This window comes from Zalophus californianus, chromosome 9 (assembly GCF_009762305.2).
Source record: "Zalophus californianus isolate mZalCal1 chromosome 9, mZalCal1.pri.v2, whole genome shotgun sequence".
Lineage (NCBI taxonomy): Eukaryota > Metazoa > Chordata > Mammalia > Carnivora > Otariidae > Zalophus > Zalophus californianus.
Window position 1 is genome coordinate 91453529 of NC_045603.1, and position 576716 is coordinate 92030244.

The following is a 576716-nucleotide window of genomic DNA, read 5'->3' on the forward strand; positions in this document are numbered from 1 at the left end:
TTTTTTAATTTTATTTATTTATTTGACAGGGAGAGAGAGAGAGAGAGAGAGAGAGCACGAGCAGGGGTGGGGGGAACAGCAGAGGGAGAGGGAGAAGCAGACTCCCCGCCGAGCAGGGAGCCCGATGCGGGACTCGATCCCAGGACCCTGAGATCACGACCTGAGCAGAAGGCAGACCCTTAACCATCTGAGCCACCCAGGCGCCCCAGCTTCTTTTTTTTTTTTTTAAGATTTTATTTATTTGAGAGAGAGAGTGTGTGCACATGAGTAGGGCGAGGGGCAGAGGGAGAAGCCGCCCCCAGGCTGAGCAAAAGCCGAGGCGGGGCTCAATCCCAGGAGCCTGAGATCATGACCTAAGGCAAAATCAGGAGTCAGATGCATAACTGACTGAGCCACCCAGGTGCCCCCTTACTTTAGCTTCTTTTTGATTTCGAGTTTTAATCATTAACCACAGATTTAGGGGTAACTATGTGCCCATTATCTGTTCTATTTTGTTTGATCCTCACAGCAGCCCTACAAAATAGATTATTTGCAAGATGTTAATAATCTTGTCAAGGGACATAAAACTAGGAAGTAGAAGAACCTCAGTTTGAATCCAAATTATTTTTATTTCTCAATTCAATTAGCTCTATTTTGTAACAGGAGAAAATGTGGCTTTCAAAATAACCAGTTGCTACATTCATTTAACTCATTGTCTTCAAAACAGTTTCTGTGTGTGCGGAGCCAGCCATAAGCAGAGCTACTCAATAGAATATAATGCTATCATGTGAACCACATATGTAACTTAAAACTTTCTAGTAGCCATGTTAAGAAGTAAAAAGAAACAGGTGAGTTATTTTAAGAATATATCTTGTTTAACCAGTATGTCAAAATTTTATCATTTCAACACTTACCCAAATAGAAAAATTACCACGATGTTTCACATTCTTTTTTTGCCCTTAGTGTTTGAAATTTCATGCATATTTTATACATTCAACACATCTCAGCCAGGAAGCTAACTTTACAATTTACTTGGATCTGTATGTAGATTCCATAAAATTTATAGTTCAAAAATAATTCCACATATCCAAGTTCCAAATACACTTAAAAGCTTTTCAATAACTGAATCAAGTACCAAAAATTCTGCCTTTATTATGCACATATATATTGACAAAACTTGTTCATCTTTTTAAAAAATTGATATAACTTTAAAGTAAAAGCATATCAGTTTCAAAACTTCTTCCATCCAAGTTAAATCAATTCAGTAACTCTTCTGTTAACCCACTATTACTAACACTGAAAGAGGATAAACAAAAAAAAATTTCTACCAAGGCACATTAAAGTCAAACTTCTGAACACTCAAGACAAAAAAATCTTTAAAGCAGTGGGGCGAAATGACACCTTATATTTAGGAGAAAATTCCAAAGACAGCACATTTCACATCAGCAACTATGAAAGCCAGGTGAAAGTGGCACAATTTTCAAGTGCTGAAAGAAAAGAACTGACAACCCAGAATTCTAGATATAGCACAAATACACTTAGGAATGAAGGGGAATGCAAGACATTCTCAAATTAAGGAACACTAGTAGAATTTGTCACCAGCAGACCCACTCTAAAATAATGACTCAAGAAGTTCTCTAAACTTAAAACAATAGAAGGAATCATGAAATATCACATGGGAAGAAAGAACATGTAAGCAAAAATATGAATAATTACAATAGACTTTTTTCTCTTGGGTTTCCTAAAATATGTTTGATGGTTGAAACAAAAATTATAACAGTATGTAATGTGGTTCCAAATATATATGTAGAGTAAATATTTAAGACAATTGTATTATGAGTGGGGGAGGATAAAAGAATGTAAATGGGAGTAAGTTTTTGTTACTCACTCGAACTGGTCAAACAGTGACATTAGTATGATAAGTTATGTATATGTAATACCTAGAGCAACCTTAAAAAAAGTTATACATAGAGAAACTCTCAAAAACACTATAGATAAAACAAAAGAGAATTCTACAAAACTTACAAGAAACCCACAGGAAGACAAGAAAAACAAAACACAAAAAATAAAAACAGAGAGAACAAATAGAAAACAAACACAAAAAATGGCAGACGTAAGCCCTAACATATCAATAATTACATCAAATGTAAATGGTCCAAATAAACAAATTAAAAGTAATATTGGCAGAGTAGACTTGAAAATAGGACTATGATATTTTAAAAGAAACTCATTTCAAATATAAAGGTATAAACAGGTTGAAAGTAAAAGGATGCAAACACTTCTGTCACACAAACATTAATTATAAAGGACTGTATTCACATCAGATAAAGTGAACTTCAGAGCCAAAAAAAAAAAAAGAAACCCCACCAGAGCCAGAGGAACATAATATAATGATAAAAGTGCTAATCCACCAAAAGACATATTAATCCTAAATGTATATGCATCACATAACAGAGCTGAAAAATAGGTGCAGCAAAAACAAATGGAAAGGAGAGGAAAAACAGACAAATCTCCAACCATAACTAGAAACTTCAGCATTGCTCCTTCAATAATTGATAGAGGAACTAGACAGAAAATCAGCAAAGATATGGAAGTCAATAGCACCATCAAACAACAAGGTCTTATCAACATTTGTTGAACACTCCACCTAACAACAACAAAAAAACCCACATTATTTTCAAGTGCTCATGGAATATGTACCAAGATAAGTCATATCCTAGGCCCTTAAACAAATTTCAAAATATGTTTTAAAATTTAAATCATACAGAGTATGTTTTCTGACCATTATGGAATCAAACTAAAAATCAGCAGCAGAAAGAAAACAAGAAAATTTCCAAACACTTGAAAACTAAACAATACACTTCTACATGGTTCTCTTTCAAAATGGAAACCTCAAGGGAATTAAAAAATGCATTGAATTGAAAGAAAATGGAAATATATCAATTTATGGGATATAGCGAAAGCATTGCTAAAAGGGAAACTTGTAACATTAAATGAATGCATTAGAAAAGAGGGAAAGTCTCAAACCAAAAAGCTTTCACCTAGAAAAAGAAGAGCAAAGTAAATTCAAAGCAGGAGGATGGGAAAAAAAATTAAGAATAAGAGCAAGAAATGAGTGAAATTAAAAACAGAATGGTACAGAAATCAAGGTAACAATGATTATTGAAAATATCAATAAAATTGATCAACCTATAGCAAGACTTATAAAGAAAAAAAAGAAAAGACAAAATACTAGTATCAATAATGAAATAAGGGATATCACTCCAGATTCTGCACACACACTACAAGAATAATAAGTTTTATTTTTATAATAAAAGAGGGGTTTACAAACATGATAAAGATAAAATAAACTAACGGGTCACATGGGTGGCTCAGTCGTTAAGCATCTGCCTTGGGCTGCCTTCGGCTGGGGTCATGATCCCAGGGTCCTGGGATCGAGCTCCATGTCGGGCTTCCTGCTCTGCGGCAAGCTTGCTTCTCCCTCTCCCACTCTCCCTGCTTATGTTCCCTCTCTCGCTATGTCTCTCTCTGTCAAATAAATAAATAAAATCTTTTTTTTTTAAAAGATAAAATAAACTACCAAAACCTATTTAGTAAATTAGGGGGAAAAAAGCTAAAACTTAGAGAAAGTAAAATAACAGCTTCTAAATTTAGACTCTTAATGTACAGGTTAAGCATGTCTTTGGCATAACTGAAACAAGATTTGGAGGGCTAGAACATGAATTTGAAGAAATTACCCAGAATGCAGCACAGATACGGAAAAATAAAACAATATGACAGAGGTATTAAGAACTATAGAAACTAAGATAAGAAGGTATACCTCTAATAGAACTTTAAAAAGGAAAAAATAGAGAGAATGAGAATATTTGAAGAGCTACTAGTTAGCACTATCCAGGAATGATCAAAGAAACCAATGCTCATAAACAGGATTATCAGTGAATCCCAACTAGAAAAATAAAAAATAACCTGGAACTTTGTGGTAGAACTGTAGAACCCAAAAGACAAAAAGATGATTTTTAAAAACCTTTAGACAGAAAATAAAAAAGAATCATGATTAGGGATGCTTGGGTGGCTAGTTGGTTGGGCATCTGACTCTTGGTTTCCACTCAGGTCATGATCTCAGGGTGGTGGGATCTGGGATTGAGCCCCACACGGGGCTCAGCATAGAGTCTGCTGGAGATTCTTTCCCTCTCCATCTCCCCCTACCACTGCTTCTCTCTCTGCTTGTGCTCACTCTCTCTCTCTTAAATAAGTAAATAAATAAAATCTAAAAGAAAAAAATCATGATTAGACAGATGACTTCTTGACAAGATCAATGGAAGTCAGATAGGAGACTATGTCTTCAGAGTCCTGTCACCCTAAAATTGTACCTAGTGAAAATTGCTTTTAAACTTCTAAAAAGATTCTTTTTTTAATTTTTTAAATTTTTCACAGGTATATATTTTAATACTTTCTCTATTATTGTTCTATATTTCTCTATTTGGTTCAGAGGGTGATTTGATGAGTCAAATATAGCAAGCACTGTCTTGGCTGGATATACAATTTTATGCCTTTTTGAAAATTCTCTCACAGTTTTTTTTGATTATGTTATGTTAATCACCATACATTACATCGTTAGTTTTTGACGTAGTGTTCCATGATTCATTGTTTGCGTATAACACCCAGTGCTCCACGCAGAACGTGCCCTCCTTAATACCCATCACCAGGCTAACCCATCCCCCCACACCCTCCCCTCTAGAACCCTCAGTTTGTTTCTCAGAGTCCATAGTCTCTCATAGTTTGTCTCCCCCTCCGATTCCCCCCTTTCATTTTTCCCTTCCTGCTATCTTCTTTTTTTTTTTTAACATATAATGTATTATTTGTTTCAGAGGTACAGGTCTGTGATTCAACAGTCTTGCACAATTCACAGCACTCACCATAGCACATACCCTCCCCAATGTCTATCACCCAGCCACCCCATCCCTCCCACCCCCCACCACTCCAGCAATCCTCAGTTTGTTTCCCGAGATTAAGAATTCCTCATATCAGTGAGATCATATGATACATGTCTCTCTGATTGACTTATTTTGCTCAGCATAATACCTTCTAAAAAGATTCTTAACACAACTCTATTTTTTAAAGATTTTATTTATTTATTTATTTATTTATTTGAGAGAGAGAAAGAGAGAGAGAGAGAGCACAAGCAGGGGGAGGGGCAGAAGGAGAGGGAGAAGCAGGCCCCCTGCTGAGCAGAGAGCCAGCCTTGGGGCTCTATCCCAGGACCCTGGGATCATGGACCTGAGCCGAAGGCAGATGCTTAACCGACTGAGCCACCCAGACGCCCCTTAACATAACTCTTAATAAGAGCAATGTGATTAGAACTCTACCAAAATATAATTTCTCACCTATTAAATAACCCAAAGTCTAAACGTTGAACAACAGATTCTGTATGAGGGGCTGTGAAGAACCAGGTACTCTCACACTTTCCACGTGGGGATTGCTTCACATGACACAAGGCCAAGGTAGGTTAATCTAGCAATGTCCATTAAAACTATATAGCTTGCATTTACTCTTTGACCCAGCTATCTCCCTTCTGGGAATCTGTTTCTCATAAGCACTTATATAACTGTACAATAACTCGTGCACAAGGTTATTCCTTGTAGCAGTATTTCTAATAGCCAAAGATAGGGGAAAATCCATGTTCATAACATAAGAGACTGCCTCTTACAATAAAAACAAAAAATCTACAGGATGAAATACTGTGCAGCTATTTTAAAAATAAGAATGAAGAAAATCTCTATGTACAGATGTGGAATACTTCTAGGATTTTGCCATTAAGTGATGTCAGTGGGTAAGAAAATAGCTTAAATAGGAACACACACACACACACACACACATATATTCATCTATGCATTTAAAAACCTGGAATAATTAAAGTAAAACTAATAAAAATTGTTACCTATGTAAGGTAGATGGAACAGAATAGAGGGGGACAATGATTACAATGAAGTTATATAGATCACTTTTTATATTTCATTGCTTGTTTCTTACTGATTTGTAGATGTTTGGTTTTTTTAAAGATTTCATTTATTTATTTGAGAGAGAGAGCACGCACAAGCAGGCAGAACAGCAGAAGGAGAGGGAGAAGCAGGCTCCCCACTGAGCAGCGAGCCTGACATGGGGCTCGACATGGGGCTCAATCCCAGAACCCTGGGATCATGACCTGAGCCAAAGGCAGATGCTTAACTTAAAACATCTACCCTATTTGTAGATGTTTTAAGGTAACCTGCACATATTAATCTTTTGGCAATTACACATAGTACAGTTATTTCTCTGAGTTGTATTTTCACTTTCTTTAAAGTGCACTTGATGAGTAGAAGTTCTTAATTCTAATGCAGGAGGAAAAAACTAGCTTTCCCTTTTTGATTTTTACATTTTTGTGTTTGTTTTACCAAACATACCCTCCATAAACATTTAAAAACAGATCATTCCCATCTTATATAAACTCTTTCAAAGAATAAAAAGAGAAATAATATATCTGAACTCATGAGATTCGTACAACCTTGACACTCCAAGCCAAACAAAAATAGTCCTTTCTCATATTATGAATGTAAATTACAGACCAATATCACTCCAGACATAGCTGCAAAAATACAAGTAAAATATTAGCAAACCAAATCTCGCAATGTATAAATAAGAAAAGAAATATATTATGACCAAGTGGGATATATTGCAGGAATCATTCAACATGATAAAATATGCTGATACAACTTTCTCATTAAAAAATAAAAGTAGAAAAAGCATTTGATCATCTCAATAGATGCAGACACACAAAGCATTGCTTTATGATTAAAAACTTGGAAAACTTGAAATAGAAGAAAATATCACTAACATGATAAAAGAATCTAAACAAAATAACGTAAAAACTAAATCCTTAGAGTGAACATCACGCTTAATGGTGAAATGTTAAAAAGCATTTTCTTTAAAATAAACATAACAAGACCTATACTGTTAGGTGAAAACAAGAAATAAGAAAGGAGGGGAAATCATATAAAAACTTACCTTCCCACATAGACAAACTAAAATGCACGATCTCCCTATTCCTGTTTAAAACAACATAATAAAAAAAGAAAAAAGAGAAAAATATCATTTAGTAAACAATACTAAATATCATTTAGTAAACAATGTTTTCATATACAGAAAACTTATTTTATCTACTACATTGATTAGTCTGTAGTAAGAGTTTAGCAAGGTTGTCAGATATAAGATCAATATAAAAACTTTTAATTTCTATCCACAAACAATTACAGATTTAAATATGACTTGCAATTCACTTACAATAACAAATATACAGGATTTATGAATAATTCTTATAAATAATGTACAATATTCTTATGTATGTAATTGTAAAACTTTAACCTTTACACTACCCCCTAAAGACACTATGGAAGAAATTTTTTTTTTTTTAGAAGTAAGGAGGTTTATATTGTCTTTCTGGCTTCTTCATTTATATCCTAAAATATTTTGCACTTCACCCAAGTGTAATAATGAAAATGGGAAAATAGAAGAATACAAGTTCTACATTTGTTTGGAGACAATATTAAAGTCTGATTGTAATCATGTTTAAAAATGGGAAATAATGGCCAGGAGATTATGGTCATCAGGAAATTAATATTGAAAGCTATAATAAACCACCTTTATAAGGCTTTGTACTTTTCAAATTACTGCCAAATCCACCTTTTTTTAATTCCTCAAGGTCCTTTAAAAAAATCTATCTATTCGATGAATATTTATTGAATTTTGACTACATTGTTTGAGGAGATGGAGATACAAAAATGAGTAAGACAGCTTAATTCCTTGAATTAGTAGAATTAAATGGGGGAGGCAAATTAATTCATTAATTAAAAGGTAGTATTAAATGATTCCTCTTATAAAGAAAATAAGGCAAGTAATATAATAGAGAATGGCTAGGGGAAAGAGGTATTTTTTTCTTTAAATTTTTTTATTATTATGTTAATCACCATACATTACATCATTAGTTTTTGATGTAGTGTTCCATGATTCATTGTTTGTGCATAACAGCCAGTGCTCTACGCAGAATGTGCCCTCTTTAATACCCATCACCAGGCTAACCCATCCCCCCACCCCCTCCCCTCTAGAACCCTCAGTTTGTTTTTCAGAGTCCATCGTCTCTCATGATTCGTCTCCCCCTCCTATTTACCCGCCTTCATTCTTCCCCTTCTGCTATCTTCTTCTTTTTTTTTTCTTAACATATATTGCATTATTTGTTTCAGAGGTACAGATCTGTGATTCAACAGTCTTGCACAATTCACAGCGCTCACCATAGCACATACCCTCCCCAGTGTCTGTCATCCAGCCACCCCATCCCTCCCACCCCCCACCACTCCAGCAACCCTCAGTTTGTTTCCTGAGATTAAGAATTCCTCATATCAGTGAGGTCATAGGATACATGTCTTTCTCTGATTGACTTATTTCACTCAGCAAGGCACCCTCCAGTTCCATCCATGTCGTTGCAAATGGCAAGATCTCATTCATACTTTTTAAACTGAGTAATCAGAAGAAGTGCCTCTAGGAGTTGCCATTTGAACTGAAATCTGGTAACAGGAAGGACACCGTCTTGGGGCCAGCCGCCTGTGGAAGGAACAGCTAATGCAAACACCCATAAGTCGTGGAACTTTCTAACCAAGGCAGAGAGTGATAGGAGATGAGACCAGCAATGTAGCAAGAGGATTATCATGTAGAGTAGTGGTTCGCAAAGTCTGGTGCATCTTGGTAAGGGTCCACAAGACATTTTAAGAGGTCAGCAAAGGCAAAACTATTTTCATTTCATAAGAATACTAAGATTACATTTGCGTTTTCTTCTTTTCTCTTTTGTTGACATTAGTGTTAATAGCTCAAAAGCAATGGTAGGTAAGACTACTGTAACCTCAGCACAAATCCCTGAACAATACTAGTAGTTGTTATATTCTTCACTCACCACATATTGTTTGTATGATTGAGTTGCAAGCTAGTCACCTCAAGAACACACTGACAGTATTTGTTACCAATGTTGAAATTTGAGCACACAAGTGAAAATTAAAATTTCAGAAAACTTGGATCAGCTACTATGAGCTTGACATCTTCCTGATACGGAAAGACTTTTCTAATGAGATCAAGGATGATATAACAAATGTGATATTTTGATATTGTATAATGAAATGTGTTAACATTTGAAAGATCTGCATAACTGTAAACAATATTTTCCAAAATAAACCAATGCATGATGCGTGAAAGATAGCCCAATAGATTTTAATGTATCAGAGTATGAGAGTTCCTTGATATAGTTCCAGATTTCAAATTGCAACAATCATTTAAGAAACTACCACTTGTCAGGGGTGCCTGGGTGGCTCAGTTGGTTGAGTGTCCATCTCTTGGTTTCGGCTTAGGTCATGACCTCAGGGTCATGAGATGGAGCCCTGTGTTGGGCTCCATGCTCAGTGGAGAGTCTGCTTGAGACTCTCCCTCCCCACCTCCTACTTACGCTCTCTCTCTCTCAAATGAATAAATAAATCTTAAAAAAAAAATAGAAAAGAAACTACCACTTGTTAAGTTTGAATATAGAAACAGACTATCTGCAAATATCTGAAAAGGCTATTAAAATACTCCTCCCATTTTTAGGTATGTATCTATGTGAGGCCAGGTTTTCTTCATATGCGTCAATCAAAAACAACAAAAGGATTGAGTGCAGAAGTAGATACAAGAATCCAACTGTCTAAAACAAAATCAGAGAGAGAGAGACCAACCATAATAAACTTTCAACTATAGAAAACAAACAGAGGGCTGCTGGAGGGGAGGTAGGTGGGGGTATGGGGTAACTGGGTGATGGGCATTAAGGAGGGTACTTGATGTAATGAGCAGTGGGTGTTATATGCAACTGACGAATCACTAAACTCTACCTCTGAAACTAGCAATACATTATATGTTAATTAATTGAATTTAAATAAATAAATAGAGTCGAATGCTGAACTGACTGAGCCACCCAGGCACCCCAAGAAATAAATTTCTGTTGTTTATTAAAAAAAAAAATTCCAACTGTCTTCTATTAAAAGGAGGTTTGCAAAAAATGTAAAATAATGCCATAATTCCCATCAACTTTTTTTTTGAATTATTTTTATTATTTATTTGTCAGAGAGAGAGAACATAAGCAGGGGGAGCAGCAGGAAGAGGGAGAAGCAGGCTCCCTGCTAAGCAGGGAGCCTGATGCAGGACTGGATCCCAGGACCCCAGGATCATGACCTGAGCCGAAGGCAGATGCTTAACCGACTGAGCCACCTAGGCATCCCAACTTTTTTTTTTTGGTTTTAGAAAATACAGTTTTTTCCATAAAAATATATATTGATGTTAACATGTAATGGGCTTAATGTTATTATTTATAATTAAATAACAAACTTGTTAATGTTTTCTTTCTTTTTTCTATTTTAAATTTTATTTTAATTCTAGTATAATTAACATATAGTGTTATCTTAGTTTCAGGTATACACTGTAATGATTCAGCAATTCTATACACTACTTAGCGCTCATCAAGATAAGTGTACTCTTAATCCCCTTTACCTATTTCACCCATCCCCCCATCCACCTCCCCTCTGGCAACCACCAGTTTGTTCTGGTGAATTTTGAATTTTGAATTTTGACTACATTGTTTGAGGAGATGGAGATACAGAAATGAGTAAGACAGCTTAATTCCTTGAATTAGTAGAATTAAATGGGGGAGGCAAATTTGTTTGCCTCTTTTGTTTGTTCTTTATATTTAGGAGTCTGTTTTTTGGTGTGTCTCATTTTTCTTTGCTTGTTTTGTTTCTTAAATTCCACATAGGTGGGGCTCCTGGGTGGCTCAGTCGGTTAAGTGTCCAACTCTTGGTTTCAGTTCAGGTCGTGATCTCAGGGTCATGAGATTGAGCCAGGCTGAGTCAGGCTCCATGCACAGCGCAGGGTCTGCTTGAGCTTCTCTCTCTCCCTCTCCCGCTGCCCCTTCCCCCCACTTCTAAAATAAATAAATAAATATTTTTAATTCCATATATGAGTGAAATCATATGGTATTTGTCCTTCTCTGACTTATTTCACTTAACATTTTACTCTCTAGATCCATCCATGTTGCTGCAAATGCCAAGATATCATTCTTTTTTATGGCTGAATAATATTCTATTATATATATTATTTACCACATCTTATTTATCCATTTATCTATCAATGGATGCTTTGGCTGCTTCCATAATTTGGCTAAATTCTTAATTCTTTCTAGGTTATTTGAGTTGGTCTAATTTCTTGTCCTGCAGCCAACTCCCAACCCCCAGTCTCTGTTAATAGGCACAGAGAAGAAAGAACTTTGCCTCTGGACTGTGGCAAAATCCATCTAAATTCTGGCTCTATCACTTAGCACACATGTGATCTTGGGCCCAGAGAGCTTCCTTCCTCCATAAAATAGAGATTAAAAAACTCTCCAAAATACGGTTGGGAAGTTAATTAAATAATGACTGTAAAAAGGACCATTGGAGTAGCAAGCTCCCAGTAGGTGCTCAGTGAAAGGCAGATGTTAATCCTTATGCCATTTAAACTTCCTCCCTCTTATACTTTACTGACCCTTCCATGATTTTTCAGGCTCTTTTCTTCAAGCCCAGTAATTTCTATGTTAAATATAGATGCTATTTGTTTTCTGCCTCACATACAGAAATCTTTTAAGTGAACAGATATCCGCAAAGGAGGTAAAGCCGGTTTGATGAAGTCCAACTCTGTCCCCTGTTTAGACCTCCATATTTTCATCCTTATCTTCTATTCATCTTTCCTGAGCTTCTAACCTAGGTCCTCAACCCTCTCCATCTTTCACCGTGCTTTTCACATGTTCCATTTGGGGAATTTCTTGTTCTTCATCTGCGTATACCATTTCAGGAATCCTTCAACTTGAACAGGGAGAATTTGAAACTTGTATCTCAACTGCTGTCATCGGTGACTCCCTTTTTAAAGTTAAACTCAAGTTTCCATCAGCAGCACCACACACATTATATAGCAATAAATAACACCAAGAAGATTGATACCAGAAACTTGATCAACTTCCATTTTCTCATAATAAAATCCAAACCTCTTACATCATTGTTACCATTCCTGCTAATTTCATGTTTATGTTGCAGTCGACCCTTAAAGCTTTCTCTCTAAAATTTTGCCAAGAATTCTCACTAGCTCCCACATTCCCATCATCAATGTGATTGTATTTTCTTTCCAGACAAATCTACAGCTTTGTACTTTGTTATGTTGACTCAGCTTCTGCTTCTCTGGCAAACACCTTAAACACTCTTGCTTTATAGTTCACTGGGATGTTGTGGGCGCTAGCTGTAAATGGGCTTGGCTTCTTTCTCATGTCTATTTTACACCCTTACTTATCAGGGTCATTTAATCACTGTCTAGATCTCTGAGAATTTAAAAGCCTATAAAGATGTTTGAGACCTGAGAGAAAAGAATCTTGGCTCTGAAATACAAAAATAAAATAAAGTAACTGTAAAGTCAAAACTGATACTTTATATTTTATTCCAATAGCAAAACTATAAAAGGTCTTTCAAGTTTTAAAAGGAAAATGATACATGTGCAATGTGGTTCCGTTTAATACACTTGATATGTTGTGTCTTTGGGCAACCAATTTTTGCAATCTTGAAGGATTAAGAAGACTTTTTTATCCCCTTGATCTTCTTATCACTTTAAATCCAATCTTATTTCATCAGGCATTTGTTCATCCTTCAAATAATTTTGCCAAATTTTAAACATTTGACAAATTAATTTTTCCTCATATATAACATGAAAAGGAATATCTACCACTCTACATTTCGGAACTTCTGTTTCTTTCTTTCAAATAGATCCTGGCTCACTGTAAATATACTTCAGGCAATAAAGAAGTATATCTAAATAAATGTAGTGGATTTCCAAAAATTTGTTTTAGGGATAATTTCTAAACCACATCTAGCCATATCATCATTTCTTGGATACAATTGAAATTTCTTCCCACTAACATTTTTTTCTAATATAGTAAAGCTGGCATATGCTTAAGTTTTTCAATTAACTTCAGTTAAATACAATTTTAATTGAAGTGAGAAAAGAAATACCTACTGTGCACAGAAGTGGCACAGAGGAAGGATTAATCAATTCTGCTATTTAGAGAACAGCATTTGGAATAACAATAACTAATAGATGTTGAGGACCGAGTGTGTGATAAGCACTTTCTAATGCCATTTTCTAATTTAATTAACCACAATTTTTACTTGTTGTTGCTCCCATGTTTCTAAAAATTGCTGGGCACGTCTTGCATATTGTCCAGTAAGCCTACCTGTGCTGTGTATTGCTACAGGCCCACAGTGCATGAGGGCCACCGGCGGGTCCTGCCCTCTGGCAGGTGCAATTTGCTAATACACAGAAGTCCCTGTCTGGGTGCTGCCACAGCTCCAACAGGCCCTGACACAACCATGCAGGATCCTCAGAGTGCCAGAGCAGTGTGCCCACCTTTGACCAAGTGGGGAATAGCATCCCTCTCCGTTACGTGATGGAGTTTATTACGGGGCCGCTAGGAAATGACATCCGTGACTGAATATTCTAAGTGTCACATTGCTCTTTCTCTTTTTCATCCCAGGCCTTTGTTCTCCCCTGAACTAAAACATGCATTTATGGGCTGGTCTGGAAACAGATTTGAGTAATATGGCCACTAAGCTCTACGGTTCGATGATTGGCAGTGTCCCTGAGAATAAGTTACCTCCAATGTGGCTCTTCAACACCAGGTAAGTGGATATTGTTTCGGCAAACCCCATCAATCATCTGGCACATCGATCCATGGCCAAATTCCAACAAAGGTTGCCACTCAGGCTTATTGTGTAGAAGAGAAATTAAATTTATTTTAGAAATGAGAAAAACAAAGATCAGCAAATTTAGGTAATCTGCCCAATTTCATATGCTTAGGAAATAGCCAAAACAAGATTCAAAATCCAGCTCCAAGTTTTGTGGATTTTGGGGGGTTTTGTTTAAGAATATCAAACTACTGGGCACCTGGGTGGCTCAGTTGGTTAGGCAACTGCCTTCGGCTCAGGTCATGATCCTGGAGTCCCAGGATCGAGTCCCGCATCGGGCTCCCTGCTCAGCAGAGAGTCTGCTTCTCCCTCTGACCTCCCCCGTCTCATGTACTCTCTCTCTCTCTCATTCTCTCTCTCAAATAAATAAATAAATAAATAAATCGTAAAAAAAAATATCAAACTACTTCCTGGAACTCAGAGAAGCTCTTCTTTGCCTCAGATATACCATACTGTTCTTTAAATGCCTTTCCTGCCTTTCCAACCACCTGCTAAGGAGGCATCCATAAATAAAACCAGCAATCTCTGTTCATGAGTTTACACTTCAGGGAACTGATCACTGTCTTCTTTCCTTCTTTCCCAAGCTATTATTTTAACCCATATGACAATGAGGAAGTAATCCTTCAGCCACCCCAGGTAGGAAAAGCAAGAGTAATACTTGACTTCTCTATAGGGAAATACAGAGCTCCTTTTTCAGGACTGAAATATCGGCCCAACTAACCCCTCTTTGGCAGCTTAGGAAATGGACTGTGCCTTTTTTTGTCTGTTGTGTTTGAGGTAAGAGAAGACAAATCAAGCTATTTCTGGAACGTAGACAACATTGTTACAGCTGAGCCACACCACTGTGGACTCCAACACTGACTTCCTGTAGTATACAAACACAGCCACCTGGACGGAGGGGCTAACCCGAGAGTCACTAGGGAACTTAACAGATTTCTAACCACCCCTGGCAAGTGTATAACCATCACCTACTCCAGTCCTTCCTGAGCACAGAGGAATACTGTACAAAATGGGCTTGGGAAGGTGGGAGAGGAACGCACTGCTCAAGGCTTAAACGGAGTTTCTCTTAGAATGGGGAAGGGGGAAGACTCCAGGAAAGGACTATGATAAGGAAAAGAAACGAATTTGCAGCCTGACACATCTCAGGCACTGGTGCTAGCTTGGGATACATAGCCCTCGTCTGCGGTAGTGATTCAGGGATCAGGAGGGTCACCCTTCCTTGTGATCTAGATAAGATTACTTTGAATCTCATTCCATACTAGTAGAAAGTCTAAAAATCCTCCCCAATATTTCGTTAAATCCTGACGTCTTGAGTTATCACGATCATCTCTGACTTCAGACTCCTGCATCTGCAAATCACATAGCCATCCTGTTTCCGTTCTTACCCTATCAGTCTGGATGCGTCCGAGCACCTTTCCGTAATTCCCACCAATATGGCACAGATTTGACTGAAGGTTTGGGAAGAGTTAACCAGTTGTTTTTTTTTTTTTTTTTTTTGAAGATTTTATTTATTTATTTGAGAGAGAGAGACACAGCGAGAGAGGGAACACAAGCAGGGGGAGTGGGAGAGGGAGAAGCAGGCTTCCCGCGGAGCAGGGAGCCCGATGCGGGGCTCGATCCCAGGACCCTGGGATCATGACCTGAGCCGACAGCAGACGCTTAACGACTGAGCCACCCAGGTGCCCCCAAGAATTAACCAGTTTTATCAGTTTTAAAGTCCCACTAGAATACAGTTCTCACAAAGGCAGACATTTGATCATGCGTGCAGTAGCTCCAATGCTGAAAACAATGAGAGAATGCTCAGTGAGTATCAGCTGTAGGGATAAAGTGAGGCATCTTTTCCTCAAGGAAAATACAAGCAACCCCTGTTTTTTTTATACATCTTTGTTCTTAAAAGTCTTCAGCCCCATTCCACTAGGCCTTTTTCACTGGCCATTTTTTTTTCTCTATCACTTCCAGCCTCTCCGCCACCTTGCTAGCTCCTCTTTCCATCTCTCCTCCTTACTCCCTTCTTCCTGGATTGGCCCTGGGAACTTCAGATTTTTCTCATTTTATTATATAAAACAATTTGTATTTCCTTATGCCGAATTCCCAAGGTTTACATATCCAAAACCACTTGAGTACTCAGCAAAACCTCATACTCTTTTTGCTACCTGAATCCTTCTGGCGTTATGTTATCCTATGTAAGACTGGAAAGTATTTGCTTTGCAGGGGAAAAAAAAAATCAGTGAAGGCAGGATTCATTTAAAAGTATATCTTTATACCTTAAATTTTTAATTTTATGTCAAAGCATATACATGTTCTCTTATTTGCCAATTGGTTGACATTAGGCCAAGGGGTTTTCTTTGTGCAGGAGTCCCCCTGATCGGAGCTCTGAATCAGCTTTCTGAAGTAAACCAAACCCCTAGAGTATTTTCTATGATTTTCAGTGTTTGCTGTTTGCACACAATTGACAAATTCTCTAAAGGCAGATTATTTTTAGGTTTTTTATGTTATTCCAGTCTTTTATAGCAGTGTTTTATAGCAGTCTTCCCACAGCACTTTTCTTAGTAATTTGCCTTTAAGATTTCCAACATTTTTCATATGTATTCTTATCAGATTATATAACATTTAATTGAGGACATAGCGTCATAAGTAAATTTGGCAAATTTGGACACAAACACAAGGGACCCTTGGTAAGCAAAGAACTTCATTACAGGGAGCAGAAGTGCACATGACTGCTGGCTCCCAGCATCCGGTGTTTGTTTCAGTTTGAGTCTATTCAGTCATCAGTTAAGAAACATGTCACTGGGGCGCGTGGGTGGCTCAGTCGGTTAAGCATCTGCCTTCGGCTCAGGTCATGATCCCAGATCACGAGCCCCATAGCGGGCTGTCTGCTCGGCGGGGAGCCTGCTTCTCCCTCTGCCTGCCGCTTGCCCTGCTTGTGTGCTCTCTCTCTCTCTCTCTATCAAATCAATAAATAAAATCTTAAAAAAAAAAGGTATTACTGTTGCCATTTCTTCTCAATAAATTCAGATCAGAATTTCTAACTTTGTACTTACTAAAAAAAATGTCATGTTTTAGTTCCCTTAACTGGTAAAATTCCTTTTGAAAAACTCGTTGTTGCATCGCCACTGAGATCACAAGACAGAGGAAGCCTTGGGCTGCTGCGGAGACAGAGATGCAGGGCCCCTTCAGTCCCGAAGGTGAGAAGGAGAACTTAGCAGGAAGCCTGCAAGAGAGACCCGAAGTGTTGCTAGAAGCAAAAGGGTGGCACTTGCAAACAGCTTACTCAGTTACCCCTTCCCATATGGAGTAATTTCTCTTCTTTCCTCCTGTCTTTGAGAGGATTTGTGTCCTACTGAGGAGTGTCTTTAACTCTGCCAACTCCAGTGTTTTATTATTTGCTTTTGACCCTTGAAACTCTCCCAGCAAACCTGCCTCCCTTTAATTATGATCTACGTGCTAGTAGTTTTAGGATCCGGGAAGGGCTGTTATCTTGGGTCTTCCCATTTGGAAATCTTTTCCTGGCTACGTGCCCTAAGCAGAGGATTCCCAGAACTGCACGTAGCTTCCGTTTTCCTATCTGAATTGAAAGCACCCAGCAGTTTTCTACCTCATTTTCCCCCCCACCACCACCACCCCCCCGACATGGCTTTCGTTCACATTTGCAATTTCCAGACCAAACGAACAAAAGCAAAAAGTCGACTCTCTCTCCTACAATAGGAAGTGGCAAGAGCAACAAAATAAGTTAGAAAACCTCTGCTTGAGTCCCAGCTTGGCTGCCAGATGTGCAACATATAAAACCATTACCTGTAGCAGAGGTTAATCAGCCTTGGGATGGCCATGTGCCTCTCTTGCAACCTGGTGTTCCAGTCTTCCTAACATCATTCCCCAGGGAACACCCACTCCTGACCCTCTGACCTCTCTCAGTCACCCATCACCACCCACCCCACCCCATAAAATAATCCCAGCATCTTCCTTCCAAATCAAAGCTAAATTCTGTGAAGTCAGAGTATCCACCATCCTCCCTGCAGGAGACACCACGATTGAACCCGCCCTATTCCACATCACCCATCCCACCGGCATGGGCCTTTAGTGTCCCATCTTCTCCAGCGTGTTTCATCCCCAGACTGATATGCCACAATCAACAAATGCCTCAGTATCTTTGATCTCTTCATGGGTTCTTCCGTATACCTCCTGGCTATGCTGGGATTAGGAGGAGCGATATCTTAGGGATGGGGTACACACAGGTGCAAAGTCCCTGGTGATATTTTGTATCTTAAACTATAACGTAGGTACATGAGGGTTCATTTGATTATTCTTTTAATTTGTATATATTCATTTCAAACTATGCCTTTATATGAATTATCTACTTCATAATTTAACAATTTTTTAAAAAAACCAGCCTGTGTTTCTTTGAGGTAGACACCATCCAGCCATGATACTCTCCATCCCTTTTGGTCAACCCCTGTTGAGTGCTAAAGGAGCGGTTGTTCTCACTAATTTATTGTTACCTGAATAGATCTTCCCATAATTCTACTCTTTCTGGTTACCACTCTATTTCTCTCCTCTGCTTCTGGTAAGAGAAGCATAACTTCCACTTGTTTTCAATAACTGAGTATAGGCTAAATCAGGGGAACCAGAGAGTTACACCAGGCAATCACTGTCCTATCCCAGGAGGTCTGAAGACAGACTTCTCATAATCACTCACAGGATCTCTCTCAAGTCATGTCCTGAGCAAGTCCTGCAATGGGGGATGTAACTCCCAGTGGCAAGGTGTCATCAGCTGTGATGACTAGAGAACCAGTCAAATGACCTAAAGAATGGCTACACTTCAGATTTTATAAAAGAAGATTTCTTTATAAAAAGAAATATTTGGAAGGCATCACTTTGATTGATTGAATTTATCAGCAAACACATATTATATTTGGTGACTTTTACAATGTAAATAGTGTTACCTCTGGGGAAAAGTTATACTGCTAGTTAACACTTACTTTTCAAAACTTTAAGTTTTTTCCCTGACTTGATTGAGGTATAATTAACAAATAAAAATTGTATGTATTTAAGATTTCCAACTTGATGTTTTGATATAGGTATACATTTTGAAGTAAGCACCACAATCAAGCTAGTTAACATATCCATCACCACACATAATTACCATTTTCTTTCGTGTGTGTGTGTGTGTGTGTGTGTGTGTGTGTGTGTGTGGTGAAAACACTTAAAAATTTATCCTCTTAGCACATTTCAAGTATACAATACAATATTGTTAACTATAGTTACATTGCTATACATTAGATCTTCAAGACTTGTTCATGTCCCATTACTGGCACTTTGTATTCCCTGACCAAGAGCTCTCCTCATTTCCCTCTTCCCTCAGTCCCTGGCAGATACCATTCTACTCTCTACTTCTATGAGTTTGACTCTTTTAGATTCCACATATAAGTGAGTTCATGTATTTGTCTTTCTGTGTCTCTCTTATTTCATTCAACATAATGTCCTCTAAGTTCCTCCACACTGTTGCAAATGGCAGGATTTCCTTCTTTCTCATGGCTGAATAATATTCCATCGTGTGTAATATCTATCCATATCTGTACATATATAGACACACACATTTTATACATTTATTTATATATAAATATATAATGCAATTATATGTTATAATTATTATAATATAATATATATTTAACTCATTTTACTTATCCATTCATGCATTTGATGGATGGTTTTTGGAGATGATGTGAGGTAAGGGTCCAATTTCATTCTTTGCATGTAGAAATCCAGTTTTCCCAACACCACTTATTTGAAGACATATCCTTTCCCCATTGTATGCTCTTGGCACCCTTGCCAATGACCAATTGATCATAGTGTGTGAATTTATTTCTGGGTTGTCTGTTCTGTCCCATTGGTCTATAAATATGGTTTTATGCCAGTACCACACTGTTTTGATTACTATGACTTTGTAATATATTTTTAATTCAGGATGTATGCCTCCAGTTTTGTTCTTTCTCAAGATTTCTTTAGCTATTCAGAGTCTTCTGTGGTTTCATACAAATTTTAGGATTGTTTTTCTATTTCTTTAAAGAATGCCAATGGGATTTTGGTAGGGATTGCATTTGCATTGAATCTGTAGATCACGTTGGGTAGTATGGACTTTTTAACAATATTAATTCTTTTAATTCATGAACATGGGTTGTCTTTCCATTTATCTGTGTCTCTGTAATTTCCTTCATCAATATTTTATAATTTCAGTGTACAAATCTTTTACCTCTTGATGTTTATTCCTAAGTATTTCATTCTTTTGGTTGTTATTATGAGTGGTGTTCTTTCTTAATTTTCTTTTCAGATAATTTCTTGTTTGTATATAAAAATGCAACGGATTTTTGTATGTTGATTTTGAATTCTGCAACTTTACTGAATTTATCTCTTGGTTCTAATGTTTGGTTTGTTTTTTGAGTCTTTAGAGTTTTCTAGAAATATGGTCATGTCATCTACAAACAGATCATTTTACTTCTTCTTTTCTGATTTGGATGCTGTGTAATAATAAATAATAATACACACACACACACACACACACACACATACACACACACACAGATAGATTGATAGATCTTTACCCCCTGGTTCCTGACACAGAGCTCCTAAATCCTTTGGAATTTCCTGGGTGGTAAGAGTGGCTTTTGTTCTAATGAGGCAATTCTTTGTGGGCTTCTGAATAGCTTCAGGATGGGGGCTGATCACCAGACAGACCAAGCAAAGCCATGATTAGAAGCTTGGAACTTTTTTCCCCAATCCCCATCCTCTGGGAAGGGGAGAGGGACTAGAGATTGAGGAAATGCACTCGCACTGAACCTTCTATAAAAATCCCCAAAGTAGTGTTAGGAGAGTGCTTGTGTTGGTAAATAGATCTACATGCCAACAGGGTGGTGCAACCCAACTCCATGGGTACAGGAGCTTTTGCACTCAGGACACTTCCAGACCTCTCCTATGTATCTCTTCATCTGGCTGTTCATCTACATCCTTTATCACATTCTCTGTTATATAATAAATCAGTAAATATGTTTCCTTGAGTACTATGAGTCATTCTAGCAAGTTACCAAACCCAAGGGAAGGGTTGTGAGAACCCCAACTTATAGATAGTTGGTCAGGATTACAAATGACATCTTGGGGCTTATGATTGGTATCTAAAGATGGGGTAGCAGTCTTGCTGGGCTGAGCTCTTAAGCTGTGGAATCTAGTGCTATCTCCAGGTAGATAGTACCAGAATTGAGTTAAATTTTAGGTCACCCATCTGATATCAGAGGATTGCTTGATGTGTGGAAAACCTACACATCTGGTGTCAGAATATGGGTGTAGTGTGAGAGTAAAGGAGAAACAGAAGGGAGTTTTTCTTTAATAGATGCCTTTTCTTTCTTTTTCTTGCCTAATTGCTCTGGCTAGGACTTCCAGTGCTATTTTGAAAAGAAGTGGCAAGAGTGGGCATCCTTGCCTTGTACCAGATCTGCAAGGGAAAAGTTTCAGGTTTTCCCTATTAATTATTTTAGCTGTGAGATTTTCATAGATGGCCTTTATTGTGCTGAGGTAAGTTTCCTTTATACCTATTTTATTGAGAATTTTAATCATGTACTTTTTTTTAAGTAAACTCTACACCCAGTGTGAGACTATGGAGCTGTGGGGCTTGAATTCAGGACCCCGAGATCAAGAGTCACATGTTCTACTGACTGAGCCACCCAGGAGCCCTAAGAATTGTAATCATGAATCAATGGACATTGTCATATGCTTTTTCTAAATCTAGTGAGATGATCATGTTTTTTTTTTCCTTTCGTTTGGTAATATGGTATATCACATTGATTTGAATATATTGAACTATCCCTGCATCTCAGAGATAAATTTCACTTGATCATGGTGTATGATCCTTTCACTGTGCTATTGAATTCAGTTTGCTAGTATTTTATTGAGGATTTTTCATCTGTGTTCATCAGGAATGTTGGCCTGTAATTTTCTTTTCTGATCTCTTTATCTGGTTTTGGTATTAGGATGATGCTGACTTCGTAAAATGAGTTTGGAAGTGTTCCCTCTTTTTCTGTACTTGAAAGAGTTTAAGAAGGATTGGTATTCTCCTTTGAATACTTGGTGGAATTTATGCATGAAAACACCTGGTCCTGGACTTCTTTGTTGAGGTTTTCAATTACTGATTCAATCTCCTTATTTGTTATTTGTTTCAGGCTTTTCATTTTTTCTTCATTCAGTTTTGGTAGGTTGTATGTTTCTAGAAATTTATGCAACTCTTCTAGGTTACCCAGTTTATTAGTGTTTACAATTGCTTATAATTGTCCCTTCTGATCCTCTTTATTTCTGAGACATCCATTGTAATGTCCACTCTTTCACTTCTTATTTTATTTGAGTTTTCTTTTTCCCTTAGTTAAGGGTTTGTCTTTTCAAAAAACCAATTTTTGATAAAACAAAAAGTTTTATCTTTTCAAAAAACCAATTATTAGTTTTGTTGATTTTTTTTCTATTCCCTATTTAACTTATTTCTCCTCTAATCTTTATTACTTCTTTCTGTCTGCTAAATTTGGGTTTAGTTTTTTCTTCTAGTTTCTTGATGTATAAAATTAGATTGTTTATTTGAGATCTTGCTTAATGTAAATGTTTATTGTTATAAATTCCCCCCTTAACACTCCTTCTACTCCATCCCATAAGTTTTGGTATGGGTTTGCTTTTCTTTTTTATTTGTCTCAAGATACTCTTTAAATTCTCTTTTGATTTCCACTTTTACCCAAGAGTTGTTTAAGAGTGTGTTGCTCCATTTCCACAGATTCATGAATTTTCCTTTATTTATTTATTTATTTATTTTTAATTTTTTTGCCATTATTGACATCTAGTTTTATTCCACTATAGTCAGAAAAAATTCTTGGAATAGATTTAATCTTCTTGAAATTGTTAAGACTTGTTTTCTGATGTAACATTGATATATCCTAGAAAATGGACCTTGTGCACTTGAGAAACATATATATTCTTTGCTATTGGTTGGAAAGTTCTGTATATGTCTGTTAGATCTATGTGATCTGTAGTATTGTTCAAATCAGCTGTTTTTTCACTGATTTTTTTTGTCTTGGTATTCTACCCATTATTGTAAGTGGAATATTGAAGTCTTTTACTGTTATTATATTGTTGTCAATTTGTCAATTGTCAAATTTTTCCTTCAGATGTGTTGGTATTTGCTGTATATAGGTAAGTGCTCATGTGTTGAGTGCATATATGTTTATAATTGTCATATTTCCCTGTTGAATTGACCCTTTTATCATTATATAATGTCCTTCTTTGTGTAATTTGTTTGATGTAAGTATAGCCCCCTTCTTTTTCTTGGTTACCATTTGCATGGAATATCTTTTCCTATTTCTTCACTTTCAGCCTATCTGTGTCTTTAAATCTAAAGTGAATCTCTTGTACATAGCGTATTGATGAGTATTGGTGGGGTTTTTTGATCTGTTCAGCCAGCCACTCCATGCCTTTTGATTGGTGAGTTTAATGTATTTACATTTAAAGTAATTATTAAGAGAGGGAGACAAACCTTAAGAGACTCTTAACTATTAAGAATAAACTGAGGGTGGCTGGAGGGGAGGTGGCTGGGGGATGGGCCAAATGGGTGATGGTCATTAAGGAGGACACCTGTTGTGATGAGTACTGGGTGTTATATGTAAGCTAATCACTAAATTCTACTTCTTCAACCAATATTATACTATATATTAACTAACTAGAATTTAAATGAAAACCTGAAACAAACAAAATAAAGAAAGAAGGTAATTACTGATATGAGAGGATTTTTTATTGCCATTTTGTTCATTGTTTTCTGTTGTTTTGCTCCTGTTTTCTACCTCTCTTCCACTCTCTTTTCTTCTTTGCTATTTGATGATTTTTTGTAGTGATTTGCTTTGTTTATTTTTCTTTTTTTGTATTTATTAATTTTAATTGCATACAAAATCTTATACTTTTACTCTCTTATCCCTACATTTTGTGTTCTTGTCATCAGAGTGCTTCTTTTTATATCATGAACTCATTAAAAACAGGCAGCTCTGTCAGCCGAGGTCAGCATTGGTGAAGACTGCAAGCATCCTTGACACCAAAACTACAGCAGCAAGTTCTGCTAGCCTTCTCCTGCTCTCTTTCTATCCCCACAGAGGAAGTCCTGGCCAATGAGATCCCTCTTGGTGCTGGGGTGTGGGGTGTAGGCACCGAGGCACTGGGGAGGTTGGTGCAGTGGCTCCAGTCCAAGGAGGGTGTACCAGCAGCTCCTTCTCGAGGGAGACCCAACAGCATGTACCCCAGGCAGCTCTGTCAGCTGGAGTTAGTGTCAGCAAAGACTGTAGAGGTCCTCGGTGGCAAAAACTGCAGGTTTTCACACCAGTGGTAAGGGCTGCTGGGGTCCTCTTGCTCTCCTTTCCCTGCAGTGAGAGGTCATGGCCAAGGGGATCCCTCTTGGTATGGAGCAGTGCCAGACTGGAGGATGGAATGACACACATATAATGTTTATAGTTTTCTTATGCGACCATCTTGGTTTTTGTGTTCCACTGGGTTGCCACAGCTTCTTCATTCTACTCTGAAGATCTCCCAGAGCTATTTTCATCAGTGGGCAGTTGTTAATTTGTTTTCGTGGAGGGATGAAAGCTGGGGCTTCCTAGCCCTCCATCTGTTGACATCACTTGCTTTAAGTTTAAAACATAAATTTTGCCTTACATCAAGTCAGTGATGTAAACAATGACATTATTTGGTCAATCATACTACATCTCTGACTATATTTCCAAACCTCCATTTAGATCCAGGTCCCCTTCCCCAAACTCCAGGCTACTCCCACATTGGCACGGGTTCCTTAAAACCAGCATGTCCAAAAACAGAAGTCATGATCTTCTTCCTTAAACCTGCTCCTCTTCCAGAATCCTAGAGCTTAGTAAACAGCTTTCCCATCTACCCAACTGGACTTATCAGGGCCACTCTTGACTCCTTCCTCTTTCTAATGCCCCAAATCCAAAAAATATCAAGTCCCATCTATTTTACCTCTTAGATATCTCTTGAACCCATCCCCACTGCCACTGCCCTCATCCAGGCTTCCTTTACCTCTCATTTGGACCACAGAAACACTGTCCTAATTTGTTCCATGTCCCCACTCTCTCTAGGTCATTTTTTCCATGGCGGACTAAGAGGTCTTTACAAAATTCATCTGATCATGTTACTTTCTTGACCTTTAGTGTGAAGTTCCAAACACTTAATGGCTTATAGGAAACCCTGTGGCCTACCCCTGTCTACTCCACTGAGAGCCTTTATTGCCACTAGACTCCTAGCTCTCTCTACTCCAACCATGCTGTGTTTCTTTCAGTTCCTCAAACATCCATATCACTTCCCACTTCTGGGCCTTTATACACACTGTCCCGCTGCCTCCCATATGCTCCCTCTCTTTCCATTCAGTTAACTCCTGTTCATCCTTCAGGGTTTAGCTTAAAGGACACTTTCTCAGGGAAAGTTCCTTGACTTTCTAGAATAGATTGTTAATCTGCCATGTGCCCCACAGCACTCTGCACTTTTTTTCACAGCTGAGTTTATTCATAATTATTTATTTAATGTGTGTCTTCGCCACCAGAATGCATGTTCCATAAAGACATTAATATATCCACACCACCTATAGTTGTGTACCTTGCTAATGCCCAGAATCTAGTCAAGTCTCAATAAATAGTTGCTGACCAGGTGATTGAGACACAGTTCTTCCTAGTTAAGGATTCAGTTCCTGTGTGCAGTTATAACCTAAACGCCAATAGTCCATGATATTTGTGCTTTCCTTAAGTCCTTTGACCTTTATTTTTCATTTTACAAATCTTTTTATGTATGTACTCTACTTTTCTCTTCCCCTTTTTCCTCTTCCCAGTGATGTGTCACAGACTGATGTATTTTTATTGGGTGAGGCCCAGGTAATCTCGCTGTTTATAACTCTGGCCTTTCTGTGAGCAAACACACAAAATGAACTTTGGTTTATCTCCTATCATAATGTAGCTGCTAATTGCTGGTAGGCAGGCTGTATTCCATGGTCCACGTGACCAGTGGGGCATGACCAGAAAGGAGCGTGGGGAAGAGTGGACCAAAGGACCCAGCTAGCGGCTGCCCAGCTGGAGTTCCTGCCTCCGTAAAGGCACAGAGTAAAACAAGTGAGCACAGGGAGTATGGTTCTGAGGTAAGCAAGGTCACGAAGATGACACTATTGGGCTTAGCTTTGTGGTCGCTGCTCCTCTGTCCAGGGCTTACGTTCTGGACCTCCCAGATCAGTCAGAACTGCAACAATGGCAGCTACGAGATCAGCGTCCTGATGATGAACAATTCAGCCTTCCCAGAGTCCTTGGATAACTTGAAAGAAGCTGTGAATGAGGGAGTGGAAATAGTGAGACAGCGTCTGCTTAATGCTGGTAAGAATATAGTCACAGGGTCCACCGCCTCCCTGTTATCGCCTCTGGGGTTAAAGGATTGCTTAGCCAAGACCTTCCATTTGCCCGATCACCCACTCTCCTCTAAGGGCTTGTCTGACAACCCCTTTCTATTTCAAGGCAGTAGGTCCTCAAAGAGAAGGATTTAAGTCCTACCACAATGTGCTCCATCATAATTCACCCTGGCCCCAACCCAGGGAATGCCAGATGTTCACAGCAGTGAACTGCCCCAGACAAAACTAGATTGATGGCTCAGTTTCAAGGAGGCAGCATGTTCCTTTCTGCAGCTGCTCAGAGGCAGTATTTGGTCTGCGCCTGAGATTTTTCAGGGTTACCAATCAAGAAGATGAATTAGGAGAGTTAAATTCATACAGATGCTGACTTTTTTCTGGGATTTTTCATCTATCTGTTCACTTTTTACATCTCTGTTGGCTAATTTTTTCAAGATTTTATTTATTTATTTGTCAGAGAGAGAGAGAGAGAGAGGGAGAGCACAAGGCAGAGGGGGAGCGGCAGGCAGAGGGGGAAGCAGACTCGCCGCTGAGCAGGGAGCCCGATGCGGGGTTCGATCCCAGGACCCTGAGATCACGACCTGAGCTGAAGGCAGACGCTTAACTGACTGAGCCACCCAGGTGTCCCTCTGTTGGCTATTATTATAAGATATAATCAAATAAGTTTGCAACCAAATTCAGTGTTGCAGTTTTTTATTGAATCTATTAATTATTACAATAAACTTTATAACTTTAGATAAAATATATAAAGAGAAAAAAAATCACACCTGATCATTTTCAGCCACCTGGATATTTCCAGTGTCTGTTTACATGCCTCTCAGTTTCTTGTTTTTAAGAACATGGTTGGGATCACTATGGTGTAGAAACAATTTTCTATCCTTCTGATTTTACTTCACATTATTCTGCAATTGACTTTCCTATAGCTGCATAATCTTCATGTGAATCTTCACCTCACGTGAGTGGATATATACTATTCCTCGGAGTAGATGTCTTCCCAAGCCATCTAATTATTCCCTGCTGTATGATTTCCTATTGTTTTTAAATTTTCATGATTATTTTAAAATACTACAATAAGCATTTTCATATATACATATACATCTATTTATATGTATATATACACATACATATGTATAATGTTTTTTTTTCCATTCTTGAGACTAGATAGCCAAAAGTATAATTACTGAGTCAATGACTATATCATACATCTTAATGTTTGTTTATGGTTCTAAAGAGGGTATGTCTTAATTTTCTGTATTTAAAATTCTGTGGTAATCAGCTCTTTTCTAGTGCCTAAGCTGCATGGTTTCATCAGGCTCAAGCTCTCCTTGCCATGTGGCTAGCACAAGGTGTATGCTCTATGTTATTCGGGTACCTCTGCCAATGACTGTACATAGTGAATGGAAGGTATTTAGCCTCATGCTATACATTTCTGTTTCTAGATTAGATGTGTGTGTTCTAAGAAGTTGTCATAAATAAAATTTGAATAACCACTAAAAATACAATAAAATTCTATGGTAATAATAGCAAGAGCTATCATACATCACATTTGTGTAATAACTTTCTGCTGTGCAATATACATTTCTCTCAACCTTGCCTGAGACCAATTCAGATGTAAATAGATGGATCTGATCTAGAACTATAATGGAACTATAAGGTCATTTCATAAAATCCCTTTATTTACCAAGACTGTGGCATCATGGAAAGAACATTTGATTTTGAAATCTAAGGATGTGGATTGGAGTCACTGTCCCACGGCTTTCTCTCTTTGTGACCCTGGGTGAGCAATTTCCCTTAGTTTCTCTGAGTCTTGGTTTCCTTGTTTATTGAGTACCTGTCATGTCTTAGGTAAGATATATATTCTCTTGAGTCATCACAGCTCTGTAAGATTGGCATTATTGACACAGTTTCACAGTGGAGGTTTAATAACTTTGCTGAAGTCATACAGGTTGCCTATTTGGAAATGAGATTCCAACTCATAACTGTTTGGTTCCAAAGAGCGCATCGTATTGCCACTGTAAGATCTTTACCCACCATGAACTAACTTTCTCATTAAAATAAGGCAGTGGAACACTGTGTTTAGAAGCAGAGATTTGGAATCAGATCTTGGTTCATATTCCAGCTTTTTATCCAACCATTTATCACCAGTGACCTGGAACAAATTAAGTTTTCTGAGCCTCAATCCCCTTACCTTATAAAATCACAATAAAGAGTAGTTACCTCGTGTGGATATGGTATGAATCAAATGAGGAAATTCATATGAAGTACCTCATACACAGACTGAAACATAGTGAGAACTCGAAGACTGGTTGTTTCATTGTTGTCACTGTTGTGTTTTTGTTGAGGATGTTGTGTTATTGCTGTGGTGCTGTTACTTGAACAAGTTACCAGGTTATAAAATAAACAGGGGAGCATAGTGGTAAGATCTGATCTCTGGACTCATATAACCTGAATTTGAATTCCTGATCCATCTGTCACTAGTAATTATAAACGCTTTATTGGGTTGTTTCTTCTAAGTTCCACTTATCTCATTTACAAAATAGAATTAGGCATGGTGAGGTGGTTGAGCAGATTAAATGAGTGGAGAATTTTGTGGGGGGTGAAAGAATAAAGAATGATGCCCAGATTTTTGCATGTGGTGATGCATTTTGTTAGATGGGTGTTCGTGCATAGGAAACTCAAGAAGTGCAGGTTGTGATGGAAAGAAAGGTTCATGTTCTAAACATAGCGAGCATTATTATTTGGGGGAAATTCTAAGACAATATACTTGAGGACTAAATTGAAGAATATTAAGAGTCCAAATGTGGCTGATGTCCAAATGGAAGAAAATGATATTTTTTCCTAGTACTTAGGAAACCTCTGTCGGTTTTGAAGACTAGGTAGGATTTGGTGGAAAGCATGAAAAAAGAGATTCCTTCAACCTAAGGACATCAGTTTCTCAAGGATGTATGTTCCATGGCTCAGCATGGAACATACATACCCTCCAATGATCTCCAAATGATCTCATGTGCTGGGGGGGGGGTCCCTTTCCTAGATTCCAGCACCTATGTTCCAATCCACTTTGGTCCAACCCCATCCTCAAAGCCCTAGGTAGGAGAGAAAGGACTCTGAGATTACTCTATATTCTATAGCATTCCACGCATCTTCCCAGGACTGAGGTATCCTGGTGAGGTAGAGGTGCAGGCAGAATAAAGATGAGAAACTGCACTTGGGGGAACTGTTTATTTTAAAAGTTAAGCTTTGATTTGAAGTCATTACATGGTCTGAAAATTTTTCAGTATTTTCTTGAGAAATCACTTGGGATTTGGGAAGATAAAAGGGAACAGATCATCATCTTTCTCTTCCCAATTAAAAAACAAAAGCAAAAACAGTTCACATAACCATAAAATGTTGAGAGGCAGCAGCATACTACGTATGTTCTACAAAAGTGGCTCTCAAACTTTTTTGTCTCAAGACCTCTTTACTCTTAAAAATATTTGCAGGCTCTGTAGAGTTCTGCTTATATAGTTATATTTACCGACGTTTACATTTATATTTATAGTAAATTTATAATAAATATATTTTACATTTTACATTTACATTTATAGTAAATATATTTACTATATTGGAAATTAAGACTGAGAAATTTTTTAAATATTTGCTTATTGATTCATTTAAAATAATTACAAACACTTTGTTCACATAAATAAAATTTCTTATTAAAGAAAACCTATATTTCTCAAGCCAAAAAATAAAAATAGGTGGGGAAAATGGTATCCATTTATATTTTTGTACATCTTCAATGTCAGGCTTCATAGAAAATGGCTGGATTCTCATATCTCCTTCTGCATTTAATCTGTTGCGATAATACAATTAATATTATGTAGCCTCTCAAAACTCTACTATATGCTCATGAGAGGAGAGTGGAAAAAACAATGTCTTAATATACTTAGGATAGCTTTGACCTCCTAGCCCTCCTGAAAGAGTCTCGATGTACCTCTGGAGTCCATGGCCCACACTTTGCGAACTGCTGTTCTACAGCGTATCAGATTCTAGAATCAGACGGTCCTAGGTTCAAAACCCCAGCTGTGTAACCCTAAGCAAGTTAATCTACCTCTCTAGACCTCCATTTTCCCACTTTTAAATTAGGAAGATGAACTATTAATTAACCTCATAGGATTCAGGGGAGACTTAAGGTTTGAAATAATGCATGCGAAAATCCAGAGCCCAATGCTAGGCATATAGTAACAGAGACCATCCAATTCTGTTCTAGCTATAAATGGATGAGGACCTGGGGCCCCAAAGATGAAGTCACTTGCCTGAGGTCACACTCAATAGACGTTGGCTCCCCTTCTTCTAGCTCCTGTGCAGGATTTATACTTGGGTTTTGCTGTGCCCATCTGCCACGGGCTGCCTGGACCATTGGATTTTTAAGTGGGTCATCTTCAGTGCCCCTCATGGTGGCAGGAGGGAGCAGAGCCCTCATATGAGGCGAGGAGGAAGAGCTATCCTAGACATTAACGGCTGGGGGTGTGGCCATCTTCCCAAAGCCCTGTTTTCATAATGTGACTGTGTCCTGGTCTCCACTCCACTCCCTGACTCCTCTTGCTGCCTTCTAAGACCCATCTCCAGCACTATTTTCCACTGGTTCCCATCTGCACTCTCTTTTTCTTCTGAGCCCCCCCATAGCCTCACTCATACTATCCTCCTGGCTTTATATACCCTACATTCACCCTATTGCTATGAGAATTAAATAACAAAAGGGGAGTATAGAGCGTTTGGTATTAGGGCTGGCACATGACTACATTCAGTGTTAATTGCTGTTAAATCCATCACCGGCCCCACCTCTTCTACTAATTTTCTCTGACTGGTCTTATTGCATTGACCTCTCCCATTTGACTAGACCTACTGCCAACTCTTATTTAGATCTCTTACTGAACAAAGTATCAGAATAAGTGTTCTTGAATCAACCCTCCCTCCCCCAAAAAAGGCAAGGGGTAAAATGCTCCCTAGTCAATAGACACATCTCTGAGGTGACTATAGAAATACAGAGACTGTTTTATTCTCTGTCTTGAAAAACATTCTTATTTGGACGTTCAGAAGAACAACAACTTCTGTTGTTGATGTGCTTTACTTTTTTAAAGGTATTAAAATTATTACATTTGACAATTACGGTTTTAATCCCATTTTATCTATGAAGGCACCAAGTTAGAGAAATTCAAATGGCTTGTGCAAGAACCCACAGAAAGTCACTCATCCTGCAACCAGCAGTGTGACTAGCAGTTGAGTTTCCAGACTTCCTGTGTAAGGGCTTGGCCAAATGAAGGATGCCTCTGCTTAGGAATCAAACATCTGTCCTGAATATTTTTTATTGGAAGGAAACAAAATGGAAGAGAAAGAGCTTGGTCAAATGGTTGTGCTGTCTTTTTATTCCCTTCCAAGAAATAGTATCTAGCAATACCCAGGGATGTCATCCTCAATGCTCTTGCCCTTATCTGATCCATTATCCAAAGACCCTAGACCCTGATGGACACAGTTCACTTTGGCTCTGGGGGCCAACCACAGAGGTACCAGTGTGCACATTGGCAGCAAACAGAATCAGCACCTCGGGAATGTGAAAGAACAGATATCATACTGTCTCTATGTTTGCTTTCCTAAAACTCTCCAGACAGTAGAAGAAACTTGCTGGGACTACAAGCGTGAAAGAGGAAGGCCATGGACAGAATGCAAATGTCGTAAACCTGGATTGTGGGATGGTTGCCCAAATATATATACTTACTAAAAAGCATTGAATTGTACACTTAAAATGGGTGATATTTATGGAGGGTAAATTATACCTCAATAAAGCTGTTGAGAGAGACAAGTAGACAGAAACAAGAGACAGAGACAGAGAGAAGAAAGAAGTGATGGGGAGTAATATAAGAACTCAGAACTCAAATATTCGTAGGCCTGAAGATGAATATCCATTTTTTTCCCAGGATCAACTGGCAAAAAGTAAACCTCATGGCTACACACTACTGAAAAATAACACATTTTCTCTTTCCCCTCATTTCTGGAAACAGGCATAAATGTGACTGTGAATGCTTCCTTTATCTATTCGGATAGTGTGATTTATAAGTCAAATGACTGCCGGAGTAGCACCTGTGAAGGCCTCGACCTACTCAGGACAATTTCAGTAAGTAAAGGCTTTTGTATGTAGAGCTCACACTTCTTAGCACAGCAAGATCACAGTGTGAAACTTGAGGACCTGTCCATGACCATCTCGTATGTCACCTGTAGTCACATAGCTGAGTGTTTTGCAGAGAGGGTAATCTGACTTCAGCCCCATATATTTCCCAAGTGATGAGGGCCTTCTGGGAATCCAGGAAAGTGAGCAGAACCCTCTATGTTCTATTTGTACACTTTCAATGTTATGGAGGGGAATTCTTTTGTGTTAAATTGTCTTCAAAACTTTTTTTAAAAATATTTTTATTTTTTATTATTTTTAAAAGATTTATTTATTTTATTATTTTTTTTATTATGTTATGTTAGTCACCATACAGCACGTCATTAGTTTTTGATGTAGCGTCCCATGACTTCAAAACTTTTTCTTCAAAACTTTTAAAAATTTAAATGTTGGCATTAACTGGTTTTCTTTTGTGTCCCTCAGGAAGTACCTGAGGTATTCTAAAGCCCTACACCAGAGGTCTCTGTTTCAAGTCGTCACCCTATATGGGGCCACAGGTTAATGGCTTCAGGGCTGAATCTGAAACCTAACTTTTAAAGTAGTAACTGTAATGTTAAAGGATAGAAATGGGAAGGGAGAGCTTCTTGCCTACTCCCTCCTCCCAACTCCCAACCCCAGTCAGGGCTTCCTGGAGTGAAAGAATGTTCCAAGCTCTCTAGAGGCAGGTGGATGTGCAAGAAGCCTTTTTACCACAGAAATCCAAGAAAAGGCTCTCCCAGAAGCAGAATTCTAGGTGTAGAACCACAACTTGAAAGCCTTAATCAATAACATCACCCGGACCAGACAGGTTGGCTCATGTCAGGAAGAGTGACTGATTACTGCAGTCATTCTCAGTCTTGGGAGGGCCAAGAGTGAGTAAGGGGAGTTTAACAGACTCTACTTTATGATGCCAGGAGTGTGTACTTCGTCCCTCCACCTCTACAGACAGAGGTATACCCTGGTTTTCTAAAGCCAGAGATGGGATGTTCCTAATCACGTTCTTTTTGAGAAACAGTATGAGACACCATCTATAATCACCTGGCTGGTCACATTGCACTTTGTTCTCTTTAGCCCTGTTTTGTAGCTCTCCTTAAAACTGCAACTCGCCCTCTTCCCCCAAAGCACCTCCAAGTCTAGTCTCCCCACAGTTTGGCCCACAGGTATTGCTCACATTACAGTCTGTCAGTCCTTCTTCCCCCACTCTTCATCCTCTTTTTGACAAAGAATCCAAGTTCACCTTCAGCAGAATCTCCTTCTCTCCGCCCGCAGCATCGTCACTTTCTCGGACTTCTTTACCCCTTAGTGCCCCTTGCCCAGCCCAAGGAACATGTTTTGCTCCTTTCTTGAGAGGCCCACCTTCAAACTTTCTGGGGCCCTTTTCCCTTGCCACTTCTTTCCTGTCCATTTATTCATTGTTTTCATTTTTTTTTTTAATTTTTTAAAGCTTCTATTTATTTGAGAGAGAGAGTGAGTGAGAGAGAGAAGGAGTAGGGGGAGAGGGAGAAGCAGGCCCCCCACTGAGCAGGGAGCTCGATATGGGACTTGATCCCAGGACCCTGGGATCATGACCTGAGCCGAAGGCAGACACTTAACCGACTGAGCCACCCAGGCGCCCCCATTGTTTTCATTTTAGGGATTCATATTTCTTTCTTTCTTTCTTTCTTTTTCCTACAGAACAAGAAACAAATGGGCTGTGTCCTCATGGGGCCCTCGTGTACATACTCCACCTTCCAGATGTAGTAAGTAATTTGGTTTGTTGTTGCTTTAATGCCACCGTAAGTTGAAGTCAGGGCATGATACCACTATTTAAATGATTTATCAAATAGCAGTCTAGTCAAGGTAACCCAGCCAGAGGTGTTGGGGCCCTCGTATTTTGCTACTTCTCCATAAGTGTCATTCTCTTATCCAGGTAGCTCGACCTTTGCTTACTGTGGGGTGAATGACCATAGCTGTTCAGGGGTTACTAACATCTGAGCCTGAGAGGCAACACGGAATAGGTAAAAAGTTAGAGTCCTGGCAGGAGACAGAGAAGACAATGAACTTGGGTAATCTGAGGAGTTTAATAAAGGAAATCTTCACTAAAGTATGAGCCGAGTATATGGAAACACACAGGAAAGGTACAGCACTCAGGGGATAAGCAGGGCTCTGTTCTATTCCTTAGGTCCGAGGAATAAGCAAAGTAGCAAGGTACTTACTTCACAGCATTGAGGATTATATAATTAACACATGAAAGTACCTTGCCCAGTGCCCTTACCAGCTTAGGAAAAAAAAAACGCTTCCAATATATTCCACAATAAAAATATTTCTCTGCCTTAGGGAAAATCACCCTCATCCCTTCCATCATTTCACTCAGTGTAATTCTCATCACCGCAAAACATTTTGTTCTGCCAGATCACACCTTCCCCAAATCAAAATCCCTCTTCCATGCCTTTCATTCATCTGCTCAGTCTTCCCCTGAATCAAGGATCACCTTTGACTACACAGAGAAAACTACACTGCTCTTGCAATAGATTTTGGAAAAGGTAAAATTAAATTTCTGAAATTTCTGTTGCAAAGGCTGCTTCTGACACCTCCTCCCAGCTATACAAACACACTCAGGTGTGCAGACCCACTAGGTGCCACAGACACACCACAGAAGCACTTTCTCAGCTCACCTTCTAAACCAAAATACGGGCAAATTCAGACTCTTACTCTTCCTTGCACTCATTCCCAATTGTTGTCTTATTTGTCCACTTATTGATTTGCTGTAGAATCGGAAGGTGCTCGGAAGGAAAGGAGGAGCGGGAAAATTGATTCACTATTTGTGAGGACCTTCCATGTGCAGAGAAGCATTTTGGTTTTGTCGGAGTAGAGAGCATTAAGGAAAACACAGCCCTTACCCAGTGAAATAGAGAAGGTAACAAGAGCCCTGGGGACCAGTACAAGACAGAGTACGACACACTCCGTTGAAGAAACATAAGCTGCTGTGGGGTGCACAGAAGGAAAGGGCCCCCGCTGGTTGGGAGAGTAAAGCTCAAGAGGGGAAAAAGGACTTCATGCAGGAGATAGTATATGAGTTGAGTGTTGAAGAACAGGTGAAATGTTGATGGGTAGAGATGAGGGCTTAAGCATCCCAGCAGGCAGAGGGAGAGGCATGTATAAAAGCAAAGAAGCAGGGGTGCCTGGGTGGTTCAGTCGTTAAACATCTGCCTTCGGCTCAGGTCATGATCCCAGGGTCCTGGGATCGAGCCCCACATCCGGCTCCCTGCTCCACGGGAGGCCTGCTTCTCCCTCTCCCACTCCCCCTGCTTGTGTTCCGTCTCTCGCTGTGTCTCTCTCTGTCGAATAAATAAATAAAATCTTTATAAAAAAAAAAAAACAAAGAAGCAGAGAAGCGTAGGAATTTTGTGAAAGTCTGTATTAGCTGGAGTGCAGGAGATGAGCAGGGGAATAAGAGAGAGAAAACTGGAAACATGAAGTAGGGCTGTATTTGGGAGGTCATGAGTTCAGGTGAGGGAAGTGTATTTAATTAGATTTGTATCAGAAGCAATTAAGATGATGCAGAGAAGTGGCTCAACTTTGGGAAGAACAAGTGTCAACACTGTACAGGAAGGACTGGAGCCCACAGGAGACACAGATGGGGAACGTCATCAGGAGAGGAGGAGAGCTGAACTAGCATGCAAGCGGTCAACGTGGAAAAGAAGGATAGCCTTTAAAGATATCTAAGGGTAGAATCAATAGCATTTGATAACTGGATGTTGGAGTGAGGGATGGAAAGCAGACAGAAAACACTAAAAGAAATAGGGAAATAAGGATAAGGAACAGTTTTGAGAAATACATTGGATACATTTGACCATGCACATGGGGAGTCAGAGATGCAAGCAGGACACTTAGTGAAACCCTTCAGTGCAGGGCTCAAGATGGAAAAGGGGGTACTGCTTTGCTTCTTTTATCAAGTGCACATTGAGGGCCTACCTATGACCCCAAAGGACTGGAGATATGGAGGTGAACAAGCCAGCCATGATCCCTGCCTTCATGGAGCTGGCAGTCTAGTGGAGGAGACAGATATTAAACACATACCCACTTCAGGTATCAGTGAAAAGTTCTCACGGATAAAGAGATATTTAATCCAGAACCCGATGGATGAGTAAGAGCTGGCCCGGCAAAAAGGCAAGGGGAACAGCATTTCTGGCATATGTCAAGGCCCCGATGGAGAATAAAATTGATATGTTTAAGGAACCGCAAGAAGATCCGTGTGCTAAACGGGGGAGGAAAATTGTAAAATCGTCAGGTGATGTGTATCTGAAAGTAGTCCATAGAAGAGCCAGAAGTAAGGCAGTGCACTGAGGGAAAAGTATGGAGGACATCTTTGGGGCTTTACAACATCTGTGGTAGTTGTGGTGGCCATCCTCTGTTTCCTTAGCCCTACGCCCCAGAAGCATATGTCCCAGCCTAGATGCTATGACAACTCATTTTAGAATAAATCGAAGTAACCAAGCCACCACGTATGCATAAAAATACACAGAGTATCTTAAAACATAACATATGCTCGATAAATATTGTTTTAAGATTTACCTGTGTGGAAGGGACACCTATTTAAGGTAGAAACCTGCTTGAACGACCCTATTTCATTCTTACCATTTATTACCAACCACAGGCTGAAACAGGTTAAAGAGGAATCATATTTGTGCTACTTAAATTAATCCTGACATTGGTTTCTTTCTCACCTCTTGGCATAGCCTTGACATAGACTTGAACTATCCCATGATTTCAGCTGGGAGTTTTGGATTGTCATGTGACTACAAAGAGACTTTAACCAGGCTAATGTCTCCAGCTAGGAAGCTGATGTACTTCTTGGTTAACTTTTGGAAGGTCAATAACTTGCCATTCAAAGACTTTTCCTGGAACACTGCATATGTTTTCAAGAATGGCACCGAGACTGAAGACTGTTTCTGGTAAGCAGGAGGCACTTGCCATAGAGAGAAGCCACAGAATCCTGGCAGGTTATAATCAGACGCACCTTCCATCTATAAAAGCACTGGGAGTGGACACCAGCCCGCTTTCTCACACACATGAAAGCGAAGGGGCCAAAGAAAACATAGTATAAATGTAATCAGCATGTGTGATATTTGCCACACTCTGGTTTTCAAAATACTTTCACATTACTTTTATTGATTCCTTACAGTAAATCCTCTAAAGAAAAGAGAACAAGTACTATGATCTCCATTTTGCAGATAAGGACAATGAAAACCAGTGGTTACTGCTTTCACATGATTGTGCAAGATACAATACCAGAGAATATGCATTCTGCCAACACCTACCACTAGTTAGAAATAATTTTTCTCTCTCAGTTTTTCAGAGGACTAAGCGGGGTGGGAGGAGAACGGGACATTGGGCACCATGGCTAAAATAAAATTACAAGGTTCACACAACTCCAGAAGAGGTAGCAGAGAGAATCTTCTGGTTGGGTTACCACCTGCACCACCAGGATGCTGCTTAGTTCTGCAGTGTCTCTCCACCCAAGTATGCAAAAGACTCAGGGTACCACTGGAACACACATCTAGGGAATGGCAAGAATCAACCCTACGGTGTTGTCCTAGAAACTTTGGGGTGAACTTAGAACCCACAGAAGTCCATTTCACTGGGAGGAGGAAAGATTCCTATCAGCTCCGAATTTTTGTACTATAGACTAAAAGGTTTCAACTTATCTGTGATAATTGGGTTTATAGAGCAGAGCGGCCTTCCTCCTGCATATAGCAGGAAGCCATTATAAGGGACCTGCCAAATGTCTACGATTTGTATAGATACATGAAGATTTCCTAAAACTTCTCCTATACCTTTACTAAACGAGATGTCCACAATCCAGACCACTGATATTATCGTGTGTATCATCTGTTGTGTTGATAGTGGAAATGCATTTTAGATGAACAAGTTCCAGGAGGGATCTGTAAACAAGGAGCAAACAACATGGAAGGCCATGAGGAAACTAGGCTGGTTTCTTAGAGTTTCTCTTTTATCTGCTCTAGGTACCTCAATGCTCTGGAGGCTGGAGTGTCCTATTTTTCTCAGGAACTTAGCTTCAAGGAAATGTTGAGGGGAAATGACCAGTTTCAGGATATCTTAATGAACCAGAAAAGGAAAAGCAATGGTAAGGAGACATGGAGATAATTTTTTGCCAACTTCTTCCTCACAACTACCACTTTTTTATGAGTTGTTTTGACAGATCTACCACCACAGAGCTGTCATCATTGCCTCCATATATTTTGTTCACTTGAGGAGATCTAGAGTTGCATGCAACTCCATCAGATTGTTCTTCCTGTTGATTAAAACCTTATCCTATGACAGCAAGGAGAAAGGTAATTAAACATAATGTGAAAGTAATGATGAAAGCCTAGCCTTTATAAATCAGAATGATATCATGACCCACCATCCATAAACTGCTTTTTAAGTTGACCTCAACGCAAGCTGTTATTGGATTTGTGACTAATCCTCACACATTCTGAATCCTGGTCCCATGATGACCAAGAGGATATGTTTATTGATATCTGGCCTCAATTAAAAATTACAAGGTTAGCAGATCATCTCACTTTTCTCTGTCCCTGTATCTCACAGGCCCAGCGATCTCCCAGTTACAGGTCAAGTATGGGATAAAATCATCCTTACTATGTTATGAGGTGATTTGTTTCACTTTCCAAGGATTCTCTTTACAAATAAGAATATATCAGGAGCAAAGGAATCAACAGTGGACCTTTCCTACAAGGGAAGGTGCTTGCTTGGCAGGAATTCCTAGTATGACTCAAATCATCATCTGCTGTCATTATTCAGCATTTGCCATATTAAGAACCTTCCATGTACAAAACATTGCCGAGATGTGGGGAGAAAAAGAAGTATAAATGTCCCTTAAAAGAAGTATTCATGTCCCTAAGCTGCTTTTTACAATTCAGTTGAACAACATAGTATATAAAAAGATCCAATGAAGTGTCCCCCAACTCCTCTTTCTCATAGCCATGCATTTGGAAAATCTGGTGGTGAAGAGTAGTAAAGCTCACAGGATCAGATTGGACTCTGCCACTGAAATCCCTAAGACTGAGTTCTGAGTTAAGAGGCTACAAACAAAGCCCAAGGAAAGTTGCTTAGGAACACTACATAAATTCTCGCATTCACTTGACTGTATCTTTGTCAACCACTTCACAGTTGGTGAGGTGCACTTCACTTAGCAATGAAAATAGTTTTTGTAACTACTCCAACCTGGTAAAATGGAATAAACACCAAACCGGATTCATAAACTTGAAAATTAGAGCTCCGTCATCAACTCATTTTTAACCTTTGACATCTTGGCTTCCAGTCTCCTTAACTCAATAAAATTAAGGGAATGGACCGGAGGATTCTCTTTAAGATCCCACACAGCTCTACTCTGACTCTATGCCTGTAAACAAAACAAAACTAAACTAAAAGCAGAAGACAGAGTAATTGAAAAATTGATGTTAATCTTAAAACATAAATGTAGCATGGACACACTAGGTTCAAATTCAGGTTCCTGGTTCCCACCTGTTTGTATGTAGACCGTTGTGTATTTCCCTCCTTGTCTTGTTCTCTCTCCTCCAGTGATTGTTATGTGTGGGACACCAAGTGTCATCGGCAACCTCAAAGGGGACAGGGCAGTGGCTGAAGACATTGTGATTATTCTAGTGGATCTATTCAAGTACGTACAATATTTGAAAGAACTCTCCTCTTTTCAGAGAAGAAAGACTCCCAGGATTTCCAGAACATGCATTCTCTTTTCTCTTGCTTCGCACAGATTTACATAGTGTTCAGTATGATAATATTTTAATCAATGTTTTATTCTTTCATCACACCCTCATTTTTATTTAATTAATTGTAACCTTAGCAGACATGCCTACCTTTGACATCATGATCATGTCTAAAACAGAATTGTTATGACCCGTTAAACCCACACGTCCATCCATTTACAGGGACCCTGGTCTCCAGCCTGATTTTAAGGTATTTTTCCAGGCAGTGATAAATCAACTAACAATCCAATAGCGTTATTTTTGAGACTGTGGGCCGTGTCTGTGCCTTCTATCGCTAATGGCCTTTGATCCTAGATGATTTTTCCTTTGCCAAATTTGGTAAGAAGAAAGTTCTAGTTAAATGAGTTTGTTTTTTTGCTGTCTGTGGTACAGTCACAGTGGTGATTTTATCCTCTGTAATTCTCTGGAACTAAGGGGAGAAAATTCTGGAGAATACAAACTCCTTTCCTTCCTTCCTTCCTTCCTTCTTCCTTCCTTCCTTCCTCTCTCTCTCTCTCTTTTTGTTTCCTTATAATTCAATTTTCATTTTTTTAAATTAGAGTATAATTAACAGTGTTATATTTTACCAGTCATTTTCTAATAGGGTTGGAGACCCCACAAACCATACTGATAAAGTATCTGAGTCAGAGTAAGCATATAGAAGGCGTTGCTGGTGCACCTGTGCCCCTTGCCCCTTCAGCTAGATCATATGACCTCAATTATCTGACTGCATTATTAATCATTACCTGTCTGCACTCAGACTGGATACTGTTACAGCACTGATATCTCCCATATTTGCCTAGGCATTTCACCCACACTCTATGTACTTGTCACAGTGTTAAGAGGAATAAAGCATAGGAACTGCAGGCCTATTTGACTAGGCCTTCATGAAGATAATCTAATCAATCAACTTAGCCTTTTAGCTGCAAAATACAGGAAAGAGGACAAAGTTATCAGTATTTCATTCCTACAACCACATTGACAGCTGCTTTCAATAGTTACTTTGCTCTTTGGAAGGAGTCTTCAGTGTAGCCAGGTTGGTGTAACCCTACTTTTAGCAAATCCTCAACCAACTGCCAAAGTGTTAGCATTCCTTTGTCACTGTTCTCAAAGGACACCTGGCTATGTTTGGGGAAGATCATGAGATTCATTTGAAAGTTGACATTAACTGGGTTTCAAATTCTAATTCTGACACTTTGGTTCATTTGACTCTTTTTTTTTTTTTTGACAGTTGATTAATTTCTTTTATTTCTTGGGTTTTCCAAATAACACCTCAGTTAAACAGTTTTTTAAAAAGCTATTCATCTGGGGTTCATTTGACTCTTGGGTGTTTCTTAGAATCTTGAGATTAAAACTTCTCTTTTGTAAAATGAGAATAAAGAGGCCCACTTCATAGGAGTGTTTTTAGGATTAGATGTGATAATATGAGCAAATTATTCAACCTAGTCCTCAGGGCATAGATGTGTTCACCTACTGTTTGAATAGTAAATGATAGTTATCCTAGTGATAGCAGTTCAAACATGTTAGATTCGTTGCATATTAAAACACTCAAATGATTTGGAATTTTATTTTATTTTATTTTATTTTTAAAGATTTTTTATTTATTTGACAGAGAGATAGAGAGCACAAGTACACAGAGTGGCAGGCAGAGGGAGAGGGAGAAGCAGGCTCTCCACTGAGCAGGGAGCCGGACATGGGGCTCAATCCCAGGACCCCAGGATCGGATCATGACCTGAGCCGAAGGCAGCTGCTTAACCGACTGAGCCACCCAGGCGCCCCTCAAATGATTTGGAATTTTAGAAACTCTATGACTTGCAGCACAATCTTAGACAGTATTGAGGGTTCACAATGGGCCAACTATCGCGTAGGATTGAGGATACACAATCAATACACTAATGTCAAGGAGCTTACAGTGTTAGAGAAAATGTTTAGTCTTTTCATACTTAGTTTCACCATAAATTTAATTCATAAAATTTCTCTATATCCTATCCCAATATATCTAAACTATTATGAGCACATAAAGAAAAGAAAGTTTCCACATGTAAACCAAAAGTCAGTAAGCCTTGAAAGCAAGCATTAGCTCACATGTCCAGAGCCCAAAAAACCTCCCTCAAAGAAGTCTCTGTGATCTGATCTTCCTTTCCGCTCATGGATGTGAACCACAGCCCTCTTACTCAACTTAGCATCTTATATGACAATAAACCTATCTGGGGAAGCAGAAAGTTTTCCAGGTTACTGGAAAAAAAAAAAAAAAGATGTTTTCAACTATTTCAAGGCTGATGCTATAGTTTGTGGGAATTGCAGAAGCTCCATATGATTTTTGAAGGAATAAATTTTCATGAGGAATTTGTGCTTTTATTACAGTAACCACTACTTCATGGAAAATGTCACAGCCCCTGACTATATGAAAAATGTCCTTGTGCTGACATTGCCTCCTGGGAATTCCACCTCCATTAGCTCTTTCTCCAAGGGTTTATCACAGGTAAGTTTCATGGTTATGTACTACTCTTTTCTTTGTCAAGGGTAAGATGTTATTCTCCTATGTAGGACCCAAATTCTAAGGTAACAATTGTTTGTTTTACTCCCATTCACTAAACAAATGTTAACTGAGACCAACTATGTGCAAGATTACTGATATTAAAATTCTTACTATAGGTCACTGTGCTGGGCTCTGGACCAACACAGCAATGCACACTCTGTTACATTGGAATGGAAGTGACAATATGGCAAGACAGGAAGAAGCCCCGCTAATTTAGGGAGGGTAGAAACTAAACAATGTAAAAAAATGAAGTTCCTTACACCCTAAAGCAACTTTCTGCTATCACAGATATCAAAATTCTACCTTTAGAGATATATATTCCTAGGTTAAGACATTGTCCCCTATTATAATTAAGTTGACCATTGTTTAAATTTGTCCACGAGAGTCTTAGCATCATATCTGGTTTAGCATTTATCCCAGAAAAAAAGAACCTCTAACTGGACATTAAATCCTGGCCACCTTATTATAATGCAGGGGCCCCTGACCCTAACACCACCTTGGGCTTTGTCAGTCACTGCACCTTAGTGTGACTAAATTCATCAGATGTATTCTGCCCTCAGAGTCAGTTGAGAGCAGGTTTGGACTGGGAAGAGGAGGGAAGGAGCAGTCCTGAAGACCATGAACAACCTTGGGATGGCAAGCCAGGCCCAAAGAGCTCTAAGGGAAGTTGGGTACTTTGGGGAGTATCACAGTTTTTTCCCGGACTAGCAGTTCTAAACCCTCTGTTTTACAACCCTGCCCAAATTAGGAGCTGTAACCACTTTTGGGGTTGGGACTTAACTGGATTCTTTTGGTTCCGTGAAATGATGATTTCAGCAAAAGACACTGAAACCAATGAGAGGTGTTTTCTTTTTTCTTTTTTATATTTCTAGCAAATATACTTCTGGGTGTAATATTCAGATATCACTCACCCAGCTGCTAGGCTCTGGCAAAAGTGTGATTCTTCACAGGTGGACGGTCTAAAATGCCCAAGCTGACAGAATTTACTTGGTCTCAGGGGGCATAAGACTTTTAATCCACAGCCCAACTCTGTGAAGACCACCATGCAACTATCAAGAACCGTCTTCAAAGCAAGTTCAATGGTATCATCCAATCAACTCTCTTCCTGCCCTATTCAGGGTGCTGAAGGACAGAGAGTTGTTTTTACTGTTGTTCTCTTTTACTCTTTGTGAAAACACTACACTACAAACAAACATTTTTCCTATATAAAATCTCACAAGAATTATGACAATGCTGCATGCTGTTCTTCCTGGTTGAAATGATAGATTTCGCCATCATGGGAAGAAAGTATAATTGCTTTTCATTACTTCCCTAAAAATAGTGTTCCAGGTTTATTGATTGCCAAGGAAAGGCAGAATTTTGACACAAGGCTAATAAAAGAGCCCTGGCTCAAGGACATATTTTCCAAAAGACTTCTTTCATACCATCCCTACAATTCTCCTAACATCCCTTTACCTTTCCAGTTACTCTGCAGACACCAAGAATGTTTTGCTCCAGGCTCAAGACCAGAATCTCTTTTTGGGGAACTCATTTTAAGATTTTTCTTTCTCATTCAGGCAAAAAATAACTTTGCTCTTGCCTACTTGAATGGAATCTTGCTCTTTGGACACATGCTGAAGACATTTCTTGAAAATGGAGAAGATATTACCACCCCCAAATTTGCTCAGGCCTTCAGGAACCTCACTTTTGAAGGTACTGGTTTCCTAAGAGCAAACAACAACAGCAACAACACTTAACTAACACTTTCTACAGAAAGCTAAAGACATTCGGGCTTTGTGGATGGACTTTGGGAAGCAAAGAGGGGGGTTGGCCATAGACAGACCAACAGCTAAATATCTTCAAACTTACTTGGAGGCAAATACCATTGCATACATTTGAGGGTTTCTATTAGCGATATCTGGACCCCAGTTTATGCTTTAAGATTTCAGAATCTTTCGATATCAAAGAAAGAGCACATGGCTTGGACTTTGTACTTTGAACAAACTCATCACAGGGCGTTTGGGGCGGTGATGTCCTGACTGTGCTTGGAGACTAGCAAGAAGAGAAATCTCTACAGTTTGGTTTTGGTCCTTCCATATCTCCTTTCTATCCTTTAGGGATCTGGGACCCTGTGTTACCCCTCAAACTACCAGAACCTCTCATAACAATATCATCCCAAGGTTCCCAACACATGTTCCTGAATGTGAAGTATGGTATCTTACTGTAATTTTGATTTGCCTTTCCCTAATGAATAGCAATATCAAGCACCTTTTCATGTGCTTATAGGCTATTTGTATATGTTCTTTAGAAAATGTCTCTTCAAGCCTTTGCCCCTTTTTGAATTGTTTGGGTTTTTGTCTGGATATTATTGGTTAATCAGATATATGATTTGCAAATATTTTCTCCTATTTTGTGAGTTGCCTTTTTACTCTGTTGATAATGTCTTCATGCACAAAGTTTTTAAATCTTCATGAAGTCCAATTTGCCTATTTTGGTTGCCTCTACCTTTAGTATCATATGCAAGAAATCACTGCCAAATCCAATGTCATAAAGCTTTTGCTCTGTGTTTTTTTCTAAAAGTTTTATACTTGTAGGTTTACATTTAGGTCATTTTGAGCTATGTGGATATCCAATTTTTCCAGCACCATTTGTTAAAGACTCTCTTTTCCCCCAGTGAATGGTCTTGTCACTCTTAGAGAAAATCGTCTGACCATGTATGTAAGGGTTGATTTCGGGACATCCTATTTTATTCCATTTGTATATACATCTGACTTTATGCCAGTACCATACTGTTTTGATTACTGTAGCTTTGTAGCAAGTTTTGAAATTAAGAAGTGAGTCCTTCAGCTTCTTCTTTTTCAGGACTGTCTTGGTTATTTTGGGTTTTTTGAGATTCCATATGAATTTTAGGATGGCTTTTCCTATTTCTGCAAAAAAAATAATTTTTTTTACAGAGATTGTGTTAAATCTGTGGACTGCTTTGGGTAATATAGATTTATTGATGATGTTAAGTGTCCCAATACATAAACATGGGAGGTTTCCATTTATTTATATCTTCTCCAATTTCCTGCAGAAAAGCTTTGTAGTTTTTTTTTTTTGTACAAGTCTTTCATCTTGGCTAAGTCAGTTCTCAAATCTTTTATTCTTTTTGATGCTATCATAAATGGAATTGTATTCTTTTTATTGAAATATAGTTGACACACAATGTCACCTTAGTTTCAGCTATATAACATAGTGACTCCACAGTCTATAATTTATGCTATGCTCACCACAAGTGTACCTAGCATCTGTCACCATAAAACCCTATTACAGTACCGTTGACTATGTTCCCTATACCTTTGACTATACATTGATTCTATTTCCTCTACCTTTTATCCCCGTGACTTATTCACTCCATAAATGGAGACCTGTAACTACCACTGGAATTGTACTCTTAACATCCTTTTCTGAATGTTCACTGTTAGTATATAGAAATGCAACTGATATTTGCGTGTTTATTTTGTATCCTGCCACTTTGCTGAACTCTTTTTTGGTGGAATCTTGAGAATTTTCAACATGTAAGATCATATCAGTTGTGAATTTTACTTCTTCCTTTCCAATTTGGATACCTTTTATTTTTTTCTTGCCTAAGTGCTCTGGCTAGGTATTCCAGTATTATGTTTAATAAAAGTGGCAAGAATGGGCATCCTTGCCTTGTTCCTGATCTTAGAGGAAAAGCTTTAATTCTTTCACCATTAAGTATGATGTTTGCTATGGGTTATCCATAGACGGATTTTATTATGTTGAGGTAGTTTCCTTCTGTCCCTAGTTTGTTGTGTTTTATCACGAAAGCATATTGAATTTTGTAAAAGCTTTCTCTTCATCAAATTTAAAAGATCATGCATTTTTTCCTTCATTCTTTTAATGTGGTATATTATATTTATCAACTTTTATATGTTGAACTATTCTTGCATTCCAGGAATAAATCTCTCTTGGTCATGATGAATACTTCTTTTAATATGCTGCTAAATTCTATTTGCCAGTATTTTGTTGAAGACTTTCATATCAGTGTTTATTAGGGATATTGATGTGTAGTTTTCTTAGGGTCATTTTCTGGCTTTGGTATCAGAGTAATTCTGGCCGTATAGAATGAGTTCGGGAATGTTTCCTCCTCTTCAGGTTTTTTTGAAAAGTTTGAGAAAGGTTGGTGTTAATTATTCTTTAAATATTTGTAGAGGGGCGCCTCTCATGTCCAACTCTTGGTTTCAGCTCAGGTTGTGATCTATTCCTCTATTTCCTCACTTCTGTCTTATTATTCTATCCATTATTGAAAGTGGAGTATTGAAATTTTCTTTTTTTTTAAGTTTTTATTTTTTATTTGACAGAGACACAGTGAGAGAGAGAACACAAGCAGGGGGAGTGGGAGAGGGAGAAGCAGGCTTCCCGCGGAGCAGGGAACCCAATGCAGGGCTCAATCCCAGGACCCTGGGACCATGACCTGAGCCAAAGGCAGATGCTTAACTATTGAGCCACCCCGGCACCAGGAGTATTGAAATTTTCAACTATTATTGTAGAACTGTCCATTTCTCTGTTCAATTCTATCAATTTTTGCTTCATATATTTCGGTAGTCTGTTATTAGGTGCATAAATGTTTATAATTGTTATATCTTCTTGCTGTATTGAAACTTTTATTAATATATAGTGTCCTTTTTTGTCTCTTGTAAACTTTTTTGATTTAATCTATTTTGGGGCACCTGGGTGGCTCAGTTGGTTGAACGACTGCCTTCAGCTCAGGTCATGATCCTGGAGTCCTGGGATGGAGCCCCGCATCAGGCTCCCTGTTCAGCGGGGAGTCTGCTTCTCCCTCTGGCCCTCCCCCCTCTCATGTTCTCTTTCTCTATCTCATTCTCTCTCTCAAATAAATAAATAAATAAATCTTTAAAAAAATAATAAAAAAATAAAATCTATTTTGGGGGTGCCTGGGTGGCTCAGTCGGTTAAGCATCCAACTCTTGATTTCAGCTAAGGTCCTGATCTCATGAGTTGTGAGATCAAGCCCCACGTCAGGCTCCACGCTCAGCAGGGGGTTGGCTTGAAGATTCTTTCCCTCTGCCCCTCCCCCAACTTGCACACGCACTCTCTCTCTAAAACAAATAAATAAATCTTAAAAAAATAAAGTCTGTTTTGTCTGATATTAGCGTATGCAATATACTACTCTCAGTCATTCTCTTTTAGTTGCTATTTGCATAGAATATCCTTTTCCATCCTTTCTCGTTCAACCTATTTGTGTTTTTAAACCTACAGTGGATCTCTTATAGATATCATATAGAGTCATTTTTAAAATACAATCTCTTAATCTCTATCCTTGACTGGAGAATTTAATCTATTTTATATTTAAAATAATTACTGATAGGGGAGATTTATTTTTATCATTTTGCTCTTTGTTTTCTATTGTCTTATAGCTTTTTTGTCTCTGATTTTCTGCATTATTGCCTTCTTTTGTGTGTAGTTAATTTATTTTGTAGTGAAATGTTTGAATTCCTGTCTTATTGTTTTGTTTATATTCTTTAACTATTTTGTTTGTAGTTACTATGGATATTACAGCTAACACCCTAGGTTATTATATTCTAATTTGACTTTATACCAGTTTAACTTCAATAATATCTGAAAACTGGACTCCTTTAATACTTCCATACCCACCTCTTTCAGACATTGACGCAAATTGATGCAAAATTACATCTTTATATGTGTGTGTCCAAAAACATAAACTAATGATGTTTTAAACATTTTAGTCTCTTAAATTATGCCAAAAACAAAATGTAGGGTTACAAACCAAAGTTACAATAATACTAGTTTTTAAAAACACATTCATCTCTTAAATCATGTAGAAAACAAAAAGTGGAATTACACACCATTGTTATATTAATGTTAGATGGTATAACTGCCCATGTATTTGCCTTTACTGAGATCTTTATTTCTTCATATGGCTTCAAGTTATTGTCCCGTGTCCTTTCACTTCAACCTATAGGACTACCTTTAGCATTTCTTGCAGGGCAAGTTCTGGTGGTTACAAACTCAGCTTTTGTTTATCTTGGAATGTCTTACTTTCCCCTTCACTTTTGACAGACAGATTCATTGGATAAAGAATTCTTGGATGAAAGTGTTTCTTTTGGCATTTTGAGTATATCAGGCCAGTGCCTTCTGGATTCTAAAACTTCTAATGAGAAGCCTGCTAAAAATCTTATTGAGTATCTCTTGCATCTGACAAATCACTTCTCTCTTGCTGCTTTCAAAATTCTGTCTTTTTTTTTTCAGTTTTTTACTTAAATTCAATTTAATTAACATATAGTGTATTATTAGTTTCAGAGGTGGAGTTCAGTGATTCGTCAGTTGCATACAACACCCAGTGCTAGTTATTTTAAGTGCCCTCCTTAATGCCCATCACCCAGTTACCCATCGCTCCACCCACCTCCCCTCCAGCAACCCCCAGTGTATTTCCTATAGTTAAGAGTCTCTTACGGTTTGACCCCCTCTCTGTTTTCATCTTACTTTATTTTTCCTTCCCTTCCCCAATGTTCATCTGTTTTGTTTTTTAAATTCCATATATGAGTGAAATCATATGGTATTTTTCTTTCTCTGACTGACTTATTTCACTTAACGTAATACCCTCTAGTTCCACCCACATTGTTGCAAATGGCAAGGTTTCATTCTTTTTGAGGTCTGGCTTTTGGCACTTTGTTTAGAATGTGTCTCAGTGTGGATCTCTTTGAATTCATCCTATTGGAGTTTATTGAACTTCTTGGATATTTATATTCATGTACTTCATCAAATTTGAGAATTTTTGGCTATTATTTCTTCAGATATTCTCTCTACCCCTTTCTCTCTTCTTCTTCTTCTTCCTGGACTTCCACAGTGCATATGGTGGTCTGCTTGATAGTGTTACACAGGCTCTGTTCACTTCACCTTTTTTTCTGTTCCTCAGACTTGATAATTTCCATTGTCCTATCTTCAAGTTCAATGATTCTTCTGCCTGCTCAGATCTGCCTCTGAGTCTCCCTAGTGAATTTTGCATTTCAGCTATTGTATTTTTCAGCTCTAGAATTTCCTCTTGGTTTCCTTTTTAGGTTTTTCCTCTCTTTATTGATATTTCCCTTTTGTTCATACATCATTTTCCTTACTTTATCTATCTCTTCTTTTAGTTCTTTGACCATCTTTAGGACAGCTGTTTTAAAGCCTTTGTCTGTTAGATCCACCATCAGGTCTTTTTCAGGGATAGTTTCTGTTAGTTTATTCCTTTTTTTTTTTTTTTTGATTGAGTGACGCTTTCTTGTTTCTTTGTCTGCCTTGTCATATTTTTTTGAAAGCTAGATATTTGAATTCTAATAATTTGAATCTAATAATCCTATATATCACATGGTAAATGGGGAATTTTTACTAGTTTAGTGCATATTCTTAGCAAAAACTTTTCACTAACAATTAGATTCAATGGGCTGATTATATTTTCATCCTAACTGCAGTGGCAAAAATTTTCGCTTCTAGCTAAATACTAAATAGCATCTCTCTTTAAAATATCCATCAGAGATCTCAGGGCGAAGAGCCAATGGATATTCCCTCTGATTAGCTCATTAAGATAATTTTTCAGTAAAATAGAGCAATTGGAAACTATTTTATACCCTCTGTAAGGATCTAACTGGTTTTTCAGTCAAAAAGTCAAAAATAACCTCCAACTCTTTCTGATTTTGCCCTAGGGCATGCAGGTCCTGTGACTTTGGATGACTGTGGGGATATTGACAACACTATGGTGCTTCTGTATACTTCTGTGGAAACCAACAAAGTATGTCTGACTTCTTATCAGGAACTTGGGGTGAAGTGACTAGGTGAGGAAGGATAACTACAAGGCGAGTGATAGCAAAAGAATTAGAGAAGTTGTGTTTAAAATATGCAAGTTATTTATTTCAGATTCACGATTGTGACCTACTTAGGACTGTATTCTTTAAGCATTTTGACCCATACCTTATTTAGAACATCCACACTCTATTGGCTATATATAAAATACCCACCCAGAATACATTGATATAAAGACCAGACTATTGATGGGATACTAACAAGAGGATGACAGTGCTCTCCTAAGAATTGTTTATTCATTTCCACAGCTAAAAATTTCAAAGAAACATTCTCTATTCTCTCCATCTGAACTCATGAAAATCATTAATTGTGCTATCTTTCTGACATATATAAACAGTCCTATAATGTCATGCTCTTATTCATGTTATGTATCTTTCTCCTCACCTACATATAGGTTCTTTAAAGAAAGGGAGTGGGTCTTACTTCTCTATGCCTCCAGTGCTTAGCTTCTTATATGGCATATAGTTGATGGCTGATCATCATTTAATTTAAAAACAAATCACCTGTCTTTATGTCACCCAAAGTAGTGCCCATCACAAACAATGAAAGCCACTGTTCTGCCAACCAAATGGTCAGTAGAAAGTTTCTCTCTTTAAGACGTCATGTCCTGACATAACTAGGAATCTAAGAGAAAAACTTTTCTTTTTCTTTTCTTTCTCATTTTTTCATGTAATTTTCCAATTGGATCATTATGACATCTTTAAGTCATATATTTAGTGTATATATTAACCCACTTTCTAAAAAGATATCTGTAATGAAAATGTGGAAAGCTAGGAGAAAGATGTCCAGATTGAGAAAGTTAAGCCAGAAGTTTGGGGGCAGCATTTCAGAAAAGTACTCCATAGTTTTCAGTTACTATAAAAACCTTGAATATAATGCTATATTTCACATACACTTCATGGGAATACCTTAAAATAAAGTGTCATCAATGCTCCAGTTATTATAGTAACTTTAAAGAGAACTATACTCCTCTCTAAGTTATTTGTACCGGGGATGATGCTCTTGGAGAGAAGCAAATACATGTGGGAAGATCCTACATCAGCCTCGTAACTGCTCTTCAATATGAAAAATGTTCTGTGCACTTATTCTCTCTGAAAGAAAATCTAGCTGAATTTTTCCATAAAGGCAAATCTGATTGTATTTTTCAATAATCTAATGCCATCAGTTGTGCTATATAATATGTACATATAGGGAAACCAGGGATTAATTCTCAAAACGCAGGGATGTAAATAAGTTATTCTGTATCCAGAGGAAGTTTCAATAGAGATTCGATGTACTGTCTCCTAATATTAGGATATTTACTACCCTCAATATATGCAATTATAGATCATGCTCTCAAGTTAAAAGTATGTTTCTAAAGATGTAAAACTTTTGTCCGGAAAGTTTTGAGGGAATGGTGTTGAATTTAGAAAGATGATCATTATATGCAGCAGTAATAAAGGATATATTAATATATCCTATCAGCAGATTGCTTGAAAAAGAAAACTTTTATCTTAGAAACCTAATTAGTATCGTGTACAAGACAGCACATTGGAGCAAAAGGATAGAAGAGATTTGAAAATTATGTAATTGACAGAATTTAAATGTGAATTATTTCAGAGCCCCTCGACATGTATCAAAATGGATAATGAATGGATTTTAGCTGTAGTGCATTTTCTCAAGATATTATCTTCAATAGCAACTTAATATTGTGGAGAACATTGGTACTTCACTTGTCGTGTGACTTGGACCTAACCATTTAATTTCTTTTGGTCTCTATTTTAACATTTTTGTAATATGAGAGACTTGAACTAGTTCTCTAAAGACCCAAAGAATCTATGTTGGGTAGGAGATACTGGTATGAGCATAAAGTAGCATATGGTCATAAAGAAACAAAAATAATTGACCCAGCTGGAGCTTAAATCTACTGTCATGCTGTGAACCAATAAATGGATGCTAACTAGCTAGCTCCTGCCTGCTAAACATTACCTGTTTCACTGAGAATTGTTTCTATGAAATTCAGATGTCATTGGGCAGGACAATCTCATCAGAAGTCATTCTAAAATGTCTTTTTCTGTTCATCCTTCTTCTTTTTCATGCCCTGACACAGTACACGGTTCTCTTGAGGTATGACACCCATGTAAATAAGACTACCCCAGAGATTAAGAACCCCATGTTCATCTGGATGAACCACAAACTTCCTAATGATATCCCAGGCCAGGGTAAGAGATCCTTTAATGAATTTTGTTTCTGTGAAGTTTCTTTTCTGGTAAGGTAAGTACATTCAACGGTTTATGCAATTAGCCTGCGTTTTTATGTTTTCATTTGTTTTGTTTATTGTCTGAATTAGATTTGCCAGGTTTGCAAAATGTGGGCTTTAATTCCCTGCCTAATGAATGATATTACAGTTCTGATTAAATGCTGAAAATATCCCTATTCTAATGTAGCTATACCTCTCTTTAATATGTGTCCTACCTACCCACTGACAAAAATTATCCTATAGAAAATTAGGTTTGACAACTGGCAAAATGAACACAGACACATGTATTCTTAATGCCACTTATTCCATTTTATTACAATGAACTCAAAGTATACATATTTCAGCAAGGAACACAAGATGCCATCAGCCATCAGTCATCAGTGAGCATGGCTTCAAAAGTCTCCCGTTTCCTCACCGGACACATAGTTGGGTTATAATGATGGCTACCCACCTACTTAAGATAAGGTCCTATCATGTCATGGAAAGCCCTACCATGACCAGGACTTCACCCATGCAACTTCCCATACAACCATATAACATTGGCCATCCCTGGACAGGACCAGCCAGGTATCTCCTGGGCAACAAGGTCTCAGGACAGTCTGGCTTAGCCAAGGCTTACGACAATGAATAGTAAGTAATTTCACGTTACTAATCTATTTCTAGAGAAAGAAGTCTAAATTTGGACAAACATTTATGCCCAAAGATGCAAAAAAAAAAATGTAAAGGCGATACTAATAAAATGATTTAGCAAATGATGATACATCTGTAAATGGAGCATCATAAGCCAATTAAAATAATTATTTACAAAGAATTTTAAATGACATAGGAAAACTTATAAGGTAAATTAACAGGAAAATAAACAACTTTTTTATTTAATGAGATTCTAACTTTGTAAAACAATGTTAGAAATAGATTGTAAAGAAATATGCTAAAATGTTAACAGTGGTAGCTTCTGAGTAATAGGATCCTAGGAGTGGTTTTTTTTTGTTTGGTTGGTTGGGCTTTTATTTTATTTTTTTGTTATTTTATGCTTTTCCTAATTTTCCAAATTTTTCCATAATGACTCTGTATTAATTTACCACTTTTAAATATTAAAAAATAAACTAGAAATATTTCTCTCCCAGCCCTGGTCTATAGCCAGAAACTGAGGTTGATATGACTTAAAGAGAAAAGTTCTGGTTTGATGCACTTCCTTCTGTTAATGTGTTGGATGCACTTGCTAGGTTTTCAGTCCTCTTGTGTTCAATGAGTCACATATGGTTAAAAATGACTCCTGTATTTTTATTCAGGAGCCATGAGCAGTTGACTAAAGCAAAGAAGCAAAGAGGGAAGTGGGAAGTGAGGTTCCCATTCTTCTAAACAATAAGCTATCCTGAGCTGATTTCAGATTTACTGCTATCATTTTTTAAGTTTTTATTTTAATTCCAGTTAGTTAACATACAATGTTATATTAGTTTGAGGTGTGCAATATAGTGATTCAACACTTCCATACATGCCCCTGTGCTTATCACAGCAAGTGCCCTCCTTACTCCCCGTCACCTATTTCACCCATCCCCCTACCTTCCTCCCCTCTGGCAACCATCAGATTGTTCTCTATAATTAAGAGTTTGTTTCTTGCTTTCTCTCTCTCTCTCTCTCTCTTTTTCTCTCTTATTTTTCCCCTTGGCTTGTTCATTTTGTTTCTTAAATTCCACATATGAGCGAAATCATATGGTATTTGTTTTTCTCTAACTTATTTCCCTTAGCATTATATTCTCTAGCTCCATCCATGTCATTGCAAATGGCAACATTTCATTCTTTTCTATGGCTGAATAATATTCCATTAAATATATAAAGATGTGACATATATAAATATATATAAATATAAATATTATATATATATATATATATCACATCTTCTTTATCCAGTCTTCAATCGATGGACACTTGGGCTGCTTCCATATCTTGGCTATTGTAAATAATGCTGCTATAAACATCGGGGTGCATGTATCCCTTTGAATTAGTGTTCTTGTATTCTTTGGGTAAATACCCAGTAGTGCGATTGCTGGATCATAGGGTATTTCTATTTTTAACTTTTTGAGGCACCTCCATACTGTTTTCCAGAATGGCTGCACCGATTTGCATTCCCACCAACAGTGTGTCAGTGTTCCCCTTTCTCCGCATCCTCGCCAACGCTTGTTTCTTGTGTTGTGGATTTTAGTCATTCTGACAGGTGTGAGGTGGTATCTCCTGTAGTTTTGGCTTGCATTTCCCTGATGATAAGTGATTATTATAGCATCTTTTCATGTGTCTCTTGGTCATCTATATGTTTTCTACGGAGAAATATCTATTCGTGTCTTCTGCCCATGTTTAACTGGATTAATTGTTTTTTCAGTGTTTTATAAGTTCTCAATATATTTTGGATACTAACCTTTTATTAGATATGTCATTGACAAATATCTTCTCCCATTCTGGAGATTGCCTCTTAGTTGTATTGATTGTTTCCTTCGCTGTGCAGAAGGTTTTTAATTTTGATGTAGTCCCAATAGTTTATTTTTGCTTTTGTTTCCCTTGCCGGAGGAGACATATCTAGAAAGAAGTTACTATGACTGATGTCAAAGAAGTTACTGCCTGTGCTCTCTTCAAGGATTTTTGTGGTTCCAGATCTCATCTTTAGGTCTTTAATCCTACCCCAAATAATAAAATACCTAGGAATAAACCTAACCAAAGAGGTGAAAGACCTGTACTCTGTAAACTATAAAATACTGATGAAAGAAAGTGAAGATGACACAAAGAAATGGAAAGACATTCCATGCTCATGTATTGGAAGAACAAATATTGTTAAAATTTCTATATTAGCCAAAGCAATCTACACATTTAATGCAATCCCTATCAAAATACGAGTAGCATTTTCCACAGAGCTAGACCAAACAATCTTAAAATTTGTATGGAACCACAAAAGACCCCCAATATCCAAAGCAGTCTTGAAAAAGAAAAGCAATTCTATCATTGCTTTTTTAAAGTTGATTCCTTTTCATTAGCAAGCTTTTTTTTAATTAAGCAATTTTTAAATGATTTTATGTATTTATTTGAGCTAGAGAGAGAGAGCACAAGTGGGGGAAGGGAGAGGGAGAAGCAGACTCCTCACTGAGCAGGGAGCCCAAAATGGGGCTCAATCTGAGGACCCTGGGATCATGACTTGAGCTGAAGGCAGACACTTTTTTAATTATCTCTAGAACCATCTGCAAGCTTTGTAGGTTTAAACCAAACTTACCTTTGAAATATATCTCTTTTCTTGTGGATTTCTGCAACTTTCTACTTCTTTCTTTTGTAACTTTTTGAATTACAATTATTTTTTCTTTTCCCTTAATTATAGTGACAATGTTAGTTTGTATTTTTAATATATTTCTTTAAGAGTTTGTAGGTTTTTTTATTCAATAGAAAGATCTGTTCTTTGTAAAATGCTCAACTTCTAAAAAAGCAATTTTTAAATGATTTTATGTATTTATTTGAGCGAGAGAGAGCACAAGTGGGGTAGGGGAGAGGGAGAAGCAGACTCCTCACTGAGCAAGGAACCCGAAGTGGGGCTCAATCTCAGGACCCTGGGATCACCTGAGCCGAAGGCAGACACCCAGGCATGCTTCAAAAAGTAATTTTTGAGAGAGCTCTCATTATTTACCTAAAAGAGATCACATTAAATATTCATGTTGTATTATTCTTATTACAGGGACATTGTATCATTCTGAGCAACTTCACTTCATCCTCATTTAACCGGAAAATTCAGTTAGCCAGAGCTTTTCATTACTCAACTGTTCCTACGTTTAATTTTAATCTTTATAAATAAAGTAACTCAATCTTTCAAATAGTATACAAATCAGATATTCATCTGGTCTTTTATCTGGGTACACCGCTGCCCCCTAAGTAACAGAATGTCTCATCTGGAGATAACACCATCACTGTCATTTCATTCATTCTACAAAGATTTGCTAGCACCAGGCACTGTTCTCAGCACCTGGAACACAGCAATGGACAATGCACATGTGTTCCTGTTCCTCATCCATGCCATCATCATCTGCCTCCTGGGTTACAATGACATCCACCTGACTTCCTGCTTCAGTCCTGCTTCCTGCCCACCTCCAGTCCAACCAACTTTGCCACCAGAATGAAAGCATGGATCTAGTCATATTGTCACACTATTGCTAACACTCAATTGGCAGCTCCCCTTTATCCATGAAGTCCAAATGACTTATTATAGCACAAAATGTCCATGATCTTCCTACTTCTCCAGCCTTATCTTTCTTCTTACTTAAAAACCCTTCCCCATTTCCTCAATTTCCACCTACTTCCTTAAAAAAAAAAAAAAGGAGGGGGGTCTTGCAACTTCATGCCCCTGTGTCCTTAGTAATGCTACTACCTCTGATTAAAATGTGTCACTCCCCCATATGACTGGTAAACAGCGACTCATCTTCAACATTTAACTTGAATTTCATTTTTCTAAGCTTTTCTTAGCCTCCCAGGAGGCTATTGATCTTGCCTACATCCCACCCAATTCTAGCTTAGAATTTATTTGATACTTATATGTTTACGCATTTTTTTAAAACCATACACTGTTTAAGTGTAGGGTCTATTCTTTTTTTTTTATTATTTAAATTCACTTAGCCAACATATACTACATCATTAGTTTCAGATGTAGAGTTCAATGATTCACCAGTTGCATATAACACCCAGGGCTCATCACATCACATGCCCTCTTTAATGCCATCGTCCAGTTACCCCATCCCCCACCACCTCCCCCCCAACAACCCTGTTTGTTTCCTATAGTTAAGAGTCTCTCATGGTTTGTCTCCCTCTCTGATTTCTTTCTGTTCAGTTTTCCCTCCCTTCCCCAATGATCCTCTCCACTGTTCATTACATTCCACGTATGAGGGAAACCATATAACAATTGTCTTTCTCTGACTGACTTATTTCACTCAGCATAATACCCTCCAGTTCCGTCCACATCGATGTAAATGGTAAGATTTCACCCTTTTTGATTGCTGAGTAATATTCCATTTTATATATATATATATATATACCACATCTTCTTCATCCATTCATCTGTCGATGGACACCTTGGTTCTTTCCATAGTTTGGCTATTGTGGACATTGCTGCTATGTAGGGGTGCAGGTGCCCCTTCAGATCACTAAATTTGTATCTTTAGGGTAAATATCTAGTAGTACAATTGCTGGGTTATAGGGTAGCTCTATTTTTAACTTCTTGAACCTTCGTACTGTTTTCCAGAGTGGCTGTACCAGCTTGCATTCCCACCAACAGTGTAGGAGGGCTCCTCTTTCTCCGCATCCTCACCAACATCTGTTGTTTCCTGCCTTGTGAATTTTAGCCATTCTGACGGGTGTGAGGTGGTATCTCATTGTGGTTTTGGGTCTATTCTTTATTCACCTCTGCCCAACAAAGTACCTTGGAAGGGATGAAGGAAGAAAGGAGGGAAAATGAGATAACTATAAATCCGTTTCTACTCAGCACTTATCCACACTGTGTTAATTTTAGTCAATTTACTTTTCTAAGTGTGACTTTCTTCCTTCTTCAGATGAGGAGATTTGTTAACTGATTCCAAGATTCTTTTCCAACTATCATACCATATGACCTAGGGTTATAAACTCATTCCACCATCGCTGTGAATCTAATTAGACTGTGATAACCACAGCAGCCACCAGAAGTTAGCAGAAGCTTCACCTTTGAACTAATATAATACTGTGACTTGATAACTCAAGCAAAACTGAAAACTATGTTGAATTAACCACCTCTATATTTAAATAGTATACAGCATATTTAAATATCATAAGTATGGGGCGACTGTGTGGCTCAGTTGGTTAAGCGACTGCCTTCGGCTCAGGTCATGATCCTGGGTCCTGGGATCGAGGCCCGCGTCGGGCTCCCTGCTCAGCGGGGAGCTTACTTCTCCCTCTGCCTCCGCCTGCCGCTCCCCCTGCTTGTGCTCGCTCTCTCTCTGTCAAATAAATAAATAAAATCTTTAAAATAAATATCATAAGTATATTTAGCGCAGTGAGATGTTCGTGCTGTGGGGGGTAGACAGGAATTGAGATGGGGAGGACCCAGCAGACAGAAGTCCCCCTAGTCCCTCCAGTTCGTGCTCTAGTCTAGGGGATGTGTCATTTCAGTAGACTGATGAGTAGAATCGTTGATGAGTGAATTATATTTCTCATACCGATTCTGAGAGTGGTGGTAATGGCAATGGCGGGGTGATAGGAGTGATGATCACAGTAATAAACAGAATTCACACCGTCAGATATGCCCATCCAAATCCAAGATACTAATCTGTTTCTGCCCTGATGAGAACAGAAATCCAGAGCTCACATTTTCATTGTTAAAAATTTCCCTTAGCAGGAAACAAGATAAGCAGAGGTAAAGTCCTATGTTAGCAAAGCATAAACCCTTCAAATCACCCCTTATAGAAAGCATGGAGACATTTTTAGTGAAGAAAATTCGTGCATGTGATGTTAAAATCCAATAGTAAAAATATTCATAATGGAACGTGAGTATGCCTGGCCCCTCCTCTGTCAGCTCTGGTCTCTCAGTCACTTCTCCCTTTAGTTTGTTGCATATTTCTAAATAATATGCATATATTTCTTGATTCATAAGCTTTGGATGTTATCTGTTTATTTCTTGTATTGATAAAAGATTTAGTTCATCTTCACTAGCCCTACTTTTTTCTAACCTTTTCTCAAATTAGTTATATCTTTTTGTCAATACATTTATTGGGTGCCTTTGTAATTTTAATTGATATGCATAAGCTTCTAGTACTGTTCTCTACCAACTATATAAAAAACTTCATGGAACGCCTGGGTGGCTCATTCAGTCAAGCATCTTTCTTCGGCTCAGGTTATGATCCCGGAATTCTGGCATGGAGCCCCATGTTGGGCTCCCTGCTCAGTGGGGAGTCTGATTCTCCCTCTCCCTCCACTCGTTCTCTCTCTCTCAAATAAATAAATAAAATCTTAAAAAAACAAAAGAAAACAAAAAATAAAAACTTCTTGCTTCCCAACTTGGTAAGATGAAGATGTTTCCTACTACCTCCTTCCTACCTCCCAGATTCTCTGTATTTTTCTTTAATTTGTCATAGCTGATAATATTTATTTGGCAGTCATATAAACCCTCTGTCATTTACCTATAAGTTGATTCTATAAGTTGAAAATTAGTAACATTTTCATCATTATTATTTATATAAAGCAAAATAGTACTCTATTGCTTAGAATCCATTCCATTTTTCCTTCTTGAACTCACCAACTTCCTATTCTAATCAGAATCCATTGTGGCATATACAAAACATGACTTTCTTGTACAGTTTTACTATTGTTGTTGTCCTTCTCAGTCGAGGCCTGTTCCTCTGCATATTCAGTTTCTGTTTCAAAGCTTCCTTGGGTTGGATCTACATTTTCCTGAATTCCACTTACCCTTCTGTCAGTCTTTTAAATTGCTTCATCTTTACAACTCCACCTACACACTTGTGCTCTAATAAATAAAATCACTTACATCCTTCACTGACTTCCATCAATGACTTTGTAGCACTTGGGAAGAACCAGCAGGCAACACTGTCATTTAATATTCCAAAACGACTGGCTTTTCCTCTGATTGTGCCTGGTATTAAAAAATAGTTGACTCTGGGGCCCTGGGTGGCTCAGTTGGTTAAGCGTCTGACTCTTGATTTCGGCTCAGGTCATGGTTCAGTGTTTTGAGATCAAGCCCCAGGTCAGGCTCTACTCTCAGCAAGTGGAGACTGCTTGTCTTTCTCCCTACCCCCGTTTGCACGGTCTCTCTCTTTCTCTTTCTCTCTCTTAAATAAATAAATAAATAAATAAATAAATAAATAAATAAATAAATAAAATCTTTTAAAAAAATAGTTGACTTTCTTCCTTTGTGAATCCTCCTTAGGTATATTGGTTTCAAGGACATCAGGTGGGTTTCCCACCAAAATTATTTGCATACTGGACACTATTTTATGTTTTTCTGACATTTGGTGATTCCCAGTGAAATGCAGTATGCAGTCTATAAGGACCACTGAAATTAAACCACTTCCCCTGGCACATTCCAGGTAGTTTTCCTCAGAGACCACAAATACAGGACCTATATTACCAATGAAGAGATGAATAAAAGATAAAAGTTTTTTTTTAAACGTCTCTCCTTTTCCCTCCTTCAGATGAGATTATACAACTAGAATCTTTGAAATGATTTTATTCTCTTTTCAAAGATCCTTACTAATGCATTTTTCACTGTCTTTTCTGCCACAGGCCCTCAAGTCCTGTTGATTGCAGTCTTCACCCTCACAGGAGCTGTGGTTCTGCTCCTGCTCATTGCTTTTCTGGTGCTGAGGTACCTACCACCCCCTTTGTCTCGCTGTGCTCATCATGCAAAGAGCGGGGGAGGGGAGAGGGAGAAGTCTGATGTCATCAATGATAATATATATCGACAAGAAGGTGTCTAGACAGATCTAAGATCATGAAGGCATTTTGCATCAAAGACTACATCGAGGGCAGAATAGTATTGAATGGATCAGTTAGAGACACCTGAACTCATATCTATCTCAGTTCTGTGACTTAATAGTTGTGCGGGCTTTAGTGTGTTATTACAGGTTACTTAACTTCAGTATCCTCATCTGAACTGTTGTGAGAACTTGATATAAAGTGTGGATAGTGACTGCCATATAATAGGCATCCTATAGACAGAAACAGCTCTTCTGCTGTTTTATTGGTATTTTGTGGGACATTTCAATCTCTATATTATATAGTGTTCAGGCTGGAAGAGTCTTCAGAAATCATCTACTTCACACCTCCCATTTTAGCATGGGGAAAGAGACCCAGAAAACCAAATGGCTTGTCTGGAGTCACAACACCAGATAGTTGTAGGGCCAAAACTAGCACTCAAGCCTTCTGACCATCAGTTCCATGGTTGTTCTACTCAATTTGCACAGATGAAGTGCCCCGCACAGTGTTAGAGGCATACTGTATGCTCAGAAATATTTGTTGAATATATAAATGAATGAGTGAATACCACACTATGCTAATCTGTGTATGTTAAACACATAAAACTTTCCATCCTATTATATTGTCAGGATCACCCTTATTTCCCAGCTGAACCAGAGAACAACTTTTCTCTTCGTATCACGTGCTTTTATCAGTGTGGCACTGTACTTTCTCATGAGAGAATCCAGTCTGTTGTATGTCAGTTAAAGGTTTCTCCAGGAAAGGAAGTAGAATGTTCTGTTCAGTCTGAAGGCAGAACTTGACTCCTGTAACTCTGCATTAACCCAAATTTGAGCTGTATATACACATATACAGTGTATGATGGCCATTTAGTTGAAGATAGCCAGAAACCAAAATTTGAGGAGAATAAAGCCAGTCAATAGCAAGGTCACAGATGTGGCTAATGCCCTTCAGGAACCGAGTCCAAATGAGTGTCAGCTTAAGATCAGGGGGAATCACAAGGTAAAAGACAGTAACAGATGGAAACAGGCGGAAACAGGTGTGTCCTGTCTGGCTGGAGCAATGGTGTGTCCACAAGGAGATCTGGTAGACAGATGTTATTCTTATAGTTTTCTATTACAACTGCCTATATAAGGAAAATAGTGAATGATTTATGGCATCTTCTGATTCAATATGAATGGCACGTGGCTCTGTAGGGTCCCAAGAGTCTCTTCGAATGCAGAGGTGAGAGCCTTTAAGGCTACAAAGCCTTCTTTGCCCCAGGTCCTAGGATAATCATTGGTCAATAATATGCTATTTTATATGTATTTAATAGAGGAATACTCAGAGTTAGATGGAAGCATAGGAAGAAAATAGTCATTTCTGCTTAGAATCCAGTAAGAAAGGCATCATGAATGACCTAAGAAGGTGAGTAGAAGTTTGTCAAATAACCACAAGCAAAGATAAACTCAAGGACAAATAGGTCAATGGAAAAATTCAGATTCTAGAACCAGACACAGCAAGCACGAGAATTTGGAATATGCTAGAGGTGACATTACAAGTCAGTTGCAAAATGATGGCATGGTAGGCTTGCAACATGGAAAAAATGAAATTAAAATCCTACCTGAAACCATACACAAATATAGAGTTCATTCCATATGGATTATAAATGGAATAAAGACTTAAATGTGAAATTCAAACTTCAAAACTTAGAGGAAATTAATAGAAAAGGACTTTATGATCTCAAGTAGGAAAATATTTCTAAGAATACCAAATGTTAAGAATCCGGAAGAAATGGGAATTCTCATGTTGGGAAGGTGTAAGTAGTATAACCACTCTGGGAAATAATTTGACAATATCTGTAAAGTTGTAAGTGTTTCCTATAACCCAAGGATTCTGCTTTATCTGTACTATCTGGGGGAAACACTTAAAAAATTGACATTTTGAATGTTGAAATACATGTTACATTTTCTCTATGCTTTTCTATTTTCTTTATACACATATTCTTAAAGGCACAAATGCATAAGAAGAACTGGCTTTTGGGGCACCTGGGTGGCTCAGTCGTTAAGCATCTGCCTTCGGCTCAGGTCATGATCCCGGGGTCCTGGGATCGAGCCCCACATTGGGCTCTCTGCTCCGCGGGAAGCCTGCTTCTCCCTCTCCCACTCCCCCTACTTGTGTTCACTCTCTCGACGTGTCTCTCTCTGTCAAATAAATAAATAAAATCTTTTAAAAAGAAAGAAGAAGAAGAACTGGCTTGTTTAGGAATCTGGTGTATTCTCTGGTGGCTTAAAAATTAACATATTTGCTTTCCAAGCTTACCAGTTTTGAATTGTTTCTGTTTTTTCCTTACTCTTCCCATGTCATCAGTTCAGATTCTTTATAATAGCGAAGGGCTGCCTTAGTGAAGGACCTGAGAAAATGATATGGAAAGAAAGAAGGGAAGAAAAGAAAGAAAGAAAAAGTTAAACCACCATCAGAAATCGTTACAGCTGACCTAATGGCCAGCATTCACCAGTTTGGGGAACATGGAATCACACCACTGGGCTAACATCTCTCGCCACATATCTACCTAAGAATGTCAGCGTTCTAAATTTCTCTTAGTGTTCAGAAGCTAAATGACATGAATGTTAATAAAAACCTACTGACTGGTTCTATTCCTTTCACAGAAAATATAAAAAAGAATATGAACTTCGTCAGAAAAAATGGTCCCACATTCCTCCTGAAAATATTTTTCCTCTGGACACCAATGAGACCAACCATATTAGCCTGAAGGTAAGATGAACCTCACCTGTTGAAGAATGCTAGGGCTGGTGCAACTTGCCAGGTATTTGACAAGGCTGGTAGCACGGTAAGAAATGGGCCAAGTAGGGATCCTCTGCTTGAGAATCTAAGACTTGGACATTTTCTGATTCTCAGCTTCCCATCTTTCCATTGATCCTCCAGTGTCCTAAATGTCAGCTGGTTGATCCAATGAACACTTCAGTGGAAGCTGAGATTTGGTGTGTTACTCATTCTTTGCCTCTGACCCAGAAGGGAAATGCATATGGTGTGCATTTGTCATGGAAGCAATGTAGAAATAAGTAGAGCATTTGAGCCCCCCTAAGCCTTGGCTACTACTCGGCCCATGCTAAGAATGTATGCTTATCTTGCTCATTGCTGAAGAAAGAGGCCTCTGTTGACATTTGCCTGCATTCTCCCTCTGCTAGGACACATCACGGCGGCCAGGAATAATCACTCCCCTTGGGCACAGCCAGTGGGCTCCAGCCCAATCATCTCATCTGCAGTGCTTGCCACAAGTTAAACTTGCCACGAGTTAAACTTTATCATAACTTTGCTGATGAGGAAACCAAAGGATGTGGGGTTAGGAAACAGTGCAGGGTCACGCACAGCTAATGAGTAGGATTACCGCAAATAATAAGAGTTGACAGACACTTACTGAGCACTTCTCCCGTGCCAGGGGCATTGACCCATTTCATCTTCCCCCGACGAGCCCTGGGAGGTAACAAGGCTAGAACCTGAGGAACATGGTCACAGTTTGAACCTAGTCTGTCTGACTGTGAAGTCTAAGATCCTAAAACCTACCATTCACCATATTCTTACAGAGTTTTTAGACCAAAGCACACTAAGAGAAGAAGGAGACCCAGAACCTCCACATGAAGGGCATGGTGGGGTTCCTCAGCCTAGGGCCAAGTCGATAGGATAGTGTGACTTGAGATGCCTCCCTGCCTAAAACCAGCAAAAGTAAAATTGCAGCTGGGTCAGGTGTGTCCAATTCCTGCATGTCGTGCTCTAAGAGCTAGGATCCCCTCACGCTCTACAAGGACTAGATCTCCCTTGCCTCCAGTAATGCTCCTGCTCTGACTGACCCTCCTGTTGCACTGGGAACCTTACACATAAGACTTCTATTTGCAAAGACCACTCTATCTCAGGCAAGCATCAGGATAAAATCCATCTTGCGGTAATTCATGGAAAGGTGCAAATGACCGTAAGACTATCGGACTTCCCAAGAGAGAATTTTTGGACCTAAATGACTAATTGACAGTACCCCAGGAAGAGGGGAGGAGACCTCTAGAAGGAGTGAGTGCTCCTCCACCTCTGGTATGACACCAGGATGGGCTCCCACGTGGCCCACCTCTGCGCACATCCAGCCATGCCTCCACTCCTCACAAGCCTCCCCCACTGCCTCAAACCCCACATTTCATATTTGTTCTTTTTGATGAATCCTAAAATACTGTGTCTCTGTTTTCTTCAAATGTAGATATTTCTAGAAATATAACCCTTCCATCCCTCATCAGACATTACACAATTTTTATGCATGAATCCATCAGATTAGCCAGTCACCTGGCTAGACTAAGTCTTTGGGACAGTAAGTTTAAGAGAGGGACCAGAGAGGTGATTCGAGGCATGGAGGGTCACAGTCACACAGAGTTTCAGGCAGGCTGGGAAGCAGGTGGCCAAGGACTAACTGTCAAGAGAGGTCTTCCAGCACTGTGAGTCAGGTGGAGCAGGGAGAAAGCCCAAGGAGGTCAGCCAAAGTCAGCCAGAGGTGGAAATGCCGCAACACCAGACAGGAAATGGTTCAAGTCCCGGATGTGCATATGCGCTGAAGGCAGAGATAAGGAAATAAGACCACGGGATGGGATGAGAAAGAGTACATCCCTGTGTGAGGACAGAAAGTGGCAGAAAACCAAAGCAGACAAGGAGAGAAGTCAGGAAGTTCAAAGGGATGAGTAACAGATGAAAATGATGAAAAAGATGAAGATAACTCGTTTGAGGATAAAGGACTCAAATTTGCAAGAAAATTTCACAAACTTTATTGCATTTGATGCCCAGGACCCCTGTCAATTAGAATTTCCCAGATGAAATACTGAGGTTCAAATAGTTTAAATGAACTAATCGAGGGCTCAGAAAAAAGAAAGAGACAAGGCAGCAAGCTCAGATTTTGGCATGCCCATGTGTGACACTTAGTGTCATTTAACCCGTATGTGGCCCATTAGTAAAATGAGAAGAGGAAGAGAAGACATCTGACATTTGTTAATCTGCATTGTGCCAGGCATCATGCTTGGAATTTGATAGAGTTTATTTTGCTCACATTTCAAAAGGTCCTACGAGGTAAGTTTTAACCAATATCATAATACATCACAGGTTTCTGTGAGAACCAAATTAAAAGATGCACTATTTCTCAATCTCAAGGCGACCAGAAGTCTGACAGACCAAGAGCCATATCTAGCCTGCAGGTGTGTGTGTGTGTGTGTGTGTGTGTGTGTGTGTGTGTGTGTGTGTGGTTTCATTTAATATTTAACATCTTCTAAAATTAATTGCCAAATACAAAAATTTTGGAATGGCATAGGAAAATCCATATTACCAGCTTCTTTTGACAGATCTGATGATCTGGTAACTCTCCGCTGAACCCAGAGCTGATGGGGCTGCCCCCCTTAGGCACCCTGCCCAGTGTCCTCACTTGAACCCTGAGGTGTGAGTTTGCAACTCAAGTCACAACAGGCTCCCCTAGGAGCACCTGTCTCTAGCTACAGACAATGATTCCCAGCAGAATGGACCAGGAGAGAAGGAAGCAAAGGAAATCCCTGGCTGACAGGCCTTCTTAAGAAGGGAGGAAGAGGGAGGAAGACCCAGAGGTAAGGATGAGAGGTAGATATCTGGAAAGAAGACCCTGGTGGGGAGGGAAGATGAGTAGTGACAGGGAAACACAAGGCAATTGTCAGTTTTGCCAGAAGCCTTCCCAGCGTGCTGTGAACCAACAGATACACCCACCTGGCAGACCCTCTCTGCCTTCACAGTAGATGTGACAAGATATGAAGTGTCTATAATAATTAGCCTTTTTTTGTGCCAGATCGATGATGACAAGAGACGAGATACAATTCAGAGACTCCGACAGTGCAAATACGACAAAAAGGTGACTAGTCTCCTCTGCTTCTCTGAACTCTCAGTCGGGCCGTGTTCCAGGCCTTCTGCTCATCCTTGCCCTGGCTCCTGATGTGGACCATGCAATGGTGCAGGCTGCCTCCAAGGGCTGTTCCTGGAGCTTTTCACAGGGATGGGCAGGGCTCTGCTTCAAGGGTTACAAAACTCACAAGCCTGGACAAATTGAAGGACAAACAGAATTTTTAAGGGGGGTAGAGAATAAGAAGGAAAGGGAGAAATAAAAGAGTTCAGAGCTGTCCAAAGTACCCTAGTATGATATTGTGGCTCACTGCCGGGCGAATACAACAATCCCATATGGGGGTTTTGTATCTTCTTTCCTCCCTGGGCCCTCCCTTTTCATTTAGTCATTCTTAAAGAAACATTCAAACCTGAGCTTATGCCAGGTACTAGGCACCCGGGATATAAATATCAATAAAATCGTGTCACTGCTCTCAAGAGCTTACAGTGTATGGGGAAGATAGACACACAACAAATTATCATAATATGCACAGAACTGGTCATGCTACAACATTATCTCCTTAATTCAAATGATCTTCGCAGCAAGTGATTCTAAAGGATCTCAAGCACAACGACGGCAATTTCACTGAGAAACAGAAGATAGAATTGAACAAGGTATGTGTCTCTTACTTGAAATCCTTAAAGGAGAAATAGCTTCACTCCATCTTCCCTGAGCACTGAAGTCCCTGGTGGATCCAGATGTTATGGGGGATGGAGACAAAAAAAAAGCCCTCAGACCAAGAAATGGGAGACTCTACTTCTTTGTTGAAAATTCTACCAACAGAAGTTGAAGAGTGGTGTTTGATGGTGTAAAAAATTTTAGACATCTACTAGCATGTCCTAGAAAATGGCCCTGATATTATTTGAATGTAGTCAAAGGTTCGTCTTCCAGGCTCCTTGCTGATAAAAGAAAAACTGTTGAGGAACATGTAGTGTCAGTGAGGAATGTACTGACGTTCCAATGTATCAGGAATAATACATCTTCCCAAAGACCTAAAGCACGGCATGTTTTATTAGCATATTAATTTTTACTGTGGCCCTGCTCTCTGGCTGACTTGCTTTATAACTAAACATGTTATCTTAGTTGCTTCAGATTGACTATTACAACCTCACCAAGTTCTACGGCACAGTGAAGCTTGATACCATGATCTTCGGGGTGATCGAATACTGCGAGAGAGGATCCCTCCGGGTAAGGAACTATGATCATTTCCAATTTCCTAACTGGCCAGCCATATGGGAAGAAAGAATAGTTAGTAGAAATGTTAAATGTTTACCCAGTGAAATAACATCAGAGAATTATCAGGAAAAAGTGGTAGGTCCATATGCTTCCTAACTAGATCACTTAGATTTTGTCAACCAGTCTTACTACATCTTTACAAAAACAAAACAAAAACAAAAAACAAGCCAAAAATAGGAGTGTAGACTTGAAAAGCCAGAGAACAGATGTGGGAAAGTGAGTGATTACCTCTCAATTCATTTTATTTTACTTACCTACTTGCTTTTGCATTAAGAGAAAATTGGATAGTCAACCCTAACCAAATAAGCACTGGAGACTTGTCCATAAGTCCTGGTTCTGCTATAGTCTGAATTCCTACCCTTCTCTCCTTTGGGAGAGATTGAGGATGGCCCAGGAGTTGCCAGGTGTGATCAGGCATTCTGGTTGAGCAAGTCCAAAGCAGAAAGAGAAAGTAAGACAGGGCTGAACCAAGTTCTTGGGAAGAACAAAGCTTCAAGCTAGGAATATCAAATCACTGGGTAGTTCAGCAGGCAGGCATACACGAGAACCGTTTACATACAAGAAACAAAGTCAGGTTTCAAGCAGAAACAGGACTAGAATGGGGAAATGGGCAGGAGCAGAAAGGAATCCAGGATAATTGCATCAAAGAGCATTGAAATATTTGCACCTCACCTTGAGCACTTTCTGGGCATCTGTTACAAGAGCTTTCAGCCTTTTAAATACCTTTGGGTAAGGTGACCATATAATTTATCAGGATACTTTGAGAAGGAAAGGGGTACTATAGCAATTATGTTGGAACAACAGATATAAACTGCAACTGGGTCCAAGCAAACAAGGACGTGTGATCACTGCCTTTGGGCTACATTCAGACCCAGTTTCTTAATTTTCTTAAAAATAACCCCATTGTCCTCCCTACAACAAAGTCAAAATATGAAGAATCGGGGCAGCAGCAACATCAAAGAGGTCCAGATATTCACAATACAATAAAATTTTTAAATAATAAAATTTTTAAATTAATCTCTTAGACTTTTTTTTTAAATAAGCTTCAATTATAGAAAGAAGAGTAGCTTTCAAAATGTGTGGCATAAACTTAAATCTAGCTTCAAGGAAAAAAAAATAATAGCCCTAAATGCTATTTTCTCTTAAAAGAATAATCTGTTCAATGCAAAATTTAGAAGAATAACTATGGCCTAAGGAAAGGAAACTTACAAAGTTTAATTATTACTAAAAAGATAGAATTTTAAAGTGCTTCTATGAGTTTTTTTTAATATAAAACATAAAAGCTTTGACATTGGCCCCAACAACTTCTTAATAGACATGTCTCCTGAAGCAAGGGAAACAAAAGCAAAAATAAAGCATTGGGACTTCATCAAAATAAAAAGCTTCTGCACAGCAAAGGAAACAAGCAGCAAAACTAAAAGGCAACCTACAGAATGGGAGAAGATATTTGCAAATGATATCTCTGATAAAGGGGTAGTATCAAAACCTATAAGGAGCTTATAAAACTCAACACCCAAAAACCAAATAATCCAGTTTAAAAATAGGCAGAAGACATGAATAGACATTTTTCCAAAGAAGACATCCAGATGGTCAACAGACAACATCACTCATCATCAGGGAAATACAAAGCAAAACTACAATGAGATATCACTTCACACCTGTCAGAATGGCTAAAATTAACAACACAAGAAACAACAGTGTGTTGGGGAGGATGTGGAGAAAGGGGAACCCTCTTGCACTCTTGGTGGGAATGCAAGCTGGTATGGCTACTCTGGAAAACAGTATGGAGTTTCCTCAAAAAGCTAAAAATAGAACTACCCTATGATTCAGCAATTGCACTACTAGATATTTACCCAAAGGATACAAAAAAAATACTAATTTGAAGAGATGCATGTACCCTGATGTTTGGCAGCATTATCAACAATAGCCAAATTGTGGAAAGAGCTCAAATGTCCATCGACAGATGAATGGATAAATAAGAGGTGGTATATATATATATATATATATATATATATATATATATATATATATATATACACACACCATGGAATATTATTGAGCCATAAAAAAGAATGAAATCTTGCCATCTGCAACAACATGGATGGAGTTAGAGAGTATTACACTAAGTGAAGTAAGTTAGAGAAAGACAAATACCATATGATTTCACTCATATGTGGAATTTAAGAAACAAAAATGAACATGGAGGGGGGCAAAAAAAAGACGAAAACCAAGAAACTTTGAGGTGAGAGAACCAACTGATGGTGACCAGATGGGAGGTGGGTGGGGGATGGGGTTAAATGGGTGATGGGGATTGAGGAGGGCACTTTTTTTGATGAACACTGGGTGTTGTAAATGTTGAATGTTCAATGCAAAATTTAGAAGAATAACTATGGTCTAAGGAAAGGAAATTTACAAAGTTTAATTATTACTAAAAAGATAGAATTTTAAAATGCTTTAAATTTAAAGTAAATTCTACACCTGAAACTAATATTACACTGTATGTTAACTAACTGGAATTTAAATAAAAACTTGGAAGGAAAAAAAAACCCATAAAAGCCTCTCATTCTTCTAATTAAAATTTTTAAAACAAAAATGGGAATAAAAATAAGGCTATGGAAAAGATATTTTCAGTTGTGAAAGAATACTTCGTGACTATTAAATTATGAAATCTTAAAAAAGGAAAAATAAATTTCAGAAGCAATATAACCATGAAAGTTTGACTCAAAAACTAAAAACTTAAGTAGGACAATAATGATAGAAGAAATTATAAATTCCATTATAGAGAATACCAGATTCAGCTTAATTCTTTAAAACTTCAAAAAGTAATTCTCATTGTCCACATAAATACTATCCTAATGTTAAATGAAAAATGAACATCTTCTAAATTCATTTAACATTCAACAAGGCTAGCATAAAGTTGATAGTAAAATATGATTAAAGACTAACCACATTTATGAAATTAGAAGGAAAAATTATAAATAAAATACTAGTAACTCTAAGCCAGCTACATGTAAAAAGCATAATATAATCAGATATGGTTAATTCTATGAAAGGAAAAAATATTACTATAACACATCATAACAAAAGGTCATAGAAAACGCATATGATCATTTTAATTAATGCTGATATAAAATAAACACACATTCCTAACAATAACAATTTCAGGTCTTTCAAAATTACAGCCCTTCCTCGATTTACAATGGGTTACATCCCTATAAAGCCATCATAAGTTGAAAATATCCTAAGTCAAAAATGCATTTAATACATCTAATCTACCAAACAGCGTAGCTTAGCCTGGCCAACCTTAAATGTGCTCAGAACACTTATGTTAGCCTACAGTTGGGCATAATCTTCTAACACAAAGCCTATTTATGATAACAGGTTGAATATCTCATGTAATGTACTGAACACTATACTGAAAATGAAAAACAGGATGGCTGTATGAGCAGAGAATAGTTATAAGTGTATTGGTTATTTACTCTGTAATCGAGTGGCTGGCTGGGGAGTCTGAGGCTCATTGCCCAGCATCATGAATCGCCAGCCCGGAAGAAGATCCAGGTTCAAAATTCAAAGTATGGTCTCTACTGAATACATATCACTTTCACACCATTGTAAAGTAAAAAAAATTGTAAGTCGAACCATCGTAAGTCAGGGACCATATATAGAAATGTTTTTCATAAGAGGGCTAGACCAAAGCTGATTCATTTGATTTCCGTGAGATGAAACTTTAGAATACCAATTAACAGGGCCTAGTCAGAGGGTTTCACATGGCCTTTTAATCCCTAAAATGCCCAGTCAACATTTAGGTAGTGTTTTTTGGCTCTCTGCCCCAAGGTAGGAAACCTCTGTTATCTGAGTGGTCCTGGGCCCGCTTCTGGTATTGCTTACTCCTGTTGGGAGCAGACAGCAGACCCTTCTACAGGAAACCACTCCTTTGTGTGTTGAATCTCAAAGCAAAGCCTGTGCCAATGCAAACTTTATAGGCCTCTCCCTGACATAACCCCTTTAGGCTTCAATCCATGGCAAATCCCATTGGGACCTACTTTTGTAAGGAAACAAATGAACCAGTCTCTCCCTAAATAAAAACAATATGCTTCCCATCTTATAAATATACAACAACATTGGCTAACCTTATTAGGAACAATTGACTCATTTATGCATCAAATATTTATGAGCCATCTATACGTGCCAGACTTTGGTTTAGATATTGCAGATAGAGAACAAAAATTACCACAGAGTTTACATTTTCATAGGGAGAAGAGATCATAAATAAAAATATAAAATATGTCAGGTGCTAAGGGAAAGAATTACTGTAGAATCTGTCTGCTCATAATTTCCCTCTCTTAACCTGGCCTGGTACCCACAGATAACTCAGCCTTATCTGAAATGATTAATGACTTTGGACCCTTCTTTGGAAATTATTGGTGCAGTGCCTGAGTTAAAACTAAAGGTCAGTGAAGCTGTTGTTAGGTTGTTCGAGTTTTACTGTGAAGAATAGTTACCAACTTTGCTAAAACCCTATATCTTGGGGTGCCTGGGTGGCTCAGTCTTTAAGCATCTGCCTTTGGCTCAGGTGATGATCCCAGGGTCCTGGGGTCAAGCCCCGCATTGGGCTCCCTGCTCAGTGGGAAGCCTGCTTCTCCCTCTCCCACTCCCCCTGCTTGTGTTCCCTCTCTCCCTGTGTCTCTCTCCGTCAAATAAACAAATAAAATCTTAAAAAAAAACCTGTATCTTGATAGAACCATCATTGTATTAAAATGTTGAGTTCAAAATTCTAGGTGATACAATTCACACAAAATACAAGAACTTGCTCTTATTGACAGAAGACTTGGTAAATGTAAAGAAAACTTAGGGGGCTGTAAGCTAATGGATGCAAGTGATCATAAAACATAAGCCTAAGGAAGGGATTCCTGAACAGCAATTCCTGGTTGAAACACACTAGTGGAATTTCAGTGAGCTAGTACCTACAACCCACCTGTGAATCAGGCTGACAGCCCATGCTTCCGGCAGGTGTCTGCTCATTCCTTTGTCCCTGGCTGGTGGAAGAACCAGGATTTGGGATACTAGGGGTATCTCCTGCTCATTTCATTGCAGTGAGAGCCACCCGATGTTTCATAAGAAAGAAAAGAAATACATATTCAGGAAAATCAGGACGATGGATTTTCAGTTTGTTTCTGAGCCCCAGGCCCTGTGATTAGAAGATCATTACTAGCCTGTAGTTGTCTCTCCACAGTACCCCTCCTTGCAACTTCTTCCTTTCTTTTTCTGCCGTTCAGGAAGTTTTAAATGACACCATCTCCTACCCTGATGCTACATTCATGGATTGGGAGTTTAAGATCTCGGTCTTATATGATATTGCTAAGGTAAGAGACCTGCAAACACAAAGGCATTTATGAAAATGAAATATAGGAAAACAGATCTAGCAGGCTTTCAACCTCTCTGACCATTGGTTTCTTCATCTGTAAAATGATAGTAAAAATAGTACCTATGTCAGAGGGTTGTTGTGAGGATTTTGTAAATAATACGTGTCCTTCATAGGATGCTTGGTACAAGTAAAGGTTCGATATACAAGCTATTCTTTTTATTATTATATTTTTTCTACTCTGAGTTTGGGGCACACATTTTCGTAGACTTGCTGGAAAGCAAAATCATATAAAGCTGCAGGCAAGACAACAATCTTCAACTTTTTATGAGAAACTATGAAGGGCAGGCAACCCTCTTGCGCGAGGCAATAATGAATTTGAACATGAATATTCCCAGATAGGATATGAAAAAGGAAGTGGATACCGCTGACCAGGACCTCATTCAAGAACGAAGAAAAGTCAGTCCCCAGATGGAGCTGTTTGATACAGTCTTAAATCACCTGAAAGTCATCTAGGATCAGAATCACCCCACTCTCTTTGCCACTATTCACTCCTGCGATCCGGGATGAAAACCAGTTTCTGCAAGGACACCTCTGGCCACCAGAGGGAAACACAGCAGCCCAAAGACCTAGGGTTGGGGGTGGGGGGCTTCCCCTTTCATAACGGAAGGAAACATCCTCTTTCAACATAGAATGAGACCAATTATATTTTAGGAAATAATAAGTCTAGCTCCTTCTTTCAGAAAGGCAAGTCTACTATTATTCGTATTTTTTTAATTGAGGTAGAAGACCAGGGATATACCCAAGATCACAGATTGAATAAGTGGTCAGCAGAAACACTTAAAAAAAAAAAATTAGGATCAACACTTTGTTTCATATTAGATGTAACTATTTAACTACAGTCCTTAGACGACTGCCTCTTAAGATGCAGTGCTGAGGCAAATATTAGGGCGTTAACAGTATTTTTCAAGTAAAATTAATGGAACTAAATTTAAAACCTGATAGTGTGATTCTATCTGCGTGCTGAAATGGTTTCAGATTGTCATTTCTTCCTTTAAAATAATCAAGCAGCTGAAGAGTGTCCTATCTCTGTTTCCCTGTCATCTGAAAAATTACAGGGCATGTCATACCTGCACTCCAGTAAGACCGAAGTCCATGGCCGCCTGAAATCCACCAACTGTGTGGTAGACAGTAGAATGGTGGTGAAGATCACTGATTTTGGCTGCAATTCCATTTTGCCTCCCAGAAAAGGTCTGTAATGAATGACATTTTTACTGGATTTCCACTTAAAAAAAAAAAATTCTCCCAAGTCCATGTAAGGTGGTCAGGGAGTAGGTGATGCTGATCAGAAAATAAAGACTTGGAGCCACAAGAGGAAACAGTTGGTTCATTCTCCAGCACTTCACCCTTGTCGGTTTTTAACAAGTGCTTCTTGAGTCGAACAAACCTCCTCTGTGGGTTTCCTTCGTCCGTGTGTTTCTTGATATCAGTGAGGAAATCATGAAGAACTTACTGGCTGAGGAAGCAGAACTGGGTGAAAAAATAGACAGGTTAGAGTCGTAAGAGACATAGAAGTCATCTGCCCTAACCCTCTTCCTTCATAGAAGACAGAATTGAGGTTCCAAGAGCCCAAGAGATTTGCCCAAGAAGATAGAATTCAAGGCTGAAGACCTATTTCCAAACTCTCATTCATTTATCTGTGATAATGATAAAAAAAACCCTCTTCTTAGTAAAATATATTCTTACCTATCCCTTTCTGGATTGTGCTAAGGGTCAAAAAAAGTAACAGAAAGAAAAGTGATTTGCAGTGTTTAAAGGGTTTTTCATGTTGAACATTTATCCATTTTTTTACTATAACTCAGGGTCAAACAGCCTCAGAAATCTAGCGCTCATATATAATGCCTCAATATAAAGTCCCACCTAGATCCAAAAACTGAAATTCTATTTCTAATTCTACCTGGCAGTCCTTTAGCTTTCCCTTAATAAAAGAAAAATTGTGGGGCGCCTGGGTGGCTCGGTTGGTTAAGTGTCCAACTCTTGATCTCAGCTCAGGTCTTGATCTCAGGGTCGGGAGTTCAAGCCCTATGTTGGGCTCCACACCGGGCGAGGAACTTACTTAAAATAAATAAGTAAATAAAAATACATTTAAAAAATAAATAAATGAAAGAAAAATGACAATTCTGCTCCTACTTCTTCAGTCACATCAAGCATAAGATGACATTGGACTCAATCCAGTAAGTGCTTGATGAATATCTAGCACGTGTCAAGCATGGTTCATCGTGTGGTGGAACAAACCCCCTTCATTAGATGACTCACCACAACACAAAATCAGATGAATTGCTCTTCAAATGCTTTCTTCTTGGACATCACTCAGTTATACCTACCTCTCTGTGCTGTTGGTTACCTGAATTGTTAGCATATGTGGATCTACTTACCTTTCCTACTACCCCAAACCATTAGGATCAGTCATATGTATATGAATCACAAGTCACATAAATTAATAAGACATAAATTCAAAAAGGTAATGAACATTTGGATGGCAAACCAAACGTGAGGAAAACGTGCCTCAGCATAAGCATGCCACTGGACCTCACAACGTGAATCTACAGATTTTTTTTCATTGAAACTGCTGAAGACAGAAATCACAGAAGGTTTAGAAGGAGCTAGGTGATCCTAGAAAACTTACATGGGATGGAGGAAAATTAATGGAATGCCCTTATTGTTACTAAATAAGCTATGTGATAAGATTCAAAACCCAAGTGTCTGTAGGAACCAAACATGGAACACAGGAGCACTTCACTTGTGTGAAGTGGACTACATGGAAAGCATTAGGAAGTAGGCACAGAGTAAAATTACTGTATGCAGTAATTTTAAAAAATATTTTACGTATTTATTTTTGCGAGAGAGGAGTGAGAGTGAGCACGAGCCGGGGGGCGGGGGAGAGGCGGCAGAGCAAGAAGCAGACTACCCGCTAAGCAGGGAACACGATGCGCCGGGCTCGATGCGGGGCTCAATCTCAGGACCCCAGGATCGTGACCTGAGCTGAAGGCAGATGCTTAACCGACTGAGACGTCCAGGTGCCCAAATTGTATGCATTATTTTTTAAAGGCTACTGTGGGAACCCAAGAAAACACATCTGTGAGAATAGCGGATTTAGAGGCTGCCAATACATCCCACCTGCAAAATATCAGTGATAGGCTCTTTATTTAAATGCTTTTAAACATGTATGCATATATATTAAACATAATACTTTATGTGACAAAGTATATAAATGTATTTTATAATAAAAATACATAAATTTATATTTTTTATTTATGAATGTTTTCATAGAAGTATGCCATATGTCCCAAAAGCTGTTAAATCCTCAGCCTCTCATATTCTACTGCACTCATTCTACAAATATTTCCCGAGTACTTCCTATACACCAGGTGCTATTCTAGGTAGGCTTAAGGGTTTTTTTTTTAATTTTTTTAAATTTTTTGATTGTTATGTTAATCCCCATACAGTACATCATTAGTTTTTGATGTAGTGTTCCATGATTCATTGTTTGTGCATAACACCCAGTGCTCCATGCAGTACGTGCCCTCTTTAATACCCATCACCAGGCTAACCCATCCCCCCACCCCCCTCCCCTCCAGAACCCTCAGTTTGTTTTTCAGAGTCCATCGTCTCTCATGGTTTGTCTCCCCCTCTGACTTACTCCCCTTCATTCTTCCCCTCCTGCTAACTTCGTCTTCTTTTTTTTTTTCTTAACATATGTTGCATTATTTGTTTCAGAGGTACAGATCTGTGATTCAACAGTCTTGCACAATTCACAGCGCTCACCGTAGCACATACCCTCCCCAATGTCTATCACCCAGCCACCCCATCCCTCCCACCCCCCCACCACTCCAGCAACCCTCAGTTTGTTTCCTGAGATTAAGAATTCCTCCTATCAGTGAGGTCATATGAGGCTTAAGGGTTTTCAGCGCTATGATCCTAGAAGTTTTAGGGAAGACGTTGCCACGTGACCTCCCCCAAATCCTGGCATTACACAGTCAGCTTAAAAGGCAAGGGTGTGTTCTCCCCCCATCACCAGCATTAGCATAAATTCCTCTAAAGTTTGGGACATATGAATTCAGGACCACTCGGATTCAGGATGCATGGCATTGAGACTTAAAGAACAAAAGCGGGTTGGAGACCTATGGGCCACTCATCTCCCTCGATTTTCCAATCTCCATGCTGAACGCACAGACCTGTGGACAGCCCCAGAGCACCTCCGCCAAGCCAACATCTCCCAAAAAGGCGATGTGTACAGCTACGGGATCATTGCCCAGGAGATCATCCTGCGGAGAGAAACCTTCTACACGTTGAGCTGCCGGGACCAGAGCGGTAAGAGTCAGACTCATTCATCTGCCCTCTCTGGGAGCCTGTGTTCTAGGCTGACCTCATCTCTTTGTGACCACAGCTCAGTCCCCTCATCTGCAAAAATTAATGGCATAGCCACCCTGCATGTCCCATAGGGGTATTAGAGGGGTTGACAATATGAATGTTAGAATGCTCTGAAGAGCATAACATACGAGATGTTGTCATTGTCATCGTTGTCAGTTAAAGACTCTTTCCTTACAATCCCCCCCCCCCCACCTTCTGATTCTAATAAAAGACGAGGGTCTGTTTAACCCCTGAACTAGATCACTCCAGTGGGACAACATACATTTTGTAGTTCCTACTGAGAGAAGATCTATAGATTTTGTCACACGTCCTCTCTGGGTCGGGGGGTGGGGGGGTGGGGGGGCGGCAAATGCTTCCTTCCATTCATCCAATCCATGCTCACTGAGCAATTATGTCCCAGGTCTCAACGCTCTGGAGGGTGAGTGTCTAAGGGATGTAGGGAGGGTGTGCTAGGGTCTTAGAAGGAGCCTACTAAAGGTAGTGGTATCCGAGTTACGTTTTAAAGGCTTAGGAACCTTAACTTAAGCTAACCTCCTGGGTATAAGTGGGTATCAGTCCCCTTCACCTGGTGGCTCATTCATCCTATTGAGTGCTGGCCTCGGCTCTGCAACATGCTCACTGGGCACCCATCTGGGAGGAGGGGAGAGGGTGAACCAATTCAGAGTCTGCTGCTGCTAAAATGTTTTCATGCTGCATTCTTTCTTGTAATTTCAATTATTCTCATCCCATCAGAGAAGATTTTCAGAGTGGAGAATGACAACGGAGTAAAACCCTTCCGCCCAGATCTATTCCTAGAAACAGCAGAGGAAAAAGAACTGGAAGTGAGTGCATCTCCCTCCATGAGTTTCTGGGCTGCTCTAACAAATTACCAGCAACTTCGTGGATTAAAACAACAGAAATTTATTGCCTAATAGTTCTGGAGGCCAGAGGTCTGAAATAAGTTGTCAGCAAGGTCATACTTCCTCCAGAAGCTCTAGGGGAGAATCCATTCCTTGCTTCTTCCAGGAGCTCCTGGGGGCTACTGACATTCCTTGGTATGTTGCCACAACACTCTGATCTCTGCCTCCGTGGTTACAATCTTGTCTCCTCTTTGGTCTAATCTCCCTCCACCTCCCCCCAGGATAAGGATTCATGTGACTGAATGCGCCTACCAAGATATTCCACAATAAGTTTCCCATCTCAACGTCCTTTACTTCATCACATCTGCAAAAACCCTTGTTCCAAATAAGGTAACATTCACAGGCTCCAGAGGCCAGACCTCAGCCATTCCCTTTGGGTGCCATTATCAGCCTGCCACACTCCCCACATCCTTTCTCACCTCTCCCAGCTCAAGAAAAAGCTGGCTCCTGAAGCCCATATCCCATTCTCAATTTTTAGGACCTAAAAGATCAAGGTGTTCATGTGATACACTTATTAGGCTTATAAATCCTACCCATTGATTTACAATCGAATATGTCAGCATCTAGAAACAATCGAGAAATGTACAGGATACATTCCAAGACCCCCAGTGGATCACAGATAAGCCCTGAATGTACTAGGTTTTTTCCTATAAATACATACCTGTGGTAAAGTTTAATTTCTAAATCAGGCACAGTAAGAGATTGACAACAATAATAATAGAACAATTGTAACAATATACTGTAAGAGAAGGTATGTGACTGTGGTCTGTCTCTCAAAATTATCCTTTCCAACTGCACTCACCCTTCTTGTATTGACATGAGATGATAAAATGCCCACGTGATGAGACAAAGCTAAGTGAATAACATGGGCGTTGTGAAGTATTGTTAGGTTACTACTGAACCTGCCGATAGGTCAGAAAGAGGAACATCGGATTCCGGACCGTGGTTGACTCAGACAAGGAGGGACTGCTGAAGTCAGAATCTCCTGAGGAGGGGCCTGGGCATAAAAAACTGGAAACCTCCCCACATGATTCCGCTAGTAGCCCTGGTTGGAAACCCTTGTGGAAGAGCCTCCCATTATAGTCACTGCCTCATATCCACTGACCCCAATGATTTATTGTCCTCGGCAACAGAAACCCTGCAAACTTCTGTAGAGCATTTTGTCTCTCCCAACAATCCAGCCTTGTCCAAATCGGTATCACATTTTTGATTAACTTAGCATGTGTGTCAGTTTAACACCTGAACTAGACCACTCTAGTGGGACAACCAACATTTTGTAGTTCCTCCTGAGAGAAGATCTGTAGTTTTTGTCACATGTCCTCTCAGGGGGGAAATGCTTCCTTGCCTACCTTCCATTACAAGAATGAGGCCCGATGGTGCGGGGGTGGAGCAGAGACAGACTGAAGGGAACCCAGCAATCGCACCCTCTTTGTCAGAGTTGAGTTGTTTTATAAAATATTCCCTGCTTCAACGACTCCCGTGGAGGGAAGACAGTAGGATTGGAAACCGCCCCCTGAGCCAATCGACCCCTGCTTTCTTTCAGGTCTATCTACTCGTAAAAAACTGCTGGGAGGAGGATCCGGAGAAGAGACCGGATTTCAAGAAAATTGAGTCTACGCTGGCCAAGATATTTGGGTATTGTTGAAATGTTTACATTTCCTCACTAATTTCAGATTTTTCTAATGACAGTTGACATTCAGTAGCACCTCAGAATGGAATGCCTGTTCTAATGAAAAGCCCCAGACCACAACATCTATCTCAAAAAAAATTACAAGGAGATGGAGACCAACAGACCGTTTTCTCAGGGAATAATCACTTGAAAAGTTAAATACTCAAGGGCAACACTTGCCTGATTAAAAAATAAATTCTCACTGATCATAAATATGTCTGTTAAAAATATAGTTCCCTGGGGTGCCCGGGGTGGCTCAGTCAGTAAGGCATCTGCCTTTGGCTCAGGTCATGATCCCAGGGTCCTGGGATAGAGCACCCCCTCCCCCCCAGGCCGGTCTGGCTCTGTGCTCAGAAAGGAGTCTGCTTCTTCCTCTGCCTCTCCTCCCTACTCATGCACTCACGCTCTCTCTCATAAATAAATAAAATCTTTAAATATATATATAGTTCCCTGACCCTTCTGCAGGTAATTAGGATTTAGAAGTCTAGCATGAGTCCTATGAATCTGCAAAGCCACCGGATAATTCTTAAGATCAAGAAGTTTCTTAAGATCTTAAAACCAGCAACGTTAGCCTTCGGTACTTAAGACTTGTGCCCTGAATCAGATTATAATTCAGGGTCCAAAACAAAAACAAAAACAGAAAAGCACACAATTACCCAGTAAGGTTGAATTCTCTATTTTCTCTGTTTCAGTTACATACAATGCAGAGTGAGAAAAATAACCATGAAGTAAGAGTTAGGAGATCCGATTTCTAGACTAGGATCTAGTAATAGCTTGCTGCGGGACATGGGGCAAAGTGCTTACCCTAACTGGATGTCAGTTTTCTTTTTAGTAAAACTGGATTTGAATAGGACGATTTTGGCAACTCCTTCCAGCTCTTAATCTTCCATAGTTGTCATTAAGTCAAAGATTCAGATACTTAATGAGCCGAAAAGCCCAGGGCTGAGATGGGGTTGAGTGAAATCATGAGAGGGTGGTCATTGATTGGTACATCTAATTCATCATTTGTGTGAAAGGAGCAGAAAATAATGAACAATGTAATTCTTGCCCATTTTTCATTCCTTCACAGACCTTTGACTAAGATCAGCTGAGACTGTATGTGTGACAGATGAAATGTAAACTCATGAAGATAAACTGGGCCCCCAGTACTTAGCCTCGAATAGGGTGGTTCTCAAACTTGGCTGAACATTGAGATCGCCTGGGCGTGCGGGTGGGGTGGGGTGGGGTTGTTAAAAAGACTTTCTGGGCCACAGTCCTGCCCCAGAGAGTCTGATGCCATTGCTCTGGGGAGCAGGCTGGCATGAGGAGTTTTAACAACTCCTCCGGTGATTAAAATAGGCAGTCAAGGTTGAGGAAACTGTTTTAATTGAATCAATTCATCACGAAGGAGGATAATCTATCTTTATCCCTTACACCTGCTCCCTCACCCAACTCGATTCTATACTAGTGGCTTTAAGGAAGAACCCCCTGGGGAACTGGTTAGAAAATACTGTTTCATGATCCCAAGCTTAGTGGTTTCCAGGGATTTAGGTCTGTGGTAGGACTCAGAAACGTATTGAATTTTTAACAAACCTCCCTCCCCACCCCAGGGGACTATGACGGAGGCCATCTTCTCCTTGAGCTCCGAAGTGGTAACTTACAGTTGTTGTTGTAGTAAATGATAGGGTTTATTCAGCCCCTTCAGTGGCGCCATTTATGTTATAAACATTATCTCGATCCTGAACCACCCTGCAGGCACTCAGTGTACCTCCTGACGGAGTTCTGCACCAAGGCTTGCCAAAAGCTGTCATCTTGTCTAAGTCTCCTTGGCCTAACAAATCATCCGGAGTTAGGTTTTTTGCTTTAGAAGCTCGGCTCTCTGTTCTAAGGAGATAATAGAAGGCTCACCTTTGCTTTTTTTTTTCCTAAATATTGTATTTATTTGACAGAGAGAAAGAGGGAGAGAGAGCACGAGCAAGGCGAGCAGCAGAAGGAGAGGGAGAAGCAGACTCCCCACCCAGCAGGGAGCCCAATGCGGGGGCTCGATCCCAGGACCCCAGGATCATAACCCGAGCTGAAGGCAGACGCTTAACTGACTGAGCCACCCAGGCGCCCTTCAGCTTTGCTTTTCTTGATTCCTCTCTTATCGTTGCATTTATCACACTCTAGAGCCGTTAAAAAAGTCTCCCTTTATTGTAAATTATTATTAAAATTTCAGAAAACAGGTATAAGCAAACAAGAAAGAAAAAACATCACCTATTTGTCAGTAGATGACCACCTGGTTTTCAAAAATTAAAAATAATAATTTTTGCCATTTTATCAACTTTTTTGTTTAATATAGAGGTAGTGTCTTTCTGTACGTTTAACTATTCTAACTGTGTTTAATGATACATTAATATTCCATTGTATCATAATATTTTAATTATGTTTTGTTACACATTTGGGTTATTCTTGAATGTTTGCTATTATAAAGAATGCTGTGGCTTTTTTTGTAGTTACTTTTCAGCACATTCATGTTGCTTCCTTTGGATAGTTCCTAGAAGTAGTGCTGGTGGACTGATCAGTGAGTGTACTTTTCAAGTTTATGACACATTTTGCCAGGATGCCCCTCCAGGAAGGTCATAGTGTATGTTTTTCCTCTTTACCTCCATTGATTACCATTGTTCTAACATTCGGTTTTCTTTAAAAAAAAAAAAAAATCTTACATCTATTTATTTCTATTTAATTTTTCCTGAGGTTAATTTTTTTAAATGTGTTGGCCATTTTTATTTTTTTCTTTAATTAACTGTCATATCATATTTGCCCACTGTGTTACTAGATGTTTATGCTCTTTATCTTTTACCACGTACAGCCTATTTCATGACCAAAAAAATGAAAGTTATATGGACACCTTGATCCGACGTCTACAGCTGTATTCTCGGAATCTGGAACACCTGGTGGAGGAGAGGACTCAACTGTACAAGGCAGAGAGGGACAGAGCCGACAGACTTAATTTCATGTTGCTCCCAAGGTAAGGCAAGTCCTCCTGCAGGATTCCGCAGCTGTGCTTTGTTCCTTCCAGCTGAAACTGTCAGCACTTTTGTCTAGTATTTTTTTTTTCCTTTGTATCTATATGGGATCACTCCCTTTTGCACATTCTTCAGCAAATTATTGAGTTTAAAAAAAAATACCTTGCTAAGACTTGGTCTGGTTCGTACTCTAAATAACTAGAAGAGGGACACCTGGGTGGCTCAGTTGGTGAAGCGTCTGATTTCAGCTCAGGTCATGATCTCAGGGTCCTGGGATCGAGCCCCGTGTTGGGCTCCCTGCTCAGTGGGGAGTCTGCTTCTCCCTCTGCTTGTGCTCTCTCATGCTGTCCTCTCTCTCTCTCCCTCTCTCAGTCAAATAAATAAAATCTTAAAAAAAAGAAAGAAAGAAAAGAAAATCTTATTTAAAAAATAATAAATATATATATATATCTCTAGAAGAAAAAGGCTATTTTCTTTTTTTTTAAGATTTTACTTATTTATTTGACAGAGAGACACAGCCAGAGAGAGAACACAAGCAGGGGGAGTGGGAGAGGGAGAAGCAGGCTCCTCTCTGAGCAGGGAGCCCGAAGCGGGGCTCGATCCCAGGACCCTGGGATCATGACCTGAGCCGAAGGCAGATGCTTAACCGACTGAGGCACCCAGGTGCCCAGAAAAAGGCTATTTTCAAGTGGCTATGTGGTGCCCCAGAAGGAGCATGGGCGGTGGAGTTAGAGTGACTAGGGTTCTAACACCTCTTTGCCACTTTTACGAAGTCTGGGACCTTTAGCAAGTCACTGGCTGTCTCTCCTTAATCTCAAAGTGGAAATCAAAGTTTCCCTATTGAATCTAGGAGCTATGAGGCTCTTGCAGGCACTAAATGCCCATTTCCACCTCAAAGTAGAAGCCAAATTACAAGAAGTAGGGGCAGTCGTGAGTGGAGGAGGTGGGGGTCACATATCAGATGCTTCATCACAGAGGCATCTATGAGCTGACCTTTGTTTTGTGAAACAAAATCACAGCCATGGACATAAGAGAAAGGAAGTAAGGTTGAAATCCCCAAACAGTTTAAAGTTTTCTGAGTGCTGGTACTCAGAAAATAACTAAGCAAAGTTAAGAGAAGCAAGAAATTAAAATGTGAAGAGCTAGAAAATAGGCTTGGGCCAAAGGGAGCAGGAATGTTCTCCTGGCATTAAAGTAGGCTAAACTGTTCTATGAGCTGAAGACTAAGCTAGGAGTCTAGCATTGGGTGAAATCGTGGAAGCTGAGGTCAGCAAGGCCTGACTTCAAACCATGGTTCCACCACCAACCTGGACAAGTTACCTACATGAGCCAAGCCTCAGTTTCTCATCTACCTCATAGGCTGGCCCTAAGAATTTCCTGAAATAATGCCCAGGATATAAGGTAGTCAGCCCAGAGCCTGCAATGCCTATGGTTTTGAACCCATGCTTCATTTGGAATATCAGTTCTACATTACTAAAGGAATGATTTTGAGACCATGGGAGCTGTCTTCTAAATAAAGAGACAGTTTCTCTTTGACAAACCTGGGTGTAGAGGTGGGAGTGACACACATGCTCTGTTCAGTCATCCGTGCCCGAAGGGAGCCTACTGCAGAATCTGTGTGTCCTCAGAGTGCCAAGGAACAGCCTGGGAATGGTACCCTGGAAATAGGCTTGAACCCTTAATATTCCCATCAGAGATTTTTTTTAAATATATTTTTTTAAAGATTTAATATAATTTTTAAAGATTTATTTATTTGATAGAGAGAGAGAGACAGTGAGAGAGGGAACACAAGCAGGGAGAGTGGGAGAGGGAGAAGCAGGCTTCCCGCCGAGCAGGGAGCCTGATGTGGGGCTTGATCCCAGGACCTGGGATCATGACCCGAGATGAAGGCAGTCGCTTAACGACTGAGCCACCCAAGCGCCCCAGAGTGGGCAATTTCTATCAGAGCTTCAGAAATGTTAGTTATACGATGCATAGTTCCTTCTCTGGCCTTTACTGCTGAGTGGTGACAAAAACAACATCCAGATAATCTGGCTGCCTTCCTGGGGTGTCATCATCATGGCTTTAACCAATAATGTTACTCAAACGATTAGTTTGAGAAACAGCTAGCTCTCCACCTCAGATTTTTAATCTTACCCTTGGTGTAATGTGCCCCTTCGACCACTAGATGGTAGATGTTTTGTTTGTTTTGAGTATAGTTGACAGTGTTATATTAGTTTCAGGCGTACAGCGTGGTAATTTGATGATTCTATACATTACTCAGTGCTCACCACAATAAGTTTAGTTACCGTCTGTCTCCATACAACGTTATTACAACAGTATGGACTATATTCCCTGTGCTCTACTTTTCATCTCCATGGGTAGATGTTTTTACTGGATTGCCAAAGGTTATATGACACCAATCACTTCAATAGCTGCAATTCACCAGGCCTCCAGTGCAACTCACTTCGATAATTTATGTAAAAAGTATGTATATTTGTAAAAGAAAACTAAAACATACACCAACAATAACTACAAGGATCAAAAAGAAATATTAATGGCAAAACTGCAAATAAACTCAGACTGCATGTAGGAACCAGATACTACTTAAACTTATTTAAACAGTGCCCCTTGGGTTTTGAGACAGTAAAATAGAAACTTTTCTTCTTGTGGGAAGCCTTTCCAAGACATCTACTGTGTTCGCTGATCTGTCTGTGTCAGCAACAGCCTGTTACCAAAGCTCGCCAGGCTGTCACAGCTCTTCATTTATCTACCAACATTAGTTTCTCTCTCTGGATAATACACTAGTTTCCAAGCTCATATGACTTTTCAGATATAAGTAGTAATAGGAACAGTAATGATGGTGAAATATCCAATTTTATCATTACATTTATGTAGCCTTCAAAAAATTTGCACCCTTATACTGGGCAGGTCAAGAATAACCAGCCCAGAAGTGCCCTGAGAATCCAACCAGCCACATCACAGGGGTGTTTCTCAAAGGTCCCAGGCTTTGTCATTGCACCAATTGAAAAGGCTTTCCTCGATGCTTTGGAGGTTCTCACAACGAGTGTTGTGTGTCCTTGTAGTTAATGAACTGTTTTCTGGGAGAATGGCAGACATTCCTCCTTCGATACGATCAGCATACCTCCAGATCTTCCTCACCTCCATGAATACCCAAGGTCTGGGTTGTGGAGGAGATGCCCGGAAAGAAAAAGACCAAAAGGTGGGATGTTGCTGAGTACTGGCTCTGCCCTTGGTGGCTGTGTGACCTTGTGAAAGTCGTACTTTCTTTTTAAGCCTCAGTGTTCTCAGTGATCTCCACGGCACCTCCCAGCGGCCATGTTCTGATTCTAGTGGTTCCATACTTGGATCCTTTACAGAGGGATCCCAAGGGCAGACACGGAGAGTCTGTTGGCCTCATGTTGGCCCCACCCATTTTCTCAATGAAAAGGCAACTTGGCCCATCAAGGAAGTATGGTGTGGAATTCCTTCTTTGTGGTTCTCTCTTAATTCTGAGTCTGATATACTACTCCTTCCATGTCTGCAACAAAGATATTCTAAGTTGCTTCTATTTGACTTCTGCAGTTCTACCATAATTTTAACTTGACTGACTGACTTTGCTTTTTAAAAGACCCAAATCTGGTTCAAAAATATATCAAATAAGTTCTTGTTCAGAAAATATCGAAGTTAATTTTTAAATGTATTGTTCCTTTATAGTGATATTAAACAATACCAAGTAAAACATGCTTCAGAGGCAAAACTGTCGGCTCTGATGAAAAAAGTCAGGTGTGACAGCTGTAGTGATTCAAGCTCTTACATTAATGACACACCCTCCTCAGCTTCCTGACGTAGAGCCATAGCTAGAAGAAGTGGCAAAAAGTGGGCAAGTGTGTATCTATATGAGGGTTATATAGGTACTAGAGTTATATGCACATGTTGATTAGGGTTAATAATCAAGTACCAAGTTAATGCTAAACCTGCGTGTATTCCTCCGAGTTCAAATGCAAGTATCATATGTGTATGTAGGTAATATATTCCTACAGTCAGTATGTGCGACCGGTCTTCGCTTCCTGGTCACCCCACCCAAATTCTAGAATTCCCTGTGGATCGTTACTACTGTCTCTAAGATTTATGCAAGACAAAAAAAATAATTACTGAAGTCAAAGTCATTTTTTCCCCTTCCTCATCCAGGCTAGTGGTAAAGTCTCTGAAGGAGAAAGGCATTGTGGAGCCTGAATTGTATGAGGAAGTTACAATCTACTTCAGTGACATTGTAGGTTTCACCACCATCTGCAAATACAGCACCCCTATGGAAGTGGTGGACATGCTCAATGACATCTACAAGAGTTTTGACCACATTCTTGATCACCATGATGTGTACAAGGTAACCACTTCACCTAACAGGCTGAAATGATGGTACCACCCTTGGTCAGCAGAGCCAAAGTTGGTTGGTTCCTATTATTACTCAGATCTTGTCCTAATTTAAGGTTTAAGGAATTCATGATTGAATCTGAGCTGAAAATGAAGGGAAGTAAAAGAGTAACAAGGGTCAGAAGTCAAAATGCCCAGGTGACTTTAAGAAGCAGTTTGAAAGAAACAACATAAAGCTCATCAGGAATGAATTTTGGGTACTAAATTGAGAGAAAATGGCATTCTCTCGAATCATCTTTTAAAAAAATGGACAGTGTGTGGACTGATTGCAAAGGAAGCAGAGAAGACACTGGAGTTATAATAAGTAGAATAGGAATCTGTTGTTGAAATAGCAAGCATCGTTCAAAGAAGAGTAAAGAAGAACAGGGAGAATATTCTGTAAGTTCAGCACTCTATCTGAGTAGAGTGCGGACCCATTTTGGGCTCATAATGTCTGAGTCAGAAGAGTAAAGGAGAATTGAATTCCCACATTTTCATGTTGGAAAAGCAGCAGAGCTTATGGAGCAAGTAACTTAGAATTAGAGCTCTTTGTTCATATCCCAACTGGCCCTCCCTGTGTGACCTCATAAAATTCATTTAACTTTGTCAAGTTTCAGTTTGCCTATCTGTAAAATGGAATGATAATAACACCTAACTCGGTGGATTATTGTGAAGGTTATTGAGATAAAATACTGTATGCTCAAGTAAAGTTTAGAGGTCACTCATGTAACAGTCTGTCATAATGGTTATTACCCACAGAGAAGATGTCTCTTTTAGGGTTTGTCTTAGCCCTGTCTTCACTCTATGTAGGTCAGTAAAGCCATATGAACAATAGTTCTTGTTGGATAGGAAATGATTATGCGTTTTAGAGATGGTTGGCAAAGAGAAGTTAACTACTCAACAAACGTGAACTATAGGATTATGAAAATAAAATTAAAAGAGAGAATAATGTTTATAGGATACTGTTGATACAAATATACTTATTACAAAAAAAGTGTTTGGAATCACCATACTATAAGAATGTGCATTACATCTTGGAGGAGGCTACAATTATTTTTTGTCAAATAGGACAGGAGAAAAAAATGTTAAGTGCTAAAGGTGACTTTTCTGGTAATTACAGGTGTTCCTGAAATTATATACAACCATTCAGACTATGTAAACATTAGAGAAGGGTCACCACATCTGGATGGTTTATATTATTATGAGGTACTTTCATATGGTTAAAGTCTTTTATAGCTGTTTTATCATTCATTTAACTAGACTCTAAAACCATGAAGAAATTAGCAGAGACCTGGTCTTGAGTTAGTCCCAGAAAAAGAAGGATGGGGCTGTGCTCAGAACTGAGTTCTCAAAAGCTTTTGTTTTGATATGCCATCAACTGCTTGTTTTTTATTTCTTCTGCCTTTTGAAGGGGTAGGACCACTAATGAACAACTATTCCCACAGGTGGAAACCATTGGCGATGCCTACATGGTGGCCAGTGGTTTACCCAAGAGGAATGGCAACAGGCATGCAATCGACATTGCCAAGATGGCCTTGGACATCCTCAGCTTCATGGGGACCTTCAAGCTGGAGCATCTTCCCGGCCTCCCCATATGGATTCGCATTGGAGTTCACTCTGGTACGGAGTTAAGCAATGTAGCAAATGGGAACCATATGAACCTCTGTGCACCAACTAAATCAGAAAGGATAAAGGGTCTCCAGATGTGATCGATTTTCCCATGAAGTTTACTCTTGAATCTGCCGACCACATATGACATCCCATTACATATCCTGACATAATTAGACCCAGTCCCAAACCCTAATGAGGTCCCATTACGTGTCCTGACATAGTCGACCCTCCTTCAAGAGTTCTAGGGAACAATACCTTTTACAGCACCTTTGACTCCTAGTATGATAAACACCAACTACAGACTAAGATGACAGCCTCCAGACTTCCTCCTATTTAAGTCCCCATATTCCCCTGTTTCATTTATTTCCTCCCCATTCCCTCCCTCTCCCCCCACCCCCAACATCTGTTTTTTGTTTTGTTTTGTTTTCCCACTACACTGTTATAGTACCTTTCACGGATTGGATTATCTACAGGGGAAAAAAATGGCTGGTAAAATTCCTATAATGAAAGGGCATTTATGTCCACCCCACCCCCCTCTATGGTACAGAAAGTACATAGACTTCAAAGACCATGAAAGATACTCAGCCTAGAATGTAGAGATTTGAGAAGATGAGCTACAAATGTTATAGAAAAATGAAGTTGGAGAGGAACTCAGAAGTCATCTAAATTAATCCCTCATAGGGCACAACTTATTTTTGTAGGTTCCAAGACAAGTAATACTATAGCTACCTTTGGAATAATCCCAGGATTCCCTGAAAACTCACTGTTTCCAAAGCCAACTCATTCCATTACTAGTTAAAATTATTAGACAGTCTTTCCTTGTGTTAACTCACATCTCCCTATACTTTCTTGTCATTGCTCTTTTTTCTGCCCTCCATGGCTCACAGAAGACTCAAAATACAGAAAACCCAAGATCACTCCAGGGTTTGTGATGAGGACCAGACAACTGCATTTGCAAAAGTCATCCTCTAGCCACAATGCCTAGCAGAGAGGCTGGCAGTAAACATTTATTGATTTAGTAATGAGCCAGTGAGATTCTCAAAGTAAAAGTAAAAAGAAGTTAAAAATTTCTGCCACAGTCATGTCCACAGCCATATATCAGAGATGTTTCCATATACACATGAGGAAACTTCTCAGGTGTTCTCCCAGCCAGCAACAGCATGCTGTCCCTTTTCTGACCCATCACAGATTGCCAGACCTGGAGGGAGGGACAGTGGCATGGCTGACTGAGCCGAGTCGGGGAGGACGGAGCTCTGGGTCCCGGTCCCATCTCTTTCCCCCATGACCAACTCAAGACTGAGCCGACCGCCAGGGCCCCAGGTGTCACCACATTGGGCTGGAGTGAGCATAGATATTAGGCACACATACCTGGAGGGGTTTAGCCCTCAGAAATTAAGAGGTTGCAGTTAAATATTGATAGTTGAAAACAAGACTTCATATCTGCAGGAATTTTCACTACCTGGCCCTTCCCAGCTTCACTCCAGTGTTGAAGTGAAGAGTCACCTATAATTTGACCTAGAGGACCTCAGGCCCAGATCAGAGAGATCCTCTGACACAGTAGAGGCCTCTCTAGCTCCTTCCCTTGGGTAGGCTGCTTCTGCTTCTGTTTGTTTCTTGTTGCTGTTGTTTGGTTATTTTGTGTTGTTTTGCCTTGAACCTAACAAAGAAGGGCTCAGCACTCAAAGGAAGAGCCGGTATTTTGATTTTCTTTTCAATGTTCATAATCATAGAGAATCTATAGGATAAACCTACAAAGAAACTCATGGAGGTCAAAACCCAATAAGCCAACTAGAAAATCAAGTTCCCTTTATCCAAAACCGGTTTTGCAATTTCTGAGTTAGTCTTTAACGTCTAAAATCTGTAACTCCTTGCGTTCAGTCACTCCACACAGATACCTGATTAACAGCCCTTCTTCTCTACCCAGTATGCTGCTGTGCCCAGTCTTGCCTTGGTTTCTGTGTTCTTGCGAGAATGTCCTTGCACCGCAGGCTCTTTCATCCCTCTGTGTTCACACGGCGCATGAGGTGTGCCAAGCCCTCATCTTCTGGGTCTTCCATCATTGTGTTGCCAGTCCGAGCAATGCTACTCTGAGTAAATAGAAATAAAACACAATTTGGCCACTGAGCCTTTGAGCTAAGAGCTCGGGGCTGTGCGGCCTGGCACAGTAAGTGAGCCGTGGGGGAGTCTTCATCCTTCCAGAGAACCTTCTATTGAACATATTAAGAAGGACTTTCCACCTCTGCAGCCTGGATCTCTGGAAACCTTCTTGTTTTGTGCAAATGTACTTTTCTGTGCTATAGCAAAATATATTCTGGAAGCTTGTCTTGCGAGAACAGTGCTTTCCTCATTGAATACATCCATTTAAGAAAAGTCACGGCTCCTTTTCACACCTACATCAAATGAAGGATGCAGCACTGTGCCCCTGAGAAAAGCCTTACCCACCCTAACTCCGCAGCGTGATTGCTGCTGCTTCCACTTCTTGCTTTCTGTGCATTCCAGGCCCCTGTGCTGCCGGAGTCGTGGGGATCAAGATGCCTCGTTACTGCCTATTTGGAGACACCGTCAACACAGCTTCTAGGATGGAATCCACGGGCCTCCGTAAGAAAGATCACTTTCTTAGAGGAAGAGTGTGTCTTCCAGCAGAGGGGAACTAGAGAACAAAACGCACAATAAGGAACTACAAAGTGCTAGTGAGATGAAAGAATGACCTTTCACATTGACTGGACATGAGCCCGAGTCCATCCAGTCCTTGCGACATTTGCTTTTGTCGCCGCCATTTCCTGGGAATTACTGTGTTCTTCCTTTTTAGCTCAGTAGTAGACTATTTCTATTCGTTTGGGTTCATTTGCAATGCATTCAGGCATGCTTTCCCTGGAATGGTCATGAAATTTAGCATAGACCCATGGAAGTTAAAAAAAAAAAATTTCAGGGGCGCCTGGGTGGTTCAGTCCATCAAGCAACCGCCTTTGGCTCAGGTCATGGTCCCCAGGGTCCTGGGATCGAGCCCTGCATCAGGCTCCCTGCTCAGTGGGGAGTCTGCTTCTCCCTCTCATTCTGCCCCCCTCCCATACTCATGCTCTCTATCACACGCTCTCTAATAAATAAATAAAATCTTTTAAAAAAAATTCAGTGGGCTAGATATGGAGCATACGCTGGCTCGCTTTCCTATTCCTCTTTTGTTTTCCTGAGAATTGGTTTTAGTAAAGAAAAACATAAGTATTTATTATATGCAGAAGCCTCTATTGCATTTGCCTGACAGGGTAGAGGCACTGGGAGCTACGTGTAGTAGATGCTCAATAAATAGTGGTGACAGTGATAGTAACAGAAATCTATATAAGAGAGAAAGCAAGCTTTGGTGGGTGTGGGTGGGGCTTACAAGAACACAGGTGGTAGAGTGGTATCTTGGCAGTCTGCTGACCACCTGATACTGGTTTGTACTAGAAAATCATGGTATAAAGGAAAGGGCAGATTTGGGTTACAGTTATAACTATACAAATCACTGTCTGTATAAGCTGAGGGAAAGAAAGTTGCCTCATCTTCCTAGGCATCAGAAAGTTGAAGGAATAAATTGAGGATGGGAACCGCAGGGGCCACCACTCTGAGCAGGAGGGAGAATCTATGGAGCACAACCTGGGGAGCCCCTTCACTCAGGACCCCAAAAAGCAATGTCAGACCCTCTTTCATCCCATGTGTGATAGTATTTATCTCACAGAGTGTATTTTCAAGTGTCCTTTCACTAAAATATCTCAGCTGTCAAGAACTCTTATAACAAATGTCCTGAATCAAGTGGAAACAAATGTGTTCGTATAATAGACTTCAAAATGGATGAAATTTTCATTGATCGTTTTGCATTTCCAGCCTTGAGAATTCATGTGAGCGGCTCCACAATAGCCATCCTGAAGAGAACTGAATGCCAGTTCCTGTACGAAGTGAGAGGGGAAACGTACTTAAAGGTAAGGGATCCACAGAGAGAGGACCCAGAAAAAGCACTCACTCAGGGGTCACCTCCTTGGAGACAGGACATCCGGTGGTCAATAATGTTGAAGAGCACAAAGATGAAGAATCCTTTTCTGCACTCCCTGCGGTGATCACCCATGACCCCCTGTAGGAGAAGCTACCTACCCCTGAAGAATGTGAACTCAGAGCCTTTTCCATATTTTGAACTAACACCAATATGTTATAAAATGCTACCACCATTTCTTCCACATACCTCCAAGTTTTGTGTCCATGTCCTCCTGCAAAGCTGAGAGCTAAGGTCTGGGACAGAACTTATTTATTTATTTATTTATGGTGTATTTATTTATTTGAGAGAGATCGAGAGAGCAGGGGTGGGGGGAGGAGCAGACGGAGAGGGAGAGAAAAACTCAAGCAGACTCTGCATTGAGCACAGAGTGCAACATGGGGCTCGATCCCATGACCCTGAGATCATGACCTGAGGTGAAACCAAGACGCTCAACCCACTGCGCCACCCAGGTGCCCTGGGACTTATTTAGCTTAAGTCAAAGCTCCCATCTCCTACCTTACTTCTTGCCCTCACTGCAAGATGCTGCTTCTCTCTAAAACCACCTCTCCAGGGTTTGCTTTACCATTCTGAAGCTCTGGACCCGTGAATTGCCACCTGTGGCCCCAGACTTCTGATTCAGCATCATCTTGGTGCTTTCGAAAATGTAGATGCCTGGACTCTCCACCAGGCTTGCTGAGAAAGACCCTCTGTGGATGTAGATCAGGAATCTATATTTTTAAGGAGTAGTCTAAGTGATCAGGATGCACGCCAGGGATGGAGAATCACCAGTCTCTCCTTTCCAGGCTGTTTCTCACATTCATAACAGTTGCCCTCCAGAGCCACCAAGGGTCTCCAGTTGGCCCTCAGGCTGCTTTTCAAAGGTCATTCCAGTCCTTTCAACAACTGGTCTGAAGCCAACTACCGACCGTAAGATGATCTGTCTCCAGGAGCCACGGTGCTTCTAATCTTAACACTGTGACTGCAACTTGGAAAAGCCTCCTTTCCTGTAGACGTGCCCTGTCACACTATCAATACACTTTCTGCACAGAGCATTCCCCCCGGCATAGAAGTGGTGTATGGATGACTGCAGTCCAAACACAGCCAGCAAACTACTCACTAAAGATGAGTGATTTGTAGGGCGCCCAGGTGGCTCAGTCCGTTAAGCATCTGACTCTTGGTTTCGGCTCAGGTCATGATCTCAGGGTCATGAGATCTAGCCCCAGACTGGACTCCACACTCAGCATGGAGTCTGCTTGGGATTCTCTCTCTCCCTCTGCCTCTCCCTATCATGTGTGCTCGCTCTCTCTCAAATAAATAAATAAACCTTTAAAGATGATTTTTAAGTATGTAGCCATTCCATCTCCTTTTCAAATACAAGCTTTAGCGAAAATAGGATTTCCAGTACATTTCCATTCATTTTATAGCCTCCAGATGTGCCCAGCAAATGTCACTTAATAAGCATCTCTTAGGGTGTACATGTGTTTGTAATTTACATGCTTAAGGTGGGGAAACTGTGGCAAAAGGTTTGTGATGAAATCTTGTGGCAAAAGGGGCTAGAAGAAAAAGTGGGTGATGAAAACCAGTTGGATATCTTGGTGTAGCAGGATTGGACACGAGTTTTCTTCTTTTTTCATTTAGAGTTCTTATGATGTTGCTATAGCGACACTTTGAGATGTCTTTTGGGGAAAAAAGAGAACTCTACTTCGAAAAAAAAAAAACACATCTGGGGAATGAGAGACTTATTTTTTAAAAGGCACTTGGAAAGAAAGATGTGTCTAGAGGGAATGCAAATCCCATCAGAACATAGGCTCTACTGAGGTGTGGACACTGATGAGAAGCATGGAAGTGAGGTGTCTCTTGGAGATGGATGTTTGTCAGCACCGTGGGCTAGAGCTAACCTCTCTCACCGGCCTCTGTGGCGCCCACCTTTCTTGTCTCCCCAGGGAAGAGGAACTGAGACCACCTACTGGCTGACGGGGGTGAAGGGCGAGGAGTACAACCTGCCGACCCCTCCTACTGTGTAAGCCGCTGGGTGTGGCAGGGCGGGACAGGGGAGTGGCAGGCCTGGCTTTATCAGTTGTGCTACCTACAGCCAATGTTAACTGTTGGCAAGTGCTCCGCCACTGGCCATGATATATTGACTACACGGCCAGGGACTACATACATGAGAAGTCTAGAAACCTCCCTTCTTGGCTGCCAGAAGCTGGTTGTTCCAGGCACGCTCAGAACCGAGGAGAGTTGACAGCTGCCCTCCTGGCAGATCTGGTTCAGACCAGAGGAGGGCCTGCTAGTGGCCAAGAGGCACTCTGCGACTCGGACCCCTGCCCACAGCTCTCTGTGGGGCTGCTGATGGAAACAGGGCCTCCCCCCCACCCCTGCCCCCCCCAGGACTGTGGTTCTGGGTTTTCACATGGAGGCTGTGTTCTCCCAGAGATGAGGAAGGCCAGGTTTCAGGTCTAACGAACAGGTTTCAGTTCCCTTCATGGTGACGGACAGGGTCACCCCATTGCACATTTGGTTGCTGCAATCAACCAATCGCATGGCTGTTGGGGTGGCTTTTGCTATGGTAGACAGACCTGTCTTGCAGACTCCCAGATGCTGGACCCAGATAGATGGCAAGCCTGTAGAGAAGCCAGCACAAGCCAGATCTTCCCTGGGCCACAGGGGAGCTGGCCCATTATTGGAGCGCCCAGGTCCATTCCAGACTCTTGAAACCCTCCATCCCTTTGGAGACCTCCCCAGACAAGATCCACACCCCAGAATGTGTGGGACCCAAGTCCTCAGAGTTGGGTCGCCAGGGGCCTCATGTTGTCCTAGCTTCATTTGCCCTCCCTGAAGTGGCATGTGGAAACCTAACCACACTTCCAAATCCAAGCAGCATGTCATTCCACTTTGAAGTTGAAATAGAATTTTCTCCTTGAAATGTATCCTGCTTTCTCCACAAATGCACAGAGCAGGGATGACAACTCTTGTAAGCCCATCAAAAGCAAGGCTCAGGGATGCCTGGGTGGCTCAGTTGGTTAAGCGACTGCCTTCGGCTCAGGTCATGATACTGGAGTCCCGGGATCGAGTCCCACATCGGGCTCCCTGCTCAGCAGGGAGTCTGCTTCTCCCTCTGACCCTCTTCCCTCTCATGCTCTTTATCTCTCATTCTCTCTCTCTCAAATAAATAAATAAAATCTTAAAAAAAAAAAAAAGCAAGGCTCATTCTGTATTCTCTGGACTTCCCGTGTTTAGCACGGACTAAGCACTCAATAAGTATTTGGTAAACAGAACTGATTGTTCTGGAGCGACGGCATATTCTGTATGAATTGCTGAGAAGTTCCATTTTCCCTCCTCACTCTCTTTCCAGGGAGAATCAGCAGCGCTTACAAGCTGAATTTTCCGACATGCTCGCCAACTCTTTACAGAAAAGGCAGGCAGCGGGCATAAGCCGAAAACCCACACGGGTGGCCAGTTACAAAAGGGGCACTCTGGAGTACCTGCAGCTGAACACCCCTGACAAGGAGAACACGCAAGCAAATTAAGTAGAGCTGCACTCTGGTGGTGGCCTCGAGTGTCCCGGGGACCTCAAAGTGACAGAAGACTTAGCTGCGCTCTGCTTAGCCTTGGCTGCCTTGGCTGGAACATAGACTTGCTTCTGTGAATCAGATGTGCACTCTCAGTGCAAAAATTACCTTCTACTCTGAAGTCTGATCTCAGGAGTGGCTCCAGGGAACTTCCCCCTGGGAAAGAAGAGGAATGGTTGGACTGTCTCTATGTTGAAGAGATTGTGTTCTTATTTCATTTATTTTGTTTTTGTTTTGTTTTGGTTTGTTTGCTCGCTCTTTTTCCTTCTGTATTCATGAGAGTTTTTGAATGGTCACGATTATATTTTAAATACCCTGTCTCCATTAAATTATATTTAACTCATAATTTTTGCAGGAAATATGCTATATGGGAGGCAGGAATAAAAGTTAAAAATGTCCTGAGTCTGCGTTTGTGTTTCCAGCGACTCCAGCCATTTTCCTGAAATGCGCTGGCCACCGTCTTGTGCTTGCTGGACAACGGATTACAGTCGCCAGCACAGAAGCAAGGCAAAGCCGGCATTGTTGTTCAGGGCTACGGACTTGGATGTTCAGGATCGCCAGCTATGCACAAGGGGATTTTATGCCTAGCCTTCTACCACGGGAGACAGGGCCTACATCTGTCTCCAGTCTGAGATAAAGGTCAGGTCTTATTTACTGGTAAAGACAAAGTACTTGAAACTCTGCAAATATCCCCTTCCTGCCATCCAGCAATCATCTTCTGCCCCCCTTCTTATGGCACCCCGGAATAAATCATTTGCTTGAAATCTCGGGGGAAATGACAAAGGGCAGTGTGGAGTAGATTAGAATCAGAAAGGCAAGAATGTAACACTCTTGGCACTAATCTGAACTAAACTGCTTCGACCACTTTACTCTCCCCACCCTCCAACCCACCCCACCACAAAAACCACTCCAGAGATCAGAAAACACGTTATGTTTTTTCCATCACCTGGAAAGGGGTAAAATCAAAAATATAAAGTCTCTCCTGATTTATAGGTTTAGCCCTTCATATGCAGCAAGAGTCCTTACCTGGCATCTGGAGGTTTGTAATTTGTGCCTCAGCATCTCTGCTGCAATGGCTTCACGATTCCAAAGAAATATGCTTATAAAGCAAGAATTATTTGCATACATGCAAGATAGCTTAGAAAGTTTGTAACCCATGAGTTCTATGTGAAAAAAGTACAAGAGGAAGTACTGTGTGGAAACAAGAAATAAATTCAAGAGGAATACAGGAAATCCTAGAATCAATTATTTTACCTTTGCTATATACTCCTCTTGAAACATGCATGATCTGACTTAAAAATATTTTAGTAATGGGGCACCTGGGTGGCTCAGTCGTTAAGCATCTGCCTTCGGCTCGGGCCATGATCCCAGGGTCCTGGGATCGAGCCCCGCATCGGGCTCCCTGCTCAGCGGGAAGCCTTCTCCCTCTCCCACTCCCCCTGCTTGTGTTCCCTCTCTCACTGTCTCTCTCTCTCTGTCAAATAAATAAATAAAATCTTTAAAAAAATATTTTAGTAATAATACAACTAAATCAAAGCTATGTGTTTTGTCTGTTTAGTCCCAGATATCCAGTATCAAAAAAGGAATTACAATTTAAATGAGAAAGGCAATTTTACCTTATTCTTTTTTTATAATTCCCCTAGAAAACAATGAAAATAACAAATTATAGAGGAGACAACTAAAGAAACAAATACTCAAGATTTTAAACTTCAATTTCAATTAAAGATGAGTGATTTTTAAATATACAACACGTAGAACAGCATGCCTGTTCTAAAACTGAAATCTGGGATAAAATAAAGGAGAAACCTTGAGCAGCTCTTACTTCCTCAGACCTCAAGCAGGAAAGAGATTTCCCTCCAAGTTAATATCATATCCTAAAAGTCTAGTCTGCTGATTAGGTGACCAGATTGAGGCCATGATCAAGCAGGAAATGACCTTGTAAATATTTTGAAACCCTCAGAATGGCAGAGAAAATAGAAACTATGTTGATATAAGGTCTTCAACATAATATCCCATTGGAAAGAGATGCCAGAAGTAAAGCAGAGGAAGGAGTAGAGAGGAAACCAATAATTTCCATTGCGATTTTAAGGGGCTCAGCTATGAGTTACATTAACCATTCAGTGGAACCACTCAATGCAGCCCAATAGAAATATGTCAGCCTCATATGGACATCTCTTAGCTTTTTATTTTGAAAAAATAACACATTCATAGCAAGCTGCAAAAAAAGAACAAGAGGGCATCTGGTCCAGATAAGATGGCATAGACTCATTTCTCCCTGATCTTCCTCTCTCAGTACAACTGTAAATCCATGATACAATGCAAGACACAAGTAAAGTAGAACCAAGGAGGATGAGAAGAGGAAAACAGACTTGTTAGGGACCCCAAGACTACTGGAACAACATTGCAACAGACTGTCTTACTCTCCTCCACTCAACAAAAGAAGGCAAGTCAGAGCCAGCATTTTTCAACTTTGAACCAGTCAACAAAACTGCTTTGCAACTTTGTCAAAATCAACTGTCCATCCTTGGGTGATTCTGTTTCTGGGTTTTCTATTTTATGCCTTTGATCTGTGCATTTATCCCTCATCCCATGCCACATAGTCTTGATTATTGTAGCTATATAATAAATCTCAGGTGGAGTACTTCATTCCACTTTATCCTTTTGCAAAATTGTTTCAGCTATTACAGTTTTTTGCCTTTCCATATAACTTTTAGAATAAGCTTATATACAGCTCTAGTAAAACTTGTGAGGGTTTTGATATCATTTGCATCAAACCATATGTCAGTTTTGGGAGAACTGACATCTAGGCTATGTTGAGTCTTCCAATCTATGAACATGGTATGTCTTGCCATTTATTTAGATCTCCTTTTACATATGCAATTTAAATATTCTAATAATCACATTTTTTAAAAAGAAACAGGTAACTTACTTTTTTTATACTTTTTTTAAAGATTTTTATTTATTTATTGAGAGAGAGAGAATGGTAGAGAGAGAGCATGAGAGGGAGGAAGGTCAGAGGGAGAAGCAGACTCCCTGCTGAGCAGGGAGCCGATGCGGGACTCGATCCTGGGACTCCAGGATCATGACCTGAGCCAAAGGCGGTTGCTTAACCACCTGAGCCACCCAGGTACCTGGTAACTTACTTTAATAATATCTTTAATTAAATCAATATATTCAAGTGTTATTTCTGCATGAAATCAATATAAAATTATTTAGATATTTTTCTTTTTTTGTGGTAAGCCTTTGAAAACAGTGTATATTTTAGTTACAGAACATCTCAATTCAACCTAATCATATTTAGAGTGCTTAATAATCACATATCACTAGTCATTACTAATTTGACAGCATCACTTAGCATGCCAAAAACTGGGGAACATAATTTTTCAGGGAAAGGAGAGGAAATTATAGATTAAGTGAGAGAGCAAGAGGATTTATTCACTCTCTCAAGAGACACCCAGATACACACATGACATAGGTGTTGAAACTATGCAATGGGGAATTTTAGACAACTATAATTAGTATGTAAAAAGCTCTGAAGGAAAACATGAGCAACATGTAAGTTCAGATGGGCAATTCAGCACACAGTTGGAAGCAATAGGAAAGAATCAAATGGAAATACTACAAATAAGAAGCATAGTGACAGAAAGGATGTCTTTAATGGCTCATTACTAGACTAGCTGAGGAAAGAATCTATGTACTTGAATGTAGCATTAAAGAAATTCTGCAAACTAGCCAAAGAGAAAAAGTAAATAAATCAAAACAGAACTACTAAGAACTGTGGGACAATATCAAATGGCCTCAGGTGTGTAAGTAGAGTCCTAAATATACAACAATGCAGAAGAAACATTTGAAAAAATAATGACTGAAAATCAACCAAATGTAATGACAGACACCAAATCACAAATCCAAGATAACAAAGAACACCCAACAGCATAAATGCCCCAAACTACACTTACATTCAAACTGCTAATAACAAAGAAAAAATTGTAAAGGTAGTCTGGGGCTGGTGGGGGTGAGGGGATGAGGAGAGAGACACACATTACACACAGAAGAACAAAGTTAAAAATTACAGCCAACTTCTCTTCTGAAACTATGCAAACTAAAAGACAATAAAAGGACATCTTTAAAGGGCTGAAGAAAAATAGAATTCTATACCCAGCCAAAAAAAAAAAAAAATTCAAAAGTGAATAAAAAAATACTTTCTCAAAAAAAGAATACGAGAATTTATTGCCAGTAGACCTACTCTACAATGCATGTTAAATGAATATGATACCAGATAGAAACTTGGCTCTTTAAAAAGAAAACGAGGAGTACTGGAAATGCAATATAAAAAAGTCAAATTTTTTTTCCTATTTTTAATTGTTTTAAAACCACTCTTGTGTTTACCTTCTTGTTTTCAGTTTCCTGTTGGATGGCACAGATTCAGAAAAATTGCAGCTTTATTTTGATTTGCTTTTTGACTTTGCACCAAAGGAGATATAAAAATGAAAAAAGTATATGAAAAGATGTAAACATAATTAGTGATTAGTAAAAGTTTATTAAAGTCACAATGAGATAACACCACATATATTAAAATGGCTAAAGTTAAAAATCTGACAATATCAAGTGCTAACAAGGATGCAGAACAAATGAAACTCACACATTGTTGGCAAAAATGTAAAATGGCACAGAAACTTTGGAAAATAGTTTGGCAGGTTTTATAAAGTTAAACATTTACCATAGGGTCCAACAATCCCACTCCTAATCTGTAATTATATAAATGAAATGAGAACTACATTCACACAAATACATGTTTCTGAATGTTTATATTAGCTTTATTCATAAGCACCAAAACTGGAAACAACTGAGATTTTTTTCAATAGGTAGACTGATCAAGGAACAATAGGAAAGCCATTCAATGAAATACTACCCAGTAATAAAAAATAATGAACTACTGTTTCACGTGACAACATGGATGAATCATAAATGCAACATCTTAAGTGAAAGAAGCCAGACCCAAAAGACTCTATATCGTATGATTTCGTTCATATGATATTCTGGCAAAGGGAAAATGGTTGCAAATTGTGTGGAGGGGGGGTTGACTACAAAAAGATAGAACAAATGAACTGGGGTGAGGTGGGGGGTTGTAACTGTCCTATTTGATACTGTGATGGTAAATACATGATTCTGTGCATTTGTCAAAACGCCAAGACTGTGTTGCACAAAGGAAAGACTTTTCTGTGAGCAGTTTTTTTAAAATGCAACCAGATGTAGATTGAACCCAAGATGGAATGCAGACTGTGACAAACAAATGTGTTCTACAGAATGGCATAATCTCACTAAAGAAGGTGGTAAAGAAAGGAGCTGACAGAAGTAACTTTGGAAAACTGTTTTGAGTGGATGTTGTAAGGCTAAAAATGAAACAACTGTACAAAACACTGTGGTCTAGTTGACTGGTTTGTTCTTTAGAAAAGCATGGATGGGTTAGAAATTTTGAAACTCCTTTGAACAGATACTAAATTGGGGTATATAAGGAAATATGTTTTAGATATGAACAACTGGTTTCACATTCAGAGAAAGAAGTCATAAATAAAGAGGTAATGTTAGAATTAACCTTGAAGAGCTAGATTGGATCAGAGGTATCACTATGAATAATCATGTTGATTTTTAAGATAGAGAGACCATGATAGATAGATAGATAGATAGGTAGGTAGATAGATAGATAGATGATAGATATGTGTCTATATACTAACCCACTGCTAGGACCTAGAAGTGGTGATACCCAACAGCAATGAACATAACTAGTGTCCAGATTATGGGTTGTAAACCCCATTCACAAAAGCAATCAGGGCTCCTTGGAGAAGTGATTGATTTCAAGGTGAGGGCAAGAAAAATACAAAGTAAGCCTAGAGGATTTTGTGTTGTAATGAAGGGCTCAGAGGACAAAAAAAAAAAAGAAGAAGTTGTGGTCATGTCAAAATGACACAGCAACCAACCTGAAGAAACTCCCAATAGTCAAACCTGGAAGAAATTTAGCAACTGAAAAATAGTGAAGTTTTCGATTATAACTTAAAGAATAAAGTAAATATCCATGATTCCATACTGCTATAAATAGCTGATTAAATATATAAACTATGGAGAAGAGACAATTCTTCCTTAGAGGAGAATCCAATTAATAAATGTAGAAGAAATGAAGAAAAATGAGAATGACTAGGAGAACACCAGAGTAATAATTGTTTCAGGCAACATCTGAAATTACTGCTAAAATTGATGGGTGAAAATTTAAAGAAAAACTGTACTTGCATAGTTGCAAAGTATCTCCCCTCAGATATTTGGTACAAAGGAAAAACTAGTGATCGATCTAAGGCAGAAAAGCCTCAGACACCACCTCAATCAGACAATTAAGACTAACTTCACCAGTATTAAGACACATTAACATTATATACCCCATGATATGATGCACTGAGAGGGTCCCATCACACATGTGATATTCTTCCCTAAAATATAACCTCAATCTAATCATAAGAAAATATCAGACAAATTCAAATCGAGGGACATTCTACAAAATATTTAATCAGTTCTTGAAAGAAAGTCAGAGGAAAGAGTGAAACCCTAAGAAAATTAGCTTGTAAGTTGAAGGACTCAGAAGTGACATTTGTTTGAAGTCACAGTGGTGACCAATACAGGCACTGATCCCCTTGGTAATAGAAGGAGGCAAGAGAACAAGACAGTGTTACAGGTGAGCTGACTTTCCATCTTAGTAGGAAGTCAGATAACGTCTGAGTTGATAAAACAACAAGAGTACAGGTATCCCCCGCTTTCCGAAAGTTTGAGATAATGCCACTTGCTTTTACAAAAGCCCTCCTATATTCATACCTGTTTTCACCAACCAAAGGAAATTCAAAGAGGATTTTCGCTTTTATGAAAAAAGCTGTTATAATACTAATACATTCCTGTCTGAGAGCATCTGCTTAATGACCATATAGCTTTATTTTGGTAACTGAAAAAAAAAAGAACAATAACAAAAGTAATGTGGGAAATTGTGCCCTTTGTGCCTGACTCCCACACATTTTTATCCAGCCAGCAGATGATAAGCCAGATGTTAGACGATGTGTTCTGAAAATGACCTTGTTCCATCAAGTGCTGATAAGTTAACCATTCCAGAAAGAGAAGAATTTCCGGTCTAAAACCCACGGAGAAAGACTTTGTATCTGCAGTCACAGCACATTGTTTTCACGTTTGCTAAAGATGCCATTATCTTTCTTCTGTACTTTTACAGAATATAAGGCTTTATGCGTGTGCTTACACATACACATATACCATACAATGCAATCCCAGTGAAAATACATTTTATCCTATACTTATAAATAATTGCAACTTAACCTTGTGGAGATTATTCCAATATCAAATTATTTGATGTATTAAGATAGAGCTCCTGGCTTACTGTTGGGCAGACGCATGACTTCACAATTCGCATTTGTTACCAAAAAACATGATTTATCACTGAGTTCTATACTTCTTTGAAAACGAATAAATCAGATCTTGTGGCTTGTGGAAAAAGGGATGTTTTGCAAAAGTAGGATTGCACAAAGCCTTCCACAGCTTCTAGAGGGACCCTAGACTCCCCAGTCACCTGTTCAGCTTGGGAACAAAAGGGGTAGAGAGTAGGGTTCCTCATGTGATGGACATCCCCCATTTCTGGAAAAGCCCAAGAAATGGCTTACAGGCCACAAAACCAGGAGACTGAGGGATGATACCTGGATTGTCACAACAGAGACCTGTTTCAGCAAAACACCGCAACAAAACCGTGCCCTGTTTGCCAGAAGCCCCACCAGAGGCCTCTGTCGCGTGCACCTCACAAACATGGCGGCCTCCTCACACTGCTCCAAGTTCTCCAGGATTATCTGCTTCATTTTCCTGTGTACGTGCCCTACGCCACCACCCACTGGGCTGTGAGCGTCCCAGTGAGAAGGAAGCTATGGTGTTCTGAGAAAAACGAACAAAAACAAAAAACTAAACCCAAGCAGAAAACCCATCCCATGAATGATAGGTAGGAGGCAATCAATAACATAGGTTGATGATTTCACTGCTGATATGGATAATGACTTCGTGCTGATTCCACTGCCTAGGACTCGGTCAACAAAGATTCCTGAAATGCAGAGTTGGTCAGAAGCAAGCGCAAGTTTTATTGCCATGGAGTCTGCCAATGTGGGGAGACACAGCCTTTGGCTACAAACTGAAACGTACTCTCCAAACCGGAAGCGTTAGGGTCGGGGTTAAATAGGAAAAATCCACAAAGTCTGTGCCCTTTATCGGGGATGGTCAGACTCAAGTGCCAACCTGCAGGAGCGCAGTGACAAGCAAGCTACAGCCCACTATTTCTGGTGGCGGTCTCAGGATGTGGCAGCCACTGAGGAGCATGATAAGATGTGCTGTAGGGGTCTTTCCAGGAATTTTGCTGAATTTTGTGAAACTTGTCATCTCAGGCTGTGGTGACTGGTTTTGTTGCCCACGGTCTTTCAGCCTGATTAAAATTTTAGTTTTTCTCTCTTGACACGAGGGCACCCCTCTGGTCTGTTAGCTGTTGCTGTCTAATCAGTGGGGTCTTCTGTTCTCACATCTCTCCCACATTCTTCACTTACACTTTGAGATTCACCTCAGATAGGACCTCCTCTTGTAGGACTCCTTGAAGCGAGCCTTTCCTTTCTGTGTTTTGGGGTTCAGGGCAGGCCACCCCAGAATATGCCACTTTGGCATATTGCTTCTTTTGAATGAAAGTTATTTGAGAAACAGCCAGTGCAAGAAGGACGCCCTGACTCCCCCTTTCTGTACCCCTAAAAGCAGGAAATAAATCTCTCCTGAGAAATGTAGCCTCCCTGCCCGGGAATGTAGAGAGACCTTTTTATCACCAGAGATAGGAAGTTCAGGGCGGAGAGGTTGTGTAAACAAAATCTGCTTGGTTTCTTCATTAATTATTACCCAAGCTGAAGTTTCTGTCTTACAGTTCTTCACAAATTTATTCTTTTTTCTTTTTTTTTTAAATTTAAATTCAAGTTAGCTAACATATAGTGTATTATTAGTTTCAGAGGTAGAGTTCAGTGAGTCATCAGTTGCATATAACACCCATGTGCCCTCCTTAATAACCGTCACCCAGTTACCCCATCCCACCACCCCTTCCCCTCCAGCAACCCCTAGTTTGTTTCCTATGCTTGAGTCTCTTATGGTTTGTCTCCCTCTCTGATTTTGTCTTATTTTTCATTCCCTTCTCATATGTTCACCTGTTTTGTTTCTTAAATTCCATATATGAGTGAGATCATATGATAATCGTCTTTCTCTGACTGACTTAACAAATTTAGTATTTCTTTGTCTAAAAGGTATATAAACACCTTGGGTGTCCTATCTTTGAGGCCCCCATACATACAGAATTAAATTAAATTTGTTTTTTCTCCTGTTCACCTGATTTGTGTCTATTTAATTACGAGGGGTAGAAGGAAATTTCCCCCCCTCCCCCTGACATCTGACTTGGTGCCCATCCTCTGTGCCCCCTAAAGCACTTACCACACTGTTGAAATGAACTGTTTACCTTCTAGGCCCCTTTGGACCATGAACTCCTCAAAGGCAGAGACTATGATCCAGTCATCTCTGCATCACAGAGCCTAGCACAGTGCCTGGAAAACAGTAGGCACTTCACATATGTTGATGAAAGGAAACCATGGTTTAGTAGATTTGAATTTTAACTATCGTTTGGTTTACAGTGACTTGAAATTTGTCAGGAACTGGGCTGGACTGAAAAAAACAGCTGAGCTGCCTGTTGCCAGGGTGGCTGATTAAAGCAATAAGCCAAAAGTGAAAGAATTAAGGCTCTGACCACTTACAGCAATGGTATGAGCAAGAGTCCCAAACCAGAGAAAACTCTGGCTCCCCCTGTCCATTTTCCCCCATGGAACAGCACACCAGTTGAGAGTCAGGTGGATCAGCACAGATGTGGAGTTTCTCATTGTGGAAGGAGCCCCAGACAAAAGGCTCTGGCCGTCCTATGGACTCTGGGGTCAAGTGGAAGTGAGGGAGAAGGGCCAGGAGTGGAAAAGTACTGGGTACTAAACCAGAGTGGAGGAAAGTATCTTGAGATTTTCTTTCTCCTCCTCCTGCAGGTAAGGAGGCCTCCTCCAGAGGCACCGGAAGAAGACTTCTGGCCAAGGCCTCACATAGAGAGACCTGGGAATGAAGGCACCAGGGCTAGGAATGATAGTAGGCAAAGAGCAGGACTTCCTGGGTCCTTGCTTACACCTCCCTCCAGAGACGCAGTGCACGGGCCGGGCACCCAGGCTGGCGTGGAGAGGGCAGCTTTCCCCATGAGCCTTTTTAATGGCCTCTGGTCAGGCCTGAAAAAAAGCACATATAGGTGATTCACCAGGAGCCGACCTCCGCAATATTAAATATTAAGGTGAAAACACAGAAACAATGAACTAGAAGGGGCAGCAAAGCTGGGTTTTCCAAGGGAGGCGCAGAGAGCTGACATACATGGACGTATGTCCATGACAAATTCCTAAGAGAAGGGTCCAAACCTGGGGATCAGCTAAAGTGAAGCAGGAATGCCCACTCTTCTAGTAAATTAGGAAAGGCCAACAATACTATGACCTAGCAGTTATCTATACCCTTGAAAAATTGGTGCAGTGCTTTTGTTAAAAGCAAAAAAGAAAAATAAAACAAAAGTCAATGTGGGACTTTTGTCTTCCCCACACCAAATACCTAATGTCCTTTCCAACACCAACAACCAATCCTCTGACACTGACTAGGTGACCAACAATTCAATTCCCTTCTTGCCCTAGTTACCCAGGGTTAGCATGGACCTGACAGGGTAAGTGCTCAGTCCCACAGGACTGTCCCCACTCCGGGCACCAGTCACATGTCCCCGAGGACCACCCATCCTTCTGACAGACACACCATAAATCGGGGCTCCCACAAACCCTTCCTCAGTTTCCATGATTTGCTAGAATAACTCACAGAACTCAGGAAGACACTTTATTGAATGACTACCAGTTTATTGCACAGGCTACAACTCAGGAACAGCCCATGAAGAGAAGCATAGAGCAAGGTGTGTGTGTGTGGGGGGGGGCAGTGCACATGCAGAGTCTCCCTGGATCTCCAGATGTGTTATCCCCACAGCACTTTGATGAGTTCATCAACTCAGAAACTCCCCAACTCCCGCCCCCTTGTTTAGGGATTTTTGTGGAAGTTCCATTATACAGACATAGTTGATTAAATCCTTAGTCATTGGACTAATCTCTCAGCAGTGGGTGGGTGGCAGGTCTGAAAGTTCTAACTCCCTAATCCCATGGCCAGTTTTTCTGGCATCTGGCCCTCATCCCAACACTATCTAGGGGCAAACTCATTAGCACAAAAAAACACTCTTACCACTCGGGAGATTCTCAGGGTTTCCTCAGGAAATTCTCAGGCCAGGAACAGGGCCAAAGACCAAATATGTGTTTTATCATACCACAGTCAGGCAGACATGTTGGGAATAGCACGAGAAGCCAGCTCCTCACTTGCAGCTTCCAGAAACTTCCATTCATGCTCAACACAAAGCAACTATTGTTCTTAGTAGTACGTATACTCAATGATTGCTGTCGATTGGATACTGTATTGATTCCTAGAGCTGCTTGTAACAAATATCCACAAACCCGATGGCTTAAAATAATAGAAATCTGTTCTCTCACAGTTCTGGAGTCCAGAAGTATGAAATCAAGGTGGTGTCAGGTCATGCCCCTCCAAATCCTTCCTTATCTCTTCCAGCTGCGGGTGGACACCATGGCTCTAATCCCTGCCTCCATATGTCCTGGCCTTCTCTTCTCTCCATGTCTATCCCCTCTGTGTCTCTTATAAAAACACTTGCTATTGGATTTAGGGTTCACCCAGAGTATCTAGAAGGAGCTCATCTGGAGATCTTTAATTTAATTATCTCTGCAAAGATTCATCTGCCTTGGGGATATCTTGGGTGGGGGATGGGCATTATTCAACCTACTAGACACATTCTGCCCACCTCATACGCTCTCTGAAGGGAGACACAAAGCTTCCTCTTTTGCTTTCTTCATTCCCAAGGTGGAGAAGGTCTGAACACAGGTCTGAGTGAAAGCCAATGAGGAACTAGAGCTTTCCTGCAGAAGTGAATGCAGATTCTTGTTCTTCCTCTGTCCACTCTCCTGCTGAGACTTCTGTGATGAGGAAGGCCCAGGGAATAAGGGTGAAACCCACAGAAACAAACCATAGAGCTGGCTGCTGGAGATGGGGACTGCTTTAAGCTTTAGGGAAGAAGGGAAAAAGAAATTGATTCCTAAGTCTAGCTCAACTAAAAAAGAGTGGCAGATCAGATAGAAATTTGAGCATTTCTTTGGCACACTATCAACATTATCTCATAAATTCTTACAATGATACTGCATTTTGTAACAGAAAACTCTGGCTCAGAGGACTTAACACAACTTGCCACTACTCATTGGTGGAGATGGAATTTGAAACCACATCTGCCTGCCTACAAAGTCTCTATCCTTTCTGTCAAGCCAGCAGGGAAATAAAATGGCATTCTCTGAGAAATGGCTATACTCTGCAGAAGTAGCCATTTTTGATGCCTTTAGAGAAAACCTCCTAACCATCAGAGTTCTCAAACTCTTCCCTTTTCCCAGAAATCCACACAACCAGAAAGACCTTTTCCCTACTCATCCATTTCTGTCTGTGACCCCAATATTCTTCTATTCTCTGACGTTTATTAAATACCTACTCGGTGCTAGGGACATCCTTTAATTTAGCCTACAACAAATTCTGAAGTAACTGTTATCTCTGCTTTACAGACTCTAGAGCAATAAAAACGAGCGATTTTCCTATCATTACACAGCTACGAAAAGTAAAGCCCAGTATTGGGACAGAGGTTGGCCAGAACCCAAAGCCAATGATGCAATTGAAACCTTGTGGTTATTATTTACTTTTCCTTCTCAATACTACTTATTTAGTATTTGTATTTACTCTTTAGTCATATTGGAAATGTGCCTATACTTAATCAACATTGACTAATCCCAAAGTGTCTTATACCTTCTTCACCCTCTGTCACGCAGACATAGAAGGTTATAGAGATACATATTTTCTACACTTATCTGGGCTTGATATCTTTTTCCTGCCCCCCAGATCCAAACTTCACCTTCTTTACTCAGCTCTGTGTCCCCAGGAATTAGGCATTCAGCAAATTGGTTTCTTTGAGTTCTGGATTTGGAATTGGATTTGGCCAATGGAAGATTGGAAGGAGGGAGGAGAGTAGAGGCAACTTCATTGCCACGTGACCTGTGTTACCACACAGGATCCCCTGTTAGCAAGGCCTCATGCTTGGCTTAATGTTCCACTGTCACTATCTTGAAATCTTTAATAATTTTTGAGCAAGGAGCCCTGCATTTTCTTTCTTTCCTTTCTTTCTTTCTTTCTTTCTTTCTTTCTTCTTCTTTCTTTCTTTCTTCTTTTTCTTTCTTTCTTTTCTTTCTTTTTCTTCTTTCTTTCTTTTTTCTTTCTTTCTTTCTTTCTTTCTTTCTTTCTTTCTTTCTTTCTTTCTTTCTTTCTTTTTCTTTCTTTCTTTCTTTCTTTCTTTCTTCTTTTTTCTTTCTTTCTTTCTTTCTTTCTTTTTCTTTCTTTCTTTCTTCTTTCTTTCTTTCTTTCTTCTTTCTTATCTTTCTTTCTTTCTTCTTTTTTTTCTTTCCTTCCAAATTTTTACTTAAATTCCAGCTAGTTAACATACAGTATAATATTAGTTTCAGGTGTGGAATTTAGTGATTCAACACCTACATACAACACCCATTTGCATCACAGCAAGTGCTCTCCTTAATCCCCATCACCTATTTAACCCACCCCCCCACCCACCTTCCCTCTGGTAACCATCAGTTTGTTCTCTATAGTTTAAGAGCTTATGACCTCATTTAACCTTAATTTCCCTCTTTAAAATCTCTATTTGTTTTTTTTAAAGATTTTATTTATTTATTTGACAGAGAGAGAGACAGTGAGAGAGGGAACACAAGCAGGGAGAGTGGGAGAGGGAGAAGCAGGCTTCCTGAATAGCAGGGAGCCCGACGCGGGGCTCCATCCCAGGACCCTGGGACCATGACCCAAGCCGAAGGCAGATGCCTAATGACTAAGCCACCCAGGCACCCCATAAAAGCTCTGTTTCTAAATACAATCCCATTGTGGGTTGAGGAGCCCTGCATTTTCACTTCATATTGGGTCCCAAAATTATGTAGCCAGTCCTAGAGGGGAGGAGTTTGGAGTGCCAAGACTGCAGCTTCTGTCTCTTCTCCACACAGCTTTCTCCTCACTCCTTCAAGTCTGGGGTGATCATGGAGCCTCTGCTATGACTAATCCTGGGTCCTTTACCTTGCACTTGCCCTACACCATGCCCAAACCTTTAGTAATCTCTTTGATTGATTTGCACGTACTAGCACTTTCCCGCCAGACTCCCCTGATAATAAAGAGAAAAATACATTCTTTTGTATATTCATTAAGTATTTGCTGAACTTATTCCAAGTCAAGCACTGTTACAGACTCTGGAGATACAGCAGAGGAAATAAAGCACAAAACAAACAAATGAACAAGACAGCTTTTCTGCTCTGTAGGAGTTTATATGCTGGAGGGAAAGGTGAAAGAGACAAAAAATACATACATGCCTGCATAAATGATCTATCGGATGGTGCTAAGTACTGTCAAGAAAAAAGCAGGAGGAAAGCCTGAGTGGTGCAGTCGGTTAAGTATCCAGCTCTTGGTTTCAGCTCAGGTCATGATCTCAAGGTCCTGGGATCGGACCCCATGTCAGGCTCTGCACTTAGCAGGGAGTCAGATTGAGATTCTCTCCCTCTGCCCTTCCTCTGTGCACTCGCTATCTCTTTCAAATAAGTAAATCTTGAAAGAAAGAAAGAAAGAAAGAAAGAAAGAAAGAAAGAAAGAAAGAAAGAAAGAAAGAAAGAGAGAAAGAAAGAAAGAAAGAGAGAAAGAAAGAAAAGAAGAAAGAAAGAAAAAGATAAGAAAGCAGGGAAAAGGGCTGACATGTCCTGGAAAAGTGCTGTTTTGGAGAAGACAGCCAGGCAGAATCTCCTTGATGAGATCTGAGTAAACTGAGGTTGTCTGCCTGTAGGAGGAAGAAAGCAAAAGAAAGATCAATGAAAATTAGTGAAAGAACACAAAAGGTAGCATCATAAATACCAAAAAAAGGAGGATATTTGAAAATGGGGAACCGCCCAATTGAGCCAAATACTACAGAGGACAAAAAGAATCCAGATTTAAATTAAAAATTCAATGGCATGGCAATTAGGAGTAGGCTTAGGAACTTTAAGAAATTTCTAGAGAGTGGGAGATGGAAAGAATCAGATCAGAAGGAGATTCCTGCCTGCCCTGAGATGTCTGTGAATCCTTAAAATCACGAAATTTAATTTTAGCAAATAATTCCTCCTGCAAAATGCATACCCACACAGAGAGTTACAAAGTCATGCTGAGCTGCTAGGACTGTTGGCCATTAGCTGACCTCACCCAACTCAGCACAACAGAGAAGCCCCTAAGGGCTACATGATGGGTAATTTGGAACCTCGCTTTGACAATTTAAATTATGATTACTGAGTCCACAAATGGCAGAGGTCTTCTGTATATTAAAGGAGACCGTTGTGGATCCTCATAATTAAGATGAAATAGGGGTTGGGTAAAGCCTTTCACTACATGCCCACACATCTACAAAAGCTAGTGGTTCATCTGGTGGTTGTTAGAACAATTATTTGCAATACAGTCAGAACTTGTTGCTAGTGTTTATTATTTTAAAAATGATACCCTAAGAATCATGTCTACATTTTCTGTTTTCTTAATCCAGTTTCAACCTTAGTCCAGTGGCCACTCTTTACCATGTCCTGTACACTTGTCCTCTTCTATACTAAAGAACTGAATGGTTTTTCACTTGGCTCCAAAGTCCAGGAAAGGATTTGCGAGAGAACAAAGGGTAGCCCTGAGGCCAAGGGGAAATCTTCAGCATGAGCTCAAGGATATCTCAAGCATGCACTCCATCAGTCCAGGGTCTGGGCCTGTCACACGGCTCTACTTGATCATTGGTCACCTACTTCTTCCCCAAGACTAGGATCCTCTAGCTGAGCCCAGTGTGAGGGCCCAGGACCCAGAGGGCCAGTGCAGGATTTACTGCATTGTCAGGGCTGTGTCTCATAGCCTTTTCCAACTGAGGTTCCACATCTGAACCATGAAATGCAGAAAATTATTTAAGTGACTATTTTCTTAATTCCCCCAAATGGTACATAACTAACATCCATTCCAGATGCATAAGAGAAGTTAACTCGTTCGTTACATACAAAGAATGTCTCTGGCCATTGGGGCTCAGTTTTCTCAAGGAATTCTGTTAAGAAAGGCTGGAAAATGTCCAGGATACAACTTCATTCACTGACACTTCTAAACTCCTTCAAAGTGAGTCCTAAGACAGCATTCCTCCAAACCCCATGCCCAGTGACTAACAATAGTCATATATTGTCACACAACTTCTAGCTGAAATCAGAATCTGATGTGGATAACTGACCCTTAAAAATTCAGTTTGAATTTGACAAAGTGATAGGTACTAGGTTCTATTTCATAAATGAACATACATTCGATAGAAAATAAAAATGCTGTGGCCTAAGTAAAATGCCTAAGGCACAGGGGAAGCCCCACCCTCCAGCTTCCCTAGGGAAACAGATCAACAATCTAAGGCTGAATCCCACAAGCGGTGAGAAGTAGTATTTTCAGTATCGTTGAGTTCTAAGTATCTTCAAAGTTCTCTTCTTATTTCTTCTGTTATCCATGAGTTATTTAAATGTGTGTTTTTAAATTTTTTTTAATGTTTGGAGGAGGTTGTCATCACCTTTTTGTCACTGATTCTCATTTAATTCCATTGTATCTATATACTAGTCATTCTCTGAAAGATGTTGTTGGCGGAGGTCATCAAGAGGTCGGGAGGGGGAAGGAGCAAGATGGCGGAGGAGTAGGAGACCTGGATTTCGTCTGGTCTCAGGAATTCAGCTGGATAGGGATCAAACCATTCTGAACACCTATGAACTCAACAGGAGATCAAAGAAAAGAACAGCAACAACTCTCTGAACAGAAAAGCGACCACTTTCTGGAAGGTAGGACGTGCAGAGAAGTGAATCCGAGGTGATATTTGGGAGGATGGATGGCGGGGGAGGGGGCCTCCATCGGCCGCTTCTGGCAAGTGATAGAACCGTGGAGCAGAAAATCGAACTTTAGAAGTCGGTTCCGCTGAGGGATGTCACTCCAGTGGCTAAGCGGGGGGTGGAACCCTCACAGGACAGTGTGGTCTCAGGACCCTTGGGTTCACAGAAAGAACAGGGGTGCCTGAGGGCAGCAGAGCTCCCAGGTGTCTGAGCGGGGAAGCCGGCTGCAGAGATGGAGCCAAGGCGCCGGCTCTCAGCTCGGGTTGCCATAAACTGTGATCCGCGCCCGGTCGGGCCACTGCTCCTCCAGCAGGGACCCAACAAGCGGCAGATCCGGGGAGACTCCCCTTCCTACCCCAGGAGGAGTGGCGTGGGAGCACACTGCAGGGATCTGCTGGGTTTGGAGACTCCACACGGTGTCGGGTGCCAGAGATAGAAACTCTCGGTCACAGGCTGGGTGAGCACGGAATGCAGCCAGAGACTGGGGAGATGGAGTTATTGACTGCTTTTCTCTGGGGTGCACTGAGGAGTGTGGCCCTGAGTTCTTGGCTCCTCTGAGGCAGAGACTGTGAGGCCGCCATTTTCACTCTCGTCCTCCAAAACTGTAGGGAAAGTTTGCAGGGAACGAAAGCTCCCGAGAGCAATCCCAAGCAGATTACTTAGCCCGGACCCCGGCAAGGGCGGGGCAATTCTGCCTCCGGCAAAGACATTTGGGAACCACGGCAACAGGCCCCTCCCCCAGAAGATCAGCAAGAACAGCCAACCAAGACCAAGTTTACTGATCAATGAGAATGGCAGAACTCCAGCGCTAGGGGAATACTGCACATAGAATTCATGGCTTTTTTACCATGATTCTTTAGTCTTTCAAAGTTAATTTTTTAAATTTTTTTTGAATTTTTCTTTTTCCCTTTTTCAACCAACATCTTACCAATCCCTTTTATAAAAAATTGTATTTATTTTTCATTTTTAGAGTCATATTCTATCCCTTCATAGTACTTAACCTTATTTTTGGTATATGCATATAAGTTCTTCTCTCTTTAAAATTTTGGGATACAGTTTCTTCTAACAGACCAAAATATAACCTAAATCTCTAGTGTATGGCTTTGTTCCAGTCTCCTGCCTGATCACATTGTGTCCCTTTTTTTAAATCCTCTTCTTTCTTTTTTCAACCAACTTCTTATCAATTCCTTTTATAAAATCTTTTATACTTTTCATCCTTACAGTCATATTCCATCCCTTCATCGTATTAGCCCTTATTTTTGTACATATGTAAGTTTTTCTTTCTTTAAAATTTTGGGAGGCACTTTCTTCTAACATACCAAAATACGCCCAAAATCTAGTGTGTGGCACTGATCTTTGCACCAGCCTGACAATACTTGATCATATTCTGTTTTTTTTTTTTGTTTTTATCTTTTTCTTTTTTCTTTTTTTTTCTTTTTTCTTTCTTTCCCTTTCTTTTCCCCCGGTTTCAGGTCTTTTCTGATTTGTTTAGTGTATATTTCCTGGGGACATTGTTACCCTATTAGCATTTTGTTCTCTCATTTATCTATTCTCCTCTGAACAAAATGACAAGATAGGAAAAAAATCACCTCAAAAAAAAGAACAAGAGGCAGTACCGACTGCCAGGGACCTAATTAATAAGGACATTAGTAAGATGTCCAAACTAGAGTTCAGAATGACGTTTTAAAGATACTAGCTGGGCTTGAAAAAGCATGGAAGATATTAGAGAAACCCTTTCTGGAGAAATAAAAGAACTAAAATCTAACCAAGTCGAAATCAAAAAGGCTATTAATGGAGTGCAATAAAAAATGGAGGCTCTAACTGCTAGGATAAATAAGGCAGAAGAGAGAATTAGTGATCTAGAAGACCAACTGATGGAAAATAAAGAGGCTGAGAAAAAGAGAGATAAACAACTACTGGATCATGAGGGCAGAATTTGAGAGATAAGTGATACCATAAGATGAAACAATATTAGAATAATTGGGATCCCAGAAGAAGAAGAAAGAGAGAGGGGGGCAGAAGGTATATTGGAGCAAATTATAGCAGAGAACTTCCCTAATTTGGGGAAGGAAACAGCCATCAAAATCCAGGAGGCACAGAGAATCCCCCTCAAAATCAATAAAAGTAGGTCAACACCCTGATATCTAATAGTAAAACTTACGAGTCTCAGAGACAAAGAGAAAATCCTGAGAGCAGCTCGGGAGAAGAGATAAGTAACGTACAATGGGAGAAACATTAGATTGACAACAGACCTCTCCACAGAGACCTGGCAGCCAGAAAGGACTGGCATGATATCTTCAGAGCACAAACCAGAAAAAATATGCAGCCAAGAATACTATATACAGCTAGGCTGTCATTGAAAATAGAAGGAGAGATCAAAAGCTTCCAGAACAAACAAAAACTAAAGGAATTTGCAAACACGAAACCAGCCCTCCAAGAAATATTGAAAGGGGTCCTTTAAGCGAAGAGAGAGCCTAAAAGTAACATAGACCAGAAAGGAACACAGACAATATACAGTAACAGTCACTTTACAATACAATGGCACTAAATTCATAACTTTCAATAGTTACCCTGAATGTAAGTGGGCTAAATGCCCCAATCAAAAGACACAGGGTATCAGATTGGATTAAAAAAAAAGACCCATTGATATGCTGTCTGCAAAAGACTCATTTTAGACCCAAAGACACCCCCAGATTGAAAGTGAGGGGGTGGAAAACCATTTACCACGCTAATGGATACCAAAAGAAAGTTGGGGTGGCAATCCTTATATCAGACAAATTAGATTTTAATCCAAAGACTAAAATAAGAGATGAGGAAAGACATTCTATCCTACTTAAAGCGTCTATCCAACAAGAAGATCTAACAATTGTAAATATCTATGCCCCTAACATGGGAGCAGCCAATTATATAAGCCAATTAATAACAAAAGCAAAGAAACACATCGACAACAATACAATAATAGTGGGGGACTTTAACAAACCCCTCACTGAAATGGACAGATCATCTAAGCAAAAGATCAACAAGGAAGTAAAGACTGTAAATGACACACTGGACCAAATGGACTTCACATTAGTGAAGTCCGAACTTCAGAACATTCCATCCCAAAGCAACAGAATACACATTCTTCTCTAGTGCCCATGGAACATTCTCCAGAATAGATCACATCCTAGGTCACAAATCAGGTCTCAACTGGTACCAAAAGACTGGGATCATTTCCTGCATATTTTCAGACCACAGTGCTTTGAAACTAGAACTCAATCACAAGAGGAAAATTGGAAAGAACTCAAATACATGGAGGCTAAAGAGCATCCTACTAAAGAATGAATGGGTCAACCAGGAAATTAAAGAAGAATTAAAAAAATTCATGGAAACCAATGAAAATGAAAACACAACTGTTCAAAATCTTTGGGATGCAGCAAAGGCAGTCCTAACAGGAAAGTATATAGCAATACAAGCCTTTCTCAAGAAACAAGAAAGGTCTCAAATACTAACCCTACACCTAAAGGAGCTGGAGAAAGAACAGCAAATAAAGCCTATACCCAGCAGGACAAGAGAAATAATAAAGATCAGACAGAAATCAATGAAATAGAAACCAAAAGAACAGTAGAACAGAGCAACAAAACTAGGCGCTGGTTCTTTGAAAGAATTAACAAGGTTGATAAACCCCTGACCAGACTTATCAAAAAGAAAAGAGAAAGGACCCAAATCAACAAAATCATGAATGAAAGAGGAGAGATCACAACCAACACCAAAGAAATACAAACAATTATAAGAACATATTATGAGCAACTATATGCCAGCAAATTAGATAATCTGGAAGAAATGGATGTATTCCTAGAGATGTATCAACTACCAAAACTGAACCAGGAAGAAATAGAAAACCTGAACAAACCTATAACCACTAAGGAAATTGAAAAAGTCATCAAAAATCTCCCAAGAAACAAGAGCCCAGGGCCAGATGGCTTCCCAGGGGAATTCTACTAAACATTTAAAGAAGAATTAATACCTGTTCTTCTGAAACTGTTCCAAAAAATAGAAATGGAAGGGAAACTTCCAAACTCATTTTATGAGGTCACCATTACCTTGATCCCCAAACCAAAGACCCCATCAAAAAGGAGAATTACAGACCAATATCTTTGATGAACATGGATGCCAAAATTCTGACCAAAATACTAGCCAATAAGATCTAACAGTACAGTAAAAGGATTATTCACCACAACCGAGTGGGATTTATCCCTGGGCTGCAAGGTTGGTTCAACATGCACAAATCAATCAATGTACTACAATACATTAATCAAAGAAAGAACAAGAACATATGATCCTCTCAATAGATGCAGAAAAAGCATTTGACAAAGTACAGCATCCTTTCTTGATCAAAACTCTACAAAGTATAGGGATAGAGGGTACATACCTCAATATCATAAAAGCCATCTATGAAAAAACCACAGCAAATATCATTCTCAATGGGGAAAAACTGAGAGCTTTCCCCCTAAGGTCAGGAACGTGGCAGGGATGTCCACTATCACCGCTGCTATTCAACATAGTATTAGAAGTCCTAGCCACAGCAATCAGACAACAAAAAGAAATAAAAGGCATACAAATCGGCAAAGAAGAAGTTAAACTCTCACTCTTTGCAGATGATATGATACTTTATGGGGAAAACCCAAAAGACTCCACTCCAAAACTGCTAGAACTCATACAGGAATTCAGTAAAGTGGCAGGCTATAAAATCAATGCACAGAAATCAGTGGCATTCTTATACACCAACAAGACAGAAGAAAGAGAAATTAAGGAGTCGATCCCATTTATAATTGCACCCAAAACCAGAAGATACCTAGGAATAAATCTAACCAAAGAGGCAAAGAATCTGTACTTGGAAAACTATAAAATACTCATAAAAAAAATTGAGGAAGACACAAAGAAATGGAAAAACGTTTCATGCTCATGGATTGGAAGAACAAATATTGTGACGATGTCAATGCTACCTAGAGCAATCTACATATTCAATGCAATCCCTATCAAAATACCATCCACTTTTTTCAAAGAAATGGAACAAATAATCCTAAAATTTGTATGGAACCAGAAAAGACCCCAAATAGCCAGAGGAATGTTGAAAAAGAAAAGCAAAGCTGGCGGCATCACAATTCCGGAGTTCAAGCTCTATTATAAAGCTGTCATCATCAAGACAGTATGGTACTGGCACAAAAACAGACACATAGATCAATGGAACAGAATAGAAAGCCCAGAAATGGACCCTTAACTCTATGGTCAACTCATCTTTGACAAAGCAGGAAAGAATGTCCAATGGCAAAAAGAGAGTCTCTTCAACAAACGGTGTTGGGAAAATTGGACAGCCACATGCAGAAGAATGAAACTGGACCATTTCCTTACAGCACACACAAAAATAGTCTCAAAATGGTTGAAAGACCTAATGTGAGACAGGAGTCCATCAAAATCCTAAAGGAGAACATAGGCAGCAACCTCTTCGACTTCAGCTGCAGCAACTTCTTCCTAGAAACATTGCCAAAGGCAAGGGAAACAAGGGCAAAAATGAACTATTGGGTCTTCATCAGGCTAAAGAGCTTTTGCACAGCAAAGGAAACAGTCAACAAAACCAAAAGACAACCGACAGAATGGGAGAAGATATTTGCAAATGACATATCAGATAAAGGGCTAGTATCCAAAATCTATAAAGAACTTACCAACTCAACACCCAAAGAACAAATGATCCAATCAAGAAATGAGCAGAAGACATGAACACACATTTTTCCAAAGAAGACATCCAAATGGCCAACAGACACATGAACAAGTGCTCAACATCGCTCGGCATCAGGGAAATCCAAATCAAAACCTCAATGAGATACCACCTCACACTAATCAGAATGGCTAAAATTAACAAATCAGGAAACGACAGATGTTGGCGAGGATGTGGAGAAAGGGGAATCCTCCTACACTGTTGGTGGGAATGCAAGCTGGTGCAGCCCCTTTGGAAAACAGTATGGAGGTTCCTCAAAAAGTTGAAAATAGAGCTACCATATCGCCCAGCAATTGCACTACTGAGTATTTACCCCACAGATACAAATGTAGGGATCCAAAGGGGTACGTGCACCCTGATGTTTATAGCAGCAATATCCACAATAGCCAAACTGTGGAAAGAGCCAAGATGTCCATCGATAGATGACTGGATAAAGATGTGGTATATATATATACAATGGAATATTATGCAGCCATCAAAAGGAATGAAATCTTGCCATTTGCAATGACATGGATGGAACTGGAGGAGGGTATTATGCTGAGTGAAATAAGTCAATCAGAGAAAGACATGTATCATATGACCTCACTGATATGAGGAATTCTTAATCTCAGGAAACAAACTGAGGGTTGCTGGAGCGGTAGGAGGTGGGAGGGGTGGGTGGCTGGGGGATAGACATTGGGGAGGGTATGTGCTATGGTGAGCGCTGTGAATTGTGTAAGACTGTTGAATCACAGACCTGTACCTCTGAAACAAATAATACATTATATGTTTTAAAAAAAAAAGAAGAGAGCAGGAAGGCAAAAATGAAGCGGGGGGGGAGAACGGAGGAGGAGACGAACCATGAGAGACCATGGACTCTGAGAAACAAACTGAGGGTTCTAGAGGGGAGGGGGGTGGGGGGCTGGGTTAGCCTGGTGGTGGGTATTAAAGAGGGCACGTTCTGCATGGAGCACTGGGTGTTATATGCAAACAATGAATCATGGAACTAATGATGTAATGTATGGTGATTAACATAACGTAATAAAATAAAAACAAAAACAGGTGGGTGGCAGGGATCCCTGCTTTGTGGGGAGGGGGTCCGGTAGGGTAGAGGCCTGGGGACCACGTGTGAGTATGGGGAAACCCCAAAAACTGCTTTATCGCACTTGTTTGAGAACGTGCACTTAGCATGCTGGAGCAAAGAGCACCCCGGGAAGGTAAGCAGAGTGACGAGGAGGCGTGATGATTGACAGTGCAGCCGATGGAACACCCCCGCCATCCCACCCCAAACACAAAGAAAAGCCCAAGCCCAGCAACAGCAATCCCAGCCAGTGGGGAGCCCCCAATTCAGGGAACGTTCATGAACAGAGAATCTACTCCCGCCGAGCTTATTGCTATAGCTGCCAAGTTCCTGCGAAAAGGCCCAGAAAAGTCTCCAGGTGTAGTTAGCGCAGCTAGGAGAGGCAGGGAAAATGAACAACATCGACCGCATCCACTGCCCTTGGGCAGCGCCACGGCACTTGGCACTCGGAGGTTTGAGGGCCTCACTCTTTAGAGATCAGATTAGTCTAGGCTGCAGGGAGGCTCAGCCCAATGAGGAGGAACTCCTTGGGCCCCTGGGCCCCTGGACATCTTTAGAGGAGGTACAAGAAATTCTCAGAGCTTCCTCTTTCTCTTCCCATCCCAGGTGCTTCGGGAGCTGGGAGCTTCAGTACGGACAGTGTGCAATCCAAGAACCACACCACCCACAACCAGTGCCGAAAATGGCACCGAAGTGACATCAAGAAATCCTATCACAAAGATATGAATCTCTTAAGAGGGTGGACCCAACTTCCTGAGGAACCTACACTTAGCAAAGAAACACAAGAAGGGCCTAAAGTAGATGGAGACCAACAATGCCAAGGCCATGAGGGTATGTGCCGAGGCTGTCAAGGCCCTGATAAAGCCCACGATCCCAAAAGGGAGCAGCCGAGAGCTCAGCCAACTTGCTTACATCACTTACCCCATGCTCTGGAAATGGGCTTGTCAGCCAAATTCCAAGGCCAAGGCTCAAACCAAGGCTCAGGCTGCTCTTGAGGCTCTGGCTCTCAAAGAGGCCCAGGCCCCAAAGAAGACTCCAGTGTAGAGGCTTCTATCTGCTGCTGTGAGGAGAGAAGGACTGGTATGACCCCTGGGCTTCTATCTGCAGGGGCTTGTGTCCTCCTGTGCTATTTGTATAAATGAACCTGAAACAGGCTCTGTTGGAAAAGAAAAAGAAAAGGAAAAGGAAATTCTTGGGAAGTTGGAAATGAGACAGACCATCCATGCCCCTGTCTTGGAAGGGCCTCATCAGGCCACATTCACTGCAGGAATGAAAACTAAGATTCTCCACCCCAGCATCTGGTATGGGATGCTGATATCTCTGCTGAGCCCAGCTGTGAGACGGACATTGATGATGGCTGATCCATTGCTGATCTGGGGGAGACTGACAAATCCCAGGAATGAGTATAGGGCTATGGAAAAACCCAAGAAAGAGAGGAAGTTGGAAAAGCCAAAAGGCTGTAAAGGGTCCAATGAAAGTAACCTGGAAACAAGTGTGGTTTGACCTTACTGTGGCAGGGATCCCATCTGAATAGATGGACCAACAACCCAATGTCGTGTTGGCTGTCCTGTGGAAAGCCTGAAAGCCAAAACAACAGTTCAGACCCGCGCCATTTGCCTCTACCATCCCTGATGCTCCACCTGCTCCAGCAGAGGCCTCAGGGATATAATCTTATTTAGCATGGGTGCCTCCCATGCCCCAGGGATAGGATGCAAGCCAAGATTGCCTCCAGGTGAGGGTCATTAGAGGTGACCAGAAGCCTCATGCAGAGCTCACTATTCACTGGTTCTCCAGAAATAAGCAAAGGGTGATGGCTCTGGTGGATGCTGGTACATGGTAACCCTCAGAAGTTTCCTGGCCCCCCTCAGCTCCATTGATGATTATGGAGGGCAAACAGTTATGGTCAGGGAGGTCCTTTTGACCCTGCAAATGTGGTGTTCCCCACCCCTGCCCCAAAACATGAGACTTTTCTCTCTCCAATACCAGAGAACATACTGGGCATTGATACCCTCCAAAACCAAATTCTGCGAACCTGTATTGGTGAATTGCACCTCTAGGTTAGAGTAATCAAGCCAGTGCTGAGAGCAAATGCCAACCAGTAAGCCTGCCACCCCCATGAGGGGTGGTAACTGTCAAACAATATAAATTCCCTGGGGGCATAGGAGATAGGAGAAACTATCCAAGAACTCCCGCAACTGGGTATTGTACTCCCTGCCCAGAGTGCTTTCCATAGCCAGGGTATGGCCTGTAAATAAGCTTCATGGCAGATGACAGTGGACAGCTGAGAATTGAACAAGGTAGTGCCCCCCAACCATGTGGCTGTGCCCAACATGGTCGCCATCTTGGATACCTTGACTGGGGTCCTAGGAGTGTACTAAGCTGTGTGGACTCAGCAAAGGCCTTTTTCAAAAAACCCTTGGCACCCGAGTCACAAGATCAATTTACCTTCACATGGGAGGGGTAACAATGGGCCTTTCAAGGGCTTACCCAAGGTGACCTGTACCACCATAGGTCATGGGATGGCAGCCCATGAACTGTCCCTATTGTCCTTCCCCACATCAGTACAATGGTCCCATTACATTGATGATATGCTGCTAACAGGTGAAGATTTGCCTCTGTTGCAGGACACCTTGCAGGCTTTGCTGGGACGTTTGTGAGGGAGAGGATGGGCAGTGAACCTAAAGAAAATTCAAGGTCCAGGTACCGCCATAAGGTGTTGGGAGTCATGGGGTCAGGTAAGACACAACTTGTCTCAGAAGCTGTGATGGATACGTTGCAAGCTTATTCAACCCCTAGGAATGTGAACGAGATGCAGACCTTTGTAGGGATTTGGGGGTGTGGAGGACTTTTATTCCCCACCTGGCACAGTGCCTCCATCCCTTATCCTGCCAAGTAAAGAAAGGGCACATGAAGGACAGGGAATCAAAGCAGCAAGCACCTTTGAGGAGGCAGAAGTTCTAGTGAAGCAGATGAAATCTCTGGGTATCTCCCAAGCAGAGCTAGCATTTGAATTACATGTGTCTGTGACTCCAGAAGGGATGGGTAGGCACTGTGACAGAGACAACAGAAGGAGAGAGTGCTCCTAGAGTTTTGGTCCTAGCACTGGAAGGGCAAAGAAACCTAATTTACCCCCAGAGAGCCCTAGCAACTGAGCCTTCAGTAGATACAGCCGATTGGGTGCACAGAAAGAAAGGCCACCACTGCACCTGGGTGGGATGGCATATTGCCAAGGATGCTGGATTGCCCTTGAAATACAGTGAACTGATTAATGCAGTAACAGCATGTCCCATGTGTTCTGAACAATGCCCAAGGTAACTGCCAAAGGAGTCTAAAACCATCCACTAGAGTTCCCGACTGGTGAGAGTTTGGCAAATTGATTATATTGGTACTTGCTGCTCTGATCAAGCGTGCCCACATTATTATTATCCTATGCAAGAGGAAATATTTTTGGTGCTGGCTGTGTCAATGGGAGGAATCTTTCAAATTCCTCTACTAAAAATAGTCCTTTCCAGTTTTTCATCCAGACTGAAAAGAAATCCCTTTCTCTGTAGCATCATTGCCCCCCATACTCCTTTGAATGATTCCCCTTTCCATTCTCCTCCACAGTGTTACTCATGGTCTTCACTTGTTGGTGTCTAATGTCATCCATGCTACATTAATAATAGTTGTTCCAGAGAGTGTGGGAGACATTCAGTCTTTTATCTCTTATGTGAATTTTTTCTAACTTATGATTCTTTTATTGCATAAATAGTACATTTTTATTTCAGAAAATCTTGAAATCACAGATAAGGCAAAAAGAAAATAAAAACACTCATGTTTCCATATATGTTTTTTTATATAGGAAAACCACTCATAACATTTTATATATACTTCCATACCTTTTTTCTATGCATCAACATCTAATTATTTTATGTAAATGGATAATATGAGTAATACTCTGAATTTACATGAATATAATTTACCTAGCTCTCACAGATTCAGAGATACTTCACTCTCATAGCCAATATTGCACTAATCATTTGGCAGGCATATTCTCCCACGCAAATTTCTTTCCCCTGAAGTCTTACCATGACTTCAGTTCACGACACTGGCTGAACGTGTGCTATTTGTACCTATTTCAAAATGCAGTCTCATTAGGTGTTTCTCAGCCTAAGACCTGCCCCTGTCTCCAGATCTCATCTTTCAAATAATCTCAACAAGGAGAATGTGTGAATCTATGAAATCAAATAGATTAAGTTTTTGAAGAATCAGAACAGGAAATTGAGCCCATGTTGCTCAGACCCTTGTGTGAACCAGAGGGAGCTGCCCACTCTAGCTAACTCCTTTTGTTCTGATTTCAGTATCCCAAGAGACAAGTGCTTAGCATGCCCGTCTGGAGAAATGTACCAATCATGACAGGGTGAGTATTTGAGTCTGTACAAATTTCATATTTCTGATTATTAGTGAATGCCTTGTAGCCTATAAATTTATCTCTAATTTTTAAGTTGAACCAGTCCTCAAGGGATTGGTCATCTTCAAGGGGTTAGCTGATGGTCAACTTCCAGCACCATTAAAGCTGAAAACCATGGTGACATCACCCAGGTAGTTTCATCAGTGGTGGTAGCTTCTCTGGGCTCCGAGCCACCAGGTTCTTTCAAATACATTGTGTCACTCTGCCTACAGCAATTCCTATGTTCCACTCCCAATGCAGAAAAGTTTTGACTCATCCTCCTATTATCATGTAATACCTTGTTCTTTACGTATCATTCAAATAGGCCAATGAGTTTCAAATAACTTTTTAGGAGTACAATTTTTTTAAAATCAAACAAAGCACAAGATTCCAGAGTCTTTGAGTTGAACTGCATGGACAGAGGGCCTTTCAAATCTTCTCCCTTCCTGCCCCTCCTCTCTTTCTTCTGCTAAATCTGTTGACTCACTTTAAGAACCAGCTCCAGGATGTACTTGAGCCCAAGCTGTATGCTTCCTTCTTTGAACTCCCAAAATACCCTGGGTTGATCAATCACTGCACTGAGCACACTATATTATAATTACATGCTTATGCTTTGACTGCCCTAAAACTGAGAGGTCATTGAAAGCAGATTTTTGTCTTACTCTTCTTTGTAATCCCTAATGCCTGGCAAAGTTTCTGATACATGTTTCTTGATGAATGAATGAATGATGAATGAATGAATGTCTAAAGCACTAGCCAACATGTAGTTCCGAGACAGCTGTATCACTTTATATTTATTTCTGTGTTGAATATGTATGCTTTCATATTTGGTTGGGCAGATCTGCCCATCTGACAACATAATTATAATTGCAAAAATAACAATAGGTAAAATTTATTGGGCATGTACCGTGACAAGTAGCTTTACACCCATTAGGTCATTTAATCCCCAGAACAATGCTGCAAAGTAAATGTTGTCATTTAAAATTTTCAAATAAAGAAACTGATTCCAGACCCACACATATGCCATATTGCTCATATTGCCCAGTTCATCACAGGCCGGCAGATCTCATGTGTCACCTATGGCCCCTGCCCCTTGGATTAAATCTAGCCACAAAGACCACGTACACTGTGGTGGTCTACAGCTGTCTCCATATTTTCTTCAGGCTCTTCCACTTCGCAGTGACTCTACACTTCCGCATCCATGAGGAGCATCTCTAGTTAGCCTTACAAAATCGAATGACTTAAGAAATTAGGCTATGAAGGAGAGGTGAGACATATGGCCATTTCTAGAAGGGAAAATAAGATGAGGAATTTTGTTGGGTTTGTTTTTAATGACAGGTTTCAGCAGGTTTACATGTTTTGCAAAAATGAAAGAAAAAAGAGAGAGGCCAAAGAGAGAGAAGAGAGAATAAAGAGTTGATAGCATTAGTTGAATTGAGAGTGAAAATGGGAAGGACGACAGGAGGATGAGACACATTGGAGAGATCGACCTTAGATAATGAGAGGAAGTGCTCCTCCTTTACCGGAACAGGCTAGAATGGAGATGGGTGGAAATCCAGATACTTATGAAAGTTGCTGAAGGGAAGATGAGTTCCCACTTTATGACTTTTGCTTTCTCTCTGTAGTAGGAGAGGGGGTCATCGGCTCAGAACAAGGACAATTACAGGAGAAATTTGAAGAGTGTGAAGAGAGTTTGAAGTAGTCTTTGCAGAAGGGAGAAAGCAAAGTGACCAAAGAAACAATAGCATGCCTAGGCCGAGTTGAGGGGCCATTCCAGATTGAGAGTTACGAATGCCTCATGGCACCAAACTTTTCTGCTGATTGGTTTTCTCCATCAGAGCTCAGCTGGTAGAGTGGAGGCATGGGCAAATCAGACAGCTGGACTCATGCAGGCATTTAGTCAACTGGGTTGAACTGGTAACTGCGATGCTGTTTAAGAATGCCTAAGTAGGGGCACCTGGGTGGCTCAATTGGCTAGGTGTCTGCCTTCAGCTCAGGTCATGATCCCAGGGTCCAGGGATAGAGCCCTGCATCCAGCTCCCTGCTCACCGGGGAGTCTGCATCTCCCTCTCCCTCACCCTGCCTCTTGCTCATGCTCTCTCTCGCTATCTCTGTCACTATCGCTGTCTCTCTCTCAAAAAAAAAAAAAATGCGTAAGTAGGTCCACTGTGATGCAAGGCTGTCTCGTTGAAACTTCAGTCACCCCATGATGCCAGTTCAGTCCTTTTCAAAGCAAACCATTACATAGCAAAGAGGTTAGTTTAGAAAAGTGTGAAATAAAATAGAACCATAGCAAACCCTCACCAGATTTAATACCATAGACCTAAAGACTTAGCTACTTTGACACGTATTGTTTAACTCTAATGGAGACACACATGCGCTTTCATTTATGTATTTATGTGAAATTTAAAACTATTTTCCTCACCAGATCTCCAATGCCTGACACAGAACCTGACATGTGTTAAATGTACAGTAAGTATTGAGCGAATGATAGTTTCAATATGACTTGCTACTGAGATGGTAAAAAGTATTCCTGGAAGCCATGGTCTTGGATAAGACGACCCAACGTCATAAGTATATTAGTTCTCCCCAAACTAACATAAGATTAACACAATTTCAATAAAATAGCAACAAAAGTTTTATGGAGTTAGACAAGTTTTTACTAAAGTTCATATAAAAAAATAAAAATTGCAAGGATAGGAAAACACAAAAAGAAACAAAGACAAAGGGGACTAGCTCAACCAAATATTAAAATATATTGTAAAGTCTCTCTAAATAAAACAGTGTGGTGATTGGAACATAAATAGGCCGGTGGAATAGAATAAACCCAAGTAAACATGGAAATTAGTATATGACAAAGATGGCATCTCAAATAAGTTGGGATGGACTTTGGTTATAAATGATGCTGAGACAACTGATTGGCCATTTGGGAAAAAATAAAATTATATCCATGACTAATGCTGAACATAAGAGTAAACTTCAAATGCATTAGGAAAATAAAAGTAAAAAAGGAAGCTATACAAGGATTAGAATAGAACAAAAGTGAAATCTTCTTTAACATTAACACAGGAAAATCTTTGAAATTATAAAAATTATTAAATTATCAAAATCCAGAGGCAATACATTAAATATTTATACATGTGACTGTGCAAAGATACAAAATTTTGTATGGCAAAAATAAAAATACTATCTGATTGGCACTTATTCTGTTGATAAGACTTTGTGGAAGCAGGCATTCTCTTATTTGGTGGTGGAAATACAAACTGGTACACCCTTTTGGTGGAGGATTCAGCAAACAAGTAAGCATAACAAAAAGACACATGTAAATACTTCTTGACCCAGCAATCCCACTTCTGGAATTTACCTTGAAGATACACCTATAACAATGTGAAAATATATATGCACATTGCAGGGTTATTTGTAATTGCAAAATATTGGAAAAAACCTAAATGCTCCTACATTGGAAACTGTTCCATAAAGTGTGGTAATCCAGAAAATGCTGTAAGAAATAATGGTCTCTATATGAACTGCTGTGGATATATTTTTAAATGAAAAGAGCAACGTGTAAAAGAGTATTTAGTATGATACCTTTCAGCTAAAAAGGGAAATAAAATATACATATATCATTTGTGAAAAAGAAACGGGATGGTAGAGCATCAAGTGGACCAACAGTAGGGGAACCCCAGAAGAAGAGAGAGAGAGAAAGGAGCAGAAAGCTATTTTAAAAACTAATGGTTGGGTGCCTGGGTGGCTCAGTTGGATAAGCATCTGCCTTCAGCTCAGGTCATGATCCCAGAGTCTTGGGATCGAGCCCCGAGTCAGGCTCCCTGCTCAGGAGGGAGCTTGCTTTTCCCTCTGCCCCCTCCTCTGACTTGTGCACGAGCTCTCTGTCTGTCAAATAAATAAAATCTTTAAACAAACAAACAAACAAACAAAAAAACCTAACGGTCAAAAACTTTCAAATTTAGGGAAGGAAATGGACATCCAACTCCAAGAAGCCCAAAAGTCTTCAAAAAAAGGATGAATCTAAAGAAGTCCACACTGACACACATTATAATCAAACGTTAAAAGCTAAAGATAAAGAGAAAATTTCTAAAGCAGACTTACAAGAAATACTAAAGGGAGTTCTTCAACTTGAAACAAAAGGATTCTAAACAGCAACACAAAAGCATATGAACCATAAAACTTGCTGGTAAAGGTAAATATAGAGAGAAATGCAGAATACTGTAATACTGTAATGGTGGTGTATAAATCACTTTTAGTTCAAGTGTAGAAGTTAAAATACAAAGGTATAAACAACTATAACTATAGGGCACCTGGGTGACTCAGTCGTTAAGCATCTGCCTTCGGCTCAGGTCATGATCCCAGGGTCCTGGGATCAAGTCCCACATCGGGCTCCCTGCTCAGCGGGAAGCCTGCTTCTCCCTCTCCCACTCCCCCTGCTTGTGTTCCTGCTCTCACTGTCTCTCTCTGTCAAGTAAATAAATAAAACCTTAAAAAAAAAAACAACTATAACTATAAAAACTATAAAAAAACTATAAAAATACGTGAAGTGAATACACAATAAAAAATGTAAAATTTGACATCAATAACATAAAGTGTTTGGGGAAGAGACACAAAAGTAAAGAGTCTTGTGACTGAAGTTAAGTTTTTATCAACTTAAAATAGAGTGTTAAAAGTGTAAAAAGTCTTATGTAAACCCCATGGTAATTACAAAGAAAATGCCTACAGAAATACACAAAACACACAAAAGAGAGGCACCTGGGTGGCTCACTCGATTGAGCATCTGACTCTTGATTTTAGCTTGGGTCATGATCTCAGGGTCATGGGATCGAGCTCCTTGTCAGGCTCCATGTTGGATGTGGAGCCTGCTTAGGGTTCTCTCTCTCCCTCTGCCTCTACCCCTCCCCCTCCTCACTCACACTCTCTCTCTCTGAAAAGAAAGAAAGAAAGAAGAAAGAAAGAAAGAAAGAAAGAAAGAAAGAAAGAAAGAAAGAAAGAAAGAAAGAAAGAAAAAGAAAGAAAAAGAGAAAGAGAAAGAAAGAAAGAAAGAAAGGAAGGAAAGAAAGAAAACACAAAAGAAAGTGAGAAAATGAGAAAGCAATCAAAGCATGTTACTGCAAATAATAATAATAAAAAAAATCAATGAAGCCCAAAGGAAGACAGCAAGAGAGAAAGGACACGACAAAAGAGCTACAAGACAGATATTCAACAATTAATAAAATGGCAATAGGAAGAACTTCTCTCTTTACTTTAGAGGAAATACATTAAAAACCCCGATCAAAACACATAGAGTGGTTGAAAGGACAAAAAAAAAAAAATGTTTTTTTCTTCAAGACCTGACTTTATGCTGCCAATAAGGAACTCACTTTAGATTTAAGGACACACAGAGGCTGAAAGGAAGGGCTGAAAAGATACTGAACAAAATATGAGCAAACTAAATCAACAGCGTATTAAAAGGATCATACCCTTGACCAAGTAGGAATTTTCCCTAGGATGCAAGTTCAGTTGAATATAAGCAAATTAATCAATGTGATACATCACATTAACAGGGTAAATGAAAAAAATACCTGATCATCTCAATAGGTGCAGAAAATGCATTTGACAAAATTCAACATACTCTCATGATTAAAAACTTGCAACAAAGTAGAAATAGAAGGAAATTACATAACAAAGGCTCTATATGAAAAGCTCACAGCTAATGTCATATTCAACAATGAAAAACTGAAACTCTTCCTCTAAGGTCAGGAACAAGACAAGGATGCCCACCCTTGCCACTTTTTTTTCTTAAGATTTTATTTATTTGAGAGAGAGAGAGAGAGAGAGAGAGCATGAGCAGAGGGAGGGGCAGAGGGAAAGGGTGAGGAAGAGAATCTCAAGCAGACTCCGTGCTGGGTGTGAAGCCTGACACCAGGCTTAATCTCACAACCCAGAGATCATGACCTGAGCAGAAACCAAGAGTCGGTTGCTGAGCTGACTGAGCCACCCAGGCTCCCCTACGCTGCATTTTAGATGTATAAATTGTATTTTCCATGGTTATATTGTAGAGGAGGAAAAACTTTTCCTTGACCACCCGAGTCTGAAAATTAAACTGAGAAAGACAGATTAATAGGAGAAAAGCACACAAATTTTGTTGAATATGTACATGGAAGCCTTCACAAGAGAATGAAGAACCCAAAGAAGTGACCAGAACAGGAAGCTTTTATAACTATTGGACAAAGAAACAGTGAATTTGTGAACAGTTGATAAGACAAAGGGGTTTAGAACTAGGACTAGGTGGTCCTTATCTTTCTTACCTAAGAGTTAGTTTAACAAGGTTTGTTTGCAGATTCTTCTGGTGCTCTCTCTGTACCAATAAAAGTCTGTTGCCAGTAAAAGGATTTATTTCCTGCCTTCACGCAGAAAAGGAGGCCCTTTTTCTATCTTTATGGCTTCTTAATTGCCTTCAGCTCAAAATAATTTTTATTTCAAAGAGGCCTGTTTTGGGGTAACATTCTGGTTTCCTTAAGTATATTTCAGTTTGTATATTGGAATACAATAAAGTAAAAAAACCAAATTAAAACTAAAAAGATATTTTTCTACTGAGATTAGCTCCCATCTAAAGGTTAGTTTGAATTCTAAAAGGAATACAATTGGCAACATTTGTATACACAGAATTTTACAGGAATTGGGAATAGAAAACCCCTTTATAAAAAGAAAAAAAAAGGTAACACTTATAAGTACTTCACCTGTACCAGTTTATTTCATAATTGTATGACATTAGGAATGATGATAGGTTCTTTGGATGGCTAGGGGGAACTTGAATCTTCTGGGAAGTTTTGAAAATCCCAGTCCAGGTAAGATCAGATTGATAGGGGGGCGTGAAGCAAACATGAGCATTTTGAAAATGCTTCCTAGATGCTTTATACACCCAACTGTTGCTTTTGGCACTGGAGAGGCTTTGAAAAAGAGTGTAACAGTGGGTCCAAAAATAACATGAATGGAACTGTTAATCAATACGTTCATTTAAAGTGAGAAAGCTTGATCTAAAATATATTTTATGTTTCAAAGTATACAATAGCCAATTTAAAACTCTGGATTCTAGTTACAGTCTATTTAGAGGATTTGTTCAGTGAGGACACCTTCAAATATTTTAACTTTTTTATATAAAATGAGATTTCCTATGGATATTTTAAAATAAAATATAATTTTTAGCTGAGAAAACTTCTGGTCATGACAATTTTCAAAAAATACCAACATGGGGGAAAAATCACCCCAAATCCTACAATACAGAAACATCCATTATAATACACTCACATAATTCTTTCCTTTGCTTAGCTGGCTTCCCCTACCCCACCCCCATTTAAAAATTGTATCCATTTGGACATATAACAACTTACATACAAATATGCATGCAGTGAAACAAATTCAGTTTCTGATAGGACTGGCAGTTGAGGCCCATCCTTCTCACCACTGGCAATTGAGGCCCATCCTTCTCCCAGACACACTTCCATTTCATTAAACTTGCAAAAGCAGGTCCCTTGTATTAAACTGTTTCATTTTTGGACTCTGCTCATAGCATGACGGTGGGGTTTTACCATATGATGCATTTTATCTTCACAGTGTCAATGCAATTTGCCCCTCCGGGCAGTTTGTACTTAGTGAAGGCCATGCTGACACGGAAATCATTCTCTTCACCCCATCCCCTTCTCCATGGCTCCTGCTGTCATCTGGGCATCAAAACAATGATCTAATGGCCCCAAATCTCACAAACTCCTTGAAATTCTCTTTTTTTGCCTGTCTAAAGCCCCTTCTCTTCCAAGAGCTCAAATCAAGTTAACAAGGCAGGCAAGTTATGGTGGAGATGCCATGCTTTTCTCCCTCTCCCTTCTTCCTTCTCCCCACCCACTCTGCTTTCCCCCAAGTGCCCACAACACAAACCTACCTCTCCAGTTTTCTTCCTCAATACGAACCAACTTACGCAGATGGCTACCTATAGGCTCATGCATGCATCAGACACATCCAAACATGAATTCTGGTTTCGCTCAGCCAAAGATCCCACACTACCTAAGCATAGTTAGGAAGATCATTCTCTAGAAGATAAACAGTAAGAGGATGGGCTCCGGGACTGTTAATAGATTGCCCCTGAGTCACTTGTTTTTCATAGCCGATTTTTAAAAGCATGACTCATTATTCAAGAGGAGTTAACAGGATGTAGAAAATCATTGCTCAATTTATTTGGCAATGAAGATGGCCATTATGGTTTTTATGCAACTTTGCTTCTGTTATGTAATTCTTGTTCACATAGTCTTCCAACCAAGTTGCTGGGTAGCAAGCGCTGAGCAGAAAATCACCTACAAGGGCTTTAAATGGTTATCAATCACAGCGAGGAATCAATCTACCCTGTGCAATGAAGCATGCAGCCTGAGAAATGCACCTGTGTCACAGTGCAAGAAGAGGAAGCAGAAAGAAAATGATGTGGAATGTTGGGGTTTGGGAGGAAACAGTCAAGAAAGAATTCTTAGACATCTTCAGTGCAAAAAGGGTGGTTTTGTTAAAACATGGGGACAAGACCCATGGGCAGAAAGAACTACCCTGGGGTTGTGAGGAGTGACGGATTATAGACTTTCAATTTGGGAGGGGGTTAGGGATAGTGTTAGTCTCTCAGGAATTTGGAAGCAAGGTTTCCAGGACCTTGAGGGGCTAGCAGCTGTTAGGATAAGGTTGCTAACTGCTGTCTAGTAAACCATGAGTCATGAGACCCTTTAGATGAATATCAGTGGGCCATATGCTTGGAGGATGAATGCTAACATATATCTTGGTGAGGGGAAGGTAGAGATAAAGGAAGTTTCCAAAGGGATTTTTTTTTTCTGGACAGCTTATAATTTTTATTTTAGGCAATATGTTTAATAGAGATACTGAGGATGACAGCAAAAGATGGGGCAGGGAGAATAAGCGAGAGGTGGTGTCTGAAGGATTCACCTTTGCAGAGTTGGAAGCGGTCCTTCCCAGTAGAAAGCTTGGAGCTGGGGAGGCCTAGGTTTGATTCTGGCTTTACTCCCCCTCCAGGCACTTGGGAAACAAAAATGAACAAAATCAACATTGCTGCTATAAACACTGGGGTGCACATACTCCTTCGGATCACTACATTTGTATCTTCGGGGTAAATACCCAGTAATGCAATTGCTGGGTCGTACGGTAGCTCTATTTTCAACTTTTTGAGGAACCTCCATACTGTTTTCCAGAGGGGCTGCACCAGCTTGCATTCCCACCAACAGTGTAGGAGGGTTCCCCTTTATCCGCATCCCCGCCAACATCTGTCGTTTCCTGACTTGTTAATTTTAGCCATTCTGACTGGTGTGAGGTGGTATCTCATTGAGGTTTTGATTTGGATTTCCCTGATGCCGAGCCATGTTGAGCACTTTTTCATGTGTCTGTTGGCCATTTGGATGTCTTCTTTGGAAAAATGTCTGTTCATGTCTTCTGCTCATTTCTTGATTGGATTATTTGTTCTTTGGGTGTTGAGTTTGATAAATTCTTTATAGATTTTGGATACTAGCCCTCCAAAGGGATTTTTATATGTTAGAGAAGATGTACAGGATCCTGGAGGTCGGACCAAAGTTTGCCTTTGCCCTTAGCGAAGTATTAACAATCGAGGCAGTTGAGTTCCTGGAGGAAGGTTACCCTACCTGTCTTAAGTACTTGTCAGTGGGCTGCGAAGGAAATTTAATATTTTTTCTATATTTCTTTTGCCTTTGTTCTCCACTTGAGAAAATATAGTCCTGCCAGTGGAAGCACTGAGCCCAAGCTGCCCCTAAGTTGCAGAATCCAGCTGAGAACACAGGCAGTTTGATTCTGAATTTGGGATCTTGAATCACCAAACTGGGTGAAAGATGTCCCTCTTGATGGTTATTTTATGTCTTCCCCATAATTTTGACTTGTCAGTCAGTTGAAGTACATCAAAGTAATTTTTTCAAAAATGATTGATAAAAGTTCTATTTTCTGAGTCCTCGAAAATGTGTTACCTTAATACATGAACCAAAATTAACACAGTGTAAAATTTCGTGGTCACAAACTTTTCTCTTTTCAAAAACATGTAGATGATTCTCCAGTGGCAAAGTTAATCTGATTTTTAATGTTCTGTAGGTAACATCCCCTCCCACCATAGAATGTCCACTGTTTCTGTGTTTGTTTTTGCTTCTATACCAATTCAGAACCTACTATTTTCTTAGTAGGTGGTATGCAGTTACCCCCAAGGAGAGAACATTCTTTTTAAGAGAAAACTCTGATAAGCCTGAAATGTGGTCTGGCCTCAGCGGCAGTAGACTGATGGATTGAGGCTTGAGAGAATCTGTTTTAAGACAAGGAATCTGCTGGCTGCTGAGAGAGGACAGGGAAGTAGTACCCAGAGTTTGGGTATTGGAGGTAGCATGGGAAAGGAGATTCTGAAGATGTAAACCAGCTAGGAAGTGTTTTAAAAAGAGAGAGAGAGAGAGAGAGAGAGAGAGAGAGAGAAAACAACCTCAAAATGGAGTCACTTGTGCTGAGCCCCACATCAGTAAACCATAACTTAATATCCACTCTAAGCTTCTCCAGAGATGGTGATTTTTAACCAGTCAACCTGGAATTACCAGGTCAGTACTAGTGAGGCAATCCCCACTTCTCCTCCCCTCAGGAGGGCAACCTTTCCTGAAACAATGCACTCTATGCAGGAATAATTTCCTTTTCCCATTTCTGCCTTTTTCCCTTTCTGCCTTTATTTTTTTTTTAAAGATTTTATTTATTTGTCTGAGATAGAGAGAGAAAGCATGAGTGCACAAGCAGGGGGAGCAGCAGAGGGAGAAGGAGAAGCAGACTCCGCAATGAGTAGGGAGCCCGATGCAGGGCTCGATCCCAGGACCCTGGGATCATGACCTGAGCTGAAGGCAGACGCCTAACCAACTGAGCCACCCAGGTGTCCCCCCTTTCTGCCTTTAAAAGCCTTTCCTTTTCTACAGCTCAGTGGAGCTCTTTTCTATCTGCTAGATGGGATGCTGCTCAATTCATGAATTGTTGAATAAAGCCAGTTTGATCTTTAAATTTACTCAGTTGAATTTTTATTATTTAACAGAAGCCAATGAACAGCAAACAGGATGTGTTTCCCAACAGAGAGAGTATTCAAATTTCTCTTGGCACCACTCTCAGCCTACAGTTGTCAGAAAATTAATATGTACAATTTATAACTCAATTTCCTGTATCCAGGAGATGCTCATCTAGCATTTACTCAACTAGACTGAAATAGGATCTTTCCCTAGTAACATTTTCTGGAGTTTTGACCTGGCTTAATAATGTTAATTCCCAGCCATTTTAACTGACTAAAATTTTCTTCTTGTTGTCTTTGTTTAAAAATGTCAGTAGCAGCCAGATTTATCAAACATTTATCAAGCATTTTTCATTTATTCATTGTTACATCCATCAGGTTTAAATTCTTTCTTATAACCTGAAAGAAAAGCAGGGACATTTATCGCAGGACTATTTCCCATCTACAGTCAAGGTTAGGCACCACAGAAATGGTTCTGTTTGCAACTGTTTTTATTTGGCATTTATACTTCTGTCTGTAGAACGAAGATGATGCTAAAACATTAACAGTAGAGAAAAAAATAAGTAGAGGAAGCCAGTGGTAACCACTCCAGGATGTAGCCACTTAATTTAGGAAAGAGGCAGAAAAAGAGGTTTAGAAACATTTTGAAGAAAGAGCTGTCAGGCACCAAATTACATCCTTAAACAATGCAGAAAATGCTCGGCGCCCTGAAAGTATTTAGGAGTGACTTTTTCGGCCTCTTTGGAAGGAAAAGTGGGGATAAAATGCCTATCAGCAGGGTAAAAAGTTCATGTTTGTCATCTGTAGAAAAAATAATAATAACAAGCCACTGAATCAGTATTCAACTTGTACAGAAACTTCTCTCTTATCTCTCGTCTCTTGCTGTCCACCTCACCCGCATGCCATGACCCTAAAGCTAAGACATGTCAGTGACCTTACTTACTAAAATCACTGACCGGGACAGCCCCTCTTTTGTGTACCCAATTTACAAGACACTTGCAGTCTGGAAATTATAATGGGTGGCAGCTTATATAAAGGGCAGGCAAGTGAGTAGAAGAAAGGATGGGCAAACAGTACAGAACTGTGTTCTAAGCAATCAAAATGAGCTCTACAGGCATCAAGCCCAAGCCCAGGATTTCTGGGGAATATCTGCCCTTTCTTTGGTTCTGTAGCAATTTAAACTCTCTATTCTGACACGTATAGACCAATTGGTAAGTTTAACAACCAACACAACCTACACACAACGATGGAGGGAAAGAATACCAAAGAAAAATTAGTTATAGACGTAAATATACAGAATAGTTGGATCATAAGCTAAAACATTACCCTACACATTTTTCTTCTGAGAAACTGTTTAATCTAGTAAACCTTCCATCACTCTATTTATTCCAAGAATCTAAGGCTTAATGCTCAAGGGAGGAAAAATGAAAATATTGAAAGATCAAAGAGTAAAACGTGTGGCTGTTGAGGTCTCAAGTAGACATAGACCATAGTCTTCAAAGGCAAAAAATTGTAAGATCTCTGCGTCTGGGAGAGGAAAATATTTTAAAATATTCAAAAACTTGGTTTGGAAAATTGAAAGACACATTGCAATAAAAGGGCAACCGGCTTATTCAAGAATAACACATTGCAATAAGAATTGTAATAATGTTGAATTAGTTCCTACCCAAAGAAGTAAAAAGTCTGAAGAGCTGATAAGAGAATTGCATAGTGGCTTGTTGCAAGGGCCAACACCACCCTTCCCCCCAGGGGGTGAGTCGCCTATTTGATGGGTGGGGTGGTATGTGGAAATATTTGGTAATAGAAACTCAAGACAGGTCTAGAATTACCAGAGCAGAGGAGATGATGTTTAAGGTTTCCAGAATGTAGCTCCTGATCTTGGAAACCTTGTAAGGGAGTTATATGTCCCCATTTGGACCTGAGTTGTACAGTAGCGGCTGGGGGAAGGGTCTGGGGAGGTGAACACGTGGATAGGCTCACTGATTGACACACTAGACTAGAGTATCTATGAGTCCCTACTGCCACACTGCAGGGATCAGAGAGACCTGAGAATGAACCAAAGGACCCAGTGGAAAATCCAGGTTGGGCTGGTGAAGTTGCCAATGGTATCGGAAACAGCTAGCTGCCTACTAAAAATCTTGTTTCCCTATGGAGAGGTGATGTTCCAGCCACTGGCCACATTTCCCAGCATCTCTGGAATATAAATATGGCAAAATGTCTAGATATTGCCAATGGAATACGAGCAAAAATGGTTAAAAAGAAGGAGTGTGTTCCCCATACACTTTCCCCTTCTTCTGGCTGAAAGAAAAGACTCCAAGGTCCTGCGGTCCTGGTTTCTGCATCCAGTTTGCCAACCATAATGAATTCACAAGGCATACCTAGAATATCTTAAATATTCACAGGAAATAGTAATATCAGTAGAACACACCATAATGAACTTTGAAGGGTATATTTGGGATATCATAGATTTTTGAAGAAAACATAGTGCCGTCCCAGGACATGGAACAAACTACTATTATTAAATTGTTTTTGGCCCTAACTACTAAATAAAAGGAACCATCAGATATTTCTTTTGGTCTGCAGCCCCAAGAATATATGACTGAGACTCTAGGGACACTGTTTACCAAGAAAGTTTGGGAACATCTGCCTTAGGGCATGGTGGAACCACAAGATGAAAGGAAGTGGGGCTTCTACATTTCTAAATGAAGGAAAGCCACATACATATTACGAACTCATGCATCGAACAGAGATATGAGCTGGACATAAACTTCGGTTGTATTAACCCACTGAATTTTTGGAGTTTGTCATAGTAGCTAGTATGACCCTAACTAAAAAAAAAAAAAAAAAAGAATCTAGACCCAAGGCCAAGAACCACCGATAAAAGACCGGAAGAGATAAACCACATGTCAGTGGAGACCACCAAGCGAGAGGATGACTCACAGAGTAGATAGACGCCTCTTATCCAGCCCCAGGCCAATGCATAGGCCCCCCGAAACCAAGGTCAATGTCAAGGAAATGGGAAGATATGGAGGAGGCAAAGGATATTAAGGACTTGGCCCAAATGAGACTGAGGTATCTAAAATTTGACACCCTAAAATCTCTACCATCCGTGGACAAGTGTTTGAATGCTAAGTATACCTTTTGAAAAAGAAATAGATTGACATTATGTACATTTCGTTCTGGACCTGTAACATTTGAATCCATCATAGATAGGTCACAGCAAGAAAAGAAATACAGAGGTCACTGTCTCTGTTTCTATAACTGGTCGCCCAGCTATAGCCTGGGGCCAACATCTCAGCTGGTTGGGGTTGTGTATCTATTGGGCCGAAGAGCCCTAGTCCCTGGTGGTGCTGCTGAGGTGAGGAGCCAACACATTCACTAATCATTTTGGTAGGCCATGGTGAGACCAGAAACTTCCCTGAGCTCCTTCAACCACTCCCTCCTACTACTGTGTAGCTGTATTTCCATTCCGTTGTCAAGCTCAATCACTCTAACCAGCACTATAATCCTATTCATGCCCATTTTTTTTTTTTTCCCGAAGAAGTCCAGTGAAGACCAGGCAGCAATTTCAAATTCCAATTCAATGAAACTACTATTGTGGCTCTTGGTGGAAACATGCTTCTTCCCTGGCTCACTGAAACTTCTAAACCAGGAGAGTCCAGATCCAGGAAAAAGTAGTATCAGGAATAAGGTAATGAATGGATGGTAAGCAGCCCCAAACCACACACGTCTAACTAGAAAAGTGATAAAACCATTTCTTAGTCCACATCTTCTGTGGCCCTCCTCCCCTCAGCTTTGGTGTGAGTTTTGCTGCTCATTTCCCTCCCAGACTTGTAAACCCCACCAATTTAAAGAAGGCAAGATTTATCATCATCCAATCCAGTGATTCTCAGCTGAGGACAATTTTGCCCCTTATGGGAACATTGGGTAGTGTTGAAGTCATTTGAAATAGTCACAACTTGGAGAGAGGGGTGATAACTGGCATTTAGTGGATACTGGCCAGTGGATGCACAGGACAACCCCCCACAACAAAGAATTGTATGGGCCAAAATGTTGCAATGCTGAGTGAGAAACCCTGATCGAATGAATTTGTCTATTTGCATAATTTGCTTCTCCCACTGGAATACAAGCTTTGTGAGAACAGGGGCTTTGTCCATCTTGTTTATTACTCTATGTCTGGAACATGAAGTCAACAAATATTTGATGACTACATAAGAGATGAATGAGTGCCTCATAGCTCACATCAGGTATTTTTATATACATGCTCACATCCAAACACTTGGCTCCTTGGATTGGAAGGGTTAGTAATGGTAGAAGGTAGCATGACTTAAATATCTGGGGTGGCACAACTTCTTTGAATGTCCTAATATAGCTCTCTTCCCAACATGATTTTCCTTCACTTTAATTTTCTTTTTTTTTTTTATTTTTTAAAGATTTTATTTATTTATTTGAGAGAGAGAGAATGAGAGATAGAGAGCACGAGAGGGAAGAGGGTCAGAGGGAGAAGCAGACTCCCCGCCGAGCAGGGAGCCCGATGTGGGACTCGATCCTGGGACTCCAGGATCATGACCTGAGCTGAAGGCAGTCGCTTAACCAACTGAGCCACCCAGGCACCCCTTCACTTTAATTTTCTAACTTGAAGAAAAATGTGCAGTTTTTACAATGTCCTCAGTTCCTTCATTCATTAAGTGATATTATCATCCAGACACTGTAATAGGTGCTGTCTCCACACAAAATGACTTAGGACTTGTGTTCAACAATTTGCCCAGAAATTCCATGTAATTGTTCTAGATCTTTTCCAACAATTATAAATCTCTTTCGCCCTCTGGGAAAAGTGCTTCTCCTCCCTTTCCATCTCCCCTTGACACTTCAGTTAAGCTTGGAAGAAAGACCAGGAGAGAAGAGTGGGGTGCCTAGCCCCCCTGCTCTGTAGTAGTGGCTGGTCCCGTCCTGGGTCCTGGGTTCCCACGCTGTACCTTCGCCATAGCCCTATGACAGCACTAATGGGGCACCTGTTTATTTATACCGCTCTGTCCCCTCCCACCTGCGGGAGGTCATGCTTTCGATGGTCTTCATATCCCTGGCACCTGGCACACAAGATGGGCTCAATAAATGCTTATTGGAAAAAAAAAAAATGCCTTTGGCCTACTTCACAATGTCACCTAGGGCACGCTCTGCCAACTTCACAATGTCACCCAAGGCATAGTTTTGCCTACTTCACAATGTCAACCTACCCAGCACAGAAATGGGGACTTCCCAGGGGCTCAGAAATAGATCTAGTTTCAGCTCCGTCTGAATCAGTCTTGTGGTGGCTCCGGCCAATGAAGAGAAAAGCAAAGGCTGGGAAGTCTTGGGCTACAGCAAATGGATTTAGGTTACACAGCCTGAGATGGAGGAGCAGTAATCACTGAGGGATAAGGGACCCGTGAAGCCCACTGCAGAGTGGCCAAGAACCAGAGCTGCGCGTAGGCAGGGGCATGCATGTCACCGCTGCTCAGGGTGCCTCATCCCCGCCGATACAGACGAGTGGCCCAGTGGCCGACCCTGGCGACAGAGGCTAGCGGTGTTGACGCGAACGGGTTTGCTCAAACCTGGGGCCGCAAAACTGCCCGACGAGCGCGGACAAAGTGGCACGTGTCCTCGCCGGATCGCAGAAGCGCAGCTGGGGAACTTTTCTCAGCCCAGCCCCCAGGGTGCTAGAGGGTCAGAAAGGACCCGCCTTGCCCAGCGGGGCGAAGGTTGTTCCCAAGGCCACGTGAGGCTTCCTCGCCCCTAAAAGCCCTAAACCGACAGGGCTAATGGCAGAGTAAGGACGCCCAGACATCGGACACGCGGCGCCCCGCTGCCGGCTCGAGAGCCGCTCCAGCAACAGCTACCTCGTCCAACCCAGGGGAGGTCGCGGCCGCCGAGCCATGCCCCCCCGCAGCCGGGACGGACACCCCGCGCGGCCCGCGCCGCCCACCCCGTCGCCCCCGCCGCTGCTGCTGCCGCTGCTGCTTTTGGTGGCCGCCGCGGTGCCGCCGAGCCTGGCAGGTGAGCCGTGCGCGCCCGCACGACCCGGGGAGGGCGAGTCTGGAGAGAGACAGGGCCCTCGGCGCCCGCCTGGCCCGCGCTGCGCCCGCCGCCGCTGCTCCGTGCGCTCCCGCCTGCGCCCCGGCTCGGCCAGGTGGACCGCCGGCGGGTGGCGGGGCCGGCGTTCCGGGTGGACGCGGCGGGCCGCGCGTCTGCGGGGGAGGCGGCACGGACCCGGCTCGCTCCCGCGCCGCCGTAGCTCGGGGACGGTCCCCGGGAGGGGCAGTGGCGGCCCCCGGGAGGGGCAGGGGCCGTGCGGCTGCGAACTTAAGAAGTGTGGGCCAGAATTCTTGGCGAACGAATCAGTGCGCTACGGCGCGACTCTTGGCTTGCGGAGCCTCGACTGGTCCGAAAAGCCAGCCAAAGGACATCTAAATATATTTATTCACATCACAGAGGGATGATTCCGGGCTGTCAGTTTGTTTGTTTGTTTGTTTCCCTTAACTGCCAATGAGTTTGGTTTAAAATAAGTGCAGCCTGGTATTGTCAGCTTGATACGGGCCAGGCAGCGTGCTAAAGGGCTTTTCATACAGTGCTTACTGTAACTCTAAATAGGACTTTTATCCCCATTCTACAGAACATTCGAAATTGAAATTGTGAAGGCAGAGCTGAATTGCCAAACTGTATTTACTTAACTACTTCCCTCTTCGTAAAACAGGTTCTATCCCTAAAAAAAAAAAAAAAAAAAAAAAAAAAAAGTCCTGGATTTGTCAGTTTTCTTCCCAGTGGATAAGAGCAAGATTAACCAAACAAACTTGTGGAAAGACTTCAACAGTAATCTTAAGAGAGGATTAAGTTTGTTTTACTTCCTCAGCCCTTTTCTGTGCTGACTTTGTGCAAGAATAGGGTGGGGTTCAGGAGAGGGAACCCCTTCCCAAAGAGTGTCCAGATTCTTACTACACCACCTGCCATCAACAAGTAACCGCAATTAGCAGATTTGAAGGCCTTCGCTTTCGCAACTTGCCTGCTTACCACTCTTAAATCTTTCCGGTCTTTGAAACTGCCTGGGCCTCTGGGATCCATCTGAAGGCATGCACTCCTAGACTCTTGACTCTGGATTTACCTGCACATTCTGTTCCTTGCCTGCCCTGTGGAGGGGGTTTTCCGGCCACCCTTTTAGCCCAGGGAGCCTGCTCCTTCAGACATACCCGGGACAGGCTAGGAAGTGCTCCTGAAACGGAAATGGCTGTGTCCGGAATGTTGAATGAAACCCTCTAACTTTTCTGTTCTTTCTGATTGTGTGGATTGTTTTAAATGTTCCTTAGATGAAGGGGACAGACTTAGGAGTGAGGTGGAGATACTGTTTTTCTGAAGATGAGTCACTGTTCATTCAAGAAGAGAACACCTGGCAAGAAACAACTGCTTAAATTGAGTTCCCCCAGATACTCAGCTGACTCCAGGCCAGTGTGGTCAGGAGTCAAGGTAAAGACTGAGGGCATTTCTGTGGCCAGTGATCCTGACAGCACAGGGCTGGGCAATCCAGAAAAGACTTCTTATGGCCTTGGGGAACAGCTGGTGAAGCCCACGCCACTCTTTCAAACAGTCGTGAGCTCTGTCTCCTTTGTTGCACCCATAATAACCTGTTTTCCAGGGCAACTTTTGGCTCTTTGTTTTACCCTTCTACTAGACTGCCAACAACATGCGGGCAGAGAACAGGGCCTTTGCCACTTCTTGCTTGTCATGTTTTCTCTGAAGTGCCCAGCTCCGTACTCTGAATTTAACCGGTACCCAACACACACCAAAGGGACTGCATTTTCATCTCCCTGGAATGATCTTTGTATCTACCAGTGTGCACCTATGAATCAAAAAACAACTTCTTTAATTTTTAAAGGTTACTTTGAAGTTTCAATTTTCCAGAAATATCGGCCAACAATTGTACATTCCTCCCAACCTGTCTTTCAAACTAGTATGGACTTCAGACATATAATAGCACTGCCTTTATCCTTCCAGACTGGAAAGCCCCATATTTGTTCTTAGGATGTCTTCTTTAATTTTTCTTGGTGGTGTGTATCGTGAAGTCACATCACTAGGGAAAGAGATGGGTTGGTTACCCAGAGACTTACAAGGTGCCATGTGCCTTGGAGAAAACTGGTTCCAAATCTGGCCCCTGGACTTGCAGGGCTAGATTCTAGAAATGCATACCTTCCCGTGCTCCAGAGCCAATCAGATACAAAGAAGCTGATTCACCCTGATATACATGGAAGTCTATTCACCAAAACACCAATAATGAATTTTAGTAGACAGGACATTTGCATAGCCTGCCCCAGCCACTTTCTTGTAACCAAATTACACAAGATAGATCACATCAGGGATTCTCAGGCTGGAGGCTTGCTTGATTTGCTTCCTAGGAGGACTGATGCTCTTTCAGTTAGCCTCTGGGTGCTCATACTGGATGGTGCTCCCTAGCACAGCTGGTCCTTGACTCTGGGACACTGCTTTTTCCTTGCTCCCATGGCTCACCAGTGCCCACTGGAGACTAACACTTTGCCTCTCTGGATAGGCCAGTACCCTTATGTGGTTGTGGAGGAGTTTGCCGACCTGGGAGTTGTTCAGTCTCCTTAAGGTGACTTGGTAGACCTTTGGTGGAGGCTGTTCTCAGTTGATCCTTTGACTTGGAGGGCATTCTCATTTCCAAATTCACTTTGAGGTGGTGGTTCATTCTTTCTGCGGCAGTTCATTTTTGGAAGTCTATACTAGAGAGTTAGGATGGAATTCCAGAAACAGAAAGCATGGAGCCTGACTGCCTGTGTTTGAATCCTGGCTCCAGTACTTACTGGGTGACCTTCAGCCAGTTACCTACTATCCCTACACCTCAGTTCCTCATCTGTAATGTGGGGATTGTAGTATCTGCCTCCCAAGGTGGTTGTGTGGAACAGGGCCTCGTATACAGTAGGGGCTGTATAATTGAGTGACCGTTATTATTGACCATTGGAGTTGCTTTTTCTCTGGAAAGGCAGCACGGATCTTTGGATAAGGCAACCAGGACTGCAGATGATAATCTTTGTGCTGTGAAGTAATAACTTGTTATAAAAGCAGGATTTTTCCTTAATTGTGGCCCAGCATTGCAGGGATTTGGAGTACACAACAGCACGTTAAGCCAGTGCTTGGGGAAACAGTGAGCAGAGCCCTAGGTCGCTTTCCTGGGTCACGACTGATTGATTGAAATCACCTTGATTTTTCAAAGTGCGGATTTTATCAATTATGCTCGCATTAGCATTTCCCAACTCTTCTCAGTCTTTCTGAGCCCCACTAAATCTTCCTACAGCGCATCCTCATTGTCTTAGCGTTTCAGACCCAAAAGAAGTCAGTGCTGTCTATAAACCTGAATATTTTCTCGTGCTCTCCCTCTATCGGTTTGTTTATAAAAATGTATACAAGATAAGTTCCAGAACAATTTCTGGGGGAAGTGCCCATTCATCTTTATCCGTTAAAATTTGTTTCCTAGTCCTTCTAGAAATGTGAATCTGATGGCAAAAATCAAAATCTTTCTCCAGAAGAAAATTTAAAGGATCCTCCTTCAGTCTTTAAATTGAGGTAGAGCATTTAAAAAAAAAAAACTTTTCATAATAGATAAACTGCAAATCACGTGAGCTTCAGCTTGGAACTTCTGACATGCAGAACAGAAATTATTGTTTTCACACTTTTTCAGGCATTATTTTAATTTTTGTCACCTGTTATCTTTTGTTTTTGTTTTTTATCCTAAATTATCAAGCATTAACTATTGAGATAGCAAGATAGGTAGGAGCACCAAAAATGGAATGACTCGCAAAGGATTTATTTTGTTCAACATTTTAAGTTTTGTAAAATGCATTTATGCTTTGTCTTTTTTTTTAATGGAGTAAGTTCCAGTTGCTCCTAAAACTTGTATTTCACAATCACATGAAAATTGCACTTTAAGATGTAGCTAGAAAATTTGTAAATGTTTTTATGTTGTTTCTTTGCAGTACTGCAAAACAGGAACTTACTCAATGGGGTAGCAGATGAAACTAAGAGAGGTAGTGAAAATATGAGGAACCTTTAATCTAAAACTTGAAACTCTGTCTGCACCAACAACAGATACCATGTTACAATCTTCCAGTGGGAAATTGTGAAAGTCTCTTGATTTAGAGCTCGCTCTGAAATGTGCCAGTTAGCCTTGCAAATGAGTTACCATCCCAGCACCTGAGGTAGTGGTGAGTTATTCAAACCAGCATTTGCAAACACAAGATCGCACAATTCAAACCCACAATCGGAAATCAAGAACGAATACACAGAGACTCAATACCGATCTGTGTCCTTCCTAGCTGGTGTGAAAGTTTGGGATTTAGGCAAGAAAACCCAATTCGGCCCAAAGGAGTCGATACAATGAAAGAACAGATGCCTCCCCCTGATTCTCAAGGAGCTTGTAATTAAATTTTTGAACCACACACATACAAATACATATAACTAAAGAGTGACGGGGATGAGTGAGCAAGGAGCACCGACTGAGAACGGGGCAAAGTTGACTTTCTGTGGATAGGACCTTTAGCAAGAACTCTGATTGAAGCTAGCAGTGCAGACAGAATAGTTCGTTCCGAGGGGGGTGAAGGAAAGGGATCATTCCAGATCCAAGCAAATCTCCAGCATTTTTCTGTATTGGCGTTTTGTTTCTTTGACGCTATTTTTTTTTAAAGCATCATCCCTTTCTACTTACCTAATACACTGGCCACAGTATGCCGCCCACCTCACATCCTCTCACTGCTGTCTATGTGAGCCTCAGCGTCTGTAATGTGAGGGCCCTCACCCTAGCCACCCTGCAGGGATGCCTTGCCTTCTGCCTCAGGCTTCTCCCGCATCATAACCATTTCACACGGGAGCACCTGCCAACCTGGGAAGAGGGATTTTAACCCCTCATAGGGCAACTTCTGACCAACGCAGGATGGGTGCAGGTAGTTAAATGCTCCTCCTTGCGTCCCTGGGATGGAGTCCTCAAGGGCTTATCTACACCCTTGTTTGGGCTATCTCAGATGGCACCTTTGAATTAGCTTTCCCTCCTTCCCTGTTTCACTTTCCCCACCCCCCATCCCTGTTCCCAGAATAATACCCCTTTCAGCAAGAGTCCTAGGCTCTGATTTCTGCTGGGAATGAGAGCTGAAACCCTTAGAATGTTGCTGCCTGGAGGTTGTTTGTCATGGATCAGTTATTTTCTTAGTGACTTTGCTGAAGAGTCACAGCAAATCTAAAAACCAGCTATCAATTTACCAAGCCCTTTCCAAGAAGAAAGTGGAATGCCAAGGTACACTGAGAGATACGGAGACATTTTGTTCGATGGACATAAAAGAGAAATGCAATTCAAGGATCAGGATCAGAGAAGTGAGGGGCACCTGGGTGGCTCAGTTGGTTAAGCGCCTGCCTTCGGCTCAGGTCATAATCCCAGGGTCCTGGGATTGAGCCCCGCATCGAGCTCCTTGCTCAGCGGGGAGCCTGCTCCTCCCTCTCCCTCTGCCTGCCGCTCCCCCTGCTTGTGCTCTCTCTCTTTCTCTCTCTGTCAAATAAGTAAATAAAATCTTTAAAAAAAAAAAAAGAAAAGGATCAGAGAAGTGTCAGCTAAACTCAATCTGAATAGATTAAGTTGTAGTCTTAATTTTTAAAATTTTCTCTCACATATTCTGTGTCTGCCCTCTCAGGTTTCTTCCTCTTTTTCTCTAACTTACTGAATATATTAGATAAAATTACATTGCTCCAGGGTAAAAACCATTTACTCTATCATGAATAAAGTGCCCGGAAAAATAGGCTCCAGATATGGGAGACAGTGATTTAGACCACTTACGACTATTTTACAAATTCTAAGACAGGGTTAGGAATTTTTTTTTCCAACTAAAAACAACTCAGAGAAAATATTAGAATACACAAGTAAATAAATTTAATTTGGGCGTTTGGGTTTTTATGTTGAGAGAAATATAACAATGAGGAGGCTTCTTCCATCTTTATCTACGCGAGAAAAATACTCTGTTTTTATAAAGTAACATTCCCATTCATTCAACAGATATCTATCAAGTGTGTTGATTTTGAAGACGTTGCTGTTAAAGATTTTTAAATCTTATTTCCCTTTTCGCAAGTCTAGCGGGACATGGCATTTTGCCCCTTGGGCATCTGACCCATTCCCTCAGCCCCTTCCCTGAGCTTGAAGATATAATGACTTGAGTTATTTTAGATCAACTTCTGTGAATGTTCTGATAAACTTCACTTTCATTAGAACACACTCAATTACACTAGACTCATCCCAGAAACAGTACTGTGCCGGGTACGGCACTCCCGGGATATACGGCAGTAAGCAGGACCCGGATCTGCCTTCACAGAGTGTATATAAAGCTAGAGTGTGATTTGAAGTATGTGATCTTGTTCTACCTTTTTGCAGTTAAGCTTTCCACAACATCTGCTTCCTGATATGGAGATTAAAAAAAAAATAGAAAAGTGAAGTGGCTTAAACTGTTAAAGGATTTAAGAAAATCAGAAAGTAGTATGGTACCAAGAAATCCAGAAAGAGTTGATGCATGGAGAAAACATTGAGGGAGGGAGGACATAAGTTAGTTGTGGAGTAAGAAACTCAGATTTTGGCTTAATTCACAAAGCACTTGCTAAATTGGTCAGTTTGTTAGCAGTAAATTTTTATCATTGAATTCTCTTAAGGAAAAAGGACTTTTTTTTTTTTAATGCCTGGAGGCGCACTAATGTCAAAAAAGCACTGATTTGCAGAAGAGTATTATTTGTGGTCAGGAAATTATGTAGTGCCAACAACAGTGAAAACACAGCCTCTGATTGCTTGGATGGAGAGCAAGCCAAGGTTTATGGCAAATGGGGCCGTTGGAAGGGAAGGTGAAGTTAGGGAAGGCCATGGTGTTCAATGAGAAATACCAAGATTTTGGAGAGGGGAACAAAGCTAAAATTGTGCCATGTGGGTAGAACTGAAAGGAAAGAGCCCGACTAGGCTGTTCACCATGCTTCTTCCCTTCACAGTTTCTGTTCATGACCCTGCCCGCCCCCACCTTGTTGTAGCAATTTGTAGCTACTATGGTTTCTAGTCAGCCATGCTTTCTTCACTTCCCTACAAGACTCACTGCGGGTGAGGTGGAAGAGAATGTGTGCAGAAAGCTGGGGAAAGGCTGAGGCTATGCCACTGTGATCCAAAATCAATTTGGAAGAAGGGACGTTTCTGTGGATGCTACCCACAGTTGTCAAATTGTGGCCAGTTGGCTTTATTAACAATTAGACTATTATTTGTCACCAGAAGTCTGTTAAAATATTGTGAACCTACCTCTGTTTATGAACATCATTATTTCCACTTAGCCATTTTTAAAGAAAGCCCACTATTATGGTCATGACTTTGCTCAGAAGTAAATGGACTTTCCTGCTCAGGATCATTCTTTAAGGGTCATAATCAGCTTTAGCTTCTAAGCCTGACCAAATCCCAGCTAATCACCCAGCCCCTTTGGGACAAGGTGCTATGATACTCTAGTATTAAGATTATACCTTTAACACTTATTTGATAGACAATCTTTGCATCTAAAATGAAATAAAATAGGGGCACTGGGTGGCTCAGTCGTTAAGCGTCTGCCTTCGGCTCGGGTCATGATCCCAGGGTCCTGGGATCGAGCCCCACATCGGGCTCCCTGCTCAGCAGGAAGCCTGCTTCTCCCTCTCCCACTCCCCCTGCTTGTGTTCCCTCTCTCGCTGTGTCTCTCTCTGTCAAATAAAAAAATACAATCTTAAAAAATAATAAAATAAAATAAAATGTTGAGTCTATTTTTAATGTTGACAACAGATAACCATATATAAACATTTTATCTGAACTTTTTGGTATCTTAACCACTGAAAATAGAGTATGTCCAAAATTAAACTCCTATTCCCTCCCAGACCTATACCCCATCTGCTCCCTCTCTCAGTAAATGATACAACAACATCCATCCACTGAGTCTCAGTCTCGAACCTGAGAGTCATTCTGGCCTCTTCCCAGCTCTTTGATGACCTGAATGTAAAGTTGGTCTTTAACCTGAGCAGCTGTGCAGTAGTTTCTTAGGCCAAGAAACAAATGCATCACATAACACTTCTTTTCTCCATTTCTTTTTTCCCTTTTTCTCTCTCTTTCTTCCTAAGTCTTCCTAAGATACTTACTGAGTATCTGTGACAGGCTAGGCACTATACTAGTGCTGATTCTTTGGCCTCCAGGAGCTCATAGGCTAGCAGCAGCTGAAGACATGTGAGTTACAGTACAATGTGATAGGCCCAAAAGAAGATGTACCTAGAAGCAAGTTACATTGAGCTTGTAGAGCAAATCAGCCCTCGCAAAGGGGGTGCTGCTTCCTGAGTTTTAAGTAGCACTTTTGAGAGAGCTACATGGTTAACAGGAGAGAAACTCGGGCAGAGGAAATAGCATATGCAAAGTCAGAGGTGTCGAACCAGCTCATGGCAGGTTGGACAGTGGTATAGAATGGCTTCCAGATCACCAAGTGCATGGGGTGGCAGATGAAGCTGCATGGGGTAGGCAGAAAGCAGATTATGAAGGCCAAGAGTGTAAGCTGAAGAATTTTATTTCTAGGAAATGGAAGTCATTGAAGATTTTGGTAGGCAAGTAAACAAATCAGTTTTGTGTTTTAGAAAGGTCACTCTGGCGGAGTATGAAGAATGAATTACAGGTCAAAGGAACCTTGAAAAAGGCCTGTATTACAGTTAAGGTTAGTTGTGATACCGGAAGTGGCAGAGAAAGGTAGAGCTACAGAGGTAGAGACTGGAGGAGAGATGCTTAAGAGGCTTTGATTCAACATGAGTTTACAGGAGAGAGAGGGAGCCTGGATGGGCTTGGGTCTCAGGTGGAAAGATCACAGAGATAGAAAGCAGATGGAGGATGGGTGGGAGAGAAGAGGAGTTCTCTTTTGGGTATTTGGAATTTCTTTGGCTTATGGAATCATCCAAGTGGTGTTATCAAGTGTGCTGTTGGGTGTACAAGATAAAGAGGAACCCATGGGGACAAAGAAGAAGACAGCAGGCAGAGGAGGAGGTACAGGAGATTCATGTTGAGCCAGATGCATGGAAGGGAAGACCTTTAAGAACAAGTGCTCATCAGGGTCAAATGCTCTCAGCAGTTCATGTGACAATAGGATTCAAGGACATTATTAGTGACCCAAGAAGAACAGTGTCAGTAGCAGGGTGGGCATGGAGGCCAGCTGCAGCAGGCTGACAGGAGGAAGATGAGGAAGTGGTGTGTGTGTTCCTCTTTCAAAACGATGAGGCCTGGAAATGGGCCAGTCATATTCACAGCTCTCTCACCAGTACCTAGCTGAGCCCTTGACACAGTGTGCCCTATAATATTTGTAATAATTTCATGAGAGGAGTGAGAGATTCTGGCAATGGCCAAATCTGGTCCCAGGATCCAGAGAGAGCTTCTGTGATTGGTTTGCCCTTGGCCACAAGACAATGGAGCATGTCAGTACACTAAAGCAGGGGGGCCACTGCAGGAAGAGATATTAGGGTACAGGAACAAGATACAGGATGGAACAAAGTTCCCAAGGAAAGTGCGAGGAGTCGATCCATAGCATGGGTAGAGGATTGAGGTGAACCAGAAGAGAGAGATGGCTATAGGATTTGTAAGGATGAATTCACAAAATTATCAAGAACTTGAGAGGCTCATAGGTGAGGTTTTTCTCTGCAAGATAAGAATGTAATGTCACGTGTGAAGAATGAGGCAAGAGATGGGCACCTGGGTGGCTCAGATGGTTAAGTGTCTGCCTTCGGCTCAGGTCATGATCCCAGGATCCTGGGATCGAGTCCCGCATCAGGCTCCCTGCTCAGTGGGGAGCCTGCTTCTCCCTCTGCTTCTCTCTCTCTCTCTCTCTCTCTGTCTCTCATGAATAAAAAAAAAAAAAAAAAGAATGAGGCAAGAGAGATAGGATAAGATGCCTGAGAATATGGATGCTTTGGTCCAACTGACTTGGGGATCAAAAATGTTACGGACCAGGTACATGAACCCTATCCTTGGTTGAAGTAAGAGCTGGGCAAGGGCTCCAGCTCTGGCCTTGCCCAGAATCCCATCTCTAAGGATGAAGCATGTAGACCCACCTCTGTGATGCTCTAATTACCTCCCCCTACCTTTGACCTAGTTCACTGTGCTCTGAGCTTATCCCCCTTGATCAGGCTCTAGCTTTTCCCCACTTAAGAACAAGGACAAACTACAGTGGCAGATTTCCTGATGCTAATAGTGGCAGTTTCCCACTTATAATAGAATGGAATTCTTTAAAAGCAAATGTGTTGCAGTTGTTGGTTACATGGAAAAAAAATGCATTAGCAAATCAGTTAAATGGCATCCTATTATCATTGCTTCTTCTTTTCTTCCAGAAGTCTACTATGCAACCGTGTACTGGATGCCTGCTGAAAAAACAGTGCAAGTCAAAAATGTACTGGACAGGAATGGGGACGCCTATGGCTTTTACAATGACTCTATGAAAACCACAGGCTGGGGCATCCTGGAGATCAGAGCGGGGTATGGTTCTCAGACCCTGAGCAATGAGATCACCATGTTTGTGGCTGGCTTTTTGGAGGGTTACCTCACTGCCCCGTAAGTACTTCAGTCTTCAGTTGTGGTGGAGAACTACCAGGCAACTCTGTCCCTTTCTTTGTCCACCAGTGGCTTTGTCTTCCTGACATTGGACATTAGAACCGGAAAGTAGCTGAGGTCCCTCTCATGGGATAGAAACATGATCAGAATCCCATTTTTACCTCCAATCAGTACCTGCTTTGGAAGGAACAAAGCCGCCAACTGTGGCATTCTTCCATTCTTGTGGCACCTAAAATCTTTCTTTTTGTGAAGCTGTTTTAAAATACAGCTAAGCCATTTTATCCTACTAGCCATTTATTGTCTGGTAGAAAGAAAATGATAGGTGGAGTGACTGAGAAACACAAAACACAGAGGATTCGTTAAATTTAAAATGTAAGAACATTTTTTTCAACAGTCTTAAAACAATACTTTCAAGTGGGCAAAAATTTTAAATTGAAATCCTGATGTCTAATATAAACAGTCCTTCTAGTTCTGTTGTTACTTAATTCTTACATCTTTCCCTGTGTCTTATGAAAATAAGGATGTAGTTAATAATAATGCAATCAGGACACATCCTTTTCTGAGATAAGCTCTTTAAGAAGGTTGCAACTCATTTAATCAAGCCTCATCCCTTCTTTGATATAAAAAGTGTCTTGATGATTTGGCTTTTTTCTTTTATTATCTGTGACCTAGACGCTTGAGGGCAGTTTAACCAAACCCTATTGTGTGCTGTTACCACCTTTGTAAGGCACCTTATTAAGTGCAGTGCCAATCTTAATTTGTTTCTAAGTGCTGGAGATTATATCAAATGTTGAATAACTAGTTCTTGTGTTTTAATATCTCTTTTTTTAATGAACTAGAAATTCCTGTTTTTCTTTTTATACCAAATTTTTGTTACTCTACCATACAGGTCCCCTTAATGGTATACTACTCAGAGATGTATAAAGCTTGATAAGTGGATTAAGATTTTAAAAACATGTTTAGGGGCACTTGGGTGGCTCAGTTGGTTAAGCATCCGATTCTTGATTTCGGCTCAAGACACAATCTCAGGGTCATGAGATTGAGCACCCTTTCAGGCTCTGTGCTGGGCGTGGAGCCTGCTTAAGATTATCTCTCCCTCTCCCTTTGCCCCTCTCTGCACAAAAAAATAAAAAATAAAAAAAAGTGTTTAAATTTATATAAATATAAATATATATAATATATATCTGAACATTTCATCCTTCTCTATAAATCTATATTTACTGTGTATCTACTAGTTCTGATTGCATTATTTAAATTGAGTTGCAAGTTTAGAGAAATAATTTGGGCTGAAATTGTGTGGCTATAAATACATTAGGTTATCATGAGTGCTATACATAATGGGCCTTTAAGGGAAACTGTGATTTGAGGGAGCAGCTCTAATCTGAGACTGTAGTAAAGATGAGCATGTCTTCTGTGGGTATGGGTATCACAACAGGAGCTTTAGGGAATTTGCCAGAAGGCTTCTGATGAAGGTGGAATGTCTGATATTCTTATGTCTCAGGAAAACATAAATTTTAACATCTCACTTCTAGGGGTAACTTTATCATTTTACCCTTCTTTTTTTTTTTTAAAGATTTTATTGATTTATTTGACAGAGAGAGACACAGCGAGAGAGGGAACACAAGCAGGGGGAGTGAGAGAGGGAGAAGCAGGCTCCCCACTGAGGAGGGAGCCCGATGTGGGGCTCGATCCCAGGACCCTGGGATCATGACCTGAGCCAAAGGCAGACGCTTAACGACTGAGCCACCCAGGCACCCCTACCCTTATTCTTAATATAAAGCATTGATCTATCCTTGAGTACCTTTACCCATTAACGAAGAAGATCCATAGAAATACGGGTTAATATCAATTCTATTAGTAACTTTTTTTTTAAAGATTTTATTTATTTGAGAGAGAGAAAGCGAGCGAGAGAGAGCACAATCAGGGTGAAAGGCAGAGGGAGAAGCAGACTCCCCGCTGAGCCGGGAGCCCGACGTGGGACTCAATCCCTGGACTCCGGGATCATGACCTGAGCCACACAGGCAGACGCTCAGCCGACTGAGCCACCCAGGCGCCCTGTTAGTAACTTTTTAAATACTTCTATATTAGAGTAAAATTACTTAAATTTTATTTCTTAAAAGGAAAACAGTTAGCTATTATTCAGTAACTGGGTTTTTTTTGTTTGTTTACTCTGCATTTTTGCCCAGTCTTTCAAAGAAAATTTGACATGTGTGAGTGTTTTAAGATGAAAACAACTTCCTGGGGTATCTGGGGGGCCTAGTCAGTTGAGCGTCCAACTCTTGCTTTTGGCTCAGGTCATGGTCTCAGGGTTGTGAGATTGAGCCCTCTTTTTTTTGGGCTCTGTGCTGGGTGCGGAGCCTGCTTTAGATTCTCTCTCCCTCTCCCTGTGCCCCTCCCCCCACCACCCACCTGCATGTTCCCTCTCTCACAAAAATAATAAATAAATAAATAAAAACAACTTCCTGCATATTGTGATCCATTTTGAGGATCTGGCAACTGAGTCTTCCCTCCCTTCAGGCCAGTAGTAGCACCTGTGAGCAAATGATCAGGAGTGAGGAAGGGGTGGGTCTAGTAACCTCAGTGAAAAATGGATCATTAAGGTAAAGTTGGGAGACTCTTCTTGGGAACATTTCTGCTGCAGACAACAGCCTGGAAAGAGGGCTTGAATCATAAATACTACAACAGTCCAAAAGGAAGGCACCTCATGGGCCAGAACAGTCAAAGAAGGCTTTGTGGAAGGAGTGAGTTGTGGGTCTGGTGATTGATGGGTGAGAACATTCGGCTTGGCTGGGAAGAAGAGGAAAATAATTCTGGGCAGAAGGAAACAGAACCAAGTACTGAAAAAAGGCAGTGAGTCTGAGATGAGTAAGTTGCATTTACAAATGAGCGAGGGTGGAGTAGAGGCTCCATTGATTAGGCAGAGGGCAACAGGTTTAAAAAGGTAGATGGGGGCCGTATCCTGGAAGGCTTTGGATGGAAGCCTGGCTATTCAGCAGTTGTCATTCTTCATTTCAATCATAGAGTGCTCAGAGGTTTCCTGAATTTGAAAGACAGCGTCTCTGTTTTGTATTCATTACTGACAGTTCAAGGATATCACCTGCACCAAGGATGGGCTTCCCATAGATGCAGTACCAAGAGTCTTGAGAGGACCTCTGCCCTGCAGAGACTTTGATAGATCTCCTGGAACAGAAAATGTTGGTGATCAGGAAGAACCGTGACAAAGAGCCAAAGGGGCTGGATGGAAGAGAGAAGTCAGTATTGTATATTTGAAGAAGAAAGAGAAAAAGAGAAAGAGAAAGAGAAGGAGTGGATAAAAAGGGAAAAGAGGAAGGGAGCAAGGAGGAAAGAAGGAGAACGGAACCAAAAAAGGAAAAGGAAGCATTGCAACCCAAACTTTGTTAGAAAGACATTTCCCATGAGCACCTCTTAAGAGACTGTCAATCTAATCGCATTCCTGAAAAGTCAAATAAATAGGGAAGATTGCCCAGCTTGCATTGAAAGGACTTACTCTGTGCCTAGCTCAAAGCTCACAATAGTGGGATGTGACCCAGCATGCTTAGAACATCCCTGGCAATGGGCTGGAGAAGAGACAAGAAGAGAGGAGGCCATCGATTTCCTCCCTATGGTCCAGGAGAAGGCTTGTCATATATTCTGACGCCCAAGAGCTCATTTTGAAGGAAGGAGATCTTCGAAATGGAATGGGGAAGCTGGGCTCCCGGTGATAAGAGCTCCAGGAGGGAGACAGAACAGAGGGCATACTGGAAGGATTCAAGGATTGCAACTCCCAGGCTGGAGGCACCACCAAGGACCTGCTGCAGTTGGCCGCACAGCCGGGCAGCCCACCGACACTCCTGACGGAGCTGTGAGAGGCAGGGTGGCTGCCTCTAAGCAGAGCTATTCGGCATTCTCTGAAGCAAAGCAGAGGAGCTTAAACTGTCAACCCTCGGGAAGCTGTGGCTAGAGTCACAAACCAACAGAGGAGGACTACAAGTCACAGGCAAGGGTTTTGTTTGTGTTTGTTTTCAGCTACACGTGGGCAACTGTCTGAGAAGCAATAGCATCTTCATACGCAGACATCAGTTTTTCATCTAAAAACCTATACTCCTGGAGACTGTTATTTGGAGGTGTTTGCAAGTGTGATTCCACTTACCAAGACACAGCTTTGGAGCAAGAGCATCTGCGGGGGCACTTGGGCTCAGGTCATGATACCAGGGTCCTGGGATCGAGTCCCACATCGGGCTCCCTGCTCAGCGGGACGTCTGCTTCTCCCTCTTTCCTCTGCTGCTGTGCTCTCCTGCTCTCTCTGTCAAATAAATAAATAAAATCTTAAATAAAAAAAAAAAAAAAGAGCAGCTGAGCCTGGTTTGAGAAGGTGAATTTATGCTAAAGCCAAAAGAAAGAGCCACCTTTTCTTGTTTTCCTTTTTTTTTTTTTAAGATTTATTTATCTGAGAGAGAGAGAGTGGATGTGCGCGCACACAAGCATGGGGGAGGGGCAGATGGGAGAGAATCTCACGCAGACTCGGTGCTGAGCGCAGAGCCTCACGAGGGCCTCAACCTCACGACCCTGAGGTCATGCCCTGAGCTGAAACCAAGAGTCCCAAGCGGAACCGACTGGACACCCAGGCACGCACCTTGTTCTCCTTTCAGCTTGCAAAGTTGCTCAGGCAGCTGCCAAGAGTCATGGGAAGTTTAGGGCTGCCATGTTCTTCCCACATCACCACATTTAAAATGGAGTGATATTCCTTATATTCTCCAGAACCTTGAGGGAGAGAAGTGTGTGCAAGGTTGGTATGGTGGTAGGAACAGTTGAGATACTGTGATAAAGAGCTTGGTTTAACTACCTTGGAGGAAATAATTTGCTCTTTCCAACCTATGACATACTTGCAAGGCCAAATGAAAACAAAGAAATATCCTGAAATCCTTCATCATTTCATTTGAAGTGTTCAGTAATTGGTTGCTTCCTTGAACTCTTACAACACTCTCCAGAGAACAACTGGGCCCTGGGCCCAGCCCTCTGTGCTTTCTCACGAAGCCCCAGGCCATCTCCAGTCCTGCCGCTGCACCGTTATCCCAGGGGGGAGAGTGGAAGCAGCAGGTCTAGCCGGGCCACATCGTGGAGGCAGCTCTAGACATTTCCGGGGGCTTCTGTCACTGTCTTGCCCTTCCTCATGCTCTCCCGCCCCCGCCCATCTCCTGAGCAGCCGCTCCCTGCAAGACCCTGCCATTTCCATGCAAACATTCCTTCCAGGTGGGCTCCTGAGCTCTCCCATGCTGCCCTGTCAGCCTGTCACACATCCCTTTCCAGCAACTCTTAGCACTGCCGTTCTCTGAGAGCCAGACGCTGCCTCCCCCACATCAGTTGAAATACTGCTCAGCCCCGCAAGACCCATCTCACGTGCTAGCTCCTCAAAGCGTTCTCCGATTCCATTCCCACTGGATTGAGCTCCTCCTCTCCCCTCCACCATCTGTTAGTGCTTTGGGGGAGATCCCTGTCTTATTCATCTTTATATACCCCAGACACCTGGCACAGCGCTTCTGCCCCTAGCAGTTACTTAATTACATTGCTGATTAGGTTTAATTGAATCCTGTGCTGTTCCAGTTCTTTAGGGATGAACCAAAAGTGTGAGGTACATATTTCCATGTAATGCAGTGTCTAGCAACCGTGGCCAAATGGAGTTTCTTCCTCAGTTTTTTAACTTGATGGGCTGACTCCCTAATCAGAGTATCTCGTGTCTCACTAATGATGTAAAAGCTGATAAATAGTCCTGGATGGGTCTTAGTAAAATGAGTCATGAAACCTTTCTGCAAAGAATGATGATGAGGGTGTGAGTACCAGGTCTGCTCCAGTTTTTAATAAAGTGGCTGAGCCTGTGTGTGGCTGAGGCAGCGGCTGAAATATGTCCTCTGGAATTCTCTAGTTGGGGTGAGCCAATTCACTGCAGCAAACACATGTTACACTGCCTTGTAGGGGTCAGGGATGCTGCTAAACACCGTGCAATGCACAGGACAGCCCCCACAACAAAGAATTATTTGCCAGGCTCTGGGAAGGGGGAGAAAGGCCGGAGGTGGGTTAGCTCCTGAGCACGTTCTTCGAAGAGAACTCCATTTAAGTTGGTTGTTGACACAACAGTTGGTAAAACTAGGATGAAAGGAGGTTCTAGCAATATTATGGCACAAGTAGAGGAAGTCAGTCAAAGGTGGTCCCTTTTGTTTCTGACCTACTACCAAGAAATACCTCAAGAATCTCTTCCATAGCCCCCCGTTGCTCCTTCGATGCTAGAAACTCAACATGCTTCCCACTCAAGACGGTAGGCAAAGCAAAGTGAGACACATTCCCATCCTCAAATATATCAAATGGCCCAAGAACTAGTAATTATTTGGATCTTCCCATGAACACAAGGTGCTCCTCCTGATGATGATGACGGCGATGGCGATGACTAGCCCTTATATGGCATTTAAAATGGGCCAGACACTGTTCAAAGCATTTTACAAGTTAACTTACTTACTCCACAACACTGTGATGTACATATTATTATTCCCATTATTATTGACACGAACACTTGAGCACAGAGAAGTTAAGTAACAAGCCAAAAGTCACAAAGCTAGTAAGCAGGGACCAGTTTGTCTAGCTACAGAGTTTCAGTGCACATATACATATATGCACGCAGGTGGCTTCGTTGCTATGGGAAATTCTAGAGGAGCTTGTTATGGTCTCAGGGCCAGAAAGTTAAAGCAAGTAGAAAAGAGAAGAACACAGCTCCTAACAGGTGCTAAATGATATGGTATTAACGTGATGCAGAAAGACTCAGGGTAGGGTGGGAGTATGTGTGTCTTCATGATTTTCACATGCGCATGCATGTGAGAGAAGTAAAGGTAAGCAAAGTCTTCGCCAACTTAGGAGGAAACTTACTGACTTTACACACCGGAGAGCTGGAATCAACATAACACATCCGTGAGGTGGATCCTAGTGTTGGCTCTGCGCGATGCGAATTTGGAAGCATGGAGAAGTTGGGCAGCTTGCTTATGGTCATGCCGCCTAGAAGTAGTGAAGTCAACCTTTGAACTCAGAATTCAAAGTCTCTACCCTTAACTGCTGTCCTCTATTGCTCTACCACACAAAAGTGTAGAATCCCAGACCCAGGGATCAGAGAAGGGCCTCAACCTGAGGAAAGTGGACTGTATTCCTCAGGGCTCCTGAATGGGGCAGGATATGTTATCTCAAGGTGGAGGTGTCTCTTCCCCTGCTCTGAATGTCAGAATAGAAAAATCTGGTCTCCCCACCCCCAACCAAAAAAGAGAAATAAATGCTCCATGATTCCAGTCCAGTTACCCCTCTATACCTCCAAATGTCCTATCTACTGTTATGTGGACATCTTCAGCAACCACCCCCAAGTCAAGATCCATGTTCCTCTGTTTCAAAGTGTCTCAGCCTCGGCCCTATTGACATTTTGGGTCAAATAATTCTTTGCTGTGGGGGCTGTCCTGTGCATTGCACAGTGTTTAGCAGCATCCCTGACCCCTACCCACTAGATGCCAGCAGCACCTCCCCCACACACCCCCTAGTGTAACAACCAAAAGTGCCTACAGACATTGTCAAATGCCCTGTGGAGGAAAAAATCACTCCAGTTGAGAAACCTAGCTCTATTTTGAAATAGACTGAAAAATTGAGAGGATCTAGAACTCTGGATGGAGGGTAGACAGCGTACAGTGATGAAGACTTTGGGAAAGAATTATGAAGGCCTTTTTTGTTTCTTTACCTGAATGAGCCTTGTGGCTTACAAATTATTTTTTCCAAAATAGAACTTTGTTTTTATATAAAACATTTAAATTTTAAGAAACTCCTGATGGCAGAACATGTTACCATAGCCATTTCTATACAAACAAATAACTTATTATTTAAACTGAGTCAATTCAGAATGTTTCACTCCTCTTCCAAACACTTTATCTCAGAATGGACTGGTATTACTGCAGCATCTTGGAGGGAGGGGAGATGTTTAATCAGTGGTTGTCCTTTGTCCTTCTCCGGCATCCACTGAATTGGAACAATCTTGTTCAGTCTTTAGCTTGGATATTTCCCTGTGTGACATCTGATGAGGTTTCTGTGGTGTCCCTGGTCTCCAGCTGTATAATCAGTGCCACCTGAGTTGGCAGTAGTCACCACAGCTGGTCCAATGTCCACTTATTCCACATCGGGCCACACACACACACAAAAAAATGTTTGACTTCTCCCCAGAGCTCACTGAGGTATGCAAGGCTCATGAGCCCAGACAGCCCAGGCAGCCATCTCCACTTCTCCATGAAGCCCTGGGGTGGCAAACTGTGGGTTGTTTCCTCCCCAAGCAACTAAATCACGTCATCAGACTCACAGGGAATTTCTGTATTCCATTCACCTGGAGTATGAGCCCAGGCAGAGGGTCCCTTTCTTGTCACCCACAGACCTGTCTAGCTTTATTGCTGTTCTCTCCCTCCGTTTTAGAGGTGGTAGTTAGAGAAACGTGATGAACTTAATAATATAAATGTGGCACCATAAAAAAATACGTGAACAAAAGTTAAATGGGATAACTCAGTTTTTTAAAAGATTTAGAAATAATTTGAAGGAAAGGCTCTCATGAAGTGAATTTATTGAATTCAAGGATCATAAAAGATTTCAAAGGATTTTAATGTTGTTTACCTAACTGGCAATAGAACTATTCTCATTTTATCAGTTTTAATTCTGGAAATTACTAAAGGATATCTAAAGTTCCAAAGTATGGTGAGCCAAATTCCTGTTCTTGGAATCTGAGTCACCACCTCCTGTTTACAATGCCAACCTTCCTCAGTCAGTAAAAAGCATCAAATAAAAACCAGAACCAGGACCTTAGATAAATTTTCAGTCCAGAGAGCATTGCTCCAAACTTAGAGTAAAAGGTACATAAAATATATAGAAAGCATTATAGTAATATAGTGGGTCCCAAAACAAGATTAAACATCTTTCGAGCCAGAAATAGAATAGAAAACAGTGATGAAGTGTGGATCTGCTGGGCTCTTGGCATGAAACAGGCAGAGACAGCCATCCCCGCTGACGGGTGAAGGCCTCAGGACTTGAGTGAGTTGAGTCGAGGCCGAACCGAAGTTACCTCGATGCTTTTGACAGTTTATAAAATTAAGAGGCTCTTATAATCTGTACACTAGGATGCACATCAGAATAATTTATACTGATGTGCATCCTAGTGTACAGATTATAAGAAACCATGAGCTTGCGATTGGGGGGGGGGGGGGTTGGGGTGGGCCAACAAGAACCAAATCATCCATGTGCCGGTTCAATTACAGATATATCTGCAATATCCCCATAGGAAAGAAGTCCCCAAAAAGCCACTATAAGACCTGGTTTTCACAGAGTCAGATGCAGTCATTTAGGGAAAAGTGAGAGGAGGGTGGTGGAAGTAGGGAGATAGAAAAAAAGAGAGAGAATATGAGAATAGAAACAAATAACTTGAATAACTTTGCATACCAAAGTTCCAAAATACGCAAAGAAATTGACTGCTAAGTAAAACAGTCAACAAGGGACGCCTGGGTGGCTCTGTCATTAAGCGTCTGCCTTCGGCTCAGGTCATGGTCCCTGGGTCCTGGGATCGAGCCCCGCATCGGGCTCCCTGCTCCGCGGGAAGCCTGCTTCTCCCTCTCCCACTCCCCCTGCTTGTGTTCCCTCTCTCGCTGTGTCTCTCTCTGTCAAATAAATAAATAAATAAAATCTTTAAAAAAAGAAAGAAAGAAAGAAAAACAGTCAACAAAATCAACAATGTCGTGAATACACTCCAGATTAATTTCATAGAATGGTTTAATAAAGTCTTTAAATATGCCTAAGACACTCTTAGTTATAAATGATGTAAAACTTGAAGAATTTATGAAACAAAAAAGGAATAAATAAGAGGACAGGTAGACTTTTAAAGAAACGGTGAAATATTATAAATGAAAGTTATGGAAATTAAAAAAAATGATAAACGGGCAAACCCTGAACTTGACACAATCAGAGAAAAAATCCGAATCGGAAATTAGTATTGAGGAGTTTACATAAAATATTTCCCAAAGAGATAAAGGGTAAAAATAATGAGAGACCTGCTATTACAGCAGTTTGATTAAGAGACTCCAACATACATCTATTAGGAATCCCAGAAAAAGTGACTAGAGGAAATTGCAGCTAAGCAATAGTTGACAGGGTAATAGTTGAGAATTTATCAACATTTAGAAAGACATGAGTCCTTAGTCGGAAGACACATCTATTAAGTTGCTACAACATTGTGGGCAAAACTACAGAAAATTGGGGATAAATAATCTTATAAAAATTGTTTTTTGGGGGAGAGGGGCAAAGGGAGAGGGAAAGACAGAATCCCAAGCAGGCTTCACGCCCAGTGTGGAACCCAACACGGGGCTCAGTCTCACAACCCTGAGATCCTGACCTGAGCCAAAATCAAGAGTCAGACACTTAACCGACTGAGCCACCCAGAGACGCCAGGGATAAATAATCTTAAAAGCTATTAGGAAGAGGGACGTCTGCCTTCAGTTAAGCATCTGCCTTCAGCTCAGGTCATGATCCCAGGGCCCTGGGACAAAATACCACATCGGGCTCCCTGCTCAGTGGGAAGCCTGCTTCTCCCTCTCCCACTCCCCCTGCTCGTGTTCCCTCTCTCGCTGTGTCTCTCTCTGTCAAATAAATAAAATCTTAAAAAAAAAAAAGCTATTAGAAAGAAAAGACATTGACTACAAAGGAATCTCAGCTAGATTGGCAACACACTTCTCATCAGCAACAATAAAACCAGATGATATGAAAATAATATTTTAAAAGTACTACGGGAAAATAACTAAACTCAAATTTTATAACCATTTAAGTCATCTAAGAGCAAGGGCAAAATAAGGATATTTTCAGATACATAAATTAAAATGTTTTACCACCCACAGACTTCTATTAAACTATAGTAGGATATACATTAACAAAAATAGCAGGAGGGAAATTTGGGCTATAAGGAGCAATAGTTAATACAAGAAACAAAAAAGTTAATAAAATTTGATTGTAAAAGTTAAAAATATTTTAATAGAAAAATTTTAATTAAAAAAATAAAACTAAATCTTTGAACAATACTACGATGGGGGTGTCAATGGGCAGTTAAAACTTCCTAAAATATGAATCATGTTTGGAGGAGGAGAGAAATATAAAATTCACTTAGACTTTATAAGGAAATTCATAGTTATGAATGTTTCTAAAAATTAATGATAATCACTAAAAGAATAGAAATAGATTTTACAGCTTTTAAATTAGCAGAAGTAAAAAGGATGATAATGAAAATGTTAGCTAAACAAGGGAAACATAAAAAGGGGGACAGAGAAAGAAACGGTAAATGGAAAACAGAAAAGATTGTACAAACAGTTCCAAACATATTAAATCAAAATAAATATAAATTGATTATTTTTATCAATTAATTGGGGAGATGTTTAATGGTACAAATTTGTAACTAGTAGATAAATGAGTCCTGGAGATCTATTGCACAACGTAGTGATTATAGTCAACAATACTGTATTATAAATGTCAAAGTTGTTAAAAAACTAGATCTTAATTGTTCTCACCACACAAAAAAATAATTTTGTGATGTGATAGAAGTGTTAACTAATGCTACAGTGGTAATTATATTGTAATCTATAAATGTATCAAATCAACACATTATACACCTTAAACTTACACAATGTTATATGTTAATTATATCAATTAAAAAATATTTCCAGCACGAGACACATTAAATTAATTAATTAATTTATTTATTTATTTGAGAGGGCAAGAGAACTCATGTGAGTGGGGATGGGGGGGGTGGGGGCAAGGGCAGAGGGAGAGAGAGGGAATCTCAAGCAGACTCCGCACTAAACACAGAACCCATTGCAGCGCTCGATCTCACCACCCTGAGATCATGACCTGAGCCAAAATCAAGAGTCGGACACTTAACTGACTGAGCCACCCAGGTGCCCCAACACATTTATTTTTTTTTAAGATTTTATTTATTCATTTGAGAGAGAGAGAGGATGAGTGGGGGGAGGGACAGAGGAAGAGGGAGAGGGGAAGTAGACTCCCCCCCGCCCTTCGCCCCGAGCGGAGAGCCAGACACGGGGCACCATCCCAGAATCCCAAGATCAAGACCTGAGCCAAAGTCAGACACTTAATCTACTGAGCCACCCAGGTGCCCCAAATTTATTTTTTTTAAGTAAGATTTATTTATTTATTTATTTATTTTAAAATAAAGAATCCCAAATAGCCAATAATCTGGGGGGGAGGGGGAAGAAAATTAAAATAATGAGAAACCATGTAAACACAATCTAAATTGTCAAAAATTAAAAAGTGTGATTATACCAAGTGTTGGTGAGGCTATGGAGCCAGAAGAAGTCTAATCCGTAGCTGGTGGGAATATAAATGGGTACAATCCCTACGAACAACAACTCGGCAATATCGAGTAACTATAGATAATAGAGGATATTCACCCCCACAATTCTACTTTTATATATGCCAAATATATTCCAGAAGAACATGCAAATATGTAAGAAGAGACATTTACAACAATGTTTGAGGTTGCATACATGAATTCTTATGTAGTAATACGATGGAATACTATCAGCAGATGCAAATAATAAATTTAAACTGCAGATGATAACCTATGTTTGTGGTGAGAGAATTAAATGTTAGAGTGATAGTACAATCTTGTTTATGTTTTGTTCAGAAACCTAAGAGGTACTGTACATTATTTATTATTAAATCTATATCTGGGGCGCCTGGGTGGCTCAGTTGGTTAAGCATCTGCCTTCAGCTCAGGTCATGATCCCAGGGTCCTGGGATCAAGTCCCGCATCGGGCTCCCTGCTGAGCAGGGAGCCTGCTTCTCCCTCTCCGACTCCCCCTGCTTGTGCTCTCATCCTGTCTCTCTGTCAAATAAATAAATAAAATCTTTAAAGAAAAAAAAAGATAGCACAGGTTTGCAATAGGGGGACTTTATAGTTAGTCCAAAAAATTGTATAATCTGCTATGATGGACTACTCTAGGAAGAAAAATAGAAATGTAATCATTTTCTTCTGTTTCAGACACATGTATGACCACTTCATTAACCTCTACCCGCAGTTGATTAAGAAACCTTCCATCGTGGATAAAGTGCAAGATTTTATGGAGTATGTATAATAGCTTTCCTCTTGTTATTGAGACTGCAGGGCCTGAATCTGTCGTTGCAAACAGCAATTTTTCCTTTGCCAATTTGCTTTTCTATCTCTTAGGCAGGACTCCAGAGCTGGTCTTGCAGTAAGGTTTAGCACAGTTGGGTAATGACATGAAAACTGGTTGTAGACAACATGTCTTCTAATTTGGGCTCTTTCAAAGGTCAGGTTGAATGTCATTATCAATTACATGTCTGGAGGAAGACACCATCAGTGTAAGGCAGGCAAAGTTAAATGCCTGGACTGCTTCCACCTTCCTTAGGGATCCCTCCTCCTCCCTCTGAGGTGCTTCTGTGTCATGGGCCTGGTTACTCATCTTAGTTGAGTACTACTGTCTGTTATTAGTCTTTATTCTGAACGTCCTCAGAGAACATGGTCATTGTAATCAAGTCTTCTGGAAACTTAGTAATTCTCAATATTCAGAAAAGTTGTTTTCTCTTTGTTTTATAGGTGGGATTTATTTTGTATTTGTGACTGTGATTAATCTGGGGACAAAAGGGCTCCTGGTTTGGCCCTCCAGATCATACATTGAGCAACCTCTTTGTCGAATGCTGAAGTCCTACAGAGCATCATTAAAAATTACTGGGCTAGATCCCGTGAAGCGATGACCTTGTATTCTAAGGCTGATCTGGAGATAGGCTGAACAAATCAGAAATAACTTTCAGTGTACAAAGTTATGTTAAGTCATCCCCTAGAAAGTGCAGAGAACTAAAAGAGGAGAGACAGAATGGAAGGACTATAAAAAACAAGACTCTCTTGCTAAGCATGCTAGGACAGAGGTGTTGAGGCAGTTACTGGCAACAACTGAAAGAGAATGAATCATAAACTCTGAAAACGATTGGAGAGAAATATAAACGTATATAAACTACCCTGTCCTTAGTAGTTTTTGTTGTTGTTGTTGTTTAACTTTACGACTTCCATATACAAAAAAAAGTTAATGACTTATCCGTACTGATTTAGTGAGACATTGTGGTTTTATATGAAATGCATTTGATGGTCTATCCTTGACTTTTGTAGATTTCAGTATCACAAGAGGCTAAATGTTAGACCTAGATAGAGCATGCAGGAAGCTATCAAGGAAGAGAAGAGTCATAGTCCTAGGAAGAAATTGAAAATCATTTAGGATTTGCCCTGAAAGCCTTTCAAAATGATTGGAATGTTACAAGATCCAGAATGTAAATTACACTAGCATAAGTATCTGAATATATAATCTCTAAATGTCTGGGTTTAATTTAGCTTTGGATGAGCAACCATGGAGATCTCTAGAGCAAATCTAATTTCTCTTGCAGGAAGCAAGATCAGTGGACCCGGAAAAACATAAAAGATTACAAGGATGACCCATTTTGGAGACATATAGGCTATATTATGACACAACTGAATGGGCTGTATGTAGGAGCAATGAGGAGGGCTAAGTTAGAAAGGACAAAGGTAAGATTTTTTAAAAGCTGCTCAGAATTTATATTGGCATTTGGCAATATTATTGCCAAGAATATTGAATATTGAAAGTTATCTTTAAAATATGACAAGAGTATTGAAAGAATGGCAAGAATACTGAAAATTACCTTTAAAATAACATTGCAACCTAGAAGCAGATCAAATTATGACTAGCACATAAATTTCTTGCACACAAGCACTGTCTTGTTATATTGCTAGCACCTGACTCAGTGACACAAAATTCAAGCTTAACACACAATCTCTTTAGCTCTTAATCTCTTCATAATGCTGTGCTCTGGAGTAGGTTAAAGAATGTACTGAATGAATGTACTGGCTGTTTAACTAACCTAATAAAGTTAGTATCTTTGGTGATATAATTATTAAGGCAAAATGTCTAAGAGTACAAGTTCTTTACTTCCCACCCTCTATGACACACATGCGCGTGCACACACACACACACACACACACACACACATTGGACAAAATAAACAAAAAGACAGTTTACAGAAAAGTGATGCAAAAAATTCTTAATCATATGAACCAATCCTTACTCATAAGTTTAGAAATACACATTAAAACCATCCTGAAACATACTTTCTCTACTTTCTCGCTTGTCAATTTAGCAGAAATTCCAAAATGTGAATGTCTACCCTGCTGGCAAGACTAAGGGGGAAAAAAAGCCCTTTCCCTAAATACTGGTAGTAATACAAAACGGTGTATTTGCTATGGAGAGAAAACTTGGCACTCAGTACCCAAATCGCCTACTCATTTACCCTTTGATCCGGGAATCCCACTTTTACGATTATCACCAAGGTTCACAGGCAAAAATTCAATATGGCTTATGTGCCAGTCTCTTCATTGCAGATAATTTGTAATATCAAAAACACTGAAAACAGCCAAATACATAGAAGACTGGCTGCGTAAATGATGTGGCTATAACAGGAATGAGGTAGATCTCCAAATACTGTTATGGAGTGAGGTTCAGGATCTGGTATGAAGTGTAAAAAAGTAAGGTGAAGACCAGTGTGAATTGTTTGTTGCCTTTTATGTAAGAAATGGAAATAAGATGATAGATAGATAGATAGATTGATTGATTTGCTTAACTTGCTAAGAATAGACAACAATGAAAGAATAAATCTAATACTTAAAAAAAAAAAGATTACCTACCAAAAAAGGGAGAAAAGAAAAGGGAGGGAACAAGAATGAAATATACATTTCTCTGAATGTATCTTTATATATATTTGACTTGGGAACCATGTAAATGCTGTTCATAATTATAAAACAAAATTTAATTACATGGAAGAAAAACAGTCCTTAAAATCTTAAAATGAATTGACATGAATATATCTAACTATATATCAAGTTCATGGCATAACCACACAGAAAGTGGTTATTTCCAGTGACCTTAACACAGTTATCACTATACATCCTTAAAGGGGTACATCCTAAGGACAAGAACCACCACCATAAAACAAAAACAAAACAACCTTAAACTGTAATTCAGTAATCTCACTTTAGCAATAATATTAGTGTTGTTATTTTAAAATTTTATAAATATAGTAAGATAAAGCAAATAAATAAATATATTGAATATCAAGATTTTCAGCATAAGAAAAGTCAATGAAGTTGAGACCTTGTAGTTTTTAAAGTTATAGAGGCACAAGACAAAAAAAAGTACTAGCCATGAAGAAAAATATAAATTCAGCTAATTCAATTTCTTTTCATCAGAAGACACTATATAGAAAGTGGAAAAATAACCTACAAACCAAGAGAAAATATTTGCAATACATTTAACTAACAAAGGGTTTGTTTCGGAAATATGTAAAGAATAACAAATAAATTAAAAAAGAATACCCAATAGAAAAAAAGCAATGGGCAAAAATATCAACAGGAATTTCACAGAAAAGGAAACAAAAATGGCCCATAAAAATGTGGAGAAATGCTTAATTTCAATAAGATACACAGATTAAAACCTCGATGAGGGGGCCCCTGGGTGGTTCAGTTGGTTAAGCATCTGCTTTCAGCTCAGGTCATGATCCCAGAGTCCTGGGATCGCCCCAGAGCGGGGCCTCAAATTGGGCTCCCCAAGGGGGTCTGCTTCTCCCTCTCCCTCTGCCACTCCCCTGTTTGTGCTCTCTCTCTTGCCCTCTCGCTCTCTCAAATAAATAAATAAAATCTTTAAAATAAAAGTAAATAAATAAATAACCTCAATGAGATTCTATTACACACTGGAAGTGGGAAATCTTAACCACTGCTGGATTGAGTAAATTGTTCCAGCTGCTTTGGAAAAGGATTGGATGTTACTTGAAACATTTAAAGATAACATATGTTCTACAACCTAGCAAATCGACTCAGAGATTAAAGACATTCTTGTACATTGGGGGGTCTGTGTACATAAAAGTTCACGGTACCATTGTTTTGCTGCAAACTGGAAATACTCCAAATGTTCATCGTAAGTATATCATGGTACCATATATTCATGTAACTGAATACCTTATAGCAACGAAAATGAATGGGCTGTTTCTACACTATCAACATTGATGAATGCCAAAAAAATCATGTTGAGCAGAAGAATGTACACAATATGATTCTATTTATACAAACACAAAAGCAGGCAAACTTAAAAATACACTGTCTGGGGATGTATACACAGATGACAAAGTAACAGAAAAGCGGGTAATGAGCCACACAGAATTTAGCAGAGTGGTTACTGCTGGTAAGGAGGGCGATGAGATTGGAGGCTTCCAAGGCACAGTTAATGTTTTATTTCCTAATCTGTCAGGTTGGTTCATAAGTGTTTTTTTTTCTTCCTAAAATGTGCATATGCATCTTTATTCTTTCATATGTATGGTATCATTCTTAATTAAAAAAATAAAGGCGTGGGGAGCCTGCTTCTCCCTCTGCCTGCCGCTCCCCCTGCTTGTGCTCTCTCTCTCCCTCCCTCTTTCTCTCTCTCTGACAAATAAATAAATAAAATCTTTAAAAAAATAAAATAAAGAAATTAAAAAAGCAAAAAATTAAAGGCAAATTAAAAACTGAAAAATAGTATTTGCAATTCATATCAGGCAGTGAACTAATCTTCTTAATATTTAAAGAACTCCTAAAAGTTAATAAGAAAAAGATGAGAAAAATAAATAAGGCATATGAACAGTTTGCAAAAAAAAAAAACCACAAACAGAAAACAAAGGTTTTTAAACATGCTCAGCCTTATTCCTCATAAAAGAATTGCCAATATAAACTATAATGAGATACTGTTTTTTGCCTATCCAATTGGAAATAAACTCAATATGTTGTTGAGGCTGGAAGAGTGTCTATTAAAAAAAGCCCTATGAAGACAATTTGGCAACGTCTATTAAAATCAAAACCAGTTCTAGGTATCCATCCTACAGGTGGACTTACACACATACAAAATCATGGGTCCAAGATGGATGCAAAAGACTAGAAAGCCCCTGAAAGTCCATCAGTATAATCCTGGTTAAAATATAGGGTAATCCATTCAGATTTTTACATCTAATATGGAAAGATTGCCAAAACAAGTGAAAAATATTAAGAGGAAAAAAAATCAAGGTGAAAAGTAGTGCATATAATACACTACCATTTGTGTAAGAATGTATTTATAAGACATGTTAAAAAGTCTGGAGAAAGACACAGAAACAAATAAAAGTGGTAAACTGGAGACAGGGTGGTGCCCGAGCAAATGGAGGATAGGAGTGAGGAGCATTTCCACTACAGATCTTATCATAATTTTTTCTTAACGATTTATTTATTTGAGAGAGAGAGTCGGGGGGGGGGAGGTGCAGAGAGAGAATCCCAAGCGCGGAGCACGATGTGGTGCTCAATCCCACGACCCCGAGATCATGACCTGAGCTGCAATCAGGAGTCTGATGCTCAATCAACTGAGCTACCCAGGCGCCCCATCATAATTTTTTAAATTTTGAATAATGAAAGTATGACTTAGTCAAAGGACAACACAAAGAGAATATGCATATAAATAAATAATCAGGTTCTGGTTTTTGCTTTTTTTGCTTTCGTTTTCCAGTTAATATGTCATTGGTGTTTGTCTTTTCACCAACTCTGCCTAAAAGCCAATTTGTAGATGCTCAGCCCCAGGCTACTCTGGTGGACTGACTTTTGCTGGCACAGTGCTCTCTAGTTGGCACAAAGTTCATGTTCAAGTCTGATCTTTGCTTTGAGGTAAATGCTGTCGAGCCAGTTAGTCCTACCATGAAACCCACAATCAAAATCAAAAAGTATCTTCATTGAATGTTTTGCTGTAAAGCAGTGATTCTCAACTGTGGGCAGTCTCCCTCCAGAGCATAATCGGCAATGCCCGGAGACATTTTTGGTAATCAAAACCGGAAGGGTGTTACTGATACTAATGGGGAGAGGCCAGGGATGCTGCTAAATATTTTATAGTGCACAACCCCTCTCAAGGAAGAACTATTTGGCCCCAAATACCGCTAGTGTTTTGGATATCAAAACATGCCAAAACATCTCTTACAAACCGTAAGGTGGTAATTATTTTGTAAGCTACAATAAAATCTAGTGCATTTGTTCCATTAGGGACCCTTCCCAAATGAACAACTGAACAGATCCCTGACAACAGGAAAAAAAGAAAATGACACCCAACTGTCATAAATCACTGTTAAGAGCGGTCTTTGTCTTTTCCCCAGCCCATGACCCTGTTCCAGATTCAGTTCCTGAATGCCGTCGGAGATCTGTTGGATCTGATTCCCTCGGTTTCTCAAACAAAAAATTCCAGCCTGAAGGTTTTTAAGAGATGGGACATGGGACATTGCTCTGCTCTTATTAAGGTGAGACACATAGCAGCCTCTGCCTTTTTCCTTGCTTCGGGCCACGCGGACTTTTTCTATATATCAACCCAAGTGTGGCCACATCTCAACCCTGGCTGGAGCCATCTATCAGCTCATGGGTCCTCTGTCTAGAAGTTAAGAATTAGAAGGAGCTGATGGAGGGAATTGAAAGTACATGATGTTACCCCTGTTTCTTCCACCATTCCTCATGCCATATGCACCTGCCACTCCCACCTCCCGCGGCCTTCCATTTTGGATACTTGAAGGACAGAGTCTGTCTGTTTTGTGCATATTAGAGGTTAATGTTGTGCTCCCTGGCCACATATTCTGATGATAAATATAGCAATGAACACCCAAATTGACACAATCCCTGTACACTTTCTACACTTGTAGTCAGTTATCGGTATACCTCTGCGTCATTCACTATGCTTCTGGCTATAGGTTCTTCCCGGATTTGAGAACATCTTTTTTGCTCACTCAAGCTGGTACACATACGCAGCCATGCTCAGGATATATAAACACTGGGACTTCAACATCAAAGATAAAGACACCAGCAGTCATCGCCTCTCTTTCAGCAGTTACCCAGGTAAATAAATTTAGAGGGACATCGGAGTAACTCTGAGTATTCTTTCAGAATGAAACCTTGGTGACTCAGAGTAACTGGAATAGGAGAAGAAACCTTTAGAGGTTAGTGTGCATGAATGAAAGTTGATTTTCAGAATGCCTTTTGAAGAAATACTGCTCTAGTGCTTTTATTTAATGGAATGGTGTAAACAAAGTTAATAGCTACCGAAAATTCACTTCAAAAAATGCCAAGTGAGGTACGAGGCACTTTCCTAGGCTCTGCGGTGGAAGCCAGGTCGGGCAACAGAGAGCCTGCTCTCGGTATCTCCTCGAGGGCCTCTTTTATTCGTCACAATATCCACAGCACTTAATCTAGTGTGTGGCACTTTGTACTTAATCAATTTTTGCTGAATGAATGGATGAATGAATGTGTAAGCTTATAAATCTTACACTAGCAGGATAAGTACAATACAGATAATAATGGTATTATTACTGGGTACTGTGTGTGCTACAGCCGAAATGTAAGGAATGTTGAGAGTATTCAGAAGAGGGTCAGCTCATATTGGATTGTCAGGGAAAGGAAAGAGAGGCTGACACTTGAGATGAACCATGAATGAGGACTAGAATTTGAACAGGTAGAGATGGGTGGGAAGGGCAGTCTCTGTGGAGTAGGAGTTGCAAGCTCCTATGCTTGAAGGGGCCGGGCAGATGATGTAAAATGGATAAAGGGGGGCTGGTATAAGAAAAAAAAAAGGGAAAACAATTGTAGGAAACACATGACCCATTGAAAGGGCGCCAAGTGCTCGGCTCCCACTGACTGTTGTCACTCAGCAATATGGAGGTAGCATTGCCAGATCCTCCAACTTCTGAAGATAGAAATATAGATTTAACAAAACCCACCGTGTGAACCTGACAAAACATGTCTGCTAGCTGGAATGGCCCCCTCAGCGTTGGTTTGCTGCCTCTTCAGGGACCATCATGGGTAAAGGCAAGGGGAAAACTCTTACCAAACATGTAAGAGTCCAACACAGATACAAGGTGGACGCTTCTGACCTTTAATTCCATAGTTGTAACTTACAGGGTGGTTATACCAACCACCTGTTTTATCTATCTACCTTTGTCAGAGTCTCATCACCCCTTCTGGTATTATTATTCCCGGTAGTATTAATACCATCCTATTAGGAATTCTGATCAGTGGCATAACCCGGTATCTCTCTGTCCTTGTGACCTGATCCTTCCTTTGAAAACACTGATTTCATCTTTGTCATTGCTTGCTGAATTGTTTTAAAAGTAGGGAGGGGGGGCTGGGCACTCCTCTCTCAGAGTTAGACTGTGTTTTGACTTCTTTGTATTCCTTCAAACTGAAATTTAAGGACAGCAAGAGACCAAGGCCAGTCAAATATTCATATTCTTCCTCTCATTTGCAGTAAAATGCAATGTTCAGATGTTACCTGCACTGCTTTGAAATCTCTGCAGAACGGTGTTCTTCCATAGTCTTAATAATCCTGGATCCCAGAGGTAGTGATGGGGAAGGAATTTCCTATGAAACGTATAAGTCTGTTCACATTTGCACATATGTATATATCTTTCCAGAATAGATACATAGATAATAGAGTTTTTTTAGAGCATTTGAGAGAAAACAAGACTTTTTTTTAAAACCCAAGATGTTTTGGGCGCCTGGGTGGCTCAGTTGGTTAAGCAACCGCATTCAGCTCAGGTCATGATCCTGGAGTCCTGGGATCGAGTCCCACACCGGGCTCCCTGCTCAGCAGGGAGTCTGCTTCTCCCTCTGACCCTCTTCCCTCTCGCCCTTTCTATCTCTCATTCTCTCTCTCTCTCAAATAAATAAATAAAATCTTTAAAAAAATAAAAAAATAAAACCCAAGATGTTTTTACAGGAGATACTGTAGCAATGTGATTCATATTTTCTTTAATTGGACAGTTTTGTTCTCAACAGCAAACATGAAAAACATGTAGGGTCTCATTTCTATTACAAAGAATCGTTTGATTAAATCAACGATTTAATCGTTTGCCCGCCACTTTGGATTCTTCCAATACATATGGAGCTAAGCTTTGCCGTGAACTTCATTCCCTGTGCGCTGTTGATCCTGGAACAAAGCTGGGGTGGCTTGTTTGTTTGTTGGTGGAGGGGTGCCGGGGATTAGGAGTGTGGTATCAGGACCTGGAGGTTCTTCATGATACAAGCAAGGGTGTTAAGAATTACTGAGTCAGAGCAGAAATAATCAAGTCATGAAATATTTGTGACTTGGCTGAGACCCATATTAAAGATGACAACTGGGATAGTATAGAGACCATTATACTAAAGATACAAATAACTCTGAAGATTTCCAGAGCACCTATCCATACTTTTATAATACATCATGACCCCCCTCCCCCACTGCTGCCTGATTCTGTGGAAGTGACCACCAAGATGATTGCCCTGAAAAACACTAAAGCTTCAAGACACAAAGACTTTTTTTTGTTTTGAGGTTGTCCAGAAGGAAAATGATAGAGCTGGGAAGCTGTAAACCGTTCCTCCACGTACGAAATCCAACGATTTTACTTTGGGAAGCCTCAGTTTTCTCATCTAGAGAATGAGACTAACATAAAGGCTGACTTCATAAAGTTGTAAACATTATGTAATTTATTTATTCGTCTACAGTTTTCTATGAAATTGTGTTAGGCAAAGTATTTATGACAGGAAACACGACAGATGCAGTCCCTATTCTAATAAAATTTGTATTTCGGCAGAAGGGACAAATAAAAAAGCAATGATTAAAGTGTGATTTATGAAATAATAGGGAAGACTAATTTGGGGATGTTGATCTTCCAAGAGAAAGTAAAATTTAAGTTGAGGTGCAAAAACAAGTATAAATTAGCCAGCAAATGGGGACAATGGGGCAATAAAATGTTCCATGTGGGCCAAGCAGCGTGTGTAAAGGCTTGTAGGGCAAGAAAAAAATGTGGAGAAGGCCAGAAAGACGGAATGGAGGACAGTGAAGACCATTCAGGTGACAAGTGGCAGAAGTGACATTAATAGATTTGCATATTAGATTTACCTGGCCCACACGAGAGGCGGAGGACGAGACAGGTTGCCAAGAGAACATTTAGAAGCCTGAGGCAATAATCCAGGTGCCTCAAGCCCCGTAATGTTTTGTAGATGGTCAGTCCGGATGTGGAGGGAAGATTGAGCTCCATCTTCAAGAAGAGAACAATATCAACAATGACTGCTGAATTACTCCAGCAATTCAGGAATTTCTATGGGCTCCTGTTGTCCTAGCCAGAATCTTTGAGATGTAATGACCTAAATGGGAGTTGTCAGAAGGGCACTCCCAAAGTCGTAGTCCAGTGTAGGACAATAGAAGAAACAGTAGTAATCCAGCACACTCAGATTTATCTAAGTCAGTCTCATGCTTTGTGTTCACCAGAGCCCCAGGTGACTCCATAAAAATGGAGGCGGTTATGTCAAGGAAACAAATTGATATAATAACTCCCATCTTAATCTAGAAAAGGTAAGGTGACTTGGTAGCTTAACAGTTTCCATCTTTTCCAGACTGTTTTTTTTTTTTTTAAGATTTTATTTATTTATTTGACAGAAAGAGACACAGCGAGAGAGAACACAAGCAGGGGGAATGCGAGAGGGAGAAGCAGGCCCCCCACCAAGCAGGGAGCCCGATGCGGGGCTCGATCCCAGGACCCTGGGATCATAACCCGAGCTAAAGGCAGACGCTTAACGACTGAGCCACCCAGGTGCCCCCAGACTGTTTTTTTTAAAAAAACTGAGTAGGACTTTCCTTTACCCTTGGGGAAATTATTTCACCTGAAGATACTAACATGAAATGCCCGGAGAAAGTCAAAAGTAGACCACAAGTGTGCCAGGTGCTAATAAACCTCGGGACTACCCTCAGGCTCAGGTGAGTGATGTTCCAGCTTTGAAGTGCTGTCCTCAAAATTTCCTAAGTGCCCCATCCGGCGCCTCGAGACCAGCCAGGTTGGCAGTACTAGGGTATCCTGGAGCCAGCCTGCGTCCCATGTGTCTTATTTAGCGGGCGCCTGGGTAGCTTAGTCAGTTAAGCGTCTGAGTTTGATCTCAACTCAGGTCTTGATCTCAGGGTCTTGAGTTCAAGCCCTGTGTTGGAGCCTACTTAAAAAAAAAAAAAAATTGTCCCCACCCCATGTATGTCTTATTTAGGAAGCACTTTTTTTTTTTTTTGATCTTTCAGTATTTCTTTCTTTTTTTTAATTTTATTTTAATTATGTTATGTTAATCACCATACATTAGAAATTTTCCAAAATATCCTTCTAGGGCCCAGGACTAGCCAGAAGAGCAGAGCCATCCAGGTGGGGCTAAGCTTAGACAGGAACCCGTGTGGCTCCTGGTCTTTGGATGTCCCTTTTTTGAGAGCTCTTCCCCTCCATCCTTATCCATACATTCAACAAGATGTTGCTTATCAACATGGGACTCAAGCCGATGGGATGTCCTGGCGAGCAGATAGATCCTTTCTGCTGGCCGTCACAGTATATTTGCTGCCTGACTGAGCTGACAGAATGTTGGTGACAGGATGATTTGAGGTGGCCCTCATGTCAGACACCGCATGTGGTCAGGGCTCCAGGCTATCGAAGGTCGCTCTTACCCTCGGGCTAAAGCGTGTGTGTGGACCTGCCTCCCTTCAACACGACTGGAGCGTGGCTGAGGAGGCAACAAGGGAATTTACAGTAGACTCCAGTGCTGGCCCCTCAGGTGGTCACCTCACCCCCTGCAGCCTCTGTAGCACATGTTTGGCAGTCCTCTGCGGCTAGGCCTGGCCCTTACAAAGGCTTTGGAGAATCTCACTCCACGACACAAACAGACCTTTGCAGCAGATCTCATGCCCCCATGAGGTAACTTCCTACTCTTTCAGGCCAGTCTTCAGCTGGATGGATACTCCTTGGGAGACTGGGACCGCCCTTCTGGCTCTGCCCACTGGCTTCTCACCTGTCCTGCCCGCACGTGGGGGTGTGTGGAAGGCAGGGTAGAGTCGGTATGGAAAGAAATCACATTCTAGGAATGCAATGATTACAGCATAAGGAGTCCAAGAGAAGACAGACACAGAAGGAAAATACATTGATGTACGTTTGTGCTATAAAATTCTGAATGGCAGACATGAAGTATCATTCACACTTTTCTTAATATTCTGGGTAAGACTTGCATCTGTGGCCATCATTAACAAGAGCAGTAACGATTTTTGAGAGTTCTTAGAAGCCAGTGTTCACAGGTCGTATGATAGATTGCAGACTGGCGGAGTCATTAAGGAAATGGTGTTAGGGAACGGCAGAGGCAAAGAAATCTACGTTGTTTCAGTACAGACAGGTTGCAAAGAGTCCTGGCTTTATTAATAATAACAATATTGCTACCTTTTCCTCATGGCGGGTGATGTACAATTATTCAGGAACAATGCACTTAAATAATAAAGAATGTACACAGATGGTACCTGGACACTCTAAAGAATCTTCACATGTACTGATTGGACACTAGACAACTCTATTAGTATCTTCCTCTACCCATTTTTCTAAATCTTCATTTATAAGTGTTTATACCTTCTATGGGCCTATGAATTTTGCAATTTGCCTTTTCATCAAAGTGTTTATATAGGGAGGAGCCCTGCAAAAAATAACTCACCTGGAAACTCTAAAGAAGATAGCCCTGGATAATCTTGTTCTAGAAGCATCCCATCCGGTTTTGAACTGCCATGGTCTGTTTTACCGAACAACTGAGGAAGAGAAAAGCCCTGTGTTAGCCCTCTGGCAGGATACAGCCAACTATTGATTTTGGCTGTGCAGTCACAAACAAGGAAGTAAGACATAGAGAGAAATCTCACAGGAATGGCAGCACTAAAAAGGTAGCTAATACCATTGCAGGAAGACCTCACTGCAAAGGGCTACTGATTTCAATTACATTGAATCTTTAAATCAATTCAAAGTAAATCGACATGTCAATAATCCTGAGTCTTTCCATCCACAAATACTGCATCTCTGTTTATTTAGGTCTTCTTTAACTTGAGCGATGCTTTGTAGTTTTCGTTATAAGGGTCTTATATACCTTTAGTATTTTGATATCAAAATAATTTTTGATGCTACTCTAATCAGAATTGATATTTTATTCCTTTTCCAATTGTTCATTGCTTTTAGTTTCTCTATTGCTACATAACAAGCCACTCCAAAAATTAGTTGCTTGAAATAAAAATAATCATTTAGCATCTCATGGTTTCTGTGGACCAGGAATTTAGATTAAGGCACAGCGAGGATGGCTTGTCTCTACGTCTCTGTATGTGGGTCTTTAGCTGAGGACTCAAAGACTGGGGGGCTGAAATCTATGATAGCGTAACTGAAGCTAGAGAATACACTTCCAAGTTGACTCACTTACATGGTTGACAAGGTGGTGCCAGCAAGTTGGTTCTCCTCTCCTTGGGCCTCTCCGCAGGACTGCTCAAGTAACGTCATGACGAGGTGCCTGGCTCCCCGCAGACCAAGTGATCCAAAAGAACAAGGCAGAGGTAGCACTGCCTATTATGACCTAGTGTCAGAAGTCATACATTGTCACTTCCACCACATTCTATTCATTATAAGCACATTATTATGATCAGCCCACACACAAGGAAAGGAAATTAGAATCTATCTTTTAAATGGAAGAATATCAAAGAATATATGAAAATTTTAAAACCATCACAATACAGAAATATAATTTATTTGTATATTTACTGTGTATCCTGGGACTTTTCTAAATTCACTTGTCAGTTCTAACAGCTTCTTTGTAGATTTCTTGGGATTTTTCTGTGTACATAATTGTGCCATCTCTGAGTAAAGGCAGTTTTACTTCTTCCTTCCCTTGTATGTCTTTGTTTTCTTGAATGATTGCACTTATAAGACCTCCAGCACAGTGTTGACTAGAAGTGGCATGAAAATCCTTTGCTAGTTCCTGATCTTAGGGGAGAAGTATTCAGTGTTTCACCATAAAGTATGAGGTTTGTTGTAGGTGTTTGGAGATACCCTTTATAAGTTTAAAGAGGATCCCCTCCCTTCCTATTTTGTTTAATGTTTTTGCTTAACGCATTTTTGTGAAATTCTCAGCTTCTATTAAAATGATCATATGATCTTTCTCCTTTATTAATATGGTGAGTTCCATGGGTTGACTTTCAGATGTGAAGCCAACTTGGCATTCCAGGGATTAATCCCATTTAGTCATATTATTCTTTTTATTTATTTTTTATTCAACTTACTAATATTTGGTTAAGAATGTTTTCATTTATTTTTTTAAGATTTTATTTATTTATTTTTAAAGATTTTATTTATTTATTTGACAGAGAGAGACACAGCGAGAGAGGGAACACAAGCAGGGGGAGTGGGAGAGGGAGAAGCAGGCTTCCCGCTAAGTAGAGAGCCCGATGCGGGGCTCGATCCCAGGACCCTGGGATCATGACCTGAGCCGAAGGCAGACGCTTAACGACTGAGCCACCCAGGCGTCCCGGAATGTTTTCATTTATATTCATGAGAGATATTGGTCTATTGTTTCTTAGAATAGTTTTGGTGTCCTGGTATACCTGTCCTTATAACCTGAGTTTGGAATTACTTTTTTTTCTTCTGTGTTTTCTGAAAGAGTTTGTGTAGGACTGGTAATATTTTTTTTCCTCTTAAGCGTTTAATAGAATTCATCAATTAAGCCATTTAGACATGGGTTTTTTGTTGGAAAGTTTTTAACTATGAACTCAATTTCTTTCATTGATACAGAACTATTCAGGTTTTCTAATTGTTCTTGAGCCAGTTTTAAAAATTTGTCTTTCAAAGAGTTTTTCATTTCTTTGAAGTTATCATGTTTATTGACATAAAGCTATTTATAATATTTTCTATGAGCCTTTCAATGTCTGTCTGTAGGATCTGTGGTTAAGTCCTTTTAATCATTCATGATACTAAATCTTCTTTTTTGTTATTCAGTCTAGCCAGAGGTGTGTCAATTTTACTGATATTTTCCAATAGCCAGATTTTATTTTCATTGATTTGTTTCCTATTGTTTGTTCATTTTCCCTCCTCAGTGATTTCCATTCTTATCTTTATCATTTTTTCCCATACTTTTCACTTAACTTTTTTTTTCTAACTTCCTGAGGTAGAATCCTAGGTAATTTATCTTTCTTGCTTTCTACTATAAGAAAATAAAATTATAAATTTGCTTCTAAGCACTCCTTTCAGTGCATCTGACAGATTTTGGTGTGTTTTGTTTCCATTTCCATTCAGTTTAGAATATTTTATGATTTCTCACATGATTTCTTTAATCCATGATTCACTTGGAAGTGTCTTGTTTGATTTCCAAAAATTGGGAGACTTTCCAGATATCTTTGTCTTTTTTTTTCTTACTCAATTCTGTTATGAGTAAGCTGTCTTTCCTTTGAGCTTTCCTGGTACCCAATGCATGATTTCTTCAGAGCCCATATTCATATTCCGTATTCATTTATTCCACATTCTCCTGATGCACCAGCACATAGCCTTGCAATGATGGTAATTACTGAATAAATATTTATGGAAGCAAAGAAGGAAGAAAGAAAGAAAAAAAAGAGAAGGGGAATTAAAAAGAAAAGGAGGGATGCAGATAATGGATGACGCACTCCTGTGTGGACATGGCAGGAACTGCAAGGGGGACAGAGGGGTAAACAAAATGAAAGGTGGAGGTGAGGGCTGCCTGAGGCATCATCTTCTCACTGCATACTGCTCTCTCTTACAACTTGAGTTTGAAAACAGGAATCCAAGATGGTAAAGAATTATTACCGAGACATTTCAGATGCAATGCTGTATGTTCAGCCCAGAGGTTGGACCTCGAAGCTACTCCTCTTTAGCCATCCTGATTACAAATGACTTGAACTTAACTAGTTTTATGGGATTTAGGCAGCAAATTTTAAATAAATTGCTATAAACTTGTTTGTGCTCAACTTGTTCTTGAAATTAAAAAAAAAAAACAACACAAAAAACCCCCAGCATTTATTTCCTATTTATGTGCCTGCCACTGGGACTGACACTAAGCTAAACATTTGGTATGTGTGATGTCAATTAATTTTCATGAAAACCTCACAAGGAGGGTATCGTATGTGCATTTTCAAAAAAAAAAAAAAAAACAGGTTCAGAAAAGTTAAATAACATGCTCAAAATCACTAGACTCAGGGGTTGGGGACTGAGTTCAAACGATATATCAGACTCTAAATATCCCTTGTTGTTTGTTGCTGTTGTTGTTTCAGAAATGATTCAATTTGCTTTTAAGTTAAAGGGTTAAGACTAAAAAAAGAGCTCCAAGCTCAAAGACCCTCGAAGCATGCCATGGGGGTGGAGCTCTTGCAGGGGAACAAAGCTGGAATGTATTCCAAGTGTTTTAAATGAGGATTCCAGTAACAATGATTCCTAAGAGGCTGAGTCTTCACGCTTAATTATCTGTAAGTGAGGTTCTCTGGAAGGCACTTAGGATGTCTCATCAAGCCTGCAGGTGCCCCTCCTTTGCATGACATCCAGGCATCCCATCACCTCCCCCACACACATATATACACACCCCTTAGACTTAAAGTTCCCAAGGAGCTTGCTAAAAATGCAAATTCCAAAGTGCCATCCATAGAAATTCTTATTCAGTTGGTCTGGGCTGGAGCGTGTGTAACAAACATGCTAGCAGGTGATTCTGACACACCGGATCCAAGCCCACCCACTGAGATGCTGGCAACTCTACTGGTCTGTAGCAAAGACTTTGCTCAGCCTTTTCTCCTATGAAGTTCAAATCCTTGAGAGTAGGTGCACAGGAAGAAGAAAGAAGAGTCTCCGAGCTCCAGAAAATGCAGTTGCCTCCCTCATAATCCATAATGTTATTACCTTCAAAGTCACAAAATTGCCTACTTCGTGTACTATAATTACTTTTACTAATTCCACGTTAGCTCTTTTATCTCAGATACTTTCATCGTCAAGCTGAAATATACACACTCTGCGAGTTAATACATGCCAAGATTTATGTTTTCTGCCTTTTGAAAAGTAGAACCAAGGGAGGAAAAAAATAAAAGTAGAACAAGAGCACCTGTTTCGAAGGATTATAGGTAGATTTTTACAGCACTTCGTTTCTGTTTTCTAAAGTACCTTTCTCTTGTTCTCTGCACCGTCCCGGGACACTGATGTCTTCCTTTGCCCAGGCCCCACCTGTCTCCCCCGATCCCTGGCTCAGGAAATTTCCTTCTTCTATCTTATAAATCTCACCTTACTTTCCATACTTGTCCTAAGGTGATTTTCCCCTACTCCACCCTGTTTAAACCTGCAACTCCCCGTGACTCACTCTGTTTTTCGTCGTTTCCACTGTATTCGCTCCATTGCGTGTCATTAAGTCTTGTTGCTATTTCCAAGACGACACATCTGTTCTCATCACGTTTGTTAGGGATAGGGTATAGTGGAAAAGGCATGTGTTGAGAGTCAGTCTTAGATTTATTCCTGAAAACACTGTTTATTAGCTTTAAATACCTGAGTATTTAAAAAAAAATAGCTCATCAAAGTGCCATGTTTGTGAAGATCAGATGATGGTGTCCATCCTTCTAAAGCAAGGTATTTGGTGTATGGCAGGTACACAGTCAGTGTGAGTCACCACTATCTTCTCTTTCTTCCTTAGATTTAACAGTTACTTATTGAGCACCTACTATGTCAAATCTTCTTGGTGCTGGAGTGAACAAGACAGAAAAAGGCCCTACCCTCATGGATCTTACATGCTATGGGATAGATGGAAAAGAAAACAGGAAACAAATTAATATAAAGCAAATAAGATGACAATTCCGTTATGGAAGAAAAACCAATTTCATGTTGATGTGGATGATAACAGAATGTTGATGAAATATAAAGCCGACTTCTTGATAGTCACTCTAAATAGTCTTTAAGAGACCTACTCATTCCTTTATGTGGACCACAGCAGGGTACTCAGTCTCCACAGTATGGGCTCCTGTGCTGAAGCACACGGTAGTATGAATCCTCCATGGATCACATTCCCACTGCAGGATTAGGCAGAAATGGGCTCAATAAATACTTCCTTGATTGAAGAATAATCACTGAAGGAGAAGTGGAGATTGATTGCCACCAGTTAGGATCTTGGCAGGAAGACAAGCAAATGCCACTCTGGAAGGTGGGAAGACGGAGTCCCTTGTTGAGCAGGCAAAATAAATGGCTGTAGGGTTTTGTGTCCTGGGATAACAGGGAGCCCCACAGGCCTCCCTTCCCAAGAGTGAGAGGAGAAGAGCCACCAGCTGCAGGCAGCCGCCATAGAGCAGGGGTTCTGATGGAGGCGCTGAGGGGAGCCGAGGGGAGCAGGGAGCAGCTCTTCCCTCAGCAGGTCTGAGGGAAGAGCTCCTGAGGAAATTCTCATATCGTCTCTGAACTGGGAATTACTGCACAGTGCTTGGGATATACTCTGTGTGTAGTACACCCTTACTGGCTGGTTGCCACACTGGCTCGGAGAAGGCAGACAGCCCAGCCCAGGCTGGTGCTCTCCACAGGGCAGAGAAGTGATACTGTCCCTCTTCAGTAGTGGGAAGAAGTTAAGCAGAAAGGCGGAGAGCATGGTACAAGGTTATTTTGCTTTTCGTTAAAAGAGGAAAGGAAGACCAGAGAGTTCCCCAAGGGTCATATCCACCTGTGTTAAAATCAAATGGCAGTAAGACCTTTGAAAACAAAATATGTTGTATAATTGGATTATTTTTATTATTGTATCAGTTTGCTTTTTCTGTATAAAAAATAACCTCCAAAACTTTGTGGCTAGAAATAATATGTGATTACTATTGCTTTTGAGTCCACAGGTCAGCTAAGTGGCTCTTTCTAGACACCTCAGCTACTCACGTTCATGCCTCTGTGGCTGTCTTTGGAGTGGGTGTGCGGCTCTTCTGAGGTTGGAAGAACTCCCTTGCACGCTTGGGGGTTGGCGGGCTAGAACTTGACCTTGGCTGAGATGGTTGGTCCTCCACGTGGCCTCTCACCTAGAGACCAGGCTCAGCTGGGCTTCTTTACAAGACAATACCAAGGTTCCAGGAGAGTAAGCAGAAGTGTGCAAGGTTTCTTGAGGCCTAGCCTAGGAATTGGCACATTCTGTTAGCTGAAGCAAGTTCCAAATCCAGCCCAGATTGAGGAGATGGGGAAACAGGCATCTTTTGATGGGAGATGCTGCAAGGTCACATTGCAGAGAATATGGAGGGTGGCGTGTGTGTGTGTGAAGAAATGCAGCACAGGCTATTTTTATAAACATGATCCATAGTCCTGATGCTGACTTGTGTGTTATTTACATTCTTGGTCAACACTGATTCTACTCTTTGGGGAAAAAATGAGGGCATTTGGTCTTTGGGGCTTTGCAGCTGCTAATTAATGCAATGTGGGAATGGGCGCAGTGTAAATGCACCTGATAGGACAATAAGGCTACATTTTTTCTGGTTTGTATTAAGCAATAGGTCTAAATGGCATCAGAGGGTAGTGGTCTCTGTTGTGATTTTGTGATTTTGTGATTCAAGTGATTTGTTTTAAGTCTTGAGATTTATTAACTGTCAGGGTTCCCTTTTATTTCTTAATTAAATTCGGCAATGAACTTACTATGAAATGTTATTTGCAGGCTGGCCTTCATACTTGAGTGTTTCACTTCCTCCTGATCTAAAATTGTCTGCCTTTCAAAGCTGCTAATGACAGATAAAAGCAAGAATATAATTTGACACTGCCAAAGAACCTTTGTTTCTCTTGTAATGTTTCAGGACTTTGTCCCCATTCGGCCTTTTCCTTTTTATTTCATCTTAAACTCTAAACTGTAGAATTAACCATCTTGACTAGAGTTGTTTTGCAAGCCAATTCATTCTCTTTGTTCCAGAACTCTGGGTGGCCTACATTTTTCCATCTGTAATAAACAGTCTTGCTCTTGGATGAACCACGGCTCCTTACATAGTAGTAGTCACTCACATATTAAAGAACGCCTGCCCTCTTGTGTTCATAGAGGTTGCTACAAGGAGTGAATTAGCAAGTTTATTATGACAGAAATACGACGTTCCACTCCAGGGATATCTTCCACCGGGGAGCTTGCCCAAGGCAGCCAAATGTGGTTGTACAGTTTGAACACTGCAAAATGACCCCAGCCCGAGAGGTGAATGAAAGGTCATTGAAATCCATCCCACACTTTGCTTGTGAAGCCATGCATCCAATGTCCGGGCTGTATCTTCCAAGAGGAGTTGCCCATGAAAATTTCACTCAAGGGTGCCATCCACTCATCAAGCCTTACTTATCCCACTGGGAATGTGCAACCTTCTGTCATTTATACAAACTTCTGATAGGCCAATGACAGCCTTGTGGAGGTTCATTATGAGTTGGTTGGACACTACCCTTATCATGGAACTTTCCTACTCAGTAATTTCCAGAAATTAAAATTACACAGTTAGCGCTTCATGACATCACTTAGTCCCAGGTTATCAGAGGAAGGGAATAAGGAACAGAGAGATAAAATAAGAAGTGCCAAATCTGTTAGTTGCAGTGCAGGGAACAAAAATGCAGGCTTTCTGACTCCCACTGCGGCTCTGCGGTCTTAGCTTTAGCTTCAGGAGATCCCATTATTTGATAGCACCCCACCTATTCCTACCAGGCCTAGAGGAGACGCACAATAGTTTGTTCGTTGAATGAATAAATGAATGACTGTCCAACTATATTTTCTTTTCTTTTTATTTTAATTCCAGTGTGTTAACATGAAGTGTTCTATTAGTTTCAGGTGTACAATATAGTGATTCAACAATTCTATGCATTACTCAGTGCTCGTCACAAGGAAAGAATCCCGACCACCTCTTTCACCCATCCCCCTCACCCACCTCCCCCCTGGGAACCATCTGTTTGTTCTCTATAATTAGGAATCTGGTTTTTGGTTTCTCTCTTTTTTTCCCTTTGTTCATTTGTTCTCTTTCTTAAATTTCACATATAAGTGAAATCACATGGTATTTGTCTTTCTCTGACCTAATTTCGCTTAGCATTATACTCTCTAGCTCCATTCATGTCGTTGCAAATGGCAAATTCATTCTTTCTGATGGCTGAGTCATATCCCACTGTATGTACACACCACCTCTTCCTTGCCCATCCTCTATCGATGAGCACTTGGGGTGCTTCCATAATATGGCTATTGTAGATAATGCTGCAATAAACAGGGGTGCATGTTTCCCTTCGAATTGGTATTTTCATATTCTTTGTGTAACTATTCTGTAGTGCGATTCTTAGATCATAGGGTAGTTCTATTTTTAACTTTCTGAGGACTGTCCATACTGTCTTCCACATTGGCTGCACCAGTTTGCATTCCCCCCAACAGTGCACAAGGAAGGGTTCCTTTTTCTCCACATCCTCAATAATAGTTGCTGTTTCTTGAGTTTTTGATTTTAACCATTTTGACAGGTGTGAGGTGGTATCTCCTTGTAGTTTTAATTTGCATTTCCCTGATGATGAGTGATGTTGAGCATCTTTTCATGTGTCTGTTGGCCATCTTGATGCCTTCTTTGGCCAACTCTATTTTCTAATGTTTCTTTCCTTCCGCCTCCCCAAACTTCCAATCTCCTATGCCACATCTATTCCTGCTGTACATCTTTGTTCATACCTGTGCTGCTCACTGCTCTCTACCTAGTCAACCTTTTTTTTTAAGATTTTATTTATTTTTGAGAGTGAGTTTGGGGAGGAGCAGAGGGGGAGGGAGAGGGAGGGGAAAAGAATCTCCTGCAGAGCCCATGCTAAGCACAGAGCCCCACATGGGCTTTATCTCACAACTATGAGATTATGACCTAAGCCAAAACCAAGAGTCGGTCACTTAGCTGACTGAGCCCCCAGGTCTCCCCTAGTCAGCTCTTACACAAGCTTCCTGACTCAGTTCCAGGTCTGCTTCCTCCATGAAGCTTTCCTCCTCCAGCCTTCATTAAGCCAGAAGAAGGAGAGCCATGAAGGCTGAGCATAGGGGTTCACACTTAGTGGAAAGAGTGCTGGACTGGGTCAAGCTGGCTGTATGGTCCTGGACAGGTGCCCTCACCTCTCTGAGCCTCATCTTATTCTTCGTGAACACAAAAGCTTCAGATCCATTGGTGTTTCTCCAGGTGTGGCCTGCACGGTGCTGGTGAGGTGGTATTAGGTGGTCCGTGGGCAAGTAATTTTTGCATGTTAGTAAACATGTGTTTGTTTTATTAATGTGTTTCCTGAGGAAAAAAAGCCAAAACATGGTGTAAGTTGGGGAAGCTCCTCTGGTAAGTGTAGATGTTTTTCCTCTTTCTAAAGATCCGATAGACTCATTATGTAAAATTTGAGAAATACAGAAAAGTAGAAAGAGAAGAAAGAGGACATCCCTAATCTTATTATCCAGCCATGAACCCTGTTAGTACCCCTCCCTAACTACAAGTTCTCCTGCAAAATCCTAGTTAGTGGGGATCTATTTCTGTTTATCATTTTGGAAAATTGGAATAGTCCTGATTTAAGATATTTTTAGTGTCCAAATTATAAAACCAAAAAATATCAATAGAGAATCTAGGGTCAGAGGTCCACTGGCACGTTTTATAAGCAGCTGCTAAGTAAGCACACAGAGGTGAGCCCAAACCAGGAGAGGCTACTGCAGATCAAGGATCAAGTATCAATAACTGATACTCTTTGCAAAATGCATTGTGTATGCAAAGCTCTACACCAATAATGTTGGTTGAATATACCAGCTATATGTATACTGATTTGTATAACTGTCTCTCCTGTAGGGTTTTTGGAGTCTCTGGATGACTTTTACATTCTTAGCAGTGGTTTGATATTGCTACAGACCACAAACAGCGTGTATAATAAAACCCTACTAAAGCTTGTGGTACCCCAGTCTCTCCTCGCATGGCAAAGAGTTCGTGTGGCCAATATGATGGCAAATGATGGAAGGCAGTGGGCAGAGATCTTTTCAAACTACAACTCTGGTAAGTGGCCCGGCAGGATAGCTCTTAGGCAGGTACGTATGTTTAGGTTTCGAGTTAACCAGTAGAGCCATACCCATACCCTACTTCATGTCTCCCAATATTTCAGGCACCTATAACAATCAATACATGGTCCTGGACCTGAAGAAGGTAAAGCCGAAGTACAGCCTTGACGCCGGCACTCTCTACATTGTGGAGCAAATTCCTACATATGTAGAATATTCTGACCAAACTGAGGTTCTACGGAGAGGTACTGTCTTTATGCTAGAAGTCTGGAAATCTGATGAGTCTGTGAGTGTGTATACATGTGCTGGGGAACGTGTGGTATGGGACTATATGATGGGGTCGGGGATGGGGGTTGAATGGTGGGGAAGAAAGGATGAGAAAGCCATTGCTAGCTACACTGGGAAAGAATTCCCAGCTTCAGCACAACATGTAAAATCTGCACCTCAAACTCTTATAGGACATTGTATAGTTGGGGACAAATCCAGGCCTTTATAGTCTTAGGACTTCTCATAGCTCTAATATTACCTTCATTCCTGGGTTCCTGGGTAAAGCTTTTAGTCAACTTCAGCAAATATTTACAAAAGTGCTTCCTTGGCCCAGGGAGGGAACTGGAAAAGCATGGCTGCTGGTACAAAATCCCCGACCTTGAGAAACAGTCTAGTGAGGAAGCAAGGCACATAAACAGCCATTAGAACCCAGAAAGGGAAGAGCCGTCATAACGTCTGCAGCACCAAGCCCAGGGGGGGCTGTGGTCAGTGGGAGGATCAGAGAAGGCAGGTCTGGAGGGCAAGACCAGAGCCCCGACATTTGAAGCACCACCTTGATTTGAGTCTCTGCTCCTCAAAATCTCAGGCAAATGATCCACTCTCGCCAAGCTCACTTTCTCCATCTGTAAAACACGACAGTAGGGGTACAAGGTCCACAATCACTTATCTGTAATTTTGAAATCTCAAAAAATTTTTTTATTGTTCTTTCCTAGCAAACTTAGTAGTTTGACCTCCTTTTGGTAGCAAAAACTACCTGTTTGGTAGTTCGATAGACTTGAACTGTTTAGTCTTTATTTCCTCTCCTCCAGGGAGACTATACATTAGGCTACAGAAATTTCAATGCCTTTGATTATGAAGTGTTGCCCACAGAGACTGCAATGTCATATGTGATATGCACACCCCATTGCTGTTCTAAAACCTGCAAAACCCTGAGTTCTGAATTATCTGGCCTCCAAGAGATTTTGGATGTGGGAGTGTGGACCTTTGTAATTTCACAAAGTGGTCACGAGAGTGAATTGGGAGAATTCTTGTAAATTCTGGAGCACATTGGCTGACACAAAGCAAGCACTCTTAACCTTGCATCGATCATAGTGTTTGGCACACACAACATATGTGCATATTTCTTGAATAAATGAGAGTGAAGATGATGTCTGAGTGATGGTTAAAGGTCAAAAAAGAGCTCAGCAATTTGACAAGGGGACAAGGTCAAACAGATGGAGGCATGGAAACTGGTGTGACTGAGAGACTGTTAGCTCGAGATAGCTAGTGGAAGGGCTATGCAGTGGAAGGTGGTGGTGAGGGAAAAATATCAGCCTTTCTATCCTGCTAAGCAGTTTAGAAAATGGGAGTTTTTGAAAAGGGAGAAAAGACTGGGAGTCAGAGAGAGGGTAGGAGACTAATTAGGAAGCTACTGCAATAGATCAGCTGATAGATTAGCAGGAACAGAACCGAGGGCAGATACGGACCCCGGGAATCAGGGCCTGGTCCTCAGGCTCCGCGGTCCCCAGAGATTGTATAATGACGCCAACCAAATGCTCCTAACATGCAGAAAACAGTTCGTGAAGGTGGAAACTTCAGCTGCCCAGCCGATCAGATATCACGAAGTCAACAGAGAAGTCGAATCATTGACAGTCACTTGGTTAGGATGGCAGTTCAAAACTGAGAAGTCAGCTGTCTGATCTTGAAGGCTGGCCCATCCAGCTCGTAAGAGCCCGACAAAATTAGCAGCCTCAAGGGGGAGATGTGTGTTAAAGGGGACAGGCTATTCAAGGCCTTTTCTTCTTTGGACGGCCGCTAATTATGGAATGGCAGTCCAGTTCTTTGTCATCTTGTTCCTAGATGCCATAAAGAAATCTACCCTGAGACTAAAAAAAAAAAAAAAAAAATCTGATGCTGATCTGTCTGTAGTTATTTTGCCAGAGGTGGGAAGAACAGAGAGTTCAATTCATTGTCTACTATATACTAGGCACTCTTTTGGGCCTTTTACTTATGTTCTCTTGTTTGATCTTCATTAAGATACTTCCGGATAAGCAGCATTGTTACGATTTTACTGTAAGGAAAGAAAGGCTCAGAAAGGAAGAAATGTGATTTGCCCAAATACTTACATGATATCATCTAGCCATTATCATAAAAGACAGAAAGTTCCACAAACCTCCTAGAATTTGGAAGCAGCTGTGGTATATTGCTGGAAGCCCTTGGTCAGAAGGGAGGCATTGTACATCTCTGAACCTCTGTTTCTTTCTTTATAAGGAGGGATGGTAATGCTTATATACATAATTAGGTTGTTGTGAGATTATGTAAGATACTCTAAATGTTTTTGTAAATCATGAAGCTTTATGGAAAATGTGATGTGTAAAGCAGCCATTTTGATTATTCATTTGAGCTGCATTCATATAAAGAGAAGTATAATAATTATAATAGTTAATATTCATCTAATGCTTACCAAGCATAATGATTACCAAGGGGATCCTATAAAACAGTCAAAAGGGAGAAAGGCAGACAAAGGCCAAGACAATATGGAGGATGGGAAATAAACCCTGAATGGTGGAAGAGTCCCTGCGTTGACTAACTGTCCTATAGACAATAGCCCAGGCCACTGGAATCTGGGCTGTTCCCGAAATATTGATTGTACCAGAGCTGTGTCACATGTCTGACACTTAGTGATGAATGTGCTCTATGGACTTGGCACATTATGAAGCTGGGGATGAAGCTAAGCCTTAAGGAATGCTTACAAAAAGAAGTTAAAGCCTGCTGGAACCTTAAAGATCATCTCCGGTCTCTTCAAATTATGGATTCTTCCTTCTCCTTTCCCTGTTAAAAAGAGAAAATAAAGTGAGGTTAACTGCCTAAGACCTGGTGATTCAGCCTTGAGCCTAGAATTCAGGTTTTCTGAACTCTAGGTACTATATTCTTCCACTGTCCCATGATTAGCACCTGGCCTGTTCCGTTAGGGCCACACTGTGAAACTATCTCGGCATTTCAGGAACCAGGTTCACTTAAACCAGCTCCTCAGACCGCTCTGTGTTACACTTCATTTTGTTATCCAGATCATAAGGTTATTTTCTGGTTAATAGATTGCTTTAAGAATTTTGGGTGAAGGGACGCCTGGGTGGCTCAGTCCAAAAGCGCCTGCCTTTGGCTCAACATCATAATCCCAGGGTCCTGGGATGGAGCCCCGCATTGGGCTCCTTGCTCAGTGGGGAGCCTGCTTCTCCCTCTGCCCCCGCTGCTCCCCCTGCTTGTACTCTCTCACTGACAAATAAATAAATAAAATATTTAAAAAAAGAATTTTGGGTGAAAACCAAAGAATTCTGATGCTCTTCTTTCCCTTATGGAATCATCTAGAGGTATACTGATTCTGTACATTTAAAAGGATCAGTTTGAAGGCCAGCGTTCACATTCAAAGCTTTATTTTCTTTATAATATCATTTTGCAATCACACACCTGTGCCGATTTTCAAAAGAAACCATCATTAATAATATTTCTTTTGTCCCATTTCTCTTTTCTGTCTCCCTGTCAATCTCACCCTTCCTTCCTTCCATCCTAAATCAGGATATTGGCCCTCCTACAACATTCCTTTCCATGAAAAAATCTACAGCTGGAGTGGCTATCCAATGCTAGTTCAGAAGCTGGGTTTGGAGTACTCCTATGATATGGCTTCACGAGCCAAAATCTTCCGGCGTGACCAAGGGGACGTGACTGATATGGCATCCATGAAATATATCATGCGATACAACAGTACGTAGCACATTTCTCAAGAATCATTCCTCAAAACTTTTCTTCCGCATGGATAAAGAATCCATGTATGTTTTCCCACGTTAAGAATCCATCTCAGTACTAGAAGGAATTATAAGAAGTTAAGTTTTTAGTATTCAATCAATACTATACATATTTTATACTCAACAGATAGAATTTTGTCTTTTATAAAATGACATGGAAGAAGATTCTACAGACTTTTTTCACTGAAAAAAACAATATATAAAACACAGAGGCAATAACCCATACAGAGTATTTTCTTTTTACCACTCCCCCTCAACCCTAACACAGGTTTTCTTCCAAGGACAGAAGCAGCTAATAAAACAAAAATTTTATTCACAAATACTTTATTTTTGATGAACAGTATCAATTTTGTATTTATTTTGTAGAAAAATAGTGATGCACATTTATCCTTTATTCTGTCTTCCATCCACTCTCACTGTGCAAGTTTCTTGAGAGCGGCTGGGTCAGTGAGGCCACTGGGGTGGACTCTCTTGATTATCTAGACTTGAACAGGTCCAGAGGCTTCCTGTGGGCAGGTGTATCTCAGAACAACCAGTACTCACCCTCTTCCCCATCACTGTTTCCTCCTAGATTATAAGAAGGATCCTTACAGTAAGGGCGATCCCTGCAATACCATCTGCTGCCGTGAAGACCTGAACTCACTTAACCCAAGTCCTGGAGGTTGCTATGACACAAAGGTAACATGCGAATTGGCTTTTGAATTTAATTTTTACCTGCACGTAGGCCTATCCAAAGGCAAAGCTGCAGAGATTTTTGTGGCATAAGACACAATATTGTCTCTGACCATAAGTTCAATTCAGGAATCAGCTTTTGCAGATTCTGGTAGTAGGTCTCATTGCCTAACTTTAATGCCCTGCCCTGCCACTTAATAGAAAATTCCATAATCTTGGAATATTTGTTTCCTTATCTGTAAGATGGACATAACAGTACTTGCCTTATAGGATTGTTGTGAAGAATATTTAGTATTGATGTTGTGTTATTTGTAAATGTACACCATGATGATGATGATGATGATGATCATGATCATGATGTTGATGTCTTAAGTTTTATCAGACTAGCCCAAAGTCCAAAGAACCTATTATTGGAAGCAGTGTGATTTCACATTAAGCAGGAACTGAATTTAGCTGAGGGAACAGGTTTATTGGACAAGCACTAAAGGGTTTTCACCATCTTAGAATTATTAAGTGCTGTAATGCATCTCCTAATATAGGTAATAAATAGGTATTACTTACTTGCAGTGGTGGTCTGAAGCCAGCTCATAAGGGCTTGTGAGAATCAATTGTTAAAATCCGTTGACATCATGTGGATAGCTTGAAATCAGCCATGGAGGAGTATTTACACCATGCAAATCAGCAAACACTACAAATCAGGGTCTTTTTTTCCTCTCAAGAGAGCTGATCATTAAAAACTTTCCTGCACACTACTGGATTTGGGGTGTCCGAGGGTATGAGTTAGCCATTTGGTTGGTGGAAAAGAATCATTCTACCACGTCCTTTTGCACTCCTGGTTTGGGCTTGTCTTTTTGTTTGCACTTTCAATCCTAAATTCTGGGAGAAATCTGTTAGAAGTGGAGTTAACTGTTAAGAATGCTGATCCCCCTACACATAATTTTTTCTATCAGCCTAATGCCTAAACAGAAGATGCTTTAGAATAGTCTAGTTCCTACTCAAGCTACTTTTTAGCCATGATACCAAAGTGCTAGCTTTAACAAGTCCCAATATGTTGTGTAAAGTAAAATTCTGTGGGTGTAGAAAGCCTGACACCCATGAAACCCCAGTGAGTGCTTATTTCTTATTAATGGTATTTGCAAACATTCAGTAGAGTGTGCAAGAAGTGTTCTAGCCATTCCCAGATACACAGAGAATGACCTCTGCCGCCTTACCGGAGAGAACCCAAGCCAACCTTCCACCTGCCGAGTTCTACTATCTTCTGGAGAGAGGAGTCTGCCAATTTGTCATCAAAAGAGTTTCTGTTGAAGGATACACTTACTATCATTTTCCTTGAGCCATTTTGAATATGTGGAAAATCAGAAGCTATGAGACGTCTTCTTTTTCCTCTGAGGTTAAGATTTGCTGCTATCCAGGGTTTAGGTGCTTTTGAGAACTCATGGACCTCGTTTTTGAATGTTGAGTTCCTTCTACTTTAAAACTCTTGTTACAGTCCTGATTAGTAACAACTTTTGCTGAAGAATATATCCTAGGCACTGCTGCAAGCATTTGCTCTCATTAATCCCCATGACAACTCTTCTATGAAGTATGGTTATTAAAACCCTTTCACAAATGAGAAAACGGAGTCCTATAGGGGTTATTTTTAAACAAGTTTTGGAGCTAGAATTCTGAATATGGGCATTCTGACTCCAGATCTCAGAATTTGGCTATGTTAATGCACTTCTACTCAATTCACATCTGAATACCAAATGGTTATGGAAGAGCATGTTGTGGAAGCTTGCAAGATTTTATTTTAAAAGGGGGCTAATATTGCGACTTTGGAAAAAGAGGACCAAAAAAAAAAAAAAAAGGAAAAACAGGAATCTTGTTTTTTCCAAATGCTTTTCTAAAATGTCCCTCTCCTCTCGCTTTCCAGGTGGCAGACATCTACCTCGCATCCGAGTATACAGCCTATGCCATTAGTGGTCCCACAGTACAAGGTGGCCTCCCTGTTTTTCACTGGAGCCATTTCAACAAAACTCTCCACAAGGGCATGCCAGAGACCTATGACTTTGATTTTATTACCATGAAACCAATTTTGAAACGTGACATAAAATGAAGGAGGGAGTTGAGGGAATAGAAGGTTGCAAATAAGATTCCAAAGGCACTATTTTAGCTATGTTTTTCCATTCAGAATTAGTCTTAATAAAGTATATTAAATTCAGCCTGTCACTTTCATTTTCTGTTGATTTTGTAGTTTTTTTACAACATTCTCTATAGGGTGACACACTGTAGAAGAAAGAAGATACATAATAATACCTGGCTTTAGCATACAAGTTCATATACAAGATGGTATGGCAGAAACTACTCACCCAGATCCATATTCTCCTTTCACATCTGGCCACATGGACCTCATCTCCCATGTTCCCCTAGATAGCTGTGCCATGTGATAGGGTTTTTGCCCAAGGAATCTGATGACACTAGTGTGTCACTTCCAGGCCTGGCCCCTAAGAACCTGTACTCTTCCATGCTTTTTATCCTTCCCCGGGCTGGATATACTTAATGATAAAGCCCTAGGGGATGGTAGAACTTCGTTTTCAAAGGAACCTCTAACAGAAATACAGTTAGTGATTCTTCCAGCCATTAACAAGCACCAGCTGAGTCTTTTCGTGGTACAGACTAGGCACACAATATAACCTTAATGTGGTCTCCCATCAGTTAAAAGTAGCATATCTAATCTGGGAGCAACTCTACTAACAACTCCTTCAAAGCTAGAGAATGATATGTTGTTTGAGTGCTGTGATACTGCCCAGTGGGTTAAATAAACCATATTATACAGTATAATGGGTGATTCTTAACAAGGTGAGAGACTTCCAAAAGCAACACAAGGGCTGAGAATAACTAGAATGAATCAGAATACTCAAATGTTAAAAACCCAGTAGTTTATTTCAAAGTATAAATTTCAGGCTTGCTGGACAAAATCCCACTACAGTTAACACTTATACAGACACCACTCTACTGTACATTTAAAAAAGAAAAAAACCCCACAAAACCTTCAAAACCTAATAAAAATAGGGCAACTTGCTATAGCCCAGTTTGTATTAGACATTAGGAAGGTCTTACATTGTCTTATTATTTACACTTTCAACTGCAATAAAGAAAAATCAGGATGCAAGTTTCCTACAAAGGATTTATTTTTATATTTAATTTTGAAATAGCGGAGAAAATAATGAAGCCAGGATCCCCAAAAGGTGTTTGATTGCCCAGTTACCTTATTTACAAACAAAACTAAAAGAAAAACAACCCCCCACTCCCAGCATTTAAATATAAATGATGGGTACTTAGCTGACTCTAAAAGAAAAAAAAAAAAAAAACTTACGTAGCATGATAAAATGTTTGGAGAAGACAAAACATGTGTTTTATCATTCCTCCCCATTGGCTGGCTCAAGGGGAATGCATTTTAGCAATAAGATCTAAGTCTGCCACACTAACAAAAACACTTCATGAGATTGTTCTTTCTGTTTGTCCAAAAATGTTAAAAAGTGGGAGAGGGGCATCACTCAGTAAATAGTAAGGAAGGCAGAATCCTGCACTGATTTTAGGTAGAATTATTTTCAAGAATCCAATATTGGGGCATGGTTTTTCTGGAAATTAGAATAAAACAGGCCAACGACCGGTCAACAATGAAATTAAAATAACAAATAAATCATATGGTTCTGAAATAGCCCAAGAAGGAAGTTGGGGAGAACACTTGGAAGGTCTTTTCAGTACTCTAATGTGCTAAAATCACAGTGTACCAAAGAGAAGAGGATACCACAGGCATTATTTTGTTAATCTTGTACAGTACTGGAAAATCCATGGAACAAGGTAAATGCATATCATGCAATATTAACATTCACCTTGCTGCACAAATAATTTGGAAAATGTAAGCAAAAGAGCAAATGATAAAAACTAAGTTAACACTTACTCAATACAGTAAGAGAACTGTATAGTGCAGCCTGCCTAAGGAATTTTGCAGACAGATGTACCAAAAATTCTAAGCTCCTTGCTTTCGGTCATGTTTCCCAATTAAATCTTTCATTTACTATCCCAGAAATGGGGGTGGGCTGAGTGGGGAACACTCTCTGTGAGGCAAACGGCATCCCAATAAATATGCACTTTTCAAGGAAGAAAGCTGTATTCTTCAGTTCTCTCATGAACATCTACTGTGTTAAACAGTACACAGTATTCTGCATATTTTAAAGCAAGTCCAGGGAAACAGGGATATGGTTACCTCAGAAAGTTAACAGTTAACAAGAGATGTTGTCTTTGTATTTTATAAACTAGCTGGCAAGAACATAATTTTAAAAAGAGGTTTACTCACACTTAAAACAGGGTGAAAATCACTCTGACAAAGTGCAAAACATACAGCAACAAACATCACCATTACCTTCAAATGCCGTATGAACATCCTATATTTCAGGTGGAAATATCAGAAGCTTTTGGGATTTCCAATAAGGCAATACTTACACAAGTACTGTCAGGCTAAAACTGTTAACAAACTTGCATTCCCAAAATGGGATAATCAAACTTATTTGTAATACTTTGTGAAAAGGTACCATGGAGTATGAACTGCTACAATATAGTCTTGTAATCAGTAGCTATTTCTAGTTGAGTCCTCCATTCTCTCTCTCAAAAGAAACAAAGTCAGAGCTCATCAACAAAACCTGCCCAAAATAAATGCCTATAGTCCTAGCCTAGCACTTTTCAGTAAATTCAATATAGCTGTTGCCTATAAATCCCATGGCATGCTAATTTGAGGAAAGAATCTCCTAATATACACTTTCCTCAAATAATTACAGTCTCTCTTTGTACCTTCCTTCCACCATCTGGAATAAAAAAAGTTTTATTTTGCTGTAGTAAGTGTATTTTTAGGGTTACTATTTGAGAATTTTTTTTTTCTTTGACAGAAGACACACAATATAGGCTAAAATAATATTTTCATTCTACTGGGCTTTCTTCATCTGATTATATAATGCTATGAAAGCTTAAAAAAATGATTAGTGAATATAAATAAAAACATTCACCAAGGGAAGCTTTTCTAGGCTAGGTAAGCAAATTGTCATCACATGACCATAAAACCGGCCAATAAAGAACATTTTTAATTGAACACAGGCTTTCCATTCTGTAGACAGGAATGATCTTGAACACATAATCAACAATGCCACCACTGTGGGTAAAAACATATATACATGCAGATATAGATAGGTGTTCATATACGCTAGAAGATCATCAGTTTCTCCCTTTTTAAAATTTTCATTGGCATGACACTGACAACTTCTTTTACCATCATCATCAGTCCTAGAATGAGTAACATCTATGTGGTTGGTTGGCAAACTGGATTCATGAAAACTTTAATTCTCATTGTGGTCTCATTTTCTGAAAGTGAAAGGAAGGTTCTGGAGCACTTACATTTTGGCAATCTGTAGGCTTTCTTCAGCGTCAATCAAACTTCACACCTAATGTGACAGTATACTGTGAAGTCTCTAATGAGAGTTTCTTTACAGCTAGAATACTTCCCATTACAAGCCATCAAAGCTGCAAACAAAGCAGCATTAATAGAAGGGATAGCTCCCTCCTATAATCCCAAGAAAAATTAAAAATGTATTTATTTTGAGAAGGTAGGAATAGGAATTCAAATATGGTAAGGGAAGATGCCTTGAAAAACTATTTCATAAACTCCATGAATTTCTTTCAAACTATTCCCAACCATACTCTCATCCCCCAACTTACCCCATCTCTCCTGCCCTAAACTACCTACACTTGAACACCTACCTGATACCAGTAGAGCTGGCACTCATACTGAAAATCCATGATCTAAACAGAATTTGATTAACTCTGAACAGGAACAGAGACACATAGAAAGTATTATCTAATTGTTACATAAAATAACCCCAAAGGATATACTTTAAATTCTGTCCAAAGTTGACAGAGGGTAAATCAGACAAAACTTGGCACCATCAAAACAAAGTTAAAAGGTTAAAACAGAAAAAGATGACAGGAGAATAATAAGGAAATAAAGCTTTCCCTTTGATATTTTAGCTCATTATTTTGTGAATTTTACTACCTATGAAAGAATACTACGCTTTGGGTGATAAAGTGAACTAGCACTGCTTTCCTAATCTCTAACACAGTATGCAGTATAAATTCTAAAATATGTTTGAAGGACAATTTTCTTTACACTATGGTCTTTCTTCTCTTGGTCCGTTTTACACAGTTAATTTAAGTAGTGACCAAAGATAAAAGCACTTATGTTCTTAGAAGAAAAGAGCAGTCAAATTTTTAGAGTTAAATGTAGTGATGCCACTGGTAAGAATATACCTAAAAGCCTTAAGTTTAAAACTCACTTGAGGGGAATGTGCTATATTTAGTAGAGATGAAGGAGAAATGAAGGGCAAAAGTCTGAAAGAGAAGATCAACAATGGATAAATGGTCATGTTTACTTTAGTAGTTAATCTTTAAGGCACAAAATAAATGTAAGAGCCAGATTAGGAAAGAGGGGCCAAGGCAGATCTTTTTCACCTAATTAACAACCAAGCAAAGAAAAAAGATGAACAGATCCTTTCCTGTGTTCAAATTAACCTAGTTTAAACTATTTAACCATTTTGCTTTTTATTTCTTTCCTTGGGTTTTGTTTAGATTCATTTAGCTATGAACCTACAGATCCCTCAGAAGCAGAATCATGCCAGTTATATACCATACCTCGGATCCCTTGATCTACTTACTTTATACTTGAAGAGGGGTAAATGTGAGAATGGAAATGGGAGATTCCACTGCAGTAAACATATAAATAGGGAAAAACACACATAAACACCCACACATATTCCCCAGCCTTAAAACTAAAGCAAGGTGCACATTTACATTTCAAAACCCTGAAGCTTCAATTGTCCAGGAAAAGATTCTTGCTTTATGGGCTGTTTATTTTACTTCTGATTATAAACAAATGTAGTGTATATACACATCTGTCCAAGAAATCTTGCACAATGTGGCTTTTACAATGGATATCATGCACAAGATTAAAACAAGACCAAAAAGTGGAACTCGGAAAGAGGAAGAGATAAAGGCTCCTAGGTTTAACTGCTCTGGGAAGAAGAGATCACATCTGTTGACTGAGGATCACAGAAAGGTCCAAAACGTCCATAAATATCCTTGGCTCGTACTGCAAAGTAGTATTTGCTGCCAGATACAAACTGGGTGAGAGTGCATGCCATGGGCAAGGGAAGTGCCTTTACTTCTCCAATCTTCTTCCACTGTGAGGGCACTGTGGCACTGGGTTCCTCATGGTAAGCATAGAGATGGTAGCTGTCAACAGTGGCACAGCTTCGGTCTACCTCCAGGACACTCCATGACAGTACAATGCCATTTTGGCTCTGAACTCGTGCTAACTTCAAGTGTGGTTTCTGAGGCAGAGATGTGCTGGCAGCTTCTGGGGGCAGACGCTGTGGCTGTGGGGCTTCTGGTAAGGGTGCTGGGTGCACAGGGCGTGGGGGCTCCTAATAAAAGAAGAGTCATGTTGATTTAATAATGATCACAGAAAGGACTATTTCGGAATGCTAGAACTAAAACAACTCAGACATCATTTAAAGAGTTATCATTTTACATCAAGAATACTAAGAAATACCAATACTGTATCACATTTGGCTAGCTCTATTTGATTTGTGACCAATCATGCCATAAACAATATTGCTTGATTGCCTATTGATACTCCAATATACTTTCTACATCTAAAATACTAAGCTTTCCTTGGGAAAGGAAAGCCTTTGCTGATGGAAAATCATTTTGACAGAAACTAAAATAATCAACTATCTCTAACAAAATAATTTATGTTTAACTATCTATGCTATAGATTCTCATTTTAGAATAATATAACAGTTTTAAACATCATGTGTGACAGTCTACTATATGTATGTAATTTGAGTATTCAACTCTACTTTCATTTTTAAGCCATTTTTTCCACCTAAGGACAGTAGCATATCACAAATAAGCACATTTAAAGCTAAATGTACATATTATGTTCTTGGTCAATCTGCACAAAAAAGGTGATATTTAAGTTGGACTATGAAAGGTAAGATTTAGAAATGGAGAAATAGTGTGTAACCTTTTGGCCAACAGGTAAAGCATGAATAAGGGCATGGGGCTACAGGAAAGTAGAGGATTTATGGGTAAAAACAAGTATTAACTTTTACTAAGACATACGGCATATGAATAAGAAAAGACATTTGGAAAGGTAAAGGCCATATGATGAAAAAGCATGAATAGTAAGTGTATGAATTCAAACTGACTTGTTTCTAACACTGGACATTATTATTATACCTAGGGTTTTTTTTTTTCTTTAAAGATTTTATTTGAGAGAGAGAGTGCACGAGTATGGGGGAGGGACAGAGAAAGAGGGTGAAGAAGACTCCCGGTTGAGCAGGGAGCCTGATGTGGGACTCGACCCCAGGACCCTGGGATCATGAACTGAGCCAAAGGCAGACGCTTAACCGAATGAACCACCCAGGAGCCCTATATCTAGGTTTTAATAAAGATTACAGTGATGGTAATTTTTTTCTAAAAAGATTCAAGTGTGAGCGAGGAAAAAGGGATATGGAGTGATCTTTTTTTTTTCCCAAGTGAAACGTGTCATTTGCTCACTGACTTTAGACTGAAAGTCATGAAACAAGTAGGATTTCCTTAACTAAAATTCACTGAATAAGAACTATGTTTTAATATGCATTTAATAAAATGGGTTATTTACATACACTAAACAATGAATTCTGTGAAGGTCTGATGCTATCTTTTTAACCTCCATGCCCTGTCAAAGCTTAGTAGCAGTAATGTGCGCATAGTAAGAACTCAAAAAGGATATGCTGGATAATTTCAAGGAAAGCAAATGTGTTGAAATTCATATGCCTAGTGGAAAAAATTCATATACATATCTGGAAAAAGGCAGAATCCACAGTTAAAAAGCTAAAATGAATATAAAGTTAGAAGGGAAAAAAATCAAATTTAAATAAAATATTGAAAGCTGAAGAAGTAGAAGTGATTTGAATGCTAGCCATTTTGCTCTATTTTCTCTCTAAAATTATCTCTTTTTTCCTTAAGTGATTTAGTCACCTAGGTAAATAACGTTAAATAAACATGTAGGTAGCAAGATCCAAGAGAAGATGGCTGAAGCCATGAATCCAACTGGAGGGAGCACAAGAATTTAAGGAGTTTGACAACAGCTTTAATGGCTGTTATGTCCCTTCTAATTCTTAAAATTCTAGGATTCTGAATCTGCTCATATCCTGAAACTTAATAATTAAGTCAACTGAGTTTTGTTTTTTTCATTTTTGTCATTGCAATGGAGGTTTTTGTTCAAGTTTTACAAATAAAATAATACAATAGGGATCTGCTTCAAAATAACCCCGTGTATACATGGATTGTCAAAATAAGTGGGTGGCATTATATATGAAAAAGATTAGCCATATGCTGATAAGTGATGAGTGATGGGTAAGTGGGAATCGTCATAGTATACTCTCTATTGATATATTATACTCTCTATTGATATATTTGCAAATTCTCATTTAAAAGCATTTTTTACATTAATTAAAATAAAATTTAAAAAAAGTTCCTTCTGAAAAAAAAAGTTCCTCCTGTAAGATACACAGTTTATTATAAGACAATACAGATGGGCTCCTGTTTTTTTGAAAAAAAGCTCTTGATAGGTCATCAAATTTGTAAAACTATGGGGCGCCTGGGTGACTCAGTCAGTTAAGCATCTGCCTTCGGCTCAGGTCATGATCCTGGGGTCCTGGGATCGAGTCCCACATCGGGCTCCCTGCTCCGCTGGGAGCCTGCTTCTCCCCCTCCCACTCCCCCTGCTTGTGTTCCTTCTCTCACTGTCTCTCTCTGTCAAATAAATAAAAATAATAATAATAAATCTTAAAAAAAATTTTTAAAAATTAAGAGATTTTTACTCTATATTTTTTGAAGGAATATGGAATGAAAAAAATTATTTGTAGCTGCAAACAACAGTAATGATATATTGACCACATATTCTAATTACAGGGCCAGATTTGAAACACTGAAAACACTGCAGGTGCTGGGATCAGACAACCTGTGTTAAAATGGCTCTGACATTAGCTTGGGTAATGACACTGAGTAACCTGAGTAACCACTTAACATCTTTGTGACATGGTATCCTCTTCTATCAAAAGGAGAATAATAATCCTCATAGGGATGTGAAAATTAAATAAAATAATACATGTACTTAGCAGAGTGCCTGTTATATAGTTAGTGCTCCATCAACATTAATTTTTTCATTGTAGTGGAGTAAGAAAAATAACAGCTATTAAGAGGATAGACTAGAAAGCTGGAATGCATGAGTTTTTATGAGGTATGACCTTGGGCTGGTTACTCTCTGTGTATGAGCTGCCATATCTATAATAAAGAATAAAAAAGGAGAGCAAGACTCCTAAAGGATTCCTGAGGACCAAGTATATTTACAGTGCCTGGCACATAGCAAGCACTCAAGAAATGCTAGTAATTATTATGCATACTTAAAAAGGGACTCTTTGCTTGGTGAAAAGTGATATGAAATCTCAATCTCCTCCCTTCTCATAAAGCCAGCATTTCCATTTACATGGTATACCATACCAAATACTATTATAATCATGTCACAGAATAATGTGACATTGTTTTGGAGCCTAAATCTAAGACGACATCTTTGATCTTCTCTGTCATCTCTTAACAAATGAATTCCCAATACCATTAGATTATTAAAAACAATAAAGTGATGGCAATATACCAGTTAGACCTGCTATAAGGTTTTGAGGAAAAGAATAAAGCTAGAACATGAACAACACTTTTTAAAATACTCTTTTAATGTAACCATGAATTAAAAAATGGTCTATTTTACTTCACATGCCCCAGGTATGGACGCTTCTTAAACACTGTATACCACCACAAGCAAACTCAGTGATCCTTGATGACTACCCTCCCTAAGATGGTATCCCTTCTTTAAAGAAGACCTGTCATTACCTCTTGATAAACTAGGTTGAAGGATAAATGCTAACTACAATAATATTTGATAGCTCTATGGTTGAAAAGTTTGGAAATCCAAACATCAACACTTACAGTATGCACTTGTGGTGGTCGGTGATGCACTGTGAGCTGAGGTCCTGTTGATCCCAGGGTTAGTCCATTGTTTACAACATATGTAGTTGCTTGAGGCACTCGAACTGTGACACCTACAAAAGAAAATTAAGACATAAAACTAGAATTCTAGGGACACCTCAGGGGCTCAGTCAGTTAAGCGTCTGACTCTTGATTTTGGCTCAGGTCATGGTCTCAGGGTTGTGAGATCAAGCCCTCCATCAGCCTCTGTGCTGAGCATGGAGCCTGCTTAAGTTTCTCTTTCTCCCTCTGCCCTTCCCCCCATCTCTCTCCCTCTCTAAAAAACCCAACCAAACAAACAAAAACCCTAGATTTCTAGTCTAAATTTGGTAGAACACAGATTAAACACTTGAAGCCAGCAAAGTGATGTTTTTAAAATTTGGAAGGAAAAACATTTCTAACCTTGAAGTCTACAATCAACCAAATAATAAGCATGAGGAGGAAGAAATGTTCCTGTATGCAAGCAACCAAAAAAAATCTATCTCTATAAACCCTTTCTCAAGTAGCCTTTGGAGGATGTGTGCCACCAATTATGAGAGTGAAAATCAAGAAAGAGGAAAACATGAGATGCAAGAAACAGTGGAGATCCAGCACATAAGAGAAATAAATGGAATCCCTACCAGGAGGACTATAAGCAAAAACCCTAGAACAGTAGAACACAGTGGTACACCACATGTAGAAGTCAAACAGGCCAGAATGGAGTGGTGTAACTCTAAAGGTAGACAAATTGAAGCTGTCCTCAAAAATACTTCTGCTTGGGCACCCTGGGTGGCTCAGCCAGTTAAGCATCTGCCTTCAGCTCAGGTCATGATCCCAGGGTCCTGGGATCAAGTCCCATGTCGGGCTCCCTGCTCACTGGGGAGCCTGCTTCTCCCTCTCCTCCACACTCGTGTACTCTCTCTCGCTATCTCTGTCTCTCTCTCAAATAAATAAATAAAAATCTTAAAAAAAAAAACAAAAAACCTCAGCTGTCTCATCTTTTCAACTAGAACAGAAATCTCAACTATAAGTTATCCTTGGTTCATGTTAATGAGGTTCCTCACTTTCTCTCCATGCCGTGAACAGCTGAGGATACTCAATTCACTGAAGAGAAAACTATTCTGACATATGTTAGGGTAACAGAAACAGACAATTTTAAATCAACTACTGCCCGGACCATATTACTGCCATATATTCAGTTCCTGGCCCATACTATAGTTCTGCCAGGTACCCTGACTATAGTGTGCCCAGTTTCCCAGAACTAAGTTCATGACCCTACTGACTGATTTCCCAGAAAACGCTCTTGTAAACTTGAGAAAAACTGAAGCCAGATTGTGAACCAGAGACTCTACTTAGTTTATTTTCTCCTCAAAATCATCACCTAATAATGGCAGTTTCTTTAAACAGCTAGATTTGCCCTTGCTATTAAATTTTGCAAAACTAAATATTTTTGGTGATATTTATTTGGTGGCAAAATCATACACAAAAGCAGAAAGTGAAGATGGTGGCTACCTCTGATGAAAAGGGAGAGGGATACAATGAAGGCAAACAGTAGGCTTGTAGGATACTGATAAAGCTCTATTTCTTAGACTGGTGGAGATTTCATAGGTGGTTCATTTTGTTAGTTTTCTTTAAACTTTACATATACTTTTTATATAAACTTGTTTGTATGCTATATTTTACCACTAAATACAGTATATATATAAAATTATATATGTGTGTGTATATATCTGTGTGTGTGTGTGTGTGTGTGTGTAGAAACAATAGATTTCCTTTAACATATTCCTGTCTTCTATTTCTCAACCATCTTCCACACCCTTAAGACTCTCTCTCATTGGAGGCTATCCTTAACCATCATTTCCATTATCTGGGTTATGCCACAATTAATCATTCCCACTTTAATTAGGTAAGGCATCTCTTAAGAGAGTGCAGACCACTATCAAATTGAGCATTGTGATAACACAGGCCATAAATAAAATTAAATTGAAGACAACACATGGAGCACAAATCATTTGATACACATGTCCAATTTTTCTGGTTAACTCTCCTAAGGGAAGAAGAAAAATTGTCAATAGTTTTAATATAATAAGCATTTTTTTTTTTTTTGCTAAATCTAATGTCAGTATAAGCCCACTAAATGCTGAAGAACTACACGTAACTTTGAGGTCATACACAAGAAAAGAGTCTCTTACTATTTTGAGGATTGACCTGCCGAACAGCAGGAGCCTGCATAACAGTTCCTCGCAGGGGAGCCTGAGCTGGTGGTGCTGGGAGAGTTGTATAAACCACCTGGTGGTTTGCAGGAGCTCTTGGTACAGGGAGTCTTGTGGTCACCTGAGTTACTGGACGATGTGTTACATTCACTGTGGTTGGAGCTAATGAAAAGCAGAAAAACATTAAAATGCAGGTAAGTAAACAGTTATTAATGGTGATTAATTTTGCACAAAATCTAACTATAATAAAGAGAGAAATACAGACAACAGTCTCCTTTTGTAATCTTGACAGAGAAGAGTGTGATGGCCAACCAAAATTAATAGTAACTATTATTACAATCCAAACTTCAGAAGGAAAGAGTACCTCAACCATGTAAAATGACCTCCCCACTCTTCAGTTTGACTTGATGATAAGCATGTAAAGATAAAGACCTGAGAGTATGATCTTAAGGGAGTGACTTAAAAGAGCAAATTTTCACTTCTCAATGTTTAATTATTCTTAGTAGAGTGGGATTTGGGGCCCTGAAGGTCTTCTACTAATGGCATAAATCCAGGAGTAACTGTATTCCCACAGTTCAAGAAATTATCCTTAATTTTCTATCTGGCTGGCTATTGTAACAAACATTTTCTTTAGGTGAACCAAACCATCTCTTAATTCAAAACAATAAAACATCAATTAAAATAAAGAATTCTTCCTTCTCTATTCCAGCATTCCTCCTAATTTATGTTCCAGAGAACATTCATGCGTTGAGTGATGTTAACATGTATTTATCAAAAAAGTCCTAACTGTTCACTGGCAGCATGGAACTACAATAATTATTTTAGGAATTAATAACTCTCTGAATTATCATCACATTTTACAAATAACCACATAACTATATAATAAAAGATAATAAAAAGTCTACTTTCATACAGAAAAATGGGTTCCATAATAAAACAAATTTGGAGGTAAACACTGGATATGAGACATCTGATAAAAAGGTCTCTTTACTAATGACTTATTTACTAATGTCTTTACTTAACTTAGTCTTTACATATCTGAACTTTCAATGTGAGAAAGGGGAAGAAAGTACACAAGGAGGAATACTTACCTCTTCAACTCCTTATTACCCATTTCATTATCTATTATGCACATGGTTTGCATAATGATATTTCCTTCTAAATTATATAAATTGGCGACTTGAAACTTTGATTTCACTAGATACAATTCCATGTGAATTCAATGTTTTCCTTAATGAGAAAAGTCCATATATAATTTTGCAGATAAATCTCTAATGATGGGCTATTTTATTTAAAAAAAAAAAAAAAAAAGACAGGGGCACCTGGGTGACTCAGTCAGTTAACTGACTGCCTTCAGTTCAGGTCATGATCCCAGGGCCTTAGGATCAAGCTCCACATCAGGTTCCCTGCTCAGCAGGGGGCCTGCTTCTCACTCTCCCTCTGCCGCTTCCCCTGACTGTGCTCTCCTGCTCTGTCAAATAAATAAATAAATAAATAAATAAATAAATAAATAAATAAATAAATAAATAAATAAATAAATAAAATCCTTAAAAAAAAAAAGTACAAACTGCCTTAGGGCTCCTGGGTAGCTCAGTCAGTTGAGCGTCTGACTCTTGATTCTGGCTCAGGTCATGATTCAGGGTTGTGAGATTGAGCCCCATGTCAGGCTCCACACTCCACAGTCTGCTTGAGATTCTATCCCCCACCCTCTACACTCTTCTCCCCACTTGCATGTTCTCTAATACATAAATAAATAAATAAATAAAATCTTAAAAAAAAAAAAAAAGACAAACTGTCTTGGTTCGCTTCCCAACAGTTTAGGAGATCTAGGCTACATCTTGAAAATATATAGGATTTATAACTTCTTGAGAGGCAGTGTGTAAAACATTATCTCCAAATGGTGGTGTTAGGCCAGTTAAAACTAGTTCACATTATGAATCATTTAAAATTTTTTTCTTCATCAGTCAGTTATTACTTTGTGGTCATAATCAGAATGAATCATTATAGCCATCCCCTCAAAAGAAACTATATTCATTCTGCTGCTTATAGTGGCAGATGACAAAAACATGTGATTTTTCTTCCTTATAACCACTCTGTATCAGTCAGTGGTGCTACTTAAGATGGTCAGCAAATCTAAGTTACACTACATTCAAAAAGATGCACTGTCCTCAAAATGACAGAGAATTACCCTTAATTTTCTATCTAATCTTTCCACTTACTTCCATAGTCCTATTTCACTGTAAGCAAAACTAAAAGCTTCAACTCAGTGATTCGGCAAGTTTACCTGTAGGTAGTAAATGTATGGTTGTCTGAGATGGTCCACTTGTTGGCACCCCAGATGGCTGAAGAGGTGGTGCAGGCTGGATGGGTTGCAATGGTCGAGACACAGGCTGAGAAGAACCCATGGTTGACACAGGGGTATGGTTTAGCTTTTTAGGGTCTATTAATTAAAAGTGAGACATGGTGATTACTGACAGACAAAAATTAGAAATACAGGTTTTTCTTTTATTTGTGAATTTTACATGTGCTTGCCACTTAGTCACATTTACCACTAAGAGAACAATTTATTTCTATTTTAATTATGTGCACATTTACCAGGTTAAAACATCACATCATGGCCTTAAAATAATTCACTGTTGATTCTACCACATACTCTAATTCACATTTATAGAAATATAATTGTACATTGTTTTTCATGAAAGAATCCTATTACTGAACTCAATTACAATATCCTGTCAATCAGAATAATTTCATTTCCTATATTCATACATATCTATGTATCTACTATTATCTATAGCCAGGACATTTTCCTAAGCAAACACCTATAAATTGATGAGTTTTTTTTATCAGTGATCTTGAACTCCGATTACTGCTGTTTAGGTTCTTTTGTTTGATAATATAGATGGTTGCTTATTTACACTATCCAGTCATTAAAATAAGATACACATAGAGTGTCTAATCTCAAAAAAGATATAGGACAGCCTATGGAATAAATGTTTGCATCTCAGACGAAGCCCTTAAAAAGAGTTAACCACTATATGGCATAATATAAAAACTCTTATTCTAAAATAGATAAAATAGATACAAACACATCAAGCATAATGTTGTAGAGATCTGTCTTCACTGATTACTACACTGGATTAAAAGGAAAAAATGTTATCAACACATTCCTTGGTACTGGTACAATTACTTATAAGTACCTTGTGAACCTCCACTCTCTTCATCATCCATTGTGAGATCAATGACACCACCTGAATCACTGCCTGTGGCTTTTCCACTCTGAAAAACAAAACTTCTGCATTTTGCAAAGGAAACTAGCAGACATAAAGGAAAAATGAAATAATACTAAGGGGCAACAAGGATAATGAGTAGTCTGGTTCATCTGGACCACTAAATGGCATTCCTTGAAAAAACAGAGTTTGTCAGACAAATGACCCCGAATACTCATGAGCTATACATCTGTCATACAGAAAATAATTTTGAAAGACTTTTGCAAGAATTTCTAAGAGTTTTTCTTTTTAATTTGTCCATTGCATAGGGCTATTAAAGTGATTAGGTGCTTGATTCAACACAAACACCATTTTCCAGCATTTAAAATGTTGACCAATACTACACTAAATTATCAATATTAATTCACCAAAACACCAAAGGCAACTTCAAAGCTAGAATTAAGTTATATAAAATAATCTATGTTTTTCCCCCTAAAAAAAGGTATGCTATGGTAGGATATGGTGTGCTACACCATACCTCACTGACATCCAACCTGACCTAAGTCAACCTATTGTCCCCAATCATTAGAAATGTAATTTTAAAAAAAATTTTAACTACATAATAGCAACAACAGTACAATACAGACCTAAAGAACCAGTATCTTTAAGTCAAAAAGACTGAGGGCATCTTTTAGTTCCAGCTCATATTAACAATGTGAATTTATGTTAAAAGATAAGATCCTCAATTTCCAAACTCCAGATATGGGGTCTGTAATGAGGATCAAACCAAATATACAGACAAAGAGGTTAACACCAGGCATAACATGTGCTGTGTAATAAATACTAATCATAATTACTTTATAACATACTGAGATCAGCTCCAAATGATTAAGGTTTTCAACTGCAAAATTCAGACTTTACATAATTGAAGAAAATAATTCCTTGACATTGAAAAATTCAGGCCCAATCCAAAAATAATGATGTAATTCTAAATCTTACAATTATAAATCTTTCTATGATGACGACTTAATACAAAATGATTTGTTAACTAACACAACAATCTAAAATCTAAAATCTAAAAGTTAACAAATTCTTAAAGAATGTAACAGAATCTACTTGCTGCAATGTATTTATAAGGTCCAATTTTCAAAATTTACTAAATTTTAAATTTATCAAAAATTATTACACAAACATGCAGAACCCCAGTAAAGTAGAACCCAACTAAGGACAAAAGACAGTCAAAAGAAAATTACTCCAAGTGGAACCAGATGTTGAACTCAGCAAAGACTTTGAGCATCTTTTAAGTATATATTCAGAGAAATAAAGGAAAATATAATATTAATGAATGTACAAGAAATCTCAAAAGTAGAAACTGGAAAACAAAAATAGAAATTCTAGGTCTGAAAAGTATGATTACTAAATTAGAATAATTTTCATTGTATTAAAAACTATTGGATGGAAATCCATTATCATGTGGACTGTAATTAGAATTTTACTTTGAAACAAAGAAGAAATCTTACCTGTGATGTGCTATCAGCTGCTTTCTTATTAACAGAAGCATCTATTGTTTTGTTTGTCTGGTTTTCTGAGGAGTCAAAAAAAAAGGCCATTTTTAAAAACACCTACACAATGTGAAAGGTTTGGTTATCTTATATACAACAATTAATGTAATTATCTCCAATTGTTTTTTTTTTCTCTTAACATGTCACATATGTAAATGAACTCTCTCATAGACCATTGCTACAGTAATTTTCAGAAGGGCAAATTCACAATAGACAGAAAAAAATTTCACATACTCTCATTGTCCAGAATATTTAACTCTATCCTAAAAAATATCTTCAGACAAGTAATATAGGATGTGCATAACTTAAATGTCCTAACATAAGTAAATGGTTAAAACATAATTATTCCATACTATATGCCTTTGGAGAAAAACATGAAATGACATGGCAAAAATGTAATAAATTCATTAGCAAACTACACAGTGATTCTGAGAAAATATATATGCATAATCTCAGTAGTTCAATCACAGATGATATTTTAATGCATTTTTCAACTAATTTGTATTGAGTCTGTGATAAACACGCATACCCACACACGAATGTTACTTCCAGAACAGCAAAGAAATCAAGTATGTTTTTCTGCCTCAACTTCTAAAGAGAAGGTATTAAATTTTAGCAAATGTCTTTAGCATCTACTGAGGTGATTATGCAACTTTTTCTCTTTGGTAATGTGGTGAATTTCCAATGTTGAAACATCCTATCCTTGCTTCCTGTAGATAGTAACATTCGTGGTCAAAATATGGCATTTCTTTCATTTCAAATCTTCAGAACACAGATAAGAGTAAATCATTCATGCTAAAAAGAAAAGAAACAGAGGTAGAACTATGTATTTCATTATATATAAAACACACATACACACAAACTCCTGTACATCAAAAAAATATGGATAAACATCTACCTATTAAAAGAGGTTTTTTTCGAGGCTAGAGGAGTAACAAGGAGACCCTTGTAATCTCTACCTTTCTGAATTACCTTAGTTTTCTTGTAGAAAGAATATATTATATATTCTTTACTTTTAAAAAATATCTTAAAATTACTTCATTTAAAATGAATCAACATCTGTTCTGGACTGTGAAATTCCTGAAATAGTAGTTAATAAAAACAAATTTCGGGGAGGAGCATGATGGTGGAAGAGTAGGAGACCTAAATTTTGTCTGGTCATAGGAATTCACCTAGATAGTTATCAAACCATTCAGAACATCTACAACCTCAACAGGAGCTTGAAGAAAAGAACAATAGCAATTCTTTTTTTTAAAGATTTTATTCATTTGAGAGAGAGAGAATGAGAGAGAAAGCACATGAGAGGCGGAAGGGTCAGAGGGAGAAGCAGGCTTCCCGTCGAGCAGGGAGCCCAATGCAGGACTCGATCCCAGGACCTTAGGATCATGCTGTGAGCTGAAGGCAGATGCCTAACAAATGAGCCACACAGGCGCCCCATAAAATCTTTTTAAATTTTCATCTTTACAGTTATATTCCATCCCTTCATCGTATTTACTCTTATTTTTCTCTATATATATATGTTTTTCTTTCGCTAAAATGTTGGGAGGCAATTTCTTCTAACAGACCAAAATACACTCAAAATCTAGTGTGTGGCTCTGTTCTATTCACCAGCCTGATCATATTCTTTTTTTTCCCCCCATTCTTTTCCCTCCCATTTCAGGTCTCTTCTGATTTGTTTAGTGTATTTTTTTCTGGGGTTATTGTTACCCTTTTAGCATTTTGTTCTCTCCTTCATCTATTCTCCCCTGGACAAAATGACAAGACGGAAAAAAATCACCTCAAAAAAAACGACAAGGGGCAGCACCGACAGCCAGGGACCTAATCAATACAGAAATTAGTAAGATATCGGAACTAGAGTTCAGAATGACAATTATAAAGATACTAGCTGGCATGAAAAAAAGCATAGAAGATACTAGAGAATCCCTTTCTGGAGAAATAAAAGAACTAAAATCTAACCAAGTCGAAATCAAAAAGGCTATTAATGAGGTGCAATCAAAAATGGAGGCTCTAACTGCTGGATAAATGAGGCAGAAGAGAGAATTAGTGATACAGAAGACCAAATGATGGAGAATAAAGAACCTAAAAAAAAGAGATAAATAACCATGGGATCCCGAGGGAAGAATTTGAGAGATAAGTGATACCATAAAGTGAAACAACATTAGAATAACTGGGATCCCAGAAGAAGAAAGAGAGGGGCAGAAGGTATATAGGAGCAAATTATAGCAGAGAACTTCCCTAATTTGGGGAAGGAAACAGGCATCAAAATCCAAGAGGCACAGAGAATCCCCTCAAAATCAGTAAAAACAGGTCAACACCATGACATCTAATAGTAAAACTCACAAGTCTCAGAGACGTGAAAATCCTGAAAGCAGCCCGGGACAAGAGGTCTGTAAAGTACAATTGTAGAAACATTAGATTGGCAGCAGACCTATCCATCCACAGAGATCTGGCAGGCCAGAAAGGACTGGTATGATATATTCAGGGCACTAAACGAGAAAAATATGCAGCCAAGAATACTATATCCAGTGAGGCTGTCATTGAAAATAGAAGGGGAGATAAAAAGCTTCCAGGACAAAAACTAAAAGAATGTGCAAACACCAAACCAGCCCTAGAAGAAATATTGAACGGGGTCCTCTAAGCAGAGAGCCTAAAAGTAACATAGACCAGAAAGGAACACAGACAATATACAGTAACAGTCACCTTACAGGCAATACAATGGCACTAAATTCATATCTTTCAATAGTTACCCTGAATGTAAATGGGCTAAATGCCCCAATCAAAAGACATAGGCTATCAGACTGGATTAAAAAAACAAGACCCAATGATATGCTGTCTGCAAGACTCATTTTAGACCCAAACACACCTCCAGATTTAAAGTGAGGGGGTGGAAACCATTTATCATGCTAATGGACATCAAAAGAGAGCTGAGGTGTCAATCCTTATAACAGACAAATTACATTTTAAAACAAAGACTATAATAAGAGATAAGGAAGGACACTACATCATACTTAAAGTGTCTATCCAACAAGAAGATCTAACAATGGTAAATATTTATGCCCCTAACATGGGAACAGCCAATTATATAAGCCAGTTAATAACAAAATCAAAGAAACACATTGACAATAATACAATAATAGTAGAGGACTTTAACATCCACCCCTCACTGAAATGGAGAGATCATCTAAGCAAAAGATGAACAAGAAAATTAAGGCATTAAATGACACGATGGACCAGATGGACTTCACAGATATATTCAGAACATTTTATCCCAAAGCAACAGAATACACATTCTTCTCTAGTGTACATGGAACATTCTCCAGAATAGATCACACCCTGGGTCAGAAATCAGGTCTCAACCGGTACCAAAAGATTGGAATCATTCCCTGCATATTTGCGGACCACAATGCTTTGATACTAGAACTCAATCAGAAGAGGAAAGTTGGAAAGAACTCAAATACACGAAGGCTAAAGAGCATCCTACTAAAGAATGAATGGGTCAACCAGGAAATTAAAGAAGACATTAAAAAATTCATGGAAACAAATGAAAATGAAAACACAACTGTTCAAAAGTCTTTGGAATGCAGCAAAGGCGGTCCTAAAAGGAAAGTATCTGGCAATACAAGCCTTTCTCAAGAAACAAGAAAGGTCTCAAATACACAACCTAACCCTATACCTAAAGGAGCTGGAGGAAGAACAGCAAATAAAGCCTAAACCCAGCAGGAGAAGAGAAATAATAAAGATCAGAGCAGAAATCAATGAAATAGAAACCAAAAGAACAGTAGAACAGATCAACGAAACTAGGAGCTGTTTCTTTGACAGAATTAGTAAGACTGATAAACCCCTGGCCAGACTTATCAAAAAGAAAAGACCCAAATAAATAAAATCATGAATGAAAGAGGAGAGATCATAACCAACACCAAAAAAATACAATTATAAGAACATATTATGAGCAACTATATGCCAGCAAATTAGATAATCTGGAAGAAATGGATGCATTCCTAGAGATGTATCAACCACCAGCATTGAACCAGGAAGAAATAGAAAACCTGAACAGACCCATAATCAGTAAGGAAATTGAAGCAGTCATCAAAAATCTCCCAAAAAACAAGAGCCCAGGGCCAGATGGCTTCCCAGGGGAATTCTACCAAACATTTAAAGAAGAATTAATACTTATTCCTCTGAAACTGTTCCAAAAAATAGAAATGGAAGGGAAACTTCCAAACTCATTTTATGAGACCAGCATTACCTTAATCTCAAAACCAGACAAAGACCCCATCAAAACGGAACTACAGACCAATATCCCTGATGAACATGGATGTCAAGAGTCTCTCCAAAATACTAGCGAACGGGACCCAACAGTACATTAAAAGGATTATTCACCATGACCAAGTGGGATTTATTCCTGGGCTGCAAGGTTGGTTCAACATCTGCAAATCAATGTAGTACAATACATTAATAAAAGAAAGGACAAGAATTATATGATCCTCTCAATAGATGCAGAAAAAGCATGTGACAAAGTACAGCATCCTTTTTTGATGAAAACTCTTCAGAGTATAGGGATAGAGGGTACATAACTCAGTATCATAAAAGCCATCTATGAAAAACCCACAGCGAACATCCTCAATGGGAAAAAACTGAGAGCTTTCTCCCTAAGGTCATGAACATGGCAGGGATGTCCACTATCACCACTGCTATTCAACATACTATTAGAAGTCCTAGCCTCAGCAATCAGACAACAAAAAGAAATAAAAAGGCATCAGAATCAGAAAAGAAGTCAAACTCTCGCTCTTTGCAGATGACATGATACTTTATGTGGAAAACCCAAAAGACTCCACCCCAAAACTGCTAGAATTTATACAGGAAGTCAGTAAAGTGGCAGGATATAAAATCAATGCACAGAAATCAGTGGCATTCCTATACACCAACAACAAAACAGAAGAAAGGGAAATTAAGGAGTCGATCCCATTTACAACTGCATCCAAAACCGTAAGATACCTAGGAATAAATCTAACCAAAGAGGCAAAAGATCTGTATTCAGAAAACTATAGATTACTCATGAAAGAAATTGAGGAAGGCACAAAGAAATGGAAAAATGTTCCATGCTCATGGATTGGAAGAACAAATATTGTAAAAATGTCTATGCTACCCAGAACAAGCTACACATTCAATGTTATCCCTATCAAAATACCATCAACTGTTTTCAAAGAAATGGAACAAATAGTCCTAAAATTTGTATGGAACCAGAAAAGACCCCGAATAGCCAGAGGAATGTTGAAAAAGAAAAGCAAAGCTGGGGGGGCATCACAATTCCGGACATCAAGCTCTATTACAAAGCTGTAATCCTCAGGACAGTATGGTACTGGCACAAAAACAGACACATAGATCAATGGAACAGAACAGAGAGCCCAGAAATGGACCCTCAACTCTATGGTCAACTAATCTTCTTCGACAAAGCAGGAAAGAATGTCCAACAGAAAAAAGATAGTCTCTTCAACAAATGGTGTTGGGAAAATTGGACAGCCACATGCAGAAGAATGAAACTGGACCATTTCCTTACACCACACACAAAAATAGACTCAAAATGGATGAAAGACCTATATGTGAGACAGGAGTCCATCAAAATCCTAGAGGAGAACACAAGCAGCAACCTCTTCAACCTCAGCTGCAGTAACTTCTTCCTAGAAACATTGCCAAAGGCAAGGGAAGCAAGGGCAAAAATGAACTATTGGGACTTCATCAAGATAAAAAGCCTTTGCACAGCAAAGGAAACAATCAACAAAACCAAAAGACAACTGACAGAATGGGAGAAGATATTTGCAAATGACGTATCAGATAAAGGACTAGTATCCAAAATCTATAAAGAGCTTATCAAATTCAACACCCAAAGAACAAATAATCCAATCCAGAAATAGGCAGAAGACATGAACAGACATTTCTGCAAAGATGACATACAAATGGCCAACAGACAACATGAACAAGTGCTCAACATCGCTCGGCATCAGGGAAATCCAAATCATAACCTCAATGAGATACCACCTCACACCAGTCAGACTGGCTAAAATTCCCAAGTCAGGAAACAACAGATGTTGGCGAGGATGTGGAGAAGGGTGAGATACCACCTCACAGCAGTCAGAATGGCTAAAATTATCAAGTCAGGAAATGACAGATGTTGGTGAGGATGTGGAAAAAGGGGAACCCACCTACACTGTTGGTGGGATTGCAAGCTGGTGCAGCTACTCTGGAAAACAGTATGTAGGTTCCTCAAAAAGTTGAAAATAGAACTACCCTATACGACCCAGCAGTTGCACTACTGGGTATTTACCCCAAAGATACAAATGTAGGGATCCAAAGGGGCACCTGCACCCCAATGTTTATAGCAGCAATGTCCACAATAACCAAACTATGAAAAGCCTAGATGTCCATCAACAGATGAATGGGTAAAGATGATGTGTGTGGGGTGTGTGTGTGTGTGTGTGTGTGTGTGTGTGTGTGTGTATAAAACAGATTATGCAGCCATCAAAAAATGGAATCTTGCCATTTGAAAGGATGTGGATGGAACTAGAGGATATTATGCTAAGCGAAATAAGTCAGAGAAAGATAATTATCATATGATCTCACTGATGTGTGGAATTTGAGAAACAAGACAGAGGATCATAGGGGAAGGGACTGTAAAATGAAAAGACGAAACCAGAAAGGGAGACAAACCATAAGAGACTCTTAATCTCAGGAAACAAACTGAGGGTTGCTGGAGTGGTGGGGGGTGGGAGGGATGGGGTGGCTGGGTGACAGACACTGGGGAGGGTATGGGCTATGGTGAGCGCTGTGAATTGTCTAAGACTGATGAATCACTGACCTGTTCCCCTGAAACAAATAATACATTATATGTTAATTTAAAAAATTAAAAAAAAATTCCAGGTTACTGTTCCTACATGGTAGAGTAGTAAAATACATTGATGCCATTACAAAACTTTATCAGTGATTTACCACCAGAGTTTCTTATATATAATATTAGAATATATTCCCTTGGCTTTGGAATAGAGTTTTATTCACATAACTTTAATTATATTCCTTAATCCAGGTTTTTATTTAATATTCCCTGCTCCTTTATTGTAGACTTTTATCTTGATTTTTTTTTTTTAAGATTTTATTTATTTGACAGAGAGACACACTGAGAGAAGGAGCATAAGCAGGGGGAGCAGGAGATGCAGGCTTCCCGTGGAGCAGGGAGGCCGATGAGGGGCTTGATCCCACGACCCTCAGATCATGACCTGACTCAAAGACAGACACTTAACAACTGAGCCACCTGGGCGCCCCCTGATTTTTAATGTAACATTTTACCATTTCACTTATAATATCTACTTCAGATAACTATAAATCAATCTATCAACCAATAAAACTGGTGAAGGTGAGAAATCAGAAATTATACCACAAAATCTTTCTATCATTTGGGAAACATCTCTAATTCTCATGATTGTTAAAACATACTGTCACTTTTAACCAACACTGCATTTTTACTGGAGTCATGAAAGGGTTTTCACAGGAATGTCCCTTAGTAGGTGCTGGATTTTCAGTGTATTAAATGAATTTCAAAACTTTTAAATCATTCTCACATCATTTCCCATCTAGACCACTACCAAAGCTTCCTAACTGGTCTCCCTAACTCTACCTTTTATCTCCCCCAAACCCTTTTCTTCACTGTAGCCAGTGTTCATGACTGCAAAATTCCCCTGCAAAAATCCTTTCATCCCATTGCCCACCATCTTTCCATTTATTATCAAATACCTTTTCCAGATCTCCAACATCCTCACAGAAATCTCCTATCTTAACATTAACCACATTTACAATTAATTACTTATTTAATGGCAAAGTTCCCTATTTGACTGCAAGCTTGGTGATAATAGGGACCATATGTACATTTCTGTGTGTCTGCAAGATTTTAAACCAATTACAGGTATTCAATATTTCATGAATGAATGAAATTTTCCAAATTTTTATTTAAATTCTAGTTTGTTAACATATAGTGAAATATTGGTTTGAGGAATAAAATTTAGTGATTCATCACTTACAGATAACACCCAGTGCTCATCATTAACAAGTGACCTTCCTTAATACCCATCACCCATTTAACCCTCCATCAATCTTAGTTTGTTCTCTAACCTTAAGAGTCTCTTAAGGTTTGTTTCCCTCTCTCTTTTATCCCCCTTTCTCATATGTTCATCTTTTGTTCCCTAAATTCTACGTATGAGTGAAATCACATGGTATTTGTCTTTCTCTGACTGACGACTTGTTTCGTTTAGCATGATACTCTAGCACCCTCCACATCATTGCAAATGGCAAGATTATTTTTGGTTGACTGAGTAATATTCCATTGTGTATATATACCACCTCTTCTTTATCCTTTATCACTTGATGGACATTTGCACCTTTTCCGTAATTTGGCTATTGTTGACAATGCTGCTATAAACATCGGGGTGCATGTACCCCTTTTAATCTATATATTTTTTTAATATTTGGGTAAATATCTAGCAGTGCAATTGCTGGATTGCAGGGTGGTTCTAATTTTACCCTTTTGAGTAAACTCCATACTGTTTTCCAGAGTGGCTGCACCAGTTTGCATTCCCACCAACAGTGCAAAAGGATTCCCCTTTCTTTGCATCTTCACCAACATCTGTTGTTTCCTGAGTTGTTAATTTTAGCCATTCCGACTGGTGTGAGGTGGTTATCTCACTGTGGTTTTGATTTATATTTCCCTAATGATGGGTAATGCTGAGCATTTTTTCATGTGCCTGTTAGCCATCTGTATGTCTTCTTTGGAAAAATATCTATTCATGTCTTCTGCCCTGTTTCTTAATTGGATTATGTTTTTTGGGTATTAACTTTGGTAAGTTATTTATAGATATTGGATAATAACACTTTATCTGATATGTCATTTGCCAATGATATATGTCAGAATATTCTACCATTCTGTAGGCTGCCTTTTAGTTTTGATCGTTTCCTCCACTGTCCAGAAGATTTTTATCTTGATGAAATCCCAACAGTTCATTTCTCCTTTTGTTTGCCTCGCCACCATCAATGTGTCTAGTAAGAAGTTGCTACAGACCAGGTAAAAAGGTTGCTGCCTGTGTTCTTCTCTAGGATTTTGATGGTTTCCTGTCTCACATTGAGGTCTTTCATCCATTTTGAATTTATTTTTGTGCATGTTGTAAGAAAGTGGTCCAGTTTCATTATTCTGCATGTGGTTGTCCAATTTTCTCAACACCATTTGTAGAAGAGACTTTTTTCCATTGGATATTTTCTTTCTTGCTTTGTTGAAGATTAGTTGACCAATCAGTTGTGGGTCCACTTCTGGATTCTATATTCTGTTCCACTGATCTATGCGTCTGTTTTTGTGCCAGTACCATACTGCCTTGATGATTACAGCTTTGTAGTACAGCTTGACATCTGGAATTGTGATGCCTGCCACTTTGGTTTTCTTTTTCAGGATTGCTTTGGCTCTTCAGCATCTTTGTGGTTCCACACAAACTTTAGGATTGTTTGTTCTAACTCTGTGAAAATGCTGGTGGTATTTTGATAGGGATTGCATTAAATGTGTAGATTGCCTTGGGTAGTATAGACATTTTCACAATATTTGTTCTTCCTGTCCATGAGCACAGAATGTTTTTCCATTTCTTTGTGTCCTCTTCAATTTCTTTCATAAGTGTTCTACAGTTTTCAGAGTACAAATCTTTTACCTCTTTGGTTAGGTTTCTTCCTAGGTATCTTACAGTTTTTGGTGCAATTGTAAATGGGATCGAGTCCTTGATTTATTTTCTCCTGCTTCGTTATCAATGTATAAGAAATGCAACAGATTTCTGTACATTGATTTTATACCCTGCAACTCTGCTGAACTCACGTACTAGTTCTAGCAATTTTTTGGTGGAGTCTTTTGGGTTTTCTACATAGTGTATCATGTCATCTGCAAATAGTGAAAGTTTGACTTCTTCCTTGCTGATTTGGATACCTTTTCTTTTTGTTGTCTAATTGCTGAGGCTGACTCCCAGTACTATGCTGCATAGTAATGGTTAGGGCGTCTGGATGGCTCAGTTGGTGAAGTGTCTGCCTTCAGCTCAGGTCATGATCCCAGGGACTTGGGATCGAGCCCTGCATCGGGCTCCCTGCTCAGCAGGAAGCCTGCTTCTCCCTCTCCCACTCCCCGGCTTGTGTTCCTGCTCTCACTGTCTGTCAAATAAATAAATAAAATCAATAAATCGATAGATAAGACAGACAGACAGATAGTAATGGTTAGGGCAGACATCCATGTTGTGTTCCTGACCATAGAGGAAAAGCTCTGTTTCTCCCCATTGAGGATAATAGCAGCTGTGGGTCTTTCGTATATGGCCTTTACAATGTTGACGTATGTTCTGTCTATACCTACTTTGTTAAGGGTTTTTATCAGGAATGGATGCTCCATTTTGCCAAATACTTTTTCTCCATCTATAGAGGGGATCATATGGTTCTTTTCCTTTCTTTTATTAACATGGTGCATCACGCTGATTGATTTGCAAATACTGAACCAACCCTGAAGCCCAGGAATGTCACTTTATCATGGTGAATAATTCTTTTAATGTACCACTGGACTGGATTTGTTAGTTATCTTGTTGAGAATTTTTGCATCCACGTTCATCCAGGATATTGGCCTGTAATTCTCTTTACTAGGGTCTTTGGTTTTGGAATCAAGGTAATACTGGCCTTGTAGAATGAGTTTAGTAGTTTTCCTTCCATTTGGTATTTTGTGAACAGTTTGAGAAGAATGGGTATTAATTCTTCTTTAAAGGTCTGGTAGAATTCCCCTGGGAAGCCATCTGGCCCTGGAATTTTGTTTGTTGGAGGATTTTTGATTACTGATTCAATGTCATTGCTGGTTATGAGTCTGTTCAAATTTTCTATTTCTTCCTGTTTCAGTTTTGGTAGTTTGTATGTTTCTAGGAATTTTTCCATTTCTTCCAGATTGCCCAGATTGTTCGCATATAATTTTTCGTTAACATTTAAGTGTATTTCTGTGGTGTTGGCTGTGATCTCTCCTCTCTCACTTGTGATTTTATTCAGGTCCTTTCTCTTTTCTTTGTGATAAGTCTGGGTTTTATCGTTTTTATTAATTCTTTTAAAGAATTTACAGTTCCGTTCTTAGTTCTATTTCTCTGTTCTACTGGTTTTTTATTTCTATATCATTTATTTCTACTTTAATCTTTATTATTTCCCTTCTTCTGCTGGCTTTAGGCTTTATTTGCTGTTCTTTTTCTAGCTCCTTTAGACATAAAGTTAGTTTGTGTATCTGAGCCTTTTCTTGCTTCTTGAGGTAGGCCTGTACTGAAATATACTTCCCTCTTAGGACTGCCTTTGCTGCATTCCAAAGGTTTTGGACTGCTGTATTTTCATTTGCATTTGCATCCATGTATTTTTTTAAATTCTTCTTTAATTTCCTGGTTAACCCATTCATTCCTTAGAATGCTCTTTAACCTCCATATATTTGTGGCCTTTCCAAAATTTTTCTTATGGTTGAGTTCAAGTTTCATAGTGTTGTGATCTGAAAATATTCATGGTATGATTTCAATCTTTTTGTACTTGTTGAGGGCTGATTTATGACCCAGTACGTGCTCTATTCTGGAAAACGTCCATGTGCACTCAAAAAGAATGTGTATTCTGGGCACCTGGGTTGCTCAGTCTGTTAAGTGCAAGTCCCAAGTCGGCGTGGGGGGGGAGGTCCCTGCTCAGCAGGAGGTCCGCTTCTCCCTCTGCTCTTTCCCTTTGCCCCTTCCCCTGCTCATGCATGCACACTCTCTCTCACAAAAATAAATAAAATCTTAAAAAGAAAAGAAAAATGAATGTGTATGCTGCCTTAGGATGAAATGTTCTGAATATATCTGTTAAGTCCATCTGGTCCAGTGTGTCATTCAAAGCCATTGTTTCCTTGTTGATTTTCTGCTTAAATGATTTATCCATTGCTGTAAATGGGATGTTAAAGTCCCCTACTATTACTGTATTATTATCAGTGAGTTCCTTCATGTTTGCTATTAATTGATTTATATATTTGGGTGTTCCCAAGTTGGGGGCATAAATATTTACCATTGTTAGATCTTCTTGGATAGACCCTTTAATTATGATACGGTGCCCTTCTTCATCGCTTGTTAGTCTTTGGTTTAAAATCTAGTTTGTCTGATATAAGTATGGCTACTCCAGCTTTCTTCTGACATCCATTAGCATGACAGATAGTTCTCCATCCCCTCACTTTCAATCTGGAGGTGACTTTAGGTCTAAAATAAGTCTCCTTTAGGCAGCATATAGATATGTCTTGCAGCATATAGATGTGTCTTTTTTTTATCCATTCTGATACCCTATGTCTTTTGATTAGAACATTTAGTCCATTTACATTCAGAGTAACTACTGACAGATATAATTTAATGCCATCGTGTTACCTGTAAAGTGGGTGTTTCTGTGCCTTTCTAGTCCTTGTTGCTTTTGGTCTTTTTTTCCCCACTCAGAGTCCCCTTTAATATTTCTTAGAGTGCTGGTTTAGTGGTCATGAACTCATTTAGTTTTTGTCTGTCTGGGAAACCCTTTATTACTCCTTCTATTCTGAATGACAGCCTCTTGGCTGCATATTTTTCCCATTCAGCATGCTGAATATATCATGTCACTCCCTCTGGTCTGCCAAGTTTCTGTGGACAGATCTGTTGTGAATCTGATCTGTCTTCCCTTGTAGGTTAAGGACTTTTTTTCCCTTGCTGCTTTCAGGATTCTTTCCTGTATTTTGTGAATTTGACTATAATATGCCTTGGCGATGGTTAGATTTTTATGGATTTAATGGGAGTTCTCTGTGCTTCTTGGATTTTGATGTCAGTTTCCTACCCCAGATTAGAGAGTTTTCAGCTATAATTTGCTCGGACAAGTCTTCTGCCCCCTTTTCTCTCTCTTCTTCTTCTGGGACTCCTATGATACAAATGCTACTATGCTTTAAGAAGTCAATGAGTTCCCTAAGTCTACATTTGTAATCCAGTATCTTTTTTCCCTCTTCTTTTCATGTCACTGATTTTTCTGATTGTTGGGAAAGCCTGTTATATTCCGGCTCCTGAGAGGAATGGCTATATTAAGAGGAGGTTAAAGAAAAAAAAAAAAAAAGGCAACTAGATTCTATTTCCCCTAGAGCTAAAGCTTTAAAGCACTCTATTTAGTAGACTTGGTGCTGTATAGGGTTCATGCTGGTCTTCTGCGGGAGGGGCGTACTGTGCTGATTCTTCAGGTGGACTTGCCCTAGTGAAGATGCACCTGCAGGGTGCATGGGGGCAGGGTTTGGTGTAAGCAGCTCTGGCCTCCACTGGGTGGTGGTATTTTGCTCACTCTAGTAGGTCAGTGCTGAAGTGGGGGAGGAATGGCATGAGACCCCTCTCTTGTACCTAGAACCCGCGCAGGGGAGTGAGTTCACCCCTGCCACTCTTCTGTGAGGAAGTCCTCACAGAAGAGCAAACAATCACCCTTCTTGTGTCTCCAGTTTCTGTCAGATTCCTGCCTTCACCCTGTCTGTGTACAAGCTGTATGCCTGCCAGGGGGCACAGTACTCCTGTGTTTTATCTCAGGCATGTGGCTGGGTTTCAAAACTCCAAGTTTTAAGGATCAACACTGATCCTCTGGGGGAGGGTCTTGCCATGCTTTTGCTGTTTGCTGTTTTGTCCCAGAAAAGCAGTCGCACGACTAGGCAGCAGTTCAGAGTTTATGGTAAGTGCAGCAAAAAGCCAGCACCAAGGTTTGCTGCCCTAAGCCAGTGTCTTTATTCCTATACTAGGAAACAAGGCAGCACCACTTCTTTTGTCCCCGGACAGGCTGTACCACCACTCCCAAATGCACTCCAAGAGAGGGAATTGTTTCTCCCTGTGCGACCCAGGGGATCCTCAGACCATGCTGCCCACTCCCGGGTCTCTGTCCTCCTTCCCCACAGGAGCACGACTATGTCTGCCAGGCACGAACAGGGTGATGGCAAGGCCTTCTAAAACTTCAGACTTTGTGACCCACTGCTTATAACAACTTTCAGTAGTTAGTCCCTCTCCTTTTCCCAGTCAATAGTTTGGGGGAAAAATTTTTCTAGTGTAATCCCCTGTACACTGCTTTTCTCTCTCCCTCCCTCTCCTCTCTCCATAATTAGGGCTCCCTCTCCTCCTACAGTTCTTTTCTCCCCCAAATCAACTCTCTGCAGCTTCTATGTACCACAATGTAATTGTTTCTCTACCCTAGTTGTGTAGCTTCCTCCCTCAAACTGATTTCTTGGGTGTTTAAAATGATCTGATATTTACCTAACTTGATACTACCAATGTACTTGAGAGATGAGGCAAGCATAGGGTTCCCTTACTTCTCCAGCATTTTAACTCCTCCCCATGAATGAATAAAAACTGTAATTTAGGTCCTAAATCTCCCAGCAGTCTCTAAGAGGATTTTTACTTTACTATCAACAGAAAATATTGACTTACACTACGAGGACACATGAACTATAATAAAAGACATACAAACGCATGCATTCTAGTTAGAGAGCCTATGTTCTCATTAAGTCAATAATACCTACATAAGTATAAGATTTAAAAAGTTTTAATTATTCTCCCTCTCACACTCCCTGTGCTTGTGTTCCTCTCTCACTTTGTCTCTGTCAAATAAATAAATAAATAAATAAATAAAATCTAAAAAAAAAAAGGTGGCGCCTGGGTGGCTCAGTCGTTAAGCTTCTGCCTTTCGGCTCAGGTCATGATCCCAGGGTCCTGGGATCAAGCCCCACATTGGGCTCCCTGCTCCACGGGAAGCCTGCTTCTCCCTCTCCTACTCCCCCTGCTTGTGTTCCCTCTCTCACTGTGTCTCTCTGTCAAATAAATAAATAAAATATCTTTAAAAAAACAGAAAGTTTTTAATTATACAACTAATTGATTTATCATATTACAAATGTATTAAAGGTTGGCTTCAACCTTCATATTCAGCCAAAATTTGCCATATGGTTTCAGCTTAGGTTTTGGGAAGCCTAACAGCTAAATACCTACTGTAACATCATTTATGGCACCTCTAAAATTATGCTTGATTAAAGAATATATCATTTCATCAGATCTCATTCTCATTAGCATGACGAAAAATATACAAAAAAGCTTATCATACCCAATAATCTACTTTCAAAACTAAGTAAGCACTCTATAAAGAGAACTTGAAGTGAAGATCTCCTTAATTTATAAAGTACATAAAAATATATTAAATATGTTAAAATATAAAAGTTTAAGTATAAATGTATATTATTGCAAAAGTAGAACGATGTAGAGATTAAAAATGATTGTGAAAACTATTAGTTTTACATACAAAAACAATTAAGAACAGTCAAGTAATTAAATAAATACAAAATAGACTAACACTATGACTAATAGAGTACATTAGCTAGCTAATTTTGGGAAAAAATACACCCTTTGTGTCAACAAATGGTCATAAAATTTTAAGAAAACAAAATAATTAAATGAATAACTCTGATACCCGCAGAAGTGTTTAGGGTATATAAGCATTCACAAAACTAAGCAAAATCTTTTAAGTTATTTATTTCATTTCAAACCATGGTCTATCAGGAAAAGTTCTATGTTTAAGAATATATCTTCTGACCATGAATTAAAAAGTGTCAACTTAGGCTCAATACTTCATAAGGAGGAAAAACTCCAAAAATCACATAAAACAATGTCTATGAGAAATCACCTTCTACCTGACATATTAAAATATATAAGGATTAGAAAAAAAAATTAGAGAAAAATGAAGTAACCCCCCAAAATCTTGCTCATTCACTAAAAAGTAAGCATCTTTCAGTGCTGCAAACATGAATGAGAGTGTCTAAGAGTAATGTGGTAGCACGTAGGGCTAACAAATATTATTATACTATGCAAGCATTTACATCAATAATTACATTTTTATATAAAATTTCAGATTTCCTCTTGTATCCCAGATGTAAACTTGTATGAGATTGTTATTTGGCTCCTGTCCAATATTAATTTTGATCATCTACTCATTTACTCTTAACAACCTTATAAAATACTACAAGCACTATTTTATGAGAAAATATACTCAGAGGGTAGGTACACTACTAATGGCTACATGACAAATTTAAAAAAACAAAAGGCTTACATATTTCACTTATGAAATTTTGCACTTTAGAATCTGTTTCTTATATTTCATAGTTACTATATCAATAAGAGAGAAACCAGCAGCAATTTCACTATTACACATGATTCCTAACCACTTTTGCCTATCTTTACAACCAGTGGGAATAAATGTGAAGCCAGAAATGAAGAATAAGAAAGTTTAAGAATGCATACAAAATGTATGCTTCTTAAGAACAAGGAAGACATACAATTTTACAGATTTTAAATACAGGTACAATCAATTTCTCCTTTTTGCAATACTGGAAAGTATACAGACATATACAAACATAATAATATAATATGTCATGGGGGAAATTTATAAAAGAGAAAAGAAGCAAACATTTTATAGTAAATCAGAGAGAGAAGAACCTATTTTTTAAATTGTTCCAATTTGGAAGATGTGAGTGATGAATGCACAAAGGATTTTAACACATGGTACGGATGATACGTGGTTTGTCATTTCCTCTTATAACCATATATCATGTGGAGTGATATACTTTAATTCATAATGCTTGCCTCAAAGCCTAAAAAATTTCACCCAGATTAGGAAAAATTACTAAAAGCTAAATTAAAATTCTAACTTTTCATTCAAATAAACTCTCTCAAATACCATCTTAACATTATTTCTTAGATAATTAAAAACTTAATAAAAATCATCTCTAGGATATTCTATCTACTTTCTTCTTCAAATAAAAATAGCCACTTCCACAAACATACACAAATGTTCAATTATCTAAAAGGCCATTAACATGACTACTACATTTCTATTATTAAGCGTACACAGTGACTTACCAATTCTTGGGGTAGCAGTGCTCTGTTCTGCAGGAGATGAAGTACTAAAAGCAGAAATTGGAATTTTCATCTGTATAGGACCTCGATTATTTGATGGACTATACAGTCCTGATGGGCCTACTGTAGGTAAAGAAGTCCTTGTGGCTTGTACAATAGAGTGTGCTGTTGGAACAGCCTGTACAGCAAGCGTTGTTCCTAATGGTGCAGCACTGGCAGGAGAGTTCCTCTGAATACTAGGACTGGCCACAGAAGGAACATTGTTTGGTTTAGTGGGGTTTGGCAAGGCTGGCAAGGACACTGGATTTTTGGTAAGACCACTCACTGTAGGTGGGCTTTGTACAGAAATGAACTCAACGTTGCCAGATGGTTGATTGGTCACTAAAGTCCCTGGATGGCTCTGTAGGAGTTGAGGCTGGGAGGATACCGCAACAGGTACATGCAAAATCACTGGTAAAGGTTGTAAAGAGATTGTAGGTTGGGGATTTCCACTAGGCACCTGAGTAGTAGCAACTACTGTAGCTGTGTTGGGTGCAGGAAGAACTGACGTTGCTGTCAGAGAACCAGAAGTCACTGGAGTCTGCAACTTAGGTTGACTACTGACAACTGTTGGAGGAGTTACAAGACTGGTTGAAGATACTATAAAAAGAAAAAAGAAGTCTCAGTTTAAATGGCTGTCTTCATTTATCAGCTAGCATAATACAACACGATAAAATTTAATGAACTGCAGTAGATACAGTAAAGTCTTTTATAATAAAGTTTCTTCCAGATTTAAGTTCTGGAAATTCTTGGAATTATATTTATAGAAGCATTTTTGCATCTATGTTTGGCACACAGCTTATGATTAATATGGAAGACTGCTATCTCAGTATCAAAACAGTGTCTGAAAATTATTATCATCACTTCAGAGTAACTGGAAAAATGACTGAAAAACACTGAAAACTTGGTAAAATTGTACAGATATTTTTGAAACTACAGTAAAAACATAAATGCCCTAGGACACTGACAATATATAAACTCAAACAATCTAGTAAGAGTCATCACTATTTTTTTAAATCTATTTATTTGAGAGAGAAAGAGAGAGCATACACAGAGGGTAAGGGAGAAGCAAGCTCCCCCCTGAGCAGGGAGCCCGATGTGGGACTCGATCCCAGAGCTCTGGGATCATGACCTGAGCCAAAGGCAGTTGATTAACCAACTGAGCCACCCAGGTGCCCAAGAGTCATCACTATTAATGAATAAAATAAGCTTGGTCATGGTATTTTATCACTTAGACCATGTGTGAAACCTCTATCTGTGAATCAAATTTTACTGAATTACCAGCAGGAGCTAGTATGGGGAGGCTCCCTCTACTGACACTCTAGTGACATTATAGGATTTGGGAAATAAAAGAGTAAAGATGGGAGATGAATTAAGAAATAAGGGAATTGATACCAAAGACCAGAAAAAAATCAAAATGCTGGTCACTGGCATTTTACAAAAATTTTGGTTTAACTATTTGTTTATTCTCAATTAAATGGGTTTCAAACTGATGACCAAGTGTCTTTCTCACGGATCTGCACTCTTTCCAAAGTCAAAGGCACACTAGAGCAGCAATCTTCAGTGTTATCCAGGGCAGGACACCTGGGATTACAGAGACCCTCTCAGGGAGTTGGCAATGTCAAAACTATTTTTATAACAATAATAAGACATTACTTGACTTTTTCACCATGTAAATATTTGCACTGATAGAACAAAAGCAATGGTGAGTAAAACTTGATGCCTCAGTACAAAACTCAAGGCAGTGAGTGGTACCTAACTCTCACTGCATTCTTTACCACTACATATTTACAGTAAAAGATGAAGTGAGCTTCACTGAAGAATGTCCATGATTTAGTAGTAAGAACTATTTATTTTATTAAATCTGAACCCATGAATACAGGTCTTCTGAATATGTTGTGTGAAGAAACAGGAAATATACAGTAAGCATTACCACTGCATGCCAAAGTAGCATGGCTGGCTCAGGGAAAAGCACTTATATTATTATTGTCTGAGTTATAAAGCTAACAGCGTTTTTCATGGAAGACCATTTTTACTTGAAAGAACGATTTATAGACATACTGTGATTATTCACATTTGGGTATTTGACTAATCTTTTCTTGAAAATAAACCTTGGGCGCCTGGGTGGCTCAGTTGGTTAAGCGACTGCCTTCGGCTCAGGTCATGATCCTGGAGTCCAGGATCGAGTCCCGCATCAGGCTCCCTGCTCGGCAGGGAGTCGGCTTCTCCCTCTGACCCTCTTCCCTCTCGTGCTCTCTATCTCTCATTCTCTCTCTCTCAAATAAATAAATAAAATCTTTAAAAAAAAAAAAAAAGAAAAGAAACCTTGGCAGTCAATTCAAAGAAAATAAGTGCAATGGTACAGTTTACTGAGTTTATTGGCAATGATACATTTGAGTTTGAAAACAAAAATTAGAATTTTGGAAAAACTTGTATATGCCACTGAGAGCATGACAACTTCCCAAATCTTCAAAGACTTTTCTGACAAAAATCGACAGTGAAATAAATACATGTGACTTTTTAAAAGTTTAATGAGCTATGTCAACAATTGAAGTCTTACATAACTCAGTGAATATTTTCCAAATGATTGATGAATGATATTAGCAAAAGATCCATCCAAGTACAAGACAGACAAATGGATTTTTTTTTTTTAAAGAATGGGGGCCGGGGGTGGGAGGGGGGCAGCCAGAGATGGGAGACAGAATCCCAAGCAGACTCCATACTGGGCATGGAGCCCAACCAAAACCAAGAGTCAGACGCTTAACTGACTACACTACCCAGGTGCCCCAGACAAATGGATTTTAATGAAAAAGTCAGAAAAATTCATTGTTATGGTTTCACATTCCATTTTTCAACTAACCTTTAAAAAACTACTGCCTGTGTCAAAGAAAAATATCCACAAATACTCTAAAAGGGCTAGCCATTTTGCAACTATCTATTTTTATTAGGCTGAATTTTCTTCACATATTTCAATCAAAACAACAAATTGCAACAGACTGAATGCAGAGATAGATATAAGAATCTAGCTATCTTCAATTGTCTTAATGTTTTAAGTGTAAGAGAATTTGTAAAACTATAAACAATAACTCTTCTCACTAATTGTTTTAAGCATGAAAAAGTTATTTTTCATTAAAACATGTTATTTGTGTTACATGATATAGGTTTGTTATTATTTTTAAATAGACATTTAAAAATTTTTATGTTTTGGTGCCTGGATGGCTTAGTTGGTTAAGTGACTGCCTTCGGCTCAGGTCATGATCCCGGAGTCCTGGGATCAAGTCCCATGTCGGGCTCCCTGCTCAGCAGGGAGTCTGCTTCTCCCTCTGACCCTACCCCCTCTTGGGCTCTCTCTCTCACTCTCTCACAAATAAATAAATAAAATCTTTTAAAAAAATAAAAAATAAAAATTTTTATGTTTTAATTTCTACTACAGTAAAAATCAATTAATATAAGCCACATTTACATTATTATTATAAGATTATACCAGGATACAGAAACCAGAAAATTTGAGAATCACTAGACTTGAATTTCTATATTTGCATTCATATCTATAATCCTGATTTTTAAATAAATTTTTGTACTTATTTAATTTCAGATAAATACCTCATTCCCTTAGATCATTTCAATTTCAGAAAGATGCAATAAAAGAGAACCAAAGCCTTCAGTTCCTAAGAAAATGAATTTTCTTTAAAAAATTAAAGAGTTTTCTTTAAAAAATTAAAAAAATATTACCTGTATTCACAGGGGTTGGAAAGGCTGGTGGTGTACTCTCACTTACATTCCTTTTAGACTCCAGCATCTGTCTCACTGTGCCTGCATTTCTACAAAATATATATATACACACAAACAGTCAATGAAAATGCCATTCACGAGGACATCAACTAATGAATAGAGAAAGCAGTGGCCGATAGGGGAAAGCATGGCAAGACATGGGTACTGTAGCACTAAAGTGCAAATGACTGCAGAGGTAAAGACGGCACACGGACTATAGCATGCCAGGGTCTATGGAATTAAGAAAGAGTCTTTCTCTTATATTCTAATGTCCTCAACACTAACAAAAAGCCAAACGTACATCCTAATATCTGTAGACATTAGTTTTTATCACCCTTGATCAAAGCATTTCTCAATTACTTTGAAAGAATAGTATTTAGTACAAGTGGTTAAAGAAGTCTTCAGTGACCAAAGAAAACCTCAAAATTAATTAGCAAAACCAGTAACCACAAATGAGCAATTATAACAAAACAAAAAAGAAGAAAATCTAAATCCAGTATACCAAACACTTATCTCTACATAAACAAATAGGAATACATTGAAACATTTTCCTGTAAAATAAAATCAGAACCTTGTTGTGTTTTTTTAAAAACTTGACAAACAATGTTTACAATTCTCACCTGTATGGCACATTGTTATTATTGCTGTTGATGTCAACTACAGACTTTCCTGGTGATACTGGTGGGTTCGGTGGATTCTGGGGGAAAAAAAATACCCAGGTAAAATAAAACCCAATACACAAGGAATCTTTAAAAATAAGACATTACCCCGACCTATTGTGATCATTTCAAATGTATCTGAATGTTGAATTACTATGTTGTGTACCTGAAACCAATACTATAAAAAAAATAAAACCTTATATGTTTTCTCAATATATTATCTCTTTACTTCCAGAAAATATTACTAGATGAGAAAAGAATTTGAATCTTGGCATTGCCACTTAAACAAATTACTTAATCCAATGCAACAACTGCTTATTATGTGAAAGATTAATATAATAATTCCTATACCTCAGTTTTTAAGATGAATAAAGAATGTGAAAATGGTTTACATGCTAAGGTTTAATAAATATTAATATGAATCTAAAGAATAACTAAACATACTCATTCAATATCAAGTGAATGCCTACTACATACCACACATAGCAGGCACCAAATTACCAACAGAAACTCAACAAAGTACATATTTATTCTGAGGTATTTATCTGAGAAATAGTTGATTACCAACAAAGTGGTGCCTAAGGTCACAAATCAAAATTCTCAAATCAAAATTATTTTTACAATTATTGCTTAAAAAATAACTAATTGCCACTATGTGACTTATTAACATCATAAAGGGATATCTCAATTCTAAACTTAAGTATCAACTAATTTCAGTCTTGTCCCCCAAAAAACAGGGAATATAGAAATGGAATTCTTATACATATTAATTACCGTTACTTGGGCCTCAGTCAGTAATTACACTATCATTTATTTCTTAAATTAAGAAATATAAATAATTCTGCTCAAGATTTAATTAATACAATAATAAATATTAAAACAAAGGTGGTAGGTGCTTAAGATCACATTAAGTAGATGCTACTAATCACTCTTTTCAATCAACAAATCTTGATGCTTTTTATAGGCTAAAAGAGTAATTTTAACCAAGTACAGCATTATACTAGTTACACGTGTAGAGAAGAGACAAAATTACAATGAATTGCTCTAAAGGTGCTTAAAATCTGCCTGTGGACAAAAACATATGAAACAAATAGAAAAGCAAATTAAAGTAACAGTGCAGTGCCAATGGAAAAAGTTTTTTAAAAAGTTTTTGAGGAACATGCATCTTCATATAGGTTAGTACATTCAAAATAGCTAAGATGAAGATAAAGAACATTTCAGGGAGAAAAACAGAAAAAGGAGTAAAAGCATAATAAATAAACAAATAAAACTGGTTTAGAACATGGTATGGTCACTGGATGGAAGACCTTAAGTACTACAGTGTGGTGACACCAGCAGATGGCAGAATGGGAAGACCAACACCTTCATCACTCATGGGATGGATCAAATTTCCTTTGTCAGAATTCTAGAAGCCAGTCAAGAGGTTATAGGACCCCAAGCAACAGCAAGGTAAAGAAGAGGTGCTCTGTAGTGGGTAGGAAAGTCTGTTGCACTTATCCACCATATCCTACATATCCTAAACCCCTCCCGATACATTACGGCACAATCAAAATTCCTCCCTTGTGGCTTCTCCTTCAAAAAGGAGAGAAGAGTGGAACTTTCATGTAATATTCTGGCTTTTCAGGAGGCTGTCCAAGGCACTGGTTTCTGTTTCACCTGACTTGGAGGAAATAGCAAATGTTGGATATCTAGGGTCCAGATGAGAACAAAGGTGAGCCTATTAGCTTGGTACAGCACCAGAAAAATCATACTAACACAGACAGCAGGGAGACCTCCAAAAGCATGGTTTATAAAACCAAAACTGTAATATGGAAGACAGATGTCAGTGGGGAGCTTCTGAGTACAAAGAGACAAGCCTCTTCAGATAAGAGATTATACACACAAGCTCAGAGAAAATGCATCTCTAGAACAGGTTTGAGAGGTTCCCAGAGTATATACCTGAACTGAATAGTAAAGATCTTCCTCTGTACAAAGATACTGTGAAAAGACAGGGAAAGGTGGTTTTTTTTTCAAATGCCCAAATTTCAACATAAGAGAATTAAACATACAAGGAAACAGAAATAAATCTCCAGAAATTGACCCTAAAGAAAGGGGGGATCTGTGAATTACCCATTAAAGAATTCAAAATAACCAACATTAAGATGTTCAATGAGGTAAAAGAGAACACAGAAAGAAAACTAAATGAAATAAGAAAAATTGTGCATGAAGAAATAAAAATATTGACAAAGAAACAAAGGCTCTAAAATAGAACCAAAGGAAATTCTGGATCTGAAGAATAACTGAATTGAAAAATTCACTACATGGGATCAACACCAGACTGTATCAAGCAGAATAAAGACTTAGTGGACTTGATGACAAATCATTTGAAATTATCAAGTTATAGGAGCAAAAGAAAAAAGTGAACAGAGCCCAAGGGATTTATGAGACACCACTGAAAAGACAAATACATAAATATGGGAATCTAAGAATAGAAGAGAGAGAAAATGAGCAGAAAGCCTCTGCAAATAATGGCCCCAAACTCCCCAAATTTGAGGGTTCTCAAATTCAAAACGCTTGGAAACCTCCAACTAGAATAACCCAAGAGATCTATACTGAAAAGCACAGACAAGGTGTCAAAAGTCACAGATAAAGAATTTTGAAAGTAACAAGAGAAAAGCAACCCATTACATTCAAGGTAGCTCCCATAAGATTATCAGTTTTCTCAGCAGATATCTAGAAGGCTACAAGATAGTGGGATGATAGATTCTAAGTACAGAACGAGAAAACTACCAAGCAAAAATAACTATATCCAGTGAAACTTTTATTCCAAAATGAAGGCAAAATTAAAATTTTCCTAGGTAACAAAAAAGCTGGGGAAGTTTATCACCATTACATCTGCAATACAATACAAAAAAAAATTGCTAAAACGAGTCAATCAAGTGAAAATGAAAGGATACGAGATGGAAACTTGAAAGCATACAAACAGATGAAATGCTCTAGTAAAGGTAAATACACAAAGAAATACAGAATCCTGCATTACTGTAAGGTGGGTGCATTAAATCACATTTAATTGTATACAATTTAAGCATAAAAATAACTGTAAATTTATGCTAAAGGATACAGAATGTAAAAAGATATAATAAAACTAATAACCAAGTTGTGGGAGCAAGGTATAAAGAGTGAGGTTCTTAAATGTGATTGAAGTTAAGTTGTTACCAGTTTAAAACAGTTTACATAATCCCCATGGTAACCACAGATATAATACCTATAGAAGATACACAAAAGGAAATAAGAAAGGAATTAATGATTGTCACTACAATAAGTAAATAAATACACAGGAAGCAAGCAAGCAAAAAAAGAAAAGAACAGTTCCAAGACATATAGGTAATAATTAACAAAATGCTAATGATTAGTCCCTCCCTACAGAAATTACTTTAAATCCCAATGGATTAAATTCTCATAGAAAGACATACATTCGCTTAATGAATAAAACAACAAGATCCTGTTACAGGCTGTTAACAATGAACACACTTTAGATCTAAAGACACACAGGCCAAAATTATAAGGATGAGAAAAGATATTCCATTCAAATGGTAACCAAAAGGGAGAAGGAGTGACCATACTTAGACAAAATAGAGCTGAAGTAAAAAACTGTCACAAGAGACAAAAAGGACATTATATAATGACAAAAGTATCAACTGACCAAATAAAATATTTATACATTTGTATGTATGCACATAACATCAAGGCCACCAAATGATGTAACATTGACAGAATTGAAAAAGAAACAGAGAGCAATACAGTAATAGGAGTCTTCAGTTCATCATTCTATATAACAGGTAGATGATCCAGAGAAAAATTCAATAAGGAAATAGCAAAACTGAACCAATACCAAAGACCAAATGGACCAGACATTTGTAGAAATTTTTACCCAATGGAAGAAAAATACAAATTTTTCTCAAGTGCACACAGAACATTCTCCAGGATAGATCATATATTAGGTCACAAAATGAGCCTTACCAAATTTATAAAGATGAAACTCATACCAAGTATCTTTTCCAATCACAAATGATCAAAAGTAGAAATCAACAGCAGAAGGAAAAATGGAAAAGTCACATATATGCAGAAATTAAAACACACTTATATAATCTAATGGATAAAAGAAGAAATCACAAGAGATATTAGAAAATATCTTAAGACAAATAAAAACAAAAACACAACATACGGAATTTATGGGAAAATTTATGCAGCAAATGTAGTACTAAGAGGAAAATTTATACTGGTAAATGCTTCCATTAAAAAAGAAGGAAGATCTCAAACCAACAACCCTACTTTACACTTCAAAGGACTAGAAAAAAGAAAAACAAAGTAAGCTCAGGAGAGGGAAGGAAGTAATAAAGATTATAGCAGAAATAAAACAGAGAAACAAAGTCAATAGGAAAAAAAATCAACTAAGAGTTGGCCTTTTAAAGGATCAACAAATTGGCAAAACTTTACCTAGATTACCTGTGAAAAAACAAAGAAGACATAAATAAAATCATAAATGGAAGAGAAGGCATTACAACTGATGCCACAGAATAAAAAAGGGATCACAAAAGACTACCATAAACAATTATAACGCAACAAATTGGATAACCTAGAAAAAAATGGATAGCTTTCCAGAAATATACAACCAAGAATGAATCAAGAAGAAAATAAAAATTTGAACAAGATCTATATAAGTAGTGAGACTGAATCAGTAATCAAAAACATTCTAATAACAAAAAACACCAAGGACCAGATGGCTTCAATGCAGAATTCTACCAGACACTTAAAGAAGAATTAATAACAGTCTTCCAAGTTTTCCAAACAACTGATGAGGAGGAAAAACTTTCAAACACATTTTATGAAGCCAGGATATCCTGATACCAAAACCAGACACCACAATAAGAAAACTACAGCCTAATATCCCTGATGAACATAGATACAAAAATCCTCAACAAAATATTAGCAAACCAAATTCACCAGCACACTGAAAGGATTATACAACATGACCAGGTGAGATTTATCCCTGAAATGCAAGGAGAGCTTGACACGAAAATCAATCAATGTATAAATCAATCAAACACATTAACAAAACGAAGGGGAAAAAAACTACATGATCTTCTCAATTGTTGTAGAAAAAGCATTTCATATAATTCAACACCTTTTCATGATAAAAAAACACTCAACAAATTAGGAATGGAAGGAAATTACCTCAAAAAGAAAAAAAAACTGTATGTCAAAAGCCCACAGCTAACATCATACTTAATGGTGAATCAATAAAGCTTTACCTCTAAGATCAAGAACAAGGCAAGGTTGCCCACACCCACCAACTTCTGTTCAACATGGTACTGGAAGTATCTCACCAGAGCAATTAAACAAGAAAAAGAAATAAAAGGCAGCGATACTAGAAAAGAAGAAGAGAAATTTTCTGTTTGCAGATGACATGATCTTATAGTCAGAAAGCTCTCAAGAGTCCACAAAAAAAAAAAAATTCGAACAAATGAATTCAGCAATGGTGCAGGATTAAAAATCATCATCAATCATCCCCAAGCAAACATCAATCATACTTCTATATACCAACAACAAACAATCTGAGAAAGAAATTAAGAAAATAATCCCATTATATCATTAAAGAGAATAAAATATTTAGAAGTAAACTTAACCAAGAAGGCAAAAGACCTTTACATTGAAAACTACAAACACTGGGGAATGAAATAAAAGACACAAATAAAAGGAGATATTCCATGTTCGTGGACTGGAACACTTAATATTGTTCAAATGTCCATACTACCCAAAGTGATTAAAAGCTTCCATGGAATTTCTATCAAAATCCACTGTCATTTTTTGCAGAAATAGAGAAAAGCATTCTATAATCCATATGGAATCTCCTGGGCCCCTGAATTGCCAAAACAATCCTGGACCAGAAGAACAAAGTTGGAGGCTTCATACTTCCTGATTTCTTTTTTTTTTTTTTAAAGATTTATTTATTTATTTGACAGAGAGAGAGAGGGAACACAAGCAGGGGGAGTGGGAGAGGGAGAAGCAGGCTTCCTGCAGAGCAGGGAGCCCAATGCAGGGCTCGATCCCAGGACCCTGGGACCATGACCTGAGCCGAAGGCAGACGCCTAACGACTGAGCCACCCAGGTGCCCCTCATACTTCCTGATTTCAAAACATGTTACAAAGATACAGTAAATCAAAACAGTGTGGTGCTGGCATAAAGACAGGCACATAGACCAACAGAACAGAATCGACAGCCCAGAAATAAACTCTCACATATATGGTCAATCAGTCTTCAACAAGGATGCCAAGGCTACACAATGGGGAAAAGAGTCTTTCAACAAATGGTAGGAAAACTGGATATCCAAACACAAAAGGATAAAGTTGGACCATTACACCATATACAAAAACTAATTCAAAATAAATCAAAGACCTAAATATAAGACCAACACTAAAAATTCCTAGAAGAAAATATAAGAGGAAAGTTTCATGATATCGAATTTTGATATGCCATCAAAAGCACAGGCAACAAAAGCAAAACAAAGGAGGTTAACATCAAACAAAAACCCCTGCACATCAAAGGAAACAATGAACAGAAGGAAAAAGAAACCTACAGAACAGGAGAAAATACCTGCAAATCATATATCTGATAAGGGGTTAACATCCATCCAGAATATCATAAAGGGCCCACAACTTAACAATTAAAAAACAAGCAACCTGATTAAAAAATGGGCAAAGGACCTAAACAGACACTCTGCCAAAGATATGCAAAATAGTCAACAAGCATATGAAAAGATGCTCAACATCACTATTTGTTAGAGAAATTCAAATCAAAACCACAATGCAATGCCACCTACATCCATTAGCATGGCCACTATCACAAAATAGAAAATAACAAGTGTTGGCAAGAATGTGAAGAAAATGGAACCCTGTGCGACCTCTTTAGAAAACAGTGTGGAAACTCCTCAAAAAACTAAAACCAGAATTACCAAATGATCCAGCAATTTCACTTTTGGATAGATATCCAAAAGACTTGAAACCAGGATCTTAAAGAGTTATCTGCACACAAATGTTCCCTGTAGCATTATTCACAAAAGCCAGAAGATGAAAGCAGCCCAAATATCCATCAATAAATGAATGAATGAAAGTGCAGTATATACTATATATATATATACACACACACACACACACAAAAATATATATATATATATAAAACAAACAAAACCCAAATACTATATGATTTCACTTACGAGATATCTAGAGTAGTCAAATCATGGAAACAAAAAGTAGCTGAGTGCTGAGGGGAAAGGAAATGGGAGATGTTCGATGGTAGTGGAGCTTCAGTTTTGCAAGATGAAAAACACCTAAAGATCTATTACGCAGTGTTAATATAGTTAATACTTCTGAATTGTGAGGTTAAAAATGATACATTTGAGGTTATGTGTTTGTAGCACGATTAAAACAATTTTAAGAATTTAAAAAATTAAAATGTAGAATTTAGATTTAATATAAAATTTTACTCAACTACATCATTGATTTTTCAGAAAAGATAAGAGGTATCTTTACATTTCTTTTATAGTAAGAACTAGAAAGGATATAAGTTAGAGATATCAGTCATATGGCAGTAACAGACTAGATTATAAATGTGGACTTAATAGCAAACTGCCTATGAGGGTTTTGTGCTCTCTTAAAAATTAAAATAGAAAATGTTTTAAGACAAACCTGCATGTTTGTTTTTAACTGGTTAATATCAGAGGATCAAGGAGCAAATCTAAATAGAAGAAAAGCATTATTATTGTTTCCTTATTTATTTTAATAAGGGGGGAGAACTAAAGTTTTAAAACTTCATTCTATGTTGCTCCTGTTTTTAAAACCTAGCATGACACTGATGTAAAATTATATTGGATACTATAATTAAAGGGAATTAGGATATTAATGAACAAATTCTTGAGATTTCTAGAAATCTCTCTCACAAAAAGAAAATATTAACAAGAATGGGTAGAAAGATGTCCCAGTCTGGGCATGTAAAAGTGGCCTTACCCAAAAGCTAATTAAGGATGGAACAAAAATTTGAAAGCTTGAAGACCACCTCAATATTTTTCTTCAAGCACCACATACCCTAATTGTTCAAATTAATCTTTTCTAATCTTTAGGAATTATACAGTATTTATTGTTTCCATAATACTTATAGCTCTCCATAACAAACCTTTCAGGGATTGTAATATTTTCACCTTCATTCCTTAAAGTTTGTCTCTTGTCTGTCACTTTTGAATAAATAAACAAGAACTAGAACTAGTTTTGAAAACAAAACAGACATACATAAACACTGGAGAGTATATGGTGGGGAAGCATGCAGCTTGGTTCAAACATAAGGATAAAAGTGGAAATTCACACTGTACAAAAACAAAGGAAAAATTGCAAAGCCCTTTCTTTGGTTCAAGAACAGCAAATAAAAAAGGTTTACATCGGGGCACCTAGGTGGCTTAGTCGCTTAAGTGTCTGCCTTTGGCTCAGGTCATGATCCCAGCATCCTAGGATCAAGCCCCACATAGGGCTCCCTGCTCTGTGGGGAGCCTGCTTCTCCCTCTCCTGCTCCCCCTGCTTGTGTGCTACCGTCTGTCAAATAAATAAAGCTTTAAAAAAAAAAAAGGTTTACATCAATTTTCTAATCTAAGAAATAAAATACAATTTTTATATTATGACAAACAAATGGGGGCGGCTTGGGTGGCTCAGTTGTTAAGCATCTGCCTTCGGCTCAGGTCACGGTCCCAGGGTCCTGGGATCGAGTCCTGCATCGGGCTCCCTGCTAGGTGGGAAGTCTGCTTCTCCCTCTACCCACTCCCCCTGCTTGTGTTCCCTCTCTCACTGTCAAATAAATAAATAAAATCTTTAAAAAAAACAAACAAAAAAAAACGAAGCTGAAAAAGTGTTCAGAATCAGGAAATTATATAATTGAAGAAGACTATAATAAAAAAATCTTTGGGAATGGCCAAAGGAAGGTTTGGTAAGATTAGTCTGTGCAGGACAAAGATAAAAACTATCAGTTACGGGGAGCCTGGGTGGCTCAGTGGGTTAAGTGGCTGCCTTCAGCTCAGGTCATGATCCCAGGGTCCTGGGATCGAGCCCCACGTCAGGCTCCCCACTTGGCAGAGACCTGTTTCTCCCTCTCCCTCTGCCTGCTGCTATGCCTACTTGTGCTCTCTATCACTCTGTCAAATAAATAAAATCTTCAAAAAACAAAAAAACCTGTCAGTTGCTCAAGAAAAGAGAGCAACCAGAGCTTTAAAAGTTAAGTAAAAACAATACAGAGATGGAGAACAGATTAGCAGTTGCCAGGGGGTAGGAGTAGGTGGATGTGGGGGGAAATAAGGTAGGTTTAAACTCTAAAAAGGCAGCATTGAGGGAGTCCCTTCATAGTAATGGAACAGTTCTAGATCTTGAATGTGGTGGAGGTTACATAAATCCATACATGGGATCAAATTGCATAGAACTGCGCATGTGTGCACACACATATACACATAACGAATTCATATAAAAACTGGTGAGAAATGGTAAGGTCTACAGGCTACTTAACAGAATTTATCAGTATCTTGATTTTAATACTGTACGGCAGTTATGTAAGATTTCACCACTGGGGAAAGCTAGGTGAAAAGTTCACAGGAGTCTATGTACTACTGTTGCAAATTCCTGTACATCTATAATTATTTCAAAATAACTTTATTTAAAGTCAAGTAAAGAAGATGTCAAATGAATGAAAACAAAAATCCAATGGTAATAATGATTACTACTGAAATAATTGTTATTGGCAATTAGTAAGTGCCAAGCAATGGAGCTCTCAAGACAAAGAAATGTAACTTGCCCAAATAGAAAAAAAGCCAAGAGGAAATGAAAGAAATTAAACTAAAAACTATAATGCAATATACAAGTGCTATATTAAAAATATGTATTACAGAGTAACTAAGGAAATGACAAAAAGCAAAAGGTAGATTATACATTTGTTGTTTATGTTATGCTACAATGTTTGGACTTAACTACACGGGGGAAGCAAAGAAGAGAAGAGGGCTACTCCAGGTAATGGAACACTAACATACTTTGGAGGAAATAAGAGACTAGACTAGACACTGGCAAGAATTTAAAAAGAAAAAAAACATGGTAAGACAAATCCCAAAAAGGTAATTTTAAAAATGAAATGAAAATATAACTTCCAGAATGCCATAAAATAGATTAATATAAGTACTGATAATATGAAAACAATAACGGAGGATTAGAAAAGGGTTAATAATTAGTTCTAGAGCTGCAGCTCCAGAAAGAACATACAGGAAGTACACAGTATGAAAAAAAATTTCAGACCTGTAATAAAGGAAGACTTTCTTCCTAACTCACCATTTCCTAAGATTACCACCTAGAGCTAAATATTAATTATGCAAGAATAGAAATCCTTACTTCTTGTCTTTTCTTAAGATCTTCTTTGGCTGCTCCAAAGCGTTTGGTTAACCTGGCTATCTTGGCCTAAAAAAAAAAAGAAAGCAAAAATGAAACAGAAATCAGGTAACATTATGGTATTAAAAAGGAACTCACACATACATTACAAGAAACCCACAAATAAAAGGACCCTGAGGAGATCACCAACAGCAAAGAAAATAAGGCAAGCTAATTATAAAATATATATTTGGAAAATACAGAAAATCATAATGAAAACTAAAATGACCTTTGAACTCAATACCCAGAGGTAAAGACTCTTAATTTTAGAAGGTTAGCTTTTTCCCTCCTAGAATTCACAGACCAAGACATTTCTGAGTATGTGTAATTGTGGGGATTTTTGTTGTTGTTATTTTTTAATATGTTGTAACCACACAATTTTCTGAGAATTCTGAACTAAACACATCTGTAAGTCATAAAAGATCCAATGCCATGGCTTATGGATATATGTATAATATACTGAATCATTATTATTACACTCTGTTCCCCAGTGGAAATGTTCAGTGTTTCTCAATGTACTGCTATAGCCAAATAATGCAATTAACAATATTGTTCTTTCAGATTATTTCCTTGGATAGCACTCACATAGATGTAACTTCTAAGACAGAATATATTTTTAAAGCTCTTGTCTAAATGATTCTTATCTAAATGCTAATTTATATCCAAATTATCTAATAATTATCAAATATCTAAATGGCAATTTTTCAGAAAGGCTTTGCTAATTTGTATATTCAACAGCAGTGTATATGTGTGTTCATTTAACATTACTCTTTAAAACATTTAGTTTCATATTATGTTAATTTTAATCTGTCAAAAATGTTACCTTGCTACTATTAACATTTCAGTGAAATTATTTTATTAATCATTTGTACTGCTATATAAACTGATTAATCACACATTTGCCCAAATACACATTTACAGAAACTTTAAGGAAAAAAAAACAGAAAAGAAAAAAAATATCTCATTAGTACATGAATTATTTTGTATTTAAGTCTTTTACTAAAGCACAGATGTAATACTCAATTGTTTTTGTTGCTGTTAACTGCTGCTGCCAGTTTTAAGTTTTTATTTTTATTTATTTATTTTTTTTTTGAGAGAGAGAGAGAGATGTGAACACATGTGCAAGCAGAGGGAGGAGTAGAGGGAAAAAACAAACTCCCCGCTGAGCGCAAATCCCGACACTGGGGCTGGATCTCACAACTCTTGAGATCATGACCTGAGCTGAAATCAAGACCACCCAAGCACCCCACTGCTGCTGCCATTTTATGTTAAATATATTTTCAAGAAATTTAAATTAAACTTCTGAGTGTGTTCAGGAGGCCCGCCTAAGGAGGAACTCCTCCAGAAAAATTCTTTTATCCAGTGTAAGCATATCTACAAAGAAAATGGTATTATTTACTTCTAAAGTTTCTTTCAGAAAGTAGTCACTTCTGAAGGAGACCCGAAACCTAACAAAGTATTTAAGTCCATTGACAGAGCCTATGCAATCAATCACGTATGACCCTGAGAAGATTTTCTTTAGGACTTGAGGAAATTATTAATACCAAAGACATACAGCATAATTTTATATTCTTAATATGGATTTACCTTCCTGTGATTAAAATATTTCAAATAATTTTTTTCAAGAAAGCTATATGTGAAGGTGTTTTCTGTACCACAATTTATGCAAGAATGTCTTTCATTCTTGAGTCTATCTGGTGGGTATTCTGTAAGTTGCATAGTTTGTAGAGTATTATTATACTACTTTTACTTAAAAAATCATTTTGTATATGATATATATATAGGAAAGGTCTAGAAGGAATAAATACCAAAGTTAAAAAGTGGTTACTTCTAGAGGCTAGAACTGGCAGGCAGTGAGTGAGAATGTAAAGAGGACTTCACTTTTAAGTCATATGCCTCTGTAATATTTAAATGCTTTTTAAAAAGAATTTTATCACTTAAAAAATTAAACTATTAGCAGAGAAATAAAATCAAAATCTGGACACTGACTCACTGTGCCATTTAATATTATTAAAAAAAAAGAAATCAAAGACCAGCTTTTTTGTTATTTTAATCTAGGAAATTGTGCAATTTTTTAAAATTATAATTCAAAATACCTGTCATAATGTGTCTAAGATCAGGTCTCTTTTGGGAAGTATTACGTGAAATTTTTAAGAAACTATATAAACAAGTACTTTTTTAGTCGAGGAAAGTCATATTCTATTATTATGTCTTCACTACTTTTATTTCATTTTGCTCTTGGTTTCTTCCTTAGGAATATCTATCATTTCTTGTATAATGGCATAAGGGTAGCTATTTTACGTAACATAAATTGTTGAGATTCGGACACATTGAGCCTTATTTAGCAAGCTAGGCAAACCAGGGATTTCCTTGCTCATGTACCAAGGAACCTCTTAGGAAATAATCAACTGAGAAAAGAGCTAATCATGTATCAAGTCTCACTTAACAAAATATTAGCATTCAAAAAAAGCTACTGAATAAATGGACACATATATCCGTTATTCAAAACTGTCTCTTGGATTAGGCAGCCACAGATTTACTTGTTGAGGGGGTGGCTATTTTCAGTTAAAACTACTTAGGATGGCATTTTATAAATTATAACCAATGAAATATTGTATTCCAGGGTGTGTTGACAGCTTTTCCATTTCCATAAAAAAATCCACTTGAAATTTTGAGTATTCTGAATCTGTACAATAATTTGAAAGGAATCAAGTCTTCCTATCTAGGAACATGTTACATTTACAGTTGAACCTGTTGACTCAGATTTTCTTTTTCTGTCCTTTTTCCTCACAATGGTCTTGAAATTTTCTTTTTGGTTTATTCTTAACTACTTATTCATTTTTAAATATCTACCAAATGTACAACCTTTATCTCATATTTTCTCATTGTTTATTGCTGATATACAGAAAAACTACTAAAAGTTCTTCCTCACTCAGGTAGTTCCTAAATTTCCTACTTTTTCAACAGTTTGCCAAGTTAATTCTATTGTGTTCCCAATCATTACTCTTAATTTCTTTTTCCTATCATTATTTTATTGCTAAGACTGCCACCAAAACTCTAAATAGCAGCATAGATAATAAATGTCTTTGTCCTAGTCGCAACTTCAATGGAAATACTTCCATGATCCACTACTAAATACGATATGGGTTATAATCTGAACAGAATTCTTTATAATTTTAGGCTTTCTTCCTTACTAAATAAAATGGATATCATAGGTATAAAGTTGTATATAATAATGTCCTCTTACTTAAAGAATCTCCTCTGGATCTTTGTCTCCTTTTTGAATCCTCATGTAGCTTATTTGTACTCATTATTTATAAATAAAAAATTAATCTACTTTTTAAGTCTTCACAAAAGAATAAGGTTTTATCCTCATTGCTCAATATTCAAAAAGGGTTGGGTTTTTTACATTTTATTAATTTATTAACTCTTTCTGCCTTCTGGGAGTTTAGTTTGTAATTGTATTTTCCTAGCATAGGACATGAACATATAATGTTCTCTTTTCCTGTTTAGTAGTAATGAATTTAAAATTATAAAATTCCCTTTGAATACTGCTGTGGCTTTCACTTACAGGTTTCGATATGTAGTACTTTAATTACATTTCTGATCTAAAGAGTGGAGAATTGGGGCACCTGGGTGGCTAAGTTGGTTAAGCAACTGCCTTTGGCTCAGGTCATGATCCTGGAGTCCCAGGATCGAGTCCCCTATCGGGCTCCCTGCTGAGCAGGGAGTCTGCTTCTCCCTCTGACCCTCCCCCCTCTCGCACTCTCTCTCTCATTCTGTCTCTCTCAAATAAATAAAATCTTTTAAAAAAATATAAAGAGTGGAGAATTTCCATTTTTACTTCCTCTTTGCAATTATCTGGAAGTATGTTTGGGGGGGTGGTTATGCTCTGGGAGGGGTAGAAAAGCTAAATATTTGTTGATAATTTCTATTTTTATTACACATTTGCTACTGACTCCACAGCAAATGACAACTATCTGCATTTTAAGACTTTCTTCTAAGTTACTATAATATTCATCTTGACAGAGCATCAAAGATATATAAATCTAAAAATTATACAATATTTTACACTTAAAAAATAATTAAAATCAAGGAAATAACTGTTGAGATTTACTTTACCATTTGACATCTCTGAAAAAGCAAAAATACACAAAACTTTTTCATGATTCAGGAAGCAACCAATCCCTCGGGCACCTGGGTGGCTCAGTCGGTTAAGCAACTGCCTTCAGCTCAGGTCATGATCCGGGGATCCCTGGATATCGGAGGTCCCTGGATATCGCGCTCCCTGCTCAGCGGGGAATCTGCTTTCCCTCTCCCTCTGCCCCTCCCCCCCACTCTCTTTCTCTGTCAATTAAATAAAAAATCTTAAAAAAAAAAAGCAACAACCCTAAAAAAATATACAAGATATCTCAATGCTGAAAATTATTTTCAGCTCTTATAAAATATGTTTAGTACATAGAAAAGGATTTAATAATTTAAAATAGGCTTTAATAAAAGGATGTGGACAAGTCATTTCACACAACCAATTATTAAAACCTTAAAAATTATTTTAAATAATCCCAAAGTAGCCCATTTTAAAAACATTAAGAATGATAATATGAAAATCAATAAAAATCTACTTTCCTGTATCTAGAGAAATTTATATCTTAAAAATATTAGCAGAAAAGAGAACTTCATGAACTGTCCTCTAAAGATAAAGTCTACATGACTCAATTCTATTCTCTCACCAAATTTTTCAATGTATAGCAAATTTTTATACTACTGCAAAAGGATCATGAGTCTCTTAAAGTGTATTTTTTGTAATAACTGCTGTGTTAAAAAAAGAGGGCACTAATACTAAAATTTGTTATTCTATTTATTTATTCCTTACAGCAAAATATCTGAACCCAATTTATGTATCTGTTTTTAAATGTTTTAACTTTGAATTTTATAGAACTCAATATTAGATTTTGCCAAAGACAGTCAGATATAATAAATGAATATATATATGCTAATCAGGAATATGTACTCATCAACTGCTATGGAATGAGATATAGAAAATATATATGGTAGTATTTTCAAAACATTTGTTGTCAGCTGTAACTAATAACAGTAAATAATTTAGCAAAGTATATAATTACTTTCTAAAGTATGTGATATATAAGCTTTAAATACTGGAGAACTCGAAAGTAATTATAATAAAGATACTGGAACAGAGTGGTATCACCAAAAATGGCTGAGTAAGGAACTTCAGGGTTCAGTCCCTTCCCAAAAGCAACTGAGCTGACATGCATTGTTAGAATCAACTTTTGCACAACTCTGGAATCTATTCAAAAACTCCAAACAGTGGGGTGTGTGGGTGGCTCAGTCGGTGTCCAAATCCTAATCTCAGCTCACATCTTGATCTCAGGGTCATGAGTTCAAGCCCCACGATTGGCTCTACAATGGGTGTGTAGCCTACTTAAAAAAACTCAGAACAGCCAACAGAAGACTTAGGGAAAAATAAAGCTGCTACTTTGCAGTAAGCGAGCACTATGGTCTTTTAGGTTGTCCACTCATTATTCCCCACACCCAGATCAGCAGTGGCTGTGAAGATGACAGTTAGAATGCCTGGTACAGGCTTCTAGTGCCACAGGAAGCATATGGACCTTATTTTCACTGGCAACTTAAGGATCAGCACACAGGCCAGCCTTTGTTTCACACAACTCAAGTAATTCCAAGGCTGGGGTAGCATCGCAGACTGCTTTTCCTAAAAAGATTTGAAGGCACAGGTATTGGCACAGCAGTCTGGGGCAAAGAAGTACAATTTGGACAAGCAATAAATAGAAAAGCCTGGGTAAGAAAAGGTTGGGAAAGGTGACACATGACATAAAAGGGACTCTAAAAGCTCTTTAATTGAGAAAACTATGCAAATGCCCAGGAAAAAAAAAAAAAAGCACAAAATGGCCTGAAAAGACCCTAAGTTCTCATTTATGCAAGCAGGAAGTAAAGGATAAGGCAAGTTGGATAGGGCAAGTTGTAAGTGGTCTGGTTAATAAGCACTGAAGGAGTGCCCCAACAGAGCCAATCTGCAAAGATTAGGAGAGTATTTTTTTCTTTCTTCCTTTTTTCTTTTTTATGCTCCGTTTAACTGTCAGAACATCACCTGACCACTAAGCTAATGAAACACAAACTTCAGTGGCCACACACAACAAAGAATCTATACTTTCCAAAAACAGTTTAGAAGTCATCAAATCAACAAACAACAAACAACAAGAAACATCAACAAGCTCTGGGTAGTGGGGAATAAATCTGATTCCCACAACTGCCACATTATAATATTCAAAATACTCAAATTTCAACAACAAAAAATTAAGAGGCATACAAAGAAACAAGAAATAAGAAAGTATGGGCCATTCACAGAAAGAAAATAATGAAAAGAAAGATAGCTAAGGTATTGGACTTACTAGACAAAGACTTTAAATAGATGGATTAAAAATCTGTTCCTAGAGCTAAAACAATGGACAAAGAACTTAAACACACACACACACACACACAAGAAACTGGAAAACAATGTCTCACCAAACAGAATATCAGAGATAGAAGTTGTGTAAAGAAAACATAAAAAATCTAGAGCAGGAAGTATAATAATTGAAATAAAAAATTGAGCAGCAGGGCACCTGGCTGGCTCAGTGGGTTAAACATCCGACTCTTGATTTTGGCTCAGGTCATGATCTCAGGATTGTGAGATCGAGCCCTGTATCAGGCTCCGAGCCAGCTTAAGTCTCTCTCCCCCTCTCCCACTGCACCTCCCCCACCTCTCTTTAAAAAAAAAAGTTATACGTGGATTTTCGACTACACCAGGGGAGGGGGTCAGCACCCAACCCCTGCATTATTCAAGGGTCAATCATTTATATAACACAGACCCATTATATTATATATTATATAGCTATATATATTTTAGTTTTTTCCTTAGTGATTTTCTGGAAATTACATTTAACATCTGGAATACCTACTTATTTTCAATAGTATACAAATACTTTCAACAGCATACAAATATAATTAAATATTACTTAGCCATAAAAAGGAATGCAGTACTGATACATGCTATGTTGTGTATGAATCTTGAAAATGTTATGCCAAGAGAAAGAAGCCAAACACAAAAAGTCATATATTGTAGGATTCTGTTCAAAAGAAATATGCAGAATAGGTAAATCAACAGAGACAGAAAGCAGATAAGCGGTTGCCAAGGACTAGGGGAAAGGAAAATGGGGAGTGACTATTTAATGGACATAGGTTTTTTTTTGGGTTCATGAAAATGTTTTATAACTGGATAGAGATGACAGTCACACAATGTGAATGAACTAAACGCCACTGAATTGTAAACTAAAACAGTTATTTTGTTACCTGAATTTTACTTCCATAAAATACTAAATATCAGAGCAAAATAGAAAGAGACGGGGACTAAATTGAGCTTAGTAAAACTTAAATAGCATGGTAAGGGCAGATTATTATAGGTAACTGAATGGGAGAAATAGTATGAAGTTGAAAGCCTAAAATAAAAATACTATGAACGTTGATACTCTGTAGGACAGTGTACCAAGTGGTAGGTATTAGGAAAAGTGGATCAAAAGCTAGGAGATCCAGAAATTAAAAATAAAAAATGAATAATGGCACTTGGTTGAGGAATCTGGGCTATATAGAGGAGAATGAAACAAAGAGTATTTTAGAAAGATGAGAACAATGGTTGGGAAGAACCAGCAAGAATTTAAAAAGTAGAACCAGAGTAATCACATAAAAGGCTATTGCTATAATCAAGGAATTAGAAAAAGAAAATATATTTACAGTACTGTACCTACTGAAAAAAATCCACATGTAAGTGGACCTGTGCCTTGTGAAAAGTGAGAGGAAGCAAAAGATAGACTTTAATAAGAAATAAAAGTTATAATTTGGCAACCCACTGTATATGTGAAATGATTGAGAGAAATCAATTTCCAAGAACTCAAAAACTATCAATGAGAAGAAAAATGGGAAGATAGTGCTTAAAGATTTTTCTAAGAATTCAAGAATTACAAGTAAGAGGAACAATGGCATGGGGGATTTATTTGTGAAGAAGAGACTGGATTGGTATTTAAAGGATTCAGATTCTGAGGCTACCAAGAAATATATCAAAGTGAAATATCAAAGTAAAAAGTTTATTAAGTGTTAAGAGATTTGGACTTGCATGTTACATGAGAATATGGAAGCCAAATTCTCAGATTTTCAAAACACAAAATGAGAAACAATTAATGAAATCACTCTTTTTAACTCCTCAAACATTTTAAAATTCTAATTCAAAATTCTCAACAGTATTAGTAAAATAAAGTTTAATAATTAAACAACACTATCACTATTAGAAAGACCTGCTAAAGGTAAAAAAGAGGACTAGTAATGTCCTAAATGGTACATTACAAAATTACTACAAAGGTATTATTTAGATATTATCAAAAAAACTCACTTCAAACAAAATTAACAATATGAAACCAAGAAAATAACTTCTAGGCTAAGAAATATGTAAATTCTATTCACTTTTGCTTCCAATTTGCTTTATAACTAGAAAACAGTGAGACATTTTCATGGACCACTTTTCCCTCATTTGTAAAGTAAGGCTCTGTAAGTGGTTTGCAAACTCAGCATCTGTAGACTATGCTCATATTTCAGATAGCCTAATAGAAACCACACATTTACTTATGACAGAATGAACGTACTGATAAAAATTTCCAGTTTCTTAGCCTTGGAATAAAATGATTTACTACAGCATGTTATCATGTGTTCACTTCAGTCATTTAGAAGCTCTGGCACTATATGTGTATGTATAGTTATATTTAACAAAAAAATGAAAAATAGTGATTATTAACAAATACAAATTAACAAACTAATATTGTCACATCATAAGATCCACGGCAGGAAGTGGGTTAATATAAAAAGAATCACTTATAATAAATCTTATTTGGTATTTATGACACGCTAGGAAATACCAGCCTTTCTTCAGTGACTAAGGCTCTATTATGGGCTGAACTATATGAAAAGTTCATATATTGAAGTCTGAACCCCAAATATTCTCAGAATGTGATTCAATTTGGAAATAGTGTCTTTACAAATGTAATTAGTTAAGATGAGGTTATACTGGAGTAGGGTGGGCCCCAATCCAATATGACAGGTATCTTTATAAAAAGGGGAAATTTGGGCGTACACGTGTGCGTGCACGCGCGCACACACACACACACACACACACACACAAAGTATAGTGCCATATGAAGACAAAGCAGTAGATGCTTCCACAAGGCAAGGAATGGCCAAGATTGTCAGTAAACCATCAGAAGCTAGAGGAGACACACGGGAAAGTTTCTTTCTTACAGACTTCAAACAGAACCAATCCTTCCAACACCTTGGTCTTAGACTTTTAGCCTCCAGAACTATGAGACAGTACTTCCCTGTTGTTTAAGCTACCAGTTTATGGTACTTTTTTTATGACAGCCCTAGCAAACTAATCGTGACTCCTTTTACTTCTAATATTTAGAAGTTAAATGTAATTTATTATCAACTTTGAAAATATATCCCCAAAAATAAGTAATAAAAATAATGACACATGGGTATACAATTCAAATCGGTATACGAACCTGTAGTTCAGTAATAACTGTTTTATGCCTCTTGTTACATTCAATCTTTTCGACTCGTGTTTTCAATTCTGCCAAAGTCTTATCAAATACAGCACATTGTAGTGCACACAATTTTTCTTCCAGCAACCACTGTACAACCTAAGGAGATATATATTTCTTTGTTACAGTCAAAGAAGGCATTTCAGCAAGCAGCAAAGAGTAAATGTTCTTAAGGACTAATAAGACAGTACTAATGTATTGATTAGTTTAATGAGAAAACAAGCTGGCATTCATAACACAATGATATCTGCTGAAAGCCTCTACTTCTACATATATGTCCACTATGATAGAATTATACTAAAAACAGAAAATTTCATAAATAATTTTATATTCAAGTTTTAATATTTATTTCTCATACCTTCTACTGTGATTCAAAGGAAACCAGTTAAAGGATCAGTTTTTAAAATTTCTAATCTGTTGCAAATGATATTTTTGTGAGACACTAAGAATATCACTGCACTATGAAATTTCTATAAAATACTTCTAAATGCTGGGGCGCCTGGGTGGCTCAGTCATTAAGCATCTGCCTTTGTCTCAGGTCATGATCCCAGCCAGGGTCCTGGGATAGAGCCCCGCATCGGGCTCCCTGCTCCACAGGAAGCCTGCTTTTCCCTCTCCACTCCCCCTGCCTGTATTCCCTCTCTCTGTGTCTGTCTCTGTCAAATAAATAAATAAAATCTTAAAAAAAAAAAATTTCTAAATGCCTACTTACAATTTACATTATTTATCTTATTATGGATCTATAACAAATAGAATACATGGTACATGTCCACAGTCCATACTTGAGTAACACTGTTCCAGAGGAATACATTCTGAGTACACATAGAAGTTTGAAAACTCACATACCTATCTTCATATTTATAACAGCTCTATAAAAAGGACTAAACATTATTACCTCCATATGACAAGTAAAAAAAGCTGGGAAAGAAAAATGACACTTTTTTATTGTCTAATTGTCTTTTTCTAATGTATTTATACTGTATCTTAGGGGAATAATCTAAAACCTAGATTATTTATAATTTCATTATTAAATCTATAAGACCTTAAAAAATTAATTTCACTCGCCTTTCATATTCCTCTTAAAAAGGCATCTGTCATACATGTTAACACATTTTGAAAAATATATTAAATACTACATATTTTCAATATTTCTAACTTTAGTTTAATAGATATAGGCAGATGTTTCCAAAGTCTGTATTTTAAATATTCCCCTTCCCTAGTCATCCTAAAGCCCTGTCCCTACTATTTTTAATAGTAAGCCTAAACAACATAACAAAGATTTACAATGTAGGAACTTACAATCATGAAACCAGCTTATAATAAAGATTAAAATGTTAACATATTAAAAAAAAGTTAAAATATAAGACTCTAATATTTCCATAGAATAAAGTTCAATATAAAAGAAAAAAATCTGAAAACTCTTTTAAAAAGAATTAGAAAAGTTCTAAAAATTAAATTATTAAGAATAATAAGCTCACCCACTTTCTTCAGGTTCTCTCTATGAAAAACCTAAATATGTCAGTAAAATACAGAATAATGTCAAAAACCTAGAAGAATAAAGATGGTCATGTTTTTTATTTAATATGGTTTTTAACTTATAATTTGTAATACCTTTTGTAGCTTCTGGTTAATATCTCCTTTGGCTGTAATCTTCACTTGAAATTCTGCTTCATATTCTTCTTCCATGTATCGACGACGTTTGGACTGTACATTGTCCATATCCTCTGATTTAGAACGTTTTCTTCTGGAAAATTCACCTGAGGACAAAAAGAATAATGATTAGTCAGGTTTTTATTACAGACCCTAATGCCTGTTTTCCACTCTCAGCAAAATATTATTCCTAGCTATCCAATATCATTCTCAATCAGTTATTGTTTTTGAGATTAGAAAAATGGATAGGTAGCTTTTAAACTTTGATCTTGAAATGATTTTCAAATGCTAACAAGAACTCCCTCATGGCTAAGCAATGTATAATGTGAATATAAAACATTCTTTCCTTGAAATCATATTAAGATGGAGAATCACCTAAAATATGAATATGAGATGAGAAGAAATCATCTCATGTTCATTCCCTTTGCTAAATTTTATAGTGCACATGAATCCTCTGACAAAATATAATATTCATTCTGTCACAGATATCTAACAATTGTACATAGCTTTAATTAATTCTTCCTCTAAATACATTTTTTCAGAATTTAGAAAAACGTCTTAATCTTTAGTCTTAGGAAAATAACATAAGACTAGTTATTCTTTTTTTTTTCAAAAAAGATTTATTTGGGAAAGAGAAAAAAACTCACAAGTGTGCACAGGGGAGGGGTGGAGGGAGAGTAAGAGAATCTCATGACAACTCCCCGCTGAGCTCAGAGCCCAACATAGGGCTCTACCCAAAACCCTTGGATTATGACCCTCAAGTTAGGACTGGAGCCAAAATCACAAGTCAGACACTTAACTGATTAAGCCACCCAGGCCCCCAAGGCTAGTTATTCTTAACATATCCTAATGAATTTCAACTAAAAATAATAAAATTTATGTCATTATAAAAGTAAATTTGGTAAAGACATTCAAAGATCTTCACTTAGAAAATTTGTATTTCAAATACTGGTAACATTCATGAGATCATAAGCAAATTTTATCTGGTTTCTTTTTCAATATATAAAATGCAAAAATACTAAAATCTCCACTTATTAAAGGGAAATGTCCTTCTGTGACCATAAGTATCCCCCTTGCTTTTCTCTATACCCATATATCTATGTGCCTACTTTTAAAATCCAGTTCTACTCCATGACTTCTCTTATAATCATGACTTATAGTCATACATGGAAACCAGAACAACAAGGAGAGATACAGAACCTAGGTTTCCTGACTTCTAGTCCAATGATAATCTTACAAACCTAACAACACCCAGTCCCATCAAATCCCCTTTCCAATGAAGCTTAGGAATCTACGGAGACAGACACATAATTTTCATTAACTTATATCACCCCCAACAAAATTCTTATAGCACCATGCTCTCAACATAAATCAAAAACCATTTATCTCAAGACAGACAGTACCTTATTAAATATTAAGCATAAATCTTTCTTATAAAACAATGAAAAGTATAAATAAACAAAATAAAATACTGAAGTATATGAAATAATACTTTCAAAAATCCTTAGGTTAGCTATCAACAAAATGATTTAACTGTGTTTTACATAAACTGTAAATTTTAAAATGATCTCAGGAAAGGAAATATATTTCACAGCCTTAAAAGAAGAAACAATGAATAACTATTTTTCTAAACTAGTTCCGGTTTTTTGTACATGCTTACTTTTCTCAGAAGGTCTTTCATCTTCATTTACTACTTGCTCTTCTTCCTCAGGTTTGCTATCCTTTTCATTAGTTTCTACTTCTGCTGTAACAAAGAAAAGGAAATCTTACTTCCATCAGAATTCATTGCAGTTCATTATAATTTACAATTTTGGTGTTAACAATCCAGTGAATAAACTTATAAAATCAGTCCCAAAATGTGAAATTTTAGGAATAAAAAGGGAACATAGCATGGACTGGTAGAAATGAATGACCAAATCCACTTTCAAATGTTCCTCCAAATTCATAAAAAGCTCTTAAACATGGAAAAAAATTAATAGTATAAATTTTAAAACAAAGAATCTTACTTAGTAATTTACTGTCAACAGTAGATTAATAAAACCTATTGTAAAGCATTTGTATTCCATCACATTCAATTATTAAAACTAAAATACTGGGGTGCCTGGGTGGCTCAGTCAGTTAAGCATCTGCCTTCAGCTCAGGTCATAATCCTGGGGTCCTGGGATCGAGTCCTGCATCCGGCTCCTTGCTCAGTGGGGAGCCTGCTTCTCCCTCTACCTGCCACTCCCTCTGCTTGTGCTCTCTCTCTCTCTGACAAATAAATAAATAAAATCTTTAAAAAAAAAACCCAAAAACCTAAAATACTGTAGTGGTTTTGAAAATTACCAAAAAAAAATTACGAAGTACTGCCAAATTTGAAACATCTAACATTTTAACCAGATTAAATCATTATGTTACTTTAATGGTTATGAGATAGTTCGTAACATAGAAATGTAAAAACTATCATAAAGATAACAAAAGTTTAACTTAATAGTTAACTGATGCCAGTGCCAACAAGAGTTAAGCACATGACATACATTACTTTATATCCTTAGCATGATCCTACACTATAAAATTATTTCTGCCATCACATACATGAGGAAAGTCCAATGTTCAAAAACGTTTAAGTAACTTTCACAAAGCATATAAAATATAACAAAGAGTGCTACCAAAAATATACTGCTAAAAATGTCTACATAATTGCATTGTTACAATAAATAAAACCCCACACGTACCAGAATAGTCAATCTATTACCTCCTCAACTAACCTAATCATTAACTGGGGGAGAAGAACAAAACACTAATATGTTTGGGTTTCAATTTTTTCCCCTTACATCACTGCAACTGGCTCCCCAGGGGTTTCAATAAAGCATGCTGTTTTCATTATATTCTACAACCAAAATTAAATACATAATCACAAGGAATAAACATGATATAAAGATTTTGATATGGCATTTCTTCTCCAAACAACAAGGTTCAATCCCAACAGCCCTGATGGTGGAAGTCAAGGCTAAAATAACTGGAAAGACCTTTTAGGTGAAAACAGGCAGATTACTAGGATCACTGATGAAACTATTAAAGTTCTTAAAAATATTTTCGGGGCGCTTGGGTGGCTCAGTTGCTAGGCGTCTGCCTTTGGCTCAGGTCATGATCCCAGGGTCCTGGGATAGAGCCCCGCATCAGGCTCCCTGCTCGGCCAGGAGCCTGCTTCTCCCTCTCCCGCTCCCCCTGCTTGTGTTCCCTCTCTAGCTGTCTCTCTCCCTGTGTCAAACAGATAAATAAAATCTTAAAAAAAAAAAAAAATTTTTTTTTCTTTACACTAAGGTAAAACAGTAAAGCTGTAAAACATGACAATAGTCAAAACAAAACAGCACATAAAGATTACTAAAACTTTTTTTTTTTTAAGTTAGCTCCACGCCCAATGTGGGACTTGAAACTCATGAGATCAGAAGTTTACATGCTCTACAGACTAAGCCAGCCAGGCACTCCTACTAAAATTATTTTTAAGCTTTAAAATAAAGAAGTATTAAAAATAAATAAAAATAAACAAATGAGTATCAGAAAATTAACTTTCCATTTACTATGCTCATTAGAAATATTTTAAGATCCCATCCCTCAACTTCAGTTTCAATGAAATGAAAATGTTTTGCTCCCTTGTAGATCACAAACTCATTACAAAGCATTTTTTCTACATATAGTTTTTTTTTTTTTTAAGGATTTTATTTATTTATTTGTCAGAAAGAGACACAGCGAGAGAGGGAACACGAGCAGGGGGAGTGGAAGAGAGAGAAGCAGACTTCCCCTGAGCAGGGAGCCCGATGCAGGGCTCAATCCCAGGACCCTGGAATCATGACCTGAGCTGAAGGCAGATGCTTAACGACTGAGCCACCCAGGCACCCCTCTACATATAGCTTTATAAATCCTCCTGATTTTAACACTGAGGGTGGTGACTCCTGAGTTTCCTAGTCCCTAGAGTCTCCGGAGTCATAGAATAACTGGTTTGCTTGAGATGAAGGTTAATAGTCTTTATTTGGCAAATTATGATACCACCCAAAGAACAAAATTAGCTATGGCTCCAATTAGGGTAACTACAAGCCAGATCAACCATAATACAGCAGAGCAACTGGCCTGCCAATTTGGTTTGAGCTGTCTCTTTATGCACGTTAGCTCCCTCTCCTCTTACAGATATGTCAAACTTAGCTTGAGCTTCCTCCATTTTCTTAAAAACCTCCTACTAGCACCCAATTCCCATTTTCTAGATATACCTGGACGATATGGCTAGATTCTCAACACTTTAAAACACTTATTGGAATTTTAAAATAGACACACTGGATTAAACTTCATACGCTGAGTTTTATTCAATGGAAAGAACTTTGGAATAACAAAAATGGTATTATTAACAGATTCTACAGAAAGGAACTAGGTCCTATATTTAATTTTTTGTTTACAAAGCCTCTAAGAGAATCTGAGAGTGGACCTACTTAAACCCAGAATAGTAATCAAAGGCCCACGCACATAGACATTTTTATATATAATTTCAAGTAGTTCATGGGACACCTGAAACTCATCCAAATACTTAGGTTAAGACTGTCTTTTTTAGAATCTGTCTTCATTCATAGTTTCTGCTTTAATTCCTCTAATCTTGAGTACAGACTTATCGCAAATTAGCCCATTTTCATATACAGTTCTATGTGTGGCATTCTTTCCTTTCAACCATACTAGACAATAAGCGCACTAAGAACAGATACCATATCTTGTAACTTTGGTAACCCTAAAAACTTTGGGAAAAAGCTGAGACAAAGTAGATGTTTAATATCTATCTGATGACTACTATCTTAAATAAGATTTCATAAAATAAAGGTGGAAAAAGTGTATTGTAGAGGACAATAGTGAGTTTCCCATTTTCATTATTCCAATGAAATATGGACAAAAATAAAGTGTCACCTTAGATTAGAGGTTGGCAAACATTTTTTGTTAAAACCCAAAAAATATTTTCGGTCTTGTGGGCCATATGGTCTCTGTTGCAACTACTTAACTCTGTCTTTGTAGTGGGAATCAGTGATAAACAATATGTAATATGTAAACAAATAGATGTGGCTCTATTCCAATAAAACTTTATTGACAAAAACAGAGCCTATAGGTTATAGTTTGCCCATCCCCTGTCTGAAATTAATGGCTCTATAAGAGTATTTAAAACAAAACAAAAATTCCTACAGATTAACTAAAGACAATATATCCATTAGCAAAATGAGCAAAGTAGATGAACAGGCAATTTATAGATAAGGAAATACAAATAACCAATAAACATATAAAAATTCTCAACCTCACAAGGCACATCAGGAAAATGTATCATGATTAATAAGACATTTCCAGAAAAATTCTTAAAAGTTTTATTTAATACAAACTTCCAAATATCTTCTACAGTGAATTTTTGTGCTCCCTTTTAAAGCAAACTTGGAGGAAAAGTTCTATTTTATTATTTCTAATTCTCCTCCCATTTTCTCTGAAACCCAATCTCAATCAGGCTTTCAATTCCACCACCCCATGTCAAGGTCACAAATGATCTTCAGGTTATTAAATATTTGTCTCTCATCTTACTTGAACAAAATAGCAGCATCTGATACATAAACAGAATTGGGTTGATTACTCCCTCCTTGCAAAATCCTCTTTACTTGACATCTAAGATAACAGAATCTCCTGACTTTCTACCAGAAAAGCTGCTCTTTCTTTTCTTTTTGTTTCATATACTTATTTATTGTTTTTCTTATTATTGAAGTATAGTTGACATATGAGAGTTGCTCTTTCTTTGGTCTCTCTTCATCTCCCAACCTCTAAACACTGGAATGTCAAGAGCTTAGTTCCTAAACCTCCTCTCATCTCCATTTATACTCACTGAGGTGATCTCATCTTGTCACTCAACTTCAACTAAGGTCTATATGCTATCTACTCCAAAATTTTTCTAAAAGGTCCAAACCTCTGCCCTGAAATACACATATCTAATTTGGACAGAAACAGTCATTTGAAACTGATGTTCCTCCTATACTTCCCTTTCCAAAACCGGCTTCTTTGATCTTCCTCAACTCTGAAAAGAAAAATCTGCAATTTCCAACAATGTATAGGAATAAGAGGTTCCACAAAGAAAAACCAAATACAGTAAGAAATAACTGAATATAAATGGATTGAGAAAATAAAGAACTTTAGCTGAACACAATAAACAGTGACAATAAAATATCAATAAATTTTAATTAACTAAACCACAGTAATTCTACCACTACTAATCTAAAGCAAAAATAGATAAAACCCATGAAATTCTATTCCTATGTAATTACCCTCATAAGCACTTATACTTATCACATTTATCTCAGAGAGCAAATAGGGAGAAACAAATCAACCACAAATACATTTTTCATTCGAAATAAAATTTGGAAGGAAACTCATCAGAATTTAGTGTAAAATCTGGTTTAATCTAAAACATATTTTTCTCCTCAAAAATATTAAGAAATAGCAACGTTTATAAAACAAAAAAGCAGGCGGAGAAGAGCTCTCCCTCCTATTTCTCCATTAAGAAACAAAATGAGAAGGGCCAAGAAGGATAAAAAATGGAGAATGCCATAGCCCAAAAGCTAGAGAGTCTCAAGAGGGAGGGACTATTAAAGAGAGCATCCAAGTATGAGAGAATAAAGACAAAATTTTGGATTTAAATCCCTGGTTTTTAATAATATGAGCATCAATGTCACTTCACTGAAAACAATAAAGAGGGGGAACAGGCAAGATGAAAATCAAAATCCAATTAAAGAATAAAGAAGAGGAGAAAAAATAGTGCTGGCCTATTAACAGAATTTGAAGAATGACTATGAAAGAGAGGAAAGAGATGGAACAGGAGCTAGAGAAAGAGTACATGGCCTGGAAAGTGAATGGAAGATAAACTAATGGATGTACCTCTTCTACTGCTGTTTAAACTTTTCCAGACAGAAATCTTTATTTTCCTAGCCTTCTTAATATAAACAGATTATCATTTTAATCATCTAATGAATATCAGTTATCATACAGTACTGTGCAACAATATGACAGTATCTTCAGGCCTACTCAGTATATCTGCAATACTTTCTTAGGCCTTTCTCTTACTATTGTAAAATTAAAATGGCTTTTTTATTTGCTTTCTGATATCTTTCATTATTTTTTGTTGCTGCTCAAAGCTATCATAACTGTTATATTTAAAACAAATTTGCTAAAGAAGTACCTGAAATGACAGAGGTTTATGTTTTCCTATTAGTACAGCACATAAATGTTAGTAGCTAGAGGGAAGAAGTGTTCCTCAGTACTTCAGTTTATAATTCTGTGTTTTGAAAACATTAAAAATTAGTCAAGAATACCGGGGTCCTGGGATCGAGCCCCACATCGGGCTCCCTGCTCAGCGGGAAGTCTGCTTCTCCCTCTCCTTCTGCCCCTCCATCCCTCCTCCTGCTCTCTCTCAAATAAATAATCTAAAAAAAAATTAATCAAGAATAAAAAAATGATGAAAGTAGTATCTCAGAAGGTACACAGCAACAAAAATGACATGTACTATAGTCCCCCTTTATCTGCAGGGGCTATGTTCCCAGACTCCCAGTGTGTGCCTGAAACCATGGACAGTACTGAACCCTGTATGTTTGTTCCTATACACATATACCTATGATAAAATTTAATTTATAAATTAGGCACAGAGGATGAACAATAACTAAAAATAATTATAACAATATACTACAATAAAAGTTATATAAATATGGTCTCTCTCTCAAATTATCTTATTGTACTATACTCACAGTTCTTATGATGATGTGAAATGTTAAAATGTGTATGTGATGAGATGAAGTGAAATGAATGACATAGGCATTGTGATGCAGCATTAAGCTACTACTGACCTAGAAAGTTAATACTACTGAGAATAAGTTAGGAGGAGAATAATCTGCTTCCAGACCATGGCTGACTGTGGCTAACTAAAACTGCAAAAACTGAAACCATGGAAAGTGAAACCATTGATAAAAGAAGACAACTGAAACAGATTCCGCTCCCATGTAAAGAGAACACAGTACAGTTTTAAGACCAATGAAGAAACTATACTTTAACGTATTATACACAAAATTTCCTTGGGGGTTGAAGAAGGGAGGGCAGGAAATAAAAGTTTAGTTATCAGCTAAGAAATTAAATCTATCACTACACTTACTCTGCTAATACCATACAATCAGATCAAAGTAAAAGTAAGTAAATGGGGCGCCTGGGTGGCTCAGACTAAGTGTCTGCCTTTGGCTCAGGTCAGAATCCCAGAGTCCGATCCCAGAGTCCCAGGATCAAACCCCAGCATCGGGTTCCCTGTTTAGCGGGAAATCTCTTTCTCCCTCTCCCTCTACTCCTCCCCCCACTCATGCTCGCTCTCTCACTCTTCCTTCAAATAAATAAATAATCTTTTAAATAAATAAATAAAAGTGAGTAACCAAAAATAAATGCAAGTTTGAATTTTCAAAGTATGCAACATGGGTGGCTTAAAAGTCATCTCATGGCATTTAATAGCATTAAGTAGGAAGGATGGTCCCTAATATCAAAACCCTCACATAAAGGTAAAATGTATAAACTCATTAAATAATAATCTGAAATTTCTTATGACTACCAAAAGGTTTTTTAAGGACTTACCCCAATACTACTTTCTCTATAAATACTTAATCAATGAGTTAAGGTCACCTTTAATATGGTTACCTATTATCTTTCCAAAATGTAACTTCATTATGTCATTCTCCTCTGCTTGAAACATTCAATGGCATGGTAACCAAGGTCCTCCATGATATACTTCTCTTATATTATCAATTATTCACCCATTCTACAAATATTTACTAAGCACTAACGTAAGCCAAGCATTATTTTGGCCTGATGATGGTGGCTCAGAGCAAGGGTGATGAGAGTGGATAAGAGAGACTGGATTCTAAATCTACTCTGAAGGCAGAGCCAAGAGGATTTCCTGATAAACTAGTAAGATATAGGATATAAAGAAAAAAATAAGAATGGCTCCAAGATTTTGGCCTGAGCAAGTAGGATGGAGCTACAATTAAAAGGGATTATCCTCACTAAAACCCTATGTTATACAGATAGTGAACAGAAAGTACGTTCCTAAATACATCTATGTTTTTATAAAGTTACCCTTCTCTATACTCCCAGAATATCAATTTCACATTATTAGTGTGTTCACAGCCTTGTATTTAATGTCCTACAACTGTCTGCATCCTGAGGGCAAGTACTAAATTTTATCTTTAAATCCCCAGAACCAAAACAGCTTAGCCTGTCTCTCAATATAGCTTTAATAATGAATAAATCCTCTCTGAAAACCTAGTGAGAAAAAAAATCTTTGCCTCCAATATATTGTGGGAAAAAAACATCCCTGTGTCTCCTAGGCCTGTCTCTTATTTCTTTTGAACAAATTAGAAACCAAATGCTGTGTTTCATACTACAAGGTCACTCCTCTCAGAGTTTTAAGGCTAAGGGAATGGTGATACAATAAGAACATAAAGATATCAATGTCACTCTGAAAAGAGTTCACAAAATTTCAAATAGAAATCATGTTTGAGTTTGACCACGAAAGCAAAATAGGATTTTTCTCATTCTTTCCTTTTTCTCCAGGAATAACAGAAGAGATGGAAAGACAGGCTTTTGAACAAACTAAGAAGTTTATATTCCTTTTATTTAAAGAGTTTGGAATTAATCTAAAAGTAACAGGGATCCAACAAAAGAGAAGAACACAATCAAAAGAGAATTAAGTTACAGAGAGATCATTCAGAAGATGGCGGGGGTGGGGGCGGGGAGAGAATCAAGAAGCCCGAGGAAGCAAATGGATGAAATCTTTATCAGATAGATTATCAGTCTTCAGGGTTTCTGGATTCTAGCAACGGTGGTGTCATTCTCTAACAAAGAATATTAAAGGAATCATATTTCACTGGGAAAATTAATTGTAAAATGTGATTTGTTACACTTGAAGCAAATAATTTAAACCAGTAGGCTTTTACATTCTAAGTTATTTGGTTGCTAAGTGATAGCAAGAACAATTGTTAGGACTTTGATCAATGGTCCAGCTTATCTCTCTATGCCTAGACCATAAGCCCCTTAAGGACAAAGGCCATATTTTCCAATTATTTTAACTCCCTTCTTATCAATTAACACAATGTTGCTCAAACAACGTTGCTAAATTCTGTTAAGATTCTATGAAGTTTAGAGATCATTCCAGTCACATCATTCTCAACTTCCTCAGAAACTAAAAAAAATTTAAACATTGTAACAGTGCTTTATTAAGCAGTTTATTAAACCTAATCAAAATCTTTAAAACAAGTAATATGCTAACCTGGAGAGCATGTTTCATTTTGTGATACAACTTCAGATTCATCTTTTTCACCAGCAAGATCCTCTTCATCAGAGAGGACCAAAAAGGCTTCTTTTGGCAAACTCTCACTGCTTTCTTGTTTAGATGGTGAACCAAAAGAACCTTCCATCTTCTCTTCCAAATCTGGATTTGTCTCATCAATTGGAAGAAGAGAAGTTTTAGAAAAGCAAGTAAGTTCATCTTCAGCAGGTGCAAGCTTTTCCAAAATAGGAATAATTTCATCTGTCTCCATAGAATCTGTATTTTCCAAGATAATCTCATTTTTGTCGTCTTTTATAACATTTTCACTAATGGTTTCTGCAAGGTCTGCAGAATTTTCACCTTCATTCTTTTCACTTTGGTCAATTTCCATACTGCTAGATATAGCCTCCTCTCCAAGAGCAGGTTCTGTGACAGCATCTTCCCTTGCCTTCTTTTCATTTTCAGGAGGTAGATCTGAACAAATAACTGTATCATCTGTTTCCAGGGTTTCTTCATCAGCATCGGTACTACTATTAGCTTTATTTTTCTCATCAACTGAGAAAATCTGGTCTAACTTTTCATCATCCCCATTTTTTTCAAGAAAATCATCACCTTTATTGCTACTAGGCTCTGTACTGTCAGTTTCAGGAACAGGTTCACAGACTGGTACAGAACTTGGTTCAAAGGCAGGATGAAAAGCTGATTCAGAAGTCAGTTCATCAGAAGTGGGTTCATCAGAGGCCAGATCACCGGAGGTTTGATCACCAGAGGCTGGATCACCAGAAGCCGGATCACCAGAGGCTGGATCATCAGAGGCCAGTGCTCCAGAGGACAGATCAGCAGAAGCTGAATCACCAGAGGCTGGATCACTGGAGTTTGGTTCACCAGAGACTGATTCATCAGGGACCGATTCACCAGAGACCAATTCACCAGAGAAAGGTTCACTGGAGACTGTTTCACTAGAAACTATTTCACCAGAGGCGGGATCACCAGAGGCGGGATCACCAGAGGCGGGATCACCAGAGGCGGGATCACCAGAGGTTAATACTTCAGAGGCCAGATCTTCAGGGGCTGAATCTCCAGAAGCTGGATCTCCCACAGCCAGCTCAACAGAGGCTGGCTCATCAGGAGCTGGTTCAGCAGTCAGTTTACAGACTAGTTCAGGAGCTATACTATTAGGAGATAAAGGTTCATGCTTTAAATCATCATCCTGCTTGTTTTTTATATTAACATTTAAGGTACAAGAGGTTTCTTTCCATTCTGATTTACTTTTTTCAGCATCAAAACAAAGCTCTTCAATGCCATTCACCTCTTCCTTGTCATTAATATAATCCATATTTTCCAAAGGTGAGGTTGGGTCCAAATCTCCATTTTCATGGTTGCCATTTAACAGCTTGACATCAGCTTTCAACAGTTCTTCTTTGACCTTGTACACTGCTTCAAGTTGCTGACGGTCACTCACTCTCATTGTTTTTCGAGCCTTAAAGACTTTTTTCTGAGGTTCTTCTATACTATCCATTTTGAATCTTTAAAAAGAGAAAGAGAGTGAGTTTAATAATTGAAACAGAAGCCACCTAATCATAGATGAACTGCAAACTGATCTTATAGGTAAGCAGCCCCTTACGTAATTTTGAAAAAATGACATATAGAAAGCGTAATAATCCTTGCTATGTGTTAATTTTCATATTAACTGGATTTGTGTAATATAAAATTGATGACAGGTACAAACCATAGATCAATTATCAGGAAGGTGAGGTAAAAAAAGTGACTAGCTTTTTGGGCAGGGACAGCAAGAGTAGGTCTTTAGAGCTATCGTTGGCGCTGGAACTGTCATATCCCCTCTTCTTCCACTTCCCATTGCAAACAATTAAGGCCATTCATACAAAAGAAAGAAAGAAAGAAAAGAAAAGAAAAGAAAAGAAAAGAAAAGAAAGAAAGAAAGAAAGAAAGAAAGAAAGAAAGAAAAAGAAAGAAAGAAAGAAAGAAAGAAAGAAAGAAGAAAGAAGAAAGAAAGAAAGAAAAAAAGAAAGAGAAAGAAAAAAGAAAGAAAGAAAGAAAGAAAGAAAGAAAGAAAGAAGGAAGGAAGGAAGGAAGGAAGGAAGGAAGGAAGGAAGGAAGGAAGGAAGGAAGGAAAGAAAGAAAGAAAGAAAGAAAGAAAGAAAGAAAGAAAGAAAGAAAGAAAGAAAGAGGGACGGAGCTGAAGAAAGGAAGGAAAGGAAGGAAGGAAGAAGAGAAAAAAAAGGAAAAAGTGAGTAGTTTCTAGTTTTAATTCTCAGCAAGCTAATGAAGTCAGAATCTGGAGGAGACACATAAGCATATGCAGCAAAAAAGTTGACAAAGAAAAACAAAACTATGAGAGACCAAAAACAGTAGAGGAATGGAAAAGAGGTATACAGATAAGGAAAATTAAGAAACACACAAGGAAAGATTACATTTGCAACCAGGCACATCTAGATTAACAGTACTGTAACATATTTAAAAAAGATTACCATCAAAAAACTGCTAAGACAATTCACATGACAGGATACAGCTGCAAATCATGTATCTGCAAATAATTTATCTAAGAGACATGCATCTAAAAAATAAAATACTATTACAACTAAATAATAACAAAAATAACCCTATTTATAAGTGGACAAAGTAATGGGGGACCTGGGTGGCTCAGTCTGACTCTTGATTTCAGCTCAGGTCATGATCTCAGGGTTGTGGGATAGAGCCCAATGGCGGGCTCCACACTCAGCAGGGAGTCAGGGAGTCAGTGCTCAGTGGAGAGTCTGCTTGAGATTCTCTCCCTCTCCCTTTCCCTCCACTTCTCCCCACCCACCCCTGCTCAAGGGAGCACAGACTCGCTTGCTCTCTCTCTAAAATAAATAAATCTTTTTTAAAAAACGGACAAAGAATTGAATAGACATTTCTCTAAAAGATATATAAATTGTCAATAAACCAATGCCAATAAACACTAAAAATGAAAAGATGCTCAACATTACTAGTCATCAGAGAGATGTAAATCAAACTGCAATGAGATAACACTTCATACACACCAGGATGGCTATAATCAAAGAGAATAATGAGTATTGGTAAGGAGACAATCACACAATCAATGCTGGTGGGATTATAAAATGGTGCAGCTGCTCTGGAAAAGTCTGGCAGTTCTGCATCATGCTAAACATTAATCATTAATTTTCTCTTTCCTCTTTTGCAATACACATAAAGCTATAAATTTCCCTTTGAAGGTTGCTTTAGCTGCATCTCATATTTTGATGCGTTATATCTTCATTGTTGCTTTTAAAATATTTAGTAATTTCCATTATGATTTATTCTTTCACATGTCAGTTATTTAAAAGTTCCTTAAAAAGGTATATATTATGACTGTGTGAAGCTCATTAAAAAAATACAAGGTTGGTTTCATACTAAAAAAAAAAAAAACAAGCAATGCAGGTTATAAGTGAGTCATGAGTCATAATGGCTTTATTTCAGATTGAATCAAGGTGTCCATGTGATAAAAATATATTAGAACCCTAAGCCCCAACACCTCAAAATGTGACCTTATTTAATTAGAGTCTTTGCAGAGATAAAGATAAAATAACGTCATTAGGGTGGGCCCTAACCCATTATGATAGGTATCCTTATAAAAAGGGGGAAAATTTTTTTTAGTAAAGCAATAGAAGTCTATTAAGTGAAGATACAGAAAAAGCTCTCAAGAGTAAGAGGGGTCCCGATGGGTTGCCCAAAAAGGGAAAAATTTGGATAAAAATATGCACACAGAGAGCCATGTAAAAACTGGAGTTTGGCTGTCACAAGTCACAGCTAGCAGAGAGGTCTGAAACAGGCCCTTCCTTAGTTCCTTCATGGCCCTGGATCACCTTGATTTCAGACTTCTAGCATATAGAACTACAAGACAGTAAATTCCCTATTTAAATACATACATACATACATAAAATATAAGCAATGAATTCAAAATTCACTGCATAAACAGAATAAAGGGTGAAAATAAACATGAGATCATCTCAACAGATACATAACACTCATTTGACAAAATTCAACACTGACTCATAATTAAAACTCTCAGAAAACTAAGAAGAGAACAAATGTAATAAAAGTTATCTACAAAGAAAACTACAGATGTCATACTTAACGGTGAAGTAAGATCAGAACCAACACAAGGATGTTCCCTATTACCATTTCTGTAAACATCTAGCCAGTGCAGTAAGGCAAGCAAAAGATGCAAGGACTTTGTCCTGGAGAAAACAATGTCACCAGTCTATAATGGAATAAAACAGAAGTCTTTTACAGATGAAGATATACAGGAAGAAAATTGTTTTCACACTGGATATTTACTCATCATCACCATTACCTGTAGGAATGATGGTTGGATACACTTGCTTTAGCTGGAGAGCCGGGGGGTGGGGGGGAAGCAGCCTCTGACACCTGGGAACTTAATCTGAGGCTCACAGCTAGATTTCGTTGTTATAAATCGACTTGACACTTACAGCTAAGCCATGTTGTTCTGAACATAAAATCACCTCAACATTCAAATTAGACAAGGTCACTGTGCAACTATGAAATATCAAACCTCTCTCTCTGACTAAATGAGTGATGGCTACTTTTTAAAAAAAATAATAAATCACAGTTTTATCCTCACTGTAGTCTGTCCTCCTTACAGATAAGATTTATTGAGATAACAAAGCACAGAATTGCCCCCACTTTCTGAGAGCACCCAATCCAGAGTAAGGCTCTATTTCCTCAAACCCTCCCTCAAATAACCCAATACTAAACCCAAATCCTATGTTATGTGTCTTTCTAATATCCTCTTACTGACTGATGTGCTTCAGAGTTTACCCACGGTGAGCATTCTTCCTCACTGCAACAAGTAATAAACCCAACGTGTTCAATTAGAGGTCTGATTCTGGTGTTCCATTGTTCTTTTTGACTGAAAGACATAAAACAATGGCCTAGCCTATTTGCTAGAGGCCAACACAGCTTGAAAACCTACCACTTTGTTACAGTACTTCTAGACTGTGGTACATTCCGCATTCATTTGCTCACTTTAGGCCAATTACTTATATTTCTTATTCTTCCTAGCCTTTTAATTACGGAACCCAGTAAAACCATTCAGAAAACTTATCTTTCAATTGAACAGAAACTTCAATGCAGAATTATCATAGGCACTATTTTAAGGGTTATTCATTACAGTCTACCATTTAACCTTCAAGATTTTTCCCACCCACTATCCATTCCAAACTCATACTAACTGAAAATTTTTAAGAAGATGCAATGCAAATTTTGTAGTCACATTTTCTTGCTGACTCCAAAGACAGAAAATAATTAAATTTATAGCATAAGGAATATGATTACCTTTTAAATATTTTTAAATACTGAACTGTAATTCTTTTGGACTCTGACCTCATAATGTCCCCATTTCTCAGCTGTTACATGGAAGCTGACAGTTACTGACAGTTGCATTAATAGGAAGCATCCTCTAAAAAAAAGTATATTTTCATAATTTTCAGTAACACCTTTAAGAACATAAATCCTGCAGGACACCTGGGTGGCTCAGTCAGTTAAACATCTGTCTTTGGCTCAGGTCGATCCCAGGGTCCTGAGATCAAGTCCAGCACTGAGCTCCTTGCTCGGCTCCCTCTGCCTCCTCTTCTCTCTGCTTGTACACACGCTCTCTCTCTCTCTCTGACAAATAAATAAATAAAATCTTAAAAAAAAAAAAGAACATAAATTCTACAGACAGAAACATGGATTCAAATTCCAGCTCTCCCATGTATTTACTATATATATAATAACACTGGGCAAGTTTCCTAACATTAGTTTCAGCTATCTTAAAAAGGGAATATCATTATCAGTACCTGCCACAGAAGTTGTAGTCATGATTAAATGAGATTCTATACATTAAGGACTTAGAACCTATAAACACTCAATAATGTTATCATAATTGTCTACGTGTATTAAGAATGTTTTTAGACATAAATTAGAGAATCTTGAGACAAATTTCTCTTTACTTCTGGTATTTTGTAGATAAGTTTGAAAATCCAACATGCAAACATCACATTTAAAGTTAAACTGCCACCACCAAATAACATTTAATAAAAATAAATATTAGCCAAGCAAGCTGGTTTTACAAATTAAATTGCCATTCAATTCGGTAATTGATAAAGTACTGTACAAAGAATTACAAAATAACTACCATCTATACCCACAAGGGAGCACACTACAGCCATTTACCACATTTTTTATGGGTTCTAAGTATAATGAAAAACAGACAAAGCATAAGGAAGTAACATGAACAACCAGTTCAAACTAGTTCAGCCATATCTGTGCAAACCAATCAGCAGGAACTTTTTAAAAATCTATTTTGCATAAGGAAAGTATATTTAAGAAAGATACACATTAGAAAAGGGTGTGTTACCTGCAAACAAGTCTCCATGCCTGTACTACCGGAACAATACATTTCTAAGGATCATTTTAAATACGTCATCTGGAACTGAGATGCCATTCACAAAACTATTCTACAAAAGAAAAACTACTTTTTTAGGTTGCAACACTAGAATCATGAAGCTTTCATATGACTGTAATTCATTTTTACAGGAAAAAAATTTATATTTTATACTAGAAAATGTCTGCCATATCTAGAAGTAAATGTGTAAAACGTGATGAACTTTCTCTAGAAAATATTTTTTCATGAAGAAGATAGTCAAAAACTGTTTTTAGGTCCCTATTCTATATATTCAGATTTCAAGAACTCTGAGACAATACCATCCCTAATAAAATCTTTTTCTACAACATAAAAAGGGTTTTTCACCTTTACCATAGGAAATTATATTTAAATAACCAAGAAGGATACAGATACCTGCTAATAAGTTTCTATAGCTTCGAATTTTTTTCAAATTTTTGGTAAATTATTTTTAAGGAAAGCCCAATGAACCTCTTCCTTTTTTAAGTGAAAACATTATTTTCTTCTCTGCTTCATCCCCCCTCCGCCTACAACTTTTATTCTTTTTTTCTAGCAAAGAGATCATAGCTATGAAACAACAAAGGGAAGTATTACCAAAAGCTGTAATGTCTTAGCCTACAATCTGCCTGCTCAAAAAGCTCAAGAATTTAAGTGGCTGTTCAAGAGCTGCTCACAAACTCAGCCAATCAGTAGCCAGCATTCTGATTCCTGCCCAGCAACAGGAGACAGACAATAAGGTCAGAGAAACATAGTTAAAACCTGGATCCGCAATACATTAGTGAGGTTCTTTGTCTAATATAAGTAATCTAGAACATAAATGCATAAAATCTAAATCCATATGATACACATTTAATATATCACATAAATAAATAAAAATTTACACCTTTTATGCTATTTCAATTTATCTTCCTTTAAATGTCCATGAATGTGTCCAAAAATATAAATCAATTTCCTAACTGGAGAATGAGTCAAACATGGAAAATACATAGTAAGAATACACTTCTCTCCCCATGGGTAAGAATCCGCAAAATTCAAATGTATATTTTTAAAAAAAATCCACAATGCTTAACATTTATAAAACATTTGTAACTAAAAATTCAGCAATACCTTAAATCCAAATAAGATTATTTTCATACCCACCTATCACTATTGTTACAGATTTCTGATTCCAAAAATTAATAGTATTCTGGACCCAAAGGTTTACTACAGATAGCATCATAAAGTGTTCTGTTGTCTACTGCACCGAACTGACTTATTTGATTCATCTAATGAAATTAAAATGCCTGACTCTTGACAATCTATATTAAGTGTTGTAAGTACAATTATTACATCTTTTTCTCCCTAACTGCCTTTCACAGCAGGTTATGAGCTCTCCCCTTTTGAAGCAATAAAGCTAATGTGTGCATTACAACAGTAAATATTCATGTAAACTGAAGGGAAATTTTTCCTATACTACATCACTCTGCAGTCCTTTAAACATAAAATTATTTTTAAAAAATAGGAAATCTGTCATCTGAATATTTTTTTCTAAAATTCACTACCTATCAGATTTTCTTAGTAAACAAGTTTTAAAAATAAACCTCATTTTTTTCTCTTTCAGTTACAGATGAACCTTGTAATTTTTCGAACATACCCAAGAGGGAGCTTGCTGCAGCCATACTCTTAGTTTATATAATCTCCCCATAGGAAAAATAAATCAGCAGCTGCTTCAGTGCTTCATCCTGTGAGAGAACTGAAATTCACTGTCTGATTGGCTCAAAGCCGTAGTTGTCTGAAACCAATCAGATATCAGCATCACAAAACTTGCCCAGCAACAAGGGAAGCAGATGAGGGCAAGTACTCTACCAAGAATCCAAACAGTGTGAAAATAAAGGTGAAGGATTATACTGAAACATATTTGATGAAATGGAAACATACAATATACTCCCAGATTTATAGTTTCAGTAAGTCTACTGTACGGTTTCTCTGATGAATAAACAAGGGTTTGTACTACTGCTTTCCAAGAACAGTGAACAAAACAATAGGAAGTACCTGGGTTGTTAAGTCAAAACAACGCAGACACACACAAACACTACCCTAATTCAAAGTTATGGATACCTGATGAAGTGTACTTAAAAATGAAACTTAGCACAAACTTGCAAAATAGGAAGCAAAGCCATTTAAGTGGACTTGACATTTCTATCTTTGACACAAGCACTCCAAGTACACTCATGCTGTTAACTGGCATTAGTATAACATTATTCTGAATAATGGGATGCTGGAAATAATTTTTATTCAAATTTGAGTTTTCATTAAATGGCTTAAATAAATATTGGTCAATAGGACTAATAATAGCTTACTCTTAAATAATCACTTTATGCTCACGATTCCTAAAGAAACACAACTCTGCTACTTGATTCTTTAAGAATCCATTCTCCATTGAGAAGTGTGATTTTATTTCACACACCCAAATTTTACTTGAGAATTCTGTAACAGTCCTGAAAATAAAATCAGGAAGAATATGCAGTGTGTTGCACAATAAATATTTAAATCTGCCTTACTGTTCACTACCCATTGAGACTGGTAAACCTGATAATGAAATGCTCCATCCACTTTGATACTTATCTGCACAAATTTAGTATAAAGACTTGCTAAATTTTTATCTTAAATACTGGATACATCTCTGTTAATAATTATTTTTCTAAAACTTCAGTAAAATATAATCACTACTCTCACTACTTCTGTTTAAAATCCCAAAAAGATTTTCATCATGTTCCCATATTCTCTTGCTTTCTATAGGTTTTCTCTCCCAGTCACTTACAAAGCACAATATTTACTTTAGGATCCACAATCCCCTGTAGTTCACAATTCTTTAGTTCTACTAATGTTATCGTTCTTCTCTCAATTGCATAAAAACACCTTCAACAGCTATCCTAAAATCTTTAAAAAAATATTAATTGGTGAAATCTGTTATCTAACACTCATTAGGTATTAAGTGATCATAATATTTGACACCTTAACAAAGAATCCCTTCTACCTGTCATCAACCTACAGATACCAGCTGGAGTATCAAAATGAAATATCTCCCAACTAAATTTTAAAAAAATAATCAACAAAGGAAACAGGGAGTTTGCTTTATCAACAATTCCTTGGACAAACAGGATCAAATCATTCTCTTGCAATTTTGGTTACATCAAAACCAAAATGGTCACTATAGTCTAACTTGTTACATTCACGGCTATTTTTGAGAAATTCTAGGGTAGTCTACATGAAAAAATGCAAGATGCCCCAAAATCCCTTTTCCAAGTGTATTTTGGGGATCATTCTGTTATATAGGCAAATTAAAACTAATTGACCTGATCCAACAACTGCAATTTTAAAATACATTTATCAAATTACACCCCCTTAGAAAATTAGCCAGTTACCTTATTCATCAGAGCCCTATCCACTAGCTTGGCCCACTTACCAAACTCTACCACCTATGCAGGTAATAGTGAAGTTACAGAAGTCCATGTATTAATTTCTTCAGGAATTTAAACCAGCTGTCCAAATGTATTTTTCACAATTGGCTTGGGTGAATTAAAACACCCAGAATGATTTATAAAAAGTTGAAAGATGTAATCCTTCAAATGCTAGGAAACAGCTCTAACTTTTCTTAGTGACCCAACCTAAGGAGAAAGAGTGAAAGCTTACTTTCTGTTTATTAGCCAGCTTTCACTAAATAATATTGGGGCAGCAACCCACATCCTCAAAATCTTACTGGCTAATAATATTCTTCTTCTTTCTAGGTCATTGGCTGAGGAGCAGCACCCTCACCCCAAATTTAGGTCTTGTGGCAAAGGGAAAAGACCACAATGACAGAATGATACAACATACCAGGGTTTTAAAGCTATCTCTTAGACACAGTATACACCACTTTCACTCACAGTCTATTGGTTAAAGCCACATTAGACATTAAGGGGGTGGAGAAGTAAAAAGCAACCATCAGAAAACACTTCATGTCGCATGGCAAAAGGCATAAATACGTAATCTCCTTACACGAAGAAAGAAAAATGGTGAAATATCATATAATCTAACATGCTTTAAAAATACATAATTATAAAAAGCTTGGCCTACCAAGGATTTCTAAACTAACAAAACTGGGTCTACTCAATGTCTGTTCTAACATTAGCTAACAGTCAAGATAGGATAAATCACCCTAACTCTCTAGATTTCATCTCAAGTGTAAAACTGAGATCAGATGCTTGCTAAATTCCATTCTAGCTCAAAGTTTATATTATTTTACAAATGTCTAGCTATACTGATGCTCTTTTATAATTCAGTTTTCATTATAAAATACAGTGAACATGCAAAATATAATGACCATGTGTGTACCATCACCCAAATAAGAAACAAAACAACTAGAAATAAAAAACAAAGCCCTCAGTATAACACTACCAGCCAGCATGCTCCTCCTTCCCCATCCCCAACTCCTTAACACAAAATTAAGCATAATCTTGAATTTGATGTTTATTATTTTTAGGCATGCCTTATACATTTTCTACATTATAAATTCCCCTGTTTGTTAACTAAACAACCTAAAGGGAGAAAAAGACACTGACACTTATCAAGGGGCAATTACATGTCAGACACTATACCAAGTCATATTCTTTTCTCATTTATTTAAGTGACAACTTACATCAATTCATGTTTACATATGATCTGAATGAATACATCAATAACCATGCTGCTATCATGCATTTCTTTACACAGTAATTTTAGCTTGGTAAGGTCAACCAGACACCCAATTCATTACAAAGTTATTTTCATTAGCATTGATTGCCCTTCTTATACATTTCATCCTTTAAATTTCGCTACCAAGGGGTGCTCTATTTTCTCAGAATGTTAAGCAATAAATAAACAACAGATGATCCTTGAATAACATAGGTGTGAACTGTACAGGTCCATTCATATGCAAATTTTTAGAGTATAGTACTGTAAATTTATTTTCTTTTCCTTATGATTTAATTCCTTTTCTCTAGCTTTACTATAAAAATACAGTATATGATATACATAACATATAAAATACGTGGTCATTGACTGTTTATGTTATCAGAAAAGCTTCCAGTCAATAAACAGACTATTAATATTTAAGTTTTGGGGAAGTCAAAAGTTATATACAGATTTTTTACTGCATTAGGGATCAGCGCCCTATCAACCACATTGTTCAAGAGTAAACTGTATATGGTATTTGCCACAATTTTCTTCTCTATCTCTTTGAAAATGGAGAAATCATTCAATATAATTCCTAAAGACTATCCACAGAGTAATGCAATCTGAGAGCAGACTCTTAATTTTACCCAACGTGCACACTAGTTCATATATTAGCCACAACAATACTACCAGCAGGATCCTAAATATTCAATTATCTTTTAAAAGTAACTTATCCATAAGTCATCTTAGCAAATAATAGAATTCACTCAACAAACTATAAGGGAATTTCCTCAGCCTTATAAAGGGAATTTAGGAAAAGCCCACAACTAACATCATACTTAATAGTGAAAGATGGAAAGCTTTTGCCCTAAGGTCAGGAACAAAACAAAATGCTTGCTCTTACCACTTCTACTCAGCACTGACTAGAGGTTCTAGCCCTGGTAATTAGGAAAGAAAATGAAATAAAGTCATCTAACTTGAAAAGAACAAAGTAAAGCTATCTCTATGTTCAGTGACAAAATCTCGTATATGGAAAATTGTTAAGAATCCATTAAAAAATCATGAGAACTGGTAAATGAGTTTAGGAGGTTGCAAGATACAAGATCAATATATAAAATCTATTGCATTTCTATACAGATACAATGAACAATTCAAAAGTGAAATTTAAAAAACAATTATATTTACAATAGCATCAAAAATAACAAACTTAACAAAAAGTATAAAACTTCATTCTCTGAAAAACTATAAAATATTGAGGAAATTAAAGAAGACCTAAATAAACACGAAGACAATTCATACTCCTGAATCAAAAGGCTTAATATTAAGATGCCAACACTCAAAATTTATCTACTGATTCAAGGTAATCCCTATTAAAATTCCAGCTTTCTTCTTTGCAGAAACTGACAAACTGATCCTAAAATTCATATGGAAATGCAAGGAAGGGACCCAAAATAGCCCAAATGAAAAACTCATTCTTCCTATTTTCAAAACTTACTACAAAGCTACAGTAATCTTGTCAGTGTGGTATTCCCAGCAAAAAGGACAGACACATAAATCAATGGAATAGATCTCTCAGTCAAGAAATAAATCCTCATATTTATTTGCAGTCAACTAATATTTGACAAGGGTGCCAAGACCATTCAATGAAGAAAGAATAGTATTTTCAACAAATACTGTTGGGATTACTAGATAGCCACATGCAAAAGAATGAATTCAGACACTTCCTCTCATACCATATATAAAAATTCACTTCAGATGGTTCAAAAACCTAAATTTAAGAACTAAAAGTTTTAAATCTTAAAAGAAAACACAGATATAAATCTTAGAATAGGCAATAGTTTCTTATATATGACCCAAAGAGAACAAGCAATGAAAAGAAAAAAAATATTAACTGGACTTCCATCAAAACTTAAAACTTTTATGCTGCAAATGACACATCAAAAAAGTGAAACAACTCACACAATGGGAGGAAGTATCTGCAAATAAGGTACCTCATAAGAGACTTGTAACTACTAGAACATACAAAAACTCTTACAACTCACTAATAAAAAAAAAATTTAACAATGAGCAAAGTACTTGATATTTCTCTAAGATACACCAATAAAAAATAAACATGAAAAGATGTTTATTATCATTAGTCATCAGAGAAATGCAAATCAAAACCATAATGAAATAACACCATATACACAGAAAGATGGCTATGATCAAAGAGAGAATATAACAAGTGTTAGCAAGGATGCAGAGAAATTGGAAACCTCATACAATGCTAGTGGAACTGTAAAATGAAGCAGCTGCTTTGGGAAACAGTCTAGCAGTTCCTTGACATTTTAAACATAGAGTTGGCATAAGATCTAACAATTCCACTCCTAGCTATATACCCAAAAGAAATAAAAACATATGTCCATGCAAAAACCTGTACACAAATGTTCACAGGAACACTATTCATAATAGCCAAAGTGACCATTCATAATAGCCAAAATAACCCAAATGTCCAACAACTAATAGGTAAATAAAATGTGGTATATCCATACAATGAAATATTATTTGGCTATAAAAAGAAATAAAGTACTGATAAATGTTACAATATGAATGAACCTTGAAAATATGATGAGTAAAAGAAGCCTGTCACAAAAGGCTACATATTGAATGATTCCATTTATGAAATGTCCAGAATAGGCAAATCTGTAAAGACAGAAAGCACATTAGTGATTGCCTAGGGTTGGGGAGTGGGGGAGGAAATGAAAACTGGCTGCTAAAGGGTACAGAATTTCTTTATAGGACAATAAAAATGTTCTAAAATTAATTGTGGTAATAGATGCAAACTTTGAAAATATTTTTTTAAGATTTTATTTATTTAGGGACTCCTGGGTGGCTCAGTTGTTAAGCCTCTGCCTTCAGCTCAGGTCATGATATTTGGGTCCTAGGACCAAGCCCGGTGTCAGGCTCCCTGCTCCCCGCTCATGATGTCTCTCGCCATCTCCCTCTCTCTCTCAAATAAGTAATATTTTTAAATAAAGCTTTATTTTAAAAAAGATTTTTTTCATTTGAAAGAAAAAGAAAGAGAGCAGTTGCGCAAGTGAGGAGAGGGACAATGGGAGAGGGAGAGAATCTCAGACTCTATGCCAAGCGCGGAGCGCTCCATCCCATGACCCTGAGATCATGACTTAAACCAAAATCAAGAGCCCAGCACCCAACTGACTGAGCCACCCAGGCCCCCAACTATGTAAATATTTTTTAAAACCACTGGGCTGTACACTTTAAACAGGTGAATTGTATGGTGTATGAATTACATCTCAAATCTGTTCTTTAAAAAAAGAAATCGCAGAACTACAGTTTTTGTTGTGGTTGTTGTTGTTTTTACCTAACTCCTTTACTAGGTCACACTTCCTATACAGACAAAACAACAACGATATCAAGAGAACTGAATGTTGGGTTATACTTCAAGGAGTTTACATTTCTGGGCCAAGAAGTATTATCTATAATCATACCAGTGATGAAAGGCAATATACATAAAATAACCGCAGCCTTATTCTCCTGCACTAAGCTTAAATAAATGAGTTATTCTTTTTCCCTGTCCTAAATGGAACAATTCTTTAGTATGCTTAGCTCAGAGGATGATAATGGGCATGAGATACTCGTATATGGTAAAAAATAATAATAAATAAAAATTTATCAGCAAAAAAAAATTAAGTAGTACTGAGCATGGTGCGGATAAACACTCCATGTATGTAAATTAATTAAATCTTCTACACACGGAAAGTTAACAAAAGAACTAGAAAGTCTTAAGTAAAACAGAAGCATTTGCTTCTATTACAAACTGGAACTATAACCAAAAAACCTTATATGTAATGAATGTTGACAGATTTGTTTTAAAATGAGGTACACTTAGTGAACTTTCTGGAGTTACATAAAGCCTTGTCACATTTTATCAACACTGTCTTTATTCAAAATGATAGTCTTGCCACCATTACTGCATTTTCCAATACTTGAAATGCACCTTTTTAGAAATAATTATTAAAATGGACTTTAATTTCTATATTTATATATTGTTTAACAAAACGCTTTGGCATATCTCATGTGTCTGGTATAAGATTAAAACATTTTAAGTGTCCACAATTTTGTTGTCAGAAAACATTTTAAAATATGCTGGTATCATTATGATATGCTTCAGAGATAATTTAACAAAAGAATGAGAAATAAAGTAAGTATTCTGATACAATATTAATAAGTATATAGTGTCTGGCACATAGTACACACTTAGTAAATACTGGCTAAAAGAATGAGGAACTATATACATATAACTAATATCTAAAATAATTCTTAAATTAAAAACTAAATTACAGGGCGTCTGGGTGGCTCAGTTGGTTAAGCGTCTGCCTTCAGCTCAGGTCATGATCTCAGGGGTCCTGGGATCGAACCCCATATAGGGCTTCCTGCTCAGCGAGGAGTCTGCTTCTCCCTCTCCCTCTCCCTGCTTGTTCTTTCTCTCTCTGTGCTCTATATCTCAAATCAATAAATAGAATTAAGGGGAAAAAAACTAAATTACCCTTTTAGGAGGCAAAAATAGTAACCTACAATATTTTTGACAGAATTGTACACTAACATGCTAGCAGGTTCACATACAGCAGGTGTACACACAGAGGACAACCTTTCTTTGGGGACTCAGAATGCTTATTTACTAACAAAAAGTAACAATGTATACACACCTACACACAATGCTGCCTCAGAAAAAATGCAAAACACAGCATCATTAAAATTAATCAAATCTGACATGAGAGGCATTTTTCAAGCCTTAGAATATTTGTTTAGTTTGATTTCATATATCAAAAAATAAAGTATCATTTTGAAAGGAATTTACTTTTGCTTATTACTACATCATGACAATCTTCTTTACAATACTGAACATACCCAAAGGGAGCCCCCTGCAGCCATCTTATCAGTTCTCTCATAGCAACAGAAACTGAAATACAGTTTGCATAGTCACTGTGGTTGGCTAAAGAAAGCAGGTTCATGTAACCAGTCAGAAAGCTAGAAATTAGACAACCATAAAAGGAGAAATTTTAAATCTGCCTGGCAACAGCCTAAAAATAGAATACACTAGTATAAATCCCAGAATAGATGTGACGATAAAAGCAAAACTATCAGCAAAAACTTTATTTTCTTGGGGGAAAGATGTGTCTTGCATTTCATCATCTAAAATAGTAATTTGGCATCTTTTCTTACTAGATGGCAATTAAAGAAAAAATAAACACTAAACTATGGGCCACGTCAAATTACATGTCATTGTTCATATTATTTTATTTATATATAGGTGTGTGTGTGTGTGTGTGTGTGTGTGTGTGTGTGTATGTACGTACATGTTTAAGCACTTTTCTTCTTCAGGAGAATGATGAGGCATTTTAATCACAGCTCTAAAACATTCAAGGCTCTATAAAATCTATCAAAGTCTGAACAGCATTGCATTTTTTCCCATCACTTTTTCCCTGAAATGATTTGGGACTCTGAGTTACGGGTAAAAAACCATTTACTGTGTATTAAAAATACAAAGATTAAATAATTTATCAAAGCAGATCTCTAAATAGAGTGGGGATTGCACCTTATTCTTTTTTAAAACAAACTTGTTCTAACATACAGTAGTGCCTTTCATACAGTAGTCATTCAATAATTGTTTTTCTTTAATTTCTGTTAGTGAGAAAAACAAATTATCTTATTGTTCTTGTCAAGTAAAAGTTATATTAACATGTAATATTATAATCTATATAATACTGCTATCTTTGATTTTTCAATTTTGCCTAAAGTGGGATAATGCTGAAGTTGACAATGCCTAACATTTCTTATTGTTATTCCTGATAACAAAACCTATTTCATCATTCTAAACTTTCCAACCTAACAGTGTTTAATATACATGTTTCTTTGTACATTACAAATTTACTCTGTAGTACATTTTAACTCCTAAAAATCACAAACAATGTGCAGTCTAATGCAGTAACTACAAAGACTGTTGGCTAGTAAGAAATAACCAAGTCATAAAGGGGGAGGAAGGAGGGAGAAAAAGAAAAAAAAAAAACAGCTTCTTAATTTCAAGAAATTAAAATTATTCCTGCTGAAATAAAAGGCTGGTTAGACCGCCACATTAAAACAAATGCTATTTATCAAAGTACATGTTTTATGCATTTCTTACATCAAACTTTCCATCAATGTATTTTAATGAAATGGCAAGTTACTTTTAAAATGTTTTCTTTGGTCACTATTTGTGATACAAAATAAAAAGTGAATTCATGTATTTGATACCAGAAAATTTAGTTTATACTATACTAAATATTTAATTTTGAAAATTATTTGTAAAGGACTTATTTTAATCATAAGTAAAGCCTAGAAACGATCCTTTGAAAACATATCAGAACATAGAACAGTTTTAAGAACAAAAAGAACTCCAGGGAAGGATGGAGAAACATGAGCAATATAAAATCAAATGAGCAAATTGAGTAATACATCCTTTTAATCTAAACATTTAAAGATAGCTAGATTTTAAAATAAAGTTTAACCAAGCTTTTGAAAGCATAAATACTATTCTTTTAAACACTGGTCTGAGTAGAAAAGTAACTGAGCTTATTGACTTATTTATTTTTCTTAATGTTGTACTCATATGTGACTTGGATATCCAAAATCTAACTACAACTGTATTCACATCTTCAAGATAATTTAAATCTTTTATGTAGATAAATCTTGCTTACTTATCTTAATAAACTATAATCCTCATCACAAAGGAAAGCAATGAGTTGCAATTAGTGTGGGAGAACATAACAAATGGGTCAAATGTAGTATCAAGGCACTGAAAAGTGGGAAAATTTATTTTATAATTCTAGATACATAAATCAAATATTTTAAATATAAATCTCAGCACTTCATATTTTCTTAAATATTACTTAAAGCAGCTAAAATACTTTTTTTTAAAATGCACTATTATATTCGCCAGTTTTATTTCAAGAGAACAGAAAAAGCATGATGTCTGCAGGATATTATTCAAAATAGCCATACATATTATCACATACCAATCTGAATTTTGGGGGATACTGAATAATCAATGACACCTCAGTTTTAATTAATTAGTACAGCAACTAAAATGCCCTGGAGAAGTTTCGACAGTTCCAGAAACTTTACCTTTCACTTCTCCATTCTCTTCTCCTTCTCTTGGCCCTCTCCCTCAAGAAGTTTAAAATGTCAGCTGACAGCCAGATGATGTGGGGCCCTAGCCTATGTGTACAAAAGTGTAGTTTTAATAACAAACATAACTAAAGGAAAAACCCTAATCTTCTTTCATATCCTGAGGCAAAATTCAAATTCCTCTTTGTACCTATTATTTTTCTTTTCTATAGCAAAGCAATATTGTTGATATGTTATCCCTCCTTGCAGATCTCATTAGAATTATATTTACCACACCTTTTTTGGCTGATCAGAAAAAGATCAAATCTCTATCTTTACACATCTATATTTCTTCAGTTAGAATTTAAGAAAAACTTTATGCTTTTGATGGCAAGACCTCTCCTGGGCATACAACTCAGAATGGACCAGCACACTCCCATGGAGCAAACAAAGAAAAATTACATTCCCAATCTAAAATTTTTCTCACTAATGATGCATAAAAATACAATCTACTTGTTTCTAGCAAATATTCCTAAGAAGCTTACTTTCACAGGTTGGACTGTCAGAAGTTATTATCAACAGTTCATGATGTAATTTAAGAAAATATGGAGTTCCTTCACCCCAAACCATGAATTATCACTGTGTTTATCTTTTAGAACCTAAAAAAAATCTGCAGAGATCTAACCAAAAAACACTATACTTTGGAAATTCTCTCAACCTCTCTCCTCCTAACCATCATAGCAAATGAACCAATGTTCTCTCTGGTTTACTGATGACCACAAATACACTGAGGTCTCATGTTCTCACCTAAACTTGTTCATATTGGTTGTGCTTGTTACTGAATTTAGCTGTACATTTTTATTATAAGTTATAGAATACAACTGAATTTTGTATAAACTAATGAAATATGAGTGCAAAAAAAAAGCTGGTAGATATGCATCAGTAAGAGAGACTAACGCAGAAAAAACACATATGTGCAGGGACTGCTGGCTTAGATAAATCATTTAATAACACCTTTAGGTCTAAAGTTTTCCATCTGGAATAAACAGAAATTAAATTAGAAAACCTGAAAGGATCCTTCAAGTTTTGATTCTTAAATAAAATTTTAATAAATTCCACCCCAAAATGTCTTGTTCTGAGAAATTATAAAGGTAGATTGGATTTTTTCATGTATTCAAGATTTATCAAATGCCTACCATGGTCACTATTACAGGACAATTTTTAAGACACTCTAAAGAAACAATGTGATTAAAAGTACAAAAACACCCTGTAAGATTAAAGTGTTACCTCAAGTAGATTTTAATATAAATGTGGAAGAGAAATGCCGGCAGTAATACAATGCACGGATATCTTTCTATACAAATGACCATGAAAATTAGAAGTTCTCTTATTTTCCATTAACTATCATCTCTCCAAAACAGATTATTTTTAATAATCAAAATCATGCTTTCAAATGTGTCATTATAAACAAAACCTCTACAGAACCCTTTTTAAGTCTTCCTGATAGGGTTAGTACTAATTTTTATAAACCAGATTTCTAAAAACTGACTCTACATAAAGAATTACTGAAATTCAGCTGAGGGGGGTAAGAGTATGCCTGTCTTTACAATTTCAATTTCACTTCTGCTCATAACCCTATTTATAATTCAGTTACATCCACAAGACTTCACAAGTAGTTGCTAAGCAACAGAACATGCTGAGTTCAGAGCCATTGAAATCTGGCTCTCTGCCACATGAAAATATTTAACAGAGCCTAGAGCCTCCAGAATTTACAAAATGAAGAAGAAAAGGAAAGAAAAGAAAAAGAAAAATCCCAAAGAGATAGAATAATAAATAGAGTAAGTTGCCAAACTCTTTTAAAAGATTCACATATTCAGATCAAGGACTTCATTTTGGTATTTCCAAATATTTATTATATCTCTCTCTAAAATATTTTATGTCATCTTTTTAATGTTGAAATTAAGACTCTTAAGTTATTCTTGTGGGAAAGAGAGGAAATATGATTAGTCGTATCACTGTTAAAAGCATAACAACTGACTTAAACAATATATTGTGCAAAGAATAGCCCTTGAAGAGACTACAACAACAGTCTGTGGGACATGACTGAGACTTTCTGTGTTGGGTTTTTAAGGCCAGGAGACAAGAAACTATACATTTTCTTCAAATTCCTTTATCCTCATATGCCTGGTCAACTACTGAAAGAAGAGATAACTTTTTTTTTACCCAAAGCTGCATTGTTTTAAATTAAGGACGTCTAATAATTAAAAAATTAAGCATATCTAGAAATTTATTCACAACTCAAAATGGTTACAAAAATTAACTCATTTTTCAACAGATATTGAAAAGGCATTGAATATGTTTCAACACTCATTCATTGATAAAAATAAAAATTAAGAACATAAAGATTGCTCCTTATGCCGGTAAAGGCTACTTCAAACGAAGGGAAAACTTTATATTTAGTAGTAAAACACCACAGCTAGGGGCGCCTGGGTGTCTCAGTCGTTACGCATCTGCCTTCGGCTCAGGTCACGATCCCCGGGTCCTGGGATCAAGCCCCACATCGGGCTCCTTGCTCCACGGGGAGCCTGCTTCTCCCTCTCCCACTCCCCCTACTTGTGTTCCTGCTCTCACTATCTCTCTCTCTGTCAAATAAATAAATAAAATCTTTAAAAAAAAGCTATTTCCATTCAAGGCAAAAATAAAAAGTGTGATAGTATACTCAATATTGTTCTAGAAAGCCTACTAAAGCAGTAAGAGCTCAGAGTAAGAAGATACAATGAAGAAAACATTTATTTCAGAATAGCAAGAAAAAGATATCTAGAAACATTAACATATATGAAAAAATTGTTATAAAAATATGTGAAATATTAGAGCTATGTTGGACATAAGGCTTGATGTAGAAAAATATCAATTCTTCCTGGATGAAACTTATTAGAAGTAATTCCAAACTAAATGTCACCTAGTTATTTTTATATCATAACAAACTTTTAAAATTAATCTGTAAAAAAAATGGCAAAACAGTAAGAAAATTGAAAGTCAAAAGTAAGAAAAAAAATGATGCTTGCCCTCTCAGATGTGAGAGAATGACAAAGCAGTAATTATCTTAAGTATTAAGAGATGAGTGCAATAAATTATCTAGAAGACAGAAAAAGCAATACAGTATCTGACAGAAACAGCATCGCAAATTAACAGGGATTAAATGGACTTTGAAATAAATGGCTGAAAATGGATCAAAATAGCAGTTGAACATACCAGTACAATAGCAAACAGATTAGATATGAAATAAAAATTTTCAAAGGCGCAGAAAGCACTACAAGTAACCACAAATTTTGAGAAATACTTGAGGGACACCTGGATGGCTCAGTCGGTTAAGCATCTGCCTTCGGCTCGGGTCATGATCCCAGGGTCCTAGGATCAAGTCCCACATCAGGCTCCTTGCTCAGTGAGGAGTCGGCTTCTCCCTCTTCCTCTGCCTGCCACTCTGCCTACTTGTGCTCTCTATCTCTGTCAAATAAATAAATAAATAAATAAATAATAAATAAATAAAATAAAAAAAATACTTGAAAACTAAAAAACATAGTGATACGGAATTAGTATCCAGAATAAAAAAGAACACCTATTAATGAATAGAAAGGATAAACAATTCAAAATAAAAATTAAAAATCATAAATAGGGCATCATAAAACAACAAATATAATTTGTTCAACTTCACTAATAATCACAGAAAAACTAAAGAAAAAGAAGATACATTTTTACATATCTGACTGGCAACTATTTATAGTTAGCAATAATATATAGCAGTGAGTAGTCTCATACACAGATGGAAAAGACATCATTGTCATAACCATTTTTAAAGACAAATAGGCAAAAACTGTGCACCATTTTGACACACCAAAGACATTCTGAGATATCTTAAGATATACTAACATATTGGGGCACCTGGGTGGCTCAGTCAGTTAAGCATCCAACTCTGATTTTAGCTCAGGTCATGATCTCAGGGTTGTGATATCAAGCTCCTCATTAGGCTCTGCACTGGGTGTGGAGCATGCTTAAAATTCTCTCTCTCCCTCTCCCTCTGCCACTACCCCATTCTCTAAAAAATAAAAATAAAAAGTTTTTTTTTAAAAAAGATACACTAACATTTTTTTAAAAGGAACATATCAGGATTCCTACTGCTGCACCAAAATAGCAAAAATACAAATTGTTTTTGTTTGGTTTGTGGACAAAGACTTAGACAAGTGGGAAAAATAAATCCTTTTTTGTAATCCAGAACTCACTGTTCAAGTATGAGTTTTGATACAGATAAGAAGGAATATAATACCTAAAAAAAGATTAAAGTGATGAGAACATTCATAAACATGAAGGTTGGCTCCAGGACTACAGAATTACTAAAAACACAGGATATAAGGGAAATCTCAGCTATATTGAATTAGTGTTCTAATTTTAATGTTGACTTGAAACAAAGGACATCTGTCTTCTTTCTTTAGGCTTTTCAATTGAGAACACAATGTCTGGACTTAAAAGTATTGGCATATCCCAACAATCTGTACAACTCTAGGGTGTGATAATTTAGGGGTGAATAGGATTTGAACTTATTCATGTTCGAGGGTGTCTGAAATCGAGAACCACGCAGATCCTAAACATGGCTTAAAGAAACTGGATCCAAAAAATTACAAGTGGGGAATTTTTGAAGTATGTCCATATTCAAGGGGAAATCAAAGAAGCCCAACCAAAAACAAAACAAAACAAAACAAAACTGTGGACTGACTGACAGTGACAACTGTGGATTGAACAAAAGTCCTTCTTAAAAAGGCTATTTTGAAGATTATGATTCTGACTTCGGAGGAACTAGGGTGATTGACAGTGGTAGGAGTCACATGTGAAATTCCTTAAATAACAATTTGTTGACCTTAAATTAAAAAACTACAAAGAAATATAACACCCATCACTAAGAAAATAGCTTTTAAAAAATACTGTGGGGCGCCTGGGTGGCTCAGTTGGTTGAGCGACTGCCTTCGGCTCAGGTCATGGTCCTGGAGTCCCGGGATCGAGTCCCGCATCGGGCTCCCTGCTCGGCAGGGAGTCTGCTTCTCCCTCTGACCCTCTTCCCTCTCGTGCTCTCTATCTCTCATTCTCTCTCTCTCAAATAAATAAATAAAATCTTTAAAAAATACTGTGAAGAATCCTCACTAAAGAACACTAAAAAGTTAAGAATGTAGTAGGTTTCTTTCATGGGCATGAATATAAAGTGTAACAACAAAGGAGCTGCAGAATTCTTAACACTTTAACACAAAAGCTGAAGCCAGACATACCTTTTTGAATACTGGTACTATCATTTCCTAGCTAAGTTACCTGTTCAGTAATATATTCTTCGCCTCAGTATCCTCACCTATGAAACTAAAATTCTAACAATGCCTCTCCTCATAAAAATGTTAAAGGGGTTAAATGGGATAATAAAATAGAAAGTACTTAGATGCCTAAGTAGTCAATAAATTCTTTCCAGATTTTATATCATTGTATTAAAACACACACACACAAATAATATATTTCTAAACATTAATATAGGCACACAAGTGGTATTTTAAAGTCTGGAAGGATAAATGCCGAACTAGACAAAGGAATATAAATACCAAGTCTCGCTTAGATGTGCCAGTTTGAATTTTCACAGTGAAGACACAGTCATGTAATTTGTATCTGAAATTCATTCCACTTTCCCCAATCTCTTCCATGCTAATAATAAGCCAGAGCAGCAATGACATTTGTAAATGTAATTAGTTGACCCACCCAGACACTAAACTCCAGAAGAGACAGAGAAGGGAAGTTACAATCCAAAAGCTAAATTGCCAGCATTTCCCATGAGCAGCAAGTACAAGTATCACTTCCCACCCCCTCACAATCATTTCAGTCAGCATCAACCCAGAGTAAAACAGGAAATCTCGAATACAAAAATGAGTATAATCACAAATAGATGCCAAGCCCCTCAAACAAAAGAACTACTTAGTAAAATGAACAGAAAACATTTTAAAATAGTGTATTAAATATTCTGAAAAAGTATTGTACCCACAAGAACAAGCAGATATGCAAAGAAATAAATCTGAAACCTTAGAAATTCAAAACAAGAGCTGCATGGACACAGCTGAAGTAAGACATAGGTAATCAAGACCAGATGTCCTCTCAAAATATTACACAAAGGAAAAACAGAAAAGCTAATTGATGGGGAACATACACAGAAGCAACAACTTTCACTGAAGATGAGTTTTAGAAAAAAGAACTAAGAAGAAAAGAAAAGAAAAGAAACAATTCACAGAGTTAAAATTAAATATATATATATATATATATATATATGTTTTCCATAGAACATGCCCACTAATTATACCAAAACAGACTAAATTAAAACAAGAAAAACAAAAAAAAACCCTAACACCTAAACATACTGTGTTAAGACTTCAGAAAACCAGTGTGAGGAAATATTAATAACTTAGAGTAAAAAATCACTTAACTACAAAGGAATAAGAATTAAACTGACATCAGACTTGTCATCAGCAATACTGAATGCTAAAACAAACAACAATATCCTCAAAGTTCAGGAGAAAAGTTATTTTTAGCCTAGAATTCTATTGCCAGAAAAACTAGCAATCAACAGGATGAAAAAATAAAGATATTATTTCTGAGCAAAGACTGAGGAAATGGACCCTTGCTAAAACAATTACATAAAAATACAGTACAGATTCAATACATCAAAAGACCCTAAGAAATGGGGGAGGAATTCAAATTAGGGAACTCAGATAATGCTCCGAAAGGAAACCTCAATGCTCCAAAAAACAAGTAGAACTCATGGGCTGGCTGTTGAGGATCCATCATCTTTAAAATAAATAGTCTGGAATTAAAATCTCAGATAATTATATGATGGGAGATAGCCAACTTAGGGGCTGTGAAATGCGGGGCAAAAATAAAGAAAACTGTCAGTCTAAAAATAACTTATCAGGTTTCAAACTGGGTAAAGTGACAAAAATATCAGATATGCATTATAAACAAGAGACACACCTTGTAACAAAATAGCATAGAAAGGTTAAAAAATTTAAAGGATAGAAAATGATACACTAGGGACACCTGGGTGGCTCAGTCGGTTAAGCAACTGCCTTCAGCTCGGGTCCTGATCTCAGGGTCCTGGGATCAAGTCCCGCATCGGGCTCCCTGCTCAGCGGAGAGTCTGCTTCTCCCTCTCCCTCCACTGTTCCCCTTGCTTGTGCTCCCTCTCATCAAATGAATAAAATCTTAAAAAAAAATGATACACTAAGCAAATGTTAACCAAAAAAGGGTAAGTAATGTATATTAAAAAAAATTCAAATTGAAGATCAAGTTACTGGACAAAAAAACATATTTCCTATAGATAAAATTATAACACTTCAAATCACATAAAACAAAACAGATTTAAAAATTTCAGGAAGAAACTAATAAATCCACAAGAGATAAACATACCTCGTTATAAAATCTACAGATGAAGAAAGTGAAAGTAATATAAACAATGCATGTATTTCTTAATAGAAAAATAGAACTGTATATGCAACAAACCGAGAATATGCATTTTTCATGAACACATCCAACATACATTAATACTGACCACATATGTGGTGACAAGGAAATAAATTCAAAGACAAAAAAACAAAAACAAAAAAAATCACACAAAACCACATCCTCTGGCCATAGATAACAAAGTTAGATGAGCAACAATAAAATAAGAGGAAAAGGATTGCCTTATAAATTAAAAAAATATGTATTTTGAATTAAGGAGGAAATCAATGGTGAAATAATAACTGAGGAAAAGTGATAGCCTTAAGCTGCACATATTAATAAAAAAAACCCCACAAACTCAAAAATGCTAGTAAAGGAGGAAAAGTATAAACCCAAAGCAAGGAATTATAATAAAAGAAAAAATTATGAGGGAAAACTCAATAAAACAGCAAGCAACAATAAAACCAATAGCCAGTTCTTTGGGGAAAAAAAAACTATTAAAAAGTGGGAAATACATCAAGGAAAACTGAAAAAAAAAAAGCATAATAAACAATATTAGAAATAATAAAGACGTAACTACAAATATAAAGCAATACACTTGGTTCAAATATTCAAGTATATTTAAGGTTACCAATGGTATGTGTGAAAAATACTGAGGGATTTGAACTTATTGCAAACTCAGTAAAATTCAACAGTGCTGGGTGCCTGCCAGAAATGTCAACACAAAGTGAAGCTGCAGAACAGAAGCACAGAGTCTAAGGAAAGGGAGACGTTTTTTAGTATTACATTTAGTTCTGAGTGGCCCAGATAAAGAGGGACTCTTAAAGAAACAGTAGGACAAACAGGATGACCACGCTAAAGAATGACCTAGAACAACATGTTATATGAGGAATAGTTGGGAAAATGGAGGATATTTAGCTTAGAAAACACGGGAATTTTAATGGCTTTCTTTAGGTAGTGCAGATCTCTTAGGTGTGTAAAACAGATACAGATAGAAAAACAGGCAGGCAGACAGACGAGTACAGAAACAAAAACAATGAAAGGCCAATTTCTCCTAAAAATCAACAAATACTGATTTGCTCAGCTATCCAACAAAAGAAGGAATTAATTGCCTTATGAAATTAGAGACTCTCTGTCATTAGAAATGTTGAAGCAGAAACTAGATAATTATCTGTCAGGAATAATAAACAGAAGGCTCCTGTAGAAAGTGTGATGTTACAACTACTTGACCACCTAGGTCTATTCCACTTTCAAGATTTTGTTATTTGACATTGCTTGCTAATAAATTTTGTTGCCTAAGAGGAACACAAAATCTGAAAACTCAAAATTTATCCCTCAGATTTTTGGATCATTCATACTCAAACAGTCTCAAAAACTATACATCTTTATCCTCAAGATATTTATCTTTGTCTTACATGATGCCCTTTAGGTTTATTTGTGTCTATACAAAAACTCCTCTGTGCAACTTTCTCTCCTCTTGCTTTGCTATGACCCCCATTTGAATATTGAATGCTATTTTGGTCTAACTCCTTTCCTCGTTACCTATTAATAAAACCCCCTCAGTATGTCTCAACTATCTTCCCGATCTAACATTCTCCCTAACAATTATTGGTCTAGATAAGTGTGAAAACTTCCCAATTGTTTTAGATATGTGTGTTCTCCACACTAAGAGAAGCATGCCCTTCTCCCAATCCAACCTTTAGTAAATTAATAAAAATTGGTATCTTTCTAGTACCAACATTTCTCTAATCCTAGTGAAGTTGCTTACTCAAATGAAACATCCACAAACATATAAATTTTTATACTTCAACAAAACATATATTAGAACAATAATTTTCAAAAGCCTAAGCAACATTTTCAAAAGGCAAGAGCAAACAGTTTGTACCCTGAAACATGAGTGTGACTTCTATCATGCTCAATCTAGCTGGCCTCTAGCTTTTAAGTACCCAACCATGTAGTAAAAAATGACCAATGGCCTTTCAGAGTCTAGAGAACTGAAAGTCCCATCTAAAACTAACACTTCAAAGTTGCAGAAAGATCCTGCTGTTCAACTTCCAGAAAAGGAAGCGAGGACCAAAGAACTGCCTAATACCTTTCTTCCTCCTCTATTTCTCAAAGCTAGCCTCACTATCACCCTTTGCTTTGTCACCTACCCACACTCATCCCCCCAAATTATATCAATCAGTAATATATTTTATCACTGGCCATACTGATAATTAGCAGATGCACATATCTGCACTTCTTTATAAACATAAATCTTTATACCTTTATAGTATGGTTATATATTCTTTATATTATATACTTCTTTTATTTCAATGAGATAATGGTTTTCTGTATGCAATTTTTCAAGCATACCAAAAAAAAATAATATAACAAATGTCTCTGTCACCTTCATCTAACTTAATAAAATACTAAAATTTCTAATATTCATTTTAGTTTTAGACTTAAGTTCACTTTGTTAAGATGGTGATAAGTTGAAATATGTGGAAATGGAAAGCATAAGGGTGGAACTGGAAAACTTGACCATGTTATATGTATTATTAACATATGTCAGTGAACCATTTGTGAAAACAGAAGCAGTCAGATTTTGATGATGAATTCAAAGTGGTACATTTACTCTAAAACTTTATAGTTTAGTAAGGTTATTTCTCTGTATGTACCAGTTGGTGTCACTACAACTGAAAACACAGTAACAGGACCATAATGAAAAGAGGTCTAAAACTGATTTCTATGTAATATGAACATATTGCATGCATGAGTAATGTTCATATATGAAGCCCACTGTTAGTTCATTTCAATATAAACCTGAGGAAAATTATTTAAAAAAATCATTTTTAAAAGAAAAAATCCAAATATGGTATTCACAATCTCCTGAAAATTTACATTAAACAATCTATCAATCCTGGTATGACTAAAATTAAAAACAAACAAAAAACCTCCCAAAGGTGAGAGACAGATATAAGGCCTGAGGGGCCGGGGGGGGGGTGCGTGGTGGGGGTGGTCACAAAAAAAAGGACCTAAATCTCTTACCTGTGGGTAGCTTGATATTGTGGAAAGGACTTCCTCTTCTGTAAACCACTGCAACTTAGTTCATTTGTATAAATAGTTAAAGCTAATGCAGACTTCTAGAACAGCCTTCTTGAGCCTAAATTCCTTGCTTGGTTCATATTCATAAAAAAACAGGAATACAGTAGATTGGCTACATATTAAATTTCCTTGCAAACAGTGATTCACATCTGTTGTGTAGTTTGTGCAGCAAACAACCCAATAACCACAAAAGCCAAAAAACGTCAGCCAGTATGCCAATGAAGCTCACAGAACACACAAAGTACATCTTCCAAAGGACTGTTGCAAGTGAAGATGCCTAGAATCAGAATGCTTTTGTACTGCTTTCTATTCTGCCAACTATTAGGACTGCAGCAACTGTATGCAGTTAAGTACCTCCCACATATTACCCAATAGTATCAATAGGCATAAATCTATAAAAACAGAACTAAAAGCTTCAAAGGCTTATAGCTTCTCATTATTCCACATATTGTCAGTTGTGGAGGTCTCAGTACTCTTATTCTAAAGCATCAACTCTGTCCTTTCAGTCCTAAAGGCTGAATTCTTACACATTCCAAACAGAAAATCCATGACACATATTATTTGCTGCCCTAGCACAGCCAGACTGCAGTTACAGCTAGCTGGCACCAGTAAGAACAATTTACATAAAGCAGTCCTCATTTCATGACCAAACTAAAGGAAAATACTGCTGAGTAAACCCTCCCCCATTCGTTCCCCAACAGGCACTGACTGGTTTTAGAATATATCTAGTTATCTATTTACCAATGATTCAAATCCAAGTAATAAGACAAAATCAATTTATAATTCTTATGTAACTGACATTTTACCCCCACCACACCAAAAATATGTTTAACACCCAGAGGTATTCAAAAGCCTTAGTTTTCTGTGACATAGACCAATATATCACATAAATCCAGTAACTGCTATTTTTAACAATCATTAAAAAATATAAATTATAATTTACATTAGCTAAAAGCTGTCCTCATTCGACTGTACAGCCACCTTTCAAACTTTGTTAATCACTTAAATAGTAAATGATCATTAAATAGATTTGCTCTTAGAACCACACTGCTTTATGTGTCACCAAATAATAAGACTTAATGCATATTCAAGTAACATTAGTACAATGATTAAGTAATTAAACATATTTACCACTAGTTAATATTATTAAACTTTTTGATAAGCTCACACATTAAGTTACAAATATCTACACAAGAACGTATTTTGTCATTGGCACATTCTCATTTAACCTAAATCATTCCTGTGCTGTTTTAATTGGCCAGATCTAAGAGTTGAGTCACTGTCTATGAAGTCCTTTGTTTAAATTTTTTTCAATTACTTTATCACCTAATACATAATTATATCTCTTCACTTCTATTTTTCCATTTATTTTAGTGAGTCTAACTATACTAAATTTCATTTTCAAATAGTCTAGAAACTAGTTTAGTGCCACATATTTTATGACAATAAAATGAAAAGTACTTAATATGCTAACGAGGGGTTACCCAAAATATGTTCCTTATTTTTAAAGTAGGCTCTCCATCCAGCATGGAGCCCAACATGAGGCTCTAATTCACAACCCCAAGATCAAGACCTGAGCCAAGATCAAGAGTTGGACCCCCAACCGACTGAGCCACCCAGGTGCCCCTGCTCCTTATTTTTTAATCTTATTTTCTGTTGTTGTTTTTTTTAAATTTTTTACATATTTTATGAGAGAGAGAGAGCACACAAGCAGGGGCAGCTGCAGAGAGAGAGGGAAAAGCAGGCTCCCCGCTGAGCAGGGAGCCCAATGCGGGGCTTGATCCCAAACCACCAGGATCAGGACCTGAGCTGAAGGAAGATGCTTAACCAACTAAGCCACCTAGGTCCCCTGTATTTTCAGCTGTTTTAAAACATCGTTCTTAAACTACCCCTATTACACAATAAAGACAATGGGGCTCTAAATTAGAGGAAAAATAAAGTTATCACACATCAACAGTAATTAGCAGACTTCTAATGTGTGCATAATCCTAAGTGTTACCTCGGTTTTCTTTGATAAGCAATAATGGATTTCCTCAAACAACTATATATTATTTTCAGAATCTGTACTCCACCAGCAGCAGCAGCAGGAAAAGAAACAAATATATATAATATGGTGTCATTCCACATAGTATACACTGTTTAAGTAATATTTGGCTATTTATCATAACATCTCAGAGTTGGAAATCATCCAAGTATTGTATTCCTTCCAGTTTTAATTTTGCTAGCTGTGTCCGCCCTCTCTCTTCCTACTTTATGTATCCAGCTCTTTGAATAAAAGTACTTGAAAAATCAAAGGACCTAAAATCATTTAATCCAGCATAAAATAATGTATATAACAACTATCTGTTAAGCTGAATAAGTAAAACAATCACCTGACAGTGAATTAATCATAAGAAGCTTAAATTCTCTACAACCTGTTTACTGAAGTGCCAACAATGTTATTAATCTAGCTCAATGCTTTGCAAATAATGGTAAAGAGCCAATGTTTTATCTCTAGTCCATCAAAGATCAATATTTTTATAAATTCAACGAAAAAGAATTACTTGGAAAGTGAAATAAAGAGAAAGCATATAAAATGTATGCGTCAATTATTTTTATTATTTGACCCAACCAACATAAAGTTACTTTATTGGATTGATGTAAAAATTTCTAGACCCTCTTAATTTCAGTTCTTATCTCATGGAAGACCAGGAATAAACAGACAAACTAATCTGAACTGACCTTGAAACTGATCCACAGACCACATTTTGGTAGTGTTCACCTAGCCATGATTCTCAATCCCTTGCGCAATTTAACCTTCTCATATTTAGTATCTATCCTCCTATTTCCCCTGCCTCAGTGTAAACTCCTCAGGGGCAGGGATCTCATATGCCAGACACTAAAACAGTGCCTGACAAATAACAGGTACATAATATGTGTTTGCTAAAATTGTTGAATCAATTGGTCAATTCACAATCCATTTTTGTTTTCACTCTATCATGCTGCCTTAGCACCAGTAAGAATTCTTACTTTGTCCCCTTCAAGCTCGTTAAAGTCTTCACTTTGAGAGTAAAGCACCTTGCTTTCTGGCATTTTTACTATAAATCAGCCAGACCCCTAACAACCCCTCACCCTAAAGATCCTTTTCTAAAGTATCCAAGCAGCCCAGATTTCTCCCCAATACCATAATGATTGGGGGGGAAAAAAAAACAGAAAAAAATTTGTGCCAGAGGGAAACTTGTGAGGAAAAAGCAACCAATATTTACTAATACTTAATTTGTGTCCCACACTGCACTAAATGCTTTATATATACTATGCTCATTTAAATCCCAAATATCAACTCTGTATGGTACACTTTATCCCCATTTTAAAGAAAACTAAAGTCTGAAAATAAGCAACTAGCTTCTTCCCATAAAAAATAATGCCTAAGACTTACTGAGCACTTACTTACGATAGGCATTATACTTTCAGCATTATATATACATTTCTCATATAAATGTCTAACTAGTCAGTGAGAGAAAATGAGTTCACCTTGACTGATTCCAAAGTTTGTGTTCTTCCAAATCCAACCACCTCTCTCTTTTAATGGTTGCAGAATGGCATTAAGAGCTTAAGTAATTTATTCAAACCTATACAACTACTTAATAGCAGTACCAGACAAAAATAATCATTTCCTGACTTCTATACTAATAGTTTCCACAATGCATGCCATGATACTTCCATGTCAGCAAAGAAAAGCAACAGGTCATACAACTCTCCTGGGTAGTAGCACCTGGTTTACTACAAGAAAGGCAGAAGTCCTTAGGCAGGTGGAAAAGCAACTCCTCAGATACGGTGTTAAACTCCTTTTACATTAAACCCAAAGGATTCACTGAGTCAATAAGCACTGTTTTCATTGTTTCCATATTCACACATTAATGACTAAGAACAGACTGCTACAAATTACTAATAGAGAATTCTGTGAAAGTTCTAACTTGAGTGATTAAAAAAAAAAAATCCCTTATTTGAACAGACTTTAAGCTTTCTCCCAAATCACTATCTCTTTTGGGAGTGTGAAGAGTTTGGAAAACAGGAGAGTCAGTGTTTCCTGTGAAAGTTAAATGCTTTTTCAATTTCCACTGAAGTTTCCTCTAACTTAAAGCCATTTTCCAAAAAAGAGTAACATTTCCCTGGAGTTAGCAATGTCATGGTATTACACAAATGCTAAGAAGCTGGCTTTCACTCTGGAAAATGTGGAAAATCACATCACATCATGATCATAAACTACCATGTTTCCTGCATCATCAAAGTAGTCTCAACATAGTTAAGACAGTGAATGTTATGTAAACAAAAGCAAACTTTTAACAAAAATAAGTTTATAATGGCCTCTAAAATTAGTCTAGTGCCGTTAAGAAAACTTTCTACTAGAAACTTTCACATTTTTAGTGCTAAGACTTCTCAACTCAACCAATTTAGACACAAATCTTTTATAAAATGTATTTCATTTACCTGTTTGGTAAACTGTGTATCTTGAATATATTTTAACTTTTTCTTATGCAGTATCATCATTAAGAACATCAATATGATAAACAGTGGTATCTTTAACACTGTCATAACATTTAAAGAAAAGAAAACCTATTATCACATTAAAAGACCTCAAGGTATTCGTGTTTCTAATTAGTATTTCTTTAATCTCTTCACTTTCATTCTGTTGTCACTTTTTGCTGATGTCACTGGATCTCCTTCAATCAGCACCGTAGTATTCTAATATAGAGAAATCAGGACAAAGCTGAAGATTAGCAAAGGCGCCATATCTTCTAAAGAATAAATGGTCTTTACACGTGCAGTCTCTCCTACCAAGTAAAGTAGGCTAGACTTTACTTATGCTTACTTTCTTCTAGGTTAGAAGCTATATTCTAAATATAAAAGGCTGCCAACAATCTGTCAAGTAGGAGAGGGATTTAAAAGGAACAATTTACAGGGTCCCAGCAGGTAATGTAATTAGTGAGTAAGACCAGATGTGAACTATATAGGCCCTATCTGAAGAGGACAGTAGCTACTCCACTGAAGATTATTTTTCTGATACAGAAATACATTCTTAGCACTGCCCATCTTCTATTTTTCAGAGATAAGACACCCAGATTTTTGTGTAAAATCTGACAGCTTTAACAACTAGAGTAATAGGCCAGTGGCTAAATGATATAGTCTGTTGGCTGCCAATTTGTGGCTACTGAAAGAAAACTATACTGTTCTTAAGATTCTCATTGGTACTGAAACACAGAAAACTCTAGGCCCCGAATTCAAGTCCTCTCTTTAGAGAAATTACTTTCTCACTGTATATTTGGAGGACTCAGTCAGACTAGAATTGAAACATTTCTCCCATTTACTCCCTTAATTCTGTAATACCAACATTTTATATTGGCTTTACTTAATAAAAATATCTACCATATCCACACACAGCAAAAGGTGGCTAATCTAGGTAACATAATGGGATCAGTAGTACAAACATGAATACTACATATTACCAAGTGGATATAGATGTACTACTATCAGTCAGTACTTCTTGCTTCTGAGCATGAGTTATATAAGAAATTTCCCATACTATTTAAATATACCACATTCCTTAATCCAATCACATTTGATAAAGTACATGACATCTGAGAAATAAAAAAACTGAAAAGCATTCAAATTATTACTGGAAAATCAGCACACAGAATATTTCATGGTACTCTTCAGAAACATTATTCTCAGTATATCCTCGCCATATAGATAGGAATTTTTTTCCCATTTTACAGATGAGGAAACAAGAGTCAGAAAATGGAATGAGTTGACCAATATAAGAAGAAAGTAGTAAAAACAATTCAAATTTAGGTTTAAACTCTTAGTCAATTTCTTTCACTATCTCAACATTTTCCTTAAAGGCTTATGCTTAATGAAATGGCTCAGGAAAAAGGATGAACAAATAGGGAGCACAAAAAGTGACAAAATAATAACATTAAACCTTAATTACCCAGCTCCCAGATTTATCATGCCTTCAATTATTCAGCCTAATAGCTAACTTGAAATTCAGCACGGACAATTTGAAAACTGTCACCAGTCCCAAAAGTAATAATCCCACTGAGGTGCAGTTTATGCTTATAGTTGCAAAAATGCAACATGGCACTGAAAGAATTAGCAATAATATCCCGAGTAACCACATTGTTGGTGTTTCCCCACGTATAAGTAAAATCAATGGAGTCACCTTGTAGAGGGTGAAGGTCAATTTTATAATCCACAACAGAAGACAAAAAGAATGGATCATTAAAATTTCCCCAAGGTCTTACTCTGAAGATCAACATAAATTGGTTCAATAATTTCAACCTAGCCAATTTTTCTCTAGCAATAAAGAACAAACTGAGTAGCTGGCTTGCACTGTATGAAATATTTGAATACAGTAAGCTGTTCATACAATGAGAAGCATGAAAATAATGATGATTAAGGGCACAACACATTCACTTCCTATGTCATACTCACTCTAGGGCAAAACCTTACTGAAAGGCACAATGGATAAAATCTCTATCACAACACTGAACTTGTTCTCTTTTGGGGGCAAGCTCATATTATTGGATTTATATAAAGTAATGTTCAGATTATTAGAATCCATTATATCGCATAAAAAGAGTCCTAACAACTTCACAAAGTAGTTAGCTAATGAAAGAGAAATAAACATGCTAAAGCCGTTGATGAAACTGAACTAGTGATCCCAAATACATTTGAAGCCACTGAATAAATGACCAATGATTAAGAAAAAATTATTTTGTTAAAAAAATTAGAATATAAATGCAATTTTGTGGCAAGGCAGCAATTTCAAATAACTGTTAAGTCGTGTAAATGTAGATCTTATACTCTAACTTCATGAAATTAAAAGGAGCATAAAGAATTCACATTCTAGAATACCTGTCAAAATGAATTCTACAGTCCCTTACCACCTGAAGTTCTACAACAAAGCAACCTAGACCCTGACACTAATACAAGATTAAAATTGTGATATATGATCTGGTTTCAAAACTTTTGTTTTCATCATAACAGCCTAATTGTTCTCATTTTATTAAATAAGCTTATATTAAGTAAATGTAATACTTTTAAATTATAAAGTAAATGCAAAACAATAAAATACCATATGTATCCCTTTTAAATACAGGGGTCCTTCATAAGAATTTAATGTGCAAAAGTTGCTGTTTTCTAAAGTTCAAGACTTACTGTTCTATGTCATATTAGTCAGGGATATATTCATAATACTCTTAACAAAACTGGAGAAATGTACTATACCATTTATAAAAAAATTTTAGTAAATACCACAATTTAAACATTAGAGCTTAAAATTTCTGCTATCTGAAATATTATGTGAATAACAATTTCATTCTCCTAACTCTCTGGGTCACTATGGACTTACCATATCTCAGTAAGTGTTTCAACTTCAGAAGAATGTTAAAGCTTTTTGAAAATTGTGAAACTAAATTTACAAAATCATTGAATTACATTATTTTTAAGTATACCACAGGTTTAAACTAAGACTAAAGTGGACATCAACAATATCAATTAATCAAAACAACTTGAATATTTATTTCAGCTCTGTTGCATTAAAATTCATTAGCTAGAAAGAAAAGGGGTATCCAGACCTAGATGTGAACTTGTTTCTAAATTTAAAATCTGAATCTGAATGACAACTTAAGAAAAAAATAATTAGAATAAAAAGTTAGCACCCTTAAAAATGTGAAAGAACTGAATGGCCAAGAGGAGGCAGCATAACGAGAAAGAATTAGAACCCAGTACAAAAAAAAAATCTAACAGTGTTAAAAATTTTTTTTCTTTCTGTAACTATGACTTATATTCAGAGAATTAACATTCTTCCCAGAAAGCTACCAAACAACAGCTCCAACACAAACACACACACACACACACACACACACACACACACACACACAGAAAAAATCTCTTTTCATGCAAAACAAGGCTTATTTATGGCTTCTTTCCAAAAAAAATCTATTCAGTACATGTACTGTTTTTGATTTATAGCAAAAAATATCAAGCAAACTAAAATATCCAACACAAAAAGAATATTAAGTTAATTAGGGCCAGAAAACACTATTGTAGTGATCAAATGCTCTGGCAATGACAGAACATAAGATGGTGAGAAATTACAGGAATTTAACCTTTGACCTCACCATCCTATGTACTCTTTCCATAAAAGAAGCTTAAAGCAAACACTTTAACTTCTTAGCAAGCAAGCTCTAAGTTAACCTTGCTATGTAAACTCAGTAGAATTCAAATATTTCTTTTAATTAAAATGTTCAAAGATAAAGAGTAATTGGTTCTTACCTCTGGTCCTGGTGCATGTGCCAAGTCTCCTCACTGGCATAGCTGCTGCCTAAGCTGCTACAAAGACTAGGTCAGCAGCCATTTTGAGACAGCTGCACTGTCTCAGTTGCACTAAAGTGTAATTAAGATGGCTGCAATGTGCACTCAAGAACTCACACAGTGAAAACTCAGCTATGTATCAAACAAAGCCCCTCCCACTTTGTCAGTCTGCAGGAAACTGAACACAGACAACAGCTAATGCATATACTGCAACAAACAATGCAGCTGCTTAGGACACAGAAACCAGAGAAGGCAGCAAGCCAGTTTTGTAACACAATGCCTGTGAATCCGGACTTGCAATACAGACTTTGGGCACATCCAGATCCCAGACAGCCGAAAGTCCACGCCACATATTAGCAGTTACAGAGATAGAGCCAAATCACACACAGCAAACACCAGGGAATTCGCTTGAAAGAAAGCCTCCATTTCAGTCCAGAAAAAAAAAAGTCTGCTCAAGGCCCCCTTTTTTTTTTTTGCCTTTTATAGTACTTTTATCATGAAAAGAGTGCCAATTTTTATAATTTCTGGAAAATTAAGTTGTTTAAATCCTGATAGTCAATTTCCATTTATAGAAGGCTAATTAAAGATCTTTTTCCCCACAGAAAGCCCCAAAGTACTCAAATCTAGCAAAATGGTTAAAGCTTGCAGTCAAATTTTTGAATCTTGACAATAATTTAAATAACTGTGGGGAAGAGACTAGTCATTAGAGCTATGATGGCAACAAAGCTTATTTTGAGTAATCTGCCATAAAGATAAAAACAATTTCTTCTCTTTCATAGTCCAGATGGCCACAAAGACATCTCTAGGTGAGTGGTTTGGTCCCAGGGCAAATTAAATTTCATGCCCAGCCACAGACCTCCCAACATTTTAACGTGAGCGAAAAACAAATAAAAATAAAGAATGTAGACACCCCTGGGGAAAAAAAGCAAATAGGGAGAACAACAGAGTAAGATTCAGTCTAAAAGTGGGTATATTAACAAAACAAATTTGAGAGAGATCCCAACAAATCTTTCGCGGCAGTAACCCACCCATCAAGAGAAGAGAAGGACAAGCGCACAGAAAAACCTTGTTTGCTTGATAGCTCATAATCATCTAGGAAACCCACCTTTTCCTTCTCTTTTCCTTGGTTTACCTTTCTAAAATCTAGCTGCCCTATGTGATCTCGTGTCTATCCACCACACAATGTAGATATTTACTAAAAATCGTTAAGAGTATAGGGAGGTGGTAGAGGTATAGCCAAAAGGAGATTGGCCCCATAAGTTGGTAACTGTTCAAGCTGAGTGATGGGCACATGGAGTTGATTATTTCTGTATATATTTAAAATTTTCCATAATAAACATTTTAAAATGAAACAAAAATAACTCAGCTTTTTTTTTTTAACTTAAATTCAATTAATTAACTAACTCAGCTTTTTAAAAGATCCTTACTTATTCTCCAAGAGGCAAACTGGATAATGTATGTAAAGACTATTCAAGTACTACACTAGATAAAAAAAAAAAAGTTACACTTAACCAAACCACATTAATTCTTCAAAAAAATAACATTCTCTGAGGGTCGCTCAAATTTATTCCTTAAAAGCAAGAGGTCGGTAAACTGGAAAAGAGTCAAACAAGACAGAGATTACTGTAGCACTGAAATGGGACTAAGGTTAAAGGGGAGACAAATAACCAAAACTTTTAAAGCTGCTCACTTCAGATAGTAGATTCTTTTGGATGTCTGTTCTACAAAAATTTAAATTATGTAACACACCTTCAAATGTACGTTGTCCCATTCTCCTCACCCTAAGCCTCCCCTGCCTTGCCAAATACCTGCCCAATGTAAATCCTAACTACTTTTTTCTCAGTCTAAGTTCTCCTGAGCAAGCTAAGTTGCTGGCTACTACTATTGGCTATAAGAACTATTTTTCACCCACTTTAGATATCAAAGTAAAAGACATACATTCCCTCATTGTACCAATTCTCCTCCAGCCACTACAATCATTTTACTACCAATTTACTAGACTTTCTCTAATATCCCAAGGCACATACATAAAACAGTAACTATACTGATTATCTACTTTACACACGGCACTTAGAAGACAAAGTAGTAGGGAGGTATATTAATATAGATCAAACCTTCAGATAAGTTTTACATGCATTACTTCAATTAAATCTCACAGTAATCCTACAAGGTAGGTATTACCTCCAATTCATGAGTGAAGGAAACAGGCTCAAAGATTAAATAAATTCACAAAAGTACTAGGAGCTGAAATACATGCTAGACTACACTCAGTCTGGGCCCATGGAGCTTCCTTCACCCATCCCTTCCCACACTGGTTCTGTTTCTACACATCATGAAAATGGTTTAGAAAAGGAAAATGGTTAGGCTGTTATTCAGATAACTGGTGCCACTGCCAACATGTTTCACTCTCTATCCCAAAGAAACAATCCTAGTTCACCGGATAAATCCTATTTAGGACTCAACCTAAATTATCTCATCAGTAACAATCTTTTCCTTACTCTCTTTTCCCTTTACTATACCCATCCCCCAAGCCAGGTATAATTTCACTCTCAAGATCTTTTGTGCATATACCATCATTATACTTACCATATTTCATTACTTCTATCTTTATATATGAGTCCCCAACGACACATCCTAATTCATTTTCCATTCACTTCCATAGTGTAAAACACAGTATTTGCTCAAGAGATGGTGAGTTGAAATTAATTCCCGGTGTTTTCATTTCTACACAAAAAATCTCAGAAAATTCTACATCATTAAGAACCTTCATTTTCAGGATCTCAACTCTTACTTTCTAGGAAAAAGTTGTCAACTAATGACTCAACCAAGTTTTTAGCCTTGGTCTAAAAAGCCTCTGTACTTTAAAACCAGGGGGTAGGGGCACCTGGGTGGCTCAGTCAGTTAAGCGTCTTGCTCTTGGTTTGGGCTTAGGTCATGATCTCAGGGTTGCGGGATCAAGCCCCACATAGGGCTCCATGCTCAGCTCAGAGTCTGCCTGAGATTCTCTGCCTCTCCCTCTGCCCCTTCCCCTGCTCATGCTGTCTCTCACTCTCTCTCTCTAAAATAAATTCTTTAAAATCCAAGATGGAAAAAATACCTTTTGTAGAGCATTTTTCAGCTCTTAGAGAGTTTTTACAGGCAATACACAGAAACTACTATGTGCTTAGAAGAGTTGAACTCTAAAAAGTGTCTATAAAAAATTAGGGAACGTAAGTATATTACTTAGTTTTAAATTCTTAAGTTTTACTAAGAAAGAATATTGTTTGATTATATATCATATAAGAAACTTATTTTAGATAGGATCAGTCCTAATAAACTGAATCACTGTTTATTTGTAAAAGCAAACACACTGGGAAGCTATTTCTAATGTCATGTAAACATTCCCATGATTTTCCAATGTTTTAGCTCTTCCTAAATATAAACTAGCACTTTTCACATATTTTTTTCATTTCAGTCTTACAATGATCATGTGAAATAAGAGTGTTATAATTTCAAAGTTTTATGAGCAGAGAATGTAACCATTTGCTAGGGGTTGCACAAGTAACAATGAGAATTGGAAGAAAATTAACTATAATCAACTCCTATAACCTTTTATACACATATATCATACTATTAAAATACTTTGAATATACAAAATATTAAAAATTCCATGGAACCTAAATAAAAGGTTTCACTCCGGGTGCCTGGGTGGCTCAGTCATTAAGCGTCTGCCTTTGGCTCAGGTCATGATCCCAGCATCCTGGGATCGAGCCCCGCATCAGGCTCCCTGCTCCGCAAGGAAGCCTGCTTCTCCCTCTGCCTCTCCCACTTCCCCTGCTTGTGTTCCCTCTCTCGCTGTGTCTCTCCCTGTCCAATAAATACATAAAATCTTAAAAAATAAATAAATGTTTCACTGTATTATAGAAAGTAAATACTTTTATTTAGTTAATACACTTTAGTTACATATTATTACCAACCTTATACATACAAAGAAAACCACCATTAAAAGGATGTTAAGATAATGAAATGAAAACACCTAATCTCACTCCCTCAAATCCCACTAAAACTTAGTAAAGGTATTTTTTGAAAGCATAAATCCTAAAGAATAAGGAGAAAAGTAAAAGAGAAAAGAGCTAAAAGATTTTGGGAGCCAGAAAATAAGCAGAACCATTGGTAACTAATTTAGCAGTTCCCCAAATATCATATTCCATGCTTCACTGGGGACAAGAACCAATTTAAGTTACATGACAGCAACTTCAAAAGACATAGCAACTAAAAGAACTAGGCCAACTGAGGTGAAGGGAGCAAATAGTAGGATGGTGTAACTAAAAAAGGGAATACTAGTGAAAACATTTTGTGAATCAATAAGATACACTAGATATCCTCACCACATTCCACTGAATACCTCCTCTCCCCAATCCTAGCAAAAATATGAAGACAACATCCACAGTTAAAAATCAGAGTAGCATACCAAAAAGAGACAGATTGAGTGCTTACTGCAGAGGCCCCCTAGTCGTCTTCTTCCATTAATCTTCCAGAATGCTGGCAATCAGATCTTTATTCCCCATGTATGAAAATGGAAAACTAGGGCAATGCTCTCTGGTCCTCTCTCTTTGCGAGCTTTGTACTGTCACTCAATAAACTTTGCTTTACTATCACTCAAGATAATGGAAAACTATCCTCTGGGGGAATCTAAAAAGCACAAGACCCAAGATCTTAAGGTCTTGGGAGCTCTCAAAAAACTGCCCACCCAGATAAGCCAAAGAGAAGTTAAAAGCTGACAAATGTAAATATTCTAATCAAATCTTTTTTTCAAAATTTTTTAAAGATTTTATTTGTCAGAGAGAGCATGCTCACACACGTGCACAAGCAGGGGGAGAGGCAGGCAGGGGGAGAGGCAGGCAGAGGGAGAAGCAGGCTCCCCACTGAGCAAGAAGCCCGATGCGGGACTTGATCCCAGGATCATGACCTGAGCTGAAGGCAGATGCTTAACCAACTGAGCCACCCAGGGAACCCTCTAATCAACTTTTTAAAAAAAATTTTTAAGAGAGAATGTGCACAAGCCGGGGGGGGGGGGGTTGTTCTGGCGGAGGGGGAGAGGGAGAGAATCTTAAGCAGGCCCCATACCCAGCACATACCCCCATGTGGGGCTCAATCTCATGACCTTGAGATCATGACCTGAGCTGAAATCAAGAGTCAGACGCTTGGGCGCCTGGGTGGCTCAGATGGTTAAGCGTCTGCCTTTGGCTCAGGTCATGATCCCAGGGTCCTGGGATCGAGTCCCGCATCAGGCTCCCTGCTCCTTGGGAGCCTGCTTCTCCCTCTGCCTCTCTCTCTCTGTCTTTCATGAATAAATAAATAAAATCTTTAAAAAAAAAAGAGAGAGACGCTTAACTAACTGAGCCACCTAGGTGCCCCTCTAATAAATTTTTAATCTTCCACAACATATAATATAGTCAGGCAAGGAAGAAAAAGGCACCTGATTAAAGTCTAACATGGAAGATAGAGATCAAAAACAAGCCAAAACAAAAACAAAAAAACACAAAAACTATGCAAGAAAAAAACTTCAAAAAAAGTTAATATCCACAGATAAGAAAAGATGTTGCAGTCATGTGTCAAGAATAGAATATTAGTTGGGGTGCCTGGGTGGCTCAGTCATTAAGCATCTACCTTTGGCTCAGGTCATGATTCCAGAGTCCTGGGATCGAGCCCTGCATCGGGCTCCCTGCTCTGCAGGAAGCCTACACCCCCCCACTCCCCCTGCTTGTGTTCCCTCTCTTGCTGTCTCTCTCTGTCAAATAAATAAATTCCTTTAAAAAAGAATAGAATATTAGCAGCACCTGGCTGGCTCAGTCAGTAAAGGATGAAACTTGATCTCAGGGTCATGATTCTAGACCCACATTGGGCATAGAGTTTACTTAAAAGAAAAAAAAAAAGTAGAATACTACAGGCAAGGACCAAAAAGTAGAAATGATGAACATGATAGCAAAAATGAAGAACTCAATAGAAGAACTGGATGATAAAGTTCAAGAAATCTAACTGAACAAAAATACAAAATTGTAAGTAAGAGGGAAATAAAATCTAAGAAAAGTGGAGTACCCCTCCAATAATTCACATTGGAATGACAGAATGGCAGAAGAAAGGTATCACCAATGAAATCATGTAAGAAAAAGTTCCAAGACTGAAAAACAAGAGTTGCCAAACTGAAAGGGCCTGATGAATGCCAGCAAACAATGATAAACAGATCCACATCAAAAAATTACAGTGAAATTGCAAAACACTAAAGACTATTAACAGATTAACAGCTTCCAGTGCAGGGAAAATCAGAAATAAGAATGGCTTCAGATTTATCAGCAGTAATAGAAGCAAAAAGATAATGAAACAGTGCCTTTAAAATTCTGAAGAAAAATATTTTCCAACCTAGATTTCTATACCTAGCCAAATTATCAATCAAGTATCTAAAAATATAGTGACAATGTTCACAAACTCCTGGTTTCAAAGAATATACTTCCCATTTACTCTTTCTCAAAAAGTTACTAGACAATAGGGTCTCCTTCCCCTAATAACAGAATAAACCAATAAGAAGACATGATACATGGAAAACAAAGGTGCTACACAAAGAATAAAGGAATTCCCTACATGGTAAATATAATTCTGATCACAGCAGTGTCCACATGTAGAGGGCAACTAGGCCAACTGTAGCAATGAAACTCAAACAAAAATGAGTCAAGATCCTTGCTGCCACTGTACCTGAGGGAGGTTTGTCTACTAAATAAACATCAAAAGATCCCTAGTAAAGGACCATACCAAATCATCTTAACTATTACCATTATGTAGAAGAGACTCCAGGATACAGGCCTCCTGGTGTAAAGTTGACATTACCTTCATGAATCAACATCTGTCATAACTATATCAAGAGAATGGGTCAGGATTTCCATGATTCTGTTGATCCAGTGCAGACAACTTTGTGTAAGTAGATTACTTAACCCTAATTGAGTAAAACAAGAATTACCTAGGACTAAATGAACTGATTTAACTATGTGTAATATTTTTAATGGTTATATAGGGAAAACTCTTCTTAATCTATCTTTAACCTTCAATTTAAAACATACTTTGTATAAATAATAATTTAAATAATATCTTGATCCAATATCCTCAGAATTCCAGGGGAAAAACTAACCTGTGAAAGATCTTAATATGGGTTATAAGAAGCCACCAGAACAATTAAAGAGCAATTCTGTATAAAAATACTGAATATATCGATTGGCCTTATCTAAACTGAATCTTTTTACTTTTTTATAAAGCAGTTTACGTAGTTCCAGTAAGAATGTTTTCCTTCCTATCAGGATAAAATTGGACAAATCAAATTGGTAACCATAACTACAAGAGAAATGTGACATTTAAAAAGAGAAAGCTTATAATTAGGTATGACAGGGAAAAAGGACTGCTCCTCAAATGTAGAAATGACTGCACTTCAAATGTAGAAATGATGCCTGGTAAGTCCTCCCAGAACCTAATTTAGTAGGTCTTCTTTAATTTATAGATTCCCAGGTTTAATAGGAATAAAGAATATCACTTCCCAACTGACAATGATATTGACAAATATGGAAATCTCAACCATAAGACCCTAGTTTTAAGTACTGCAGATGAAAACTCATTGAGATGAATTAGACGGCTCTTGGTTCCTGATCTTATAATCAAGCAGATAAGTTATTACACTTTACAAAACATCTAGACAGAAGTTAACTCTTAAACCTCATGTCAAATGTATGTAGTTTTGCTAACCAGACAATAAGGAAGTCTTTTGGTATTAAACAACTTCTCGTTAGACCTGTGTAAATAAAGTATCAAGAAAAAAAAATAAAGAATAAGATCATTAAACAAACTTATGTGGTCAAATTTGTGTCTTAAGGGGCAGGAGGCTGGCCACAGGAATGGTTATGGAAGAAAACTGACACTTTGTTTTGCCCCAACTTTGAGTGAGCATATCCAGCAAGTTCCATACCTGTAAAGTAAATAAAGGGGGAGGGAGCACTTTGCACACTGAAATTAAAAAAAAAAAAAAAAAGCATATGTGGATCTAATCCCCAGAATAAATGATTTCATCTCTAACTTTGGCAATAATGATTATCTGAAAAAAATTGACAAACTTTGAAGATAAATAATTAATGTGACAAAATGGCTGCTTCTTTACCATGAAGAAGCTTACTGTAAACTTAGTAAATTTAGCAACTTCACAGGGCTTTTGTTAAATACCTTCTAAGATAAAACAGTCCTAACTCTAGACTCCTTCACCTTTGCAAATACACTACTTCTTTAAATGCTTATTTTTCCCTACTAGTGAGTGGTATCATAAAACTACTTTTCTAAATTACTTTTTTTAACATTTTAATTCTAGCTCCAGTAATCAAGAATTGTCATCTTCTATAAATCTCCTGCATTAAAGGGCTCTCTATAGCTGCACCTAGCTGCCTCTTAAATATTCATGCCTGACTAATTGATTCATCAATTGACTGAAGACAGAGAAGAAAAATGTGCCAAGAAAAATTGCTAACCATTTTTTATATCTAATTTCATTTAACCCTCACAACCACCCTACCAGGTAGGTGGTACCACCATTTTATATTAATACAGCTGGGAGATTCTAAATGCCCTGATCCCAATATAAAATTACTATTCTTTCCACCTCACCATATTACTGATTTCAGGAAAATTCTCTGAGTTTTTCTTTCTTCATTTTTGCTATCTTCCAACTTTTAAATCACTTAAGTTTGGCAGGAAAGGAAAGAACTACACAAACTTAAAACACAAAATAATTATGTCATTCCATCTTTTCATCAAATCCTTATTAAGTTGCATACATTATGTCCTTCAGAGTTATATCTTAGAAAATAATAATAGGCAATCAGCAATGGTGTTTCCTTGTTTTCTTCTATTTTTTAGTGAATGAATGGAAGAATTTTTTCTAAAACTTGACTCACAATTTGTAATTTTTCATATGCAAAGTGCCTGTCAAATCTTATGACAATTTATCCAGTGGGTGCTTAAGTAAATTATGTATTTAATTATTTTTTTTAAAAAGTCTGACATCTGTGGATAATCATGAGTTAAATAAAAAAAAGGAACTAACATATCTTACTTCCCTTTCTTGCACCTCCACCTAAAACAAAAAGGTTCTAGTCTTTCAATAAGCAAATATTTATTGAATAGTAAGGAAGGCAATCTGGAAAGCAATCTTATACTTGTAATAGTGGCCTTATCATTCCAAATTAGATGGGGTTTTTCTTTAAAATGTGACATTTGCCAGACACATCAATGAGATATAATTCCTAACTGCAGAAAGTTTATGAAGCACTACACAATTATAAACATAGAAATAGAAAGGAATGAATGCCTTTAAGTGAGATAGGAGGTAAAAAAAAAAAAAAAGATAACTTCCAGCTAAGAATAACAACATCCTTTATAAGTTATATTATGTAGGCACCATGGCAGCAGTGACTCTTACAAAAATCAAGGATCTTATGTCACATACCAGGGAGTTATTCAGAGTTCTAACACACTACCTTCTTTCTCATTTCTGATACTCTGAACACCCTATTTATTTCCTTCACTGAGAATATCCTTCTAATTCATCCCTTAAAATACAATTCCCCTAAGATTTCCTTGATCTCCCCCTATTACAGTTTCACTTTCTGTGCCTTACATGAATACTGTTTTTTTTACTTACATAGAAAGCTGCTTTTAATTACATATTAATCAAGTAAGTTTTACCTATATGCAAAGAATTTACAACCACGATCTTTTTACCTGTGTACGTTACAAGGTCCTCAAAAATCACATTTTCTATCTCCAAACTGTATATTTCACATATACAAAAAAAATAGGATCTGGAAAGGATGATAAAAACATAACTTCAGGGCACCCGGCTGGCTCAGTCAGTGGAGAATGCAACTCTTGATCTCTGGATCATGAGTTTGAGCCTCAAGTTGGGTGTAGAAATTACTTAAAAATAAAAAAAAATTTAGGGCGCCTGGGTGGCTCAATTGGTTAAGCGACTGCCTTCAGCTCAGGTCATGATCCTGGAGTCCCGCGATCAAGTCCCGCATCAGGCTCCCTGCTCAGCAGGGAGTCTGCTTCTCCCTCTGACCCTCCCCCCCCTCATGTGCTCTCTCTCCATCGCTCATTCTCACTCTCTCAAATAAATAAATAAATAAAATCTTTAAAAAAATAAAAAAATAAAAAAATTTAAAAATATAGACTCAGCTTTGAGACTAAAACAAGTAGTTCAAACAACTGTCATTCACAATTGTCATTACCCCACAGTCTTACCCACAATCTTTCATCATTTTAAAATAAGCAAGTTAACTGGCAAAGTTTAAAAACATTAAACTGAATAAATAACAAAAATATTACAGTGAAATTTTAATATTAAATTAAAATTCCAATCTTGCAAAGCTAAACATGACTTTAATATGTTTGTAAAGGCAAGCAGAAAGGGGAAGTATTCCACCAAATAAGGTAAATATAATAACTAGAATCTCAACCACAAATCATAAATACAAAGCTCTCAAAATTCCACTTCAAAGGAAGATATTGAGGGGTGCGTGGGTGGCTCAGTCAGTTAAGTGTCTGACTCTTGATTTTAGCTCAGGTCATGATCTCAGTGTCATGAGATCAAGCCCCACATTGGGCTCCACACTGGGCAGGGAGCCTGCTTAGGATTCTTGCTCTCCCTTGCCCTCTGCCTCTCTCTCAAAAAAAAAAAAAAAAAGGGGGAAGAAACCAAGGAAGACATAGAATTTTAACTATAACTCTTAAAACAAAAAACGAGTTTTCAGTATCAAATTATGAATTACTTTGAGAGACTACTTCTCCACTTTACTTTTATAGCAGAAAGGGCTAATTGTTCCCTAACACCCATTTCTTTCGGTTTATAAAATTCCTTAATTTTAGCTGAGCACATGGTTGCCCACCTAGATACTACATCAACCCAAATCTTCCTTTCCCAACTAAGTATGTTCCAATGACTAAGTTCTCACCCATAAAACGTGAGTCAAAGTGATACGTGCCATTTCCAGATCATGTTCTCAAAAGAATGAGCTGTATACTCCCATTGCCCTTTTTCTCTTGCCCCTGGTTGGTTAAACTGTGGAGTAGCCATGTTCAACCTGGAACCATATGTTAAGTCAAAACCACCTTAAACCCTAAACAGTCTTTTTCTGTATTGTTACAGGAGAGAAATAAACATTTATCATCCTTAAACCATGGTAATAGTCTCACAGAGCAGTTCAGCCTTTATTCTAATCCAATTAGCTCCTGACATTTAACACCTAATAGGAAATAAGAGAAAATTTCAAAGATAGTCTCTTTCCTCTTCCATATTTTTCACTACTTCTTCCTTTTAAATCACTTAATCTAATAAGGGTAACAGGGCAGATACATTCCTACCAAACTCCAAAGCCTTAGTTGAGAATGAGCTGAAGCAGTCACATCATTCACCGTTTTACCAAACTTTCTCCTGGTTCTCAAAATGGCAGATTCTATTCTCACCTTCTAGGTTTACCTTTTTACAAACCAGAAGGCATTATCTTTGACAATTACTGACTCAAGGAGAAATCCTTTAATAGCTCTTTCAGTTTGGAGAATCACCACCCTAACATTGAAGTCAAATTCTCATTAGAATGTAAAAGTGCCATAGAGTACTGGACACATAATTCCTAGGTACCCATCCACCAAGACAATAATTCCCCAAAGTAGCACAGGGCTATACAAACAACAAAGAAAGGGACAAAGAACTGTACAGTAAGACATTATGACAATACCTCACATCATACAAAGGGGCCCTCCCTCCCAAATTAAAGGGTATACAGCTAGTTATTCCTAGTTATTAGATACAAAATGACAAAATATTTTTATAATATTCTGAGCAATGAAAAACCATAGACATGAATAAATGAGTATTTTTCATGATAAATAGGTCATCTTCATTTCTCAGACTTTCACATTTACATAGGTCCAACCAGAAAGTCTCTGAGGAAAGTACTGTCAACTGTACCCTTAGGCCTATCACATTTTTGGGAAGTGGCCAAGAGATGCCTGAGTCATTCTCTTTAAGACTCAAAAATGCAAATGATCAAAATTCAAAACTGAAGACATTCACATTGTACAAACAAGCACGGGTGCCCTGGCCTTCTCATTTTGCAGGCATTAAAAAAATGAAAATGCTGCCCAGCACTCATACTCTCTATCTCCAATACAAAATGGGTTTCCACCATATAACTTGAAGGATATATAAACAAAGTTTAATTTTTTAGAATTCACATTTCTGTTTTAAACAAGCTAAAATGACTGGATAAACCACTGACTTATTTTTTAGATTTCAAGACAATCTGAGAAAGAACACTGCAAAATCACTTTTAAAGTTCTGTGCTCTGTAAAGAACATAATGAGGTCAAATGGGCAAGAATTTCAAAAGAGAAGCTCCACTAATGGATGGGTAATTTCTAGATACCCTAGGAACTTACAGGGACTATGGCTTCCCAGAGCTACTTGATGATTTTTTGTACTCTACCATTTACATTATGTTAAAACGTCACCTAATTTTTACCCATAATACACCCCACATGTGACTCCCTTGAGAAAGTACATATGCCCATGTATGAATCTTAAAAATTACAGTAGAAGCCTTTCTAAACTAAGTCATACAGTTCTTTGCCTTCCTGAACAAGTTAAACATTCTCTATGATCCAAAATCCTTAATAAGATCATCAATTACCATAATGAACATGTTACAAAGGCTAATTCAGCTCTCTGAATACTAATTCCCAAACTAAATGACCTCAAAACTAAGTTTTTCGGGGCACCTGGGTGGCTCAGTCGTTAAGCGTCTGCCTTCAGCTCAGGTCATGATCCCAGGGTCCTGGGATCGAGCCCCACATCGGGCTCCCTGCTCCAAGGGAAGCCTGCTTCTCCCTCTCCCACTCCCCCTGCTTGTGTTCCCTCTCTCCCTATGTCTCTCTATGTCAAATAAATAAAATCTAAAAAAAATAAATAACTTTTTAAATTCTTGCTTCTAACACTTGAAACCTGACCCCTCTTCACTATCAAGATGCTAGCCATCACTTCTTGTTCCTATCTATATGTTTCTCTAGTAACACTTCTCCTGTCCCTATTTTGCTCTTCCTATTATAGTCTAAAAAACCAAGTATCATACTTTGTCAGAACTAGAAAAAGTTTTCAAGTAAGAGCAAAGGTCTCATTAAAAAAGTAAAATATGCAAATTTCTGTAAATGGCTTTGCTTGGAAAAGACCCAAATATGGGAATTTTTCATTTAAAAAGTTTGATAAGAGCCAATAATATCCTAACAATTGATTTCTGCCTATTTCCTAGATTTATTTTCATGAAACCAATCAGTACAAAGAACAGATTTAATGGACAATGAATTTATACTAGTAATTAGGAAAACATCCTTATGAGAGAATAACTTACAGTTACCAAAGAGACTAAAAATAAAAATATGATTAGGCTCCATCCTGGCCAGAAAAATGAGTAATTTTTCAACATTCCTCTATTAAAAAAAAAAAAGACTATGTTAAAGAAAAATTTTGGTTTCAAACGTTGTAGAACTCTTTAACTTGCCAACCTATTTTCCCACTTCTAAGTTCATACTTGCACTATTTTCATATCACCATGTCCTAAGGCAGATTAAAAATAGAAATGCAGTCCTATATCCTCTAACAACTCATCCCTATTAACATTATATCAGCACTAGGAAACAAGTAAAATAACACCTTCATGAAAAGTAACAGATACCACAAATTTTCCCAGTGTTCTTTAAAAAAGGAGATTTTGTGGAATCTGCAGGAAGTGTATTCTAGTCATGAGTAAAAAAATCGAACAGTGTAAAGATGTAAACTCATCCCAATTTAGGTTTAATGCAATTCTAAACAAAACTTCAAATAACTGGCTTTTAAAAAATTTAACCAAATGAATCTAAATTTCATCTGCAAAAGCAGGGAAGACCAGCTAAGAAAACTGAAAAGGAATTATGAGTATTGCCCCTCCACATATTTATATAGTCTACAGCACTACAGCAAATGAAACAATACAGTACTGCTATATAATAAGGCCCAGACAGTGCTTCTTAACCTGCTTTTAGATTTTATATTACATGATTCCTGTCAAAAGCTGATGAAAACTGTAACTCTTTCCACAGAAAAATGCACATATGCACACTCACATAAAGTTGTATACATCAAGGAATCCATGGAACGATCTATCGAGGAATCCTCTAAAGCCTATCTATAGGAACTCCTGAGGCAAATGGACTCCAATTTAAATATCCCTAGTAAATGAAGCAGAACTATAGCTCAAACCTAGTAACTTAGCAAAATTAGCAACTCAAAGCAGTAAGAAAAGAGATCACCAAAATAAAATTCTAAGAAAACTAGGTATTTGGAAAAACTGGAAACTAGCAACCCATCTCCATACAATAGGGCAAAATAAACACCATACAGATTAAAACCCATATTTTTTAAGATCATTACAATATGTAGAAAAAATAAGCAAAATAGGTGAATATTTAGTTCATCCCACAACAGGTCATATTTTCTAGGCAAAGAAGTCCTGGAAGAAATCACAAATAAGAAAAAGAAAAAGCAGTACGTTAGACTACGTAAAAATGGAAAACTTCTGAATATATAAAACCATAAGCAATTTTAATAGTAATAAACTAAAACAAAAAAAACCTGCCAAAGAGATGAATAGCAAAAGAGCTAGATACATAAATAGCTGTTGCCAATAGGAAAAACATTAACATCCACCATAGAAAAATACATTAAAAAGCCTCAAACAGCTAATTCACAAAAATGAGAAAACTGCATTTATAAACATTAAAAAGTTCAACTTCACTAGTTATCAGAAAAAAAAAACAACTAATGAGCTACTATTTTTCAGCCACCAAATTGATGGTGGTATGGAAAATGCTTTTAAAAAAACTAAGTTTTTATTGTGTAAATTACTTTAAAAGTCCTTTGAAGCAGTAATTTCAAAGAAATATGAGATGCAGTTCATGACTTGTGCAAGGATGTTCACTGTAGCATTATTTATAACAGAGAAAAAAGCAACAAACAAATGGTCAATAAAGGAAATGTTTAGTAAGTCACAGTACATTCTTATTAGAGATAACAATATTATGTAACCACTTAAAAACATTCAAAAAATATTTCATGATTTGGGATATTTTCAGAACATAATATTATGTAGCCATTAAACATTTTCAAAAGAATATTATATATTAAAAAAATCAAAGTATTTTTAAAAGAATAAGGAAATGGGAAAATGTCCACAATATGACACTGAATTAAAAGAATAGGAATGAAATTATGGTCCAAATGAAAAACTGATCAATATTTATTTAACAATCCGTATTTATTGATTGATCAACCATGGGGGAAAAAAAAACACACACCAAAACATTTAGTGTTTACTTCTAAATGTTGCTAATTTTCAATACTTTCCAAATGTGCTATAAGTAAAAAAAAAAGTATTTAAACATATGTATCATATATTCAGATCATAAAGAAAAAAAGACAATTTTAATGGCTTATGGCTTAAGCAAACCTTTTGTCTAAAATACATTTTGTGATATTTAAAATCTACAAAACTAAAAAGGTTTTAAATGACCCCAATAACTTAGTATTTGTTCAATAAGTAATCTAGTCTTAATGTTATATATGTTGCATACGTGCCAAAATTTTGTGGTATCATAACTACCAAACTAAAATTTCAAAACACCCTTGTTATTGAAAGAACAATAATTAACAAATAGTGGACAGTCAGACAATTCATTGGTCTTAAGTTTTAAGTTTATAGAAGTGTATTTGCCTTTCTAACAAACAGCAAAATTATCTTACTAAGAAGTATTTACATTATACATTACGTTCCTCAGTGTTTTCAAGTACTACAATCTTCAGCATTAACCTAAGAGGCAATCATTTGTACATTCAAATGAAAACATAAGCTTAAATATACAAACCAAAATATTTCACTTTTCTGGAAATGCAAAGTGTACCATGCCCTAAGATCAAAGTTCTTTTCTTAACTTAAATATGTATGTGTACATAAGTACACATACAAAAATACAGTTATAGACAATACAACATACTTTCAACTCTAACATCTGAAATAATGTCCCAGGAAGTGGGGGAAGGGTGTGCTGGGTAATCCACCCCAGAAGTATAAAAAGGGAAGAGATTACACAACTGCCCTCTAAATATATTTCTGCGTATAAGAGTCCAGAGGTCCAGGAATTATATGAACGGCTAATTTTCTGTTGAGAAAAAAGAATTATCTTTCCTATCACTCCATTCTATCTCATATGTGACGTCATTTTTAAAAACCCCACCAACCAAAACTATTCCTTTCAATAACATCTACTTAATGCTAACGGTACTTGCCTTGGGCAAGAAAAACGTCCCTAACCAACCATTATAAAGTACTAGCCACTTCTTCATTTGACAGATGACTGATTTAAACTTAGTGTTATATAACCAACCAAGAAACCAATTACTGTACACACAAACCACAGGTGAAGTTTATGAAAACCAGTTACAAGTTGTTAGTCCAGTAAGAAATAATTTGCACAGTAGAATTGTATCAAATTGTATAACATTTATTCCAAGGGTATTATATAAGATTTAAATATAGTGACACAACCATTGTAAACTAAAATAAATCAGTAGCATACTTAGAACTACCTTCTTTAAGAAATGAAAACTAGGAACACTAAGAAATCAAACACAACTGTATCTCATACACATGTACATGGGCTTTTTTTAAAGAATCAACTGATTTTTTTTCATTGATGGTTAACTTTATTTCCTCATAAAGGCCTCAGTTTAGTTAGTTCTTTGCAGAATTCTTTAAGAAAAATTTACCAAATTTTATTTCACATAACAAATAAAATGCTAAAAAAAAGACTTAATTTTAAAAGTCAGAGTAACAAAAATGTCCAAACTGAAGCAGTTATGGCCAAGAGCTCAGAGACTGAAAAAATCTAAAACTCAAATGCAAGTAGGATCAGAAGCACACAAACTGATAAAATTAAGACTTCGTTAACTTAGATTGAGATTTGATTTTTCCAATACCCTTTCACCCTCATATTTCCAAAACTCAAATTGTTTCTATTTTACAAACATTCCCTGATAACAGAACTGGTAAAAATACGGTTAAAAATGTATTTGCAAATATGCAGTTCAATTAAATGTACTTCCCCAGAGACCACCACTAGGTGCTGATCTTTATCTCCCTAAATATAAACTTGAAACCAGCAATACCCTAAAAGTGAAATTATAATCGAGAACCACAAGTGACAATCATTTTTACAGAAAATTAAGTTCACAGCTTCTCAGAGAATCGGAAAAATATAAATAGAGTTTGAGGTCAGTATAAGTGTAAAACACAAGAGAAATGTTTTCCTTGAAAAATGTGGGAATTTGAGGATATGAAAATGAAACTCCTCAAGAATGAGGAAAATTAAATCTAGAACCCAAATGGCGTCCAACAAGAACATTAGATCTTGAAAATGAATATTGCGCTTGCGCAGCCACCGCCCCGCCAGCTGCACAACTGCAGCTAGAGCCCGACCCCGCAAGATCACGTGCTCCCATGCAGCGCCCGCCCGCAGCTCCGCAACCGCGCAGGCGCACACACAACTCCCGCAGCCGCCATAATGCGGTCTTGATTCTTCATAAATACAATAGTAATTTAAGAAAATGTGGTTATAACAGCCCCTAGGAGTCACATATACCTTTCGGGGCGGGAGATGAGGGAGGGGGAACCAAGTTCCTTCCTACAGAGCCGTTCCGCGCAACCGTCCTCAACGCGGCCGCTTCAGTATCGCGCGCTTCAGTCGCCGGGCCGCCGCTGCCGCCGCCGCCTCCGCAGATTCAAAAACAAACCCGCTTCTCCCTTGCACGCGCCGGGCCGTTATGCAAATTATGTGGGCGGGGCTACATGGTCGTAATATTGGCCACGCCCATGGTACTAACAGCCAATAGGCTCACGGGCTCAGCCGTTCCCCATGCAAATCTCCTGGTTTTTTATTTGAATGAGGGAAATTGACCACGCCTCCTGCCTTGGAAAGGAGGAGGAAGTCTGAGGTGGTGGCGCTGCGCCTTTTAGTTGCAGTGTGAGGGGTGTTTTGAGTGGAGCTTCGCTCAACCAGTGAGTAGCACTTTGTTAGCGCCCTCTATGAGCTTTAGGAAAAAAGGAAGGAAATAGGTAGGTGAGAGTTAAAGAGCTGAGAGAAAGATTTTCTTTTTGGAAAAGGCTGAAGTGTATTTGTTCATCATTTATATTAAAAATTCACGAAGTATATTTTAAACTGTAAGTAATGAGGGAATGGCGAAAACACATTTTTTCTTTCAGTTTTGTGCCAGAGCTAGCACTTCCAATCATACCCTTCCACCGGAAGTTGTGTCGCTTATATGCAATTTTATATTAGGAGCCAATCCTTAATGAAGGCCATGAAATGTAGTGGAGAAGGTGCTACTCAGTTTGTTGGGAGATCTGGGCTCACGTCCAAGTACTCCTGCCTTCTTGCCTGTTTCTTGGAACACGTGTGTTGACACAATTTTCTCATCTCTAAAATGGTGATAATGCCTATGATTCAAATCGGTAAAGAGAGCTCAATGACAGGATAACTGTAAAGGTGTTTTGCAAAGCAAGAAGAGCATGACAAATAGATAAGGTTTGGTTATCTTGTTTTTAATGTAATTTTCCCTTAATATGTTCATTCAATTTTTATTTAGCAATCACTGTTCTAGAACTATATTAGGCACCTGTCCTCAAGAAATCTAAACTAGAGGAAATAAAAGTAAACAGGACATTTTTGTAAGTAATAAGATATTAGTGGAGGGTGGTTAATACTTATTTTTAGAATTTGAGTCTTTCAACTTAGTTGAAACACTGGGTGGCTTTAGGAGAATCACCTAATCCAGAGTTAGAGAATCAGTAATGCCTTCCTAGAAAAGGTGAACTCTAAAATGAGAACTGATTTAAAAGATTTTTTGCCTAAAAACTGAACTTTATTGTAGAACAATGAGGGATCACTTGAAATGTAATAAGTCAGGAAATAACACAGATTTGCATTGCTTTATTGCTAAGCTTTGTAAAGTACTTTGCACAGAACATTGTACACGATTGTTCAAAAGAATTATAAATACAGGCTCAACTATAACATTATGTATTATAATTTATTTAGTCCATAGGTGCTCAGTTATAAAATACTCAAATTGTAAATATTAATATAGATATTAAAAACTTCACTCTATAATAATAAAACAAATGGGATTGGAATAATAGAGCCTATCAGGTTTCACTTTGTATGTTTTCTCTAAACAAATAAAAAAGAATCATGTTTATAATAGTTCACTCTCAATTGTTTAGACTAATGCCAAAGGGAAAAATAATTCAGCATTAACTCATCAATTAGTCAATTTTCATAGATATGCTCATATTCTAGACTTGCCTCCCTAAGACTCTAACTAGACAGCTTTATTATATTTGAATCTCCCCAAATATACTCAACCACACATTTATAGTCTCTTCAGCCATTCCATCTGCTGGTTGATCTAACCAATCATTGATTTGTTTCATTCCACAAGTACATTATTTATTATGTAGTCACACACTATTCTAGGCCCTAAAGATGCCCAGAGGAAATGACACTCCCTCTAATGGGGAAAGAAACATGTATACAGATGAACATTATTAAATCATTACTATCAGGGCACCTGGGTGGCTCAGTCGGTTAAGTGTCTGCCTTCAGCTCAGGTCATGATCCCAGGGTCCTGGGATCGAGCCCCACATCGGGCTCCCTGCTCAGCAGAGAGTCTTCGTCTTCTCCTCCCTCTGCCTGCCCACTCCCCTTTCCCCCCGCTCATGTGCCCTCTCTTTCGTTGTGCTCTCTCTCTCAAATAAATACATAAAATCTTTATAAAAAAAGAAAGAAATCATTACTATAATGAAGATATACTCTAAATATAAAAGAAATACAAAACAAGAGGACCTAAATCTTCCTCATAGAATATAGGAAAATTTCTTGCCTATTTCTTGTAATAAGTGTGAGGCTTGACCTAACTCATAATGAAGAGCTTAAAGTGGCTGTCAGAATAATATAAAATAAAGAGAATTCAAGTCACGCAAAACAGAAATGCAAAATGTTTCTCATTCCCTATGGCACTAGGCACTGGCCAGTCAGAGTGGAAGCAGACTTGACGACCTTCTACTTTGTCAGATGTTAATCCTTTAGTTGTAGGATTGTAAGCGGTCCAGGGCTTCTTCAGCTGGGGACTTAGGCAGACTGGATGGTAGGAGGAGTATTCAGAGGTGGGGCAACTACTTGCCAATCAGTACCAAAGGATTTCTAGATTTTATCCACCATTTTGGCCTTATTTATACAAACACTGAAAATTCTAGAAGAAAAGAAAAAGCTTTGGTAAACCACAGAGTTTCTCAAAAAAAAAAAAAATCCAAAAAACAAAACCCTAAAATAATAAACATAAATGAATTTCATTTGTAGCTATTGAGCAGCAATTGAACAAGGAAAACAGAACTTTTGAAAAACAGCATAAACTTGAAAAAGGAATAGCTAATGAGGAAAATTGAAGTTTCTAAGTACTACAAAATGAGACCACCTAATGTAGTGATCACAAAAATGGGCTTTGAAAGCTTACTACCTGAATTGGAATCCCCCCCTTTTTTTTTAAGATTTTATTTATTTATTTGACAGAGAGAGACACAGTGAGAGAGGGAACACAAGCAGGGGGAGTGGGAGAGGGAGAAGCAGGCCTCCCACTGAGCAGGGAGCCTGAAGCAGGGCTCAATTCCAAGACCCTGAGATCATGACCTGAGCCGAAGGCAGACACTTAACGACTGAGCCACCCAGGCGCCCCCTGAATTGGAATTTTGTCACTACTTCTTTACTGCAGCACATTCTAAACTTCTCTATACAAATGGTTCCAGAAATATGAAATGGGGATGACAAAAAATAGCTTCTGTCTGATGCGGTTTTTATGAAGATTAAATTCTGGTAAAACATTTCAAACAATACTGAATATATAGTAATATCTTGATAAGTGGTCAGCTAATAGTAATCATCCTAGTGGTAGTAGTACTAGTAATAATAATAGTACTTGTCAGAATGGTAAAAGTGCAGACATAGCTCAACTTGAGCGGTTTCCTTCTTTTTTCTTTTTGTTTTGTTAAAGATTTTATTTATTTATTTGACAAAGAGAGATACAGTGAGAGCAGGAACACAAGCAGGGGGAGTGGGAGAGGGAGAAGCAGGCTTCCCACTGAGCAGGGAGCCTGATGTGGGGCTCAATCCCAGGACCCTGGGACCATGACCTGAGCCGAAGGCAGACGCTTAACGACTGAGCCATCCAGACGCCCCAGCTTGAGTGGTTTCTATCTGCACATGCTATACTATCATTAAGAAAAAATATGAATTAATCTGATAATTTTTATTATTGTCCAGTTTGCAGAGAAGTTTACTAAAGTGTTAAGTAGACAACCCTGGGAAAACTCAGGAAGCAATTTTGGGAATAAGAAATGTGGGAAACAGGATTCTAGGATGATCTCCACTTCTTTGTGTTCATACCATGTATAATCCTCTCCCCTTAAGTATGGGCAGAACCCATGACTTACTCCTAGGCAATAGAGTATGGCAAAGGGGAATGAATTTTGCAGATATAATTAAAGTCTCAAATAAATTGATTTCAAGTTAACCAGCCAAAAGGGAGATTACCTTGGGAAGACCTGACTTAATCTGGAAAAAGCCCTTTGAAAAGGAGCTAGGCCTTCCTTGAGGAGAGAGTTTCTCTTTGCTGGCTTGACACAGTAAGCAACTATGTTGAAGAAACCGACATGGAAATTTACTAAATTGGCTTATAGAATCTATGGGTAGCTTCAGAGTGGGCTTCAGCCAACAGGTAAGAAAAAGCCAGGACCCTCAATCATATAGCCATAAGGAAATAAATTCTATAAATAAACTAAATGAGCTTGGAAGCCTTGTGAGACTATGAGCAGAAGATCCATCTAAGTCATACCGAAAATCCTGACCCACAGAAACCAAGATAATAAATGCATATTTCTTTAAGTTACTAAATTTGTGGTAATTTGTTACTTGGCAATAGAAAACTAATACAGGAAGTCATCAGAGAAGGGAAGGGGTATCTAAACCATTTTCCAAGATACATACGTGATCTAAATGAATGAAATGGGTTCTATTAGAAAATAATTAACTGGCACTCAATAAAAAGGATAGAACCAGTACTATAATTATATCTCAACAAGAGGGGCCTCTTTTCTGGTCCCCATATTTTAGTGGGCCCCTATATATCATAAACATACACACACAGATTTACAAGAACAGACAGATGCCTTTGTCGCTCAGAATCTGACACTTAGCAGTACCATAACGGTAACTGTGACCTTAAAACATCTGCTCTGTTAATATTACCAAAGGCCTCAGGGGAATGCTTCTCCATATTTTTTGCTCCGTGTCCTCAAAACAAAAGGCAATTATCAAAATACTATGGAGGTCAGTGGATTGAGACACACACACAACTTCAGAGTATGTAATGATTTGAGCAGCAAGATAAATTTTAAAAATTAACTTTTCAGATCCTTAGTACAATTTCAATAGATTTTTCCTTAACAATCATTTGCCAGTAGTGTCAAGCCTCCATTTTCTTGCCTTTTTTCATGTTCCAGTTTGTGATTCTCTAGGTACTCAGAACTTATTACAGTATTCTCAACATTTATACTTAGCTTCTGAAAAATTTTGAAATATTAAATAATCCATATTAATTTTATATTTGCATACCATACATGTAAATGTTGATGTAATATAAATGAAACATGATATTCAATTTTTAAATTAGCAACTAAATTACATTGAGTTCTAGAACAATAAATGATTTCATTCTAATAAAATTATTTTGATCCTGAACAACCAGTGGGTCAAAGATGAAATCAAAAGAGAAAAAAATACCTTGAGACAAACAAAAATGGAAATACAACATACCCAAACTTATGTGATGCAGCAAAAGCAGTTCTAAGAGGGAAGTTCATAGCAATAAATGTCTACATCAAGAAACAGGATGAGAAAGTCAATTATCATATGGTTTCACTTATTTGTGGAACATAAGGAATATCATGGAGGACATTAGGAGAAGGAAGGGAAAAATGAAGGGGGGGAATCGGAGGAGGAGATGAACCATGAGAGACTGTGGACTCCAAGAAACAAACTGAGGGTTTTAGAGGGGAGGAGGGTGGGGGGATGGGTTACCCTGGTAATGGGTATTAAGGAGGGCACGTACTGCATGGGGAACTGGCTGTTATTTTTATTTATTTATTTTTTAAAGATTTTATTTATTTGACAGAGAGAGACACAGCAAGAAAGGGAACACAAGCAGGGGAGTGGGAGAGGGAGAAGCAGGCTTCCCACAGAGCAGGGAGCCCAATGTGGGGCTCAATCCCAGGACGCTGGGATCATGACCTGAGCCAAAGGCAGACACTGAATGACTGTGCCACCGAGGCACCCCAGCACTGGGTGTTATACGAAAACAATGAATCATGGAACACTACATCAAAAACTAATGATGTATTGTATGGGGACTAACATAACAATAAATTAAAATAAAAATTTTTTAAAAAAAGAAACAAGAAAAATCTCAAACAACCTAACTTTACACGTCAAGGAACTCAAAAAAGTTGGATAAACAAAGCCCAAAGTTAACAGAAGGAAGGAAATAGCAAAGATCAGAGTGGAAATAAATGAAATAGAGATTGAAAACACAATAGAGAATATTAATGAAACTAAGAGCTGGTTTTCAGAAGATAAACAGAATTGACAAAACTTTATCTAGACTCACTAAGAAAATAATAAGTAAATAAATAATATCAGAAATGAAAGAGATGTTACAACTGATACCACAGAAATACAAAGGATCATAAGACACTACTGTGAACAATTATACACCAAGAAGTTGGACAAGCTAGAAGAAATGGATAAACTCCTAAAAATATACAATCTATCAAGAATGGAGCATGAGGAAATAGAAAATCTGAACACACTGATTACTATTAAAGAGATTTAGTAATCAAAAACCATCTGACAATAAAGCCCAGGACCAGATAGCTTCATTGATTAATTCTGCCAAACATTTAAAAATGAATTAAGGGGTACTTGGGTGGCTCAGTCAGTTAAGCATCCAACTCTTGATTTCACCATAGATCATGATCTCAGGGTCGTAGGATCAAGCCCTGCATCAAGCTCCACACTCAGCAGGGAGTCTGCTTGAGATTCTGTCTCTTTCCCTCTCCTTCTGTCCCTTTCCTCATTCACATGCATGCTCTCTCTCTCTCTCTCTCAAATAAATAAATCTTTAGAAAATAAATAAATAAAAATCAATTAATATCAGTCATTATCAAAATCTTCCAAAAAACAGGAGGGAACACTTTTTTTTTTAAGATTTTATTTATTCATTTGAGAGGGAGAGACAGAGAGAGCATGAGCAGGGGGAGCAGGAGAGGCAGAGAGAGGGAGAAGCAGACTTCCCACTGAGAAGGGAGCACAACATGGGGCTCGATCCCAGGACCCTGAGATCGTGACCTGAGCCGAAGGCAGATGCTTAACCATCTGAGCCACCCCAGCGCCCCAGGAGGGAACACCTATCAAACTCATTTTACAAGGCTAGAATTACCTTGATAACAAAACCAGAGAGAGAGACACACCACAAGAAAAGAAAATTAAGAGGCCAATACCCCTAATGAACAAAGATTGCAAAAGTCCTCAACAAAATATTAGCAAACCAAATTCAACAATACATTAAAAAGATCATACACCATGATCAAATAGGATTTATTCCAGGGATGCAAGGACGGTTCAATATCTGTAAATCCATCAATGAGATATACCACATTAAAATGGGCAAAAATCATATGATCATCTCAATAGACGCAGAAAAAGCGTTTGATGAATTCAACATCCATTTATGATAAAAAAAAATTTCTCAATAAGGTAGGTATAGAGGAAATTTATCTCAACATAATAATGGCCATCTATGACAAGTCCATAGTTAACATCATCCTCAACAGTGCACAGCTGAAATCTTCTTCTTAAGATTAGGAAAAAGACAAAGATGCCCACACTTGCCACTTTTATTCAACATAGTATTGGAAGTCCTAGCCAAAAGAATTAGGTAAGAAAAAGAAATAAAGTCATCCAAATCAGGAAGGAAATAAAACTGTTACTATTTGTAGGTGACATAATATTATATATATAGAAAACCCTGAAGACTCTTCCAAAGAACTTTTAGAATAAATGAATTCAATAAAGTTGCAGGATACAAAATCAATATAGAAAAAATGTTGCATTTCTATACACTAGTAACAAACTATTAGAATGAGAAATTTAAAAAGAATCTCATTTACAATTGCATCAAAAAGGATAAAATACCTAGGAATAAATTTAACCAAGGGGGTGAAAGATTTTACACTGAAAACTGTAAGACATTGATGAAAAAAATTAAAGAAGATATGACTAAATGGAAGATATTCCATGTCCATGGATTGGAAGACTTGATATCATTAAAATGTCCAGACAACCTGAAATAATCTATAGATTAATGTACTCCCTATCAAAATTCCAATGACATTTTTCACAGAAATAGAACAAAATTCCTAAAATTTGTATGGAACCATCAAAAAAACACAAATAGCCAAAGCAATCTTAAGAAAGAAGAACAAAACTGGAGGCATCATGCTTCCTGATTTCAAATTATATTACAAAGGTATAGTAGTCAAAACAGTGTGGTATTGCATAAAAACAGACACATAGATCAATGGAACAAGAGAGCCCAGAAATAAACCCACACATGTGTGGACAATAAATTTATGATAAAGGAGCCAGGAATATACAATGAGGAAGGGACAGTCTCTTCAGTAAATGGTGTTGGGAAATCTGAACCTGCTACATGCAAAGGAATGAAATTGGACTACTATCTTCTACCATACACAAAAATTAACTCAAAATGGATTAAAGATTTGAATGAAAGACCGGAAACCATGAAATTACTAGAAGAAAACATAGGTGGTAAGCTTCTGGACATCTGTCTTAGAGATCATCTTTTGGATTTGACACCAAAAGACATGCAGGAGATTGCACACTCTTGCAGGATTTTCCTTCTGGAATCCAACCAGACTTTCACAAAGAAGAGTGGGTAGAATCCTGAGAAAGATTCCTTCACCATGCTGGGTGTGAGAGGGGAACAACAGCCACTGCTGAAAACCATCTTTTCTATCTCTCCTATAGAACTTAATTTGCAGTGGAAAAGGTACCAAAAACTGTAGAGCAGAAAGAATGCTGTATCCTTGGAGGAGGAGCAGGAAAACATGCTAGGGTTCATACTACATCTTCAGGAGAGACAAAAATGCTTATGAAGTCCATACCACAAGACCTAAGTTTACAGTGGCTATTTACCGGTATTACTTAATCTGAACATCACAGAATACTCCCCTCCCTTACCCACCACCTCATGCCAAAATGATTTGATTTTTAAAATAATAGTACAGGGCACCTGGGTGGCTAAGATGGTTAAGTGTCTGCCTTCAGCTCAGGTCATGATCTCAGGGTCCTGGGATCAAGTCCAGCATTGGGCTCCTTGCTTAGTGGGGAGCCTGCTTCTCCCTCTGCCTGCCACTCCCCCTGCTTGTACTCTCCCTCTCTCTCTCTCTCTGGCAAATAAATAAATAAAATATTTTAAAAAATAAATAAAATAAAATAAAATAAAATAATAGTACAATATGATTGGGAGAGCTACAAGAGACAGATTTTCCCTGGGGAGCAGTGCAAAAGAAGACCCATATGATCAAAATAAAAAGCACAGTAATGGAGATAGACAATGTTTAGATGAACTCATTAGTAAACTCAACACAGGGAAGCAAAGAATCAATAAACTTGAAGACAGGTCAATAAAAATTATCCAGATGAAATGCAAAAAGAAAAAAAAATTAAAAGAAAAACAGAACAGACTATCCAAGAGATGTGAGACAATATCAAGTGGTCTGATATATGCATAATTAGAATCCCAGAGGAGAAGAAAGAACAGGGCAGAATATATGAATAAGTCATAGCCAAAATTTTTCTAGGATTACTAACAAACACTAAGTCACAGAGCCATAGAGCTCAGAGAACACCAAGTGGGATAAATACCAAAACCCCACTTTTTAGGCATATCGTATTCAAATAGCAGCAAACCAAAGACAAACAAAAATCTTAAAGGTATCTAAAGAAAAAATACATTACCCATCGAGAGACAAGACTTAGAATTATAACATATGTCTCACCAAAAATTATGCAAGCAAGAAAACAATAGACATCTTTCAAGTGCTGAAAGGAAAAAAAAATCAACCATAATTCTATGCTCAGCAAAAGTATCCTTAAAAATGAAGATGACTGTGCCTGGCTGGCTCAGTCAGTGGAGCATACGATTCTTGATCTCAGGGTTGTGAGTTCGAGCCCCATATAGGGTGTGGAGGTTACTTTAAAAAAATAATAATAATCTAAAAAAATGACGATGAAATAAATGTGTTCTCAGACAAATAAAAACTAAAGGAATCCATTGTCAGTAAAACTAGAAGAAAGTTTAAGGAACATTCTTCAGAGAGAAAAAAGCATTATATAGGTCAGAAACATAGATCAAAATAAAGAAATGAAGAATGTCAGAAATGGAATAAATGAAGGTAAAATAAAATATTTTTAAGTGCTCTAAAAGATAACTTAGTGTTTAAAGCAAAAGGCCATTGTACCATTCCATGAAGATAGTTATATTAGATGGTAGGGACATAGTAAGACTAGTGAATTTTATGAGACGAGCAGATCACCACACTTCATTTGCTGTAAAATGAATTTTTTGGTTGGAAACAATACATTCCAAAGAATTTTAGAATATTATGAGTAAGGCATTCTGTAAATCCATGGGCTATGGTGGTTTGGGCTGAAGCATCACAGGCAGGAAAGGTAAATATGCTTCCAAAGTAAAAGTCTCGGGACACCTGGGTGGCTCAGTTGGTTAAGCAACTGCCTTCAGCTCAGGTCATGATCCCAGGGTCCTGTGATCAAGTCCCGCATTGGGCTCCTGGCTAAGCTGGGAGCCTGCTTCTCCCTCAGCCTACTACTTCCCCTGCTTGTGCCCTCTCTCTCTCCTTCTAACAAATAAATAGATAAAATCTTAAAACAAAACAAAACAGTGAAAGTCTCTTCCAGTGAGAATGAAGTGTACCCTTTGATGGAACTGATCTAATGTAAATAACCTGCTACCAAGGTTGACTTATCCTCCGGGGAATGGTCCCAAATCAAGGGTTTATTTTTGGTCTCTGCTGTTGTAGCTTGGGTTCATTGCAGTGGTTTTAGTCAGTGAAGATCCGTGTTACTAAGTCCGTGCATAATCTCCGTTCTGGCTTACACAATCACTTTGAGCAAAAGCCCATTTGGTAAGGACAGGGACACCTGAGGAAAATGATACCTGATATCTACAGAGTGGGTCATCTTTTCCACCTTATTGTGAATAACTTTTATTTGTGAGGTTCCTCTTTGATAATATTCACATGATACACAAATATCTCTACACTCCGCTCATTTGGAGAGGTCTATCCATTACCTCTACCCCAGACTGCCATGTCACCAGTCTGTTCTTTGTCCCTGACCATCCAACCATATGTCAGCAATTGCCCATGAATTGATACAGATCCATACTTCTGGTGAACTCTGGTCTAGATACAGTAGACGGCTAAATGCACCACTTGAAATTCTGCCCAATTAGAGAATTTTCCTTCACTGGTATTCTTCAAGTTTACCCCAGAGTAGGGTTGCAGTACTGCAGTAATTCAATTTCAGGTGGTGTCAGCCTATACCTCAGAATCATCTTTAAACCAGGCCCAATTTTTTTTCTTAGCTATAGGAATTCCCAATGAATTAATAGATAAAAATTGAAAGAAAGGAGGCAGTGTAGCAGGAGATGGAGCTGGGACTCCTACAACTTACTTTTTCCTATAGGAGGTTCTCAAGGCCCATCTAGATTGATGATAGAGTGCTGTTGTGCATACTTTATTTTATGGTTGATAAGTCATACAACCCTCAGGTCATGATGGGCAGCTTGGGTCACATGGTAACTTGGTGGCTTGTGGTCAAGTCACCAGTCTGTGTTAGGGCCAATAATAGGATAAAAACCTTTTACCCAAAGGACAGTAGTCATCTGCAGAAGATGGTGTAGCTTTGCTTCAAAATCCTGTAGGAGCCTGACAAAGACTCCTATAGAATAAGACAGTGTCCTTATCTACCACAGATAGCACATGCACAATCATATCAGCTGGGTTATATGGCTCAAATGGCAGAGCAAATTGTGCAGCAGCCTACATCTGATGCTGAGATTCCTCCAGGATCCACACCAAACCAGTAACCTTATGGGTTACCCAGTAAATGGATCAGAGTAGTATATACAACTATAGTTTTTGTTGCTTCTAAAGTCCAAAGAGGCCTAATAGGCACTGTGTCTCTTCCTGGTAGGTGGGATCAGATGGAGCAACTTGTCCTTTATTTTGGAAGAGATACCTTCCAAGTCCATACCCTGGACACTGGACCCTATAAAGTAACCAACTCGGGAAGGTCATTACTGGTTCTTCAGACAGAGAAAACTAATTTACTAATTAAGACTAATTTAATTAGACTAAAAGACTAATAAACACAAAAGTCTTTCTAATGCAGAAGATGCTTAGCAAAATTTAGGTCCTTAGCCTCATTGTAATCTTCCCTATGTTTCCACCCCAAATTCTCCCACTACTTCCCAATCAGTACCCTAACATTACTATAAGAGACAATATTATATTATAAATTCAATTTGCATTGTAGCTTAGCCATCCACATGATAAGACTTTGGGCTTGGTCAGGAATCTTGTTACTCTGCAACTAAAAGAGATGAAGTTTTCCTTTAGGGCAGTCATAGGAGCCATCTGGTTCCTTACCTGGATCTAAAGCTAGAAATTTCATGCTCTGAACTCATTTTTTTTTCTTGAAGTTCTACAGTGCACCTAGAAGCAAGCAGCCAACAATATTATTTTTCCTCTAAGATAATCTGTGGCAAGAGCTATATTTATAGGCACTTGATTGCTGGTGATGAGGTCAAGCATTAATGCTTGCAATGGTGCAAGCATTAATTAAGCAACTATTTTGTCACTTCATGTGATAGGCTACCATTTTACTACTGGCAACAGTGTTATTAATTCTAAATTTAGGTAGATTGGAGAATCAGTTCTAAAGTCCCATCATCATATTTCTGTTCCTCTGGACCAATTTCCAATACTAATAACAGTATCAGCTATAGTTTAGTAAGAGAAGCAGAGACCTTAATGAGTCTTCTGGAATAAGAGATTTATTATAGAATTTGAATCTTCTATACCTGTAGTAGGAGCCAGGGAAGTAACAATTCAGGAGAGGTAGTTAGAGGAACAGAGGAGTCACCAACTAATTAATCTGAAAAGTCAATCATATATACCTGCCTAAGTGGGACAGCAAAAGGAAAGTTATTGCTTCGATGTTATTGCCACTGTGGGTCCAAATCAAGTGTTTATTTCTCATCATCAAGTTTGGCAGATAGGAAGATAAAGTGGAGGTGAAGTAGAAGAGAGCAAGGACAATCTGGAACTTGCCAAGCTCTTTTTTTTTTTTTTTAAATCACATCTGACTAGGATGACCCTCAGTGAGTAATGGCCAGTATTTCACTTCAGCCTTCTGAAATACATTTCAAATCGTAAAAAAGAGACTTAGATGTTTGGTTTTATTTTATTTTTATTTTTTTAAGTAGGCTCCATGCCCAGCTTAGAGTCCAGTGTGGAGCTTGAACTCATGACCCTGAGATCAAGACCAGAGCTGAGATCAAGAATCAGATGCTTAACCAACTGAACCATCCAAGCACCCCCAAAAGAGACCTATATTTTAAAATATTTTGGTAGCATGTTTGAGTAATAGGCAAAGTAAAGAAAAATCCTATGTGCTTTGAGTTGAGGATTGGATTAAGAGTGTGTATGCCATGGGTGGATATTTGGTGGGTGGGTGAAAGATGAAGACACAACATACAGTATTTGAAGAAACAAACAAACAAACAAAAAACATCGACATCAGACTTCTCCTCTGTTATATTAAATATCAACTACTTAATGAAGCAATATCATTAGAATTTTGAGGGGGAAAGGATGGGATATTAGAATTTATGTTTAAATTGTCTTTCATAGAGAAAAGTAACAAATTTATTCTTAGATACTCAAAGGTTTGGAAAATATCTGACTTACTTATCCCTTAAGAAAAGCTACTGATAGCTTTAGACATACTTACCTAAGAGATTAACCAAAATTAATACCTTCAGATTTATAAATTTCGGGTATTAATTTAAAAGACTTATTTAAGGGCACCTAGGTGGCTCAGTCAGTCAAGCATCTGCCTTCAGCTCAGGTCATGATCCCAGGGTTCTGGGGTTGAGTCCTGCATCTGGCTCCCTGCTCGGCAGGGAGTCTGCTCTCCCTCTGCCCCTCCCCTTCCCCACTTGTGTGCTCTCTCTCTCTCACTCTCTCAAAAATAAATAAAATCTTTAAAAAATTTTAAAAAAATAAAGTACTTATTTAAAAGAACTGTGTAGGCACAGTACACAAGTCCCAGTGAGAATTATGAGAATAATAATTCAAGAAGCCACACCAGATTGACATTACCACTCTAATCATCTTGCAAGAATGCAAAGGTATAGATGCTTCCTTTCCAGTGGAATTTGGACAAAATTTTAAAACAAACAGTCTCATTATGAATATTATCTTCCTTTAGGATCTGGCAGAAAATGCTTCTTGAGAATAGCTTCACCCCCAATCAAAGTATATAGTTAATTTCAGAGTTTCAATTAAATAATGAAACAATTATAAGCCATCTAGTCCCGGGACAACTTCTATAAGAAAGTACATTAAAATCATGATGTTGCGTTATTAAAATGATAGCATTTTTACTGAATATTTGTCTTTTTTTAATTTGGGATTATTTTTCAAGTTGTCTTTCATGAATAGATGATAAATTTGTTAATTGTAGCAGTTCTGCTTCCAAGTAAGATGTGGTTGGTCTCACAATGCCTAGTCTCAAAGTCCTGCTAGAGGAATAAGTATTTAAACACACAGCAGAGAACTCCAAATCTCACCCTCAAGATGTTTGAAACCTGAGGTGAACTCAAACAAAGTAAATTTGCAATCCGAATCCATTAGAGCATAATACCTGATCAGATCCAAACAATGTCTCTCCTTCTGGTTTCCTGACAGTGGAAAAGACATGCACCCTTTAGGACAAAATAGTATTTCGGTTCCCATAAGCTTTTGGATATAAAATGTTCAACATATAATAAAAAAGTACAAGACATGCAAATATGAAGGAAAATGTGACCTGTAATCAAGAGAAAATATAGCCATTAGAAGCAGACCCATAGAGGGGCACCTGGGTGGCTCAGTCGTTGAGCGTCTGCTTCAGCTCAGGTCATGATCCCAGCATCCTGGGATTGAGCCCCGCATCAGGCTCCTTGCTCTGTGGGAAGCCTGCTTCTCCCTTTCCCACTCCCCCTGTTTGTGTTCCCTCTCTCACTTTGTCTCTCCCTGTCAAATAAATAAATAAAATCTTAAAAAAAAAAAAGCAGCAGACCCATAGAGTGACCCAGGTATTGGAATTGGCAGACAAGGACTTTTAAATTAGTATTATAACTGTGTTAAGGAAAACAAAGGAAAAGATATATAAAACAGGTGAAAATATATAGAACTTAAATAATAAAAATTAATCTTTAAAAAGAGCAAATAGGGGCAACTGGCTGGCTCACTTTGTAGAGCATTCAGCTCTTGATTTCAGGGTCATGAGTTCAAGCCCCACATTGGGCACAGAACTCACCAAAAACAATAATAATAAAAAAATTAAAAAAGAGCAAATAGATATTCTAACACTGAGAGATACAGTAACTAAAATTAAGAATTCATTGTATAGACCTAACAGCAAGTTGGACATAGGAATAAAGATTAGTGAATTTGAAGAAAAATCAATATATATTATCCAAACTAAAGCACAGGAAAAGGAACAAGAAAAAAAGAGATGGGATGGTGGGAGGAGAAGAGAGCAATTGAAAGAATTTTGGTAACTTCTTTGCCATTTTCTCTTTAAATGTTTCTTCTGCCACATACTCTTTTCTCCTCTCCTTCCGGAATACCATTAGGACGCATGTAAGGCTTTTGTTTATTGTGCTTACGTTTCTTTTATGCTCTTTTTTGAATTTTTCATTCTCTTATGCTCTTTTCTGTAGTTTCCCTGTTCCCCAGAAATAGCTCTCTGGATAAACTCTGGAATATCAACCTCTTCCTTTTATCCAGAAATGGAAAATTCCCTCAGCACAAAAGCATCAATAGAGTATCATTATCTTTAGTAAGATACTCTATCATGTTCTTTAGATATTGCACAATACCCAAGATAAGAATAATAAGAAGCTATTTAAGTGGAAGGGTGACAAGATCAGATTTATACTTTAATAATATTACTATTGGGGCGCCTGGGTGGCTCCAGTTGGTTGAGCATCAGACTCTTGGTTTTAGCTCAGGTCGAGATCTCATGCTCAGCAGGGAGTCTGCTTGAAGATTCTCTCCCTCTGGCCTTACCCCCCACTTGCATGCACCTGCTCTCTCTCTCTCTCTCTCACTCTCTCTATCTCTAAAATAAATAAATAAATCTTTAAAAAATATTAATATTACTATTCATAACCCCTATAAATAATAAATTCAGGGAATAATCATCACTGGCTGCACTGCCTGCTAAATTCATTAGCTCTGTTGTTCTCCAACTACTTGTGCTTCACATTTTTGAAATTACTGAGGACTGCAGAGAGATTTTCTTTATGGGGGTTATATCTCTGAATATCATATTAGAAATTAAAACTGATAAAAATTTAGAACAAAAATGTCACAAAGCCTCTGAAAAGTTCTGCTGTACACTTGTGAGAAAATGAAGAGAAAAGGCAAATAATATCTATTACTATTTTGAAGTATTTGGGGCCTTGCCGACTCCCTGGAAGAATTTCAGAGATATCCCCATGGTCATGGGCTCCAGTTTAAAAACTATGGCATTAGCTGAAACATTGTTGGGAAACTTGATGGTGAATGGATTAGGCTAACAACATACCTTGAACTGAAAGTCAATCCTGTCCACACAAAAAGAAAGTCAATTATTTGATTCATGATGTAATACAATATGAAGTATACAGCATCATCTCTTGAAATATTCTTGCCAAAGAAAATTGAATTGAAATCAAATCTCTAGATTTAACAAGTTACAGGAAATACAAGGAATAAAAAAACATGTTTGCAATTAGCAAAATCCATAATATGGGAAATTCCACAAGACAACCCAGCTTTTTAAACAACAACAACAAAAAAAATGGCAGGAGGAGTAAAAGGGAGGCAGAGATTATTGTTGTTCTTCTTTTTTTTAAATTATGATCATATAAACCACAGGAAATCCGCGGGCTTTATCTGGATCCCAGTCCTGTTTTAAGCAAACCAATTCTAATTTTTTTTAAGTTGGTGTGGCCCCACCATCCTCCTCCTAAAGGGGGCTCTCTAGTGAATGCTTTCAGGGGCCCTGGGAGCAGCATCCAGCAGGTCCTGGATGAGGACTATCCCTAAACTGAAAGGTGGTGGAAAAAAAGCAGTAAATGGAAAGAGCTGACAGGTTTCAAGGGAGCAAGCCAGGCCTCAGAGGAAAAGGAAGGCTTGGGCAAGCTGAGCTGTCACTGCGGGAGGGGTGGGGGCTGGGGTGGTCCTGGCAGCCTTCCTTAACAGTCACTTCAGTATTCATTGAAGAGTCACCCCATGAGCAGGGATCAGAGAAATGAAACAATGCACCACTGAAAGTCCTTCACCACCAATTAAAATGTTGCAGAGATCTAATAGTCTTGAAAAAAATATAGGACAGCACAGGTCACAGTAATGCCAAAAATGTACATATTCATAATTGGAGAGAGGGATGGTGGGACCAGTTACTCTCCACAAGATAATTCACACAACCGCACTGCTCTTCATAGTTCAAATTCACATTCTTCTAATCCAAACAATAATCCAAGCAAAACTTCAGATGCACCTTACAATTCAGAAGATCACTGGTCTGAGCATATTAGCCCTTCTGGGGAAAAATATGACTACAATTGTCAAACAGAAGTTTCACAATGGGAAAAAAACAACAGAATGGCTTGAAAATGAAAAGAGATAAAAAGAAGCAAAGAAGATGGCAATTAATAGCTTCCCAAAAGGTACGGATTACAGAAGGGAGGCGATGCAAGCAACAGACACTAGTGAGTTTGCCAATAGGAATGAAGACAAGTATTCCAGCGATGCCAGTAGTTTGCTTCCACAGAAATACTTTGTCTCAAACAAGCAGAAACAATTACACAGGCTACAGACTACCAAGAGCAGAGATTTACAGTAGTTCTACACCAGTACAGCACCCCATCAAACCAGTGGTTCATGCAACTGCTACCCCAAGCTCTCTTCCTTCTAATCCATTTATGCTACAGTCTGAGCACGAGCCAAATAAATCTGATGCTAATGGAGCACCTACTTTATCAGAACTACCTACACCCACATCTTCTGTCCCTGCACAAGAAACAGAAAGAAAAGGTATGCCATTATTACTAGATGTTGCATGTTGAACTATAGTTTCTGAGTTTTTTATTATATTACATTATTTTCATTAGGCTAACTAAGACTCTTAATTATCTATATATTTTTTAAAGTCTTTTTAGAATGCTACTGCATAGATTTAGATCTAGAGTTAGCCATACTTAGCTTTAAAAAATTTTTTTTATTATGAAGTCTCAGAACGGTTTTTTGCCTTTGACATTTTGAAGTCAACCACTTAATTTGTAACAGTTACTAATGATTTAAATAACTTATCAAAGCTAGATGACTGTCTTATGGTTGTATAAAGTAATTTTCAGCTCTTATGATAATTGTCAGGACAATTTAGTTTAAATATTGTCTCAATTTTCTATTAATTACAATTTAATATGAATAGAGGGGGGGAAAAGTTGGTGAAGCCACTATGGAAAACACTATGGACATTCCTCAAAAAATTAGAAATAGAACTGCCATATGATCCAGGAATTCCACTTCTAGGTATTTATACAAAGAAAAACAAAAACACTAATTCAAAAACATGTGCACCCCCATATTCATCACATTATTTACAATAGCCACGACACGAAAACAACTTGAGTATCAATCAATGGATGAATGGATAGAGAAAATGTGGTGTGTATACACGGTGGAATATTATTCAGCCATTAAAAAGGAATGAAATTGTGTCATTTTTGACAACATGGATGAACCTTGAGGGCCTTATAGTAAGTGAAATAAGTCAGACAGAGAAAGATAAATACTGTACGATCTCATTTATATGTTGTAACTCGAAAAACCAAGCTTACAGATACACAACAAATAGAGGTTTGGGAGTTAGGGGTGGGCAAAATGGGTTAAGGGGGTCAAAAAGTACAAACATCCAGTTATAAAATAAATAAGTCATGGGGATGTAATATATAGTATGGTGACTATAGTTAATAGTACTGTAAACTCTATTTGAAAATCTCTGAGATTAACGTTCTCATCACAAGAAAAATAATTTTTGTAACTACATATAGTGACAGATGTTATATAGACTGATTGTGATCATTTTGCAATATACAAATAGTGAATCATTATGCTGTACACCTGAAACTTGTATGATGTTTATGTCAGTTTACCTCAATTGAAAAAAATAGACATTCCATCTCAAAAAAGTGACACAAGAAAATTTGAATAGTGATTTAACATTTGTTGATACAAAGACATGATATTATATCTGTGATTTAAGGTAGTCTGGTGGAATAAAGAAAAGTGAGGGGGGCAATAGATAAGACAAAAATGACCATGTACTGATAGTTTTTGAAGTTTGGTGATGAAGTCCATGGGAGTTCATTAGACTATTTTTCCCATTCTCCCTACTTTGATATATCTTTAAAATTTTCCTTGATAAAGTGTAAAAACAATCAAGATTAAGGATTTTGAATAAAGTAATTATAAAATAAATATAAGAAAATAAACAATATCTAAAAAGAGCTAAGTCAATTTTGAAAAAGAATAGCAAAGAAAGGAGACAGGCTTCCCAGATATTAAGATATACTACAAAGTCGGAGTAACAAAAACAATGCTGTACTGACACAGGAACAGGCTGATATATACATAGTTCAAAATAAAGAGAAGTTGGTATATAATAAAGACTGCATCATGACTCAACTGGTGGAGGGAGGAGGGAGATTTAAAGATATATTTTTTTATGAAAATGACTCATTACAAAGATAAAAAAGTTAAATCAACAGCTGTGTCATTATAAATACTGTATGATATCATTTATATGTATAATCTATAAAAGTCAAATTCATAAAAGCAGAGTAGAATGGTGGTTACCATAGGCTGGGGGACGGTGCTGGTTAAAGGGTACAAATTTTCAGTTAGAAGATGAGAGTTTGGGGGATCTAAGGCATAGCATTGTGATTATGATTCACAACACTGTATTATATACTTGAAAGTTGCTAAGTGAGTAGACCTTATATGTTCTCATCACAAAAAAGAAATATGAATTATGTCACATGATAGAAGTATTAGCTAATAATATGGTGGTGATTATTTTGCAATATGTAAGAGAACCAAATCAACACACTGTTCACCTTAAACTTTAACAGTGTTATGTGTCAATCATATTTTAATAAAGCTGGGAAAAATATCTTTTCTCAATAAAAAATAAAATCATAGTTAAAAATATAAAAACTATCAGAATAAACAAATGTTGCAGAAGACTACATGATGTTAGGGGTATTGGCAGGGAGGAGAGGATTCTTCAGACCCCCAAAAGCATACATTTTGAAGGGAGGGAATGATGGGGGTTTTTATATCAAAATTATATGACAAAGGATACTAAAAAAATGTTAGATCCTGGGCAGATGGATAAGGTGTTTATCAATGATTACAACTGATAAAGGATTAATATTAAAGATACACAAGAAACTTCTAGTAATCAGTGAAAAAAAATGACAGAAACCCAATGACCAAATGAGTAAAGGATATGAACACAGAAGAAGAAATGTTCTACATCACCAATAATCAGAAAAATACAATTTTTTAAATGGAAAATCTGAATAGACCACAATTTAGAGAACCTTAAACCCAGATGGTACCACAGATGAATTCTTTATTTTATTTTTTTAAGATTTTATTTATTTGACAGAGAGAGAGGCAGTGAGAGAGGGAACACAAGCAGGGAGAGGGAGAAGCAGAAAGCCTGACGCGGGGCTCGATCCCAGGACCCTGGGATCATGACCTGAGCTGAAGGCAGACGTTTAATGACTGAGCCACCCAGGCACACCATCACAGATGAATTCTTTAATACACTTGAGAAAATAATACCAATACTACACAAATTCTTTCATAAAGCAGGAGAGGAAGGAACACTTTCTAATTCATTTTGTGAGGTCAGAATAACCTTAGTACCAAAACCTGCTAAAGACATTGCAAAAAACAAAAATTTAAAAAATTGGACAAATTAAAGATTATAGATAGAAAAATTCCTTAATGAAAATTACCAAATCAAATCTAGCAATATATAAATGAACAATACTTTATGACCAAGTAGGATAAATAACTATATTTCAAAAACAAACAAACAAAATGAGTGGGAGAAATGGCATTATTTTACATTTCTGCAAATCTCTTGACTATCTGGCTTAACAAACAAGAGCTGGATTCTCATATCTGCTTCCGCATTCCATCTGTTGTGATTTAACACATCATGTAGTCTCTGAAGAAATTTTCTGTCCTTTTGTGAAAGAGTGAGAGTGAAAATGGCAAAAAGAATCTTAATTTTATAGGAAGATGGTGTTGACCTCATGCAACCCCTGAAAGAGCCTTAGCAAAGTCCACCAGTTCCCAGACTACACTTCAGGAACCGCTGATCTAAGCAATAGCAGTTTCAGTGGAAAGATGGGGGTAGGAGTAGATAGAAATCAAATGCTTAAGAAATTGATGGCAAGCATGTAAAACTTTGAGATTTTTTAAATAAATGCTTGTAGTAAACAGTTGGCAAAAAGAGAATGGGAGGTATGGTCAGAAGAAGCCTTTTTTGCTTGTCTTTTCAAAAAATGGGAGAATGCCAAAGGGGAGGGTTTCAGTATAGAGCAAGAAGCTGAAAATCCAGGAGAGAGGAAATAGTGGGATCACAATTCCTGAGAAGAAGATGGGTGATGGAAAGAATTGGAGGCCAGAGTAAGAATGCTTTGGATAAAAGAAGGGCTAACTCTTCCCAGGGCCAGACCTAGAACAAGACAAGCAGGAACCCTAGGGTGCAAAATTTAAGTACTCACTCACAGGTTCATGCAAGTTCAGGACCAGCAATGGGAATGAGTGCTTCCTTAAATTTGCACCCTAGTCCCAGCCCTGCCTCCTCCTTAATTACATAGAGAAGAAGACCATTTTAGTAGGTTTGTTGATTTGGTGGCAGGAAATACAAAGACTCCTGTATCTTGTTTTCTATTTTGACTATGTAACAGACACTAAATTTGGCATGAGGGGAAAGAGTAGTTGGGAGTATGAGGGTTGAGGAGATGGGAGAAGGTTTGGAATATATTTCTTGAAGTCTGAGATACTTTTTTAAAAAATTAATATTAATGAAATTTGGAGAAGAAAATTATTTCTTACAATTGTATATGTTTAGTATGATTATGTTTTCTCTTCCAAACATTTTATTATTGGAAGAAGCATCAGTGATGATGTCTTAGAGAATTATGGAAGTATGGAAGTATGGTAACAACTGAGGGTGAGGAAGTTGACTAGAAAAATATTGTAAGGTTGTTGAGCTATGTTGAAGGCACAACTGAGGCAAGTAAACATTAATTTGGAGCAATACAATCTTCCTGACTACATGATTTTTCTCCGGCAATCATTTGCCCAAGTTGCAAACACAGAGAATGGGATAGGGAGTTCTTGCCAGTTTTTGTCAAGTGAATTCACAAGAAGTCAGAGGACAAAGGAAGTTAGGGAATACTCACTTTTTTTTTTTTTTTTTAAAAGGATGTTGCAGTCTTTTTTTTTTTTTAATGATTTTATTTATCTATTCATGAGCGACAGAGGTGGGGAGAGAGAGAGAGAGAGAGAGAGAAGCAGAGGGAGAAGCAGGCTCCCAAGGAGCAGGGAGCCTGATGCGGGACTCGATCCCAGGACCCTGGGATCATGACCTGAGCCGAAGGCAGACGCTTAACCATCTGAGCCACCCAGGCGCCCGGGAATACTCACTTTTTGACTTACACATATTTTACTGATTTTTAAAATAAGATGATGAATAGTGAACAAGCATATGAAAAGACATGCAACATCATTAATCCTTAGAGAAATGTAAATCAAAACTACCTCATACCCATTAGGATAGCCACAATCAAAACAGTAAAAAAAATAAGCATTAGCAAGAATTTGGAGAAATTGCAATAGTTGGGCACTGTTAGTGGGAAAGTAAAATGGTATGGCTGCTATGGAAAACAGTATGGGAGATTCCTCAAAAAATAAAAATAGAATTCCTCTATGACCTAGCAATCTCTCTTTCTGGGTATGTATCCAAAAGAATTGGAAAAAGGATCTCAAGTAGATACTTGCACAAACATGTTCATTGCAGCATTATTCTCAACAGAAAAGAGGTAGAAGCAACCCAAATGTTCATTGACAGATAAATGGCTAAAGAAAGGTAGTATATACATAGATGGAATACCATTCAGCCTTAAAGAAGAAGGAAATCTTGTCATATGCTACAGCATGCATGAACCTTGAGAATTACACTAAGTAAAAAAAAAAAAAACAGTCAAAAAAAGACAAATACTATATGATGATCTCACTTATATGAGGTACGTAAAGCAGGCAAACTCATAGAAACAGAAAGTAGAGTGGTAGTTGCCAGCGGCTGGAGGTGGGAAAATGGGGAATTGTTCGATGAGCATAGAGTTTCAGTTTTGCAGGATATGAAAAGTCTAGAAATCTGTTTCAGAACAATGTGAATAAACACTACTGAGCTGTGCACTTAAAAATTATTAAGATGGCTTAAAATCGTTAAATTTATAGTTTTTTTTCACCATAAGTAAATACATACATACATACATAAAATGATGAGTAAAGTAACACACCATGTAAAAACTACTGATTCTGAAAAAGGTTTGATTTGTTATTTCTGACCAAATTCTTTGGTCTCCTACTAAAAGGAGTTTTATGGAAGCATTCCTTTTCCTAGTTGCTATGTGTGTGTCTGAGTTTAGAACTCTTACATTTCTGGTGTACTCCGTGTGTGTGTGTGTGTGTGTGTGTGTGTGTGTATGTGTGTGTGTGAAGTGGAATAAGAACTGGAAAAATTCAATTAATATCAAAGGGAGGCTCAGAGATGAAGAAATAAGCTATTATTTCCATTGGAGTCAAACAGAGATCATATGCCAATTGGAAAAAAAGAAGAGATCCTTGACATAAGCTACATATGTCCCCTTAGAAGTCTGGCAAAATATTTTTTCTCTGAATATTCTGATAATGGAGGAAAAGGGAAAATAATATAGACAGTGTTTATAGCCTAATTTTTTAGAGCCTTGACATTATCAGAATTTATTGGTTTGGTAAATTAAAAACTATATTTTTACTTAATTCCATAAATTTTTTAATGTGTTTTGATATGATTTAAAAAAGAAAAAGGATGCAAACATTTTTTCAATGTAATGAATATATCTTTTGCTTTTCTTGTAAGAAAAATAATTTTACTCGTGTATTCAATTTTTTTTCTGGTACCTACCCAAATAGTTGACTAAAGAATGGGTGTATTAGCAAAATAACCCTTCCATCACTATAGCTTACATCAGTTATCTAGAGGGAAGGAAAGTAAACTGAGATAAAGAAAAGTTGCTAGCTGGCAAGAAATCCTTAATACTGGGGCACCTGGGTGAGTGAGTCGTTAAGCGTCTGCCTTCAGCTCAGGTCATGATCCCAGGATCTTGCACTGGGCTCCCTGCTCTACAGGAAGCCTGCTTCTCCCTCTCCCACTCCCTCTGCTTGTGTTCCCTCTCTCGCTGTGTCTCTATTTGTCAAATAAATAAGTAAACAAATAATCTTAAAATATATATATATATCATTAATACTAAGACCACTTCCAGGCTTAGAGTTTAAAATAAACAGATTATGTATGAGATTTTATCACAGTTCAGCTGTATCAAATATAAGAAAGCAGTGTGTATATGGATATTTACTTTATTTCATAAACCATACCTGTGTAAAATATGTCACTGTGTGCAAAAAGATGAATAAGCCTATCATTAGACACACTTAGAACTGAGGTGCTAGATTACTTAAGGAAAAAGCCTTTGAGAACAAATAGGTGAAGAGAGATCTAAAGAAGTTCATAAAAGAGAAATTAAGGTTAAAATGTTAGGTTTCAAGGTACTAGAATGAAGTTCTATGGTGATTTAAAAGTGATTTCTCTCTAAATGTTGGTATAACTGTAAATTACTTCCTCTTTATATTTCACTTCAATTACCACTTGTGTATGAAGGTGAGAGAAACATTTGTTCCAGGTTGGCTCTCATTTTCCTTGAGTTGAATCTGATTCAACCCCAACTTTGGACAATCAGGTAACAGCTGGATGCATAGTACACTTAGTGGAACACAGCAAGCCACTGGGGAAGAGTGACATGCAAGATGTCCATACCTCACAAGTTTTTCTGTTTAGTTCTATTTGGCCCAGACTCTGTCTCAAAAGTGCTAATGTACAGTTCTCCCCAGGGTCTGTACAAATAAACACAATAAAAGAAGCCAGAGTCTCTGGCATCACTACATTCTGTGCAAAGTCTGCAATAGCTTCTCTACCTGGAAATTCAATTGACAATGTAACTCTGCCTATGTCACCATAATTTGAATTCTTATGTTCCTTCTTTTTAGCTTCTTCTTTCATGCTCCCTTCTCATGGTTTTTCCCCTTATATCTTCTGTAATATTTATTTATTCATTAAGAATTTAACATATCAGTTTAACTGCGCTATTATTTTTCTTAGCATTATTTTGCTCCTGCTTTTGTTAAAATGTTGCACAAGTTTTGAGTATTTTTAGTGCATAATTTTGCAAAACAAGAAGTTTTTCAAGAATGGATGTATATAGTTGTAGCAGAAATCCAAGTATAGTATTCATGAGGCAGTAAGGACTAATCCAGAGCTTCCTGATCCAGATTTAGCTCTTGCCTGTCTTTGAAGAGTTCTGTGATACTAGATTCTTATGAATTCCCTCTTCCACTACATGAGAATAGTCTTTTTAATGTCAAGATATAATATCACTACCATACATAACCAAGAAATGCCCCAATAGGACCAGGACATAGTCACAAAGGGCCTACAATCTACAGATGGTCAGAAATGCTAATTTCTTTTTTTTAGAAATGTAAATTCCTAACCAGAAATAAGGAAGTTCCTTAACAAAAGTTAGTTATCCCTTAATATAGTGTAATCACACCTGATAGAGAAATTTTAACAAAATTGCATGTGTTGAATTAGACTGAATCTGGAAGGCAAGAATCCAAAATATGATAACATTTATTAAAAAGAGGTACAAGAAACTATAAGAAATTTTTCAAACTTCTTAAGCTTTGTGACTTGTCTGTTTGCAGTTTTAATCACCTTACCTGCTTATCTTAGAAATGGCAGTAAAACCCTTACTATATTCCACTTACTGAGGCTTTTCGGTGTGCCTACCACTGTGCTAGGTGTTTTAAATATATCGTGTCATGTAATTTTCATAATCCCAATAGGTATATATAGTCTTCATCATGGAGGAAAATAAAGATCAGAGAGATGACAGTCACGGAGCTACTAAGTGGTAGGGACAAGACTTAAATACTTGACTCAATATGACATAATCTTTTTAATGCCACAGAGATCTATGGAGTACATAGAACTAGTGGAAAGCTAGTTAAAAAAAGGAGAGAGAACTCAGGTCCTACACTAGACCTATTAAATCTAAATCTCTCTACTGACTATCAATCTTTTCCACATTTCAAACTCTGTAGTCCAAATTACAGTGGAAGCTAGTGTGTTTGTCTTAGATATTTACAATCATTTCTACAGGTAATCTCATAGGTTGTAAGGTAGCTTCCCTTGAATTATGTACCTACCCTTATGTGATCAGTAATACTAGAATGCAATTCAAAGCAGCTTCCCTGAGCAGGGCTTGAGTTAAAAGAGGACAAGCAGGTATGGCAACCAGTATGATTTTATGTCCAATATATTTCACTTCTTGGGTGTCATGCATGAAACATCTCCTTATAATTCCAAAGATGATCTATCACATGAAACACTATAAATGTATTCAAACTGTCCTTAATAGACAGGAATAACTACTCTATCCAAAAGTGATATTAAAGTGTTTAGTAGAAGAAAAAATGTCCCCCACCCCTGCAAAAGATATATTCACTTTCTAATCCCCAGAACCTGTAAATACTATTTTATATGGCCAAAGAGTGAATATTATCTTGTATGGCAAAAGATATGATTTAGTTAAGGAACTTCAGAGGATGAGTTTTTCCTGGATTATGTGAATGAGCCCCTAACTACAACACCATGTATTCTTATGAGGGGAAGGCAGAGGGAGATTAGAAAAACACAGAGGAGAAGGCAATTTGAAGACAGAGTCAGTTTGGAGTGATGTGGCCACCAGCCAAGGAATGGCAGGCAGCCACCAGAAGCTAAAAGAGGCAAAGGATCAGTTCTCCCCCAGAGCTTCTGGAGGGAGTATGACCCTGCGAACACCTTGATTTTGCATTTCTGGTCTCCAGAACTTTGAGAAACTAAATGTATGTTGTTTTAAGCTACCAAAGTTGTGGGGATTTGTTATGGCAGCCACACTAAACTAATATAGGGGTAATTTTCAAATTTGTTTTTTTCCTTTCAGTTTAGGTATTTCATATTAGCCCTCTAGTCCTTTGGGGACATATTCAGGTCTTCCTTGACATTCTTTAGTCTTTTGGACTAAATTCTAAGTGTAAATACCACAAATACCATTCCCTATTGATCAGTGGTTTACAAGTATTAGTGGCAGAATACCCAAAGAGGCTTATAACTTGTATAGATTCTTGGGTCCCACCAAAGAAGTTAGGGTAGAATCTAAAAAACTAAATTTTGACAAGTAGCTCAGATCATTTTGATGGGCGTTGGCCTACATTTTGAAAACCAATTATGTATAACAGGGGAGGAAACATGAAACATTAGTGCATCAAGTAGAGTTAGGTTTAGCTGTGATTGACAGAAAATCACTAATATAGACCCCTTTTAAAAGGTAGAAGTTTAGGGGTGCCTGGGTGTCTCAGATGGTTAAGCATCTGCCTTTGGCTCAGGTCATGATCCCAGCATCCTGGAATCGAGCCCCGAGTCCTGGGATCGAGCCCCGAGTTGGGTGCTCTGCTCAGCAGGGAGTCTGCTTCTCCTTCTCCCTCTGCTCCTCCTCCCGACTTGTGCTCTCTCTCTCCTCTCTCTCTCTCCCAAGTAATTTTTTTAAATATTTTTTTAAAGTTAGAAGTTTATTTCTCTCATACATAAAAAATAATCAGAGGTAGGCAATCCAAGGCTCTCATAGCCCTCCATTATGTAAGTAATTCAGGCTTCTTCTAAATTGTTTCTCCTTCTATCTTACTGTTGCTCCATCTTTGTGAATCTAAGATGGCTGCTTGAATGCCAGCCATTATGTCCACATTCGTCTTGTAGGAAATTACCTTGATGAAACAGTAACTTCTAAATACACTACTATGTAAGCTATCACAGGGGTCATAGAACAAAAAAAACCTGCAGACCAAATAAGATGCTTGAATTACGTGGTTTAGTAAGTCAATTTAAAACACAGAATGAGAAACAAGAAAAAAAAGATGGGATAACACATTAACACATTTAGGGTAGGATGCAAATGGGATGGAAGGACCACACTACCTAAATCCTAGGTTACACAATGTTCATATAACCTTTCTCTCTGCCACATGTCTTCCTCTTTAATGATGTGATTATGAGGAGTGGAACTGGGATTTGAGTAAGGGAACATAGCAGGCAGGACCAACACACTCATTTGCTCTATCAGCAAGAGGCAAGGGTGAGTATGCCTGGCTACAAATGTAGCTCCCTAATTAGTCTTCTGAACAACTATGGGTATTATCTGTTTTCAGGGTAGAACATGTGTGAGGCCAGAATGGGACCATGATGAATATCACCATTGAGTTGTTACGTTAGTTTCCTATTGTTGCATTACAAATTACCACAAATTTGGCAGCATAAACAATACCCATTTTCTACTCATAGTTCTGTAGGTTTGAAGTCTGGCATTGCTTGACTAAGTTCTCTGCTCAAGGTATCACAATGTTGACATCAAGGTTCAGGTGGGTTGAGTTCTTATCTGAGGCTTCATGGAAAAATCCACTTCCAGCTTCATTCTTCATGACAGAATTCAGTTCCTTGAAGCTGCAGGATGAAGTCTCCATTTTCTCACTGGTTATCAGCTAGAGTTGCTCTTGGCTCCTAGAGGTTGCTCATATTCTTTGCCATGTGGCCTCCTCCATCTTCAAGGCAGGAATGGGGCATCAACTCCTCTTGCTTTGAATCTCTGGCTTTCTGTCTCTGATTTCTAGACCCAGGTTTAAAGTGCTTTTGTAGTTTGGTCAGGCCCACCTGGATAGTCTCCCTATATTAAGGTCAGCTGATTTGGGACCTTAAATATGTCAGCAAAATCCCATCACAACACTACCTAAATTAAAATTTGATGCACAACAAAAAGAAAATATGTATATATTAGGGGCCGAAAATTTGGAGGGCCGTTTTACAATTCTGCGTACCACAGTAGCCAACTTGGGGATGGCATAGCTGCAGCCTAGGACAAGTATCTCTACCTTGTGACTTGATCTTTCTACCCCTTTCTACCTATAAATAACATTCTTGTTTGTCCTGTCATATACTCCATTTATTATGTATAACTTTAACATGTCTTACAAGTTATTAACTTACTTAAAATCTATACTGTATGAATTCTGCCTCTGTCTCACAAGCTATTTGCTTGCACCTTATCTATAGTTAACACATTCTATGTGTTTCATTAATATTTCATAAGCTACCACCTTACCTGGTATCTAGGCTTACTACTACTTATGAGTTTCAAATGTTTCATTCATATGTTTTATCCTGTACAGAAGAATTGAATATTCTCAAATAATTCAGTGGAACATAATATTATTTCAGTCAGCAAGAAAAAGAAGGAAGTGAAAATATTATGTCCCTCCTGTACCCCACTTAAGGACTTTCACTAATATAATGTTTCTGCTTCTATTTTACCAGTCAGAACTTAATCACACAAACATACCTAGCTTAAAAAGAGATAAGGAAAAGCAGTCCTTATTTTGAGTAGTCCTGTGCCTAGAAAAAACTGAGTGTTCTATTACAAAGGAAGAAAGGAGAAACAGATGTTAGGGGACAATCAGTAACTTTTGTGACAATTAGTAAAAAACCAAAATAGCAATAATAATAAATTTAATGTAGAGACTATGGCTAAAGCCCTCATGTTGGCAACTGATCATGAGGCAGTAGCTAGTATTTATGATATATGACTTACCTCTCTCTTTACCTAGACTGTGTTCCTTGCCTTCTGCAGCACTTAAGCTTATACAATTCTACTCCTCCCATCCCTCCCCTCCCTTGCCTAGTCATCCAACCCCCAGTGGAGTGCTCAGACCTTCAATTTTGAGGGCAAAGAATCATTTGTGATCCTTCCTGTACATGTCTCTGGTACTCTGGTCCCTCTAGATAATAGTAAAAGGAGTTCTCTAGGATTCTTGCTGTACTCTTCATTTCTCCTTTGTAATCATGATCCATCACCCAGCTAAAGTCATTAATTACCTCCTTTTCTGCCTCTTGCTTTGGTGGCATAAGGAGGCTTTTTACTTCAAACTTATTTCCACAATTACCATATCCCATCTTCTCCTTGGTTTCTAAGCTTTGAGGCTGAAAAGTCTATCATTTCCAGTTCAGTATACAAAAATTCTGAAAGTGGATTATTAGGTGCGATCATGAGAAGTGCCACTCTCAAGTACACTGCCAGTTTCCTAGAATCCTGTTCTTTACTATGGGAGAGAAAGTATCATTGTTGGTCACTGGTTCAGAACATACATCACAGTCTGCAAGACAGGACTCTAACTTTGCAAAATGAGGTTCCCAGTCTGATACCCTGTTTGTATTTTCAATAAAATATTCCACTTTTTTAAAGGACAACTTGTTGGCACAGGGAGGTATGATAATGACAAATACTCTAGGCTTCAGCTTCATTTCTTTTTCTATAAAGAATGGTCTGAGGTATTGGGGATGGAATGTCATAGTGATGTATAACACATCCAATAAGTTTATAGATTATGGCACTATAACCATGAAAATGAGTACACAACAAAGGGGATTCTAGGTAAGAATAAAACATTGTCATCTACAAGTCAGGAAGAGCCCAGTGAAGATGATCTACAGTCAGGTAGATAGCTTTCCCCTTTAAGTATGGATGAGCTCTGTCTGTGTTTTCCTCTTGTCAGTGATCACTATGGCTTGCCAGTTAGAGTTTAGCAATGTTAGTAAATGAGTTAGCTTTGGTGAAGCAAAGTCCAGATGATAAACTCATGATGGCTTGCTTCACTGCCACCATTGCTGCTTTGCTCATGGATCCATTGAGAAAGAACAAGGCCAAGAATAAACGACAACCACAATATGGGTCATACCATCCATCTAACTAATGAGCCATCATGTTTTAAGCAAGGACTATGTGAAACCTCAGGATGAATTCAGAATCGGGTTGGGCCAACTGTGCAATGAATTCATAGCAGAATTCCAACTCTCATGTAATATCTCTAAGCCCATATTCTGACCAGTGGAATTAGTTATATTCCGGATCCTAAGGACTTATGTTAGATCCCAATCAGCACCAAATTATCCACAAAAAGTTTTGCTATTTGCTTTCTCCCAGTGTGTGATGTTATATCATCCTTTCTATGGGGTTTCTCATCCACCATTCATTCAGATAGTCTACCTTTATGAACTTATTTAAGTCAGAGAAATGCCTAAGAATCTGTTATTCTATTATGGTAGTTTAAACCATTCTCTGTTAAGTCCACTGTTTTTCTGAAATATATGTTAAGCAAAGTCTTAGTAAGCTGGTTGTTGAATTTTTCTTGCAAATCCCACTGTTCTGAAGCTAAAATCATTGCTACCCAGAATGAGGCATCTTTTGGCAGCACTCATATTACAGTGCCTAATTATCTGCTGCTTTGCTTTTAATCTCTGCAACTTCTGTGAATGGATCACTACACTCATTTTATTCTCTTAATAGTTGCCACGTGGGCTAAGCCAGCCCCATACCCTTTCAATACTATAGTTACCAATAATTCTATTTTGGTTTCTACCTTTGTACCAGTTGGTGTTGAAAACTAGCATTCAATCCCTATTCTCAAAATATGTGCTAATGACCACATGTATAAGAATTCCTTGAGAGGTGTAAGTAAAAGTACAGATTCCTGAGCTAATCTCAATTCTATAGACTAGTTCAGAGTGTCTGAGTACAAATCCAGGAATCTTCATTTTAATAAGTTCTTGAGTAAGTCTTATGTAAAATAACAACCACTGCCTGGATGGCCTTAAAACCAGGTAAAGAAAGTGAGGCAAAAGGGTTAATGTAGGGACGCCTGGGTGGCTCAGCCAGTTAAGCATCTGCCTTCAGCTCCGGTCATGATCCTAGGGTCCTGGGATTGAGTCCCACATCAGGCCCCTTGATCAGCAGGGAGCCTTCTTCTGCCTCTGCCCACCACTTCTCCTGCTTGTGTGCGCACTTGCTCTCGTGCGCTGTCTCTCACAAATAAATAAAATCTTTAAAAAAAAGGGTCGGGGTGCCTGGGTGGCTCAGTCGTTAAGCAGCTGCCTCCAGCTCAGGTCATGATCCCAGGATCCTGGGATCGAGCCCCGCATCAGGCTCCCTGCTCAGCGGGAAGCCTGCTTCTCCCTCTCCCACTCACCCTGCTTGTGTTCCCTCTCTCACTGTTTCTCTCTGTCAAATAAATAAATAAAATCTTTAAATAAATAAATAAATAAATAAATAAAAAGTGTCAATGTACAAGATCACAGAGTTAGAAGGAGCTGCCCTCTTAACCACTATTCTATGCTGAAAGACATAGGGTCTTGGGATAGACCAGAGAGTAAATACCTCAAGACGTTTAACTAAGTTGTAATTGAGTGAAAGAGCTAGAAGTAAGTTTTGCATATGATACAGGTATAAGTAGATGTAAAAATTATTCATATTTATTTGTGAAGAGGCATGGAATGTAGGAGTTGTATTAGAACCTGATCTACTTCAAACTCCATTTTTCCATTTTTAGAAACATAGCTAGAAGTGTTTCTATTGAAGAAGCATTAGCATTTATCTGCTTAAAAGGAAATTAAAGGTGCTAGAATTCTTGCCTTTGCTAATAAATTAAGGGAAAAGGGGTACCTGGGTGGCTTAGTCAGTTAAGTGTTAGACTCTTGATTTCAGCTCAGGTCATGATCTCAGGGTTGTGAGATCAAGATCTGCATCAGGCTCCATGCTCAGTGTGGAGTCTGCTTAAGATTCTCTCTCCCCCCCACCCTCTTGCACACTCTAAATAAATAAATAATAAATAAATAAATAAAATATTTTAAAAGAATTAATTAAGGGAAAATTCTCAATGAAAGGAATTTTAGATGACCTAGAGTCTCCACCTGTCTTGGGATCTCAGCAATCTGCAAAAATGTCTCCACCTGTCTTGGGATCTTAGCAATCTGCAAAAATGTGGCAAAAGTTACTAAGAAATAAACAAAAATCTACAGAGGAACTAAATTTGAACTAATTTTTTTCATACTTCATTTTGATTTTCTTTCCTGTTAAGAAAAAATTATCCCAAACTTGTAACTAAAGCGAAAGGATGATTGCATGTCCTTTCAGTGTTACACTTCATCCTGTTAACAGGTTCTCTCTAGTTCTAGGATTTTTTAAGTACTACAGCTTAAGACTGTAAAGGTACATATCGCCTTGTAGATTATTTTTTTTCTGGAAGAGATGCAAATAATTAATGTTCTACAGAAAAGAAGTTATATTATATATGAGAATATATAATATTATAATGCTATAATAGTATTATAGTTATAGTATTATTGACCAGTAAGATTTTAACCACTTTTGTCTCAAATTTATTTCAGTATGTCTTTCCTGATTTTATTATATAGTCCTTAATTTCTCTAATTCTCCTCTAAATCAACTTTACAATTCTGCTATTTCCTTCATTGATGAAACAAACAAATTGTTGATGGTATCATTCTATGTATGTTTGGTCATTTTTAAGATTTTAGAAATAAAATTATACTTCGTTACAAAAATTATTCCACCTAGATGCCAAGGTGGACTCACACATTAGAGCCAGTGAAAACTACCTTGCTTAAGAAGTATACCTCATGGGTTATTTAAGGCATTTCCCTTTTTGATCTTCAGAGTGAATTCCAAGCAGCAATATAATTTTACCTTCACTAACTCACCTGCATCTCCCTCTGTTTTTCCTTTTTTTCTCTTATTCTGTGATTTGTTTTTGTTTCTGGTTCTTGGCCAAGTTTGGTTTCAGTTCTGGTTTGCATATTAGCTGATAAATTATTTCCCTTTGGTAGCAGCAATGATTGGAAATCTGGTTTTATAATTTGACCATTTGGTGATCTCTATTGACTTGATAAGAATCTATTCTCTGTTGAATTGGATATGGCAGAGAATTTGGTTTATTGATCTTTTTTCCTTGGCTCATTTATCTAACAATTTGTGAATTCAAATGAATTAAGCAAATATACTGTGTCCAGTAGAAAGAAAACTTGTCTTTGGACTGGTGAATTTTTATGTCTGGGTTTACTTTTTACCCATAGGTAAGGTTGTAGAACTAAATCTGCAAGCTCTCAGTGTATCTTTGTGTCTGTAATTTAAAATAGCCTATACATTCCACTGCTTGAGTAGGAAATAATATTCCACCTTCAGAGTATATGAATCAATTTAATTATAAAATCTCTCAAGGTAAAGGAACTCCAATTTGGTTGGTTTATAGAGACTAAAAAAAGCTTGCAATCCATAAAGAAACCCAAGAATTCTAGGGGAAAACCCCTGAATTTCTAATATTTTAAATGTGCTGGTCTTCTGGGCGCCTGGGTGGCTCAGTTGGTTAAGCGACTGCCTTCGGCTCAGGTCATGATCCCGGAGTCCCGGGATCGAGTCCCACAACGGGCTCCCTGCTTGGCAGGGAGTCTGCTTCTCCCTCTGACCCTCTTCCCTCTCGTGCTCTCTATCTCTCATTCTCTCTCTCTCAAATAAATAAATAAATAATCTTTAAATGTGCTGGCCTTCTAAGAAGAAACAAATCTTCTCATAAAACTCCTAGCTCAGATGCACTTTTATATAAAAATCCAAGTTCATGAAACTATAGTGAATCCTTGGACAAATGGGACAAGTTTGACAGTTTTGGTTTTTGGTTTTTAGTTTGTGTGTGTGTGTTTTTTTAAAGATTTATTTATTTATTTAAGAGAGAGAAAGTGAGCAGGAGGAGGGGCATAGGGAGAGGGAGACAAGCAGACTCCCCATTCAGCAGGGAGCCCGACACAGCGCTAGATCCCAGGATCCTGAGATCATGACCTGAGCCAAAATCAAGAGATGGATGCCCAACCAACTGAATGACCCATGCGCCCAACAGTTTTAGTTTTAAAAGAACTCTGTTTTTTTTATTTAGTCAGTGGAGAGCATAATAAAACATTTAAGATTATGAAATATGTAAAATTAGATATTTAACTAAATTGAATTATAATTCTGACAATCTCTTTCATATCAACAGCAATTGTATTCCATAGCATGTCAACTTAAACAAAATCCCCAAGATCCTTAGTTAACTTAGTATTATTTGATTAATGGTTCATCTTTGATTACCTGAATAATTCCCAAATGTGATAGAATACTGAAGCATTGGTCATTAAATATAATCTATACTTTTGCTTCTTAGGTTTATATGTAATTAAACAGATAGAAATGTTCATTTTTTGCCATCTTAAGAAAGTGCTAAAATAATGTGTGTATGTGATTATGAAGGTCATCATAAATATGCCTCACTGATGTGCTAAAATGCTTACATGTAACAGGTGTTAATATCCTACCACTTGGTTCTCTCTGTGAAATAGCAGTTAGTTGATTTGTTTAAAATGCATATGTAATATGGGTAATTAAGACTACAAGTAGTCCTTACTTTAAACAGTTCTGACATGCATGAATTTTAGTTATTTCATTTTATCGTATGTATCATTTTATAATTCTACTTACTGTGAGATAATAGAAAATATATATTGGTCTCTGCCTCCCAGTTCCTGGCACAGGTCTTCTGAAACTCTTGTAATTTCCTGAGTAAGAGGAATGTCTTTTGTTCTAATTGGTAGGCTCCTGGATGGCCCCTGGATGAAGGTTGGTCACTGGAAAGACCAAGCTATGGTTAGAAGCTTGGAACTCTCAGCATTGCCCCCCGCCCCCCAACAATGCTCTTAAGAAGGGAAAAGGGCTGAAAATGGAGTTAGTGATCAATAATGCCCATGTGATGAAGCCTCCATAAAAATCACAGTAGTATGATGGAGAGCTTCCAGGTTGATGAACATTTCCATGTACTAGGAGGGTAACACACCCCAACTCTCTGGGGACAGAAGCTACTGTGTTCCCACCCCTTCAGATCTTGCCCTGTGTATCTCTTCATCTGGCTGTTCATCTGTACTTTTTAGCGTGTCCTTTAATAATTAAAAAAAATAACGGTAAACGTTGTGTTTCCATGAGTTCTTGAGAACTGTTGTAGCAAATAATCAAATCCAAGGGGGATGAGGTCATGGAAACCTCTGATTTGTAGCCAAGTCAGACAGAACTTGTGGATAACCTGGGAACCTAGTACTTGCTATTAGCATCTAAGGTTGGAAGCAATCTTGTGGGACTCCACCCTTAGCCTCTGGGATGTTAACGCCATCTCCAGGCAGATAGTGTCAGAATTGAATTAAATTGTCAGACAGCTAGCTGGTGTTGCAGATTTGCTTAGTATGGGGAAAAAACTCATGCATCTGGTGATCAGAAGTGTCAGAAATGAAGTGTTCTCTAAGAAAGGAGAGGAGAAAGACACAGTAGGAAGAACATAGGTTTTTCCAAAATAGTTACCATGTGTATTGGTGTCATAGGTCTACTGTAACAAAGAACTATAAACTAAGTGGTTTAAAACAACAGAAATTTATTTTCTCAGTGTTCTGGAGGCTAGAAATCTGGTCTTGGCAGAGGTTCCTTGTCTCTTCCTACTTCTGGTAGCCCCAGGTGTTCCTTGGCTTATAGCTACATAACTCCAATCTCTGCCTCCATTTCACATGTTGTTCTTATCCTATCTTCATTGTCTTCTTATAAGAACACAGTGGCATCTGGGTGGCTCAGTGGGTTAAGCATCTGCCTTCGGGTCAGGTCATGATCCCAGGGTCCTGGGATCAAGCCCCACGTTGGGCTCAGCGGGGAGTCTGCTTCTTCCTTTCCCTCTGCCTCTCCCCCTGCTTGTGCGCTCTCTCTCTCTCTCTCTCTCTCCCCCCTCAAATAAATAAATAAATAAATAAAATCTTTTTAAAAAAAAGAATACCAGTCATATTGAATTAATGGCCCACCCTATTCCAGTATAACCTCATCTTAACTAATTATGTCTGAAATAACTCTATTTCCAAATAAGGTCAAATTCTAAGGTATGAGGGACTGACTTCAAATTGTTTTTCAGGGTCACTATTCAAGCCCAAACACCATGGGTTAATTAAATAGCACCAGTTCCCCAACAACATGTTTCAAATTTCACTTACCGTGGTATATTAACTGTGAGTAATTGCATAGAGTAAAAACTTTGCTGATAGGTCTTGTTAAAAACAAGACAACAACAGGTCCAAGATGAAGTCACTTATGCTAAGCCCCTGGTCACCAAACTGAGACTGAATTATAGTTTTCAGCTTTCCCAGAAATGGAATTTTAAACCAGTCAGTCAGGAAGGACCTGATTAACACTAGTTAAGTAATCTGCCTGGTTGACTTCTACCATCCCCTAAACGAAAGTAACCTTGTCATAACCAACCCACTTTTTTGCCTAGTATAACTTCCTTATTCCTCTCCCTTATGTCTATAAAAGTCTTTCATTTTTGTACAGCCCCTTGGAGCTCCTTTCTATCTGCTAGATTGAATGTTGCTCAATACGAATTGATTTTTGCTCAGATAAACTCAAAGTGTGTAAAATGCCTCAGTTTATCTTTTAATAGTCTTCAGTACAAAAATCACTTTGTAAATAGTAGATATACATCATGATCAGTAGGCTCTGGTCACATCACTTCTTTTAAAGTCTGTTGGCGATCGATCAGCATGCCTATCACAGAAGCAACTGTGGTAAACACCTAACACCCCTAGTACTAAAGCAACAAAGGGAAGAGGTTGGAATTGATAAAACCTAGAAATTTAGAGGAGAGGTCCTATGGAGCTAAAATCTAGCCAGAGTTGATGAAGGGGTACCACTCAGTTTGTGCTGGTGTCTCCAAGGATGCTGGAAGCACGTTAAAATTCATCCTGCCACTGTTGGGAAAACTGCACACCAGATTCAGTTACTACTATGAGAAGGAACTGCTGCTGCTAGTATGAAGAAGCATTGCTGGGGTGATCCAAGAACCGCAATTAGACAGGAAGCAGACAGGAAGGGGCAAATCCTTTTTTCTTCCTCTAGACTTGCAGTTTCCTTCTAACATCCTCTATTAACAGAGCCTAAAATGGAGCCATCTGGCAAAGCAAGATGTTTGAAGAATCCTGGCTTTAGCATCCACAAAGCAGAATATAGAAAGGTTTGGGACTGGAATACAATAACTTAATAACTGGCATGCTATTCAAGGAGCAATAGTGGCAGAGAAATAGAACCAGATGTTCAAGGTAATGGGATGTGTTTTATTTTATTTATTTATTTTTTAAAGATTTTATTTATTTTTTAAAGATTTTATTTATTTATTTGACAGAGAGAGACAAAGCGAGAGAAGGAACACAAGCAGGGGGAGTGGGAGAGGGAGAAGTAGGCTTCCCACTGAGCAGGGAGCCCGATGTGGGGCTCGATCCCAGGACCCTGGGATCATGACCTGAGCCGAAGGCAGACGCTTAATGACTGAGCCACCCAGGCACCCGGGATGTGTTTTATTTATCACGGGAAATTGATAATTGTTTTGTCCTAGTGTCTCTGGTTGATCAAGAACGTGAAACGAGATCTGACGATGAAACTTAAATGGTTACAAAAAATGGTAAATGCTATGCAGGATAGGAACTTTATTTGATGTGGTTTCTAAAACTGCAATATCTGAAAATAAGGAATGAGTCTGAAAAACGGTAATAAATATATTGAAGAAAAAGTTCTGCAAAGTTTGCTCAGTTTCGATTGACTTATCATAAGTAAAATTTTAAAAGGAGCTTGTTAATCATTTCCTGCTAAATATTAATGAAAACAGAATTTGGCTTTCTTTCTACTAAAATGACAAAGATTATCTTTGGCAGGTGTTATTTAAATTTAAAAAAAATTTTAAGGTTTTATTTTATTATTACAATTTTTTTAATTAGGCTCCATGCCCGGCACAGAGCCCAACACAGGGCTCCAACTCACAATTGTGAGGTCAAGACATGAGCCGAGATCAAGAGTCAAACACCTGGGGCCCATGGGTGGCTCAGTCATTAAGCCTGCAACTCTTGTTTTTGGCTCAGGTCATGATATCATGGGTCGTGGGATCAGGCTCTGCACTCAGCTAGAGGCTACTTAAAGATTCTCTCCCTCTGCCCCTCCCTGCCCCCACTTCATTCTTTCTCTCTCAAATAAATAAATCTTTTTTTTTTAAAAGACTCAGATGCTAAACCAACTGAGCCACCCAAGCACCCCTTAAAGATTTTATTTTTAAGTATGGGGCTTGAGCTTACAACCCTGATATCGAAAGTTATAGGCTCTACCAACTGAACCAGTCAGGTGCCCCATAAATTAAAAAAAATTTTTTTTAGGGCGCCTGGGTGGCTCAGTTGGTTAAGCGACTGCCTTCAGCGCAGGTCATGATCCTGGAGTCCCTGGATCGAGTCCCGCATCGGGCTCCCTGCTCGGCGGAGAGTCTGCTTCTCCCTCTGACCCTCCCCCGTCTCGTGTGCTCTCTCTCTCATTCTGTCTCAAGTAAATAAATAAAATCTTTAAAAAAAAATTTTTTTTAATTGTCACAAATTGTGACACATAAAACTTACTATTTTAAGAATTTATAAGTGTATAGTTCAGTAATGTTAAATACATTCATAGTCACAATCTCCAGAACTTTTTCATCATGCAAAACTGAAACTCTGCACATTCATTCCTCCTTCCCAGCTCCTGTCAACCACCATTCTAATTACTGTTTCCACAAGTTTGACCCCTGTAGATACCTCATATAAGTATTTGTCTTTTTGTAACTGGCTTATTCCACTTAGCATAATGTTCTCAAGGTTCATCCATGTTGTAACATATGTCAGAATTCCCTTCCTTTTTCAAACTGAATAATATTTCATTATATATATGTGTGTATGTATATATATATAAAATAATACATAATAATGTGTATATATTTATTATACACACACATACCATATTTTGCTTATAAATTCCTTCATTGACAAACATTTACGTTGCTTCTACCTTTTGGCTATTGTAAATAATGCTGCTATGAACATGGGTGTACAAATATCTCTTTGAGACCCTGCTTTCAATTCTTTTGGGTATATACCTAGAAGTGGTATTGCTGAGTCATAGAGCAACTCTATTTTTAATTTTCTAAGGAACCACCATATTGTTTTCCATTGCAGCCACACCATTTTACATCCCCACCAACATTACACAAGAGTTCTGATTTATTCAAATCCTTTGCCAAGGCTGGTTATTTTCTGGTTTTTGTTTGTCTTTAATAGCAACCATCCTAATGGGTGTAAAATTATATCTCAGTGTTTTTCACTTTTTATTCTCATTTTTCTAATGATTAGTGATGTTGAGCATTTCTTCATACACTTGTTGGCCTTTTGTATATCTTCTTTGAAGAAAGAAGTCCTTTGCCTATTTTTTAATTGGGTTATTTGTTTTGTTGTTGTTGAGTTGTAGGAATTCTTTATATAGTCTGGATATTTACCCCTTATCAAATAATATGATTTGCAAATATTTTCTCCCATTCCATTAGTTGCCTTTTCATTCTTTTTTTGTTTTTTGTTTTTTTTTAAAGATGCCTTTTCATTCTGCTGATTGTTTCTTTTGGTACATGAAAGTGTTAAATTTTGATATAGTACAATTTATTTTTTCTTTTGTTATCTGTGCTTTTTGTGTATATCCATGAAGTTATTGCCAAATCCAATGTCATGAAACTTTTCTCCTATATTTTCTTCTAAGAGTTTTATAGTTTTAGCTCTCTGATTTTTTATCTTTTTTGAGTTTTTTTCTGTATGGTGTAAGGTAAGTGTCAAACTTCATTCTTTTTCATGTGGATAATCAGTTTTCTCAACACGTTTGTGGAAAAGACTGTCCTTTCCCTAGGCTTGGCATCTTTGTCAAAAAAATCATTTGAGCATATGTGTGAGGGTTTATTTTTAGGATCTCTATCTATTCCATTGGTCTATGTGCCTGTCTTTAGGCCAGTGCCATAATGCTTTGATTACCATAGTTTTGTAATAAGTTTTGAAATCAGGAAGTGTGAGTCCTCCAACTTTGTTCTTCTTTTTCAAGATTGTTTTAGCCGTTTGAGGTCCCTTAAAATTCCATGTGAATTTTCGGATGCATTTTTCTATTTCTACAAAAATAAAATGTTATTTTTTACCTTCTGCCAGATAGAAAAGATTTATTATATGATCAAAATAATGTTCTGTGCTTTGTGCTGTATTTAATTATTTTTTAGTGTCTCACTTCTGAAAAAACTGAGGTTGCATGCAATTGTTACCCTCTGCTAGTTTATTCTAAATTACCTTACTGGAGATTTAACTAATAGCTATAATCTTTCACTGTTTTGTGGTACCTACGATCCTACCTTAATCAAGTGACCATATCTCTAATAGTTCTTTATTTTTATTTTTTCTTCCAAGATTAGAGCCTAAATTCAGGGAAAAAACTCAAGATGTCTTTTACACTAACATTGTATCGGGGCTTCCCAAAGTGTCCCCTGGTAAGCACAAAGATTTGTTCTTTTACCTTATTAGAAGAGAAAGCTAAGGTGTGGCCGGTCGTTTTTATACCTTCCCGCGCGGGCGCTGCCAACGGAAGGCGGGCGGGGCAGCGCGAGACTCCGCGGTCATGAAGGTGAAGATTAAGTGCTGGAATGGTGTGGCCACTTGGCTCTGGGTGGCCAACGACGAGAACTGTGGCATCTGCCGGATGGCCTTTAATGGATGCTGCCCGGACTGCAAGGTCCCGGGTGACGATTGCCCCCTGGTGTGGGGCCAGTTCTCCCACTGCTTCCACATGCACTGCATCCTCAAGTGGCTCAACGCGCAGCAGGTGCAGCAGCATTGTCCCATGTGCCGCCAGGAGTGGAAGTTCAAGGAGTGAGGCATCCCCCAACCCCCAGCCGTGGGCTGGCCGGCCGTGCTCTCCCCTGGGATGGCCCCCCTCTGGGCGGTGACAGGGTTGACACAAGGACTGGAGCTGCATTTGTTTTCCTTCAAATGGTGACACTTTATCCAATAAGTAAAACTCATTAAATTACCTGAACCTTGAAAAAAAAAAAAAAAGAAGAGAAAGCTAAAAATGTTTTGTATGCTGTATTTTGTAATTATTTCAACACTATTTTAAGACATGCCTAGGAAAAACCTCCCAATGATACAGAAATGTAACTTTCTCTTGTTAATTTTATTTTTAAGTTTTTAAATAAAAAGTATATGCATGTTTAAGGTGTACAACATGATGTTTCATATGCATATACATAATAAAGTAATTAGAACAGTCAATCTAATTAACATATTAATCTCTTCACATAGTTACCTTTTTTGTGTGTGCATTTGTGTTAGGAAAACCCACTTTCCTAGCAAATTTCAAGTATACGGTACACTATTATTAACTATAGTCACCAATAATACATTATATCTCTCTAAAACTAATTCATCCCACATAACTAAAATTTGTACCTTTTGGCCAACATCTCCCCATTTCCCCCACTGGGGGTAACCACCATTCTCTCTGCTTCTATGAATTGGACTTTAAGATTCTACATTTAAGTGAGATCATGTGGCATTTTTCTTTCTGTGTCTGGCTTCTTTCTGTGTCTTAGCATAATATCCTCCAGGTTCATCCATGTTGTCACAATACTGTGGAAATGGCAAGATTTCCTTTTTTTTAAAAGGCTGAATAATAGTCATTGTGTATATTTCTTTATCTATTCATCTATTGATGGACACTTAGGTTGTTTCCATATTTTGGCTTTTGTGGGTAATGCTTCAGTGAACATGGGGGCACACATATCTCTTTGAGATACTAATTTTATTTCCTTTATATATATACCTAGAAGAAAGATTGCTAGAGCATATGGTAGTTATATTTTTTATTTTTATTTTATTTTCTTTTATTTGAGGAACCTCCATACTGTTTTCTATAATGGCTGTCCCACGTTATAGTCTCACCAACAGTGTACAAAGGTTTTCTTTTCTCCATATCCTTGCCAACACTTGTGATCTTTCTGTTATCATTGCAGTTTTGGTTTGCACTTCCCTGATGAGTAGTGATGTTGAGCACTTTTCCTTTGACTAATTTTGAAGTAAAATATTATTAATATAAATATGTTTCAGATACTATGTACACTTTATCTGGAAGAAGATTTGTCAGTGTTCTCACTGCCCCTAGTATGTTCTTGCCTTCAGGAAAACATTGATCAATACTTAATGAAATTGCTATGTAGTTTACCTTATAAAGAATTTTATTCTCCATTTTGATATTATTGGCTAATATTATTAATTAATCAGAGCCATTCAGCTTCATCATCAACATGGTATTTCTGGGGTGCCTGGATGGCTCAGTCGGTTAAGCATCTGCCTTCTGCTCAGGTCATGATCCCAGGGTCCTGGGATCGAGCCCCGCATCAGGCTCCCTGCTCAGGGGAGAGTCTGCTTCTCTCACTCCCTCTCCCCCTGCTTGTGCGCTCTCTCTCTCTCTCACTCATTCTCTCTGTCAAATAGATAAATAAAAAATCTTTAAAAAAACATTAAAAAATACAAAACAAAAACAAAACAAAACATGGTGGTTTCTGCTTTTCTTTCATGCTTGCCTAAGGGATTTGCCATATGCTGCAAGTACAAATTGGGTCTTTGGCAGACAGGCTCAGAGCCTCATGAATAGGATTGTACCAGGTACTCTTTTTTTTTTAATTTAATTAAATTTAATTAATTAATTAATTTTTTAAATTTGTCAGAAAGAGAGAGGAAGAGCAAGCCAGGGTGGGGGGAGGGGGGAGGCAGAGGGAGAAGCAGGCTCCCCACCGAGCAAGGAGACCAATGTGGGACTGGATCCCAGGACCCTGAGATCATGACCTGAGCCAAAGGCAGACACTTAACTGCTTAACCAACTGAGCCACTGAGGCATTCCTGTACCGGGTACTCTAATTATTAATGCGGCAGTGAATAGAGGCATCAGTACAGGCTTCTGAGCTAGCATTGTTTACATGCTGTCAGACTGTACTCCAGGACTAAATTATCATTTTCAGATTATTTTTTAGATCAGAAGCCATGACTTTGTGAAAACCTACTAACCCAAGATCCTGTGGAACAAGATGTACATAGAACTGAGTGAACTGATGAGAAAAATCTAATGTAAGACCAACGATCACAGGCAATCAGTTCAGAATGTTATGACAGCTAGTTGAGAACACACACATGGGCTGTAGGACTGCTCAGCCACAGGGCCCTGTCTTAGTGCCAGCCTGTGTTCTCTTTTTCTTGGCTAAGTAGGCTGTAGCCTTCTTTCTCACATTCAGATGCTGTCATGTCTCCCTTTTTTTTTCAGTCTCTGAAGACAAACCTAAGACAGGGGATTTTCCTCCTTAGGAGTTCTGTTGTTAATCACTACCAGGAACTAAATTAGCATAAAAAACCATGACAGAAAAAAAGGAAGCTACAATGTTCCTACAGTAGACTAGTTTCAAACTTAGTAAATGACAAGTGGAAAACAATTACAGGATTTCTTTCCCTCTGCTTCTATCTCTGCAGTGCGGGTGGAGAGGAGTGGGGAGGGTGGTTTTCCTCCTACTCTACCTCCTTACTCAAATTTAGATGTAAATGAGACCTGATGATAAAATCCTGGTTCAAGAGTAGGTATCTCTTTGGTGCAAGTGGCAATTTACATTTTTTAGAACCCCCAGAACTTTTCCTTACCCAGGCAGAATCCTTTTGCAAAGTGGAGAGAATATAATCTCAAGGGAATTAGTTACCTCCTTTTGGAAAGAATGGAAGAAAAAAAAATCTCAGTTGCAGTTGAAATTTGAAGGGCAAATTTTGAAAGAAAAAAATTGAAATTAAGAGGAACTAAAGAGGGACACCTAGGTGGCTCAGTCGTTAAGCGTCTGCCTTTGAATTAGGTCATGATCCCAGCATCCTGGGATTGAGCCCCACAGCGGCCTCCCTGCTCAGCAGGGAGCCTGCTTCTCCCTCTCCAGCTCCCCCATACTTGTCTTCCCTCTCTCACTATCTCTCTCTATCAAATAAATAAATAAATAAAATCTTTAAAAAAAAAGAGAGAGAAGCTAAAGAACACTGATTTTGGAAAAGTTTACCCAGTGATACGAGAACTTGGTTTAAAAAGTTCCTCACAAATTCAGGTGACATTGGGTTCTGAGTATCTAACCAGAAAAGCAGTTCCTTTTGATTCAAAGGAATCTCCTTGGTTTGGAGTCAAAAAATACCTTGTTCTTCTGTGACTAAAGAAATTATTCTGATATTAAGGGATGCCTGGCTGGCTCAGATGGAAGATGAGACTCTTGGTCTCAGGGTTGTGAGTTTGAGCCCCACGTTGGGTGTAAAGATTACAAAAAAGTATATAAATAAACTTAAAAAAAGAATAATTCTGATATTAAATTAGGGGTACTACCTGATACCTGAACTACATGAAAACAATATTTTGTGTGATTCTGTAGCAAAGTGAATTTAATATCAAGACTGCAACTTAATTACCAGGAGAGCAGTGATTTGGATCATGAAATAGGTGAAGCTTACATTTGGCATCTTCTCCTTTCTAATGCTTTCATTCCTTTCAAGTTTCTTTTTTAGACAACATCTTTTATTTTCCAAGTCCTTCTTAGCTAATTTTTAGTTAATGTTCTTTCTCACTTATTAATAAATTAAAAGTGAATTCTTAAACACCAAAAATACTTGAAGAGGTAAAGGAAAGACTAGTGGTGGAATTCAGGCAACGTGGCAAACTGCGAACGGGAGAGAGAGAGAGAGAGAGAGCTCTATCTGAATGCCCCATAGTCTAGTGTGTGAGTGATCTTCCTCACTGCCACTCGTCTACAATTGCGGGCTCACTTACTATTTAAAGTATCGGACTTTTATTAAATTCTTATTTTCTTTTTCTCTCTCTCAAACAAAATATGACAGGATTTATCATCAGTTATTTATACCTTGACTGAAGCCTGTTCACATTAGTCTACCACTCTCAGACTTAACTGCATTTATCTTTTACTTGTCATAAACCTTCATCTAACAGACCTGGACACCTAGGCTGTGACCCTGATGCAGACTTGATTTAGTAAAATAATCCTGATTAATGACAAATAAAACTAGACACTCTAATCCCAAAGGAGGACCTCACATACTTAGCTGAGGGAGCTAGACGCCATAATCCTGAGATGGGCACCGAATGCACAGTAGATCACTTCCAATCTGCTCAGTGTTTACACAGCTGATTAACCCAGGAATCAGTAGCCAATGATACCACTCTGAGAATTTGCTTTCCTAATACAGGCAGATATAGTTTATGATCTTTTGATGTCAAAGATTATCCCATTTTTCCTCCCTAAACTTCATTTCCAAGGGCCTACTTAGAGTGCCCAAATGGGTTCTGCACTTAGCAGTGACACTTTTTCACTAAATTCTCAATTTTTGTTCTCTAAATTTTTTTTTCTTTAACACCTTTGTGAAATAAAAGGTTTTATCTCTTTTCAAAGGAATTTCAGGTGTCAAGGGTCGGAGAGAAGAGTATTTGAGGAGTGGCGTTAATGAGTAGGGTAACCTTTCCATGGCCCCCAAAATATTACTTATCTGACCCCATGATTGTATGCAGTTGAGAATCACTACATCTTCCATTTAACCATTAGCAAGGAATTCGTCAGATTTAAAATGCTGCTCTTTGTGTTATTAAAGCAATATTAATTTTTATTTGCTCTCCAAATAGAAAATTATACTATGAAATATACTTATTCGTACCAAACATTATATCGTCAGAGGTACAATAAATATATCATCGATCTTTGATTTACATTTGTTGTTTAATATTCATGAAATATGCTAATAATATAAACTTAAGAACTTATAGAGAACATGGGCTTTCTTCCTTAAAATTCCACTCCAGTTTTCTTTGTGTGTATAGTTTATACCGTAAAGTTTCTTCAAGTTGTTATGAAGTAGCTTCATACTCACAATATCAGCTGAGTTTTTCGTGCTGATGATGAGAACTGAAGAATGGATGGTTAGGTTTCACTTCTACATACTAAACATAAAATGTTATTCACTGAAGGTGGGGGAAGCTATGCATGTATGGGGGCAGGAGGTACATGGGAACTCTCTGTACTTTCCACTGAATTTTGCTGCAAACCTAAAACTGCTCTAAAAAAGTCGTTAAACAAAGAAGTTATACGAGTAGGAGTGAAACAAGGCACCTGTGGAGGATCTTCCATGGGTCACATCTTGACACACATAATAGTTAACATTTATCCAATTCTTAACTTTATGATTGTCACTGTGCTATATGATTCACATGCCATAGCCAAGACTGCTCTTTGTCACCAGATATCTGTTCTTGTCTTCCCCTTAGTAATAAAATTCATTTATTGTCTAGCTGCCCTTGCAAGTAAATATGCCAAATAACTAAATTTCTACCCATAGGACAGAACTGAAATTGGTGAGTACTTTTTCTGGGCAGTATACCTAAAGAGAGAGAGAATACCTTTTTTGCCTCTTCTTTTTAATAGCTTGGCAATTTAATGTATTCCCACTCCTAGCAGAAAGCATTTCTTTCAGCTAGGTGTTGTCATAGAACTGAGTTCTAACCAATAGGTGTAAGCAAAAACAGCATTCCGGACACTTCTGGAAAGTTGTCTTTAAAGAGAAAAGGCATGGTCTTCTTCACATCTTTCTTCTTTTCACTAGCTAGAAGTTTCGTGTTCTGAAAAGGTTTGAGGGTGGAAGAGTAACAATATAAAAGATAAAAGAATGAGTCCTTGAGGATTGACACTGCTTTCAGGCCCTGTCCCATTCACTTCCAACATAATCTACATAAAAGAGAAGAAACTTCTGTCTGACTGAGCTATGTGTTGTTTTTAGGTTTCTTTCTTTTCCTTTCCCCCCCTTTTTTTAAAGATTTTATTTATTTATTTGACAGAGAGAGAGAGAAAGCACAAATAGGCAGAGCGGCAGGCAGAGGGAGAAGCAGGCTCCTTGCGGGGGAGGGGGGGACCTGGGGACTCAGTCCCAGGACCCCGGGATCATGACCTGAGCCCAAGGCAGACACTTAATTGACTGAGCCACCCAGGCGCCCCTGTTTTTAGGTTCCTATGTTTCATGCTAAATGGATTCCCAAGAGACACAGGATTAAGTATTTGGAAGTGGGGTACTGCGCCTAACAAAAACTGAAAATATGGCATGGTACGGGCTTCGAAGTTGGGCAGCAGGTGGCATAGACTCAGTATTGCAGGATAATCAGTTGGTAGTAAACATTTCCTTGCTTTCACTTGAAAGGGACACCATGTGCTGACTGTAGCTTTAGGGGAAATAATAGGAAAAATTAATGATTTTTGTGTGTATTGACAGCTTCTTGACACTTTTAGCAAAGCCTTACAGCTAGAGACAGACAGTACAGAACCAGAGATGGAAGGGACTACAAGATTGCTAAAAGAGCTGCTATCTGCCCAAGGCCTGCCATTTAAGTTGGTAATTTGAGCCTTTGCAGGATGAAAAGGGCAACTGCTTCTGCACCCCAAACTGAACCAATTATCAGCAGTCGCTAAAAACCTGCAACTTTAGCAGGAAATAAAACTAGTACCTCATTGTACAAAAGCATCAACCAGCTGGCAAAGAGTAGATTAAGGGTTCTTCTTCCCACTCAAGTCTGTTTTAAATGACTTTAAGGTAGTTCCATTAAACTGAAGGAGGAAATGGATGGGCAGAATACTATAACCAATGAGTAAAAGACCAGTCTTCAGGCTTAAAAAAAAAATAAAAAAAAAAGATACCTAGATAGGTCTTTCGCTATGATTATAAGGACAAGGAATAACTGAAAGTAAGTGAAAAGAAATTCCCATTTGAAAGAATTATATTGCCTGCAAGGAGGAACTTCTGAGCTAGCAAAGCTAGGGACCATAAGTAGTCTAATCACTGACTGGGTGGCTTAGACAACAGAAATTTATTTTCTCCAAGTTCTGGAGGCTAGAAGTCCAGGATCAAGGTGTTAGCAGGTTTGACTTCTCCTCAGGCATGTCTCCCTAGAGTGTGCACAGTTCTCTGTGTCCTCACATGGCCTTTCTTCTGGTCTCTCTCTCTCTTCTTTGAAGAACACCAGTTATATTGGATTAGGGCACCACCCCTTTGACCTCATTTAGCCTTAATTACCTCCTTAAAGGTCCTCTCTCCAAATACAGGCACATAGGGGCATTAGTGCTTCAACGTATGATTTTGGGGGAGATACAATTCAGTCCATAACAAGAGCAGTAGTGAAGGAGTTTACCACAGAGAACAGAACCAAGCCTGGTAAGCTGATGAAGGATCTCAACTTTTAGGCCAGGGAGGCTTTGTAATTCCTGCCCAGCAGAATTTGATAACTTCTATAGACCAGTACCAGTAGGGTGTTGTGTGAAAGTTTCCCATCTTTCCCTTATCCAATTGGAATTTTAATTAAGGTTACCCTATACCTGTTTCCCCATTATATATTGAGCTTGAGTGAGGGAGTAGGGCAAATAACTTTCAGTTTATGGATTTCTGGGCTGTGAGCAGCTACTCCTGCCATGATGGAGATGACTGAATGTCATCCAGAGTTTCTGGACTTTGAGCTTAATGCAGTGACCAGATAGCATTTTGGTGCTATGTCTCAAAGGGACAGAGTCTCTATGTGGAAAGAAGGAACAGGTTGATGAGTGGATTGTGGCAAAAACAGCTATTTGTCCCCTGATATTTATTTTCTCCCTCTCTCAAGTTTTAGCTAGATATGAGTTCCTGAAATAAAGGTCATATTTCCCAGTATCCCTTGCAGCTGTGTGACTTTTCCAGGAAGTGCTTTAAAAAAACATTTTACTTTTTTCTCCTTCCTTCTGACTGGAATGAGGTTATGGATTTTGGAGTTTCATTACCCCTCTTAGGCTGTGGAGTAAAGCTGCCTGCTATGGATAGCAGTGCAAAAAGATATTAAGGAGCTAGATCCTTGTCACTGTGGAATGACCACCTTCTAGGCTTCTGTTACATGAGACAGAAATAAACTCTACTTTTAAAGCCACTGTTATTTGGGGTATGCTAGATTGTTCTGTTGTCAGTTTGGCTTATCTGGGAAGTATATGTTTCCCAGAGTCCCTTTCCCTGTATGAGTCGAGGTTTGAATTCACCACAAGAAGAATTTGCTCATGATTAGAGGCAGAAGTGAAATAGTAGCCATGTCTCTCTGAAGGTCTTCATCATCCCATGTGGTGATGAGCCAATGTCAAGGTGCTCAGTGGGTCCAACTTGTTCACCCTCCTCTCTTCTACACCAGGCTCTTCTTTCTAACTTCTAGGTTGGGCAATCAATATCAGCTGCAGGCCCACCACAGACACTTAGCAGTAGACACATAGAGGTTGTATCTACAGAGAGGTAGAGCTTCCCACAGAGTGCTCAGTGAGGACTCCCTTCCCAATCCCACTTTGGCTGATAGAGGTGCTTGGCTTCTCAGATTTCCTTGCAAGCTTCAACTTGCCCAGTGACCCCAGGGCTTTGGGGGGATTGCTTGGTGACTATTCCTCCAACTTCCCCTTCTAGGTCTTTGCTTCCTCACTTCCTCCCAAAGTGTGTAAGCTCTAATTCCTGTAACAAGTCCCTTTCCTAATAACACACTGATATACTAGGTTTTAAGACATATGTAGACAACTTTTAGGGGTGCCTTGGTGGCTCAGCAGTTAAGCGTCTGACTCTTGGTTTCGGCTCAGGTCGTGATCTCGAGGTTGTGGGATTGAGCCCCACATCGGGCTCTGTGCTCAGTGTGGAGTCTGCTTCCGATTCTCTCTCCCTTTCCCTCTCATTCACTCTCTCTCGCTCAAATAAATAAATAAAATCTTTAAAAAAATACATATAAAGACAACTTTTATCCCAAGGGAGTCTTGTTCATGAACTTGTTAAGTCTTCCTAAGAACCTTAGGAAGGTAGCACTGTTATTATCTCTATTTTATAGATGTGGAAATGAGTTTGGAGAAGTTAAATAACATTTTCATTATCGCGCAGCAAGTAAGTGATAAAGCTAAGTTTGTAACCTGGTCTACCAGCTACAGCCCAGGAGCTTAACCACTATACTTTAATACACATACACCTACTACCCAAGAGTTCTACTCTGATTCTTATCCCTTCTGGCTTTAGGGTTTTTATGTTGAGAGTTGTCATGCTACCTGACCAGACACATGAGCAACAAGCAATAAAGATGGCCAATATGTCATCAGAGTTTAGTAAATACCTTGGGAAAGTATCAGTTTTATTGAAAGTCTATTTGTTTATTTACACTGCAGTTCCCCAGAAAAACAAAATTCCTGATTAAGTAGAGTTCCATTTCACACAAGGGCTAGGATCCATTTTTTGGTTTTGTCTAATATTCAAAAGCTGAGGAAAGATTAATGCCATACCTACGACATATGGCCTACTGAAGCAGAAACCTTAGGTTAATTTGACACAATCAATTCTTATATGTGTGTATGTGTGTGTGTAGCTAAAGAGGCATTAATTCTCAAAATGTTTATAAAATCATCCTGAATTCAAGAGTTTCAAAACAACTCTTTAGTTTTTTTAAATATATATTTTATTTATTTATTTGACAGAGAGATACATAGCGAGAGAGGGAACACAAGTGGGGGAGTGGGAGAGGGAGAAGCAGGCTTCCCGCTGAGCACAGAGCCCAATGCGGGCCTCGATCCCAGAACCCTGGGATCATGACTTGAACCGAAGGCAGATGCTTAACGACTGAGCCACCCAGGCACCCCTCAAAACAACTCTTTAAAGAAGAAGACACATTTGTGGGGCACCTCGGTGGCGCAGTTGGCTAAGCGTCTCTTGGTTTCGGCTCCGGTGGTGATCTCAGGGTCATGAGATCGAGCCCCACACTGGGCTCCATACTCAGTGCAGAGTCTGTTTCAGATTCTCTCTCCCTCTCCCTCTGCCCCTCCCACTCATGCTCTCTCTCTCAAATAAATAAATAAATCTTTTAAAATAAATAAATAGGGATGCCTGGGTGGCTCAGTTGGTTAAGCTTCTGCCTTTGGCTCAGGTTATGATCCCAGGGTCCTGGGATCGAGTCCTGCATCAGGCTCCTTCTTCAGAGAGGAGCCTGCTTCTCCCTCTGCCTGCCACTCCCCCTGCTTGTGCTCTCTCTCTCTCTCTGACAGATAAATAGGTAAAATCTTCAAAAAAAGAAAGAAAGAAAGAAGACACATTTGCATACATTATGGCCCTTTGTCTCAACATTTTAGTGTGTATTTCCTAGGAACAAGGTTATACTCTTATATAACCTCTCTACAGTTACCCAATTCAAAAATGTAATATTGATACTTTATTTTATGAATCATACTCTGATTTTATCCCAGTAATTCCTTTATTGTACCTTTTTTCTTCAAGGGCAGGGTCCAGGATCACATGTCACATTTAGTTATCATGTTTCTTTAGTCTCTTTCAATCTGGAAAAATTTGTTAGTCTTTCTTTGCTTTTCATAACACTGACATTTTTGAATAATCCATTCTATTTTATAGAATGTTCCTCAATTTGGATTTGTCTGATGTTTCCTCATGATTTGATTCAGGTTATGCCTTCCTGACTAAAAAATAACAAAAGTGATGAGCCCTTCTCAGGATATCAGATCTGGTGGAAACACTATCTAATACTTGTCTGATTTTTTTTCCCTTTTAAAAAATACATTTTAATCACTAAAGTTACATATTTTAAAAACCAAGTTTTTTCTTAAATTTATATGCTTTACTTACAAATACCAGGTTTGAATTTAAGTCTAGTGAATTTCTGTGATCCATTTTTATATTTGAAGTATAGTTGACATACAATATTATATTAGTTTCAGGTGTACAACATAGTGATTTAGCAATTATATACATTACACAATGTTCACCACGGTAAGTGTAGTTACCATCTGTCACCAAACAAAGTTATTACAATATTATACTTGGTTTTGTTTTTTTATTTTCCATTGTGGCACATATAAATCCCCCCCCCCAACCCCAAACCCAGCTACAATCATTCTGAAAGAACAAAATAACAGGTCAGACCCTGATACTGGGGTATACATAAAAAACAAGGTCAGACCTCTGGCACATTTGGGGGATTTACAGGAAAGGAAGAAGGAAGGTCGGCAACATGGAAAGTTGCTATAAAGTACTTTTGAATTCTCTTAGATCTCAGTACTTTGTAGGGAGCAGTCCTCATTTTCTCGTCCAATGTGGAAGAAACTGTCAGTTCTGTGCTCACATCCCTACAATACTTACTGTTTCAATACATGCAGACAGTTGTCCTAATGCTAGCCGATGACTCTGCCTGAGGGTTTTCTCTCAGCCCAGGTGCAGGGTAGGTTATAAGTGCTGGGGAATTAATAACCCTGGGAACAACCCTCAGCTAATGACTGATAAGAATTAGAGGATAACCACCCCAGCTTCCTCTCTCCTGGATGGGACAACTCCCAGAGACTCCCAGCAAGACTGAGCCTCAATTGCCCCAGTGCAATTGCTAATTAATGTAACTGGTCTAGGCTTCCTCCCTCCCTCCTTCATCTTACTTCCCCTCTCCCCTGCCAACGCTTCCTAGGATCACCTTTCAAACTACTTGGATTGAAATCTTTTAGTTAGGGTCTGATTCTAAAGAATTTGCCCTAAACTCAGTTACAGGCCTGTCCCAAAATAATTGGCTAAAATTCCCCATTTTATCAAGCTTGAAATTCTACCCCTTAGAGATGCATATGGGGCGTCAGGTATTAACTTGGGAAACTCAAATGCCCCTTGCAGGATTAAAAAGTAGCTATCATTTTTTGTTTCATATTTTAGGGGAAATTAGTTGGTTATATTGTTTTCCTTTTATTAATATTCAACCTGGCCTTAGTATTAGCTCAGAAGAATCATTAACCATCGTGAAGTAAATAAATTCCTACAGCCTTAAACTGGAGCAGGCTAAATAGAGTTGTCTATGTCAGAAGGAGTACAATCTCAACTTTACATCTGCAATTTGGCATTGAGAGACTGAATATACAAGTGGACCATGGCCAGACCGTATATAAAAATAGAATTCTGACCCATGGAGGGGATCAGAACATGCCACCAAAAATATGCCATCTTGGCATATTGATAAATTTGAACTGAAGGCAACTGAGAAACAGCAGATGCAGGAAGGATTCTCTGACCTCCTCTTTCTTCCTAAAAGCAGGTCATAAATTTCCCATGAGAAAGGTGACCTCCTGGTACCAGGAAGAAAAGAACATTCTTATCAACAGAGACAGCAAGTTGACTCCAAGATGAGTCTGCTCAAACAAACCTTGCTAAAATAACCCTGATCTTCCATTAGTTTCCCCCATATATTTTGTAGTCACTTTTCCACAATTTACTGCCCATAGAAGCCCAAACCCCTTTCCTTTGTCTAGTCATTTCATCACAATGTATAGTTCTTGGTTAAAATGGTAGATTAGCCTTGGAGTCTAACCACTTCTTTGGGGTTTTCACTTCTTTTCTTTGAAGCTCTCCCTCCCACCCCTGCCATGTAAAAACATAACATTAAATAAGATTTACATGCTTTTCTTCTCTCTATCTCTCTTTTTTTTTTAAGATTTTTTTAAAAAATTTATTTATTTGACAGAAAGAGCACAAACAGGCGGAGCAGCAGAGGGAGGAGGAGAAGCAGGCTCTCCGCTGAGCAAGGAGCCCAACTGGGGGCTCGATCCCAGACCCTGGGATCATGACCTGAGCCGAAGGAAGCCCCTTAACTGACTGAGCCACTCGGGCGCCCCACTCTCTCTCTCTCTCTCTCTCTCTTTAAAGTTTATTCATTTAAGTAATCTCTACACATAATATGGGGCTCAAACTCACAACCCTGACATGAAGAGTCGAATGCTCTTCCAACTGAGCCAGGTGCCCCTGTTTTCCTTCCCTTAATCAGCCTTTTATCAGCTTAATTCTCACTAAACCTAAGAGGGTAGGGAAAAGTTTTTCCTCCCCTATAAACACAATCTGAAACAACCTACGGGGGAAACCAATCTAGTATTCACAATAACCAGCACAGAAAGCCAGTATGCTATAAGTCAAATTGCTATCCTCTAGTGATAGTCCAGGAAACCGAACAGTAACCCCTGTGACAACCACCCCCTATGGCCAAGACTTGATTAATAACTTCCCACTTCCACCTTAAGACCAACCAGAGAAAGCAATATTTGCACCCCTAACCAATCACATAAGATACCCCACTTCAAGTTAGCCCACCTACACTTTCCCTATGCAACACTCTTTATTCAGGGCATTTTTGAAGGTTTACCTTTTTCCATTATGAAGCTTTCCCAATCCTCTGCATGCCTTTGAGTCTCTGCCAAAATATAAGTGATGGTAGCTGACTTCCTTGCCATTGCAAACTCTGAATAAATAGCTTCCGCTTGTTCTCATTTGGATAGTCTTTGTTTATTTCCACAGTGTCCATCCTTGTAACTTTCTACTGGGGGCTAGTATTTGAAATTATACCTTATTCTCTCTATCTAGATTATCCTAATATGACTGGCATGCGGTTACAGAGTTCCAAATATAATGATGCTTTTCATCCCTGGATAAGACTGTATTTTAATCTCAGCAAGACTGAAACTTTAGGATACCGAAAGAAAAAAGCCATAGGATTTCACTTGTCCTTTTCCCGCTATCAAATTCACTCACAAACACAATATTTAGATATTACCAGTACAGTTTTTGTCTCTTATTCTTTGCCCAAAGATGGAAATCTTCAATTATCTGAATTTTCTTAGTCTCCTAATGTAGTCCTGTACCCTCAGCGTCTGAGAGCTGAAGATTCTTGAGTGGCTATTGACAGTTTTACTATTGAGTATCTTCAGAAAACCTTCCAAGGGAAGTAAGGGAGTGTCTCTACCTTGTTAGGTACCTTGCGATGTAACTGTCTTACAGCATCTCAGGCTGGTAATTTACTTAACTTGTTTTCAACTGTCATTCTCACACTTACGTGCTCTGCTCTACCTTGTAAGGTGTTTAGATTCCATAATCTACATTTACAGCTAGTTTGGGGCCAGATTCTTCCAATGGAAATTAAAAGACAAGAGGAGGAGAGATGTGACTCTCTTTTTACAGTTTCTAGTAGCAGTTGAAAGAACAAAGACTATAGAAGGATGATGACAGAAAGGAGATGGCAGAGGCCACAATAGTAGCCTTGTCTGGGCCAGGGCAGCTACAGTGACTCCAGCAGCAGGCCAGACTTGCAGGCTCCTGGGCTGCAGCGCAGGGAGCGGGGCTCCAGTAACAGAAGCCTTTGTTGCGCACACTCTTGCCTTCTGCTTAATGATTTTGCTCCCTCAACCTAGGAATGCGTGTCATTATTACTCATCAAGTAACCTTCCCTTCGTGGCCAGACTTCCCAACAGGCTTAAACAATTCCTTTATTTAAATCTCTTCTAGTTGAAATGACTAGAGTGGTTTTTGTTTTCTAATTGCATACTGAATGATACAGATCCTCGGTGGTGACATCCAATTAGAATTCCACCCATCCTGAAATCTCAGTGCATCTCTCTTGTATTCTATTTGGAGAATAAAGGGACAAGTTTCTGTTTTATCTCTTTGGGAAGATATTTGTCTTAGAGAAAGAACCTTAAGCAGTGGATTTGCGTAGATTATTCATTCTCTCTCAGTTGCAGATATGCAAATATATTCCAAGAAAGGACTCTGTGACCTTGAGCTACTTAAGAACAGTCATATTTTAGTATTCTTTGTTTATAAATTTTAAAGATACAAATAAGTAACCTATAGCAAATATTTTTAAAATCATCTAATGGCCAGGCCTAACCCCATGTGGAGATCTTCCAGAATATCTCCCATGTTATAGGTTTTTCCCAAGCAGCAGTGTGAGGTATGTCTTGTGAAGGTAAATTAATGTACCTGTCATTTTTAAAACACAAGTTTCCCTCTGTATAAAGCCCAGTTATGCACTGGTGTGGAAGCACTGGTTGTTTTTTTGTTGTTGTCGTTGTTGTGTTTGTTGGTGGGGTTTTTGTTTTGTTTTATTATTTTTATAATTTTGTTGTTGTTGTTAAGTAAACTCTATGCCCAACGTGGGACTCTAACTCATGACCGGGAGATCAAGAGTCACATGCTCCATCGACTCAACCAGCCAGGCGCCCCGGTGTCATTTAGTTTGTTTTGTTTGTTTGGTTGGTTTGTTTTGTTTTTTAAGTAGGCACCATGCCTAGCATGGAGCCAACGTGGGGCTTGAACTCATGACCATGAGATCTAGACTGAGCTGAGATCAAGAGTTGGGCACTTAACTGCGGGAGCCACCTAGGCTCCCCTATTTGTTTTTTAAATCCTTCCTTGGCAATAAGTAAAGAACCACCACCCCAAGCCCATGAGTCTCTTCTTATCCTTGCAGCCCTGGAACCTTATCCTGGCCACTTCCCTGGAACCTTTCAGACCTTCCTAAGGTCAAGCAACTAAATGGTCAATGACCCTGCTTCAGAATTGTGACCAGTGTTCTTTCTCATTGGTTTATGTCCATACCAGTCACTACTGGACCTAGCTCCAGCACCCATTGTCTAGGCCATTTTTCCTCCAGGGACCCCAGGCTTGGTGAGAGTTGGATCAGAAGCCCAGAGGGGAAGACAGGGCCTCTCATGAGGTGCTGGCACTCCAGCATCAAAGACCTAGGGTCCACCTAAGGGACCCCTGCTGATGGTCCCACTGAGTGACCCTCACATGACTGCTTATGGGAGCTGCAATCTCTGTAGAATTTTGACTCTGAGCAAAACAAGGAGAGAAAAATGCCATTGGGCAGGTCATAGTAGAGGTAAATGCAGTGATGGAGAGAGAGAGCTCTGTACTCTCTGCTGGTGTCGCAGACACTCCCAAAACAGAAGGGAGGTTGTAGGAAAATGCAAGGCTTTGTGGGGGTGGGCGGGGCAATTTGGAGTCAAGGGTTACCTGAGGTATAGGTACCACTCTTCAATATTCTTGTTGAATCTCACCTCCATTTAATGTGATGAATTCATTAAAACTCACTGAGAGTATTTATCTGAAGAAAATGAAAGCACTTTGAAAAGATGTATGCACCTCTATGTTCCATCAGAGCATTATTCACAATAGTCAAGATATGGACTTGACTTGACAACCTAAGTGTCCACTGACAGATGAATGGATAAAGAAGATGTGGTGTATATATACAACTGAATATTACTCAGCCATAAAAAGAATGAAATCTTGCCATTCGTGACAACATGGATGGTCCTAGAGGGAATTATCTTAAGTGCAAGAAGTCAGAGAAAGACAAATACAATGTGATTTCATGTATATGTGGAATCTCAAAGACAAAACAAAGAAACATACACACACACACACACATCAAACAGAAACTGACTCATAGATACAGAGAATAACCTGGCAATTAACAGAGGGGAGGGGAGTAGGAGGATGGACAAAATAGAGGAAGGGGATTAAAAGGTACAAACTTCCAGTTCTAAAACAAGGCATGGGCATACAGCATAGCGAATATAGTAATAATTTGTAACAACTTTGTATAGTGACAGATGGTAGCTAGATTTATTGTTGTGATCACTTCCTAATGTATATAAATGTTGAATCACTATGTTGTACACCTGAAACTAATACAGTACTGCATGTCAACTGCACTTCAAAAGAAAAGTACACTGAATTCCCATTGATCAAGGATATTAACATTTATTTTAGTAATAAAAATACTAATAGCATTTTCTCTATGTCAGGTTCTACTTTAAAAGTTTATTACTAATTTAAGACATCATCATCAACCATATTTGACAAATGAGAAAACTGAGCTCAGTACAGAAAATTATTTAAAATTTATCTGGCAAGCCAGTATTTGAACCCAGGCAACTTGGCACATGAGCACATATTAATTGCCATCTATCATCTGACCTGAAGGATGATCTTTGTCTTATTTTAATTTTTTTTAAGATTTTTTATTTTATTTATTTGAGTGAGAGAGCATGAGAGAGAGGAGGGTCAGAGGGAGGAGGAGACTCCCCGCTGAGCAGGGACCCCGATATGGGACTCGATCCCGGGACTCCAGGATCATGACCTGAGCCGAAGGCAGTCACTTAAACGACTGAGCCACTCAGGTGCCCCTTCTTTGTCTTATTTTTAAATGGCATTTTCTATTTGATTGTTAATATATAGAGAGATCATATAAAAATCTAATTATTATTAAAAATTTTTTACTAGAAAAATTTTGCATGGAAACTGAGAAATCAGTACCATGAGTAACACTGCTGGTGTTAAGACAAACTGAAAACTTATCTAGATTATAAGCCACTTAATATGACTATCAATTTGGGCGCCTGGGTGGCTCAGTTGGTTAAGCGACTGCCTTCGGCTCAGGTCATGGTCCTGGAGTCCGGAGATCGAGTCCCACATCGGACTTCTTGCTCAGCAGGGAGTCTGCTTCTCCCTCTGACCCTCTTCCCTCTCGTGCTCTCTGTCTCTCATTCTCTCTCTCTCAAATAAATAAAAAAAATCTTTAAAAAAAATATGACTATCAATTCAATTGAAATGTTGGAAGTTTTATGCAGTTCTTTCCATGAAATCACGGTTCATACTGGAGCATCATTTATCTAGTGAGGGCTGCATCAAAAAGGTAAGAGCAAATATTTCTAAAAATCATAAATTATTTGGAAATTATCAGAATAATTTGAAGAACAATGTGTACCAAGCTTTTATCATCTGATAAACAGTTCTATACACATATATAACTGCATACGTATGTATAATATTGAATAAACAGCTTTATACATATATGCAACTTTTATAATTTAGAAATTAAGGAAAATGTGTTTTAAAATTTTTACATTTATATATTGGTATATAGGTTGTTAATTTATAATACATATTGATGATCAAATATGTTGAATATCAACCCTGGCTATAAACATCAAACAACCCCATCTTAAATAGGCTGAAATGGTAAAACAAAACAAACAACAAAAAAAACCCTAAATAAATAAAAATAAATTATGTTTTTGCGCGTAATAGTAGTAATAGTAGTCCAGGGTAGGTTGTTGGCTTAGTATTGTCACTAAGGGCATTTTCCTATATTTTTGTTTTCCTCAATGTGAGTGTAATATCTGTATATGACAACAGCTAGGGAAGGAAAGAAGCAACTCCTCTCTGTCTTTCATTCTCTCTCTCTCTGTTTTACCCCCGAGAAACTTTCTGGAGACTCCCCAGCCGACTTTTTCACATTTTGCTGGGCAGACGTGAGTCACATTCCAATTTCTTAATCAATGACTGGTAAGAGAATATTACCATGATTGGCTTACAAACTGAACAAGATCCATCCCCTGGAGCTAGAGCTGGAGTTGGTTCTCCGACAGAAGAAGACTGTGTAGGGAATGGTGACTTCTGTTGGAAAGGAAGTAGGGTGGAAGAATGGATATCGAGGTGACTTAAGATAGTCCAAATTTTGCTATGTATCCAGTATCCACCAATTCTCAATGCTGTAACGTACCAAAAATTCCTTTCTCTCTCACAGTACCTGTCTATTGTGGTTTGGCAAGGAGACCCTGCTTGAAAGAGGTTTCAGCTCAACACTTGCTTCTGTGGTCTCCCCAAAGGTCAGATAGGAAAGTAGAGAGTTGTTTACCAGGTCCTAAACTGTTTTCCTGGAAGTGACACATAACACTTCCTCTGCTATCTTATTGACTAAAGTGATTATACTTAATTCGATGTGCTCAGAAACTGGAGACAGAGAAATATTTGGTGAACTCACTGCTGAGTTACCAGCAGAGAAAAGCAGGGTCTATAATACCTGCTTCCCAAGGGACCAGAAATTGGGGTTGTAGTAGGAAAAGACTTTTTTCACACTCCAGTCTCTACCATTCATTCCTCAGACCTCTCAAGGAATCTCTCTCGTCTTGTGCTTGTCTTTAAGAGCTGAAGTGCTTAAACAGATTGAATGTTAGGCACATGGCATAGGGAGAGACCCTAGCTTAATCGCTGGTGCTAGAGCCTAGCCTCGCATGTGTGAACAGGTCTTAGCAGACTACTTGAAAATTTCAGTGAAAGCAGTATTGACTCAGCATCAGGTATTCCATTGCAGTCTGAGAAAAGGTCCAATAATGTCTAATTTTGCTACTAACCCTAAAGTTACAAATAACATGCTGAAATTTTAACGGGCTTCAGTGTTGATATCTGCACCAATAGCTCACCTTTGCTAAAGATTCTTCACACTTGTGGAGTGGATATTATTCTAAAAGGATGCATGGAAACCCCCTGGTCAAAGAAACAGATCAATTCTTTCACTAGGCTAGTTCTCCAGTTTCGGTCCTGCAAAGCTCCTGACCTACAGGCTTCAGGTTCCCTGCTTTGCCTTTATCTTTTGAGTTCTTCTACATCTGTCTAAAAGCTGATCTATTGATAAATCTGGAACTAAAACTCAGTTTTTCTGACTCCTGGTTCTGGTATCATTTGGCTAACTCCATCTCATTTTTCAGCTCTTTCCAAGAAGCTCTTTATCTCACTGCTCCACCCATCCATATTCTGTTTTTCATGTCTTTCCTTTCTTCTTTCACAGCATACCTTCCTTGTTCCTATCTTTATAAAGTATATGTCATACCACTCTGCAATAGCTGATGTCCTGAGTATCTTCCTTCCCAACCTGTGAGCTCTTTGAAAGTGAGTTCCCTGTTTAATGTGATTTTCAAAACTCACAGGTCTACTGTAGTGAATAGTACCATAGGACCTGATTGTTAGGGAGTGTTCAATCAATGTTGGATGAATAATGAATATTATAAAGTTCAAACTGTGGGAGGCGGATTATATATCCCTGCATTGTAGGAATTTCCAATACTTTAAAAGTGTCTTTAAAAATTCACTATGGGCGCCTGGGTGGCTCAGTTGGTTGAGTGTCAGACTCTTGATTTCTGTTTAGGCCATGATCTCAGGGTCCTGAGATTGCACCCCGTGTCAGGTTCCATGATCAGCGGTGAGTCTGCTTGAGATTCTCCCTCTCCCTCTGCCCCCTCCCCCATCTCTCTCTCTCTCAAATAATAAATAAAGAAATCTTTTAAAAAATTCACTATAAAGATCCATTGTTTTCACTTCCTAAGGCAGGGTAAGCTAACAATATCTACTTAAATATAAATAACTGTGGGAAGCACAATAAATTTAGGCCTTAATATAGTATTAACACTTCATCCAATTAACTCCTTATAAGGGTGGCACTGGCAGTGGTTTTCAACTTTGGGGTTGGGAGAGGGGGTAAGACAGTTCCTATCATTAAGTAATCCTATGGCAACAGAATCTCCAGGGATGGGGTGAAAAGTGTAGTTTGAAGAAGACCCTCAGGCAATGCCTATAAATTCACCCCCAGGAAAATGGGATTTCCCTTCCTCCCTTAATACAGCACAAAGGGACTAATGTATAGGCCAAGCTGATTTTGGTCTTGTAGATTTCATAAAGGATTTGGCTCCCCCAGAGCACGGAGACTCAGGGAACAGGGCTTTTATTACCATGAGGTAGTTGAGCTCTTACTCTTTCGGGTTCATCTAACTGTTAAAGAATTACATTATTTATCGGTGTGGGTATTTATGGAAGATCGCTGGTTTTTTAAGCTTATAGTAACAGCCTTTGTTCTTGGTCTTGTGGGTGGGGATTGTCAACCGCATCCCTGTTCTCACCTTTGGGGAGGTCATACCCTGCCTCAGCAAAGCTAGAGATAGCCTTCAACGTGCAGGGTGGCTGTACAGGACTTGAAAGCCTGGAGGCGTGCAGCCTTCCAGCGCACACTACCGCCTTTTAGCCCTCTGAGCAGGAGTTTCCAAACTCGCTTGAGTGGAGACTTGCAAGGGGTGGGGCTGGAATGTCTTCCGCATTCCTCCTCCTCCTCCCACTCCTCCTCCTTCCCCTCCTCAGCTCACTCCCCTCTCCTCCCACCTCCTCGGTCTCCCCCGCCCTTCCTCCCCCCCATTCCTGCCCCCCTTCCTCTACCTCCTCCTCCAGGCTACTGGGTGCTGGGGCGGGGAAGGGGGGAGTGGCTGGAAACCGAGAGTGGGAGGACCCGAGTCCAGGGAGCCCTGGTAGCACCCAGGCCCCTGAGCACGTGGACAGGAACCCTCTTCACATTATCTGTAGAAGGCAGGACTAGCTTCACAAAACCTCTGAAAGGACGCCCAAGTGTTTTAATTATAGTTTTAGAGACAGCATATCCATTCATGCTTAGTAATCTCTCATCTGTAAAATGGGGATAAAATAAAAATTAAACAAATGTTTTACAAAAATAGGAAGCTTGTGTAACAAAACTGTGTTCATTTCCTGTGAATAGTAAAGAGGAACTAAGTAAGTGCGCTTTTTTGATTTTATTCCAGCCAAATACAAAGACAGACCCTATACAACAAATGTTTTCCTTTGTTCTGGGCCTTGTAAAGAGTCATTTCTCTACAAAAAAAGAATCCCCTTTGTGCATTCCCTGGCCGGACTGGCCATGGGGATTATGAAGAGAAAGCGCTCTCGAGCTGTTTTCCTGGTTAGAGACATTGTTCTGGAAAGCAGGCTGGGTTGCCATAGCTACGGCTCCCCAGCGGCCTCGCCCTGCCCCTTTCCACCCCGCCTGCCAGCGCTGTCTGCTCGTACTAGGGCAGTCCTTACTTCAAATATTCCTCCCCACAGCACGGAAATGGCAGGGAAATACCAAACTATTTCCCCCAGATGGCCTCTGAGGCCAAGAGGCAGAAAAAAAAAAGCCCTTGTCAGGCAGTCCTGAATTGTCCTTGAAAAAAACAGCCATTAGATTGAAAGCTCGTTGAAGGCAGGAACCATGTTCTCATCGCTGAACCAATTCTTCTCCTCCTGTCACTATGACCATCTTCCTCCCCAGCCCAAAGTAGGTCGATGCACAGTAGGATCTAGGAAGAAGTTTATAACCATTAGCCAGTGAGTTTGCTGTTTAACAGGGACTCTGGATCCAGAATCCTGGCCTGCCACTTCAATCGATAAAAGACCTACTCTTTGCAGGCTTCACTTTCCTCATCTCTGAAATGGGGATGATAATACCTAACTCAGAAATATATGATGGGCGTTGAAGGAGATAATTTAATATGTGAAACATTTGGTACTATGTCAGGCTTATAGCAAGCTCTCAGTATTATAGGGATTATTACTATTCTGTCTTCTGTAGCCCCCTTCATGTTGGTGTGGGGAGAAACACCGTCCCCTACGAAAAAACAAAAACCTCTCAAACGACAAGAAAAACCTTCTAGCAGAATGTAGAGCAACCCAGGTCTAAAAGTTAATTAAATGAACGTATAAGAGCAGCGTAAGTTATTTATTTGTGGAATAAGCGTCAAATAGAACATGCTAGTAACAAGTTCGATTTCTGTAGGTTGTTGCACAAAAGTAATGCAAAGTGAGCGTGTCCTTGTATCTTTACAATAAAAGGATTGTGACATCTTTCAGCTTGACCTTCTCCCTCTCCCCTCCCCCAATCTCTAAGGGATTTCTGAAACCTACAGACCAGATTGTAATTGAGTGTGTGTATTTGAAATCTGTAAACTCCATAGGGGTCCCCCACTAGCCTCCTACACCAGGGCTGCCTCCCAAATCACAGAAGTCCCTGGGGTCTGGACGGCAGGTGCGGCAGGAAGATTCTTAACTAATCTTTGGACACTCAAGGGAGAGTGAATTTAGCACCTCCCACCCCCCCCCAAATTTCCTCTGCTCCCCTCTCCCTCTCAAGGCAGGCCCAGACTTTGTCTAGAATTTCAAGGCAGCCTTTGGAGTCTTGGGGGGAGTCAGGAGACGTAACTGGTCGGGAAAGTCTCCGAGCCAAACCTGGCCGCAGGATGTGCACACCCTCAACAGCTGCAGACCACATCTCAGACGATTAGCCTCCCGGAGGAGCCACTTCAGGTTGGGACTGATCCTAGGTCCCAGGGGTTCTGGCACCTGGGGGAGGAGAGGCGAGGACAGGATTATCATTCCACTGTTACCTAATACTGCTGCGTCTCTCGGTTGAAGGTATGTACAGCTTGTTTGTATTTTAGGACACGAACGAAAAGAGCACATTGACAGTTACGGAGTACGTTCGTTGTCATTAATGCATAGGGCTGAAGAAGCCTGGTCACGACACGTGTAAGTGCCAATTGTATGTAAGGTGCTCCCACAACACCGATGTGCGGTGTAGTTTGAGGCTGTGCAATAATGCAGCAGAGGTGCAGAGGGGTGGTGTGAACTGCAGGGTGTGAAGTGTTGTTCCCTCTCCTAAAGACCCTCTCACACATTCCGCCCCCCCAGCACACACTTTAAACTACCCAAGACACATAATCCTCCCCTCCCCCAACACTGCAGCCAGCTTGCTCTGAAAACTGATACCCTGAGGCCCTTTTCCCTCACCAGCCACAATTAGGGGCAGTAGGAGAGAAAATGCGGACCGGATCATGGCACAGAGGCAGTGCTCTGTAATTTTTCCTCCTGTAACAGGCCCCTGTTCCGGCTCCAGGCCTTGTATTTTATCTGACTTTGCTACTCCGGGAAACAGCTTTAGGCTCCTGCGAGCCCAGGCCAAATCCACTTCTTTCTGGAAGTCCATTCTGTATTTTCCATTTCACCCTAGTCAAGTCTCAGCCGAGGCTGTTGTTCTCAATCCAGCTCAGAAACTGGCTCAAACCGCCCTGAACTGGATTTGGTGGCTGTTGAGACACAGTTTCTGCCTCTTTGTTAGGGCGGATCCGTCCTCATTCGCTCTTCGGTTTCCCTCCCTCCTGTTTTCCCAGAGTCACCAACAGCAATTCCCCTCCCCCTGCCTCTCCAGTTTGGCTTTTTTTTTACCCTTCCCTGGGCCCGGGCCCCATGAAGAAGATTAAATTCTTTAATAAAATAGAGGATTTAGGTTGCAAACCTTCAGCTTCTATTACTTTAACCATTTAGTTCTGCTTTTCTCAAATTTGTTATCTAACCAACTGACATGGTGCCCTTAAAATCTTGGCTCTCATTCTAACCTAGAAAGCTTATAATTTTCACTCTGGATGGAAATAACTTTAAATTCTACACCAAATGCTGAAGGGTGTTGGTGCAGTACCTTGTTAATTTCCGTTTTGTAGCTATATTTAATTTAAATAATTCATTTCTTTGCTGAGAACTGACAAAACATATTATGTATAGAGTTTGTAAACAGTCGCCCATACTGGCTCTCTACTGCAACTTCACGATTCCCAGAGAAAGAAGTGAAGAATTGAAGTGGTTTTAAAAGGTTTTCGAACGTTTAATTTTAACCCTGGATCAGATTCTGTGACTTTAGAGAAGAAGGCTGTTGGGAGAATGCGCGGGAACCATTCCTAACATGATGCAGGTGGAGGCAAAACCGGGAATGTGACAGAATAAGGCTAGGACAGGGCTGGGCTTTTGTATAAAATTTCTTTCTATGAAATTTAAGCACTTCTAGTTTTAGAACTAGAGAGGATGGTTGCACCACATCGTGGATGTACTAAATGCCACCAAATTGTACACTTTAAAATGGTTAATTTCATGTCACGTGAGTCTTACCTCATTTTTTAAAAGTCAAGTGTTTTCTTAAGAATTTTTCATTTTCCTCTTGCTTCTTCTGAAAAGTCAGAGAAGAAACAGATAATAAGTAACCATAATCTGGGTGTGGTTCCTTTTGGTGCTTGACGACTCCCGGGTCTCCCTCTGGTGGCCAAATTAAGCAACATGTCAAGATGTCGGAAGGCCTTTGAGCCTGTCTCAATTATATGTCGAAGAGCAAGTACCAGCTGCCGTGCTAAGAATCGTCCTCTCCGTCCCTTGTTTCGTGTGCATTTTGTCTTACTCATGTACATGGTTCAGGGCTATTTTACTGAACTAGGATCACAGATGTCTTGCTTCTCTGGTGTCACAGGTATTAATTATAAATTAGGCATTTTAAAATTTACCCCTGAATCTCAAAGCAGAACCAAACATATTGTCATTTCTCCTAGACTACAAACCTAAGTAAGTTGCTCATTTAAGTGTTTCATTTCAATAGAGCATAAAGTGCTGGAAAAAGGCCAATTCTAACAGTAGCTCTGGAAAAGCTATTTTTACAAACGAGAGGGGAAGGGCTGGCTTTGTGTTGTGACTCACTCCTCTGAGAAAGACTTAGGTTGGGGCCAAGGTAACCTTTGAAATGTCTGTAAAAAAGGTGAATCCAGCATCTGAATGTGTTCTTAGGAGATTTACAAATCATAAGTAATTATTGTGGGAAGACCGGAAGTATGTAGTATATTGGAGGCCAAGTAATCCACATGGGCCTTCTCCTTGTTAGATTAACTCTTACTTGGGATTTTCACACCTTTTGTTTCACATGCTTGAAGTGTTTCTCCCTCCCTGAGCTCTTCCTGCTTACCGATGAGCCTTGCCTCCTATGTCACTTCCTCAGAGAAGCCTTCCAGAACACCTAGTCAAAAGCAGATTCCTTATGTCCTGTTACCTTCTCACATGTTCTCTCTTTTTTGTTACGGATTTTTTCTGTTACATCACTGTCTTACTTACAGTTATATTTGTTTTCTTGTTCCTGCCTCACTGCTTTCTAAGTCCCTCAGGGCCATGTCTGTCTGATCAGAACGGTATAACCAGCTTTTGGAATAGTACCTGGCAGAAACATAACCAGGAATAAATATTTGTTGAACCAATAAGTTAAATTCAAATACTGTATCTCTAGCCTTAGTCCACTACTTTCTGGTTTCTTCTTTTATACCTTGTAGCTTTTTCAAGTCTTGGCCCGTGTTCTTTTCTTTTGTGGACTCTCATAACTATGGATTTATTTTACGGTTCCTCTTCCCATAATGTGAGAGCTACTGAGCAGAAGGGAATCTTTACAGTTTCTTGATTTTATTCCCCCACCTCCCCCAAAAGAAACTGACTAATCCAAATTCTTATCGGCTGTGTTTTCTCATCTGTAGTACTTAATTTTACCCTGGGGTGGGGCTTCCCTAGGTTTTGATTTCTGAATCTGGAGTTTTCCACATGGTGTTCCCCTCCCCTCCCAACAGGAGGAAAGGGCCTACTAGTTTTTTCTTCAAAATAATCTCCTTCTCCTGTCCGGGGAGCGAGCTAGATTTTGCCACTTCTCAAAGCCAGGCGAGAAAGAGACAGGCTCATCCGTGCGGAGATTTAAATTCTCTGGAATTGCAAGTGGACAGTTTTTATCTCTGAGAACTGTCAGACTAGATGTCAGTCGTTTCACTGGACTCCGGCCCAACCCTACAGGAATCCCTTTGGGGCGTTTCTTCACCGAGGTGAATTGGCCATCGTTACCCTGTTCTGAAAGCTGTACTAGGGGTTGGAGGACTTTTGTGACATGTGGCTTTATCCTGTATTCATTGGCTGGTTTTGACTGACTGATGGTTGTATAACTGGTGGAATTTCCCTAGCTGCTTCCTTCTAACTGGCATAGGGTAAGAGTTAAGAGACTAAACACGAAGGTCAGACAAGCTCAACTCTCTGAAGTTTTGGTTTTCTCATCCATTTTGTTTTTCATCTGCAAAAAGGGCATGCCCACTTTACAGAGTTGTAATAATCATTATAATGGCATTTATAGAGCAATTCTTTATGCTAATTACTGTTCTATATATATACTACTACTCTGTGTGTGTATATTTATATATATATAATCCACACACACACACATATGCATGCACGCACGTATAATCCCAGCTACCCTTTATAGGTACCATTTTCCTGTTTCACTGTTGAGGACATGGAGGCACAGAGAGGTTAGGGAATTTGCTCTAGGTAACACAGTAGTAGGTGGCGGAACACGTACACAAACCCAGACTATTTTGGGTTCCAAATCTACGCCTTTAAAACCCTAGTCCCATTTACCTGGCACAAGTGAGTGTTAACTAAATATTAGTTTCTATCTCCTTCCTTACTTCCATGAAAATGATCATTATTTCCTCAAAAGTATTTTAGTACAAAACCATAGAAATTTAGAACCAACACAGTCCCCTGCTTTTTCAGATAAGGAAATGGAAGCCCAAAGAGCTTGAAATATTTGTATTGTGTGGCTGGATGGGACTAGATCTTGGCTTTCCTGACTCATCCGTGAGAGAATAATGGTTCTCCATATTAATGTGTTCTATTTCCTTCCTCTTACCCTTTCTGAAAAGCAAGGGAAAAAAAATTCCTTTTATGAATCTCTCTCTCCCACCCCCACCTTGTTTTCTGCAATTAAAGAACACATGCCGCACTAGCTTAGCGAGATGGAATGTGCTGCTTTTCTGCCAGAGCACACAGAGGGAGTGAGCTAGATTTTGCCACTGGCAAAGCCAGGAGAGAGGAAAATTAGTCAGCACTCCTCTGTTCTCTCTCACTCTTTTCCCTCTTGATCCATTTCCTCCTTGTTTCTGGCTCCAGCTCTCTGTTCCCTTTCCTGGATTATGAGGATCAGACTCCTGCTGGTGCCCACACTAATAAAAAGTCAACCCTGAACAGAGATAGGAGTAGTAAGCTAGGTTGTCAGTAGCTGCCTGGTCTTTTTTTTCCTCCCTGGATGAGAACAGTAGAGAAAACCCTGAATTCCTGTCTCCATTGTGCCATGATCTCAATATCTGCCTTTCCATGATTTTGTTAACCTGTGCTGGCGATAATTTTCTCACCTTTCTATGAAATACTATCTTTCCTGTTGTTTTCTCACAGGGAATCTTGGCTTGGCCATGAAGAAGTACTGTGATAAAGCTCAGGAGACCGCAGTGTTTGGTTTATTTTGTTCAGCTTAAAATAAAATTTCTAAGTATCCCATATATGTCTGTAGTTGCAAAAGTGCAACATGTCTTTACAGTTTTTGAACAGCACTGTTTTAAAAGGTCACAATATGTAGTGTTATGCTGTAAGTGCAGAGAATATACATTTCAAAGGAAATTTATGCTTTTGCTGTCATGGAATAGGAAATTGATATATATATATATTTATTTATTTATGTATTTATTTATTTATTTATTTTCTTCTTCTTCTCCTTAGCAGTACATTTCAAAGGAAATTTATGCTTTTGCTATCATGGAAGAGGAAATTGATATTTATTTATTTATTTATTTATTTATTTATTTTCTTTTTCTTCTCCTTAGCAGTTTTTAATTGGACCCTGAAGTGAAGAGAACAATAAAGGGAGTTTTGGGTTGGACTACTTGATGGGATGATGAGTAGTAGTGAGAAATAAGTTCGAAAATATAAGTTAGGTTCAGATACTAGAAGTTCCTGATTTTAACAATACTTAAAAAAAAAAGAAATTTATTGAGTTTCTCCAATGTGCTAGGATTTTTTGTCTTATTTTGTGTTTTGGCGTATGCTAAGTACTGTCATCATCACACACAATCTGAAAGATGGGGAAACTGAGACTAGGCAACTTGCCTGAGTCCTCGCAGATAAGGCACAGTTCCTTTCTAGGAATTCATAGTCTACAAACAGAGACAGAAAGAGACCTAAAATTGTAACTCATTGTTCTCAGGGCTGTAATAGAGATCTGGTCAAACTGTAGGGTGTTGCAGTGCAGGGGATGATTATCTCTGACAAGGAGCTGAGAAGGCAGAAGAGGAGAGGCAATCTTGAGGAAGATAACAGCAGTGTTGCTAGAGCTGGGTATTGAAGAAGTAGGCTTTCGCACTAGCGACGCGGTGGAGAGGGACACATCAGTCAGAGGGAATGGACTATTACAGGCACAGAGATGTGAAATGCAGTGTTGTACTGGGGAATATAAAAAGCCATATGAGAGGAGTATAGAGTAAAAAGGAGGAGAGCGCTGGGAAGTGAGCTTGGAGAGGCATGCATGCTAAGGGTCTTGGGTGCTATGTGATGGTGTTTGAACTCATTTCCTCTAGGCCTGGGGGTTTTGGCAGAGCACTCCTTCTAAAAAATGGACATTTTGCAGAATTCCAATACATTTATTTACAGAAGCCCCTGAAGCATCTTCACAGCATACTGGAGGTTTGATGAACATAGTGCTATCATTACGGTACACACTGTGGAGCCACTGAAGAACTGTGGGTTTGCCCAGGACTAAGGGAAAGTGCCTGGGTGAATGGGTCACTCTAGTTCTAAGCCAGAATGTAACAGCTAGCATGACAATGGCTCTAGTAGCTGTTTGGAGGATGGAATGGGGAAGCAAAGGGAAGAAATGCAAGGAAACTAATAGTTATTGGGTAATACTGTGTTCCAGAGGGATACTCCATGCCCTCCCAGTATTATAGCTAGACACTGTTTATCTTATTTTACTAACAGAGAAACTGAAACTCAGAAACTTTAATTTGTCCAAGGTCATGCAGCAGTAAGTGACACCACTGGGATTTGGATCTAGCACTGTTTGAATCCAGTGCCCCAAGCCCTATTCATTATCTCCAAGGGGATGTCCCTGGAGGCAGGGAGAGACTACTACTTAAAACTGTAAAAATGATAAGGCAAATGAAAATGTGGGGGATGAAGAGGGGGAAAACACAGAATAGTGGTGAATATCTATATTTAGGGATGGGAAGAGAAAAAGGAGCCATAATCCCATATGATGGAAGGAGAGAGAGGGAGAGAGAGAGAGAGAAGCCAGAAGAGTATAGTTTGATTAAAAAAAAAAATGGGAAAGGTGATTTCACAAAGGAAAGGATGGTCCTGAGTGTCAAATATGGTAGAAGCTGAGTACAAAGAGAACTGTGGAAAAGTCACTGGAATTAATTTTAGAAAGTTGTTAATGGACTGTTTCAGGCAGAAGCCACTTTGGACTAAGTGTGGTAGCTTTGTAATGTTGTCCAATTGGCTGTATTTCTCAGATTTTCATTCCTTGTATGTTTCGGGCCACAAGCAGTATTAATGTGGAAGACTTTGATGACTGGAGAGAAAGAGTGGTCATTTTGTTTTTTATTTCAGAAGATGGGGGCAGGTGCTTTTGTAGCTCACATAAGTTGTCTCTTTGCTGCTGGCTCACCTCCTTGGTGTGGGACACCTGCCAGGCCTGCACCTGCTCCACCTTCCTCTGAAGCCTCCCTCAGTTTCTCTGACTCCTGGGCCACTCTGTGTTTAACTCCATGACGAAGGGTACCAGCTTCTCCCACAGGACACCCGCATCACCAAGACTGAAGGCAGTGAGAATGGACAAGACTTCTAGTTTGTGCTCATGGGTTCCAGTTTGTCCTTGCTCCCTCCCACTTGGCATCCATCTTCTCTTTCCAACTGCTTGACCTGCAATTGTCACACACCAGCATCAGACCAAAGCCAACAACCTTACAGAGAATGTTCACCTAGATCTTACAATTACAGATGATCCATGTTGTGTGTGTGCATGTATCATATATATATATATATATATATTAGTGTATATGCAGTGTATGACTTGCGGTGGTTTTACCTTTTTTGGCTGAACTGCTGTCTGGTACAGTAAGAGATGTGGAAAAGGAAGCAGCAAGTGTAAATTACTCTCTGGAAAAGTATGGTAGTCATATGATAAATGTCTACTGAGCCCCTGTTACGGGCCTGTGCTTGATTCAGAGAATATAGTGGTGAACAAAACTGATATGGATAGGAGACTATAGTCTAGACAGGGAGACAGATGATGAAAAAGTAAGCAATCAAATATATGTTACAAATGGTATGAATGCTCTAAAGGCAAAACACAAAACACCTCCCCTTCCCCGATGACAACAAGATACGAAGATGAACACAGAAGGGATATATTGTTTAGACTGGGAGATCGGGGAAGCATTTCTCCAGTGTGATGTGTAAGTTGAAATCTGAAGGATAAATAGGTTTTAAGAAGATCATTTTAGGAAAAAGGAATGGCCCTGAAGTAGAAAAGAGTCCCAGGTGTTCAGGGAACTGCAAGATGCCGGGGCAGGTGGAGTCTGGTAAGAGAGAGTGACCTGAAGCACGACTGCCAAAGAAAATTCTGTGGTCAGTCAAGAATTCTGGAATTAATCCCGGGAGTAATGGAAAGCCATTTTTTAATAGCTAAGATTCTCTGGTTGCAAGGCACAGAAATACAAATCAAAGCAGCGTAAGAGAAACACAGATTTTTATTGGTTCATATAACGGAACTGCAGGAAGTACAAAGTGGAGGCGGCCTTAAGGTGGGACTGAACGAAGGATGTTAAGACCGCCAAAACGGGTTTGTTTTTTTGAATCATCACGTGTCGTCACATTCATATCTGTAATTAGATTTTTAATGAGGTTGGGTCCACAAATCACATCTTCATAGCTTTCTCCCCAGTCTGCAACACTGTCCTGACTGTATCAAATAGCTATAGTTATAAACAGATTACTCTGCCTGGGGAAATAGAGAAGCAACTGACAGCAATTTCTCACATCCTTACAAAATCTTGTTTTCACAAAGAATTGCTCGAGATTTTGAGAAGAGCATAATTATGTCACTTTCCTCATGTCTGGACAGTAAAATACATTTTTGTACCAGACTTTGGATTATTTTCTCTCCAATATTACAATCTCACCCCACTTGCATTGTGGTACACAATTCCGCTAAATACATTCAAGTAACATTTTATTTTAAATCAGTTCCGAGGGCTTCAATACTGTTAGAAACTAGAATTATAGCAGTTTTTGTAGGGGCCGAAAGGCACTAGAATGGTGAAAAGCAAACTTGAGGTTATATTGGTTTTATCTCTTTTTTCTTATCAGTCTTCTGAGAAACAAAATCAAACCCACCTCACACTAGCAGCACTGACAAGAATGTGGTAAAAACAAGGTATTCTCCCTTGGGTGGGAGCTTTACCTAAATGACTATTATTTAGTTGTGAGTATCAGAAGCTCCTTAAACTGACTTAGAAAGAGAATACACGGGTAAGCATAGTTGAAAAGTTCAGGAATAGAATTGCTTCAAGCAAGCACAGGTGGGGTTTTGAGCTGAAATGATTTCAGTGGGACTCAAGTCCTTCTTCCAATTCTTGGCCCTGCTTCCCTTTTTGTGGCTTCATTCTGAAGCAGGTTATTTGCACATACCGGCCCCTTGCAGCTCAGCTCTGGACTTACATTCTAACAGCTTCAACAACCACAGCAGAAGAAGGACTTGACTTTCCATATGGTTACAGCATTCCAGTCTAGACATACCTCAAATTTAAACTGACTTGACTAGGAGGATGGAATATCTGCTTGGCTAGACTTAGATCCAGCGTCTGCTGTGAGCTAGGACTGCAAGTAGAGGTGGACTCATTTTGAAGTACATGCACTGAAAGTGGGATGGGGGTGGGTACATCCTAGACGGGCAAAGAAGAACCTGGTGCTCACAACAGTCAACATCTTGACTGCTCAGCATCGTGCAGACCCTAGTTCGCCCATTTAATGTGATGCAGCCATTCACGTAAATAAAAAACAGTCGCCTCCAAGGGACAGTGATTCAGATTGCCATTTAGTAACCCATTCAGTTCAAAGTTCACAGCATCTAAATGTCACAAATTCCTTTTGTCTGGTCTTAGAGGTATCTTCTCGTGAGTTTGGAATCTAGCAAAATAGTATATTTGACCCTCCTGACACATCTGTTGCACAATTATGAAAGGAAAAGAGGAGTACCATAATTAAAAACTACCGTTTTGGGGGCACCTGGATGGTTCAATTGGTTGAGCGTCCTACTCTTGATTTTAGCTCAGGTCACGATCTCAGGATCATGATATTGAGCCCTGTGACGGGTTCCATACCGGGCATGGAGCCTGCTTAAGATTATCTCTCCCTCTGCCCCTCCCCACTGCTCTCTCTCTCAAAAACAAAATAAAACAACAAAACAAAAAAAAACCAAAAAAAAAACAAAAGAACACCAAAAAAAATCCCTACCATTTTCAGAGAAGAAAGGGAGACCATCTATAATGGCTACTGGTCTGTGGCATATATAATATCCTGAAAAACAGGATTAGCAGAAATTCTTGTCTTAGCAGTGGTGTGAGTTCCTTGGTCAGCTAGTCTGTCATGGGTTCTGCTATCTGAAAATCCTTTCCTAGTTACCTTATGTGGTTACAGTTGAGGTGGTTATTAGGGAAGATTGATTGATTGACTGAGTGATTGATTGATTTAATTTCTTGCCAGTCAGATTCCTTTGGGGAAGGTTTGGGGGACTTGATTATTAATTGCCTTAGGAATTGGGTATTCATAGGGTTTTGTTTCCCAGGCCTGGACTTTTAAGGTAATACGACTCCTTTATACAATTGGTACTCTTTTTTCTTTTCTATTCGTATTCCCTGAGCTTTTGATCAAAACCAGAATTCTTTTTTTCCTCTTTCTTAGAAACAAACATTGGTGCTTGGCCACAGATTAGCTTGTAGCCTGTGGACCTCTATCATGGCCCTGAGGTGGGGAGACAGAGCTAATCAACCCTTCCTTTTCTGGCAACATTCTAGTGACTGGCTCTTTGCAATTAGAACAATTGTTCCCTTTGTCAAGCGGGGAATGAATGATAGGAAGTGACTGGGAGTGATCAGTGAGTATCAGTATCCTGGTTTCATTAGCATTTACTTTAGTTTAGAGTATAGAATTTGGATATTCTAATCCTGGAAAGCCAAGACTGTCACCCATCTTGGAGTATTAACCATAGGAAAAGCTGTATCTTTTCTCTTTTCTTGCTTTTAAACAGACGAGCTTCAAACAAAGCTTGGCTCTTTCTCGTTGGACCTTACCAAAAAGTAAACATTCTAACATAATGATTTTTCTATGGGGTCCTCTGAATATATTTTCTATCAAGTCTCTAAATATCCAACTTTGTTTGATACATGGGGAGTCCTAAGATAAAATAAGCAATTATGTCTCTATTATAAGAATCAAAATTCCACCTTAAATTGTGTTACACCAAAAAGGTAATATATTAACTTTTGTAAGTGAAAAGTCCAGGGACAGCATTTGTTTTAGTATGCTAGGGCTGTGGTAACAAAATATCACAGAATGGGCAGCTTAAAAAACAATAAATAAATAAAATCTTTAAAAAAAAAATATCTCTCATTCTCTCTCTCTCTCAAATAAATAAATAAAATCTTAAAAAAAAAAAAAAAAGGGTGCCTGGGTAGCTCAGTTGGTTAAGCAACTGCCTTCGGCTCAGGTCATGATCCTGGAGTCCCGGGATCGAGTCCCGCATCGGGCTTCCTGCTCAGCAGGGAGTCTGCTTCTCCCTCTGACCCTCTTCCCTCTCATGCTTTCTATCTCTCATTCTCTCTCTCTCTCAAATAAATAAATAAAATCTTTAAAAAAAAAATAAAAAAATAAATAAAAAACAAATTTACTGGGTCTCCTGGGTGGCTCAGTCATTAAGCGTCTGCCTTCGGCTCAGGTCATGATCCCAGGGTCCTGGGATCAAGCCCCGCATCGGGCACCCCGCTCAGGGGGAAGCCTGCTTCCCCCTCTCCCACTCGCCCTGCTTGTGTTCCCTCTCTCGCTGTCTCTCTCTCTCTGTCAAATAAATAAATAAAATCTTTAAAAAAAAGTTATTTCTCACAGTTCAGTAGGCTGGGAGTCTAAGATCAAGGTGTTGGTTTCTCCTCTCTCCTTGGCTTGCAGATGGTCATCTTGACTCTATGTCCTTACTTGGCCTTTTGTCTGTGCACATGCATTCCTGGTGTCTCGTTCTGTTCTTAAAAGAACAGTTATATTGGATTAGGGCCCACCCTTATGACCTCATTTAACCTTAATTACCTCTTTAAAGCCCTATCTCCAAATACAGTCACATTGATGGCTAACGCTTCAACATATGAATTTTGATGATACACGATTTAGTCTATAACTACTGTTTTCACATGCATTTGGACTGAGAGCCAAAATGAGATCATCAGGATTCTCTAATTCTCTTTACTTTCTCCTCTGCTGGTTTTATGTTCAGTCAGCCTCATGTGCTGGCCCTTTGACAACTCTCGATTATGCTCTTATGTTTTAATAACTTCAGGGGAAAGATAACATCTTTTTCTCAATGATTTTAATAAGAAATTCTGCAGTTGCTTCCTACTGGCCTGGAATGGGACACATGTATATCCTTGGAACAATCACTAGGGCCTGGACCATAGGATACGTGATTCTCCAAACCTGAGTCATATGCCCATTCCTGGACCAAGGATGGAGGTGAAGTGCCCCAACTTGAACCATAGGAACTGAGTAGGGAAGAAAGTGTTTCTCCAAAGGACAATTAAGACGTTGCTGTCTAGAATATGGGGAACAGATGATGGCAGGCAAAACCTAACAAATACTACTCCATGGCATTTGAATTTTCTTCTAATGCCAAGATGCTATTACTTGATCCTGAGTCACTGAATATTTCGAACCATGCTGATCCATTGTTTTATAGGACAGTGCTGGCATTATTTATAAAATTCAGAGTTCTTTTCATAAGCCTTTGAAGTGTAAAGGAAACATGCAATTAATTTTGAAGCACAGAAGTCTTCGTGTACTGAAGTATCTTCCTCTACTAAAAATGCTAAATTGGACCCTCAGAGGAACCAGGCACCAGCTGTCATCTTAGGAAATACAGAGGTGAACGTCACTGTAAAGGATTCTCATTCTGAGATTTGTTATCTAAGATGGTCCTCTGCTGGTAGCCATAAAAATAGAATTCTATAAACATACAAATGCTCACCTAAAAAGAGCACTAATTTTCACAAAGAGAAGAACAACGAACTTATTTATTAATTAGAATATATTGACGTTGATATCTTCTGTATTGAGAAATAGCCTATCGATAATTATTTCTCTGTTTTTCTAAAAAAATCTCTGCACTCACTTGTACAGGTAACTGTTAATTTATTCTTTTCTTTTTCAGCTCCAGCATCCTATTAGAAATTCTGTGGATATTTGCCATTCTACTTCTTTGTTTTGCAAAACTATTCCCTATAACATGATGTTTTTGTTTTCCTGCTATTCATAGCAGTATCACCAATGTTATCAAAATCCAGGAACCATCTCATTAGGATATAGTTATTCTTTTTACTACTTACATTGTCCCTAGGGTAAACGATTAGGTAGAGGACTATAGGTTATATGGAGGGTCCCATATTGGCAAATGTTTATACACGCAGGATACTCTACTTACTGTCCTTTGGTGTGAGCTGTTAGTTTCATGTAATATCTCCTTTTCCTTAGTTGTAAATTCCATCTCTAATGTTATCATTCATTTATATGTGGTTACTGCATTTCTCTTCTCTATGTGAGCAGGGATAAGAAGTCTCTCTTGAGCAAAATGTATTCCACCAAGAGATGCACCCTTAATTAAATTTTAGGGAACAAACTAGTGGCCTTATTTTGGGGGTTATTATTATTTTTTCTCATTTTCTTTATCTATACTACAAGATAGTTAACTTCAACTGGACAGAAATGAAATTTGGCATGGCACTGTCTAGAATAATCTGTGAAGCGAAATGGATGATATACTGTTAATACCGTTTCCCTCTAGGGATTAAGGTTAGGGTGGCCTGGAAAGTTGGTGTTATGTTTCACATTAAAAAATAAACTTCCAGATTCAAGTATTATTTATATTCACCAAAGTACACACATTTTAAGTATACAGAGCACTGCTTTTATGAATTTCCACAAGAGGAACACACTTCTCTGACTACCCCCAAGCCAGAAAATAGGACAGCAACAAAATGACGAGCAACAAAATGACGAGCCCTTCTTGCTCTCCTCCCAATCCCACTCCCTCCTCCCAAAGACCAACAACTATCCTGAAGACTTTTTATTTTTTGCCCAATCTCTACCACTTATTTTTTTTTATGTGACAGCTTTATTGAGATATAATTCACATACCATATGAGTCACCCGTTTACAGTTTATAACTCAATGGTTTTTAGTATATTCTCAGAGTTGTGCAACCATCACCACAATCAATCTTAGAACATTTTCATCATTCCAAAATTAGCCCTATACCCATTAGCAGTCATTCCCCACCTCCCCCCTCTTCCCCCAGGCCTTGGTAACTACTAATCTACTTTTTCTCTCTATGAATTTGCTTATTCTGGATATTTCATATAAATGGAATTATACAAGGTGTGTCCTTTTGTGCCTGGCTCCTTTCACTGAACATCATGTCTTCAATGTTCGTCCATGATGTAGCAAGTGTCAATGCTTCATGACTTTTTATTACTGAATAGCATTTGTACTATCCTGAATATTAAAAGTATAGATGAATTTGCCTGTTTGGGAACGTTCTATGTGAGTTTTATTCTTTGGGTCTGGTATTTTCCCCTCAACATTCTATTTGTGAGAATAGATGTCTTTTGTTGCATATACTCACATATTCATTGCTGTATAGTTTTATTTTGTAACCACAACTTATTTTTTGAATGTTTCCAGTGTTTTGTTTTTATAAGCAAAGTTCCTAGAAACAGTTTTTCATCATTTTATCTTATAAACTTCTTTATTAATTCCTTCCTTCCTTTTCTTTCTTCCTTTGTTTGGTTGGTTGGTTCTTTCTTTCCTTCTTGAGCATGACTTAGTTAAAACAAATTAAAACAAAACAAACAGTGGGGCAGCTGGGTGGCTCAGTTGTTTAATAAGCATCTGCCTTCAGCTTAGGTCATGATCCCAGGGTCCCGGGATCGAGTCCCATATTGGGCTCCTTGCTTAGCGGGGGAGTCTGTTTCTTCTTCTCCCTCCGCCCCTTCCTCTGCTTGTGCTCTCTCTCTCTGTCAAATAAATAAATAAAACCTTTTTTAAAAAAACAAAACAAACAGTACTTGTTGAAGATTGCTCCATATCCTTAACAATCTTAATCTTTTGACTGTCTATTCTTCATATACTTTCCCAATTTCTCTTTTTCTTCCAGGTTGAACCTTAACCTCTGCTTTTCTTTTTCTACACTAGCTCCTTTAGAGAATTATTTGCTGTGAGGGCTTCTCATGTTACTTTTAGGTAGAAGGTTTAAATCAGTGTCTCTTCCCCCATGCCACCCTAACACTCATTTATTAGTCAGCCCCATAAGCCCTACATTTTATTTTAATCATCTTCCTTCCTCTCTTTTCTTTTCTTTCCTTTTTTCTTTTTAAAGATTTTATTTATTTATTTGACACAGAGAGAGAGAAAGAGAGAGAGACAGCAAGAGAGAGAACACAAGCGGGGCGAGTGGGAGAGGGAGAAGCAGGCTTCCCGCTGAGCAAGGAGCCCGATGCAGGGCTCAGTCCCAGGACCCCGGAGATCATGACCTGAGCCGAAGGCAGACGCTTAACAGCTAGAACTACCCAGGCGCCCCTTCCTTCCTTTCTTTTACACCATTCAAGCACTAACCCAATGGCTCTATACCTGGTTTAATTGTGAAAAGTAAGAATTTTTTTTTTTTATGCAAGAGTCCCTGTTCATATAAGCTTGGAGTCACCTAAAATCAGCATGTCCACCTCAATCTGGCAGCTCAACCTTGTGGGATTCCACAAAATAATACTTCTCTCAACAGGCACCTTTCTGGAACTGAGCTGGCTATGGGCACAGTGATGGAGCCCCCTGTATAATCCCACAGATGTGAGTCCTGGAACTCCTTTAGATATCTGGGTACCTCAAATTTAGGGAAGGGGCAGAGTGGGGAAACATGACAGGTGGGTATTGGAGAGTGCTCTGAAGGAATGGGCATGGGGGCCCTGTTACATTAGTTGATCCCAGGCACTGAATATGGAGGGACTTGGAAAATTTTGAAAAGCTACTCTAAAGCATGGACGGTGCGGAGAGGAGGCTCTGAGGCTTAGGACCCAAGAAAGGAGCTCTACTTGCTGGGGTCAAAGGGCGGTACTGGTCTCCCTATTATCTACAAGGCAAAGTCCAACTTTCTTTGTTTAACATTTTAATTCCTCCACAATCTGGCATAGTCCTCTAGCAGGTGTAGAGAAAGGACCTTAATTCAGTGGTTCTCACTGGCTGCCAAGAGCTAACGGTGGGCCTTTCTTTCTTTCCTTCCTTTGTTCATTCTTTCTTTCCTTTTTTTTTTTTTAGATTTTATTTCTTTATTTGAGAGAGAGAGAGAGAACACGTGAGAGGCAGAGGGAGAAGCAGACTCCCCGCTGAGCAGGGAGCCCGATGCAGGACTTGATCCCAGGACCCTGGGATCATGACCTGAGCCGAAGGCAGATGCTTAACCAACTGAGCCACCCAGGCGCCGTCTACATGCATTTCTTTCTAATTCCCTGTTCAGTGACGTCACTTTGGTAGCTTGAAATTTGTCACAGTGGCTTATTGGCAAATACTACAAATCATGTTCTTTAAATTTTTGGTTTTGAGGCCCAGTTAAACATATAGCCATATACCACTGCTTAGATTACTTTTGAAGGTATGTCTCTTTATTAGAGTAAAAGGTCTATTTTGCAAGGGGCCTCCAGAAGGGATGTTTTCAAAGTGTGTCCTGGACAGAATATTTTTTGGAGCTGAGCAATTTGAAGGGAGATGAAGTAAATTTACAGAAAAGGGACAGGATTCTAGGAAGGCAGTTTTACATAATTATACTTAATTTAACTAAGGCCTTTGGCATTAGGCGGACATGGAAAAGTTGGAAATCTAATTATTCTATCAATCCAGCTGATTTTAATACCAATATCTAATAATGATACTACAAAAGAGAAAATTAGGGAATTTATCACTTATGCATATAGATATAAAAATTATACAAAATAAATTGTTAATAAATAGAATCTAGCAGTATATTCTATTAATAATAAATACTCACAGTTTATTGTAGGAATGAAAAGATAGTTCAAGATCAGGAAAACTGTCAGTATAGTTATAGTTGACCCTTGAACAATGTGGGAGTTAGAGGTGCCAACCCCTGTGCAGTTGAAAACTTATGTATAACTTTAGAGTCCCCCAAAACTTAACTACTAATAGCCTTCTGTTGACCAGAAGCCTTCCTGATAACATAGTCATATTTTGTATGTTATATGTACTATATAATGAACTCTTACAATAAAGTAAGCTAGAGAAAAGAAAATGTTATTAAGAAAATCATAAGAAAGAGATAATACATTTACAATACAATATTTATTTAAAAATTCCACATGTAAGTGGACCCATGCAGTTCAAACCTTTGTTCAAGGGTCAACTGTATATTGATAAATTTTAAGAAATAATATCATATCTATTGATATCAATAGATTTAAAAGAGATAGTTGATAAATTTCAGTAGATATTCCCAACAAAACTCTGAAGTAAAGGAAAGGATTTATATATCTGACTATATTAAAATGGAAACTTCTCTTCATCAGCACATAAGCACATATAAGGTGAAAATATAATCTACAGACTGGGACAAAACATCTGTATATGAAAAAGGATTTTTTTTTTAAATTTTTTTTCTGGTGCTTTCTTTTTTTTTTTTTAAAGATTTTATTTATTTTTTCGTAAGAGACAGAGAGAGAGACAGGCAGAGGGAGAAGCAGGCTCCCTGCGGAGCAGGGAGCCCGATGCGGGACTCGATCCCAGGACTCTGGGATCATGACCTGAGCCGAAGGCAGACGCCCAACGACTGAGCCACCCAGGTGCCCAAAAAGGATTCTTATTCAGAAGATTTAAAGAACTTCTACAAATCAGTGTGTAAAAGGTAAAGAACCTGAAAGAAAGATTGGAAAAAGATTTGAACAGATAATTCACTGAATGAAAAGATACTTAGTCTCACTGTTAATAAATTAATTGCAAATTTGAACAATATGAAATAACATTACAGAGCCATCAGATTAGATACATTTCTACAGTTTGATAATACTAAGTGTTGACAAGGATATAGAACAACTAGAATTCTTACAGACTGTGGGTGGCGGCATAAATTGGTACAAACACTTTGGAGAACAATTTTGCAATACCAGATAAAGCTGAAAATGTGCATATTATGTTGGGCACAAACCTCAAGTTCTTGTGACCACATCCTTCTTTCTAAAGACACTGTCCCCTTCTAGTTTTCACTGATTGCTACCTTGGCTGGTGACCTTGTCAAGCTCCTACAGATGGCTGCAATCTGAGTTGAAAGCCCAGACTTTCATAGCTCTCATACTGCTCATGTCAAGCCCTATTCACAATGAATAGTCTCTCCACTTCCAGATGTGGATGTAATATTACACACAGCTTATGGGATTTGGCTATCTGAGGGGCTGCCAACAAGCCAGATGATGCAACCCTGAAATGCCTGGGTAGGAATGGCAGTCAGCTCCTTCCAAGGTGAAGCTTGACCTATGGGAAGAAGAAGGGGGAAGAGAGATGGGCAGATAAATCCCCTCTCCCTTTATCTCTCTCTTTTTTTTAAAGATTTTATTTATTTATTTGAATAGAGCTCAATCACAGAGGCTGACCTATATGAACTGTAATCAATGAGCTTGATTTGCATGGTAGAGAGAAAGAACACAAGCAGGGGGAGTGGGAGAGGGAGAAGCAGGCTTCCCGCCAAGCAGGGAGCAGGATGTGATGCGCGACGTGGGGCTCAATCCTGCCTGAGCTGAAGGCAGAAGCCCAGTGACTGAGCCACGCAGGCTCCCCCCACTTCTCATTCTGTAGATTATGCTGTGATGAGCTTTCTCTTTCAGATGTTCTGAAAAGGGATTCATGCCCTGAAAGCTGCAGGCCAGAAGGCAGCACCTCCAAAGGCTCAGAAGGGTCAGAAAGCTCCAGCTCAGAAAGCACCTGCTCCAAAGGCATCTGGCAAGAAAGCATAAAGAACATAAGAGGCTATTAAAAACAAATAATAAATGTTCTTTTTGACACGCTGGGAAAAAAAAAAAAAGAAAAGGGATTCATATGCTGTGTGAATACACCTGCCAGGTGATCCACTCTCTTTTTGTGGCTTGTTGCGATGCAGGAGCAAGCATGGTAATGAATTACACTGTATTGCTTCGTATCTTTCCTTATTTTATTCCCTTTTTTCCTTTTCTCACTGGTATAAGTTTGTCCTTTCTAAATAAAGAAGTAGTGGGCGCCTGGGTGGCTCAGTTGGGTAAGCAACTGCCTTCGGCTCAGGTCATGATCCTGGAGTCCCAGGATCGAGTCCCACATCAGGCTCCCTGCTCAGCAGGGAGTCTGCTTCTCCCGCTGACCCTCTTCCCTCTCGTGCTCTCTATCTCTCATTCTCTCTCTCTCAAATAAATAAATAAAATCTTAAATAAATAAATAAATAAATAAATAAATAAATAAGTAGTATCTTAATCCTTGCCCCCGGTTCTGTTTTCTGAAGGACTCAGGCTAAGATACTTACAATACTTACTGTTTGGTTCCAAACCATAGACTCTTAACATATGTGCATAGGGAGGTATCTATATTAATGACAGCCTTGTTTATAATAGTGAAAATTTATAAACAATTGGCTGTTATTCTGGTGATTTATACAAAGGGATAACATACCCCACTGAAACTAAAGGAACTGGGGCTGCGTGTGTAACATGGCTGGTTCTTGAAGTCATACAGTAGAGCAAAAAACGTAGTAGCAGAGAAGCTCGTATTGTATACAACCATTTTTATAAAGCTTACAAACGTATAAAGACAATATCATGTATTTTTCTAGATATGTGCATTTGTAGTAGAAATAGAAAAATATTTTTGGGAATGAGAAGCACACACTTCAACATAGTACAGACTGTTACTGACTTGTGGTGGTTTGATTTTTTTGACTTTGTGATGGTGTGAAAGTTATTTGCTTTCAGTAGAAACCATACCTGAAACGTTGAATTCTGGTCCTTTCCCTGCCTAGCAATATGTGGTGTGATACTCTGTAGTGAGTGTGGGCAGTGGCAGTGAGCAGCAGCTTCTGTTTAGCCACGAGATCATAAGGGTAAATGACCGATAACACTTACAAGCATTCTGCTTTTCACTTCCAGTATAGTATTCAATAAACGACCTGAGATATTCAGTACTTGTTGTAAAATGGGCTTTGTGTTAGATGACTTTGTCCAACTATAGGCTATTGTTTGAGTGTTCTGGGCACGTTTAAGGTAGGCTAGGTTAAGCTATGATGTTGGCAGGTCAGGTGTAGTAAATGAATCTTCAACTTATGATCCTTTCCAGTATGATGGGTTTCTAGGGATGTAACCTCGTTGTAAGTCAAGGAAGATCTGTAGCTGCCTTTGGAGAGGAAGGAAGGGAAATGAGATCTGAATGGAGTCTGTTGGGGGCTTCAGTGATAATCTGTAATGCTTTATATCTTAAGTGGTGAGGTTGAGTACAGGTATAGTGGTGAAAAAAAGATTGTGCTGAATATCTTTATTTTGCTCCCCTCGAACCAGGGTCTCCTTCTTCAGCCTTCTGGGTGCCTCAAGAAACAGAGGCTGACCTATATGAACTGTAATCAATGAGCTTCCTTCTCTCTGTCTTCCCATTGGGTCCAGCTAGTGGAGAGTATCCAAAGGGTATCAGAGGGTGGGAGAAGAGTAAACTTAGGTGTTTTCCTCCTGTTTCTATTTTGCTTGGTGTTTTCTTACCTAAGTTTTCTACATAAGCGCAGAGAAGATAGGGCAGATATGGTCTAGGTGGCTGACATGGTGGAGGTGCGGTAGAGTGGAGGTGCTGATACAGGTGAAAGGGAAGGAAAGGGGGTAAGGGAGCTAAACTTAGGAGGAAAAATATATCTGCCCTTAAGGAAGAAAAAAAAATCTAAAGCTCAGGTCTGGACATTTTGTTGAGGCTCCATAGGGAATTCTGTTTCTCATCTAGATGGAACAGCCTTTGCAAACTCTTCTAGGCAGAAGGCCAAGGTGGTTGGATTTGAGTGACTGAGGGGCAGGGTAGTAGAAGCAGAGGTGAGAGGTAGGGGTGCGGTAGGTAAAGTGAGATACTCTAAGAAATCGAAAGGATTTTGGCTCTTATTTTGATTTCTGAACTGACAAAATCATTTTTACAAATTTCATCTGCAAATTCTCTTATCACTTAGGAGATAATTCATCAAACCTTCCCCTTCATTTTCTCCACCACCCTCCTGAGTCATTCTCGCTATGCTTGAGGCCAAAGGGTGGAGTATCTCTGACCTTCATTAGTGGCACAAAGGACTCAGTGTATGGTTTCCAAGTCAGAACTGCAAGAACAAGTCTGATCTGGGTTGACAGTCTAATAGGATACAGAAAAAAAGAAGTCAAAATATGGAGCCAAGGGAACAAGGGGCAGCAGTGCTGGCCAGGGGGAGAGGATTCAGGAAATGAGGTGCAGATGTGGCTGTTTAGTTTGTCTGGGTCAAAATCTTGAAATCATTTAGTGCAGCTCCTTGCTCTCTCACAATCTTGCCATCAATCTTGGGTTTCAGTTTCCTTTTACCAATCTTCTATTTTTTTTTTCATTCTGAAGATATGCCCATTGATAAATAGAAGCAAAATTGTTAAAACTCCATTTTCTTTGTCATTTCTTAACCCAGCCATCTCCAATCTATTCTCCCCCTGCGATTTTTTTCTACTGTGCAAATCTGATCATGTTTGGCTTGCTCTCACTTTTAGGATAACGTCTATTTTTTTTTTTTTCCCAATGAGACTTGTCTAATTTTATGCCCTTTTTATCATTTTGGCTTCATCTCTTGCCTCTTTCTTATTCCTCCCTACAACCTAGCTCTTCCAAGAGATGCAATTTGCCTAAAGTAGTTTCTCAGCAGTATCCTGGGTCGGACAATTTGTTGTGGGAGGCTGTCTTGTGCACTGCAGGATGTTACCTGCATACCTGACCTTTACCCACAAGATACTGGTAACACCTACCCAGCTGTGACAACCAAAAATATGTCCAGACATTGCCTAATATCTCCTGGGAGATAGAATTGCCTTTGGTTAAACACTGTGATAGATCATGTTATTTTAGGTCTGACCTCTGACCTTCCTTTCTACTTGGTATTCTTTCTGCATGGAGTAGACTTCTCGTTATACTCCTGGCAAACACCTGCTCATCTCACAAAGTCTCTATTCAGTCACTCCTTCTGTGGTAAAGTCTTCCATGACTCCCAAGGTGGAGTTAGGTGAGCTGGCCCTTCAGTTAGCACCTGGTTTTCCAAGAGCAAGATCCAACTCTATTCTGATTCAATGGGTATGCCTGTCTCTGTATCAGAGTGAGGGTTTAGAAGGCAAGACTATTTTTAATATTTTGTCCTCTGCACCTAGCTAATTAGTACCTGGCCTGAAATATTGATGATATCTGTGTGCATCTTTAGAACTTTATAAGTTTGAATGTGGGGGATGATTAAAGCAGTTTAGAAATGACATTTAAAGGCAAATTAATTTTTTCCCATAGCTGATGTGGTGTCTGTGATATCTAGGTTTTAATTTGCCACTGCATCTGAAATATGATCCTTTGTATATATTTTGTGAAGTTCTTAAACTTACTTTTGAGTACAATTTATAGATTATATCTTGCATATTTACAACCCAAGCTTTTAAAAGTTAACAGTTCATGCAAATCTTATAAAGATACTATGTAATACTATGTATATTTATAAATATGTGTCTCTTTTGGATTTGAGGATTTTATCAGGAAAGTACTGGGATATATGTACTATTGAATAACCAACTTCATAGAGCCATACACTTATTTGACAGTGATTTAGTGTTTTTACATTTTGTTATTTAGGACCAACCATGCTTTAAAAGGTTTTTTTTTTTTTTTCTTTTTATTTAGGAAGTCTATCAGTCATAAGTAAAAAATATTTTGTAGATTTCTGTGATGTTATACTTTACCAATGCTGCCATCTTCTGGATGCTATTAAGCACTGTAATAATCAAAGAAGCTTATAGTTCATAGTGATTTCCAAAAGTAATGTGATACGTGGTTATAAAAAAGCTATCATTTTCTTTTCTCTTCTTTTTTTTTTTGGTTTCATTTGAAAAAAGTCTAGATATATATATATGTGTATATATATATATATATATATATACACACACACATACATATATATATATATTTTTTTCTATTTCCCCCCTAAAATATTTGATTATCTGCCTGTCTTCCTAACCATCTACTGCTGGAGTCAGAATGATATATTAGTAATTAGGTGTGCAATAGATATGCTAAATATCTTGATTTTGCCCATCTAGCTCTATTATTCACCCTTCTCTACTCTGCTTTGGGTTCTAGCAGGCAGAGGCTGATCTATATGGACTATCAACATGCTTCCTTGACTTTTAACTTTTCATTGGATATGGGCAATAGGAAGCATTCAAAGGAAATCAAAGGGAGAGAATAGAGTAGAGCTGGAGTATTTATTCCCCCCACCCCCACTCCCTCCACCCCGCCCCACTTCTTTCCTGTGAGGTCACAGGTCCCTATCCCTTAACTGAAGGTCATATCTCCTGGCAAAATCCCTTATCCAAATTGCTTACTCTATTTTGGGGAAATAGTAATCTCTTCCTCCCAGTATCCTTCAGGGCGAAGGATGTTAATGGTGTCTGAGTGTTATGAAACCTAGAGCCACTTCTGTCCCCTACTGCTACCCTCCATTCTGCTCACACCTTTGTAAATGACCCTTTTATTACATTATATATTCCTTAAAGTACTCAGCTTGAGTCTATTTCCTTTTGGGTCCCTGACTAAAACAATGGAAATAAAGATAGCAGTTAGCTCACAGGTGTGTTATTAGGGTTAAATAAATTAAGACCTGACTAATACTTAAACAATGTCTGAGTAAAGAGACAAAGATGAAAGCAATTGGAAAGAAAATGATAGTGATAGAGGACAAAGATGATCCAATACTAGGATAATTGCTGTTCCTTTAGTAGTTAGATGCCCCTCCCCAAATGGAATACTTACACTGAAATATCTTTCTAGAAGGGATTCATAGATAAAAAGAAGAAAACTTTCCTGATATAAAAGAGTAGCTGAATCAGCAGATCAAAATTTTACATTATACCACGAAAACTGATAGAGAATGATCAACGATAAGAGGTGACAAAAAGAATAATTCTTTAAGCAACCAGTTCCCCCTAAAAAAATTCCCTAAGAGGAGGGAAAAGAAAAGATGGGCTTTATACCAATACTTAATTCCTGAAGACATCAAGGTATACAAAGTTCTAAGGGAAAGGAATGTGATACAAGATTATAGTCAAATACAACAGACTTCCTTAATTACTATCAGGGATTTCCTTGGTTTATAAAGGCCTAGACTATTTTATTTCACAATAGTCATCCCTAAGGGAGTCTTACTTTTACCTGTGGTCACAAGCGAATATTTTACCATAATGGGAAAAGTTTATCCATTAAACAAGCTATAGACACGTTTTTAGAAAATACCTGGTAAAATGACAAAATGGTCATAGCTTGTAAACTAAACCATGTATTTGAAGGCATGCACCCCCTTTTATCAACCTTCAGTGACTTCAACCTTTTGTCAGGAATATCATCCTTGGTCATGATAAAAAAAAATACCCCCCAATTTACATGGTGTATTTTTACCTCTGCTTGTTTATGCTCATATATTTTCATTATATAGTATGTTATTGTGGACCCAAATAAATAGGAGTACACAGAGAAAATTATAGTCAGCTGTTAGGGGCTGAATTGTGCCCTCCCCCCAAATTCTCATGTTAAAGTCCTAACTTCCAGTACCTCAGAATATGACTGTATTTGGAGACAGGGTCTTTTTTTTTTTTTTTTAAAGATTTTATTTATTTATTTGAGAGAGAGAGAGAATGAGAGATAGAAAGCACGAGAGGGAAGAGGGTCAGAGGGAGAAGCAGACTCCCTGCTGAGCAGGAAGCCCGATGCGGGACTCGATCCCGGGACTCCAGGATCATGACCTGAGCCGAAGGCAGTCGCTTAACCAACTGAGCCACCCAGGCGCCCGGAGACAGGGTCTTTAAAGGGATAATTAAGTTAAAATGAAGTTATTAGGGTGCACCCTAATCAGAATGACTGGTGTCCTTTTAAGAAGAGGACATCTGGACACAGACCTGTTCAGAGGAAAGATGATGTCAGGGTATAGGCAACAAAGCGGGAGTAGGTGCCTTGGAAATCTGCCACCACTTGTTTAAGCAACTAGCTTCCTCCTTCAGTACATCTTTGAGACGGATATTATATATACTATGATGACTCTTGTGTCTGCTCAACACCATATTTATGATGGGCAGCTCAGTTCCCTTGGTCATTTGAAGGCTGATGGTCAGGCATTTAATCTCTACCAAGGCTCAGTAGAACTCCAGGGCATGTTTCTCCAAAGATACGTTATCTGCAGAAGAAAACATAGCTTTACTCCACCACTTTAGATTGCTATACGGTACTTCTCCTATCGCCACTTTCTAGTGGCTCCATATATCACTGGATCCACTAGTTCATAAGGCCCAAGTGACACAAGAGCTTCTTCATTGCATCCGAGACCTGTTGCAGAGCTTTTTATTGCTTGTGGGCCCCTCAAGCTGGCAGTGCACTCAAATATGTGCTTATTGCTCTTCAAATCAGGAGAGAACCTATGGGTGCCTGGGTAGCTCAGTCAATTAAGCAACTGACTCTTTATTTCAGCTCCGATCGTGATCTCAGGGTTGTGAGATCAAGCCCCATGTTGAGTTTGGCACTGGGCGTGGATCCTGCTTAAGATTCCCTCTCTCCAAAAAAAAAAAAAAAAAAAAAGTTCTCTCTCCTCCCTCTGCCCTTCCTTCCCCCACTCTAAACAAAGAGAGAGAGAGACTCCAAATGTGTCTCCTTTTTCTTGGTGGGAAGTGCAGCGTTCAGCAACTTTTCCTTTATTTTAGAGGAGCTGTCCTAATATGACCCAGACCAGTCAATCTCTAGAAACTTGACTAAGGTGGCAGGGCCTTGAATTTAGTGGGGTTTATCTCCCATTCCATGCTACACATGTGTCACTTTGGCAAATAGGATACTTACTATTTTTTTGGCTCATCAGTTCCACACAGCGTGATGTCATCCATGTTGTAGACTAGCATGAAATTCCATGGTATATCAAGGTAATCGAGGTCTCTGTGAACTAGATCAGAGGTTGACATTTTCTGTAAAGTGCCAGATAGTGGATATTTTAGGCTTTGTGAGCCATAAGATCTGTGTTGCAACTCTTCAGCTCTGTGGTTGTAGGCTGAGCTCTGCTATAGATAGCACATAGATGGCACCCAAGTGTGGCTATGTTTCAATAACATTTTATTTATAAACACTAAAGTTTGAATTTCATATAATTTTTACATGTCATGAAATATTATTCATTTTTGGATTTTTGTCAATGATTTAAAAATATAAATACCATTCTTAGCTTGTGGGCCATACAAAAATAAGTGGCAGGCTGGATTTGGCCTGTGAGTTGCAATTTGCTGATAGCTGAATTAGATTATGGCAGAGGCACAAAATTGACACAGACAACTAAGGCAAAACCATGTAAGTATCCTGCTGACCCCATCGAATGAAAGCAGATTGCCCCTGGTTTTCCTTCCACACGCAGGATATACAGAAATAGGAGTATGACATGTCAGTGCTGCATACTAGATGGCAGGGGCTGTATTGATTCACTCCATTAAAGAAGCCAAGTCTGAAACAGTAGGTGCAATTGAAATCACCACCTAATTAATGTTATGATAATCCATGGTCATTCACTAAGATACTTCTGTCTTCTGAATATGCCATAGAGGCAAGTTCAGTGGTAATAGAATAGGAATCCTTACCCTAGAGCCTTTCTAGTATTTTGATGATAGCACTAATCTCTGATATTTCCCCAGGGTATTTCAAAATATAAGAAGGAAAATATTTACTTAGAAATGATTATGCATAGAAGAATAATACTTTCAATGTATATGTAGGTTTATATGTATATAATATACATACAAATATATATTATTATACTGTTGAAATGGTTATTACTTGGTTGTGTGTTTATGGGTAATTTTTTTCACATCTGTATACTTTTTAATATTTTTCATTATTTACAGTGAAAATATATTCCCTTACAGCCAGAAAAAAAATCTAGTTTGTTTTTGTGAGGATCACTGTTAAAGTCAGTCAGTACTAAATTTATCTAGATATGAGGTATATGAGGGATATGAACTTAAGCCTGAGAATAGTTGATATCAGCACTAACCTCAGCAAATGTAAGTATTTGAGTTGTAAGTCACTTTACTAATCTCACAAAAATTTCAGTTAGCTCAGTATTCTTATTTTATTATTTAATTAAATATTTGAATTAATGCACATCCAGTCTACACGTTTCTTTGTTGATATATATATCAACATATATATTTGCATATATATATATTTATTTGCAAAGAGAATTCTAAAGCTCTAACTTCCAAGTAAAAGCAAATTAATTAATGGAACCTCTTTGTAAATGCTTCCCAAACTAGTATTAATGATGTATGAAATATGTAACGTTAAACTAACTAGACAATTCAGGAATGTTGTGTTCAAGTACTGTGCTATAAATGAAGATGGTTTGTTATGGTTTGCTGTGGTGGGCAGAGTGTGTATGGATGCGGTCACTCCTGCAGACCTTAGCATTACCCCTATTTAGAGTTCACTGGAGAAAGAGGAAGAAAAGAGCATGATTTCTTTTTCTTCTTTATTGTTTCCATAAGTTTTCCTCTGTTTTCTGAGGCTTCAAAAATTCTAGGGTTGGAAATCATAGCTAATTCCTGGAGTCCCAGTGATTTTGTTAATGATCAGCGTAAGGACCATAGAACTAAAAGTTTAAAGACTTCCAGCATGTGCTTTTCAATAATGCCTTTCTAGGCTTTTCTCACTTGGGTGTATTGACTGCTGCTCACAGTGGGAATGAAAGCAAGGTATTGTCATGGAAGATAAGTTCAGGGAAAGACTTTGACCACCTGCAGATGGATGACAAGGCCTTAGACCCTTAGACAAGTTATCTGAAGTGGCAAAACCCTTCCACAATCCCTTATGTTTGGAGGAGAAGGTCTGTAGAAACAGGAAAGGAGCATTGGGCCGGGTGTAGGAGTTCTTGGTTTTAGTCAGATTCTACTAGTACTCTAATAATAAGTAGATGTATGACCTTGAGTTATTGCTCAATTTCTTTTTGTCTCAGCTTTTTTATGTTCCAAAGATGTGATGAATTATGTGCTCTCTAGTGCTGTCTAGGGTTTAGCACCTCTATTCTCCGGCCTCCTGGGCTTACCTCTCTCTAACACTAACCATGCTGGGTCCTAATTACTGATAAACTGTTTGGCACTTGCATCTTGCCCTCCCCACCTCTTCACCAAACAGTAAGCTGTTTGAGATCAGGACCATGTTTTATTCAACTTTGTTGTATTCCCAGCATTCAATAACTGGCAGGAGTGGGGCATGTAAAAACAGAACCGGTATCAGTGATCCATTTGTGAAGACTGCAGTCGGGGACTCCCGACATAGGCTTCATCTTCCTGAGTAGTGAATGTTCTTGGGATAAGAGGAAGAAAGGGAACAAATATCTCTTGAGCTCCTACGTTTATTAATTAAATATTTGTATTTAATACATCTAAGATGCGATATAGGTATAATTACAGCAATTTCACAGTGCATAGAGTGTGTAATTTGCCTCAGCAAGTGGCCAATTCTGGAATACGACCCCCAGGTTTCTCTTAACTTCATAAGCTGGGCTTTCACTCTAATATGCCTGTAGTGGTAATAATTGGTAGCACAGTCTCTGTAGAATAAGATTATTGCAACAGATTTATGAAAATAGACCCCAGGAGTGTTTGGACTGGAAAGAGCTTTTTTGAGATACTATTTATGTAAAGCTTACTTCAGCAAAGTCCTTATTTCTACTCTTCATGTAAACAGCTTTAGAAAGGGGATTGATACAGGGGAGAGAGGGGGTGGCAGGATATATTTAGTGTATTTTACCATTAAGGCCTTTAAATTTTTTTTTTCTTTCCCCAGTATATCTCTTCCTCCATGATCCCCCATCCTCAATTCTGCCTTTGCATTTTTGTAGTAGTCAGTTTACACCACTCACCAAGCATTGTTATCCTGCCTTCTATTGTAAATGTTTGTGTATCTGATTTGACTCTGGCTCTCTGTCTTCCGGTTCTGACACCGTGTAGCAAGTAGATGTTCAATAAGCGCTTATTGAATAAATCTATCGTCTTTCCCTTTCAAATTTATCCCTAAATCTTCTTTAAACTACTTAAGGGATTTCCTTCTCCTCCAAATGGAGAGGAGTAACATGAAGGAGATCTAAAAGGATATGGTACTCTTTTGTGATGCTGTGTTGCTCAGATCCCCCTTCAATGAAGGCCCCCTCCAGCTCCAGGTGGCAGTGTCTCCTGGGATCACTTAAACTGTAACGAGCTGCCTCACCAAGGTCACACCGTTCCCAGGGTAGCCCACACTTAGTGACCGATCAAGGTCAGGCTATCTAGGTCCAATGTGAGATAGTTCTGATGGGCCATTTCAGCTTCCATTTGAGAAACTGAGCTAGGATTTTTTATTTAATTTTTCTGTCTTTTTAAATTGGAATCAAATCATTGAAAATTAATGAATAATAATTATAAATCTACAAAGTATTTTTTACCTACTACCTCACTTGAATAAATTGGGTTAAGAACCATTTACTTTAGGAAACCTCATCTAGAAAATTTTTCTCTTCTGTCCCTTCCCTGTGTTATGTCAAAATTTACTATATTATAAATTTTATTGATGAGTACGCCAAGCACTTGATCCTTCTGTTATTTAAAAATTGGATCCATGTAATACTTGCTCAGGGAGCATGATAGAAGAGAAAGAATGTGGGTACTGGAGTCAGACTGAGTGTTAATGTCCCAGCTAATGTATATATAAAATACCTACCACATGGCAAATATTTAATTAATGATTAATTTTTTTCTGTATTATATCTTGCTAATTCTGCTGGCACCTTTATGATATTTCATCTCCTTGCATCTGTTCTTTCCAGCCAACATCTCTTCCCTTCTTCAACCACTTATTCCAAACTGATAGTCAAATGATAGTCAAAAATGATCTTTTTAAAATGAAAATCTGATTAGTCTCTTCTCTGCTTAAAATCCTGAGACTTCTATTGCTCTTTTTTTTTTCTTTAAGATTTTATTTATTTATTTGAGAGAGAGAGACACAGCAAGAGAGGGAACACAAGCAGGGGGAGTGGGAGAGGGAGAAGCAGGCTTCCGGCCAAGCAGGGAGCCCAATGTGGGGCTTGATCCCAGGATCCTGGGACCATGACCTGAGCCGAAGGCAGACGCTTAACGACTGAGCCACCCAGGCGTCCCACTTCCTGTTGCTCTTAAGATAAACACCAAACTTCTTACTTAGGCTTCTAACAACTAGAATGTTTTGGTCTTATTTACCTTTCCAGATTCATCTCTTATATGTCTGCCTTCCTTCATTGTCTCCGCTAGAGCCTCTTTTGCCTTCTTTTAGCACTCCCCTTCCACCCCGCCCCCCCCATATTTGTCATGTCCTTCTGTGGTTCCCACTGCCTGGAATGCTCCATTCCTGCCCATCCCTTTCCCTTGGTTAGTTAACTCCTCCTCCTTTAGAGCTCAGCCTAGGAAAGCCTTCTCTGAACTGCCTTCCCTTCCTCCAATTTAAGTCATTGGTATATACTGTCAGACAACTGTATTCCTTCACTTTGGGGCACTTAGATAAATTTATAGTTAAGCATCAGTGTGATCAATTAATTGATTTCTGTCTTTCCTGCCAGACTAAGTTCCATGAGAGCAGGAAGCTTGTTTACTGAATTCTCATAACCTAGTCCAATGATTGGATCATAGGCAGCCAGTATATATTGCATGGTTTGCTCAGGGTGCATGATAGTCAGCAAAAAACCCAGGTGTGTGAATGTGTATGCATATACTTTTATTATTAATATATTTTTTTAAAGATTTTCTTTATTTATTTATTCATGAGAGACAGAGGGGGAGAGAGAGAGAGAGAGAGAGAAGCAGAGGGAGAAGCAGGCTCCCAAGGAGCAGGGAGCCCAATGCGGGACTCAATCCCAGGACCCTGGGATCATGACCTGAGCCGAAGGCAGACGCTTAACCATCTGAGCCACCCAGGCGCCCATTTTTTTTTTTTAAGATTTTATTTATTTATTTATTCATGAGAGACAGAGGGGGAGAGAGAGAGAGAGTATTATTAATATTTTTTAATAAATGAGGAAAGTGAAGCTCATTTAAGTTCCAAGTCATACCGCTTATAGATCCAGAGTGTCTTACAATTATTAAAAAGCACATTTGTTTTGGGCAATCCTCTCAGGTCCCCTCCCTCCTTGGGAGCTTTGTACTATCACTTTGCTATCACTCAATAAACCTTGCTTTGCTGCCCACAAAAAAAAAAGAAAAAAAAACACATTTGTTTTATTAATATTTAAATACATTTTCTTTTCTCTTTTTTATTATCCATGTATTAAAACATTCTTATTGTTCTTGATCTAGATCAGAGTCTCATTTTCTTCTCAATTACTTGGAACTCAGAAGACTCTAGTATCCCTTTAAAATTTACTTATGCCTTCTGACTTATAAATGACAAAGAAGTGCTGTGACCCTGAAATATAATTGTCCAGCCTGTTGACGATGGCCCTGGGAATGTGAACTGATCCCAAATTGATGTTCAAGCCAATTATCAAATATTTGAGCCACACCAGATAGTTTATTTATATATTTATTTATTTAAGAGATTTTATGTATTTATTTAACAGTGAGAGAGAGAGAGCACATGCAGGGGGAGCGGCAGAGGGAGAGGGAGAAGCAGGCCCCCCACGTGAGCAGGGAGCCCTACTCCGGGTTCCATCCCAGGACCCTGGGATCATGACCTGAGCTGAGCTCAAAGTAGACGCTTAACTGACTGAGCCACCCAGATGCTCCCACACCAGATGGTTTATTCACTATAATAAACAGTAACCATGAGTTTTTCTGAGTTGTATGAATCCTCTTAGTGAATCATTGAAACTGAAGGTGGTGTTGAAGACCCTGGTCATAGCTACTTAGTAAAGGCATGGACTTTGAGATTGCTTGGATGGGTTTCAAACTCAACATTAACATATGTTGTGTGATCTTGATCAAGCTGGTCAATCACATTGCCCATTTATTTCTGCATACTTGAAACTAGCACAGTAACATCTATGTTACAGTGTTGGTATGAGGATTAAATGTGATAATGTAAGAAATGCGCCTGGCATGTGTTTAGTTAAAGGTGGCTATTGTTATCACATTGGGGTAAAGGGTGTAGGAATACAAAGATTATTAAGACATATTCTCCACTGTCTAATCATTTGCTTTACTAGTCAAAAAAAGAAAAAAAGAAAAAAATATTCTCCACTGCCTAGGGATTTAGTCAGGGGGAGGGAAATCCTTGTCATGAGAGCTATGGGGAAATTAGGTTATTTCCCCCTTGCTCCACTCTTTGTAGATTGATAACTGGTTGAATCAGCTAGGCAAACTGTCCCTCCCACTCATCAGCACTGCTATCCTTGGGTAGGAACAGAACAGTTGTAAAGGTAAATCTAAGATACATACACATGCAATTAGCCTAGATGCATCTATAATATAGTATGATATTATATTACATTACATTATATACCAGTGGAAGAGGAAAGCAAGTGGGCCGATCCTGAGGCCAGAAGAAAGTTACAGATTAAAAGCAGATTAAAAGTTATCACTAGTTACACCAGCAAATGGCCTAAAATAGACATTGGGATTGACTCCCCAACAGCCATCATCTACCAGATTTTAATATTATAAATCATGGTAATTCCTTCCTTTTTGTTACTGCTTGGTTTGAAAATAGACTAATGATCAAATTCTGGCCAGTGAGACACGAGGAGAAGTTTGCTGTGGGAATTCTGGAAGATTGTTCCTTTGTCCAGCTTGGAAATGAAGTTAATACCTGAAGTTAATACCTGAGCATAAAAACTGAGCATCTGGGTCCTTATTAAAATAACTAAGTCACTGGGAATCCTAGGACTACCTCAGGGAACCAAGGGTTATACATAAAACCAAGTTCAGCTGTGTAGCAATAATGCAAAACTATATGTCAAGTACACTATTAACAAAACAAATTTTTTATTGCTACTATATGACATGTTTTCCATGAAAAATGTATTTTCAGTTTGAAATGACTGATTTAGAGAATAAAACCCATGGTAAATTTGAGATTGTGTATGTGTTCTAGTATTAATTGAAATCCTTAAAGAATAACCTGGCCTGACATGGACATTTGGGGATTATTATGCTACTATCAGGGATTCTAGGAAACACAGATTTGGCTCCCTACCATTCCCAAGGCAGAGGTTCATTTGTCCCTGTGTGTGTGTGTGTGTGCGCGCGCGCGTGTGTGTGCGTGTGTGTGTGCGCACACGCGCATGCGAGGGAAGGGGCTGGGAAGGAGAGGAGGTGGAGGTCAATCTGAGGTGTCCCCCTTCACGCCTGTTCTGTTATTCAGGTAAAATTAGGTTAAAAAGAACATATCTTAAATATTGAGGAATCACAAAAGACAACCTGTACCCTGTTGAGGGTCCATCTCCTGTACTGATATGATAAAAGAGATGTATACGGGCTAATTACATGGATGAATCCTAGGCATATCCTTAGAACCAGGTAGAAAAATCCTTTCCTTCTCTGCCTGTGCTGTCCCTACCCCAGGAGAGTGGTGCCTATAAGTAGGAGAGATTGTTGTGTGGCTCACCCAACCAATTATACACACACCCACATCTTTCACTTGCCCATTACTGCACAGAAAGGTACAGAACCAAAACCAAAAAATTTTTTTTATTATGTTATGTTAATCACCATACATTACATCATTAGTTTTTGATGTAGTGTTCCACGATTCACTGTTTGCATATAACACCCAGTGCTCCACGCAGAACGTGCCCTCCTTAATACCCATCACCAGGCTAACCCATCCCCCCCACCCCCCTCCCCTCTAGAACCCTCAGTTTGTTTCTCAGAGTCCATCATCTCTCATGGCAAAACCAAAAATTTAAAAACATTTTCCTATTCACCTGATCCTGAAGCACTTTTGGGTTTCTTCATTTTCATTTTTTATTATTTTATTTTATTTTAAGGTTGGTAACAATGAAAAGCAAATGGTAAGTTAAGACTCCTGCCCCCAACACACACACACACGCACACACACACATTTTCCGTATATTCTCACTTCTTCTTTTTTACTTAGTTTGAATAGGAGAGTTTTAAGAGTGAATCTTTGGGTACAGAAAGGACTGCAATAACATTCATTTGCATTTAGAGGTGAGTCAGACCTAGAGATCCCCCTGGGCATTTCAGAGCTGGGCGTGGGTTCTGCACAGTGTATGGTGGTTAGAAAATATGGGGATTTGGTTCGTGGTAGATGTGGGGAAGAAAAGGGTCACACATCCCATCTTCCTCCCTTTTCCGATAGTCCCCACTAGTGTCTAAAGAGCAAAGCCTGCTCTGGGGCCTTGTGAGAAGCAGAGCAGGGTTTTGGCCTCACTGTGGTGGAAGTAAAAGGAATAAGCAGGGGATTCTCAGGCAAAGGAAGCTGAAAGAAAGGAGATCCTAGGTTAGAAATCAGAGACCGCTGTATGAGAAGCCAAATAGCTTTTCAACAGGCAGTATCGAGGTCACTGGGAAACTGAAAATCAACTTTCCTCCTTCTTAAGAATGAAGACATGTGTACTGCCCCTGTTTAAAGCCACCTGCCCTAATTTTTCCATTTACATCCAGACTTATATTTATCTTGGTTCCCCACAAACCCACACCCATACTCCCAGCACACAGCAATGTGATCTCAGATATTTTCAAATTCATACTTGCAGTAGAGTTCACCTTCCATTTACACCCTATAAAATACACCAGGTACACATTTTATTGCCACAAATGCTCGGAAAAGACAAAGCCCTTTAGTCTGCCTTGATTCAAAAGTAATCTGAAAAGTTAATCTTTAGTCAATGCCTGGAAACAATGTGGGAAAGTTCTCACATATACGCAAATTCAGGGATTATTGAAATTTTCACCCAGAAAGAAAGAGAAAAAAATTTCTATATCAAATGATATGTGACCTCAGATGGGGAGCCTGATTTTATATGTTAATATTTTCAGTGTAAACATACTGTTAGTTGTTGAACAACTGCCTCTTTAAGGGAGAGGAAAAGCTGGGTTTAGACTGACTCTTTTCCTAAAATCAGGAGTCTGGTCTACATACAACCAATGATGAGAAGGAGTGTAGTTAAATAGAACTAACTGACCACCAGAGGAAATGAGGGTCATTAATCCAAAACCTGACCTTTGTTTCAACTGAATCATAGTTCAACTTTTCTCTGCACAATCTTGTTTATTTCCCTACAGAAGTTGATTTGAAGAGCAATTGCCAATAAAGCTCCTGGTTGCAAATCTTTATCTCAGAATTTGTTCATGGTTATAATCCAACCTACAACAGTTAGTACCAGGAATGTCTGAGAAAGTAGATTCTAACAGAAGACTTTGGAAAGGCATCACTTACAGGCCAGATACCAATGAAAGCCCCATCAGTGGTAGTAGAAATAACAGATGGTCCATGGCATGAGTAGCAGTACAATTTTTAAAACTTTCGTCAGCAGTGAACTTGGATGGTATATCAGTGGAAGGAATGCATTTACCAGTGTAAGTCCAATGTGTCACTCATTTGAGAACAAAAAGGACATAGTAAATATTAGGACTATGGAATTGGATGGCTATTGCTAAGGGCCATTGGAGCTCTGTAGAAAGACAAGGAAAGGGGGATTAATTATTAGTTCAAGTCTAAATGTGAAAGCTGGAGAACCTCCCTGATGGCATAAAGGAGACTCTTATCTCCTGTAGTAGAAGGTAGCCTCCCCGCCCCCCCCCCCCCAACGCTGAAGGTAACGACAGTAGCAGAACTCCAGAGAAAGCTAAATTCTCAACTATAGCAAATGTACTTTGCCAAAGTCAGGGCTCTGTTGGGGGAAGGAATGGGATCCTGAAACAGGGGATGGAGACATCTGGGTTGATGCACTTGACCTACTCCCTGTTGAAAACAAATTCTTTCCATTCAGGTCAGTAGACAATGCTCTCCCCAAATAAGCAAGTAGACACTGACTGGACCAGTTGAGGGCAGCCATCTCCATCATCACTCACCCCAGGGCTGGCTTATGGAGCGCTTGAAAAAATGGTCATGATGATAAGGATAGAGCCCATACGCTCGCTCAACAGAGTGGGTTGCCTTGCACCAAGACTGATCTAGCAATTGTTGCTGCCAAATGCTGCTGGGACCAATCCCGAGCCTCTGATATGTCACTGGGTGGCAAATTAACTACACTGGATCCATCTTAGCAATTTATCTTGACTGGACTTGACATATATTCTGGGTATGAGTTTACCTTTCCTACCTACAGGGCCTTATCCAGTATCACTATCTGAGAGCATACAAAGTGTTTAGTTACTGACATGGGATTCTGGATGACATCTCATTGGACTGAGGGACCCACTTAGCATAGGAAATCTAGTGGTTCATACATGATCTTAAGATCCACTGGTCTTTTTTTTTTTAAAGATTTTATTTATTTAAAAGATTTTATTTATTTGAGAGACAGAGATAGTGAGAGAGAGTACAAGCAGGGGGAGGGGGAGAAGGAACAGGACAAGCAGGCTCCCCACTAAGCAGGGAGCCCAATGCGGGGCTCGATCCCAGGACCCCGAGATCATGACCTGAGCCAAAGGCAGATGCTTTACCAACTGAGCCACCCAGGAGCCCCAAGGCCCACTAGTCTTATCACATACCATTCTACACAGAGGTTTCTGGTTTGCTAAAGTGATGGAACAGCTTTGATGAAAACAGATCTAATGAAACTTGTTGAGGTGCCAACTTGGAGAGAGCACTCTGAGAAGATGTGGGTACCATTCTCCAGGGCAGTATATATCTTACATCAACTAACATTGTACAATGTTGGGTCTGCAAGAAGTAGATATGATAGATAGAGTTGATTTATAGCTAGACTGGAAAAACTCTTCTCTATCTCTGGAGACTCCTGGATGTCTAGTTTTTGAATCTTAGCCAAGATAAGGGCAGTGGGATTTATGATGTGCTATTAAAAGTCGAAAGCTCCTGTGGTGACCACCAAGGCTAATTTCTTTACTGATGATCTTTGACTGGTGGTCTAACCAGTCTGACAAGCTTGGCCCAGAGTGCATCAAAACTCCACTGGGAACATTTACATTTAGCTTTCCCAAAGCTAAGATTCCTTGCACAGATATTGGCAGTTCATCCCAGATTCAGAGTGTAATTGTGTTTGAATAAGGGCCATGGGAAGTTATGTATGAAACATCTCTCAGACCTCTAATACTTGCCTATACTTTGAATCTCTTGCCTCAGTGTATTGTCTTTAAATAAAACCCTCAAGTGAGTCTGGTAAGTCCTTTCAAATACCTGAACTTGGGAAATCTTTGCAATAATAAATTATATGGATCCAGGAACCAATGGATAAAGGCAGGATTGGCTTCGAACCATCCCTGTAACTCAGTGGGGAAGTGGTGTTTCATTTCTGAAACTGCAGATTTAGAGATCCTCGTTCCCAAAGTGGGGACACTTCCGCTATGGGACATAGCAAGTGTTTCATTTAACCCTAAGCAATGGCTGTCACTCAGTTACTTAGAACTCACAGTGCCCAAAGACCAGCAGTCAAGAAAAGGATTCACCATCCTGGGAGAAGTAATTCACTGTGATCATCAGGAAAGAATATGTTTGGCACCCCTGTGATGCCTTTGGCTTCTTAATACTCCCTTGCCCGATTTGATGGTAAATGGACAAGTATGATGGGCATTCTGAGAAGGGAATGATGAATAGCATCTTAGACCCCTCAGGGATGAAGTTCTGGGTCACCAGAAAAGGTAAAGGGAATCTAAAAGTGGTGGTAGAGGAGAATATGGTGCTCAGTTATGGTCTTGAGAGTGGCTGCACCGAAGGTGCTACAGTTCATTTCATTAACCTTTTTCTCTGACAAGTCTTTCCCCATCCCTCACCTCCCCACCTCCATAAAATCCTACAAAATCCTAGAGGGGCTGCTCTTAGAACTTAAGAGAAGCAGATTGATCCAGGAGGCGTGATGATGGACTATGGAGGCTGCAGTGCACCACCTAGCAACACCCCCTCCCCAGTTGCAGGACTGAGGCCCTTATTCCCCCAGCTGCGGGGAGTGTTGTAAGCCAACAGTTCTCAGCTGAGTCATTCTCCGGGACTTGGCCTTGGCCGAAGAGATGTGCTTTGGCCAAGGTCTGCCCCTTTCCAGGAGCAGTTCACATCCAGTGTCTAGTTTTTGTGGGGGTATCAGGGCCCAGTCCTCTTGCTCCAATTTAGAACAACTCTGGAATGTCATCCTGTCTTCAGAGTTTCCTTTAGGATTAGCTGAGGGCTTTGCAGTGACTGCAGTGTGCGACAACTTCTCTATCTGCTCACTTTTACTTGTCCTTGAGAGTACTCCCTAATACACACTCCGTGCTCAGTCTCTGTCTTAGAGTTTGCTTTACAGGGAACCCAGTCTATGACGACCTGAGTACATCTTTCCAAACCCTGGTCTAGTTCCCAGGAAGCCTGTAATTGCCTTCTTACTCTTGGCGTAAAGCTGCAGTGGCTTTCAAACAGTATTCCAAGGAGCCCGTCTGTGGGGCTGCTTCATTACAAATATTTAATTTGAATTTCATTTTTAAAAGATTATTTTAACCATTTTAAAAGCACTAAAGCCAACAATAACTATTGAAAAACCATGAACACAGAAATGTAAATGTGTTATATATTGAATTTTTTTGTTAAAAAACTTAATTTTTTTTTAGTACTCTCTACACCCAATGTGGGGCTCGAACTCATGACCCTGAGATCAAGCGTTGCATGCTCTTCTGACTGAGCCAGCCTGATGCCCCTATATACTGAATTTTACACATCTTTGACAGTGTATTAACGTGTGGTGGCAGCTCTATCTTCAAGCAGGCTGAAAAGGGTGCTCATCTACCAAAAGTCATGGAGACCGTATTCTCCATTGCTCTCTTCAGTTATGTCCAGGAAGGTTAATGGAAAAGAAAAAAGCCGCAGAGAAAAGTGGACTGGGGTAAATGCAGTTCAAGGATTAGTTGAGTAGTTCCCCCAAACATCTGGTAGGATTGGGGAAAAGAAAGACATCTCTAGGTCTTGGGAACAGTGGGGTGTCAGCCTCCCTGGTAGCCTCCTCAAGGATGCCTCAAGATCTCAGGATCTTGGATGCATCATGCTTCCAGGGAGTGAGACCCTATAGTGGGGTTGGCTATTAATTTCCTGTGGGGCCAATGTGACTGTAGCCATGTACCATTGAGCTGTATCCTATGTAGGACAAACTTGTGGACTAATTTAGTCCTCAGCCACTATGGCATTGAAATCCCTCTCTTGCAGTTTGGGACTGTATAGGCCTCTAGAACTCTGGGTTGAGTGAAAGCAACAAACACAATTAAGCCTGAAGTTTCCCCTAGTCCATCATAATTGAGGGTGAGAATTAAAATAATGAATAGAATATGAGATATTCTTGTTTGCCAGAGTTTGTTGACTAAGATTCCTACTCATTATAAATACATTCACTCATTCATTCATCAAAAAGGTCCTGATTGGTTTCTGTTAGGCATTGAACTTGGATCTGGAAATACGATGGTAAACAAAATCTCTGCGGTAGAGTTTGTAGTCTGATACATAGGATTTGTGACATTTGGCTGGAAACTTTGTTTTTTCAAGATTTTACTTATTGCTTTGAGAGAGAGAACATGAGCAGGGGGAGTAGCAGGCAGAGGGAGAAGCAGGCTGCCCCCTGAGCAGGGAGCCCAATGCAGGACTCGATCCCAGGACCCTGTGATCATGACCTGAGCCAAAGGCAGACACTTAACCGACTGAGCTACCCAGGCACCCCTGGCTGGAAACTTTGAATTAAAGGCATGACACCCTGTTTACAAGTCTCACACCCATATTCAAATAATTTACTAACAAGGAGGTAGGTGTTATGTCATTACATTGCTCCTGATGAAAGATAGTTGAAGAAAGGCAGGCAGGGACAAGGGGCCCACGCCCTAAGAGGAAACCACCCATAAAAGGATTTTGTACCACCCTGGAAGGAGCCCTCCACCCTTTCCCATGTGATAGATAGATGACAAAAACCTGATTGGGTGACAGGCATGGAGGGTTAATCAGATTAAAACAGCCCACCAACAAGCCCATAAAAACCCCTAGACTTAGAAACTCCTGGTGTCAACCCTCTCGGGTCCCCTCCCTCCTCGGGAGCTTTATACTATCGCTCAATAAACTTTGCTTTGCTGTGCCCCCCTTCCCCCCAGTCTGGTCTACCTCTTCATTTTTCAAAGCAGCGTGACCAAGAACCATGGGCACCGAAGGAAAAGAAATCCTGTAACACTCCTTGAACCAAGTAGAAGTAACAACAGAAAAATATTTTCCCTGTGGCAGCCTGGCTACATAGCTGTTAGCACGAGCAATCTGTAGCTAATCAAAGTTTAAAAAGGGAACATAAACATTTAGCTGTAATAGGATTATACTTGGGGGGAGGGGCTAAGACTATTTATCTCCCCCCGTAACTCTTAGAGTTAGAGAGCCAGGGTGGTTAAGATTCAATTTTTATTTCTTCAGAAGAGATCAAATAGAATTCTTCCTAGTAGAAGCCAGGAAGATTCTCTGTGTCAATCTCTCCTTCCCCAGTGCCTCATTCAGTCTAGATGTTACACAGAAAATGTCCCTCTGTCTTATACCTAAACTGTACCAGAAACCAGAATTTTTGTTAGATGCTGATTCTTAAAAAATTGTCAAGTACTTTAATGTGAATCCTTTCACATCTGGTTTTTCTCTCCAAACAACAGAAATAGTAAATGCCTAAATGAAACAAATAACATAGTTGATTTTACAAAGTACTGCCTAGTAAAAATCCCACATTTAGGCTGCAGTTCTTTTCTTTTTTCCAGCTTTCAATGCCACTACAATTCATCAGAGGAAAATTAGGCAGGAAAAAAAAGGTTTTTCTTCCCAGGGGATCAAGGGAAGGGATTAGGAGAGAGAAAAATATGTGAGTAATACGGTCAGCCCAAAGTAGAGTTAATGTTATCTCCATCTCTAAAATTACTTGCTCAGACTGCCTTTTTGATGAAAAACTCCAGTAATTATCAGTATTTGGCATCAAGGATTGCAGAGTGCTTTCTGTGAGATTAGCATTTACTTTTAAATTTCCTTAGGTATGACTTTCAAACGGAATGCCTATTTGTGTGTTCTTAAGGGTATCTACTGGCTTGTCTCATAAATTTTTATAGGGAGCAGAGTTGGAAGTTGTCTTATTTGTTTTATTTCTGTTTCATTGCTTGGTGGATTTGTACTGGATTTGGTCATTATATTGTTTTGTTAAAATAACGACATTAATAAGCAGGTTTGTTTTTTTTTTTAAATAAGATTTCTCACCATGGAAACCATTTTGAGTTCAGTGGAAGACATTTTTAAGGTTATTTTTCTTTACTTAGCAGTATATTTTGAGAACCAGCTACAATGAATACAAAAATAAGAGGGCTTCGGGTTTTGGAAATGTATAAAAATCTAGTGACTTGAAGACAACAAAATTTAATTGATTTAATAAGCTTTATCATCAGGTTCCAATGGTTGATTTTGATCTTTTGTCAGTATGGATTGGTCAATGAAACAATTTCAGGTTTTTCATGTGAAATTGATTTGCATTTTTAAAGAGAGTCCACTAAGCTTGGCTGCTTGGGTTAATAACAAAAATTCTTTCTTAATTTTATTTATTTAAGAGAGAGAGAGAGAGAGCACAGAGGGAGAGGGAGAGGGAAAAGCGAATCCCCCGCTGAGCAGGGAGCCTGACGTGGGGCTCGATCCCAGGACCCCGAGATCATGACCTGAGCTGAAGGCAGATGCTTAACCAGCAACAGAGCCACCCAGGTGCCCCTCCCTTCTACCTTTTAGATGGCCCCTTTTCCTTTTCAGTCTCTCGCTTGTGTGTGTGTGTGTGTGTGTGTGTGTGTGTGTGTGTGTGTGTGTGTGTGTTTGTTACGGGCCCCTTGGCACAGCTGTGTGTTTTGTCTCCATGTGTGCCTTAGTTGCTGGTAAATCAGAATTTCCTCCTTCACTGTAACTCTGCACACTCCTCCAGTCTAAGTTCCAAAAGTTCTCACAGCAGTCCAGAGATTCTTAACTGAATTTTAGATGCACATTTCCATCTGCTTATTAATCTCCACCTGGAAATCTCTGAAACTGCAAAAATTCAGCATCACCTTCTATCCCTGGCCACCAAAAATAAACAAATCTCTGTTCCTTTTCATTTCCCATCCTGGTTAACGGTACCTAACTGCTTTCTATCTAACTGGTCCCATCCGACATCTGAGACCCTCTTAGATGTGGCCTTCTTGTTTAGACCTCCACATTCTAGAAGACTGATTTTACTTCCTAAGCATGTATCCAGTCTGCCTTTTCTTTACATTGCCCGACCACTGCCTTAGGGTCAACCTTCACCATCTTTCCCTGTACTGATACAATAGCCTCCTCATTGTTTTCCTTACTTCCTTTCTCGCTCTCTTCCTTTACATCTTTCACACCAGGGTCTGAGCTATCTTTTATAATGTCATCCTTGGTTACATTGTTCCTCTTCGATTCTCATGGCCTTGAAAAAAAGTGAGCTCTTAAGTCTAGTGTGCAAGGTTCTTTGCCTGATTCTGCTCATTCCACGAAGTTCTTAAGACTTTACCTGCTTTGTCAAGCCCCCATGGAATGTCACATCTCTGCCTTTGCCTGAAGTGCCTTTCTCTTGTCTTCCTGGACGCTATTTCTATTTTAAAGGACCTCTTTTATTTGGGGCTTTTCCCTCTTCTACCCTGATTCCCACTCCAGCTAAGTGCTCCTTCCTTGACCCCTTATAAATACCTCAGCAACAAGCCCTGGCCACATAATTTTGTATTTCTCTATGTTTTTGTTCAAGATCCTGTGGACTTTTAATAGGCATAACGATTACTTTAGCACTAACAAATGGCTTTCCCATTTTCTATTTAATTTGATCATCCCAGAACTCCTTTTGTCTTTGAATTGTGTAAAAAAAGAGCCTGAGACAAAGTTGATATAGTAATGCTTTATTTAGAGTAGAATCCCAGAATAGCAAGAGTGAGGGAAGAAGGGAAGTAGAGCAGGGAAAGAAGATGAGAAAATATAAGGTGGTGTATAAGCTGGAGACTGCTTCACAAAGAGACATAGCCAGTGGCTCAGTATGTGGGACATCTCCTAACAGGTAGGATAGATCCACTATGCCTCAGAAAATTCCATTAGGTTTGGGAAGTAGGGAAACTAAGGAATTTATTTATCAATGGCTTTTTTTTTTTTTAAGATTTTATTTATTTGTCAGAGAGAGAGAGAGAACACACAAGCAGGGGGAGCGGCAGGCAGAGGGAGAAGCAGGCTCCCCACTGAGCTAGGAGCCTGACACAGGACTCGATCCCAGGACCCTGGGATCATGACCTGAGCTGAAGGCAGACACTTAACTGACTGAGCTACCTAGGTGTCCCTTGTCAGTGGCTTCTTATTTCCTGTTTCTCACTGGCCTAAATTCACCCCATTATTTAAAAGTTTCCTTGACTTTCAGATTGTGTTACGGGCCCCTTGGCACAGCTGTTGGGGAAGCCATAGCTGTGGTGGGACAGGTTGGGTCGAGCTTGGGTGCTATGGTTCCTGCTGGGGCAGACATGATGGAGGCTGTGTGGAGGCCCAGCCCTCATCCCTCAGGGAGGCTGAGACCCCGAGGGAGGAGAGGAAGCAATGGCAGTGGCTGGTCAGCCGTTCTCACTTGATCAAGCAGCCAAGGGAATGGGGTGGGTTGGGCCAAGCACATACACTGGGTCAAGTTCATCTGTATGTTAGCAAAACCCTATTTTCCTCATATTATTGATGAGGAAATTGAGATTAGAGAAATAATGTAAATTGTCTAAAGTTTCCCATAACTATTCTGATTGAACGAGAAGGTGTTTCAAAGTATTTCCCAACCCCCCCTCAAAAAACCCAAAGTATTTTATGTTGCTTTGCATTGAACAAATGCACTTAAGTTTCTATCTTTTCCTTTCTTCCCTTTTTCATCCTTCTATTGTATTTTATTTATTTTGTTTTATGTTTTTCTGCTTCCTATTTTAATCCTCAATTTGCAGGAGGAAGAAGAAAAGCAAAATACCCACATCTCACATTTAGGTTATGGAAATTGTCGAAATGATTCAATGTTATTTTAGTGTTTGATGTGGATGTCTACCTGCCTAGATTTAAAGAGTTGAGCAGAGATGTTCCTTGGGGGCGCCTGGGTAGCTCAGTTGGTTGGGCATCTGCCTCTGGCTCAGGTCATGGTCTCGAGGTCCTGGGATTGAGCCCCAAATTGGGCTCCCCACTCAGCGGTGAGTCTGCTTGTCCCTCTCTCTCTGTCCCTCCCTCTGCTTGTGCTCTCTCTCTCTCTCTCAAATGGAAAAATAAAATTAAAAAAAATAAAAAAGAAATGTTCCTTAGGATAGTACTTTTCAGGATTGGCAGCGCTGGTTCTTTTTAATTTGTATATCTAAGCTAGACCTTCCTTGAACTCCTCAGAGAACAGTTTTACTAAGTGCAGTAGAAAGTACTACCTCGGGGTCCCTGGGTGGCTGAGTCCTTTAAGCATCTGACTCTTGGTCTCAGCCCAGGTCTTGATTTCAAGGTTGTGAGTTCAAGCCCCGTACTGGGCTCCATGCTGGTCCTAGAGCCTACTTAAAAAAAAAAAAAAAGTACTACCTAGTTCAGAATGTATTTTTAGAGGAGTAACTTTATGACCCTGATAGCAAAAGGTTTTTTCCTCCTCCAACTAATACCATTTTTAAACAAATATCTTGTTTTATTATTTTTTAATTTTTTTTAAAGATTTTATTTATTTGAGATAGAGGTAGAGAGACAGAGAGAACATGAGTGGGCAGCAGAGAAAGAGATGGAGAAGCAGGCTCCAAGCTGAACAGGGAGCCCGATGCGGGATTGGATCCCAGGACCCCGGGATTATGACCTAAGCTGAAGGCAGATACTTAACCAACTGAGCCACCCAGGTGCCCCAAGAGATATATTCATAATTTTAACTTTCTCCCATGTTTATTGCCTTGGATACCAAGAATGAAAAGCCATAGGTTAGGGCTTTAAATAAATCACAACCATCCTTAGTTCACAACTTTTTTCCAACTTGAAGAAGGCGTAACATTCTTTCTGAGATCAAACAGGAGTAATAATAGGAAGTCTTGAAAATTCATTCTCCATTATATAAGCAGTATGAAAAGAAGTAGGAATGGTTTCAGTGGTCAACACACAATTTTAATTTACTTTCCTTGTACTAACTTTTCCTTTCTTTCTTTCCTTTTTCAAACACTGATGACCTCTGGTTTAGTCAGTGATCACCAGTCCAGCCTGCTCTGTCCAAATGAACATGACAGAATGGTTTAATAGTAGGAAGTCACAAAAGGCAGGTTTTTAAAGAATGAACTACTCACAGGGCATCTGGGTGGCTCAGTCAGTTAGGCATCTGCCTTTGGCTCAGGTCATGATCCTGGGGTCCTGGGATCGAGTCCTGTATTGGGCTCCCTGCTCAGCGGTTGGAAGTCTGCTTCTCCCTCTCCATCTACCTCTCCCCCTGCTCATGCTCTCTCTCACTCTCTCTCAAATAAATAAATAAAATCTAAAAAAAAAAAAAAAAGATTGAACTACTCACTTGGTATGATGTCCCTCTCCAAAACACTTATCTGTACACCAACTTCCAGGGCCTAATTTGTTTCTACAAAGACCTCTGGAGGGCCGTCTAAAGTAGGGGAAGTTCTTCCAGACTTTTTTTAAGTCATCCTTGCTCAGAACTGCTGGGAAACAGCTGGGGTTTGAGGTAGTGTTGGTAAGGCTGGGGACACTAAGTCCTGGACTTGTCAGTGGCCTATTTGATTAGTAATGACCTAGTCTAAACTTCCTCAGGTACATAAGCAATACATATAGGACGAAAGAACACTGTTGCATTGTTTGAGTGGCTCTTGGTTGGCTCTTGATTGACAAACAGAGGCGGAGGGAGGGAAAATTTGCTCTCTTGTTAAAACTGGGGCATCCATCTTCTGCCAGATACTGGCGCTCCTGGTTCTTGGGCCTTTGAACTTGGCTTGAAATTCTCCTGGTTTTCAGGCCTTGAGTCTGGACTGGGACTACACAACTGGCTTCTCTGGTCTCCAGTTTGCAGACTGCACATTGTGGGACTTCTCAGCTTCCATAATCATGTGAGCCAATTTCTCATAATAAATAACATTCTATATATCTGTATCTCTATATCAACATCTACATCTACACACACCTACACTTCTACCGAGAGAGAAAGGGAGAGAAACAGAGACAGAGAGACAGAGATAGATAGATAAATAGGTGGATATCTTATTGGTTCCGTTTCTTTGGAGAACTCCATTATTACAAGGTGGAAAGGAAGCTCTATTAGAAAAGTTGGAGGCAGGACAAATCTCAATGGGTGCTATTCTAATTGAGAGCAAGAGCCCATTAACCAGCAACAGCTGAATGAGATGAAGGTCCATTAGAACCTGTTGTCTTTGTGACTGCCTTATGTTTGTTCTTTATTTCTCCATTCACAGAGGGTCTGCTGCTTGACTTTGTGGGTAGAGAGAGAGGGGCTATGGGAGGTAGCTGCATCCTCCTCTATAACCATGCTTGGTGGGTGTGGAAATTCCAGTGTTGGCAGCTGCGACTGCAGACAGCATTCAGAACCCTGGGGTCTATGGCAGGGAAAGAAAGGAAGGAAGCAGAATCAGGCAGCCTGAAAGGGGGTAAGCAGTGGTTCACTTTGTGCACGGTTTCCTGATGCCACACTACCCTCTTCTTTGTTCTCTCTCCTTTCTTCTTTCCCACAAAGTAACAGTGCTAAATATAAAATACTCTCACGTTGAGCTAGTTCTAGTTGTAGGCTCTGGAGAGTTGGAAACTTCCCACATTCTATTATACATATTTTTCTCATTCCTGCTTACTTCAGGCCAGAAGGCCCATATACTACCAGGAAATAAAATAATAAAAGCCAGTCTTTGCTGCTGGCTCTGTGCATGCAGCCCACTGATTTTTGCAGGACCACCGTTAGGGTGCTAATAGGGGATCATGAAGGTATGTGCTAATAACATAATCGCACAGGGTAATTTGGGAGGCTGCAGCAGTGTGGGGCTCTTCCACTTTCCTTGGGAGCTGTTATCTGCCCTTCTTCTCCCTTTTTCCTCTTACCCCTGTCTGTCCTGAGGTCCCATCCAGTGTTTTCAGAAACACTTTTATTTATTTTTTCCAGATTTTTTTTTAAATGTATTTGTCAGAGAGAGAGAGATTGAGAAAGAGTGAACACAAGCAGGGGGAGCGGTAGGCAGAGGGAGAAGCGGGCTCCTCGCTGAGCAAGGAGCCCGATGCGGGACTCAATCCCAAGACCCTGGGATCATGACCCGAGCTAAAGGCAGACGCTTCACCAACTGAGCCACCCAGACGTCCCCAGAAACACTTTTAGTTGATGACACATGGAGGTCTCCTGCTCAGCCAAGCAAACCGTCTGGATGTCAGACACCCTTGCCTTTTAAAAGCTGAACTCAATTTTCTGCTCCATCATCCCAACGAGGTTTGGTTGAAGCATGTAGAAACTTTTAAAACAACTGACAGTCATTTTATGTGTGCTGAATCTAATAAAAAATTGGTCTTGCTTTCCCCATGTCTTAGCTTATTTTATTTTTCATTTCTTTTTGCTGTTGACTCATTTTTAGTTTATTTTATAAAAGTACCAGGCTGAAAGGAAAAATAAAACAAAAAAACCCCACAGCTCACCCACAGGCATTTTGAGGAGCAATGTTCTGTCATGCAGGCCCCCCCCCCGCGTCTTCCCCATGTTGATGCAGGGCTGCCCCGCACAGAGGTCTCTTCCCAGAGTCTCAGATAAGGAAAGGAGCAAGGACCTTCCAGTCCCTGGTGTACCCCCCTCAGTCTGTCCAACACACTCAAGAACTGGAAACACATCAGGGGGACTGCCATCCACCTCAGCCTCCTCTCTCCCTTCTGGGTCCACAGTCCCTTGGGTCAGGAAAGGATGTTTCTTTAACTTCCATTCTACCTAAATATAATATTGTCCATCACGTCTAGTCCTTGGTATATTTAATGCAAGTTAAACATTTGGAGGATCCATTCTTTCTCAACGTGCCTGTTTTCTAGTCTGTTGTCACACTGCCGAATTCACTTGAATGTACAAGTTGAATAATAACGTCTGGTCTTTTCATTCCTTCTTTGACAGTCTTGATCCAATCTGCAACTTCTTCTCCCCCAGGATACTTTGGGTTTACTAGGGAGAAAGTTATGTTTCCAAAAAGGTGAAAATCACATTAGTATTTTTTCAAAATATTGTCTCCTCTTACACAGTGTTAAGAAATTGTGGCAACAACATTACTCTTGCCCTCACACAACCTCCACTGCAGCCTAATAACAAAAAGAGCTCTCAATATCTATTATTTTTTTCCCCCATCACTTGTAGTGAACACAAGGCAGCCTCATTCTTCTTTCAAGTCTCAGCCTAAATGCCATCTCCTGAGAAACACTTTTCTTGATGAGTGCCTTCCCCTCATCATTCTGCTTATTTTAAATTCATAACTTTTATCACATTATATTATGTTTTCTTTTTTTGATAAGCTCTAATTTATTTATTTTATTTTTATCTTGAGCATTTTTTCTAGTCTTTTTTTTTAAAGATTTATTTATTTATTGGGAGAGAGAGAGAGAGCAAGTGTGCATGCAGAAGTGGAGGGCAGGGCAGAGGGAGAGAGAGAATCTCAAGCAGACTCCCCACTGAGTGTGGAGCTGGACGTGGGGCTTGATCCCACAACCCTGAGATCATGACCTGAGCCAAAATCAAGAGTCTGACGCTCAGCTGACTGAGCCACCCAGATGCTTCTTTTCCAGCCTTGAGATATGATTGACATATAACATTGTATAAGTTTAAGGTATACAGTGTGTTGAGTTGATACAATTATATATATGCTACAAAAATGATTATCACCATAGAGTTAGGTAACATCTCCATCGTGTCACATTATTACCATTTCATTTTTGTGCTGAGAACATTAAAGATCTATTCTCTTAGCACTATTAGCTACTTCATATACCACCTTTACCCATTTATCTATAGAGGGACACTTATGTTGCTTGGATATCTTGGCTATAGTGAATACTGCTGGAATGAAGCTGGGAGTACAGGTATCTCTTTAAGATCCTGTTTTCATTTCCTTTGGATATATACTCCCCAGGTGGGTTTGCTGGATCATATGGTATTATCTTATTTATTTGTTTGTTTACTTACTAATTGTCTTCCCTATGGAAATGTGAGATCCACAAGGCCAGAACCTTATACTTTCATTTATTATTATATCCCCAATGCCTGGCATACAAGATGGCATATAGTGGGTGTTTTAAAAATCTCTGCTCAGGTGCTTGGGTGGCTCAGTCAGTTAAGCGTCTGCCTTTGACTTGGGTTATGATCCCAGGGTCCTGCGATTGAGTCCCCCATTGGGCTCCTTGCTCAGTGGGGAGGCCTGTTTCTCCCTCTGCTGGCACCTCCCCCTGCTTGTACTCTCTCTCTCTCTCTAACAAATAAATAAATAAAATCTTAAAGAGAAATAAAAAAATTAAAATCTCTGCTCAGTAAGGAAAAAGGCACTAGAGAGATCCTTGTGTATGCTTAGATGATGAATCCCTATTGAGGCATGGATGCAATTGCAGCTTCCCTTCCATTTGGCTTTTGTTTTGTTTTGTTTTTTTGTTAAAGATTTTTTAAATTTGTTTGAGAGAGAGTGCAAGCAAGAGAGATCACAGAGGGAGAGGCAGCAGCCGACTCACCACTGAGCAGAGAGTCTGATGCAGGGCTCAATCCCAGGACCCTGAGATCATAACCCGAGCTGAAGGCAGACGCTTGACCGACTGAGCCACCCAGGCATCCCCCATTTGACTTTTTTTATCTGGGAAATTTGAAGTCCTGTAGAGGTGATTCCATTTTGCTGTTCAGGAAGGAGGACTATTTTCAGCTTGAGATGTTCAAGTCATAACAGGAGAGCTGATGGGTGGCGGGGGGCGGTTCCCCAGGAGAATTCAGGTAGCTGAGGGGTGAGGATAGGGTTGTTACAGCAGATAGTTCCTTTTTCCAAGAAGGGGATGAATCACCCTCCTGTGCTTGAAAACACAAAAAGACAACTAATGCAACCCCAGTGGAAGACAGGCTGACGGAAAATGGTCATGATTCTGGGGTCCACATGGTCTCCGTGGAGTCTGTTGTCTAATTTGAGGATTATTTTTGTGGCCCAGAAGGGGTCTGGGCAAGTGATCAAGATAAATGATTGTTGCAAATAAGCACCATGCCCGTGCCCAGGGCTGTGGCTGGAGTGGAGGACCTCGTAAGTACCACATTGTAAACGGGCCCAGGCAGGCTGCCGCTCTGGTCACAGCACGCCACTTTATGGTTGCAGCCAAAGCTGACACCTGCTCTTTCCTTGGGGTGTTTCTTGGGTCAGAGACTGCAGCCGCCACTCCGCAGGGCGCTACCACGCACTGCGGCAGCCAGCAATCTAGGAGCAACCCCGCGCTCCCCCGCCCTTACCTTCCACATTTGTCAGTAGTCAGTTACATTGATCCCATCCCCAAACTATCTCTTGACTGTGTTTTGCTTTCTCCTCTATGGCCTGAGACTGAACTATCATCTTCAAGAGTCCTCCTGAGAGTTTCTTCCAAATAAAATTTGATTTCTTCTGTTTTACTTTTCACATTTCAGTCAGCAGATCTGAAGCAAGCCCCTCCCCGGATTAAATTCTTCAGTGGACCCATCCATTGCTCTGCCATTCAGTGATCCTTACCATTCTTCTTAGTCTCACCTCATTATACCTTCTCCTCTCCTCTCAATACTGAAGGTTATTCCTTATTTGTTCCAGTTCCTAGAACTTCTTGTGCTTTTTTTTTTTTTTTTTTAGGTTTTATTTATGTGACAGAGAGAGACACAGAGAGAGAAGGAACAGAAGCAGGGAGAGTAGGAGAGGGAGAAGCAGGCTTCCCACGGAGCAGGGAGCCCGATGCGGGGCTCGATCCCAGGATGTTGGGATCATGACCTGAGCCGAAGGGAGACGCTTAATGACTAAGCCACCCAGGCGCCTCTGCTTTTTTTTTTTAATTTTTTAAAATTTTATTATGTTATGTTAATCACCATACATTACATCATTAGTTTTTGATGTAGTGTTCCATGATTCACTGTTGCATATAACACCCAGTGCTCCATTCAGTATGTGCCCTCTTTAATACCCATCACCAGGCTAACCCATCTCCCCACCCCCCTCCCCTCTAGAACCCTCAGTTTGTTTCTCAGAGTCCATAGTCTCTCGTGGTTCGTCTCCCCCTCTGATTCCTCCCCCCTTCATTTTTCCCTTCCTGCTATCTTCTTTTTTTTTTTTTTAACATATAATGTATTATTTGTTTCAGAGGTACAGGTCTGTGATTCAACAGTCTTGCACAATTCACAGCACTCACCATGGCACATAACCTCCCCAATGTCTATCACCCAGCCATCCCATTCCCCCGCCCCCCACCACTCCAGCAACCCTCAGTTTGTTTCCTGAGATTAAGAATTCCTCTTATCAGTGAGGTCATATGATACATGTCTTTCTCTGATTGACTTATTTCGCTCAGCATAATACCCTCCAGTTCCATCCACATTGTTGCAAATGGCAAGATCTCATTCTTTTTGAGGGCTGCATAATATTCCATCGTGTATATATACCACTTCTTCTTTATCCATTCATCTGTCGATAGACATCTTGGCTCTTTCCACAGTTTGGCTATTGTGGACATTGCTGCTGTATAAATCGGGGTGCACATACCCCTTCGGATCCCTACATTTGTATCTTTGTGGTAAATACCCAGTAGTGCAATTGCTGGATCGTATGGTAGCTCTATTTTCAACTGTTTGAGGAACCTCCATACTGTTTTCCAGAGTGGGTGCACCAGCTTGCATTCCCACCAACAGTGTAGGAGGGTTCCCCTTTCTCTGCATCCCCGCCAACATCTATTGTTTCCTGACTTGTTAATTTTAGCGATTCTGACTGGTGTGAGGTGGTATCTCATTGAGGTTTTGAGTTGGATTTCCCTGATGCCAAGCGATGTTGAGCACTTTTTCATGTGTCTGTTGGCCATTTGGATGTCTTCTTTGGAAAAACGTCCATGTCTTCTGCCCATTTCTTGACTGGATAATTTGTTCTTTGGGTGTTGAGTTTAAGAAGTTCTTTATAGATTTTGGATACTAGCCCTTTATCTGATATGTCATTTGCAAATATCTTCTCCCATTCTGTCGGTTGTCTTTTGGTTTTGTGGACTGTTTCTTTTGCTGTGCAAAAGCTTTTTATCTTGATAAGGTCCCAATAGTTCATTTTTGCCCTTGCATCCCTTGCCTTTGGCGATGTTTCTAGGAAGAAGTTGCTGCGGCTGAGGTCAAAGAGGTTGCTGCCTGTGTTCTCCTTTAGGATTTTGATGGATTCCTGTCTCATATTTAGGTCTTTCAACCATTTTGAGTCTATTTTTGTGTGTGGTGTAAGGAAATGGTCCAGTTTCATTCTTCTGCATGTAGCTGTCCAATTTTCCCAACACCACTTGTTGAAGAGACTGTCTCTTTTCCATTGGACATTCTTTCCTGCTTTGTCAAAGATTAGTTGACCATAGAGTTGAGGGTCCATTTCTGGGCTCTCTATTCTGTTCCATTGACCCATGTGTCTGGTTTTGTTCCAGTACCATACTGTCTTGATGATGACAGCTTTGTAATAGAGCTGGAAGTCTGGAATTGTGATGCCACCAGCTTTGCTTTTCTTTTTCAACATTCCACTGGCTATTCGGGGTCTTTTCTGGTTCCATACAAATTTTAGGATTATTTGTTCCATTTCTTTTAAAAAAGTGGATGGTATTTTGATGGGGATTGCACTGAATGTGTAGATTGCTCTAGGTAGCATTGACATCTTCACAATATTTGTTCTTCCAATCCATGAGCATGGAACGTTTTTCCATTTCTTTGTGTCTTCCTCAATTTCTTTCATGAGTATTTTATAGTTTTCTGAGTACAGATTCTTTGCCTCTTTGGTTAGATTTATTCCTAGGTATCTTCTGGTTTTGGGTGCAATTGTAAATGGGATTGACTCCTTGATTTCTCTTTCTTCTGTCTTGTTGTTGGTGTATGGGAATGCCACTGATTTCTGTGCATTGATTTTATAGCCTGTCACTTTACTGAATTCCTGTATGAGTTATAGCAGTTTTGGGGTAGAGTCTTTTGGGTTTTCCACATAAAGTATCATATCATCTGCAAAGAGTGAGAGTTTGACTTCTTTGCCGATTCGGATGCCTTTTATTTCTTTTTGTTGTCTGATTGCTGTGGCTAGGACTTCTAATACTATGTTGAATAGCAGTGGTGATAGTGGACATCCCTGCTGTGTTCCTGACCTTCAGGAGAAAGCTCTCAGTTTTTCCCCATTGAGAATGATATTCGCTGTGGGTTTTTCATAGATGGCTTTTATGATATTAAGGTATGTACCCTCTATCCCTCTACTCTGAAGAGTTTTGATCAAGAAAGGATGCTATACTTTGTCAAATGCTTTTTCTGCATCTATTGAGAGGATCATATAATTCTTGTTCTTTCTTTGATTGATGTATTTTATCACGTTGATCGATTTGGGGATGTTGAACCAACCTTGCAGCCCAGGGATAAATCCCACTTGGTCGTGGTGAATAATCCTTTTAATGTACTGTTGGATCCTATTGACTAGTATTTTGGTGAGAATTTTGGCATCCATGTTCATCAAGGATATTGGTCTGTAGTTCTCCTTTTTGATGGGATCTTTGTCTGGTTTGGGGATCAAGGTAATGGTAGCCTCATAAAATGAGTTTGGAAGTTTTCCTTCCATTTCTATTTTTTTGGAACAGTTTCAGAAGAATGGGTATTAATTCTTCTTTAAATGTTTGGTAGAATTCCCCTGGAAAGCCATCTGGCCCTGGGCTCTTGTTTGTTGGGAGATTTTTGATGACTGCTTCAATTTCCTTACTGATTATGGGTCTGTTCAGGTTTTCTCTTTCTTCCTGGTTCAGTTTTGGTAGTTGATACATCTCTAGGAATGCATCCATTTCTTCCAGATTATCTAATTTGCTGGCATAGAGTTGCTCATAATATGTTCTTATAATTGTTTGTATTTCTTTGGTGTTGGTTGTGATCGCTCCTCTTTCATTCATGATTTTGTTGATTTGGGTCATTTCTCTTTTCTTTTTGATCAGTCTGGCCAGGATTTATCGATCTTGTTAATTCTTTCAAAGAACCAGCGCCTAGTTTCGTTGATCTGTTCTACTGTTCTTTTGGTTTCTATTTCACTGATTTCTCTCTGATCTTTATTATTTCTCTTCTCCTGCTGGGTTTAGGCTTTATTTGCTGTTCTTTCTCTAGCTCCTTTAGGTGTAGGGTTAGGTTGTGTATTTGAGACCTTTCTTGTTTCTTGAGAAAGGCTTGTATTGCTATATACTTTCCTCTTAGGACTGCCTTTGCTGCATCCCAAAGATTTTTGAACAGTTGTGTTTTCATTTTCATTGGTTTCCATGAATTTTTTAATGTCTCCTTTAATTTCCTGGTTGACCCATTCATTCTTTAGTAGGATGCTCTTTAGCCCCCATGTATTTGAGTTATTTCTGATTTTCCTCTTGTGATTGAGTTCTAGTTTCAAAGCATTGTAGTCTGAAAATATGCAGGGAATGATCCTAATCTTTTTGTACCGGTTGAGACCTGATTTGTGACCTAGGATGTGATCTATTCTGGAGAATGTTCCATGGGCCCTAGAGAAGAATGTGTATTCTGTTGCTTTGGGATGGAATGTTCTGAATATATCTGTGAAGTCCATTTGGTCCAGTGTGTCATTTAAAGTCTTTACTTCCTTGTTGATCTTTTGCTTAGATGATCTGTCCATTTCAGTCAGGGGGGTGTGGAAGTCCCCCACTATTATTGTATTGTTGTCGGTGTGTTTCTTTGCTTTTGTTATTAATTGCTTTTTATACTTGGCTGCTCCCATGTTAGGGACATAGATATTTACAATTGGTAGATCTTCTTGTTGGATAGATCCTTTAAGTAAGATTTGGTGTCCTTCCTCCTCTCTTATTATAGTCTTTGGTTTAAAATCTAATTTGTCTGTTATAAGGATTGCCACCCCAGCTTTCTTTCAGTGTCCATTAGCATGGTAAATGGTTTTCCACCCCCTCACTTTCAATCTGGGGGTGTCTTTGGGTCTAAAATGTGTCTCTTGAAGACGGTATATCGATGGGTCTTGTTTTTTTATCCAATCTGATAGCCTATGTCTTTTGATTGGGGCATTTAGCCCATTTACATTCAGGGTAACTATTGAAAGATATGAATTTAGTGCCATTGTATTGCCTGTAAGGTGACTGTGACTGTATATTGTCTGTGTTCCTTTCTGATCTATGCTGCTTTTAGGCTTTCTCTTTGCTTAGAGGACCCCTTTCAATATTTCTTGTAGGGCTGGTTTTGTGTTTTTGAAATTCCTTTAGTTTTTGTGTGTCCTGGAAGCTTTTTATCTCTCCTTCTATTTTCAATGCCAGTCTAGCTGGATATAGTATTCTTGGTTGCATATTTTTTCTGGTTTGTGCTCCGAATATATCATGCCAGTCCTTCCTGGCCTGCCAGGTCTCTGTGGATAGGTCTGTTGCCAATCTAATGTTTCTACCATTGTAGGTTACAGATCTCTTGTCCCGAGCTGCTTTCAGGATTTTCTCTTTGTCTCTGAGACTCGTTAAGTTTTACTATTAGATGTTGGGGTGTTGACCTATTTTCACTGATTTAGAGGGGGGTTCTCTGTGCCTCCTGGATTTTGATGCCTGTTTCCTTCCCCAAATTAGGGAAGTTCTCTGCTATAATTTGCTCCAATATACCTTCTGCCTCTCTCTCTCTGTCTTCTTCTTCTGGGATCCCAATTATTCTAATATTGTTTTGTCTTATGGTATCTCTTATCTCTCGAATTCTGCCCTCATGATCCATTAGTTGTTATTTCTCTTTTTCTCAGCTTCTTTATTTTCCATCATTTGGACTTCAACATCACTAATTCTCTCTTCTGCCTCATTTATCCTAGCAGTTAGAGCCTCCATTTTTAATTGCATCTCATTAATGGCCTTTTCGATTTGCTTTTTGCTTTTTTTAAAAGTTAGTGCTTTTGCACGGCAGTTTCACTCTGTCTAGAACGAATCTTTATTTGCTCCCTGTTCCTGGACACAACCTGCAGGTGACATCCAGCCCCCTCCTTCTCACTCTTCTGGTCTTAGCTTAAATATTTTTCCCCCAGGGGCGCCGGGGTGGCTCAGTCTTTAAGTGTCTACCTTGAGCCCCGCATTGGGCTCCTTGCTCAGCGGGAAGCCTGCTTCCTCCTCTCCCACTCCCCCTGCTTGTGTTCCTTTTCTCGCTGTGTCTCTCTCTGTCAGATAAATAAAATCTTTAAAAAAAAAATTTTCCCCCCACTACAATTCTCAAAGAATCATATGTGAGCAAGAGTTTAAGCTATATTTAACTCACTGATGAGGAAATCAGCAGGAATGATGCTGGTTCCAAGATGTATTGAAGATGAGGGGTTTATATATTCTGATAAGAAAGGAATGACAAAGTAACAATGTTAAGTTTTATGCAAAACTGGTTAATGTCCTACAGGGTAATAAAACCATAACTGTTCTTTCCTATCTACTATAAACCAATGACACTTTACAGGATCATCTCTATTTCAGGGCTGTAAAATGTCCCTTGTCAGTGGTGGATTATTTTTTTTTTTTAAGTGACATTTTCTGAGAGAGTCACATGAAAGTCATGCAGGATTATTAAAAATATACTTTGGTATAAAGGTACAACATAGAGAATATAATCAGTGGTATTGTAATAGTGTTATATGGTGGTAGATGGTAGTTACACTTGTGAGCATAGATAGCATAATTCATGGAGTTGTTGCACCCTATGTTGTATGTCCCAAACTAATGTAACATTGTGTCTTGACTATACCACAATTAGATACATGTGCACACATTGGTATGATATAAAAGTATCAAGCAAGGGTGCCTGGGTGGCTCAGTCTGTTAAGCATCTGACTCTTGCTTTCAGCTCAGGTCATGATCTTAGGGTAATGAGATTGAGCCCTGGGTTGGTCTCTGCACTGGATGTGGAGCCTGCTTAAGATTCTCTCCTCCCTCTGCACCCCCCCCGCCTGTGTGCAGGCACTTCTCTCTCTCAAAAAACAAATAAATAAAATGAAATAAATAAAATTATTGAACAATCATCATTTTGCCTTATTTCCAAGTTTGGAATAAAATATTTTTAAGTTCAGAAAAGTCTTTTCTTCTTTCCTTGTCTAAATTAGACCTTCCTCTGATATGCTCCCAGAATACCTATGTGTGTGTGTGTGTGTGTATATATATATATATATATATATATATATATATATATATATGCTTTGTAGCACTTATCACAATTATAATTTTATGCATTACTTTTATATTCTTTGTTAGGGAATGGATCACATGATTATGGAGGCTGAGAAGTCCCACGATCTGTAGTTGGCAAGCTGGAGACTTGGGAGAGCTGATGGGGGTAGTTCTAGTCTGAATGCCTGAGAACCAAAAGAGCTAATGGTATAAATTCTAGCCACCAAACTAGCAGGCATGAGACCTAAGAAGAGTGAAGGCAAGACAAAAATCCATGTCCCAGCTCAAGGTAGTCAAGGAGAAGGAGTTTCCTCTAACTCAGCCTTTTTGTTCAAATCTTCAACTGATTGGATGATGCCCAATCACATTAGGGAGGGCAGGCTGCTTTACTCAGTCTATGAATTCAAACGTTAATCTCATCTGGAAACACCCTCACAGATACAGGATAATGTTTGATCAAATGTCTGGGCAGCCCATGGCCTAGTCAAGTTGACACATAAAATAGTTACCACAGATTAAAAAGCACCATGGAGCAGGGACCTCCAGATTTATATCTGCAGTGACCTTCAAGTGCTTCAATTAGATATGTCTTATTAGTATCTTGAACTTGAATAAGGCTGAAATTGGACTCCTGATTTTTCTCTGTAATCACAGCTACCTCCATATTCCATTCAAATGCTCCATTCAAAGACTTATTTGATGTTCTTGATTCCTCTCTTTCCATCTTGCTTTCTACTGTACCAGCAAGTTTATTTGGTCCTCCGACTAAAATATGTTACTAATTCATCCATTTCTTTTTCTCTCTACTGTATCTACCACTCTCATCTTTTGCCTAGTCTGTTGTAGCTTCTGTATTAGTCTCCTGCCTCAGTTCTTGATTCCAACAATTCTAAGATTTTGAGAAATCAATTCTCAATTTTCAGAAACTTTGTACCTATTAATCAGCAACTCCCCATTCCCCCTTCCCTTATCCTCTATTCTACTTTCTGTCTCTATGAATTTGCCTATTCTAGGTACCTCATATAAATGGATTCATATCATATTTGCATTTTTGTGCATGCTTTCTTTCTCTTATCATAATATTTTCCAGGTTCCTCTATATTGTAGTGTGTATCAGAATTTCATTACTTTTTAAAGTTGAATAATACTTCATTGTATGTCTATACAATATTTTGTTTATCCATTCATTTGTTGATGGACACTTGGTTTGTTTCCATCTTTTGGCTATTGTGAATAATGCTGCTATGAACATTTGTATGCAAGTATCTGTTTGAATCCCTGCTTTCAATTCTTTGGGAATATACCTAGTGGAATTGCTGGGTCCTATTACCATTTAAGCATAATCAGATAATTCTATGTCTAACTTTTGAGGAATCACTTTGAGGTTCACTTTTTATATATAAGCATCCAATTGTTCTAGCACCATTTGTTGAAAGGATCATTATCCTCATTGGATTATGGTATTCTGTTGAAAGTTAATTGAGTGGGCTTTTCTCTGTGTCTCTATTCTGTTCTCTTGACCCGTGTGTCTATATTTATGCCAATATCACATTGTCTTTGTTACTATGACTTTATTTTAAATCTTGAAATCAGGTAGTATAAGACTTAAAGACTTGTTCTTGTTCTGAAAATTATTTTGGCTTTTCTAGGTCCTTTGCACTTCTATATACATTTTAGAATCAGCTTGTTAATTTCTAAGACGTCTGTAGGAATTTTTGATTTAGATTGAATTGAAAATATAGTTCAATCTGGGAAAAACTAACATCTTAATAGTGAACCTTTCAATTTATAGATATGTATTTCTCTCCACTTATTTAAATCTTTGCTTCTTCTCAGTAATGCTTTGTAGTTTTTCAGTTAAAGTTGTCCCTAAATATTTCATATTTTTAAATGTTATAACAAATGGTACTGAAAACTTTTAAAACTTTTAAATTGTTTGCTGCTGACATATAGAAATACAATTTATTTGTGAATATTGCTTTTCTGATACATTGCTAAGCTTATTTTTATTGCTATTATATGTATTTATTTATTTAATTTTTTAAAAAGATTTTATTTATTTATTTGACAGAGAGAGACACAGCGAGAGAGGGAACACAAACAGGGGGAGAGGGAGAAGCAGGCTTCCCGCAGAGCAGGGAGCCTGATGCGTGACTCCATCCCAGGACCCTGGGATTATGACCTGAGCTGAAGGCAGATGCTTAACGACTGAGCCACCCAGGTGCCCCATATTTTTATTGCTATTATATTTAAAGATTCCATGGGATTTTCCATATAAATAATCATGTTATCTGCAAATAAAGACAGTTCTACTTCTTTCTAAACAGTAGAAATTTCCTTCTTTTTCCTGTTTTATTGTCTTACCTAGAATCTTCAGTACAGTGTTAAAGGTGGAGAGAGTGGACATTCTTCCTGATCTTAGGGGGAAAAGATTCAATCTTTCACCTTTAAGTGATGTTAACTATATATTTTTCATAGATGCCTTTCATCAAGTTGAGAAAATTCTGTTTTATTCTTAGTTTGTTGAAAGTTTTTTTTTTTTTTTTTCAAGTCATGAATGAGTTTGGGATGCCTGGGTGGCTCAGTTGGTTAAGCATCTGCCTTCAGCTCAGGTCACGATCCCAGGATCCTGAGATCGAGTCCCACATGGACTTCTTGCTCAGTGGGGAGTCTGCTTCTCCCTCTGCCTGCCGCTTCCCGTGCTTGTGCTCTCTCTCTCTCTCTCTCTGATAAATAAATAAAATCTTTATTTTATTTTTTTAAAAGATTTTTTTTAAAGATTTTATTTATTTATTTGACAGAGAGAGACACAGAGAGGGAACACAAGCAGGGGGAGTGGGAGAGGGAAAAGCAGACTCCCTGCTGAGCAGGGAGCCCGATGCAGGACTCAATCCCAGGACCCTGGTACCATGACCTGAGCTGAAGGCAGATGCTTAACCACTGAACCACCCAGGTGCCCCTAAATAAAATCTTTAAAAAACAACCATGAATGAGTGTTGAATTTTGTGAAATGTTTTTTCTGACACTATTAATATAGTTACATGGTTTTACGTTTTTTTAAAAAGATTTATTTATTTGAGGGAGAAAGAGAGAGAGCACGAGAAAGGGGAAGGGCAGAGGGAGAGAGAGAATCTCAAGCAGACTCCCTGCTAAGGCAGAGCCTGAGGTGGGGCTTAATGGAGAACATGACCTGAGCTGAAATTAAGAGTCACAGGCTTAACTGACTGAGCCACCCAGGCGCCCCTGGTTTTACTTTTTATATGAATTGATTTTCAAATGTTGAACTAACCCTGGATTCCAGGATAAACTACTTGTTTTGTGTGTGTGTGTGTGTGTGTGTGTGTGTGTGTGTGTATGCAAACCCCTGCAGGTTTGATATTTAAATACATTGTTAAGGATTTTGCATCTATGTTCATGAGGGATAATGACACATATTCTTCTTGTAATATCTTTATCTAGTTTTACTATCAGAGGAACGATAGCCTGATAAAATCAGTTGGGAAGTGTTTATACTTTCTGTAAGAGTTTGTGTAGAATTGGAATTATTTTTGTTTGAAAGTTTCATAGCCTTCACCATTGAATCCATCTGGGCCTAGACACTTTTCTGTGGGTAGATTTGTAGCTACAAATTTAGTATCTTTAATGGATATAGGGATATTCAGGTTATCAACTTCTTGAATGAGCTTTGGAAGTTTTCATTTTTCAAGGATTTTCATGTAAGTTATTAAATTTGTTGGTATAAAGTTATTCATAATCTTTATGATGTCTTTAGAATCTGTGGTGATGTCTCCCCTCCCCTTTTCATTCCTGGTATTTACAAGTTGTGTAATTTTTTTTTTCTTAAGTCTGGTTAGAGGCTTATCAATTTTATTAAAGTTTTAAAAGAAACAAGTGTTGATTTCATTGGTTTTCTGTATTTTTCTACTTTCTATTTCATTCATTTTCCTACACTTTTATTTATAATTTACTTTCTTCTGTTTGCTTTGGGTTTGATTTTCTTTTCTTTTTCTAGTTTCTTACAGTAGAAGTTTAGATCATTAATTTAGACTCTTTTTTAATATAAGCACACTATGATATATATTTCTCTTTAAGAACTGTTTTAGCTGCATCTCACAATTTTGATATGTTGTGTTTTTGTCTTTATTTACTTCAAAATAAAATTTTTTTTCTAATTTCTCTTGGGTTTTATCCTTTGACCCTTGGATTATTTAGAATTATGTTGTTTAACTTCCAAATATTTGGGGATTTTCCAGATACCATTCTGTTATTGATTTCTAGTTTTATTTGGTTGTGGTCAGAGAACATGCTAGATATATAATTTAAATTCTGTATTTATACTGAAATTTGCCTTATAGCCAAAAGTATAGCTCATATTGGTGAATGTTCCATATATACTCAAGAAGAATGTGTCTTCTGTTCTTGGGTGCGTGTTCTATAAATGTCAATCAGGTCAAATTGGCTGATAGAGTTGTCTGAGTCTCCTACATCTATTTCTGCCTACTTGTGCTACTACTTACTAAGAGAGGAGTGCTTCAATTCCCAGTATGTTTGTAGGCTTTTCTATTTTTCCTATTAATTATATCAGTTCTTAATTTATGTATTGTCAGGCTCTATCATTAATAATATATATATACATTATTATATTTTCTTAATGAATTGGCCTCTTTATCCTTAGGAAATGTTCCTCTTTATTCTGGTAGTACTTCCTGTTTTTTGTTTTTTTTTTTAAGATTTTATTTATTTATTTGAGAGAGAAAGAGAACATGAGCAGGGGGAGGGGCAGATGGCGAGGGAGAAGCAGACTCCATCCTGCCCCCCAGTAGCAAGCCCTATGCAGGACTAGATCCCAGGACCCTGCTTTCATGACCTGAGCTGAAGGCAAACGTTTAACCGACTGAGCCACCCAGGCGCCCACTTCTTGTTCTAAAATCTGCTTAATCTGGGGACACCTGGGAGGCTCAGTCGGTTAAGCATTTGACTCTTGATTGCAGCTCAGGTCGTGATCTCAGGGTCCTGGGATTAAGTCCCACATAGAGCTCTCTGCTCAGTGGGGAGCCTACTTCTCCCTCCCCCTCTGCCTGCCGCTCTCTCTCTGTCAAATGGATAAATAAAATCTTTTAAAAAAATAAAAAATAAAAATAAATAAAAATAAATGAAACCCACTTAATCTGATGCTAATAAAGGCACTTCAACTTTCTATTGATTCACATTTGCATGTTATATCTTTTTTCCTTTTTTATTTTAACCATCTGTGTCTTTATATTTAATGTGGGTTTCTTACTGTAGATAGTATATCATTGAGCCTTTAAAAAAAATTCAACCTGGGGCACCTGGGTGGCTCAGTTTGTTAAGCGACCATCTTTGGATTTGAGCTCAGGTCATGATCTCAGGGTCGTGAGACCCAGCCCAGAGTGGGCTCTGTGCTGGGTGTGGAGCCTGCTTAAGATTCTTTCTTGCCCTCTCCCTCTGCCCCTGCCCCTCCTTCCCCCTTGCATGTGCATGCTCTCTCTCTCTAATAAAAAAAAATAATTAAAAAAATTCATCTGACATTCTCTGCTTTTTAAGTGTTCAAACCATTTACATTTAATGTAATTATTTATATGGCTAGGTTTAAATGTACCATCTTGCTAGTTGTGTTCTATTTGTCTCAACTGCTTTTTTCCTTTTTTAAATTTTCCTGACTTACTTTAGATTGAATTTTTTTCCTGCTTTCATTTTATCTCCATTAGGCTTATAGCACTTAATTTTTAAAATTTTAATGATTGCTCTAGGACATACATATACTTTAAAAACTTTTTGTAGTCTGCTTACAAATATCATAACATTTTACATATAGCATAAAAATGTTACATTTGTTTACCTTTCTCCCCCTTTCCTTTGTGCTACTATTATGTTTTACTTCTACATATGCTATATAGCCACAATAATTGTTATTTTTACTGTATAAAATATGTTTAATACTTAATACATTTATATTCTTACTGTATAAATATAAATACAGTTATTCTTACTATAGTTACTTATCCTTTTTTAACAACTTTACTGAAATATAATTGGCATAAAATCTCCATATTTAAAGCATATAATTTGGTAATTTTTTACATAAGCATGTCTGTGAGACCCATACTACGGTCAAGATAATAAACATATTCATCACCTCCAAAAGTTCCCCATGCTCCTTTGTAATCTCTCCTTCCTGTGCCTATCCCTGTAGAGACTTATGAGTTTTTCTTTTACAACCTGTTAATGTGGTGAATTACTCCTTTAATCTACTAATCCTTCCTTTTGGTTCTTTCCCTAGCCTTGGGTAGTTTCCTCACATGTATGCACCTTTCAAAACCCAGCTGAGTACTTGCCAGGACCTTCTACAGATGTCTGCAGTTCTCCCATGCTCAAGCTGGTTCCTCTCTAGGACCCTGCCACACAAACTCTAGCCACCTGGGCCTTCTTGGACACCCAGCAGCATCTCCCCAGCTCAGGAAGACTACTAGGCTCTGCCTGGCTTTCCCCTTCCTATGCAGTAGCCTGAAAACAGAAGGTTCTTGGTGAACAGGAAGCAATGCTCACACTCAGCTGAAGTTGGGAGAGCTGTCTGGCAGAGATTATGAGGATGGGTGGGACATGCAAGTGAGAGGTACAGTGGACTGAGGGGGGCGTTGCAAGGTCAAGGGACAGTTATTTGGGGGAGGGAGAGTGAATCGGGTATAAAAACATTACAAAAAGAGGACAATGATGAGAAGCTGGGAAAGGAAGAGAAATGAACATGTATTGACCCTAGTGCGGGCTGCCCAGGCTGACATGCAGGCAATCTTTCTGCCAGCCCAATCGTGGTTTTGTCCCTAAATTCACTCCAGGCAATTTACAAATGAAGTGTCTTCCTTTAATCACTCTCATCCTCATAAAATTGAGAGTGACTGTTGGGAGACCCGTTAACCATCACTTCACTAGGAGACAAGTGTGAAGGCTTCAGAGGACCCCTGATCCACTTAGGACTGAAGCTGCTGTAAGAACTCCAGAGCCCTCTGGAATTGAGTAGGAGGCTATACTCCATGTTTTTGGCTACTGTATGTGGCAAGCCTGATTCCTCTTGTTTTTGACTTCTCTAGAGAATCCTGCTTTTATACTGGAATATTAGAAGTTTATATCCTCCTGGATATAGGTACTTGAGGGCGGATTCTATTGCAGGGGAGAGGGAAAAGGCTGAGAGGAAAAGCATAGTTTTTGGTGGATGATGCAGATGGAGTATAGAAGATTAGGCAGTTGACCATGCCATGGAGGTCCAGCAAGAAGTAACAAGTGGAGCATTGGCAACAAGTGGGGCCCTCAGGGCAATCCAAGAGTATTACAGATCCGGACAGGCAGTCAGCAGCCTGCATCAAAGCTTGCTGACTACACAGAGGAAATAAAGATTTATCACCCTCCTGGGCACCACATTATCTCTCCCAGGTGCCCTGCCTATCATTGGCTCCTTGGATACAGAGTTTTGGAACACAAGATTATTGGCATTGGTGAAGTCTAAATTATTCATGCATTCTTTCTCTTAACAGCTTGTAGAAACCACAATTCCAGTCTTTACAGTCTTTAGAGGAGTTCTGCATTTGAACAGAGGATCTCACTGATTAAGTCTAAAACGAGGAAGAGTGAGAAGAATTTAGGGAAAGGACAAAGTGAATCTTCTCCCTTGTACATTGTAAAACAAAACATTATGCTCAGGGATAAATAATGAGGCAAGAAATAGATAAACAGATTGTTTTTTCTTGAGTAAGCATGTGCTTCTTCTTGTGTCAGCATTTGATTTCTTTAGGGGTTATGCATAATATCCTGTGAACATCACTCTCACTGCTTTTCCACGTTGTCTAATAATCATTTATGTATCTGCTCCCCACACCAGAGTGAGATTTTTGTGGACAAAAATGGAGTCTTATTAATCTCTGTATCCCCAGCACCTAGCAGTGATGAATGATAAAAATTATTTTCTTACCAAGCATGTATTATTCCAGAAGTCATTTGAATTAGAAATTTCTTCATAGCAACATCATCTTTCTTTTCTAGTGTAAGTAGGAAGTCACTCGGAACAATCCCTCACAGGCATTTAGTGAATGTTGATGATGCTAATGATGACATCTAGTTTCCATGGCAACATGCACTTATACTTACAGTGTTTCTTGGACTACATGAAATTTGGAAAAAATATACGCTTCTTCCCACATTGTGAGAAAATCTTTTGTTATTACAGTATTTCTATCACCTTATCTTCTTTCTAAACGTGTTTATCCTAAGTAGTTGAATCAATGATTGACATATTGTGGATGATAATGAGGCGAAATTTAGAAATGGTATTGGGTGGGGGTGGGGAAGGAGAAAAACAGAGGAGAAGGGAGGTGGATTGTTAAAAATATATAGATGGCAAACTCATTACAGCACACATTCCTTTCTCCCTTTTTTCCCTTGCATTGCGCCATTCTGATGCCCATGAACTCAACTGAATCCAACTTTTTTTTTTTTTTTAAAGAGAGTGTGTGAGTACGTGCATGAGTGGTGGTGGGGGGGGTTGGGGGGAGGGCAGAGGGAGAGAATCTTAAGCAGACTCTGCGCTGAGTGTGGAGCCCAGTGGGGGTAGGGGGGTTGGACTTGATCTCACGACCCTGAGATCATGACCTGAGCTGAAATCAAGAGCCCACCGCTTAACCGACTGAGCTACCCAGGTGCCCCAATCCAACTTTCTTCAAACCTTGAAATCACTTTACTTTCTGTATAGAGCATACTGAAAACTGTGAAATGGGGATCTAAGCTACTCTCCCATTTAAAATCCTTTAGAAGCTCCCATTGCCTTCAACCACAATAGAAACTCATCGACTGGGCACAGCAAGCCCTTCTTCAGAGGGCCTTTAGCTACTCTTTCTTCTGTCTCCCAGCTCCCCCAGTTTGCATCTTCTGCTCAAGCTCTCTTTAATTTTCTGAACCTTGCTGGTTAACTTGGAATAGGTTATCCCTTTATCACCCGAGTTTCAATTTCAAATCTTACTTCAGGCCTCACTTTCCCCAGAAATCATTTGGGATTCCCTCTCACTCCAGTTTAGGTGCTGACCCATGTACTGCAGGACACCTTGGGTATCTTGTACCATGGAATTGAGGCTGCTGTTGTGTAAACCGAGGCCCTCAGTGGACAGCAAACACTTTGAGAGTAGGAACTGTGTCTTTTAGCTTTAAATCCCCAGCCCCAGAATAGCTTCGGGCTAATTGAGTAGGCTCTCAACTATTGCTTCTGAGTGAACGAGTGAAGTGGTCCAGTGATGCCTGGGACTCCTTATGCTCAAGTTCTACCTCTAGTGGAGTTGTTTTAATACATTAGAGAAATGTGATGTTAAAACTTAATTCTGTGGAAAAGAGTCAGAACATGTAGCATTGCTAATAGGTCCAAATCTAAAAGGAAGCATCTGCCTCAGGTCTTGGCAGATTTCCTTACCTCCCTCTAATCTGTTCTTTAATCCAACAGATGTCTGAGTACTGCAACCTCAAGATGATTAATAACTCAAGGATTGGGGGAGGGGAGTATTTTTGTACTTTTTTTTTTTAACCAGTTTTTTGGACTCAAATCTTTCCATTTCCATGTGTGAGAACAATTTTATTTTCTTCTATTGAGGCGTGTGCCTCTATAGGTTTAGTTGTGAGCAACTGTTAAGAATTGATAGTTACTTGTTAGCTACGGAAGAAATGACAGATGGGGGTAGGCTCCCGGGATCCAGCAGAGAAGAAGAGGGTCCAGGAGTCAGAGCAGGTGGCGATGTCCTCACCACTTGAGGACATTTAGGAAAGAATAGTTGGTTTAGACAAGTCTGAACACAAGACGAAATCAGCTCCATGTGTTGAGGTCACCCTTGGTTGGCTTCTTTATCGAGTTAGGTACCTAAACATATGACTGTGACCCCCGGGAGGCCTTGGAATTACTAAAAAGGACTTGAAGTCCAAGCGAAAACTTGTGTTTTCTCAATCATCAGATAGTAAAAATACAATTCCTGGCATATGAAGGTTAAAAGTTTGGGAACAGATTTCGATAAACTAGTAGTTCTCATCCTGGGCTATAAGCACTAATTTTGTATTTGTGTAGCACCTTATAATATACAAGAATTTTTTACCTGCACAAATTTATGATATTCACCATAACTCTGTAGGATAGTATGATGGGTATCTCCAGCGTTTCAGATGTGACTTGTATTTAGTTTCATTAATTTGATTCAGTTAAGATAAATTGCAAATTCCATGGCTCTTGGTCTTCTGCTTTCATATCTACATTATAAAGAGGTCTCTGGGCAGAAGGTGGGAAAAAGGGAGGAAATCCAGAACCAAGGATTGAGAAAGATGGGACCAGATATAAAATACATACTTCTAAAGAATCAAAGAAAAGGAAGAACAGGGCTGGGTCCAAGTCTGGGTTCTTCTGCTTAACAGTGGTGTTGCAAACTAAGGGATTCTGGAAGTATGATTTAATTAAGAAATTGAACAAAGGTACATTATGGCCAACTAGCCATAACTATTTATGCTTAAAAAAAATACTCCCCACTCATTAAAAAGTGCTTTTTTTGTTGTTGGTGGTTTTTTTTTTTTTTTGCATTCAAGATGGACCGAAAATTATGCTGTTGAAGATTTATTTTGAGAATGGATATTAGAGACAAATGAAAAGGTTACATTCTGAAGGTTGTAGATCTAAAGATGAACTTCAAACTTCTATTCCAGTACCAAGAAAGGAAACAGATGTGACACACATTTAATAAGAAATTTAGTGCCTTTCTTGAATCATTAGAATATTTATTCTAGTCAACCACATAATAATGAATGTGTAATTTCTGCAGGGGAATCTGTAACTATCTGACCCAATCTATGCTAATGTAAGCATTTAAAAATTGATCATCATCTCTTGTTTAGTTTAGTTAGAAGAGTAGGGAGTAGCAACCCACAGAGAAATGGATATTCTATGGAAGTCCTCCAAGTAGCTAATAATAGAAATAACTATGATTTATTATTGTTTATTAAGGGCCAAGTAGTTTACTAAGCCCTCTGTCTACTATCTTTCTATGTAAATTATTAGGAAATTCTTATTAGGTATTAAAAATTAACATTTTAAAAAACAAAGTTTAAATAAGAATTGCCCTAATTTTTACAAAAAAATAAAGTTTAAATAGGGTAAATGACCAAAGTCACACAGGCAAAACTCAGTAGGAAATAGAACACGGATTTGAACTCAAAGTCTGAACCCAATGTCCATGCTTATGCAAGTTACTACTAAAATGAGCAATGTACAATTTTCCCTGGGAATCTCTGGAACTGAAATCTAGGTCTGGCCATTCTAAATACATTGTCTGATTTTTAGCTGTCAATGCTATAAACGTGATCCCAAATGAGAAGTTTGGATGCATTCTCTTCAACAGTCACTAGATGGAGCCAGTGCACTGAAAAGCTATCATAGTCTTTTTGGAGACCAGCACACAGGATTTATTCTAGGAAGTCAGCAAAGGCTGGTTTTGATTGGAAAAGTGCTAAAAAGATCACTCCCTCTGACAGCTGGCTTTTTTCCTTTCTGGATAATGTAGATGAAGAGGAAGATGAGAGGTCTCTGGAGGTGTAGAGAATTGCTAGAGCCAAGAGCTATGTGGGATGAATGCATAATCAACGAATTCTGTTCTTTCCCAGGAGTGGTTTTAATAATCTGATGTGTGGCTGGGCTGGTGGGTTGTGGAAGCAGAGCATGATATTACCCTTCTCTGTGTGATCTGCCTTAGAGATTCCATCCTTTCACATTACATAAAACTGAGTGTACCTCATTGAATCTCTTCCATTTTTAAAGTAAGCAACGGCTGGTTTTATATATAATTAGTTATATTAATATTAAATACTAATGTATTTTTTTATATATACAAAATGACTTTCTCAAGGTCGCACAGGTATTAATGAGAGAACCCAGGTCTTGCGCCTGCAATGTCATGGTTCTTCATACGGCATCATACAGCCACCGCACAAATGTGCAGTCATAATCACTAGGACTAGAAATGCCCACCCAATTGTGCTGGGTAACATGTGTCCAAATAGGCCCAACAAAATAAGGAATTGGCAGTCCTGAGTGGGGCAATGGTTAAAGAAAGAAAAATATGCAAATGTTGAGGCCTCATCCTTCCCACTAAAGTAGAGATGCTAACTTGAATAAATCCCTTCTAGACAGTGTGGCAGAATGGGAAGGAAATAATTGGACCCTAAGCTCCCAGTGAGCGTTAGACTTAGGAATGGTACTGTACCCTCTGAGTGTAATCCTGTCAAGTCCTAGCTCATGACTTTCTCCCTTCTGCAATCTGAGATAGCCCAGGTATATATCACTACAAAAATCAAATATACAAAATAATGAAGCAATGTCTGTAAATAATTCTACCAATACATCTAATGGAGGGTGACAGATGGAAGGCAATGGGAGCTGGATCAGTGTATCCAGCCAGGGAATTTTGGCACTCCAGGCTGGACACCAGAAACCCTATTTAGCCTGTTGTGTCAGCTTGGGGAAATAATAAGGTTGAGTCTGGAATTAATATGTGGACTCTTGGGGAAAATGTGGTGCCGTTTGAGTCTCCACAAGGTAGCCCCAAGAGAACTTGTTCAAAAGGTGCCGTATGTGAGAAACTTGAAGGAAAACTTAGAGAAAAGAGACACTTCTAACAGAGCTGTGGTAATAGTGGGGAAAGGGTAGCTCCCCATGTGAAGCCAAACATCGTTGGTGGGACAGAAGGGAGAGCTGACTTCAGGCCAGTGAGTAGAACCGCGCAGGAGCTGTGGAATGGAGCAATAACATGAATGGCAGCGCTAATGGTGGGGCCATACAACATCAGTAGGACGACTGGTAAATACAACGGCAGCTGCAGGTTTCCGCTCAATGAAATCCAACTCCATTCATTTGGAAAGCATTTACTGTGCTCCGGTGATGGGCCAGGTGTAGAATGCAGCAGTTCCGGTGTAATCTTAGAGAGATACTTAGGATCTACAGAAGCTACACAGAGACAAGAGATTAAGTTTATTGGAGAGAAGGGGAACATAAGAGAAGACAACCCAGAAGACATGTTACTGATTGGGGTTTTGAAGAATGCATGTTTTCTTCAAGAAAGAAAGAATATTTTCCAAGTAGATAAGGAAAAGAAGGACGTTTGAAACCAGGGACACAGGGAAGGCATTTTTCAAATCAGTATTGTTGTGTTAACACATCATCCCAAACTTAACGGCCAAAGATGATGGCAATAATTTATTTTGACTGTGAATCTAATTTGATCAGAGCTAGTCAAGGATGGCTTAGCTCCAATGAAGCAACTGCACCCGGGTGTGGTGAATCCACTTTCATAATGGCAGACTCACAAATTGGTCCTAGCTCTAGGGCCAAAGCTCAGCCAGTCTGGGGGCTTTGACATAGCTGGTTGGAGTTCTTCAAAGTATGACAGCCTCGTGGTTTGTTTCAAGAGAGTATTCAGAGCACATCAAGAAGCTATGTTACCTTTTATTACCTAGCCTAAGAAGTCCTATAGCTCTCTTCTACCATAATCTTAAACTAATCCAGATTCAAGATTGGAGAACGTAGACTCCACATATCAACTGGAAGTGTGTTAAGTCACACGTAAGAAAATATTATTGTTAATGCCTTTGGAAAATACAATTTGCTTTGGGCACTGAAGAATGAAACACCATGGCTTATTCAAGGAATGGTTCATAACACAGGCATTTCTTCCTTTCTAAAACAGTAAGCTATAAAGACTTTTATTTGTTTATGGAGGAGAAGGATTCCCATATTAAGTCCAGCTAGGCAAATATAAAAATCTTTGGGCCTTGATATTTTATTTTTCAAACGAATATAATCATACTTCCTTTGTCTATTATAAGAATGCTCTCCCTTCACTCCCAGCTACATTGAAATATAATTGACATATAACATTGTATAGGTGTAAGGTATACAATGTGATGACTTGATACACTTATATATGGTAAAATGATTATCATAGTAGAGTTGTTAATATCTCATTCCCTCACATAATCATTATTTTGTTTTTTTTTTGCTGTGAGAACATTTAATATCTACTGTCTTAGCCAATTTCTGGTATATAATACAGTATTGTTAACTCCAATCACTGTGCTGTGCATTGGATTTCCAAGATTTATTCATCTTGATTGGAATATTATAACTTTTGACTGATATCACCCTATTTCCCACACCCTGTAGCCCCCTGGCAACCATCAATTTACTTTCTGTTTCAGTAAGTTCAGGATTTTTAGATTCCACATACAAGTGGAGTACACGTATAGTATTTGCCTTTCTCTGTCTGACTGACTTATTTCACTTAGCATAATGCCCTCGAGATACATCCATGTTGTTGCAAATGACAGGATTTCCTTCTTTCCCATGGCTAACTAATATTCCATTGTACATATGTATATCTGTCTATTTATCTTACATCTTCTCTATCCATTCATCCATTGATGGACACTTAGGTTGTGTCCATATCTTGGCTATTGTGAGCAATGCTACAATGAACATGGGAATACAGATATCTCTTTGAGATCCTGATTTAATTTCATTTGGATATATACGCCCAGAATTGGGCTTGCTGGATCATATGGTAGTTATATTTTTAATTTTTGAGGAACTTCCGTATTGTTTTCTATAGTGGCTATACCAGTTTACATTTCCACTAACAGTGCTAAAGGGCTCTCTTTTCTCCACATCCTTGACAACACTTCTTAACTCTTGTACTTTTGATTATAGCCATTTTAACAGGTATGAGGTGATAGCTCACTGTGGCTTTGATTTGCATTTTCCTGATGATTAGTGATGTTGAACACCTTTTCATGTGTCTGTTGGTCATTTGATGCCTTCTTTGAAAAAATGTCTATTTAGTTCCTCTATTCATTTTTTTAATGTTTCTTTTTTAATATTTTATTTATTTGAGAGAGAGAGAGAGAACAGAGGGAGAGGGAGAAACAGACTCCCCACTGAGCAGGGAGCCCGATGTGGGCCTCCATCCCAGGACCCTTGGGATCATGACCTGAGCCGAAGGCAGACACTTAACCGACTGAGTCACCCAGGTGCCCCCCTCTGTTCATTTTTAAATTGGATTAAATTTTTTTTTTGCTATTGAGTTGTATGAGCTCCTTATATATTTTGGATATTAACCCCTTATCAGTTAGATTGTTTGTAAATATTTTCTACCATTCTGTAGGTTGATTTTTCATTTTGTTGATTGTTTCTTTTACTGGGTAAAGCTTTTTAGTTTGATGCAGTCCCATTTATTAATTGTTGCTTGCTTCTCTTGTGCTTTTGGTATGGTATCCAAAAATAATTGCCAAGACCAATGCCAAGGAGATTTTTCCCTATTTTTATTTTAGGAATTTTATGGTCTTAATCTTTATATTGAAGTCTTTAATCCATTTCAAGTTAATTTCTATGAGTGGTGTAGGATAAGGATCCAATATCATTCTTCTGCGCATGATTATCCAGTTCTTCCAACACCATTTATTGAAGAGACTATCCTTTTCTCATTGAGTATTCTTGGCTTCCTTATCAAACAGTAATTGATTGTATATGCAGTCAATTTTATTTCTAGGCTCTCAATTCTGTTCCATGATTCAGATGTCTATTTTTATGCCCCACTATGATTTGATTACTATAGCTTTGTATATGGTTTGAAACCAGAAAGAATGATGCCTTCATCTTTGTTCTTCTTTCTCAGAATTGCTTTGACTATTTGGGGTATTTTGTGGTTCCATATGAACTTCATGATTATTTTTTCCATTTCTGTGAAAAATGCCATTGGAATTTTGATAAGGATTGCATTGAATCTGTAGATCTCTTTGGGGAGTATGGACATTTTATCAATATTAATTCTTCCAATCCATGAATATGGGATATCTCCATTTGTGTCATCTTCAATTTCTTTCATCAAGGCCTTACAGTCTTCAATGCACAGATCTTTCACCTTCTTCATTAAATTTATTCTTAAGTATTTTATTGTTTCTCTTTATTTCTTTTTCAGATATTTAGTTGGTGTCTAGAAACACAACTGATTTCAGTATTTTGATATTGTATCCTGTAACTTTACTGAGTTCATTGATTAGTTCTAACAGTTTTTTGGTGGAGTCATTAGGGTTTTCTATATATAAGATAATATCATTTACAACAGAGACCATTTTACTCTTTCCAATTTAGATGATTTTTATTTCTTTTTCTTGTCTGATTGTTCTGACTAGGACTTCTAGTATTATATTGAATAGGAGTGGTGAGATTGAGTACCCTAGTCTTGTTCTTGATCTTAGAGGGAAAGCTTTCAACCCTTTATCTTTGAGTATGATGTTAGCTGTGGGTTTGTCATATATGGCCTTTATTATGTTGAAGTATGTTCCTTTTATACTCATATTATTGAGAGTTTTTGTCATGAAGGGATATTGTATTTTGTTAAATACTTTTTCTGCATCTATTAAGGTGATCATATGATTTTTTCTTTTATTTTATTAATGTGGTTTATCACATTTATTAATTTGTATATGTTGAACCATCCTTGAATCTCAGGGATAAATACCATTTGATCATGGTGTATGATCCTTTTAATAGACTATTGAGAACTTTTCCATGTATATTCCCCAGGGCTTTACTTCATTTACTTCTACTCTGCTTTTTGTTATTTCCTTCCTTCTGCTAACTTTGGATTAATTCATTCTTCTTTTTCTAATTCCTTGAAGTGAAATTTAGGTTGTTGATTTGAGATCTTTCTTTTTTTCTTAGTTTAGGCATTTATCATTATAAACTTCTCTCTTGGAACTGCTTTTGCTGCACTATAATTTTTGGAATGTTGTGTTTCCATTTTCATTTGTTTTGAGATTTTTTAAATTTACTTTTTGACTTCTTGATTCATTGGTTGTTCTGGAGACTTATTTATTTATTTATTTTTTTATTATTATTTTTTTTAATTCACTTTTTTTTTTTAAGATTTTATTTATTTATTTGAGAGAGAGAGAATGAGAGATAGAGAGCATGAGAGGGGAGAGGGTCAGAGGGAGAAGCAGACTCCCCGCCGAACAGGGAGCCCGATGTGGGACTCGATCCCGGGACTCCAGGATCATGACCTGAGCCGAAGGCAGTCGCTTAACCAACTGAGCCACCCAGGCGTCCCTGGAGACTGTTATTTAATTTCCACACCTCCATGAATTTTCAGCTTTCCTCCTGTAACTGATTTTTAGTTTCATACCACTGTGGTCAGAAAAGATACTCGCTATGATTTCAGTTTTCCTTTGCTAATACTTATCTTGTGACTGATCAATAATTTATCCTGGAGAATGTCCCATGTGCCCTTGAGAAGAATGTGTTTGTATTCTGATGCTGTTGGATGCAATGTTTTGTATGTGTCTGTTAGGTCCATCTGGTCTAAAGTATGGCTTAAGTGCAATGTTTCTTTACTGATTTTATGTTCAGATGATCTATCCATAGTTGAAAGGGGTACTGACCTCTACTATTATTGCATTGTTGTCTATTTCTTCCTTCAGATCTGTTAATATTTGCCTAATATATTTAGGTGGTCTGACATTGGGTGCATATATATTTACAATTGTTATATCCTCTTGATGAATTGACCCGTTTACCGTTATTATTATGTAAAAACTTTGTCTCTTGTTATGGCTTTGAGTTAAAATCTTTTGTCTTCTATAAGTGTAGCTACCCACCCTCTCTCTTGGTTTCCATTTCTGTGGAGTATCTTTTTTCATTCTTTCACTTTGAGCCTATGTATATGTTTCCTTAAAGCTGATATGAGTCTTAGTAGGCAGCATTTAGTTGGGTTTTGTTTCTCTATCCATCCAGCTGGTCTATGAATGGAGAATTTAATACATTTACATTTACAGTAATTATTGATATTAAGGACTTACTAATGCCATCTTACTGTTTTCTGGCTTTTTCTAGATCCCTCATTCCTTTCTTTCTCTCTTACTGATTTCCTTTGTGAATTGATGATTTTCTATAGTGGTATGCTTTGATCCCTTCTGCTTATCTTTTGTGAATCTACTGTAGATTTTTGCTATGTGGTTACAATGAGGTTCACATAAAATACCTTACAGATATAACACTCTATTTTATTCTTTCTTTTTTTATTATTATTATTATGTTATGTTAATGACCATACATTACATCATTAGTTTTTGATGTAGTGTTCCCTGATTCATTGTATGCTTATAACACCCAGTGCTCCATGGAGAACGTGCCCTCCCTAATACCCTTCACCAGGCTAACCCATCTTCCCACCCCGTCCCCTATAGAACCCTCAGTTTGTTTTTCAGAGCCCATCGTCTCTCATGGTTCGTCTCCCCCTCCAATTCCCCCCCTGCATTCTTCCCCTCCTGCTATCTTCTTTTTTTTAATTTTTAAACATAAAATGTATTATTTGTTTCAGAGGTACAGATCTGTGATTCAACAGTCTTGCACAATTCACAGTGCTCACCATAGCACATACCCTCCCCAATGTCTATCAACCGGCCACCCCATCCCTCCCACCGCCCACCACTCCAGCAACCCTCAGTTTGTTTCCTGATCTTAAGAATTCCTCATATCAGTGAGGTCATATGATACATATCTTTCTCTGATTGACTTATTTCATTCAGCATAACACTTTCCAGTTCCATCCACATCATTGCAAATGGCAAGATTATATTCCTTTTGATGGCTGCATAATATTCCATTGTGTATATATACCACATCTTCTTTATCCATTCATCTGTCGATGTACATCTTGGCTCTTTCCATAGTTTGGCTATTGTGGACATTGCTGCTATAAACATCAGGGTGCACATACCCCTTCACATCCCTACATTTGTATCTTTGGGGTAAATACCCAGTAGTGCAATTGCTGGATCATATGGTAGCTCTATTTTTAACTTTTTGAGGAACCTCCATACTGTTTTCCAGAGTGGCTGCCCCAGCTTGCACTCCCACCAACCATGTAGGAGGGTTCCCCTTTCTCCGCATCCCCGCCAACATCTGTTGTTTCCTGACTTGTTAATTTTAGCCATTCTGACTGGTGTGAGGTGGTATCTCATTGAGATTTGGATTTGGATTTCCCTAGATGCCGACTGATGTTGAGCACTTTTTCATGTGTGTGTTGGCCATTTGGATGTCTTCTTTGGAAAAATGTCTGTTCATGTCTTCTGCCCATGTCTTGACTGGATCATTTGTTCTTTGCGTGTTGAGTTTAAGAAGTTCTTTATAGATTTTGGATACTAGCCCTTTATCTGATATGTCATTTGCAAATATCTTCTCCCATTCTGTCGGTTGTCTTTTGGTTTTGTGGACTGTTTCTTTTGCTATGCAAAAGCTTTTTCTCTTGATGAGGCCCCAATAGTTAATTTTTGCCCTTGCTTCCCTTGCCTTTGGTGATGTTTCTAGGAAGAAGTTGCTGCAGCTGAGGTCAAAGAGGTTGCTGCCTGTGTTCTCCTTTAGGATTTTGTTGGACTCTTGTCTCACATTTAGGTCTTTCAACCATTTTGAGTCTATTTTTGTGTGTGGTGTAAGGAAATGGTCCAGTTTCATATTTCTGCATGTAGCTGTCCAATTTTCCCCCATTGTTAAAGTCCCCCACAGTTATTGTTGCCCATTTGTTGAAGAGACTGTCTTTTTTCCATTGGACATTCTTTCCTGCTTTGTCGAAGATTAGTTGACCATAGAGTTGAGGGTCGATTTCTGGGCTCTCTATTCTGTTCCATTGACCCATGTGTCTGGTTTTGTTCCAGTACCATACTGTCTTGATGATGACAGCTTTGTAATAGAGCTTGAAGTCCGGAATTGTGATGCCACCAGCTTTGCTTTTCTTTTTCAACGTTCCTCTGGCTATTCAGGGTCTTTTCTGGTTCCATACAAATTTTAGGATTATTTGTTCCATTTCTTTGAAAAAAGTGGATAGTATTTTAATGGGGATTGCATTGAATGTGTAGATTGCTCTAGGTAGCATTGACATCTTCACAATATTTGTTCTTCCAATCCATGAGCATGGAACGTTTTTCCATTTCTTTGTGTCTTCCTCAATTTCTTTCATGAGTATTTTATAGTTTTCTGAGTACAGATTCTTTGCCTCTTTGGTTAGATTTATTCCTAGGTATCTTCTGGTTTTGGGTGCAATTGTAAATGGGATTGACTCCTTAATTTCTCTTTCTTCTGTCTTGTTGTTGGTGTATAGGAATGCCACTGATTTCTGTGCATTGAATTTATAGCCTGCCACTTTACTGAATTCCTGTATGAGTTATAGCAGTTTTGGGGTGGAGTCTTTTGGGTTTTCCACATAAAGTATCATATCATCTGCAAAGAGTGAGAGTTTGACTTCTTCTTTGCCGATTCGGATGCCTTTTATTTCTTTTTGTTGTCTGATTGCTGTGGCTAGGACTTCTAATACTATGTTGAATAGCAGTGGTGATAGTGGACATCCCTGCCGTGTTCCTGACCTTAGGGAGAAAGCTCTCAGTTTTTCCCCATTGAGAATGATATTCGCTGTGGGTTTTTCATAGATGGCTTTTATGATATTGAGGTACGTACCCTCTATCCCTCTACTCTGAAGAGTTTTGATCAAGAAAGGATGCTATACTTTGTCAAATGCTTTTTCTGCATCTATTGAGAGGATCATATGGTTCTTGTTCTTTCTTTGATTAATGTATTGTCTCACATTGATTGATTTGGGGATGTTGAACCAACCTTGCAGCCTAGGGATAAATCCCACTTGGTTGTGGTGAATAATCCTTTTAATGTACTGTTGGATCCTATTGGCTAGTATTTTGGTGAGAATTTTGGCATCCATGTTCATCAAGGATATTGGTCTGTAGTTCTCCTTTTTGATGGGGTCTTTGTCTGGTTTGGGGATCAAGGTAATGGTAGCCTCATAAAATGAGTTTGGAAGTTTTCCTTCCATTTCTATTTTTTGGAACAGTTTCAGAAGAATGGGTATTAATTCTTCTTTAAATGTTTGGTAGAATTCCCCTGGGAAGCCATCTGGCCCTGGACTCTTGTTTGTTGGGAGATTTTTGATGACTTTCAATTTCCTTACTGATTATGGGTCTGTTCAGGTTTTCTCTTTCTTCCTGGTTCAGTTTTGGTAGTTGATACATCTCTAGGAATGCATCCATTTCTTTCAGATTATCTAATTTGCTGGCATAGAGTTGCTCATAATATGTTCTTATAATTGTTTGTATTTCTTTGGTGTTGGTTGTGATCGCTCCTCTTTCATTCATGATTTTGTTGATTTGGGTCATTTCTCTTTTCTTTTTGATAAGTCTGGCCAGGGTTTATCAATCTTGTTAATTCTTTCAAAGAACCAGCGCCTAGTTTCGTTGATCTGTTCTACTGTTCTTTTGGTTTCTATTTCACTGATTTCTCTCTGATCTTTATTATTTCTCTTCTCCTGCTGGGTTTAGGCTTTATTTGCTGTTCTTTCTCTAGCTCCTTTAGGTGTAGGGTTAGGTTGTGTATTTGAGACCTTTCTTGTTTCTTGAGAAAGGCTTGTATTGCTATATACTTTCCTCTTAGGACTGCCTTTGCTGCATCCCAAAGATTTTTGAACAGTTGTGTTTTCATTTTCATTGGTTTCCATGAATTTTTTAATGTCTCCTTTAATTTCCTGGTTGACCCATTCATTCTTTAGTAGGATGCTCTTTAGCCCCCATGTATTTGAGTTATTTCTGATTTTCCTCTTGTGATTGAGTTCTAGTTTCAAAGCATTGTAGTCTGAAAATATGCAGGGAATGATCCTAATCTTTTTGTACCGGTTGAGACCTGATTTGTGACCTAGGATGTGATCTATTCTGGAGAATGTTCCATGGGCCCTAGAGAAGAATGTGTATTCTGTTGCTTTGGGATGGAATGTTCTGAATATATCTGTGAAGTCCATTTGGTCCAGTGTGTCATTTAAAGTCTTTACTTCCTTGTTGATCTTTTGCTTAGATGATCTGTCCATTTCAGTCAGGGGGGTGTGGAAGTCCCCCACTATTATTGTATTGTTGTCGATGTGTTTCTTTGCTTTTGTTATTAATTGCTTTTTATACTTGGCTGCTCCCATGTTAGGGGCATAGATATTTACAATTGTTAGATCTTCCTGTTGGATAGACCCTTTAAGTAGGATTTGGTGTCCTTCCTCCTCTCTTATTATAGTCTTTGGTTTAAAATCTAATTTGTCTGATATAAGGATTGCCACCCCAGCTTTCTTTTGGTGTCCATTAGCATGGTAAATGGTTTTCCACCCCCTCACTTTCAATCTGGGGGTGTCTTTGTGTCTAAAATGAGTCTCTTGCAGACGGCATATCGATGGGTCTTGTTTTTTTATCCAATCTGATAGCCTGTGTCTTTTGATTGGGGCATTTAGCTCATTTACATTCAGGGTAACTATTGAAAGATATGAATTTAGTGCCATTGTATTGTCTGTAAGGTGACTGTGACTGTATATTGTCTGTGTTCCTTTCTGATCTATGTTGCTTTTAGGCTCTCTCTTTGCTTAGAGGACCCCTTTCAATATTTCCTGTAGGGCTGGTTTCGTGTTTTTGAAATTCCTTTATTTTTTGTGTGTCCTGGAAGCTTTTTATCTCTCCTTCTATTTTCAATGCCAGTCTAGCTGGATATAGTATTCTTGGTTGCATATTTTTTCTGGTTTGTGCTCTGAAGATATCATGCCAGTCCTTTCTGGCCTGCCAGGTCTCTGTGGATAGGTCTGTTGCCAGTCTAATGTTTCTACCATTGTAGGTTACATATCTCTTCTCCCAAGCTGCTTTCAGGATTTTCTCTTTGTCTCTGAGACTCGTTAAGTTTTACTATTAGATGTTGGGGTGTTAACCTATTTTTATTGATTTAGAGGGGGGTTCTCTGTGCCTCCTGGATTTTGATGCCTGTTTCCTTCCCCGCATTAGGGAAGTTCTCTGCTATAATTTGCTCCAATATACCTTCTGCCCCTCTCTCTCTTTCTTCTTCTGGGATCCCAATTATTCTAATGTTGTTTCATCTTATGGTATCCCTTATCTCTCAGATTCTGCCCTCGTGATCCAGGAGTTGTTTATTTCTCTTTTTCTCAGCTTCTTTATTTTCCATCATTTGGTCTTCAATATCACTAATTCTCTCTTCTGCCTCAATTAACCTAGCAGTTAGAGCCTCCATTTTTTATTGCACCTCATTAATAGCCTTTTTAATTTCGACTTGGTTAGATTTTAGTTCTTTTATTTCTCCAGAAAGGGTTTCTCTAATAAATTCCATGCTTTTTTCAAGCCCAGCTGGTTCTTTAAAATCATCATTCTGAACTCTAGTTCAGACATCTTACTAATATCTGTATTGTTTAGGTCCCTGGCAGTCGGTACTGCCTCTTGTTCTTTTTGTTGAGGTGATTTTTTCCATCTTGTCATTTTGTCCAGAGGAGAATAGATGAATGAGAGAACAAAGTGGTAACAGGTTAACAACGTCCCTAGGAAATATACACTAAACAAATCAGAAAGGACCTGAAACCAGGGGAAAAGAAAGGGAAAGAAAGAAAAAAGAAAAAAAAAGAACGAATAAGATAAAAACAAAAAAAACAAATCAAAACAAAACAAATAAACAGAATATGATCTAACATGATCAGGATGGTGCATAGATCTGTGCCACACACTAGATTTTGGGCATATTTTGGTCTGTTAGAAGAAAGTGCCATCCAAAATTTTAAAGAAAGAAAAACTTATATGTGTACAAAAATAAGGGTTAATACGATGAAGGGATGCAATATGACTGTAAAGATGAAAATTATAAAAGATTTTATAAAAGGAATTGCTAAGATAAGAAGTTGGTTGAAAAAAGAAAGAAGAGGATTAAAAAAAAAAAGGGAGAGAATGTGATCAGGCAGGAGATGAGAACAAAGCCATACACTAGAGATTTAGGGTATATTTTGATCTGTTAGAGGAAACTGTATCTCAAAATTTTAAAGAGAGAACAACTTATATATATATATATATATATATATATATATATATATATATATATATATATATATGGGTAACTACTATGAAGGGATAGAATATGATTCTAAAAATGAAAAATAAAAAATATTTTTTAAAAAAGGGATTGATAAGATGTTGGTTCAAAAAGGGAAAAAGAAAAATTCAAAAAAAAAGACAGTTAAAAAAATTAACTTTGGAAGACTAAAGAATCATGGTAAAAAAGCCATGAATTCTATGTGCAGTATTCCCCTAGCGCTGGAGTTCTGCCATTCCCATTGATTGGTAAACTTGGTTTTGGCTGGCGGTTCTTGCTGATCTTCTGGGGGAGGGTCCTGTTGCCATGGTTCTCAAATGTCTTTGCCGGAGGCAGAATTGCCCCGCCCTTGCCCCCACCGGGCTAAGTAATCTGCTTGGGATTGCTCTCAGAAGGTTTTGTTCCCTGCAAGCTTTTGGTACAGCTTTGGAGGATGAGAGTGAATATGGAGGCCTCCCAGTCTCCACCCCAGAGGAGCTGAGAACTCGGGACCCCGCTCCTCAGTGCGCCCCCGGAGAAAAGCAGTCACTCCCATCTCTCCGGTTTCTGGCCACACTCCGTGCTCACCCGGCCTGTGACCGAGCGTTTCTATCTCTGGCGCACGACCTGTGTGGAGTCTCCAAACCCAGCAGATCCCTGCGGTGTGCTCCCATGGCGCTCCTTCTGGGGGAGGAAGGGGAGTCTCCCCAGATCTGCCGCTTGTTAGGTCCCTGCTGGAGGAGCAGTGGCCCGACTCTGCGGTGGATCACGGTTTATGGCAACCCCGAGCTGAGAGCCCGCGCCTCGGCGCCGTCTCTGCAGCTGGCTTCCCCTCTCTAATACCTAGGAGTTCTGCTGCACTCAGGCACCCCTGGTCTTTCTGTGACCCCGAGGGCCCTGAGACCACACTGTCTTGTGAGGGTCCCACCCCTGCTTAGCCACTGGAGCAACATCCCTCAGTGGAGCAGACTTCTAAAAGTTCCGATTTTGTGCTCTGCTGCTCTCTTGCCAGTAGCAGCCAACGGAGGCCCCTCCCCTGCCATCTATCCTCCCGAATATCGCCTTGGATTCACGTCTCCGCACGTCCTACCTTCCAGAAAGTGGTCGCTTTTCTGTCCAGAGTTGCTGCTATTGTTTTCTTCGATCTCCTGTTGAGTTCGTAGGTGTCCAGAATGGTTTGATTCCTATCCAGCTGAACTCCTGGGACCAGACGAAATCCAGGTCTCCTACTCCTCCACCATTTTGCTCCGCCAACACTCTTATTTTATTCTGATGATCACTTAACTTCAAATATATACAAAAACTCTATTCTTTTGCCTCTCCCCCTTTTGTGTTTTTGATGTCACAATTTACCTCTTTTTATATTGTGTATTCACTAACAAATTATTGTAGTTATAGATATATTTTTATTTTTTTTAAAGATTTTTTAAAAAAATATTTGACAGAGAGAGAGAGAACAAGCAGGGGGAGTGGCAGGCAGAGGGAGAGGGAGAAGCAGGCCCCCTGTGGAGTAGGTAGCCCAATATGGGGCTTGATCCCAGGACCCTGGTGACCTGAGCCGAAGGCAGATGCTTAACCAACTGAGCCACCCAGGCGCCCATAGTTATAGATATTTTAATACCTTATATACTAGTATACTAGGGTTAAGTGGTTAACACACACTACACTATGTTATAGTATTAGCATATTCTGAGTTTGACTATATACTTTTACCAGTGTGTTATATATTTTCATTTTACTAATTGGTGTTTTTTCATTTCAGCTTAAAGAACCCTTCAGCATTTCTTGTAAGGCAGATCTAGTGGTGATGAACTCCCTTAGCTTTTGTGTGGGAAAGTCTTGATCTCTCCCTCATTTCTGAAGAATGGCTTTTTCAGATAGGATATTTTTGGTTAGCAGTTTTTTCTTTCAGCACTTAATATATCATCTCACTCTCCTGGCCTGTAAGGTTTCTGCTGAGAAATTCACTATTAGCCTCATAGGAGTTCCCTTGTAAGTTACAAGTGTCTTTTTCTCTTGCTGCTTTTAAGACTCTCTTTGTCTTTTATTTTTGACAATTTTATTATAATGTGTCTTGGAGATTTCTTTATGTTGAGTTTGTTGTGGACCTATGAGCTTCATGAACTTGGATTTCCAAATCTCTCCCAAGATTTGGGAAGTTTTAAGTCATTATCTTTTGAAATAATTCTTTTGCTTCTTCTTTTTTTTTTCTTCTAAGACTTCAATAATTTGTAGATGGTTTCTTTTGATGTATCCCATAGATCATGTAGGCTTTCTTTACTCATTTTCATTCTTTTTGTTTTGTTCTCCTCTGACTGGAGAATCTCAAAGTTCCTCTCTCCTGCCATTATGCTCTTTGTTGCATTTTTTTTCTTTCTTTTTTTTTTTAAGATTTTATTTATTTATTTGATGCAGACAGAGAGAGAGAGAGAGGGAGAGAACACAAGCAAGGGGGAGCATCAGAGAGAGAGGGAGAAGCAGGCTCCCTGCTGAGCAGGGAGCCCAATGCGGGGCTCCATCCCAGGATCCTGGGATCATGAACTGAGCCGAAGGCAGACGCTTAACCAACTGAGCCACCCAGGTGCCCTGCATTTTTCATTTCATTTACTGTATCCTTCTGCTCCAAAACTCTTTTTTAAAAAAATGATTCTCTTTGTTAAACTTCTTAATTTGTTCATGTATTATTTTCCTGATTTGTCTAACTGTCTCCCTATGTTTCCTTGTAGCTCACTGAGCTCCTTTAAAAGAGCTATTTTGAGTTTTTTATCAGGTAAGTTGCAATTCTCCAAGTCTTTGGAGGTGGATTATTAGAAGATATTGTGATCCTTTTGTGGTGTCATTTCCTGGCTTTTCATGTTTCTTGAGGTCCTGCATGGCTGTCTTCACATCAAGTAGGTCACCTCCTCCAGTCTTTACTGACTGTCTTCGGGACAGAAATATCTTCTGTCAGCCCTGCTAGGAGTTTTTCTCAGATCTTCTGTGGACATGTCTGCTCCATACTTCTTACTCCCTCTTGTGGCAGAATTCTTAAGCTTGTATACCTTCTCTTGATCCTGCCGTGCTCCAGGCTGGGTACTGACAGTATTGCTTTTGGCTTACCAAAAGTGATGTTAAAGCTGAAATTTGTGGTCTGTCCCTGGCCCACAGATTCAGGTTGACTTTCTGCATGTGCTGACTAGTTGTCTACCAAAGCTTGCTCTTGCTGCCATCAGGGGTGTGCACAGGTTGATCTGGCCACAGAGTGGTGGTATGTGTGGGGCTGAATTATGTGGAGCCTTGGGAGTACCCATGGGCCAGTTGGGAGGGAATTCAAAGGCAAGGCATCCCAGCAGCTTATGGGCAGGTTTCTTCATGGAGTCCCTGATGCTGTTAGTAGGATCTGCATTCCTTTAATGCCCTCCCAGAATCCTTCCTCAGTCTCCCAGTCTCCCCTGCCCTCTAAGTCATGCAGATTTCATGACTGAGTACTCTGGATGGGGTGAGAGAGAAATGGGCCTCTTTGGAAGAGTCTTGCATATCTGGGGAACCTAGGTGCTCACTCACACTCTCTTTTTCTCCCCACAGTAGGGAGGAGAAGGCCTCTCTTGGCACTGAGCTGTGCCACCTTGGGAGAGAGGCAATGTGGGTAAAGTTACATCGTCCTCTTACACTCTCCACTGCATCTAAACTCCTATCTTTTTGCTCCAACAGTATGCTGGAACTTCTTTGCTTCCACAAAGACTCTCTGGACTTCCACAAAGGCTCTCTCATCTGTGGGTGACTGTCTAAGACAGTGTTCTCCAGAAGCTCCTGGACCATGGCTGAGCAGGGCTGGAACCAGTTCGTGGGCCATTGGAGGGTCCACAGCCAGGACAAGGTCTGTATGCCTATGACCTGACACATGGGTGGGTGAGACTCCTCTCAAGTCCCTCGGCATAGGCTGCTGCTCCACAAAGGCATTTTTGTCCATTGTATACAAAGTAAAAAATCATTGGACAGGGAAGATACAAGTGAGGGATGTCTTTTTCAGTCATCTTGCTCACAGGATGCTTCTGATGGTCAAACTATTGGAAACTGTAAGGCACATTCATATTCATTTATTCAACTATCTATCCATTCATCCACCCAACCACTATCAATCCACCTTGATCCATCCATTTTTTCATTTATTAAATATTTATTAAACATCTACAATATACCATTCCCGTACTATGGCATGGACACAGGGTAAGCAATTATTAGTTCTCTGATGAATAGTCCTAAATACCATTTCCTGAAGCAATGCCAGTGAATTAGAATCACCACTTTAGCAAAAATATTTAATTGGTATATGTAAACTAATTGGTCACCAAAGGTAACTTTTATTTTCAATTTTTATGTTCAAATTTATGTTCAAATTTTATGTATTTCAGCTTCTTTATCAAAGGTAGTGATATTTAAAAACCTTTCTTGAATACATTTTCTTTTTTTTTAATTTTATTTATTTTTGTCAGAGAGAGAGAGAACGTAAAGTGTAGAGTGCTTCCCCTGAGGGGAAGGGGAAGCAGCAGGCAGAGGGAGAGGGAGAAGTGGGCTCCCTTCTGAGCAGGGAGCCTGATGTGGGGCTTGATCCCAGGACTCTGGGATCATGACCTGAGCTGAAGGCAGATGCTTAACCGTCTGAGCCACCCAGGCACCCCTTGAATACATTTTCAAAGAAATTCTGTTTCTACTGTAACAATATAAATATGCTCAAATAATCTGCTTTATTAGATTTACCACAAATAACAACTATGTACTCTATTTGGCTGGCATTGTGGGTTTGTTATCACAGCATCTTTTCAATGTTGTACATCTCTCAGTGGCTGTTTTCCAACCTATTTTTGGGTTCACATTATAGTATGACATTACTCAGTTTATAAGTGAATTGAGAGATAATTATTTATATTTTATTTAAACAACAGTACTGTAGACCTGTGGTGTAAGTTATGGTAGCTAAGATGGAAAATCTTAAAACAATTTTTTCTTATTTTATTAATTACCAAATATTATCTACACCTAACACCAAACAAATCCCTTCTTTATATATTATAAAAATTTAAAGACATTTTATTGCAGCTCAGTATGTCCTAGATCTCTACACAAATACATCTTTGCCGGAAGAACTTTTAGGCTGGTGTGCTATATAGTGGTTAAGAGCATGGCTCTGGATAAGACAGACTAGATTTTTATAATGGCTCTACAGATACTAGCTGTGTGACCTTGGACAAGTTATTTAACTTCTTTAAATGTCAGCTTCTCTGTCTCTACGATGTGAACAATAATACCTATTTATGGAGTTGTTACTAGAGAACCAATGGTTATGAAGCTCTTGGTACTATTACTTGCATAAGGTCTCCATAAATGTTGGTTTTTAGCATCTATGTTATTTTTTTTAAGATTTTATTTATTTATTTGACAGAGAGACAGATAATGAGAACAAGAACACAAACAGGGGGAGTGGGAGATGGAGAAGCAGGCTCCCCACTGAGCAGGGAGCCCAATGCGGGGTTCGATCCCAGGACCCTGGGATCATGACCTGAGCCGAAGGCAGATGCTTAATGACTGAGCCACCCAGGCGCCCCAATCTCTATGTTATTTTGACTAAGTTGAGGTGAAGAGGTATCACATGGTTTTTTTTTCTATATTTGAATTTATAGATTATTTTTGTAATAGTGTATTTTGCGTGTATTTCATGTAAAATTAGGTTGAGCTGTGAGTTAGAGAGGCCTAAAGTGACAGCAGCTTAAAAAATAGAATCCCCTTGGGCGCCTGGGTGGCTCAGTTGGTTAAGCGACTGCCTTCGGCTCAGGTCATGATCCCAGGCTCCTGGGATCGAGTCCTGCATCGGGCTCCCTGCTCAGCAGGGAGTCTGCTTCTCCCTCTGACCCTACCCCCTCCCATGCTCTCTCTATCTCATTCTCTCTCTCAAATAAATAAGTAAAATCTTTAAAAAAAAAAAAAGAAAAGAAAAGAAAAAATAGAATCCCCCATCCCCCTTTTCATATAAAAGTTAGGCTGTCCAGGGCTGGTGTAGTAGTTCTCCTCCAAAAAGTTCCCTGGAATCCAGAATCCTTAGAGTTTACCCCTTTGTCATCTTGAGGCTGTGGCCATTATCCTCATGATATAGAATGTTAGCTATAGCCCCAGTCTCCAACTTGCGAAGCAGAATGGGACAAGGCTTGAAAAAGAAATTGGCCGAGGGCAGCAAAGGGCACAAAGTAGTGGCCTTTAAAGGGAGGTCTCCAAAAGCTGCCACGTATTTCCATGTTTATTCTGTTGTCCATAATGTAGGCACATGTTCAAACCCAGATACAATGGAAGAAAATGTATTCTCTTTCCTTGGCTTAGAATTGGGAGTCCTCTTACTATGAAGAAATGGGGAACATGGATACTGGGACACTGGCACATATCTCCCACAACATGTAACTTGTGTATTAAATCAACTCGTGAATTTGTCAAAACTGACTCATTAAACCCAAGTGGTATAAATAAATTCTACCAACTTTGCCAAATCACCATTTCCTCCTGGGAACCAGCTCCCCTAATGATATTTCAGTCTGGGTCCTTGTACTTTGGCCACTTTAGGTCATGCAGAACAGTCTTGTTTCAATTTGTGAACCCAAGTCTCTTCGTTTAAAAACATCTGTCTGATTAGACCTATAAATATAGGACAAACGGATGGTTGCCAGAGGAAAGGGGGATAGGAGGACGGGCAAAGTGGGTGAATGGGAGAGAGAGATACAGGCTCCTGGTTATGGAATAAGTCATGGGAATAAAAGGCACAGCACAGGGAATATAGTCAATGATACTCTAATAGCGTTATATGGTGACAGATGGTAGCTTCACTTGTGAACATAGCATATGTATAGAGATGTTGAATCACTGTGTTGTACACCTGGAAGTAATGTAACATTGTGTGCCAAGTATACTAAAATAAAAAAATTAAAATAAAATTTAAAGCCCCCATGTATCTGATATTTGATTAAAAACTTTCCCCTTCCTCCCTCCTATTCCGATTAGACTACTAGTTCTAGGGTTCTAGAGGGAGGGGGCATCATGTGCTCTTTTTCATCTCCCTCCTTCTTCCTGCTTATCTCTCTCAGAGTGAGTCAGGGACAGACTGAGGGACACGGCTGGTGGCATCTTCCTACCTTTCTTTTGGCCATTCTCTGCTTGGCTATGTGCTTGAAGGTCCAGTGGTAGCAGTGGACATCGCTTTAGGCTCTGCAGATGAGGCTCTGCCCCATGTGCTCCATTGGCATTAGTAGTCCTTTGTGAGTTTCCCAAAGCCACCTGCCCTCCATGGCCCCCTACTCAGGATCTGCAGCCGGTTGTGGAATTTATTTTCTGCATGCTTCAGGAAACAAGAACCCAAGGGGACCATCTGTCCCTCCTAACCTGGCTGTATCCCTGTGCCCTGTCTGTGAGGCTCTTTCTCCTGCTCTGGGGGCAGGTCAACAAGCCCAGGGGCCTTCGGCTGCTTAGACATTCAACTCGGGCAAGCTCTGATCCCTGCCCTTCTTTTTTCCTTGTTTCTGATTATAAACTTGTCATTTTAACCCTTTCTGAGTGTTTAAATTAGTGGCCTGAATTACATTTACAATGTTATGCAATCATCACTATTTCCAAAATATTTTCATCACCCAGACAGAAATTCTGTATACATTAAAAAAAACCTCCCCTTTTCTCCTCCCCCAGCCCCTGGTAAACCTCAAATCACTTTGCATCTCTATGAATTTGCCTATTACTGGTATTTCAAATAAGTGAAACAATACAGTATTCGTCCTTTCTGTTTGGCTTTTTCAGTTACCATAATGTTTTCATCATTCACCCATGCTGCAGCCCATATCTGAAGTCCTTTCTTTTTTAAGGCTAATATTCTCTTATGTGTATATGCCCCATTTTGCTCATCCACACTTTTTGGCTATTGTAAATAACGCTGCAAAGAACATTGGCATCTCTCTGAGTTCCTGTTTTCAGTTCTTTTGAGTGTCTATTTAAGAGTGGCAGTGCTGGGTCATAAGGTAATTCTATGTTTATCTTTTTTTTTTAACTTATTTTGTTTTATTTTTATTTAAAATTTTTTAAAATTTAAGTTCAATTTAGTTAACATATAGTGTGTTATTAGTTTCAGAGGTAAATCTAGTGATTCATCACTTGCATATAACACCCAGTGCTCATTACATCAAGTGTCCTCCTTAATGCCCATCACCCAGTTACCCCATTCCCCCACCCACCTGCCCTCCAGCAAATCTCAGTGTGTTTCCTGTAGTTAAGAGTCTCTTATGGTTTGCCTCCCTCTCTGGTTTCATCTTATTTTATTTTTCCCACACTTCCTCTGTGTTCATCTGTTTTGTTTCTTAAATTCCACATATGAGTGAAATCATACTGTATGTGCCTTTCTCTGACTGACTTATTTCACTTAGTGTAATACCCTCCAGTTCCATATCATTGCAAGTGGCAAGGTTTCAACCATTTTGATGGCTGAGTAATATTGCATTGTGTGTGTGTGTGTGTGTGTGTGTGTGTGTGTGTGTGTGTGTGTGTGTATGCCACATCTTCTTTATCCATTCATCTGTTGTTGGACATCTGGGCTCTTTCCATAGTCTGGCTGTTGTGGACATTGCTGCTATAAACATTTGGGTGCAGGTACCCCTTTGAATCAGCATTTTGTATCCTTTGGGTAAATACTAGTATTTATGACCAATTGCTGGGTCATAGGGTAGTTCTATTTCTAACTTTTTGAAGAACCTCCATACCGTTTTCCAGAGTGGCTACACTAGTTTGCATTCCCACCAACAGTGTAAGAGGGCTCCCCTTTCTCTGCATCCTCGTCATCAATGTTTATCTTTCTGAGGAATCGCCAAACCATTTTCCACAACGTCTGCACCAGCAGCGTACCAATTTCCCACTTTATATCTCACCAACACTTGTGCATATCTTTTTTTGATATAGTCATCCTAATAGATTTGAAGTCATAGTTCATTGTGGGTTTTTCTTTAATTTAAATATAGTTGGTGCACACTGTTACATTAGTTTCAGATGTATAACATAATGGTTTGACAAGTCTATACATTATGCTGTGCTCACCACAAGCATAGCCACCATCTGTCACTATACAACGTTATTACGATACCGTTGACTATATTCCCTATGTTGTACCTTTCATCCCCGTGAATTATTCATTCCATAACTGGAAGCCTGTACCTCCCACTCCCCTTCACCCATTTTGCCCATCTTTCTATCCCCTTCATTGTGGTTTTCATTTACATTTTCCTGATGACTAATGAGGTAAAACATTTTTTTCCCATGCTTCTGGGCCATTTGTATTTCTTCTTGGAGAAATGCTTATTCAAGTCCCTTACACATTGTTTTAAACTGGGTTGTTTGTCTTTTTGTTTGGGGGTTCCTCCCTTCTTGTAGCTGCCTCAGGGGAGAGGAAAGAGGAGAACTGCTACATTTGCCAAGAAGTCTTCTTCTTATGGCTGTTTGTTGGTGAATCAGTTCAGGCTCTCTTGTGCCTATAGTGGAGAAAGGGGGTGGGTAATGGGAGGCTCACAGTTTAAAAACTGTGTTCCCAGGGATCACCTCTGGAGGATCAAAAAGATCTTACATGAACCTGTTTCATTTATGCATAAAATAATTCATTCTTAGAACAGGAAGAGACCTTAGAGTTCATTGGGTCCAACTCCATTATTTTACAGATAAGGTCCAGGTCCTGAAAGGCGAGATAACTTTCTCCATTACTTTGCTAGTTTAAAACTGATTCTTTTAAATGCCTGGTTTATGTGTCACTATGATTGGCTGAAAAAGTGTTTTTTCGCTGGAAGAGGACACATTCGAGAGACGACCTATTTTTGTTTTCCCTTTGCCAGGTGAAAGAGGAAGAATGCAAGGTGAAAATATTTTGTCATCAACACTAATATATGAATGGTTGCTAGGCTTCTGGGGATCAGACCATTATTCTAAGTGAATATAGATGAGCAGGGCCCTTGTCTAGCACTCTACACTCTGCAAAGTGGTATCTTATTCTTAGAGTATTCTGACTGTCAGTGAGCAGGTGTTACTACTATTAGATGGGTGAGGACATGACCAAGACCATCAGTAAACTGGTGGCAGCATCTGGAGCAGATCACGGTCCCTCGTCTCTGTGAAAGTGATCTAGCTGCCAGCCTCCTGATTACCAGCAAGCTGAAGTGGAACGAACATCAGAATGTGAGGTTCGAGAACCAGCCCTGTCCCTCACCTACTGTGACCTTAGGTAATCACTTTACCTTTCTGATTCTCAGTCTCCTCCTGTGTACACAGAGACAAAAATAACACGTATCCATCCAATTGTTGTGGGAATCAACACAGAAAATGGAACAAAAGTCTTTTGTGAATATAGAGAACCATACAGATATTAGTGGTTGCTCTTATCTGGCCATCTGGGTAGAGGGTCACTTTGTGTATTATAAATAAGACTTTGTAGGGTTGAGTGGCACCGGAAGCTTCAGAAAGCTTCAGAGGGCTCCTGCCGCCTAAAAGAGGGTGTTCTCTTCATCCTCAGGTCTTATCATAACCCATAACCATTGTTATTTAGAATTCAACAGACATAACGAGCTAAGTTTTCTTGAAATATTCCCCACTTTGTAAATACAGCTTTGCCTTTACAGTTCTTTTACCAGCAGAAAGATGCAACGTTTGCTCATTTCACCTAGCATTTGAAAGGTCAGTCGTGAAAATCTGAAAATCTTTCCAACACAGAAATCCAGTCACGACGCTCCTATTATTAAAACCTTTTAACTCCCTGTGGCTCACAGGATAAAGTCCAAATGCCATAATGGCAAATCTTTTTTTCTACCCGAGTGGACTATAAATATGTAAATGAGTTTATTACTCGAACCCCTATCGTGGGTGTACAAGGCCCACTTTGGTCCCGCCCCTGTGTGCTTTCCGCCTCATCTCCTACCTCCCTTTGCACACACCCTTTGTGCCACTGCCCTCTTGCCAGAACTGCTGTTGCTCTTTGTCATGGCCTCTTTGTCTGATGTGCCACCTCAGCCGCATGGAGTGCCTTTCTCCCTCTCTGCCTCTTTGCCACTTTCATATTTACCCTTGAAGACCCTGCTCAAAAGCCACCTCCTCTGTGAAGCCATCTCTGACCTCCTCTTCTTCCCAGGGAGGATTAATCATTCCTTTTGTGTGTGTGGAGGGGGGGAGCATTTCCCACATGATTCTTTTGTTTTGTCATTTCATTTGAGATTTTGCCTAGCCATTAGTCCACAAGCATTTTGAGGGCTGGGAGGCCAGAATCATGTTCTTTGCATCTCTGTATCCCAGTGGTCAGTGCTGTAAGTGGAAACAGCAGGTACTTAATACATGTTTGCTACATGAATGTTTGTTGAAACCCACAGGGCAAGATACACCAGTAAGAAAAACAGGAACCCGTTCATACTGTGTGACTTAAAACCCACCAACAATCTCTGTGTCCCAGAATGATGCCCATTATTACTTTGAGTCTCCCATTTCTTCTGTCCAAGACTAAAAAGATTTTAACATTCTCTAATTTGACATGAACTAGACAATAAAACAAGAGCTTGCTTTAAAGTTCCACCCTCCAGGCCTCTTTTTTAGCCAGTCAGTCTATTAGTTGGAGAGCTGGGTCTTGGGACACCAGGTCCCTCTCTCCTTGTATCACTAATAAGCTGTGTGACTTTAGCCAATCTCTCCTGGTCTCTGGGCTCTAGGTTTGGAATCAGGGAGTTAGCCTATATATTCTCAGAGGTTTCTCTCAACCCTGACCATTTATCTTCTACATAGCACATCCTAGAAAAGGTGAATGAGGCAAATGAAAGGCAACTATATTTCAGCAGGGGCAGAAAGACAGCCCTTAGACACACTGGCAGGAGAGGGAGTGGGAGAGGGGTAGGCCAGGAATCAGCCTGAAATCCTGACGTTCATTCAAAATTAGAGTGTTTTGTCGTTGCTTCCTCATTTCTCCCAGCAAAGAGTAAATCCTTCTAGCTTGAAACACATTTTCAGCATGCTTACCCCTTCCTCATGATGCTCCCTAACCCTAGACATTTTTCCTCAAAGCTGGTCACAGAATCCTTTAGAATATACCCCCTTCGAATTCTTGTGCACTCTTTTTCTGTACTTCCCCAGAATTTCAACAAGTTACGGCCTGTGAGATCAGAATGGGAACTAGCAGACGGGTCAGGTGAATCCAAGCATATACTTGAACGAGAGCAGAGGAGCCAGCAAAGAGGAACGGGAACACCAGGGTCAGTGAGACTCTGGATTGAAAAGCAGATGTGGAAAAAGAGGAACAGTCAGTGATGGAAGGGAGGGCTTAGGAATAAGACACGTTTAGAAGTTTTACTGCGGATCTGTTGTGCTTAAGTTCTTTTCCTGTTTTTGATTTTAGGAATGAGAATTCTAAAAGAAAATAAAAAGCATGAGGATTGTACATTAGCGCATAGGGTGAGGATAAGAGTGATTCAAGAACATAGAGTTAAATATTTTACCAAAGTCCTTATATTAATTGGTTTTTTTAGAGAACACAGACGGTGGTGGGGAGGGGCAGAGGGAGAGGAAGAGAGAATTTTAAGCAGGCTCCACACTGAGTCTGGAGTCCGATGTGGGGCTCTGTCTCTTGACCGTGAGATCATGATCTGAGCCGAAATCAAGAGTAAGACACTTAACCAACTGAGCCATCCAGGTGCCCCAAATTTTGATGTGTCTTTTTTTTTTTTAAGATTTTATTTAGTTATTTGAGAAAGAGAGAAAACGGAGGGAGAGGGAGAGGGAGAAGCAGACTCCAGGGAGGAGCAGGGAGCCAGATGTGTGGCTCGATCCCAGGACCCTGAGATCATGACCTGAGCCGAAGGCAGATACTTAACTGACCGAGCCACCCAGGCGCCCCTGATATGGCTTTTATTAAGTGAAAAGTAGAGACCCTTATTGGATGGGCTGGCTCTGAATAAATTTTTAAATAAATCCTAATATTTATTGCTGCAAAAGGGAGAAAGTCCAGCACCAAACCCAAACTGAGAGGGCTGCTGTCAAGAAAAGGGCTAAAAGAAACATTATCTTCTTTTATTAAAGGGAGGAAAATGGAAGGCAAGATTAAGAAAAAGTAACAAAAAATGAAAAGGGGACACAAAACGTCCAGCACTGAGGTGGCCACGGACCAGCCATTATTCAGTGAGCTCAGTGCAGCCCTTGCTCCCCCATCTCCCATCCCAGCAGCTTCCCCTTACGTAATAAGAAGAGGATAACACTGGGTAGTCAAGAGAATGTTGCTCAAAATTCAACTAAAGATAAGTAACAGCAAAGATATATCCAGTCCCTCGGCAAACTACTGATGTTGCATAGCAACAACTGCCTGGTTTTATTTCTGTCACAGAATTGCCATAAGGAAGCTTTGAAATTAAGTATTTTTTAGAAATTTAAACAAACAAGGTAGCATACCTCACCGCACCCATCCAAGTCACCTGCTCCCTTCCAGAATTAGAAAGGCAGCCTCTCCAAGGGGGGGAGATAATTAAGGTAGTAAAAAGGGAAACACAAATTTATTCGGTCCTTACTAATCAATTTTTTTTATCTCATTTAATCCTGACAATAACCACGTGAGGCAGGTCTTACTCCCATTCTGCAGATGGGGAAACAGGACATGGGGTAACTTGGCCAAGGTCATAACAGCCAATAAGACCCAGAGCTAGGATTTGAAATGTACCCCCCATCCTTTTCTTGCCTGACTCGTAATTCAGTGCTTTTCCCATCACCCCATGCTACAGTGAGGTCTGTGGCTGGTTGTGGCAGCAACCAACCCTTCAGAAGGTATCTGGGATTGTGGCTATAACAAGCTAGTAATATTTTCAGAAGAACGTCTGGAAAAATTTGGATCCATGGCTGACCCTGTGCTGTCTCATATACAGATTTCCCTGAGAAAATCTGAGTTTATCATCAGTCTGTGGAAGAAACTCATCTCTCTTCAGGGTCCTCTGTTCTGACCTGTTTGAGGGGACTCCCGACCACAGTTCCTGGTATTGGCATTTGCAGGCAGGTATTTAGGAGTTGTTCAAGAAGTAAGTTCCCTATGAATTGAGATACTTACTTTAATCTTTTGTCTTTTCTTAGTAATTGCTTCAGTATCTATAAGCAAGAATAACGGTATCTGTAAGCAAGAATGACAAATGCAAGGAACCCAAGCTACAGACATTTTTGAAACCCCTTCTACTTATGACTTGGGGGTGTGTCATGGAAAGATCCCAACTCTGATTGCTGACCACTCTCTTGGTTCTTACACAGAGGAGGAATTTCTGCAACCAATATTTCTGGGCACCTATTGTATGCTGGTCATTGTGCTGAGTAACAGGATACTATATTATCATGATCCCTGACCTCAAGAAATTCTTCAACCTAATTGAAGAGACAAATATTATACAAAGGTTAATACTGTGTCATAAATGAATATTATAACAAATTAGGCTTAAAATCTAGCAGGGGCCCAAAAATAGGTGTCAGCTAGTCTGGTGCATCCGAAAAGGTTTTTGTTGGAAGAGGATCCACTTAATCATGTTAATGCAGGTCTTAGGATCGCTGGGGCATTCTAGGCGGAAGGACAACATGGGATTATGAAACCACAAGCAGTCCAGGAAGCCTGGAGTATAAGTTGTTGGGAGGGAGATGACCTTAGAGAATAGGTAGGAGTCAGTGCTGGTGGGGTCTCTGTGTATGCTGTGGATGGAGATACGGTATAAGGTTAGGGAGGGGCATTCATTCTATGGATGATGGAAACCACTGACAGATTTATAAGCAGGGGAGTAATATCTGGTGGCAATTAGGAAGTAGATATAGCTGGGCAAGATTAGATGCAGAAAGATCAGGGAAACACTGAGTAAATAAATTTAAAGAAATTGTCAGAGTTCTTTAAAAAAAATTTTTTTTTTGAAGATTTTATTTATTTATTGGACAGAGACAGAGACAGCGAGAGCAGGAACACAAGCAGGGGGAGCAGGAGAGGGAGAGCAGGCTTCCTGCCGAACAGGGAGCCCGATGCGGGGCTCGATCCCAGGACCCAGGGACCATGACCTGAGCCGAAGGCAGACGCTGAACGACTGAGCCCCCCAGGCGCCCTTTTAAAAAAGTTTTAACGTGCACATGAATACTGTGGTATGGCTTTGTGGTGGCTATTCTCCCTTTGCCCTTCCAGATCTATTCTCCATGCTTTCTCTACCCTGACTCACGGATGGTGATCTCTGAAAATGTTCCTCTGCCTTTTGGCTTCTTGTTGGGTTCATCAGTGGGGGCACCAGCAGGAGATTAGAGGGTGGACAGAGAGACAGGACAGGAAATTTATAACCCCCTCCATTGAGCCTCAGCTTGCCAGTGGCCCTACCTGAGGTCACAGTTCTAGTTGGGAGACCCCTTTTCTGGAACAGCTTGTTCTGGGTTCTAGAGCTATGGTTCTTCTTGTCCCTTGAAACCCAGCAGTGGCAGTAACTTCCTGCTATTACTTGCCTAGGGGAGGATCATCAGCATCCCTTGATATTTCCTGGAGTCTGCCCTCAACTTTGTAAATGGTCCTTCATTCATATAGCTTTACTTGCCACTTTGGAGTGTGATCCAGTTTCCTGTGGGACCCTGACTAGTACAGTCTTGGAACACTGACCTTGAGAAACGCCTGTCCTTTTCAAGAAACATGCTTGATGTGGGGCTGGCAGAATGGGAGTTTGAACCAAGACTGACTTAGTAAATATGAAGAGAAGGACGCAGATTGGAGAACTGGAGAGATACTCAGGAAGGAGAATTGACAGTGCCAAGGGCCCGGGAGGTAGGGAGGAAGATGCGGAAGAGTCTAGGATGGCTTCATGGATGGCTTTGGACTGAGTTGTCATGTCATCTACCAAATCACAGAATACAGAAGGATGGGCAAGTATTAAGGAGACTATAATTAGTATACTTTGGGACATAAATTCAAGGCATCCGTGGGGCTCTTAGGAGTGGAGAGGGGCTCCTTCTTGTCTACTGACTTGAAGAACACGCATACCTCAAATATTTTTTTCACTGCTGCTTGGAATTTGCCCTATTTACTTTTGCCAGTCTTTTTCTGACAATCCTCTTTGAAAATAAACCTACGCTTGGATGAGGAAATACGTAGTTTCTGGTTTCTTTATTGTGACTTTGTAGCAAGAGAGACAGCTAAAAATATTTGAGAACCTAGGGCCATATTGATCTTGTGAAAAGGCCCACATTTGTCTCTATGCTCTGTCTCTCTCAAAGTTAAAACAAAGTCCCTTTAAGCCAGGCATGAAAAAGCTTTGGGGTCCCCACCAGTCAAGCACTGCTAGGCCCGCCACCCCCACCCCTTCTAGTCTCCAGCCTCCACTTCATAGGGCTCCCTGCCCAGGCCTGTCACAAGGTGGCACTCCTGCCCAGCTGACCTGGTGTGAACCTGTGGGTGGGATGTTGACATTACTGTTCCTGCTTCTGACACCCCCTCAATTCTCAATCCTGATGCGATTTTAGCTCAAAAACTTTCAACAGTTATAGAAATGGAGTTCAAATTCCTTAGTCTGACAATCAAGTCACACCCGAAACAATGAAGGAGGAAGCAGCGTCTTCAAAGACCTGGTGGTATTTGTAATGGTAACTAATGGAATCTCCCCAGGGGAGAAAGAGACTTTTAGGGAATGAAGGGGGATTTCTTGGTCAAGATTCTATTGCCCGAGGTTGGGGTGTGATTTAACCAGGAACCAATGAATTTCCTTTATTCTTTTTTTTTTTTTTTTTTAGTCTGCAGGTCTTTTTAAATGCTTATGGCACATATTGTATCCCATTGTTCATTCAGGAGGCAAACATATACTGATTTTATTGTAATTTTTCATTATATTTGGCTTTTCTCCCTAGTTAGACTTTTAAGTCCAAGTGTTTTATATTCTGTACACCCTGTGTACAGATAGTATAGGTTATACTATGCTTAAAGCAGGTGTCAAAAAAATTACTTGTTGACTACATGGATGAATATATTGCTAAATACAAAACACCAAGATAGAGCTCACCTCTATCAAAAGGCCTGAGGCAAGCACCTCAGCTTACTCTTTAAGGAGAACTCCGGTTTCTTTTAATCTTCATTCAGCTAATTATCTCAAGGTCAGTGAAGCTTTAGAGTGAGAAAAAGGTTATTATGAAGAATGGAATCATGTTCAATAGGTTAGTGCAGAGGCTCAGCTACTTGCTTGTTGTAGAATCTTGAGCAAATTACTTAATCCACTGGAACCTTATTTCTTTATCTATGAAATGAATCTATTATGGAGAGCCAGCATGGTACAGTGAAAGGAACATCGAGCATAAATCAAAAGACATTGGTTCTAGTCCCTGGTCTATTGTTAGTGGTATCATCTTCACCTCCTTAAGCCTCAGTTCTGTGTATATTAACTCCTAAATAACTCAAACTATAACCAAGCATGTATGTATGTGTTAGTGTGTAAATATGTGTGTGTGTGGGGATACTTAGTTATCTATTGCTGTATAACAAATTACCCCCAAATTTAGCAGCTTGAAAGCAAAAGTTTATGATCTCAGTCCTCAGTTTCTGGGAGGTTCTGACTGAATCTCTCACAAGGCTGCAGTCAAGCTACTGAGCCAGGGCTAGAGTCATCTCAAGGTTCCAATGGGGCTGGAAACACTAGAACTTCTCTGCTCATTCATGTGGTTATCAGCAGGCTTTAGTTCCCTAGTGGCTGAAGCCTGGAGGCTTCAGTTCTTCACCACAAGGTTGCTCACATCATGGCACCCGGGTTCCCCCAGAGCAAGAGATGTAAGAAAGTTAGAGCTGGAGCTAGAGTTACAGACAGATGAGGAAGAAGGGCAGTACCCAGGACTGAGGCTGCAGTCTTTTATAATCTAGTAATCTTGGAAGTGACCTGCCATCATTTCTACTGTGTACGGTTGGTCATCTAGACCCACCCTGGTACAATGTGGGGGCAAATTCCATAAGGGTGTGAATGTGAAAAACTGGGATGATTGGGGGCCATTTTAGAGGCTGGCTACCACAGTGCTCAGTAGCAGGATAAACAGTATTTTCAAGTACTATTTCTACCATTTCTCATCTTATTTGACTGTCTTCCCTGCCAGAGTAGAATCTTATTTTCCACTGTTTCTCCATGTGCCTGGTGCATGCTATGTGCTCCACATTTGCTAGAATAAAACGAATGAATGAGTACTATACTTTATCCATGTTTCAGCCCTACCATTTTTTTAAGAATAAGATGGAAGGAAACAGAGAGTCTCTAATATACCTCATCTCTTTACAGATGTGGAAACCAAAGTCCATAAAGGTCTCCATATTTGTTAGCGGTGGAGCTGACGCGAGAATCTGGTCTTTAAACGTCCCATTCTCTGTACTTTCCACTTCACTCTCTCTTAACTTCAGTCTTTGTGACTTGGAATTATCCTTGACACAGAATTTAGTAGCTGTTAATAAATCATCTACCTCTGCAGCCCTACCTTTTGTGCCATTGCCTTAGTTCCACTTCTATTGAAATATTCAGTAATGCTTTCATCTGATTTTGTAATCTCTTTCTGTTCACCTTCTGCTTTCCTGGCCCTAACCCTAAATGTACTGAATGCCCAAGGTTTCATGGATATTAAGTTCTAATATTAACTTGCACTATCATCTTCCATGCTCTGTTTATTTTTTATTCTTGTAATACAGTTCATAATTATGTGCCTGAAATGGCTTCTAGTTTAAAAGGCAAAAGCAAAAATCCTTTTGCAAAAGGTCCTATTTAAATCACAGTCCTCATTTTTGCTGCATTCCCCCCCCCCCTTATCTGGTACTAGCCTCATTAATTTTTTTTTTTTATTTGAGATCTCAGCATTTCCAGAGGGAAGATGTCTTTTTCACACTTAAGATATTGGATGCTGACTCCTTTACTCTTTCCCTTTTGATGATGGCTTTACTTACTCCTTAACTCTTTCCCTTTGTACATAAAGCTGGTACAGCATGCACCACATTGCATTATTTACATGCCCATGTCTCCTGTGAGACTGGGCACCTTGAGAGTAGGCATTATGTCTTACTAATTCTCTGTATGCTCTAGTATGTCACCGTACAGCTCCTAAGAGGAGCTCCATCCTTGTCAAGTTGAACCAAGCAATTCTTCATGTCGTTTTGAATATTAGATAAAAGTATTCTCCCTTCAGTAGTGATTGTTCTTACCTGAGACCTTTTAGTCCTGCTCTGAGTGAGAGACAGGCATTATTATTGCTTCAGCCCATCATGCAATCTCCCTGGAGTATTCTGGAGCCCCAAATCTTACCTGCACAAAGCCCTCCTACCCAAGGCAATGTAACTTCGAGGTGTGGCCTGGCAAACCTCTCCCCCACAGGGGCAGTCCTTTTCCAGATAAGTGCAAACCCTCTCTCATTGGAGATTGAAGACTTAGTTTGCAAGAGCCTCCTTTTGAAATTCACATGTTTCATAACTTGTCTCTCACCTGCTGGAAACCTAGCAGGATTCATGTTTCAGTAGAAAGAACTAGAAGAGCCAGCAGATTCCTTTTGGAATGAAGCCCTCGGTGTGGAGGGCCGGTGGGAAGGGGCTGACGAGAGGGGAGGCCAGAAGGCACATGCAAACCGCAGGGCTGCCCTCCTCGCTAATGCAGCTCTGTAAGCCTGCAGCTGGTGCATAGAGGGGTAGGAAGCAGAAGCATGCCTTTTGTCTTCTTGCACTTGCTCTGGCTTCGCGGTCTTCTCTTTTTCTCGTGTTTATCTCTTTTTTTTTTTTAATTATCTCATGTATATTTCTTGAAGTCATACCCCAGACTGGAGAATTTTCTAGCCATGAGGCTGTCACCAGTTACCCTGCTTTGGCTCTCCCAGTCAGCCGGGAGGGTCACTCTATTGCCGGCAGCTCTAGCAGCGCTAGGAAGTTTGTAGGGATCCCTTTGCTCAGCAGAGGGTGCTGTGCTGACAGCGTCCCTTACTGTAAAGAGTGGTTCTTTCTCAACCATTCTAGTTAGCTGCTAGTTTTAAATTTTTGTTTTGTTTTCTTCTGGTTTGCCGCACATTGTAACCCGTTTACTGGGCGACAGATGTTTACTTTTTAAAGGTTAAAATCATTAAAATTATTTTTAAGAATTTAATTTTTCCCCACTCAAGTTGGCTCAGATGGAGTTAAAGACTCAGGTGATGTCAGGAAACAAGATTGGATGTTGACCGTCCTCTTTCTGTATCAGGTAGGTGTGTTTGCTGCCCTTTAGACTGATGGCTGAGTCTTCACTCTCATGTAGGCCACCCACAGAGCAGGGGTAGATTGGGGCTCTCACACAGGTTGTATTGTCTTTGAGGATGTGGGTCTTCTCTGGCTGAGCATACTCATGATAGTCCATTCCTCTGGTCTTCAGGAAGAGCCTAGCTCAAGGTAGAGTCTAGGTGAGAAGTGCTGGCCTGGATGTGGTCTCCCCAGGGGTCTTCATGGCCCACCTCTGTAGTTCCAGGCACATTCTTGGCCTTGCCATGGTGAGGAGAGTGTCTGTGCTGTGACTGGCCCACGACTAACCTATCATCACGGATGTGCCTTGGGCAAACCTGGCAGCCAGTAGCATAAACTTCAGATACTCTTTCTCTTATACCTTGGAACTTCTGTGCTGTTATTCCTGGGAGTTGCCCCGGATGGACACCAGCTCCTTAACCCCTTGGCGTCTCAGAAATTGCTCTCCAGTTTCCTTTAGACTTTATGAAGCAGGAACTGATGGAATTGCCTAATGCTTCTTAACGTTTCAGTGTTGTTACATTTATAATGTTACTCAATTTAAAAATAAATGTATTTTCTACTTTGCAACTCTTATGTTCTTCTTCACTCAGCTGTTTAATAATGTCAAATGCTTAGAACCCAGATTAGAATTTCTACAATGGTCTCTGATTAAACTGCAATAAAAGCACAGTCAGGAAAATTCATAATATAAGGCCTGCTAACTAACTCTTGAAAGCTCAATTTACATTTTGTAAGTCTTTTTTTTTTTTTTTTTTTACATTTTGTAAGTCTTACACTAATTTAAGGATTATGCCTTAAACTGAAAAAGCTTCATGGGTACTTTGGCAAAATATTAACAATAATAATTTTTTTTAAATGAAAAAACTTGGATAGTTTTGTTCATTCATTCATGACTTTGCCTACTTTCAAAAAAATAATTTGAGACAATGTACCATAATTTGTTAAAACCACTGAAATAAAAATACAATGATGAAGACAAAACAATGAAGGGCATTGAATAATTATTCCAGAAAACTTGGACAGAGGGAAATGTCTACTTTGAAGTCCAAGACTTAATTCCAGGTTTTCCCATAGCCAAGGCAAAAAGAAAAGCACATTGTGTTACATATCTCTCATCTCTAATATGAATAAGCATATTGGACAAATGTCTTCCTGGAGCTAAATTCTAAAAAAAAAATTATGTCGTGAATCTTTGGGGATGTTGATCAAGATAGTTGGCATGTCTTTAACTAAATAAGATGTTCTTTATTTAGTATTATCTATACAAAGTTTCGATTTATAAATGAGAGCTTGGTATTAAGTCATAGTTATGAAACCATTCCTATAAAGAGCTCGAGCAGTATTCAGGTATACAACTTTCTGTTAAGATGTTGTGATAGAGCTTAGAGATTCTAAAAGAAATAAAAGGAGAATGAAAAGAAACACAAGGAGAATGAAAAGATTAGCCATATTTTTGTCTATCTTTCTTAAGCATCAATGGTCTTCACTAGGTTTTTGTTAAGAACTTATAAAAGACACTTCAGAATTGAGGTTACTGGGAGGGAGGACCTTAATTGAAGTTACTTAATTGAACCTTAATTGAAGGGTATCCTGTGTTATTTGAAACAGTATTTATTTTCTTTAGATATGTGGCGAGTTGATGTTTTATTATACATTTTGAAGACTCTGACTTGTCTTCCTATCCTGATGATGGGCCACTCCAATTCTGCATGAATGAAAAAATACCTGCAAAAATATTAACAAAGCATCTAGCAGACTGATTGGGACTTAGGAGGCACTCAGTAAGTGTGAGTGCTCAGTTGGTAGAGGCAGTCTGCCATGGGCCTTGCGCCTTTCTATACATTCTTGCCAACTGTGCCAGCTTGTAAGGCTTATCCATCTCCTGATACTAACAACTAGGTAGGTCTAGGTGACCAAAGTGTGACTACCTGTAACTACTTACTCCCCTGGCAGAAGGGGACTAACTAACTTATTTCAAAACACTCATTATGGCTCCTTTTATTTTACATTACTTTTAAATGTCTTTATTTTATGCTTGCTGCAATGTTTGCAGCTTGATCAAAATGTTCTGGGCTTTCAACCTTGGGTTACCCCCTGTAAAGCAACCCACTGTGCATGCAAGGATCATCTGGTCCCATCATGTCATCCCCTGTTGGGTTTGAGAGCAAGAGGAACTGATGGAAATATGCTGGTGCTCAGGTTGCCCATGTGCTGTAAGTAATAGTCTTTGTCTCTGACCCAGGAATCTTTTGTCTTCTGACCATGAAACTGGTGGACTCCCTAGTTTGCTTGCACAGAGGGGGAAATCTCAGACTCTTTACAGCTTTTGACAGCCCTTCTGTAACTCATCATGCCTTAATCTTCCTGCCTCTTTCGATCACCTCTTTAAGGCAGATTCGTTATCATCATTACTCCTAAGAGTGTTTCCTGCAACTGGCAAGCTTATTTTCCCTTTACTTTATTTACAGCCACAGTGATTGGGAGTCATATTCTTCAGTTTGAATGAAAACTGTAACAGTATAAGAGCCCCTGGGTTGGACATACAATCCATAATTATTCCTGTCAAAGTGATAATAGTAATAATAATAACAACAATTAACATTATTTTCATCATTATATATGAAGAAATTGAGGCTCAGAGAGATTGTGTAGATTCTCCAAGGCCACACAGCCCATAAACAGCAGAAACATAATGAAACCCTGGGCCTGCTGACTGTTAGCCATCATTCTATATTCCCAACAGTAGTTTCTGGTTCAGTTTCAAATGCATATACATATGTGTGTGTGTATACATGGTTCTTACTTTGATCTCTTATTCCTCCTTGCTAGGGATTAGTAACCTCTTTTTAATTTTAGCTCAAGTCTCGTGACTATTCCTGTGTTATCTTTTTCCTTCTTCAGTGCTGACCTCACCCAAATTGGTCTGAGTTCCCTTCAGTTTGCTTTGGGCTGGTGGTTTTATCAAGTAATGGTAGAACCAAAGAGGTTATAGTGACCCAGGGAATCCTCAGCATTTACTTACAATGACCAGTGAAGTAAAAAAATTTTCTTTTTTAAAAAAAGATTTTATTTGTTTATTTGACAGTATAAAGATAGAGAGACCCAGAGAGCACAAGTGAGGGGAATGGCAGAGGGAGAAGCAGGCTCCCCGCTGAGCAGGGAGCCCGACATGGGACTCGATCCCAGGACCCTGGGATCATGACCTGAGCTGAAGGCAGATGCTTAACTGACTGAGCCACCCAGGTGCCCCTTAAAAAATATGCCTGCACATGCTGCACAATGTTAAAACTGTTGTGATGGGTGAGAGATGAGTCCCTTTATCTGCAATATTGGGACAGGTAACTGAGCCTGCTATGAGGCAGACCTGGCATTTGTGGTGGGAAGGACTGGTTTCTCACTGCTCCATTTGGAAGAACACTTCTGACCTTCTGACTCTAAATGGGAATATTCTCTTTTCTATTTACCACTTTGAAATAATTCACGGCCATACTTGACCAAAGACTCCTGTCTCTAGGGTCACAGGTCTCCCAGGTAGATTTCTCATTTCTGTTAAGTTGCAATAATTTCTTATGCCTTGATTGCAGGTTATAAAACTAACAAAGGAACAATAATATTGATCATAATAGTTATAATTATTATACTACCACCACCACCATTTATTGAATAGTGATGATTCATTCACAAGGCTCAGTGCTAAGGTTTACATGTGTTATCTCATTTAAACCCTTTTACCACTATACCAAAGGTAGGTAGTATTATAAACCCCATATTACAGATGAGGAAATTGAGGCTTACAGAGGTGAAGTAGTTTTTCTCTTTTTTTAAGATTATTTATTTATTTGAGAGAGTGCACAAGTGGGAGGAGGGGTAGAGGGAGAAGGACAAACGGATTCCCCGCCGAGCAGGGAGCACGATGTGGGGCTCCATCCCAGGACCTGGAGATCATGACCTGAACTGGAGTCAGATGCTTAATGGACTGAGCCCCCCAGGTGTCCTGAGTGGTTTTTCAATACTGTTCAGCTGACTTGTGGCAGAACTAGAATTCCATCTTACATGCTCGGATGGTAGAGCCTCTCTCTCAACCATCATGTTCTAAAGGTTCGCCAAGTGTGCTTCCAAGAACAGTAGCATCAGCATCATGTGGGAGCTTATTAATGCAGAGCCTCAGGCCTTATTTCCTATCAACTGAATGAAGAACTCTATGAATGGGGCCCGGCAATCTGTTTTAAATAAGTCTTCCCATTTGATTCTGATGTATACTCGTTTTATAGTCACACCGTAAAGCTTTTCCTTTTCCGTGTAAGTATCTAATATCAATTCCATTAATATTGATAATGAGAAATAACTTCCTTTAAAAAAAAGGAATATGTGTTAGGGCGCCTGGGTGGCTCATTTGGTGAAGCGACTGCCTTCGGCTCAGGTCATGATCCTGGAGTCCCGGGATCGAGTCCCGCATCGGGCTCCCTGCTGAGCAGGGAGTCTGCTTCTCCCTCTGACCCTCTTCCCTCTCGTGCTCTCTGCCTCTCATTCTCTCTCTCAAATAAATAAATAAAATCTTTTTAAAAAAAGGGCATATGTGTTAAATATGAATTTGTTAAATGCAGGTTGTCATACGTGGTGCCATCTATAAAGTGTTTCTGGCAAAAAAACCAGAGCCAGATTCTGATGAGCCTCTAGCTCTAACTGCTAGTTTACAGGGAAAATGGGGGACAGAAGAACATGTTACAAGAAGCCATAGGAATGCATTCAGTAAAATCTAAATTGTGAGAAATTCTACAGGATTTATGACCTGATTTCTTCACCAAAAAACTGTGCTGAAAACAGAGAAGAAGGAGCAATGTACAGGTTTAAATGAGATTGAAGACATAGACCAGATGCAGTGTTTGGACTTTGGATCCTGATTAATACAAAATTTTAAAAACCAAACAAGACAACATAAGAATTATATAAACCAATCAGATATTTAGGGACATTTAATGCTGACTGGACACTTGATGTTGATAAGGAATTAATGTTAATTTTTAAAGTTATAATAATGGTAGTATAGTTACGTTTTTTAGAAAGTCCTTATTTCTTCAGACATACATAGTATTTATTCAGATAGAAGTTTCTGGGGTCAAGCCACTGGATTTAGTGAACATTATGGTGTTTCCCCAACACATTCCCCCTTCTTCTCATGTCATTTGAGTGTTCATACCTCTCTACCCTGCATAGTCCAAATAGTGGGGCATGTAGCTCCAGCTTAATTTAGCACAATATCAAGTCCTAGCTATACTTTCTAGTTTGAGGAAGGGCCAGTTAGGCAGGAAGAAGTTTTCTGGGAAAGAAGTTTACTTGTTCTTCTGACCAAACTCCAGGAAGCAAATCAAACTTGCTTCTCCAGGACATTGATGTGGCATTTAGTCTCTCAGAGGTATCCGTGACCTTATGTGGTCTCCTCTCACACTGAATTATGGCTGACCTGTGTGAACAACAGAATACTGTGGAAGTGATGGTATGTGACTTTTGAGGCTAAAAAGATTGCAAGTTCCTTCCTGCTCCCTTTGACTGCTTGCTGTGCGGAAATCAAGCCTCTATGTCATGAAGACCCTTGAAGTCCCATGGAGAAGGCCACACAGAGAGGAACCAACTTGCCAGCCAATATCAGTCTATCAGCCATGTGAACTAACTACCTAGGAAGTGGACCCTCCAGCTACAGATAGGACTTTATTTATTTATTTATTTATTTATTTATTTATTTATTATTACTTTTTAAAAGATTTTATTTACTTACTTGCCAGAGAGAGATAACGAGAGCAGGAATACAAACAGGGGGAGTGGGAGAGGGAGAAGCAGGCTTTCCACGCAGCAGGGAGCCCAAAGCAGGGCTCGATCCCAGGACCCTGGGATCATGACCTGAACCGAAGGCAGATGCTTAACAACTGAGCCATCCAAGCACCCCGGGACAGGTATTATAATGTCTGTAACTTCAGCTCACATCTGACCTCATGAGAGACACCTAACCAGGATCCCACAAATAACTTCCGAATTCTACATCTATGTTAACTTTGAGAGATAAGTGATTAGTGTTGTTTTAAAGAGCTAGCCTTGATGTAATTTGTTGCACAGAAATAAATAATGAATATACTAGATGAAAAAAACTGCATTCCAGAGAGTCGAAGTAGGCATCTTATGACCATGGGAGGGAGCCAACTTGAGGTGAAGCTTACATTTTGGAAGACAAGACAGAAGGGCTGGAAAGAAATTGATTCTTCATTGTCATTGCTGAAGCTCATCTCACTCTGTACTGTTGCAGGTCATGAACACTGTTTTGTTGTTAAAGCCAATTTGGATTTCTGTTACTTCTAACTGCCTGACTGGGGTAGGATGTATGAGAAGTCTGGTGGTATGAGGGAGTGTGAGTATAGACACGAGCAGTGAGTGAGTGGAAAGACTCCTGTATTGGTTTCCCAGGGCTCCCATCACAAGCTGCCACAAACCGGACGACTTAAAATAACAGAAATTTATACTTCCATAGTTCTGGAAGCCAGAAGTCCAAAATCAAGATGTCAGCCACGTTGGTCCCTTCTGGAAAGTCTGAGAGAGAATCTGTTCCATGCCTCCCTCCTAGTTGCTGGTGGTTGTCAGCAATCCTTGGTGTTCCTTTGCTTGTAGATGCATCCCTCCAATCTCTGCCTCTGTCATCATATGGCCTTCTTATCAGGATGTCCTCCAGTCCCTGGATTTAGTAAGGTCACATTCTGAGGGTCCCGAAAGATGTGAATTTTAGGAGAACACTATTCAACATAGCACCACTATGCTTTATAGTGTTTATTCATTCAACAAATACTCATTGAGTGCCTACTACGTGCTAGGCATGTGTTAGTTATTAGAGCTGAAGTGATGAATAAGACAGCTATGGCACATGTCCTATATGGGAAGCTTACAGCCCTTACAGTCTAGGATAGAAGACAGACATTAAACAAATGGCTGCAAGTATAATAAAAATTACAAAAGGAAAACTATTGTGTGCGATGATATCAATGAGAAGGCACCTAAACAATATGAAATGAGGTGGGGATGATTTAAAAGGCCTCCTGCAGCAGGGACATCTAAGCTGAATCCAAAGAGCAAATAAGTATTAGCCAGGTAAGCAGTGTAAAGGCTAGGTTACTACAAGGTGCTATGTATGAGAATTTGCACATAGAACTAGCATTTCAGTAATGCTCATGCATCATGGACTTTGAGAACCCCTGCTGTGGGGCCTCAGCTAACCCAAAATGTATATCTCCCATCAGCCACCTGTGGGGAAGACTCTCACTGCTTTCCCACTCAGCCCTGAACTGGGAAATGGTGGGGAGGCCCCTTATTACTGAACCTCCCTGCCCATCCAGTCACGTGAGCCCCCTTTCCACTGCTGTGCAAAATTCAACTAAATAAAACATGTGATTTTTATCTAGTTTAGGTTTTTCTCCTCCTTCAGTGAGCATTCTACAACTTTTCCCTTCCTCCAACCCTGCTCTATTTTCTGCCACATAGGAAGCCTATTGCTTTGCATTTTAGTTGATAATTTATTCGCCATTGAATTGTAGAAGGCCACTTTTCTCTTGAAAACATCTTAAGTGTATGTTGTGCTCATTCAGTATTTTATAGCAAGAAAAGGCATTTACATCTTTTCATTTCTCATCTTCATCAGCACAAGAAGCTTTTTTTAAAAATTATCTTTCCTTCAGAATAAAAGAGAAAGCTAGCCCACAATAACATTTCCCAAATATCACAACTGAAACAAAACGAAAATTGTAACAAGATTTGGGGCTGTTTCTCAGGAAAACTCTAGTAGATTCTTACAATTTGGCTGCTTTGCAAGGTTGACGAGACCAACATTCAAAATGATATGATCATAGATTTTGGAACTTTCAAGAGTCTTGGGGGTCATCAAAATTCTGCGAGACCATCATGCTCTTTATTTTACAGATGAGTAAGATTAACATGGAGGTGAGGTGACTTACATAATCACTCTTAGCCAGATAATTCAAAACTCCTCTTACTCATCAAAAATTGTTATTTTATTGGGGCGCCTGGGTGGCTCAGCCATTAAGCATCTGCCTTCGGCTCAGGTCATGATCCTGGGGTCCTGGGATCGAGCCCCACATCGGGTTCCCTGCTCCGCGGGAAGCCTGCTTCTCCCTCTCCCACTCCCGCTGCTTGTGTTCCCTCTCTCGCTGTGTCTCTCTCTGTCAAATAGATAAATAAAAATCTTTAAAAAAATTGTTATTTTATTATTATTTTCCATGACCTTGGTTCTCTACGTTACTTTGCATGTGGGGCTACACTCTTCGTGTCTGGTCCAGTCTTTTCAGGTTTCTCCTCCCTTATTTGTTGCCCCTTGCCTCCTAAGAAAGCTATCACCCTCCACACTCAGTGGTCTGAGTCTCAGAGAAATGAGGGTCACCTCACATCAGCACTAGGAGAACTTGCTCCTAAACTGGAGCTTGGGCTTCTGAGTCTTTTTTAAAAGGTTATGCATGTCTTAAACATACAGAAAAGAAAAAAAAAATATTTTAAAGCCGTTTTCATTCGTTGTCTTCAGTCTAAAAATAGGGTGACAGAGGGATCGTGGGATAAGCAGCCGGAGCAGGGAAGAGTCGGTTGCCACAGTAACCAATGAGCCATTTCGCTGCATTTGCCTTGACTGTGTGATTTCTGGGAGGTTTTTTCCCCTTTCCTTCTCCTGTGCGTGGGGGTGGGGGTAGGTGGTGGGGGCATTTTTAGATTATATAATAGGATCCAGATTCCTTACTTCCGGAGTCAACCAGTCTTCATGAAAGTGCTATATTCCCTTTTACTTTTCCCCTCACTGCAAATAGCCTACAGCCCATTGGCTTTGTGGGGACCAAGAGAAAAGATTCTGATCACACCCATCTCCATGCCCAGTAGTGCCTTTCTGGAACACTTCCCCAGTTTTTGACAACCTGACTCCATAGAACTATCCCTCCCCTCCCCCCATCTCCCACCCCGAATCCTATTGGGTCCTCAGATGCCCCAGGCTCCAGTAATCCACCAGGAGAATACTGGGGCTTTCTTCTGCTGTGCAGCAGAGAGAGGCAGCCCTGTGTGCAGGTTGAGTCAGTGAAGTCACTCTGGAGCTGACCTGCTTCTTCCGCCCTGAATGGCAAGCTCCACCTTCTCCCAATGAGCAGATCCTGGAATCCGGATATAGACCCACATCAGAGTATAGAGAGACTGGCTTTGGAAGCAAACAGATCTGTGTTTGAATCCTAGACCCGCTGCCTTGGACTAATAACTATTTGACATTTTTGAGCCTTTTGTGGTTGTAATAGATAATACACCAGTACAGTGGCTGGTGAGTACTTGGCACTGAATGAATGTTAATCTCTTTTACTCCTTCCTCAATTTCCCTGCCCACCCATGCCTCCTTCTGCCCTTCCTGCTCTTGTAGGGCCCTGGTTGACCATTGCAGGCTCCCTCCTGTGTTTAGGAAGAGTTAACATATATTTGAGGGGTCACCCTTTTCTGTATCTCTTTTAAAAGACCCCTTTCTACCCAACTTTCCACAGTCCTTGTTCTCCTCCCTGGCTGCCTCATATCCTTACCTGACCTCCTTTCATGCTTTAGACCTTTCCTGACGCCGTTTCATCAAAACACATCTGTTCTCTATCCCATTCATGAAGAGCCCAGTAGGTACCTGGATAGCTAATCAAGGTTAAATCAAAATGTAAAACTGTGTTCAATGTATCCAAATGTGTTAAAATGGCACATGAAAAGCTCCAGTCTTTACTGCTTATTAGGGTAATCAGGAATGAATGAGAAGCTGAATGGGAGTGTCGTAGTTAGAAATTATTTTTTTAGTTGCAGTGATGGAAACACCAGACTGAACTCACCTAGGCAAAAAAGGATGTGTTAGCTGAAGTAAGTGGGGAGTCTAGGAGTGGAGTCATCCACAGGTATCTCCAGAGATTCAACGACTAGCATCAGAAATTGTTCTGTTCCTAATTCCACTTGCTTCTGAGTTGTTGCTTTATCCTCTGCTTACCATAGACAGCCTTTCTCAAAACTAGTAACATGGCCTCAGATTTATATCTTCCCACCTTCTATGACTTAAGAGGCAAGACTCCTTTCTCAATTGCAAATTGGATAATTGCAGGGAAAGGCTTTGGTTAGCTTGATGTGGGTCTTTTTTTTTTTTTAATAGGATCCACACCCAGTGTGGAGTCCAATGCGGGGCTCAAACTCATGACCCTGAGATGAAGACCTGAGCTGAGATCAAGAGTCAGATGCCTAACCAACTGAGCCACCCAGGTGCCCCTAGCTTGCTTTAGGTCTTATGCACCCCTGAACCAATCACTTTGGCTGGGAGAATGGGGTACTATCATTGATCATGTCAGGTCTCACATCAGGGAGGTGACTGTCTATGATGGGTAGCCACCAGAATGACATGATTCAAATGTTGGGGGGGCGATGAGTTCCCTAAAGGAGAGCAGGATGCTGGTGGAAGGCAGAAACAACAGAGGTTCACTTGAGAAGAATAAACAAGAATGCTGCTGCCTGTTACTCAGAAGAGTACCTGGGGAGGGGCAAGGGTAGGTACAAAGCAAATACTTGATTGGCTCTGAGGAAGAAGACAGTGTTCTTGCCCTCAGGGAGCTCTGAATTCAGTGTCAGAAAACGACTAAGAACACACGGAGAAAGGTGGGGTCACAGGGACTGGCCAAAATGCACATACCCAGCCAGAGAGGAAGTGGGAGAGGAGCGCAAATGAAAACTCAAAATTGGACCCTATGTTAAAGGAACCGATTGCTTATAAATACCGTTCTCTCTCACACTGGGTTCTCTGGAACGCAGTATCCCAGTAGGTGCTGCTAGGTGCCCCTAAGAAAAAAGATAAAGGAAAAGAGAAGAAAGAAAAAGAAAGGGAGTGGAAAAGAAAGGAGAGGAAAAGGACTCCATGGCCATGTTTGAAAATTATGGCTCAGAGTTAATCAGGCTTTTAAATTTTTTTGTTTACCTTATTATGTTAATGCTCATTCCACACTTCCGGGATCATAGAACAAAGCCCCTTAACAACAGACCACTTACTAGCATCTATAAAAGTTTTATAGTTTTATGTTTTACACTTTAGTTTGTGATCCATTTGGGTTAAGTTCTGTATAAGGACTGAGACTGAGATTAAGTTTTATTATGATGGTTTTTTGCCTATGGATGTCCAGTTGTTCCAGCACCATTTGTGGAGAAGGTGTCTTTCCTCATGGCATTGCTTTTGCACTTTTGTCAAAAATTTGTTGAGAATTTTTATGTGGATCTATTTCTGTGTTCTCTTTTCTGTTCCACCGATCTGTGTGTCTCTGCCAATACCACGCAGTCTTGATTACTGTCACCGTGTAATAAATATTGAAACCAAGTAAACTGATTTCTCCCACTATTTGGGACTGAATGCTTTTGTTCCCCCACTCCCCAAATTTATAGGTTGAAGCCCTAATGCCCAGTGTGGCTGTATTTGGAGATAGGGCCTTTAAGGAGGTAATTCAAGTTAAATGCAGTTATTAGGGTGGGGCTCTGATCCAATAGGATTAGTGTCCTTAAAAGAAGAGACCCTAGAGTTTCTCTCCCCGCCCTCCTGCCACGTGCACACTCAGAGGAAGGGCTATGTGACGAGAAGGTACAGCTAGAAGGTGGCTATCTGCAAGCCAGGAAGAGAGCTCTCACCGGAAACTGAACCCTCCCAGAATCCTTTATTTTTTTTTTCAAATTTTTATTTAAATTTTAGTTAGTTAACATATAGTAAAATATTGGTTTCAGGAGTAGAATTTAGGGGGAGCCTGGATGGCTCAGTTGGTTAAATGTCTGCCTTTGGCTCAGGTCGTGGTCCCAGGGTCCTGGGATGGGTACCTGGGATCAAGTCCCGCACAGGCTCCCTGCTCTGCGGGGAGTCTGCTTCTCCCTTTACTGCACCTCCTCCACCCCCCGCCCTGCCCCACTGCCCCTGCTTGTGATCTCTCTCTCTGTCTAGTAAATAAATAAAATATTTTTGAAAAAGGAGTAGAATTTAGTGATTCATCACTTACATATAACACCCAGTGTTGATCATAACAAGTACACTCCTTACCCATTATCCATTTAGCCCATCCCCCACCATCTTCCTCCATCAACCCTGCCAGAATCTTGATCTTGGACTCTTAGACCTCTAGAACGGTGAGAACATAAATTTCTGTTGTTTAAGCCACCCAGTCTGTACTATTTTGTTATGGGGGGCTTAGTAGACTCTTATGTCCACTTTAATCTTCCTTTTCTTTTTTTTTTTAGATTTTATTTATTTATTTGAGAGAGAGAGAGATCATGAGCTGGGGGGAGGGGTAGAGGGAGAAGCAGACTCCCCACTGAGCAGAGAGCCTGATGTAGGACTAGATCCCACGACACTGGGATCATGACCTGAGCCGAATGCAGATGCTTAACCAATTGAGCCACCCGGGTGCCCTAATCTTCCTTTTCAAAAAATTTTTAACTATTCTAGTTCTTTTGCTTTTCCATATACATTTTAGAATAATCTCATGTATACTTAAAAAAAATCTTGCTGAGATTTTGATAGGAATTTTGTTGAACTTTTATATTAATTTGGGGAGGAATTGAAATCTTTACTTTGTTAAGTCTTTCCATCCAGGAACATAATATGTCTCTCCATTTATTTAGGTCTTCTTTGATTTCTTTCATCAGTGTTTTTTAGTTTCAGCATAAAAACCCTGTACATGTTTTGTTAGATCTATACCTAAGTATTTATTTTTTAAGCAATTATAAATGATACTGTATTTTAATTTTGCTATCTATGTGTTCATCATTATTATATATAAATACAATTGAATTTTGTATGTTTATCTTTATCGCATGACCTTGCTGTATTCGCTTATTAGTTCTTGGTGGATTTTTTTGTAAATTCCTTGGGATTTTCTATGTACACCATCATGTCATCTGCAAATAGAACAGTTTTACTTATTTATTTCTAATTTGTGTGGCTTTTATTTCTTCTTGTCTTACTATACTGGCTAGGACTTCAAACACTGTGTTGAATAAGAGCAGTGAGAGTGGACATCCTTGCCTTATTCTCAATCTTCGGATAAAACATTCAGTTTTTCACCATTAACTGTAATTTTGAAGTTTATTTTTGAGATATTCTTTATCCAATTGAGAAAGATACCCTACATTCCATATTTCTGAGGGTTTTTATCATGAATGGGTGTTGAATTTTGTCAGATGCTTTTTCTGCATTGGTCGATATGTCATGTGAGTTTTTTTCTCTAGCTTAATTTATTGAAATATATTTATTGATTTTCAAATATTGAACCAGTCTTGCATCTCTGGAATAAACCCCACTTGGTTATGGTGTATAATTCTTTTTATATATTGCTGGATTCTATTTGATAATATTTTCTTAAGCATTTTTGTGTCTATATTCATGAGGGATATTGGTTTTTGGTTTTCTTTTTTAATTGTATTTTTCTTATTTATTTATTTATCTTATTTTCTTACTTATTAAATTGAAATATAATTAATGTACAATGCTATGTTAGTTTCAGGTGTACAATATATTGATCCAACAATACGGTACATTACTCTGTGCTCACCGTAATAAGTGTAGTCACCATCTGTCACCAAACAATGTTATTACAGTATTATTGACTATATTCCCTATGTTGTGTTTTTCTTCTCCATAACTTACTTGTTTTATAACTGGAAGTTTCTACCCCTTAATCCCCTTTATCTATTTCACCCATCCCCCCACCAACTTCTCTGCTGGAAACCATAAGTTTCTTCTCTGTATTTAAGAGTCTATTTTTTTGTTTGTTTCTTTGTTTTGTTTTTAGACTACACATATAAGTGAAATCATATGGTATTTGTCTTTCTCTGCTTGACTTATTTCATTTAGCATAATGCCCTCTATATCCATCCATGTTGTCACAGTGAAAAGATCTCATTCTTTTTATGACTGAGTAATGATGTTGTATTGTATGTATATACCACATCATTTTTATCCATTCGTCTATCAGTGGACACTTAGGTTACTTCCATATCTTGGCTATTGTAAATATGCTGCAGTAAACATAGGGGTGCATATATCTTTTTCACTTAGTATTTTTATTTTCTTTGGGTAAATACTCAGTTTTGGAATTACTGGATCATATGGTATTTCTATTTTTAATTTTTTTGAGGAACCTCCATATTGTTTTCCATAGTATCTATGCCAATTTACATTCATACCAACAGTGCATGACTGTTCCTTTTTCTCCACATCCTTGTCAATGCTTGTTAATGAATTGGGAAGTGTTTCCTTCTCTTGTATTTTCTAGAAAAGATTGTGTGAAATTGGTGTTAATTCTCTTTTAAATGTTTGGTAGAATTCTCAACTGAAACTATCAGGTCTGGAGATTCATATTTTGGGAATTTTTCAAATTATGATTTCAAATTTCTCAATGGTTGTATGACTATTCACATTATTTCTTACTTTGCATGAGTTGTGGTAGTCTGTGCCTTTTTTTTTTTTTCGAGGAATTGGTCCATTTCATCTAAGTTGTCAAACTTATGCATCTAGAGTTGTTTGTAGTATTCCCTTATTATCCTTTTGTCTGTAGTCTGTAGTAATGTCTCCAGTTTCGTTCCTGATTCTGGTAATTTATGTCTTCCTCTTTTTTTTCTTTGTCAATCTTGTAGAGATTTGTCAGTTTTATTGATTTTTGAAAGAAAAAAAGAATTCTTTTTTTCATTAATTTTCTCTGTTGTCTTTCTGTTTTCACTTTCATTGATTTCTGCTTTTATCTTTATTAGTTCTTTCTACTTGCCTTGAATTTATTTTGCTCTTCATTTTCTAGGTTCTTAAGGCAAGAGCTTGGGTTATTGATTTGAGACTTCCCTCTTTTCTAACATGTGCATTTAATGCTATAAATTTCTCTTTTGGCCCTGCTTTAGCTGTGTTCTACAAATTTTGGTATATTCTGTATTCATTTTCTTTCAGTCCAATGTATTTTTAAATAAATTTTCCTTTAGATTTTTTCTTTGATCCATATATTACTTAGAAGTGCGTTGTTTGTGTTCTAAGTGTTTGGAAATTTTCTTTTTATTTTTCTGTTATTGATTTCTAGTTTAATTCCATTGTGGTCAAAGAACACTCTGATTTCAGTTCTTTTAAATTTGTTGAGATTTGTTTTATGGCCCAGGATTTGTTCTATCTTTGTATTTCTTCCGTGAGCTCTTGAAAAGAATACATATTCTGCCTTTGTTGGGTGGAGTGTTCTATAAATGTTTATTGATCCTGTTAGTTGATGGTGTTATTGAGTTCTTCTGCATCCTTGCTGTGTTTCTATGTAATTGTTCTATCAATTGTTGAGAGAAGAGTGTTGAAGTCTCCAGTGATAACTGTGAACTGTCCATTTATCTTTTCAGTTCTATTAGTTTTTGCTTCACACATTTTTCAGTTCTGTTGTTCTGTGCATGTATATTATATTTAGGATTACTAGGTCTTCTTGGTAGATTGACCCTCCTATCATTAAACAATATCCCTCTCTGTCCCTTTTAATTTTCTTTGCTTTAAAGTATATTTTACTTGATTTTCATAGAGGTACTCCAGCTTTTCTTTGATTAATGTTTGCATGATACATCTTTTTCTGTCCTTTTATTTTCTACCTGCCTGTATAACTTTATTTGAAGCTAGTTTCTTTTAGTCAGCATAGAGTTAAGTCATTTTTTAAATCCACGCTGCTCATCTTGAGCTTTTTATTGGTGTATTTAGACTATTTAAATTTAAACTAATTACTGATAAATTGGGGCATAAGTCTGCCATTTAATGTTTTTGTTTTGTTTTCTGTTTGTTCCCTCTGTTATTTTTGGTTTCTCTGTTGTCTTTTTTCTGCTTTCCCATGAGTTAATTGAACATCTTTTAGAATTTCACCTTGATTTATTCATAATGTTTTTTTTAAGATTTTTTATTTATTTATTTGACAGAGAGAGAGAGCAAGCGCTCACACACAAGTAGGGGGAGGGGCAAAGGGAGAGGGAGAAACAGACTCCCCACTGAGCACGAAGCCCGATGTGGGACTCGATCCCAGGACCCTGGGATCATGACCTGAGCCAAAGGCAGACACTTAACTGACTAAGCCACCCATGCACCCTGATTTATTCATAATGTTTTTGAGTGATATCTTTGCATAGTTTTTAAGTGGTCGCTCTAAGTATTATATTATACATACATACTTATCACAATCTACTGCTATCATGGAAGCCTAATCATCTCTTTTTTTATCCTTTCCCATTTATAATATAATTTTCTTAAATATTTCTCATACATATTCAGAACTATATCAGGCCATGTCATATTTTTTGCTTTAACCATCAAACACAATTTACAAAACTCAAAAGGAGAAAGTCTACTGCATTTACTCATTTTTTTCTTTTTGTGTTTTTTCATTCTTCCTGATGTTCCAAGTTTATATTTTTAATAATTTCCATTTAGTTTAAATAACTTCCTTCAGGAGAAGCCAGGACCTAGCCCAGGGCCCTACAGACAGACCCCTGCCCTGTCTGTGTGAAGTGCCAATGCCCTCCCCACCCTGGGCTGGCCCCCCCCTGCTTCTGGGCCTGTAAGTGAGATTGCACATTAACTACTTTAAGGAGAAGAGCCCCATGGGAAATATGAGGCCATGAGAATGTCACTGACACTGATGAGGAGAATGAACTAAACACCTTTGTAACAACAACAACTAACCAACTACCTATCTAACTAACTAACTTCAGGATAGCTTTGCTGGCAACAAATTCTCTTGGTTTTCCTTCATCTGGGAATATCTTCATTTCACCTTATTCTTGAAAGATATTTTTGCTGGATATAGGATTCTAGATTTACAGATTTTTCTCTTAGCACTTCGAAATGTTGTGTCATCTTCTGGACTCTGGTTTCAGTGAGAAATCTGGTGTCTATCAAATTGTTTTCCCCCTATATGTAAGGTGTTAGTTTTCTTTAGCTACCTTCAAGATTTTTTCCCTTTAGTTTTCACAAGTTTGACCATGATGTATCTTGGTATGGGTTTCCTTGGGTTATATTGTTTGAGAATAGATGAATGCTGCTTTGCCTTCTTCCCAACAAGGTCTGGTCTCTTTTTCTTACCTTACCCAGTTCCAACCCACAGAGGTATATTCTTGTTTGTCCTAGTTTAACAAGATATAAAAATGGGACTCTCTTAATGCCCATGTTACCTAAGGCCTGAAAAAGTAGTCTGATAGGCCTGAAGTATCTCTGCAGTCTAATATGAAGTGTTCAGCCACCCAAGGGGTTTAAGAAGTTTGCAGACCACCCAGCTGGCCAGTGGGGAGGAGCGAGGGGGCTCCCTCTTCATTCAAGCCTCCTTAGGGAAACTCAGTGGAAACACTATGGACACTAACTGCCTTCTGTTTGGGAAACATAAAGGAAAGGGCTATGGCTGGAGTTGCTTGCTGGGTTGGTAGAACAGGGAGAGGTGGCTTCTGCGGGGTTGGCTGGTAGAAGAGGGAAACAGAGTTTGTCAGAGTAAAAGGATGAGAGAATGTTTTCTATGGATCCTATGTGTACCAAATATGGGACTCACTGAGAGAGAAGGCTGGCTGAGGTATTTCTTTTATACCATCTGAGGGCTGCCTGCAAGGGTCAGGAAACTACGGCAGAAAGTTTAACATCAGGTGCCCAAATGCTGAAGGAGGAAACATTAGTGGCTTATCTGAAGAGATGCATTTCTTCTTTCAAGGGAACTGGAGATAGGCCATTTCCAGTGGTGTGTGGCAGCATCTCTGAAGTGCTCATGAAAATGCCATGAGAGGTAGTATCTTAAACACCTGCCAGTCCCAGAGAGCATCAACACTGGCTTACAGCCCTGCCAGTCAGATCACACCTTCCCTATCTGTCTGTGGTGCAGCGAGGCTAGCCATGGCAACAGGTTTATCCCTAAACCTCAATAGCTTAATACAGTAATGGTTTATTTGGGAACATGGGGATGGAGGAGTCACATAGTCTGTTAACTGCCTTGATCCAGAAGTGATATGTCACTTCCACTGAGTTCACTGGCCAGAAAAAGTCCTATGATCCAAATGTAGCTGTAAGGGAGGCTGGAAATAAAGGAAGGGAGGACATGGACTGCTTGCTTGATGAGCACAACCTCTGCCCCACTGTCCTCCTCCCCTTCTCCTCCCACTCCTCACCCTTCAATCTGGATTTAGAACCAATTATTCAGCTGAAATGCACCAGTGTAGCCATATTGGTTTTTAAATTCTTTAAAATCTAGGTGATGGACATAAAGTGGTCATTATATTATTTTTTCTACTTTTATATATGTTTTAAACATAGAATTTTCAAATTAAATTTTATTTTTTAAAAATTTATTAAAATCCAATTAATTACATATAGTGTATTATTAGTTTCAGAAGTAGAGTTCAGTGATTCATCAGTCTTATGTAATACCCAGTGCTCATTACATCATGTGCCCTCCTTAATGTCTATCACCCAGTTACCCCTTCCCCCCCAGCTCCCCTCCAGCAACCCTCAGTTTGCTTCCCATGATTAAGAGTCTTTTATGGAGGCAAGATGGCAGAAGAGTAGGGGACTTCATTTCATCTGGTCCCTTGAATTTAGCTAGGTATCTATCAAATCATCCTGAACACCTATGAATTCAACCTGAGATGTAAGAAAAGAATTGCTGGAATTCTACAAATAGAAAAGTGACCACATTTTGCAAGGTAGGAAGTGTGGAGATGTGAATCTGAGGGGATATATCAGAACATAAACAGTGGGGGGAGGGAGCCTCTGTAAGCTGGCTACTGGTAAATGATAGCCCTGGAGCGCAAAATTGGAACTTTTAGAAGTCTGCTTCAGTGAGAGATGTCCCTGTCTGAAAGGTGCTTAGGTGGCGAAGCAGGGCAGAATCCTAGGTGGGCCAGTGTGGTCTCAGGATCCCCTGGGTCACAGAGATACTGGGGGTGCCTGAGCTGACAGAGTTCTCAACCATTGGAGCAGGGAAACTGGCTATGGTCAATGAACTGACCCGGGAGCAGGCTTTCAGCTCAGTTTTCCATAAACCATGAATCGCAGCAGGATCTGGATAGAGCTTTCTGTGCAGGGACCCTGCAAAGGGCAGAAACATGGTGACTCTCCTCCTTCCCCTAAGAGGATCGGGGCATGTGTGGACTGCAAGAGTCTGTAGAGTTTAGTGCACACAAAAGTGAAGACCGCTTATCCCTGAGGGTTTACTGAAGAGAGGGGACTGCAATCTTTCAGCTCCGGGGCTGGAGATTGAGGCACCACCATTATAATTTTCATCCTCTAAAGCGGTGCAGAAAGCCTTCGGGGAAAAAAAGCCACATAGAGCAACCTGAAGCAGCTTACACTGAGCCTGGACCCCTGTCAAGGGGTGGTACCACACTGCCCAGGCAAAGACACCTGAAAATCAGTGCAGCAGGCCCCTCCCCCAGAAGAGCAGCTGGAATATCAGGAGAATACCAAGTTTACAGAGCACACAGAACTGTAAAACTCCAGCACTGGAGGAAAATATTATATGGAATTCAAGGTTTTTTTTCCTCATAATTCTTTAATCTTTCAGTTTAAAATTTTCCTTCTCTTTTTTCCTTTTCAACTAGTTTCTTATTTTATCAACTCTTTGTTTTTAAGACTTTTTTTAACTTTCATTTTTGCATTTACATTTTATAGATATATTCTACATTTTTGGCTTCCTTTCACTGTATTCAATTTTATTTTTGTATATATATATTGCTTTCTTTACAATTTTGGGATTTAGTGTCTTCTAACAAACAGACCAAAATATACCCAGGACCAAGTGGATCACCCTGTTTTGTCAATCTGGGAGATTATATTCTCCCCCCCATTTTTTTTCTTTTTCTTTTCCTTTTTTGGTTTCTGACCTCTTTGGGTTTGTCTAGTGGGTATTTTGCTTGGGTCATAGTTGATATTTATGATTTTGTTCTCTTGTTCATCTGTTCTTTTCTGAGCAAAAAGACTAGAAGGAGGAATTCACAACAAAAGAACCAGAGGTAATACTCTCTGCCACAGATCTCATCAATATGGATATAAGTAAAATGTCAGAGCTGGAATTCAGGATAATGATTATAAAATTACTAGCTAGGCTTGAAAAAAGCATAAAAGACACTAGACAATCTCTTAGTGCAGAAATAAAATCTAATCAGGCTGAAATTAAAAATGCTTTAACTGAGATGCAGTCTAAAATGGATGCTCTAACAGCTAGGGTAAATGAGGCTGAAGAGAGAGTCAGTGATATAGAAGACAAGATGGTGGAAGGGGAGGAAGCTGAGGAAAAAAGAGAAAAACAATTAATGGTCTATGAGGGGAGGCTTCAAGAAATTAGTGATACCATAAAGCAAAATATTAGATTTATTGGAGTCCCCAAGGAAAAAGAAAGCGAGAGAGAGGGACAGAAGGTATATTTGAGCAAATCATAGCTGAGAACTCCCCTAATCTGGGGAAGGAAACAGACATTCAAGTCCAAGAGGTAGAGAGAATCCCCCTCAAAATAAACAAAAATAGATCAACACCCCAACATATAATAATGAAGCTTGCAAATTTCAGAGATAAAGAGAAAATTCTGAAAGCAGCTCGAGAAAAGAACTCCTTAACCTATAGGTGTAGGAACATTAGATTGGCAGAGACCTATCCACAGAGACCTGGCAGGCCAGAAAGGGATGGCATGATATATTCAGGGTACTGAATGAGAAAAACATGCCACCAAGAATACTTTATCCAGCAAAGCTGTCAGTTAGAATGGAAGAAGAAATAAAGAGCTTCTGGGACAAACAGAAACTAAAAGAATTTGTGATCACTAAACCAGCCCTACAAGAAATATTAAGGGGATCTTGTAAGTGAAGAGGGAGCCCAAAAGTAACATAGACCAGAAACAGAGAGACAATCTACAGAAACAGGGACTTTACAGGTAATACAATGGCACTAAATTCATATCTTTCAATAGTTCCTCTAAATGTAAATGGGCTAAGTGTTCCAATCAAAAGACAGAATATCAGATTGGATAAAAAAGCAAGACCCATCCATATGTTGTCTACAAGAGACTCATTTTAGACCTAAAGACATCTCCAGATTGAAAGTGAGGGGGTGGAGAACCATTTATCATGCTAATGGACATCAAAAGCAAGCTGGCAGTAGTAATCCTCATATCAGACAGGTTAGATTTTAAAAACCAAAACTGTAGTAAGAGATGAAGAGGGACACTATATCATACTTAAAGGGTCTATCTAACAAGAAGATCTAACAATTATAAATATTTATGCTCCTAACTTGGGAGAAGCCTATTATATAAACCAATTAATAACCAAATTAAAGAAACACATTGATAATAATACAATAATAGTAGGGGACTTCAATACCCCACTCACAGCAATGGACAGATCATCTAAGCAGAAGATCAGCAAAGAAACAAGGGCTTTGAATGTCAAACTGGACAAGCTGGACTTCACAGATATATACAAAGCATTCCTTCCTAAAGCAACAGACTACAAATTCTTCTCAAGTGCACATGGAACATTCTCCACAATAGATCACATACTGGGTCACAAATCAGGTCTCAACCGGTACCAAAAGATTGGGATTATTCCCTGAATATTTTCAGACCACAATGCTTTGAAACTTGAACTCAATCACAAGAGGAACTTTGGAAGGAACTCAGACACTTGGAGGTTGAAGAGCATCCTACTAAAGAATGAATGAGTCAATCAGGAAATTAAAGAAGAACTAAAAAAAATTCATGGAAACAAATGAAAATGAAAACAGAACTGTTCAAAACTTTTGGGATACAGCAAAGGTGGTCCTAAGAGGGAAGTACATAGCACTACAACCTTTCTCAAAAAATTAGAAAATTCTCAAATATGCAAGCAAAACTTACACCCAAAGGAGCTGGAGAAAAAACAGCAAATAAAGCCTAAACCAAACAGGAGAAGAAAAATAATAAAGATTAGAGCAAAAATCAATTAAATAGAAACCAAAAGGACAATAGAACAGATCAATGAAACTAGAAGCTGGTTCTTTGAAAGAATTAATAATTTCGATAAACCCTTAGCCAGACTTATCAAAAAGAAAATAGAAAGGACCCAAATTAATAAAATCATGAATGAAAGAGAGATCACGACCAACACCAAGGAAATGCAAACAACTTTAAGAACATGAGCAACTATATGCCAACAAATTAGGCAATCTGGAAGAAATGAATACATTCCTAGAAACTTATAAACTACCAAAACTGAAACAGGAAGAAATAGAAGACTTGAACAGACCCATAACCAGCAAGTAAATTGAAGCAGTAGTCAAAAATCTCCCAACAAACAAGGGTCCAGGGCTGGATGGCTTCCCAGGGGAATTCTACCAAACATAAAGAACTAATACCTTTTCTTCTGAAGCTGTTTCAAAAAAATAGAAAGGGAAGGAAAACTTCCAAACTCGTTCTATGAGGCCAGCATTACCTTGATCCCAAAACCAAAGACCCCACCACAAAGGAGAATTACAGACCAATAGGCCTGATGAACATGGATGCCAAAATTCTCACCAAAATATTAGCCAGTAGGATCCAACAGTACATTAAAAGGATTATTCACCACGACCAAGTGGGATTTATCCCTGAGCTGCAAGGCTGGTTCAACATCCACAAATCAATCAATGTGATACAATACATCAATCAAAGAAAGAACAAGAACCATATGATCCTCTCAATAGATGCAGAAAAAGCATTTAACAAAGTACAGCATCCTTTCTTGACGAAAACTCTCCACAGTGTCGGGATAGAGGAAACATACCAAAAAAAAAAAAAAAAAGCGATCTATGAAAAACCCACAGTGAATATCATTCTCAATGGGGAAAAACTGAGAGGTTTTCCCCTAAAGTCAGGAACATGACAGGGATGCCCACTCTCACCACTGTTGTTCACCATAGTACTAGAAGTCCTAGCCTTGGCAATCAGACAACAAAAAGAAATAAAAGGCATTCAAATTGGCAAAGAAGAAGCCAAACTCTCACTCTTCACAGATGACAAGATACTTTATGTGGAAAACCCAAAAGACTCTACCCCCAAATTTCTAGAACTCATACAGGAATTCAGCAATGTGGCAGGATATAAAATCAATGCACAGAAATCAGTTGCATTCCTATACACTAATAATGAGATAGAAGAAAGGGAAATTAAGGAATTAACCCCATTTCCAATTGCACCAAAAACCATAAGATACCTAGGAATAAACCTAACCAAAGACGTAAAGGATCTGGATTCTAAAAACTATAAAACACTTATGAAAGAAATAGAGGAAGACACAAAGAATGGAAAAACATTCAGAATGCTCATGGATTTGAAGAATAAATATTGTTAAAATGTCTATGCTACCCGGAGCAATCTACACATTCAATGTTATCCCTATCAAAATACCATCAACTTTTTTCATAGAACTGGAATAATCCTAAAATTTATGGAATCAGGAAAGACCCCAAATAGCCAGAGGAATGTTGAAAAGGAAAAGCAAAGCTGGTGACATCACAATTCCAGACTTCCAGCTCTATTACAAAGCTGTAAACCTCAAGACAGTATGGTACTGGCACAAAAACAGACACATAGATCAATGGAACAGAATAGAGAGCCCAGAAATGGACCCTCAACTCTGTGGTCAACTAATCTTCAACAAAGCAGGAAAGACTACCCAATGGAAAAAGGATAGTCTCCTCAATAAATGATGATGGGAAAATTGGACAGCCATATCTAGAAGAATGAAACTGGGCCATGCTCTTACACTATACACAAAGATAAAATGGATGAAAGACCTAAATGTGAGACAGGAATTCATAAAAATCCTAGGGTAGAACACAGGCAGCAACCTCTTCAACCTGGGTCACAGGAACTTCTTGCTAGACATGTCTCCAAAGGCAAGGGAAACAAAAGGAAAAATGAACTATTGGGACTTCATCAAGATCAAAAGCTTTTGCACAACAAAGGAAATATTCAACAAAACTAAAGGCAACATATGGAATGGGAGAAGATATTTGCAAGTGACATATCAGATAAAGGGCTAGTATCTAAGATCTATAAAGAACTTCTCAAACTCAACAGCCAAAAAACAAGTAATAAAGTCAAGAAATGGGCAGAAGACATGAGCAGACATTTCTCCAAAGAAGACATCCAAATGGCCAGGAGAAACTTAAAAAATGCTCCACATCACTTGGCATCAGGGAAATACAAATCAAAACCACGATGAGATACCGCCTCACACCAGTCAGAATGGCTAAAACTAACAAGACAGGAAACAAGTGTTCAGCGAGGGTGCAGAGAAAGGGGAATCCTCTTTCACTGTTGGTGGGAATGCAAGCTGGTACAGCCACTCTGGAAAACAGGATGGAGATTCCTCAAGAAGTTAAAAATAGAACTACTCTATGACCCAGCAATTGCAATACTAAGTATTTACCCCAAAGATACAAATGTATTGACCCAAAGGGGCACCTGCACCCCAATGTTTATAGCAGCAATGTCCACAATAGCCAAACTGTGGAAAGAGCAGAGATGTCATTGACTGAATGAATGGATAAAAAAGATATACACACACACAGTGGACTATTACTCAGTCATCCAAAAAAAAAAAAAAAAAAGAAAGAAAGAAATCTTGCCATTTGCAGTCATGTGGATGGAACTAGAGGATATTATGCTAAGCGAAATAAGTCAGTCCTAGGTGGTACAGGTGCCCCTTCAGATCACTACATTTGTATCTTTGGGGTAAATACCCAGTAGTGCAATTGGTGGGTCATAGGGCTCTATTTTCAACCTTTAAGGAACCTCCATCCTGTTTTTCAGAGTGGCTGCACCAGCTTGCATTCCCATCAACAGTATAAGAGGATTCCCCTTTCTCAGCATCCATGCCAACATCTGTCATTTCCTGACTTGTTAATTTTAGCCATTCTGACTGGTGAGAAGTGGTATCTCATTGCGGTTTTGATTTGTATTTCCCTGATGCCGAGTGAGAAACATAGAATTTTGATATCACACAGGACTAGTTTTTTAAAAATTGTTTTCTGAGCATTTTCTACATTACATGGCTTTAGAAATATTTTCTTTTTTAAATCCTCACAAGCTTGTGAAGTGTAGACACTATTAGTATCCCCATTTTACAGATATGGACAAATTAAGCACAGAAAGATGAAATAACTTAGCCAAGAATGTAGATCTGTAAATATCTCACATGAACTGCAATTGCCTGTTAGTTGTTGGTTGATCAGAATAGGAGCTTTTTGGGTGAAGGGATCATTCCTTATTCATTTTAGTACTTCTAGCATCCTTCTTAGGGCTTGGCACAAAATAAGTATGCAATAAATGTAGCCATAGTAATTTTAATTACTGAGATGGGTGTATAGTATAACTTGAAATGATTTAAGAGACTGAAAAAATTTTAGTTATCTGGGAGAGATTGAAAAAGTAATGGGGGTATGTCCTAGACTTCTCCAAGGGGCAGGAAGAACCAGGGTCTACTAATTTGAGCAGAGTGGGAACTTATTTTATAGTGCACCCTTTAGTCTCATCTGTTCACCATACAGGTGACACTTATTTGGTAGATAATTTGCAAGACTCACCTTAAATATCACCTCCTCACGAGGGCCTTTCTTGGGTACTGGGGCTCAAGCAAATCCCCACTTTCAGCCTTAGACCTAGTCCTTTACTAGGATCCTTTATAGCTCTTACCATGACTTGCAATTTTTTATTTACTTAAAAAAAAGTTTCTACTAGAATGCAAGCTCTGTGAAGCAAGAACCATGTCAATAGAACTATTTTATCTATTTTAACTCTTAAGTATTTTATCCCCAACCATGAGAATGAATCACACATAAAATGTGCTCAAGAACATTTGTTCAGTGAGTAAATGAACAAATAGAGGATGCCTTGCTCTATGTCATCTCCTTGTCCTGTACCCCTGGACCCGTTAAGAGTAGCTTGGATTTAGCAAAGTCTTACATTTGTACTACTCAGTAGGTGAAACTGGTGGTGGGAAAGTGGTTAGAGAGGCGTCTGATCCAAATCCTAGCAGAGAAAGGTATTGGTACGCAAGTGGATATTTTCATGGTATCACTGGTCTAATACAAGCCTATGCTACAGCTACATTAACAGATTTTTGTGGGGTTGAGGGACTCTAACTTAGGAAGCTTATTATTAATTATAGTTGTGCTTCTGTGAGAAAATGCATTCTGAGTTTAAAACCACAGACTCTATGTAGGACCTTTAAAATAGCTAATTTATAAGTTAGGGCCTTTTTATATGTTATTAATCTCTCATTAGGAGCTCAAGAATTGTTCGTGTGCTAGACATTTTTGGTAATTGGGAAATACAGAATAAAAGGCACATTTCCTCCCTTAAGGAGTATATGATCTAGGGGAGAGTAGGGCTTAGATTGGTCATCCTCCTCCTGAACAATTAAAAAGAATTTTCTCCTTACTCATACCTTTTTGTAAATTCATTCACTTAATGTTTTATGTCTTTTATAAAAATCAGGATATACACAATGCCATGAAGAATCAGGTGTCATTTAATAAAAATTTAACTTTTTTATTTAAAAAATTTAAAATAGTTCTTTTCTCCTTCTAATATCTGTATAAATTTGCTTAAATGTTCTGTATCTTCCACAGCTTGAAACCTGATAAAATATTTGCTTTTGTACTACAGTCGGTGGTTTACATGTCTGTCTTCTCCCATAGACTGCACATTTCTGTGCTTTAGAATAATAGCTCACTAATCATTATGCCCTTTCATTCCACATACTGCCTTCCTCATGCTTGACCCATGGCAGACTTTCACTCACCATTAATTAAAACATGTGGACTATGTTTTCTTTTCCTTAAGACACCTTTTGAACACTTTGCGATTCTTGTCATTATTATTGTGAAAGAAGAAAAGTATGTTCTGTGTGCACTCTGGCTGTTATCAAAAGTAGCAGTTGTCACCAAAATAGATAAATGTTCCTGTGTCTTTTCTTTGAGAAGCTACTGATAATTCCATATATAACTGTAGTAAAACAATTACATAAAATTTTGTGCAAGGGATAATTTCTTTTCAATATTTTAAGATGGGGTGGGAATCTAAATCACGGGGCTCAGTTTTGGTGGCAAGAGTGGAGACTGGTCCTTATGCCATCCTTGTTACTCAAGAGAGTGTTAGGGAGTGGGGAAGTGATACAAATTATAGGCATTTTTCATGTATTTCATATTGTTCTAATTTGCTTTAAGTGTAGAGGTTGACATTTTCTGATTGTTTCCAAATGTGGTTGGAGATTCATTTGTGTTCTGAAGTCCTTTGCATGCTGATTAACTGGCCCCTTCCCCCAGAGTTAGTGTTTATTCCTTCTCCAGGTGAGAGTCTTTCTGTGTTAGTTAACTATTGTCACAATAACAAACTACCCCCAAACTCAATGACTTAAAAAAAAAGACGACCGTTCATTTTTAACTCATGAGTCTACATGTCTGGACAATTCTGATTTCAGCTGGTTCCCTTACCTATTGAATAATCAGCTGACTGGGGACTGGGGAAGCACCTGGGCCACTAGACTGTCAGGATCCAGTGCTCCCGCAGGCTGGGCTAGCCTCGGCATGTTCTTGTGGCAACAGCAGAAGCACAAGAGCAGAAGCACTCTTTCATGGTTCTGTGTATGTCCCATCTGCTAACATCCCATTAGCCTAAGCAAGTCACATGGCTAAACCTTGAGAAACGCAGCCACCCAGCAAAGTGGCATAGATACAGCATAGGTAAAGAATTAATCTACTGAACGCTCTCAGTCACTATCACATCCCTCACACTGTATTAAAAAAAAAAAAAAGGATCAGAACCTTGGTTGGATCCTACTGTAGAGGAATGGGAATAATTCTCCTTTGTCCTCTTAGAGATCCTATGCCATGGGGTGGGAAGATCATGGAACTGAAACCAGAAGATTGGGTTGGAATCCAGACTCACCCATGTCTTTGTATTTTGGGTCAACTGGTTTAACTTCCATAAACCCCATCTGTAAAAGGGGGTTAATATTACCTGTCCCACAGCATTGTGAAGATCAAGTTTGATGAATAGATTATGTATAGTGCTTGGTGTAGTGTCAGCTCAGTAAGCATTTTTCTTATGCCAAAGATGGGCTATTCTCTCACATATACAAGTAGTAGAACTTCTCTTTTGCTTTTGCATTTTACTAGTAAGAGGAAAATATTCCTCGTTTTAATCAAATGGGTGGCATAGTCATTGTAATATTGGGGCATATACCATATTCACAACATGGGTGAAGGATGACTGAGGAACAGTAAGAATTTCATATCATAGAGCATCTAATATTATAGTTATTTCAGCTCCCTGCAAAAACACAGTATTTATGAGTTAAAGTTATTTTTTCCAATTTAATATATTTAAAATTCCTTTCTTTATTTGAACTATCATGATATAGTTCACTCCAGCTCAGTTGAGGTGTGGAGATTCTTATTCATTATTTAAAGTACTCATTAAGGACACAGATGTTAAAATCTTTTTCCATCATGGTTATAGGCAGGGCTCAAAACTAATAATTGTAGAAATTTAAACTCCATTAATTGCCCAAATATATAAGAAGCTATATTAAGAACAAATGTGTCATATAATAAGTAAATACATTTTCCCTAATAGTTTGCTTAAAATCCATTTAGGAAAAATAATCAGGGATAATTTTTTTAGGTTTTATTTTAATGTTAGCAAAAGTATAGTGGGACCATTAAAAATATTTGATTATAGAACTTAACGACAGACGTATTTTATCAACTCCTTAAACAGGTTCTTTAATGTAATCTTATCTGGGTAATTTTGAAGCTGAAAGCACTGTTTAAATTTAAGTTGGTTTTTACTAGCATTGCCAACTACATCTATGAGGAGTCTCAACAGCTGGCTTTTCTGTTCCTTTACTGATGTACTCTTGTGGACCATCAATCAGATGGTGTAGAGGGTTATGTATTATTACTGTAAATCATATTTCTAAGTGAAACATGCTTAGTGTTATAGAGCAAGTCAGTTTAAAATCAAGTGTTTCACGTTAAATAGTCTAAGAAATGAAGGATCGGTTCTTTCCATTGTTCCTGTAATTCCATTTTAAAATTTCTTGAATCCCGTCCCCTCCCCCCACCCCAACTCCTATATTTCTCTCAGATGTTAAATAGAAATTGCAGTTGTGGTATTGTCTCATCTTCATTTTAAATTTTGATTTTTTTTATTATGGATTATTTTCACTAACTTTGATTTTTTTTTAAAAAGTTACCTTAAAATATTATTTATCATGATTACTGAACTTGACACATCCCCTCAAATTTTGCACCCCTGGTCAATGCCTCACTTACCTCCTCCTAGTCTGGTCCAAAGCAGTTTTACAAATCAGAACAATATGATGCTGAAATTTGTATGCACTATCAGTCTAGCTTTTCAGAGAGACTCGAGATTTAGGAAGTGGTACTGAGAAAGGGAATTGTAGTGGTTAGGTATGGTTCCATTACAAACCACTCCAAAACTTATTAGTTACGAACATCCCCATTTATTTATTTTTTGTGTGGGTCAAGATCAGATTTGATTGTTTTCTGGATAGATATTCAGTTTTTCTACTGCAATTTTTGAAAACGGTCCTGTCCTCGTTGCCCAGCAGTACTACCTTTGTCTTAAAACAAGTGTCCATATAAGTATGGATGCATTTCTGTTTTCTGCATTTTTTTCTATTGGTCTTTTTTTTTCTATCCCTGCCCTAATATTTACACTACTAATCAAAGCAGATTTGTAAAGTCTTGATATCTAGCAGAGCAAGTTCTACAACCTGATTCTTCTTGAAGAGCATCTTGGTTATTCTTAGCAATTTGCATTTCTTTTTTTTTTTTTAAGATTTATTTTATTTTATTTTACTTGAGAGAGAGAATGAGAGAGAGAGAAAGCACATGAGAGGGGGGAGGGTCAGAGGGAGAAGCAGACTCCCTGCCGAGCAGGGAGCCTGATGCGGGACTCGATCCAGGGACTCCAGGATCATGACCTGAGCCGAAGGCAGTCGCTTTAACCAACTGAGCCACCCAGGCGCCCAGCAATTTGCATTTCGATAGAAGTCTTAAAATTGGCTTGCCAACTTGCTCTCCCTGATTAACACACACACACACACACACACACACACACACACACACACACACACTACCAGTTAGGGTTCTTATTGGTATTTCTTTTTTTTTTTTTAAGATTTATTTATTTATTTGAGGGGGTAGGCACAGAGGGATCAGGAGATGGAGAGAAGCACACTCCCCGCTGAGCACAGAGCCTGACCTGGGATTTGATCTTATGACCCTGAAATCATGACCTGAGCTGAAACCAAGAGTTGGCCACTTAACCAACTGAGCCACCCAGATGCCCTACTGGTATTTCCTTGAATCTGTAAATCAATCTGGGGAGAGTTGATATCTTCATAGTTTTGTATCTTCAAGTCTATGAACATGGAATATTGTTCCATTTTTTAGACTTTTAAAAATATCTTTTAGAAATGGTTTATTTTATTTTTTCTATTTTTATTGAGATATAAGTGACATATAAAACTGTGTAAGTTTAAGATGTATAATGTATTGATTTGATACACTTATATGTTGCAAAATGATTACTAGCATACCGTTGGCTAACCTCCCTAATGTCACATAATTACCATTTTGTTTTTGTGGTGAGAACATTTAGGATCTATTCTCATAACAAATTACAAGTCTATAATATAGTTCAGTTGACTCAAACATTGGGGGATTAGGGTGCTGGCCCCTTGTGCAATAGAAAATCACATACAACTTCTGGCTCCCCAAAATTTAGCTACTAATAGCCAATTGTTGAACAGAAGCCTTATTGATTACATAGTTGATTAACACATTTTTGTATGCTATATATATTATATACTGTATTCTTATGACAAAGTAAGCTAGAGAAAAGAAAATGTTATTAAGAAAATTATAAGGAAAATGGGGCGCCTGGGTGGCTTAGTCGGTCTTCTGAGTCAGTCTGCCTTCAGCTCAGGTCCTGAGGGTCCTGGGTCCTGGGATCAAATCCCACATCAGGCTCTCTGCTCAGTGAGGAGCCTGCTTCTCCCTCTTCCTCTGCCTGCCTCTCTGCCTACTTGTGCTCTCTCTCTCTCTCTCTGTCAAATGAATAAATAAAATCTTTTTTAAAAAAGAAAATTATAAGGAAAATACATTTACAGTACTATACTGTACTTATCAAAAAAACCTCCACATATAAGTGGATCCATGCAGTTCAAACCCATGTTGTTCAATACAGTTCAACAACTGTATTATTAACTGTAGTCATCATACTACACATTAGATCCCCAGAATTTACTCATCTTATAACTAGAAGCTATAAGAGTGGGAAGCCCCACTTGGGGCTTTGTCCCAGGACTCCGAGATCATGACCTGAGCCAAAGTCAGATGCTTAACCAACTGAACCACCCAGACGCCCCTCCTCTGCTCATTTTTAAATTGGATTTTGGGGCTTTTTTGCTCTTGAGTTGTATGAGTTCTTTATACATTTTGGATATTTAGTCCTTATCAGATATGACTTGCATATTTTCTGTCATTCCATAGGTTACCTTTTCATTTTCTTAATTGTTTATTTTGCTGTACAGAAGCTTTTCAGTTTGATGTAGCTTCAGTTATTTCTTTTTGCCTTTGTTGCTTGTGCTTTTGGTGTCAGATCCAGAAAGTCACTGCCAAGACCAGTGCCAAGGAGCTTTTCTCCTGTGTTTTCTTCTAGGAGTTTTCTGGTTTCGTTCTTATGTTTAAGTCTTTAATCCATTTTGAGTTAACTTTTTATACCAGCATCGTACTGTTTTGATTATTATAGCTTTGTAATATAGTTTAAAATCAGGACGTGTGATGTGTCCAGCTTTATTCTTTCTTAGGATTGCTTTGGCTATTCAGAATCTTTGATAATTCCATACAAATTTTAGGGTTATTTTTCTATTTCTGTGAAAAACACATTGGAATTTTGGTAGGCAATGCATTGAATCTGTAAATGGCTTTGGGTAGAATGCATATGTTAACAATATTAATTCTTCTGATCCATGAACATGGGATATCTTTCTATTTGTTTGTGTCTTCTTCAATTTCCTTAATGAAAGTCTTATAGTTTTCAGTGTACAGATCTTTTACCTCCTTGGTCAAATTCTTCCCTAAGTATTCTATTGTTTTTTGTTTGTTTTTTTAAAGATTTTATTTATTTGAGAGCAAGAGAGAGAAAGAGAGATCGAGAGTGAGCACATGAGTCGGGGGGGGGGCAGAGGGCAAGGGAGAAGCAGACTCCCTGCTGAGCAGGGACCCTGACGTGGGGCTTGATCCCAGGACCTTGAGATCATGACCTGAGCCAAAGGCAGACACTTAATCAGCTGAGCCACCCAGGCACCCCAGTGTTTTATTGTTTTGATGCTACTCTGAATGGGATTGTTTTATTTCTTTTTTAGATGTTGTTAGTTTATAGAAACACAACCGATTCTGTATGTTCATTTTGTATCCTGCAACCATACTGAATTAGTTTATCCTAACAAGTTTTTGGTTGATTAGGATTTTTTTATATGTAAGATAATATCATCTGCAAACAAAGATAATTTTACTTCTTTCTAATTTGGGTTGCCTTTTATTTATTTTTCTTGTATATTGCTCTGGCTAAGACTTCTAGTACTATGTTGAATGGGAATGGTGAGAGTGCGCACCCTTGTTTTGTTCCTGATCTTAGAGGAAAAGCTTTCAATCTTTCATTATTTTGTATGACGTTGGCTATGGGCTTGTCATATATGGCCTTTATTGTGTTGAGGTTACTTTCTTCTCTACCCAGTTTGTTGGGTATTTTTATCATGAAAGAATGTTTTTTGTCAAATGCCTTTTTTGCATCTAAGATAACTGTATGATTATTATCTTTCACTTAATTGATATGGTGTATCAGATTAATTGACTTCCATATGTTCAACCATCTTTGCATCCCAGGGATAAATTCCATTTGATCATTGTGTATGATTCTATTAATGTGTTGTTAATTTGGTTTGCTAATATTTTGTTGAGAATTTTTGCATCTATATTCATCAGGGATATTGGTCTGTAGTTTTCTTTTCTCATAGTGTCATCTGGCTTTGATATCAGGATAATGCCAGCCTTGTAAAATGAATTTGGGAGTGTTCCTTCCTTTTCAGTTTTTTGGAAGAGTTTGAAGTTTGGCATTAATTATTCTTTAAATGTTTGGTGGAATTTACCAGAGAAACCATGTAGTATTGGACATTTTTGCATTGGTCTGTAAGAACTTTCTTTTTCTTCATAATTCGGTCTTGGTAGTTTGTATGTTTCTAGAAATTTGTTGATTTTCTTCTAGATTATCCAATTTGTTGTCATATAATTATTCTTAGTAGTCTTTTGTAATCCTTTGTATTTCTGTGTTATCAGAAGTAATGTCTTTTCTTTAACTTTGGATTTTGTTTATTTGATTCTTTCCCTCTCTCTTTAACTAGTTAGCATCCTTTTGTTTCATTGTTTCAGCTTGAGGAACTCCTTTCAGCATTTCTTATAAGGCAGGTTTAGTGGTGATGAATATCTTCAGTTTTTGTTTATTAGAGAAAGTCTTTATCTTGCCTTCATTCCTGAGGGACAACTTTGCTGGGTAAAGCATTCTTAGTTGGCAGTTTTCCTTTCAGCATTCGGAATTTATCAGAGGGTTCCCTTGTGTGTGAGAAATCCTTTTTCTCTTGCTGCTTAAAAATTTCTTTTTTTTAATTTTAGATATATTATAATTTGTCTTGGAGAAGATCTTTATGGATTAAAATTTTGGGGTTACTTATTAGCTTTATGAACTTGAATATCTAAATCTCTCCCTAGAATTGGGAAGTTGTCAGTCATTATTTCTTTAAATAAGCTTTCTATCCCTTTCTCCCTTTCTTTTCCTTCTGGGAATCCAATGATACATACATTATTTTTATTGATGGTGTCCCATAAATCTTGGAGCCTTTCTTCATTTCCCCCCTCTTTTTTCTCCCTTCTCTGATTAGATGATTTCAGTTTTTCTGTCTTCTAGCTCATTGATTCTTTCTCTGCTTGGGGAATCTTCAGTTGATGTTCCATATTAAATTCTTCATTTCATCTTACCATTTACATTGATGTGGATGAAACTGGAGGGTATTATGCTGAGCATAAATAAGTCAGTCACAGAAAGACAATTATCATATGGTTTCACTCATATGTGGAATATAAGAAACAGCACAGAAGATCATAATGGAAGGGAGAGAAAAATGGAATGGAAAGAAATCAGAGAGAGAGACAAACCATAAGAGATTCTCAACTATGGGAAAGAAACAGGGTTGCTGGAGAGGAGGTGGGTGGGGGTAGGGGGTAACTGGGTATTAACTGGGTAACATGGGCATTAAGGAGGACACATGATGTGATGAGCCCTGGGTGTTATATGCACCTGATGAATCACTGAACTCTACATCTGTAACTAATGATGTTCTCTATGGTGGCTAATTGAATTTAAATCTTTAAAAAAATTCACACATAAAAAATAAATTCTTCATTTCAGTTATTGTATCCTTCAGCTCCAAAATTTCTATTTTGTTCTTTTCTAGTTTTCTGTCTCATGTTTAATTTCTCATTTTGTTCTTTTATTGCTCTCCTGATTTCATTAAATTGTTTATCTGTGTTATCCTGTAGCTCTGTGATTTTCAGAACAATTATTTTAATTATTTGTTGGGCAATTCCTGGATCTCAGTTTCTTTGGGGCTAGTTACTGGAGGTTACTGCATTCCTATAGTGCAGTTGTTTCCCTGGATTCTTTGTGATTTTGTAGCCTTGTGTAAGTGCATTTGAAGCAACAGTCACCTCCTCTAGACTTTATAGACTGGCTTTGGTAAGGGAAGACTTTCACTGTGGGTGGACGCATGTTGGAGCATATTGTGATCCTGGGTTTAGTTGTGCAGGGCACCAAGTGTGGGGCATTTAGTAGCACTGTCTTTGGAGGGCACGATGTCTTTCAACTCAGACTGCTGGGGTCCACAATATCATGTGTGGTCCTTGGCAAGCACTGTGAGAGATCTTCAGGGGCTGTAAGCACTATTGGGGTTCTCAGCAATGCCTCCATGTAGCTAGGGACCAGTGTAGGCAGTGGTGGGGACTGGAGCTGGTGGTGCACACGCATGTAACTGTGGGGGCCAGCTGCAGGTGCCTAATTAGTGACAGACAAACACATAATGGCCAGGGCCAGGGCCAGGGCAGGTAGCAAGGGCCACTATTGGCTCTGGCATCTGTGGGGGCCCTGGCTATGGGTGTGCTCTCTTGTTTCCCATTCGTGCACACTGCAGTGGAGGCTGGTGATGGGAGTCAGGCTAGCAGCATGCAGATGCACAACTGGAGGGGCCTGCTACAGGTAAGCATGATAGTGCAGGCAAGTACAAAGAAGACCAGGCCTGTTTCAGGCCCCCAAGCGGCTGTGGCTGTTGGCATGCTTTCCTGTGGCTACCCAATCTCCTCTCAGACATGCACACTGCAGTGGAGGCTGGTGATGGGTGGTGGGCTTGCGGCATGCAGTTGAACAGCTGGAGGGGTTAGCCCTGAGTGCATGCATAGTGGTGGGGGTCAGCCACAGAGCTGTAGGCTGGCACTGTGCCCTCATATAGCCAGAGAGGCCTGAGCTGGCTGCCAGTGTGGTTCATGGGCTCCCCTGGGGACAGTGGTGTAAGGAGTGGGAGGGACTCAGGTGGCTGGGTTCAGTGAATAATACCTGCGGAGCAAAAGCTGATGAAATCTACAGTGGGTAGGTAGGTGGCAGTTATGCTGGCCTTTGGTTCCTTCTTCAACGGTGAAAGCTGTTAGGTTTGTCTGTAAAGCAGGCTGATATGAACCACAATTGCTCCCACTGCATGGTTGCTATTGATAGTTCCTGCTTTTCCTCTTCATTTCTAGCTGTCTCTCAGCATCTCCACTTTGCTGGTCTGGATGGGATAAAAAAAAGTGGGACGTTTGTGTGGTACTCTGAAAGTTGGGAGAAGCTGCTCACTCACCCATGGTCTCTTTCCTGGTGAAGGGTAGTCTTTCTCACTGGGAAGTTCCCTCTTGGCACTGAGCGATGCCTGCTGGGGGCATGGGATGATTCGGACAAAATGAAGCTGTGTTCTTTCTCTTTTTTTGCAGTTAATCTCAGGTTTTTTGTTCCATTATGTTGTTAAAATTTCTTAAATGGACTCTAGAGCTCTCCCAGAGCTATTTTTGTTCATGGATAGCTGTTTAATTGCTGATCTTTGCTGGGAGATGGAAGTTAGGGTCTACTACCTTGCCATTTTGGTGATGTAACCTCAGAAATGCTAATTCTCAAACTGCTTATTTGATTTTCAGTATTTTTCCTTTTTTATATACATTTAAAGCTATGACTATCTCTTAAAACGTGGTTTAACTGCATCTTACAAGTTTCAAAGTGAAATATTTTAATTGTTATTTAGTTCAAATATTTTCTATCATGGTATTTTTAAAAACACATATCTTATATATAGTGTATTTCTTAATTTCCAAAGATATGATCTTTAGTTATCTTTCTCTTGTTAATTTTTAGCTTAATTGCCTTGTGGTACCGGACATATTTTATACCATATCATTCTTTTTTTAAAATTTAAATTCAATTAGCAAACATATAGTACATCATTAGTTTCAGATGTAGTCTTCAATAATTCATCAGTTGCATATAACACCCAGTGCTCATCACCTCCTGTGCCCTCCTTAATGCTCACCACCCAGTTACCCCACCCACCTCCCCCTTCCACAACCCTCAGTTTGTTTCCCAGGGTCAAGAGTCTCTTGTGGTTTGTCTCCCTCTCCGATTTCTTCCCATTCAGTTTTCCCTCCCTTCCGCTACGATCCTCTGTGCTATTTCTTATATTCCACATATAAGTGAAACCACACGATAATTGTCTTTCTCTGTACTATATCATTATTTTGAAATTTGTTATTTCTTTTCTGGACCAGTTTATAATCTATTTTTTTGCAAATGTTTTATGGACAGTTAAAAGTTATATGTATTCTATAGCTGTTGAGTGCAGTGTTCTATATATATCTAGTATCCATATTTGTTAGTTTTATTGTTCAAATCTTCTGTCCTTAATGATTTCTTTCCTCTGCTTAATCTACCAGTAAATGAAAGAGATTGTTAAAATTGCCCAGTGTGATCGTGGATGTATCTCTTCCTCCTTAGAGTTTTATCACTTTGTTAGCTTTATATATTTTGAGAATTTGTTATCAGGTTTAGACACATTTTAAATTTTTATCTTCCTAGCGAATTAAATCTTTTATCATTGTGAAATTTGCCTTAATCTATAATAATGCTGTTTACATTTTGTCTACTTTGTTATTAATATAGTTACAGCAACTTTCTTTTAGGGTTTGTTTAGTATGTTTATTTTTTCTCTCTTTATTTTAAGCCTTTTAATCCTGTTTCAGTTATCTATCGATGCATGACAGAACGTTCCAAAATGTAGTGGCTTTTGGCCTGTCCTCTCCCGGCCGAAGCCCGGGGGACGAAAGCGAGATTCAGGGACTATGTTCCGATGAAAGCTGATGGCCCTCGACTACCACAACCCGACTGGCTTCAACTGCAAAGATGAAACAGAATTTAGAAACTTTATTGTTTGGCTTGAAGACCAGAAAATCAGACACTACAAGATTGAAGACAGAGGTAATTTAAGAAATATCCACAGCAGTGACTGGCCCAAGTTCTTTGAAAAGTATCTCAAAGATGTTAACTGTCCTTTCAAGATTCAAGATAGACAAGAAGCAATTGACTGGCTTCTTGGTTTAGCTGTTAGACTTGAATATGAAGATAATGCTGAAAAATACAAGGACTTGATACCTGATAATACAAAAAATGCTGACAATGCAGCTAAAAATGCAGAGCCATTGATCAACTTGGATGTAAATAACTCTGATTTTAAGGTTGGTGTAATGGCTTTGGCTAACCTTCTTCAGATTCAGCGTCATGATGATTACCTGGTAATTCTTAAGGCAATTCGCATTTTGGTCCAGGAGCGCCTGACCCAGGATGGAGTCGCTAAAGCAAATCAAACAAAAGAGGGCTTGCCTGTTGCTTTAGACAAACATATTCTTGGTTTTGACACAGGAGATGCAGTTCTTAATGAAGCTGCTCAAATTCTGCAATTGCTGCATATAGAAGAGCTCAGAGAGCTACAGACAAAAATTAATGAAGCCATAGTAGCTGTTCAGGCAATTTTGTTGATCCAAAGACAGACCACAGACTGGGGAAAGTTGGAAGATGAACATTTTAGGATTTCAGCTTCTCACCTACTTAATACAATTGGGAACCATGTACACTCTGGCATGTGTTTGGAAATCAAATGTCACATTTTCAAGGGAAGAATCCTAGAAAACTATGTTCTCGAGATTTACCATCATTGCTTTTTCTTTAATAAAGTTCAGGAAAGTTGGAAAAAAAATGTAGTGGCTTTTTTTTTAAGATTTTATTTATTTTTGACAGAGAGAGAGGGAGAGAGTATAAGCAGGGGAAGCAGCAAGCAGAGGGAGAGGGAGGGGCAGGCTCCCTGCTCAGCAGGGAGCCCAATGTGGGGCTTGATCCCAGGACCCTGGGATCATGACATGGGCGGAAGGCAGACGCTTAACAGTCTGAGCCACCCAGGTGCCCCTCCAAAATGTAGAGGCTTAAAGTAACAATGTGTTATTATCTCTCATGGCTCTGGGGGTTGGTTTGGCATAGCTCAGCAGCTCTCATTTGGGAAGGGGTTCCGTCATGCAGTTGCAGTCATATGGTAGCTGGAATTTGCAAGGGCTTGATTTGGATGGCTGTGATGGGCTTCCCCCAGGATGCATTTTTGAAGAGACTAAGTCAAAAGCCACAGGCTTCTTGTGATATGGCTTTGGAGGTCACATAACACCACTCTGCCATATTCTATTAGTCCAAAGTGAATTAGAGGTCTGGCTCAGATTCAGGGAGGAAAGGGCTACACAGGAGTGTAAATACTGAGAGGTGTGATTCACTAGAAAGCGATTTTTGAAGACCTGGTTACCACACCTTGTCCCCTGGCCTGCAATGATTCCCCATCCCTCCCACATGTACTCCTCCACCAGGACCCCCAACGTTTCATTCCACTGTGGCATTAGGCTCCATCTTAAATCCAGGATCTCATTGTCTAAATTATGTCCAGGTATAGATCAGGTTTGTTGGGTACATTTCTTTGGGTACAGTTTCTTTCAATCTGTATTTCTGAAAGCATGGTGATTTTTTATTAAGTTTTTAGTTTTAATTCTAGTATAGTTCACATACAGTGTTACATTAATTTCAGCTGTACAATATAGTAATTCAACATTTCCACATATTACTCAGTGCTCATCATAAGTATACTTACTCTTAATTCCCTTCACCTATTTAACCTCCCCCCTCCCCCGGCCCCTCCCCTCCCCTCTGGTAATCATCCATTTGTTCTCTAGAGCTTAGAATCTGTTTCTTGGTTTGTCTCTCTTGCTCTTTCTCTTTTTTTCTTTTGCCCTATGAAGGCATGGTAATTTTAGAGTATTTGTACTTCTTACATGGTAACTATCTTTCCTCAGAGCACATTTTCCAAGAAATTAAGATGAATGATACAGGCTTCTTTTGACCTACCCTTGAAAGTCACAAAGCATCATTTACATTACATTTTCTTGGTTCAAAGCAAGCCACAAATCTACCCCAGATTCAAGGGGAGGGGACTACAAAAGGGCATGAATACTGGGAGTTGGGAATCATTGTGGGGGGGGGATATATTTTGTGGCTAGCTAACATGATCTTGTATTTTACATTATAAGTAGTATACAGTTATAAGTAGTATAATTATAAGTAGTATATAGTTGCTATTTTTAAACCCATCCTACAAAATGTACTTTTGGAAAAATTAAAACATTTAAGCCATTTACATTTAATTTAATTATGGGTATATGTTATGTTTTAATATTCCATTTTACTATTTCTTTTCTATTTATTTCACCTATCCTGTATTCCTTTTTCTTTCCTTTCTTGACTTATTTTGTACTGAATACTTTTTACTATTCTGCCTCCTTCCCTCTATTAGCGTGGTTACATTTTACTATTTCTGAGTCATTATTAATGAGTTTGTTGCATCTAAATTTCTGATAATTTTCCTGGCTATATAATTTTTAGATGTTATTTCTTTTAACATTTTGAAGATGTTATTTCTTTCAACGCTTTGAAATCTTTATGATTACACTTAAATAAAAAGCCCTTACAACTCTCAAAAAGATTTGCTCTTTCCCTTGTTGCTTTTGTACACTCCTATTTCAGCAGTTATTACAGTTGGTTGTGATATTTTGCTTGAATGTCTATATTTTTCTTCACAATGTGAACGTCTTATGATCAAAGGTCATGCTTGAGTCATTTTTGTCTACCAGTTGCCTAGTGAGATTTTTGGGAACCGTAAATATTCAATAAAGCCTGAATAAATGGATGAGTTTTCCCCTTAGATATCTTCTTCATGCCTTCCTATCCACCTTGCTCTGTTCACTAATCACCTTATGAGTTTCCATACTGATTGCTGAAAAGGCTCACAGGACTCAAATCATTTATACTCAAAGAGCTGTTTTATTACAGGCTAAGAATTCAGTACAACAATATATAAACAAAGATATATACTTAAAGTGTCTGGAGATTTGATGTCTAGGTTTCTTTGTTTACCCATTGCTGGGTGGAATTAGGCATGCTTTGTCTCTAGGTCTCAAACAACCACCATGGTGTGTGCAAAGAACATTATTACCAGGAAGCCCAAAGACTGCTCTTAATCCAGGTATCTTGCAGTGAGCTGATCATATAGGACCATAACATTATGCGATCAGACTTAACTGACAAATCTACCTGGTTCCACAAACACCAAGTATGAATAATAAATCCAATTATAATTAGTAAACTATGCTGATAGGCTGGTGCATCCTGCCCTGAAACAACTCATAGACCCATGGCTACAGAACATCATTTATCTTTAGTTAATATATTAAAAAATATGGACCAAAGATTACTATTATGTATTAGGAAGTTCTGAAAATAAGCATCCCAAAAAAGCTGAAATTATTGTTCAATAACTGTTGAGAAGGATAATGTCAGGACACTTCTCAGTTTTCAGAGCACCGAAGATTCTTTTAAACCCTAAACATGGGAAACATTGGTCTTTAATAGGGCTAAACATATTTGTTTCAGAGGTACAGGTCTGTGATTCAACAGTCTTACACAATTCACAGTGCTCACCATAGCACATACCCTACCCAATGTCTATCACCCAGCCACTCCATCCCTCCCACCCCCCACCACTCCAGCAACTTTCAGTTTGTTTCCTGAGATTAAGAATTCCTCATATCAGTGAGATCATATGATACATGTTTTTCCCTGATTGACTTATTTCGCTCAGCATAATACCCTCCAGTTCTATCCACATCGTTGCAAATGGCAAGATTTCATTCCTTTTGATGGCTGCGTAATATTCCATTATATATATATACCACATCTTCTTTATCCATTCATCTGTCGATGGACATCTTGGCTCTTTCCATAGTTTGGCTATTGTGGACATTGCTACTATAAACATTGGGGTGCACATACCCCTTCGGATCACTACATTTGTATCTTTGGGATAAATACCCAGTAGTGCAATTGCTGGGTCATAGGGCAGCTCTATTTTCAACTTTTTGAGGAACCTCCATACTGTTTTCCAGAGTGGCCGCACCCAGCTTGCATTCCCACCAACAGTGTAGGAGGGTTCCCCTTTCTCCACATCCCCGCCAACATCTGTCGTTTCCTGACTTGTTAATTATAGCCATTCTGACTGGTGTGAGGTGGTATCTCATTGAGGTTTTGAGTTGGATTTCCCTGATGCCGAGCGATGTTGAGCACTTTTTCATGTGTCTGTTGGCCATTTGGATGTCTTCTTTAGAAAAATGTCTGTTCATGTCCTCTGCCCATTTCTTGATTGGATTATTTGTTCTTTAGGTGTTGAGTTTGATAAGTTCTTTATAGATTTTGGATACTAGCCCTTTATCTGATATGTCGAATCACAGACCTGTATCTCTGAAACAAATAATACAGTATATGTTAAAAAAAGAAAAAAAAAGAAGATAGTAGGAAGGGAAAAATGAAGGGGGGGAATCAGAGGGGGAGACGAACCATGAGAGACTATGAACTCTGAGAAACAAACTGAGGGTTCTAGAGGGGAGGGGGGTGAGGGGATGGGTTAGCCTGGTGATGGGTATTAACGAGGGCATGTACTGAATGGAGCACAGGGTGTTATATGCAAACAATGAATCATGGAACACTACATCAAAAACTAATGATGTAATGTATGGTGATTAACATAACGTAATAAAATATAAAAAAATGTAAAAATAAATAAAAAAAAATAGGGCTAAACATAAGCTTCCCTGCAAATAAACCCAGCCAGACTTTGAAATACATTTTTGGGGAAATAACTACCTATTCTTGAAATCACAGCTAGCCATCATCCATTCTAAGAGATTAAGTCAGACCGAAAGAAGTTAAAACTTAAATGAACAAACTTCAGGTATTGTTTAGTGATGACTCCTTGCAATCCTTACCATCCCTCAGATCTCATTTCAGGTCCTACTTAATTATACAATCTCAAAAATGCAGGGGGCCTTAATTTATCTGAAGCTCACTTTCTCTTAACTGTGATATTTGTGCTCATTTTAATACAACTACTAAAAGGCAGTTCTATCTCATTTCCACTGGAAAAAAAATCTCAAGTTTCCTCAAAGTCTCCATATTTTAGTATACTTCTAAAATCATTTATACCACACATAATTTTTATTCTTTTTGTACATTGGGTCTGGCATATAGTTGGTGTTCAATAAATGTTTGCTAAATGAATTAAGGAATGTGCAAGTAGTTGTCATGCCAGATCAAAACCAGATCTTTCCCACTGTTGAAGTTTCAAGTTTTTCCTCCAAACTGTTAAATATAGCTCGAAGACATGATCCAACTGGGCTGATAGGACCTTTTCAAATCCACACTATTAAATCTGGCTGGGTCCTCATTGCTGTTGAACAATCTTTTTAGGCATGTCTTGTTGCCCTCCTAAAACATTCACTTTAGTAATTCCAAGCACTTTAACTCCTCAAAACTCTAGTCCCACCCTGATTTTTTGCTGCAAATCTTTTGAAAAAAATTGTCAGTAGCAGCATTACCAACTTTCTACCTTCTTGGGTGCTTATGTATGGTTATATGTGGTTGCATGATTATGTACATATCTTATTTTGCCTCCTGATTATAAATTTCTTGAGACCAGGATTCATCTTTTACTACCTCCTCCCTCAACCTGCATCATAGCCCATTAAACATATGACAGTGGTTTTCCACTAATTGGAGGTCATCTCTTCTAGTTATTGTGGCATAACAAAACACCACAATATTTGTGAAACATCTTATTACGTGTGAGTCAGGAATTTGGTCACAATCGCAATCAATATGATTTATCACCGCTCCATGATAGCTGGGGGTCTTACCTGAGAAGACTGAGAGGATGGAGACTGGGGTCATTGGAAGACTCGTTTACTTACATGTTTGATGTATGGTATAGGAGGATCAAATGCAAATACTGCCAACTGGTGCACTTATACGTGGCACCTCCATTTGGCCTGGCTTTCTCATAGCATGGTGGACTCAAAACTGTCCTCTGTTCAAGAGGTGATTTGAAACTCTGAGTGTGAGTATTCCAGTGAGCAAGATGGAAGCTGCATTTCCTTTTATCTTAACCTCTATCTTAGCATTTGTATATGTTACACTCTATTAGTTGAAACAGTCATAAATCTCCCTTATACTCAAAGGGAGAAGGACCACAGACCCCACATTTCAATGAGAGAAATGGAGAACATTTACATCACTCCAAAGATTCCCTCCCTTTGCCCATTTGTAGTTAAACCCTCTCCCCACCTTGTAACTGTCCCTATAATTTTGCCTTTTCCAGATTGTCTTATAAATGCCTTTTGTCCTTTATCATAAACCTCATCCTGCCCCAAATTCTTTCACTGATGCATTTTCTCTTTACTTACTGTCCTGTCCTTTTCTTTCTCCTTCCAAACATATTCCTGTATCTTACTTACAAATTATTCACTCATCTTTAACATTTTTGCATTCTGGCTTCTTTCCCCTGAAATTTCACTAAAGGCTATAAATGTATCCTAATTACCTAACCCCACAAAGTCTTTCAAAGTTCTGTGTCCTGTAACATTACTGCATCATTTTATACATATAATTGATCTAATTAACCCAGAACATTCTAAACAAGCTATACTTTTTTTGCCCCGCTCTTATACTCAAGATCTTCTTTTTATCAAAAATGATTTTCCACTATCTCCATCTTTGAAATTCTTTTTATCCTTTAAGGAGTGACCCCAAATGCCTCTTCCTCCGTAGAGTCTTTCACAGTTTCTCTCCCCTTTCTGACTTTGTTTAGAATTTAATTTTTTGTCACTTATTGAAAATAACATTAGGCATATGTTAGAATCCTTTTGATTCTGTCACTGTATGACCTTGAACAAGACATTTAATTTATCTGAGCCTCAGTTTCTCTCATCACACAAATGTTAATTTAAGCAATGTTACAAACTTATACAAGTTTGTTGTAGCAAATATCATTTAAAAATTTACTCTATATAAGTAAAATTTCCGACTCCTTCCCAATTCTGCCTAAGAGTTTGCTTCAGATCCTTAAAGATATTTCTATATCTATTTTTATTAAGAATAGAAAAAATATTTCTATATTCATGTAATACATACATGCAAACACATGTGATATGCATGCATATGCATTCACACATTTCCCCTAGAATTATGAATTCTTACTATATAACAACTTTTGTGACTTTTTATAAGTAATATATATTATATACATCTTCCCTCATTTTAAATAGTTTTTATTACTTTGAATTTTTTTTTTTAAAGATTTTATTTATTTACTTGAGAGAGAGATAGAGAGAGAGCAGGGTCAGAGGGAGAAGCAGACTCCCCGCTGAGCAGGGAGTCTGATGTGGGACTCGATCCTGGGACTCCAGGATCATGACCTGAGCCGAAGGCAGTCACTTAACCAACTGAGCCACCCAGGCGCCCTTATTACTTTGAATTTTAAATAGTTCGTGCACTTAATTTTTTGGTATGGTTCTATGAGTCTCTCTTTTTTTTTAAAGACTTTATTTATTTATTTGAAAGGCAGAGAGAGATAGCAAGAGAGGGAACACAAGCAGGGGCAGAGGAGAGGGAGAAGCAGGCTTCCTGCCAAGCAGGGAGCCCAATGCGATACGGGGCTCGATTCCAGGACTCTGGGGTTATGACCTGAGCTGAAGGCAGACACTTAACGACTGAGCCACCCAACGACTGGGCCACCCAGGCACTCCTAGTTTTATGAGTCTTAACACATATGTTAATTTGTAGAACCAACATCATATTTAGAATAGAGAACATTTACATCACTCCAAAAATTCCCTCCCTTTTTCCATTTGTAGGTAAATCCTCTCCCCACCTTGTAACTATCCCTATAATTTTGCCTTTCCCAGACTGTCTTATAAGTGGACTCATGCAGACATTTTGAGACTGGATTCTTTTACTCAGCATGATTGTGTCCACATAGGAAATCTTAAGGAATCTACTAAACAGCTTCTAGAACTAACATGTGAATTTAGCAAAGTTACAGGATACAAGTTCAATATAAAAATTATATTTTATATACTAGCAACAGACAATTAGAAAATGAATAAAAATACAATTTATAATAGTTTTATTAAAAAAATGAAGTACTTAGGTATAAATCTAAGATCCTTGCCAACACTTTAAACTTGGGTTTTTTGTTTCTTATTGTTGATTGTCTTTTTCCTTGCAAATTGTTGAGAGTTTTCTGTTTTTCATATGTCAAGTAATTTGGAATGTATCACTGACCTTGCATCATATGAATCTTATGTTATGAGAATCTATATCTTGTTTGAATACTATGGAGAATGTAGCATTTTTGCTTGTTTTTTGTTTGTTTTTATAGAGGTGGGGAGGGGCAGAGGGAGAGGGAGAGAGAGAATCTTAAGCAGGTTTCAAGCCCAGCACAGAGCCTGACGTGGGGCTTGATCTCATGACCCTGAGCTCATGATCTGAGTTAAAATCAAGAGTTGGATGCTTAACAGACTGAGCCACCCAAGCTTTGCCTGTTTTGCCTGTTTGTTTTGGTAGGTATAATATGCCTACCAAACTGCTACATAACAAACTACCCCAAACCCAGTAGCTTAAAACAGGAAAACATTTATTATTACACAATTTCTGGGTGTCAGAGATCTGGGAGTGATTTAGTTGAGTAGATCTGGTTTAGGGGCTGTCATGATGCTGCAAACAAAGTGTTAGCCTGGTCCATAGTCATTGGAGGCTTGATTGGGTCTTGAGGATTCACTTCCAAGGTCATTTATGTAGACAAGAAATTTCAGTTCTTTGTCACTCCATAGGGCTGCTCATGACATAGCTTCCCTCAGATAGAAGGATCCAAGACAGAGTGAACCCAAGATTAAAGCCAAGTATTTATAACCTCAAAAGAGGCAAATAATCACTCTGCCATATTCTGTTGGTCACACAGACTAATTTTGTACAGCATGGGATTGAACAACACAAGAGTGTGAATACCAGGATGTGGGGTCATTGGGGTCATCTTGGAAGCTGGCTACCACATTCATTAGGCATTCAACCCAATTATGTTTAGGCTGCAGGTTCCTACGTGTTTTCTGGGGACTGTGTTTCTAATTCAGCTCAATTTTTGCAATGTTATACAAATCTGTCCACATACGTTCACCACTCAATGGGCAAACTGGATCCTGGGTGGTAGTCTACCTGATAGTTCAGTTCTCAAGCTTTGGTGTACTATTTTGGATCATTTTGTATATCAAGGGTGAGCCCAGGATTGCATCATCATTATGTGGGATCCTTTTTTGAGCCTCCTCTTCTCAATCTCCCAACACTCTCTGGCACCCGAAGGTACCTCCTTCTGGTCCTTTGGCTAGAAAGCAGAGTATTTGATCTCTCCACCCAGTGACACATTTCCTGCAGTTCGGTCCACCGTTATATCTAAGAAGTAGGAAGATATAAATAGAGGAAAAAACAGTGGGGTTTTCCCCTACATACTACAGATTGCCATTCTTCTTATCAGAGACAAAGAATTCTCTTGAGTTTTAGGTGCCTGACTGGCCACCGCTGCAGTCTCTGTCTAGCCACCACCCAGCTGGTTTGAGACTGTGGATTTCTTGAGATCTTCAATAGGATGAGAAAGAAAGATGGGAAGAAGGGAGGAAGGGAGGGAGGGAGGAAAGAGGAGGGGAGGAAGGAAGGGAGGGAGGGAGGGGGGAAAGAGGAAGGGAGGGAATAAGGGAGGGAGGGAAGGAAGGAAGGAAGGAAACCAGAGGATCTTCCCCCATTCTTTCTGTACTATAGAGGGCCCCATTTCTCACTCCTGAGACCAGAAAGAGAGAGCTTCTTTTGGAGCTCTTGCCCTCTGTGCTGGATCCACAGCTCTGGGATTTGGGTTGCTTTTCAGTCCAGGCTGGGAGATGAGGAAGAAAACAAACAAACCCTGGAAATTCACCGCCAGGTTGTTCATAATTCAAGTTCTTGTTCCTCAATCTTCCTGCTACCATTCACTGTTCAGAGTCTTCAGGTAACTTCTCTATGCATTTTGTCTAGATTTTTAGTTGCATTCAGTCTAGGCTTGCCAGATAAAATACAAGACATCCTGCATAACTTTTAGTATAAGTTTATCCAATATTATACTAAAAAATTTGTTTATCTGAAAATCAAATGTAAATGAATATTCTATGTTTTAATTGTTAAATCTGGCAATCCTAACTCAGTAGGAGATAGGGTGGAGTGGGCTTACTCCATTCTACCCAAAAAGGGACTTCACCTCCTTATTTTTTAACAGCTTCCTACCATTCTCTTGAATGGAGGAACATAATGTATTTAGCTACTCCACTATTGATGGATATTTAGGCAGTTTTTAGTTTTCTTTTCTTTTAGATAATGCCACAGTGACATTTATTGATATTTATTTTCACATACTTTGAGTCTCAGTTTCTTTATCTATGCCAAATAGGGAAGTGCAACTGCCTATCTCAAAGGGCTGTTGTGAGAATCAAATGATATAATGAGTGTGAATATGCTTAGTAAGCTGTTAAAGATTATGGAAATAATTTCTCAGCACTTGCCTTGTACTGAGTTGCAATTGACTATAAGCATACATGTTTAGCTTCTCCATCTGATTAAAAAAATACCTTGAGTGGATAGATTTTGTCTTACAATGCTTTGTAATCACCTCTATCAAGTTCTAGCACAGTTATTTGTTCTTAAGTGACTAAACAGATAATACTTGGATTAAGAGAATGAAATTTGCCTATATCTTTTAACATTCTTACCCTCCTCTTTTAGATGCAGCTCATTAATTATGTTTTTCTTAGTTCTCTTTTTCAATTCACCTGTTTTTTTAAAAGTAATTTCCTAAAATCATTGATTGTCAAATTTTTACATGTATTTTTGCCAAGTTTCCTGATGACTTAGATGATCAGTAGGCCCAGCAACCCCAGTCTAATACACTGTCCCAATCATGTAGGCTTTGGCTTTTTTTTTTTTTTTACCACGTTTTTTACCACAGATTAGGAGGTCATCTGACCTTGCCTCAACCCAGGTACGGAATTCACTCCTCCAGGATTCTTGTGGTTGCAAGTGACAGAAGACTCAAATTACTTTAAGCTGTGAAAGTGGATACACATGGGTAAAAAAGTCTTGATCTGATGGCTCAAATGATGTCACATTGCTCTGCCCTCCTAGATAAAAGCCTCATGCCTTGGGGTCCCCCTGACACTTTTCCTTCCAGATTGTAAAATGGCTGCAGCAGTTCTAGATATTTCATCTTCAAACTATGTATTCTTTCTAGGAGAAAAAATTCTCTTTAAGTGGCTTTTGAAGAGAAAGAGGAAATTTCTTCATCTCAGAAGTTCCAGCAAATCTTATTGGCTCTGATTCCTAATCAGATCACTATGGCCAGGGGCATGGCACATGCTGATTAGCTTAAGTCTGATTGGCTTTTAGTCACATCAGCCCTTGGTTTGAGAGGGTCTAATTCTTGCAAACTCTGAGTGAGAATGGGAAAATGATTTTTTGGAGAAAATTCAGAACACTTTTAGGAAATGGAAAGGATGCTGGAGAGCCAAACAATGCCAAATATTTTCTATAGGAAACTTCTATGTATGTTTCAGTTCCATTTCATATATCTACTGGAAGCACCTTATTTTTTTCTTATCTCAATTACTTTATTTCTCTGTGTCAGTACCAGACCTGCTTAATAGAAGCCTACTCAATGGTAGTTCTGTTTAATGAAAATGTTTTTCTAAGAGTCAAATAATTTCCTTTCAGAGACAGGTGAGTTGTAATTAATCATTTAAAAAAAAGAAACAAATCTCTTTAACAATCTCCACTGAAAATCTCTTACCATTACATACTTTTGCTTTAATACAAAGTGAAAATACTAACTTCCTTATCCAAAGGCAGGTTTAACATATGGTTGCAGGTGGGTTCTCACTTTTAAATTGAATTTAATTATAATGATTTGCCTGGGCAACAATTATCTTAAACTGAATAGAAAGAGGATAACACTGTTCCTTAAAATGCAGAATCAACTGGGCAACTGAAAGCAGCTGCCACAGATGGGGGCAGACAAAAAAAAAAAAAAATCCTAGACTTGAGAAAACCCAATAGCCAGGAAGAAGCGACTATGTTCTCACTCCTTGATTCTCTTGCCAATGTCTTTAAAAAGTAATTAAAAGCAAACAAACAAACAGCAGCAACAGCAGGGATTTACAGACCAGAGAAAGCATAACCTATTCCACTTTCTAAGCAGTTTCCTTCTTCCTAAGCAAAGGGAGAGGGAGCTACTGATAGGAAAAGTGATGCAAATTAAGGGCATGGGGGTTTTAATGCTGATCTCATTTTCCTCCCCTCACCCCATTTTTGTTGTTCACTAGATCATCTAAGGTGACAGCCCAACTCCCTCTATTTATAAGCAGAAAAATGTCTTTTGATCTGGCAAAGAACAGGCAAGTATGGGTAAGTCAGCCCACCTTAGAGTGTGTTTGCAGAACCATACAGGACAGTGGCCCTTTTTTTCCCAGTAGAATGTAGGCTAAATGCTTCCAGGTTATTGTTCTGTGGTTACTGAGCAACCATGTAGCCTTTGCCAGTCCCCTGCCCCACAAATTAATCTCCCTGCATAATATCCAGTGATCCAGCCATCTGGTCCCCCTGTTCCTCTCCCTTGTCTGTTCCATCTTCTCAGTGCCTCACTGTCCTCGGCAGTCAGGCTCTCTCAGTGCTCACCTCTCATGCATGGCCTCACTCCCCATCTTCCCGCATCCTGTCACTTCAGTTCACCCTCCTATCATCCCTCTAGGACTTTCTCTTTCCCTCACTGCTCTTCTTCTCGCCATCGTAATCATCTGAACTTTGGCAAAAGGAGCAAATGCTCTGAAAAACATCAATGATTCTGATAGAAACAGCTGGTTCCTCTGAGCCGGGAATGAGTGTGAGGAATTGTGAATGGTACTTGTTATGAAAGAAGCACCTAGAAGGGAAGCGTTCAAAAGGATTGTCTTCAGTTTTTCCTGGACTGCTCTCATTCCTTTCACCTCTCTAGTTCACCAAAAACGTATGTGCTAAAACTCCCTCTGAAGTGGAAAACTTTCAGTGAGTATTGATATTAATCTTGTAGTTTCCATCTATAATGTGGGGGTTTTAAAGGATCTATTGTAATGAAAAGGTAAATTAACCCAAACATCAAATTGGTTGGCGCCATTTGTAGTATTTTGTTGCTTATCAGATAATTAGGTCTACTTCTTGATCTGTAGTCCCTGGTTACCCTTTCCATTTCTCTTTGCTCCCCTCTCCATCAAAATTTTATAGACTGTCTTGATCAGGGTCCCAGTAGAGCTCTGTTCATAGATCCTGCCATGCAGATGATACCCTCAAATTTGGAACACTGGTGGAGGGATTAGTAAAAGGACTATTTACAAAGGTGTGGGAGGGAATAGGTGAACCACATGGATGTGCAGGAACTGCGGCCTCCCTTACCAGCCCCAGGCCTGTGGGAAATTTGAGAGAGTGTCATGAAGAGAGGACACCTCTGATAGGCACTGGGACCTTTGTGACCTTTGGTTGAGAGATACAGCTTGCTCCCCACTCTCCTTTTCTCTCCTGATCTCCCACCAGGTCTCCCCACTGGCTGAACCCAACCAGAATGCGGAGGATAAAGGAACCTGCGAATGCAGTCTGAAGAAATTAGTTTCTCAGGGCGGAGATGAGTTTGGAGAAGGGTGGAGAGGTGATCTGGAGGGGCACACAGAAGAGATGGGACACACAGGCACATCCTTCATGAAAGGAAAGCAATCTGGAAATATGGAAAACGAGCACAGAAGGGTTACATAAATTTATCAGGATAACATTTTATGAGTTAAGAGCCAAACTGAGATAAAAATATAAGATTCTTTGGTCTTGGCCATCGATTTAAATTTTTTAACTTTCTATCTGTGTGATTAAAAAAAATTTTTTTTTTAGATCTGTGTAAGTTTTGCAAGCATATCCATGCCAGCAGGTACCCAAAGCTTTAATGTATGTGGCAATATTTTAGGTTCATCTAAGAATGCTACATTAGGGGGAAAAGCTTGTGCATACTCATACTTAGATGTTTCAGATCTTGGCACTGAATAATTTTAATAAGTGAATACAAGTACTTCTGTTTTATGAAGAGATGCATTAGAGGACATCTGTTGATTTTAGGCCTCTTTTCCCCCTTTGTTTGAAAATAATTCCTTGAATTTTCAGTGAGGACTCACCCTTCTTCTCTTAGTCCTTGTGGAGGGGTGGACATGTGATTTGGTTTTGCCAAAGAATCCACTCAATCCTCCTGACCACAGGGATGTGATCCAGGACGAGCCCCTGAAACAAGGTAAGCCAGTCAGGGTAGAACCCAGAACACTTTTTCTTCAAACTCTCCTTGAACTCTGGAGAGTGAAGGACAGGAGTGGCTGACAATCATTTCTGCCACCAAGTGGATACTGACAATGAAAGCAACATGAAGGAGAGCAGAACTCAGGTATGGAGAGAGAACAGACTCCAGTGACAGAGTTTGAGCCCTTGGATTAGTCTGTGCCAGAAGCCAGCTCTATGCCTGTTACATAAGCTAATAATTCCCTTTGTACTTGAGCTGGTTTGAGTTAGATCCTCTGTCACTTGGAGCTGAAAAGCTCTTAAATGGATACAAATGTATTCCAGTCTTATTATCTGTATAAGACTTCTCCTTAAAGGCAAAACTATAGTCCCACTAACTTCCATTACGAAGTTAGAAAGTTCTGTCTAAAAAAAAGTGTTTCCAGACTGTTGGAAATGAGATGAGCAACACCATATCACAGGACCTTATAGTCAGTCAGCAAGCATGGTGTTTCCCCTTAGTTCTATGCTTGCAGTTTGATTTGATTCTCATTTTTTTTTTTAGTCTGAAAACTTACAATGATTAACAGTGGAGCTCTGTTCATACATCCTGCCATGCACATATGCACCGAGTACATTAGCACCCAGAGCGTCACATAATGTAGAGCAAATTTGTTCCTCACCTCATTGATCCTGTATGCTCAGCCTCTGGTATAGTTTATATGAATGAAAGTTGTTTGTTTTCATACACACATTTAGTGAGATGGAACTTGGCTACTTTGTAGCTGAAAAACAGGAGAAGGAAGAAGAGTAAAGCTGTGAGAGTAAGTCTCAGAGCCATTCGGCTTCCTTAGACAATGGCAAGAGTAGTGGTTAAATGTTGGACCTGGGGCGCCTGGATGGTTCAGATGGTTAAGCATCTGCCTTCGGCTCAGGTCATGATCCCAGGGTCCTGGGATCGAGTCCCGCATTGGGCTCCCTGCTCCTTGGGAGCCTGCTTCTCCCTCTGCCTCTCTCTCTCTCTCTCTCTCTCTGTCTCTCTGTCTCTCATGAATAAATAAATAAGATCTTAAAAAAAATATAAATGTTGGACCTGAATGTCTGCTTTTCAGTATTCTGATCTGGGAAGAGGGATGAGATGTGAGGCTCAGCAGAGTTTCCAGGCCCGGATTCAGCATGGCAGAAGGTCCTCAGCTCTGCAGTTCCACAGGGGAAGGTACATGAGGTGTGTTGGGAGGGCTGTAGCCACTGTTTCTGTTTTGTTTTGTTTTTCTGCCTCACTAGGGCAGATCTGCTCCCATCAGCAACCTTGGGGCCCTGTTCTTGGGGATGGATGTGTATGTACTCAGTGTAGGTAGAGGGGCACAATTCCTTTTTTCATCAAAGTACAAAAGGTGGAAGCGTGAGTTATGTCCTGTCTTCATCTACAACAGCACAATTTGGCTCTAGAATCAGAGAGACTAGGTTCAAATTCGAGCTCCATCTTTACAGGCTGTATGGCTTTTGTAAGATGAAAACAATAACGGAACCTACGTCGCAGGTTGATACGATAATTAATCGAGATAATTTAATACAGTACCTGGCACATTGTAAGTCTTCAGTAAATGCCAGCTTGAGAGGGAGACTGGGATACACCATATGAGATTTATTTTTATATATATATATATATATATATATAAGATTTTTTTAAATAAAAAAATATTTCCATAATCAGCTTCCCTTAACTTCCATTTGCCCACGAGCCTCCCAGCAGCTACTTAGAGAGCCCCAAGTTTCCTTGTCACACAGTGGAAAAATGACTGTAGGTCACATTGCATTTTGAATCATCTAAGAACTGTGTAGCAAGCTCAGGATCTGAAATTAACTCTGCCTTTATATTGTTCATGCTAGTTGCTCTTCAAGTACAATTATAATCAGAGAGCTAGCACTAAAAATAGTACCAATTCTCATTTTTTCTCCCAGTGTTATCTGCTGCCATAGTGTTTCCCAGGCATGTTTATTTACTTGATTTGCCACAGTGAATCTTTTTTCTTATTAGCCTGACAGCAATAGTTGGATGCCACAGCAACGCCCAGTGCAGCTGGTAAAATCTTTATTACTGGTGAAGCCTGTGAGGCCCACGTCCCTGTGCCCCCTTGAGGAGCTCAGTGCATGTGTTTGTCATGGCAAGAGCGGCCTGAGCAATTTTGCTGTGGAAAAAAAGGAAGAGAGGACCAGAGTAGAACCTTACCTTTGACAGTTTCCAAGTTCTTTTCCCTCTGGGCAGGATGACGAAGTAGCCTTCAGATTTTCCCTTATTCCCTTTCTGTGCCCCTCTGCGCCTTGTGTGTCCGTGTGAACTCGGTGTGAGGCGGGGAGGCCAGGCTGACAGCCCCCAGCACACCGGGCCCTCCTCCGACGTCCCCCACTCACAGCTCAGTCGTAAGTGAGGGGAGTGACTTGAGAACTCCGTTGATCATCTTTTTGATTATTGCACGTCAAGATATTGACCCGTCAGGTAAATGAAAACTACTGTAACCCTGGAAGCCTTTCACCCTGGGGTATTTACCACCCCCAGAATGTCCCTAACTTGGCCATCACAAACCTGAAGAGTTAAAATGAGATGACTTGCAGGCCCACTTAAGGGGGTCATTAGGTGAGAACCAACTGCTGTTAATTCTGTAATTATTCAGTTCTTTCCCTCTCTAACACCCTTCCTCAACTAAATAATAGCGATAATAATAATAATAATAATAAGTCATCCAACCCTGAGAAGAAGCAACAGGCAGTCTGAGGACACAGCTGTGTAATCTGTGAGCTCCAAATATTGGCCGTGACGCAGGGCGGTTTGCCGCCAAAGCAGCCAGGGAAGCAGCATCTGAAACACGCTTAGAGAGAGTGTGGGAGGCTGAGGGAGAGGGAATATATGAAGGTGGGAAGGAAGGGATAGAAAGTGAACGAATTCAAAACAGGAATGGAAGCAAAAAAAAAAAAAAAAAGCCAACTCAATCAAACCAAGCAATTTTATATTCCAGTTCCTTCACTCTGGGGAAAGAACCATGTGCAGAAAGGGGCCTTGCTTCTAGAGGAAGTGCGAGAGGCGGAGAGAGGTTCTAGCCCCGGTGCTGCCAGTCACTAGCTGTGGGATCTCTAGCCAGGCTGCGGGCTGTTCTTACCATGTGTAAAATGGAGGATGTTTGCAGCCGCCCAAGCCGTCGACTAGGGTTGATGAGAGGTTGCAGTCACATGAAAATGTATAAAACCACTTTAAAAATGGAAAAGGCTACTAACAAATGTAACATATTATCAGTTCCTTTTCAGAGCGTGTATCCAACATGCCTCCAGCCTGTTTCTTTCATTCCTCAGAAAACATAATGCTTACTTTAAGGCATCTGAGGCTGTGCTCAGAATCTTTTCATTGGCAAGTCACATGCCATTTTATTCTCAGCAAAGAAGTGAAGGCAGGGACCCTGCTCTGCCACCAGTTCGCAGAGATGAAAACTGTATAGGGCAGTTGGTCACCTCTTGCCTCCAGCCAAGCTTTTCCACTAGAGATTACCATCCAGTTGGCAGTCTCTCCAGGTGGGGCATGTAAGGTGGTCATCGCTTCCTGCCATGTTATTGGGTGGGGATGGGAGTCAGTGGTAGAAAGACACGGCCAATGTGCTGTGGAGCTCTGTGGCCCCTAGAGGCCTCCACGTGGTTTAGACTGGAGCAGTGATCAAAACCATCTCTTGCAGTTTGAGGAGAAGGTGGGAATTCTCAGTGTCCATTCCACCCAGTTTTAGCCTGACTCTATTGCTGCCAAATGTTTGGGAAATCCACCATTTTCACCCTGGAGCTTGATAAGGCTCTGGAGCTAAAGTTCCACATAGATCTGATTTGAACTGAGGATCTGAGCAGGGATTTTCATAATGTTCCTTGGTCTGATTACTTAGGAAGATTTTTGGAACCCCTGTAACTCCCTGGGGGTTTCTGTTCTTCATGGCATGCTGGACAGAGAAATATAACACTTTTGACATGATCTTCACCAATCATGTTAAGAGAATGGTATGTGCATCATAATCATTCAAAAGTTAGTGATGGACTTTCCTCATTGTTTTATTTATTTTTATTTTTTTTAAAAAAGATTTTTATTTAGGGGCGCCTGGGTGGCTCAGTCATTAAGTGTCTTCCTTTGGCTCAGGTCATGATCGCAGGGTCCTGGGATCGAGCCCCGCATCAGGCTCCCTCCTCCGTGGGAAGCCTGCTTCTCCCTCTCCCACTCCCCCAGCTTGTGTTCCCTCTCTCGCTGTCTCTCTCTCTCTCTCTCTCTGTGTCAAATAAATAAAAATCTTAAAAAAAAAAAGATTTTGATTTATTTATTTGAGAGAGAGATTGAGAGAAAAAGTGGAAGGAGGGGCAGAGGGAGAAGCAGACTCCCTGCAGAGCAGGGAGCCTGACGCGGGGCTGGATCCCAGGACCCTGGGATCATGACCTGAGCTGAAGGCAGACGCTTAACTGACTGAGCCACCCAGGCACCCTCCCTCATTGTTTTAAAGTCTAAACTCTTCATTTACTCACACAGCATTAATTTATTGAGTGTCTAATTAAATGCATCACACCACAAAACCAACAATATTTACTAAGTATCTTGAGGACTACATGTTCTCAAGGGATTTTCAATGCTGTGCCTGAGACATATGAGATATTTCTATAAAAATATTGTACAGGACATCTCTCAGTGCCAGATGAGTGGTAGAAAAAATAAGCGCTATAGGAGCTCAGAGGATGAGGAGGTCCATGAATACATACTACCATGGTCTAAGAAGAGTCCACAGGAAGAGGGGACTTAAATTTCACTTAAACGTGGAAGGCATGGAGAAAGTGAAAGACATATCACATGGGAGACCCAGCAGGAGTGAAAGTACAGCGGCAGGCTTGCACAGGGTCGAGACTCACGCAAGAGCAGAATAGCAGTCCGGTACAGTGGGTAAGAGAGTGGGCTCTGAAGTCATTCTGCTACTTAACGGTCTATGTGACCTTGGGAAAGTTAGTGATCACCTCTTAGCATCATTTTTCTCTTTGTAAAATGAAGATAATAGTTCTCGTCTTGAAGGGTTGGCATGAGGAATAAATGAGATAATGCATGTAAGGCGCAGTGGCTAGCACACAGTAAGCCCCAAAGGAATGGTAGCAATTATTGGTATTCCCAATGATAACAGCTGAGTTGTGGAATTTATCTTTTGTTTTTTTTTTTTTTTTCTGGGGAAAATGGGAAGCTACTGAAAGTATTTGTAGAGGGGTATGATGTGACCAGAGCCATCTTTTTGGAAGGTGAATGAGACAGTGATATAAAGAGTTTGTGGAAAGAGAAGAGGCTAGGGGTAGGGATTCCAACTAGAAAGCAACTTTCATCAAACAGCCACCAAGTAAGGACTTTAATTGTGGCAGAGACAAAGAAGAGATGGAAAGAAAAAGCATTACATCAATTTTCAAGACTGGATGTAGGAGATAAAAGAATGGAAGATTTCCAAGATCAGAGTGTAAGCTTCTTGAGGACAGGAGCTGTGTTCTAATTCTGTTCATCCCCAGGGCTTAGCACATTGCTTGGTGTACTGCAGCCTTCAGTAATGTGTTTGAATGAATGAGTGCTAAAGGTGTGAGTGTAAAGGAGTGAATGAATGAATGAAAAATGACTTCTAGGTCATGAGCATAAGTTGTTGAAAGAATGGCAGTTACCACCAACCAAATCCACTCCTTTCTTGGGACATTTTTGGTGCCTGTGTACTCTTTGTCCATGATACTTGCACATTGGTATCCACAGACAATCTACGTCATGGTCTGATATCAGTATGCAATTGCTTCCTTTCAAAGAATCGGTTCTAATTTTGATGAGTGTGGTAAAATGGAGAGTTTTAGTTTGGGGATTTTAGTTTGATTTTGCTTTTTAACTTGAATAGAGATTTTACCTCTATAGTGTGTTCTCTTTAGGATATTATTTATTTATTTATTTGTTATTTTAAGTATAAGTGGAGCCCAACATGAGGCCTGAACTCACAACCCTGATACTGAGACCTCAGCTGAGACCAAGAGTCGAACACTTAGCCCACTGAGCCACCCAGGCGCCTCTTGGATTGGATTGCTAAAACCAAAACCTATGCAAGTTTTTATTCAGTTTCAAGAAATTTCTTGTTAAAAAAAAAAAAAGAAATTTCTTGTAAACTTTAAGTATGGAGTGAGATTAAGAGGCCCTTTCCATTTTTACATTTTTATAATTCTGCCCCTCTTCTCCTTTTTCTGTTTCACAAGAAATTGGAATAAATTGCTTTGTTTCTTTAGACCAGTAACTTTTGTGGAAAACTCAACTCTTTGGTCTCTGAAAATGGAGAAGGAGATTCTAGTATAATCCGAACCAGAGGTTTTGATCTTATCCAAAGGGGAATATTCACTACCAATCTGTAGGCCGTAACCTGAAATTGTCTACTAAAAGACACCAACTTCCTTAGACTTAAAGTCACTCAAATGTCTTGTTCATATTTTTTAGAGAACCAAGAAGCGACCCAGGCACAATGACATCTGGCAGTGGGGACACTTAACTTTTTGATTCATCCTTTGCAAAAATTATCATGACATTGTAGAGTTCCCTCATTTGATGGACATTTACTAAGATCATTTTCCCTTCTCAGTAACAAAACTGAATCAAGTCCCAGACTTGTCCAGAATGAAATAGGTGGAATTTAGCCATGTGACTGTGTGAGCTCTTGCTGAAAACAAGATGCCCTCGGGAGCCCTTTGGCACATTCACCTTTCCCTGTACAAATATAATAGAAAATGACGTTGTTACCCGCAGGCTTTTTTGGGGGTCCTGAATTATGGTAATTATGTAAGATTCCAGCTCTTCTGACAAACTTTAACTTGAAATTAAGATATTATAGTAATTTGTAGAGGAGTATAGATTTTTGGTATTGCAGGGAAGAAGGTTATATAATGGCCAAAGATGCCCTGGCAGGCAGTGGGGATAAGATCTTGTACTTGGTGCCACTGACCACCAAATACCCAGTTTCCTGAGTAATCAATTATAGATATCATCACTTTCTTCCTCCTACCACCACCACCAAGGCTGGTCCTGGCAGTATGGAGTTGGTGTCAATGTGATAAGAGCATGGGGCAGTAGGAACAGGGAGAGCTTTCATCAGCGAAATTATTATCAACAGAGACTTGCTTATATCTGATGTTAGCACCGATCTGTGCAGTAGGTGGAACTGTGAAGAAATTCAAGAGACCAGCTTTCCTGATCCCACTGTAAAATAAGATTATCTTCCTGGGCAGCAGCTTCCTTCTGGCCCTAAGACTGTAAAGGAGCAGATGGGGGCCAGTAACCCTCCAAGGAACCCATAGGAGCCAACGTTGGACTTCTCTCCAGCCAAAGGTGGGAATGGGACCTGCATTAATTGAGATCTCAGTAGCAGCAAGGAACCAAAATCAACTAAAGTGGTTTATGTGGAAAGAGGATTTATTGAATGAGTACTAGAATATGTCACAGAGCCTAATGAAGAGTTGAACAACCCCTTTTCAGGAAGGGTGGGGACCAGTGTGGTTCTGGGGGTCTCAGAGTAGTGATAGCTTTCCATCCAGAGACCCACTGTTAGGCAGACTCAGTTCTCAAAGATTTCCAGTCTCTGGGTCTCTCTTCCATATTTCATATTCACCACGGAGAGACTAATTGCCCAACCTGTGCTAGGTATCCATTGTCGACCAATTATGGCCACTGGGACAGAGTCAAGTAACAAAAAGATGGCTGCCAGAAATCAGTCCTGTGGAGAGCTCAAGCAGTTCTGTGAGAAGTTAAAAAATAAGCTTATGCTATTTATCTATTGACATCATTATTCTGTAACAAACCTGGGGAATCAAGATAGCAGTCCTTAAAAATGGAAAAAAAACTCATTTTCTGAGGCATTAAAGATATTTGGCTTCAGATCTTTAGGGAATCTCCACTATTTCCACAAAATAATGGACCATCAAATCCCTCACTACTAGTGTATCAGTTATGTATTGCTGCATAACAGATCACACTAAAACTTAGTGGCTTAAAACAATATCTATTTTTATTTGCTCATCATTTTGTGGGTCAGTAATTTGGGAGGAGCTTAGCTGGGCAGTTCTTCTACTGGTATCATCTTAGAGTCACTCATGTGGCTTGGTTATCTAGAGGTTCGAATGGGGCTGGAGAGCCCAAAGTGGCTTCACTCACTTACCTGCCATTTGGTGTTGGCTTTCAGCTGGGCCCCTTTCCCCATGGCCCTTTATCCTCAAACAGGAGATCCAGGCTTCCTCACATGTCATCACTGTGTTCCAAGAAGCCTCTTGAGGCCTGGACTTGAAAGTTTCACTATGTCATATCACTGCATTCCCTGTTTAAAGCAAGTCACAAGGTTGGCTGAGACTCAAGGGCAGGGGAAATAGACTGTATTTCTTTCTATAGGAAGAATGCCAAAGTCATGAGCATACAGGGATGAGAGGTTATTGTAGCCATCTTTGCAAATAATCTACCATGCTTGGGATCTACCTGCCTTAAAACAAAACCAAAAAACATCCAAGCATTTATAACCAATATCCAGGCATGGGTAAAGTTGAATGACATGGTATTATAAAGTTCCTGTGAGAAATTAGTAGCTAAAAAAATAACCCTTAAAATCTGTAATTCACATGGTAGTTGTGAATAATACATATCCAAAAGCATACTGGATTGAAATGAAGGGAGATTAGATTGTAGATCCAGTCTCGTTACCAACTTCCTCTGTGAATTTTACAAAACTCTTAACCCCCAAGCCTCAGTTTTCCCATGGTTCGAATAAGGAAATGTATAAACCACACAAAATTCATGAGAAAGAGCTCTGTGAGCTGTAAAAATGCTATATAAGTGAAAAGTCATTAAAAAGAAATCAAATCATGAAACCTTGTCTTTCTCCTCTCCTCTAGTTATGTGGTTTAAAACAAGGAATGATCTCAGGCTTATGTTGCTACAAAAGATATGTTTTTACAAAAATTTTCTTTCATTTAAATGATTTTTGATGATTTGCCAGTGAATGTAGTGCAATCTATGGTCTTGCTAAGTGCACAAAAATGTGTGAAATTAAAACACCCAAGAAGAGAATAATTGGATGTATCCATTTGGGGAAAAAGGAAGTCGTGTGGGAAAGAAAATGAGCTTAAAAGCATAAGAGAGACTGTTTCTTTTAGACTGTGTAAGAATAATTAGGTGAGATTCCTCTGTGTGGACAGTTTTAAGAGAAAATGATTTGAAATGGTAGTGTGTGTGCCAAGCTAGGTATGAGACACAGTTATCTTTGAAGAAGTAAAAGGAAAAAACGTCTCTACAATGCAACAACTAATTTCCTTAGGGAATGGGTCATGATGAATATAAAAACACCAGGTTTTAGTGTTTCTAGAGAAAAGGGTGGTACGAGAAAGATCAGTGAGCACTTGGAAGAGCCTTGCGAGTTCGTTTCATCAAGTATGGAAGAATGTGAATATATTCTCCAGTGTTTCATAACCTCCATTTGTCCCTTATTGCGTCTGTGATGCACTTCACCACACCCCCTTTTCCACCTGACCCCAGCACACTTTCATGTATCCTTGGCAGCCAGTATTTTGCATAAAACACACTGGCCATCCATTCGTGCTGTTTTCTCAGTGTCTATGCACACCCAGAAATGGGGGGCGGGGCGGGGTTATCACTCTCTAGGGCAATCTTCAATCATTGGGCATAGGAATTGGTGGAAAAGGAATGCTTCAGCCTCCCTGCATTCTAGTGCAGCACTGACAAACTTTGACCAGATCCAGCCCATCTGTTTTTTATAAATAAAGCTTTATTGGAATACAGCATGCCCATTCATTTACATATTGTCTATGGCAACTTTTATGCTGCAGTGGCAGAGATGAGTAGTTATGACAGGTACTGCGTGGCCTACAAAGAGAAAAATGTTTGATATCTGACCCTTTACAGAAAATATTAGCCAACCTCTGCTCTAGTGGGACAATGCTGAGGCACATTATACATGGGTTCTCAGTGTGTCCCCAACAAGATGGAGACCCAGTCACTCATAGCAGAAACCAGCACTAACACACACATTATTGGCTTTTTGCCCTTTCTTATCTCTCTTTCCTTTTCCTTCACTTTTGTTTTCTAGGATCACTTTCCAAGCAAACTATTTGTACCTGAGACCTTATCCCTTCGTAAATATGAATTAAGTCAGAACTCAATCCTCCTTGGTAATTCTTTTCCATGTTACACTTATGAGATTTTGCTCTAATATCTTACTTTGTGACTCATCACACATAACATACATATAATTGAAACACACACATATAACCTATTTCCAAAAAATGATTTATTAAATAATGCTTATCTTATCACAAACATATACTTATATTTTCCATTCCATGTTACTCTCTTATATTTCATTTAAAAAATATTCTGGTCATTAAATTGATTTCAACACAGCCTAGTGGTCCATTTACCAGTTTTTGAACCAACAGGTCAGTTGGTTCAAAACCTTCAATGCAAGGCCAAGCTTGCATTGACATAGGGTCCATAACGCTTCAATTCAGATTGCCTGGCTAAAGAAATGCAGATTTGGTATCTGGGAGAAATCTGGGAGATTTCCACCAATAAGGGCAGAAATGCATTGGCTCCATCCTAAGAAGAACACAGGGAGAGGCTTGAGGGGATGAAGCAGTGAGGAGCAGGAAAAATGCCCTTAGGATGAAGGAGGAAGACCGAGGAAGAGATAAAACCCAGTGGAAATGTAAAGCTGCCATGAACTACAAATCATCCTTTCATTTTCACGTTGCATGAAATTTACCCGTGCATAAAAGCAACAAATAATAACATTCGAGTGAACGTAAGTAATCAGTTGAATCCTTCCTATATTTAAAAATTGATGTTTTCCATTAGTTACAATTTGTGTCATCTTTATGTCTTTACCCATGATTTCAGATGACTTCCTCCTGCTTAACACCATACTGTGTGGGTTCTTCCTACCTCTCTGATTACTCCTTCTTGATCTCTTTTGTTGGATTCTCTTCTCGTATTTGCTCTTAACTGTTGATGTTTTCCAGGGTTCCTTTTTCAACTTTCTGGGCTTTTTTACATGCTGTATACTTTCCTTAATCAATTTCACCCACTCTTGTCATTTAATGACCATTTCTGTGCTCCTGGTCTACAAAATAAATACCTTTGGCCTAAATCCCCTCACCCCCAGATTTATTTGCCCAACTGCCTACTTAATGTCTACACCAAATTTAATACACTCCAAACTAAACTCTCATTTGTAATGCCTACCAAATCTTCCTCCCACCTTCCCTGTCCTGGATTCTGTCTTTTCCACCATTGGTACAATTACCTAGACCAGAAGTCTAGAACTGCTTAAACTCCTTTCATTTTTCTCCTCTAACCAAGTGGTCATATGTCCTAAATATTTTTAAAGTTATTGTCCTCCTCTATTTCTCTTATTTTCCTAGTTTTGAGGATCAGCTCTCCTTTGTATTATTGAAATAATCCATCTCTTGATATCCCTGCCTCTAGTCTCTCCCCATTCAATTCTTTCTTCACAAAGCCCCAAGCATCATCTTCTAAAATGCCCCAGTCAGGGTTTGGATCAGGGAAACAGAAACCACATGAAGTATTTTGAGCAGGGATAGATTTAGTATTGCTAAATGATGCTTATAAAATATTGGAAAAGTTGTAGGACTGTAGGTCAGAGAAGGTTATCGGTGGCTCTGTGGCTTGCCAGCAGGCCTACAATGTGGTAGCAAACTTTCTGGGGAAGAGGAAGCAGCTATTGTTGCCCTGGTTAAGAACTTCAGAAAACTGCGAATATTCATAGCTGCCTGTAACACCACAGTGGGTGCCTCACACATAGCAGAACACTGATAACAACCTAATGTCTCTTGAAGTCACGCATTTGCCTACCACTATTGGAGGAGTCATGGTGGCCTTTGATTTCCTTCTACCTTCTGAAAGCCTATCAGGACACTGAATTGGTGAACTTTAAATTGATATACCATTGACAAGAGATCTGGGAAATGTTTTCCTAGACTTCCAACTTCTGTGATACAGGAGAAAGCACAGAAGGAGTTGGAATGGCTCTGAGGACCACAGGTAATACAGTATACTCTCCATCACTGGTAGGATAAAATATAAACGCCTCAGCCATGACAAACCACATCCTTAATGAGCCAGTGTCTTCCTACTTCTCCATTCATCTCTCTCCACTCCTGTTTCTTCCTCAGTGCTGTCCTTATTGAATTACTGACTTGCAGTTCCATGACTGAACTTTACAGTTTCATACCTTTGCATATGCTGTTTCCCAGGTCTGGAAGTGGTCTTCCCACAGTGGTCTTCTTGACAAACTTCTGTTTATTCTTAAGACCCTAGTGGAAAGGTTTCTTCCTCTGTGAAGTTTTTTTGATTATCCCCAGTAGAGTTGACCCTCTTGCACCAGCCCTGTGCTTTGAACTCACTTTTTAATTTAGTAGCTACACTATTCATCTATGTGTCTGTCTTCTTTGCTACACTTTGAACTCCTTAATTCTTTTTTTTCCCTCCCCGCCGCCCCACCAGTGCTCTGCCTAGTGTTTGGCTTATAATAGGTGCTCAACTCCCATGGAACAACTGAATAGATGAAAGCTTCTATAAGACACTGTGCCTGAAGGCCATAGCATTTGTGAAATTGCTTACAAGAGATATGAGGAACCAGACCCCTTGTAATAGAGATACCATTTGTTAAATTCTACCCTATGGAAAATGGTTATATAGGTAGATTCCGACTGTGTTCCAATTCACAGCCTGTATTCCTTGTCATATCTAAGTGATTATTTGGCAGCTGCCTGTATTTCTATGTCCCAAGTATCTTTTCAAATGGATTCTGAATCTGGAAATGGTGTTGGACCTTGGCTGGATAGAATTCAGCTTTAAAAATACATATACGCAGGCGCCTGGGTGGCTCAGTTGGTTAAGGGACTGCCTTCGGCTCAGGTCATGATCCTGGAGTCCCTGGATCGAGGCCCGCATCAGGCTCCCTGTTCAGCAGGGAGTCTGCTTCTCTCTCTGACCCTCCCCCCTCTCATGTGCTCTCTCTCTCTCTCTCGCAAATAAATAAATAAAATCTTTAAAAAAATACATATAGTCATCTAGAATGCCTTCTTGCTTTGTTAGACTGTGAGCTTTTGAAGAAGGAAATGATTATGGGGTTGGGGATGGGCAAAGGGAAAGCTGGCCATCTTTCTGAACAGAGAATGAGGAGGAGTGAATTGGTTTCCTAGGAGATAAGGATTTTCTTTATTTGAAGTCTTTCTACAGAACGATTTCGGTACTGGTGTCTTCTCCTTAGTCATAAGGAGTTCACCATCAGAGATGCAGCTCAGAATTGCTTTCAATCAGCAGCTGCCAAAGGTGAGCTTAACCTTCTTGGTCCTTACTTTCTCTGCAGGACACTAATAAAGGCAACTAATAATACAGTTGCAATGGACACTTGAGTCACTTGATCACTAGGACAGGAAGCTTTACCATTAAATCTGCTGGTAGATCACAAGCTCATCCCCCCTCCATATAGTTTCTAAAACAGTTGCCCCACATACTGCCTTCTGAGCCACTTTCTCCTACCAAGTTTCCTCAGATTCCTTGAAAGGAAGGATGCACAAGAATCTGTTAGCTCAAGGACTTTAATATCAGTAGCATCTCCCTTCCAAGGAGTCTCTTGGCTTCAGAGGAATTAAAAGGAACCTCTTACCAAAAAGAGATTGTGACTTTACCTTCCTGTGTACCTGTAATCAGGCAGAGTCAAATTCTTTTGTATACAGCTTTTATTTGTCTTAGTTGGAGGTAACTGAGTCTTAGGTAAAGCCTTGCAGAAGCCAGAATCTACCTTAGCCCCTATGTTAGCATTTTTCCCACCTCCAGTGATGACTACTCTTCTCCAAGGTCAAAGAAAGATTATACGGACACCACTAAAGGACTGCACTGCAGTAAACATGTTTCTAAGTGCTTGTTCAGCTCACATCTCTCTGCTCTGAGGACTGTCACTCTCTCTCTCCCTCAGGTGGAGCCCCACCACTCACCTGAGTTCTGTCAAGTACCTGAGCTTCTGGCATCTGTTGATTCAATTAAGGCAAATTTCTAACTCCCTAGCCGAGCTAGGTAATTCTCCCTCCCCATGAGTTTGAGACCAAGAAATGCTATTTTCTGGCTGAGCTGGCTCTGTGAATGGAGAAGATACCAAGTCAAGCATTGTCTAGTAGCCATGCAGGAGGTTGAGGGAGACAGAGACAGACAGACTGACAGAGAAAGAGAGAGGCTGAAGAGAGGTGGGAACGTGTAGTGCCGCTTATACAGATCCCTCAGTGAATGAAGTTTGTTGTTCCGGTATTTTGTTTCAGAGTCACACTGAAACTGTGAAGATAGAGGGGGTGCTTGAAGGGAAAAGGATTGTGGTTAGCACTAACATTGCCCAACTCTTCCTCTTCCTTCATTGTTTGGCCCTTGGAAGAAGAAACCAGAACTTGGCAGTTTCCACCATAGGAAAACAACAGCTTGAGCAGGAGAGCTGGATGGTGTCTGGAGCCCTTGGGTAAAAGATTTTGTAAGGAAGCTGCACATTTAGGTACCCTGCGAGCCCTGACCTCCTTAACCTGAAAAGCATGAAATCTGCCTGCAGGGCCTGCTCAGGTTCAAGTGGAGGTATTTAGGGCGCAGCACTTGCCATGGAAATGACTATTTCCTGCAAACTGGCCGATTTCTGCAGTGTTCCCAGCCAAGAGCAACCATGAACCTTCTTTCTGTGCTTTCGAAGCCTTCCCCTCGCCCTATCCTCTCTGCTTACTTCTGGTCCTTACTGCCCCCTCTGCTTCCTCTGGTCTCCCAGGAGATCAAGACCGAAATGTTAGTTATTTTTGTTCTTCACCGTGAAAGCTGTGTCCGATCTGGAGCCCCTAGAAGCGTATTAATCAAGGACTACTCAGCACAGTACGTGTGCCCGGAGGTTAACTTCCTACATGTGCCCTGCGGCTCCGGTCAGGTGTGGCTTCAGGACCAGGATCCCGTTGCGCAAGCGTGCAGGCCTTTGGACTGCGGCACTGTCTTTCACTCCACGCAGGCTCCCTCAACTGCCATCCGGAGTCCATATTCAGTATTCCCTCGGGCTGCCTTTGCCTAGCATCCAGCTTCCTTCCTGGCCTTCTTGCTTGCCCCTCTCTTCTCTCTTGCCTTTTCCTGGATGCATGGTGATCAGGGAGAGCTGTCCGTCCACAGTTTGCCTCCTCCGGAGCAGGAACTTCATGAGGGGAGCAGTATAGTTGCCCTGCTCAGCGACAACTCAAGGGTGGGACAGACAGGAGCAGACATTGACAGTATGACCAGGGCACCAAAGACCCCAATGATGGGTTGTCTTAGGTAGAGAAAGAATACTGAGGGGCGCCTGGGTGACTCAGTCGGTTAAGCGGCGGCCTGGGATCGAGCCCCGCATCGGGCTCCCTGCTCAGCGGGGAGCCTGCTTCTCCCTCTCCCTCTGCCTGCCGCTCTGCCTACTTGTGCTTTCTCTCTCTCTGTCAAATAAATAAATAAAATCTTAAAAAAAAAATACTGAGACAGAACAACATGTAGCAATAGGTTTGGAGTCAGGGTTCTGGTCTTTCAATGATGCTGGGGATAGGCATTGACAAAGACTTCAGGAAAGCTAAGAATACTGGTGTAATTTGTTAATTCCAGAGAACAAACAGGGTAAAAGTTATGCTAATTTTAGTAATTTATGAGAATGACTTGCCCTTTATAACTAATTACTATGTTACTGTAACTATTATGCATACCATTAATAGGTGTCAGACTAATTTTAAGTTTTATTTGACCACAGTGCTAAATCCCTACATGCATACTCAGTCTTTGTGTGTGACATCTGCTTTTGGTCACAACTTTCAGTAATTAGGAGAAGCACTATTGGAGATTGGATTAGGACAGATCATGTGGATATGGTAAAAACCACTATTTATTGATTCAACAATGATGCTATATTTCAAAATGATATAGGTACAATTACTATATGCACTCCTAGATTTCATTGAAAAGGTCGGGCTTGACCCCCATTCCATTCTATTCCATTCCATTCCTCTGAAGCTACACTGTCCACTAGTGACATGTGGCTATTTAAAGTACTTAAATCAATTCCTTTGATACACACATTTCAAGAGGTCAGTAGCCATATGTGGCTGGTGGCTAGTTACTGAACAGTGAACATATGGAACATTTCCATCAGTGTAGAAAGTTCTGTTGGGCATGTGGCCAGAGTCTTGGTGGTGGTGAAAGTTAGCCCATCTAGCTTTGGCAGCCTACCTCTCATGAAATGACTAGGTCAGCGGGCTCTGAATTTTCTGCAGAGGCAGGAATCTGGGAACCTTGGGGCTCCGGCTGTGGGGGGAAGGCAGTGAGTCTAGCAGTGACAAAGAGGAATAGATTCTCTCTCGAGAAAGCCGCAATAGCATGTCAGGGAGCTCAGACAGGTAGTGGGGAGGAGCCATCTCAGGCCATGTGGATCTCATCACTGCTCACCGGGAGCAAGTTGCTACTCGTTCCTGTTGCCTTGTTCAGTGGGATACAGAGAAGTCACATCCAAATTAGCTCAATTTATTGGTTTACAGTGGTTGGAGTATTGTTCAATAAACAATTTGCAGAGTGAATGAATGATGTAACAGAGAGCAAATTTTTATAATATCAACAACTTTCATGCATACAGAGACTTACAGTTTATATACCTTTTTTTCTTTAAATTTTTTATTGTTATGTTAATCACCATACATTACATCATTAGTTTTTGATGTAGTGTTCCATGATTCATTGTTTGCGTATAACACCCAGTGCTCCACGCAGAACGTGCCCTCTTTAATACCCATCACTAGGCTAACCCATCCCCCCACCCCCCTCCCCTCTAGAACCTCAGTTTGTTTTTCAGAGTCCATCGTCTCTCATGGTTCGTCTGCCCCTCCGATTTCCCCCACTTCATTCTTCCCCTCCTGCTATCTTCTTCTTCTTCTTTTTTTTTCTTAACATATATTGCATTATTTGTTTCAGAGGTACAGGTCTGTGATTCAACAGTCTTGCACAATTCACAGCGCTCACCATAGCACATACCCTCCCCAATGTCCATCACCCAGCCACCCCATCCCTCCCACCCCACCCCCACTCCAGCAACCCTCAGTTTGTTTCCTGAGATTAAGAATTCCTCATATCAGTGAGGTCATATGCCATTTGCACTGACGTGGATGGAACTGGAGGGTGTTATGCTGAGTTTATATACCTCTTTAATGCAGTCTTTCATTTGATCCTTATATCCATTTAAAGTGAGTAAGAAACCTATTCTCTTTCTTTTGCTGATGAGAAAGAGTCAGGGCTCAGAGAGGTTTTTTTTGTTTTTGTTATTGTTTTTTAAGTAGGCTCCACGCCCAGAATGGAGCCCAACATGGGGTTGAACTCACAACCCTGAGATTGAGACCTGAACTGAGATCACGAGCCGGATGCTTAATCGACTGAGCCACCCAAGCTCCCCTAGGCTCAGAGAGTTTAAGACATTTACTCAGGATTACTCAGCTAGCAAGTGGCAGAATTGTGACTCAAATTCAGGGTTTACGACTCTAAATGACATGTTCTGTTCCATTGCATGGCCTCTTCGTGCCTTTTTAAGTGTATTTCCAGCAGCAGATTGCTGATGTGGTAGGATTCAAGAATGGCTTTGACACTTAGGGTTTCCCAGGGACCAGTTGATTCAACTTTGATAGGTTTTTTAGGTTGTTGGCATGAGGCACGGTTTTTATTGTTCACATTTGCCCAAATCCATGCTTTCAGGCTTTCATAGAGAGACTGCCTGGCGTTCTGAAGCCGTGACTTTCACACTGTGTCCCCCCAATTCCAGTAGTTTCATGGAGGGGCTGCAGAGGCTGCCATGGGGGTGGGGCTCAGTGGGGAGGCCTTGAGTTTGGACTCTAGGCTGTTCAGGGCTGATATGCTTTCAACTATTTTTATATTTTTGGCATTCCACAAAAAAATTTCGCTTGAAAAAGGTTCTTTTGCTAACGATTAGAAAAAAATCACTGTTCTAAAGGATTTTTGTGGCAGCTTGCTTCCTGTGACAAGAAAGTGGGGCAAGCTGAACTCTCTGCCCAGGCATCATCCAGGAACAGGATTCATCTGTAGACCAACACTTTCTTTCTAGTTACAAACACCTCCTAGACGTTCAGAGTCTCCTGTACCCTACGGAGCCAGCCCTCAGGCAGGACGGGGGACAGAGGGCCCCTGCCTTGGGACCGGAGAGCCTGTCTTTTGACAGAGCTGCCCTATTGTCTTACTCTGCCACTTGGCTCTCATTCTCTTTCCAGGCAGGAGTCCTCCTCCCTGCCGGAGCCCACAGCACCTGCCACATCCGCCCTCTGTGACTTGACGCTGGTCCTAAGCTACCAGCTTCACCTCAGTGACCACCAGTCCGGGCCTCCTCTTGTGTGCTGGGCTCCGTTGTCGCCCACACCAGTCGCAAAGCCAGGAACTTTCAAGAAGGTTGGAGAATTCCCTGACGGCCACTTTTGGATTCCTTGTCCCTCCCTTGAATGGGAATACCACTAAAACGGATTGAGTAAGCCTAGATTTTTACATTACAATTCTGTCCCCACCTAACATTTATGCTATAATTAATCTGAAAGCTCTTAATTTTTTCATTGATAGATCTAAATAAGCATGATGCTGTTGTCAGCACAAAAAAGGGAAAATGAGGTGTGTCGTGTGGGAACTGGAAAATAAGGTTAACTTGTGAGAGTAAAAGTAAAAAAAAAAAAAAATCCAACAGTAGTGGATGAGAGCAGCCGTTTTTAAAACTGATACATCTTGAGGAATAATCAAGAGATCGGGGCTTAGAGGACCATACCAGTGTGGTAATACTGTGGTATAGAGAGCAAGATGACAAAGGCAAGGCTTCAGCAAGATGAAATGGTACCACAACCTTTTTTCCAGTTTTACTGAGAAATAATTAACTGGTAATACTGGATAACTTTAAGGCATATACAGCATGGCGGTTTGATATGCACATATTATGAAATGATTACCACAGTATGGTTCGGCTAACATCCATCTTCTCATACAGATAAAACAGTAAAAAGAAAAAAGAAAGAAAAAAGGAAAAAAAAAATTCTCCTCGTGATGCAAACTCTTAGGATTTACTCTCTTCACAACTTATTCTGTGTTAGCTCTAGCCATCATGCTGTGCGCTACATTTCCAGTACTTTTTAAATCTTATAACTGGACGTTTGTATCTTTTGATCACCTTCCTCCAAATCCCCTCCCCCCACCCTCTACCGCTGGTATCCACAAGTCTGACCACTCTTTCTGTGTTTTTTTTTTCCTTTTTCTTTTTGATTCCACATATAAGTGAGATTATGCTGTATTTGTCTTTTTCCGTCTGACTTATTTCACTCAGCATAATGCCCTCAAGGTCCATCCATGTTGTCACAACTGGTAGAATTTTCTTTTTTTTTAATGGCTGAATAATATTTCACTGTATGTCTATGCAGACTAGAACTTCTTTATCCATTTATTCATCAATGAACACTTAGATTATATCCATGTCCTGTCTGTTGTAAATAATGCTACTATGAACATGGGGGATGCAGTGTTTTCATTTCCTTTGCATGTATTCCCAGAAGTGGGATTGCTGTATCATATGGTATTTCTATTTTTAATTTCTTGACGTTCCTCCTTACTATTTTCCACATTGGCTATATCAATTTATATTCTCACCAACAATGCACATCCATGCCAACATTTGTTATCTCTTGTCTTTTAAATGATGGCCATTTAACAGGCATGTGGTGATATCTCACTGTGACTTTAATTTGCATTTCCCTGATGACTGGTGATGTTGAGCATCTTTTCACGTATCTGTTGGTCTTTCTGTACATCTTCTTTAGAGAAATGTCTATTCAGGTCTTTGCCCATTTTTAACTGGGTTGCTTTTTTGCTCTTGAGTTGTATGAATTCTTTACATATCTTAGATATTAAGATTTTAAGATATTAAGCCATCTCATATATGGGTATGGCCTTATCAGATTTAGGATTTGCAAATATTTTTTCCCATTCTGTAGGCTGTCTTCTCACCCTGTTGATGGTCTCTTTTGCTGTGTAGAAACTTTTTAGTTTGGCGTAGTCCCACTTGTTTATTTTTTCTTTTGTTGCTTGTGCTTTAGGTAGTCATATCTAAAAAGGCATTACCAAGGCCCATGTCAAGGAGCTTTGTTCCTATGTTTTCTTCTAGGAGTTTTATGGTTTCAGATCTTATATTTAAGTCTTTAACCCATTTTGAGTTAATTTTTGTGATTGGCAGAAGATACGGGTCCAGTTGCATTCTTTTACATGTGAATACTCAAACTATATATCGAGAAGACTGTCCTTTCTTCATTGAGTATTCCTGGCTCTCTTGTCAAATATTAGTTGACTGTTTATGTTTGGGTTTATTTCTGACTTCTTGATTCTGTTCCATTGATCTATTTGTATGTTTTTATTTGCCAGTACTATACTGTTTTGATGACTATAGTTTTATAGTAAAGCTTGAAATCTGGAAGTGTGATGTCTTCTGCTTTGTTCTTCTTTTTCAGAATTTCTTTGGCTATTTGGGGGTCTTTTATGGTTCTGTATAAATTTTAGAAGTTTTTTTTGTTTTGTTTTTGTAAAAAATGCCATTGGAATTTTGATAGAGATTTCATTAAATCTATAAATGGCTCTTGGTATTATTGACATTTTAACAATATTTATCCTTCCAATCCATGAATATAGGATACCTTTCCATTTATTTGTGCCTTTTTTGATTTTTTTTTTTTTTTAGTCAGTATTTTACCATTTTCAGAGTAGAGATCTTGGATCTTTTTAGGTAAATTTATTCCTAAATATTTTATTGCTTCTGATGCTGTTGTGAATGGGATAGATTTTTAAATTTCTTTTTCAGAAAATTCATTGTTAGTGTATAGAAGTGTTATTGATTTTTGTATGTTAATTTTGTATTCTATAACTTTACAAATTCATTGACTAGATCTACCATTTTTGTTGTTGTTGTTGAGTCTTTAGGTTTTCTATACATGAAATCATGTCACATGTAAATAGAGACAATTTTACTTCTTCCTTTCTAATTCTGATACCTTCTATTTATTTTTCTTGCCTGATTGCTCTAGCCAGGATTTCTAGTACTATGTTGAATATGAGTGGGGAGAGTGGGCACCCTTGTCTTGTTACTAATCTTAGAAGAAAAGCTTTCAGTCTTTTACCACTGAGTATAATGTTAGATGTGGGCTTCTCATATATGGCTTTTATTATGTTGAGATATATTCCTTTGTTACCTAATATGTTAAGAGTTTTAATTATAAGTGGATGTTGGATTTTGTCAGATACTTTTTCTGCATCTATTGAGATGGTCATATGGTTCTTTTCTTTTATTCTACTAATGTGATGTATCCCGTTGATTGATTTGTTTATGTTGAACCATCTTGCATCCCAAGGATAAATCCCACTTCATCATGATGAATGATCCTTTTAATGTGCTGCCAAATTCAGTTTGCTAGTATTTTATTGAGAATTTTTGCATCTATATTCATTGGGGATATTTGCCTGTAGGTTTCTTTTCTAGTAGCATTCTTTTCTGCTTTTGGTATCAGGATAATACACATTTCATAAAATAAGTTTGGGAGTGTTCCCTCCTGTTTGACTTTTTGGAAGAGTATGTGAAAAATTGGTGTTAATTCTTCTTTAAATATTTGGTAAAACTGGGGTGCCTGGATGGCTCAGTGGGTTAAGCCTCCAACTCTTGGTTTCAGCTCAGGTTGGGTCATGAGATTGAGCCCTGCATCAGGCTCCACAGCCAGTGCAGAGTCTGCTTAAAATTCTCTCCCTCAAAAAAAAAAAAATTCTCTCCCTCTCCCAGTGCCCCTCCCCCCACTTGCATGCTCTCTGTCTCAAATAAATAAATAAATAGATAAATAAATAAAATCTTTAAAAACAAACAACAAACAAATAAATATTTGGTAAAATTTACCAGTGAAGTCATCCGGTCTTGGGTTCTTCTTTGTTGGGAGATTTTTATTACTGATTCAATCTCCTTACTAAAAATTGGTTTATTTTTATTTCTTCCTGGTTCAGTCTTGGTGGTACCACAATTTTCAAAAGTGCAACCCAAATCATTCCAGGAAACAGATGAACAACTGAATTATATTTTACAGTAATGACAAATGAGAGCTGTAAACTGACCAATGGTTGCCCTGTTTGGGTATATATTTTGCATGTTGGGAGGGGGACAAAAACCTACGGAGGGATTTTAAGTCTCCAACACTGTCCAAAGAATCTAGAATGTAGACATCGGATCTCTAGGGCATAGAAACATTTTAGTCATTGGGAGAGGTGGACTCTCTGGATGAATAGTAAAAGTTTATCTGGCTTTCCTAGAGCCTAGGTGATGTGTTTGACTTTTTGGCCACAAGGTAAAGAGGAGACAGTCATGGTTTACTTCAACCAATGGGATTTGTTATAAGATTTTGGGAGAACTGGTAGGTGGTTTATAGTCGGGGCTCTGAAATGACTCTCAGTGGCTGGAGGTCTCTCACTCCATTAGTTTTCTGGGTGTAATAGCTTGGTTCTTCTGGTTTTGTTTCTTTCTCTACCTGTACATATTATATACTTGCAAACTAACAAAATTTCCATTTTTTCGCTACATCACTGTTTTTAGTAAAACACTGTTTCTTATGTCCTAAGACTTTTCCTTATTTTTTCTCTCTCTTCATATATGTTATGTTTAAAATCTCAAAGAAAAGTGATCTTAGTTGCCATCTAATACAGGGACACCTCCTAGACTTCTAGATGATGGTCCATCTCTGTAGTCTCAAGTGGAACAAAGAATAGAAGTATATTGATAGGGAAAATTTCAAAAGGTAAGACCTCAGAGGCTTTTTTGAAGGGTAATAAAATTGGCAGGCACCTAGTAGAATCTGATCAGTACAGTGATTATTCCATATACCTGTCCTACTATCATTGTTCTGATTCACATTCATCAAGTAGCTTAAGGTTTATTAATTTAATCTGCTAGATGCTCTGTTACTAAGGTTTTCTAGCTAGTGGACATACATACTTTAATTGCTGTAAAGAAGTGTCCCAAATTTATTTATTTATTTATTTGAGAGAGAGTGAGTCAACGAGCAAGGGAGCACAGGGGGAAGGGCAGAGGGAGAGGGAAAGAGAGAATCTCAAGCAGGTACCACACCTAGCATGGAGTCTGATGTGGGGCTCAATCTCATGACCCTGAGATCATGACCTGAGTTGAAATCAAGAGTTGGACACTTACCCCACTGAGCTGCCCAGGCACCCCAGAAGGGTCCCAAATCTAAATTAATGAATTGAGTTTTGGGCGTATGTGATGGTTATTTTTATGTGTCAACTTGGCTGGGCCTTGGTGCCCAGATATTTGATCAAATATTGTTCTGGATGTTTCTACAATGGTGTTTTGGATGAGATTTACATTTAAATTGGTGGACTTTGTGTGAAGTGGATTGCCCTCATAATGTGGGTGGGCCTCATCTAATCAGATGAAGTCCTGACTAGACCAAAGCCTGACCTTTCCCCAAGCAAAGAGTTCTACAAGCACACAGCCTTTGGACTTGAACTGCAATATTGGCTCTTCCCTGGGTCTCCAGACTGACAACCCACTCTGCAGATTGTTTCCATAATCACATAAGCCAATTCCTTAAAATAAATCTCTGTTTAGATACACACCCTCTTGGTTCTGTTTCTCTGGAGAACTCTTATTAATGCAGCTTACGTCAAGTCTCTTGTGAGTTTATTTAGCATGGGTCAGTTTTCTTAAGTTCATTCTACTTTAGGGCCTCTAAAAACTCACATTTATCAAGTAGCTGTCATCTTTAGTTAAAGGCTTTCATCTTCTTGCTCTCTAACTAAATACATCTCTTTTTGAGACATTCAAGACTTATTTAATGCTTATTGAAATTTCTTGAGATTCTTCGATTTAAGGTTCCATAGCTTTGTAAAGTGAGATTCACACTCCCCAAATAGATTTTAAGGGACTGATGGACATCATGGCTCCGAGTATTAGTCAAGTTTGAACCCAGAGGGTTATTATATGTTGGAAATGGGTGGCAAAACACCAGGTGGACAGGGGACTGATGTCTCTAAAATTTTGGTCATTCTAATCCTTTCCTCTTGTTGCTTTAAAAATGACCACAGAGTTAGTGGCTTAGAATAACACAAATTTATTATCTGACAGCTCTGAAGTTCAAAAGTCTGAAATCGGTCTCATGGGTCTAAAATCCAGGTATCAGCAGGGCTTCATGCCTTCTAGAGGCTCTAGAGGAGAATCCCTTGCCTTGCCTTTTCCAGCTTCTGTAAGCTGCCCATGTTCCTCGGCTCAGGGCCTCTTTCTAGCTAGCAATTGCATCACTAAGACCTACACTTCCATTGTCACATTTCCTACTCAATTCTGGCTCTCTAGCCTCCCTCTTTCACCTATAAGGACCTTGGTGATTACATTGGCCTATCCAGAATAATCCCTCCATCTTAGGATCCTTAACTTTGTCACATTTGCAAGGTTCCTTTTGTATATAAGATAATATATTAGCAGGTTCTTGAGATTAGAATGTAGACTTTTGGGTGCAGGCATTATTCTGTCTGCCAGTTACATCATTTTCTGGTTACATATTTTTAATAAGCATTTAGTGTGGCTGGACCCTAAAAATTGAAAATAAAGAAAATAGAGTCATTTTGAGTTAACCTTAAAATCAATACATAACTTACAATAAAGGTACAGAAAATCAACTGAAATGGATGGGGTTACTTGTAGGCAAGCAAGCCTTCACTGTAACCTCCTCAACATGAGAATTAAATGTAGAATTAAATCAAATTAAAGAAACAGGAAAATAACTTAGGTACATATTGGCAGGACTAACTAAACAAACAAAAGGAAAGAGACTCAGATACTGGGCTTTGATTGTTTCAGTTCTGTGGTAAGTTAAGTCCTTAAAGGGAGAATGAGGCAGGGCTTCAGTTTTTATATTTCAAGAACACAAGGCTCATTGGCAAGTTCATCCCTATGGTAAGATTGTATATCAGTCTAAGGACTTTGGTCAGTGAATCCTAAACTCTATCTGTAGGGTAATATTGTTTCATGAGATATTGATAATTATTCTATAGAAACAAGAGTCAAATTTATTCTAGAAAATTTGCCTATATGAGCCCTTGCAGATTCATAATTCATATCTGCAGACGAAAGGAAACATAAAGTTATGAAAGCTGCTTTACTTGGTTTAATTTAGAGTTTCTCAACCTCACTTGATTACTGAACCTCTTGTTGTTAAAAGATCTGGTCCAAGTGTCTCATAGCACATAACACATTTTGGGAAAAGATGCATTAAAGATTTGATTTATCTACTTCCTGTCATTTTGAGTCTGTGCTCACAAAACCACCTTTTGATTTCTGTGTGGTTGGACCACTAGAAAAAAAAAGCTTTGATCAGGCCAATGTGATATTTATTGGGTGTGTGGTGTTGTCTTCCTCAGTGTAAATCAACACACCAGCATGTTTACTTTTGTGTCATGTGCCTTTTAGTTAGCGTGAGTCATTGGCTCTTACATCCAAACTTCCATTTACTTTCTTTTTTTTTTTTTTTTTTTTTAAAGATTTTTATTTATTTATTTGAGAGAGAGAGAGAGAGAGAAACAGCATGAGAGGGGAGAAGGTCAGAGGGAGAAGCAGGCTCCCCGCTGAGCCGGGAGCCCGATGTGGGACTCGATCCCGGGACTCCGGGATCATGACCTGAGCCGAAGGCAGTCGCCTAACCAACTGAGCCACCCAGGCGCCCAAACTTCCATTTACTTTCAAATGCCTGTCTACTCACCAATATCTACAAGAGGAAGTGTAGCCAGGACTTTATCTACTACTAGAATGAAGGATGGGAAATAATAATGAGTTCTGAACTCCACAAATACTTGTCCTGGTGGCCTGACTTCATAGGTTGCCTGGACTGCTTAGGGAGATGAGTGGATTTCAAAGCCAAACATCAAAACGAAGGCCTAAGATTACCACATATTTTTGTCCTCAGGCAATCAGTTTATTTTTTTTCTTCCTAATAACTAATAGGATAATAGCATTAATCTATTATATATGGTTACTATAAAGTGTATTCATACTACTGCTCATAAAATGATCCTTCAAAGCTTGGAGAGAATACAGGGTTAGGGAGGGCCAAAAGTAGATCAAAAATAGTAGGTAGTTTTATTTTAAAACTCAGCCTGTAACACAAAGATCTTTTATAAGAGCAAGTTAATGTTAGGACCATTAGGCTTTCCTGTTAATGCACTCAGCTCTAGCTAGACTCTAATAGATATTTTGATTTGTACTAAAATCCTGAAAAACTCAGAAAAGAAAGAAAGCTTCGAGAAAGTTCAGAGAGGAATAATCAAGTATTAGACTACAAGAGTCCTGGAGAAAGATGAAAGATCCAGAGTAATTTAGCCTTTTTAGAAAATAAGAAATTATTATCATAGAAATAAATAATACATATTCATAATTCATTAAAAACTAAGACATTTAAAATCTTTTTTTTTTTTTTTTTAGAGAGAGAGCAAGGGAGAAGAAGAGGGAGAGAGAGAGGGAATCTCAAGCAGACTCCCTGCTGAGCATGGAGCCCAGCACAGGGCTTGATTGATCTCACGACCCTAAGGTCATGACCTGAGCTGAAATCAAGAGCTGGATGCCCAACCGACTGAGCCACCCAAGAGCCCCCAAAACCTGAGACATTTTGTTCATGGTAAATAAAACCTTGGAATAGCCTTGAAGTTTCCAATCTTGCTATCATTCCTCCTTTGAGTCCTGAATTTACTCAAGCAGAGTGTTTTCCTCTTCACAGTACTGTGCATCCAGATTCTGCCTCCCCAAACCTCTCCATCTTCCAGTTACCACCTCATGAGGGTAAGTCTGCAGATTCGTTCTTCATCTGCTTTTTAGGACTTGACATTTGAGAATTTTCCTTCTTACCAGTCTGTCCTGGCCTACGCTTACAGTTCCTTTTTGTCTAATTCTTTGCTAAATTTTGTCCTAGCTCTCATCCAATGAGAAAGAAGGAGTTTCTACCTCCTCCCTTTCTTTTGGTGAAAGAGGAGGTTAAGCAGGGAATTCCACAAGGCACAGTCCTCAGTAATACCAGGACTTATAGGAAAAAGAGGGAATGACACAAGATCGAATTAGATCAATGAGAAAGCATATTTCCCTAAGAAACACTTCGTTAACATTTCCTATCTTTTGTACATAAAAAAGTTCAATTTTAATGTTATATTAATAAGATTTTTTCATTTTTATTTTAGAAAGAGTATGATTAAACACAAAGAATTCTACATGTGATTTTAGTAGTCCAAAATTATAATGTAAGTATTAAATATTAATATCAAGTTTTCACAAAATTTCAAAATGGTACAGTCAAATGATTCTAAGTCAATATACATTTGGTGCAAAACATGCTGTACTTTAAAATATTTTTTATTAGATTTATTTAGTAGAGTGTTTTTTACCATGATCTAGACATAGATTGAAATTTAATCTTGGCATCTAAATTCAGTTATTTTAGAGGTACAGCTTTGAAAATTGAACTTTTCTTATTAATCTCAGAAATGACTATATAAATGGTTTTCGTGCTTACAATTCTCCTTTCTCCTTTCCAAATTAGAAGACGACTATGGCATCAAAGGCTACACTTAATTTCCTTTTTAAAAAGTTATTTTATTTTATTTTTTTATTGAGTACAGTTGACACACAATGTTACATTAGTTTAGGTGTACAACGTAGTGATGCAACAGCTCTGTACTTAGCCTATGCCCACCAGAAGGTTATACTTAATTTCTGAGCGCTCATGAAAATTTTACAGAGCTTTTGGGGAAACTCAAGAAATACATGTGTCTTGATATCTGCATTTCTTCTCATAGTCCTGCATATGGGATTGGAATACCATGGTTACATTTGCCTTAATTTCAGTTCTTCAGTAAAGCTTCATTTATTGACAGCTATATTTTCCAATACGGTAGTCATCAGCCGAATGTGTCTATTAAGCAATTGAAATGTGGCTAGGATGAACTGAGCTGTGTCATAGTGTAAATGCATACTAGATTTCATAGACTTATGATGAATAAAATCGGCAAAAATTTCATTAATAATTTTTATGTTGATTATATATTGAAATGATAATATTGTATGTTGAGTTAAATTACATTTGTTATTGGAATTACTCTTTTTTAAATTTTAAAAAAATGTTTTATTTATTTATTTTTGCAAGAGAGAGAGAGAGTGAGTGCATGAGTTGGGGGGAGGGGTAGAGGGAGAAGCAGACTCCTCACTGAGCGGGGAGCCTGATGTGGGACTCGATCCCAGATCCTGGGATCATGACCTGTGCTGAAGGCAGATGCTTAACCGACTGAGCTGGGAATTAATTCTACTCTTTTAAAAACTTTTAAAATCTGTCTGCTAGAAAACCTAAAATTACATATGTGGCTTCCATTTATGGCTCACATTTATATTTCTACTGAACAATGGTGATCTAGAGCCATTGTGCAATGAAACATTTTGCATGTTTATATTTTCCAGATATATTTAAATATTAAAATGTTCACTGTATCAGTTATTTTTGTGAAAGTCTTCCTAAATGTATTATACTTCTGTATCTTCTTAATCAGAGAAGCAACTTAATATAGCATTTTCTTGATAAGTCAATGTCATCATTATGAAGCTTAACATTTTTTAATATTGTGTTTTATCAATGCCTTCATGAGTTAGTTAGGAAGTGAAGCTTATAGGGCTTTTGGGGTCGTGTATAAAATGGCTGCTGGTTGATGTGAGATTACAGTTGGGAATTGGGCTGTGTTTTTCCTTATGCTTGTATTTGCTTCTTAGGCATACCTTTTGCCCTTTCCAAAGCAACCTGTATGTCCCTGATCCATTTAAGGAAACCTAACAGTTTTCTAGAGAAAGTAGACAAGTAGCTTATAAGGTCTGTATCTTTGGCAGAATTGAAGGTCTTAGGCCCATGGTAGGTTCTGCTTCTTCTGTAGATGAAGTTCATGGTTTTATTATAGCTGGGTTTCTTGGAAGACAGATTTTTTCCGCTTCTGGATTAGTGGTTATGAATGAGATATTTGTGGCTGCCAGAAGTCTTCCTATTAATCTATTACTTACAGTGAGGCCTTTTCAAATGACATTAGAGTTTATGTATACAATTTTTGAAAAGAATACATAAAATACATAAGGGATTTGTAGGGAGTATCTAGAATTATTCTGAGGATTTTTGTTTTTTAAAAGATTGCTGGGGGTCCAAGCCACAATTGCTATGTTCAAGTGGGGCTACACAAGCTAATGGAGAATGAGCTACGCACATGTGAAATTTGAACCTGGGTTAGTGGTTGTAGCCTATTGTTGGTTAGCTGTTCACCTGAAGGCTTTCTTCACGTTCCTTATAGTTGTAGCTCGGGCTGTTTTGTGTACTGCTGCTATTTCCCAGCAGTCCACAGCTCTGTTGCATGGCTTGATGCTGTGCTTTGATATGTTCTTATAGCATTTATCCTGCTCTCCTTTCTTGTGATTTTTCTGACATCAACTGTCTTATACAATAGCTCTTGGAGTGTCCTGCTGTCTTCTATTCTCTGCATACACACATTCCAGGGGTATATCAATATGAGGACTATCTCAATGCCAAGACTGACAATATTCTTTATGATGCTGGTGAGAGATCTGATTTTTAAGTTAACATTCTTAGATCTGGGAAGTGGTGTTGTTCCCTAACACACAGATGCCTATTATGACCCGTATCACATTACGTTCTAGCATCTATTTATTGGCGAGCTCTATCATTCAAGTGAGGGATAGCAGTATGCCTTGTGCTGGCCCAATAATGTTGTAGGTATTCTGTTGCAGATATTGGTGAATTAAACTGAACTGATGAATCTGCTCAAGAAGCTCCTGTGCTGTGTGCAAAAGATACAGAGCTTCCAGCAAAAGATACAGAGCTTCCAGCAAAATGGAAGTTTAGAATGCTTTCTTGCATTCTATGCATTCTATGGATCCTCAGTTTGTAATGCCGAGTAAGAGACTAATGCTGAGTTAGCGCTGAACTTGGTCTGTCAGGCTCATAAAAGGCACAGTGACTTGGGGGGATGGGTTAGCCCGGTGATGGGTATTAAGGAGGGCACGTACTGCATGGAGCACTGGGTGTTATACGAAAACAATGAATCGTAGATCACCACATCAAAAACTAATGATGTATTGTATGGTGACTAACATAACATAATAAAATAAAATTTAAAAAAAGGCACAGTGACATTTTTCATGTATTTCTCTACTTCTTTGTCAATAACTCTTAGAAGAAAATGGCTCTTTCAGGCTGACACCTGGCCCATTGCTCTCTCTTGACTCTGTAAAGAATTTCATGATAAATCCATGCCACTTGTTTCATTATCTCTTCATGGCATTTGATGATGCTTGTAACCTAGACATTACCCTTTAGCCTGGATCCATTTAAAAGGATGTACAAAGCAGAGCTTGGGACTACTTTCTTTTATGGTTGATGTGGAACAAGTTAGATAGGATACCATCTATTATTAGGTGACTACATAAGTCAACATTGCAGCATAACAAACAATGCCAAAAATCTCAGTTGCCTATAATAATAAATATTTATTTTCTCATTTATGCATTTGAAGGTTAACAGGGTTTAAGCTGGGGTTTTCCTGAACTTCACTGAGCTCAGCAAGGTTGGATATAGATCCCCTTCATGCTTCTTTATTTTAGGACCAGTGACTATCCAGGTATGCTCTGCTGATGATGGATATCAGGAGGGGAAGAACCCCAAGTCAAATCATGAGAGTACCTTTAAAGCCCCTGCTAATATGTCACTGGATAAAGTAAGTCACATGGCCAACCCCAACATTGATGGGGCAAAGAAATATACTTTTGCTACTAGGGAGAGCTACTACAGAGCCACACGATACAGATATTTCCAGCCTTTGTTGAGTGAAGAGGTTGATGAAACCTCTCTGCAAAACAAAATCAAATATATAACTGTATAAAAATTTCAATAACAATCATTTCAGGACTATGGAAATTGAACAAAGGCAGGTAATAGTTAAGAAGTATTGCTTGAAAAAATAACTGAAGAACTTTGTGCAAGAAACTGTGGGAATATGCAACTTTTTTGGGGTTGGAGCTGCTTCCATGCCTCCCCTAGCCCAGGCTGGTTGTTGAAAGTTGTAGTTTTATGAAGGTAGTGCTGGTCATGAACACCAGCAGTTTTTTTCCTGAGTGGACAGATTCAACTTGGGACTGGAGACAAAAACCCATGGCTCTGTCATTTAAAAGTGGCAAGCTCTGTAGGAAACAAAAGGTAAACTCTATAGCTTTGTTGGCCTGAGGATCTGATTCTATTTGGGGCAAGTAGCAGACCAGCTAATAACTTAATGGGGAGATTTTGGAAGTGAGAGAGCCATAAAAAGGCTTAATACACTTTCCACACATTCCTGGCTGATTTGGGACTGTGACCTATGCACATGGCCAGAGGAGACCAAAAAGAATTTAGTGGAAAGTAAAAGGCCAGGCATACTTAAGAACTCTCTGAGCTATGAATATGTTCCCCAGTCTACACACAGATTGATTGGCAGAGATTGGAAGTGCTTTTGGACTTCAAGTGTTTAAGCAAACTTCAACAAAAATCATTAGCTGATCACTAAGCTATTAGTAACACAGGGGTGAGCTCTAATAAGGCAAGCTGAAAAATAATTTTAAAAACACAATTTCAAAACCTAAGTAGAAACATTAGGAACTATACACATTGTGGGAGACAGATTCTGCAGTTTAAGTTCATTCAAGTTACTTTAAAAAATCCTTCAGAAAAATCACTAATAGATAAAGCAATTTCAGAATTGCTACGTTAACTTATCTAAAATGTCCAGTTTTCAACAAAAAAATATGAGAAATTCAAGGAAATAGGAAAGTGAAATTCATATACAGGACAACAAGTGGTGAATAGAAACTGAATCTGAATGGGCCAAAAGTTTGAATTTAACAGATAAAGATATCAAAGCAGGTATTAGAAGTGTGTTTGAAGAATTAAAAAAAACAAAACAGGTACAAAGAAGTAAAGGAAAATATGGTGAAAATGACTCAAAAATAGGAAACCTAAATAGAGATATAATCTATAAAAACAAAGAGAAATTCTAGATTTGAAAAATACAATAACTGAAATGGAAGGTTTAGTAGATGGGTCAACAGAAGATTTGAGAAGATGAGAGAAACAATTAGTGTATTTGAAGATAGATCAATCGAAATTAATCAATCTAAAGGACAAGAATAAAATAAGATTGAAGAACAGTGAACAGAGACTCAAAGACCTGTAGAACGATGTCAAGCCTATCAACATACTTGTAATGGGAGTCCAGGAGGAGTGGAAAGAAAGGAGGAACTTTTTTTTTGAAAAAATAATAACCATAAACTGCTAAGTTTGATGAAAACACTTAATTTATAGTCCAAGAAGCTCAATGACTACCAAGTACAATAAATATGAAGAGATCCACTCCTAGACCCATGATAATAAAAACTACAACAGATCAAGGCAAAGGCAAAATCTTGAAGCAGCAAGAGAAAAATGATTCGCCATGTCTGGAGAACAACAATACAACTAATGGCTGACTTCTCATAAAAGTAGGGGATCTAGAAAGCAGTGGAAGAACATATCCGAAGTATTTATAGGGAAAATAAAGTCACTGACTAAGAATTTTTCTATCCAACAAAACTATTTTTCAAAAATGAAGGCAGAATAAAGACCTTCCCAGATAAATAAAAACAGACCTGCTTATAAGAAATTCTGATGACTGTCTTTCAGGCTGAAAGGACAAGATAGGAGATGGTGACTAAACTCCAGAGGAAAGAATGAGGAACTCTGAAAATGTCAAATATGTGAGTTAATATAAAAGACTATTCATTATTTTATTTTTTTCCCCTCTTAATTTCTTTAAAAACAAGGACCATTTGAAGCAACAGTTATAATGCTTTTTTGGGGGGGTTACACCTATAGAAGTAATATGTATGACAATACTAGCACTAAAATGAGAGGAACTATGTCAGAGCAAGGTGGCTGTATATTATTATTGTTACTCTTACCATTATTATTATTATTTATTATTATTATCCTGAAGCAGAATGTGATAAATTGAAAATATATATTGTAATCCTTAGATGGACTGTTAAGAAAATAATTTTTAAAATATAGCCAACAGAGGAAAGGGCAAGATCCAACTGTATGCTGTCTATACAAGACCTACTTTGTATTCAGAGACGTAAGTAGTTGCAGAGTAAAAGGCTGGAAAAGCAAATAGTAACCATTGAAGCACTGGAGTGGCTTTATTAATATATAAAAATAGACTTTAAGACAAGAAGTGTTACTAGAGACAAAAGAAAACATTTCATAATGATAAAATATTTGATACATCAGGAAGAAATAGCAATTATAAATATATGAATACCTAACACCAGCGCCCCAAAATACACTTAGCAAAGACTGACAGAATTAAAGGAAAATAGACAATTCAATATTGTAGTGCTTAAAATTTCAGTATTCTTCTCTTAGTAATTGATAAAAGAATGAGATAGAATATCAGTAAGCATATTCAAGACTTGAACAACAGTAGCAACCAACTTTACATAAATAACATAGCAGACTCCATCTAACAACAGCAGAGTATATATTCTTTTCAAGTACGCATAGAACTCTCATAATAAACCATACTACAGGACATAAAATGAGACTTAAAATATGTTTTCTGACTACCACAAAATTAAATAAGAAATCAACAACAGGAAGCAATTTTGGATTTCCCAAATATTTTGAATTTCACAGTATACTTTAAGAAAAACAATGAGCGAAAGTTGAAATCACAAGGTACATTAGAAAATATGCCGAATTGGATGAAAATGAAAACTTAACATATAAAAATTTATGAGATATAGGTAACAGATTGCAGAGAGGGATACTTAAAACTTTAAGTTATTATATTAGAAAAGAACAAGATCTCATATCAACAACTTAAGCTGCCATTGCAAGAAGCTAGATAAAAATGAGCATATCAAACCTTAAGTAAAAGAAAGGAAAGAAATAATAAAGACCAGAGAAGAAACAAGTGAAATAAAAATTAGAAAAACAATAGAGAAAAATCTGTGAAAACAAAAGTTGGTTCACTTAAATGATCAACAAAATTAATAAAACTTTAGTTAGAGTAACAAAGAAAAAAAATGAGAAAAGACAAATTAAAATTAGGAATGAAAGTAAGAACATCACCACAAACTTTACAGAAATTAAAAGCATTAAAAGGGAATATTATGAACCACTTTATGCAAACAAATTGGACAACTTAAGATGAGATGGTTAATATCTTGGAAAGATACGAGTTACCAAAACCATCTCAAGAAAAAATGAAATCTGAATAGACCTGAAATGCATAAGACATTGAATTACTAAGAATTTTCCTGTGCCCAGGTGACATCACTGCTAGATTTTATTAAGTATTTAGGGAAGGCACAATACCAATCCTTTACAAATGTTTTTAGGAAAAAAAGGAGGAGGGAAAACCTCCCAATTTGTCCTATAAGGCCAGTATTAGTGTAAAACCAAAGCCAGATAAAGATAGCACAAGAAAACTATAAAGCAATTATTTCTAGTGAACATAAATGCAAAAATCCTTAACAAAATATTAGCAAATTGAAATCAGCAACATATATAAAGATTATATACCACAATCAAATAAGATTCATCCCTGGAATGCAAGAATTATTTTACATCTGAAAATCAATGAATATAATATATCATATTAATAGAATGAAGGACAAAAGTTGCATAATTTTTTAAGTAGTCACAGATAAAGATTTTGATAAAATCAATACCCATTTAAGATAAAAATTCTCAATAAATTATGAATAGAAAGCAACTTCCTCTACCTGATAAAGGGCATGTATGAAAAATCTACAGCTAACATTATACTTAATTGTGAATAACTACAGTCTTTCCTACAAAGACCTAGAAGTAAGAGTGAGAACTATAATACTTCTGGAAGAAAATAAGAGAAAATTTTTGTGACCTTAGGTTAGGCAACGCTTTTTTATTTTATTTATTTATTTATTTTTAAAGATTTTTATTTATTTACTTGAGACAGCACAAGTGCACCAGTGGCGGGGAGGGGCAAAGGGAGAGGGAGAAGCAGACTCCCTGCTGAACAGGGAGCCTGATGCAGGGCTGGATCCCAGCGCCCTGAGATCATGACCCGAGCCGGAGGCAGATGCTTAACCAACTGAGCCACTCAGGCACCCGAGGCAACACTTTTAGATCTGATGTGAAAACAATCTGTAAATGACAAAACAGATAAATTGGACTTTATCAAAATTAAAATATTTTACTCTTCAAAAGACACCATCAAGAAAATGAAAAGACAAACCACAGACGAGTTGAAAATATTTGTAAATCACACATCTGATAAAAGACATATTCAGAACATATAGCTCTTACAACTCAATACTAAAAAGACAACCCAATTAAAAAATGGACAGAACTAAGCAAAATGAGTCAATCAGAGAAAGACAATTATCACATTATCTCACTAATATGTGGAATATAAGAAACAAAACAGAGGATCATAGGGGAAAAGAGGAAAAATAAAGCAAGATGAAACCAGAGAGGGAGACAAACCATAAGAGACTCTAAATCATAGGAAACAAACTGAGGGTTGCTGGAGGGGAGAAGAGCGGAGGGGTGGGGTAACTGGGTGATGGACATTAAGGAGGGCATGTGATGTAATGAGCACTGGGTGTTATATAAATATGATGGATCATAGGCCTGTACCTCTGAAACTAATAAAATATAAATATAAAAAATGTTTAGAAAAATGGTAAATTAAAACTAATTAACATATAATGTATTATTGGTTTTTAGTCTATTTATTTATTAAAAATTATTATGATGATAATTTTCATAATCGTATGTCAAAGATAAACTAATTTAAATAAAAAATACAGCACCTGGGACAATGGACTTTTTCTTTTTTTTAACTGGACCTACAATTTCTTTTTACTTTATTAAATTTATCTTTATTTAAAAAACAGAAGTTTAAAATACAAAATTAATTTGTAATGGACAGAAGATTTGAATAGGCATTTCACTAATGACATGCAAATGGCTAATAAGCATATGAAAAGATAAAAACACTTGTATTGCTTACAATTTTGATAGTGGAAGAGTTTCTTCTCTTTTTCTGGATTGTGGCAGCAAAAGCAAGATGAAGAATAGAACATAAGTGGTAAGTGTCATAGTGAGAGGTATATTTTGCACCATCACTGTAACTCCTAAGTCTGAGTTTCAGAAACTGACGTATGGTGTATGCTGAAACTCTGCTCCACTTTCCAACTAAGGCTCAAAGATAAAACTCTGCTGTTTCACAGGCTAGTAATTGCTTCTGCAAGTGGATTATCCTCCTATTCCTTAGTAACCAAATCCTTGCAATGGGCCCAACTGAAAGCTTTATACCATAGCCTCCCTTGCACCATCGATGTGGCTAACGAGTTATAAATGGAGGAAGACTTTTAGGAACACTCCTTAGGAGTGAGGGGATGAGCATTCTTTCTTTGCTCCTTTCTTCATGGGCATCTGATAGCTAGAATTTATCAGCCAGATTGTGAGTAAGTCTTGAGAATGGAAGCTATGCGATGGGAGGGTTGAGAAGAAAGATACAGTGAACCTGGGCCTCTAAAGTCTTTGAAAAGTCACCATGGTG

At 38.7% G+C, this 576716-nt stretch overlaps 4 protein-coding genes, 1 long non-coding RNA gene, 1 other non-coding gene and 1 pseudogene across 14 annotated transcripts; 5 read left to right on the plus strand and 2 right to left on the minus strand.

Annotated features, from left to right (window-relative positions):
* The first annotated feature begins 25764 nt into the window (after positions 1-25764).
* GUCY2C (guanylate cyclase 2C) lies at positions 25765-97836 on the plus strand. Of its 4 annotated transcripts, XM_027591716.1 has the most exons (28): positions 25765-26008; positions 26099-26263; positions 32331-32443; positions 34148-34212; positions 37192-37407; positions 38479-38600; positions 40058-40154; positions 42607-42724; positions 44338-44473; positions 50487-50572; positions 52733-52844; positions 61169-61250; positions 64009-64114; positions 67194-67256; positions 67826-67897; positions 68367-68471; positions 73796-73882; positions 75000-75132; positions 78115-78252; positions 79045-79133; positions 80755-80846; positions 83711-83869; positions 88038-88230; positions 89702-89876; positions 92367-92465; positions 93726-93820; positions 95814-95890; positions 97223-97836. In XM_027591716.1, the coding sequence occupies exons 2-28, from the start codon at positions 26167-26169 to the stop codon at positions 97395-97397; spliced, it is 3102 nt and encodes a 1033-aa protein (XP_027447517.1). In that variant the 5' UTR covers positions 25765-26008; positions 26099-26166; the 3' UTR covers positions 97398-97836. The 4 variants fall into 4 exon arrangements, with proteins under 4 accessions (XP_027447517.1, XP_027447515.1, XP_027447519.1 ...); XM_027591714.1 differs by having other exon boundaries at positions 25765-26263; XM_027591718.1 differs by lacking the exon at positions 26099-26263 and having other exon boundaries at positions 25765-26034; positions 37287-37407.
* A 14599-nt stretch (positions 97837-112435) lies between these two features.
* LOC113921377 lies at positions 112436-180172 on the minus strand. Of its 2 annotated transcripts, XR_003519660.2 has the most exons (4): positions 180011-180172; positions 179267-179357; positions 157727-157879; positions 112436-112566 (listed from the first exon to the last, which is right to left on the minus strand). It is a non-coding gene; the product is annotated as an uncharacterized LOC113921377 (long non-coding RNA). The 2 variants fall into 2 exon arrangements; XR_003519659.2 differs by lacking the exon at positions 112436-112566 and having other exon boundaries at positions 156184-157879.
* PLBD1 (phospholipase B domain containing 1) lies at positions 142252-196483 on the plus strand. The gene is made up of 11 exons (XM_027591880.2): positions 142252-142970; positions 153357-153576; positions 166670-166753; positions 168085-168223; positions 172903-173043; positions 173485-173629; positions 189363-189563; positions 189670-189810; positions 193385-193570; positions 194183-194289; positions 196196-196483. The coding sequence occupies exons 1-11, from the start codon at positions 142850-142852 to the stop codon at positions 196376-196378; spliced, it is 1668 nt and encodes a 555-aa protein (XP_027447681.1). The 5' UTR covers positions 142252-142849; the 3' UTR covers positions 196379-196483.
* A 145-nt stretch (positions 196484-196628) lies between these two features.
* On the minus strand, positions 196629-362775 carry LOC113921374 (activating transcription factor 7 interacting protein). Of its 5 annotated transcripts, XM_027591878.2 has the most exons (16): positions 362714-362775; positions 356789-356934; positions 265966-267491; positions 257287-257370; positions 255588-255733; positions 253938-254075; positions 244282-244347; positions 233798-233874; positions 233139-233227; positions 229371-230006; positions 212359-212423; positions 210830-210908; positions 209914-210069; positions 207609-207791; positions 205399-205511; positions 196629-201791 (listed from the first exon to the last, which is right to left on the minus strand). In XM_027591878.2, exons 3-16 carry the CDS (start codon positions 267482-267484, stop codon positions 201372-201374), a joined length of 3771 nt encoding a protein of 1256 aa, XP_027447679.1. In that variant the 5' UTR covers positions 267485-267491; positions 356789-356934; positions 362714-362775; the 3' UTR covers positions 196629-201371. The 5 variants fall into 5 exon arrangements, with proteins under 5 accessions (XP_027447679.1, XP_027447678.1, XP_027447677.1 ...); XM_027591877.2 differs by lacking the exons at positions 356789-356934; positions 362714-362775 and adding an exon at positions 320986-321145; XM_027591876.2 differs by lacking the exons at positions 356789-356934; positions 362714-362775 and adding an exon at positions 303158-303274 and having other exon boundaries at positions 257287-257367.
* On the plus strand, positions 288438-288559 carry LOC113923271. The gene has a single exon (XR_003520269.1). It is a non-coding gene; the product is annotated as a small nucleolar RNA SNORA40 (small nucleolar RNA).
* LOC113921376 (anaphase-promoting complex subunit 11-like) lies at positions 362720-363159 on the plus strand. The gene has a single exon (XM_035729089.1). The coding sequence runs from the start codon at positions 362816-362818 to the stop codon at positions 363068-363070; it is 255 nt and encodes an 84-aa protein (XP_035584982.1). The 5' UTR covers positions 362720-362815; the 3' UTR covers positions 363071-363159.
* A 162198-nt stretch (positions 363160-525357) lies between these two features.
* On the plus strand, positions 525358-526091 carry LOC113921277 (annotated as a pseudogene).
* The last annotated feature ends 50625 nt before the right edge of the window (positions 526092-576716 follow it).

What these genes read in the sequence shown, in the direction of transcription:
- GUCY2C (XM_027591714.1), top strand. Translation starts at nt 26,053, where the DNA reads ATGACACTATTGGGCTTAGCTTTGTGGTCGCTGCTCCTCTGTCCAGGG. An exon ending in TCTTATATGATATTGCTAAG is followed by an intron (nt 73,883 to 74,999) that starts GTAAGAGACCTG and finishes GAAAAATTACAG; the next exon opens with GGCATGTCATACCTGCACTC. An exon ending in CATTTTGCCTCCCAGAAAAG is followed by an intron (nt 75,133 to 78,114) that starts GTCTGTAATGAA and finishes CTGAACGCACAG; the next exon opens with ACCTGTGGACAGCCCCAGAG.
- PLBD1 (XM_027591880.2), top strand. Translation starts at nt 142,850, where the DNA reads ATGCCCCCCCGCAGCCGGGACGGACACCCCGCGCGGCCCGCGCCGCCC. An exon ending in ATTGCTCTGCTCTTATTAAG is followed by an intron (nt 173,044 to 173,484) that starts GTGAGACACATA and finishes TTCTGGCTATAG; the next exon opens with GTTCTTCCCGGATTTGAGAA. An exon ending in CTTTTCAAACTACAACTCTG is followed by an intron (nt 189,564 to 189,669) that starts GTAAGTGGCCCG and finishes CCAATATTTCAG; the next exon opens with GCACCTATAACAATCAATAC.
- LOC113921374 (XM_027591875.2), bottom strand. An exon ending in TGAAAGACCTTCTGAGAAAA is followed by an intron (nt 255,734 to 257,286) that starts GTAAGCATGTAC and finishes TTTTGTCCTCAG; the next exon opens with GTGAATTTTCCAGAAGAAAA. An exon ending in TTAACCAGAAGCTACAAAAG is followed by an intron (nt 254,076 to 255,587) that starts GTATTACAAATT and finishes ATATCTCCTTAG; the next exon opens with GTTGTACAGTGGTTGCTGGA.
- LOC113921376 (XM_035729089.1), top strand. Translation starts at nt 362,816, where the DNA reads ATGAAGGTGAAGATTAAGTGCTGGAATGGTGTGGCCACTTGGCTCTGG.